Here is a 552,148-nt window from a genome sequence, read left to right as displayed (position 1 = left end):
GTGGTTCTGGGCAGGTGTCTCATAGGTAGGTGTGTGGATATGATGAGGTTTCTTTAAAATGTATGTATTTAACAAATACTTAATTGTACTAAGGTCATGTACCAAGGACTTGATAAAGTTTAAATAATTTACTCTTTACTTTTATCCATTTTATCCATTTTAACTCATGTAATCCTCATGTGAGTATTCCTGTTTAACACTTGAGTAAACTGAGGCACAGAGAACATAAGTTGCATGCCCATAGTCACACACTGTGAAAGTGAAAAGAGAATGTGTGCAAAACACATCACAGTCCTGGTTTCTGAGTGAAGGCAGGCTGTTATCTTTAGAATCAAGCTATCACAGGGAGATAGGCAATGCTGTGGGTGTTGGAGGAAGGTGAGAGCCTGTTGCTAACAATTTCCTGGTTTTAAAGCTAAGGCTGATTTCATTGGGAAGATCTCACATGTGTGTAGCCCCTGAGAGTTCCCAGTGCGTTTTATTTGCAGTCCTTCCATTGCTGCCCCATCAGGTCATCTCCAGGGCTCAGAGGGGTGAGATCATTTCCCAAGGTCACAGAACCACCTCTCCAGTCACCGCCCTACCCCTGCCTCTCCCTCTCACCCAGAGTCAGTACTAGTTTTATGTCTTTATTACAAACTGCTGGGTCCCTCCCATTTTCAACTTGATTGATGGGATGTCATCCCTTATCCTGTCTGACATTTGCCTCTGGCCTGGTTGCTAGAAGTTTGCCCCAGGGGCCAGAGTTGAAATTTGGCTTCCTGAGGTGGGCTTTATGGTTTGGGTGCCTAAAGTGAGCCCGCTGCTGGTTGCTTGTCCATGGCCAACACCAGAAATCCCCTGAGCACTACCTGGGTCTCATTCCAAGAAGGAAAAGGGTCAGGAGACCTGGGGAGTCTCATATTCCAAGCTCTTCTTTGTTTCTGGGAGCAGTGGGCAGTTCATGGTGTCAGGGCACTCACCCCCACAGACTGGCAAACCCTGCAGAACTTCCGTGGCTGAGGCTGTGACCGCAGGCCAGGAATTCCTTTGGGTGGAATGTGAGTGAATGGGCCCTTTGAGCTGTCCTCTAGAGAGCAAATCCAGTTTCCCGGAGCTCCTGAATGAATATCTGTACTGGCTTGCTCAGATGCAGAAGCTCCATTGACCATGAGGCCTTCTGAACATCAGTGGCCACAGGCCCAGTGTGCTGCTTGGCACTGCGCTAGTTTAGGACCTGCAGCATGTAGGTAGCGTCCTAGTGTTTATAATACAAAGCTGCTCTGCACAGCTTTTCTGATTCTTCTTGCAATCTCCTGAGGATTATCTGCCCCATTTTTAAAACGAGGTGGAATACCCAAGGTCATGTAGCCAGTGAGTGCTCTGGAAAGCCAAAGCAGCACATCCTTTCCTGGGGACCACACTGTGCTCTGCTCCACCAGACCACACTATGAAATAGGAATAAATGCTCCTGTTGCAGGACTGCTGGGAAAACGGATGGGGTGGGACTTAAGTCACCATAATTTTGAAGACTTGCACGCAGAGGGCTCCAGGAATTGTAGACATTAAGGAATTTCACTTTCAGTTCTACCCACTACTTAAGTACTTGTCATGTACTCTTAGAGGAGGCCAGTAATGATCAGAACCATTTCACTTTAAAATTAATATTAATAATATTGTATTAGAGAATATATTAAATGGTTATATTGGGTTATGTTAGGATATATACTTGAATGGAAATACATGTACTATTAGCAATCGTCATATTTCATTTATCCCTGTAATTAGACAAGAAAGCATAATATAGCTCTACTCATGGGTACACATACCAGTGTATAAGATTTTTAGAAGTTTACTTTTTAAAAATAAAAGCAAAATGTAAGATCTTGGAGTTACGATCATTAACTCTACCAGATATGGAGATTTGCTGTTAACTATTCTGCATTGTTAAATTTTTTAAATTCTGCGTTGTTGCTGGGTGTAGTGGCTCACACCTATAATCCCAGCACTTTGGGAGGCCAAGGCGGGCGGATCACCTGAGGTCGGGAGTTCAAGACCAGCCTGACCAACATGGAGAAACCCTGTCTCTACTAAAAATACAAAATTAGCTGGGCATGGTGGCACATGCCTGTAATCCCAGCTACTCGGGAGGCTGAGGCAGGAAAATCGCTTGAACCCAGGAGGCGGAGGTTGTGGTGAGCTGAGATAGCGCCATTGTACTCCAGCCTGGGCAACAAGAGTGAAACTGTCTAAAAAAAAAAAAAAAAAAAATTCTGCATTGTTATATAAAAGAACACTCTGCCTGGTGAGTGCCCTGACACCATGCCCTGCCACTGCTCCCAGCATGTAAGTGAACAATTCTAGGTACCCCTGGACACTACAGTCCATGAAGCAGGACAAGATAAACTCCTGCCAGGCACAGTGGCACACCTGTAGTTCCAGCTGCTTGGGAGGTTGAGGTAAGAGGATTGCTTGAGCCAGGGAGTTCAAAGTCAGCCTAGAAAACAGTGAGAACTCATCTCTAAAAAAGTTTTTTTTAATTAAAATTAAAATAGATCATTACAGAGAATACTGTTATTACAGGTGGCAGGTGCCTGTAATCCTAGCTACTTGGGAGGCTGAGGCAGGAGAATCTCTTGAACCCGGGAGGTGGAGGTTGCAGTGAGCCAGGATCACACCACTGCACCCCAGCCTGGGCAACAGAGCAAGACTCCGTCTCAAAAAAAAAAAGGCATCTGGACTTTTGCTCATGGCCAGTGCTCACAGGTTTCCTGAGCACATGCCAACTGCACATTCCAGGATCCAGGAGAGGGGCCTATGTGAGCTCCTCAAGCCCAGCTGTTGGGAATGACCCCAGCAGGATGAGACTCTGAGATATCAACACATTCTATCTTCAAAAGAATGTCTCCAACAGCCAGTTCACCAGGCTGTTCCAAAGCATTGCCTAAGGCCTCTTAAATTCTGTATTCCAGTGAACCACGTGATTCTGCAGGGATCCTCTCTGATCATTTATTCATTGGTTCACTGTTCCCCCTGCTTTCTCACTCCAATCTAACAACACAGCCTGCTTCTCCTTCAAGGGGAAACAGCATCTGCTGCCATGCTTGTACGCTATTCTCAGTCCTGCAGAAGGGCTCCCTCATTTTCAGCCCCCACCACCTCCCCAGCACCTACTCCAGCATTCTCCATACCTTACCTGGCTTTATTTTCTTATTCTCACTACCTGATAGATGTTCTATGCTTGTTCATGTTGTCCCTCCTCCACTGGACTATAAACTCTATTGGGCCAGGACTTCATCTCTCTTATTCACTAGAGCAAGCTTGTCCAACCCATGGCCCAGGACAGCTTTGAATGTGGCCCAACACAAATTTGTAAACTTTTTTTTTTTTTTGAGACGGAGTCTTGCTCTTTCGCCCAGGCTGGAGTGCAGTGGCGTGATCTCGGCTCACTGCAAGCTCCACCTCCCGGGTTCACGCCATTCTCCTGCCTCAGCTTCCCAAGTAGCTGGGACTACAGGCTCCCGCCACCACGCCTGGCTAATTTTTTGTATTTTTAGTAGAGACGGGGTTTCACCGTGTTAGCCAGGATGGTCTCGATCTCCTGACCTCGTGATCCGCCTGCCTTGGCCTCCCAAAGTACTGGGATTATAGGCATGAGCCACCGCGCCCAGCCCCAAATTTGTAAACTTTCTTAAAACATTATGAGATTTTTTTTTTTTTGCAATGTTTTTTAACTCATCAGCTATATCGTTAGTGTATTTTATGGCCTAAGACAATTTTTACAGTGTGGCCCAGGGAAGCCGAAAGGTTGGACAACCCTGCACTAATGTCTGGCTCATTATAGGTGTATTAAATAAAGAATTCTGGATTTTGGCCAGGCATGGAGGCTCACGCCTGTAATCTCAACAATTACAGGGAGGCCAAGGCGGGAAGATCACTTGAGCCCAGGAGTTCAAGACCATCCTAGACCACATAGTGAGACCTAATCTCTACAAAAAAATACAAAAGTTAGCAATTTCACACAAGGACACTCAGTTGTTGAGGGGCACAGCCAAGACGTGACATCTCCCAAGCCATGTGCCATAGATTAAATTGGGCAAACTCCCCCGCTGCAGCCACAGGCTGTGATGGGGAACACTCAAGACAATAATGAATTTGCAGTTCCTTTTGCAAGCTTCAAATGCCACCACTCCTGACATTTATTTATTTATTTATTTATTTATTTATTTATTTATTTATTTATTTTGAGATGGAGTCTCTGTCACCCAGGCTGGAGTGGCATGATCTCTGCTCACTGCAACCTCTGCCTCCCAGGTTCCAGCGGTTCTCCTGCCTCAGCCTCCTGAGTAGCTGTGATTACAGGCGCCTGCCACACGCCCAGCTAATTGTGATTACAGGCGCCTGCCACCACGCCCAGCTAATTTTTGAATTTTTAGTAGAGACAGGGTTTCACCATGTTGGCCAGGCTGGTCTCGAACTCCTGATCTCAAGTGATCCACCCGCTTCAGCCTCTCAAAGTGCTGGGATTACAGGCATGAGCCACCGCACCCAGCTCTTGGCCATTATTTACTGGGCTTCTCCATGTGCCAGGTGTTTAGCGCATACTGTCACACTAAAGTCTCAGAACAACTCTTCCAAGGAAGAATTTTTTCAGAATTTCCAATTTATAGATGAGGAAATGGGCTCAGAGAGAAGTAATTTGCTCAAGGTCACAGAGCATAAATTCAAATCCTGGTGGTTTGGTTAAAGAAAATTAGAAGCTGAAGCATCAGTGGAGTAACATCTATACAGTCTCCTAAAGATGAACACTCAGGGTCTCTAATCTGCCCCCTCCCCAAATATCCCTGGGGTGAACATCTCTGTATTTGTGCCCTCACAGAGCTGAGTAAGAACATGTTTGGGATATGACCCTAGGGATAGAATTATGAAGTCAAAGGGTCGTGGATACTTTTCTTTGCTGTACTTGAGGCTTCACATCTGCCCCAGATATGTCTGGCTCCTCCCCCTCCCTTTCCTGGGATAGGCCCACACCGCCATGAAAGACCCATACTGCCCCTCCTGGGAGCTGGGACCAGGAGCCCACCACTGTGTCTCGAGTCACTGAAGAGAAGGAATATTCTCCTAGACTGAGGGTTTAAGACCAAAATAGCCTGTGCCCACTCCCATGTCTGTTCTTGCCTTGTTTATGGAAAGCCAGAAGCTCATGGAATGTGAGGATTGTACAATGACGCCATCAAGAATGTCCAGGCCACATGGCATCAAGGTGAAATCACTCAAGGCTCAAGACTCCCTCTTGGGGCTTGCCTTGGGGCCCTGAATAGTCTATCTCAGGCCCTGCAGCCAGGTCTGAGTCTTCCAGTCCCTTCCCCTCTCTAGGCCTGTCTCTCCCACAGGTCTGCAGGGAGTGTCAGATGACAATATACTGTGACTTTTAAACCATAAAGTACTAGACATAAGTGAGGAGCTATCATTATATTATAGATCTGAGAGGTGACAATCTCTAGGGTCAGAAATCAGCTGCTTGGGGCCAAGCCCATATAGATAAAATCAGCCCATCCCTCCAAATGTAAGCAGTTGGTAAGAGCTAAGTTCGAATCCTGGCTATATTCACAGCTAATTCTGGGACCTTAGACAACTGACTTTACCTGACTTTACCTCAGTCTCCTTAACTGTAAAATGGGACTAATAATGGTGTATACCTCATTGCTAAGAGATTACAAGACAAGTTGCAACCAATTTGGAAAACAGTTTGCCAGTTCCTCGAAAGGTTAAACAGTTGCCATATGACCCAGCAATTCCACTCTTCCTTATCTATCCAAGAGAAATGAAAACATAGGCCCCCACACAAAAGCTTGTACCTAAATGGTCAGAGCAGCATTATTCATAATGGCTAAAAACTAGAAACACGCGAATGACCATCACTGATGAATGGAAAAACAAAATCTGGTATAGTTCCAGCTCCCGGGAGGGGCAGTATGGGTATTTCATGGCGGTGTGGGCCTATCCCAGGAAAGGGAGGGGTGGAGCCAGACATACCTGGGGCAGATGTGAATCCAGAAGCACTGATACATGCTACAATGTGGATGAAACTTGAAAATGTTCAAGAGAAAGAATCCAGACATAAAAGGCCATATATTGTATAATTCCATTTATATGAAATATCCAGAAAAGGGAAATCTATAGAAACAGAAAGCAGATTAGTGGTTGCCAGGGACTGGGGGAGCCAGGATGCGGAGTGACTGCTAATTGGTAGGAGTTTCTTTTTGGGGTGATGAAAATGTTCTAAAATTAGAATGTTGTGATGGCTGCACAACTCTGTAAATATGCTAAAAATCATTGTACACTTTAAACGTGAATTTATGGCATGTTTATGTTCCATAAAACTGCTGGGGAAAAGACTACAGGAGAAAGTAGGTAGAACTTCGGGCGTGCGTGGCTCAGTAAACGGTGGTGATTATTAATAATTAGGTCTCACGAGATAATTTGAAGCCCCAGAAGCAGTGAGTGCAATGAGACTGCCAGACTTCTGGCTCAGGCTGGGCCTTTAAGCCGCTCTGCGTCCCTGAACTCACTTGGGCCTCCTCTGAGTTCCTCATAAATGAATGGGGCAAACAATCCCTACCACGTCCTTGGGGTCTCGCAAGGAGCGGGGCTCAGGAGGCAGATGAGCAATCCATGGAGGAAGCCCTGGGCCTCCGGCTCGCGCTCTGCAGTAGGTGACAGGCCCCGCTTGGGGCCAACCCGGAAAGGCCCGAGTTCGTCCAGGTGAGTTCTTGTGATTGGCAGCCCGGAGGAGGGCGGGGAGGACTGCGGTGACGGCTGCCCCGCCCCCTCACGTCGGGCTTGTTGGCGCCAGCCGGGGGAAGGTGGGCGGGGCCCGGGGTCCGCGGCGCCCATTGGGCGTGGGGGGAGAGAGAGCTCCCGGGCCTGGAGCCCCGCCCCCGGCCTTGCGGCGGCCAATAGGCGCCGCGCGTGGGCGGGGCGTCGGCGGCAGCCGGGCGGCTGAGGTGGCCGCTGGAGCTCAGGCGGCGGGCGCGGCCGGGATGGCGAAGAGCAACGGAGAGAATGGGCCGCGCGCGCCCGCGGCCGGGGAAAGCCTGTCGGGAACCCGGGAGAGCCTGGCCCAGGGCCCCGACGCCGCAACCACCGACGAACTCAGCTCTCTCGGGTCCGACTCGGAGGCCAACGGCTTTGCGGAGCGCCGCATCGACAAGTTCGGCTTCATCGTGGGCTCGCAGGGCGCCGAGGGCGCGTGAGTAGCGCCGGGGTCGGGACTGAACGCGGTACCCACGCGAGGGGCCTCGACATGGACGGAGGCGCCCTCAGGACTTGCCGATACGTCCCCTTCCCACGCAGGGACCACTAATCCCCGTTCCCTCCCCTGCCCCACCCCCACCACCCCTGCCTTCCTAGACCCGCCCCCTTCGCAGTCCTACTTCCGACCCAGGGGGCGGACGGGCTCACACCTCCACCCGCCACCTCCACCCTCTGGACAGACTGACCCGCTCCCAGGAAGGACCGACTGTGCCCTCCTTCCAGCCGTGGAACAGAATGACAGACTGCCCCAAACCCACCCCTGCCGCCAAGACCTTAGGGATGATTGTTTCTGCCACCCCGACAGACTCCCAAATGGCTGGCGCCCCGCTCCATAGACACGTATTCTCCATCTTTCCCCTTCCCACAAACCCACAGACGCCCTTGTCTCCCGGCCTCACTGCCCCCACACCAGGAGACCTCAGACCGACTTCAGGACTGACTGCCCCGCCCCCACCCCTTCCCAGGACAGAGTGACCCTTTCCTCGAGGCATACAGACCTCTGGATGGACAGACATTGGTCACCTCCCTCCCCTCAGCCCCATCCTGGGACAGACAGTCCCTTCTCCTCATGGAAGGGTCAGAGAAGGGCCCCCTACCCCCTCATACATAGCTTCCTCCGCTGGCACTGGCAACAGGTGGGCAGATACTCCCCCTTCCCAGCACCTACAGGGCGACAGGGAGCCCCACCACTAGGACAGACCATCAGCTCCAGCAGCCACAGGAGCCAGTAGATGGGCTCTGTGTATGTCCTGTGTATGTATGCGCCTCCTCCCAAAGGCAGATCTTGGGCGTGGGACAGGGGCAGGCAGGGAGACAGCAGGGTCTCTGCTCATATTAGCACCCCCCGATGTCCTATCCCGAGAACACCCAGACACCCAGCTAGCAGACAGAGAAATGTGGGGCAGTGGAACAGCACCTTGCCTCCAAACTGGGCCCCCATTGCCCCACAGAATCCCCCAAGCCCAGGCCTCAGAGATCATGTGTACAGGCTGGCGGTCCCCTTAGGAAAGATGGACTCCATACCCCACTCCCATCCCAGCTGTCCTGTCACGTGAGACCAGTGTTGTGCACAGAACTGACAAGACTCCCTCCTGATGTGTGCTTTCCATCCCAATCACCAGTAGTAGCTCCTGGGGCCCTGCCATGACCCTACTCCAGAGAATATCCTTTCTCCCCTTCTCTGACCAATTGAGATTGTCCAAGGTCACCCCAGACTCTCTCATGACTTATGGAAGCGCTTTAACTGTCTAAGAACCCCTGTCACTTCCGGGATTTTCCCCAGCCCTAAAGCCTCTTATTCACCAGGCCTCCTTCTTCCTTGGAGAAATCCAGGCCCCTCCCCTAAGGGGAGTTCCCTCTCACCCACTGGATCTGTCTCCTCCAGTACCTCCCTACTGGCTCACAGCAGGCTAGGCTTAGTCCAGGACTCAGAGAGAGCACCTATCATTCTGAACCCTCACCCTGACTGATGTTTTGTCACAGTTCCCCAGGGATTCACTTGTGAGAACTTAGTGGGGACCTGGAGTGTTTTGAATTGAGCAGTCACCTGGGATTAGGGCCCAGGGAGGGGTGTGGTCTTGAGATCTGGGAAAGGAGTTCCCAGTTGCATTTATGGGACCTTGGAAGGAAGAGCTCAGATTTGTGGGAGAATGCTAGGGCACGAGAATTCCTACTACATGCTTATCAGGCAATCAACCAGATCTTGGGGTGCAGAGCAATGCGATAGATTAGGAAAAGGCCAAACTTAGGAATTACACTTGCTAGCTTTGTGACCTTGGGCAAGATCCTGAATCCCTGAGCCTGTTTACTCACTGTAAAGGGCAACAGTAACACCCACTTCCCAACATTACTCTGGGGGTTAAGTGAGATCAGATATGTGAAGGTGCCTAGCACAGCGCTTGGCACAAGTAGTGGCCCAGAAAATGTTAGTTTTCTTTCTTTCCTTCTAAGGGTCTGAGAAATGAAGAGAAAAATGAGGGCATATCTCTGGTATCTGTGGGCAGAGTGAGGCCCCAGTGGAAGCACCTCCCTTTGGCTGTAGTCCCCAACCAGGCAGCCAGACATCTGTCTTTCTTACTCCACAACCACAAACCCGGGATGTGGCTCTGCAGACACCCTCTACATCACTGCTGTCTGTAGGGCTGGGGCTGAGGTGGGATCCCAGCTCCAGTCCTCTCTCCTTCCCTCACTTTCTGGAGCCTGTCAGTCAACCTAAAATCTCTGGTATCTGAAAGCTTCGATGTTCCCTACTTAATTTATATTGTGGTTTCAAAAAAGCCAAGAGTAAGTCCCTGCCCAAGGCCATAGAGGGGAAGTTATGGAAAGTTTCAGGGTGACCGCCCTGAACCCAGTCTTGTGGTTGAAGGCTAGGAGTCCATGTTCTATGCTAGAGAAGTGAAACGTTAGCACTCATGGATACTGTGGAGATGGTGGGGACTCTGACTCCAGATTAAAGGTCCATTTCAGCTACCCTGGGCCAAAGGTTGTCTCAAGACATTTTGGTTGTGGAAGTTGCCAGGCCTGGGGATAAGAAAGCAGGTCACAGGCTACCTTACTCAGGTGACTATTAGCTACATGGCATGAGTAGATTAAAAAAACCATAGACTGCACTGTAAGGGACCTTTTTTTTTTGAGACGGAGTCTCGCTCTGTCACCCAGGCTGAAGTGCAATGGCGCAATCTCAACTCACTGCAACCTCTGCCTCCCGGGTTCAAGTGATTCTCTTGTCTCAGCCTCCTGAGTAGCTGGGAGGCAGAGGTTGCACCCATCACCACGCCTGGCTAATTTTTCATATTTTTAGTAGAGATGGAGTCTCACCATGTTGGCCAGGCTGGTCTCGAACTCCTGACCTCAGGCGATCCCCCCGCCTCGGCCTCCTGAAGTGCTGGGTTTACAGGCATGAGCCACCATGCCTGGCCTGTGAGGGATCTTAATAGATTGACCAGCTCAGCCCTTACTTACATAGATGAGGAAACTGAGGCCCAGAGAGAAGAATAACTTTCTTAAGATCACAGCATATTAGTGGCAGAACTAGGACTTGGACTTAGGGTTTCTGACTCCCGGGTCAGTACAGTTTCCACTGCCTTCACCACCCATAAATATGGCCTTTTGTCCCTGCAGGATATCAGGTGTCAGACAGGTAGAACAGAAGTGTCTTAGCAGTCACCTGCCTGCTCTTACCTTCCCTGGCTTAGCTCAGCACTTTCGACTCTCAGCAGTATATGAGGCTAATAGAAGTGGCCCAGAAGGATAAGAGTATGTTGTCATTACCAGTTCGTTAGACTGATTAGCTTCAGGACTGGGAAGAGGCTCATTCACCTTTTTCTCCTCAGGCCTGCGGTGGAGTAATTAATACTTATTTACTGGGAGACATTTCAAGTCAGGAAGCTGAAAGTGGTAGGGCATGGTGGCTCACGCCTATAACCCCAGCACTTTGGGAGGCTGAGGCGGGTGGATCGCTTGAGTTCAGGAATTCGAGACCAGCCTGGGCAACATGGTGAAACTCCATCTCTACAAGAAAATACAAAAAATTAGCTGGGCATTGTGGTGGGCACCTGTAATCCCAGCTACTCGGGAGGCTGAGAGGTGGGAGGATCTCTTGAGCCCAGGAGGTGGAGGTTGCAGTAAGCCAAGATTGTGCCGCTGTGCTCCACCCAGCTCTTTCTTGAGACAGAACATGACCCTGTCTCAAAAAAAAAAAAAAAGGCTGGGTGCTGTGCCTCACGCCTGTAATTCCAGCACTTTGGGAGGCTGAGGCAGGCAGATCGCTTGAGCCCAGGAGTTTAAGACCAGCCTGGCCAACATGGTGAAACCCCATCTCTACAAAAAATACAAAAATTAGTTGGGTGTGGTGGCATGCACCTATAATCCTAGCCACTCGGGAGGCTGAGGTAGGAGGACTGCTTGAGCCCAGGGAGATGGAGGTTGCAGTGAGCCGAAATCATGCCACTACACTCCAGCCTGGGAGACCTTGCCTAAAAAAAAAAAAAAAAAAAAAAAAAAGCTGAAAGTGACCTTAGAGATGGCCATCAGCATATAGATGGATAAACTGGAGGCCTGTGAGAAACCTGGAATTCCTGATTCCCAGTCCTAGGCCTTTCCATTTCTTCACCTTGTCTGTCTTTTGAGCCTACTCTGCAGGGAACCTTTAGTGAGACTGAGATGGTCCCTGTCTGTTTTTGAGTAGTAGCCACAGGCAAGAAAGCAGCTAGCCAGTAAATGATCCTGTGGGTGGCATAGGCATAGATCAGAGTGCCGACAGCATTAGTTCTTCTGGCTTGGCTGGAGACCGAGTGGGGCATTGAAGCCCAGGAAGGGCCGGGCGCAGTGGTTCACCGCCATAATCCCAGCACTTCGGGAGGCTGAGGCGGGCAGATCATTTGAGGTCAGGAGTTTGAGACCAGCCTGGCCAACATGGTGAAACCCCGTCTCTACTAAAAATACAAAAATTAGCCAGGCAGTAGTGGCTTGCACCCATAATCCCAGCTGCTCAGGAGGCTGAGACAGGAGAATCACTTGAGCTTGGGAGGTGGAGGTTGCGATGAGTTGAGATCATGCCACTGTACTCCAGTCTGGGTGAGACAATGAGACCGTGTCTCAAACAAACAAACAAAAAAAAGGCCCAGGAAAGACCAGTTGAGGAAAAAGACATGTTTTCAGCAGGGAAGGGTGGGGGGAGTGATGATACCCCTCCTGTCACTTTGGAGCAGGAAGAACGGACTTGTTTGGTGGCCCTTCTGTAGCATAGAGGAAGTGGTTGGGAAGGGAAAGAAGGATACAAGTTGTATACCAGGTCTCCTGGCCTGAGGGAGGTGACCTGAGAGAGGTGGTCCCTGACCTTCTTCTCCTTTTCCTATGTGATTGTCAGGTCTGGTCTCCTGAGGCTGAGAGCTTCCCACCCAGCCTCAGTCCGCCCAGTCTGCAGGCCAGATGAGGTGAGGAGCTATGCTCTTTGGGATCCCATGGGTGTTGGCTTCCTGTTATGGGAGCAAGGGATCTGAGCTGGGCCCCGGGAGAAACATCTGGAATAGCAGTACTGCCTTCTTTAGTTCTCATTCCCTGGGCCTTTCATTACTAGCCAACTTTGGAAATCATAGAACTGGCTTAATTGGCATCCCTATAGTTTATTGTGTGCCAGTTTTTATTGGAGTGGGGTCAGGGCCCTCCTGGCAGGCCACATTCTGACTCTTTGCCTTATTCTCTAGTCTCAGAGCATCTACTTTTCTTGAGCTGTTACAGATCCCAGGAGAGCATGGAGCTGGCATTGGGTGGTCCCTGGGTGGCCCATCTGGAAGGAGGCATTTGTACATATGGGGCCCTGGGCTGTGACGCTAGACTGCAGGCCCTCCCATTTTCTCTCATTTTTCCCTTCTTAGCCTCAAAGGAAAATCTGGTTTGGTGGCCCTGTGAGTGTTAGGTCCTCAGACAAGATCTGACTTGGTAAAGGAGGGAGCCGGCACACCAGCTGCTACCCTGGGAAGGTGCCTGAGTGTCCGCCTGCTGGGAAACTCTAAGCTGTGGGAAAGAGATAAGATGGTAGCACCTAGTTGATGTTTTGTCCTACCAGCATCTGGGCCTGAAACAGGACCTCCCAAGGGGCAGTGAGGCCTGGCTCTGGCCCAGCCACCCAATCTGTTTATATCGAGGTGGGCGAGAGAAGGTGCTGTGTGCTCCCTCCTCACACAAGCGCCAGAGTCTGGCTGGCTATGTGATCTTGAACATGTTGCTTCACTTCTCTGAGCCTCAGTTTCTCACTTGCAGAATGGTTATGATAACACTGACTTTGCAGGATCATTTTGAAGTTTAAATGAACTAATACAGGGTAGGTGCTCAGTGAATGTTCTTCTCCCTCTTAAAGACTGGAGCAGCTTGTGGTTCTATCTTTTCATTTCCTACTTCCCATCTTTGGCTGTAATGATGAGTGTCAGTGAGGCCCAGCCCCTGTGGGCAGGAATGAACCCTAACCCATGGTGAATCCTCACTTCCCCTGAGAGGGGTGATTATCCCCATTCTGTGGATGAGCATACTGAAGGCCGAGGAAAAAGTGCCCAAGGTTTGCCAGCTGGTAAATGGCAGAACTGGGACTAGAACCTGTTTCTTGACATTGCATCCAGTAGTGACTATGCCTTGCTACAGTGGCAGCAGGCAGGGTGCCAGGTGCTTACCAGTCCCTAAGGTCCCCACACCCAGGGCAGGAGTTAGCAGGAATCTGACTGCCTCCCCCTCCCAGTATGGAGGGCAAAGCAGGTCTCAGTACAGTGAAAGGTCATGGCCATCAAGCAGGAGAAAGGCACAGGGAGAAAAATCCTTGGAGAGGTCCTGGAAGCACGGCCAGATCAGGCCTGGCCTAGTCCTCCCATAGGCCAGAGTCTGGATTGCATTAGTCTTGACCCCAACATGCTGCATAATGGCCATTTGACTTTGATATCTAGTCTGTGCCTTTTGGAAGAAGTGTTACTTTGTAGATGAGGCAAGGATTATATTGCTTGTACCGGTGAGGAATCTGAAGGTTGGAGAACTCTTGCTGTTAGTGAACTGTGGAGCCAGATCAGAGAGGGATCCCAGGTCCTCCAACTGTCACCCAGTGCTCCTCAAGCTACATGGCACTGACCATTCTCTTCCCCTTTCTCCTCCTCAGTCAAGGTAATTGAGCCTGCAGGCTCAGGATGCGTTGCCGACCAGAGCAGAGTCCTGCCATCATCCATCCATTGTCCTAGCTGATCACTTTATCCTGCAGACAGTACACTTGAGGGGTGGGAGGCCTCCTTTAACTGATTAGTCTGCCCCTGGTAAATCTATTGGTGCAATCCTGGGCCCAGAGACCCTCTCCAGCAGGGAGAACACTGTACTGGCCACCCCAGTGGCAAGTCAATGCTCCTGATATTTAACCAGCTTAGAAGCCCCCACCTAGGATTTCAGGGCAGCTGCCAACTTTGGCTTTCTCTGTCTCATCCTTCCATTTCCCGTCTCTCCTCCCCTACCCTGCCCTACTTCATTCTGTGCCCTGTCCAGGTCTTCAGAGGCTGCCATAGCTTAGCACTCAACACCTCTTCAGGTAGAGAAATACTCAGCAGACCCAGCAGCCTGGGAGAGCAAACCAAGACTTACTTTTGCCAGCTTATCCATCTTAGCAGTGAGCTTATTTACCACACATTTATTGAGCACCTACTCTGTCAGACCCTGTGATTTGGACAAGAGATACAGAACTGAACAAGATGTCTGTGTTTTATTGCCCTCAAGGCACTCACAGACTTGCTGAAAAATAGAACCACAGACAAATCTTTCCAGTGTTGAGTGATGAAGGCTGTCATTGAGGCATGCAGTTGCTCTGGGAGTACAGAGGAAAAAGCAGCCAGCCCCACCTACAGGAGCCTAGAAAGTAGTAGCATTTGATCCAGGCTTCAGAAGAGGCAAAGCAGGGCAGTCCATTGGATGAGAGGGGGCCCATGTGCAAAGTCCCTCCCAAAAGCAGTCGTTTGAGCATGTGTGCCAAGAGCAGAGATGACAAGAAGAATGGGAGGCAGTAGGATGATACGAAGCAAGGGTAGGTTAGGGAAATGGGTTGGGCGGTCCGAGTCTAGCCTTGAATGTCAGGCTGAGGCCTCCTGTGTTGCATAAAAGTTAGTCCAGGAAATGGGTTGGGCGGTCTGAGTCTAGCCTTGAATGTCAGGCTGAGGCCTCCTGTGTTGCATAAAAGTTAGTCCAGGTCTGGCATGGAAGATGGCATAAAGAGGAGCTGGACTGCAGGCAGTGAGACCTGTTGGGAGAATCAAGGATGGCCTAAAAGGGCTGTGGTGAGACCTGTAGGAGGTCTGGAGCAGTGAGGATAAAGAGGCTGGCAAATCATTAGGGCTTGGTCCATGACTGCCATGTGGGCTGATGGAGAGGTAGGAAGGCTCTGGACTAGCTGAAATGGCTTTGGCCTCTTACAGAGTCCATTCTGGAGCCCTCTGGCTACAGGGAAGCAAGGCCAGCTGTGGCCTTCCTCTGAAGAGGGCAGTGGGCTGCTGTGACTCTGCGTTGTCACAGCTCTGGGCTCCCCAAGGTCCCTGGTATGGCTGGCTTGCCCAGGGCACATCAAGGGGTTCTTTATCTCCTTCCAGCAGGAGAGTGGGTTGGCTGACCTGGTTGGGGAAGGAATAGGATAAGCGGTGTTGAGCTTCGTGGTCTCTGCCTGGCAGACATATTGGATGATAAGGAAGGATGCAAGGAGAACCAGAAGAGAGGAGTGGGGCCTGAGGACATGGAAAACCTACCTTAGGGTGGTATGGCAACTGGGGAGGGTGGGTTTGGGCCTTTGGACACAGCATACACTGATCAAGGGGAGGCAGTTGGCAACTGGAGGCTTATTTGACCTCACCTAGCACCTTTATTCTGTTCTTAGAGGTGGTGCCTTGGCTGGGACAAAACCTGTGAGAAGGCAAACCCCTCAGCACTTACAAGGGGCACCACTAGCGGCATCCGGAGATGAGAGATTCTGGCTGGAAATGTGGATTTTAGGCTAGTGTTTGAGAAAGGGCTCTGAACCAGGCACAGGGGTCAGAGTGTCAGTGATGGCTCCACCACTGACCTTTGTAATATGTGACTTAGGCACATCCCTCACCCAACCATGGGGCTAATGCTTCCAGTTTTTTTCACCCAACACTTACTATATGTGTAGCCCTGTGCTAGGCTCAGGATATAGACCTGATCTTGCCCTCACAGGGAAATCAGACATTAAACAAGTAGTTTCAACCAGCCTGGGCAACATAGTGAGACCCTGTCTCTAAAAAATAAATTAGCTGGGCATGGTGGCGCATGCCAGTAGTCCTAGCTACTACGGAGGCTGAGGCTGAGCCTGGGAGTTTGAGGCTGCAGTGAGCTGTGATTGTGCCACTGCACTCCAGCCTGGGTGACAGAGCGAGACCCCATTTCTAAAAAAAATTTTAAAAAGAGAAAGAAGTTACCAGGTGTGGTTGTATACAAAGGATTGTGAGGATCAAATGAGATAATTGGATTAGGAGCATAGTGTAAACAAATACTGCTGAACAGAGATCTGGAGACCTTAGCCCTATGCCTTACTGAGCCACTAACTAGCTGTGTGACCTTGAGAAAGTTGCTTAATCTTGGTTTGGTTTTGTTTTGTTTTGTTTTTTTGAGATGGAGTTTTGCTCTTTTGCATAGGCTGGAGTGAAATGGCACAATTGATGTCGGCTCACTGCAACCTCTGCCTCCTGGGTTCAAGCGATTCTCATGCCTCAGCCTCCCGAGTAGCTGGGGTTTTAGGTGCCCACCACCATGCCCGGCTAATTTTTGCATTTTTAGTAGAGACGGGGTTTTGCCATGTTGGCCAGGTTGGTCTCAAACTCCTGACCTCAGGTGATCCACCCACCTCGGCCTCCCAAAGTGCTGGGATTACAGGCATGAGCCACCATGCCGGGCAAAAGTTGCTTAATCTTTTTAACCTCAGTTTTCCCCACATAAAAATTACGCAGTTTGTATGTGTGTGTGTATGTGTGTTTGTTTTTAAGAGACAGGGTCTGACTCTGTCACCCAGGCTGGAATGCAGTGGTGCAGTCACAGCTCACTGCAGCCTCAACCTCCCAGGCACAAGCGATCTTCTCACCTCAGCCTCCTGAGTAGCTGGGATTACAGGCTGAAGCCACCATGCCTGGCTACTTTTTTTACTTTTTGTAGAGACAGAGTCTCACTATGTTGCCCAGGCTGATTTCAAACTCCTGGGCACAAGCAATCCTCCCTCCTCAGCCTCCCAAAGTGCTTACATTATAGGCATGAGCCACTGTGCCAGCCAACTAAGGCAGTTTTAGTGGGATGGTGTGGAAGACAGCTACATCTGACATCCTGAGACTGACCGTGGAGTATATGAAAAGTGCTTTGAAGCCTGAGTAACATAGGGAGACCCCATCTCTACATCCCATAATTTAAAAATTAGCTGGGCATAGTGGTGTGCACCTGTTGTCCCAGCTACTTGGGAGGCTGAGGTAGGAGGATCACTTGAGGCTGGGAAATCAAGGCTACAGTGAGCCATTATTGCACTACTGCACTCCAGCCTGGGCAATGGAGACCCTATCTCAAAAAAAAAAAAAAAAAATAGTGCTTTGAGAAGTTCTCTATGTGGTACCACGCAAGTTCAGGGGGGTCACCATGGCACATGCCACAGAAGCCACTGCTCCCAGCATGCTCTTTTCCTCTTGTGAGAGGACCTCTCTGATTGATTGATTGAGACAGGGTCTTACTTTTTTGCGCAGGTTGGTCTTGAACTCCTGGCTTCAAGTGATCTTCCTGCCTCTGCCTCCCAAAGTGCTGGGATTAGAGGCATGAACTACCATACCAGGCTGGACTTCTCTTTGTGTGCAGGATTGGTGTCCCTGAGGTCTTTGGGGATGTAATCAAATCAAGGGATGCTTTGATTTATCTAGCTCTTTAGTCTGCAAAGTGCTTTCATTTCCACTGCCTCTCAGTAACCCTTATAGGAGCAATGGGAAATTGGTAGGCTATTATTTTACCCTGTTTCCTGATAAGGAAGTGATGGAACAGGGCCTGGCACCCAGCACTCCTCCTTCCCAATTTCCCATCTTACCAAAGTTGGTGACCACTGTGTGTCCTCTCCTCCTCCCCTTCCTGTCCCAGTCTTAGGACTTCAGCCCAGCCCAAGTGTCTGTACTTCTCCTTCCAGGCTTTTCAGGTTGTTTTTGTTGCTAAGTTGTCATGATGGATGACACAATTCCTGTCCCAGGACTCCACACACAGCTCCTCATATGTACCCCAAGACAAGGCAGGAGTAGCTGGGTCGTGAGTGGCCCAGTGAAGGAGCATAAGTTTGGAGAACTCCTGTCCCTCCTCATTGCTTTGGGCGTTGGACACTGTGAGTCCAGAAGTGATCTTCCCCAGCCAGCCACTTTTGGAGAATGCTGCTGCTTTCCCTTTCATCTTTGCTTGGCTTCACAAAAAAGGAGAACCTAGGCTGGGCACTGTGGCTCACGCCTATAATCCCAGTACTCTGGGAGGCCAAGGTGGGCAGATCACTTCAGTCCAGGAGTTCAAGACCAGCCTAGGCAACATAGCAAAACCATATCTCTACTAAAAATATCAAAAAATTAGCTGGGTGTGGCGGTGGCATTGGGAGCGGGAGTATTATTAGGATTAAGGGAGATGTTGTTGGTAAAGCACCCAGCACAGTGTCTGTCACAAAGTAAGGGCTCTGTGGAACATGGCAGCTCTCACAATTCGAGTGTAAATTACCCTCTGAGATTTTACCTCAGGCATTTAGCATAATGGTAAGGGAGCAATGCAGCTTTGGGGTGAAAATCTGGCTTCCCTCACGTGCTCTTCCAACCTACCCCATGACTGTGGAGGTTAGGCAGGAGCCAGTCCCACTCAGCTTGTGGTCTGGAGCTTCCTGGCCTGCCAGGGCAGGTTGGGAATCCCCCCATGAGTTCCTCGCTGAGTCATCTGGAGCAGGGCTCTGATCTGAGGGCCTGACCTTCCCTTTCCTTGGTCTGTAAAGATAAGCAGAAGTAAGAGCAAAGGTGGACCTCCTGAAAGATTCCACTCAAGGCTTGCAACCAGAGTGCTGCCCGGGGCCTCTGTCCTCCTGGGTGGTGGTAGTCACTTGGGGAAGGAGTCAGAGTTTGCTTAATAATTACCACCACCCTCCTCTGTGGTTTTTTTGTGGGTTTTTTGGTGGGTTTTTTTTTTTTTTGAGTCAGGGTCTCCCTCTGTCACCCAGGCTGGAGTGCAGTGGCACGATTATGGCTCACTGCAGCCTTGAACTCCTGGGCTCAAGCAATCTTTCACCTCAGCCTCCTGAGTAGCTATGACTACAGACATGCACCACTAATTTTTAAAAGAATTTAGAGACAGGGTCTCACTCTCTTGCCCAGGCTGGTCTCAAACTCCTGGCCTCAAGCAATCCTCTGGCCTCCGCCTCCCAAAATGTTGGGATTATAGGCATGAGCTACTGTGCCTGGCACCATGTAGACTTTCATCCTGAGCTTCCTGTTCTGCTTCTGAGTGACCCCTTCCATCCTCCCAGGATAGTCACAGTAATGCCATTTCACAGAGGAGCCTGTATGGTGGATGAGGCTTTCACCTACATCACGTCGTTTAATTCTGTGAGAGTATTTATCATCATAGTCCCCATTTTAAGAAGCAGAAACCAAGTCCCAGAGAGGCAAAGTGACTTGCCAAGCATCACACAGCTTGTGTCTCTGAGTCCACTGAGCTCCAAGCTCCTCAGGAGCACGGCTGTGTATACCCAGCCTACTGGACAGTACTTGGTGGTGGAGTTGTGTGACAGAGGGAGAGATGAGCAGGGCTGGGATTCACTTTCCAGTGCCATCCCCTGCTTGACTTGGACTTTGGCCAGTTATTGTCTTTCTGAAGAACCTGAGTTTCCTTATTCACAAAAGGGAGTTGATAATTAGAGGACTTATCTCATGGGCTTGTCAGGATTAAATGAAATAATAAAGTAAGTTAAGTGCTGAACACAGTGTCTGGTGCATAGCAAGCGTCTGGTAAGTGTTATAACAGACATTCAGTTAATTGAATATTAGAATTGTAATGTTATAAAATGCCATCATCAAGCAGATCTGTGCTCAGCCCTGTGCTGGGCTTTGAGGAAGATCTAGAGCTGGTACCAGGCCAGAAAGGGAATGCTCTTTATCAAGTTCTTACTATCCTTTACCCACCTCATATCAAGGTAGCGAAGCATATTCCCTTTTCACTGCTGACAACACTTAATGAAATTCAGAGTGTCTGAGGTCACCAAGCTCATGAATCGGTCAACACACACATTTGTTGGCCAGGCACAGTGGCTTACGCCTGTAATCCCCACACTTTGGGAGGCTGAGGCGGGTGGATCATGAGGTCAGGAGATCGAGACCATCCTGGCCAACATGGTGAAACCCCGTCTCTGCTAAAAAAAAAAAATAAAAATACAAAAATTAGCTGGGCGTGGTGGCGCACACCTGTAGTCCCAGCTACTCAGGAGGCTGAGACAGGAGAATAGCTTGAACCCGGGAGGTGGAGGTTGCAGTGAGCCGAGATTGCGCCACTGCACTCCAGCCTGGGTGACAGAGCAAGACTCCGTCTCAAAACAACAACAACAACACACGCACACACACACATTTATTGAGCACCAGCTAGGTATCAGGCTTGGGACACACTGCAGAGAATGAGGCCAAGAGAGCCCCTGCCCTCCAGGAACGCCCCTTCTCATGAAATGCTGCCTCTGCAGAACAGCCCTTAGGTGGAGAAGCTCCACCTGTCCCACTGGACTGCTCACATTCCCCAAACAAGCCATTCCCTCTCCTATTTTTTTTTTTTTTCGATTGCTTAACTGATTTTAATAACATGACATGAAGCCCCTAGACTTGATATAATCGTTATGCAAAATACATAGGTGAATACTGTCTTCTTTTAAAAATATAAAATAAACAAGCAGACATGTGAAAATAGGCAAGTTTCCATTAAATAAATGAAAATTTTAAAAAAAGAAAGTTTTGCTTTCCATGTCATTTGAAGAAGGAAAATTATCAATTTAAACAATATTCAAGTTTATTAAACAAATAAAAAAAGTATTATAAAATGTTTAACTTTCATCAGCTTCAAGGTTTATGTTGCTCCCAAATTTTGCATACAACTGAACTTTCAAATCTGCTAACACCCGCTGAATTGATTCCACTCTGGATTCTAAGGCATCAATTTCTTCTTGCAAATTTTTCTTTGCTTCTTCTAACATTTCTTGTGTTTCTTCTTGAGAATGGCTAATGAAGACATCACCAATTTGATAAGGTATCATTAAGCAGTCATCATCTGCAAGCATGATGTCATCACAAGCATCTTCTAGGTTTTGGAGTTGTTTCTTTTTTACTTCTATTTCTTCCTTCAGCTCTGTGATTCTACTTGTATTCCATGCAAATTTGTTTATCTTTTGTTGATCTTCGAAAGTAACATTGACATCTTCTGCAGCCGCCTTCTTCATGGTGGCCGCCATCTTGGGACTCTCCCTCTCCTATTAACTTGCATTTGAACATACTGAGTGTTTTGCCTAGTGTGTCCTTTCCCCTTTCTTAGCCTAGCTACTTCCTGTCACCCTTCAAACCCCAATTCAAAAGTCAACTCCCCTTTAAAGCTTTCTCTAAACAGCCCGTCCTCACCCTGGGGTCTTTTTGCAGTCTCCTAGCCCCTTCTACATGCTCCTGTGATGGCACTTCTTCTCTGTGTGCTAGTTATTTACCTACCTGTTTGTCGCTGCCAGATTGACCTCCTCAAGGGCAGGGACCACCTTTTATTCATCTTTGTAGATTCAGGGCCTGGAACACAGGCTCTAGAAAGGTGTGCATGGAATATAATGAGGGCCTGATTGTGTTCTGTCCCTGGAGTAGTTAGGAGAGGCTTTGTAGAGATGAGAAGGAGTTCGGAATGAGGCTTCCCAAGATGATGGCACCAAAATTGAATGGGGGTTGAAGGAAGATGGCTCAGGGGTAGGGGCCTCTAGAGATGGGACTAGGGGAGAAAGGGATGTGCAGGGGAACAGGAGGGCCTTGAGAGCCAGGGCCTGAAGTTTCTTTGTTTTTGTGTTGTTGTTGTTGTTATTGTTGTTCTTTGGTTTTTGTTTGTTTGTTTTGAGAAAAGGTCTTGCCCTGTGACCCAGTGGCCCAGTCTAGGGTGCAGTGGCACCATCATGGTTCACTGCAGCTTCAAACTCCTGAGCTCAAGTGATCCTCCCACTTCAGTCTCCCGAGCAGCTGGGACGACAGGGCATGTGCCGTAATGCCCAGCTACAGGGCCTGAGGTTTCTGTTGGATAATGAGGGCAGTAGGGAGCCATGGACGAGTCTGGGCAGAGGAGGGGCCTTATATAAACAGTGAGTCAAGACTAATTTTGGTAAGATCTATCAATGAGATCTAGCAGTTTGGTAAGGATGAGTCAGGGTGGCCCCTGGGTGCCTGCAGTGAGATTGTGATCCAAGGACTCAGTCACCAGCAAGGGAATTTCAAGCAGCACTCTGCCTGGTAGGAGCTGGGATTTGGAGAAGGGATGTCTTCTGTTGAGAATAGTCTCGGGCGGCACGCAGTGACTAATACCTGTAATCCCAACACTTTGGGAGGCTGATGCAGGCAGATCACTTGATCCCAGGAGTTTGAGACTAGCCTGGGCAACACGGCGAAACCTTGTCTCTACAAAAAACACAAAACTTAGTGGGGCATGGTGGCATGAACCTATGGTCCCAGCTACTTGAGAGGCTGAGGTGGGAGGATGGCTTAAGCCCAGGAGGCGGAGGCTGCAGTGAGCCGAGATCATGCCACTGCACTACATCTTGGGCGATAGAGCGAGACCCTATCTAATACCTTTCTGCAGTTGTCAGGGATCGCTGCTTGGGGGTTTCTCTGTGGTCTGTGCCCTTCCCTAGATGAGTGCATCAGAGGAAGGTGGATTCCTTGGTTTTTCTTTTTGGGAGCCAGCAAGGCTAGTGCTAAAGGAACCATTTCTCACACTGAGTAGGGTGGAGCTGAGCAGAGTGGAGAGCTGGGCAGAGGTCCAGGGCACCAAGGCCAGTGAAGGGTGGAGAGAACCTGTTTACCATTGTGCACTGACCCAGCACTGGAAGGAGCAGAGCCAGGGAATTCCTCATGGGAAAGAGAGGCAGCCCCAGAATTAGCCTGCATTGGGAAGGAGGGAGAGTGAAGCAAGCCAGACTCTGTCACTCAGACAGGGAGCCTGGACACTGCCAGCCGGCTCCCAGGCAGGGGTGGCCGGGCCCCAGAAGGGAGTGCCAGGCTGCTGCAGACCCTCTTCCTTTTTCCTACTAACTCACAGCGTGCGTGGCGTCAGGCAGACCGCTTAGCTTCTGGGGAGGGGATGGCCTCACTGCATGATCTCATAGGTTTCCCAGTCCTGACAGCCATTTGCACACCACCAGCCTACCCTCTCCTGCACTTTGGTTTCTCATCACTTCTTATGGAACTGGTCTAAAAGCCATTTATACCTTCATTCATTACCACCTCTTAGGGTAGTGAACTCCAGAGCTTGTTGCCTAGTATGCAAAACAGGTTAGCCTTTTGTGTGTCCTCACTTCACTTTCAGGCTCTGGGTGGAGAGGGAAGCCCTCTGGATCGGTGATTGGCCATGCTCCCCCTGCACATCCACTTCCCAATTTTCCACACTTTGGTGGGACTTCCCCCAGCTGCCTCCTCTCCATCCCGGAGACCCAAGTGTGAGGGTTTTTTTTCACGTTATTCACGCCTGTCTTTCTCGGCACAGAGGGTGATAAGAAGAGGGAAGGGAATGTGACAGGGATTGAAGCCATGGTATGAGCGGGGGACTTTATATGTCTTGGATAGTTTAGTGCTCAGGTGGCAGCCTCTACTTCCAGGCTATGTAACCTTGGGCATATTACTCCACTATGCTGAATCTTAGTGTTCTTGTCTATTTAATGGAGATAATTAAAGCTATTTCCTTGGGGGATTGTGTGCCTGTGTAGTGCTTGGCAGAGCTAGTACACGGCCAGCGCATGAAAGTGTCAGCTCTTATTGCCTCACATCATGTTTACCAGTGTTCTCTGAGGAGGTGGCATTCCTCCTGGGTTACAGATGAGGAACTGGAAGCTCAGAGAGCAAAGCAGCCAGCCCTGTTTCACACAGCTTCACACAACAGCTGTAAAGCGGTGGAGCTTGGATCAGCGGCCAGGAGTTAGAATTTGTTTACCATTGAGTAAATGAAGTAATCTCTCAGAGCCTCAATTGCTTCATGAGTAAAATGGTGGTAATCATGCCCTGCCTTCCTCAAAGGCCTGTGTATGGGGACCAGTCAGATGAGAAAAGAGATGTGAAAGTGCTAGTTAAGCCGCAAATACCAGTCACCTAATAGCTACCATTTGCTGGCCACCCACCAGGCTGGGCCCTTGTACACATTTATTCCTCATTGCAGCCCTATAAGAGATGAGGTGTGCGTTATGATCCCACTTAAAGATGAAGAAGTTGTCATATGTTTTGCACATGGTCTCCCAGTTAGTGGACGGCGGAACTGGAGTACCTAGCTCAGCTCACTTCAAGTCCCCACTCTATTTATTCTCCCCTACACCCCACCTGGTTTCCCCTATGGGTGAGAGCAGGATCAGTCCTGTGGTCTGTGACCTCAGACTTTCTGCTTAGGTTGTATTTCTCTTTGTTTGGGCTGGTTCAGGGAGTGAGGCTTGGAGGAGGGTTTAGACGGGTTCCTTGGTATCCAGATTTATCTCCCACGACAGGCTAGGATAAGGAGGTGATGGGCATGGGCGCTGCCCTTGCTGAACCTGCCTAGCCAGAGGTGCTGAGATATGCTTGGGCAGAAAGCAGATGTCTAGAAGGACAAGGGAAGAGAGAACCCCAGCCCTTGGTCTCAGTAGCCTGGACAGCAGTCTTGTCCTTCTGAACTTTTGGAAGCCTCAAGCCTCTGGGTTTTGGGAGAACGCTAGGAAACTGGGAACCTACAGAGAATGGGGTCAGCAGAGTGTCACTGCTGCCTTGGACCATGACATGACACAGCATGGCTAAGCCTGTTCCAGTCCAGGAGCCTGACAAGATCTGTGATTAGGTGCCATCTTTGTCTCCTCTGAGCCTTTCCTCCTCAGAAGCTGGGGTTGCCAGCAAATGGCAGATTGCCCTGGCCGGGTGCGGTGGCTCATGCCTGTCATCCCAGCACTTTGGGAGACTGAGGCGGGTGGATCACACGGTCAAGAGATTGAGACCATCCTGGCCAACATGGTGAAACCCCGTCTCTACCAAAAATACAAAAATTAGCTGGGTGTGGTGGTGCCCCAGCTACTTGGGATGCTGAGGCAAGAGAATCTCTTAAACCCAGGAGGCGGAGGTTGCAATGAGCCAAGATCGTGCCACTGCACTCCAGCCTGGGCAACAGAGCAAGACTCCGTCTCAAAAAAAAAAAAAAAAAAAATGGGAGATTACCCAGGATTACCATCTGCACCTGAGGTTGTGCTGGGGCAGTCAGAACACTGGAGGAGGGGTTAGACTGTCTCCGGTGGCTTGGGGGCCAGAGATGGAGCCACACAGAAGCATCTGGAGAAGGGCCTGATTTCCCCACAGCCTTCCCCAGGGAGCTGGAAATAGCATATAGGCCACTGTGACAGAGGGGAAGCCCTGGGTCAGACACTTACTTATTAGCTTTGTGACTTTGTCCAAGTCATACAACCTTTCTGATCAGGCCAAGTCTGTCATGGGCCAAATGGAAATAGTAATTAATCTGTGAGGGCCCCACTTCACTGGGCTATTAGAGGGACATGTACAATTTCTAAGGCAGAAGTAGCTTGTAGCCCTGATGCAGTGCAGATGAGGGTAATGATGTCATGGAGAAAGCCAGGCAGGCAGCTGTTGAACACCTGGGGCGTGTGCGGTAGGAGTCACAGAAGAAGTTCAAGACCTGGTCCAGCTGGGGAGGGACAGTACTGAGTAATATGAGCAAGTGGTAATGAAGTGCGTATTTCACACTTCATGACTTGACTTATTTATCAGTTGGTGCTGAAATCAGTTTTAGGGGCTTGTGACCAGCATTTAGAACAATAGAATAGAAAAATATAAAATCAATCTGGAAATATCAGAGTGCATTAGTACATGTAAGGGCAACTCGTTTCCTAAAATGTATTCTGGTTGTGTGTATGTATGTGTGTTTGTGTGGGTCTCAGTTTAAAAAGCGTGAGATACGGTGTTCTGAGCCAGGATGAAGATCTTCAGGTTGGAGAACATTTTATGAGATCTGGGCAGGCAGGCAGGCAGGCAGGCATGCAGGCTGTGTGGAGGCTGAGGGCTTGGCCTGTGGAGGCAGAGAGGTGTAGTACAAGGGTCAAGAGCATGAGCTGTAGTGTCAGTCAGGCCTGGGTTTGAGTCCCAGCTCTGCCACTTATAGCTACATGGTCTTAAGGAACACTCTTAACATTACTAAGCCTTGGATTCTACTTTAAAATGGGGAGAATGGGCTGGGTGCGGTGGCTTATGCCTGTAATCCCAACACTTCAGGAGGCTGAGGTGGGTGGATTGCCTGAGGTCAGGACTTCAAGACCAGCCTGGCCAACATAGTGAAACCCTGTCTGTACTAAAAATGCAAAAAATTAGCCGGGTGTGGTGGCGGGCGCCTGTAATCCCAGCTACTTGGGAGGCTGAGGCACGAGAATCACTTGAACCCAGATGGCGGAGGTTGCAGTGAGCTGAGATCACGCCATTGCACTCCAGCCTGGGCAACAAGCGCAAAACTCCGTCTCAAAAAAATAAAAAGGGGAGAATGATGTTATAGTAGGGTTATTACAAAAGGTACATTTGATAAAGGTATGTGAAGCATTGAAAAGAAAATTGTAAGTAGTAAATAATCTACAAATGGTAACTACTGTTGCTGATATTATTATTGTTGTAGTGGTGGTTTTTAATGTAATATTGGGCTCTGACAGGTTATTGTCACTTGGAGAAGGGAGAAGAAAGGGCATTCAGTTAGGGATGAGTGGATGATGAGGGCTAAACATGTGTGTGCCTGGTATGGGAGGGGTCTAGAATTGTGTGGCCTCAAAAGGGGTGTTGAGATTACAGGTAGAAGTTACTAGGACAATTTTGGCATAACGTGGGGAAGAAAGCTTTAGCAGTGGAAACTGTTTAACAATAGGGTGACTTCACCTGGAGGTAAGGAAGGCCCATCCCTGGAGGAGTTCCAGCAGTGGCTGAGCCACAAGAAACTGGTCTCACTGGTCTCTTTTGGCTTCAGAGACTCCCTCAGGCTACCTTAAGGAAGGAGGGGTTTTCTGGAGGATGAGTGAGGCCGCCAGATTTGCAACATCCCCCATGGGCCATTTCTGGTCCCTTATACTGGGCCAGCTTCTCTCTCACTAGCAATTGGTTCCTGCCCTCTCCACTGTCAGGAGGAAGCCTCCTCAGGGCTTCTACACTGTCATACTATTTTCAGGGACCCTTCTGGCCCCAGCTTCATCTCACAGCTCCTCTGTGGGCCTCCTTAGAGGGTCAAATTCATAAGATAGACTGTACAAACATATAGCGAAACTGAGGATCAGAGAAGGAAGGGGACTTGCCTATTGTAGAAAGGATTTCTGTATCAGACAGCAGTTGGATCAGATGTTTTCTGAGATCCTGACTGAGTTAATTGAAGGATATGTGAACCTTCTGATTTAACAAAAAAAAAAAAAAAAAAGATAGCCTGCAATGTTTCAGGAGCATATCCTGTGCCTAGAGACATCTACCTGCAGTTAGAGAGCACGTGGTACGCTGAGTGCTGGGTACAGCCAGACCTTCAGTGTCTTCCTTCTCACCATCTCCAGGTAGATTAAACTCCTCTGCTGTTAAAGGAAAAGCCATTCAGATGGCCATATTGCCTCAAAATTTTCCTAATTTAGGATTTAAAAAATCAAAACAGATCTTTCAATTGACATGCACAGTTAAAGTAGTAGTGGGTTTTTTGTTTGTTTCTGAGAAGATCTTGCCAAATCAATGGTGTAGCTTAAAGTCAGTGGTGTCTTAGAATCCAGGAAATATGGTAGTTTGTTTTGTACTCTTCTGAAATTCCGGTTTGAGGTTTGACATTGGGGGTTTGAAACTGCCAAAGCTGTTATCTGGCATCAGTTAAAAGAACTCTGAATTTAACATGTTCCTCTGTGTATCTGCAGTTGGGAGAATGGGCGTCTCTGAGTCCCTGCAGTTAGATTTTTATCAATAAAGCCAGACTGAGGGTTGAGGTATCAAATAGACATATTTAATCACCTGTGAGTTCTTTGGAAACTGGTAATCTCAAGTGAAAACCTTGCCCTCTGTAAGCCTCAGTTTCTTCATTTGTGCAGTGGGGATATTGGATCAGCCATTATCTACATCCATAACTGCCAGAACTTCCTGTTGACTCAGTTTGGGCACCCTTCTGACTGGTTAACTAGAAGGCTGTTCCCCTGACTTGTTGCATAAGCAGTGCATTATAGGTGGTGGAAGGTATCATGGCCTAGGAGGTGTGGGCCCTTAGTTTTTGCTCCTGGGATGTTTGGGGGTTGCCCGGAGATATATATCCCTTTGTAAATTACCTGACCTTTTGTAAAGGTGTGGTCCTTGCTTTGCTCTTATCAGGAAAAGCAAGGAAAGGAGTAACTCATGCCCTAGTTCTGCCTGTAGGTGGTGAGCGGGGCAGCAGTTCAAAGTGGGGTGCCTTGTATCAGTGCGTTGAGGGGGCCTCCTTTGCCTAGGCTGTAGTCCTTCCTCAGACGTTCAGTTCTAAGGCTGCTCTCAGGCCTGGGCACTTCCCCAGATAAAATGCACTGAAGAAGACCTTCCCTTTTGTGTCTTAGAGGCCTCAGCTCTGCCAGGGCCCCTCCCTCTGCTCTTCCAACCAGTAAAAGTCACAGTAGCACATTTCCTTCCGGCAGAGAGAGGATCAGAGACTCAGGCCTGGGCCAAGCCCCAGCCCCACCGTGTCCTGTTCCTGAGAACCTCCTCTGAGCTGCCTCCGACCCTGTGCTCCTTTCTGAGAGGTCAGGCAGCACTGTGTGCTGGCTCTTGGCTGGGACCTGACTTGGATTTGAGTCTGGGTTTTTCCACTGATTTGCTGTTGGACGCTGAGCAAGATACCTTTCCTGGGTATCTTACCTCTCTAAGCCTGTTTCCTCGTCTGTCATTAATAACTTATTCTGTTAAGAAAGCAGAAAAAAGCACCTTGGTGCTGAAGTGTTTTCCCCACATTCAGTGCCCACCAGAATATCAACTCCATGAGGGTCAAGACTTTGTTTTAATCATGGGACGGCATCCCCATAACCCACCCAGAGGCCCTCGCCCTAGAACAGTGCAACACAGTTGTGCTAGCTGCCCAGTCAGTAGATCTACAGATAGAAGAAGTGGTATTTGATGGGGCTTTGAAGTGTGTGTAGGATTTTGATGGGTGGAGATGATTTGGGAAGCATTCCAGCAAAGGGACTGGTATGAGTAAAGGCTGAGAGGTGGGAAAGGGCCAGGGAATAATTGGGGAAACTCTGAGTAATGAGTTTGGCTCAAGTAAAGAGGTGAGCATATTATTTCTGTACTCGTTTGACTAGTTTTTGTGTTCAACTCTGCACCTTGTACACCGGCCCTCTGAAGAGGCTTATTGACTAAGGCAGACCCAGGACAGGAATGCTTTGCTTTGCTGCACAGATGCAGACAGTCACTTAGCCTCTGCCTCAGAGAGGTACCATGGGTCCTGGCCACATTAGGGAAGTAGGCACTTGAACCACCTGCTGTTTCTCCAGCTTGTGCCTTGAGGCAGTGGCTGGGGAGGTGGCATGTTCCCTCTCGTCTGTAATAGGATGGTCCGAGGTAGCAGTCCTGAAGGGAACAGCAGGGATGATAGGCAGGAAGAATGGAGGTCTGACCAGGCTGGCGGCTGGGAACGAAGCCAGGGCCTTTGCTTCCCTTGGCACCTCTCACAGGCCCTGCCCTCTGCTCCACAGGCTGGAGGAAGTCCCCCTGGAGGTGCTGAGGCAGAGGGAGTCCAAGTGGCTGGACATGCTCAACAACTGGGACAAATGGATGGCCAAGAAGCACAAAAAGGTGAGGGGCCTGGCCTCAGGTCTTGGGCTGGGAGTTGGCAGCTTGGGGAGGAGGAGGAAGAGGGAGGAACTTCATCAGCTTAGGAAAGCAGGGGCTTCTCTAACTGCCAGATGCCTTAGATGTCCTCCAACTGCCAGTGCAAGACAGAAGCTGGCTTGAAGGCAGGGGGAAGGTTGGGCCCTCACACAATGACTTCAGATTCATGCAGAACATTGTCCTGGAGCTAAACCTCAAAGCCACTCTTAGCCAACAGCCATAACACAGCTTTCCTCTAGCCTTCCCAGGAGAAGGACGTAAGTGCTGCTTACCAGCTATCAAGGAGGACTTTACAATACTGCCAGTAACTAGCATGTATGGAACATTTGCTTTGTGCTTGGCACTTGCCTGGGATAATTCCTTACAGCACCCTAGTGTGAGGTTAGTAATAGTAGTATCCCCACTTTACTGATGACCTGGTCATCAAGATTTGAACCCAAGCAGTGTACCTTTAGCACCTGCCCTCTTAGCCACCACAGTACGAGGCCTTCTTTACCCTCTAGATTAATTTAATGACTTCCCTCTTGACTCCTGGCCAAAGAAAGAAGAAAGTAACCTCACACTTTAATAATAGTCTTACAAAAATGAAATCACCCAGTAGTCCTTTTCAAGTGAGGCTGTCTTTAGACACTAGCTCTATTGCCCTGTGGGAACATTCTTGCCCACCACTCTTAAGTGTGTGTGTGTGTTGATGTCCTTGGCTGCCCTCAGCATGGTGTTACCACCTGGCCTAGAGGAGGCCTGTTCTGAGCCTTACAGCTAGGGTCTCTCTGTACAAGTTCCTAATGCACAGAATGAACCCTATTGCCCACTCTCATCAGCTGACACTCTGGTCTGGTCCAGGCTGGCACAGCTGGCTGCAGGGCCTCACAGAAAGCTCAGGACTGACGGTCAGGCATATAGACTTGGGCCCAGCCCCACTCCTTTCCTCTCTTCACACCTGTGGCTAACTGTGGAACCTCTGGGCAAGTCACTTCACCCTCTCAGCCTCAGTTTCTCTGGCCAAATGGGAGTGATAATCCTGTTGCTCCCCACGAAGTGGTGGTAAGTGCTTCGTAGACTGTATCATAGATGGTGAAGCCCTGTGCTATGAGAGGAGAGGCTCACCCAGACCTGGGCTCTTGCTTGTTCTCTATATCTATCTGTCTATCTATCTATATATCTAACTATTTATTTGAGACAGGGTCTCACTCTGTCACCCAGGCTGGAGTGCAGCAGCATGATCTTGGCTCACTGCAGCCTCGAACTCCTGGAGTTAAGTGATCCTCCCACCTCAGCCTCCCAAGTAGCTGAGACCACAGGCACATGTCACCACACCTGGCGAATTTTTGTATTTTTTGTAGAGATGGGGTTTCACCATGTTGCCCAGGCCAGTCTGGAACTCCTGAGCTCAAGCAATCCATGTGCATTGGCCTCCCGAAGTGCTGGAATTACTGGCATGAGCCACCGCACCCGGCCTATCTCTTTTTTAAAAAACAATGTTAAGACAGTTATTCCTTAGCTGCTTCCTGCCTGACTCTGGCTCTGTTTCCCTGCCTCATCGTTCCTCTGGCTCTTACTGTGAGCTGTAGCTTGCTCTCCAGCAATCTGTTATGGTGACTGGTGGTTGGCAGGGACCTTCTGTGTTCTTGAAAATAGGGATTCCAGAGGGGAGCTTTGGGGAGTACCTCTCAGCAGAGTAGCAGCTGACACTTCCCCTTTTCTTTCCTGGCACTGTGGTTAGAGCCCGAGACCTGCCCCTGCCCAGCTGAGGCCTCCACAGGAAGTGCTTCAATCCACCGTGCCCAGAGGCCCTAACCCACTACTTCTCTCCAGCCCAGAACCACTCACTGGGTGCCCCTCCTGCCACCTCAGCTGTGGTCATACTGGGCCCTGCCCTCGGGGCTCTTCCAGCCTGCCTGTGGAGGCTTGAGTTCTCCCTCTGGTCAGGAAGTCGTGGCACAGGAAGTATAATACCTGTTTCAGGAAGTGGGCTCAGACCCAACACTTCTCCTGGACTCATACATAGTCCTGCTGGGAGGGTGCCTTCTTTTCCGGGACTCCCAGCCATGTCTAGGACAGAACTCTAGTCCTGCAGGGAGGCAGGGCTGGGGCTGGAATGCTGTCTTCCCACAGGGCCCTGCCCTCACAGAGTTCAGCAGGCAAGGGTGTGGCCTCACTCAGCTTTCATCAGAGAACTCCTTTCCCAAGGCCTGGCCTCAGAGAATGGTAATCCTCTGTGGTTTCTGGGAATACTTTCCCATGCTTTATCCTTACTGGTCCCTACCATCCTCCCTAAGGCAGGCAGGGTAGGGATGACCCCCTCCAGCACCTTTATGCTGAGGAGGCCAGAGTGGGAAAGGCTGGCTGTACTCCCAGCTCTTTGTTCCCCCCGAAGTGTTCCAGGGCTCTCCTGGAGAAGGCCAAGTATGATGGGGGCTGTGATGATGTGGGGCTGCCTTTTGCTGAGCTTAGCTCTGTGGGAGAGCCTGAAGGGCCTGTGGCTTTGGGCTAAAGCACATCCCTTTGCCAAAGCCTGCCCAAATTGGCTTCCTTAAGGAGACCCTTGTCCCACAGCCGCAGGAAACTCTTCCTTGCGTCTAGGGCAGTTCGCTTCAGCCCCCTTCCTCTGCCTCCTTTCTAGGCAGTCCCAGAAGCTCTCACTTGGTACCTGTGACCAGCCACTGCTACTCTTCCCCCACCACCCTCAGCCTGTCTGCCTGGCTCCTTCCTGGTTCTTGACTCTCTCTGACCCTTGGAAAATTTTCTCTTGTTTGCACTGGTCACCAGGAAGGCCAGGGCTTCTGTACTCCCTCCTCTGAGAGCTTCCAGCGGGACTGTTGAAGGGGGTTTCTAGGTGAGGGGAAGTTAGGTGTGAGCTGAGGTTCTGGGCTTCTGTGTCAAGCATCCTCCTGGGATGGAGGAGCAGAGAGGAAGCCATTGCTTACTGAACAGACTGTGTCAGGCCCCACACTAAGCACATTTTCCCTCTCTAATGGACTCCTTTGACAACTCTGCACAGTAGTAGGTATTCAGATCTTACAGTTGAGAAGTGGTTGGCTCAAGGTCAGCGCTAGATTCAAACCCACATCCAGATGTTCTTCTCATGCCCTGAGTGCCCATCCCCTTTATCCCAGGTCAGGCTGCTTAGTGCAGGGGTTGAGGGAGTATCTTTGGCCATCTCACCCCTCCCCCACCACAGCATTTCACAGGAGTGATGCCTCTGCCTTTGTCCTTGCCTACCTTGACGGGTCAGGGCAACTAATTGCCTTCAGAGCCTCATTCTGGTCCCAAGCCCAGGAGGAGCCCACTGGTGATGTAGAAAGTACATGGGGCTGGATCCCTCCAGCCTGTGTGGTGCAGCTAGGAGGTAGTAGGGTTTCTGATTGTAAGACGAATTTACCCCCACTCTGCTTGTGTGATGAAATTTCCCCCACCAATTCTCCCCTACCCTCAATGCCTCATTTGTAAAAGACGTGATCGTTTTGATAGTTTTTCAAATTGAGTTTTGCCAGTGAAAACTTTTCCTGACAAAAACAGCTTTCCTGAAACAGAGTCTCGCTCTATTGCCCAGGCTGGAGTGCAGTGGCATGATCTTAGCTCACTGCAACCTCCACCTCCTGGGTTCAAGCGATTCTCGTGCCTCAGCCTCCCAAGTAGCTAGGATTACAGGCGCCCACCACCATGCCTGGCTAATTTTTTGTATTTTTAGTAGAGACGGGGTTTCACCATGTTGGCCAGGCTGGTCTCGAACTCCTGACCTTAAGTGATCTGCCCTTCTCAGCTCCCCAGAGTGCTGGGATTACAGGTGTGAGCCAGTGTGCCCGCCTATAGGGTTCCATTTTGATTCAGAAGATAGTTATGAGGGTCTGGAATTCCATGGTAGACCTCAGAAATGGCTGTGTCGTCACCAGGGATGTGGGACCCTGCCATCACCTGGTGTTAGCATATGTAATTGCAGTCACCTCCTCTCCCTGCACCATAGGATCTGCATGGTAGCAACAGTAGGAAAGTCTGTTTTTTTTTTTTGAGACAGAGTTTTGCTCTTGTCGCCCGGCTGGAGGGCAATGGTGCGATCTTGGCTCACTGCAACTCTGCCTCCCGGGTTCAAATGATTCTCCTGCCTCAGCCTCCCGAGTAGCCCGCCACCACGCCCAGCTAATTTTTGTATTTTTAGTAGAGATGGGGTTTCACCATGTTGGCCAGGCTGGTCTCGAACTCCTGAACTCAGGTGATCCACCCGCCTCGGCCTCCCAAAGTGCTGGGATTACAGGCGTGAGCCACCTTGCCCGGTGAAAGTCCTCTTTTCTCCCTGTTTCTGCTCTTGCTGCTGTGTGCACTGAGGGCCCACCACCAACTGGCAGAGGGGCTGGGCTAGGGGAGCTGCCTGGGTGGCTGCATGGGCTCAGCTGTCCTTTTGATTTTCAGATTCGTCTGCGGTGCCAAAAGGGCATCCCGCCTTCTCTGCGGGGCCGTGCTTGGCAGTACCTGTCAGGAGGCAAGGTGAAGTTACAGCAGAACCCTGGAAAGTTTGATGTAAGCTTCCCTTCCTTTGCCCTGCCCTCTCTTCCACATCTCTTGGTGTCCTCCCCATGGCAGCAATCCTCCATGTGCTCACCTGAACCGCACAGGATGAGCAGTCCATGAAACCTCCAGTCATGTGCCCAGCTGCCCAGGCCCCAGCAGGCCAGACTGGCCCAGTCCTGGGTACCTGTGTCTCCTGGAGGGTCTGTACAACTGAGGCTCCAGCCCTGAGCAGCCCTCAGTGGAATGGCCAGATTTGGTACCCCCTATTCCGGCTCTTTCTCTTGATGACCACTCAGGTTTTGCTTTCCTGGGCTCAGTAGGCTACCTCCCTGCTCTTGGTCATCAGGAGGGGACACTCAGACCATTTCCCTGACTGCCTTGGGCCCTGTGCTCTGGGCCTATGGGGGCTTGACTAGCAGGACCACAGGTCCTTCAGTGCCTCCTGGCCTCCCATCCTCTACTTTCTCCTGCCTTGTCCAAGCCTGGCCAGCACAGCCCACCTGTGTGTCTTGTGGGGTCATCAGCCCTGGCAGTAGCAGAGCCAAACCCAAGGGGGCTGAAGGGAACTGCCCAAGTATCTCAAGGGGTCAGACGCCAGTCAGTGGCCAGAGAGGGTGCCCTCTGTTGTCATCCCTCCTCCTGTCCCGATATCCCTCCTGCTGCTCCCTGCCCCATAGCTGGCCAGAGTAAAATACCTCTCCATTCAGAGCTGAGCAGCTCCTCCAGCCTGCTCCCCTAGGGAACTATGGGGAAGCAGTTGGATTCCCTGGGGTTGCCCTGGCTTACCTGCCAGATCTGGCCGCAGGCATCGGGGTTTCTCGCAGGCCCTTGGGACTGGTGACAGGCAGACAGTGAGACAGAGCAGAGCTGCCTACCACCAGCTCTTTGTTGACATATCTCATGCTTCTTTAGTGAACACTCTTGTCTTGCCAAACCTGTTCCTTGAGATGACTGGGCAGGAGCAGGGCAAGGTAGCCTAGAGTTTCTGCTGTTGACTGAAGAGGGCGAGAGCTTTTTGCTGGCAACACGTGGACTTGCAGGGGCAGGGAAGCTGGTAGAGTGTCTGGCTGGGGTAGGTCTGAATCTGGCTGATTGGATTATTCCCCAGAGCACCAATACCAGGCCCCACTGGAGCAGCCTCTTGACTCCAGAGTCTTCCTCCTAGTGGCTACATCTCTTCCATTTCGAGGGGCTGCATCCTGGGCAAAGCGGGAGGCTCAGGGGTGGGAGCCCCAGTCCAAGTCCATAGTTAACATCAGGCTGCCAGAGCCAGGCATGAGAGCCAAGAGCGTGGGCAGCCTGATCAGCCTCCTGGCTGTGTGGTTCAGCAAGTGTGAGCGTGTGTGCAGCAGAACGCAGAGCTGTGTGCATGTGTGTGCAGAGCAGTGCTTCCGGAGAAGAATCAGCCACCCCCAGGGGGTATGGAAGGTTGCTCGTGTGAGGAGGTGGATTGGCAGAGAAGGCCTTCTTGATGCACCGAAGCTGAGTGATGGGTTCCTGCACAGTCCCGGGGGCTGGAAGAATGGTTTGTGAGCACACCTGGAAGGACTTTGCCTGTGGGTGACCCAGAGGAAGCATGGGGAGCTTCCCCTGGTTGCTGCAGGTCTTGTGCCGAGGCAGGGCACAGTGGGGGTCTGTGATGGCAGCATGCACCTGTTTCTGTGCTCTCTCCCCACAGGGCCCTCCATTCAATACCCAGTCCAGGTGGCCCATCCCAACCTCAGCATTCAGGGCAGGCTCTGCAGGCCCTGGTGGCTCCTTCTCCTGCACGTGCTATTTCTTCCTCCTTCCTTGGGCAGGCAGGACCTCCCTGTCCTTTTTTACCTGGCTTTCTTCTCTGGCTTCACCTTATGATGGTGCCAGTACCCCTCAGGCTGGCGGAGGCTACAGGCCCTGTGACCATGGTACCTGCTTGTCTGCCGGTGCCCTTTCTATCTGCAGCTACCCCCTTTTCCTTTCTTACCAACCATGTGTGGCCAAGTGCCTTAGGCTGCTGAAGTGCCAGATGAACACATCCTAGGAACTGACTTGTGGGGTTTTCGGGTTCCTACCTCATGGGAACTGCTAAGAGAATTTGTGGGGCCCTCTTCCCCTTTCTGACAAAAGCAAACCTGCACTGTGCTGAGACAGTACCTAGAGGTGCACAGTATACCGACCCCCATCACAAGGGTGTGTGGGGCCCCAGAGGCAGGCATCTACCTCTCTGCTATGTGCCTGCTCTAGGGCTCTGTGTGGGGGCCGCTCCCTTTCCCCTCCAGCCCTGAACACTCTGTCAGCCGCTCCTCTCAGTCCTTACCCTCTAGTCAAGTTCCTGGCACCCTAGGTTCTTGAACTTAATGCTAGGACACTCCCACTGAGGGCCAGAGAGGGAAAGGGGCTTGTATGAAGTCACCTGCTCGTCAGGGCAGGGTCTGGGTCTGCGCCCCCTGGGTATGTTTGCTGAGGACCTGGCCTCCCTCCTGAGGGCCTTCCCTGATGCTGCCCCTGCTCTGCAGGCAACTTGTACTTAAACCAACACTCCAATGAAAGTGCCTGGGCCACGCCTTTGAGCACATTCTGGTTCCTCTGGTGAATACTCTGCTTCCCTGCTCAGCCCTCTGGGCTTCCTCCTTATTTATTTTTTCTTTCTTTTTTAAAAATTGAGGTATGAATTTACATACAGCAAAATGCATAGATCTTGAATGTGCATGCAGTTCAGTGAGTTTTGATAAGTAATACACATCCATGTAACCAACATGCAGATCAAGGTAGAGAACATTTCAAATGACCAAGAAAAGATTTTCCTTTTTGTAATGGCTTTGTTGTTTTGTAAAGGTGCACATACTGAAGTGTTCACAGACGTTCAAAGAAAAGAGTAAAACTTTGTTGAAACCTCGGCACCCAGAGAAGTATCTGAGGTTAATGGTTTGACAGATGTCATGTCCTTCCAGAAAGAGCTCTGTGCAGATCTCACACACACCCAGCTTCCTGGATAGGTGACGCCACCTGCACAGGGAGGCACGTAGCTGAGGAGCTGGGATGGACGGCTCTGAGTCAGACCTGGCTTCCAGTCCCAGCTCCACCATTTTTCTAGCCATGAGGCCTTGACACTCAGTTTTCTCATCTGTGAACAGGGTGTAATGATAGGTCCTAACTCTGGAGGTTGGGGAGCAGGATCAGTGAGGCCCACAGGTACCCTGTGCCCAGCTTAGCGCCTGGCTCAGAGAAGTGGGAATAGCTGGTAGCTATTGCTCAGAGAAGCAGCCTTCTGTCTTAAGGATGTGACATAATGTATCTAACTGACTCCTGAATGAAATGTCTAGAGGTCCTTCCAGCCGCAGCTGGAGTGGACACTCTTGCCCGCATCGGTCTTCTTAGAGCCAGGTTTAAGGTTTCCAGGGCCCTTCCCTCCTTGCCCTTTTGCCCCTGCCCAGGCATCCTTACCTGAGCTTCTCTTCCTGTCCTTGGGAAGGCCCAGTCTGTGATGGGCTTGGGTGGGCACTGCCCTTAGTGGAGGGCCCCCTCCCCTAATTCCTGGGCAGCCATGTCCTGTCAGCAAAGCCCACCTCCATCCTCCCCAGCCCCTAATTTGTGCCCTTGCTTCTAGGAGCTGGACATGTCCCCTGGGGACCCCAAGTGGCTGGACGTGATTGAGCGTGACCTGCACCGGCAGTTCCCATTCCATGAGATGTTTGTGTCCCGGGGGGGCCACGGGTGAGCAGGCAGGGCCTCATGAGGTGGGAGGTGTCTCTAGGGCCTGTCTCTAAGGGGTCTAAGGAGGTACAGTGAGTTCAGGGCTTCAGAAGCTGGGTGCCCCCTACTCCACTCTTAGCATTTCCCTTTTTTTGGTTTGAGTCTCATGTGTGTTCTCAGCATCTCCTCTTACCTCTGGGGGGGCTTTCCTCATTGACTCCAGAGTGTTAGAGCTTGTCCGGCCTGGCCCTCTTCCGGAAACAGGTTTTGTTGGGGAGAAAGAGGGATAGAGGGAATTGGGTGAGTGGAGGGTATGCAGGGGAGAGATAGGGCAGGCAAGGGGACCAAGACAAGATGCAGGGACAAAGCTGGCCTGGCCAAGGGGCCATAGCTGCTGAGTGAGGGGCCCCTACTTCCAGCCCTGACATAGCTTTACATCCCACCCTGGCCCTGCTCCCTGTTTTCTCTTTGAGCCTCTGCCCTCCCCTGTCATGGGGGAGACCTTCCCCACCTCCTTCCTTCTGGGCACGTGAGAGTCCATGTGCTCCAGTAGGAAACTGACCCCTTGGTGACCACAAGCAGATCACCTTCCCTCTCAAGGGAGGGGCAGATTCTGAGGCAGGCTGGTCCAGTGGGGCATAGGTGAAGGCCGTGGGTAGCAGAGTCACCCCGGTCATCACTGCTCTGCCTGGCCTCTCCACAGCCAGCAGGACCTATTCCGTGTGCTGAAGGCCTACACGCTGTACCGGCCCGAGGAGGGCTACTGCCAGGCCCAGGCGCCCATTGCCGCTGTCTTGCTCATGCACATGCCTGCTGAGGTACCACCAGGCCCCGGGCAGGCAGGGGGGTGGGTGGGGAACCCCCAACGGCAAGGCCTCACGTCTCTCTTGCCCACAGCAAGCCTTCTGGTGCCTGGTACAGATCTGTGAGAAGTACCTGCCCGGCTACTACAGCGAGAAACTGGTGAGTGTCGCCTGGCCTGGGACCTGCCCCGGGCTGGACACCCTCTGTGGCCCCTCCAGGCCCTTCTCTCATAGTAACTCCTGCCCAGGTTAAAAACTTTCCGGCCTTCTGTTGCCTTCAGGCTGAAGTTCCAAGGCCTGCCAGGGTTAGGTCTCTTGAGTTGTGATGTTATCCCTTCTACATTGACTTTCATCTCAGCCTGTAGCTGCTCTGGCCGCTTTGCAGAATTGAAGTTCTTCCAGGGCACCAAGTTCCTCCCTCCCTTGGCCTTGGCCTTGTCCTAGGCTAAAATCTGCTTGGAAGCTCCCTTCCCCGTGCTGTCCCCTAAAAACTTCTCTTCCTTCAGCTTTTAGCCCTCAGGGAGCTTCCTTGACCCTGACAGGCGAGACCCTCCAGCACATGCTTGAGAGCAGTCCTGCTCTAGCCTTGTTAGGGGCACTCAGCCCCCTCCCCCTCCCCTAGCCTCTTTTGCTCATGTGCCTTTCTCAGGATAAGCTCCCCCAGGGGACCAGCTGGCTCTGGTTTGCTCATCATTGTATCCTAGCACCTGGCAGAGGCAGACCCCCCTGCAGGTGGTAGCTACCTGAGCCTGCTGGGTGCTGGGTGCTGGGGTGTAGTCTCTGCCCTGGCTCCTGCAGCCCACGGTCATGGTCTCGTGGCCTCGATGTCTCCCTAGGAGGCAATCCAGCTGGACGGGGAGATCCTCTTCTCGCTGTTGCAGAAGGTGTCGCCAGTGGCCCACAAGCACCTCAGCCGTCAGAAGATCGACCCGCTCCTCTATATGACAGAGTGGTTCATGTGCGCCTTCTCCCGAACCTTGCCCTGGAGCTCTGTGCTGCGTGTCTGGGACATGTTCTTCTGCGAAGGTACTGGGCTGGGCTTGGGGGGAGCACCCCTGTCCCCAGCAGCCCACAGTGGGGCCTCTCTTTGCAGAGAAACCCCAAAAAGCCTCCTTGTACTTACTGCCCATCCCCCATGCAGGGGTCAAGATCATCTTCCGGGTGGGGCTGGTGCTGCTGAAGCATGCGCTGGGCTCCCCCGAGAAGGTGAAAGCCTGCCAGGGCCAGTACGAGACCATCGAGCGACTGCGGAGCCTCAGCTCCAAGATCATGCAGGAGGCCTTCCTGGTCCAGGAGGTACAGCCCATGCCTGCCCCTTATCATGGGGAGGGAGGAAGACAGGTGGGGGTCCTTTGAAGGGGGTCCCGCTAACCCTCAGCCCCTGAGGGTGGGTCCTATGCCAGGACCATTGCTAGGCAGCACAGAACATGTGGGTGGACCTCATCCTTCTGTCTAGTAAGGAGCATGGGGCACAGAGAGGCCTGGCTCTGCAGGGCCTTCTGGATCCGAGCCGCTTGAGAATGAAGAAGAATGTTGACCCACGGCCCCCTCTTCCTCCCTGGTACCCCATTCGCAGCCTTAGCTCTTATTTCTCTTTCTTCTTTCTTTATGGATACTTGTCTCTCAGGGGCAGTTAGGTGGAACATGCATGGCCAGCTTTTATACATGAGGAAATGGAGGCTCACAGAGGCAGAATCACTAAGCAACTCCCCTTAAAGTCACCCACCCAGGTGGAGCTGGAATTTGAGCCTAAGCAGCTAGGCTGCCCTGGGCAGCGGTGGGTGACAGGTTGGCAGAGAGCAGGTTTTTGTCTGTCTGGGTCTTACCCCTTTAGCCCCATAGTCAGGCAGGTGGACTCGTGAAGCTGTGGGCAGCTTTCTCCTCTGAGGCGGTGGGTCTCAAGTGTCCAGCTCACCTGGCACTCAGCTGTGGGGCTTGTGACTGCAGCTTGGGACTAGACCCTCATCCTTCCTGGGGTCAGTGTTTAGTGGCCAAGGCTGGGGGATGCTGAGGAAGACTGGGGGCCCAGGCTGGGAGGCAGAAGGGGAAGGTCCTTCTTCTTGGCGTCCACTTGCCTGTGTCACTGCCCCTGCAGGTGGTGGAGTTGCCCGTGACAGAGCGCCAGATTGAGCGCGAACACCTCATCCAGCTGCGGCGCTGGCAGGAGACCCGGGGTGAGCTGCAGTGCCGCTCCCCGCCCAGGCTGCATGGTGCCAAGGCTATCTTGGATGCAGAACCTGGTCCCCGGTCTGCCCTACAACCTTCACCGTCCATCCGCCTGCCCCTAGATGCCCCCCTCCCTGGCTCCAAAGCCAAGCCCAAGCCACCCAAGCAGGCCCAGAAGGAGCAGCGGAAACAGACGAAGGCGAGAGGGCAGCTGGAGAAGCCCCCAGCCCCAAATCAAGCCATGGTGGTGGCCACTGCAGGAGATGCATGTCCCCCACAGCATGTGCCCCCAAAGGACTCAGCCCCTCAGGATTCGCCTCCCCAGGTCTCAGCCCACCACCGCTCCCAGGAGAGCTTGACGTCCCAAGAGAGTGAGGACACCTACTTGTAACCCTGGCAGCTAAGGCCTCCAGGGCGGGGTCTCCACATACCTACACGGTTCATGAACTGACATTCCACGGCCTGTCCACCCTCTGAGGGCCAAGCTGCCTGGCTACTGGGCTGGGCTGGAGTCTGGCTGGTCCAACACAGATTCTGCCTGAGCTTCCTTATTTATTTTCTTTACAGTGGCACTCGGGCTGGCCCAGCCAGGGCAGGCAGAAGCTAGGGCCTGGGGGGTGGGGCCTCCTTCAGCCCCCTTCTCCTGGGGGGATGCTCCCCAGGGTTAGGGTGCTGGTGTGAGGGGCAAAGGGTGGGGTGTTCTTTGTGTAAAATAGAAACATGGTTTTGTACAGAAATAAACAGCCTTGTATAGAGAGCTCGTGTACAGCTAGGGGCTGGGAAGGGGGTACCACCTTGGACACCTTGGTGCTCAGCATCTCTTTTTGCCCTACAGAGCCCCTTCTCCTGGGCCCCAGCCCAGCACCAGAGCCTCTCTGAGAGGTACCTTTGCCAGAGGACATGCCAAGTCCCTGGCCAGCCCGCATTCTTAACCCCCATTTTCACTTGCCCCATCCCCACTGCCTTATGTATACCTTCTGCCACAGATGAGGGACACAGATGAGGGCTGGAGCTCAGTGCTGGGCAGAGCAGGGTGTGCTCCCTAGGCCTTGGTCCTCACCCACCCACCACGGGGGCAGGGACTCCTAAGGTGGAGGTTTCAGGGTCTTCCTCCTTCAAGGCCTGGCCTGGATGCCACCTTAGGCTCCAGTAAGTTTCTGAGAGCTGATTCTGGGTTGGGGTCAGGGACGGGGCCCGGAGTGGAGCACCACGAATGTCTTCACAGGCTCAGCCCAGACCCTCAGGGAGGGGGGCGAATTGTGGTTCTTTGATAAAATGCCACCTTCGATTTACTGAGCACTTGCCAAGTGCCAGGCTGGACTGGTCAAATAGGCTCGATTAGCCCCATTTTACAGACGAGGAAACAGGAGCTGAATGGGAAAGCCTCAGCCGGATTTGCACCAAGAGCCCCTCACTCAGCTTCCTCTCCTGACCAGGGCTCCAGGAGACCCGACTCTGCCCTTGAGGGCCCAGGCAGGCACTGCGGTCACAACCTGATGACTGGTGAGGGCAAGGACAGGGTGTCCCTGGGAGAGGCCCCCCTTCTGCTGAGGAAGCAGCTTTTCCAGTCAAACAATAGCGCTGTTCCTGGCAGATGACCAAGCTGGGCCAGGCCAGGCCATAGCGGGAGGGGGCAGGAGAGGGAGGAGCAGAGCCTCCCTGGGAGCTTTCAGGCTTCGCCTGGGCCTGGAACATCCTGTCCTGGTACAGCTGGGGATACTGAGGCCTAGGGAGGTGAAGGGTCTCAAGAGACTATCAGGGTAGGCCACCCCACTTCCTGCTTCCTTCCCCTCAGCCCCATGGTTTCCCACTCTATCTGCACCTGCCATTGATGAGATGGGCTCAGGCTTTGAGAAGCTCCTCCTTCCCCTAGTCCTCCAGGGGATAGGCCAGGATGTGGTGGCTACACAGTGTTTCACAGGAATGTGTCAAGCCCGAGAGTCCAAGGAGGAGGCTTAGTTTGGCTTCCATCTGCCTATGGTGGGGGCTCCAGAGCAGGCAGAGGGCCTGCTCAGGCCTGCTGGGTCCCAATCAGGCCTGAGGCCTGCTTTAATCTACTTGGTTCAAAGCCTCACATCTGAGGCCTCAGGGTGCTCAGGCCAGACAAGGGTCCCCTGGAGCATTCTCGGCCCTGCATGGAGCCAACATGGACATGCTGATGCCTGCTCAGCCTTGGGGTCTTCTTAGACCTGTGGAGGCCTGATAAGATCTGGGGTGTCTGCCAGTGCTGGGGGCCTCCTTGAACCTGAAGCAAGTTTAGATGTGCACAGGCTAGCTAACGGCTGCAGGCTTTGGGGCTCAAGTTTCAGGCTTGAGGTCTGAGTACTCACTGAACCTCAGCTGCATGGGCCTCCCCTACCAAAGTCTGAGCACTGGGCATTACTGGCTCAAGCACTTCCGGGTTTTGTTTGTATCGAGGGACCTCAAGCCTTAGGCCTTGGCCACCTCCAGCCCCCTAACCCAAAGTATGTCGCTCAGGCAGAGGTGGCTAGGATTCTACCTCTGTGTGCCCCTGGTGGGGAGCCTTCTATTTTGAAAGTTGGATGAAAGGAACAAGTGGGGCTACCAGGCCAGGTTTCAATTTGTCAGCCCCCTCGCAAGCGGGGAAGGGTAGGCATCAATCGCAATCCTGTGTTGGCGGCCCTGCCCCCTGCAGCCATGAGAGGCAGGAGAGCGAAAGGCGCCCGGGAGACAGAGCTGCAGAGGAGACCTGTGCCTCTCATTGCTCCGGGGATTTGGGGGCAGCGTTCTGGTCCTAGCCGAGCTCCAGTTTGTTTCGTGGCCCTTCTGTCTCAAGGACTTCAATCATGAAACCCACGTGTGTGCCAGAAGGACAGAAACGTCCCCTAGCCTCCGGGATGCTCCCACCCGCTGCGCAGCTGGCTTTCCGCGGAAAGGGCGGAGCCCAGGCAGGGGGCGCGTCAGGGGCGGGGCCTGGAGGAGTGCTAAAAAAGGCGGAGCCGTTCGGGGCGGTCTCGGTGGGCTGGCTGGAAAGCGGGATGAGGTTCTGGCGTTAGGAGGAGGCGTGACCACCCAGTAGGCTTCTCTTCCCGCGGGGCGTGGCCGTCAAGGAGCCGGACGCCACGCCTGGCTGGGCGGGTCAGCCGCGTAGCCGGCGGCGTGGACGCGGCCGCGCAGCGGCTCCTTTAAGGCTCGGGCACCACCCCCGCCGCCCCGCCTCCCGCGCGCCCTGGGTCTGGTTGGCGGCGGGGTCGGGTCCGCGCGAGCCGCGATGGAGCTGCACATCCTAGAACACCGGGTGCGGGTGCTGAGCGTCGCCCGTCCCGGTCTCTGGCTCTACACCCACCCGCTCATCAAGCTGCTGTTCCTGCCCCGCCGCAGCCGGTGCGCGCCCGGGTTCGGGAGCGCAGATGGGGGCTGGGGGCTCTGCTCTCGCTCCGGGCCAGGGTCGGAGGATTAGGATCGCCGTAAGGCAGGCAGGCAGGCAGGCGGGCGGGAGCGGGTGGGGAGGACTCTCCCCCTCCGGCCGCCATCCGGCCTGGGGGACCGCCGCCTATCCGGCCCCGTGAGGCCCCCTCCCAGGGGCAAAGCGCAAACAGCCTGGGATGGGCAATGCTTAACTCAGTAGTGTCAAATGGGGGCATTCCTACCTGGTCACTGCGGGGAGCTCCTTCCAGGACGCCTCCCTTCATGTCAGAGGTGCTGGACTAGGGGGTCCAAGGTCCGACGCCCCTGGGGCTGTCGCCGCGGGTGTGAACCTCTCCTCCTTCCAGGAGTGGAGGGGTGGAGGGCTCCTGGAGAGGTCGGGAGGCCAGAAAGTAGCCCCCAACCCCGGAGATTGGGCTAACATCCCATTGCCCTGGAAATTAAAGGCCGAGGGGGGCAGGAAGGCGCCCGGCCCAGGGTCGCGGGGGTGTCTCGGGGCAGATGGAGAGAAATCCACTCCCGACCCCCAGTTCTCCACACCAAGCTGAAGATGCTCCCCACCCCCAACCAGGTGCAAGTTCTTCAGCCTGACGGAGACCCCTGAGGATTACACGCTTATGGTGGACGAGGAGGGCTTTAAAGGTGGGGGCTGGTCTGGGGAACGGGAGTACGGGTGGGGCTTGTCGCGCTCCCATTCTGTAGGGTTCTCACCAGTTGCTGGGATCCGTCCCAAGAGCTTAAGCCTTAAAAGCAGATGGGTCAGGGTTCGAATCCTACTCCACCACTCCCTGGCTGTGTGCCGTTGAGCAAATCACTTTCTCTCTCTGAGCTGTTTTCTCTTATGTAAAATGGGTATAGTTATGGTTCTGATACATAGGGTCCCATGAGGCCTTTATAAACTTAAAACCGCTGAGGGGCACTGTTATGTGCTTAAACTTAAAACTTTATAAACTTAAAACTGCAGAAGGGCCTCTGTTATGATTCCAGTCAAATGCTGCTGTTAGAAGTCCCTGGGTATTATTTCCTCCTGGTCTTACTCCCTGGTTTGGGTCACCTCCTCCCCTGCTGGTCTGGGAACTCCAGGAGTCTGAGGGAAGGAATGCAGGAGCAGGCAGCCATCTCAGGGGAGGGTCCTGGAGGCCTCCTGGCTGTGCTGGGGTGAATAGCAGCCACCCAGGCCCTGGCCCCAGCTCAGGACTGGACGCCAGCCTGGGCCCTCCCTGGGGCCTGGAGCTGACGCCTAGCTCCTCCTCCTGCTGCTGGCCCGGCCCATCCTCACAGGCTTGGAGTCTCAGGCCAGCTAGCTGGAGCTTAGCCTGTCCCCATGCTCCACTGCAGGCCTTAGTTTCCCTTTTTTTACTTCAGAAGTCTGGGTCTGCAAAAGGGGAAGGCAATCCCCCAGCCAACCTGATCTGCGAATGCCCCCTGGTGGTGCCATGTGGTACAAAGCTTCTGCTAACCCACAGAAGACACCGTAGTGAGGTAGATATTGTCGTCCCATTTTACAGATGAGGAAACTGAGACTCAAATCACCCACCCCAGGTCACAAGACAAATTAACAAAGCTGGGATTTGAACCCAGGTCTGTCTGAATCTGGACCTCTGATCTTAAGTGGGAAGTTTCAGTGCCACCAGGCCAGCACTTGAAGCCTTTCTCAGTCTTTGCATGCATAGGGACTTCAGGAGCAGAACTAGGGGGAGACAGCCCCAGCCTCCAGACCTGCTCTTACCTTGATGGAGCCCTCCAAGGCACAGAAAGGGAAACTGAGGCTCAGAGAGGGGCAGGGGCCAGCCTTGTAGACCCTGACCTGACATGTCCCCTGCCCACAGAGCTGCCCCCATCTGAGTTCCTGCAAGTAGCTGAGGCCACATGGCTGGTGCTGAACGTGTCGTCTCACAGTGGTGCGGCAGTGCAGGCTGCTGGGGTCACCAAGATCGCCCGCTCGGTCATCGCGCCACTGGCCGAGCACCACGTGTCTGTGCTGATGCTGTCCACTTACCAGACGGACTTCATCCTGGTGAGTTTCCTGCTGGTGCTGATGCAGAGCAGGGTGGATATAGGTACCTGGGAGCCCATGTGATGTGCCATCTGCTGTGGCCCAGGTGCGGGAGCAGGACCTGTCCGTCGTGATCCACACGCTGGCCCAGGAGTTCGACATTTACCGCGAGGTGGGCGGAGAGCCTGTGCCTGTGACGAGGGATGATTTCAGCAATGGCTTTCCCCGCACTCAGCATGGTGAGGGCCGCCCCCTGACACTTGGACTTGGGCAGGGCCTCCTCTTCCCACTGGGTCCCTTCCCTTTTGGGCCCCAGTGGGGCAGGAGGACCCCGGCCAGTTCCTGGATAGCAAGACCCGCCCCTGGCCCACGCCTCTCCCTGACTGGCCACCAGGGGGCGCCCCAGCCCACGGACACCTTTTCACCTGCTGCTGTCCTCCAGCAGGGCCCAGCCCCACGGTGCATCCCATCCAGAGCCCACAGAACCGCTTCTGTGTCCTCACACTGGACCCTGAGACGCTTCCAGCCATCGCCACCACCCTCATAGATGTCCTCTTCTACTCGCACAGGTGGACCTTGGAACTTTGTCTTTGTCCTTACACCACTGTTCCCTACACTCTGTCCCACCACCTTCGGCCCATCTATCAGTTTTGCACCTCTCGCTTGTCCTCTCTTGGGGTTCCTGGCAGCCCATGACGCTCACTTGTGCTTCACTGATGTTCGGGGAAGGTTCTCGCCCCAAAGGTGGATCCCCTTCCAGTGGGGTCCTCTAAGCCATGACCTGGTCTGGCCCTCTCACCGTGGAATCCTTTGTTTTTGGCACAGGCTGGGTTCATTGTCCTCCCCCATCCCCACCCACACCTTCCAGAGGGCTGGACCCTTGGTTGGGTAGCAGAGATGGCACAGCCTGCCCAGGCCACCATGCCAGCTCCTTCCCAGGGTTCTGGAGGCTGATCGGGAGCAGGGGCAGTAGGCTGGGTGCCTGGCAGAACCCCTAAACCTCCCATCCCTCCCCAGCACCCCCAAGGAGGCAGCCTCTAGCAGTCCTGAACCCAGCTCCATCACGTTCTTTGCCTTCTCCCTCATCGAGGGTTATATCTCCATTGTCATGGATGCTGAAACACAGAAAAAGTAGGTGACCCCTGACCCCAGGTGGGCCCCAGGTCCCAGCCAGTCCCAGGCAGGGAGGAGGTGGGGCATCAGACTCTGAGGTCAGCAGGTGTACCTGTCCCAGAGCTCACGGTCAGGCAGGGGTGGATGGGGGTGCCCTGCCCATCACCCATCTCCCTCCCCAGGTTCCCCAGTGACCTCCTGCTGACCAGCTCCTCGGGGGAGCTGTGGAGGATGGTGCGCATCGGTGGACAGCCCCTGGGCTTTGGTGAGGGCCGTTCCCGGTGTTGGGGAGTTGGGGAGTATCTGGGGAGCAACCGGCATGTGCCACATGTGGCCCTCCTCCACCACCCTCAGATGAATGTGGCATCGTGGCACAGATCGCAGGTCCCCTTGCTGCCGCTGACATCTCTGCCTACTACATCAGCACCTTCAACTTCGACCATGCCCTGGTGAGCACCAAGGGCTGGGGCGGAGGGAGCTCCTGAGGGGAGAGTGAGGCCCAGAAATGTGGGCAGCAGGAGGTAGTCTCAGCTGGGCCAGGAAGTCAGGGGTGGCCCTGGCCAGCTTCTGCCTTGACCTTTCCCTCCTGCCCACCTGCCCTCAGGTGCCCGAGGACGGTATCGGCAGCGTCATCGAGGTCCTCCAGCGGCGGCAGGAAGGCCTGGCTTCCTGAGGCCCATGGGGAACAGAGCAGCCTCCCTGCTCTCCCCTCTACCCAGGCTTCCAAAGACTTCTCTAAGCTATTTCCTTAAGCTCTGGAATGAGCCCCCTGTTCTGCTGGGGACCCTCGTTCCACTCTCTGTATGTAAGCTGCGTGCAGGCACCGGCTTTTACGCGGACACCTGTGTACACTCACAGGTGGAGTGGGCAGGTGCTAGCCTGACTGCGTGTCTGCCCACGCAGGGGAACACGGTGCTCGGGGCTTAAGCCCCCAACCCATCACTCCCTGCGCAGCCTCGGCATTTGCACAGTCCCTGCCTGAGGCCTGAGCCATTCCCCCCAGCCTTCCTGGGCCAGCTGCCCCCCAGACAGGGCCCTGACCTCCATTCTGCCTCTGGTGGGGTTGCCTTCCCTGGCCGGGTGAATCTTGACAGTGCCTCTCCCTCCTGGGGCCTCCAAGGAAAGTATTTTGACATCTCTCTCTCTTCTGTTTTTATTGACTTGTTAATAAAGGACTTTGTAGTGACTGGGTTGGGCTACGGTCCTTGGGGGTCCTCTGGGTCTGAGTCTCAGCCATGGCTCCACCTCATGGTCCCCTCGATCTGAGGTCTTGGTCTCTGTGTAGCTGGCTGGGGACTGGGCTCACCTGGCCTTGCCTCATTCACCTCTCACCACAGCTCAGTAAACCATCACCATTTTCCAGACAAGGAACCGAAGCTTTGAGAGGTGACATGACTTAGCCAAGGTCACATGATTCCCATTCCCATGCCTGCCTTTGAAATCTGGGGTGTTCCCAGATTTCAGAATAGCTTCCAAATAGCCCAGAGGGTTCTGAACCTGGGCAGAGACTCCCAGACTCTCCTGTCTGGGGAAGTCTCCCAGCCTTCCCTGTCACTGTGGATGTGGCCGGCCTGCTATGAAACCCACCAAGGAGGGCCCAAAAGCACTTTTTTTTCTTCTAGCCCGCAGCCTGCTTTTTTCTGGGTTTTGCCTGAGTTCTGGCCATCCCTCTTGTTGGCTAAGAGATCAGTCGGTTCTTAACACCAGGGCTCTCCTGGAGTCATTCCTAAAGTTCAGGGCCAGGAGAATGGGACAGGGACCTGGAGGCTACCTGGAGCCTGCTCTGTCCTCGGGGGCCGCCTCCCTGCTTGGTGAGGCTGGGATCCTGCTATGGCCTGATGAGGCCCCACAGATGCCCCCGGGGAGGCTATCGGGTACCCTCAGCCCAGACCCGCCCATGCTCAGGCAGGGAAGAAGGGTGTGACTTCTGTGTACTCAGAGGTCGTGGTGGCTCCTCAGAAAAGCCAGAACAGGGACAGGCCTCTGGCAATGCGCCCGCCCTGCTCCTGGGGACCGGGGGTCTGGGGCCTCGGGCTGCAGATCACAGGAGCCAAGAGCACAGCACATCCTGGTGAGTGAGCAGCAGGGGCCCTCCGGGCCAGCCCTTCGCTTCAGCCTCAGTTTCCCCATATGCATGGAGACCTAGGAGACAGCTCCTTCAGGAACATGGGGAGGGGGGCATTTCTTTGGAGTTTGACTTTTTTTTTTTTTTTTTTTGATGGAGTCTCGCTCTGTCGCCCAGGCTGGAGTGCAGTGGCACAATCTCAGCTCGCTACAACCTCCACCTGCCGGGTTCAAGAGATTCTCCTGCCTCAACCTCCTGAGTAGCTGGGATTACAGGGGGCTGCCATGATGCCAGGCTAATTTTTGTATTTTTAGTAGAGACGGGGTTTCACCACATTGGCCAGGGTGGTCTTGGACTCCTGACCTCAAGTGATCCGCCTGCCTTGGCCTCCCAAAGTGCCACGCCAGGCCGAGTTTGTCTTTTGTTGGGGGAGGGGGGTTGGGGGGATGGGAGTCCCAGTTCCTCTCTTTTGAGGACCTGGTGTGGGCCCTGGCTTGCGGGATGTCTGGGCTTGAGGTGGGAGCTTCAGAGTCAGGATTCTTGGGGCTCTTTAACCTATAGCTAGCAGGCTCCTGGCCCCATATCCAGCCCTGGGGGTCTCACCATCTGTCTGTCTGCCTATGAGTCATTGCCTGGTGTTCCTGGCAATGTTTGGTGTTCCTGTTGCCCCGGCTCACCAAGGGCCTCAGGCCTCTCTTGGGTCCCTCATGCCAAGTCCCAACCCGGCTTCCGCTAGTTCTTGGGGTTGTCCATGAGGCTGGCCTGGGTGAGGGGCCACAGGTGCACCACTGCGGGCTGCTCTGACTCACACAGGCCTGAGGTCAGTGTGCCCGTGTGTGTCTCTGCCACATACCCGTTGTGTCTGTGTGGAGGATTTTTAGCTCCTAGATAATAGGGTCCTTAGGGGTCACTGGGCCATCTCTTCGCCTCCAGCAGGCTACAGATAGGGCCACCTTCCTAGGAGTGCTGGGGAGATCATGAGACAAAGCTGGGCTCAGGGGCACAGAGCGTGGGAGGTGCCCCAGGGACACACAGATGAGAAAGGGGGGGGCATCTTCCAGGAACGTGACCCTGAATCTCACACGCAGCTGATGCTGTGTGTCAGGTCAGACAGGCTGACCTTGAGATCTCTCAGGTTAAGGTGGAGACTCACAGAGCTACCTCCTTGTCCCATCCAGGCCCCCAGAGGCCCGGGGCACAGGAAGCTGGTCTGGTTAGCCTGGGTCCGGGGTTGGGCTCCATGTGGATCATTCATAACGGAGGTTGGGGGCACTTACTGGCACGCAGCCCACATCCTTCACCTTGGGAGCTCTTGGTCACCTGTCCACATCAGCACAGGCTGGGGAGCCCAAGTGCCTGTCTTCATAAAGATGGCAGCAGGTCCCAGGGAGGGGCCTGCCCACAGTCCCTCAGGGAGAGGGAGGGGGCTCTCTGCCCTCCAACTGCCAGCCTGGTGCCCAGCATCTGCAGGGAGGATGTGGGCCTGGGTGGGTGGGGACGGGAGATGAGGAAACCTCAGCCAGGCAGAGTCAGCGGCTTACTTCCACCCTTTCTCATCTTCATGCCTAGACAGAGGAAGTGAACTCCTAAATTCCCCTCTCTGAAATACTGGAGCAGAGATTTAGGATTTAAAGTCCTCATCTCCCTCCCAGGTGGGTGAGGCCGCCGGGTCCCATGCTTGCCAAATGGTTCCACAGCTGGCTTTTTGGTCCTCTGTAGAGGTGAGAAGAAACTGTATTGCTCTTCATCTTCCTCTGGGACCCAGGATCCTGCCCGGTGGGAAGGGCCTGAGCAGGAGGCAGGAGAAAAGAGTAGCGGGGGATGCTGAGCCATCTGCGGCTGGCTTACTGAGTGAGCACAGGGAAGCCACTTCCCTCATTCGCCTGTATGGGAGGGCAGGTGTTGTGCTTGGTTAATTTACATCTATACAGTCTACATGTTACTTAAGGAGAGGGGATACGTTCTGAGAAATGCATCATTAGGCGATTTGGTTGTTGTATGAACATCATAGAGTGTACTCACACAAACCTAGTTGGGATAGCCTGTACACACCTGGGCCAGCTGGGCTAGCCTGTTGCTCCTGGGCTACAAACCTGTACAGCATGTTTCTGTGCTGAATAGTGTAGGCAGTTATAATGCAATGGCGAGTGCTTATATACCTAAACATAGACAAGGCACAGTAAAAATGCGGTATAAAAAAAGCATAGCCAGGTGTGGTGGTTCACACCTGTAACCCCAGCACTTTGGGAGGTTGAGGCAGGAGAATCACTTGAGCCTAGGAGTTTTACCCAGGTGGAGACCAGTCTGGACAACATGGCGAAAGCCCATCTGTACAATAATAATAATAATAATTTTAAAATTGCTGGGCATGTGGCTCACGTCTGTAATCCCAGCAGTTTGGGAGGCTGAGGAGGGTGGATCACGAGGTCAAGAGATTGAGACCATCCTGACCAACATGGTGAAACCCCTTTTCTACTAAAAATACAAAAAAAACTTAGCTGGGCATGGTGGCACGTGCCTGTAGTCCTAGCTACTCTGGAGACTGAGGCAGGAGAATGGCGTGAATCTGGGAGGTGGAGCTTGCAGTGAGCTGAGATCGTGCCACTGCACCCCAGCCTGGGCAACAGAACAAGACTCTGTCTAAAAAAAAAAGAAAAAAAGCTGGGGCCGGGCACAGTTGCTCATGCCTGTAATCCCAGCATTTTGGGAGGCCAAGGCAGGCGGATCACGAGGTCAGGAGATCGAGACCATCCTGACTAGCATGGTGAAACCCCGTCTGTAGTAAAAATACAAAAAAAAAAAAAAAATTAGCCGGATGTGGTGGTGGGCACCTGTAGTCCTAGCTACTTGGGAGGCTGAGGCAGGAGAATGGCGTGAATCTGGGAGGCAGAGCTTGCAATTAGCCGAGATCGTGCCACTGCAATCCAGCCTCAGCGACAGAGCGAGACTCTATCTCAAAAAATAAAAAAAAACAGCTGAGCATGGTGGTATGTGCCTGTAGTCCTAGCTACTCAGCTACTCAAGAGGCTGTGAGGAGGGAGGATCACTTGAGCCCAGGAGTTGAAGGCTACAGTGAGTTATGATCATGCCACTGCACTCCAGCCTGGGTGACAGAGCAAGACTCTGTCTCTCAATAAATTAATTATAAAAACAGTACACCCACCGGGCGTGGTGGCTCACGCCTGTAATCCCAACACTTTGGGAGGCCGAGGTGGGCGGATCACGAGGTCAGGAGTTTGAGACTAGCCTGGCCAACATGGTGAAACCCCATCTCTACTAAAAATACAAAAATTAGCCAGGCATGGTGGTGCACACCTATAATCCTAGCTACTCGGGAGGCTGAGGCAGGACAATTGCTTGAACCCAGAAGGTGGAGGTTGCAGTGAGCTGAGATCGCACCACTGCACTCCCGCCTGGGGGACAGAGCGAGACCATCTCAGAAACAAAACGAAACAAAATAAAAAATACCTGAATAGGACATTTACCATGAATAAAGCTTGCAAGACTAGAAGTTGCTCGGGGTGAGTCAGTGAGTGAGTGTGAGTGAATGTGAAGGCTTAGGACGTTACCATACATTACTGTAGACTTGATAAACACTGTATATTTAGGCTACACTAAATTTATTAAAAATATTTTTCTTTCTTCAATGATAAATGAAACTTCACTTACTATAACGTTTTACTTTGTAAACTTTTATTTTTTAATTTTTAAATCTTTTGTATTAACACTCAGCTTAAAACACATTGTACAGCTAAACAAAAATATTTTCTTTATATTCTTACTGCATAAGCTTTTTTCTATTTTAAAATTAAATTTTTAAAAACTTTTTAAACATTTTTGTTAAAAAACTAAGACCAAGCCGGGCACAGTGAGTCATGCCTATAATCCTAGCACTTTGGGGGGCCAAGGCAGAAGGACTACATGAGCCCAGGAATTCGAGACCAGCATGGGCAACATGGCAAGACCCTGTCTCTACAAAAAATAAAAATTAGCTGGGCGTAGTGGTACACACCTGTGCTCCCAGCTACTCAGGAGGCGGGAGTGGGAGGATTGCTTGAGCTCAGGAGGTCAAGGCTGCAGTGAACTATGTTTACGCCACTGCACTCTAGCCTGGGCAACAGAGCAAGACCCCGTCTCAAAAAACAAAAACAAAAACCCACCAAAACTATGACCAACACGCACACACTAACACACTAGCCTAGATCTATACAAGGTCGGATCATCCAGACATCACTAGATAACAGGAACCTTTGAGCTCTATTATAATCTTACAGGACCACCATCATAAATGTGGTTCATCATTGATGAAAATGTTATGCAGTGCATGACTGTATATTCAACGCATGCTCTTGTTATTCCTATTTTACCCAGGTGGACATGAAGCACAGAGAGGTGAAGTGCCTTGCCCAATGTCACACAGCTGGGCAATGCGGAACCAGAATTCCGAAAGAAGGTTAGGAGTCCCCACAGGAGCCTGGGGAGTTTCCTTGGGCAAAGAGACAATTTAGCTAAACCCTGAGGGACGGGAGATTTTGCAAGATCCCTTGCAATCCCAGCTGTCTGTGTCGGTGGCCGGGTGTCTGCTGCTGGTGGCAACGGATGTGTGGGCGGGCACGCGAGGCCTGGCCCTGGCTCCTTCCTGACCCGGGGCTGGCAGGGTGGGTGTGTTGGGCAATGGCCGCGGTTTGCATCTCACTTTCCCAGGCAAGCCCCGGTACTGGGGTTCCAGAGCCAGGCTGCCTCTTATGGGGTACCCAGAGCTGCCTTCCCGGGGGTTGATCATGGTGCCATGTGGATGTGTGTGCTGCATGGGTGACTGTGCTGCAGAGGTGTCTGCAAGCTGCACGGGTGTGTGTACTGCTTGGGTGTGCGTGGGCAGCATTGCCTTTGCAGTGAGTGCAGACCTCTGTGTATACGTCTCTACAGATGAGTCTGTTTTGGCAGGAAGGTGCGCATGTATGCGAGACAGTTTACACCGATGTAGAAGTGACAGTGTGTCCTGGTGTGGGTGTGTACTTGGACCTCTACTGGAGGTCAGGCTGTCTGTGGGTGTACATGTATCTGCTTACGTAAGAACACTGGCTCCCTTTCTGCATGTGTGCCTGCCTGCATGTATATGGCTGTATGTGTCTATGCATCTGTGCATGTGTGTACACATGTGAGTGTTGGGGGGGGTCTGTGTTTCTGCAAGTCTGTTTTTCTATGTGTCAGGGCTGGTTTTGTATGTTTGTGAGAGTATGCGCGCATGGAGGCATCTTCCATGATTTTTTTTGTTTTGTTTTTTGAGACAGGGTCTCACTCTGTCACCCAGGCTGGAATGCAGTAGCACGATCTCGGCTCACTGCAACCTCTGCCTCCCAGGCTCAACCGCTTCTCCTGCCTCAGCCTCCCAAGTAGCTGGGATTACAGGTGCCTGCCACCACGCCCGGCTAATTTTTGTATTTTTAGTCAAGTTAGTCGCCATGTTAGTCAGGCTGGTCTTGAACTCCTGACCTCAGGTGATCCACACTTGGCCTCCCAAAGTGCTAGGATTACAGGCATGAGCCACAGTGCCCAGCCGTCTTTCAGGTTTTTGTGTTCACACATGCGCCCGTGTGTACCCTCTTGTCTACTTTTCTACCCTGAACCCACATGCCCTCAGGCCTCCCTGCCTCTCCCTGATCAGGGGACATTTGCTGCTGCACTGCCACCTCCCCCAGTGCTGGTTCCAGTGGCCAGCTCTCAGAAGGCCCAGCTCCCGAGCAGTCACCAGTACCCTCCACCTTCCACCTTCCTGCCCTGGCTCCCTCAGCCTTGGCCTCTCCAGTGTCCCACCTACCCGCTCCCTCCTCTCCTTCTCTGTCCCCTTCTTCTGTCTGCAGCCAGAAGCACGACTGCCCCTCCTTTCTGCCCACTGTGCCCAGAGCTGCTCAGCCTGGACTCTGCTCAGCCAGCCTGCCCTGACACAGAGCCCCCCACCCTTCCGGCTCTCCAGCCCAGTGCTTCTCCGCAGTCGGCACCCCATGCTTTCCAGGGACTGGATTCAGCCACGGATGTTCTCTCCTCTGTTGCTGTCTTAGACTCCCCGCGGGCCTCCCTGCCTCAGTCTCAACCCTAGTGTGTCCTCTCCCTCCCTGATCACAGCCCCCTGCTCACGAGACCTGCCTTTGAGACCTCCCAGCCTGCACCAGCTTTCCGGTTGGCGCCTCCCCATGCTTGTTCTCTCCCAAAGAGGAAAGCCTTCCTAGCTGCCATCAGGCCCTGTCCTAAGCCAGCACTCCTCGGCCTTTGCAACTTAAGTGAGGCTTTTCTGTGTCTACGAATAAGAGCTCTTAGATAAGTGCACAATAGGCAATAAAACAGGAAGAGCCAGGGGAGGCCCTTGGACTTTCTCCTGCCCCCTTGACGTCTGACTCACTGTCTTCCAGCCCCCTTGGCTTGGTTGTGTTTTTCAGCTCTGCCTTAAATTTTTTTTTTTTTAATTGCAGTGAGCTTCACATAATATATAAAACCAGCCATTTTAAAAATGACTAATTGGGCTGGATGCCATGCCTGTAATCCCAGCACTTTGGAAGGCTGAGGTGGGCGGATCACTTGCGCTCAGGAGTTTGAGACCAGCCTGAGCAACATGGCAAAACGCCATCTTTACTAAAAGCTAGCCAGGCGTGTTGGCACGTGCCTGTAGTCCCAGCTGCAGGGGATGGCTTGAGGTGACTTGAGTCCAGGGAGATGGAGGTTGCAGTGAGCTGAGATCATGCCATTGCACTCCAGCCTGGGCAAAGGAGCCAGACCGTCTCAAAAAAAAAAAAAAAAAGAAAAGAAAAGAAAAAAAAAAGAAAAATGAATTCGGGGCCCTTTAGTACATTCACAATGTTGCACAACTGTCTATTTAGTTCTGAAACATTTTCATGAATCCAAAAAGAAACCCCATATTCATTAATAGCCACTCCCCATTCCTCTCTCCCCCAGCCCCTGGTGACCACCAGGCTGCATTCTGTCACTATGGATTTGCCTATGGTGGATATTTCTTGCAGTGGAATTGTGTAATAGGTGACTTTTTGCATCTAGATTCTTTGGTTCAGCATAACGTCTTTGGGGTTCATCCACGTTGCAGTGTGTGTTAGTGCTTCACTCTTTTTTATGGCTGAATAATAGTCCATGGTTTGGGTAGACCACATTTTGTTTCTTTTCTCTTTTTTTTGAGACAGAGTTTCACTCTTGTCGCCCAGGCTGGAGTGCAATGGCGCAATCTCAGCTCATTGCAACCTCCATCTCCCGCTTCAAGAGATTCTCTTGTCTTAGTCTCCCGAGTAGCTGGGACTACAGGTGCCCGCCACCACGCCCGGCTAATTTTTGTATTTTTAGTAGAGATGGGGTTTCACCATGTTGGCCAGGCTGATTTTGAACTCCTGACCTCAGATGATCCACCTGCCTCAGCCTCCCAAAGTGCTGGGATTACAGGCATGAGCCACCGTGCCCAGCTGTATTATCTGTTAAAGGACATTTGGGTTGTTTTCACCTTTCGGTTACTAAGCTCTGCCTTCTTGACTGTGGAGGCGCCCAGCACTTGTGTTTAATGACACATTGTTCTGCCTTCCTTCTGTATATGCTTGTTCTGTGGACAGACAGAGTGACCTGGCCCTGGCCGGTCACCCTCTATCACCCATTGAATGGCCACCAGCAGGCCCTTGGATGGAGCAAGCGCTGATGGCCTTCTCTCCCCCTCAGAACTACCGGATTTGTTTCTCTTTTTCGTATCAGAATAAACACCCAGAGTTTCCTTGGTGTCTCTCCGAGAACGAGATGGGGAGGAAAGCCACCCTTGCACAGCGCCTGTCCCAGGGCACTTCCTCCAGGTGGTGATCGACATCCCTGGGAGCCCCACCTCTGTGTCCCAGACTTCCCCTTGGGATCAGGGCTGTCATTTGTAGACAGCCCCACTGGGACCCTGGCCTCTTCCCACCATCTTCTGCAGTTGCCTCTTTGTTGGGCAAAGACTCTGAGGTTTTGCAGCACTTGCTGTGCCCGTGCAGCTGGCACCAACAGAATGTTCTGAGTCCGACCAACTTCCTTCCTCCCTGTCCTCTGTGCCTCCTGCCTCTATCTTCATGCTTGTGTGGGACGAATGACTCCCAGCTCCAAGTGCCAGAAAACCAGCGCAGCTAGCAAAGAGGGGACCTGTGTCTTGTCCCGTGTGGCTGGGACACACCACGTGTATGTCCCTGGCTTCAACAGGGATCAGGGATCAGGGAGACCCCTCAGCCTCCCTGGCTGCACCGGCCACATTCTTGTCCACTCTGCAGGACCCCCCACCTCCGCCTGTGAGGCTGGGGAAGGTGGTTTTCCATAGCAGCAGATTAGTGATAACCCAGCCATGTGACAGAGGTATGCTTCCTGAGTCTGACGTCATCCCAGGGAAGGATTCTGATTGGTCCTGTTCAGGACACAGGTGCATTGCTACACCACAAAAGCGAGGGTGAGTCAGGTGCTCCCTTCTGTGGCCTGGGTTGAGAAATGGGTGGTCCATCAATGGGTTTTCCAGACCCTTCCATGTGCCGGGTGTTGGCCCTTGTATGCACCTGTGTGAGCGTGTGCATTTACTCACCCTTCAAAACCTGGCTATAAAAAGACATTCAGTGCAGATTCATTTGACCGGAAGCCTTTTCCTTCTCTCTGATTTATCCTCCACACCTAGCCTATGCCCAACACACACAGTGGGTACTTAAATATAGGTCAAATGACAGACTGAGAACCCACTGTGATTTGTCTGTTTTTGCAAAAGGTAGGACTGCCCGCTTTCACGAAGACCAATCTCTTTCTATGAGACCATCAGGTGCCACTCATGTGGAATTCATTCTGAAGTGAACCCTTTAAAAGAAGCACCAGTGGCTTTTTCTTTTTTAGTCAATTTTCCAGGAAAGTGCTGAAATCTGCAGTGAGTGAAAGAGCAGATTCTGATTTCCCTTTAAAAAAAATTATCATAAAAGAGAAACTCAGCGTCTTTGAAATTGAAGCTTCCCAGAAACAGAATCACATGCGCTGATGGACTGTGATTGATAGAGTTCTGATTTCTTTGGAAGAGGGGACCGGGAGAATGCATGGAAAAGGGCCTGAGAGACTTGTTCCTGCCCACAGCGAGATGGCCCTGCACTTCCAGAGGCCTGGCTCTGGGTTCACCAGATGTGGCACAGGGACGCCTCTGGGTCCTGCAGCCTGGGAGCCACAGCTCACCTTTCCCCAGGCTTCTAAAGATGGCTGCAGCTATATGGCTGTGCATTCATCGGTTCACCAAGAATGTATGGAGAGCCTATTACATTCTGGGGGCTTTGCTGTGCCCTGGAGAGGCAATGGGGGTGGGGGCCACAACCACAGTATACACCTTGTGAGAGTTTCCAGTCTGGCTGGAGAGACAACCTCATAGTTTTAAAAACGTACACCTCTGAAGAGCGTGGTGTGGAGGGATACGTGGTACTCTGGGAGGGTCCCAGGAGGGGGGTTGGGACCAGCCTGGGGTGAGGAAGGTCAGGGAGAGCTTCCCTGAAAAGATGCAGTGTGGACTGGACGTTGATGTCTAGGTGGCAGGTCACAGGTAGAGTTCTCAGGAAGTGGGAACGGCATGTGCAAAGGCCCTGAGGTGACAGCTGCTCCCGGAAGGACTGAGGAAGGCCAAAGAAAGAGGCAGGCAAAAGAAAGGTACTAGTGAGGCTGGGAGGTGGGCAGGACCTGGTGGCCGTGGTAATGACTTTGGCCTTATCAGAATGGCAATGGGAAGACAGGGACTGTTTAAGCAGAAGGACTCGACCCGGCTGTGTTGTATAAGCCCCTCCCTAGGGGCCACAAGAGCAACAAAGCCTAGCGGGAGGCATCACCCCTCACTCCTCATCTTCCTCCCTCCCTGTCAGACTTCCAGCCACACCTGCCATTCTCTAAACCAGGCCTGTGCCGTTCTGCGCCCTGGCTGGCCTCCCACTGTGACAGGGAACCTCCTCCCTCTCCTGGCTCCTTCTCCAAGCTGTTGTTTTTGCCTTCCTCAAGCCACTTGGCAACATCAGTTCTGGACAACCCACTGGGCATGCGGGTCGATCTTGTGGCTCTAGGAGGGTGCCGGGCTCCAGTGTGCCTTTGCTCCCTTCCAGGTCTCTGCCTCTCAGGCCTCAGCTTCACCATCTGCAGGACCAAATAATGATACTTGCCTCCTAAAGTGGTTGCAAGGATTCAATGCTTAGGACTGGGACCAGTACACAGAGGTTGCTCCAGAAATGTTCCCGATAACGATGACTGGTACCCCGTTCACCCAAACATTTTTGGCCAGACTCTGACGTTTCAAAATAGGCATGGTATGTTGTCATCAAGAGAAAAGTCAGACTAGACTTCCTTATCCTTGTTTGATGCTGAGGGTTGTTTTTAGTTAGCATAGTATTCTAGTGCTTAGAGCCGCTAAGGAGCTCTGCCTGGCTCTGTGGGGTTGTGGGCACTCTGTGGTCATCTCACATGTCCCCTCATCTCAGGACAGGATCCTGGGCTCAAAGAGAGCAGCAGCGGGAGTTTCCAGGCCAGCCAGAGAGTGGACAGTGGTGGGGCCTTGTCTAAGGATCTATGGATTCGGTTGCCATGAGGCAGACAGTTGGAGGTTACTGCACAGAATGGGGTTCCTTCTCCTACAACTGTGGGTGGACACTCCAGGTCCCAGAAGAACTCCGTGGAGGTTGCAAGCCAAGGGATCCCCCCCCCATCCCAATGTGACCTCGATGACCTTCTGGGGAGGGTGCTTGATGGCTCCTTGTTCACCCTGGGGTTTATGTAACACCGCCTTTCCCAATCTCCCTCAAAGCCACCGTGTGACATAAGCAAATGCCTGCCTTCGTCTGCCCCAGCGGCTGGCGGGTAAGTGTGACCGAGCACCTGCTCCAATGTGCCAGGCGCTCACGTGCTCACCTCACTGCATTTTGCTGACTGTCCTACAAGGTGCATTTGCTACTGCATTTTAAAACATTCAGATACAACTCACCTACCATCAATTGTATCATTTTAAAGGGTATGATTTGGGGGGTTTTGGATATATTCACATGGTTGTGCAACCATCGCCACTATGTAATTCCAGAATATCTTCATCACCTCCAAAGAAACCTCGTGCCCATTAGCAGTCTCTCCGCAGCCCTGGATGCCCCAGCCCCCAGCAGCCACTGGTGTATTCTCTGTGTCTCTCCATGTGCCTATTCCCGACATTTCCCATAGCAGAATCATACAACATGTGGCCTTTTGTGTCTGGCTTCTTTCATGCAGCATCATGGTTTCAAGGTTCATGCATGTTGTGGTACATGACAATGCTTCCTTCCGTTTTGTGACTTAATATTCCTTTGTATTGATAGAACACATTTTGTTTATCCATTTTCTATTGACAGACATTTGGGTTGCTTCCACTTTTTGGCTATGCTGAATAATTGCTCCTATGAACATTTGCAAGTTTTTGTGTGGATGTATGTTTCCTTCCTTCCTCCCTCTCTCCCTCTCTCTCTCTTTCTCTCTTTCTTATTTTTTTCGGCATTTTGCTCTTGTTGCCAGGCTGGGGTGCAAAGGCGCGATCTCGGCTCACTGCAGCCTCCACCTTCCAGATTCAAGTGATTCTCCTGCCTCAGCCTCCTGAGTAGCTGGGATTACAGGCGCGCACCACCATGCCCAGCTAATTTTTGTATCTTTAGTAGAGATGGAGTTTCACCATGTTGGTCAGGCTGGTCTTGAACTCCTGACCTCAGGTGATCCACCTGCCTTGGCCTCCCAAAATGCTGGGATTAAAGGTGTGAAAAACCGTGCTCAGACTTTTTTTTTTTTTTGTCCAGAGACAGAGTCTCACTCTGTCACTCAGGCTGGAGTGCAGTGGTATGAATATGGCTCACTGCAGACTTGACCTCCCAGGCTCAGGTGATCTTTCGGTCTCAGCTTCCTGAGTAGCTGGGACCACACAGGCGCAAGCCACCATGCTCAGCTAATTTTTAAATGTTTTGTGGAGATGGGGTCTCACTTTTTTTGCCCAGGCTGGTCTTGAACTCCTGGGCTCAAGTGATCCTCCCATCTTGGCCTCCCAAAGTGCTGGGATTACAGGTGTGAGCCACTGCACCTCGCCTACGTTTTCAGTTCTCTTGCGTGTATATCTAGGAGTGGAATTGTTGGTTATATGATATCTCTATTTTTTTTTTTTTTTTTTTTTTTTTTGAGACAGCATCTCACTCTGCTACCCAGACTGGAGAGTAGTGGCACAATCGTGGCTCACTGCAACCTCTGCCTCCCAGGTTCAAGCAATTCTCCTGCCTCAGCCTCCTGAGTAGCTGGGACTACCGGCGAGTGCTACCATGCCTGCGTAATTTTTTGTACTTTTAGTAGAGATGGGGTTTCACCACGTTGGCCAGGCTGGTCTCAAACTCCTGGCCTCGAGTGATCTGCCCGCCTCAGCCTCCCAAAGTGCTGGGATTACAGGCGTGAGCCACTGCCCCAGCCTCTGTGTTTAACCATTTGCGGAAGTGCCAAACTTTTCCAATTTGGCGGCACCATTCATTGTAGATTCCCACCAGCAATGCCCTAGGGTTCTCATCTCTCCATCTCCTCGTTAGCACTTGTAATCGTCTACCTTTGATTATAGCCACCCTAGTGAATGTGGAATGGCTTCTCATCATGGTTTTGATTTGCATTTCCCTGGTGTTTAGCATATTTTCACGTGCTTCTTGGCCATTTGTATATCTTTTTTTTTTTTGGAGAAATGTCTATTAAAATCCTTTGCCCATTTTTAAATTGGATTGCTTGTCTTTTTCATTGTCGTTCAGTTCTGTCATTGCAGTTTAAAAAGAGAAAACCGAGGCTCAGAAGGGGGACATGACTGGTCCAGGGACACTGGGCTCACAGGCAGATTGAGATGGAACTTGCGTTGGTCTCCACCTCCCACCCAGCAGATTGGGGGCCACCTTCTCTCCCCACCGGAGCACCTCTCCCCAGCCTCCAGCTTTGACCTGGCCCTGCCAGGCCATCTCAGGTCCTATCCTTGCATTTAAAGGCGTAGGGCCCCCACAGCCGGAGGGTAAGCCGGAAAGCGAGGAAGCAGCAGTTCTGAGGAACCAAGCTGGTCCTCTCTTCCTCTCCAAATCACGCGGGCCTGGCTGACGTGGCCCGGGAAGAGGGGACAGCCCGGGTCCTGTGGTCGGGGAGCCTATTTATACTGGCTGGGCCATGTTGCAAGCTTTTCCTGCTGGTGAGAGGGACGTCACTGATTGCTGACCTCACCAGAAACGCTGACGCATCTTTCCTCACGCTTGGCTGGGATGGTCAGCGGCCAGGCCTCCTCACCTCCGAGTCACTCCCTGTCCTCCTGTGTATCACTTCACTCTGGATGCTCCGGCAGTGGCCCCAGCCCCTGTGCCCTGCAGCCATGCCCTCCTCTTGCAGGCTGCATGGACTGAATGCTGTCTTCCCTGAACTCATGTGTTGAAGTCCTAACCATAGTGTGTCAGAACGTGACTGTATTTGGAAGTTGAGCCTTTAAAGAAGTAATTAAGGGCCGGGTGCGGTAGCTCACGCCTGTAATCCCAGCACTTTGGGAGGCCGCAGCAGGCAGATCACTTGAGGCCAGGAGTTCAAGACCAGCCTGGCCTACATGGCGAAACCCCGTCTCTACTAAAAAAATACAAAAATTAGCCAGCCATGGTGGTGGGCACTTGTAGTCCCAGCTACTCGGGAGGCTGAGGCAGGAGAATTGCTTGAACCTGGGAGGCAGAGGTTGCAGTGAGCCGAGCTGGCGCCATTGCACTCCAGCGTGGGTGACAGAGTGAGACTCCACCTCAAAAAAAAAGAAGTAATTAAGGTAAAATTGGCCAGGTGTGGTGGCATATACCCATAATCCCAGCTACTCTGGAGGCTGAGGCAGGAGGATCGCTTAAGGCTGGGAGTTCAAGGCTGCAGTGAGCTATGAAAGCACCACTGTACACTTAAGCCTGGGCAACACAGCAAAACCTTGTCTTGAAAAAGAAAAAAAAAGGAATAATTAAGGTAAAACGAAGTCACTGAGTGGGCCCTAATCCAATGTGAATGGTGTCCTCATAAGAAGAGGCAAGGCTGAGCGCGGTGGCTCACTCCTGTAATCCCAGCACTTTGGGAGGCTGAGGCAGGTGGATCACCTGAGATTAGGAGTTCGAGATCAGCCTGGACAACATGGCGAAACCCCGTCTCTACTAAAAATACAAAAATTAGCCTGGCATGGTGGCACATGCCTGTAATCCCAGCTACTCAGGAGTCTGAGGCAGGAGAATCGCTTGAACCCAGGAGGCAGAGGTTGTAGTGAGCTGAGATCATGCCACTGCACTCCAGCCTGGGTGACAGAGCTAGACTCTGTCTCAAAAAAAAAAAAAAAGGCGATTAGGCCACGGACAAGCAGAAGGAACACAATGTGGAGATACAGGGAGAGACAGTCATCTACAAGTCAAGGAGAGAGGCCTTGGGAACCAGCCCTTGATTTCAGACTTCAGCCTCTAGAACTGTGAGAAAATAAATCTCTGTTACTTAAGCCCCCTAGTCTGTGGTACTTTGTTATGGGAGCCCTAGCAATGTAATCTACATGCTCTCCTTACCTTCAGTGACTCTGGGCCCTGGGCCCTGTGCCTGACACCCTCATTAGAGGGTGTGCAAAGAGTATGGTCTTTGGGCCTCATTTGAATGCCTTCTTTTCTTGGTGGGTTTGTTTTTGTTTTTGTTTTTGTTTTAAACAGGGCCTTGCTCTGTCACCCAGGCTGGAGTGCTGTGGCATGATCATGGCTCACTGCAGCCTCAACCTTCGGGGCTCGAGTGATCCTCCTGCCTCAACCTCCCTAGTAGCTGGGACTTCAGGTATGCACCACGATGTCTGGATAATTTATTTTTAAATTTTCTGTAAAGACACAGTCTCGAAGTCCTGGGCTCAAATGACCCTCCTGCCTCGGCCTCCCGAAGTGCTGGGATTACAGGCGTGAGCCACCATGCCTGGCCAAATGCCCCTCTCCTCTTAACTGTTCGTAGGTGACCTCAGACAAAGCAACCTCCTCTCTCTGCCATGAGGAGACAGCACGGCCTCCCTGGACCACAGGGAGATAGAGTAAGATAAAGGCATGTGGCTGTTTCTCGCCAAGCGTGGTGGTCGGTCAGCCATAGCTGGGAATGGCCTGGAGCCCTCTGCTCAGATCTGGCGCTCCTTCCTTGAGCCAGCCCCTAAACTTCCCAGAGCTTCGAGCTCCTCACTGAAGTGAGCTGAGGTGTCTCTGCCCAGCGGCTTCTCTCGCCTGGCTGTTGCAGGATGAGATTGGTGGCTGGGTGCTGTGGCTCACACTTGTAATCCCAGCGCTTTGGGAGGCCAAGGCAGGAGGAACATTTGAACCCAGGAGTTTGTTATCAGCCTGGGCAACATAGTGACACCCCGTCTCTACAAAAAATAAAAAACTTAGCTGGGCATGGTGACGCATGCCTGTGGTCTCAGCTACTCAGGAGACTGAGGCGGGGAGCCTTGCTTCAGCTTAGGAGCTGGAGGCCACAGTGAGCTACCTATGATGGCGCCACTGCACTCCAGCCTGGGTGACAGAGCAAGATCCTGCATTTAAAAAAAGAGAAAAAAAGATGAGATCAGGGATGTGAAATGGAGAAGGATCCCCTCTTGGCATGGCCCCAGGAAGCAGCATTGTGGGGGTGGGCACAGAGATGAGGACTTCAGCGGAAGCGACATTCTCAGGATGAGAATCCAGAACTGGCCCCTGGGGGTGGTGAGGGGGAGGTATGGGGCCTGGTGTGGTGAGTCCCAGCCTGGGTGCCCGGGAGTGGGTAGGGGCTGAAGAGCAGCCTCCTGGGCGTGGGGTCGCCTATTTTTGCCTACTACGTGATCCTCAGACCTGGGAGTGGCTGGTGCAGCATGGAGCCAAATAAAGGTTTGTCGAATGAATAAATGAGTGATGGGGAGAATGGGTGGCAACAGCCTTGGTGGCCACACTGGGCATCGGGAGCAGGCATGGACAGGGTTGCATCCAACCTCCTCCTTTCTGGCTGCCCCAGCTCTCCTTGCTCAGGTGCCCCAGATCCCATGCTCCCTCCAGCTGGAGCAGCTCAGACCTCCCTGGCAGCCTCCAGGAGTCCCACCCTGACTCCCCAGACTCCTGAGGGCCTCCTCCCACCCAGGCTTCTTAGGGTGCAGGCCAAGGACCCTCCTCTGGGCCTGGGAGATGTGCTGACCAGGCAGGGTCTATAGGCCTGGGCCAGCATCTTGGCCTCCCTGTCTGCCTTCACCCGGGCCTCAGTTTACCCCACAGTAAAGTAGCAGGTTGAATAGGGTGGCACTGTTCCCAGGGCCCTTTCGCAGAGGACCAACCTAAGATCGCTATCTTTCAGAGAAAGTGAAACCTGGTCCCCAACTGTCAAGGCGGCAACTCCCCTTCCCCGGCTTCCCCTCTGAGCTCACAGCTTCCCCATCTCCTCCTTCCCCCATCCCGCCCCCTCGAGAGCCAATACTTGGAATCAGACCTTCATCTTTGCTTTTTCCTTCAGAGGTCTTTTCCTTTTACGTCCATGATGGAAGCAACCCTGTGAGGTGGGCTGGGAAAGGCTTTTCTCCTCCTCATTTTATAGTTGTGGGTCTCTGAGGCCCAGAGAGGTTAAGTGACTTGCCTCAGGTCACACAGCACCTCAGCAGGCTTGAACCCTGGCCTCCTGTTTCTCTTGCTCCAAGTGTCCAGTTCTCCCCAGTGGAGCCTGTCTACAGAGACAAGGCCTGGCTTTGGGGAGTGGGCCTGGCAGAGGGTGCACGATGGGGGAAAGGAGACCGTCGGGAGCTGGGCTGGAGGATGCTGGTCCTGGGGCCTGAACCACAATCTCGGGGCTGCCAGCCTGCATCTGGCTCTGTGCCCAGAGCCCGGTGGTTTCCGCTCACAGATGTCCCAACAGCCCCGGCGAGAGGGCAGGAAGGGCACTCAAGAAGGAAGACGTCTCGCTCCCCTCAGCCCCCAACCACCATGTCCTGCGAGGCCAATGGCTCCTGGGCCGAGACTGGCCTGGGGCCTCCAGAGGCCCAGCTCGAAGTCCCTCCTGCCCATCCCTGGCCCAGTTCCCCGAAGATGGCATGGACCCTTTTCCTCCCCACTCACCCCAGGAAGGCTGAGGCTGCGGTTTACATCATCCTTGGGCGTAGGGCTGACCTCGAAGAACGAATTCGAAGAAAACAGGAGGAGGAGCGGGCATACACCGCGCCCTGCGCCCATTGGCCGCCCGTGGAAATTTTGGTTTTTGGGGTCATGTTCCCAGAAGGCCTGCCCTCCCCCCTCCCCATCCCCACCCACCTCATGAGGTGTTGGCCAATCGCCCCAGCGGGCATAAAGTGGCTGCCAGCCTGCAGGGCTCCCAGCCGAGAGGTGTCACCCCCAGCGGGCGCGGGCCAGAGCACGGGCACCCAGCATGGGGGTACTGCTCACACAGAGGACGCTGCTCAGTAAGTACTTCCTTCCTCCCCGCCAGAACCCGCCTGCTGGGTCTGTCCACGGGTGCCGGTGGGGAGCAGAGGCACCCTCTGCCGTCTGGGACCTGGGGAGGCCGGGCGCCAGGCAGAAGGATGCTGAGAAGGGGAGAGAGCCAGGAGGTCAGGCAGAGAGAGCAGTCCACTGAGAACCTGGCATCTCCATAGGTAGAGAAGGGGCATCCCTGGAAGGCTTCCAGGGGTAGGTGATGTCAAGATGTAGAGGCAACTCTGGGAACCAGGGGGTGAGAGAATAGGATGGGCGAAGAGGCTGGGCAGGAGAGGGAGGCTCAGAAGCTGGGCAGGGAAGTGGTGTGAGGTGTGGAGGGGTTGTGGGGCCTCCAGCTTGCCCAGGATGCATAGAAAGTCAGCCGGGCCTGGGGGCCCCAGAGCCCACACAATCACACAGCATGCACAGCCACACCCACATGGCCACATGCGCACACAGCCATATGACGTCATCCACAACCCTGGATCTCACCAGCCCAGGAACCCCCACATGCAGACCAGAGTCCCCACGGTGAACGGAACAGGTCTCCCTCACGCCGCACACAGACCCAGATGCACAGCCACACAGAAACCCCAGTCCCACGTGCGCTGCCACAGGCACAGGCCCCTGCCAGAGCCCGGCAGCAGATACCTGGGGAGGCGGAGAGGGTGCCCTGGGGTCGCTAAGCCTGGGTGCCTGGCCCCTCGGCCCTCCCCAACAGCCAGTCTTCCCCAAAGGGCCGGATGGTTCTTAGGACGGGAACGATGGTGTCACTGCCTTCCGGGCCATTGCGCCACAGGCCCCTTCCGACCACGTGGCTGCCGGTGCCCCGTTGGGGGTGGTGGTAAGCGGTAACTGTACCCGCCCCCAACACCTTCTGACAGGCTCACAGCATCCCTGGTGGGCCTGACAGAACAGCCACTTATGGAGAGAAGAGGCAGGCATGAGAGGTCAGGGGAGAGCCCTGGCCTTGTGTGACCTGAGCAGGACCTTCTCCTGAGACGTGGTTTACCTGTCAGGAAAGTGGGGACATGGACTGGAAGGTCTTCCACATCTGTTCCAGGCTGCGCCTCTGGTTGAAAAGGCAGCCTCTCCTGGTTCCAGACAGAGCTGAGGGCACAAGCTGCTCCCGGGCTGCCTGCCCTGAAGCCCTCTCAGGCCCTCTACCTGGATGGCCAGAGCAGCTGACAAGGCAGGTCCTAGGGCAGTGGCCAGTCTTTAGCCCAGTGGTCTTGCAGGGAGCCAGTCCCACCTTGCAGAGAGTCAGCTCCCGAGGTTAGAACCGTGCTGTAGGCAGGATTGGGATCCAGCTGGGCACTGCAGCCTTTGCTCAAAGACCTACTTGGTAAATTGCAGCCACTGTCTCAGTCCCTCCCACTGTGTCAGGCCCTGGGCAGTGACTTACTGGGGAGATGATGGTGGCCTTGGTGGGCACACCTGTGCACACAGCGTGCCACACAGTGCCCAGCCCCCGCCCTCCACTACACAAAGTCTGGGATGAAGGAAGCACCTTTCAAGGCCCTCTTGAACCCCCTCCCCGAGGCTCCCATCTGTAGCTTTCCTTGCCAAGTCAGGTGACACCCCTCTTCTCTGCCCTAGGTCTGGTCCTTGCACTCCTGTTTCCAAGCATGGCGAGCATGGCGGCTATAGGCAGCTGCTCGAAAGAGTACCACGTGCTCCTTGGCCAGCTCCAGAAGCAGACAGATCTCATGCAGGACACCAGCAGACTCCTGGACCCCTATGTAAGCACCTGGGCCCTTGTGGCGTCTGAGTCTCAGAGAACTATGGGGTTAGGAAGGGAGTGAGAAGCAGGGAGGACAGGCCCAGCCCCACTCCATATGGCCAGGTGGGGGAACTGAGTCGCTGTGTTATTCCAGCCTTAACCCTGAGGAGCTAAGGCTGGCCCTCCAGCTTCCCTAGCTCTGTGGTCCCGGGGTGGGACTCCAGACACCATCACCGCGCTCATCTGCTTACTCAGTGTGTTTCCTGCACACCTGCCAGGCTCTGGTCTAGGCACTGGGATGTAGCAGTGAGCAAGACAGAGTCCAGCCCTCTTGAAGCTCCTCATTCCCCACGGGCATCCCACCAGACCCCCAACATCACTCCGACCTTGCCTGCAGTAATCTTGGGGTCCTCTTCCCTTTCGGGCCTCAGTTTCCGGATCCATCCAGTGGGAGATTGGATAGGGGTGCATGAGGTCTAGCATTTCAAGGCTGACTTGTCTGTGAGTGTGGTCCGGATCCTCAGCATTCACCCTGTGATCCTCCTCTTTCCCCCCAGATACGTATCCAAGGCCTGGATGTTCCTAAACTGAGAGAGCACTGCAGGGAGCGCCCCGGGGCCTTCCCCAGCGAGGAGACCCTGAGGGGGCTGGGCAGGCGGGGCTTCCTGCAGACCCTCAATGCCACACTGGGCTGCGTCCTGCACAGACTGGCCGACTTAGAGCAGCGCCTCCCCAAGGCCCAGGATTTGGAGAGGTCTGGGCTGAACATCGAGGACTTGGAGAAGCTGCAGATGGCGAGGCCGAACGTCCTCGGGCTCAGGAACAACATCTACTGCATGGCCCAGCTGCTGGACAACTCAGACACGGCTGAGCCCACGAAGGCTGGCTGGGGGGCCTCTCAGCCGCCCACCCCCACCCCTGCCTCGGATGCTTTTCAGCGCAAGCTGGAGGGCTGCAGATTCCTGCGTGGCTACCATCGCTTCATGCACTCAGTGGGGCGGGTCTTCAGCAAGTGGGGGGAGAGCCCAAACCGGAGCCGGAGACACAGCCCCCACCAGGCCCTGAGGAAGGGGGTGCGCAGGACCAGACCCTCCAGGAAAGGCAAGAGACTCATGCCCAGGGGACAGCTTCCCCGGTAGCCTCGGGAGCACCCCTTGCTGGTGAAGGATGCGGCAGGTGCTCTGTGGATGAGAGGAACCATCCCAGGATGACACCTCCCGGGTCCCCAAACCTGTTCCCCTCTGCGACTAGCCACTGAGAAGTGCACTTTAAGAGGTGGGAGCTGGGCAGACCCCTCTACCTCCTCCAGGCTGGGGGACAGAGTCAGGCTGTTGCGCCCCGGCTCAGCCCCAAGTTCCCCAGGCCCAGCGGGGTGGCCGGGCGGGCCACGCGGGGCCAACTTTCCATTGATTCAGGGGTCTGATGACACAGGCTGACTCATGGCCGGGCTGACTGCCCCCCTGCCTTGCTCCCCGAGGCCTGCCAGTCCTTCCCTCTCATGACTTGCAGGGCCGTTGCCCCCAGACTTCCTCCTTTCCGTGGTTCTGAAGGGGAGGTCACAGCCTGAGCTGGCCTCCTATGCCTCATCATGTCCCAAACCAGACACCTGGATGTCTGGGTGACCTCACTTTAGGCAGCTGTAACAGCGGCAGGGTGTCCCAGGAGCCCTGATCCGGGGGTCCAGGGAATGGAGCTCAGGTCCCAGGCCAGCCCCAAAGTCACCATGTGGCCTGGGGCAGGTCACTTTACCTCTCTGGACCTGTTTTTTCTTTGTGAAGCTAGGGAGTTAGAGGCTGTACAAGGCCCCTACTGCCTGTCGGTTGCTTGGATTCCCTGACGTAAGGTGGATATTAAAATCTGTAAATCAGGACATGTGGTGCAAATGGCGCTGGGAGGTGTACACGGAGGTCTCTGTAAAAGCAGACCCACCTCCCAGCGCCAGGAAGCCCCAGTCTCGGGTCCTCGCTGCTGGATGCTCCCCCTGGTGGTGGATCCTGGAATTTTCTCACGCAGGAGCCATTGCCCTCCTAGAGGGGGTCTCAGAAGCTGCGAGGCCAATTCCTTGGAGGGACATGACTAATTTATCGATTTTTATCAATTTTTATCAGTTTTATATTTATAAGGCTTATTTATGATGTATATTTAATGTTAATATTGTGCAAACTTATATTTAAAACTTGCCTGGTTTCTAAACCCTCTGTGTCTCTGGGTTGTCTTGGAAAGGATTTGGGGTGGTGGAAGAGCAGCCTCTTAGAGAGGGGAGGGACCTTGGTGGCAAGGCCAAAAGCGTGCACACTCTGGGGATGGGCTGGAGGTCCTTGCTCTGCCCAGGAAGGGAAGTCACATGCCCCAGCCACCGGGGGCTGTGACTGCGGTGGGGTGGGGTGTCAAACTCAGATGAGGCATTGGTTGTGGCCAAATGGGGCTCCCTGGACACATTGAGGATGAGGGGTGTCAAGACGTGGCAGCAAGAGGGGAGGAAAAAGGGTTTGAGTGTGTGGGCTGCTTCTGGGCCCCCATGGGTATGTGGCTGAGGTCTGCGTGCTGATGGACGTTGCATGCTGATGTGTGTTATATACCAATGTGTGTTGCATGTATATTTCTCTTACCTCATTTTGAAGTCCGGATGTCAGTGTCCTAATGGAGGCTTATGTCTGTATCTGTATTTATGAGTGCTTGTAGGCATGGATATCTGGGTGCGCCTCTGCATGCATGTCTGTGCGTGTGCAAGCTTAGGTATGTGCCAGCGTGTCCTCTCATATGCGTGTATGTTCCTGGATCACCCTGGGGGGACACGGGCACATCTGGTGCCTGGAACATGGAAGGTGCTCTAGGCATCTGTGGAATGAATCAAAGAGTGAGTTCACAGTTACACCCCTGCCACCAGCATCCTGCCTGATGTGGAGTGAGCATGCAGCAGACATGAGGAATAGCTGTGTGCAGAGGAATGAAGAGACCTGGCTGGGCTTGAAATCCTGTCTCAGCCCCGTTCCATCTCTCTGGGTGACCTTGGGAAAATTCCTTCACGTCTCTGAGCCTTTGTTTCCTCATCTGTGGAATGAACAAAAGAATAACAGATCCTGCCTCAGACAAGGCCAGTGACCTGGTTTGTGCTTAAAACTGCTTCCTGAAGAGCCCAAGGGGTTAGGGTTTCCATCTGACTCGCAGAAAACTGGGCTCCCCCCGAATGCCCAGGTGAGCACACATAGGCCAAAAACATGCTGAGGCAAGGGCTCCCAGAGGCAGGTGAGCTTGACTTGGATCGGTTCCTGGCTACCCCCACTTCCTGAAATGGCAAATAGAGCTGGGGATGGGATGGGAACAGGAGGACTTGACATCAGCGTGGAGGAGAACCAGTGCAGAACTCCATGCAATAGACATGATACATTTCACAGATGAGAAGACTGAGGCTCAGAGAGTCTGAGTGGCCTGCCCACATCCTCAGACCAAATTAACTGGGGATAGGCACAGTTTGAATTCAGGGCCGTGGGACTCCCAGGCGGGTGCATCTTCCTGGTGCCCCTCTTTCTCTGTAACTTGGCTGACAATTTCATGAGTTCCTGAAGGCACAGAACTCCAGGGCAAGGGGCAGACAGACAATAGACAGGCACAAGGACCAACAGGAGCATCTGTGATTGCAGGATGAGCTCAGCAAAAATAAGGCAGGGTGATGTAACAGCAGCGGGAGAGCCAGGCGCTGTGAGTGGTCAGAGTGGCATCTGGAGAGGTGATGTCCACACTGTGGTCTGAGTGACGTGCAGATGGGGAGGCGGGAAGAGCTAGGGCAAAGGCTCTGAGCATTCAGGGATCAGAGTATCATGAGTGAGGGCATCAGGATTTACCCAAAGGCCCAGAGAGGGGAAGCATCTTGCTTAGGGTCACAGAGCAAAGTAGTGCAGGGCTGAGGCTAGAACTCCAGGCCCTTAACTCCCAACCAGCAGTCTTCCTGGGAAGCTCCCTGACATGTTCCAGCCTATTTACCAAGTACCTAGCAAGAGCCTCCCGCGGCCCCCACTGGGCTCCCCCTTGCCCTCAGGGGTCCTACCATAACGGCCATCTTTTGGCTCCCAAAATGCCTGGGGCTCCTTCCTACCACAGGGTTTCTTCCTATGCTGTTCCCCCCGCCTGGAATGCTGTTCCCCATCCTGTTTGTCGAGTTAGCTCCTTCCTTGTCAGATCTCAGCTAGAGGATGCATCCTTAGCAATTCTTCCTCACCTGTCCAGAGTCTGGGTCCAGGAACTTGGTTGTGCCGTCCCTTCCAGCAGCACGCACTCTGTGTGGTGTTCACATTCCCAACTGCGTCTCCTATTAGCATGGAGGATGGAGACCGAGTCTGCTTTGCTTGACGCTGTCTCTGCATCCGCATGGTGCCTGGCACACAGTAGGCGCTCAAGGAAGAGCAGGGCAGGTGGGGCCCCGCCTCCCAGCCCCAAGGAGAAGACAGAGGCAAATGTGTTGCTGGGGGAAGCAGAGGCACCGAGGCGTGCACCAGGGAGCCCATCCTAGACAGGTGCCACCCCCACGCCCGGCCTGCCCTGGCTCCAGGCCCCGCCAACAGCAGAGTGGGGGCCCTCACTTGTGTCTCCCTGCCCCAGCTGGGGGAAGGGGGTTTCCTCCACCTCAGCTGCTGGGAAGCTGTGGGTGGGAGGTGGCAGACACCAAAAGCCAGGCACATTCTGGTTCCCAGAGTGGAAGGGGAGCAGGCGCTGCAGCTGACGCTGGGGTTGCCCTCCAGGAGGGCAGAGGTTGGCCTGTGGAGGAAAAGCTGGGAAGCCCAGCATGGCTGCCCGACCCCTGGCCGTCCCCCACCTCTCACTGCCCAGGAGAGGTGTCTGAGGCTGACTTTGAACTAGAGCACACCCACCCCACAGGAAACAGATGGGGGAGCTTGAGTCTGGGAGGGGGTCTCAAGTACACTGTCTATGAGGACTTGTCACCCCCGTAACATCTCCTGAGGAGTCACAGTTGCAGGTAACCCCAAACTACCACCTGCAGTCTGATCCCTCCCAAGGCCAGATCCTATAGACCCAGCTACCAGGATAGTCTCCTGACTTAGTGGGTGCCTTGAAGCCAAACTCACCGTTCTGCCCCCAAACTCTGCACTTGCTTTCTGCTTCTCATTTGCCCCTTCTAAAGTTCCAGAATCCCAGCCCATTGCCTTTCTCTCCCTTGGCCCCTCCTCTCCCCTCCATCACTCGGTCCTGTGGTCTCTCCCAGACCCGTCTCTTGCAGGCGACTCCTCTCCCCATCGCCTGCCAGGGTCTGGCTCCCTGGACACAACCTAAAAGTATCACTATTGTCCTATCTTCTCCTGCTCCCAAACCTTCCGGAACTGCCTCTTATCCTAGTGCACAGAGCATCCATTCCTAACTCCTGGCTGCAGCATCAGAGGCCCCCAGCTCTCAGGCACGGCCCATTTTGCCAGTCACCTCTGCATTCTATCCACACAGCTGCTCCCACCCCTGCATGCAGCCTGAGCTCCCTATTCCCCCTCAGCTCTTCTTTCCTCCCCCCCCTTTAGAGAAACAGGGTCTCACTGTCTCGCCCAGGCTGCAGGGCAGTGGCACGATTGTGGCTCACTGCAGCCTCGACCTCCTGGGCTCAAACAATCCACCCACGTAAGCCTCCTGGGTAGCTGGGACTACAGGTCACCACCATGCCTGGCTAAATTTTTATTTTTTGTAGAGACAGGATCTTGCTATTTTGCCTGGGCAGGTCTCGAACTCCTGGCCTCAAGCAACCCTCCCACCTCGGTCTCTCAAAGTGCTGGAATTACAGGCATCGGCCTCTGTTCCTGGCTCCCCTCCTTATTTCTTACATCCTCCTGCCCTTGAGGCCAAGCACAGATGCCCCCACCTCTGTGATTCCCCCACCCAGAGGGGCTTGTGGGGCTGCCCTGGTGCTGTGGGTGGCTTGCAGAGTGCCACTGTGGAGTTTCCATCAGACAGAGGCAGAACAGAGACTTGTCAAATCATCCTGCTGACTCCACAGCACGGACTGCTGTGTGATGGGTCCCCACGACCATCCACCGTGAGAGGCAGCAGGATGGGGCCCTCTGAGCAACCACTTTGTTGCCACAGTGTGCGAGAGCTGATGCTCTGCTAGGCACATTTTCCCTAGAGGGACGGGGCCTTCAGCGCCTGCAAAGAAGTGTGTGCTCCCCGCACTGACTCACATAAGGGACAAAGGCATCATGAGCAGCTGTCCGCTGGCACCAGGCTAAGGAAGATAAAGAGGTCCTGGTGCAATCCAGCCGCTGAATCCACTCGAAGCTGGGTTCTCTTTTTCTTTTGTAAGTTTTTCAGGGCGGCGATCCAGGACTCTCAGTCAATGCTACATGTCACACATATAGGTTAAAAGTTCCCTAGGACAGCAAAACTACAGGAAAAGGCGGGGAGGGGTCCTGGCACATTTTGTTAATCTACAGAACAAACTCAGCGTAGAAACAGCAGAGCCAGGATGCGAACCCGGGCCTTCCTTGGGCCTCTGCGGCCTTACACTCTTTGCTGCAGGTTTTCATGTGATTTTTTTTCTTCCCAGGGATGAGTTTAAAATACTTTAGAGTTACACAAAACGAGTTAGACCTCAGCCCCCTAGCTGGGTACTCTGCCCGGGCTGAGCCTCAGTTTCCCCTCTGTACAATGGGGCCAACTTGGCCCACCTCCCAGCTGTGACAAAGATTCCCTGGGAGATGGCACAGATACGACGTTATTGGCAGGGCCGTCCCTGAGCCAGTGTGGCTGAGGCTCTCTCTCTTATTTCCTCTTTCCCTCCTTAGTGGTTTGCTTTCTTCTCGGCTCTTTTCTCTTTGTCCCTGTCCTGTCACCTGCCCTGCCTGCCTCCCACCCTCCACCAGAGGCTGGGACATGGGGTGCCCACAAAAGCCCTTTTTCAGTGCCGAGGAAGGGTCACAGTCCATGCTCCTTTGGAGTGGGGAGGCCCTCCCAAGGCCGGCCTGGCTCCCTACGTCTCAGGACGTCCGAGGGCTGGGCTCGGGGAGGGGCGAAGGTCTCTGAGGGAGGGGGTTGGGCAGGCGGGGCCCTGGAGCTTGTGGCAAGGGTGGATCAGATGGGCCAGGTGGCGCCCCAGGTTCGGAGGTGGGTGCTGGGGCAGGGAGTGGTGGCCCGGGAGGGGGCCCAATGTCTCGTGGGGGGAGCTGCAGCCCTGTGACTCTTCTGGGGACAGGGACAAGGGGAGGCTGGATGTGCTGCACACGGCCTGTGGCAGGTCTGAGTCAAAACACCTAAGGCCGACCCCTGCGGTCATGCGGAGGGCTGCCCAGTCATCGCCTTATGCCGGCCTGGGTCACTCAGGCAGGCTGGGCGCGGCCCCGTCAGCTGTGACTCAGGCCCCAGCGGCCTCGCCACACAGCACTGGGCAAGGGCATCGGGCACAAGGACGCCCCCTCCCCACACCCCAGCCCTGCTTCTCCCCTTGGCTCCCAAGACCCTGCCCCCACCTGTGTCAGGCACAGACTGGGTGGGAGCACAGGGCCCTCTGCACCTACTGCCCCCAGCCCTTCAGCTGGGGGTGGGGGGTGGAAGTGGGGGTAGCGTCAGGGCCACCCAGCTCTGGACGGGAAGTCAAGTTGGGGGCGGGGTGAGAAGCCGACTCCAGAGAAGATCCAGCAGGAGAGGGAAGCAGAGGGGGCCTGGCCCGGAAGACGATGGTGTCCCACTGAAGACCTGGCAAACCTTCCAGATCCGGAGCGGCGTGTGCAGGCACAGACCACGGTAGGCTTCTCCCAGGGGCAGGGCCGGGGGTAGAGGCCAGCCTCCAAATTTATCCTCCACCAAAGCAAACATCACTCACTCCCTTGTGGGTCAGGGGGCATCTGGTGGCCCACACACGCTCCAGGCCTCAGTTTCCCCTTCTATGCAATGGGCATGGTGAGATACTCCCCGAACATCTCTCTGAGGATGTTGAGGCTAAGCAGGAGAGAACGGATGCGAAAGTGTCATGTGGACATGTGAGGGTTTAAAGAGCATCAAGGGGTTAAAGGGCAGAGGAGAGAGCTCTGGACACGGTGGCTGGAAGGAGGCCTGGATTTGAATCCTGGCTGTTTGGGACCCTGGAGGGGTCAGTCATCTGGGAGTTTTGAGTCCTGGATTCCCAAGGGACCCTCAAGTTCTCTTTTCCCCAGAGCAGTGCAGGGGGCTGAGCCCATGAAGACCTCAGTTTCCTTCCGATGGAGAGGTGGTTCCTGTATAGGAGGCTCCAGCGTGTGTGGTCAGTCAAGTTCAAGGACCCTGTGCCTTTGGCCTTGGGCCAGTGCAGGACTTGACTGCACTGTGCCTCACTCACTGTGTAAAATGGATCTAATTATGGGATCACTGTGGCGAGAAAGGAAAAATATAGGCAAAATCCTTGCACGGAGCCTGGCATGAGAGGGGAAGGGGCTCAACCCCAATCTTGCCATCAGCAGCTCCCGAGGCCTGGGGAGAGGCTTCTGAGCGGATAGGGAAACTGTCTCTGGGGTGGGCCAGTCCTGGGTCTGGATGCTGGGGTTCCCTGGCATGCTGGGGCAGGGTGGGGGCCTGGGCTCTGCCCCACTCGTCCCTGGTTTATTTTACCTCTGTGGGTCTTAATTGTCTCCTCTGTAAAACAGTGATTGTAATTCCCATTTGGAAGAATTGTCGTGAGGGCCTGTAATTGGGGGCTGGGGAGAGAGGACGTCCTGGAAGTCTGAGGGGAGTGGGACACGGCAGCAGGGCCAGGAGAGAAATTCTTCTCCCCCTCCTCCTCTTCCTCCTCCCAGAGCCTCCGCCAGGCAGAGGCACGTGGTCCTGGCACCCCCTTGTGGCCAGTCCTCAGGGCTTCCCCAGGAGGTGCTGGACACGGCATAGGCTCCTCCAAGACCCCCTCAGTGGTGCCCCCTTCTCCAGCCTTAGCCTGTATCTGCCCACTCTCCATTCTGAGCCTCAGGCATCCTTGCTCACTTCCTCAAATCACCGAACGCCATCTCACCTAGCTCTAGGGGAGGCCCCGGCTGCAGGCTGGCCTGGGGCTGGCGGGGCCGTGGCCGCGGGGCCTGCTGCCCGCTGGGCAGTGGGGGGCGCTGCAGCCCGTGGTTTGGAGCCGGGCTAGGTGATTGGGTGTCTGTCATATGCTGGTCTGGGAGCCCTGGACCTGGACTCTCCCCTAGCCCTGGGTCCAGCTCTCCTGGGGACCTGGGTCTCTCTCTCTTCCCCCACCACTGCTCCCCACAAGCCACTCTTCAAAGAACATTTTCTTTTTCCCTTTTCTTTCTTTCTTTTTTTCCCCCTTTTTTTTTTTTTTTTTTTGTTGAGATGGAGTTTCGTTCTTGTTGCCCAGGCTGGAGTGCAATGGCGTGATCTCGGCTCACTGCAACCTCCGCCTCCTGGGTTCAAACGATTCTCCTGCCTCAGCCTCCCGAGTAGCTGAGATTACAGGCATGTACCACCATGCCTGGCTAATTTTGTATTTTTAGTAGAAACGGGGTTTCTCCATGTTGGTCAGGCTGGTCTCGAACTCCCGACCTCAGGTGATCCACCAGCCCCAGCCTCCCAAAGTGCTGGGATTACAGGCATGAGCCACCACGCTTAACCCCAAAGAACCTTTTCTAGACACTTTGGGACTCATGGAGTTATCTAGAAAGGGAAACAGATTCTGAGAAGCTTCCTTCTGGAATTCTCACAAGCAAATCAGGACTGAAACCCAGGGTTCCTAGCTCCCTGTCTTGGAGTTCAAGAGAGGCCACCAGTCCACATACTATTGGGAATGTGCCACTAATTTGCTGTGTGGCCTTGGAAAAGCGACTTCCCCTCTCTGGGCCCCAGAGCTAAGATAATATCAATAACACAGCCTGGTGCAGTGGCTCATGCCTGTAATCCCAGCACTGTGGAAGGCTGAGGCAGGAGGATTGCTTGAGCAGGGGTGATTGAGGCTGCAGTGAGCTATGGTGGCACTACTGCACTCCAGCCTGGGCAACAGAATGAGACCCTGTCTCAAACAATAGCAATATCAATAACCAAGGCATGTTTTCCATGCTGACCAGCCTTTGCAGAGAACATTGCTGACCTCACAGGTTGACAACACTGTTACCCCATTTTGTAGACGTTGGAACTGAGGCCTGAGCGATGAGGCCACCTGCCCGAGGTTGCACAGTTCGTAAGTGGCCGAGGTGGGCCTGGACCTGGGGTCTGGCTGATTCTAGAGCCCACTTAGCCTCCTCCCCTCCACGGCGCAGCCTCATCTCTTCTCCGAGCTTTTCCTTTACCAAGTGGGGATGCTGAGGTCAGCAGGGGCCAAGATGGGCCCTAAGTCCCCCATCCCCACCCGGCAGGTGGGCCCTCTTAGGGTGGGGAGGCACAGGCCACTGTCCTCCCTCTGCAAGGGTCTCCTGCTGCCAGCCCTCTGGCTAGGGTGGACTTAGGGGAGACCTCAACAGCCGAGAGGTTCACAGAGAAGCTGGCTGTCTGGACAGCCCACCATGAATGACACCAGGCCCGGGCGTTGGTCCCACCCAGAAAGGGAGGAGATGGAAACAGGGTCCAGGGGTGGAGTGGGGGTGGAGGCTCGGCTGGGCAGAAGATCAGAGCGGGATTGTGTCATGCAGTCCTGTGGCTTATCAGCCACTGGGCAGCCTGGTCCAGGCAGAAGGAGGGGCTCCCCCGGGAGTGACTCTGCGGGGACCCCCCGGGCCTGGCTGCTCAGACCACACCTGGGCCTCCCGGGTCCTGTTTTAGGGAGGCTGGGGGTAGGGGTCTGGGGTGGAGACCTGGCTCCATTACACACTGTGTGACCTGAGACAAATCATTCCACTCTGTGAGCCTCAGTTTCCGAGTCTGTCAAATGAGGATTAAAATGCCTCCCTCAGAGAATGGGGGTTAGGATCCGAGCCCACAGAGGGTTCTGGTGAGCGCTTGGTAATGCTTGGTTTTGTGGGGAGGGGGTGGGAGAGAGGCTTATGAAAGCCTTGGGGGCCTGTGCCCCAGGAAGGGCACTACTCCAGGCTGGGAGGTCCTGGAGGTCTAGAGCGACCCAAGCGTGCAGGACTGGTGGGGGACAGGTATTACGCCCCCGTTGCAAGACACAGAGGGAGGCCCGGCCCCTCCAATCCCAGGTTCCACCAGCGGCTCCCCCACCTGGCCCCATCCCTCCCCTCACCCCAGGAAGCTCACTCTTCCTTCTCTTCCCAGGGAAGAGGACAGTCCAACCTCAGCCAGGTCTCGCCCCTCCATCCTCCCCACCCAGTGGGATGGGACCACTTTATTCTTTCCATGTCATCACCGTCGCCAGACCGGAGGCTCCCATCACCCTCCCACCCATCATCCTCAGAACAATCCTCAGGCTCCCCTGGGTGCTGGGTCGGGTCAGGGTGGCCCCAGTGAGCTTGGCTGGGGGAGGGGAAGGAGAGGAGGCCAGGCCCACACCTCTGCACGGCCAGTTTCAGGCTGAATAGGTCCTCGGGCTGTTTCCTGTTCTGTTTATGGCCTCTGAGTCCAGGAAATCATTGAGTGACACGTCCCTCTTTTACCCCCCAGCCCCGCGATTATTTAATAGGGGCCGCTGTGGTCTCTCTCTTTTGGAAAATCCAGTGGGAGAAGAAAGCTGTCAGCTTGCCTCTGACATCAGCTTTGTCCCTATGCCAAGAGTCAGGGTGGCCAGGGCGTTGTGGGGAGGGGGGGCTGGGGTGGGGTAGGGAGGAAGCCAGCTGCTGGTGGCCCCTGTGACGTGAGGCTGCCACATGGTTCCCAGGGGCGGGGGCTGGAGGGCGAGGAGCAGGGATTGTTGGAGACACACGCCGGGGCACACGCAGGCCTGGAGGCTCAGAAACGCATGTGTGCACGCCCAGGGTTAGGCCTCCCCGCTCTCCGAGCCCTCGTGCCCAGGGATCCACAGTCCTACACAAACTCATGCAGACACAAGGCCAGACACACAGTCGCACTGGCTTCATGCCCATGGGCACGCGCGTGCATGCGCGCACACACACACACTCACACAACCACACGGAGAACTCACAATAGCAGCCAGAGATGTGCACCGTCTAGCTCGCTCTCAGTCACACAAAGCAAACAGTACAAGCAGATCCACACACATGCACACACGTACACACACCACACACGCACACACGGGACCAGACACAGGCATGCACAGACACAGAGGCACTCACTACACACACATGCTCAGGCAAATGCCCACTCAGACTCAGACAGACAAACAGACTCAGCCACGTCCCAGGGCCACAGGGAGCCCAAGCGTGCGCCCTCTACTGCAGGCTGTGGCTCTTGGCCTCAGGCTGCCCCGGGAAGGTGGCTGTGGCCACTTCCTCTTCCCGCACCCTGCGGTGAGGATGAAAGACTCCCTGGTGGAGTAGGAAAGAAAGGCCTGTGACTGTCCTGGGCTCCACCCAGGTGGGATGGGGCACGGCAGAGAGCCCAGGGGTCCGAGGCTGAGGAAGGAAGTGGACAGTGAGAGGTTGGGCTCTGGAAGGCCTTCGTCACGGCATGGCACAGGGTGCCGCCAGGTTCCCCACCTTGAGCACCTGCTCAGCCCCGCCCCGCCCTACCCTGCGGCACCTCTGGCCTATTCCTGAGCTGGAAGGGAAGTCAGGAGCGCCGTGAGACACTGCTGAGTGACCTTGGGCAAGTCACTCCTCAGCCCCTCTGGGCCTGCTTTCAACATCGATACCAGCGGCTTGAAAATGTTTTTGACTGCCACTCACAGTAAGAAATACATTGCACCTTGCAACCAGATGAGGATGCAGATACTGACACACAGACAACCGGAAAAAAAGTTTCATGGAGCAATCCTCGCCCTGGCTCTGGGCAATGCCAGGTGATTTCGCTATTCCTTTTCCTTTTTGAAAGTGTTGGTGGCAACCCTCTAATTGAATCCATGACCCACGAAGAGGCAGAGGCCTGCAGTGTGAAAACACTGCTCTCTCTACCTCTGCCTGCAATGGTCTCAGGCTAGTTCGAGATTCAGGGAGAGCCTGGGGGAGGTAAAAGTGCTTGCAGAGTCTCAAAGGCCATGCTCACTAAATGCTGATGGCTGGGGTAGACAGCAACCCATTCTACAGAGCCCTGGGGGGGGACCGGCCCCACGCAACGCCACGGCCAGGCCTCTGGCTGGCCCTGCCAATGATCAGGGACTGCTGCTTCCCTTGCAATTTCTATCAGAAATGAAGAAAAAAAAATGCAGTCACTCTGATTCATCTCCAGGGGGTTGATTCCTGACACAGTCAGTCGGGAAATGTCGGGTGATGATGGGAGCAGTTGGCAGAAGACCAGGGTGGCTTCTGGCTTCTCCTTGGCCCTGAGGGGATACTGCTGGTCGCTGCCAGAGACTGGATCCGGTAAGGGTGAGAAGGGGCAGGCGATAGGTCCAGTGTCTGGACCTCAAGAGCCCCCAGAAGACAGCTGGGCTCTCCAGGGCCCAGAGATGGGGGAAGTACTGCTTATGTCCCCCCCAAGGCTCTGAGATGCTACCCACTCTCCCAAAACCCACACTAGGCTCCATGAACTAAGAGGACCCAGGAGCCATCTACTGCCCTGACTCTCAGACTCCAGTGCGCTGACCACGGGACCCAGCCCTAACCCAAGCCCCTGACTCAGTCTGGAGTTTGAGCTCTTTCTGCGGCCACAACCAGATCTTATTAGAAGGGCTGCCACGTGTTAGGCATTTATCCACATTTCCCAAGAAACATCCCCATGATGGCCCCACAAGGCTGTTACGACAGCATCCTCATTTGCAGAGGGGAAACTGAGGGTATGAGAAAGGAAGCCCGTTGTCCCGGGCCACATAGCTGGTGGTTGGGGCAGGAGGGATTTGAACCCACACCACTGGGGTGAGAACAGTGGAGGCACGGTCCACTGGTGGCATCACACTCTCACTCCTCAAGCATTGAAGAGTGTGGTGCTCTTGCCTTTTTGGCCAGGATGCCCAGTTGGCTGGGCTGTGCCAGGCATTCCTGAGTTTCACCATCTCCTCTGGCCACCCCTCACCAGCCCTGGGCCTGGGACCCACCCTCTAGCCCCCCGCTTCCTTCATAGGCCCACCTGAGGACTCTGCTCATTTTCCAGGTACCAGGGCCAGAGGGGATGGGGAAGGAAGGAGGGAGGCCAGCCTGGGCAGCCGGGGGTGCCCGGAGCGCTGTTTCTGGGTCGCTGGTCTTGGGGAATTCCCCAATGCCCGGAGAGCTGCTTACCTGGTGAGTAACTGCTGCTGGCTGCCCACACAGAATGCCTGACTGTGAGGGGACCTCCCATCTCACCCCTGCCCATGCCACTGCCATGCTGCCCTCTCTCCTGAGAGCCCTGGGGTCCAGGAAAGAGACAGACAGGCAGGGGGCTGGCCCCCACCCCCGCATCCCCCCACCCCACCCCGGGGCTTTGCAGGGGGCGGCTGGTGATTCAAGCCCCTCAGAGCTGAGTTTGTCTCCTTCCTTCTCACATGGGGCCTAGGGGTGAATCAGCTTCTGGGGGCGGTAAGGCCAGGTCAGCTGCTGTCCTCAGATCAGGCTTGGGGTGGGGGTGGTGAGGGGCCAGGAAGGGGGCTCTGGGGGAGTGAGCACACTGCCCTGCCAGCCCCCTCCCACAACCTGTCTGATCTATCTGGGGCACCCTTGAAGCTGGAGGCTACGTGGGTATCTTGCCTCGATTTACCATCAGCAGAGGCTTGAGAGGTCTTGCTCCTGCCCAGCCTTCCCCGCTCAGCACCCTGGCATGGACCCAAGTTTCCCCATCTGTCAAATGGGGACAAGAACCCCTGCTTCACAGGGAGGTCAGCACAACGGGTGGTGATATGCAGACAGGCAGCTTGCTGGGTGCCCAGAACCATGCTGAGCCCTGAGCCCTCACAGCAAACCCACAATGGCAGTACCATTATTCCCATTTTATAGTTGAAGAAACTGAGGCCAGGAGGTGGTGGTCCCTTCCCCAAAGTCACTCAGCTCATAACTGGCAGAGCCAAACCTCCAACCTGGTTCTGAATGAGGCCAGAGTCCATTCTTCAAACCTTCAGACCTCTCCGTCTCCTTTGCACAAGAGACTTGGCACTGACAGTTTTTGGAAACTATAAAATGCTTTCTCAAAAAATACTTAACCTCTATTCATGTCAGAGTATAGCCCTGAGCCAGGTGCTGTCAAGAGTACAAGTGAGTCTCAGACCCCATTCAAACTCTCAAAGGTTGAGGAATAAGACTCGTCCCCACTTGAAACAAGAGCAGGCAGGACAAGGCCGATGTGAGCTGGTCGGGGCTATGGGAGGCAGGGGAGGCTTCCTGGAGGAAGGCGGCCCGAGCACACCTGCCATGCCCTTCGCCCTCTTGGAGCAAGAGGTGCTGCAGGGATTGTTGTGGCCCACAAGACAGAAGCCCCAGTTCCAGACCTGGCTCTGTTATTAACTCTTTGTGTGAGCCACACATAGTACCTTCACCTCTCTGAGCCTCAGTTTCCCCATCTGGAAAATAAGCAGCTGTGACATCCCAGGAGAGACTTGTGGATGGCAGGTAACAATCAGCAGAAGACGAGCAGCTGGGTAGCTGCACGTGCTAGAGGGTGCACTGCCTTCCTGGAGAGCAGTGATTAGTTGGATGGCACAGCCACCTGGAGATAGCACTCCTGGGTTCTGGCCTAGTAACCCCTGCTCAATGTCAGGGCGTCCCATGTGGCCGGGACTGTCCCGCTCACCCTGAGACCGGTCAAATCCCCAGCAGGCCCCATCTGCAGGAGCAGGACAGGCTGTGGATGAAGTCACAGCTGGAAGGGGCCAAGCCGGGGCTGCCACTCCAGGGTGGGGCCTGGGGTCGTGACCCTGGGAGCCGGCAGCCAAGAAGGGAGGGTGCCTTCCATGAGGGAGCCCGCCGGGGGCGGGGAACACACACACAGCATAGAGAGGGAGGGAAGAAAACAAACTCCCAGAGACCAAAGTGGGCCTGGAGCGTAGCCTGGGCGGCCGATTCCTGGGGGCCGCAGCCACGTTGCAGGCGGCACACGGACTTGCGGCTCCGAGACCCTGCCCGGCCTTCCCTCCAGAGGCCCAGAGCAGGTGGTGCCTGGACATGGACAGGAGGGGGAGGCTGGGCCTGGGGCGCCGAGGGGCCCAGAGCACTTGGGGAGCACAAACCAAGTCAGGTACCGTGAGAGGAGGGGAAACTGAGGCACTGGAGGGGCCAGTCAGGGCTGGGGTTAAGGGGCCTTAGTGTCAGTGTCTTCTAGACCCTGTCCTCACTTCCTGTTTCCTGTGGGGTGGGGCTGAGATTAAACAGCGATCGGGGGTGGATTATAGGGCTGATGTGGGGTCTGGCTTGCCAGAAGGCATGCAAGGACCTGGGGGTCCGCTTGGAAGGATGCAAGGGAGACACTGGGCAGAATGGTAGATGTAGGGGCGGCCGTAGAACTCTTGAGCCTAACGAGAGACTCAGGCCAGGCGACGGGGGTTTGATAGGTGGAGGCCACAGTGAGCCCCTGGTCACATGGATTTGGGGTCCATGTCAGGAGAGCCAGGCTGAGTCAGGTGGCAGGGGTCTGGGTGATGTGGGATGGGACTGGGGACTGGTCCAGAGCTCACGTGCTCTGAGTGGTCAGATCCTTGTGCAGGAGATGCTGGGGGAGGGCTAAGAAGAAGGGTTGAGCTGGGGTGTCCTGGGATGTGGGGTTACCTGAGCCAGGCCAGGGCGGATGAGTCTCCTAGTAGTGTACGCTGACCCCAGAGCAAGTGTATAGGAGCAGTAAGTGCCAAGCGGGGCCCTCCATGGTCCCTCAAAGAAGAGACAAGGTGTGGGGTGAGAGGCAGGAAGGAGAGCCAGTTCGGGAAGTGCCAGCTGGGATGGGCAGTTTTATCGCCTCACATCCGAGGCCCTGCTGGGAGAGAATGGGGGGGCAAGAGCCTAGATAAGGCAGGGTGTGTGTGTGGTGGGGAACGGCAGCAGGCACCAGGGCTCGTCCTGGCACGATGAAGGAGGAACGCGTGGTTGGGCAGGTCCGGGATGTGGCAAGAGGCAGGAGCTGGGGGCACGGAGGATGGGCGAGGGGGCGGTGGGGGCCCGGGCGAGGCTGCAGGAGCTCCCTGGCCTTGGAAAACCAACTCACACACCTTGATCTCAGGTCAGGGTCAGGCAGAAGGGCTGGGAAGGGGCCACAGGGGACTAAATCATCTCCTAGTACTGGGGGTCCCCTGGCAGCTTTAGGGACGGCATGGCCCCAGACGCATGGCATGCTGTCTGGCCAGCATTCCCGCATCTCATAGGGTGTATTTATTTTCACTTTTCTGTTGCATTTCTTGGAGGTGTCCCTGTGCTCATTTTGCCCGGCTCCCCATTACTCCTTCGTGCCCTTCCTCATTCACAAATCGCCTGGCCTCAGAAGATGCCAGAACACGTGACACTGCCTTAGAGCCTCTAGAAGCACTTTTTGGGGACCTCCATCATTCTCTGAGGCTGAGCTCAAAGGGGCTTCCAAGGCAGGTCTGGAAGGGACCAGTCACTTCTCAGTTTCCCCAACCATCAATCAGCACCCCGAGGAGGAAACTGGGCTACGATTTCACCAAGCCTCTCTCAGTCCTGCTTCAGAATGGAAATGCTGGACCACCTTCCCAGAAGCACCTTCCCAGAGTGTCCCGACAGAACCGAGTCACAGCCACCCCTACTCCCATGTCTTCCTAGCCCCTTCCCCAGCCTCACAGGTACAGTGGTCAGCAGGGCGAGCGCACTGGTGGTGTCTGGAGGCCTGACCCTCTGGGACCCTGGGCAACGCGTTCCCCTCGGAGCCCCTTGGAGACCAGTGGCAATGCGCAGATTGGAGGAGGCTACCTCTGGGGTGGCTTCCAGCGCCCATGTTCAGTTCCACTTTATGACCGTCTAAAGTCCACGCCGGCCCCGGCCCCTCCTCCTAGAGCCTCCTTCTCAGCCAAGCCCCAGCCCTCCTCCTCCCACTGCCCCCCTAAAGCCCCCCAACCAGGGGGCACAGGGGCCAGTCTCCATCTGCTAGTCCAGACTCGCTACCTCCCCAAACCCAGGTGAGTCAGGGCCGTCTGGGGCGCCCACTGCTGGGACCCCTGCTGACTCGGCCAGGGGCCCCCTCCTGGCGATGCCCATCTTCAGACAACTCCCGGGACAAGCCAGGCAGGAAAACCGCAAGGCGTTTTGTCGAAGGCTTCATTATAATTTTATCAATCAAATTCTTAGAAGAGGGAAAAAGTCTGTTCTCCCCACCCTCCCCCCTCACTCGTCCCCCCCCCCTTCACTCTCACTTTCTTCCATTCATAATTTCCTATGATGCACCTCAAACAACTTCCTGGACTGGGGATCCCGGCTAAATATAGCTGTTTCTGTCTTACAACACAGGCTCCAGTATATAAATCAGGCAAATTCCCCATTTGAGCATGAACCTCTGAAAACTGCCGGCATCTGAGGTTTCCTCCAAGGCCCTCTGAAGTGCAACCCATAATGAAGGTCTTGGCGGCAGGTAAATACACCCGCCCCGCGCCGGCTTCGCGTCCCCGCTGCGGGGCGCGGCGGCAACTTGGGGCGCTTGGCAGCGCGAGCCGGACGCCCACCCGCCGCAGACACACGGACACTTGGGGCGCCCGCGCAGCCACCGGAGGCGCTGGGTGGCGGCCCGGAGCGAGCGCGGGCACATGGTCCCAAGCACCGCACGCCCCGCGGCAGGTTGGCGGCGAGGGAGGGGGCGCCGAGCCTTCCTCCTCCTCCTCTTCCTCCCCCTCTCCTTCTCCTCCTCCTCCTCCTCGCTCCGGACACTCGCTGGCTGCTCTTCCCTCTGCGCTTTCTCCCAGATTCACTCTCCCTCTTTCTTTTTCTTTTCTTTCTTTCTTTCCGCTTTCTCCTTTCCAACCGCGGTCCCGGGCTGCTCCCAGGGAGGGGCGCGGGCGGCGAGCAGCTTGCAAACTCCGGCCTGGGACGGGAGCAGGTGCCGCCTCCATCTGCTGGTGTCTGGAAGCGTGTGGTCTGCGCTAGGTGAGATATAGGGGTGTGGCCCCCTCCCGCAGCCACCCCGGGGCCTCAGCACTGCCTGGAGATGCTGGGACGAACAGGGGACCCAGGAGAAGTGAACTTGAGGAGGCCCCCGTCCCCCCTGTCCCAGCATGGGGGATCCGGGAGGTCTCCAGCCTCACTCGCCCGTTGACCCCGGCCCCCACCATCTTCACGTGCCCTTCTGCGGAGCCCTGGAAAGGCGTCTAAGGGGGCCTGGGGAGAGTGGGGAGAACAGGCCCCCCTGGGGGAGGGGCAAACCAGGACATGTCGGGACAGCTCCCAGCTCTCCTGCCACCTTTCACTTTCCTTCCTCCCCGCCCACCCGACTGCCTATGACCTTTTGCCTTTTCTCTCTCCTGGTGCACCATTTCCTCTCCCTCCCTGAGCCGGTGTGTGTGTGTTAGGGGGGGAGGGGAACCCCTGGGACAAGGGACAGCAGATGAGTCGGGAGAAGGCATGGAGTCAGGGGCTGTCCAGAGCTGGGGGAACAGAGAGTTTTGAATGATGATTTGGGGATGGAGAGTGGAGACAGCCAGGCAGAAATGGGATGAGCTTGAGTGAGATAGGGGACACTACTGGAAGGAAGAGATAGAGGATGATGGAGGCGGGGGCAGAATTGGGGGCAATTGGCCCAGGGAGCCAGAATCAAGTGGCAGGTTTGGGAGGGAGACGAGGGTCAGCCGAGGACTCCTCCCCACTCCCCCATGCTCTGTGGCCCCCATGGGTGCCTGGCTTCTGAGATTTGAGCAGCAATGGGCCAGTGAGTGGGAAGCGCTGCTGAGGAACCTGGGCCACCCTGGGAGGTGGGAAGAGAGGGGTCTCCTTTCTCCTGGTGCCTGCTGGGCCTGGGGCCTGGTGCCTTCCAGCCAGAGGGCCAGGGGGCCTTAGGGCCTTTGCCTTCCTGAGGGAAAGGGTGGGATGGCTGGGAGTCCCTCCTGGACCCTGCACCCTTCTGGTGGAAATGGCTTGTGTCTTGCCCTCGTCTTTCCGTCATCCCAGAAGAGAGCAGGGAGAGCTAAGGTAGACAGAGGGAGACAGAGAAACACACACAGTGACAGAGTGAAGACTAGGCCCCAGGAAGACAGCTGCAGGTGGTGAGAGGGAACCAGGAGTCCTCTCCCATGCGGCCACTGCCGGACCCCCATCCGGTGTGCCATGACCCCAGGCCACCCTTTCCTGCCTTTCTACTCATGGCTTCTTCCTGACTGTCCCCAGGAGTTGTGCCCCTGCTGTTGGTTCTGCACTGGAAACATGGGGCGGGGAGCCCCCTCCCCATCACCCCTGTCAACGCCACCTGTGCCATACGCCACCCATGTCACAACAACCTCATGAACCAGATCAGGAGCCAACTGGCACAGCTCAATGGCAGTGCCAATGCCCTCTTTATTCTCTATGTAAGTTACCCCTGGGATACTGACAGGAGATGGCAGGGAGGGGGCTTGTAAATATCATTAGGGGCTGTCCTGATCTGGGTTGAGGGGACTTTTTGGGGCTGGAAGGAGAGAATGGGGAGAGGGCTTGATTAAACCACCCCCAAACTCCCGCCACTTCCTGCCCAAGCTTCCCCAGGGAAGCTTCCCCAGCATGCCCAGTTAGCAAGGGGAGAGCTGGGTGCAAAGGTGGGGACCTGGCACTTCTTGTCTTGTGATTGTCCTGCTGCAGGGAGTGAGGGATGGAGGGGAGATGGGCGTGAGGCACCAGGGAGATGCGGTTGAGAGGCAGTGGGCTGCGGGTGCTGGGCATGGAGGGGCGTCCTGGAACACTGTGAGTGCAGGGATGGAAGTACTTGTGTGTGGTGCCCCAGCTAGGGCTAGACACCGAGTTTTCCCTTCTGTCCCCTTAGGGTGGTGATGATGATGATGACTGCGTGCATGGCTTAGTCTTTGATCTTTAGCAAGGGCACTCACACTACAATTAGTTTTGGCTCTCATGACAATTCCAGATGCTTACAGGGCAAGGAGTTGGGTCCTCATGCGCTAGATGGGGAAACTGAGACTCAAGAGCTTGCCCAAAGGGTTGGCGGCAGGGCTGGGACACTGACCCCTGACTCCCACGTCACCTCCCTTCTGCCCCTCAGTACACAGCCCAGGGGGAGCCGTTCCCCAACAACCTGGACAAGCTATGTGGCCCCAACGTGACGGACTTCCCGCCCTTCCACGCCAACGGCACGGAGAAGGCCAAGCTGGTGGAGCTGTACCGCATAGTCGTGTACCTTGGCACCTCCCTGGGCAACATCACCCGGGACCAGAAGATCCTCAACCCCAGTGCCCTCAGCCTCCATAGCAAGCTCAACGCCACTGCCGACATCCTGCGAGGCCTCCTTAGCAACGTGCTGTGCCGCCTGTGCAGCAAGTACCACGTGGGCCACGTGGATGTGACCTACGGCCCTGACACCTCGGGTAAGGACGTCTTCCAGAAGAAGAAGCTGGGCTGTCAACTCCTGGGGAAGTATAAGCAGATCATCGCCGTGTTGGCCCAGGCCTTCTAGCAGGAGGTCTTGAAGCGTGCTGTGAACTGAGGGATCTCAGGAGTTGGGTCGAGATGTGGGGGCCTGTCCTAGGGTGGCTGGGGCCCAGGGCATCGCTAAACCCAAATGGGGGCTGCTGGCAGACCCCGAGGGTGCCTGGCCAGTCCACTCCACTCTGGGCTGGGCTGTGATGAAGCTGAGCAGAGTGGAAACTTCCATAGGGAGGGAGCTAGAAGAAGGTGCCCCTTCCTCTGGGAGATTGTGGACTGGGGAGCGTGGGCTGGACTTCTGCCTCTACTTGTCCCTTTGGCCCCTTGCTCACTTTGTGCAGTGAGCAAACTACACAAGTCATCTACAAGAGCCCTGACCACAGGGTGAGACAGCAGGGCCCAGGGGAGTGGACCAGCCCCCAGCAAATTATCACCATCTGTGCCTTTGCTGCCCCTTTGGTTGGGACTTAGGTGGGCCAGAGGGGCTAGGATCCCAAAGGACTCCTTGTCCCCTAGAAGTTTGATGAGTGGAAGATAGAGAGGGGCCTCTGGGATGGAAGGCTGTCTTCTTTTGAGGATGATCAGAGAACTTGGGCACAGGAACAGTCAGGCAGAAGTTTCCAGAAGGAGGTCACTTGGCATTCAGGCTCTTGGGGAGGCAGAGAAGCCACCTTCAGGCCTGGGAAGGAAGACGCTGGGAGGAGAGGCCTGGAAAGCTTTGGTGGGTTCTTCCTTCTCTTCCCCGTGATCTTCCCTGCAGCCTGGGATGGCCAGGGTCTGATGGCTGGACCTGCGGCAGGGGTTTGTGGAGGTGGGTAGGGCAGGGGCAGGTTGCTAAGTCAGGTGCAGAGGTTCTGAGGGATCCAGGCTCTTCCTCTGGGTAAGGGTCTGTAAGGAGGGGCTGGGGTAGCTCAGAGTAGCAGCTCACATCTGAGGCCCCGGGAGGCCTTGTGAGGTCACACAGAGGTACTTGAGGGGGACTGGAGGCCATCTCTGGTCCCCAGGGCAAGGGGACAGCAGAACTTGGGGTCAGGGTCTCAGGGAACCCTGAGCTCCAAGCGTGCTGTGCATCTGACCTGGCATGATTTCTATTTATTATGATATCCTATTTATATTAACTTATTGGTGCTTTCAGTGGCAAAGTTAATTCCCCTTTCCCTAGTCCCTACTCAACAAAATACGATGATGGCTCCCGACACAAGCGCCAGGGCCAGGGCTTAGCAGGGCCTGGTCTGGAAGTCGACAATGTTACGAGTGGAATAAGCCTTACAGGTGAAGCTCAGAGAAGGGTCGGATCTGAGAGAATGGGGAGGCCTGAGTGGGAGTGGGGGGCCTGGCTCCACCCCATCCCCTACTGTGACTTGCTTTGGGGTGTCAGGGTCCAGGCTGCAGGGGCTGGGCCGGTTTGTGGAGAGCCTGGGTGCCTTTCTGTCTTGGTTCCGGGGGGCTGGTTCACACTGTTCTCGGGCGCCCCAGCATTGTGTTGCGAGGGACACTGCTCCTGGCTGAAATTGTGCCCCCTGGAGCAGTGGGCAAGACAGTCCTTGTGGCCCACCCTGTCCCTGTTTCTGTGTCCCCATGCTGCCTCTGAAATAGCACCCTGGAACAACCCTGCCCCTGCACCCAGGACGCTCCGACACAGCAGGGAAGCTCCTCTGGTGGCCCGGAGGGCCCATAGAGGGTGCGGGGGGCCTGGCTGGGCCAGACCCCAGGAAGGTGGGGTAGACTGGGGGGATCAGCTGCCCACTGCTCCCAAGAGGAGGAGAGGGAGGCTGCAGACTCCTGGGACTCAGACCAGGAAGCTGTGGGCCCTCCTGCTCCACCCCCATCCCACTCCCACCCATGTCTGGGCTCCCAGGCAGGGAACCCGATCTCTTCCTTTGTGCTGGGGCCAGGCGAGTGGAGAAACGCCCTCCAGTCTGAGAGCAGGGGAGGGAGGGAGGCAGCCGAGTTGGGGCAGCTGCTCAGAGCAGTGTTCTGGCTTCTTCTCAAACCCTGAGCGGGCTGCCGGCCTCCAAGTTCCTCCAACAAGATGATGGTACTAATTATGGTACTTTTCACTCACTTTGCACCTTTCCCTGTCGCTCTCTAAGCACTTTACCTGGATGGCGCGTGGGCAGCATGCAGGCAGGTCCTGAGGCCTGGGGTTGGGGTGGAGGGTACGGCGGGGAGTTGTCCATCTGTCCATCCCAACGGCAAGACAAGGATGTGGCTGTTGAGATGTGGGCCACACTCACCCTTGTCCAGGATGCAGGGACTGCCTTCCCCTTCCTGCTCCATCCGGCTTAGCTTGGGGCTAGCTGCGTTCCCCCAAGATGGGCTTCAAGAAAGACAAACTTGTCTGGAAACCAGAGTTGCTGATTCCACCCGGGCGAGTTGCTGACTCGCCCATCACCTCATCTCCCTGTGGACTTGGGTGCTCTGTGCCAGGCCCACCTGGCGGCCCTGGCTCTGAGTTGCTCTCCTGCCCAGCCTGGACTTGGCCCCATGCGACCCATCCTCAGTGCTCCCTCCAGATCCCGTCCGGCAGCTCGGCGTCCACTCTGCACAGCATCACTGAATCACCGAGGCTTTTCGTGAAACAGCTCTGCCGGGCTGGGAGCTGGGTTCCTCTTCCCTTTTTATCTGCTGGTATGCACCACACCTGGGCCTGGCCGGAGGAAGAGAGAGTTTACCAAGAGAGACGTCTCCGGGCCCTTATTTATTATTTAAACATTTTTTTTAAAAGCACTGCTAGTTTACTTGTCTCTCCTCCCCATCGTCCCCATCGTCCTCCTTGTCCCTGACTTGGGGCACTTCCATCCTGACCCAGCCAGTCCAGCTCTGCCTTGCCGGCTCTCCAGAGTAGACATAGTGTGTGGGGTTGGAGCTCTGGCACCCGGGGAGGTAGCGTTTCCCAGCAGATGGTACAGATGTTCCTGCCTTAGAATCATCTCTAGTTCCCCACCCCAGTCCTGGCATCCAGCCTTCAGTCACGCCCACGTGCTAGCTCCGTGGGCCCACCGTGCAGCCTTAGAGGTTTCCCTCCTTCCTTTCCACTGAAAAGCACATGACCTTGGGTGACAAATTCCTCTTTGATGAATGTACCCTGTGGGGATGTTTCATACTGACAGATTATTTTTATTTATTCAATGTCATATTTAAAATATTTATTTTTTATACCAAATGAATACTTTTTTTTTTTAAGAAAAAAAGAGAAATGAATAAAGAATCTACTCTTGGCTGGCTCTCCAGAGTGTACTGATGTAGGGAGATGGGCTGGAAGGGCTGGGACTGTCCCTGTCCTGGGCACGAGCCAAGTGGGACTCAGCGAAGGGTGGAGGAGGGTGGGGGAGGGGCCCCTGGCATGGGTGGGGGAGGGGCCCCTGGCATAGGTGGGGGCAGTTAGGTGGTATTTTGGCCAAGGCAGAACAAAGTGGGTGGTGTCTAGATCATGGGGTGCCCCCAAGGAAAGAGATGGATTGCTCAGAGGTAAAGGGGGTGCTGGGCACGGTGGGTCACTCCTGTAATCCTAGCACTTTGGGAGGCTGAGGCAGGTGGATCATTTGAGCCCAGGAATTCGAGACCAGCCTGGCCAACATGGTGAAACCCTGTCCACAAAATATACAAACAGCCAGATGCTGTGGGGTGCGCCTGTGGTCCCAGCTACTTGGGGTGCTGAGGTGGGAGGATCCCTTGATCCCAGGAGGCTGAGGCTGCAGTGAGCCATGATTGTGCCACTGCACTGCAGCCTGGGTGACAGAGGAAGACCCTGTATCAAAAAAAAAAAAAAAAAAAGAGGTAAACGGGGTGCTGTGTGATATCTCAGCTTGTTCCCTCCCAACTCCTCACTTAATTGCATGGGATCTCCAGGAGTTGCCATCCCCACATACCAGAGGAGGAAATCGAGGCTCAGAGCCATGAAACCACGTGCCCAGGGGCACCCGAAGTGTTTAGGGCCAGTTAGGGCCACTCCTTCACCTCCAGATCTCATGGTCTTTCCCCTACACGAGACTTGGAGGACCTGTAAGATACCAGCTGCCAAGGTCTCTGTTGCCCAGGAATGGCCTGTTGACCATTCAGAGGGACATAACAGGACAACTTGAATGGCTCCAGAGTGGGAGGGGACAGGTGGTCCTACTCAGAATCACACAGGACACTGGGGCCAGAATCAAGGAAGACTCTGCCCGCCCTGATTCCGTCCCTCCTCCCACTGCCCATTTGGGAACCCAATCCCCTTCCACTGCAACCTTCTTCCCAGCCTTCTGCAATCCCTTCCTGGGGGGATTCGAGGTCAGAACTGGGAAACCACAGACACTGAGACTCTGGAGCGGCCCTGAATGTCTCCCTGCTCTTTGCTCTAGGGTTTGGGTCTGGGGATCCCCAAGCTGAGATTTATTTCGGGGATCTGGGCAGTGTTTCTGAGAGTCACCTACTTGCTTGTTCCTGAATATTTGTGTCAGCTCCTGTGCTGGGTTGAAATGCCTTCTAGAAGCTCACAGGCTGGGAGGGACACTTAGGATTTATGTGATGGACGAGGCACATAGAGGGCGGTGAGTCCACCCTGGGGAGAGCCTCGCTCTGGGAGGCAGCAGGGGGCTCGGGCTGTGGTCCCCTCTGCTCTCTGTGCCATGAAGGGACTGCATTCAACAACATGGCGCGAACTTGGCCTCACCTGGAAGCTGATTAGCAGTGCAGAATCTTGGCCTCACCCCCAGACCTGCAGAATCAGAACGTGCACATTAACAAGATCCCAGGAGACTCGTGTACACATTAAAGTCGGAGAAAGGCCACCCTGCGCTTTCATCTCTCATTCCTCAGGAGTCCCCCACGCCAAGTGCAAATGGCCAAGGGCCGGGAAGGCAGCTGCTTGGGAGGGAGAGGCCAACAGGCCCACAGCTGTTTCTGAGTCTTCCCCTGAAGTCTCCCGCCCAGTCTCCGGGAGGCTGGCTCAGGCCCTGGGCCACACCCCACAGCATCCTCCCCCGGCCGCCCAGGGGTGGAAACACCCCTCCCCTCCGCTCAGGGAGACAAGGTTGAAGCTTTTCAAAAGCAACCTTTACTAGGAAACTAGAGGAAAACAGAACAAATGGCAAAGCACAGAAAGGTAGAGAATGACAGCAAAGTCCTGGGTGGCTGGCTGGGGACGCCAGGGCCTGGGGATGCTCCCTGCCTCTCTCAGCCTGGGAGAGGGCCCTGCCCTGGCAAAATAGAACAAAGGACTGTTAATTGGTTATTGGGTCCCCCTCCAAAAAAGAGGCAAAAACAATCACTTTGTGGGAAAAAGTGGGAGAAGGGAGGTGTTTGCTTTGTTGGGAAGGCCCTGCCCCTGTGGCCAGCAGGGATCCTGGGCCTGGCGCTCCCCGATGCAGTCCTGTGACCCTTTTCGTGAGCTCAGCTGTCTTATCTTGAAAATTGCAAGAATCATCAGTGACGAATGCCATCTTGTCTACTTCACAAGGCTGTCCGAAGGAATTACAAGTAGGGACATAGAAATGCCTCGTGAATCCCGCTCCTCCAAGGGTGGAGATGGTCCAAGCGGAATGCCTCTCAGACACCTGGTGCCCTCTTTGCAGGGGAAGGGGCCACTCTCTCCCAGTGAATGTGGAAGGGAGGATTCTGACAGCCCTGAGTTCAAGGCCAGGGCCAGGTGGATGGGGAGGGGGTGAGCCTGGCAGACAAAAGTCCTAGTAGCTGACTGATCCCCTCATGGTAACTTGAGTCTCAGGTCCAGAGGACACCTGGAGAGAGAGGCCCCCTAACCCCAGGCGTGTGGTAGAGCCAGCGGGGCAGCCTTCCTGCCCAGCCGGCTCTCAGGAGTTCAACAGGACATGGCACCACCCTTCCCCCGATCCCAAGAGAACAATTGCCAACAGCTACCCACAGGATACATATGCCCATGGGCTCTGCGAGGCCCTACATCTTACAGTTCACAAAGCATCTTCTTACCCATCACGAGATCCTCCCAACCACTCAGTGAGGCTTTGGCTGGGTTATTCCCTCTATTTCACGTAAGGAAACTGAGGCCCAGGGAGGCAGAGGGTACCCTGACATCATTCAGCTTGTGAGAGATGCTTTTGATGTTTTCTCTTCTTTATGGTCAACACCATCCACTCACCTGGTCAAGACTGGCAAGGGCTTCTATGCACCAGGCGTTAGATCTACAGGAGCTCAAGGGCTACTAGCAGAAGAAAGAGAGTCTCCCGGGTAACCTCTGTTCAAAATTCAAAGACAATGCAGAAGGGGAATTCATTTATTTTGCTAAGCCATCATATGTTCAGCAATAAATATTAACATCATAATGGAACCACGATGTATTTATTTCCCTATTTACAAGCCTCTTTATTCCAAACAGCATGTAAAGCAGCTTATAGCAGAAGGTACCTAATGAAAATGCTGATAGAGAATCGGGATGAGAGAAGATATAAACAGAGTGAGAAAACTAAGACCACAGAAAGAAAGAAAATAAATGTTTCAGATCACAAGGGGCCACATAATTGCCATGGCTGAGCTTCAAAGTTGGATCTGAGATTCCTGGCAGCCGAAAGAAAAATGGAAATGTGATCTTCTTATGTGATTCTCATAATCAAAAAAGAGGAGTCTCAGGGAAAGCAGAGCCTGTCCTGGGACTGGTTTCGAAAGGGAATTTCTCACTGGAGACTCATGGGGGGATGGGGTGATGTGATGCCCTCTCCTCCAGCCACAGTCTTCTGCACAGGCATGTGGATTTTTGGAGGGCTGTTTCTGCAGCCATCTTTGCTAAAGCTGGTGCCCGACATCCAGTGAAGCTTGCTATGATTTGAATGTGTCCCCCAAATTTCATGTGTTGGAAACCTAATCCCCAAATCCATGTGTTGATTGGTGGTGGGCCCTTTGGGAGGTAGTTGGGATTAGATAAGATCATCAGTGTGTGGCCCTCATGATGGGGACTGGTGGCTAGAAGAAGAGGAAGAAAGGCCAGACCTAGCGTGCACACCAGCTCTCACCATGTGACGTCTTCTGCCATGTTATGACGCAGCAAAAAGTTCCTCACCAGATGCTGGTGCCACGTTTTTGCACTTCCCAGCCTCCAGAACCGTGAGTGAAATAAACTTCTTTTCTTTAAATTACCCAGTCTGTGATATTCTGTTACAGCAACCGAAACGGCTAAGACACAGTCCAATGAAAGTGGTCCTACAAGGGGCCAGGATGACACAGGCACAAACTGGGGCTTTAGCCTGACTGAGGGTGGACTTTTGAAGGTGGAGCAGAAGGCTCAGAAGCTTCTGCCTTAACTCCAGTAGTCTAAAACCCTTTTTATTGATGAAGGACTTCCTCCCTCTGGGAAGAGTCTGCGAATGCCATGAGGTGGGGGCAGGAAGGAAGGCAACATGATTGGGGCAGGAAATTGGGGATCAGTGGCCTTAAATCTGCCTCATTACAAGGCCACTTGGATCCTCTGAGACCCAGGCAAAAAGTCTTTTCCTGGTCACTGGCTTTGGCATCCAGGACATTTCTCAAGCCTCCTCCTGCCCTAGCAGAGGCCTCAGCTTGAATCCGTCCCTTTGACTTGGGGAAGCACCACCCTGCTTTGGAGGCCAAAAATTTCAATTATGAGGACGTGGTCAAGCCCTGCCCACTCCAGCCAAGAGTCAATGACTGGGGGAGAGGGGAGGGGATGTGAAGAGAGAGTGTCTGGGGCTGGGGGGTGGGTGAGATGCAGAGAAAGAGCCACAGCCACAGACACAGACGAGCAATGGGATTGGGGGCCCAGCAGGGGTTAACCAAGCAGAAAACCACCAGTGAGAGGAAAATATGTGCGAAGCATTTTTGTAATTCCTAGCTGATCGGTCCAGCTCCTGCCCAGACGGTCAATGAATCAAAGCCGGGATGGGCCCTACCTGTCAGCAGGCTCTTTCCTGGCCCACTCACTCAGGCCCCACCTCCCAGCAAGCCAGCTGGAACACTCCCCATTTCCCTGAAGGACGGTTCTTTGCAGATAGATGAGAAGCGTGCCATAGGCAAGGCCCAGGCACCGACAGCCCGTGGGTCCAGAACTCTCAGCCTCCTCCCCTCCCTGCTTTCCCTGCCCTGTCTCAGACAGGAGCCTCACCTGCACCTCCCACTGTAGGGGGTTGAATGGTGGCCCCCCAGAAAAGATATAGCTGAGTCTTAATCCCCAGAACGTGACCTTATTTGGAAAAAGAATCTTTGCAGATGTAATTCAGTTAAGGATCTCGAAGTGAGAACATCCTGGATTTCTGGGTGAGCCCTAAATGCAAGGACAAGTGTCATAACAGACGAAGAAAGGAGAGAAGAGGAGAAGGCCACGTGAAGACAGAGGCTGAGATTGGAGTGATCGGCAGCAAGTCAGGTTAGGGCCACCAAAAGCTGGAAGAGACAGGGAAGGCTCCTCACTCAGAGCCTTGGAGGGAGCCCGGCCCCACTGACCCTTTGATTTCTGACTTTTGGCCTCCAGAACTGTGAGAGAATAAATGTCTATTGTTTTAAGCCATTCGGTTTGTGGTAATGTGTTAGGCAGCCTTGGGACACGAACACACCCATATCTTTCCAAGGCCTATATGCCACCTGGACCAAATGTGTCCAAATCAGCCTCCATGTGGCTCGGGCTATTCCCTCCTCTGTGTCCTGGACTCAGCCTGTGCTGCTGCACCAGCCTTCAGACCCATCCCCCCGCCTCGAGCCTTCCAGTCTGACCGAACCATCTCCTCACTTCAAAAGCCTTTAAAATTCCTGCTTAAGCTGCTGATGGGGTAAGGCCAACTCCTCCTTGTGGACCTAGTTCCCAGCTTCAAGGCTAAGTTCATGTGTGCACAGCCTGGGCAGCTGCCCAGGGCCCTCATGCAGGAATTCTTAATGGTTTTTCAACCAGCAACCTGGCATTTCCATTTTACAAAGCATGTAACTTGTTCTGTCCAGCGGAACCTCTGGGCTCACCTCCCTCACAACCACTTCCCTCAGGCCATAGTGGTAGCTTGGAGGTCTGTTAAATGTCACAGAACTTTTGTCTAGACTGCCCTTTTTCCTTTGCTATGTAGAAAATTCTGATCCTTCAAGGTCCTGTTCAAATGTCACCTCATCCATCAAGTGCTCTTTGCCTCTTTCAGGTTTGACTCTCCTAAGTCCATCTGAACTCCAATTGTAGGTTTCTTTTTTTTTTTGGAGACAGGGTCTCACTGTGTTGCCCAGGCTGGAGTACAATGGCGTGATCTTGGCTCACTGCAACCTCCACCTCCTGGGTTCAAGTGATTCTCATGCCTCAGCCTCCCAAGTAGCTGGGACTACAGGCATGCACCACTACCTCTGGTTAATTTTGTATTTTTAGTAGAGACGGGGTTTTGCCATGTTGGCTAGGCTGGTCTCAAACTCCTGACCTCAAGTGATCCGCCTGCCGCTGGCCTCCGAAAGTGCTGGGATTACAGGCGTGAGCCACTTTACCCGGCTAATCGCAGGTTTCTACTGGGCTCTAGAATTCACCAGACTCTCTTTATAGGATCACGCTTCACAAGGACCTACTGTTTATTGGCCCCTACTATGCACAGAACACATGATATATACTTTATGTAGGAAATAGCAATAACAGCTTCCATTTATTAAATGCCTGTGCCAGGCTACACTAGGTAAAATGAATGGAGCACAGGCCAGTTGTGTCTACACCTCTGGGAGCTTAGAGATGCAGAACGCTTTTTGTTTTTTGTTATTTTAGAGACTGGGTCTCGCTCTGTCATCCAGGCTGGAGTGCAGTGACACAATTATAGCTCACTGCAGCCTTGAACTCCTGAGCTCAGGTGATCTTCCCACCTCAGCCTTCTGAGTACCTAGGACTATAGGTGCACACCACTGAGCCTGGCTAACTTATTTTTGTAGAGACGGGATCTCACTACGTTGCCCAGGCTGCTCTCAAACTCCTGGCTTCAAGTGATCCTCCCACCATGACATCCCAAAGTGCTGGGATAAGAGGCGCTAGCCACCACGCCTGGCCAAAATACGGAATCTTGGCCCCACTTCAGACTGCTGGTTTGGAATCTGTGTTTCACTGCGATTCTCAGGACATTGTTCATTTCATCAGACGAGAGCTGGTGTGCAGCACCCAGCACAGGGCCAGGGCTCTGACACACTTGGATTTGAATCCTGGCTTTATCTTTTCCAGCTGTGGGAGCTTAGGCAAGTTTCTGAAATTCTCTGTGCCTCAGTTTCCTCATCCGTCACTTGATAGCCATTGTGAGAAGCAGATGTGATGATGCCCGCCAGGCTGGGTAAGCAGGCCGGGCAGCAACTGGATGTCAGTGCCCAGTCTGCCTCCTCCTATGCTGCCCACAGGGCTGTCCATTCTTGATCACCTCTAAAACTCTCATAAGCTCTTCCACATGGAGTAAGGGGAACCCCAGATCTCTTGGAGGCTGCAGAGAAAGTACAGAGATGTGTGGGGGGTCTTTCTGTCTCCCCCACCCCAGCCTCCAGAGCCCCCCACTCAGTTCAGCTTCCCGAATTCTCTGCTTGCCTCCCCTCCCCCATTCCTCCCACAGGAGGTCCAGTTTCCCAGCAGCAGGGAACCCCCGAGGGAGGCACTGGAGGAGGGGGAGCCGGGCATGAGGTCAGCCCCACGTCAGCCCCTTTCCCTTTCCCCACCGTGGTTGGGAAGAGGCCGCTGAGTGGGTGCCAGCCATGGGGGAGGTCTGTCCCTCGCTCCCGGGCCAGACCACAGGCAGCCATGCTGGGCTGCAGCCAGGCCGGGGGGAGGTGTACTCAGCCCCCAAGCTCCTCTCTGTCTGGCCCTCGGGACCCCTCCCCGACCCCAGATCCAAGTAGCCGCCAAGGGCTCTTCCAAGCAGGTGAGGTCATTGTCTCCACCAGACCAGCCTGACGCAAGGAAGTCAACCACCCACGTGGCAGGATTCATGCACCCCAAGTCCTTTCTCCAAACCACCTCCCCTGCTGGCAGCTCTGGGGTCCCCACTTGGTTCCCTCCAAGAGGTCTTCAGGAATTGACCCCAAGCACCTGGTGGGGGAAAACAGAGCTGAGTGGCGGAAGGAAGAAACATGGAAAAGACAGATTCCAGGACCACCCTCCAGAGTCCACTTGGGTCCACGAAAAGAACAAGCTCCCGGGGTGACCCCGTGCACAGGCAGGTTCGGGGACCTCTGGCTTCGAGCATCGTTTGCTGTCTACGGAACAGCAGGCTGCATCAGCTGGTGTTCACTCTGTGCTCACAGAGATTTTTATCCCGGCTTGGCCGAGACTAACCCTTCCTTCTGCTTTTTAGGCTTTCCCGATAATGCCTGCTACCATTTTGGGTGCCCAGAATGTCTTTGCAAAGGCCTGGGGAGGTTTGTGACCTCCAGAGCAGAGGATGAGTGCAGGTTCCCTGGTGAGCCCTTGAGGATGTTCAAACCTCACGGAGTCAAAATCAATAGTTCTCAGTCAGAGGCGATCTTGCCTCCAGGGGACATTTTGCGATGCCCTGAGACAGTTTTGGTTGTCTTGCATAACTGGTGAGGTGCTGCTGGCATCTAGAGAGTGGAGGCCGGGGTGCTGCTAAACCTGCCTCAATGCACAGGACAGCCCCTCTGCCGCCAAGAATCATTTGGCCCAAAATGTCAGCTGTGCTGAGGCTGAGAAGCCCTGGTCAAAGGAATCCATCAATTAACCTACCACCTCTCAGCATCTCACCTGCTCTCTGACTATGGTGATAAAGAAGACGGCTGGCACGGTGGCTCATGCCTGTAATCCCAGCACTTTGGGAGGCCGAGGCAGGTGGATCACGAGGTCAAGAGATCAAGATCCTGGCCAACATGGTGAAACCCCATCTCTACTAAAAATACAAAAATTAGCTGGGTGTGGTGGCGCATACCTGTAGTCCCAGCTACTCGGGAGGCTGACACAGGAGAATCGCTTGCACCCGGGAGCGGGGGGTTGCAGTGAGCTGAGATTATGCCACTGCACTCCAGCCTAGCGACAGAGTGAGACTCCGTCTCAAAAAAAAAAAAAAAGAAGAAGAAGACAAGAACAAGAGCCATCTCCCTTGACACTGACTGTGGGGCTCCTTGGCCTCCGATCCTGTTTGTGTGCATATATGGGTGCAAACACACTTGCACACACTCGCGGGACAGCCTAAGAGGCCAATGACAACTGCAAGTTCACACACAGAAGCCTTGGGCAGCCCCTGGAAAGCTCAGTGGTAGGAAGCTAGGAGGCCTTTCCTCTTGGTCTCAGGCAGCCTACCCTTGCTGTGCTCTCTGGACACATCCCTTCATCTCTTCACTTCATGAGCCTTGGTTTTCGTGAAGTGAGGCTGGTGTAAGAGGATTCAGGCTTAGAGCCAGACTGCCCTGGGTGTGGGTCCTGGTTCTGTCCCTGACCGGCTATGGGAAGAAGAACTCCTGATTTTTCTTCTCTGAGTCCCCATTTCCTCCTATGCAAAGTGCGGACCCTGTGTCTCATCTCACAGGGCTGCTGGGAAGACAGATGGGCTAATACAAGGAAGGCACTCTGTCCGGTGTTCCCGTACTGGAGAGCATTCCAAAATGGCAGCTTTCTTTCTTGTTACTGCGAGATTCACACCAATCCAGTTATGCCCAGGGATCTGCACACCGCTACGCACCAGGCTACGGTTGCAGATAAAATACAGGACACTAAAGTTCAAGTTTAACTGGATGTCCTGAATTTTGATTTGCTAAATCCATCCAGCTGCCTGTTTTTGTAAACAAAGCTTTATTGAAACACAGCCACACCCATTCATTTACATATTGTCTTGGTTATTTTTGTGTGTGTTATAATAGAATCCAGTAGTCATGACAGAGACCTTAATGGTCCATGAAGGCTAAAATAGTTAGTACCTGACCCTTTACAGACAGGTTGCTGAGCCCTGGTCTATGTCTGGAAATAATTGCCTGAGGGTGGTGGGGTGTGTGTCTGGGTCCCATGGAGTAAGTGTCCCCTCTTTTGGGTGGTGGGTAGAAGAGAGGTGTGCAGAGGAAGGTGGGCACTCTCAGTCACCTTAGGAACACAGCCTGCAGGTGACCAGGCCTGGGGGCCCAGGGGCATGGATTCTTTCTTTTTTTTCCTTTTTTTTGAGATTGGGTCTTGCTCTGTTGCCCAGGCGGAAGTGCAGTGGCACCATCACAGCTTACTGCAGCCTAGACCTCCTGGGCTCAAGCAATCCTCCAGGGCCTGGGTTCTTGAGGTAATCCTTTGCTGACTTTCAAATGACTCTGACAGTCTTTTCTGCAGTTTTTTTTTTTTTTTTTGAGACGGAATCTTGCTCTCTCGCCCAGGCTGGAGTGAAGCGGTGCGATCTTGGCTCACTGCAACCTCTGCCTCCTGGGTTCAAGCGATTCTCGTGCCTCAGCCTCCTAAGTAGCTGGGATTACAGGTGTCCGCCACCATGCCTGGTTATTATTATTATTATTATTGTATTTTTAGTATTTTAGTAGAGATGGGGTTTCACCATGTTGGCCAGGCTGGTCTCAAACTCCTGGCCTCAAGTGATCTGCCCACCTCGGCCTCCCAAAGTGCTGGGGTTACAGGTGTAAGCCACCGCACCCAGCCTTTTCCCTAGTTCTTACTTCCTTTGTTTGTTCAACAAATATATATATATATAATTTTTTTTTTGAGACCGAGTCTCGCTCTGTCACCAGGCTGGGAGTGCAGTGGCACGATCTTGGCTCACTGCAACTTCTGCCTTCTGGGTTCAAGTGATTCTCCTGCCTCAGACTCCTACGTAGCTGGGACTATAGGCGCCTGCCACCATGCCCAGCTAAGTTTTGTATTTTTAGTAGAGACAGGGTTTCACCATGTTGGCCAGGATGATCTTGATCTCTTGACCTCGTGATCCACCCGCCTCGGCCTCCCAAAGTGCTGGGATTACAGGGGTGAGCCACCACACCCGGCCTGTTCCACAAATATTTACGAACCACCTACTATGTTCTAGATGACGGCTGGATGCAGGTCTCAGTTCTTATGTACACAGGATACTATCAGCTGGTGACAGAATGCCCTGGAAGAGGATGCTATCGCAGAGCCTGGGGAGGGGCTGATTTAGATGGGTGGTCAGGAAAGTGACATTTGAGCAGAGACCTGATGGAGGAGCCTCAGTTTCCCCATCTGCTGCCTCCTCAGGGCTTCCAGGGCTGCTTACGGCAGGAATAGGTTGGCTCTGGCCAAGAGACTGCATTTCTCCCAAACCCTTTAGGGTAAGACCCCTTGGAGAGGGGCCTCCCATCTCACCCTCTGGTCCTCGGAGGGGCTGCCACCTGGTGGGGAAGAGGGTGGGGCCATGGAGGTAAGGGGTGAGGAAAGGGGCAGGGAGGAAGGGACTTGTCCTGACAGTGGTCAGCAGCGCCCTCCCTTCCTTCCTGTGTTCCCAGAAGGGGCGTCCTGTCCCAAACCCACAGCTGGCCAGGCGGACCTGACCCCAGCCGGAGGGGTGTGCTGCGTGGGCTTCCTGCAGGGTGTAGCTCAGACCCCCTGGACGGCCAGTTGCCTTTGGCAAAATGGGCCAGAGTTTACCTCCCAGCCTTAGGCAATGGCCTTGGCGGGCCCCTCCAAGCCCCTGACCCGGGTGCCCTTGGAGGTAGGTGACGGCCCAGGCGTGTGGTGGAGGGTGGTGGGGTGACAGCGGTCAATGCATGGCCCCTGAGGCCCCCCCGAATGCCGGTCAGCATCATTTCCTGCTCCACATTCTCTCTTCTGCATAGGAGTTCTCTGGTTCTCTGTAGATGAGTCCCTTCATCGACAGCAATTTTCTGCTGGACTAATCTGGTGAACAAATTGCCAACAATGATGACATGAGGCCCTGTCAGGGGTGCTGGTGGCTCCATGGAAACACCACTAGGTCACACATTTACATTTTAATTGGGGCCTTCAGTGCCCTACGGCAAACGAGTGACTAATGGTGGAATTTTAGGCACCGGGGAACACGGGGAGTAAGGTGCCTTGAAATACAGCACATATTTAAAAAGTCATCCCTTACAGGTGAATAGGGCTTTGGCATTTACTAACATAAAACTCATCTCATCTCATCGGCATTCATTGACTTAATTCCATAATAGCTCTATGGAGAGGCAGTTCTGTTTTTTTTTTTTTTTTTTGGAGCAGGATCTTACTCTGATGCCCAGGCTGGAATACAGTGGCACCATCATAACTCACTGCAGTCTCTCTCCTTTTTTTTTTGAGATGGAGTCTCGCTCCTGGAGCCCAGGCTGGAGTGCAGTGGCTCGATTTCGGCTCACTGCAATCCCCACCTCCCAGGTTCAAGCAATTCTCCTGCCTCAGCTTCCCAAGCAGCTGGGATTACAGGCATGTGCCACCACACCCAGCTAATTTCGTATTTTTAGTAGAGATGAGGTTTCACCATGTTGGCCAGGCTGGTCTCAAACTCCTGACCTCAAGTGATTTGCCCACTTCGCCCCCCTAAAGTGCTGAGATTACACACGTGAGCCACCACACCCAGCCACAACTCACTGCAGTCTTGATCTTCCAGGCTCAAGCAATCCTCCTGCCTTAGCCTCCCCAGTAGCTGAGATCACAGGTGGGTACCACACAGCTATTTTTTTTTAATGTGTAGAGATGGGGTCTCACCATGTTGCCCAGGCTGGGCAGTTCTTATTTTAGACTTTCATTCATGTATTCATTCAGCATCTGGCTCTGTGCCAGGTACTGAACCCCAGGGTGGAAACACAAGATCCCTTCTACAGAGAGGCTATGTGGTTACCGTAATACATAAGATAACTATTGAATAGGAGGCAGCAAGGAGGAAATGGAGGCCCAGAGAAGTGGTGGGTGCTCTCGCAAAGATCATACCTCCCTACCCAAGCCTCCTCACTCCTGGTCTATACTAGCATTGCCCAAAATACTTCCTCTGTACTAGCATTGCCCAAAGTGAGTTGTGTTGCTCTCCATTCACAAGGCAGTGCACCAGCATTCAAAGAAGAAAACCTGACTTTGCTTCAAAAAAGTTTGGGAAACAGTGGGTTAAACAAAATGAAAAAGAAGTGTTTGTTGCAGGACTTATCAGAGCCTTAAGGGCAGTCAGGTGGGGACGGAGTATGCAGCGTGTCTGTGGATTCTTTGCCAGCAGCTCTTTCAGGACCACATTCCATGGACACCGGGAAAAGCTCACCCAACCACCTCCTTTAACATCTTTTTTCTTTTTTTTTTTTTTTGAGACAGAATCTCGCTCTGTCTCCCAGGCTGGAGGGCAGTGGTGCTATCTCCGCTCACTGCAGCCTCCACCTCCCAGATTCAAGTGATTCTCTTGCCTCAGCCTCACGAGTAGCTGGGACTACAGGCATGCACCATCATGCCAGGCTAATTTTTGTATTTTTTTTTTAAAGTAGAGACGGCATTTCATCATGTTGGCCAGGCTGGTCTGGAACTCCTGGCCTCAAGTGATCCGCCCGCCTTGGTGTCCAAAAGTGCTGGGATTACAGGTGTGAGCCACTGCGCCAGTCCTCCTTTAACATCTTCAGCAGCTTTCTCACAGGCCGCCACCTGCCTAGCAGGCGCTGGCTAGATTGTGACTGCAGACCTTCTCCTCCATCCCCCCAGGTCTGCCCTGTGACTTGGAGTTCTGGAACAGAAGGGGAGTTGACCAGGCACTGCTCCTCCTGCCCTAAATTGCAGCTTAATCCCACACCTGCCAAGCAAGGGATTGGAGCTAAACTCAGGGTGCACCTTCAGAGGGGTCCCTGCAGAGGCCTCACCCACCCCTGGCCTCCCAGAGCAATCTTTCTAAAACACAAAGCGGCTGACATAGCTCCTGCTTAAACCAACCGTGGCTCCCTAGTACCTTCAGGACCAAGTTTGAACCTCAGCCTTATTTTCCCCTGGCTTCCTGCTTTCTGCTCCAGCAAAACTGAACTGATTGTGTCCCTGGGACATGCTATGCTCATTCCAGCTTTCTTGGGAAGTCCTTCCCATCCCAGGCATTCCCTCTCACTGGTTTTATTCTTCCTTAGATGTGACTCAACTCAGGTCTCTTTCTTGGGAAAATCCCCCAGGCACTCCCAGGCTGGCCTCTCCCCGACAGTCTAGGAAGTGATCTTGTGAGTGTCCGCCTCTCCAGCAGGACTATAGACTTCCGTTCTTCCCCACCAGGCCTCAGAGCCACGCTGGCGCTCACAAACATAGACTGACTCCTATGTGTCAAGACTGTTCTGGACACGTGGGTTCCCAGGGGGGATACCATAAGCCCACAGATTGAATGTGTGACCTTGGGCAAGTTCCTAGAGCTCTCTGTGCCTGTCTTCCTCCTCTGAGGAACAGGCTTACTGTGAGTTGAGAGAGGTTTGGCACAGAACAATGTCTGGCCTGTATGAAACAACGCACGTATTGTGCTACGATGACAATGGTGGTGTTGGCACAAGAATCTTGGGGCACCTGAGGATCCCTGTGTCACCGACTGGCTAGCTTTGGGCAAGAGCCTTTGTCCACCTGAGCCTCAGCATCCTCAACTGCAAAATAAGGTTGTTGAACGGCTGATCCCCCGGTAGTTTCAATGGTGTCCCCTCCCCAGCCTCTAAGATACACCTACCTCCTGGAACCCGTGAATGCGACCTTATTTGGAAAAAGAGTCTTTGTAGATGTAACTAAGTTAAGGATCTCTAGATGAGATCATCCTGGAATATCTATGTGGGTCCTCAACCCACAGAAGTGTCCTTATAAGACAATGACAAGTGTCCTTACAAGAGAAAGGGAGAGAGAGGCTCGAGGCACGCAGGGGAGAAGGCCAGGTGAGGACAGAGACAGAGGCTGGGCTGAGGCAGCCATAAGCTCCGGGGCACCTGGAGCCACCCTCCAGAAACCACCTAGAAGAAGCAGGCAAGGATTCTTCCCTACAGCCTTGAGATGGGTGCGGCCCTGCTGGCACCTTGATTTCAGACTTCTGGCCTCCAGAACTGTGAGTGAATAAATGTCTGTTATTTCAAGCCACCCAGTTTGTGGTAATTTATTATGGCAACCACAGGAAACTAATACAACCCCTAAAGGGCTCTGCCAGCTCCAACAAGAACTGATTCAGAGATTCTCACAAATATCAGAAACGTTTCCCGTGGCCAGCCTCAGGGCTCCCGAAACCTAGAAATTGGGCTCTGGAAGGAGAACCCTTATTCCTTCTCTGGGATATTGATCCTGGGACACCAGCCCTCCCTTCTTCATCATTCTGTAATGACCCACCAGTACTCTTGGCAGTTAGCTGGAGGAATCTTTTGGGACGTTTCCTCATGCCTCTTCCCCTTAGCTCAGGCTGTTCCTTATGAGGAAATGCTGTTCCCTGCTGCCTCCATCTGTTACTTGACTACTCAACCTCCAGATCAGCTGGAGGACAATTCCTTCTCAGCAAAACCTCCATTTGCCCCCTCTCCAGCTGCCTGGTAAAGTTAACTCTTGGCCCTTGGTCCTAAGGGCTATGTCTTTATTCATTTTTTTTTCGTTTTGAGATAGAGTCTTTCTCTGTCGCCCAGGCTGGAGTGCAGTGGTACAATGATCATAGCTCACTATAATCTCAAATTCCTGGGCTCAAGCAATCCTCCCATCTCAGCCTCCCCAGCAGTCGGGACTACAGGCATGTGCCACATGCCTGGCTAATTATTTTAGAGACAGGGTCTTGCTCTGTTGCCCGGGCTGGTCTCAAACTCCTAGTCTCAAGCGATCCTCTTGCCTTGGCCTTCCAAGGGCTGGGGGTTATAGGCATAAGCCACTGTGCCTGGCTCATCTTTTTATTATCAGAGTCTAATTCAATCCTGACCCGAGGGCACTCATCAACCCACGCATGTTCGCGGGAAGGTGGGCTCCCATCAAAAAGCCCCAGTTTCCAGGTTAAAAGGGCAAGCCCAGCTTTGCTCTGGTCACTCAGTGGATGGCATGGGAGCCCCTGATAGTGAAGCTGAGAACTCTGGCTTCAAACACTTGCAACTGACTCCACCTCTCTGAGCCTCAGTTCCTCAATCAGTAAAAAAAGGAGAGGAATGCATGGTAAACCTCAAAGCGATGAGAAAATGCTTGTGAGTCTTTTCAGAGCTCCGGCCTTGCGACAGTGGCTCTCCTGAGGCTGTGGCCACTGCTGTCAGGCTGGGACCAGACCTGGGGTGTCTCCATTCAGGGCTCTGTCATCCAAACACCACAGGGTCTGACCGGGTGTGCTCATGTCCCTGGTCTGTAACCCTTTCTGGGGTAATGAGTTCCATAAGTTTATCTTTGCTGGGTACTGTAAATTCCTGTTTACCAAGGGACCCACAGAAATAAACAGAATACTCGGATGACCAGAATTTTCCATCTCAGCATGTTCGAGGATAGCCCGAGTCACAGCTCTCACCCGCAACCTTGCAGAGCCCTGAGGGCATCCTGTAAAGCTGGGATGCGCCTCACCATTAGGTGGGGTCAGTTACAGAATCACAGATCATGGCAGCCAGGAGGACCTCAGAGAAACCTTGGGAGTTTCTAACCAGGCTCTGAGGATCTCTGTGGGGCTGGCAGGTGACTCAGGGCCACTTTGGGAAGGGTTTTTTTTTTTTTTTTTTAATTGTTCTTTGGGACAGAGAATTGCTCTGTCACCCAGGCTGGAGTGCAGTGCCACAATCTCAGCCAACTCTGCCTCCTGGGCTCAGACAATCCTCCTGCCTGAGCCTCCGGAGTGGCTGGGACTATAGGCACACACCACTGCACTCTGCTAATTTTTGTACTTATTTTTTGTATAGATGGAGTCTCACCATTCTACCCATGGCTGGTCTCAAACTCTTGGACTCAAGTGATCCACCTACCTCGGCCTCCCAAAGTGCTGGGATTACAGGCATGAGCCACCACTCCTGGCCTTGGGATGGGGTTTTACATATGGGATATTACATGAGATTTTCCTTTAAGAAGTAGGGACTTCTTCTGCTAAAACCAAAATAAAAACACCCAAAAAGCCTGGAAACCGCCAACATAGTTCAAATCTTCATCACTCTGCAAAAGAAACCCCACAAAGACAGCCCCACAAAGGGCGGTGGGCTTCCTGCCAGCCCATGCTATGGCTCCCACTTAACCAGAATATTCAGTTAACAGGAATGCCCTCCGCCTGACCATTTCCCCATGGGACTTCCCTTGTTTCCCCTAAAGCGTCCTCCTTCTGGCTTTGAAGACAGAGACCAGGTCGGGTATCTGGGGTTTCATGAACGAGGCTGTGGTCACCCTCATTATCCAGGTCATTTCCTCCTACAGGGGAGGCTCCTGCCCACACGTCCTGCCCCTCGTCCTTCCGGTGGGCACTGTGGGCCTCTGGGTTGGAGACCTGTGCACGGAGGAGCCGGACAGTGGGCTGCTTCCTAGGGGTACATTCAGGGGACTTGAGGGCTGCAGAGTCAGGCAGCCCCGGCTGACCGGGGCTGGTTCACTGATACCCCTGAGCTGATGTGTCTGCCTCAGTCCCTTAGTACGTGTGTGTTGAATCCCTACTATGTGGGGATCCAGAGTTGAACAAGAGCCAAGTGGCCCTCCAAGAGCCCAGCGTCCAGTGGGAAGATGGACACGGAGACCATAGACACGGTGCTGTTTAGGGGAGCACAGGGGTGCTGGAATATAATAAAAGATGGGGTGTGAGTGGGATGGGTGGGGGAAGGATGCAGGGAGGGCCTGCAGCGGGTAGGAGGGACGCCATCCAGGATGTAAGGAGTTGGAATAAACACGGCCGAGGAGTGGGAGAGGGTTACGTAAGAAGAGGTACCAACCCAGGCAGTTACAACATTAAAGGGCTTGATGTGTCCAAGACTCTTAGCAGCATGCAGTCCACACGGGCTCAAAAAATGACAGTGACTCTTGTGGTTCCTTGTGTAGAATGACAGAATCCTAGGATCTCAGGGGGTCTTAAAGGTCATCTAAGCCAGAACTTCTTAACTGGGGGTGATTCTGCCCCAGGGCACACTTGACAATGTCTGGAAACATTTTTGGCTGTCACAGTTGGGGATGCTGCTGGCATCTGGCTGTAGACAGCAGAGATGTGGCTGAATATCCTACAATGCCAAGGGCAGCCCCCACCTCCAAGAGTGTGGATCATGCTGAGGTTGAGGAGCCCGGTGCTATGGTAACCTCCCTCATAGAATCTGCTCACCTCTGCACTACCTCTTCTACCACCCGGTTGTCAGGCCTGCACTTGAATGCCCCCAGTGATGGGGAGCTCACCACCCCGCAGGCAACGCATTCTATCTGTAACCGGCTCAGTGTATTCAGAATGCTTCTTTCCATAATGAACTGAATCCCTTCTCCATGTTCCTATAACCTTCTAGGGCATTTGTCCTTGTTCTACCCTGGGACCACCCAGAACTAGCCTAATTCAGCTCCTACCTAAAAGGCTTTCAAATATTTGATAGTGTGTTTGTGAATCTTTCCTGCTCCAGCCTGAACACCCTCCATGTGACCCAGGAAGTTTGGCTTGGGGTGTCAGGGTGGTGACTACCTGTGCGAAAAGCAAAAGGACCCCAATTACCCCAGCTTGGCAGCCAACGGGGCCAGAAGAAAGCAAAGAGGTAGGTGATGATGTCCGGGCCCTAGGAGCCCAACATCCCCATGGTTCTCCTGCCTGCTCCATGATGCTGCTTCTCCAAGCCTCAGTTTTATCTCCTGTCAAATGGGTATAAGAACACCCACCTGGCCTTTTGCACTCAGCGCTGTGAGGCTCAGAGGAGGTAAGTAATGAGAAGATGCTTCAGAAAGGTGAAAACCCTGCACAAAGAGGTTGATATCCTCACCATCCAACAAGTGGATACCATCACCATACAAGAGGTTAATATCATCACGCCCACAATCCTCCCATCCCTTAGGTCTGCATGGCCAGGTGTTTTCATGCACATTGCTTTGTCTTCCTCCAGTGCACACTCTGTGCTCCCCGATGGCAGAGGGAGAGCAGCACTGGTGGTCCCCATTTTACAGATGAGCAAATTGAGGCTCAGAGACTGCAAATCACACATGGTGGGGCCAAAAGGCTGAACTCTCCAAAAAGCCAAAAGGAGACCCCATGACTCCAAATTCAGGACCCATTAGTGCCAGGGCCATGGTGACTTGGGAAGGCCAAGAGAGTATCAGGGCCGAGGAGACAGGAGGCTGGTGGCACCACTGGGGACCGTCACCAGGGCCTGCTCCTCCTCCACACACACTTCTTGTGCCCCCTCAAAGCTGCCTGCGGTTGGGTTCCACAAGCCTGACTGGTGGCATGGCCGTGGGCCGTGGCCGGTGTGGCCCGCGCCCGGGGCACCTGCTTCTCTCTCACACCTACCCTCCTCTCTCACTTCCTCTCGCGGCTTGGGTTTCCTTCCTCCCTTCAAAGCTCACAAGTTCTCTTCTCTAGAGGCCACTTTCTTTTTTTTTCTTGGAATCTGCCCAGGGAGAGACACCTGTGTTTCTGTTTCGATTCCTCCCCAGGCACTTGTGTTTCCTGGGGAGGCCTGGGGGTAGCGGGGACGTGGCCCCTGGACAGCAGGTCCAGCTGTATGGCCACGAAGGCCATAGAGGCCTCGGTCCCTCTGTCTCCAGGCCCTGGCACCCGACGACGTCCCCTCCTCCTGATTCCCCATCTGCCCTCCGTTTGCCCTCCTCACTCCAACCTGAGCCCCAGAGACTCTCAGCTTCAGAGATGGAAGGGCTTTTGTTAGAACCCAGGCCCAGAGAGGGGCAAGGGCTTGTTTGAAGAAACACAGGGGGTAGAGGTAGATGTCGGGGGACTGTCCTTCCCAGCACACCAGGCAGGGTTCTCCTCCATGTCACTCCCCCACCTCCACCCAGAACAGTCCCTGAGTAGGCTTCCACCATTGTCACCTGTGACAACTTCTTCTGCCTCTTGCTTTCTTGCCTGACTCATTTTTCAGGACTCAGCCCAATGGCACCTGCTCCAGGAAGCCTTCCTGGATTGCCTCTCCCTTCACCCAAGCTCCCTAGGCTGAGAGGTGTCCCTCACTCTTCCCATAGCACTGTACTAACATGGCCTCTTGTGGAAAACTTATTTTCACTCCTGAGCTCGGACACCTGTCCTCAGCCAGCCCCGCTCACCAGGTCGTCTCCCTGCGCCCCGCCTGTGCCTGCTGTATTATGACAGGAATCATTTACTTCTCTGTCCTCCCCGACCTGTGAGTTTCTCAAAGCCTGCACCTTCACACTTTTCTTTTTTCAACAGCTTTATTGAGAGAGAATTCACACACTGTAAAATTCACCCATTTAAAGTGCAGAATTCAGTGGTTTTTAGTGTATTCACTGATATGTGCAACCACAGTCAATTTTAGAACATTCTTACCACTGCAAAAAGAGAGCTTGGGCCAGGTGCTCACGCCTGTACTCCCAACACTTTGGGAGGCTAAGGAAGAGGATTGCTTTAGCCCAGGAGTTCAAGACCAGCCTGGGCAACATAGCAAGACCCCCATCTCTACAAAAAGAAAAAAACACACACACCTGGCATGGTGGTGTGTTCCTGTGACTCCAGCTACTCAGGAGGCTGAGGTGGGAGGATGTCTTAAGGCTAGGAGTTGGAGGCTGCAGTGAGCTATGATTGCACCACTGCACTCAGCCTGGGTGACAGAATAAGGCCCTGGAAGGAAGAAAGAAAGAGAGAGAGAGACAGACAGACAGAGAGAGAGAAAGGAAGGAAGGAAGGAAGGAAGGAAGGAAGGAAGAAAGGAAGGAAGGGAGGGAGGAAGGAGAGAGAGAGAAAGAAAAAGAAAGAAAGAAAGGAGAAAGAGAGAGAGGGAAAGACAGAAAGAGGAAGGAAGGAAAGAAAGAAAGAGAGAGAGGGGGGAAAGAAAGAAAAAGAGAGGGGGAAAGAAAGAAAAAGAGAGGGGGAAAGAAAGAGAGAGGAAGGAAGGAAGGACGGAAGGAGGAAAGAAAGAAAGAAGAAAGAGAGAGAGGGAAAGAGAGAAAGAAAGAAAGAAAAGGAGAGAGAAAGAAAGAAGAGAGGGAAAGAAAGAGAGAGAGGAAGGAAGGAAGAAAGAAGAAAGAAAGAAAGAAAGACCCTATACCCTTTGGCAATCACCCCCCATGCTCACCCCCAACCACGAGCAACCACTGATCTTTCTGTTTCTATGAATTTTCCTATCCTAGATATTTCGTACACGGAAGTCTATATGGAATTACAACATGTGGCCTGTGGGGACCGGCTTCTTTCACCTGCATAGTGTTTGCAAAGTTCGTGCATGTTGTAGCATGGGTGGGACTTCCTTCCGTTTTACGGCTGAATAACATTCCACTGTGTGGATATGATATTCTACATTTTGTTTTTCCATGTGGGTAGTTTCCACATTTTGCCTGTTATGAATAATGCTGCTATGAACATTCGTGTTCCTGTCTTCGTGTGCGCCTGCGTTTTCCATTCTCTCAGGTGTATATGGAGGAGTGAGATTGCTGGGTCACGTGGCAACTGTGTCTAATTGCTTGAGGAACTGACGGGCTGTTCCACAGTGGCTGTGCCATTCCACCTTCCCACCAGCAGTGGACAGAGGTTCTGGTTTCTCCACATCCTGGCTATCTCTCTCATTATGTGACTTTATTATTTTATTTATTTATTTATTTTTAAATTTATTTTTTAGAGACAGGGTCTTGCTACGTTGCCCAGGCTGGTCTTGAACTCCTGGCCTCAAGACATCCTCCTGCCTCAGCCTCTCAAAGTGCTGGGATTGCAGGCGTATACTACCATGCCTGGCCTTATGTGACTTTTTGATTCTAGCCACACCTAGTAGGTATAAAGTGGTGAGTCTTTTTATTTATTTATTTTTTTGAGATGGAGTCTCTCTCTGTCACCCAGGCTGGAGTGCAGTGGTGCGATCTCGGCTCACTGCAACCTCTGTCTCCCAAGTTCAAGTGATTCTCCTGCCTCAGTCTCCCAAGTAGCTGGGATTACGGAGGTTTGCCACCACACCTGGCTAATTTTTGTATTTTTAGTAGAGACGAGATTTCACCATGTTGGCCAGGCTTGTCTTGAACTCCTGACCTCAGGTGATCCACCCTCCTCAGCCTCCCAAAGTACTGGGATTACAGGTGTGAGCCACTGTGTCTGGCCTAGAAGTGGTGAGTCTTAATTATTTTATTTGCAAGGGGTGAGGCCTGGCTATGGAACTGTCAAGGCAGACCTGGGGCTGGAAGCCCAACTCTTCAGTGCTGGGGGACTTTGGGCAAGGTCCTTTCCTCTCTGCGGGTCTTGCCACTCTCTTCTGTAGAGTGGGACCCCGGTAGATGGATATGAAATGTGAAGTACTCAGCATGTTGCTGGCTTGCAGCACGTGATCATCCACGTGAACCTCAGTAACAGTGACAATGATCACTCCGAGAGCCTTGCATGGGCTCTGGTGCCCAGCCGGCCCTCCTGGGTGTAGGTGGAGAGAACAGTGGCTGGTGTGCCCCGGGGAGGATGCCAACCGAGGGCCTGGGCTGGACTGGACGGTACCTGGGGACGCACTCCCAGCCTCCTGTTCAGGGGCCCCTTGGCCAAAGTCCCTCAGAGGCCAGCTCTTGTTAAGCCTGGGGAGCAGTTTTCTTTACACGGCTGTTCTGAGACTCAGCACATACGAGCTTTCCCCTGATGGTTCAAATTAGAAAGCAGCTGATGCATTCTAGAAAACCCAGGGAAAAACATTATTGTTGGAGGCCAGTCTTCTTGTTGGCAGAGCTGACTGCCCTGGCCTGGCATTCCAGAGAACAAAAACCTTCACTGGCAGAATCAGAGCCTTCCCGTCGGGGGCTCCCCTCCTCCCCTCCCTCTCTCCCTCTTACCCACCCGCCCTGGGCCTGACAAAGCACTGGCAGCCATATGGGAGCCGGGACAAGATTCCTCTGGCTGTCCAGGCTCGTCCACCCCAGCAGCATGTTGGTGAACTGAAGTCTGACTCAACTCTTGGCCTGGCAAGGGCCTGGCAAGGGCCTGGCAAGGGCCTGGCTGTCTGGTGCAGGGCGAAGGTGGTGCCCTCTGGAGAAAGGGGGAGGCCAGAGGTGAGGGAAGAGGACCAGGAGGAAGGTGGCCACAGGCTGGCTGGACACTGAGCTCAGAAAAGGGGAGATGGTGTAGTAACAGGTGAGGAAATTGAGGCTCAGAGAAGTGAAGTCACCTGCCCACAGTCACACAGCCAGAAAATGGTGATGTGAGGCCTGGACCTCAGGCTGGCTCTGAGGCCCCCACGTTTCCTTTTCACACTGATAATGAGAGTCAAAGCGCTTTGTGAACCAAAGGCATGGCAGAAACGTGCAGGATTTTATTTTTATTTATTTTTATTTTTTATTTTTTTGAGACAGAGTCTCACTCTGTCACCTAGGCTGGAGTCCAGTGGCATGATATCGGATCACTGTAACCTCTGCTTCCCAGATTCAAGCAATTCTCCTGCCTCAGCCTCCCGAGCAGCTGGGATTGCAGGCGCTCGCCACCACTTCCGGTTAATTTTTTGTATTTTTAGTAGAGACAGGGTTTTACCATGTTGGCCAGGCTGGTCTTGAATTCCTGACCTCAAGAGATCCACCTGCCTCGGCTTCCTAAAGTGCTGGGAAGTGGGGCGTGAGCCATCATGCCCGGACTTGTGTGGGGTTTTAAACATCTTTCTGATTGCTGTTTTTCTTACCTGGGTCTGCCCTTCCCCCACCCCTCCCTCCCCAACCCGGAGCGGCCAGGGGAGGTGGGCAGAAGATGCTGGCGAGGCCTCCCTTGCAGCTGGCCATCAGCCTTGTGTGGCTTCTGCTTGGTCCCCAACAGTTAGAGGCCCATGACCGGGGCTGCCTTATCTCTGGCCTCGAGGGCAGCAGGCCCACACTCTGAGAAGCCCAGCTTCAGATGAGCAGTGGTGATTGGCAGGGTCTGCGGTGCCCTGATAAAGCCTCTTTGGCACGGGACGGGACCAGGTGACATCCTCTCACACCCTCCTCCTTCACCCTTCCCTTACTGTCCTGGATCCTGATGCTCCGTCCCCTTCCTCAGAAGGACGGGCACTCCGAGGGCCCAGGTCACTGGAACTCAGTGGGTCCCAATCCCCAACAACCAGCCCCCATTCTAGGCAGCCCCCACTTAACTTGGGTGTGAGCCACAGACACAGCATGGCCAAGGGGTGTGAGTGCCTCAGTTTCCTCACCCTGAAATGAGGCTACTCTTGTCTCCACCCCACGGGTTGTCCAATCCAGTCACGTAACATAAGGTTTTTGGTTTTTTGGTTTTTGAAACAGGGTCTCACTCTGTTGCCCAGGCTGGAGTGCAGTGGCACAATTACGGCTCACTGCAGCCTCAACCTCCTGGGCTCAAGTGATCCTCCCACCTTAGCTGCCTGAGTAGCTGGGACTACAGACCCATGCCACCACACCTGGCTAATTTTTAAAATTTTTCTGTAGAGATGGGATCTTGTTATGTTGCCCAGGCTGGTCTTGAACTCCTGGACTCAAGCGATCCTCCTGCCTCGGCCTCCCAAAGTGCTGAGATTACAGGTGTGAGCCTCCGCACTCAGCCAGGTAACACATGTGTTGCATATCAGAGGCTGGCCTGTGGGTAAGTGCTCCATAAATGATCATGTTCCTCGTTCATTTCCCCAGCCGTGTGCCTTAGCCATGCTGGTCCCCTCATCTGGAATTCCTCTTCTTCTACCTTGGTCTTTTCAAACTGGCCCCTCTTTTAAGACTGAGTCTGAATCTCGCCTTCTCCCCAAGGCCATCCCGACTTCCCTGGTCCCCATCACCTCACTGGGTTTCCCCTCTTACAGCACTTGGAATCGACCCCTTCAGGGAATAAATGAAAGACTGGAAGGAGGTACTCTGTGGAGTTAACCAGGGCTACCCAGGGTAGTGAGCTATAAATGATCTTGGCTTTTCCTCCCATCGTGTGCGTGTGTGTGTGTGTGTGTGTGTGGGTACATAGAGGCTCACACGCATGCACAGGTGAGTCCTACCTTTTTGCATTCTGCACAGTTTACATCTGCAATTAGAAAAAAATTCCAAATAAATACTATGGTTAAGAAGGATCTGCTGCACTGGTTGACAGCTTCATGGAAAGGTGGAGCCTTTTTGTCTGTTTGTTTGTTTTTGTTTTTGTTTTTTTGAGACGGGGTTTCGCTCTTGTTGCCTAGGCTGGAGTGCAGTGGCATGATCTCAGCTCTCTGCAACCTCCCCCTCTTGGGTTCAAGTGATTCTCCTGCCTCAGCCTCCCGAGAAGCTGGGATTACAGGCGTGCGCCACCACACCTGGCTGATTTTTGTATTTTTAGTAGAGACAGGGTTTCACCATGTTGGCCAGGCTGGTCTTGAACTCCTGACCTCAGATGATCCACCTGCCTCAGCCTCCCAAAGTGCTGGGATGACAGGCGTGAGCCACCGTGCCCAGCTTAGCCTTGAGTTTTTCACCACAGCGTCAACTGTGACCGTCCAGGCAGCGGGTCTCACACCTGATCCCCGGTGGCTGCCTGCTCATCCTGAGGGATGGAGCTACAATTCAAACTCCATTGAATGTTATGCTCACTGACTCACCAGCCTCAGTCCCGTCTGCTCCAGCCCTAGAGAACACCTACCACCAACCATCTGAGGTTTCTGCAGCTTCCTCGTCCATGTTCTCATCTCAGAGGTTCAAGCTGCTTTCCATCCCCTGCCACACCTGCCCCAAAGACTCCCTGAGCCCTGGTCCTTCTTTGGTGCTTTGCTGGCTGCCTAGGGTTGCTAATTACCCATCTCCCTGCTAGACTGTATGCTCCTTAAGAGCAGGGGATGCCTCCGACACCTCCCTGCCTCCCAGCTCCTGGCACGGTGCCCAGCTCATGGCAGGGCAGGTGGTCAGGGAGAAGCTGAGTATGGGAATCCTGAGTCACAACTCTGGTTATCATGACAATGATGGCAGCTGCCATTTACTGAATGCTGATGTTGAGCCTTTGTCTGCTCGACTCTTTACCTGGATTACATCACATAACCCTCTCCATGTCCCCTTGCAACTCAGAGACTAAGGTGCTATTGAATGCACCTTACAGTGGAGAAAAGGCCACCAGGAAAGGAGGGCCGGGGAGCTCAGATACTGCCTTTTCTTGCCTCAGTTTCCTCCTCTGTACAGGGCTCTGACATCTGCTCTCCTTCCCTCCTTCCAGGCGGCTATGAGGGTCAAACAATACAGTGAGCACGTTGTCACATGCAAACGTCAGTACAGATGCAGCATCTGGATTAAATGCTTACTGGAGGCCCCATCTAAGCCCAGCAACCTGGGGAGAAATGATAACTTCTTTTTTTTTGGAGATGGGGGTCTCACTCTGTTGCCCAGGCTAGAATACAGTGGCACAATCATGGCTCACTTCAGCCTCTACCTCCTAGGCTCAAGTAATCCTCCCACCTCAGCATCCCAAGTAGCTGGGACTACAGGTGCATGCTACTAAACCTGGCTAAATTCTTTCAATTTTTTTGTAGATATGAGGTTTTGCTATGTTGCCTAGGCTGGTCTTGAACTCCTGGACTCAAGCAATCCTCCCGCCTCAGCCTCCTAAAGTGCTGGGATTACAGGCATGCACCACCGCACCTGGCCAGAAATGGCAGAAATGGGAACTTTTTTTTTGAGACAGAGTCTCGCTCTGTCGCCCAGGCTGGAGTGCAGTGGCGCAATCTCGGCTCACTGCAAGCTCTGCCTCACAGGTTCATGCCATTCTCCTGCGTCAGCCTCCCAAGCAGCTGGGACTACAGGCGCCCACCACCACGCCTGGCTAAATTTTTTTTTTTTGTACTTTTAGTAGAGATGGGGTTTCATCGTGTTAGCCAGGATGGTCTCGATCTCTTGACCTCGTGATCTGCCCACCTCGGCCTCCCAAAGTGCTGGGATTAGAGGCGTGAGCCACTGCGCCCGGCCCAGAAATGGGAACTTTTAACTTGGCCTTCCCGTTTACTCTTTAAAGATAATAGTGAAAGTGAAGACATTCACCGCAGCCTGAGTTCTGTCTGAGAGGGTTTGGACACTGGGCAGGACAGTGCTGGCCCACCTCCCCTGGAACCCCCATCCCCACTCCTCTCCTCCTCTCTCACCAGTTCCGACCACACCGGCCATCTTTCCATCCTAGTCAGATCCAAGCCTCTGCCCAGACTGTGGAATTCCAGGCGCTTGGAACGCTCTCCACCCTCAGCTCCCTGATTCCTGCCATCCGCAAACTGCCACTGAGATGGCAGCTCTGAGGGGCAGCCTTCCCCACCCTGGGTTTAGGCAGACAGAGCCTTATCCCTCCTGCCCGGTGGCACTCATCTTTGTTCTAATGAAGCAATGAATTGCACAATGATGTCTGCCTCTCCTACCTGGCCAAAGCCTCCCTGGGGGCAGAAAGGGCACCATCCTGCTCTTGCTGTGTCCTAGGGCCAGACGCTTGGCAGGGCGCCCAGGTGGGTTTCAGCGAATGCTCACTAAATGAGAGTGAATGAATGAATTCAGGAGAGAATACATGGATGTTGCATTCAGCCTCTCCCTCACCAAACTCAGCCCACACGCGCTGTGAGTCTGTCTGGGTGCGGTGGAGGATGCCGCTTGGGATTACAATATTTGTAACTTGCGGTTTATGGGCTCTGGAACCAGATGGGGTCCGAATCTCTGCTCTGTTGCTCGTAGCTGTGTGATGTTGAGGAAGTTGCTCAACCTCTCTGTCTAGCTGCAGAACAATCTATTAGAGATAATAATAGCACCTCCCTCACTGGTGCTATGGAAGTGGGGATTACATGAATTAAAGGTTACAAGGAGGAGGATTGTAATTATTATTATTGTTGCTGGTAATGACTCAAAGGCTTCCTCCTCCCAATTAATATCTTTGTTTTTTAAGCACAGGAGCCAAGGTCCTCATGACAGGGTTGGAAAGGCCTGGGAGGGGAGCCAGGAGCCTGAGACCAGCTCAGCAGGCCCTGGCCGTGTGACCCAGAGGAAGTCACCCCATCTCGCCTGCTAACCAGATGACTAACAGCAGCAGCAATCATATTGCCTAATTTGCTACCTCACAGGAGTGTGGGAGAAGATCAAATAGAGAAATGAATGAGAAGCATTCTCTCCACAAATATTTATTGAACACCTACTGTGCTCGAGGCTTGTGGAGGACCAAGCGGGGAACAAGATGGCATAATCCTTCTCCCTAGGAATGTACAGTCAACAGGGAAGCCAGAAATGAAGGGATTGCTACAAAGTGTGCAAGTGCCTCCCTCTGCTGAGGATCGGGGCACATGATGGCAGAGGCATCTCTGCAAATCCTGACAATCTCACAGGTCATCCCTGCTTTGCCTCCTTTGAGTCTTCATTTATGAAATGGACTGGGTTTTTTTGTTGTTGTTGTTTGAGATGGTGTCTCGCTCTGTTGCCCAGGCTGGAGTGCAGTGGCGTGATCTCGGCTCACTGCAACCTCCGCCTCCTGGGTTCAAGCAATTCTCCTGCTTCAGCCTCCCGCGTAGCTGGGATTACAGGTGTGAGCCACCACACCTGGTTAATTTTTGTATTTTTAGTAGAGACGGGGTTTCACCGTGTTTGCCAGGCTGGTCTCGAACTCCTGACCTCAGGTGATCCGCCCACCTTGGCCTCCCAAAGTGCTGGGATTACAAGGCGTGAGCCACTGCGCCCAGCCTGGACTGTTTTTTGTTTTTGAGACACGGTCTCACTCTGTTGCCTGGGCTGGAGTGCAGTGCTGTGATCATGGCTTACGGTAGCCTCGAACTCCTGCGCTCAGGTGATCCTCCCACCTCAGCCTCCTGAGTAGCTGGCACTACAGGAGCACACCACCACCACGTCCCACTAATTTTTAATTTTTTAGAGACAGGGTCTCACTATGTTGCCCAGGCTGGTCTTGAACTCCTGGGCTCAAGCAATCCTGCCTCAGCCTCTCAAAGTGCTGGGATTACAGGGGTGAGCCACTGCACCTGGCCTTGAAATGGACTTTGAAGTGAGCATCAAAATATACCTTCCTCACGACGCTGGTGTAAGGATTAAGCTCATGCATGTGAAAGGGCTTAGCACTGAGCCAGACACCTCTAAGTCATCACTGGATGGTGGTGATTGTTCATGCGTGACCTTGCCACTGGGCACCTGGGGATGCAGGCATGACATTGTCCTTCAGAGAGACAGGGATGAGGAGCATGCGTCTGGCACCTGGAGATCACATTCCCTTCCTCCCTCAGGGCCTATATTTGCCCACACATACACGATTGCGTGGAGACATCAAAAGGTTTGAAAGCAGATATTCCAAACTGGTAACAGAGGGTGAGAAATGAGGGTAATTATGAGCCCAGTCATCTACTTTTATGTTTTATCTTTTATATATTGTTTGAACAACAGATCACTTTTTGTTTGTTTTTCTTTATTACGGCAAAATATGTGTGACATTAAATGTTCCATTTGAACCATTTTTAAGTGTATGGTTCGGTGGCATTAAGTACATTCCCAATGTTGCAACCACTACCACCACCTTCCCCAAGTGAAACTCTGTCCCCATTAAACACTAACTCTCCCTTTCCCCTTCCCCAGCCCCTGGCAACCTTTATTCTACTTTCTGTCTCCACAAATTTGACTCATATAAGTGCAATCACACAGTATTTGTCCTTTTGTGTCTGGCTTATTTCACTTAACATAATATCCTCAAGTTCACTCACATGGGAGCATATATCAGAATTTCATTCCTTTTGAATTTAATATTCAGTAGATTACTTTTGCCATTGGGAAAAAAACCCCATAAAGATTGGAAAAACACAACCATAAAAAGAATGACTGTGCGAATGACTGAAGGAGGAAGAGATGGATAAATGCTCGGGGTCTTCCAGGCATGCCTGCAACTCCGTGGATTTCAGACGGGGTGCATCAGTGGGTCAGCTGGGGTGATGCCGGGGGCAGGCTCCTGTGAATCAGCCGTAGGTCTCCTCTATCACAAGAGTGGGGAGTCGGGCCTCCCGCCAGGGCTCTGGTCCCACTGTCCCAGGGACAGCGGACAATGAAGAAACTCAGCTGAGGGCTGTGAGTCACAGCCGCTGTGGCTGGACGGGGCCCCCACTCTTGGCCCCTGTGGCCCCAGCCATTCAACCTGGGCAGCGAGCAGCACAGAATTCCCGGTCCCCTTCTGATAACAGCCCAGCTCCCCGGGCTCTGGGGACAACCCAGTTGGCCCGGTGAGTAAGGAGGCTCCGGACAATCCCTCCTTTCATAAAGCTCCGCTGCTGACTAATGCCTCCCAGTCACGCCGGCCCTTCCACCTTCCGCCCCAAAACCAATCCCTGCCCAGAGCCAGCCCCTGAGGGCTTTGATTCCTCAAAGCGGAGGAACCTGCTGCTGTCCTCCGCACCCATTTTACCTTCCTGCTGCTGCCCTCATGTCCTGCCCCCACCTACCTCCAGGCTTTGCCTTGGGGACCTCTCTCCTCTGCCTCCTCCTCTCCGTCTGTCAAGCCTCAGACCATTCCTGTGATCATCAAATCTTTGCCAAGGGTCTTCTTGTATACCCTCCCCTCCCACTTATCCTCAGTCTTTTTTTGTTTTTGAGACGGAGTCTTGTTCTGTCACCCAGGCTGGAGTCCAGTGGCGTGATTTCGGCTCACTGCAGCCTCCACCTCCTGGGTTCAAGCGATTCTCCCACCTCAGCCTCCTGAATAGCTGGGACTACAGGTGCCCAATGCCACACCCGGCTAATTTTTTTTATTTTTAGTAAAGACGGGGTTTCACCACATTAGCCAAACTGATCTCGAACTCCTGACCTCAGGTGGCCTCCCAAAGTGCTGGGATTACAGACTTCAGCCACTGTGCCTGGCCATCCTCAGTCTTTTCCATTAGGAAGGAATGGCTAGCCACCTGAGGCTGGGGTCACCTGAGAGATGACTCCAATGAGGGGATTTCAGGCACTCGGGCAGGGCACTGGGGTGCTGTTACTGAGCGTGCATGCAGGACATCTTGAGCTGCCTCTAGCTCCTTTGAGGCACACAGGAAGCTTTGTGGGGGTTTGAATTCTGACTCTACCACTGACTAGCTGGGTGACCATGGCCAGGTAACTTAACCTCTCTGAGCCTCAATTTCTATACCTGTTTCTAAAAAGTGGGAGGGGGTGGGGATAATAATCTTTCCCTTCCAGAATGGACATGAAGCACCTTCCAGAGAGCCTGCTAACTCAGCCTGCACGGAAGGTCACAGTCAACAGGGGGGCTCAGAAAAGTGGGGTTGAGATGCCTTGGGGAGGCCTTGGCCAAGGAGAGTATGACAAGTCAGGGCAGAATTGAGTCCCTCTGACTCCTCGGCATGTGCAGTGGCTGAGAAATGGCCTCTTGGTTCCCAGAGTTGATGGGAGGGTGGATGACATTCTTTCAGTCACTGTATGAGTGTAGGCACCTGTGCTCCTGGAGATGGGCCTGGCTTGGAGGGTATAGGACGTCGGATGAGGGAAAAAAACCATCGCTGTTTGGTTCTGGAAGAGAATCTCTCCCTTTTTGTGGGGCAGTGGGCAGTGAGGGAAGTGAGAGAGAAAGGGCTATGGCTAGCTTCTCTCACTCGTGAGGCCTAATGGAGGCGAATGGGGAAACGACTTGGTGTGATCCAAGAGGAAGCTTGGAAAACCGGGAAAGGCTCCGGCCTGGGAGCTGAGAGCCACGGTCCTCTTTCCGGGCCCAGCTGGGCCTCCTACCGGCCACGTGGCCGGGGGTGAGTCACAGCCTCTGAGCGACATGACCCTTATCTGCAAAAGGAGGTGGAGAGATGTGAGGACTTCCGAGGCCATTTCCAGCTCTAAGATTCTGTAACGCTGCAGCCATCTCTTTAAAGATGACAAGCAGAGATGCTGAGCTGAAACAGATGTGGTGGATAAAGCCAAGATAATCAGCCCAGTGGTTTTTCTCTCTCCAGTGCCCTGCGTCAGCGAGGCCTTGGGTGAATTCTGGCATTTGCTCATTTTGATAGGTAATCAAGGCAACATCTGGGGGCCTGAGCTTCCGGAAGATGGGCTGATCAAACAGTTCCTATCCTTAGCCCTTCCTCCTTCCTGAACAGCATGCATGTGATGCGGACCTCCTGAATCCACACGGTCCAGGCTAGCTCCTGCACTGAGCATCTCCTAAACACGATTTCTTTGCTCAGACCCCCACATTCTCCAGACCTTCCACAGTCAGCCGGAGTCTGGGGATGCCCAATTGCTAAAGAACTATTTATTTTGCATCTCCCCAGTGCCTGGCACCAAAATAAAAGATTCTGGGGCACTTGTGTCAGAGGGAATTCTCACGCAGCCTTGGTGCATGAGATAACTATGCTTCCCACAGGAAGGGAGAGAGATGAGAAGGTGACCTTATATCCACAGGGCAGAGCCCTAAGTGGGCAAGGAAGTTTCTGGATGGCGGGGTGGGCAGCACAGGCTCTGGAAAGGTGGGAGGAAAAAGGAACCTGGATGGGGAGATTACAGGAACTGAGGCAGTGAGGCAGAAAAATATGGTGTGTTCAGTGGGCAGTAAGGTGACACATTTAGGCAGCATGCAGCTCTCGGAGTTTGATTTCATTTTAAAGGAACCCCATTCCCCTAATTTCCATCACAGACCTAGTTTGTTTCCTCTCCCACACTACTCATCTGTAATCACACACTCACTTTTTTTTTTTTTTTTTTTTTTTGAGACAGAGTCTCGCTCTGTCATCCAGGCTGGAGTGCAATGGTGCAATATCGGCTCACTGCAACCTCCATCTCTCAGGTTCAAGTGATTCTCCTATCTCAGCCTCCTGAGTAGCTGGGATTACAGGTGCCCACCATCATGCCTGGCTAATTTTTGTATTTTTAGTAGAGACGGGGTTTCACCATATTGGCCAGGCTGGTCTCGAACTCCTGACCTTGTGATCCACCTGCCTTGGCCTCCCAAAGTGCTGGGATTACAGGCGTGAGCACACTCACTTTTTAATTATCTGAACCTCTCTCCAGAAGGGAAACCCCTGGGGAAGGACTATCGCCATCTTCTTCACTACTCTCTACTCAGTGCCCAGACACAGCCCTGCACAGAGAAGACACCGGAAAAGATCGTCGGCCTGCACAAAGGCATCTGAGTAGGAGAGAGACAGAATCAAAGCAGTATTTCAGGGCCCGGTGCAGTGGCTCACACCTATAATCCCAGTGCTTTGGGAGGCTGAGGCGGGAGGATCGCTTGAGCCCGGGAGTTGGAAGCTGCAGTGAGCTGTGAGCATGCCACTGCACCCCAGCATGGGTGACAGAGCAAGACCCTGTCTCTAAAAGAAAAAAAAAAAAAATGAAAAACAAAAAAGCTGTGTTTCAGGATGGCATTTGGGCAAAGAGGTCAAACACTCTTTCTTTTAAGAGCCTGGGACATTTTTTTTCTTCTTCTTGCTTCCTAATCAGTGGTTTCTTGCCCTTCATAGGAGCCCAGGGCACGGAGTGTCTGGGCCTGGAATGCGGACATGTGTGGGAGGGATGCGAAACTGCGCTGGCAGCCCCAAGAAAAGAATCAGTCTTTGTCCTCATCTTCACATGCACCTGTCGTCCCAAACCCTTGACAAACATTGTGTCATTCACCTTCCAAACCTCTCTGTGGATTCAGCCTGGGCGGGCGGGAGCACAGTGAGCCACATTCTCTGCATTCCCGCCTCCTGACAGCTCCTGGTACCACAGCCGCTGAGCTGGGATGTCCAAACATTCCGACTGACTCATCCGTGGGTGAGCAAGGCCGACACGAGGGGACGGGTGGAGGCTGCTGGGGCTCTGTCTCTGCCGAAGTCCCTAATTCAGAGAAGAAAGTGGGGCAGGGGGGATTGCCAGGATATGGGCCATTTCCCCTTGAATGATGCTCGGGTGTCACTTGAGGTGCCAGGAAGTGGTGGCAGTTGCAGCACAGTGGCCCTGGTGGAAGCCTGGGCTCAGACATCACATACCTAGATTTGAGTTCTGGCTTCATGGTCAGAACCTTTGTAACCTCATCAAAACTCTCTGGGGTTGGCCCGGCACAGTGGCTCACGCCTGTAATCCCAGCACTGCAGGAGGATCACTTGAGCCCAGAAGTTTGAGACCAGCCTGGGCAACATAGTGAGACTTCATTTTTCCAAAAAGGAAAAATATTAGCTGGGGATGGTGGCATGCATTTGTAGTTCCAGTTCCTGGTAGGCTGAGGTGAGAGGATTGCTTGAGCCCAGGAGTTTGAGGCTACAGTGAGCTATGGTCGCACCACTGCACTCTAACCTGGACAACAAAGCCAGACCCTATCTCTGAAAACAAAACAAAACAAACAAAAAATAAAACAGGCCAGGCACGGTGGCTCATGCCTGTAATCCCAGCACTTTGGGAGGCTGAGGCAGGTGGATCACGAGGTCAGGAGTTCAAGACCAGCCTGGCCAACATGGTGAAACCACATCTCTAATACAAAATTAGCTGGGTGTGGTGGCAGGTGCCTGTAGTCCCAGCTACTCGGGAGGCTGAGGCAAGGGAATCTCTTGAACCCAGGAGGCGGAGGTTGCAGTGAGCCGAGATCGTGCCATTGCACTCCAGCCTGGGTGACAGAGCAAAACTCCATCTCAACAAAACAAAACAAAAAAACTCTCTGGGTCTCAGTGTCCTTGTCTGTAAATGGAGGTGGGGGGTGGGAATAATGGCTCCTGTGCAGTGTAGTGGTCAGAATGAAGCAAGAAAATGTGAATACTGAGCACGCGGGAGTTGCTTAGCAATGACTTGTGTTAGGATGTCACCCTTCTGATGCAATGGCCTGAGACTCACTTCCGGGTGGGCAGGCGAGTGTGTCATCATCCCTTGCTTCGTTCCATAGGACAAAGGCTGCAAAAGTATCTGGCAGGAATGTCCCTGCCCTGCTTTGGGATTTCGGGTAGGATTTCTCCATCAGGCTGGAGTGGGGCAGCGCTGAGCCTCCCGTGCACACTCAGTGACCTCATTCAGGGGATGAGACCAAACAGAACGGGCAGCGGCTTTTCCGGTCCTCACGCCGCCCTCCAGATGGCTTATAACCAGATCCCTGCCAAATTCCTCTCCTCCCTCCCCCAAGACTCATCTGATGCCAAAGCGTTTCTCAAAAGGGGGAAATACAGTACTTTCGTCAGCACCTCATCACCTCATCGCTGGGTCACAAATGCCCCCGGCTCAGCCCTGCCTTCCAGCTGTCTTCCCAAGGGGATGTCTCTGAAGATTTTTCCCAGCTCTGTGCTGGGGCAGTTGGGGAGCTGGACATCCAGGAATGAGAGGAGGATATGGGACACAACGTGACCTTGGGCCAGTCACTGGCCTTCTCTGGTTCTCACTTTCCCGGTCTGCGAAACGAGGTAGCTGGCTGAGGTCATCCAGGCAGCAGTTTCCGGTCCCAGGGTGTTCTGGCTCCCTGACTGCAGGGAGAGCTGGGAAGGTGAGTACTTGTCCCTGCTCAGCAGGAGAGCGCTGTGGTTAGGAAGCCAGTGGCTCTGGGTTCAAATTCTCCCCCGGTGCACTTACTAGCTCCGTGACCTTAGGTAACACACACACACTCTCCCTGAGCAGTTATTCTAACTGTAAAGGGGTGCAATCATTGCCACCTCTGTAGTTGTTTTAAGGATTAAGAGGATCCACATGCGGAACTCGGCACAGTGTCTGACACTCACAATATTATGATTAAATATTATAATTTCATTTCGCTCAACTGCCCGCCTCACAGAGAGAAACTGAGGCCCAGCAGCGGTTGCTGGGAAGAGGATTCAGATCACATTTCCATGTTTGAGCCGCCACCCTGGGCCAGCTCCAGGAGGAAGCTGCAATAACTCAGGGGAAAAGTCCCACGGCGTCTGCTCCAGCTCCCTCAGGCGGCTCTCAGAGCTCGCGCCAAGAGATGGCTTGGAGGCTGCTCCCCCTCCATGCCCATTAGCTTAGTTCCAGATGTTCTAGGCAGCAGCCTGGGGAGCTCTTTCAGGTTCTGTTTCTTTGGATCTACTTTCTTGTAGTTTCCCTTTCCTCTGCTCTTCCCCAACTGGCCCTGGCAGCTTTATAAATGAAAAACAACATCTTTCCCATCACCTTCGAAACCACCCAACCACAGTTCCCTTCTCATTAGATCCCTGGAAATGCCTTGGCTAGACAGACTTCATGTAGGGAGGGCCAGGACAGCCGGGACACCTTATCAAATGTGCTTCTGACCAGCAACCACATGAAAGGCCTAGAGTTTCACATTTGGATTTCATTAGTTCCCACCCCAGTGTGCCTGGGGCCCTAGAGAATGGTGGCCAGGGAGTTCTGGTAGCCCAGGGCAGCAGCCTGAAAGAGCTCTTTTCTGATCACCTACTATGTGTGGCCACTTCATCTCTGTCATCTTAGCCTTCTTAACTCCATGAAATAAGTGTTAACCACCTTTTCTGGATGAAAAACTAAGACTCAGAATGTGAAACTTATCCATGGTCACCAAGCTACTGTGAGGACCCCATTGATCCAACTCCAGGGTGCTGGCTCTTGGGTGATGGATGGATGGCAGGCAGGAACACTCCTCTGGGGCCCGTGGGTGACCTGGGGCTATAGGCCTTTGCTACCATCTGTCTGCCAAGCTGGGTGCCAGGCTGTGAGCTCCAAATGGAAACCAGACCCAGTCACTGGCCTTTCCTTGTCATGGAGGAGACAGTCCAATCAACTCTGGGAGAAGCATCAGCTAAAAAGGGGTTTGTGTATGAGAGGATGAGTGTTCACCTAAGTATAGGGCATGGGGGGTATGTAGGTGTGAAGATGTGTGTGAGGATGCACATGTGTGTGTGCATGTGTGTGAGGGCACTGTGACAATGTGTGCACACATACGCATGTGTGAAAATGCATGTATGTGTGTGCTTGTGTATGAGGGTAAACGTGTACACTAACCTATACGCATGGACATGTGTGAAGATGTAAGGTGCAGGTTCATGTGTATACAGAGTGCATGTTTGTGTGTGAATGTGTGTATAAGGTTGCATGCACGTGCACTTATAGTCGTGTGTGAGGGAGAACATGTGTGTTTTGCGTGAGAATGTGCGTGCACACAGGTGCATTTGAGAATGTGTGAGAAGGTGGATTGTGTGCATACTCACATATAGGAGTGTGTTTATGTATGTGGGTATGTGTGCACATGCACGTATACATGTGTGAGGATACATGTGTGGAAGGGTGAATGTATGTGTGCTGGTGTATGTGCACACATGGACCCATGTGTGCTTGAGTGAGGCTATGTGCACATGTGCAGAGAAGCAGGGGAAGGATGGACGGTGGGGGCAGGAACCCCGTGATCTCTTCCAGATGTTTTTCAAGACCTCCTTGGTGTTGAGTCCAGGCATTTCCAAGCACCAACGACCGATTTTTTTTTTTTTTTTTGAGACAGAGTCTTGCTCTGTTGTCCAGGCTGGAGTGCAATGATACAATCTTGACTCACTGCAACCTCTGCCTCCTGGGTTCAAGCGATTCTCATGCCTCAGCCTCCTGAGTAGCTGGGACTACAGGCATGTGCCACCACTCCCAGCTAATTTTTGTATATTTTGTAGATACAGGGTTTCGCCATATAGGCCAGGCTGGTCTCAGACTCCTGACCTCAAATGATCCACCCGCCTCAGCCTCCCAAAGTGCTGGGATTACAGGCGTAAGGCTGACAGATCTTTTAAATAGTGTATATATCTCCTCATATGGTCAAAAGGCAGCAAACAAGCATACAGGCGGTTCTTTTTTCTGAAGGACTGAGCCTCCTCTCACCTGGAAGGTTGATCTTGGCGGTGTGCACCTCTGTAGGCCCAGCCTCCTAGGCCAGACCGTGCCCTGGGCCCAAGCTCCTTCTCCACCTCAGGGAGTGGCTCTCCCCTATCTCAGGGCAGATTAACTTCCTTGGCATCGGCTTTGTTTTGGCTCATTAAGGAGGAGAAGCCGCTGAGAGTGGAGGCCTCTCCCTTCTACTCCTGGGTCTGGTTCGGCTGAAAACACTTGATTTAGAGCCTCTCGCTTTGCTTTCCTGGCTGCATGTCCCAGGCAGAAGGGGAAATACCTAGGGCCTGGGCTATTTTGTCTGCTGAGATTTGGGAGAGGGACTTGTTTTCCCAGCGAGGTGGCTCTGGCCCGAGCAGTTACTGTTTTGTTTGTTGAGCTTCGTTACTCAGGCTGGGTGGGGTAAGGCTGAGAAGGCTGTAATGGGAAGCAGGAGAGTGGAATCTGAGACTTGTGCAGATAAAACTTCTCCACTGAGGGTCAGACATGCGTGATGGTGTGAAGGAGCTGACTTTTTTTGCATGTGGCCTGCCAGGGAAAGCCCTTGTGTTCATTTCAATGTTTTTTTTTTTTTTTTTTTTTTTTTTTAAATCCATTCCTCCAACGTAAGCTGATAAATTAAAAAAAAAAAAAAATCCATTCCACTCAACTCCCACTCCTCACCCCAAACCCCCACTTTCATTTACATATTGCCTCTCAAGGGCCATAAAGACCATGATGCCTTAGCTAAGAAACAATTCAACCAACGCGCCAACCCAGCCTGCCTGGACCCTGTCAGGGCCTGCTAGACTGCAAGCTTCCTGAGGGCAAGGCCTGTATCTCTCATAAGCCTGTTATTGCCCTAACATCTGGCCTGGTGCCTGCTGCCTGGAGCACAACAGGCCTCGTACATATTTGCCAGATGAGTGAAGGATGAGGTAAGTTACTACTGCTTTAAGTTCACTGCCCTTAGTAAATGGCCTTAATCCAAAGATCCTTTGGATCTTGAGCCAAAATTATATTGAGCCAAAATCTACTTCCCTCCAATACAGATTTTGTGTACCATGAAAGCCCCATATGCATATGAAGATGGACATTATACTCTTCCAAAGGCCTGGATCCAAGCTGAACATAGTTCCTGTAGCATTTCTCATATCACGCAGATGCAAGATCCTTCACCGTGTGGCCACCTTTATCAGGACAAATACTTTTTTTCAATGTACATCTTGAAATATGGTTCATGAGCTGGACCACAACTTCTAGATGTAGCCTCATCAGAGACAAACACAAAAAAAAGTTTGTGTCCCCCAAAAAGGTATGTTAAAGTCTTAACTCGCCGGGTGCGGCGGCCCACGCCTGTAATCCCAGCACTTTGGGAGGCCGAGGTGGGCGGATCACGAGGTCAGGAGATAGAGACCATCCTGGCTAACACAGTGAAACCCCGTCTCTACTAAAAATACAAAAAATTAGCCTGGCGAGGTGAAGGGCGCCTGTAGTCCCAGCTACTCGGGAGGCTGAGGCAGGAGAATGGCGTGAACCCTGGGGGGCGGAGCCTGCAGTGAGCCGAGATCGCGCCACCGCACTCCAGCCTGGGTGACAGCGAGACTCCGTCTCAAAAAAAAAAAAAAAAGTCTTAACTCCGGGTACCCGTGAATATAACCTCATTTGGAAATCCGGTCTTTGTAGATGTAATCAAGTCAAGATGAGGTTATACTGGAGGAGAGTAGGCCCTAACTGCAATGACTGATATCTGTATAAGGAGAGAGAGATTTGGAGATACACAAGACACATGGGGAAGAAACCTTTGTGAAGACAGAGGTAGACACTGGAGTGATGGGCCTGAGTGCCAAGAATCACCAAGGATTGTCAGCAACCACTGGAAGCTAGGAGAGGAATGGAACAGATTCTCCCTCAGAGCTTCTAGAAGGAGCCAACCCAGCTGACACCTTGATTTCAGATTTCCAGCCTTCAGAACTGTAAAAGAATACATTTCTGGGCGGGCGTGGTGGCTCACGCCTATAATCCCAGCACTTTGGGAGGCCGAGGTGGGCAGATCACCTGAGGTCAGGAGTTCAAGATGAGCTTGGTCAACATGGTGAAACCTCGTCTCTACTAAAAATACAAAAATTAGCCGGGCATAGTGGCGGGCACCTGTAGTCCCAGCTACCCGAGAGGCTGAGGCAGGAGAATCGCTTGAATCCAGGAGGCGGAGGTTGCAGTGAGCCAAGATCAAGCCACTGCACTCCAGCCTGGCTGACAGAGCCAGACTCCATCTCAAAATAATAATAATAATAATAATAATAATAATAATACATTTCTGTTGTTTTTAAGGCACTCAGTTTGTGGTACTTTATGACAGCAGTCCTAGGGCACTAATATGTTGGACCACTACCCCCCTTGATCAATATAAAATATTATTCTTTGCAATCACATGGTTGTACCCTTAAAAAATTTAAAGAAACCAGATAGAAACTACTGAAATTAATAAAATGATTTAGAAAAATGGCTGGACACAAGATAAAAACCCCAAAATCAAGGCATTAATCTTTACCAGTAAGCTATTGAAAACCATAATTCCAATATCCTATTCACAGTAGCACCCAAAGCCATAAATCACATAGCAATAAACCTATGTGGGATCTTGATAAAGAACACTACACAATTTTACTTAGAAATTTTAAAGGAGATTTGAATAAGATAGCTGTTGTTACATGGGAAAATTCAATTTAGAAAATTTGTTTAGTCCCAAATTAATTTGCTGATTCATTATGATTCCAATAAAAACCCCAGTGAGATTCACTGATTTTTTTTTTTTTTTTAAAGAAAATTCATGACTGGGCATGGTGGCTGACACCTGTAATCCCAACACTTTGGGAGGCCTAGGCGGGTGGATCCCTTGGGGTCAGGAGTTTGAGACCAGCCTGGCTGACATGGTGAAACCCCATCTCTACTAAAAATATAAAAATTAACCAGGCGTGGTAGCAGTCTCCTGTAATTCCAGCTACTCGGGAGGCTGAGGCAGGAGAATCACTTGAACCCAGGAGGCAGAGGTTGCCATGAGCTGAGGTCGTGCCACTAGACTAAAATTTTTTTGCATTTTTAGTAGAGACAGGGTTTTCCCATGTTGGCCAGGCTGGTCTCGAACTCCTGACCTCGAGTGATCCATCCACCTCAGCCTCTCAAAGTGCTGAGATTACAGGCATGAGCCACGTGCCCGGGCCATCCTTGACTCTTCATCATCACTGATGAAGCTGTGCGTGGAAAGCAATGGTGATGGGAATTCAACCTTAGACTAATTAAAAAAAAAAAAAGAAAGAAAAAGAAATTCATATCTCATGAATGAGAGAAAATAACAAAATCCTGAAAAGGAAGGGTGAGATGGGGTTGGGAGAGGTCCATCCAACCAGATATTAGAACATATTAACTCAAGAGTATAAAACAGAAAAACACCATAAACAGGCAGATGCTAGTTGACTTCTGTTACCTCCTTCCAGAAGCAAGCTCAGAGTGAGGCGAGATGGCCAAGATAGGACCCAGAGAAGACAAAACAGCAAATGTTGAGAATCTGGGGCACTTAGGTGCTTACACAGACTAAAAAGCTAAAGAGAATCTCCTTGTTCACCATTTGTCATTAGTAGCACAGATTGTCATTTCTACCCAGAGAGATCCTGGCTTAAAACCCCATCAACCAAATTGCTTTTGGGGTGGAAAGGAAGCCCCTCCACCTTATTTCTGCAATGACATGAAAGGCTGTTCTCAGGGAGGAGAAAGAAACGGGGAGAGGCAGGAAGGATAGCATGCTTGTGCATATCTACTGATCACGCCTGCGTTTCTTTGGCTAGTTCTGCCACTTGCTGCATTCTCTGAGAGGGGGTTTTGTTATCACCAGGACAACTTTTTCTCAGTCCAGTCATTTGAATTTCCAGAACCAAATTAGGTTGGGGAAGCCCCCTGAATTTGCAGACTCAATATTCTCTGTTTCATCAGAAGTTTGCTGAGCACCTGTGGTGTGCCAAGCTCTGTGCCAGCCCCCAAAGGTTCCTGAGGGTTCCCAATACACAGTTATTTGTGCCTTCAACAGGATGGATTTGCACCGGCCTTGTACAAAACTGGTACACAGACTCACTGAGGAAGGGGCCAGCCAAGCAGTCATGTGCCACTGAATGCAGCTTGGTTTTTTCTCACCTCATTACATGAGAATGACCAGACTGTTTATAAATACAATCATTTTTATTGAGTAGGAAGTAATTTAAAATGTGAATTATACCTGAGGCCATTTTAGGAAGAACTTTTTTGCCATAGTATAGTCACAGGGAGGCCAGATCCCAGATGCTGAAGTGTGGGGTGAAGCCAGGATGAGGACCAGGGAGATGAGAGAATCAGCAGTGCCCAAGTGAGAGGATATTGTGCAAGGAGCTGGCAAATGTGGCTCAATTTTACAGAGCAGTGGAGGGAGAAGACTGCATTAGGGGCTGGCCTAGTTCAGTGGATGGTGACCTGGACACACATTATAATCAGCTGGGGAGCTTTAAAAAAAAAGATCTGTGCTCAGATCCCAGGCCAGCCCAGTTAAATCCGAATCTCTGGGGGAGACACTCAGGCATTCAGGTTATCTGTGTGTTGTGGATGAATCTCTACAGGTGACTGTAATGTGAAAGCAGCTCTGAGAACAGAGCTCCGGCCACAAGCAAGGCTGCTACTTCTTGCTTAGTTATACCTGACCTGGTGCAAATAAAATCACAATCACACACTTACATGCGTATACACACATACACATGTGTAAAACTCTGGTCAATGTTGCAATTTTAAACAAATAAATCTTTAGCATGTTTACTGTCAGGGATCATCCTTGACTCTTCTTATTTTTTTGAGACAGAGTCTTGCTCTGTCACCCAGGCTGGAGTGCAGTGGCTCGATCTCGGCTCACTGCAACCTTTGCTTCCCGGGTTTCAAACGATTCTCCTGCCTCAGCTTCTGGAGTAGCTGGGATTACTGGAGTAGCAGTGTGCACTGCCATGCCCAGCTAAATTTTTTTTTTAAATATATTTTTAGAAGAGACAGATTTTACCATGTTGCCTAGGCTGGTCTTGAACTCCTGATCTCAATGATCCACCCACCTCGGCCTCCCAAAGTTATGGGATTACAGACCTGAGCCACCTGCCCAGCCCATCCTTGACTCTTCATCATTGTTGATGAAGCTGTGTGCGGAAGGCAATGGTGATGCGAATTCAACCTTAGACAATCTCTAGGTCTACATGCACAGTGGTTGACTTGATTTTTTTTTTTTTTAACTCATTATTGGTATCTTTTCAGATGTGTAGGAAAAAAGATTCTGGATATACAAACCAAATAAACTAGGGCTTCCTTATCTTACTGAGTTAGTGTCTCTGTCATTTCCCTTGTTGTTGTCCATAACTGGTTTCCTTTGACTAAAGTAATTGTATCTGAGATTATTCTCCCTTTGAAGATCTCTCAGCCAATCTTGTCGCTGAGGGCATCAGAAGAAGATTGAGAGGGTTATACTTTTGCTTTTTTTTTAAGGGTTTGCCTACAGAGTGTGGTGTGAGATGTGGGGGAGCCCACAAGGATTTTTCTAGAAGTTTCTATCCTCAGAGATTTGCTCTAACAGAGGGTAGGGCCGCGGTTCTGAATTAGGCATCTTCTTGCTGATGCTGGTTAGTCTGATACATTTGGACTTCAGAGTCCTATCCTTATGCCACAAATGTGGGATAGTCACCCACTTTTTCCTTGTGATATATCCCAAGGAAGAAAAGCATCATAAGATTTAGAGATGGGGCTTCCCTCTCTGTGAAAAAAAAAAACAACCTAGGTCCAGTTCAGAATGAAGAAACTGAAAAGAGAAAATCCAACCCTTTTCACATCCAACCCCACCCTGTCTCTGGGTGGCCCTTACTTAACCCATCACCCAGCACTCCCTCTAGGGAAAAGTCTGCCCAAAAACTTTGGTCCTAAGAAAAGCCTTACCCTAATAAAGAAACTGGGCAGCTGCTGCTGGGCTGCAGCTGCTTTTATGGAAGGAGCTAGACCAGAAGCTAGACTAGGGCCAACAAGTCAGGCCTCTGTAACAATCTTCCAAGGAGGTAAGGTGGGGAGAAAAAGGATTCCTCATTTACATTGAGAGTAAACTTCCTGTCCTATTAAACAATGAGGCATTCAAAATCTGCCTGAGTAAAAGTCCCCTGATGCAATGAGAGGGTGAGCAATTTCATGTCAGGCTGTTGTTATGGGATTTATACATGTCCTAGCTAGGGCTTGAGGTGAAAGTCAGAGCCAAAAACAATAGCCCTAAACCCCACATGCACAGAAACCTCATTCCAGTGGAGTTTCCTTAAGAGAGCACAGCAGACTTTTCACAAACAAAGTGACTTCAAAGGTAGACTTGCATCACTGCCTCCTCCACTTGACACTTCCCTTCAGCCCAGACCTGGCCCCTCTGTTTCTTGGTTTAATTTATGAGGTTCTCACACACATTGCAAAGCAATTATCTGAGCTGCTGGCCAACAGGAAGGTAATTGTAACTGAGTACTTCCTTTGTCAAATGCTGACGCTGGCCACCGCAATGGTGATGACGCTGGCCATGGCAATGGTGATAGGAGGCGTGCCGGCAGCTCAGCACCCAGTGACAGGATACCTCTGTTTCTCCCCCACCCCCAACACAATGCTCTCTGACTGAATTCTCCAGGGAGGAGGAAGCCAGTGGGTTGGAGGAATGGGGGAATTTTCTTACATCACTTGACGTGCTTGCTTTCACTCGCAAAATCCTGAGTCATGACTGAAGCTGTATTGCCTCAAGTCTCCGGCTGAAACCAGGGGTTATAGGTTTGGAAACCTGATTCCATCGGCTGTCTCTTGTCCAATCATCAGAGGAAACGTGTATTATTTCAGCTGACCCTCTTCAAGTTGAAGTGCCTTCGGATTGAGGGGATTACGTGAGGGAAGTGGCTCTGTAGTGGCTTAGTAAGCCGATGCCATGCGAGTGAACAATATTTGACATTCGGTGAGTTTACAGAAAGGGCAGTCTCTCTGTTTGTTTAAACCAAGATTAAGTGAAAGGAAAAGTTTTTCTTTCCCATCCCAAGACAAATGTGAAACACATGTTTTCCCTTTTGACTTTGTAAGTACAAGGCTCAAACAGTTCTCCCCACCCCCTTCGGCCATGAGTTTTTAAGGATTGCAGAATGTTTCCTCTCTTTGGTGGCCAAAGCCAATATGAGCCTTTATATTTTTCCAGACAGTGGAGCTGATGATGATAGCCTAGTTGGTTCCAGGTAATCATGTAGGGTGTTTCTGGGCCTACCATTTTATAGGTAGATAGGATGGTAAGATGTAGTACAAGGAATCCCAGGCCTGGATTCACTAAGCCTCAATTTCCTCATCTACAAAATGGGATTGGTTGAACCTTAAATATCTCAGGTAATTTCTACCTTCAGAAAGGATGTTCATTCAGGTTGGTTTTTCTGGTATGTGGGGGACATTCCTAGTTGAGGTACCCTTTGCATGGGCACAAGGCAGTGTGCAGGCCTGAGGGTTGGGAAACCTCAGTCAAAGAGCCTGCCCTGCCATTGACTCACTGTGACCTTGAACAACTCACTTCCCCTCTTTGTGAATCCTTCTTATCTGAGAGAGGAGGTTTGACAGTCTTGCCCCTGACATAGCGGTTCAGATATGAGACAAGCCTGAATGAGACTGGGATGTCAAGTACTTTGAGTTCCTTGAAATGAAAGGTTCATTCATCTTGGAAGATAAATTGTTAAAAAATGCTAGCTCATAACTATTTTTTGGATTATCTCAAGAATAAAGTAAAGAAAATCAATGTTGTTTACTCTTGGTTTTCTTTTTTTTTTTTTGAGACGGAGTCTCACTCTGTCGCCCAGGCTAGAGTGCAATGGCGCGATCTCAGCTCACTGCAACCTCTCCCTCCCAGGTTCAAGCGATTCTCTTGCCTCAGCCTCCCAAGTAGCTGGGACTACAGGTACGTGCCACCATGCCTGGCTAATTTTTTTGTATTTTTAGTAGAGATGGGGTTTCACTGTGTTAGCCAGGATGGTCTCGATCTCCTGACCTCATAATCCACCCGCCTCGGCCTCCCAAAGTGCTGGGATTACAGGCGTGAGCCACTGTGCGCGGCCCACTCTCGGTTTTCTTTAAATTGCTACTGGTTCAGGGAATATAAGCACCAATATAAGCACCAATGACCAACACGGGCTATAAAAATCAGGACTTTTTCCACCCTGTGTTGGCCAAAGCAATGTTCCTAGCAGGTTGCTTTGATCATGTTGCTACTCTGCTCGGAAACCTTCAAGATACTACTTGCCTCCAGGATACACTCCAAACTGACAGTCAGTTCCCCTTGTGACCTGGCTTCACCTGCATTATATATCACCTCTTCTACATGAAATCCTAGAATTCACTAGCATTGCCACAATGACATTGGATCACCCCTGCAACATCTCCTCATAAGTGGGTGGCCATTCTCTGGGTGCAGTGATAGGGAGAAGCCTCTGATACTCAAAGCAATCTGCCCTTTTTCTAATCACCCCTCATTGTTAGATACTTCTTTCCTATATTGAATGAGAATCTGCTTCATCACAAATCCCAACCAGCCATAGGTCTCACTGAGCTACCGCAATTCAGTTTCATTCCTCTTCTTCAATTTTTGAAGACAGTTATCATGTCACCCTGGAGAAATCTCTTTTCCAGACTAAACAACTGTAATGTCTTTAACAGATTTTTCATTGACTTGGTTTTCAGACTCCTAAATGTTGTTATTGTTACCTTTCCCTAGACGTGCTTCAGATGGTCAGCGTCTCTTAAAAACGTGAACCTTTGGACTAAATGCAATGCTCTAAATGTGGACTGGTTGGTGGCACTAGTATCTCCTTTGTTTCTATAATAGTTAGGTTAGGTAAGAGACATGACAATACTTCAGTGGCTTAAAGAATATAGAATCTTTTTTCTCTCAAGTAACCATCTTGAGAGTTGAGTGATGATGAGTGAGATGAGTGATCCAAGTGGGCAAGGGGCTGTATTCTCTGCAGTCATTCAGTGACCCAGGCCCCTTCTGACTGGGGATCTGCTATTCCATGTGGTGTTCTGGTATAAGCTGGGTTACTACCAAGTCTCAGATGCATCCAGCAAGAAAAAGAAAGTGTGAAGGGGAGGAGGGGTTCACCCACTTCTTAAGGGCCCCAGCTGTCACTGAAGATCTTTTGTTAGCATTCAACTCATGAAAACTCAGTCCTATGGCCATGTTCAACTGCAAGGGAAGCTGGGAAATATACTACAGCCAGGCAGCCCTGTGTCAGAAGCCCCATCGCTGTGGAAGGACAGGAGAATGGACATTGGCAGCCACAGTGGGGGCCAGCCTCATTGGTCTTTCAGTTCCAAAAACACATCAAGTTCCTTCCAGACTCAGGGCCTATGCACTCACTGTCCTGCTTGGAGTGTTTTGTCTCTCTCACTGTCCTTCCTCTTTGTATGGCCTCAGCTCAAACACCACTTCCTCAGAGAGGCCTGCCCTGACCACTTCATGAAATGCAGGTCCCTCCTGACCCTTCCCCACTTTTATTTGTGCCCCTCCAGACCCCTTTCACAAGGTTTAATGATTTTATATGTTTACTTTTTCTGGTGTTTGTTTCTGTCCTCTACTAAACTACAGGCTGTATGTGGGAGGGACTCTTTCTGTCTTGGTCCCCAGTATGTATTCACTGCCCAACCTCATACCTGACACATATTGGGGGACAAAATAAGGACTTGTTGAATTAAAGAACATAGTGACACGATATGTTTACTAAATATAGCCTTCTTTTGCCAAGTGCATTACACTGTTAGGTCATATTGTGGTAAACTAAAAGGCCTCGGTCTCTTTTCACATCAACTGTGGTTAAGACACATTTCTCAATCTGCTTTTCGAGAAGTTGATTTTTTGACCCTAGATACAGTATTTTGCATTTATAACTATTGTATTTCAGCTGCTTTTTTTTGGTCTATCATTTTAGCCCCAAAAGATCTTTTTTGATATACCAATGAATACATTTATTTATCTCTTCCAGTTTCATATTATCTGGAACTCTGATAATGTATCCTGTGTGCCTGTGTGTTTCCTTATGTCATTGGCAAACAAGAATGAGGATGGAAAAATGAAATGGGCCAAACATCAAGCCCTGTTATAGTACGGAAGCCATCCTCTATCCTGCCATTGATCCATCACCTCTGGGGATGAATGTTGACTTACACAGACCACAGCCCTACCAAGAATATCACAGAGCCTATGTCAGATGCCTTGCTGCAAGGAGTGGCAAAATGGAACTCAACACAGTTGAGTTCTACTGTTACACAGAACAATAAAACTTTACATTAGAAAAAGACCAAATTCCAGCCAATCACAAGAATCCCTTGGACAACATCCTCTAGTTTACCAGTCTAGTAACCTTATAAAAAACAGGAAGTGACTAGTTCTTAGTGCACCCATGCTTGACTCTTAGCAATTATTGTTTTCACATAAGTGTTTGCAAACCCTTAATTCAAAATTTGTTCTGAAACTTTTCCAGGATTTCCTTTCTGGAAATCCTGCCACACTGGTCCATTTTCTATCACGAAACCCCCTTCAATCCTCACACCTCTGAGCAGTCACTCATCTGTTCCTCTTAGTAGGAGATGCTCTTCCTGCCTGACTCTATGTATACAAACCCTGACCTCCCCTCAAGATCCAGCTCAAAAGTCACTCCCTCCTTGAAGCTTTCCCTCACCATGCTAGACCTCTCTCTCTGCTCTGAGGTATGCGTTAACCTGTTGGTATTTGTTAACCCTATTCCTCTTCAGGGCTTGTTGCTGCTGCATCAGATGGGCTGTCTGAACAGCTCAGCACTTCCTTTCATCGTACCCAGCCAGTGCCTTGCACAGAACCCATTCCCAAGAAGGTATGTACATTGAGTTGACCACTGACAATCAGCATCAACTTATGCTCAGGGCCTAGCCCCTCATTCAAACTTTGGCCAATGCTGTGCTCAAGGGCTAGATGATGTGGTCTTCTAGTGTGTTTGGAAATAACAAAATTTTTTTGTTGTTGTTTTAAGTAAAAAATTATAAAGTCCCAAAGAAGCTGCAGAATTATTGGATTTTTTTATATGAAGAGAAACCAATCTGTTTAATATAAAATTCTGGAAAATCAAGGTGGGTATGGACAGATGATTAATCTAAACCACAACATTTATACATCCTGAATGTTCCAGCAGCAAAGGAGACCAATCAAAATTCAGAGCTACATGCAAAATATTTTTGGAAGTGTTTACTTGCCTTTCAGATGCATATTTAGATTTACAAAAGATTTCAAGTAGGGTTTCTTTAACTACTTGTGTAGATTTAAAACAATTTAGTTTCTATGTAACTTTGGAAGAATAAGTCGATGTAATAACGTGAAGTCCACCTGCACTGAAGTTCCCTTGGTAGCATCAGTATCTGGCAGAGCTACCAATGCCACATCATACCATATTGAGAGGAAAAAGTTAGCTCTATTAGATCATTGACTCTAATTCCTCCCAACTGCAAATAAAAACTTTGTACCCTGAAGGGGAGGGGACTGAGAAAGGAATGAGTCTCCCACTGCTGGAGTCCCCCACCTGCCACAGCACTCACAGAAGGAGCCCCCTCCTCTTCCCAGACTCCCAAGCCGGCCACTTCCTCCAGAAAGTTTCAGAGAAAAACTTTCTTTTCTATCAAAAAATGCTGATGACTCTATTTGCAAAATGTCTCATTATAAAAACCTTCTCTGCTGCTTGCTTTCTGAGCTTTAATAAATCCTGGATTAGTATGAAAACCACCCAGGCACTGACTCTTCACATTTCCCGACGAGCTGTCTGGAGTTGGCTTCTTCTTCATGAGTAACTTCCCCAAACTTTTGGAAAATTGCCCAATGCCAGGAACTTAGGACCACCAGATCAACTTCTCAGAGCAAGGAAAGAAAAATCACCATAATGTCAGTCCTGAAAGCTGGCACTGGCCTCTCCTCCCTTGTTTCTCTCTCTTTCATTGCTGGCCTTTCTTCCTCATAGCAATTCATGCATGTTCCCCCCACTTTTTTGACTAAGAATAGAATCTGGGTTCCCAGCTATCACCTTAAATGTACAACATGTGGGTTTTCAGTTGGCTATTAGCTTTGCTCTTTCTTGTAACTCCTCCACGATAGGACACTCAGAGCTCAGGAGGAAGCCTCTTTTCTAGTTATTTCCATTCAGTGCTTCACTCTCTTTAAATGTGTCCATCCAGATTTCTAGGAAATTGCAGTGCTACAGCTGTTCTCTCAAAAGGGCCACATTAAAGTTTCCAATCTCAACACTTTTGCTGGCTTGCATTTCATGTGAGCTCAGGGCCACTTTCACAGTTTCCAAAGTGTCTTTCTAGCCTCCACCTTTCCTTCTCTCATTTCCTTCTGCTTTTCTTTCCCTCTTGGGTGAGCCTCCATGAGAAGTGTGCTTCAACCTTACTGGAGCATGCTGCCCCTGTCACCCCCTTAGCAGGGGTTTGGCTGAGAGACATAAACAGGTGCCAATGGGGACTTCATAGTGCCATCTAAAGTTACACCAGTAACTGCAAGAGATAACTGTGCTAGGGGTAGTGGCTGAAGTTGTAAGATGAAAGTAGTTGGGGGAATTGAATGCCCAGAAGACACATTCAGAAGCCAGCTGACTTGTAAACGTGTCTTACCATCTGCAAGATGGTAAACGAAATGTACTTGAACTGCAGAGAAAATTTTGTGGTCTGGAGGCTGCTGCAGTAATCCAGGCAGCAGAAGATGGTGCCCTGAAATTACTTTAGGAGAGAAAGAGAGGGTTGAGGGGAGAGAAGGAATTCAGGTGATACGTATATAGCATTCCAAATTATTTCACTTGGTCTTCACTTGTAAAGAATGATTATCCCCATTTCACAGGTGAATCTCAGGGGATGCTGAATTGTTCACCCAAGCCCACATGGCTAATAAGTGGTCCTGAGAGGACTGGGGTATTAGAATAGTATACCATTGCCAGCTAGTAGTCTCTTAGCACACATTGGACCCCTAGTAGGACTTAGAGAGAGGAGACGTAGGGCAAGTGAGTTTAATTGTGGGAGAAAAGGTCCAAGCTCAAGTCATGAGTGGTTTTCCAAGACAACAGGCCTGGGTGGGGTGTGGCCTCAGGGAGTCCTGGGAGATGGGAGGCATGGTGTGAGAGTGCAGGAACAGCAGGCAGCAGGGTGTCAGGAGAGAAGCCCTGAAGACTCCTCTTTGGGTAGGGAGACACCAAAACCAAACGTTCACAGCTTAAGCTAACTGATCAGTATGTCTTGGAGAAAGACAGCTTTTGACTGAAATATAAGAGACTATAGCTGAGCTGGGCAAGGAGTGAAGGAGGAAGACTCAGGGCAAGGAGGGAGCAAGGCCATGGTACAGGTGCCATGTACATGGTACAGATGCACTCAGACCAGGTCTTCCATAAACTGTGAGATATGGGGCAGCCAACACAGGCTATGTACAATGGTCACTACCCACCCACCCCCCACCCCCAGGAGATAATGGTGAAACTTCAATGCGATTATATGCATTAGAAACCCTTTGTAAGTCCTCTGTAAGTGGTGAGCTCTAATAATACAACATATTAGGGTGAGTTGTAGTTACTACCTACTAAAGCCTTCTCTGGAGAAAGATTGCTAGTCTGCTCCTAGGTACTCACTGGTCCTCAGATCCTTCCTTGAAGGAGTCTCTTTGGAATGTGGATGAAGTGGTAACCTTCAACAGCTAATAGGCTATTGGTTGGAAGGACTAATTAGTTTCCTGTCCCAATGCCTTGTCATTCCCCCAAGACTAGAAGCGAAGACTCAGACAGAAAGAATTAGAACTAGTATTCAAAACACTGGAAACAGAAAGAGATTTGACTTTAGTTTTAGAGTTAATGAAAAAAACTTTTTTTTTTTTTTTTTTTTTTTGAGGCAGGCTCTTGCTGTGTCACTCAGGCATGATCACAGCTCACTGAAGCCTCGACCTCCTGGACTCAAGTGATCCTCCCACATCAGCCTCCCAAGTAGCTGTGACTACAGGCTAATTTTTGTATTTTTTGTAGAGACAGGGTTTCACCATGTTGCCCAGGCTTGTCTTGAACTTCTGGGCTCAAGCAATCTGCCCTCTTTGGCCTCCCAAAGTGGTCGGATTACAAGCATGAGCCACCGCGCCCGGCCCAAATTTCATTTTTAAAATTTCGAACATCAGCTGCCTGCAATGGTTACAAGGGGACCTAAGACCAGTGACTGTAGGAAGTGGGGAAAAAGGTATTTTAAAGGAAAAAATAAGGAGGTGGGGTAAGTTTAGGGGCTCAAGTTAGTGAGTTCTGGTTTCCAAAAGAAGCCAACTTTGACTTAGCCATTAAGATACACCTGATTTTCTGGTAGCACAACTCAAGTTAGAACATTGGATAAGAAGTTTGAAAGAACAATTCAGTTGCATGAAAACTTCAGAAGATACTTATTGTGGAAATGTATGTACACACAAAAGTAATTCCCAGAGAGGGCCCTTTGAAAAGGTTGGCCCTTGGCCCTCCTCTTCACTTCCTCACCTGAAAATGGGTAAACAGCTCAGGGAAAGAGTGAGAATCAATGTAGCCATGTTTCTGATGATTCAGTGATTTTTTTTTTCCAGAGATGGGGATTATTCTTTGACTTTCCCTTTTGAATATTGTTTTCTGTTTCTGTCTATTTAATTAGAGACAGAAATTCAATTAACAAGGAGGAAAAAAAGAGAGTCTTTTCAAGCCAATTTCCTTGTGCTCCCAAGAGTTTTTGAGGTTAGGTCAGCACATATCTATGCTGTTTACCTCTTTGGCTGTTGACAGGATGGCATGTGACTTGGCCAAAAGCTGTAGCTGGCCATAGCAATGACCACTACTGTCTTGGCTTCAGACATGCTTACTGTCTTGGCATATAACAACAATTTTGTTTACCAGAAAAATGTTTTTTTTTTAAAAAAGATATATTATTATATTTATTATATTTTTGCAACACCTATCAAAGAAAGAGAAAGCAGCCATGCCAAGGTACAATTAGAGGTCACTGTGCTGTATCAAGCACTTTGGGTTTCCTGTTGACTAGCCTACATTTCTCTTTGCATTAAGACTCACAGCCGCTCCCCCACACCGCCCCCACTGCCCCTACTACCTTGCCCCTAAGAAAACTGAACGTTATAAAGTGAACGTAAATGAAATGCTTTGAAGGAAAAAGTCATGGTATGTCTCTAGGCTGAAACACTTTTTTCAGGTTGCTTAAAAGAAATTGTATTTGGCCCATTTTCAGGGCAGCTCTTTGGCTTGGGGAAATAAGGCATGTGCTAAATCAGCAGCCCTCTTCCCCACTCCATTTCACCAATCATAAGTGCTTCCAAACTTAGCTGGTCCAGTACTTAACACAGTAGACTAAGAAAATGATCTGAATGTTCAATCAAATCAGTATCTTCTATGGGAGAATATTCACAAAGTATAGTTAATTGAAAAAAATGGAAAAAAATACACACACACACACATACACACACAAAGGAAACATACTAAAGTAGGGAGTGGGACTATGGCTAATTTTTTTCTTCTTTGTGCTTTTCTTATTTTGTCACACTTTTTACCATAAGCAGGTATTATAGCAAAGCATGGTGGTTAAAAGCACAGACTTTGGAGTCAGACTGCCTGGTTCAAATCCTGCCTTTACCACTTCCTGTGGTGACATTAAGCAAATTACTTAATTTCTCTGTGCCTCAGTTTCCATATCTGTAAAATGGGGATAAGGATTGTACCTAGCTCAAAGGGTTGTTATGGGAATTAAAGAGTTAATATGTATGACATGGTTAGAACACATCTAGCATACGGTAAACCCTAAGGGTTAAATGAAGAAAACATTAATTTTTAATTTAGTCAAATTATGGTTAATTTTCTCTAGAATGCTACTTGCCATTCTATGACATTCACATTTTATTATATGTGTTGCTGAATAGAGGGCACATACATCCCAAAGCCAATGTTTGTCCTCAACTAACATCGTTAGGGTGGATGCTTGACATTTGGTGGGTGGCGAAAATTCTTACTTCCCAGAGGCCATGACAAAATGCAGGGATTTCCCAAAGACATATGATGACCCCCCCCACCCCCAACCCCTCCTTTGGTCGTAGATGAATTATGGCAAGCCTTATTGTCTCCTAAACCACAGGTTATACTATCACAATTTGATTAATGACGTTCACAGAACTGAAAGGATCCTTGACCTTTGGTAAATTATGCCCCCCTTGCCCAGGAGCTGATAGCCTTGGGTAAACCTGTGTTCAGTGATACGTGCTCCACTTCCTCACGTAGGCCTGGGAGGTGCAGAGGGAAATGAGAACCAACTTTGTGGCAGACAGTCAAATAATTGTGAAATTGTTAATGACTGATAGGAAAAGATGGAGGAGGTAATGATGAGGCAGAATTAGTTCTGAAAGATCTTTTCCCATCAGTAAGAGGGTCTTCACACAAAAGCAAACCCACAGTTTAAAAAAACTCTAATATTGTGGAAAGTGAGAAACAAACACTTTATGTTGTCTTGCAGAATAAAAAACTGAATGATTGAGCTATTTTTTCATTTTGTATAAAATGTATAACATGAAAAATATTATGTTGGTGAGGTGTAGCCCAAAAGCTGACAGAAATAAGTAAACCGGAAAAAAAAAAAAAAAGGACAGAAGAAGGGAGGGAGGAGGGGTCTCCTATCCAGAGGAGAGAAGACAAGATGGCATTGAAAATCATATAAAATCACCACTGATGCTGTTTCCTTTCAGCCAATGGAAAAATATTCTAGAAAAAGGAAACTCCAAATCTCTTGTTTACCCAGCTGTCTGTACAAAGTGAATTATTCATGATTAAATATGAATAATAAACCTATGCAAATATTTGTTGTATTCTTAATTTTGAGGAGGTTGGGAGAGCAGCAGGAAGTCATTTTAAAGTGATTTAGTTAACTATCACCTTTAAAATTAAATCAAGAAAGAAAAAGATTTTTGATTGTTATTTATATATGCCTCCCCCCCCCAAGAAAAACACACAAGGTTGTTTTTTTCTTAGGAGGCTTATGTCCTATTGGAAACGACAATTTAAAGCTTTTCTCTTAGTATTATGACCTTTATATGATTTCCTTAGAAACTAATAGTGAAAGCTTTTTTTTTTTTTTTTTTTAATTTTACTGGCTTTAGAGGGCTGAAAAGCTTACAGCAGAGGTTCTTCTATAAAGGGAAACCTTAACTGACAAGTTTCCAGGTACCTGCTGCTTACTGTAAACTCTTACCTATAAATTTCAGTTATAGGTTTTTGATAAAGGGAATATTACAATAATACTGACACCTGGCAGTTTTTAGCTGTTTATCTTTTTGGTTGCAGAATTGGTTTAACAGTTTCCACCAGAACTGTTAGACTAATGACTTTCAGCTAGAACTATGTTAGAGTTTATTTAGCTTATCCATTTTAAGAAGCACTTGAAATCTAAACAATAGTAAGATATTGAAAGGTGGTTTATCATCTTGTAAACTCTGTAACTTTTCTGCCTCTCTACTCATTGTATCATCACCATAATCTCTTAAACAGTTCATAGCATGCAAATGATTGCTTTATATACTATAATCATAAATGAGTTTCATTAATAAAAACAACTTCCCTGTGAGCCTCATTTTGAAGGCTGAGTTGTTTCCGACTAATGCCCAAGTTTCAGTTAAGCATAGACTAGGTTCTGATGAAGCTCACTTTTTTGCTCGACAGTAACCCAAATGCCTGGAGGAGGGGCCAGAGAACTGGTCCAGGCTCTCCTGGTTCCTGGGATCAGGATCTCTCTAGAACCACTGATGATGAATGGGCTGGTCCCTCAAGGGAACCCTCCATTCCTCCTCCAAACTATCCCAGAGCCCAGGCAGAGGGATCGCAGGTACTGTGCCAGATTTAGAGTAGACTGTCATAACCCACTGCTTCTATCTCCTGGTTGTTAAAAACCCTAGGTGGAAAGACAGGTTCACCATCCACATTTTGCAACTAAAGAAACCGCGGAATAGAGAACTAAGAGACTTATCCAGAAATAAAGGGAGAACCAAGATTAAGATTACAATCCAGACTTTGACTCTAATGAATATTCCATGTTACCCTGCCCTGCACCGCTGTCCCATATCTACCTAGAAGCCAATGAATTGGTGGTTTGCCAGTTGCCAGCACAATCCCTAGCACCACACTTAACCTGCTGTTATCTTTTTCTTCTGCTATTATCATTTCTGTAGATTTGCACAGTGTGAAAATGGACCTTACCGTGGAACAAGAGAGCAGAAAGTCATCTAATCTACTCCCCAGGCTTTAGACAGCACTGTGTCAAAACCAACCTAGATTTCCAGAATAGATCGTTCTACCACCTCCTCTGGAATTTGAATGCCATCGAATGCAACCTGAGTCTATTTTCTTTTATTCTATGTTGACTGAGGACAACTATTTTCTTGTTTAAAAAAAACCAAAACATTAAAATTGCATTTTAAAGTTAATTGACAATGTTAATAAGTGGCAAACTTAGGCCTCAAATAGAAGATGATAATAAGTAACTTGAAATGTTTGGAAAAAGATGATCTATATTTAATAAAACTCCATCAGTGAGTGAAAAGTGGTTTCATTATTAGCATTTTCACTGTCCTGTTTTTCATAGTCTACAGTTATATTAGCAAACTTGCATTTCACTTTATGGAAACTTGTCTCCATTATGATATAGTTCAATGGTTTCCTTCTCATACTATTTCAGCTAGGGAGTCATTTCATAATGCTGGGAAGTTTCTGAACATGTAATGTAATTAATTCCTTTAATAGACTCCTCTTTATGGAAGACCCATTAGTAGACAGCAATGTGAATTAACATCTTAGTCCAAGAAAAAAGCTCTTTGGAGGCAACAGTGAAACAGCTAAATCTTTGTTGAGAGATGTGACCAGAGGATTTAACCGCATTCCTTGTGGTTTCAGAATGACATGAGTATTCTGGGACCCACAGACAGGCAGAGATACTTGTCATTCTCAGTAATGCCCTGACCACACCAATTCTTTAACATACAGAGATAGTTCTAAATGTTATAATTTCCTAGAAGAAAACATCATGGGGTTGTGCACATTGAAGGCAGGGGAATGAAGTGAAATTCTGCCCACTGGCTAATGCCTATGAAGTAAGGCTACTGGCTTTCTTTTAACTGACAGGTTAAAAGTACACTTGAAGGCTTCTGGACAACTTCCTTCTATATCAACCTACTAAGGATTGGTCTTCCCTCTGAATCTTGATGAATAGCAATGAACTCTTTCTGTGGGGGTCTGAATATTTTCTTATATTATTTTTACATATGGTCACAGGAAGCCGATTGCTCTGGCTTCAAAATTCTGACTTTGCTATGTACTAACTGTGTGACCTTCAGCAAGTGATTTAACTTCTCTGTATCTTAGATATCTTATCGGAAATCGAGATAAAAGCAGTACTTGCTTCAGTTGGTGAAGAGGATTAAATGAATGAGCACATGTAAGTGCTTAATGGAGTGTCTGGCCTGGAGTAAGTGCCACTGATGTTCACTGGTATTGTGATTAACTCTGCTGAGTGGAGGTCCCACCATGGGCATGCAGGCCTGTAACATGAAAGCTGAAAAACTCTGAAAAAGCAGAGGAGTGGGTGCCTGGGCCTGGGGAGGGTGGGCTGGCAGCAAAGGGACACAAGGGAACTTCTGGGGTGACAGAAATACTCTATATAGTGGTTACCTCAGTGTAAGTTAAAAAACATTCAAACAATTCTTTTCCTGATTATCCCATTTAATATACTAGTCCAGGCTCTAATCGCCTTACATCTGTATTAATGCAATAGTCTCCTAGTTGATTTTTCTGTCCCTGAGCTCTTTCTTTTTTAATTCCTCCTTGGCGTACCCATGCTCACTCCCATTTCTGGGGCTACTTCAATAATCATGCCTAGAACAGTATATGAGCCATTTGTTTAAAAGGGAGGGAAAGAAATAAATGTGCGTAAGCAAATATGTTTGCTTGTTTATGCCTAAAATAGCTCTGGAAAGACATATGAGAAAGTGTTTATGTTAGCTCCCTATGGGGAAGGGAACTGGATGGCTGAGGGACTGGGTGGGAGGGAGGTTTTTCTTTATATATCCTTTTGTTCCTTTTGAATTTTAAATCATGTGAATGTATTACCTAATCAAAAATAAATAAATAAAAATAATAAAACCCTACCGAGTTAATCTATTCATTCAACACATATTTTATTTTTGTTTATTTGTTTATTTTTTAAAGATGGAATCTTGCTGTGTTACCCAGGCTGGTCTCAAACTCTTGGGCTCAAGCAATCCTCCCGCCTCAGCCTCCTGAGTAGCTGGGACAACAGACACACACCACCGCACCCAGCTCATTCAACAAATATTTACTGGTTATCTATCACTTGTCAGGCACATAGCAGGGTTAGGGTGTCCACAGCCATGATTGTGTTTCATTGGCAGATCCTTCATAAACTGCAGGTCACCAGCCCTGTCTGCTTGTTTAGCTTTAAAGCTTGCTTTTAGGAGATAGAAAGTCCACTGGTTAATCACAGTGGCCATGGCTGGCATCTGATTTAGGATAAAACAAGGTCAGGGTCAATTATGCTACAAAGGACCTCCCTCCACATACTGAAAAGACGTAAAAAGCTGTAGAAGTGGCAAGGGTATCAGATGATACCTCATAACTAATGTTTATTGAACATTAACTTTCTATGTGCCAGCTATTCTTCTAAGTGCCTTTCCTGTATTTTTAACTCATTGAGCTCTCACAATAGCTCTGTGAGAAAGACGCTACTATTGCCCCCATTTCACAGATAAGGAAGCCGGTGTACAGAGATAGCAAGTAAAACATTGAAATTGTCACACAGAGTCACACAGCTAGTAAGTAGGATGACCAGGGTTTGAACCCAGGTAATGTCTAACTCCAGAACCCTCAGTTTTAACCACTTTCCTGCCTTTTGGAAAAAGGATTTATAAAATCTTCCTTTGCTCTAAAATCTCCGTTGAAATTCAACTATTTACAGAAGTGTCACTGAGTTTATAGCTAGAAGAGACTACAGTATTCAGTTGGTTCAATTCTTATCTGAATGGACAACATCTTGGACAACTAGTCTTGAACACTTCCGGTGATAAGGAACTCATTACAGCCAGAAGCAGTCACCATCTGACAGTTCTCATTACTAACAAAAACAGTCAAATGTTGATTGCCTTCCATGTGCCAGGCAATTTGCTAGAGCATGGGCAGAAAATTCTTTAATAGGTTGAGGCCAAATCCGCATCCCTGGGATGTCTTCCCATTGGGTCTATGTTCTATGCTTTGGAACAGAATGTGTCTGTGGTTACCTGCATTTTATGACAGGCTTTCATAAATTTAAAGACAGCTACAAAGTTCCCTTTAAACTTTCTTCTTCTTTGTTTATTCAGTCTGTTCTCATATCACAATCCCTAGGTGAGATTCATTTTTCTAATTAACAAGCTTCTGTTTTAAAATGCAAATGTGGGAGGGCAGCATATTAAGCTTTATCTGATGCTTCCCTCCCATTGAACTATCTTGAGGGAAAGGGAGTTTCGATTTAGGGAAAGGAGTGGGGAGGGTTCTGAGAACAGAGGCAATTGGAAGCATGGTTCAAGTGCTGGCCTCAGGCTTGGACAGGATGTTGATGTAGGAGCTCTGGGTAGGCAAAAAGCAGCATAGAAATCCAAACTCCTGAGGCCAGGTGCAGTGGCTCACACCTATAATCCGAGCACTTTTGGTGGGCAGATAGCTTGAGCCCAGGAGTTCAAGACCAGCCTGGGCAATGTGGCAAAACCCCATCTCTACAAAAAACACAAAAATTAGCCAAGCGTAGTAGCACATGTGTGTAGTCCCAGCTACTTAGGAGGAGGCTGAGGTGGGAGAATTGCTTGAGCCTGGGAAGTTGAGGCTGCAGTGAGCCGAGATTGTTTCACTGCACTCCAGCCTGGGTGATAGACTGAAACCTTGTCAAAAAGAGAAGGGAAGGGAAGGGAAGGGGAGGGAAGGGGAGGGGAGGGGAGGGAAGAGAAAGGGAAAGGGAAAGGGAAGGAAGGGAAAGGGAAGGGAAAGGGAAGGAAGCGAAAGGGGAAGGGAAGGGAAGGGAAGGGAGGGAAGGGAAGGGAAGGGGAGGGGAGGGGAGGGAAGAGAAAGGGAAAGGGAAAGGGAAGGAAGGGAAAGGGAAGGGAAAGGAAGGGAAGAAGGGAAGGGAAAGGAAGGGAAGAAGGGAAGGGAAGAAGGGAAGGAAAGGGAAGAAGGGAAGGGAGGAAAGGAAAGGAGGAAGGGAAGAAGGGAAGGGAAGAAGGGAAGAGAAAAAGGGAAGGGAAGGGAAGGGGAAGAAAGAAGGAATCCTAAGTTCCTGGAGACAACGTGGACATGCTAAGAGTTAAAAAGCAGCCATCATGATGAACATCTGTTGAGTACTGACTATATCTGTGAAGGGCAGTTTACTTGAATCCGCTTGCTTAAATCTCACAAAAGTATGAAATAGGTGTAATTATTATTCAGATTTTATAGATCGAATAAACTGGGGGCTAGAGAGATGAAATACCTTATCTAGAAAATGAGAGGTTTTGAATCTAGCTTTTTCTTCACTACCTTGCTAAAAGGAAGATGAAAAACTAACTTTGCTTGCTTACCCTAGAGCCAATTAGTAATTACCCATATGGAACCTAGATGCTCCAGACTTCACCAGCCTTCAGGAGTCCTGAAATACCCAAACAACAACCCCTTAAAATCCACTCTTATACCAGGTTTCTAAGTGTCTGAGACCCCAAGGAACGCTCCACTGGTGCCCCATAGATGTTTCTGGCTATCTCAAGCAGCCTGCCTCTCCACTCCTGCCATGGAAAAACCCATGCACTGCTGAACCTCATGGCACAGGTAAGTCCAGACTAAAATGTTTAATAAGCCTGGGCATGGTGGCTCACATCTGTAATCCCAGCACTCTGGGAGGCTGAGGCGGGCAAATTGCTTGAGCCCAGAAGTTTGAGACCAGCCTGGACAACATGGCAAAATCTCATCTCTACTAAAAAATACAAAAATTATCTGGGCATGGTAGCATGTACCTGTAGTTCTAGCTACTTGGGAGGCTGAGGTGGGAGGATCACTTGAACCTGGGAGGTCAAGGCTGTAGTGAGCCATGATTGCACCACTATACTCCAGCCTGGGCGACAGAGTGAGACCATCTCAAAATAAAATAAAATAAAAGTTTAATGAGACTACTACTTTACTACTAAAGGCTCTGGGATAACAGGATGGAATTATAACACAGGAAAAAGCCCTGAAGCTGAGTAAATCAGCGTATTACCAGAAACGCTGGCCAATCCCTTTCTCAACATCCTCTGTTGAGCAAATCTCATGTGCAACTTCCAGCCAGGTTGCAAAGGAATAGTTTACACATAGCCAGGGTACCTGTGAGCCACCACCTACTATAAGACTGAGTTTGCTCCTTCCAGACAGCAAAACTCTAATTGCAGAGATATTGTGCACCCTAGGGGATATTATATGAGCTGATTAGCTCTGTAGGACCTCAACTTGAGGTCATATTATATGAGCAGATTAGCTCCTTAGGACCTCAAATTCCTGCCATTTCTAAATAGGAATTTGACTTTACCAATGGATAACCCAAGGGCCCATTAATAAAAGCTTTTTTCTTTTTAACCAAGACAATGGTGTCCTCCTTCTCTATCAAAACTGGAAACTATATATCAAGTCTCAGCCATGACCTCAGTACACAAGTCACACAGTCACACTGAAAATATTACCTTTTTTTCCTTTAAACAAACTGAAAATGTCTAAAGGGGATACATTTAGGCATTTTCTCACTTGTACAGAATCTAGAATCCTGCAGTGTAGCAGACCTTGACTTAACTCTTACATGCATAGTGTGTTTAGTTTCATTTTATTATTTGGGAATTCTTTCTAAATGATGATGATTACAACGGAGAATTATTTTATTATAATATTCTGTGGAAGTCCCTAAATATCCAATACTGTTGGGTTGGAAACCATAAATTGACAATTTTAAGATAATTAAAGTTGGCTCTAATGGTTAGTGGAATTTTAAGAACACACACACAACTCTGAACTCATGTGAATGCAACTTTGATACTGATGAACATTTCCAGCCTCTTCCTGGAAGAGGTGAGCTGGAGAATGAAAGGACCTAGACAGCAGAGGGACCTGCAAGAGGGGAAATGAAGGTGTGGTTTCGGTGCCTGGCTTCAAAGGCTGGCGGCAATCATGAACCTAACCCATGTCTTTCCAGCTAAACCAAATTTCTGTAAAGACAGAAAAACCCCAAACAGCCAAATTCAAATTTCCCCTACATAACTTTTTATTTAATAATGTCTCAGTTTCCAACTATCATCATCTAATCTTTGTGATCACACTGATGAACCAAGCACAGTCAGGGTGAGGGAATGGCTGGTCTAGAACAGCTCAGGCATCCCAGCATGGGGCCTGTTTTCATTCTTTTCACTAAAGTGTCAGCTCCTTGATGCACTTGTGTTTATTCATCCCATTACAATTAAGAACCAAAATGAATAGAGAAAATATTTCTTTCCCTCTAATAAATCATTCAGTAGATAGAACTGAATACACTCCAATATTGATAGCTGGTTGCATATTTGAGCTCTGCTGTGTAAAATCAGATAGTTCACATTTTCACGGTTCTCAGATTCTCTTGATAACAGATCTCCTTCCCTGCGTGCCCAGCCAAGTGCACAGGCCCAGAAACTTCTCTGTTGTCTCACATACACACTGCCTCAGAAACACACAGTCCACCTATTGGCAGTGATAAAGACTGTTCAGATGGGGTAAGAGGTGTTAATAGAGATAATAAAATCACTATAGAAATTTTCTAGATAGATTCAGATTTGAGACTTTGACTTAAAGGATCTGTCAGCCTTAGGCTAAGTTTATGACAATCACAAATACAGATTATGAGCTCAATTCCCCTTGAAGCAAAATAGTTCCTTTCGAAATCCAGATTAACTAATTACTCAGTAGTGCTAATTTGCTTTGAGAGTCGTTTATAGAGTTTTAGTGAAGCTCCTCTGTGTTCAAATACCTGCAGTGAAGACAAGCTCACTAACTCACAAGGTAGCCCATTTCAAAATTTTGATAACTGACAATTGTAGAGTTAAAAAGCTCCTCCTGGGCTGGGTGTGGTGGCTCATGCCTGTAATCCTAGCACTTTGGGAGGCTGAGGTGGCTGGATTACTTGAAGTCAGGGGTTCGAGACCAGCCTGGGCAACATGGCGAAACCCCATCTCTACAAAAGACACAAAAATTAGCCAGGCATGGTGGCACATGCTTGTAGTCCCAGCCAGTCTGGAGGCTGAGGTGGGAGGATCACTTGGGCCTGGGAGGTCAATGTGGCAGTGAGCAGAGATCATGCTAAAAAAACAACAACAACAAAAAAGCTCCTCCTTATAAATTGATCTCCTATAGCCTTTACCAATTTGCTCTTAGACCTTCTCTCTGGAGAGAAACAAACCTAATTCCTCTACTAGACAGCTAATCTCTTTATGTGATTCTCTTCAAAGAAATTATAGTGACTCAGTCTACAGTTCTATCAAGGATATAATAAGTCCAATACCTTTCCCCTCCTTCTTTCAGTGGCAGAGCAGGCTTTCATGAGTCCACTTAATACGCTAAAAGAAGGGGAAATGCTCCTCCTTGCCTGCAGGCCCCAGTGCTATAGCCCAATTTAAGACCCCAGTTTGGTAGGCTGCCCTAGATAGTCAAGAATGGCTGAGAGTCTGGCAAGGGGCAGTGCTGAACAGGCAGGCTCCCTGGGATTTTCCTACAGAGATTCACTTTAGTCTGGGTCAGAGGTCGCTGGTTCTCCATTTTGTGTGTGTGTGTGTATGTGTGTGTGTTAGAATCTGGAGAGTTTTCCGCAGTGCCTGAACCTGAGAGTTTGATTCGGTAGAAATGAGGCAGGCCTAGTAATCCATATTTTAACAAGCACTCCAGTTATTGATGTTCTCACTACACTTTACATTTGGAGAGATGCTGATGTTAGCAAAGAAACTTTTCCTTTCTGTGTTAAAAAAGATGAGCAAAAAAAAAAGTCTTGTATTTTCATTTTATTTAACCATAAGTCACACACTTAACATTTAACTTATTGGTCCTATCAATTTAAATTAAATTACTAAACCTCATTTTATAAGTTACTAAATCTCATGTTATATAAATAATAGAAATAACACTTTAAGTCATTTATTGTTCATCTCATACTAATCATCAATTAAGTCTATCCAAATTCTTCCAGAATAAGGAGGGAACTAATAGCATCATTTGCAGGTTACAGACTGATAAACTGAAGTGCTTCTTGGGAAATATTTAATATAGGTCTTAAAAAGAGAGCCAGACTCCTGAATTGCAGCATGTTCCGTGTTGCGGATTGGATAACAGAACAAGGCCTGGGGCCAGAGTTGAGGCAGGGCACATTTTGGTCCCACAATTAGCTGATCAACCTCGTGACTGAGGTTAACACATAAATCACACCTGGATAAGCACAGACCTCCACACACATCCTATGCAACTCTGTGGGAATTTTTAATACAGCTAGAGAGGGATTCCAGTATACAGGTTACAACAAGTCAAAACATTTCACAGTAGTCTAAATAGCTGAAGAGTTTAATTATGTCTTTCCTTTGAGAACAACAGCTTCTTTCCAAAATAGCAGCTGTGGTTCTTTCACAAATATAATATAAAAGGTGCCTCATCTCTAACCCAGCTTTGAAGTAATGCTATCCAGAGGCAGCCCTATTGACCCTCTTTCCTTATGGCAAAGTGGACGCACGTCCTTCCTGGCCAGTAATTTAGCACTTAGCAACTGACAAAAAAAATTGAGCAAAAAATTTAGAAAAAGGTTATGGTAACAGGAATTTACTTTCCTGCTAAGACAGTTTATGCATGTTTTTACAAAATAAACTTATTTTAAAATAAATGTAGAAGGAGTATTTAGCTTTCATTTTCTGTTAGGGATGAAGACCTTCACTGGTTCACTGACCTTCCTCTTCTTCCTGGAGCACTCAGAACTTTGCTGACTGCACACAAAATTCATTCTTTGAATCTGTGAGAATCACCAGAGAGAGGCACAATTCAGCAGAGATTTTGACATCTGCACAAGACATATATAAGACAGGTAGACCAAGCATTAATCCCTCAAGCTGCATAACGGATCCAAACCTGCTTTCCTGTGGGCTGGTTTGGCCCTACACAGAGGCCCTGCTGCCAGTATCAGAGTCTGGTATTCCAAGTTTCAGGAGCTGAGGTCCCTTGGAGGCAGCCAGTTTCTGAGACAGTTTCTTGGCTCTCTCTAGTGAATTCAACACATCCAACTCTTGAGAGAAGGCTTGTTAAGGTGTGGGGCCAACAAGAAGCAATTGAGGTTTAGGAGAGATCTGGGGCACTGACTGCTTTAGAGGCAAATGTAATTTAAGTCCCAATTTCAGGTAGCAGAGACATACTGCCTTGTCTTTTCTATCGTATGTTCAGAATAATGAATTAAGAAGAACCATAACCTTTCTACTGAGGAGTGTGTTATTGATGAAAGGGAAGTTGGTTAGTGAATAATTATAGACATATATTTTGCCATTGAGTTTGGCTTTGGTAAAGATTTTAGAACTTATTTTTGCTTAACTGGGTGAACAATTATAATCTGCCAAACAATCCCTAATGCCTGGAATTCCAAGAAACACATAGAGGACATTTATATATTTTCCAGCCACTAGATGGGAGGAAAGGTTTTTCCATGTCCTATGTTTTTTCTTTGGAAGGAAAATGGAATAAGATATATATATAGATATATATATATATATCTTATTCCGTGGAATATATCTTATCCATGGAATAAGATATATATATATATTTTTTTTAAAGCAAGACTTGTGAGAATATATAGTAGAGTTTCCAAAATTATCCTTTTTGTCCTTCGTAGGAGAGGCATGTTATTATTATTGATATGGTATTATAACAAAATAGTGGAAGTGCAAATAAGACATTTAAGTGCCATTTAGGAACAAAGATTGTGTATCAAAATGGCTAACTTAAGTACTAATTCATCCTTCAGTTTTAGAAAGCAGTTGAATTTCTGATCTCAGAAACCACAAATTCCCTTTGGCTTATACTAAGACAGTAGCTATACAAAACTCTGAGAAAATATATAGAGCAGCCCCTCAAATAACTCGTTTACTTACACATAAAAATTTGAAATGGGCTGCTCTAAAGGAAAGGAAATAGCAACATAAAAAGTCGAAGCACAAAAACCAAGTTGTTATCTAGGAGATGAATTTGTTATGGTTTGACTGTAGGAAAAAAGTATCTGGTAAAAGTTAGCTTGTTGCTTGGCCATGCTTTCCATTCAAACCAAACTATCCTCACTTCTATCAAATCTGGGTACACATGAAAGAAGAGAAGATGAGTGTACGAATTCTCAACTGACCAGTTGACCTGATGGTTTAATAGTTTTGTTCTCTTTTTTCTTCCATTGTTCAAATAAATCCAAAGTTTAATTACAAGTTGCAGAACTGTAATTTTATTGCAGTGAGTCAAAATATCTTCAATATCTCAAGGTAATAGTGAGGCCTGGGAACTCTCAATGGTTTATAGAAAATTTGTGGGCTGAAAAACAAGTATGTTATCAGCCAGGGGACACTTCTTAACATAGACAAATAACATATACACACTATATAAACCAACAAATTTATCCACACAAAGGAACATTTGAGAAATATTTTCAGGTGTATTCCAACTGGCTGAGTTTGTACACTTGACGCCAAAGCCAACAAGCCAAGCAAAGGACCAGTAATCAGGCAGGCTAGAAAGATTATCTGGATGATCTGAACATCAGATGATCATCAAATGACTTCTAATACTTTTCATATTATATTTTAAACATACAGCTTTTTAAAGTGTTTCTTTTTTAATTATTAAGTGTTTCTTGATGCAGACTAACAAGACGCTACTATGATCTGTTTACCAATAGAGCCTCAGGAGTAGAGTATCCACATATATATCTGAAAAAAGCCCTGAAGATATGCTTTCTGTATATGATGTTGCCCTACTTTCCATCTTTGGTTTAGTAACATATTCTCCATTTGGGAAGCCAAAAAGTAGGCTTTGCCTTAAGCACAAATAGGATAGCCAGCTGATTTGGTAGCAGTATTTGGGAAGCTCTAGAAGGGATCCCTTCTTCTAAATGACTCTTTTTAATCACTTATTCCTTTATTCGCTCCCTTTAAAAATGCTTGTTACTTGAATGTTCTCCCAAAGTTCTGTCTTTGGCTGTCTTTCTCCTTATTCTCCACACTTTCCCTGAGTGATCTCATCCACTTCTAGGAATCAATTACCATTCATAAGCAAAGACCCCCACATTTATGTTTACAGCCTAGATCTTCCTTCTGAACTTCAGATCCATGTGTGTATCCAACTGCCGACTAAAAGTCTCCACATGGGTATTCCAAAGAAAACTCAAGTGCAGTCTGCCCAAATTGGAATTCATCATCTGCTTCTCTAAGCCTGTTCCCAATCTTCATTCTCACTCACCCAAGGTGTCCAAGTTAACAATCAGAGAATCATCCATGACTACTCCATCATTCTCATGCTAGCATCTAATTAATCACTAATTCCTTTTGATCCTACTTCCTTAATAGCTCTCAAATCCATCCATTGTCCTCTATTCCCATTACTTCTTTAGTGCAGGCAAACATCATCTCTCCCAATCACTGGTCCCTACTCGCACTATGACTGCTTCTCCAATCCATTCTCCACTCTGGAGCACAAGTAGTCTCATATGCAGATCTGACACATTGCTCTTCTGCTTCATCAGTCATCCATTAATAACTTCCCGTGGACCTTAGAATAAAGTCTAGGTGCTTTGTGGCCTTGGCCTATTTCTGCAGCTCCATCTTCCCCCACACTTAACCACTTGCAGTTCTAATGGGCCCTGCTTGCCCTACTCTGGACTTTACCTTTAATGCCCACTCCCACGCTTTACTCCTCTCTTCTTCATTTGGCCCAGGGGCAGCTCCATAGTTTCTTCTGCCTGCTGGGCTTCCCTGACACCCCCACGGCTGTGTTCTGTTCTAACCCCTTTTGTAGGAGTTACTATGCAGTATTATCAGGCCTACTTACCAGTCTTCCCATCCAGAGTGTAAACTCCTTGAGGTTAGTGCCATTTTTTTTTTTTTTTATTTTCAAAATGGAGTCTCACTGTTGCCCAGGCTAGAGTAAAGTGGTGCAATCTCGGCTCACTGAAACTTCCATCTCCCAGGTTCAAGCAATTCTCATGCCTCAGCCTCCCAAGTAGCTGGGATTACAGGTACCCGCCACCATGCCCAGCTAATTTTTGTATTTTTAGTAGAGACAGGGTTTTACCATATTGGCCAGGCTAGTCTCAAACTCCTGACCTCAGGTGATCTGCATGCGTTGGCCTCCCAAAGTGCTGGGATTACAGGCATGAGCCACTGCGCCTAGCCCCAATATTTTCATCAACTTTGTATTCTCAGTTCCTGCCATCTGGTAGATGCTCTTTAATTATTGGCTGAATGAATGAACGCATAAATGAAACTGATTTTAAGCTAGGCCATGAGCTGGGCACTAAAAACATATCTCTAGTAATATAAAGATCAATGAGACACAGTTGGTTTCCCAGAACTGAGCCTTGTAAAGGAGAGACATTAAGTACACAATTACAATATAATGCAATACAATGTAATGCCAAAATAGACATTCGGCAATTCATTCAGCAGTTATTTATTGAGTGTCAGCTATGTGCATGGCACTCTTCTAGGTGTTTGGGACCTATCAGTGAACAAAAGAGATAAAAATACCTGCCCCATGGATTTTACAATCTGGCCATGTTACTTTTTGGCTTCATACTTTCCAATGTCATCCATTGCTTTTAGGACAAAGTCCAAAAATGGACTTTCATACCCCAGACATAGTTCTTTACGTTTTCAGGGGAGGGAAAGTGTCACAGACCCTGATGAAAGCTATGCACTCTCTCCTCAGAAAAATGCTCACACCTCCACTCACTAATCTACTTTGGCAGGCTGTTTGAGGGGCTACTAGACCTCCTGAGTATTTCCCAGTTAGAGTTATGACTCCTCAGGCCCTGGCTATGCCTAGCCTCATATCTTGCTCTCATACCTTGCTTCCTCTTGATTCTAAACATTTGCACATGATGTTCCTTCTGCCTAAAATGTTCTTTCCCCTCCATTGCCTTCCCTTTTTGCCTAGCTGATTCCTACTCATTCTTCAGATCCCAGATAAAAAAATTATTTCTTCAGAGAAATTCTCTCCATCCCAAATAAGTTAGGTCTCCCAATCACAGACTGTATAGAGCTCTAGGAGATTAGGAATATGCACGTCTTGGTTACATTTGTATCACTATCTAGCAAGTGCCTTGACATAGTAAAGGTTCAATAAATACTTTTTGATGAATGAATTTTCAAAGAGCACTCTGCCTGCAGTGTAGAAATGTAATGGAGACATCAAGCAGATACAAATGATGAGTCTGTTATTGTGGTAGACAGGTGATAACTTGCATGGCAGTGGAGATGGAGAGAAGTTAAAATTGAGAGATATATTTGGCAGGTAGAGTCAGGAGGACGGCCAATTGGATACCATGGTAAGAGAGAGATAGATGGGTCAATAATAATTTCCCAGTTTCTAGTTTGGCTAACTGCATGGATGGAGGTGCTGTTCTCTCAGGTTGAGAACAAGGGAGTTTTGAACCTGCTGAATTTGGAGTGCCTACAAAACCTTCACGTGGACATGTTGAATCGGTGGCTATCTGTGGAAGTCTGAAGTTCAGGAAAGAGGTCTGGGTTGGAGATGTAAATTTGAAAGTCATAAGCATATGGAGGATAACTAATGCCATGGGTGTGCAAGAGTTTGCTTATTGAAAGATCAGAGTGTGGGAAGGGAAAGGGATCAGGACATAGCCTAAAGAAATCTAACATTTAGAGATTTGTTAGAGGATGAGCCAACAAAGGAGACTGAGAAAGAGAGAGATAAAAGAAGACTAGCAGACTGTCATGTCGAGAAAGCCAGGGGAAGGGGGTTTTAAGAAGAGGGAGTGGAGAAATTAAAAGGTGGTGGTCAATAGTGGTCAGGTATTGCTGAGAGGGCAAGGAAGATGAGGACTCAAATATGTCCACTTGATTTCACCACATGGGGTTTACTTAGTGCATTGGATTGGTGAGGGTAGAAGTCACCTTGAAGTCATTTGAAGACTGACTAAAAGATTAAAGAAATTGAGACAAGTACACAAAGTTTTATAGAAGTCCAGAGGGAGGGACCAACTCAGGCTGGGGAATTCAGAGAAGGCTCCTTAGAAGAGAGACATTGAGCTGGGTATTGAAGGAAGAGCAGCAGTTCACCAGACTGGAAATGGTGGTGGGAGCAGGGGGAGGTTATTCTAGGCAGAAAGTTCAATATGTTTAAAGACAATGAAACATGAAAAGACATGGAAAATATATGAGATGATGGGAAATGTCCCTTTATTGGATTAGCTCTTATGGTTAGGTATTATGCATCCAACATGCTCCTGTTAAAAATGTAATTTCCCCTGGAATTTTTACTCAATATTATGTTAGTGTAAGTGAATTTACCAAGTGGTCTCCAAGTGTCAGCCTACTAAAAGCACAGCCTCACAGGCTTTGGAAAAAAGACAGATATGTTGTGACACAGGAAGGGCAGTTCAGGGCACGGTACTTGTTTTGCATGAGGAGGTAGACCTGCATGGGGAACCAAGGGAGAGGGCAGCCCCAGGCAGCCAGGAAATACGGTGAGTTTTGTGCCTGGGGTGAGTGTAGTGAATTTTGCTCACTTCAAAATTATTTTTCAAGTCAGATCTGGCAAAATGTTTTCTCTTGAGAAAACCAGTCCTCACCAGTATAAATTTGTAGTTAAGTTTATGTCTAGAATCTTTGGATTTGACAGTTTCCAGATCAAAGATTTCTATGGTTCAAAGGATCTGTGTCCCTAAATGTAAGTTATACCACTGATGTTAGTTTTGATTCCCTTAACATTTATATTTTTGGCACAATGAAAGGTAGATCAACAGTAATTATAAAATAAATGCTATTAACATAAATGAAGTTTATGTTAACATTGTGATGAATAAGCAGTAAGAAAGCAAATGCTTTGAGAGAATACTTAATGTCCAACACCAGTGGAGCTGTAAGCTTTCTTGATATGTTGGTACAGTAAAGGAAAGAAAGGAGTAAAACATGACAAAAATTATCCAAGTTTGTGGTAATGCCATTGACCAAGATTGGAAATAGAAGAAGTTGAGGGAGTGGGAGGTGGGAAAATGGTGGGGAAGATAGATGGAGAAATGATTGACTCTGTTTTTAAGATTCCAAATTAGATGTGAGATGTCCAAATGAAGATGTTCACCAGGCGTTGACTATGTGAACTGGATCTAAGGATGGAGGAAATCACATCAAGAGAACATTGGGAAATGTCTCATGTTTTACTGGGATTTATGAGGGGTTTGCCCATTCAATTAATTTCTTTATCTTCTGTAGTTTGTGATCAGAGTTCTGGACCATGACTATCTCTACTTAGGAGGTAAATGTGTATTCTTCTTAGGCTCATAATCAGATATTTCCATTTATCTCCAAAAGTTATTACATAAGTTCTTCCTTACTCCCTTCTCTGAGGCATCATATGACTTTAAAAGTTTTATAATTAATTCATTTATTTGATAAATGTTTTTTGAGCACCTTCTCTGTGCCAGACATTGTGTTAAACACTAAAGATACAAAGCTGATCAAGACACTTCATGTCCTCAAAGAAGGCCTGGTACGGAGAAACGAACAGGTTACAGAGGAAATGACAGAGTCATGTATAGGGTACAGCAGGGATTCCAAAAAGATCTTATCAGTTATTTCTGGGGAGGCCTGGCAAGGCTTCAAAAGGGATATGAAGCTTGAACTAAGTAATGCAAGATGAGCAGACATTCACCAAGCAAACAGCATTAGGAAATGGGGTTGCAGATAACACATTTTAGACAGAAGGAGCACAGGTACAGGGATATAAAGCAGGATACCTCTGGGGAATTGGGTATAGTTCAATGGGGCTAACAGGAAGGGTGTGGGAGTGGTGGGCTGGGTCAGACAATGTCATTCTTTAAAGTTTGGACTTTGTAATGGGAGTTTGTAATGGAGAGCCCCGAAGGGTTCCAAGAGTAGGTCTGTTTTAGAAAGATCCCTATGGCAGCAGTGTGAAGGGTGGATTGGAGAGGAGTAAGACGAGAAGCAATGAGGCTACTTCAGAAAAGGAATGATCTGAGCAAGACCAAAAGCCACAGTGAAGTTAGAGGGAAAACATTAAAAGGATAGAGGGCTCAGGAGAGACAGAATGAGTGCCTGAACCTGAGCCCTACCATGTCTTGATCATTAATTGGAATAAGCACAGGTATAGTAAAGAAAGGAGTAAAACATGACAAAAATTACCCAAGTTTCTGGTAATGCCAGTGACCAAGATAGGAAATAGAAGTTGAGGGAGTAGGAGGTAGAAACATGGTAGGGAGGATGGATGAAGAAACAACTGACTCTGTTTTCAATATTCTGAATTGGAATGAGATACCCAAATGAAGATGTCCACCAGGCATTGACTATGTGACCTGGAGCTAAGGATGAAGGAAATTGCATCAAGGGCACATATCTAAAGAAGTATTCACTTGAGACAAAAGAAAGGATATTACTTCTTCTGAGGTCCAAAGGAATAAGGTAAAATGGATACAGATATAGGTAAACATTTAAATATGAGAGCAGAAAGTTGAATGATTTATGTTTGATGAACTTAATTATTTCTATGAAGTAGAGTTTAGGTCATCTGCTTAGAAAGGGAGTAAATTGGTCTTGGGTGGCACTTAAAACACTTAAGTGGTAAAAGTATAGAATGGTCATCTGGACAATGGGAAAAGCAGTTGATCATAGATTTGTAAAAATAATGTAGAGTTTTACTTAGGATCCAGATAGCTTTAAGACATATTACCTTCAAATTAAACATTTGAATGCTTACAACAGACTATATACTAAAAAATCACATATGTTATGTCATTTATTCCTCACAATTAACTGTGTGTGATGGGAGGGGGAGTGGTTATTTCTCTTGTACAGATGTAGAAACTGAAGCTCAGAGAAGTGAAATGACTTATCCAGTTCACACATTTGGTAAGTGCAAGTTTTGAACCCAAGTCTCCTGATTTCAAGTTTAGTGCTCTTTATAATTTGTTTCTTCAACCCAAAGGGAGAAACCAAGGTAAAAAATTATAGAACAGACTATAAGAATTCTTTGTAGGGCCCTTAAGTTTCTATTTGGGGTTGATCTTTCCTTGGGCACAGCCTATTGGGACTTCAAACTAAACACAGCCAAAGTCAAATTTATTGTTTTTCCTTTGTAACCAATTTTTCCTCATGACTCTACAATTTCTGTAAATCATCATTTCCCAGTCATCAAAGGTGGAAAACAGTCACCTTAGATTCATCCCTCGTCTCCTAATGCCTACACAGTGTTCTTGTAATGAGTAAATGGAATAGCACAGATAGAGCACTTGGTATAACCTCTCACATGTGCAAGTCATTCAGTGACTGACAGTTATCATAATTCCTACTGCCACAGGAATCCCCAACTCCAGGCAAATTGGATATTTGTGGTACACTGAAAAATGAGCCCCAAAAGATGTTCATGTCCTAAATTCTGGAGCCTGTGAATGTGACCTTACATGGCAAAAATATAAAAGGGGGGCATCTCTACAGATGTAATAAAGGATCTTGAAATGGAGAGTTCTTCTTAACTATGCAGGTGGACCCTAAATGTAATCAGATGTATCCTTGTAAGACAGAGGCAATGGGAGATGTGAACACAGACAGAAGAGAAGACAATGTGACAACAGGGTCAGAGACTGTTGTGACCAGGAATGCCAGCAGCTACTAGAAGCTGGACGAGGCAAAGAATAGAACTTCTCTTAGAGCCCCCAGAGGGAGTGTGGCTCTGCTGACATCTTGATTTCAGACCACTCATATTGCTTTTGGACTTCTGGCATCTAGAATTGTGAGAGAATACATTTTTTATTTTTTAAGCCACCAAACTTGTAATTTGTTACAGCAACCAAGGGAACTAATCCTCCAAACATACCACATTCTTTTCCCTCTTCTCTATTTCCTCTAGATTTAGGAAAACAGAAATCTTCCATTACTTTCTTTCTTTTAAATTTTGAATAATTCCTTCAAGGCCAATTTCTAATAGTACTTCATCCACAAAGCCTCTCTTGCTCCTTTAATTTGACATTAACTTTCTTTCTAATGAATATCCACACTACATTTTTGTAATTGAATGTTTCTGACAACAGAAATATTTGTAAACAAATTGTCTTATACCTGGATTGGATTTTTATTTAGGAATTCATGTGTATTAATTTTATGGCCTTTTGCCTCTCTGCAATGCTTTACACAATGTCTTTCACACAGTAGGTATCAATAATTCTTTGCTACACTACCTCTACTACTTACAAAAGTGTTCAGTTACACATTTATTCATACATTGAAAAGCTGTACTGTCTAATATGATAGCTATTAGCTACATGTGGCCATTTACATTTAATCAAAATGAAATAAAACTTAAAATTTACTTCCTCAGTTGCATTAGCCACATTTTTGGTGCTCAATAGCCACATGTGGTAAGTGGCTACCTATTTGACATCACAGATACAGAACATTTTTATTATCATGGAAAGTTCTATTGGACAGAGCTATTCTACATGGCAATCTTGAATATTACACAAGTAAATAGAAAATTTCTTAGGGATTGTGGTGATAATAGGAATATAGACACTAGAAATAATGTTTCCTCAAAACACAAAGGCATATTATTATAAAAATGATAAGTTTCCCAAGATTAATTCATCAAATAAATGTAATCTCAATCAAAATTCCAATAATATGTCTGTTGGAACTTGTTAGGCTGATTCTAATAGTCATCTGAAAGAGAAAATATATGGGAAAACCTTAAAAAGAAAGAATAATGAAAAAGAAGAATAATGAGGTGAATAATAATAATAAAGAGAATAAAAAAGAAGAATAATGAAGAATAAAGAAAAAGAAGAAGAAGAATAAAAATAAAGGGAATAAAGAAAAAGAAGAAGAATGAGGGGAAACAGTTACCCTACCAGATATCAAAAGCTACTATAAAATTAAGGTAATTAAAAATTATATCACAAGAGTAGATATATGGATCAGTGAAATAGAAGAGAAAAATCTAAAAACAAACCTATGCTTTGGTTTACAAAAAAGGTGGCATTTCAATTACCAGGGAACGGGCAGACTATTCAGGTGGTACCAATAAAATGGGAAAAAGTTATCATACTGGGGGAAATATCCCAGCTAACTTAAGGAAACAAATGTGTAAACCCAAACTACAAATCTATTAAAACAAAATATAGAAAAAATTATTTATAACTTTAGCATTGGGAAGATCCTCTTAAGCAACATATAAAATGTATAAAATGATGAGACCATGGAAAGACATCTGCATTCATAGATTGAAAGACAATATGGTTAAGATGTCAATACTACCCAAAGCAATCTACAGACTCAACACAACCTTTCTCAAAATCCCAATAAAATTTTTTGCAGAGATAGAAAAACCCATTCTAAAATTTATATGGGATCTCAAGGATCTCCAAATAACCAAAACAATCTTGAATAAGAAAAACAAAGTCGGAGGTCTCACATTTCCTGATTTCAAAGCTTACTACAAACCTATAGTAATCAAAACAGTGTGGTACTGGCATAAAGACAGGCATATAGACCAATGGAGTACAGTAAAGAGCCCAGAAATAAACCCTCATGTATATGGTCGAATGATTTTCAATGAGGAAAGATAGTCTTTTCAACAAACGCTGTTAAGAAAATGGAATATCCATATGCAAAAGAATGAAGTTGGACCTTTATCTTAGATCATACACAAAAGTTAACTCAGAAAGGATCAAAGACCTAAAACTAAGAGCCAAAACAAGAAAACATAGGGAAAATCTTCATAACATTGGAATTAACAAGGATTTCTTAGATATGACACAAAAAACAAAGGCAAAAGAAAAAATAGGTAAATTGGACTTCAAAATTTAAAACTTTTGTGCATCAAAGGATGCTATTATCTAGAAGGCAACCCATGGAATGAGAGAAAATGTTTGCAAATCATATATCTAATAATGGGTTAATGTCCAAAATGTATGAAGCATTCCTACAACTCAACAACAACAAAACAACCTGATTTTAGTGGGTATGGTGGCTCACACTTGTAATCCCAGCTACTCAGGAGGCTGAGGCAGGAGGATCGCCTGAGCCCAGGAGTTTGAGACCAGCCTGGGCAACATAGTGAGACACTGTCTCTTAAAATACAAACCAGCAAAAAAACAAACAAAATCCTGAGTTTAAGATAGGCAAAGGACTTGAAGAGACATTTCTCTAAACAAGATATGCAATTAGCCAATAAGCACATGAAAAGATGCTCAATATCACTATCATCAGAGACGCAAATTAAAGCCACAAAGATATACCACTTCATACTCATTATAATAGTTATTATTAAAAATTAAACAGAAAATAACAAGTTGGGGATGATGTGAAGAAACTGGAACCCTTGTGCATTGCTGGTAGAAATGTTAAATGGTGCAGCTGCTATGGAAAATAGTAGGGCAGTTCTTCAAAAAATTAAAAATAGAATTACCATATTATCCAGCAATTCCACTGCTGGGTACATACCCAAAAGGACTGAAAGCAGGAACTTGAACAAATATTTGTACACCCATGTTCATAGCAGCGTTATTCACAATAGCCAAAAGGTAGAAGCAACCCACCTGTCAATCAATAGATGAATGGATAAACAAAATATGGTATATACATACAATGGAATATTATTCAGCTTTAAAAGGAAAGATATTCTGATACATGCTCAAACATGGATGAACCTTGAGGACATTATGCTAAGTGAAATAAGCCAGTCAAAAAAGAACAAATATTATATAATTCCACCTGTGTAAGGTATATAGAGTGGTCAAATTAATAGAGACAGAAAATAGAATGATGACTGCCAGGGACTATGGGGAGAGGGAGATGAGGAGTTATTGTTTAATGGGTATAGAGAAGATGAAGAAACTTCTGAAACTTCTGAAAATGGATAATGGTGACAGTTGCACAACAATGTGAATACACTTAATGCCACTGAACTGTACCCTTAAAAATTGTTAAAATGGCAAATTATATATTATGTATATTTTACCACAATAACAAATCAACACAAAAATAAAAATAAAAATAAAAAAAAGTCAGCACATGGCCAGACATGGTGGTTCATGCCTGTAATCCCAGAACTTTGGGAGGCTGAGGCAGGTGGATTACTTGAGCCCAGTGGTTTGAGAACAGCCTGGGCAACATGGAGAAACTCCATCTCTACAAAAAATACAAAAAATTAGCTGGGCGTGGTGCTACTTGCCTGTAATCCCAGCTACTCAGAAGGCTGATGTGGCAGAAGATTGCTTGTGCCCAGGAGGTAGAGGTTGAGGTGAGCCAAGATTGTGCCACTGCACTGTGGCCTGGGCAATAGAGTGAGACCCTGTCTCAAAAAAAACAAAAAAAGAAAAGAAAATCAGCACATGATTTATAAAAATGACAAAACCATAAAAAATAAGCATCTTTTCTGAGGTAACACAATCTTTGAACAGGACTATATCCAGATAATAAAAAACTTCAAATATCTTCTGGCCCCCTAGGTATCTATCCTAGAGAAATGCTCCCATATATGAACAAAGAGTCATGTTCAAGGACATTCCTGAAGCAATGTTCCTAAGAAAAAGTAAAAACTTAAATGTTCATCAATATAAAAAACTTGAAATAAACCTAGAACACTTTAATACTAAGGATTACTATGCCACAGTTAAAAAGAATGAGGTTCATTTAAGTATCCTAATAGGGAAAAATCTGTAAGACATATGTTAAGTGAAAAAAGTAAGTTTAAAAAAAGGACAATATTATTGCATTTGTGATTTTAAGATGTCCACAAATCACCAGGTGTGGTGGCTCACGCCTGTAATCCCAACACTTTGGGAGGCTGAGGTGGGTGGATCACCTGAGGTCAGGAGTTCAAGACCAGCCTGGCCAACATGGTAAAACCGTGTCTCTACAAAAATATGAAAATTAGCCAGGCATGATGGTGGGTGCCTGTAATCCCAGCTACTCTAGAGGCTGAGGCAGGAGAATTGCTTGAACCCGGGAGGCAGAGGTTGCAGTGAGCCAAGATTGCGCCACTGCACTCCAGCCTGGGCGACAGAGCAAGACTCTGTCTCAAAAAAAAAAAAAAAAAAGATGTCCACAAATCAAATGTTTGCATGTATATACCTATACAGTACTGCCTAATAGAAATAGAATGCAAGACACAATTACACACCAAATAATTTTAAATTTGAACCATATTTTAAAAAGTAAGAAGAAACGATGAAATTAAAATTTAATACTTAATTTAACCCAATATATTAAAAAGTATCATTTTAATATGCAAATATTAAAATGATGGAGATATTTTACGTTCTTTTTTTGTAGTACGTCCTCACAATCCAGCATATATTTTATACCTACATTTCAATTCAAACTAGCCACATTTCAAGTGCTCAATAGCCACATGTGGCTAGTGGCTGCCGTATTAAACAACATATCCTGTGTGTGTGTGTGTGTGTGTGTGTGTGTGTATTTTGAGACAGGGTCTCACTCTGTCACCTAGGCTGGGGTGCAGTGGTGCCATCCATGACTTACTGCAGCCTTGACCTCCCTGTCTCAGGTAATCCTCCCACCTCAGCCTCCGGAGTACCTGGGACTACTGGCACACATCACCACGCCCAGCTAATTTTTGTATTTTTGGTAGAGATGGGCTTTCACCATGTTGCCCACGCTGTCTCAAACTGCTGGGCTCAAGTTATCGGCCCACCCCAGCCTCCCAAAGTGCTGGGACTACAGATGTGAGCCACCATGCCCACCCTGTGTGTGTATTTTAAATGCAAAGGAAAAGGCATGGAATATCCTTGTTGACAGTTTTTGAACTATCTATGAGAATGTATTCATGTGTAAATTGTATTAAATATAATTAAACTGAAATTAAAAATATGAAGTTTCATATCAGTGTGTTTATTAATTCTGTTTAAATTGTGTTTTCTATTACTTGACATGGTTATAATAATCAACATTTTTATTACTTTAATCTCTTTTATCCTCTTTATTTCAAAGTGATAAAAAAAGTTAGTGTAAAAATCTTTTTATTTGCAATCTTGCTTTATTTGCAAAGGTAAAAAAGAACGTTTAAAAAAATAATGTTTATTAGGCTTTTAAAAATTATAAAATATTCTAAAACATTATTAAATACTTTTCAATAGAAAAATGTCAGTTACTTTCTTACTTTCAAATGCCTGAGTAAATAATTATGAATTCCGTGGTAGTTAAAGGTGGATACATTAAATACATAAACACGCTCAAGCACATACTTGAAGTAATTATAAAAATGAAAAAGTTGTTTCTTGGTTTGTGGCATGAATAAAGGAAATTTACAGGCAATGACATGATGGTGTCATTAGATGTACTAAAGTTTGACATACGTTTGCTGATTCTTCAAAAAAGAGATGAACAGATAATAAATACAGAATTGGAAATGCAATACCCTGCTTCTCACAGACTTGCTATGTAGGTCATTTGCTTGAACATGAGCCTCTATAAGTGCTTTAGCAGGTGTTGAGAGGAACATAGCACAACTGTAAGTACAGAAATGACTATAGAGATAGGTCCTATAAAATATCAGAAAAAGACCACTTTGGTATGAAAATTGTCTAAGATGGAAGATCTCTATTGGTGCAATATCTAAACCTCAGGTCATAACTGCCTACTCTTGCTGGCAGGAAGGAGAGACCAAAGTAGACAACACTTAGGAACTCTGGCCTCCCCAGTAAAGTTCCTCCACACAAGGCAGAGGCAGAGTTGCAAGATACAGTCACGAAGAAGTCAGATTTTCACTTTAAATTGGCCCTAAATTCAATTGAAGAGAAACAAAAAACCCCTAAAGTGAAGTAGTTGAGTGTTTAGAGTAAGGATAAGTTCTATATAAGGAGCACACACCTAAACTTAATTTTCATATTATTTATGCAGGAAATGATGAAACATTTTCAAAATTTCTAACACAAAATGAGAATAATCATACCTCTCCTCTTCCTGATCTAGCTTTGAAAAAATATATTCAAACACTTTGTTGTAATTAACAGAATTTTCTACAGCATCAATTTAGTTCAAGTATAGTTATTTAATTGCTTCCATTTTTGTTAGTTTTATGTATCTATTTCAATAGCTAATACATTTACATAATATGCAATTCAAAAGGTAATATAAAGGTATATAGTGAAACTTTCCCTGCTATCCCAGAACCATTCAAGTCCCCTTTAAAAGACAACCACTGTTACTAGTTTCTTTTACATCCTTGCAAAAACCATCTGTACTGTTGTCATTTCAAAATCAACTGTATCACTAAAAACTTAAAACTGGAATAAAATTCATGATATCACCCTCTTCAAGTTGTTTTATTAAATCTGGGCCAGGCCTGACCACAGTAAGAGTAAATGAGGAAATGGAGGGTTGTGACCAAGTAACAGAACTAACTGCAGGGCCACTCTTGGTCTTTTATGGAGGTGAGCTTTCTTCCCATTCCTCCAGTTATTCTCCCCATCTAGAGAATACATATTTCCCTCCTGACTAAAGAAAATGAAAGAAAATCAAAGAATGGAAAGGTAAAAGAGGAGGGTCAGTCAAGCAGAAGATTCAAGGCACCATGCTAAGTGCTATGGTGGTGATAAGGGCAGGGCACAGTGGCAGCAGGACAGCAGGGATGGGCAGTAGAGTTCAAGGCAGTAAGGAACACAGATATGTAAACAACAAACTCTAACTAACATCCAACACAGGTAAGATGAAGTCAGGGCTAAATAAAGGTACAAGCAGTAGGCTGTAAGAATGTGGATGGAAAAGAAGAATGGAGAGAGGGACTTCATAAATTAGCCCTGGGCTGGCTAAGCATGTCTGACAAGCTTCTTTTCAGAGTGCACACATTTTCCCTGACTCATGAAAACTTAGCGCTGGGAGAATGCCAGAGCAGTGTGCTGAAGCTCAGTCAGTAAGGAAGTCCTTTGGAACCAACATGGAGAGGAAAAAATAAGGACCTTGCATATACAAAAAAAATAGGAAAAATAATAAAAGCCCTCCTGCAGCTCACAACTGGTCTTCAGTAGTGAATCAGAAAAAAAAAATGAGCATTTTCAAAAGCTTTACTATTTACTTAAAATCAGGGCTGCCAGGCGTTGCTCAGCTTCCAGGGGTGTCATTCACATTTCTGTCTATGTTTTAGGTATCCCCGGAATTATGCAGTACACAATCAGCACAGTCATGTGCTGGCAACCCTGATAGGGCAAACATTTGATTTTTGACTAACACTTTTTAAATTTCCCTATCACTAAGTTTTTACCTGAAATACAGGGTATTCCTTTTGGCTAATATTTCCTATGAAAGATAAACCAAACATTTGGAATATACAAATATGTTTTCTTAAAAACTCAAGGTTGTTGAGTATAAACTGCAGCAAAGCTATGCTACAGAATATGGCTAGATTATATACCTAAAGTATGACATAATATACATATTTTCCAACCTATAAAGATTTTCCATGATGTGGTAGGGCTTCTCAGTTTCAAATTAAGCACTATTTACTTAGAAATGTAGGGCTATTTCAAATCTAGCTGGGCCAGAGAGCAGAGTGAAACAGTATTACAGCAGGGCATATGGTACATTTTTATTCCGAGGGCTTTCAAAATTCAATAATTAAGAGTTGAAACTCTCTGCCCTATTTCAGAAGAACTTTTCTAATTTTTCCCCATTGTCTCTCATTTCACTGGCATCATTCTAATTCAGTGAAGCTACAGATGTCCACCAATTTGAAAAACATGACAGTAGTTCATATAAAAGAATTTTAAAATGAGATGTGAAACTGATTTTTTGTGACTAAAGTTTTACCACTACAGGGGCAGGCGCAGTGGCTCACGCCTGTAATCCCAGAACTTTTGGAGGCCGAGGTGGGCAGATTGCTTGAGCTCAGGAGTTTGAGATCAACCTGGGCAACATGGTGAAACACCATCTCTACCAAAAATACAAAAATTAGCCAGGAGTGGTGGCATGCACTTGTGGTTCCAGCTCCTTGGAAGCCTGGGGTGGGAGGATCGCGGGAGCCCAGGAAGTCAAAGCTGCAGTGAGCTGTGGATCACGTCACTGCATTCTAGCCTGGGTGACAGAGCAAGACCTTGGAAAGAAAGAAAGAAAGAGTAAGAGAGAAGGGGAGGGGGAAAGAGATAGAGAGAGACAGGAAGGGAGGAAGGGAGGGAGGGAAGGAAGGAAGGAAGAAGGGGAAGGGGAAGGAGAAGGGACGGGAGGGGAGGAGGGGAGGAAGGAAGGAAGTAAAAGGAAAAGGAGAGGAGAGAAAGAAAGAAAGAAAGAAAGAAAGAAAGAAAGAAAGGAAAAAGGAATAGAGAAAGAAAGAAAGAAAGAAAAAGAAAGAAAGGAAAAAGGAAACGAGAAAGAAAGAAAGAAAGGAGGAAGGAAGGAAGAAAGAAAGAAAGAAAGAAAGAAAGAGCTATACCACTACAGTTCATAATTCCTGGTTTTAATAATCCTGATTAACCAAGTGAAATCAAGAAATATTTGTCATCCTTAGATATGGCTGTGTTTTATTCTCTTCTTTATGCTTTGTATAGTTGTTGATTATGTAGGAACCAAACTTTTAAGTTTTGTTTTTTTTTTTTTTTACTTTGTAGATATGAAGCTAACTCCTGGTGATTTTTAGAAGTTACCCACATTTTCCTCTTTTGTGGAAATATTTACACTGGGGATTTCCACTGAGAGAATTGAGGGAGCTCTTTTATTTTTATTTTTATTGGATATAACAACTGAGGCCATATTTCTATTAATGCCTCTTTTTTTTTCTTTGCCCTACTCTAGGAGAGTGTTTATACACTTAAGAATTAAATCTAACAGTTTCACATGGAATATTACATATGTGTTAATATATGTAAAACAAGATCATGTATTTGAAAATGTTTGGTATAATATCTGGTACATGTTAATAGTTCAACACAAATTGGTTGTATTTAGTTGAACATTACCTAATTTTGGTGAAAATGTGATTTCTATAAATGAAATGTGCTCTAAGCTGGCATGGTGAATTTTTTAAAAAAATCTAATTTCTTTTAGGTTATGAGAAGTATAAGGGATCTCTGAGTGATAAGTGAAATTACATATTCAATACCGAAGTCTTTCACTTCAAATCTCAGCTATAAACTTTTAGTGTTCCCATAAATGCAACAGTGGAAGATAAATATGCTTGAACATGCTTGACTTACAATGAAGAAGAAAAAGAGGATCATAGAAGCTAGAGACACGGAAAACTGAAATGCATACAAGCCAAGACATCCTCTTAAATCCCACCCAAGAAGCAATGAATAGCTTGAAAAAGTATTCGTCTGACTTTTTTTATGGCATAGTGCATAGACTAAGAACCAGGGGGCTGGGTTCCATCACCAACTTGCAAGTTTCCATCACTGTTAAAAAAAAAAAAAAAAGGGAGGGGGATAATATTTGCCATGTACTAAACAGGGATGCTTTGAGGATTAGTGACATAATGTCTGTAAAGAGGCTGGAGTTCCTTGGAAAAAAGACACCACATAAATATAAAGTAGTATTAATATTTAGGCTTAGTCCACAATGTGAGACCTGGTTTCTTTGGCTCATGAGGTCATCAGCAGTTTCATAAAATGTGCTCAAACACCCACAGAGGAGCTTTGTTAGTCTCCTTGTAAGTGGACTGTAAAGCTAATCTGACCCACCTGGTTGGAGAAATCACAGGCTGTTTTCCCTTTCGTGGTCTCCAAGAGGATACAGATGGAGAGTGCTGACTCCTAAAGGAGTGAGATGTGGCCAAGAGAGCACTTCAACAGCATCTACGGCTTCCAAGGAATGCAGTGGGAGTTTGGGTATATTTTGGCTTAGAATTAAACAAAAGTCCAATAATAACATATCTTAATTTAGAAAAAAGGCTAAATTTGCCTCTCAGACAATTTAGAGTAACAGTAGGATTGAAAAAGCTACTTCTTGGAATGGTTAGTTTATATCTTGAAGAGGTTTGGAGGCAAACTTGAATATTTTTGTCCTGGGAAAGTTGTAGTCTGCAGGAGTTTAGTCTCTTTGATGACAACGCCCTGACTCTTTGTCAGTGCTTTTATTGCCGTGAAAAGATTATCAAGGACAATCTTGCAGAGGTTTTAGTTCTAAAGTTTCAAGGGACAATCAATTCAATGTAGACATTGCCTTGCAAAATCTTGTGGTATGACTGAATGACAGTAATGTTATTGTGACTAAATATTTTCATTTCTCAGTTTTAAAAGATACAATTAATTTTGATCCAAGGGCCTCAGGCGTCAGAAACTACCCTGTTCAAAATGTAAGGTTCATGAACTTATTAATCATTAGCACTTAACAGTGATTCTGAGACTGTGTCTCAGAAGCATTTGAACAAAAAATGAAAAAATGTGAAGGAATCTTTCTTTTTTTATCTGGTTGTTTTGTTTCTACGTTCATTTAGGTTAGGTGTTCTTTCAAAAATGATTTGGCTCCTGGTCCACTGATTGCTACAGTATTTAAGGCAGATGAATACTAATAATATACGCTTTTTTAGGTCAAAGGGAACAGAAATGTTACAGCCTTCTCAACTCATAGGGAAAGCTACACTAAGTAGGAAGCATTTTCTAAATAAAATATGGTCTTACTTCTTCCTTTTCCCAATTCTTGAGAAACAGCTCAATCCTAAAGCCAATGTCAGGTGGGGCAGAGCAAGCTAAGCATCCGTATCAGAGCCTGTGCAGTGTGAGGAGGGCAACCACGTGGAGGGTGAGCATGGCTTGGGGAGTCAGTACCGAAAGGAGTAACGAGGACATCACAAGTGTGGGTGACCCACAGTGGGAATGCCAGAGTTGGAGCCTGCGCAGGGTAAGGAGGGTCAACTACATGGGGAAAAGGCCCAAGGCAGAGTGTCAAAGCTCGAGCAGGGTGAGGAGGCAGTCTGGGGAGCAGAGTCAAGAGTCCTAGAGGTGTGATATGGATGTCTATATGTGTACAACGAAGGTGGCAAAGATGGGAGTTTGGTTACATTTGAGGGAATTGATCAAATAAATAAATAAGCTAATGATAATGGCAGCCAGTTCTCTCACTGATGGAGAAAAATTACAAATATAGAAAGTGATAAAGCTAGAATGAGCTCTATAGTATTGGATTGGCATTGATGGTTTAGGTGTGAAATCATGAGTTTTCATATAGATACATAAATATAGATGTGTGTGTGTGTGTGTGTGTACATACATATATTCTCTAGTTCTGTCCACTGAGAGAAACCACATTGTGGCTATTAGAAGGAACCACTGAAAAACCAGGGATCCTTGAAGAAATGGCTGATTCCAGGACTGGAACAGGGAAAACACAAGACGAGTCTGGAACAGCTTGTGACAGGATGTAAGGAAGTGCTTAATTAGAGGGACATGTCAAAGAACACAGGAGCCAACTTGAAGAGGCTCCCACTGGCAAAATCTTACAGAATATGAGCATCAAAATAAATAATGATAGTAACAGATAAAATAAAGACCCATGAGTCCATACTGATATAAATAAGTGAATAAATGGGAAGTTTGATGAGGATAAGGATAACTTACATAGTTTCTAAGTACTTTTCTATAAACTACTTATTAATTACAAAGGGGAAAATAACTTTACAGTGGAGAAGGCTGGCAGACACCACTTTAATCAAGTGACCAAATAAAACATAATTGATAATGGGACAAATCAAAATCATGTGCCACCTGAAGGAAGTAAAGATTACTCAGCACCACTTCTGTGATATTCCTTCTTTCTTTCTTTCTTTCTTTTTTTTAAAAAAAGCAAGGTCTCACTTTGTCACCCAGGCTGGAGTGTGGTGGTGTGAACATAGCTCTCACTACAACCTTAAAACTGTTGGGTTCAAGTGATCCTCTTGCCTCAGCCTCTGGAGTAACTAGGACTACAGACAAGTGCCACCACACCCAGCTAACTTTTTAAAAAGTTTTAGGAGATGCGGGTCTTGCTGTGTGACCTGGGCTGGTCTTGAACTCCTGGCCTCAGGTGATCCTTCTGCCTCGGTATCCCAAAGTGCTGGGATAACAAGCATAATCCACCATGCCCAGCCCTATGTTATTCTTTAAAAAGATGCATACCCTGAATCTAATCTTGAGGAAACATCAGACAAATGCAAATTGAAGGACATTCAAAAAATAAGTGGCCTGTTCTATTAAAACATGTCAAGGTCATGAAAGTCAAGGAAGGACTGAGGACCTGTTCCAAGCTAAGGGAAGCTAAAGAAATTTAACTAAATACAACACATGATTCTAACCTGGATCCTTTTGCCATAATGGATATTACTGGGACAACTGGAAAAACTTGAAAGGAATCTGAGGGTTAGATGACAGTAATGAATCAAAGCTGATTTCTCAGTTTTGATGGTTATATTGTGAATATATAGGAGAATATTCTTGCCTATAGGAATTGCATAGTACAGTATACAGGAGTGATAAAGCAAATGGCTCAGAAAATAAAACATGATTTTTGTGTACTTGCAGGTTTTCTGTAAGCTTGAGATTATTTCAAAATAAAAATAAACTTATACAAAAATGTAGATTTTAGAAAAAAGTTTTTCCCGTTAATATAATACATATTTTAGTGACAAATATTGTGGAAACTGAAAACACTTATTCTTTTCTAACCTATCTAGTGACTATTCTGAAATGTGTCCATGTGTAAGTGAGGTGTCAAAAAGCTTAGCTTATTGTAGAAACAGAAAGAAGGCCGGAGAAAATAGAGACGAGGAAGTAAGGGGAAATTGAAAGAAGGTAAGGTCAGAGCCTTGGGCTAGAGCAGATCAGGTATGGCCTTAAAAGCCATAAACAGTGAAGTGACATGCATAGATTGACATCTTTAAAGATGCTTTGAAATAAACTGTGCAAGGGCAAAAATGAAAGCAAGGAGACCACTGGAGAGGTACTGTTTGCTTGGGCCAGAGTGGTAGCAGTGAGATAGTGAGAAGTGGCCAGATTTGAAATATATTTTGAATGGAAAGCTCACTAGACTCACTGATGGACTGGATATAGGTTTTGAGGGAGAAGAGCTAAGGATGGCTTTTAGGTTTGAAGCAACTAAGTAAATGATAGTGTCATTTACTGAGATGGGAAAGACTGAGAAAGTGACTAATGATAGGAAAGTAATAAGAATTATGGCTTGAATAGTAAAGTGGTGGTGATAAAAGCTTGATTAAAGTGGGTCAAAGAGAACAGAAAGCAGGGAATTGGACACAGGAAGCATAGACAATTCTCTTGCAAAATGGATATGATTTGGGCCAATGGAAAGAAAGGCATTCTGGACAAGAGAAAATACACTTGTTAAGATATAGGGGAAGAAATGAACTTGGCCAGTTCTTGTGACAGTGAGAAAACTGACCTAACTCAAGGAAGGGGAAGATGTTGGGTAATAAGACAGATAAGGTGGAGCCAGGCTACAAGCAGCCCGAAAGCCAGGAAAAGGTGTTTAGACTTGATGCCGGAAATAGGACTCATGAGATATTTTTGATTAGGGAAGTGATAGGATAAAAGTTATATTTAAATAACATTAGATGGCAGTGGTATCTAGGATAGAGCAGGAGGCTGTGGGAGAGCCTTGAGGCTGTGATAGTAATTCAGATAGGAGAGGATGAAGGTCTGGACTTGAGTTTTGGCGGTAAGAACAGGCTGGAAAGGGAAGGCTTAGGGGAATTCTGATACTTGACTAAATGAGGATAATGCAGGAGAATGATTTCAAGAGTCTGAACTTAAGACACTGAGATAAAGGTGATGCTGAGAGGGAGGGAAACTGGGTAGAGAAACTTGTTCTATGTGTGGAAAGGGGAAGGCAGTGGTGAATAAAAAGACGAGCATACTGGATTTGACATGACAGTGTTAACTCAAAGTACAAATGCCCAAAAGAAGGTTAAAGATATAGAACTGGAGCTCTTGGGGATGATCAGAGCTCAAGATAACACATATGGAAGTCAACAGCATACACGTGACGCTTGAAACCCTGAGAATGGATGAATCTTCCAAAGGAAAGCACATAGAGCTGGAAGAGCATATGGTCAAAGATCTTGGGGGATGTTTGGGGATGCCCACAATTAGAGGTGGAAGAAAGAACAAAAGCAAAAGAGGGAAGTGGATGGAAAAAAGATGAAAGCAGATGGAAAAAGAATAAGTATATCATAGAAATAAGAAGGACTGTTTTAAAATGAATATATCATCAATATAAAAAAGATCAAGGTCGGGTGTGATGGTTCACACTTGTAATCCCAACACTTTGAGAGGGTGAGGTGGGAGGATTGCTTGAGCCCAGGAGTTCAAGACCAGCCTGGGCAACATAACAAGGCCTAGTCTCTACAAAAATTTTTAAACATAATTAGTCACGCGTGGTGGTACACAAATGTAGTCTCAGCTTCTTGGGAGGCTAAGTCAGGAGGACTGCTTGGGCCCAGGAGTTCAAGTCCAGCCTAAGCAATAAAGCAAGATGCTATTTCTACAAAAAATCATTAGCCAGGCATGGTGGCACAAACCTGGGTTCCAGCTACTTGGGAGGCTGGGGCAGGAGGATCACTTGAGCCCAGGTGTTCAAAGCTGCAGTGAGCTATGATTGTACCACTGCACGCCAGCCTGGGCAACAGAGCGAGACTGTTTCTAAAAAATAAATAAAATAAAATAAAAATAGACCAAGAAGAATGAAAAAGGAACAGAGACTGTGAGATCTACTAATTAGGAAGTCATTGTTTATTTTGAAGAGAGTAGTTGGGGAAGTGAAGGTGGGGGAAGAAGCCAGCTTTCTGCATGGAAAAGCTGGTAAGGAGGGGTACAGCAAATAGAAAGCATCTTGTGAGAAATTTGGTAAGGAAAGGAAGCAAACAGATAACTAGAAGTGTCATCAGGATTATCTGAAGGCTTTTTTTCTACCTAATGTTTAGACCAGCTTCATTCAAATTTTTCTCCTTTCCTACTCTGAGAATTTCAAAGTCTTACTTTTGAACAAAGTCAGGATAATGACACAAAGCATCCAAAACCAAGTGGAAGAATTTGATCTCTCTGTGTGTTCTCATCAATTCCTACAAAAGTATCTATGTCATCTTTCAAACTATCTTTTATTAGTAATTTTTTTTCCTAAACTGAGACTAGTGATGTTCTGGCAATCTCTAAAAAGATATAATATGAGTAAGGAATTTTAAAACATGCAAATATTTTCAGATAATGTCATTTATTATCTCCAATGGTCTTCAACACAGCTGAGGGGTTTATTTCCAAGTGGAGGACTATGAGCTACTATTCCTTACTGAGGCCATTTATACTTAAATTCTTCAAATATAGTTTTGTAGTATTTTTATAGTATTAGGAAGTATTTTTCATGTTGAAATTCTTAAGCAATATTTTACCAATTCTCAGAAATCCTGTATGAATTAAAGTAGTATTATATTTATACTTCAGACCAAAATGTTTAAAGAAAACTGCATTGCTTGTCCTATAAACTAGCTCTTGACATATTTATGTTTTTATAAATATGTTTACCGACTTCTGGATAAAGATGGTAGATTGACACACACATTTATTTTGTTTCCTCCAAAAACCCCTCTAGAATGACAGGAAAAGACATTTCTTTAAAAGGCAGAAATGCAAACAAACAAACAAACAGAAAGAAAGAACAAGTGAAAAAACAGTGACAATGAAATTTTGGAAGCCAGGAGGCAGATGCAAGAGAAATAACTAAAATAGCAGAGCCAAGAAACCTAAACCAGCAGTGGACTAAACCGAGGACCAGTCAAATGCACGTCATTCTAAATAATTTCCAGCATCAGATACTTTTGGAAGAGGAGATAGAGAGGGTAGGTAGAGGAGCTAAAATAAGAAAGACCAACTGAAAGACATTTATGAAACAGTTGGAACCTTCAGATTCCCTCCCCAATTTTGCAGGGCCAAACAGTTGTTCCTCTTCCACCCTAGGATAAAATCAGAGGTTTATTCTCTATAGAGGGTAATAGAAAGTCTTTGGATAATGGAATACAAAGTACAGTTGAGACGGGATTATGGTACTGGAATCAAGGAATTAAGTGAAAGCATGTATACTGAATGCCTGAATGCAGAGACCCTCAGTCCTCTATCTCTATATGGGCCCCAAAACACTGTTGGCTAGCCTGCATGCTGGGGAAACTGATCAAGAGGAAAGATTTTAAAATACAGATTTTGGGACTTCTCCCAAAGGCTTGTCCAGGTCTTCTATTAAAATAATGAAGGCCACAATCAGCAAGCCTCATCCACAAGCTCAGAGATTCATAGTCCCCCCACTCTTTAATGTGAGCAGACAACCAAGGACTGCCAGTCTTCTGAGGACTTCTAAGGAGAGAGAGGTAGAGGAGGTGGGTGGGGGAAGAGGAGGAAACAATAAACAAAAGAAACAAACACAGACACACAGAGAGAAAGACTCTATATAGAGATAATTAATATCCTCTGACATAAGAGACAATTCTGTAACCATGAGCAAGAACAGGATGCCATAAAAAGGGAAGTTCAGAGAACAACAACAAGCGCTTGGAAATGAAAACACAATAGCACAAATGAAAAACCAATAGAAGAATAGGACTATGTCAAGGAGTTCTCCCCAAGAACACAACAAAGGCATAAACATATGGAAAATTGGAGGGAAAAATATTTTTTTAAAAATCGAATACCTGAACAGGGAATCCAGTATCTAAATATTGGCAGGCCCAGAAAGAAAGAACAGAGAAATCTGATAGTACATAATTTTCATCAAGGAAATAATTGAAGAAAGTTTCCCAGAACTGAAGGAGCACTTGAGTTACCAGATTGAAACACACTGAGTGCCTACTGCAAAAAAATGGATAAAAATAGACCTACATTAAGGGACACCATTATGAAATTTCAGAACCCTGAGGAAAAAGCAAATAATACACAAAGACTGAGAATCAGAATGGCTTGGAAATTCTCAACAGCAACACTGAAAGCTACAAGAAAGAGGAGCAATGCCTCAAAAATTATCATGAAAAATAATTGTCTTCTTAGATTTAATTTCCAGTGAGACTCTTAATCTCATATAAGGATAGATGGATGATATTTTTAGGGCATGAAATATTTCAAAACCTTACCTCCCATGCAGTCCTCTCTAAGGAAGTTACCAGAGGATGTGCTCCACCAAAATGAGGGAGGAAACCAAGAATAGGAAACAAGAAATTTAACACAGGGGAGGGGCAAAGAATTCCCTGGAAGTTGGCGAAAGGAAATTCCAGGATGAGAGCCCAATACTAGCCAGAGAGAGCAAACATCCAGATTTGGTCAAAGGTGAAAAGCTCCAGAGAAATTTCTCAGTGAAGACAAAATTGTTGTTTCTGAATATTTGAGAGGCAATCTAGACCAGTATTGTCCATTAGAACTTTCTGTGATGATGGGAATGTTCTGTATCTGTGCTGTCCAATACAGTAGCCACTAGCTAGAACACTTGAAATGTTTATTAGTGTGACTGAGGAACTGAACTTATTGTTTTATTTAGTTAAAATTAATTTAAATTTAAATTCTAGTAGCCATGTGGTTAGTGGCTACCATTTTGGGAAGTGCAGATAATCAGCATAAAGTTTGGAATTGAATTAGGAATAAGTAAAGAGAAAACTGAGCCAATGAAAAACAATTATTAGCTGTAAGGAAAACAAAAATTTGTACAAGAAAGGAAAAGCAATCATGGCTTACTACAACTCAACTCTGTATAAAATTATGTAGTTACAATAATATAAGCATCAGTTACTGACTTCACCCAAATTATATTATACACTGAAAAGTTGTTAGGTGGCTTATTTTATTTCTTCCTTCACATAGCAAAATAGTACAAATATTTTCTCTGGGTCAATAATTTTGTCTAATTTTTTTTTTTTTTTTTTTTGAGACGGAGTCTCGCTCTGTCGCCCAGGCTGGAGTGCAGTGGCACTATCTCAGCTCACTGCAAGCTCCGCCTCCCGGGTTCATGCCGTTCTCCTGCCTCAGCCTCCCGAGTAGCTGGGACTACAGGCATCCGTCACCACGCCCGGCTAACTTTTTTGTATTTTTAGTAGAGACGGGGTTTCAAGATGTTAGCCAGGATGATCTCGATCTCCTGACCTCGTGATCTGCCCGTCTCAGCCTCCCAAAGTGCTGGGATTACAGGTGTGAGCCACCGCGCCTGGCCCCTGTCTAATATGTTTTTAAAGAATACACAGTACTTCATTTTATTGTTCTTCCAAAATTTACTGAACCAATACTTCACTGAGGGACATGTAGGTTGTTTCCAATTTGAGACAATTATTAGTAGGACTTTGCTGATTAACACTATGGATCACTGCTTTTTAAAATTCAACTGTAATAAGGCAAACTTTACATGAAATAGAATGTACAAAATGCACCTATTTTGGATGTTTTCTTTGCATTTTGATAAATGTATATATCTTTGAAACAACCACAATCAAGATATAAAACATCTCATCACCCTAAAAAAGTTCCTCTATGCCTCTTTGCACTAAATCCCACCCCCACACCAGGCAAACACTTATTTGTTTCCTCTCATTATAAAGTTAGTTTGCTTCCTCCAGAATTTCATGTAAACGAAATTATACAGTATTTAGTCTTTCGTGTCTAAGTTTTTTTCTTTTTCTTTCCCTTTCTTTTCACAGGTGTTGATGTGTCTGAATTTTCTGACTTTTAAATATTCATTAACAGTTTTGCATGTATCATTTGTTTGTTCTTTTTTATTGTTAGTAATAATTCACTGTACAAAGATACCACAATTTGCTGATCCTTTCACCTATTGATGGACATGCAGGTTAATTCCAGTTTGGAACTATTATGAATAAAGCTGCTATGAACATAAATGTACAGGTCTTTTTGTGACTGTACATCTTTATTTCCCTTGGGTAAATACCTAGGAGTGAAAATTTCTGCATCATATAGTAAGTATATGTTTATAGGAATTTGATAAAATATTTTCCAATACACTGGTCTTGAACTACTGGACTCAAGTAATCCTTCCACCTGGGCCTCCCAAAGTGCTGGAATTACAGATGTGAGCCACCACGCCCAGCCTATTAATACATATTTTCTTGTGATACGTCTTCAAATTCTTGATATTTTTTAAAAATGGAGTTGTTTGTCTTATTATTATGTTGTAGATTTTTTTAAATGTAGTCTAAATACAAGTTCTTTGTCAGATATAGGTATTAAGAGTATTTTTTCCCAGTTTTTGGCTTGCCTTTTCATTTTCTTAATAATGTCTTTGGGAGAGAAGTTTTTTTATTTTGATAAAGTCCTGCTTATCAGTATTTTTTTCTTTTATGGTTAGTACTTTTAGGGAACCGCCTAAGAAGTTTTTCCTGAAAGTTTTATCCCATGTTTCCGTCCAGAAGTTTTATAATTTTAGCTCTTATGTGTAGGTCTTTAATCTATTTATAGTCAATCTTGTGTACAACGTGAGGTAAGGATTGAGGTTCATTTTTTTTTTCCATATGACTATCCAGTTGTTCCAGTACTACTAGTTAAAAAAAAAACCCACCTTTTACCTTGGTACCTTTATAAAAAATTATTGACTATATATGTGTGGGTCTACTTCTGAACTCTCCATTCTGTTCCACTGATCTATGTGTCTATCCTTAGCACAATGTCTTGAAATCTGATAAAGTTCTCTTTGTTCTTTTCCAAAAATTTTATGACTTTTCTAGTTTCATTCCATTTCCACTTAAATTTTAGAATCAACTTGTCAATTTCTACAAAAAAAAAAGGCTATAAAGTTTTGATTGGGATTGCATTGAATGTATAGATCAATTTGGAGAAAATTAACATCTTACTTGAGTCTTCCAATCCATGAATATGGTACATATCTGCATTTATTTAAGACTTCGTTAATTTCTCTCAGCAACATTTTGTAGTTTTCATTGTACACATCTTGGCGTATGTCTTATTAATTTAGCCCTAAGTATTTCATAAATTTTTATAGTATTGTAAATGGTATTTAGAAATTTCATTTCCAGTTTTTCATTGATAATATAGAGAAATACAATGAATTTCTATGTATTAATCTGTGACCTTGATAAATTCATGTATTATATATTTGTTCTGGTGGTGTCTTTCTTGTAGATTTCTTAGGATTTTCTATTATACAGTCATGTCATTCTCAAAAAAGTTTAAGTTTTACTTCTTCCTTTCCAATCTATATACCTTTATTTCTTATTCCTACCTTAATTAGCTGGTAGGACCCCTATTATGATGTTGACTATAAGTGGTAAGAGTCTTATTCCCTGTCTTAGGTGCAAAGTGTTTAATCTTTCACCATTAAGTATAATGTCACCTTTAGGTTCTTTGTAAATGTCTTTTATAAAGTTGAGGGAGTTCCTTTATACTCCTTGTTTTCCTGAAGTTTTCATTTTTTCTTTTCTTTTCTTTTTTTGAGACAGTCTTGCTCTGTCACCAGGCTGGAGTGCAGTGGCGTGATCTTGGCTCACTGCAACCTCTGCCTCCTGGGTTCAAGTGATTCCCCGGCCTCAGCCTCCCAAGCAGCTGGGACTACAGGCACGCACCCCCAGGCATGGCTAATTTTTTTTTTTCTATTTTAGTAGAGATGGGGTTTTACCATGTTGGTCAGGATGGTCTCAATCTCCTGACCTCGTGATCCGCTGGCCTCAGCCTCCCAGTGTTAGGATTACAGGCGTGAGCCACTGCGCCTGGCCAAAGTTTTCATATTTTCAAGTCACAAATGTATGTTGAATTTTGTTGAATACTTTTTTTCTGCATCTATAGAGAAGACCATGTGGTTCTTCTCCTTCATTCTGTAACATGGGGAATTACATGGGCTGATTTTCACATTTTAAACCAACCATGCATTCCTGGGATAAACCACATTAGTCATGACACATTATCCTTTCCATATATTGCTGGATTCAGTTTTCTACTATTTTGTTAAGGACATTTGCAGCCATAGTCATGAGAGATATTGTGGTCCATAGTTTTGTTTTCTTGGAATGTCTTCAGTTTTAGTATCAGGGTAATTCTGGCCTCATAAAATGAGTTGTGAAGCCTTCTCCTCTATATTCTTAAAGACTTTGTTCAAAATTAGTATTATTTCTTCCTTAATTATTTGATATAATTCATCAGTTTGTAACATTTACAGACATTATCATTTAAAATCCCATCAAATTTCTGGAATTTCAATTACACACAGCTTAGACTGTTTGATATTGTCACATAAGTCACTGAGGCCCTATTCTTTTCATTTTGTTTTTTCATTATGTTTCAATTTGAATAACTTCTATATTCTACTTCAAGTTCACTGATCTATTTTTTTTATAACTTCTAATCTGCTATTAAATCCATCCAGTGATATTTTAAAATTTCAGATACGGTATTTTTCAGCTCTAGGGTCTATTTGGACCTTTTCAAAAACTCCTTCCATTTTTCTCTTCATTATTTTGATGTTTTCCTTTAAATACTTAAGCATATTTATAATAGCTTTTCCCCTTTTATTTTCTTGAGGTATAATTTACATGCAGTAAAATTGTTCTTTATAGTGTACAGTTCTGTGAATTTTGACAAATGTATACATAACCAGTTTCATCAGCCCCCAAATTCCTCCATGTCCCTTTGTAGTTAAACCTCACACTCAGCCCTGGCAACTACTGATTTTTTTCTGTGCCTATAGTTTTGCCTTTGCCAGAATATTGTGTAAGAGATCAATTTCCCACATGTCAGTGTGAGGAGGTCCACAGACCAGCTCTCCAGCAAAACTGCTAAAAACTATTTTTAAAAATTGAAGTCTCTGTTATACCTAAAGGCATACAGTAATTGAAGAAGCCTCCGTTCAAGAATATCTTCTAAAATTTGCCAAGAACAACAAAAGTTGGTGATATTTGAACCAAGACCATTCCCTCCACCCTCTCAGCTCAGTTACATTCCACTCCATTCCATTATAGATTGGGATAGCCAAGAACACAAGCCTCCCTCTCTCCCAAGCTCCCACTCTGAGGGCTATCTTCACGGGAGGAAAAGAACGTTAGTATTTTTCTTCTTGCCTCCAGCTATTGCTAAATTCTATGTTGAGTATGGCCATGAGGTGGGGGCTCATGGTGAGATGGAAGTTTTGCGTAGGATACAGTACCACTATACTTCCAGCCTCACTGGTGAAATGGAAGTTCTGCCTAGGGTACAGTACCACTGAGAATGCTGAGGTCTCAATCACCCTTGCCCTGGCTTGTAAGATAGTGGTTCTATGCTGGGAGAGGCAAGCTGAGAAGATCTGAGTCTACTGTTCCCCCTCCACTCGGCCATCAGCTCCTAAAGCTCCATGTCACTCAGAGATAAGCACACCATTGTCCCCGTACCTAGCTCCAGAGCTGTGGCTCAGATATTTTTCCAAGGGGAGAAGCAGTGCATAAAATAGCTCCTAATCTCTTTCCAAAGACAGTGACTTTATTGCAACAGAGCATGGAGAAGTTCAAGGATAAGGACATGCTCAAATACAATGGAGGTTGTATCAAAAGGCAATTGGAAGGAGATTGGTAGATTCATTACAGGTATTTGCTAAACTGTAGGCTGGCCAGTTTTCAGGAGAGAATCAGGAAATAGATAACTGAGAGAAGTCCTCCTGTGGTCAGAACAAATTTCAAACACTGGAACCTCAGTAACTATCCCTTTAAAGAAGTCCAAATGTGATTTGATTAAACTGTAGAGTAATATATGCCTGGGACACTGATGAAAATAATGGAGCAATTACCAGCAATTAGTTGTGTTTAGTAACTGGGCAGGGAAAGAATTGACCAAAGAAAGCCCAGATGAAACCGCTGTATTGGCTGTTCTTGTGTTGGTACAAAGAAATATCTGAGGCTTGGTAATTTATAAGAAAAGAGGTTTAATTGACTCATGGTTCTGTAGGCTGTACAGAAAGCATAGCACTGGCATCAGCTTCTGGTGAGGGCCTCAGAAAGTTTACAATCATGGCAGAAGGCAAAGGGGGAGCAGGTGTCTCACATGGCAAGAGTGGGAGCAACAGAGAGCACAGAGGTGCCACACTCTTTTAAACAACCAGCTCTTGCAAGAACTCACCATTACAAGGACAACACAAAGCCATGAGGGATCCACCCCCATGACCCAAACACCTCCCATCAGGCCCCACCTCCAGTTACATTTCAACATGAGGATTGGGCAGGACAAATATCCAAGGCATATCAACCACCATTATCCAAGCGTGACTGTGGGGCATACCTAAGGCTGCACTTCTGAGTAAGAAAAAGATCCACAAATAGACATATCATAGTAAAAATGCTGAAAACTAAAGACATGGAGAAAATCTTAAAAACAACAAGAGAAAAATGACTCATTGCTAACAAAGGAACCCCTATAACGCAAACAGCTGATCTCTCAGCAGGAACAATGGGGGCCAGTTAGGTAGTGAGCCAACATTTTCAAAGTGCTCAAAGAAAAAAAAAAACTGTCAGCCAAGAATTCGTTATTCAGCAAATATATCTTTAAAAAACAAAGGTTAGATAAAAACACTCCCAGATAAACAAAAACTGAGAGAATTTTGCTAGCAGATTCGTCTTACAGGAAATACTAAAGAAAATTATTCAGGCTGAAAATTAGCACACACAATAATTCAAACTGACATGAGAAAACAAAGAGCATCAGTAAAGGTGCTCTTACAATCCAATTATAAAAGGCAATGAAAATGCACATTTTTCTCCTTTCTTCTCTTAAATGAACTAAATTTTATATAATAAGTTGTGTAAAATAATATGCATATGGTATATTGTTTGACCTAAAACTTCAACAAATGTAGTATATTTGCCAATAATAGCACAAAGAAGGTGAGTAGGAGAAAAGCTGTTTGGGCAAGGAAATAGCTACAGATGATAAAGTACCAATTAAAAAATAATTGTTGATCTTGTATCATTAATAGATGTAATACATAAAAAAAATACCAAAAAGGGACAAAAGAGACTACATAAGGGTAACATTGCCATGTCTCACTGGAATTAAGCTAGTATAAACCTGAAACTGATTCTGATAAGTTAGGATGTGCATCATAAGCCCTAGTGCAACTACTAAAGAAATTCAAAAAAATAGTGAAAAAAATTAAAGAAATTAAAATGCTTCATTCACTCAGTGCAAGGAAAACAAGTCAAAGAGGAATAGAGGTACAATAAAAAGATATAAAACACATAGAAATAAAAAGTAAAATGACTGTCATAAACCAAATATATCAATAGTAACATTAAACATGAATGGATTAAGCAAACCAATGAAAAGGCAGAGGTTGTAACTGGAGATAATGAGGGGCATTTGGGGATAATAAAAGGATCAACCTGTCAAGAAAACAAAATAAATATAAATATATGCACCTAATATTAGAACACAAAAAATATGAAGAAAAACTGATCAAGGAAGAAACAGACAATTCAACAATAATAGCTTCAGACTTCAATACCTGAACTTCAATAATGAATAGGACAATTAGGCAGAATATCTGAACAACAGTCTAAATTAACTAGACCTAACAGATATATACATAGAACACTATACCCAGTAACAGCAGAATATACAGTCTTCTCAAGTGCACATGGAATATTCTCCAGCATAAACCATATATTTACTTTTTTTTGAGTCAAGGAGACAGGGTCTCACTCTGCTGCTCAGGCTGAAGTGCAGTGGAGTGATCACAACTCACCACAACCTTTAACTCCCAGACTCAAGCAATTCTCCCAGCTCAGCCTTTCCTTGAAAGTAGGTAGGACCACAGGCGCATGCCACCACACCTGGCTGGTTTTTGTTTGTTGGTTGGTTGGTTGGTTTTTTGTTGTTTTTTTGTAGAGACTCGGTCTTACTATGTTGCTCAGGCTAGTCTCTCAAACTCCTCACCTCAAGCCATTCTCTTGCCTCAGCCTCTCGAAGTGCTAGGATTACAGGTAAGAGCTATCACACCCAGCCTGCAAACCGTATGTTAAGGCACAAAACAAACCTCAACAAATGTAAAAGGATAGAAATAATAAAAAGTATGTTCGGCTGGGTGCAGTGGCTCATGCTTGTAATCTCAGCACTTTGGGAGGCCAAGGCGGGCAGATCACAAGGTCAGGAGTTCGAGACCAGCCTGGCCAATATGGTTAAATCCCATCTCTATTAAAAATACAAAAAAATTAGCTGGGCGTGGTGGCACATGCCTGTAATCCCAGCTACTTGGGAGGCTGAGGCAGGAGAATCGCTTGAACTCAGGAGGCGGAGGTTGCAGTAAGCCGAGATTGTGCCACTGCACTCCAGCCTGGGTGACAGAGCGAGACTCCGTCTCAAAAAAAAAAAAAAAAAATATGTTCTCTGCCCTCACTGGAATGAAACTAGAAGCTAATAACATAATAAGATTTGGGAAACTCAAATGTATGAGGAAGGAGGTGAGGGATAAAAGATTACAAATTGAGTGCAGTGTATACTGCTCAGGTGATGGGTGCACCAAAATCTCACAAATCACAACTAAAGAACTTACTCATGTAACCAAACACCACCTGTTCCCTGATAACCTATGGAAATAAAAAAATTAAAACAAAAAGTATGTGGAAGTTAAACAACATACTCCTAATAACCAGTGGATCAAAGAATAAATCAAAAGGGAAATCAGAGGTGGCTCATGTCTGTAATCCCAGCACTTTGGGAGGCCGAGGTGGGTGTATCACTTGAAGTCAGGAGTTTGAGACAAGGCTGGCCAACATGGTGAAACCCAGTTTTTACTAAAAATACAAAAATTAGCTGGGCATGGTGGTGCATGCCTGTAATCCCAGCTACTCAGGAGGCTGAGGCAGGAGAATCGCTTGAACCCAGGAGGCAGAGGTTGCAGTGAGCCGAGGTCATTCCACTGCACTCCAGCCTGGGTGACAGAGAGAGAGATACCGTGTCAAAAAAATAAAGGGGAAATCAGAAAATACTTCAAGATAAATGAAAATGAAGATACAACATAACAAAACATAACACTGCTAAAGCATTGCTTAGAGGAAAATTTACAACTGTAAATGCCTATATTAAGAAAGGAGATCTCAAATAACCTAACTTTCCACCTTAAGACACTGGAAAAAGTGCAAACTAAACCTAAAGAAAGCACAGGAAGGAAATAATACAGATTAGTGTAGACATTTATGATATGGAGAATTAAAAAATAGTGACAATCAGTGAATCCAAAGGCTGATTCTTTGAAAGATCAACAAAATTGACAAACCTTTAGCCAGCTTGACCAAGTAAATAAGACTAAAATTACCAGAATTGGAAATAAAAGACCAGATATTACTGCTGACCTTACAAAAATAAAAAGCATTACAACAGAATACTACGAACAATAATATGTCAATAAATTAGATAACTTAGATGAAATGGAAATTGCCTAAATTACACAAAATATCAAAACTGACTCAAGAAGAAATTGAAAATATGAATATATTTATAACAAGTGAAGACCTTGAATTAACAATTTTTAAAACTATCCACAAAAAGAAAAGCCCAGTCACAGGTAGCTTCACCACTAAACTCTACCAAACATTTAAAGAAGAATTAACACTAACTCTTCACAAACTCTTCCAAAAAGTAGAAGATAAGTAAAAACTTTTCAATTCATTTCTCTCTCTCATGCACACTTTTTATTTTTTATTTTTTTGACAGAGTCTCACTTTGTTGCCCAGGCTGGAGTGCAGTGGCACTATCTCAGCTCACGGCAACCTCTGCTTCCCAGGTTCAAGCAATTCTCGTGCCTCAGCCTCCCAAGTAGCTGGGATTACAGGTGTGCACCACCATGCAGAGCTAATTCAACTCATTTTTATGAAGCCAGTGTTACCCTGATACCAAAACAAAAGGCAATACAAGAAAACTACAGATCAATATCTCTCATGCATTAGACATAAAAATCCTCAACAAAATACTAGCAAAACATCTAGCAATATAAATACACACACACACACACACACACACAGATACACGTACACACAATGATAAAGGGGGATCTATCTCAGGAATGTAAGCTTGGGTTAATATCTGAAAATCAGCTAATGTAATACATTATATCAAAGAATAAAAAGCAAAAATCACATGATCATTTCAAGAGATGCAGGAAAAGCATTTGACAGAATCCAACACCCTTCCATGATTAAAAAAACACTCAGCAGACTAAGAAGGGAACTTCTTCAACATAACAAAGGGCACCTAAAACAAAAACCCATACCTAATGATGAAAAATTAGATGCTTCTCTAAGATTAGGAACAAGACAAGACTGTCTCTTCACCTCTATTCAACATTGTAATGGAGGTTCTAGCCAGGGCAATTAGATAAGAAAAGGAAATAAAAGGCATCCAGATTAGAAAGGAAGAAGTGAAACTACATCTATTTGCAGATGACATGCTTTTGTATATAGAAAATCCTCAGGAATCCTCTAAAAAACTAGGATATAGAAAGTAATCAGGAATCTTCTAAAAAAACTATTAGAACTATTCAATGAGCTCAGCAAGCATATCAGTCAGGGTTCTCTAGAGAAACACAACTAGTAGGATGAAAAAATATAAGTATATATATATGTAGAGAGAGAGACAGGTTATTTATATATATATGTATGTAGAGAGAAACAGAGGATATATATATATTATATATATATAGAGTACAGTTCATATATATATATAAACACATTTATTATAAAGAATCGGCTTATCCAATTATGGAGGCTGGCAAGTCCAATATCTACAGTGTGAACCAGCAGGCATGAGACCCAGGAAAGTTGATGATGCAGTTCCAGTCTGAAGGCCAACAGGCTAGAGACCCAGGAGAGTCAATGGTGCAGATGAAGTCTGAGGCAATCTGCTGGAGCATTCCCTCCTGCTCAGGGAGGCCAGTCTTTTTGTTCTATTCAGGCCTTCAACAAATTCAATGAGATCCACACACATCATGGAGTGTTAGTTTTACTTTACTCAAAGCAACCTGCTTAACTTAAAGTTTACTGATTTAAATGCTAATTTCATCCAGTAGCACCCTCCACGTTGACACATAAAATTAACTATCCTACCAAGGTTGTAGAATACAAAATCAGTATACAAAATTCAAAAGTATTTCTATATACCTGCAATGAATAATAGAAAGATGAAAATTTATTCCTAAGTATTTTATTCTTTTCATGCTATTGTGCAGTTCACATAGTATTCACATACTATTGTGAACAGTATGAAAAGAATGCTTATGAATAAATTTAACAAAATAAATACAAAATTTATAATCTAAAAACCACAAAACATGGCTGAAAGAAATTAAAGAAAATCCAAATAAATGAAAATGGAATGGAAGACAATATTTATAAATTGTATATCTGGTAGGGAATTTACCCAGAATATATAAAGAACTCTTACACCTCAGTAATAAAAGGACAAATGACCGTTTTTAAAATGGGCAAAGGAAGCTGGATGCAGAGGCTCATACCTGTAATTCATGCATTTTAGGGGGCCAAGGTGAGAGGAATGCTTGACTCCAGGAGTTCGAGATCAGCCGAGGAAACATGGCAAGACCCCATCTCCACAAAAATATTTTTAAAAATTAGCCAGGCATGGCGGTGCACACCTATGGTCCCAGCTTCTCTGTTGCCTAGGCAACAGAGCAAGACTCTGTCTCAAAAAAAAAAAAAATGGGCAAAAGATCTGAATAAACATTTCTTCAAGGAATATATATAAACGGATAAGAAGCACATGAAAAGATGCTTGACATCATTAGTCATTAGAGAAATGCAAATTAAAACCACAATGAGGTACCACTTACTTTGCACCCACCAGGATGGCTAGAATCAAAAAGTGAGACAATATCAAGTGCTGGTAAGGATGTGGAGAAATTGGAACCCTCATACACTGATGTTGGGAATGTAAAATGGTACAGCCACTTTGGAAGAATTTTGGAGTTCTCCAAATGATTAAACACATATGACCCAGCAATTCCACTCCTAGGTATATATCCAAGAAAATTAAAAATAGATAATAAAAAAGAACTTATATACAAATGTTTATAGCAGCATTATTCACAATAGCCAAAAGGTTGAAAGAACCCAAATGCCCATCACTAATATATGGATAGACAAAATGTGGTGTATTCATACAATGGAGTATTATTCAGCCATAAAAAGGGATGAAGTAATGACACATGCCATACATGGATGAACTTTGAAAACACGATGCTGCCCTTTTGGCTGAAAAGCACCATGGTAGTTGGCAAGAACAAGCACTTTATGAAAGGTGGCAAAAGCAAGCCAAGAAGAAAGTGGTTGATCCATTTTCTTTCTTTCTTTCTCTCCCTCCTTTTCTTTCTTTCATTATTTATTTCTCTCTGTCTCTTCCTTTCCTTCTTTCCATTCCCCCTCTCTCCCTCCCTTCCTTCCTTCCCTCCTTCCTTCCTTCCCTCCTTCCTTCCTTCCTTCCTTTTTTGAAACAGGGTCTTGCTCTGTAGCCCTGGTTGCAGTGCAGTGGTGTAATCAACAGCTCACTGCAGCCTCGACCTCCTGGGCTCAAATAGCTTGATCCATTTTCTAAGAAAGATTGGTATGATGTGAAAGCACCTGCTATGTTCAGTATAATAACTATGGGAAAGACACTCATCACCAGGACTCAAGGAATCAAAATTGCATCTGATGGCCTCAAGGGGCATGTGTTTGAAGTGAGTTTGTCTGATGTGCAGAATGATGAAGTTGCATTTAGAAAATTCAAGCTGATACTGAAGATGTTCAGGGCAAAAATGCCTGACTAATTTCCACGGCATAGATCTTACCTGTGACAAAATGTGTTCCATGGTTAAAAAATAGCAGACCATGATTAAAGTTCACATTGATGTCAAGACTACCAATGATTATTTACTTTGTCTGTTTTGTGTTGATTTTACTAAAAAATGCAACAATTATATACGGAAGACTTCTTACAATTAACACTAACAGGTCTGCCAAATCCAGAAGAAGATGATGGAAATCATGACCCAAGAGGTGCAGACAAATGACTTTAAAGAAGTGGTCAATAAATTGATTCCAGACAGCACTGGAAAAGACACAGAAAAGGCTTGCCTATCTATTTATCCTCTCCATGGTGTCTTCATTAGGAAAGTAAAAATAAAGAAGCCCAAGTTTGAATTGGGAAAACTCATGTAGCTTCATGGTGAAGGTAGTAGTTTTGAAAAAGCTACTAAGGATGAGAAAGGTGCTAAAATTGAATGAGCTGATGGATATGAACCATCGGTCCACGAATCTGTTTAACATTCAGACTTTTAATAGTGTCAAATTAAAAGCCCTATTTGTGAAAAAAAAAAAGAAGAAAAGAAAACACAATGTTAAGTGAAAGAGGTCAGTCACAAAATTCATCACAGTATATGACTTCATTTATTTGAAATATCTCATAATAGGCAAATCTGGGGACAGAAAATAGATTAATGGTTATTTAGGACTGGGGGAGAGGAGAAATAAGACAGGAAGGCGAAAGCTAAAGAATATGGGTTTTTTTCAGGTGATGAAAATCTTCTAAAATTTCGACTGTAGTGATGGTTGCAAATCTCTGTGACTATACTAAAAACCATTAAATTGTACATTTTAAATGAGTGAATTTCATGGTAAATAAATTACATTTCAAGCTACTAAAAACAGAAAAAATGTGTACAAATAGAATCAAATAGTATGTAGTCTTTTGATTCTGGCTTCTTTCACTTATTATAATGCATTTGCAACTCATCCATGTTGTTGCATGTTTCAGTAGTTTGTTCCTTTTTGTCTTAAGTTTATCCATTCCCTAATTAAGAAACACCTAATTGTTTCCATACTTTGAAGATTATGAATAGAGTTGCTGTAAACATTTGCATACATTTTTGTGTGTAAACATAGGCTATCATTGCACTTGGTATAACAGCTGTTTTAAAGTCCTTATCTACTAATTTTGTCATTGCTGAAATTTCTGGGCTTGCCTCTACTGACTGGTATCCCCCAGGTTATGGATCAGTTTTCCTGCTGCTTTACATATCAAGAAACTTTTATTAGATTCTGAACAATAAGAATGTTACATTGTTGAATGTTTGAATTTTGTTATCTTTCTTAAAAATTGTTTTGGCAGGCAGATAAGCTTGATCCTTAAAGCTTGATCCAAAAAGTTTGGTTTAGCTCTACTGCTAACATGTAACCCTTCTGGAGTCTCTACTGAATGTTCTGAGTGTTCGAGAAGGGCTCTCCATTTGACTAGTCATTATGTGAACATCTCCCATCCCTGTGAGAGCTCTAGGAATTGTTCAGTTGCCAGTTTTCTTTGTCCAGCCTTATGGAGTTTTGACCCACCCCTGAAAAGCTGAATATTAAACAAAAGACTCAAGGAGCCCCTATGTTGATTTCTGGATCTCCTTCTCTGTATAGTTCCCTGCCCTCTGATATTCTGTCTCCAACTGCCTCAGATTCTCCATACTCCAATCTCTTTCTTCAACTCAGCGAGACTGCCATGCTCTGCTTGGGTTCTCTCTCCCTGAACCAGTGGTCTGGAAGGTGCCTCCTAGCAGGAAGCCAGGGCAATTTTAAGACTGGTCTCACTTTTCTTCTGTCAAGGATCCCATTCCTATGTGCCTGTTATCTAATGTCCAAAAACAGTTGCTTCATATATTTTGCTCAGTTTTCTAGTTGTTTACAGCAGGAGGGTAACTCTTACATTACTCTTTCATGAGTGAAAGTGGAATTTGGTCATTCTAATATAGGGTTTTTACCTCTCTTCTGAAATTTTACACGCTCTCTCCTACAGGGGCGAATATATGATTTAACAGATTGAGTATGAGTTTTGGAGCCAGAGAGATCTAGATTGAAATATTGATTTTGATGCTCTCTAGTTGGGCAACCTTGGACATGCTACTTAATGTCTTTGAACTTCTGTTTCTTCAGCTATAAAATATCATGCAAAGTTGTTGGGATTAATTGGGTTCACAAATATACACAGCCTTTTGTGGGCACTTAATAAATGGTGGCTATTATTTTTATATAATAAATAGCTATTTGTTTGTTTCTCTTCCTCTAATCAATTTTGAATCAGGGATTTGGCCTATTCATCTTTGTGTACACTACCCTCCTATGATGACTCAAGCATAGTAGGCCTCATTATAAATTTATTGACTGAATAAATGCTGATAACCTACTGTTGATTAGAATATAGTAGAACACTTTTTTTTTTTTTTTTGGTGACAGAGCCTTGCTCTGTCACCCAGGCTGGAGTGCAATGGTGCGATCTCGGCTCACTGCAACCTTCGCCTCCAGGGTTCAAGTGATTCTCCTGCCTCAGCCTACTGAGTAGTTGGGATTACAAGCATCCGCCACAATGCCTGGCTAATGTTTTGTATTTTTGGTACAGACAGGGTTCCACCATGTTGGCCAGGCTTGTCTCGAACTCCTGACCTCAGGTGATCACCCGCCTTGGCCTCCCAGAGTGCTGGAATTACAGGCGTGAGCTACCACACCGGGTCCCAGTAGAACATTTTTTTAAACCTTCTTCACAATGAGCTTCATGTAGCCTTGTTTAAATGTCAAAATGATACTTTTAGTGATAAAGTTTGTTTGTTCCAACTTTGGTCATTAAAGCAGAAAGAGCCCTCCATTGGGCAGAAAAAAAGCACACCTAGGTAGTGGCTCATAAAGTATACAGTCATCCGTCTGTATCCATGAGGAATTGGTTTCAGGGCACACACACTCCACACCCACAGACAGGAAATCTATGGATGCTCAAATCCCTTATAAAAAATGGCGCAGTGTTGGCATATAATATGCACATCCTATGTACATATTCCCATATATATTAAATTATCTCTAGATTATTTATAATACCCAATACAACATAAATGCTATGTAGTTATACTGTATTGTTTAGGGAATCATGGGGGACAAGAAAAAAAGTCTGTACATGTTCAGTACAGACCCAATCATCCTTTTTTTTTTTTTTTTTAACAGTTTAAACCCACAGTTGGCTGAATCCACTAATGCAGAACCCACAGATACAAAGGGCCAATTGCAAACCGCCATGGCATGTGTATACCTATGTAACAAGCCTGCATGTTCTGCACATGTATCCCAGAACTTAAAGTACAATCATAAGTAAATATATTTTATATATATGTATATATATACAATTAACACTAACAGGTCTGCCAAATCCAGAAGAAAATGAGGCCAATTGTGTTTCTAACTTTTCTTTACCATTGTCAGAAGGACTGGTCTTCTGAAGTCTTAGCTCTCAATTTTGAGATCTTAATATAAATGCAAAAAGAATTACTCCTCTTATGATGCTTAGATTTGTTACAAGCATAATCTCATGTGTGTACCAACAGACAATTTAGCATCAAATAGAAAACTTTAACACACACAATGGTATTAGAAAAATCAGCCAACTAAATATAGTTATAGGAAATTGGGTAACATTATCATTATACTTTTTTCCAATGTGCAACTGAATAAAATCTCAATGAAGTCACTTTGAAAAAAATCTGAGTTTAAATGAAACCTAATGTTTCATTGATTTTGGTGTAATGATAACATTGTATTATTAGAGGCATCTCTTTTTTAACCAAACAGAATATTGTGTCTTACTCTTTTTTAAACAAAATTTATTTATTTTAACACTAGGGCTTATTAATTGTAACATCCAAAGTATTTCTACCTAAGATTACTCACTATGCTTGACTTTTTTTCTGCTATAATACATATCAGTATACTTTTTTAATGTGAGTGAAACATATACAGATAATCAGTGTGGCTCTTCCCACTCACAAAAGGAAGGAAGTAATTCTCTGATATGTTATAGAATGATTCATATAAAAAAAGAAATGACTTATAATACTGATGGGAAAGTCAACCAACTTTCATTCCTCTTTGCGCAGTTAACAGAGGATAGCAATTACATTCTGGACTGCAAAACAGAAAAGTTAATTGAAAATAATTTTCTATTTGACAAAAGGAAACTTAATGAAAAGGACTAGAGTCTCATGATGAAGAAAGAATGATGTGTGTGTGTGTGGTTTTTTGGTTTTATTTTTTTGAGACGGAGTCTCCCTCTGTCTCCCAGGCTGGAGTGCAGTGGCGTGAGTGAGCTCAGCTCACTGCAACCTCTGCCTCCCAGGTTCAAGCGATTCTCATGCTGGCTAATTTTTGTATTTTTAGTAGGGACAGGGTTTCACCACGTTGGCCAGGCTGGTCTTGAACTCCTGATCTCAGGTGATCCTCCCGCCTCGGCCTCCCAAAGTGCTGGGATTACAGGCATGAGCCACCGCACCTGGCCTGATGCGTGTGTTTTTTTAAGGCTGGATATTTTCTGCAAATAATGTGCCTCTTTCAGTGCTTTCAATTATCAACCCCACTTCTAAGAATCTGAGATATTCTTGCCAACACGATGTTTTATCAAAGAAGGCATATATGCTTCAGGAGATGTGATGCTATGAAAATCATCAGACTATACCTCAAAAAATGCAAAACTTCAGTTCAGAGTTTAGTGGGAGACAATAGGTTTTGAATGAAAAGGCTCTTGTTTTAATCTACTGTCTGAAATACAAAGCAATTCTAAGGAGTTCAGAAAAATACCTTTCTAGTCCACACGTAAATGCTGCCATTTACCTTGGAAACAATGTACTTTATATTCTAATTTCTTAAAAATAAATCATTTGCTTTTTAATTAAGTGTGTTGGCACAAAAGAGTGAGAAATGAGCTTCATGGAGGGAAAGAATACATCAGGTAAACTACATATTGCTATAATTTGTGGATTTTTTTGTGGAATTCATAAAAAAGAAAAAAGCTATCTTAAAACATTATTTTTAAATTGAAATAAGATGCAGAAATCCAGGCAAAATGCAAACCATTTTTATTACACTTAGAAAATAGTGTAATAGAGTGTGTACGTTTGGGATATGCTTAAAAAGCAAACCATTCTTTGTAACTAAATCAAATGATAAACTATTGAATAAACTTTAAAAATACTTGTGGCTCTTATAAGAAAATAGTATTCTCTGCCTTTAGCTCATCCTCAAAAAAAAATCATTTGTATGAATTATTTATGCTTCAGTGAAATTGATATGTTACAGATGAAAAAAATACCATTCTGGATCAAGATTTCTAGTTACAAAAGAAAGGCCTAGAAAAAAGCCTGTAGAGAGTGTCTAGCAACTGTATTTGGAGGTATAAAGATACATAAGTATTTCAGAAAATTAGAAAATTATAGTAGACCCCTGCCTAAATATATGGTTAAAATATTAATTCTCAAAGAACTATACTGACTTAATAAACTGGAACAATTAATCTCCAAAATAGACCTGGGCCAACATTAGCCCTCCACCTTTTTATCACTGTCTGTGTAAGTAATTACTAGAATTTTTTAAGGAGACTGGGTTAATTATTTCTACTAGAAAGAAGTACTTTTCCCTCAGCATTTAAACAGTGTAAATTTAAGTAAGATTCTACAACACATTACAGAACATACATTGATTAGCACCACATAGGTCAGTTCTTTGAAGAAACCTGTCTAAGGATCTTTAGGGGAAGTTGTCTTCAGTGTGTATGTCTACTGCTATCTGTCCAGTTGTCTATGACAGGGAAAAAACAACAACTTCCCAGGGTTATGTGAAGTGCTTTTGTGTTTGTGTAGCCTTACTAGCTACAGCTTAGGCCTAAAACACCCCTATTAGGAAGGAAGACCTGGCCAGGCATGGTGGCTCTTGCCTGTAATCCCAGCACTTTGGGAGGCGGAGGCAGGGGCAGGTGGGTTGCTTGAGCTTAGGAGTTGGAGACCAGCCTGGGCAACATGGCGAAACCCTGTCTCTATAAAACATATAAAAATTAGCCGGACATGGTGGCATGCACCTGTAGTCCCAGTTACTCGGGTGGCTGAGGTGGAAGAATGGCTTGATCCCAGGAGGCAGAGATTGCAGTGAGCCGAGATCGCGTCATTGCACTCCAGCCTGGGTGACAGAGTGAGACCCTGTCTCAAAAAAAAAAAAAAAAAAAGAAAAAAAAGAAAAGAAAAGAATGAAGACCTGTCCTGAAAGTGTTGTGGGGGGCAGATTAAATGACAAGGACACAATTAGGACGGTGTTTTTCAGACAGGCTTACTGAACCCTGTATTGTCCTGGGATTCCTTAGACAATTCCATGTTCTATTTTTCAAGTGGAGTTAGGTTTTTAGAGTTCTTATAATTTAAGAATTCTTAAGTTTCAAGCATGTGTGCTTTTATCAATTCTGAATCCATTGCCAAATTATAATCTCACTTTCACATTATTCCTTGGATCTTAAGAATCACACCAGAAAGTGAATAGTACAATTATTGAATAATTTCAACTATTAGTAGACACTCTGTTATATTTGCCTTTCTGTGACTGAAATAAGGAATTACCTGAAAAAGAAAATTGTATTAAAATCTTTCTATTTTCAACGGTCTCACAAGATGATTGTGTTAAATCCCTTCTTTACGATAGATCATTGGTAGAAAAGCGGTGTAAGCTGTTTGATCAAAAATTTATAAACTTTCTATTTTAATTTTAAATAAAATTTAAATTATAATTTTTTTTTCAAGTTTTAAAAATCTTTGAGTTAGAGATTACCAAGAGTAAAGAAGTTTCGGCAGAGCCATGTAGGATACAGGAAAGGCGTGGAGCATTCAGTAGTTCTAAGTCACAGAGACAGAATTTCTGATGCTACCATAGTGGACTTTCCAACTTGCCTGGAATGTCCTCTGCCATGATCACTGCCAATCAAAATATGATTCATCCACAAAATCACCAAATCAAGCTAGGCATGGTGACACATGCCTATAATCTCAGGTACGTGGAAGGCTGAAGTGGGAGGATTGCTTGAGGCCAGGAGTTCAAGACCAGCCTGGGCAACATAGTGAGAGTGCATCTCAAAGAAAAAAAAAAAAAATCACCAACTTAATGAAACTTTCCCACACAGTACCTATTTATCCTTTTTTCTGTAACCCTAGTACTTTGGAGTTCAACTGCCTGGGTTTGAATTCTGTCCCTGTTACATATTCACTATGTATGGAGTCTTGGGCTAATTTCTCTGGCTCAGTTTCCTATTTGTAAAATGAAGATAACAATAGTATCTACCTTATAAAATAGCTAGGAAGATTGAAAGTGATAATATAGGTAAAGCTCTGAGAGTGCTCAAAATTGTTAGTTAATATTATTTCTCTCATTCATATACTCTCTAGTATTACCTTTTTTATTACATTATGTAGGTGTTATCTCTTCAGCCACAATTCTAAAGGGCACAGGCTATATCTTATATGTCTTTATTTTCATCACAGTGCTTAGCAGGGCATTATTTATTCTCTCTCTCTTTTTTTTTTTTTTTTTTTTTCTTTTTTTTTTTTTTTGAGAGGGAGTCTCACTCTGTCACCCAGGCTGTAGTGTAGTGGTGCGATCTCGGCTCACTGCAAGCTCCACCTCCTGGGTTTTTGCCATTCTCCTGCCTCAGCCTCCCAAGTAGCTGGGACTACAGGTGCCTGCCACCACGCCTGGCTAATTTTTTGTATTTTTAGTAGAGACAGGGTTTCACCGTGTTAGCCAGGATGGTCTCGATCTCCTGACCTTGTGATCTGCCCGCCTCAGCCTCCCAAAGTGCTGGGGTTACAGGCGTGAGCCACCATGCCCAGCCAGGGCATTATTCTCTTAATAGGAATTCAAAAAATATCCCAGAGAATCTTAGCATGAAAGATATCTCAGAGGTTAATCTAGTTCAACCTTCCCTCTAAATCATGAAGACAGACTGGAGAGGCAATGATGACATCAAGGAGATCCAGTTAGAAGACTCAACTATCACCAAGAAAGCAATGATGACATCCTGAATCAGCACAGTGATAACAGTGCTAGATTTGAGAAACACTTCAAAGGCAAAACACATGGAAATGGTGCACCAAAAGAATGTAGGAAGTGAGGAGAAAATAACAGTTGAACATGTTCCTGGTTGGGTTGCTTAGAAAAGTGATGGTGCAATACCAGGATAAGGAACCTAGGATGAGGAAGTGCATGTTTGATCAGAAGTTAAAATTCCATTTGAAAATGTTGAATCTAAGGTACCTGTAGGATATTCATGTCTATACATTTATGGAAGTACAATTTGGAATCAGAAAGACAAACCAAACCAGAGAAAGATGAGCCAGGCGTGATGGCTCACACCTATAATCCCAGCACTTTAGGAGGCCAAGGCCAGCAGATGGCTTGAACTCAGGAATTTGAGACCAGCCTGGGCAACATGAAGAAATCCTATCTCTAAAACAAATACAAAAATTAGGTCGGGCGTGGTGGCTCACGCCTGTAATCCCAGCACTTTGGGAGGCCAAGGTGGGTGGATCACAAAGTCAGGAGTTCGAGACCAGCCTGACCAACATTGTGAACCCCATCTCTACTAAAAATACAAAAACTAGGTGGGTATGGTGGCACATGCCTGTAATTCCAGCTACTCAGGAGGCTGAGGCAGGAGAATCGCTTGAATCAGGGAAGAGGAGGTTGCAGTGAGCCAAGATCGGGCCACTGCACTCCAGCCTGGGCGACAGAGCAAGACTCCATATCAAAAAAAAAAAAAAAGGTGTGGTGTGGTGGCACGCATTTATAATCATAGCTACTTGGGAGGCTGAGGTGGGAGGATCACTTGTAAATGAAATGGAAAACAAACAAACAAAGCAATAGAAGTGATTAGCACAACCAAAAGATGGCTTTTTGAAAAGACTAATAAAAAATACTAATTTTTGGCAAACATAATAAAGAAAAATAAATGAGACACAAATGAACAGCACCAGATATGAAAAAAGGGAAATAACTACAGAAATAGAAGACATTTTAAAAATTATGAGACCTCCACTAATAATTTTATACCAAAATATATCAATACCTGAAGGTAGAGGAGAGAAAAGCCAGGTATTCATATTTTTTGGTATGAAGTTATTCATGGAGGTTTTTATAACTTTAAAAATCTCTCTTCTGTTTCTGTAGTTATTTCCCTTTTTTAGAGAAAAACATAGAGTACATCTCTGTAAATTTTGAAGTAGGTAAAAATGTCTCAAGCAGTACCGAAAACTTCTGAATATAGCTGAAAAGATTGATAAATTAGAATATATTAAAATTAAGAACTTCTGTTTATAAAACACCTCATTAAGAAAACAACTCATAAGGTTGAAGAAGATATTCACAATACATGTATCCAACAAAGTACTTATACGCAGAATATATATGCAGAGCTCCTACAAATCAGTACGAATGAAAGACAATCCAAGAGAAAAAAAGGCAGGGGAGGGGCAAACAATTTGAACAGATACTTCACAAAAGAAAATATTCAACATGGCCAATAAACATATAAAAAGGTGCTCCTCTTCATTAGTTAAAATTAGTTTAATAAATTAAATTAAATTAAATTAATTAAGACAACAATGACATACCACAACACACCCACCAGAATGGCTAAAATCTTAACAATGGAAAACGCCAAGGGTTAGTGAGGATGTAAAGCAACCACAGCTCTCATACATTGCTGGTGGGAGTGTAAATTGGCACAAATGCTTTGGAAACTATTTTGCACTATCTGTTAAAACTAAATATACATATACCCTTTGACCCAGCAATTCTACTCCTAGTAATTCTATTCCCACCAGAAATGTGTAGTTATTTCCCTAAAAAACATGTTCCAGAACATTCAAAGCATTTCTATCCATCATAGACAAAAATTAGAAATTATCCAAATTAACATTAGAATGAATAAATTGTCATTAACAATAGAATGAATAAATTGTCAGGATGGTCTACAACAACATGTAAAAATATGGGTAAATCTCACAACATAATGTTAACTGAAAAAAATGGTCCATACTCGGCCCTGCGCGGTGGCTCACACCTGTAATCCCAGCACTTTGGGAGGCTGAGGCAGGCTGATCAAGAGGTCAGGAGATCAAGACCATCCTGGCTAACACGGTGAAACCCCATCTCTACCAAAAATCTACCAAAAATACAAAAAATTAGGCGGGCGTGGTGGCGGGCGCCTGTAGTCCCAGCTACTCGGGAGGCTGAGACAGGAGAATGGTGTGAACCCAGGAGGCGGAACTTGCAGTGAGCAGAGCAGAGATCGCGCCACTGCACTCCAGCCTGAGAGACAGTGGAAGACTCCGTCTCAAAAAAAAAAAAAAAAGTCCACACTCTATGATTCCATGTCTATAAAATAAAGAGGAGAAACTAATCTATGCGAATAGAAGTCAGGATAGCAATATTCATGTGAGTAGAATAGTGACTGTAAAGTAAGCTGGGGGTTTCTCAGGGTCTGGAAGAATTCTATTTCTTGATCTGGGTGCTGATTTCACATATTTATCCACTAGGGCTGTGACAAAGACAAAGCAAGCAAGATGTCCAGGGGGCAAAATTTAAGGAGGTCCTTACTCTTGGCACCTGAGATCTTCCTTAAAATATGCTCCCTAGGCACCTTGCTTGCGTCACCCTCATCCCAGCTCTAGTGTTCAGTTTGTGAATATTTATTGAGCTGTATCACTGATACATATGTTTTACTGTACGTTTATTATTCTTGAATTTAAAAGTGTTAAGAGGGTCTGGTCTATTTCACTCCATAAATAAAAATAAACTTTAAGTGGATTATAAACCTAAATGTAAAAAGAAAAGCATTAAAACTTTTAGAATAAAATATGAGAATATTATTAATGACCTTAGGTAGAGGATTTCTTAAGGATATCCAAAAGCACATATTAAAGGAAAAGATTAGACTATATTAAAATTAAAAACTTATATTGCTCAAAAGACCTCTTAAAGAAAGTGGAAAGATGAGCCAGGCACAGTGGCTCATGCCTGTAATCCCAGCACTTTGGGAGGCTGAGGAGGGCAGATCACCTGAGGTCGGGAGTTCGAGACCACCCTGACCAACATGGAGAAACTCCGTCTCTACTAAAAATACAAAATTAGCTGGGTATGGTGGTGCATGCCTGTAATCCCAGCTACTCAGGAGGCTGAGGCGGGAGAATCGCTTGAACCCAGGAGGCAGAATGTTACCGTGAGCTGAGATTGTGCCATTGCACTCAGGCCTGGGCAAGAGGAAACTGTCTCAAAAAAAAAAAAAAGAAAAGAAAGTGAAAAGATGAGCCACAAACATGAAAAAAACATTGCAACATAAATGAGTGAAAAAGAATTATTACTAAGCACTTATTTTTTAAACCATTGAGGAAAAGATAAATAACCTGATAGACAAATGCATGAAAGACATGAACAGCTATTTAATATGAGCAAAATAGGATGGCCGAAGAAAAGATGCACAAACACACAAATAATCAGAGAAATTGAAATTAACATCATGAGGCATTACCATTTCATCTCTAGCAGACTGGCAGGAAACATAAACTCTGACAATAAGTGTTGGCAAGAATGTAGGGCACTCTCCTCCACTGGGGGTAGCAAGTAAGTTGGTACGACCACTTTGGAAAACAGTTTTGCATTACCTAATATAGTTGAAAATACACAAGCCTAGAACTGTTTCATATATTCCCAAGAGACACTCTTTGACAGGTGTACCAGGAGGTATGTACATGAATGTTTATAACAATTAAAAAGAATGTCTATCAAGAGTAGAATACTCTACAGCAGTGAAAATGAAAGAACACCACCACAATGGCTAAATCTCAACTTTGAGGTTCAAGCAAAAGAAAATTAAAGGAGAATACTCAGAGTATGATTACTTTGATATAAAAATTTAAAACGAGTAGATGTACTCATCCATGACAAAACTATAAAGAAGAGCAAGGGAAAGGTTATCATGAAGGTCAGGAGAGTGGTTACCTTCAGGGGGCATGCAATGAGGAAGGGACACATGGTGGCTTCTAAGGGAGTAGCAATGTTCTACATCTTAGCCTAAATGGAGGACATATGGATGTTCTCATTATTCTTTAAACTGTACATATTATTTTTATGTAGTCTATTACATGTATGATATATCTCAAAATAAAATTTTTAAAAGAAATAAAGGTTCTACATAAGTAAACACATGTGTGTGTGTGTGTGTGTGTGTGTGTGTGTGTGTTCCATGTATTCCATGAAGGAAAACAAAAAGGAATCCTTAGTGGGAAAGTGACAGTAACCACTTCACTAGACTTACTAAATTCTCTCATATGTTTGGCTGGCTGAGAGAGGAACTTCAATCAACTAAGTTTACCACAAAGTCCATATAATACATATAGTTTCAACTAAATGTATGCTTGAAAAGGATTATCACATTTCTTATTTAATCTATTAGTTGAACTATACGTTCTTAGGTTGTCCTGCTTTCATTCGATAAAAAAAGAAAGAAATTCTTAATTAAAAGGTAAAAATCTAACCAGGTACAGTGTAATCCTAGCACTTTGAGAGGCCAAGGCAGGAAGATCACTGGAGCCCAGGAGTTCAAGATCAGCCTGGACAACATAGGGAGACCCCGTCTCTACAAAAATAAAAAATTAGCTGGGTGTGGTGGCACACACCTGTGGTTTCAGCTACACTGGAGGCTGAGCTGAAAGGATCACTTGGGCCCAGAAGGTCAAGGCTGCAGTGAGCTGTGATCAACTACTGCACTCCAGCACTCAAGCCTGGACAACAGAGCAAGACTCTTTCCCAAAATAAATAAATAAATAAAAACCTAGCTGAGGCCCAGTGTGGTGTCTCATACCTGTAAGCCCAGCACTTTGTGAGGTCAAAGTGAAAGGATCGCTTGAGCCCAGGAGTTTGAGACCAGCCCTGGCAACAGTGAGACCCTTGTCTCTACAAAAAATTAAAAAATAAAAAATTAGCCAGGTGTGGTGGCATGTGCCTATAGTCCCAGCTACTCAAGAGGCTGAGGTAGGAGGATTCCTTGATAAGTTGAGGCACCAGTGAGTCATGGTTGCACCACTGTACTTCAGCCTGGGCAACAGAGTGAGACCCTGTCTCAAAAACAACAAGAACAAAAAAAAAAACTAGCTGAAACATTATTTTCTTAACCTTCATTTTTTTCCCCCTTTCTATGTTAGCTAAATCTTCCTTGAGTGAAATTGGAAGAGGAAAATTGCACCAAAATCCAAAGTCATTTTTATGTCTAACATCGAGAAAGCACTAAAAATTTAAAAACAATCTGTTGCTTGTTTGGTTATATTATTTACATTAATTGAATTAAAACTGGAACAACCAGAACCTCTTTTTAATGTATTAAACATAATACAGAGTTAAAGAACTAGAAGGAATCTTCAGAAGTTACCTAATATAGTCATCTATCTTTAAATCAGACTCAAATTATCTTAAGCAAACAAGTTATCATTCTAGTCTTAAAATATCTCCTGAAAAGATCTTATAGCATCCCTTCCTATTGAAAATTTTTTGTCTAACTCAGAACCCTTTTAATACAATGTTGTCCTACAGTTAACATTATTATCCAGACAACCACCAGTTAAGGGTGTGGAGTTACCTAGGGCATAATGGGACCCTAGCAAGAATCTAACTCCAAGTCTCTATTGGTGGAAATGGGAGGATAAAGCAATCAGAGACCTGACTGTTTGGCTCCACTGGCTCCAACCCCACCAACCCCCTGACTTTCCCCAGTGAGTTAGCCCAAAAGCTTGTCTTCCTCCACATAACCAAAAGTTGACTATTATCTGTTTTCACGCTGACTCGGGTTTATCCATAAAATTTATCTTCCCCAACTCCTCCCATCCAATTATCTCAGTATCAAGAACTGATTTATACTTCCAATGAGTATGAATAAATACCTAGAATATTTTTCAATCCTAAAAATATGCCATTTACAAATAAAGGAAAGAAAACCTCAAATTTTCTAAATTTATGATATCTTTAATAAAATAAATATATTAGAAAATCTTTTTCCTCCTAGTTATGGACAATTTCATCTGATGAAGTATATTTCCTTTTAGAAGATTAAACTTTTTTAGATTAAAAACTCCTTGATGTCAGAGACTAGTTTTGTTTCAGTTTTTATAGCTGGCACACTCTACGTGCATGCCCTGGGTAGAAACTGAAAAATATCAATTGTGTTTAACTGACACAATAGAAAATCTCTAAAGCTTTGCCTTACATGGTCATTGCATTCTTCTTCCTCATCACAGTCTAGACCCTGATGGGCAATCTCAGTAGTGCTGTTCTCCCGAAACAGATTGTTCTCCAAATCAATCACTTTTGTAGCCTCTGTCATGACTTTTACTTTCATGCTATGAAAGCCAGTGGAGACAAATCCCACTTGCACGTTGATAGGCTCCTTGTCAAACAGCAGGAAGTGTGAATTTATCCCTTCTTTAAAACCGAGGGGTTGGTAATCATGTGGGGTCACTGCGAAACGAAAAGGGCAAAAAGCCATGAAAACTGAGTTTCGATACAACAAGTCCGATTAATCTTTCATGTGTAGCAACAGACTTCTCTTTCAGATGCTTGCAAAATCCTTTTACTTATATAAAATATTAGCTCAGCACTTAAGAAGGAATTTGCCTAAAGTTCTCCACCTACCTGCATTATAGTAGTGGAGTTTCATAGTAAGCACAACACTATTAGGAAGTGGCTCAAGGTCCTGCATCAGTATATACAATTTACGGATCAGTAGAACGCTGGCTTTCTTAATATCTTCATTGTTTGTTCCACTTTCAAAGCTTGTACTGCTGCTATGACTACATGGAAAAAAAAGCATACTTTTTGATCATATACAATAGTGGCAATCCATCCCAAAAGGAACAAAACTTTTGACTATGTGAGTAAATATAAATTAAACATTAGGACAGTTTGAGACTGTTTTAGAATGTAAATTAGGGGAGCGATGGTACTTTTTGCAATGTATATACAAAGAATTTCTTAAGTAGCAAATTCCCTAAAAGCATTTAAAATACGATCTTTTTAAAAATTTGATTTGAAAAAAATCATATACCACAATAGTAAGAACAACGAATTTGGAATTAGGTGACCTGGCATCTAATATCAGCTCTGCTGATAACTAGCTGAATGACCTTGGTCAAGTCATTTAGACACACTCTAGGTCAGTTAGCTCACTTGTGAGATAAGCGTAAAGACATTTCTACAACTCTCAAGCATAAAATCAATCACCAGCTCTGGGCCTTTCTACCATCTGATTATCTCGCAAAAGTATCCCTTCCTCACTCTTGCATTGATTACTGCAGTGGCTATCTAACTATTTTTCCTGCTTTCCTTCTTGTCCACACTGCAAAATATTCTCCATATCACTGCTGAAATAATATTACTAATAGGAAAATCTGTTCATGTCACCTTCTTGCTTAGAATTCTTCTATTATATCCATCACTTTTCAATCAAATTCAAAGACAGTGTGTATACAATTCCTTTCACAACCTGTCACATCCTCACCTCCACCCTTATCTGCAGCTATTGCCCAGTTTCCTCTCACTCACAGTATTTGCATATGCTGTTCACTTTGCTTGTACTGTGCTTTTCCACTTCTCTTCCTGACTGTCCTAAATTTATCCTCTAATACCTAGCTCATGTTCAGACTCTTCAAAGAAGTCTTCTCTGATAATACCCTCATCTTATCCTCAGGATAACTATTTGTCCTTCTCTAGACTGTGAGTGGCTATATCTTTCATCTCCACAGTACAGAGTTTGGTGCCCAGCTATTCAATCAACATTTGTTGAATTAATGAATGAATGAACAATTTGGACTAAATTACCTTCCAATTCTAAACTTTGTTCATTTATCTCCAAAGTTTCCTTCCACAATTAGTCTCACATTTGAGTAGTTTCCAGGAGGGACCATGACTATAATATATTTACACATGGCTGTATACATAGTTAGCTCTTAATATGAAAAATAACCCTAAGTAATTGAACTGTTGGATTTTTCCCACTGATCTTTGGAGACAGTGTGAATTCATGAAGCAAACATTTATTAAGTGAATACATTAGCTCCTTTTCCAATTTTGAACAACTTAAAATTCTGCCAACCAGGATTTAACCAATTCAAATGTAGGTAACCAGAATGAAGGGCTATAGGCATGCAGCTCATGGGAGCCTCCAGGACACATCAGTAAAATCATATTCAGGACTCCCATTTAAACAAATGCCTATATTTCTTCTCTAGGAAATTAATAATATGCATTACCTTCTCTCCTCCTTAGCATGTGAAAGATTTGGCCACTTTTGTTTTACAGCTTACCTCTTGGCATATGTGCCTTCAGAACAAAAGAGTTTAATCTGGCCATCAGTGTATATTTTTGAGTTTTGGAGAGTAAAGGTAACTTTTTATGTGAGAAAATGTGTATGAAAAGTGCTGCTGTATAAGCTGTAAAGTATTATACAAATGTTAGCTAATAAAAGGTAATATTTTAATTTTCATTTTTGGAACTGATTTTCTCTTCACATTCTAGTGCTGTCTGTAGGTTTTACAAATGGAAGGATAATTAAGGGAGTGAATCTTGGAGAAAAGTCCTCAAGCTCATGGCAAATGATGAGCCAGAGCTAATAGTAGGGAAAATTGAAAATTAGGCCATGTCTCTCATCGGTCATTCCTTTCAGGGGCATCCATCCCCCTTACTTGGATTCCTCTATTATCCAGAGCTTTTCACCATCATCTGTGCCTTCCACTACTGTGCCATCTCATCAGCAATACTTAGCTCTCCATCCCTCCTGGCAGGTCTGAATCCAAAAGCTACTGGGAGAAAAATAAATGTTGTTCTTCAATGTCCTCGTGTTTGCTATTTAACCCATTAGTAACCTAAAACTTGGAATTTTTGACTTAATAGGAAACTGCAGTGCTTTCTAATCTTTTCATACAAGGACACATAGAAAATGATATTTAAATGACATACTGGGGTAACCAAATGAGAATATTTGTGCATATGGGCTAATAGTCCAGGGGTATTATCTACACTAGGCACAGGCTGGCTATATTGAGTGTGGAAAGGATCGCTATCTAGGCATAGCAGTTGAGAAACTTTGAATTAATGGCTAGACAGAGCCTTATGGAGTTATTCAATCGACAGCGTGTAGGCAACCTTATGAATATAATTTCTACCTTTGTGCTGCCTGCCATTTTCTCTATTCCCACCAGCTTAATCCATGGATTTCAGGAATGCAAACAATTGTTACAGCCCCTTTTTATAATAGTGGTTTTCTGTAGGGTTTGTGGGGAAATGTGTAAAGAAGTATAAGGCCTTTCTCTGGCCTCAAGAAGCTTACGTTTACCTCAATCCTATTTATTTCTCATGTTCATTAAGCAGTTAGATTCTACCTGTCAAAATCCATAGTGGCTCCTTCTTTCGTGTATTTGAATTTGAACTGGTACATCTCAGTCACTTTCTACAAAAACCAAAGGAAATAAAGAAAAAAAAAGAATTTAGAAAAGAAATCCAGAATCTTACCTGATCATAAGTAAGGAACATTTTCACTGTATATCTACTATACTTCCTATATAGCTGTTTGTTTCACAGTATCACATTATTCAAGAGAAATATTTCCAAATATAAAGACAACCTAGTTTTTCTCCTCCATGCTAAAAATAAATTAGATGAAAGATACTATTATTACCATTTTAAAGCTGGAAAAACAAAATCACAGAGTCAAATATCTAACCGAACTAGGTAAATGACAGCGGAACCAATTGAGAAACCATTGATTCATGTAACAAATACTGTATTGAATGTCTACTTTGTGCCAGTCACTGGAGTCACAGTGGTGAACAAGACAGAAAAGGTCCCTGTTTTTCTGGAATATACATACTATCCAGTAGGGGAAATAGTCAGTAAATAAGTAAACAAATGAAATAAGCTAATTCTGATAGTGTAAGTGCTGTGAACAAGAAGCAGATGCTGTGATAGAGAGGTACATGAAGGGGACAAGTGCTGCTTTGGTTTGGAAGGGCCAAGGAAGTCTTTGCTGAAGAGGTGAGATTTGAATTGAGCCTCAAGGGTCAGTTACGTGCAGATCTTGGGGGTGGGGTGCCTCAGGCAGAGGGAACAGCAATGCAAAGGCTCTGAAATGGGAAGGGATGCCTCTTCTAGGGTCAGAGAGGAGGCCCAGTGACTGGAAACCGGTGAGTGAAGGGGAGAACCCAGGAAATGAGGTGATAAAGGAGACTATGGGGCCTTGTTGGCTATGGTAAGGAGTTTAGATTTCATTCTAAGTAAGCTAGAAGTCTACAGAAGAATTTTAAGCAGTTGAGTGATTTGTATTTTTTAAACATCATCTTGGCTCCTTTAAAAATGCAGAGGGGAAGAAATAAAAACCATGAGAGCAATTAAGTGTCTACTGCAGTAATTCAGGGAAGACTACAATGGCAACAGGAAAATTAGAAAAAATTAGAAAAGGAGCCCTGATCTCTGATATCAAGTCTTGTTTTTTCAGTCCTGCACTGAAAACTAGATACTACTGCTATCTGCTCTCCTCACTGTTAAGAAAACTAGAAATAAAGAGGGACAAATTTCCTCATAAGAGATAGATTTCATTTAAAATAAAATAGATGTCTGGCTGAGCACGGTGGCTCACACCCATAATCCCAGCATTTTGGGAGAACGAGGCAGGCAGATCACCTGAGGTCAGGAGTTCAAGACCAGCCTGGCCAATGTAGGGAAACCCTGTCTCTACTAAAAATACAAAAATTTGCCGGGTGTGGTGGTGTGCGCCTGTAATCCCAGCTACTCAGGAGGCTGAGGCACGAGAATCGCTTGAACCCAGGAAGCAGAGGTTGTAGTGAGCCTAGATTGTTCCTCTGCACTCCAGCCTGGGTGACAGAGCAAGACTCCGTCTCAAAAAATAGAACAGAATAGAAAGAAAGAAATAATAAAATAAACTGAAATATAAAAATAAATAAATTCCTAAATAAAATAATTAAATTTAAAAAATAAATGAAATAAAATAAAATAAAATAAACACCTAGTAGTTGAAGCAAATGTTTGGCCCAGATATGTCATACAGTATGTCCACAGAGCTGGAGAAGTACTAATGACAAGTAAACGGTATAAGCTTAAAACAGAACACAAAAAATGTCCTTTATTCATCTGGTTCAGTATTTGATCCTTGACAATGTGAGAATGAGGATGTCAGACTGATCAGAAAAAGTCTCAGTGTTTCTGTTACTTTAAGCCTCCCAGCTCTGCTGATCTTAAACCTTAACATGAAACTGAATTGCAAGTAATCAGATCTTGGGAAAATTGGCTCATGATGCTTAAACTCTAAGGAGATTGATTTGTAATGGAGTTCATTTTAAAAGATAAAAGCATTTTCCTAATAAGACAGTCTACTTGAGAAATCAAATCAAGTTCAGAAAACTGCTTTGTAAATACAATAGGAGAGACAGATGAGATTAGAGAAGCCTATAGCAACAGGTTCACTCCAGATAGGCAAGATGAACAGAGTCCTCTCTTAGCCAATGCTGGGTGTAATTGCTCTGCCAAGCAAACAATGCCCATTCTTCCTGCCTTCCCATGTTTCTCAATCAACTCTAGCTTTTTAATGCTCTGAGTGATTTTTTTTTTAAATTGTAACAAGAGTAGGTTGTTTTAGTAGTTGATAATTTTATTTACACTTTATTATTTGATCCCTGAAGCAACTAATAAAAGAGTTATAGTTATAATTGTTTTACAGAAGATGCTGATCCTTAATTAACTTCAGTCTGACTCTGGCTTATCTAGGAAGGTATATTTACAGCAGGCACTATTCTTAACACCTCATATAACACTTTTCAGACTAATGTGTTGCCTAATAAAGATGAACCATTGAACTGCTCATCAGTGGTTTCCATGAATCATACTAAATATAGTCACATAGGCCAAAGCAGCAGCAACATATGCAGCCTTTCCTTCTCCCTCCACATTCCAACCCATTGGCAAGACTTTTCAGGTCTATCTCTAAAGCATATTGCAACTCCATCTGATACTCATTCTCTGTTCTGCAGCCAAAAGGAGTTTTTGAAAATACAAATCAGACCATGTCACTCATTTTCTTAAAATCCCCCATTAGCTTCTCACCACCCTTAAAATAAAATCCAAAAGTTATCTTGATTTGCAAGGCCCTACTCATCTTTCCCCTGTCTGCCTCTCTGACCTTATCTCTGGCCACTTTCCCTTGCCCTCAGCTAAGCTCCAGGCACATGGCACCTTTTCTATGCTCAAACATCCAAGATTCCTTCCTGTCTTAGGGCCTTTGCACAGCTATACTCTGGAACACATGGTCTCCAGTTAATGATAATAATAATATTCAGGCACTGTCCTAAATATTTCACATGAGTTCATCCCCTTGTGTAGCCAACACTCTGAAGTAGACATTATTCTCATTATTGATGAAGCTAGTAAGTGGTAGAACTGCGATTTGACTCCAGTGCCTGTGATGTTAACTATGGTGTTATTTGGCCTGTCACATGCCATTGCCCTTCACAGACTTGCATGGGCTGACTCCTGGTTATTCATCTCAGCTCAAACAGTAGGCTCTCAGGGATGCCTCCTAGGAACTGCCCAATCTAACACAGCCATCCAATCCCTCCTTCTTCATTCTCCACTTCAGCACTCTCTAGTATATCATCTGTTTCAAAAATTTTCTTCATAGCACTATATCTATCTGAAATTGTTTGTACTAATTTTTATTTATTTATTTATTGTTTATCCTACCTCATAAGAATGTAGGCTTCTAGAGAGCAGGGATCTTGCCTATCCCATTCACCCCTGTGTTTTTATACCTTGAACAGTGCTAGGCACATAAAAGGAACCCAATTAATATTTGCTGAATGAATAAATATTTGGCCAAGGTAGAGTTCATGCTTACTTAGGATTTCATCCTACAAGGATTTTTTTTTCTAAAATAATGTATCTAAAAGTGTATTGTGGCTAGAAGCAGGGACTACTTATAGTTAAGTTCATGAAGCAATCTATTAAAAGTGAGTGTTGGCCAAGTGCAGTGGCTCACACCTGTAATCCCAGCATTTTGGGAGGATGAGGCAAGGGGATCCTTTGAGACCAGCCAGGGCAACATAACCCCACATTTGCAAAAAATTTTAAAAATAACTGGGCATCGTGGCGAACAACTGCAGTCCCAGCTACTTGGGAAGCTGATGTTGGAGGATCGCTTGGGCCTAGAAGATCAAGGCTGCCATGAGCCAAGATCACATTACTGCACTCCAGCCTGGGTGATGGAGGGAGGGCCTGTCTCTTAAAAAAATAAAAAATAAAGAGTGTTGATCACCTCCAATGGTAAATAGGCACAAAGGAATAGATAGTGAAACCATAAGATTTATGCCTTCACAATATTCATATATAATAATTCTATATGGTCTTACATGCATTAAGCTGTGTAAATCTTATTTACATTTTGGCTTACATGTTTTACTAATACTTGCTACTCATTTGGTAGTGTGTTCCTATAGAAAAGCTACACTATCACTCTTCACTACTTTAGTACTTAGTTTACTTAGATGCTTAGTTACTTTCATTGGTCATCTCTTTCATGAGATGGAGCAACCAGAACAAAACTTATAGCACAGAAGTACAACTTTGTAGAATGCTGAAAACTCAGTTGGCCTTCTGAACTAGGGACACACACTTGTTTGATTTAAGCCAGAGGTTCTCAATTGTTATACCATGACATACTCTTCACAAGAGTGCTGCAAATTTTAATCCACCTGTCTAGTGTATTTTTGCTTCAGGCATATATAAACATTGTTATTGTTTGTGCAATTTTGTTTAGGAAAGGATATACTTCCAGGCATACAACTCAAGAAACATGGCACAATATGAGATGAATGCCAAAGACGATGTTTATGTTAGAATGTTGTTTTGTGAGTACATAAGAGAATGAGATCAGGGAGGTAAATAGTTTTATCAGTGACTTGATGCTAAATAGCAATCATAAAATAATGTAACTTAAGGATGCTTTTTAGGCCCTATGAACATTGCTATACCACAGTAGTAGTTGCATTGTAATTATTACTGATTTGTTTGGGCTCTTTTGAGTGTTTTAGTATTACCCAATATGCTACTGCATTTTTTAGTAATAAAAAGTATACCATGAACACATAGAGTTTAGGAATCACTACCTACCCGTAAGGGGAACACTCTGTAAACATTCAAAATATTTTTTCCTGGGTCATAAATGATAGCTCAAAACTTACCACATAACAAGCTTTTGTTTCCTAACTTCATTATTATATATGCCTGCATTTCATCCCACTCTGTAATACTTTTTTTGTAATTAAACTCAATTTGCTTAGCATTTCACTAACCCCAAAAAACACTGGTTTGAAACTAGGAAGTTTTCATGCATAAGAAAACATGATAAATACTACACTAAGAAAATGACCAATTTAGTAACTATCAGAAGGTTTTATTTTGGGAAACTTCCCTTCAAACTTACAGTGTTGTGGGGAAGCATTTTGAAATGAAACAAGAGACAAAGAAATAAAAGATAGAACTAGTTTGGGCATTGAGGAATTGCTACCTACCGTATGTAAAAGTTTTCTTACCCCTTGCTTAAACAGCTACATGTCATCTTGCAAAGAAAGAATATTAAGAGCTAAAAATGCATAATTTAGTCTAGAATAGCACCAGTTAGGCTAAATATGTAGGCTTAGAGAAGGAAAATTGAAAGTAAAGAAAAAGGAAAGAAAGCTAGGAGAAAGACAAAGAGAGTAAAGTGAGAAGAGAACAGAAAGTTTCTCCCTCCATTTCTGTGCCACAGCACATTCAAAGTGGCACAAGTAACTATTATGTGTCCAAGACTGTGAGACAAGACTCTTGCTCTCAAGAATTCACAATCTGGGCCAGACATGGTGGGTCATGCCAGTAATCCCAGCACTTTGGGAGGTGGAGGCAGGCAGATCACTGAGGTCAGGAGTTCAAGACAAGCCTGGCCAACATGATGAAGCCCCATCTCTACTAAAAATATAAAAATTAAAAATATAAAAATATAAAAATTAGCCGAGCATGGTGGCGCATGCCGGTAGTACCAGCTACTCAGGAGGCTGAGGCAGGAGAATTGCTAGAAGCCTGGGAGGCAGAGCCAGCCTGTGTGACAGAGTGACACTCCATCTAAAAATTAAAAAAAAAGAAAAGAAGAATTCACAATCTGGTTGAGGAGATTAAGTAATCAATATGAATCAATTGAGAGTGCTAAATTGTGGGGTTCTGCTAGAAAAAGAATTTAAAGAAAGAAGTTAGTATAGACCAAATAGCCAAAGAGGTTTACATATAAGATTTGAACATAGTTGGCCTTGAAGATGAGTCGGATTCCCTAAACAGAGGGAAGAAATCTAAAGAGAGAAGTAAAGAGGTAAAGCTCTGAAAATCTATAAAAACACGAAAAGGGGGAGAATTTAGTTGGCAAAAAAGAAAATTAGAGTTATGCCATATCTCATTTATTTTCCTAAAAGGCCATACACAGAAAAGATTCATAATCAGTTTAAATAAATAATAAAATGTGGTTTTACATGACTCAGAAAAAAAGTTCGTAAAAATTAAATTTAAAAAATTTTTAAGAAAAAAATGTGGTTTTATACATTTATGCATTAAGAGACTCTTAATGCCAACAGGTTAGGGAATAGGCTCAGTTCTTCTCAATGCCTTTTTTCCCCAATACCCTTACATAGTTTTTGAAAAATCTCATAAGAAGAAATTGGTCAAGTTTAGAGTAAAATATACTGAAAGAGCCCACTATTAGTTCCTCTGCTCCTATGGTAGTCTAGTAACATAATCTATAGCCTCAACTCAGAAAAACATCTTAAAATATAATATACATATACTACCCACCTATATGTTTGTGTGTGTTCTTACCTCAGATCCCATGGGATTTGTGTAAAGCTGTATAAGGGAAAATAAACAGCATTTAATTTCTGGAATTTACTAGATTACTCTTCATGAAATACATTTTTTATATAGAGTTCAATTTGTTGAGTACACACATATTAGTTGAGTACAGTTGAATACAGACATATATTTAAGCTAGAGATAGGATATGCTTATTTTGTGAATGTAGAGTCTTTAGAATATTCTGTGAACACTGAATAAAAGGAAATTAATAATGAAGCATTCATAATTACCATGACTGAGCTACAAATAAATTCTAAATAATCCATTATGGTTTAAAATTTGTTCAATAAATCATAGATCTAAGACTCTCAGTGGTATCTTCTCATTTCCTGTTCTTAACTATGTATAACATGTTAAACTCAGAGGTATACAAAATTTCAAGAGTCTACCAAACTTCAAAAACAAAAAATTTGGAGTCTGTAAAGTAACTAAAAAATAAAATCCTGAGAGCCAATAAATGAAGCAGATAGTATAGCCTATACATTTTCCCATGTATTATACCAAAGAAATATATAATTCATAATCTTTTATTAAACTTCTGACAGATCTTATGTTTTTAACTCCACGACAGATTTAAAAAAAAGTCAGGGAGGAAGGGGGAGAGTACTGTTTTAATGTTTCACTTGCCAAAAGACAATGAAATAGAGACAGAGGCTTGGTCTTTAAATGAGTGTGTACTTACTGTCAGTACTGCCATACGTAGCTTCAAGAGAAAGAAAAAAAACTATTATTATTACATACTTGCACCTATATTATCATTCTTTTCAATAGACTAATTAAAATATTATTTCAGAGAGGTTCGAAAGATTTGGGTAGGAAAAAAATATCCAGAAGGCCAGAAAAAAAAGGATATAGTCATCCCTCACTATCTGAGAAGGAATTAGTTCCAGGACTCCCTATGAATACCAAAATCCATGTGTACTCAAGTACCTCAGGGAGTATATGAAAAGTCAGCCCTCTATATCTGGGTTTCACATCTGCAAATACTGTATTTTCTTTTTTCTTTTTTTTGAGACAGAGTCTCACTCTGTTGCCCAGGTTGGAGTGTTGTGGCATGATCTCGGCTGACTGCAACATCTGCCTCCCAGGTTCAAGGGATTCCCCTGCTTCAGCCTCCTGAGTAGCTGGGATTACAGGTGCCCACCACAATGCCAAGCTAATTTTTGTATTTTCAGTAGAGATGGGGTTTTGCCATGTTGGCTAGCCTGGTCGTGAACTCCTGACCTCAAGTGATCCTCTCGTCTTGGCCTCCCAAAGTGCTGGAATTACAGGTATGAGCCTCTGTGCCCAGCCTGTAGTATTTTCTTTCTCTTTCTTTCTTTCTTTTTTTTTTTTTTTTTTGACAGAGTCTTGCTCTGTCGCCAGGCTGGAGTACAGTAGCGTGATCTTGGCTCACTGCAACCTCCGCCTCGTGGGTTCAAGCGATTCTCCTGCCTCAGCCTCCTGAGTAGCTGGGATTACACGCATGCGCCACCACGCCTAGCTAATTTTTGTATTTTTAGTAGAGACGGGGTTTCACCATGTTGGCCAGGATGGTCTCGATCTCCTGACCTTGTGATCCACCCGCCTCGGCCTCCCAAAGTGCTGGGATTACAGGCATGAACCACTGCCCTGGCCCCGTCCTGTATTTTCAATCCACCTTTGGTTGCAGATGTGGAAGCCACGGATACAGAGGGCCAACTGTATTTATTGAAAATAATCCATGTATAAGTGGACCTGTGAAGCTCAAACCCATGTTGTTCAAAGGTCAACTGTACTTTTTTCCAGGAAGGTCAAAATTAATTTTATGCTAAAAGTATATTATATGAGGCCAGGTGCGGTGGCTCACGCCTGTAATCCTAGCACTTTGGGAGGCCAAGGTGGGTAGACTGCCTGAGCTCAGGAGTTTGGGACCAGCCTGGGAAACATGGTGAAACCCTGTCTCTACTAAAACACAAAAAATTAGCCAGGCATGGTGGCTTGTGCCTGTAATCCCAGCTACTTGGGAGGCTGAAACAGGAGAATTGCTTGAACATGGAAGGCAGAGGTTGCAGTGAGCTGAGATCATGCCATTGCACTCCAGCCTGGGTGACAGAGCGAGATTCCATCTCAAAAAAAAAAAAAAAAAAAAAAGTATATGCTCACAATTTGGTAGCAATTTTTTTGCATTATAAAGGGGAATTTCCTAGATATCTGAAAACCGATTCTTTCCTATAATTTTTTCTTTTCTCTCCATTTCTGAAAGACTAGCATTTTTAAATTGATAATATAATAGTTGCACATATTTTGGGGGTACATGTGATATTTTGATACCTGTACATAATGTGTAATGAGTTCAACTGTATTTTAAATCATTTCTAGATTACTTATAATACTTAATACCATGTAACTGCTATATAAATACTTGTCACACTGTATTTTTTGTGTTATTTTTTATTGTTGTACTGTTATGTTTTCTAAATATTTTCCAGTTGGTTGAATCTGTGGAGGTAGAATGCTCTGATACATGGAGGGCCAACTGTAGTAACTATTCACTCATTCAAGTGAGAGTCCATTATGTACACAGGGCTCTGCTAGAGAGGAGAGGGACACAAAAAAGATAACTATCCCTACCCTCAAAAAGTTATATTCTAGTTCTAGAGGCAAAAGGTATACAAAATAATTCATTATTACTAAATAATTAAATATGCAACAAGTACCTCAAAAAGTGTCCCATTTGAAACTAATCTACTAAAGTAAAAACATATGTCTATAAAGTCCTTGTCCTCTCTACATATACACTACTATGAACAGATTATCTGCTTGAAAGAGTAACATATAGATACAGAAATATAATCAAGCCAATGATAATTGTTTTTAAAAACTAGAATACAAATCAGAAAATTTCAGGCCAGGCACAGTGATTCTTGCCTGTAATCCCAGCACTTTGGGAGCCCAAGGTGGGCGGATCATTTGAACCCAGGAGTTCAAAGCCAGCCTGGGAAACATGGTAAGATGCCATCTCTACAAAAAGTAAATAATTAGCTAGGCATAGTGGTGCACACTTGTGGTCCTAGCTACTTGGGAGGCTGAGGCAGGAGGATTGTTTGAGGCCTGGAAGTTGAGGCTGCAGTGAGCCATGATTGTGCCAATGCACTCCAGCCTAAGCAACAGACTGAAACCCTATAAGAAAGAAAGAGAGGGCTGGGCATGGTGGTTCACGCCTGTAATCCCAGCACTTTGGGAGGCTGAGGCCAGTGGATCACAAGGTCAGGAGTTCAAGACCAGCATGGCCGACATAGTGAAACCCTGTCTCTACTAAAAATACAAAAAATTAGCCAGGCTTAGTGGCAGGAGCCTGTAATCCCAGCTACTCGGGAGGCTGAGGCAGGAGAATCACTTGAACCCGGGAGGCAGAGGTTGCAGTGAGCCAAGACCACACCACTGCACTCCAGCCTGGGCAACAGAGACTCCAAAAAAAAAAGAAGAAAGGAAGGAAGGAAGGAAGGAGGGAGGGAGGGGGGGAAGGGAAGGAAAGAAAGAGAGAAAGGAAGAAAAGGAAGAAAGGAAGAAAGGAAGGAAGGAAGGAAGGAAAGAAGGAGGGAGGGAGGGAAAGAGAGCGAGAGAAGGAAAGAGAGAGAAAAGAAAAGAAAAAAATTTCAGAACCATAATTTCATATCAAAGGACTAAAACTTTACTGCCACTGTGTGGCCATTTTGATTACTGCATATAAACTCATACATTAATTAATTGAGTTCATTTATTTATGCATTCATTAAAAACTAGACATGGTCCCAATCTCAGGGAACATTCAGACTAGCAGGAGAGAACAACATTAAACAACAAAAAAATAGCAAAGATAGCTACATCATTAACATCGTGTTCATTGCTATGAAGAAGCAGCATGGGATGCTATGAGAACATAAAATAAAGGCACCATCTAGGCTAGGGAGGAGGGTGTCAGGGAGGGCCTCCCTAGGGAAGTAAATATTTAAGCTGAGACTTGAAAGATAAATTGGAGTTAGCCAGGCAAGGTGTATGGGGCAGGGGAGAGAAGTTTCCAGGCAAGAGGAACAATATATGCAAAGGTAAAAGGAGCTTGGCATGTTCTAGATTGTTTGTGTAGCTTGAACATGGGAATGACAGTGATGCCCTGGACAGGAAGATAGGGATCATACAGGCCTTGCAGACCATGTGAAGGACTCTGAACTTTATTTTAAAAGCTGTGGAAAATTTTTAGGCAAAAGAATGACATGATCAGGCTTGGGTTTCTGAAAGTATGCAGTGTGGACAGTGGGTTGGAATGGTGAGGAATTGAGAATGGGAATAAGGAAACAAGCTAGGTAGCTATATACAATATAGTCTCTTTTTTTACAATAATTATCTACAACAGTGATATGTACTTATGTTAAAGAATTCAAGCATAATATAAAGTACAAAATAAGTATAAAAATCACCCAAAATTGAAACCCCATCTCTACTTTAAAAATACAAAAATTAGCAAGGCGTGGTGGCACGTGCCTGTAGTCCCAGCTACTTGGGAGGCTGAGGCAGAAGAATCGCTTGAACTTGGGAGGCAGAGGTTGCAGTCAGCCGAGATCATGCCACTGCACTCCAACCTGGGCAATAGAGCGAGACTCAGTCTCAAAAAAAAAAAATCACACAAAATTTCATAACTAGAAATAATCATGCTCTTACAGGGGAACACCTTTCAAGATCTCTAGATACTCAAATTTGATTTTACTCAAACTATTTTTATTTATTTATTTATTTATTTATTTATTTATTTGAGATGAAGTTTCACTCTGTTACCCAGGCTGGAGTGCAGTGGCATGGTCTCAGCTCACTGCAACCTCTGCCTCCTAGGTTCAAGCAATTCTCCTGCCTCAGCCTCTCGAGTAGCTGGGATTATAGGCACAAGCCACCATACTCAGCTAATTTTTTGTATTTATAGTAGAGACAGGGTGTCACCATGTTGCCCAGGCTGGTCTCAAACTCCTGGGTTCAAGAGATCTACCCGTCTCAGCCTCCCAAAGTGCTGGGATTACAGGTGTGAGCCACTGTGCTCGGCCTCAAACTACTTTTAAAACATATTGTACCAGCTACAAGATCACCTGAGGAAAGTTATAAAAGATTAACAACTGAAAACAATATAAATACTATTTACTTAAGAAACTAAGTCATCTATCTAAAATTTTGTCTTTTGATCTCTCCAAAACAAGTTACTTTGACTGAGTCAGTCATACAGGTAGTCATTTAGTAAAATAAATTTATCAAACTAGCTAGATACTCTTTGCACATTATACTGCTATTTTAGTACATGTAATACTTATAATTTTTTATTTAAGAAGTGACTCTATTATATCATGACCTCCCTGGGAGTGGAATCACATTTTACTCTCATTATTATCTCATCCAATGCTTAGGCACAATGTCTGGCACAGATTAAATAGCCAATGTATAAAGAATGAATGTTTAACACATACATAGTATTTGTTATGTGCCAGGCATTGTTCTAAACATTTTAGATCAGTGGTTTTCAAATTATGGTCCCTAGACCAGCAGTCAAGAGCATCACTTGTAATTTGTCTGAAATGCAAATTCTTACATCAGAAATTTTGAGGTGAGGCTTGACAACCTGTGTTTTAACAAGTCCTCCAGGTGATTCTGATGCAAGCTAAAGTTTGAGAACGAACCACTGCTTTAGATTATTAACTCATTTAATTATCAAATAACCTTAACAAGTGGATTCTATTATTATCCCCATCTTATATGCAAAGAAACAAAGGTACCAAAAGGTAGGTTACGTGCCAAAGGTCACACAGGTGTTAAGTGACAGAACTGGATTCTTCAGACCATCTGACTCCAAAACTTGAACTTCTAACTAGATTGTAATGCCCCTCAATGAGGAACAGTCAGGAAATGCTGCTAAATGAATGGATGAAGGGGAATGAATGAGCACTGTTCAGTATAACAGTGATGGCCTTCTCCCCCTCTCAATCTGTCCAGATATTCAGGGCCTCCAAAGCTCAAAAGCTATTTTCTCTCAAAAGATTTCTCTCATGTTTCTCACAGGGTATAGTGCCTCCTTTCCCATACTTCCTATTGCATATGATCATTATCTTTCTTTTGGCATGCATCACTTTCTAATGAGCATTATAGGGGTGATTGAAATATCTCTGATATTTTTACATAAAAATATCAAATTGATATAAAAAATCAATATATAGTCTGGGTGCAATGGTTCATGTCTGTAATCCCAGCATGTTGGGAGGCTGCATTGGGCAGATCACTTGAGATCAGGAGTTCAAGAGAAGTCTGGCCAACATGGTGAAACCTCGTCTTTACTAAAAATACAAAAATCAGCCGAGTGTGGTGGTGCATGTCTGTAATCTCAGCTACTTAGGAGTCTGAGGCAGGAGCATCGCTTGAACCTGGGAGGTGGAGGTTGCAGTGAGCCAAGTTCGCGCCACTGCACTCCAGCCTGGGTGACAGAGTAAGACTCTGCCACACACTCACAAAAAAATTAATAAATAAACATGTAAAGCCCAATATGACATAGATACTGGCCAATCAGAAAGGATGCCAATTTGGCTCTAGAGCTGGCCTCCTGGAAGCAACCCTTGGACTAGATATTAACCCTTTGGTTACTGGATTTTGGCGTGTTCTGGAGAGATCCCAAAAGAGACACTGTAAGGTGATGGGGAAGATATTGATGGGGAGCCACATGAGGTCTCAGAAAAGTAGCTATTTACCATTCAATACAGAAATATTTCAATATTTTAAGAGCAGATACAGCTGAGTCAGTATGTAACAGCTGATTATCAGCCCTGCATATGAATTCACTTATCTTCTGCCATGGTCTACAAGCTCTTTCCCACTTCTGCTTTATCTTTGTATCCCTAGGTCCCTCTGGTCAGTGTTGAATAAATCATAAGTAACAAATGTGCACTGGAAATAGAAATGTATGAATGTGCTAAATAATCCAGTGTAAGGCTTCCTGAACTCAAGATTTCTTAAAGGAACAGGAATTGAGGAATAAAAAGGACATAGATGGAGAAAATGGGGAAAAGCAGTGGCAGAAATTTCAAATACTTACAGGCCTTGGCTGTCACTGGAGAGCAGCAGCCATGGCTCTGCTTTATCCTACAGCCATGGGCCTCAACAAGGGCCACAAGGTGACCAAGAATGTGAGCAAGCCCAGGCCCAGCTGCCATCGCAGGTGCCTGACCAAACACACCAAGTTCATGCGGGTTATGATCTGAGAGGTGTGTGGCTTCACCCTGTATGGGCAGCATCCCATGGAATAGCTCAAGGTCTCCAAGGACAAATGGGCCTTCAAGTTCATCAAGAAAAAGGTGGGAACACACATCCACACCAAGAGGAAGTAGGAGGAGCTGCACAATGTCCTGGCCACCATAAGGAAAGCCGCTGCCAAGGACTGAGCCCCCTGCCTTGCCCTGCCCTCTGCTCATAATAAAAGCTTCACAGAAAAAAAAAGAAAAAGAAATTTCATTTATATACATCTTGTCTCTTCAACTAGGACTAGAGCCTCCATTTTGTACACCCTTCATAGCTGTCTTGGGCAGCATGAAAGATCAGATGCACTTAAAATTTAAGCTGTATTTTTTTTAAATTTGAGGTACAATACTAGCTATTGTAAGGAAATAGTTTATACTTATGAACAAAATATAGTTACCAAAATAACTAAGACAGAATAAAAACCAATTATTCAAGCCCATTTTTTCCTTTCATATCTGCAAATTGAATCATCACTATTCTAAATACGTTCAATGCACTAAATGCCAGATTCTTGTCTCTCCTGTCCCACATCCTGTGGATCTCTTCCAGTGACTTCAGAGGAAACTCTGTGGTCAAAAAATATGAGTATGTAAAAGAGAAAAATGAGTTTTCTTTCTAATTGATGCAAAGGAGACAACAACAGGACAATAAAGACATAAGATAACAAGAAATTAGTTTATGGATGCAAATGTAGACACTTACACTGTTAAACACAAAAACAAAATAAATGTCTAATTTCTTTTTTTAAAGAATGAAAGACAAGCCTTTGATTCCAGTGTAAGTTTAAAAACATTCTTACGTATCTCTTTTCCAAAGCATCAAAACAACCTTGAATCCTGTCAAGAAATAAATGTTTGATGTCAATTGGACCACATGCAAAGCCAAAAAAATTCCAAGTACAGAATTCATTTGCGCTTTTTGCTTTGATGTACATTAAGTTGATAACCATCTTACCTTTCCCATTTAATCATTTTTTTAAACTTCCAGCAACTTTTAATATGTTGATAGAACTTTATAATCAATAGTGAGCAATTTTGTGGTAGTGAACCAAATTTTTTTGGATCCCATGTTTAGTATACTGACACACATATGATGAATTATCCATTTTTAAAATTTCTGTGGGTACATAGTAGGTGTATATATTTAATATTTTATCACAGTTTTTATTTTCATACAAGTCAATTTTCTTTCAAAAACAAAGCAAAATCAGTGTCTTAAAATTATATTGAATAATTCTTACAAATTCCTAGAAAATTATTTTTAAAAAGAAAGAGGGAAAGTAGGCCAGGGCAGTGGCTCACGCCTGTAGTCCCAGCACTTTGGGAGGCCAAGGTGGTTGGATCATGAGGTCAAGAGATTGAGACCATCCTGGCCAACATGGTGAAACCCTGTCTCTACTAAAAATACAAAAATTAGCTGAGCATGGTGGCATGCACCTGTAGTCCCAGCTACCCGGGAGGCTGAGGTGGAGAATTGCTTGAACCTGGGAGGCAGACGTTGCAGTGAGCCGAGATCACGCCACTGCACTCCAGCCTGGGGGACAGAACGAGACTCCATCTCAAAAAAAAAAAAAAAAATCAAAAAAACAAAAAAGAAAGAGGGAAAGTAGGAAAGAAGAAAGAAATGGTTTTTTAAAAAATGATCTTACTAAATAAAGTCTTATGGGTAATTTCAGCCATGATAAAAATAATGTTGTTCAACTTTTATAGAATTTATATTACTTACCATCTGATAATATGCAGTGACCCAGGACATTTTTTATCTTCTCGGAGGATTTTTAAACTGAGGTCTACAAAAACAGAAACACAGACTATTTTTATCTACTAAATGACTGCTGTACTGAAATTGTCCATGCTAAATAGGGTATTTCCTTTAACTATTTTATTTATGTAATTTATTTAGTTTTATAGCTTATAAAAACATTTTGGATCTCTAAACATCTACTTTAAAAATAAATCCTATGTTAAGAAGTAGCTTAGTCTCAATTTCAATTACAGTTAGGAGTTTTCCCCTTCTACAATGTAGCAAAACTGAGTTGGCTCCAAAATCAATTCCTGTCCCTTCTTTGCCTCTGTAGAATTCTAAGTAAGTATGAGGTAGTATTAAGACTATCTCCAGTGACCAACTTAAAATATACACCTCAATCTCAGTCATTTCCCTGTTATTTCTCTCCCTCTCAATGAAAAGAAAGGAATAAAAAATTTCACATGGATTATTCTCAAATATTTATTTTATCTGAAATCTAACTACCTTTTTATACTTAAGAAGAATAGGAATATCATATTAACAGTTTGGGTTTAGGCCGGGCATAGTGGCTTACACCTGTAATCCCAGCACTTTGGGAGGCTGAGGCAGGAGGATTGCTTGAGCCTAGGATGTTGAAACCAGCCTGGGCAACCTAGTGAAACCTCACCTCTAAAAAAAATAATTAAAAAAATTATCTGGGCATAGTGGCACATGCCTATAGTCCCAACTACTCAGGAAGCTGAGGCAGGAGGATCACTTGAGCCTGGAAGGTTGAAGCTGTAATCCTGTAATGATCATGCCGCCACACTCCAGCCCTGACAATGAAATGAGACTCCCTCTCAAAATAAATAGAGTTTTGGTTTAAAGTAGTCCAAGATCAATCACTGATATATGTGTGATTTTGCATAAGCAACTTCACGTTTTCATATTGTTTTCCTATACTAAAATTGATGTTACCTGTATCTCTATTGAGGGATATGAAAATTATCCCATGTTGATATAACATTCAGAAATTACAAGAGAGTGACACAGGAGTATTAATCATTTTTATGACGTATATTACTTTAAGAACAAACATTGAAAGGGAGACATAAAACTTCCACAATTACTGTCACAAAAAATAAAGCTATAGGGAATGGTATCATTGCCATTGCCTAGGGTAGTGACTGGCACACAATATGTGCTTTTTATCAAAAATATGTCTTTCTCAATTCTATGTTCTAGACAAGAGGGGAAACTGCAAATATATGTTAGATATAAACACATTCACTATTACAAGTTTGTATCTCATAGACCAAAAGATGTCATAATACAAATGAGGTTGTCATGATTGCAAATATCATGTTTATGTGCTTATAGCACACATGCATTTTATTGATGCTCTTACATTGCTTACGATAATTTTTTTTGAGACAGAGTCTCACTGTATCATCCAGGCTGGAATTCAGTGGTGCAATCACGGCTCACTGTAGCCTTAACCCCCCAGGCTCAGATGATCCGCCCACCTCAGCCTCCAGAGTAGCTGGAATTACAGGCACTCACCACCACAGCCAGCTAATTTTTTGTATTTTTTGTAGAGACAGGGTTTCGCCGTGTTGTTCAGGCTGGTCTTGGACTCCTAGGCTCAAGCAATCTGCCCACCTTGCCTTTCAAAGTGTTATGGTTACACTTTGGATTACAAGCCTGAGCCACCATGCCCAACCAAGAGAATTAGACTGAAATGAGTCTAATGTATCACTAAATACAGATGTAAGAAATTTAAAATTAGATTTTGAAAAATAACATCTTACAAGGCAACTTGTAGCTCTCTATATTTATTTTCCAAATGACAGTTCCTATTTTAGTGACAAGTCAACAAGATTCACAATCCAGCTTTTTTTTTTTTTTAAATACTTTAAGTTCTGGAATACATGTGCAGAACGTGCAGGTTTGTTCATGTGCCATGGTGGTTTGCTGCACCCATCAACCCATCATCTAGGTTTTAAGCCCCACATGCATTAAGTATTTGTCCTAATGCTATTCCTTCCCTTGCCCCCTACCCCCCGACAGGCTCCAGTGTGTGATGTTCCCCTTCCTGTTTCCATGTGTTCTCATTGTTCAACTCCCACTTATGAGTGAGAACATGCAGTGTTTGGTTTTCTGTTCCTGTGTTAGTTTGCTGAGAATGATGGTTTCCAGCATCATCCATGTTCCTACAAAGGACATGAACTAATTCTTTTTCATGGCTGCATAGTTTTCCATGATGTATATGTGCCACATTTTCTTTATCCAGTCTATCATTGATGGGCATTTGAGAAGGTTCCAAGTCTTTGCTATTGTAAATAGTGCTGCAATAAACTTATGTGTGCATGTGTCTTTATAATAGAATGATTTATAATCCTTTGGGTATATACCCAGTAATGGGATTGCTTGGTCAAATGGTATTTCTGGTTCTATATCCTTGAGGAATTGCCACACTGTCTTCCACAATGGTTGAACTAATTTACACTCCCACCAACAGTGTAAAAGCATTCCTATTTCTCTACATTCTCTCCAGCATCTGTTGTTTCCTGACTTTTTAGTGATTTCCGTTCTAACTGGCATGAGATGGTATCTCATTGTGGTTTTGATTTGCATTTCTCTAACGACCAGTGATGATGAGCTTTTTTTCATATGTTTGTTGGCTGCATAAATGTCTTCTTTTGAGAAGTGTCTGTTCATATCCTTTGCCCACTTTTTGATGGGGTTGTTTTTTTTCTTGTAAATTTAAGTTCCTTGTAGATTCTGGATATTAAACCTTTGTCAGATGGATAGATTGGAAACATTTTCTCCCATTCTGTATGTTTCCTGTTCACTCTGATGACAATTTCTTTTGCTGTGCAGAAGCTCTTTAGTTTAATTAGATCCCATTTGTCTATTTTGGCTTTTGCTGCAATTGCTTTTGGTGCTTTAGTCATGAAGTCTTTGCCCATGCCTATGTCCTGAATGGTACTGCCTAGGTTTTCTTCTAGGGTTTTTATGGTTTTAGGTATTACATTTAAGTCTTTAATCCATCTTGCATTAATTTTTGTATAAGGTATAAGGAAGGGGTCCAGTTTCAGTTTTCTGCGTATGGCTAGCCAATTTTCCCAGCACCATTTATTAAATAGGGAATCCTTTACTCAATGCTTGTTTTTGTCAGGTTTCTCAAAGATCACATGGTTGTAGATGTGTGATGTTATTTCTGAGGCCTCTGTTCTGTTCCATTGGTCTATATATCTATTTTGGTAGCAGTACCATGCTGTTTTGGTTACTGTAGCCTTGTAGCATAGTTTGAAGTCAGGTAGCATGATGCCTCCAGCTTTGTTCTTTTTGCTTAGGATTGTCTTGGCTATATGGGCTCCTTTTTGGTTCCATATGAAATTTAAAGTAGTTTTTTCTAATTCTGTGAAGAAAGTCAATGGTAGCTTGATGAGAATAACATTGAATCTATAATTTACTTTGGGCAGTATGGCCATTTTCACGATACACAATCCAGCTTTTTAAACAAATAAGATTTTGAAAACTTTTTGAGTCCTAGGTACTTGGGTTTTTGTTTTTTGTTTTTTTGAGATGAAGTGTTGCTCTTGTCACCCAGGCTGGAGTGCAATGGCACAATCTTGGCTCATTGCAATGTCTGTCTCCTGGGTTCAAGTGATTCTCCTGCCTCAGCCTCCCAAGTAGCTGGGATTACAGGCGCCCAGCATAATGCCCAACTAATTTTTGTATTTTTAGTGGAGACAGTGTTTCACCATGTTGTCCAGGCTGGTGTTGAACTCCTGACCTCAGGTGATCCACTCACCTCGGCCTCCCAAAGTGTTGGGATTACAGGCATGAGCCACCATGCCTGGCTGGTACTTGCTTTTATAAGAGAAGAAAAAAAAGGGGCCAGAAACAGCTTGTAATATAAGGCAATGAGATGATAAGTCTAAGAGCACTGAAACAAAAGGAATGAAAGTAGAAGACCTGGCAATTGAGAAAAAGGCCAGAACTGATTAGAATAATAATTATCTTAATATGCATGTTAATCAACAAGTGAGTTTGGCTTTTTTTTTTCCCAGTATTTTTATATATGTTAACAGGGAGAAAAGTTTTTCACCTGGTTCCTTTGAACTTCCTCAATGCCAAAGTGTACCTTAAAGAATAAATTCAATTGAGGCACAAAATAGTGGAAATCTACAGCATTCAAATAGATTTTGATCTAGCTGTTGCTTTTATACTGGACTTGTCCAAACAGATTTCTTTTTTCTTCCATCTGTCACCTGGCGTCTAGCCAGGAACTAGTAATTCCTATAAGTAAAATCTCTACACACAGTAAAATTAAAATGGAAAATGGATTAGCAAATTGGTCTTGAAGAACAGGCTCTTAAGTTGGAATTAGCACACTTTGTGAGATGTGAAAGGTTTATTCCTGCTAAATAGAGAAAGGGGCTACAACAGCCAAAGAGACTAGTTAGTTTAACTTTACCATCCAAATGGCGTTCTCCATAAGAGCTCTCTGGAAACAGGCCCCTTAGGTATGTTATACATGAGATGGAAGTAGCAAAAAGTTTCTTCACCATTTTCAGTGACTCATGCTCATTAGTGATTTGGGATGGGAAAACTGTTTCCTGGAAAAACAATGGAGGTGAAAAAAGATTAGTATTCTTTAATATATTCAGTTTAGCACATCATTACCATAGATATGATGAAAAGATTTCTCAGGACTTCAAATTTTATATCTTTGAAGGTAATCAAAAAGAAACAGCGCTTTGAATATTACATTAAATTAGATCTTCATAGGCAAGGCAGAGCAGAAAGGCAGAAACAATTACCCAAGTAATTCAAGACTAAAACAATTTATTTCATAATGATCCATGAAACTGGAGTTTTACTATGATTATATAATCTTCTTTCCTCTCATACACTCCTCGGACCCCACTGCAATCTGGATTTTCCTCCTTTCCTTTCTACACTATTCTCTCCAAAGTCACCAAGTACAATCCTATAGTTGACCTCTTCTCATTCCTCATAATATGTAACTTCTTTATATTATCTGACACTGTTACCCACATACTCTCTTTTCCTCTCCAAAGTGCCATAACACTATTTTGTTTTTTCACCTATCCGTACATATCTGTCTCAGTCTCTTTTATTTTTTCCAGTTGTTCTGCTCTTTAAATATTGGTTATCCACCAGGATTCTGTCTTCAGGCTTTTTCTCTTTTATAGCTGTCTTCTTGAATAATCTCATCTAGTTTCATAGCTTCAGCTACAGCCTATACAGAAAGGAATTCAGGTCCCTATTTCTGTTCTGAGTCCCTGTTCTATATTTTTATTTCCTGAACATCTGCACCTAAACCACTTCGTAGATCCCTTAAACTCAGTTTATCTCTGCCACCCCTGGCTAAAACCTGATCCCAAGTCTCATTCTCAGACTAGTGAATCAGCACTACTCCAGTCATCCAGGCTAGAAGCAGCTTCATCTTTGTCTTCTCTCTCCCTCGTACCCCACTAAATTCTATTAATTCTCTCTAAAAGAGTTCTCAAATCCATTTTCTCCTTTCTCACTGCCACTGGCTTGACTGAGGACATATTCAATTCTGTCCTTGATTACTGCAGTAGCCCCTTATCTCTTTGCTAACAATTCTTTTATTCAACCTGTCTTCCATATTGCCATCAGAATTAATTTTCAAGGACAGAACTCTTATCACGATACTGCCAGTGTTCATCCAGGATAGAGTTTAAGTACCTTAGAGTGGGATTTGAGAACTGTCAAAATCTTATTCTTGTTTAGCTGTCCTGCCTCATCTTGCACCCCTTCCTCCCTGCCCACACTCCCTTATTCTCTCCCATGCACTCTACTGTCTAGCTATGTGGAATTGTGGCTATTCATCTACTATTCTACTGCCATGTTTTTCCATACTTTTGTGCTTTGCTTAAGCCAGAGCTCCGAGGAACACAAAGCTTCTGTAAGATGTCACATAGTGTTCTATAAAAAGTATCAATACTAGGAATAGCTTCCTGCTAAATTTTATGTGTGTATATATATATAACATAGTAAACAAACTTAAATCATTGTTCTTAAATGATTAGATAGTCTTCCTTAAGAAATAGTGTGCCATAAAAGGAATGTGATAAGAGAGCGACTGATATATGAATTTGTGACTTTTGCTTCAGTATGTAAGGAGTGTCTACCAAGAGTCATCTTGCATATAGAATATTTGCTGATGGATAGGTTGTGCCAGTATCTCAAATTATCATTTCAATGTATGTTTGACATACTATGTTTATTGTATACACAATGTTTACTGTGTTTATGTATTAACATAAAAACAAAAATTTGATCTGTTTGTCATAATTATTCTGTGAGGCTGCTTTTTGCTGTTTTCTTTAAGCCAAGCACAAAATATGTCTCATGAATTCCAGCTGGTGTTGTGTCAATACATTATAATTTTAAAGTATTTTCTAAACATTAAAAATCAGACTATATTAAACTTTAGAACTTCATTCATTAATATACTATTAAGAGCATAGGTCTTACAAAGGACTCATATCCAGAATGTATAAAGAACTCCTAAAATTCTTTAAGAAAGACAATCAAATAGAAAAGTGTCTAATTGTGTGAAAATAGACTATAAAAGAGCATATCCAAATGACCAATAAACAAATGAAAAAGTGTTTAAACTTTATCAGGGAAGTGAGCATTAAAATCACAAGGAGGCCAGGGGTGGTGGCTCACACCTGCAATCCCAGCACTTTGGGAGGCTGGGGTGGGCGGATCACTTGAGGTCAGGAGTTCAAGACCAGCCTGGCCAACTTGGTGAAACCCCCGTCTCTACTAAAAATACAAAAATTAGCCAGGTGTGGTAAAAGGCGCCTGTAATCCCAGCTACTTGGGAGGTTGAGGCAGGAGAAACACTTGAACCCGGGAGGCAGAGATCACAGTGAGCCAAGGTTGCACCACTCCAGCCTGGGTGACAGAGTGAGATTGTCAAAAAAAAAAAAAATCACAATGAGAGAATACTACACACCCACCAAAATGGCTAAAAGTTTTAAAAAGGATGTAGAATAATAAAAACTCCTAAACACTGCTTGTGGGAGTGTAAATGGGTACAACCTCTTTGGAAAAATGCTTGGCAGTATATAATAAAGCTAAATATACACATATTCTATGACCCATATTTTACTCATAGGTATACATCCAACACATATGCTTATATGTTCACTATAGGACATGTATTAGAGTATTCAGAAAAGCATTATTTGTAATAGACCTATGCTGGAAACCACCCAAATGCTCATCAACAGTAGAATAAATAAAACTGTGGTATACGCCCCCAATGGAATACTATATAGCAATGAGAATGAATGATCTATAACTATACTGAGTAATATAGATGACTCTCATACACAATGCTGAGCAAAAGAAACCAGAATACAAATGAGTATTCGTGTATGATTTCATTTATATAAAGTACAATAGCAGGTGAAACTAATCTATGCTGTTAGATGTCAGGATGGTGGTTTCTCTTGGTGGGGAGAGGTAATAATAACTAGAAGACAGCATGAGAGGGAGTGCTGGTAGTGTTCTGGTTTCTGATCTGGCTTCTGGCTTATAACAATGTGTTAAGTTTGTAAAAATTCATTTAGTTGTACACCTATGCATTATAAGAATATATACTCTCAGTAAAAATGTTAAGTGTTTGCTGGTCAAATAAGTTTGGAAAGTGTTGTCTTATGCAGTTCTTTCAGCCAGGCATGCTCTTTTTCCCATTTCCAAAGTATTAAAATCTTAATCCAAATATGTATTTAATCTTATTTCATTCTAGGTACTGTTTTAGGTTCTGAGACATAGTAGTGAGCAAAACATATAAAAATCTTCTCCCTCGTGTGGCTTACATTCTGTATCACTCTTCATTCATACTACAAGGATAATACCTATTACCAGTTAATATAATCTTTGAAGGCAGAGTGCAGATAAAGTCTGACTTTTCCCAGCATAGCCAGGGGACATGGCTAAATCCACATGTCCCTAGGCTTTACCTAGACTCTAATGGCTCCAAAGCAGGTAAGCTGAACAATTTTTAAAAGTCAAAGAAGCAGTTTATGACATTAAAGCCTTTAGCAAACCTAATATCTGACCTAGATCAAGTGTCTAAATTTTGAAGATATTTTTATTTTACCAATAATCTTTATTTTCCAAAGATTATTAAAGTCATGTAAACTAAAAGGCACTAAAGTTTTAATTTTTCTGACAAAATATTTGATTTAAGTGCTTATTTTTCTTTAAGCCAATTAATTAACACTCTTTTATGTAAACACCATACATGCAACACATATAAATACACAGACAGAAGAAGATCCAGTAGTTGTAAGATTTTTCGTCTGCCAGTTTTTAAGTTTCTTAATTGGATTACTGGCTTCAGGGTGGAGCCCTTGGAAGAACAGGCCCAGGAAAGCATGTAGTTTCTAGGGCCTAATAAACAGGCACAGCTGGAATGTATAAACAGATCCCCAAAATTAAGGGTCTCATTTTTATACTTGATCCTGGATCCCCAGAAAAAGAGAGAGATGGTATAGGAAAAGACAGTGCAATGCTTTTACCATGCATTTTACTGCAAGGCAGCCCAAAGCCAGTCAGCTAATTTTGTAATCAGCCCATCTTATTTCTTATTCTGAGCCAAGGCATATGCTAGGTTTTCCTCAAGGAATTCTCTCCCCTCTATGCAAATTATCTTCATCATTCAAGGTCTGTCCACCCTCAGTCTTACCTCTTTCATGAGGAATATACAAACCATTCCAGTCCACATGAAATCTCTAAATAAATTCCTATAATTTGCATTGTCTTACTCTTTTTCACATATATATAAATCATATATCGGTTTGTATATTGACTTAACTCCTAACCAGATTATAAACTTTTGGAAGATGAAGATCATATTTTTGTATTTTATCAGCGAATTACACAGTATAATGAATATTATATTACATAATATTGAGTCTCAATGAATAAACAAATGGTGCATTAATGAATGTCATGGGACAAACTAAACTATATGCCTGGCCCTGGGATGCTCCCCTAGACCTCCTAGCATCCAAGTTTCTCTCAGTGCTCTCCCCCTCTGTTCTTATAATTACACCATGGTGTGCAACACAAGTTTCCTAACACTTTAGGAAGTGAATGTCTAACCAAGAACCATTCTCTTTAAACATCTTTTTGTTTCTGATTTCTTTTACTCTAGAAGATCTAAACATATTGTATAAACATGAAACAAGCACCCAGTAAGTAACTTTGTAGAAATTTATTTTAATTTTCTGGTCCTTGGTCTATTAGGCAGTTAAAATGAACACATACTCTCCCAGAATATTATGTGCCAATTAACTGATAAAACTGCTGCTTAAAAACACACACACAAAAGATTAAAATCATAATTCTGAACTAACTCACTAAATGGTCATTGATTTTCTTTTAATTCTTAACAAATACCTTAGATGCCTTGTGTATTGTGATGCAGTGAGAAAGTTGAGCAGTGGCCATTGTAGGAATGTATCAGGATTATTTCAACAAGTCCAACCTATTAAAAAATAATTAAATAATTAGAGACCTTGCCAAATATAATGCTTCCTGTCTTACTCTGCCCAAAAATGAAACTGAAAAAGTCTAAAAGCAAACAAAAAATTAAAATCAAAGACTGTTAAGTATAAACTGTTTTCCAGATTGTTCAGTTCAGAGAGAAATTTACCAAGCTACATTTTGAAGAGCAAAGGAAGAATGAATGCTAAGATAATTCTATCAGGCCCTATCTAAACGATGAAATGAATTTGAGTTGAAAAAAGTATCTATTGTTAATTTTCCAAAGGAGAACCATATAATTAAAATTTGAACATATTCATTGGGAAATAAGTTTAATAAACATTTTTATCTATAATTTTGGCATAAGGTCTCTGGACGAATTTTTCCACCCACTCAATGAAAATTATAAGATTATTTACTTGTTCACAAATATATTTGGAGGAGAAAATACATTGTAAATCACCTAGAGACTCAATATATATTATTAATCCTTGTTATTCCCTCAGAGTGTAACAATATAGCAAAGGCTCAAAAACATTTCTTGAATTAACTTCAGTTGTAACATATTTGCAAATTCAACTCAAAAGTTAATGTTTATAGTTCATACCCATTAAAATAGTTATTCATCCAACTAGTTGAAAAAGAAATCAAGAGATAAATCTCATTTACAATACCTACCAAAAAAATTAGCTAGCAATAAATTTAAGAAAGTGAAAGGTTGCTACAGTGAAACTACAAAACACTGATGAAAGAAATTGAACAGAACACAAAAAGATGGAAAGGCATCCCATATTCATTGATTAGAAGAATTAATATTGCTAAAATGATCATATTAATTACCCAAAACAATCTACAGATTCAAATGCAATCCCTGTCAAAATACCAATTACACTCTTCATAGAAATGGAAAAAAAATCCTAAAATTCCTATGGAACCACAAAAGACTCTGAACAGCTAAAGTAATTCTGAGCAAAAAGAACAAAGTTGGAGGCATCACATTACCTGGCTTTAAAATATACTACAAAGCTATAGTAACCAAAACAGCATGGCACTGGTATAAAAAGAGATACATAGACCAATGGAACAGAATAGAGAACCCAGAAATAAATCTGCCTATTTACAACCAGCTGATTTTTGAAAAAGACACCAAGAACATACATTGGGGAAAAGATACACTTGTCAAAAAATGGTTCTGGAGAAACTGGATATCCACAGCAGAAGAATGAGAGACCCCTGTCTCTCACCATATACAAAAATAAACTCAAAATATGTTAAACACTTAAATGTAAGACTCAAAATTATAGAACACAGGAAAAATGCTTCAGGACATTGGTCTGGGTAAAGATTTTAGGGGTAAGACTTCAAATGCACAGGTAACAAAACCAAAAATACACAAATGAGATTATATCAAACTAAAAAGTTTCTACACAGCAAAGTAAATAACCAACAGAGTGAAGAGACAGTCTGTAGAATGGGAGAAAACATTTGCAAACTATTCATCCAAGAAAGAATTAATATCCAGAATATACAAGAAGTGCAAGCAACTCAAAAGCCAAAAAAAAAAAAAAAAAAAGCAAAGGATCTGAATAGACATTTCTCAAAATAAGGCATACAAATGGCTAATAAGTATATGAAAAAATGCTCAACATGATTAATCATCAGGGAAATACAAATTGAAACCACAATGAGTTATCACCTCCCCACAGTTAGAATGGCTATTATTAAAAGGACAAAAAATGGCCAGGTGAGGTGGCTCACACCTGTAATCCGAGCACTTTGGGAGGCCGAGGCGGGTAGATCACCTGAGGTCAAGAGTTTGAGACCAGTCTGGTGAAATCCTGTCTTTACTTAAAAAAAAAAAAAAAAAAAAAAAATTAGCCAGGTGTGGTGGCATGCACCTGTAGTCCCAGCTTCTTGAGAGGCTGAGGCAGGAGAATCACTTGAACCCGGGAGGTGGAGGTTGCAGTTAGCCAAGATCTTGTCACTGCACTCCAGCCTGGGCAACAGAGCAAGACTCCATCTCAAAAAATGAAATGAAATAAAATAAAATAAAATAACAAAAAATAACGAACGCTGGCAATGATGCAGAGAAAAGAAAATTCTTATACACTGTTGGTAGGAATGTAAATTAGTACAAGCATTATGGAAAACAGTATGGAAGGTCCTCAAAAATCTTAAAATAGAAATACCATATAATCCAGCAATCCTACTATTGGGTATTTATCCAAAGGAAAGAAATCAGTGTATGGAAGAGATATCTATACCTCCATGTTCATTGCAGCACTATTCACAATAGCCAAGATATGGAATCAACCTAAGTGTCCATCAACAGATGAATGCATGAATAAAATATAGGCTGGGGTGGCAGCTCATGTCTGTAATCCCAGCACTTTGGGAGGTTGAGGCTGGCAGGTTGTTTGAGCCCAGGAGTTCAAGACCAGCCTAGGCAACATGGTGAAACCCTGTCTGTACAAAAAATACAAAAATTAGCTAGGTGTGGTGGCACACACCTATAGTCCCAGCTACTTGGGAAGCTAAGGTGGACTACTTGAGCCCAGGAGTTCAAGGCTGCAGTGAGCCATGACTGCACCACTGTACTCCAGCCTGGGCAACAGAGCAAGACTCTGTCCAAAAAAAAAAAAAAAAAGAAAGAAAGAAAGAGAGAGAGAAAGAGAGAAAGAAAGGAAGTAAAGTGTATATATACACAATGGAATATTATTCAGCCATTTAAAAAAGCATGAAAATCTGTCATTCACAGCAACAGAGATTAACCTAGATGACATAATTTTAAGTGAAATAAGTCAGGTACAGAAAGATAAATACCATGTGTTCTCACTCACCTGGGAGCTAAAACAGATGAGCTCTCAGAAGTAGTTATTAGAAGCTAGGAAGGGCAGCAGGGAGGAGGTTGGATAGGGAGAAGTTAGTTAATGGATATAAAATTACAGCTAGATAGGAGAATAAATTATATTGTTCTATAGCACTGTTGAGTGACCACAGTTAACAATAATTTATTGTATATTTTAAAATAATTCAACACAAAGAATGATAAATGTTTGAACTGATGGATATGCTTTGACTTGACCATTACATATTGTATACATGTAACAAAATATCATTCTGTACCCCATAAATATGTACAATTACTGTGTGCCAATTAAAAATTTTATAAATGATTATTCAAAAATGGAAAATAGTAAGTTGGTAAGGATGTGGAGAAATTAAAACCCTTATGCATTGCTGGTGGGAATGAAAATGGTGCAGCCATTGTGGAAAATAGCAATGGCATTCCTCAAGAAGTTAAACAGAATTACCATACTATCCAGCATTTCCATCTCTAGGTATATATTCAAAAGAATTGAAACCAGGGACTCAAACAGATACTTGAACACCAATGCTCATAGCCACATAATTCACATTAGCCAAAAGATGGAAACAATTTGAATGTCTATTAAAAGATGAATGGATAAACAAAATGTGGTATTTACAATGGAATATTACTTAATTGTTTTGTTTGTTTTGTTTTGTTTTGTTTTTGAGATGGGGTCTCCTTCTGTCACCCAGGGTAGAGTGCAATGGCGTGATCTCAGCTCACTGCAAACTCCGGCTCCCAGGCTCAAGTGATTCTCCCACCTCAGCCTCTCGAGTAGCTGGGACTACAAGCACTTGCCACCACACCTGGCTAATTTTTGTATTTTATGTAGAGATGGGGTTTTGTCATGTTTCCCAGGCTGGTCTTGAATTCCTAGGTTCAGGCAATCCACCCGCCTCATCCTCCCAGTGTGCTGGGATTACAGGCATGAGCCACCACACCCGACCCCTATTCAATCTTAAAAAGGAATGAAGTTCTGATACATGCAACAATGTGAATAAATCTTGAAAACATTATGCTAAGTGAAAAGCCAGACATAAAAGGACAAATATTATATGATCCCACTTATATGAGGTACCTAGAGTAGGCAAATTCATAGAGACAGAAAGTAGACTAGAGGTTACCAGGTGCTGGTGGGGTAGAAGGAATAAGGAGTTTAATAGATATAGAGTTTCTGTTCAGGATGATGAAAAGATTTTAGAAACGGATAGTGATAATGGTTGCACAACATTGCAAATGTGCTTAGTGTCACTGAGTTGTACACTTAGAAAAGGTGAGGTGTTGAGTTTCATATTACAGTTTACCACAATAAAAAAGTTAATATTTAAAATACATCTAGTTTTCACCCTTATTGTTTTGTTAATATAAAAAAGAAGCAGCTGGGCATGGTGGCTCATGCCTGTAATCCCAGGACTTTGGGAGGCCAAGGTGAGTGGATCACGAAGTCAGGAGATCAAGACCATCCTGGCCAACATGGGGAAATCCTGTCTCTACTAAAAGCACAAAAATTAGACAGGTGTGGTGGCAGGCGCCTATAGTCCCAGCTACTCAGGAGGCTGAGGCAGGAGAACGGCATGAACCTGGGAGATGGAGCTTGCAGTGAGCCAAGATTGCGCCACTGCACTCCAGCCTGGCCGACAGAGCCAGACCATCTCAAAAAAAAAAGAAGCAGCAGCAGCAAATTTTCCCTTTTCTTTACAAAGTCTTAATTTAATTTCAACTGGGGCTTCTTTTCAAGGTTTTATGAAGTTCTGTCCAAAATACTTGTAAAATAACTTCTTTAAAGATATTCCATTCTGGATTACCAAGGATAGCCTGTGACCGGTTTTTGTGTATCCATTAATGCAAGATTCTTGAAGATGTTCCCAAGAAGGCAGAATTATTTGCGAACACTGCCACAAGGTGGTAATAGAGATTATAAACAGGTGGTAATATTTAATTTCTTTCAAATTACTTCTTCAGAGGAGCACTAGGGGACACTCTTTTACAATATTTTATATATGAGACTGAAAACCACCTAATAGTTCTTTAACCCTTAAAGATTCCAAGCTATCTTTACTTGATTTCAGAGTATAACCTTCATATCTAACTCAACACATCAGTTGTCCCCCTTAAATTTCAAAAAATAAAATGGGAAACAAAGTAGCTCTACGAGTTTAAGATCTAGTACCAGCCGATTAAACCATAATACACTACCCACTACTGGGGTAGTTATTAGCCTTAGACACAATAAATAAGAGAAATCATGATTTTTAAATAGTTTTCTATATTAGCGGGGTTTTTTAAATTTCTCTATGATCATAGACATTCTGATGTCATTTCTAGGGAATCAAGCTCTGAAAATAGCATCAGCCAATTAGAACACAATGCATTACTACACATATTTTTGCATTGTATGGATGGCCTAGATTAAATTAATATTACCATTGAAAACTCTGAGGCATTCAGGACACTTGCTTTTGAGAAAGGATTCAAGCTAGTTAATATTAGCATTTGGTAAATTCCTTAGGAATTAACATTTATAAAAGTAAAATTAAATTTTATACATACATATATATATATATAGAGAGAGAGAGAGAGAGAGAGAGAGAGGGAGAAATAACTAGCAGTATCATCTAGTAGAAAGAGCCTTTAGAGTTAAGGAACCTAAGTTCAAATTCTGACTCAGCTACCTAGCAGCTGGCATGGCCAGGCACAGTAGGAGATGGCTGGATCATCTGGGCAGTTTCTCATGAATGGTTTAGCACTATACCCTCAGTGCAGTTCTTGCAATAGTAAGTGAGTGAGTTATTGCAAGATCTGGTTATTTAAAGGTGTGTAGAACCTTTTCTCTCTCTCTCTCTCTCTCTCTCTCCTGCTTTGGCCATGTAAGATGTGCCTGCTTCTCCTTTGTCTTCTGCCATAATTTTAAGTTTCCTGAGGCCTCCTCAAAAGTCAGGCAGATGCTACCATGCTTTCTGTACAGCCTGTGGAACTGTGAGCCAATTAAACCTCTTTTCTTTATAAATTACCCAGTCTCAGGAATTTCTTTATAGCAATGCAACAATGGACTAAAACAGAGCTCTTCTTTTTTACTTCTACCACACACTCCCTGGATAAACAAATACACTCCCATTGTTTCAAGTATAATTTCTATCCTATTGATTCTTATGTGTGTATCCCCAGCCCAGGTCTCTCTCAGAAGTTGCTGACTTGTTCCTCTAACTGATCATAAGACTGTTCCACCTTGATGTTCTCAACACATTCGAATGTGAATTATTTTCCCCAAAAACTTACTTCTGTTCCCTCACTCAGTGAATGACATCATCACATACCTAGTTGCTCAAGCACAAAATCTGTGACTCAACCTTAATCCCTTCCTCGTTCCCATGTTCCATCACCTTAATATTTCTCAAATGTAGGCCAGGCGCAATGGCTCCCGCCTGTAATCCCAGGACTTTGGGAGGCTGAGGTGGGTGGATCACCTGAGGTCAGGAGTTCAAGACCAGCCTGACCAACATGGAGAAACCCCATCTCTACTAAAAATACAAAATTAGCTGGGTGTGGTGGCACATGCCTGACCAACATGGAGAAACCCCATCTTTACTAAAAATATAAAATTAGCTGGGCGTAGTGGCACATGCCTGTAATCTCAGCTACTTGGGAGGCCGAGACTGGAGAATCGCTTGAACCCAGTAGGTGGAGGTTGCAGCAAGCCAAGATCACGCCATTGCACTCCAGCCTGGGCAACAAGAGTGAAACCCTGTCACCCTGCCTATATATATATATATGTGTGTGTGTGTGTGTGTGTGTCCAATGCCTTACTTTAGCCATGTTGCTGTCATCTCTACTTTAGATCAACCAGTCTCATCTTTTGCCTGTACTGCTGCAACCACCAATTTCCTGTCACTGGTATTCTCCTTCTCCAGTCTGTTCTGTATATTGCAGCCAGAGTTTTTAAATTACAAACTCGACTATGCATTTTCCCAGATTGAAATACTTCAATGGCTCCCCACTACTCTCAGGATAAAATCTAAAACTCTTACCATGGCTTCAAGATTTGACTCATGCCTCCCTAGCCTCAGCTGTGTTTTCCCTTATACTTTTATTTACCAGCCATTCTTACCTTCTTTACCCCAAAGGACTATATTCCTTCTAGCTCTCAGGATTTTGCAATATTCCTTCTGCCTGAAACATCCTCCTCCATTCCCAATTCCTACTCATCTCCTAGATATGATGTATTAGTCCATTCTTGCATTGCTATAAAGAACTACCTAAGACTGGGTAATTTATAAAGAAAGGTGTTTAATTGACTTACAGTTATTTAGGCTATACAGGAGGCAGAGCTGGGGAGACCTCAGGAAACTTACAACCATGGCAGAAGGAGAAGGGGAAGGAGGCACGTTTTACACAGCCAGAGAAGGAGGAAGAGAGGGGAAAGGGGAGGTGCTACACACTTTTAAACAACCAGATCTCATGAGAACTCATGATTATGAGAACAGCAAGTGGGAAATCTGCCCCCATGATCCAGTCAACTCCCACCAGGGCCCTCCTCCAACACTGGGGATTACAATTTGACATGAGATTTGGGTGGAGACACAAATCCAAACCATATCATATGGCTTAGTAAAATTTCCTTAAGGAATGACTTTCTAATTCCCACTACCACTATTATGAAGTCTGGGTTATGTGCCCTTTGCAATATATACTGTATCATAGTTGTCTTTAAGTATCCCCTGACCTACTGTGAGCTAACATGAGAGCAAAATTGTGTCTAGCTATTGTGTCAGTCTAGCTGATTCTTTATATTTTAAAGTTTTATTTATTTATTTATTTATTGAAAAGGACTCTCACGTATCACCCAGGTGAAGTACAGTGGTATAATCTCAGCTCACTGCAACCTCTGTTTCCAGAGTTCAAGCCATTCTCCTGCCTCAGCATCCTGAGTAGCTGGGATTACAGGTGTGTGCCACCACATCCAGCTAATTTTTGTATTTTTAGTAGAGATGGGGTTTAGCCATGTTGGCCGGGCTGGTCTAGAACTCCTGACCTCAAGTGATCTGCCCACCTTGGCCTCCCAAAGTGCTGGGATTACAGGCATGAGCCACTGCACCCAGCCTTTAGAGTTTTTTTAATAGGTATAATTCAGTGGGTTTTAGTATATTCACAAAATTCTGCAACCATCTGTTTAATATAGTATAAACCATCAATTTAGTGTATTCACAAAATAATGCAAACACTGTCTAATTCCAGAACATTTTCATCACCCCTAAAAGAAATCCCATGCCCATTAGCAGTCACTCCTATTCTCTCCTTTCCCCAGCCGCTGAAAACCACTAACCTACCTTTCATCTTTATGAAATTGCCTATTCTGAACATTACATATAAATGAAACCATACAATATGTGATCTTTTGTGTCTTGTTTAGCTCATTTTTTCTTTTTTTGAGATGGAGTCTGGCTCTGTTGCCCAGGCTGGAGTGCAGTGGCACAATCTTGGCTCACTGCAAGCTCTGCCTCCTGGGTTCATGCCATCCTCCTGCCTCAGCCTCCCGAGTAGCTGGGACTACAGGCACCCGCCACCATGCTCGGCTAATTTTTTTATTTTTAGTAGAGACGGGGTTTCACCATGTTAGTGAGGATGGTCTCGATCTCCTGACCTTGTGATCCACCCGCCTCGGCCTCCCGAAGTGCTGGGATTACAGGCGTGAGCCACCGCGCCCGGCCGTTTAGCTCATTCTTGAACTCTCAGCATCATCACAGTACTGGAATTAAATAGGTACTCAATAAATATTTGCTGAGGCTGAGCATGGTGGCTCACACCTGTAATCTCAGTATTTTGGGAGGTCACGGTGGGGTGGATCACTTGAGGTCAGGAGTTCAAGACCAGCCTGGCCAACATGGTGAAGCCCCGTCTCTACTTAAAAAATAAATAAATAAAATAAGTAAAAATTAAAAAAATTAAAAACCTAACTTAACTAACTAAATATTTGCTAAGTCAACAGAGAAGAACTATAGGAACAAGGAATAATTTAAGAGTCTAGAAAAATACCACAAAATTTTAAAGGTAGAAGAAACTTTAAATATCATTGCTATGGTTTGAATGTGTATCCCAAAGTTCATATTTTGGAAGCTTAATCCTCAATGCAAGTGTTGAGAGTTGGGGCCTTTAAGAGGTGATTAGGTGCCTTCATGAATGGATTAATATTGTTACCCCAGGAGCAGGTTCATTATCAAGAAAGTGGATTTGTTATAAAAGCAAGTTTGGCACACTCACTCTCTCTCTCCTTGCTCTCTATCTTACCAGGTGATGCCTTCCTCCATGTTATGACACAGCAAGAAGGTCCTTACAAGATGCATATCCTTGTTCTTGGACTTCTCAGCCTCCAGAATCATAAGGCAATACATGTCTGCTCTTTTTACATTACCCAGTCTCAGGTATTGTTACAGCAGTATAAACTGGACTAAGACAGTCATTTAGTCCAAATATCTAATTTTGTAGACAGGGAATTCAAAATCTAGACTTACCCAGGGTCAGTCAGACAGTAACAGAACTGAGACTAAAACTCAACAAGTCTGGCTCACAATTTAAAAGTTTTTCCAGACTGACTCTCCAAAATGAAATTCTCCTTTGCTTTCATTCTATCTAATATGATGCACTACCAGGGCCTCCCTAGTTCTTTGGCTTGCCTGCTTATTTCTAAACATAGGAGGGTCTCTTTCTAGTGTTCTAGCATGAGCTTGCCTCAGGAAGGCAAAAAGATCTAAATTATTTTTTCAAAACACATGGTGAAACTTTGTCTCTACTAAAACTGGGCATGGTGGTGGGTGCCTGTAATCCCAGCTACTTGGGAGGCTGAGGCAGGAGAATCACTTGAACCCGGGAGGTGGAGGTTGCAGTGAGCCGAGATTGCACCATTGCACTCCAGCCTGGGCAACAAGAGTGAAACTCCACCTCATAAAAAAAAAAAAAAAAAAAAAAAAAGCCAGACTCCTTTCAGCCTCTAATTATTCTGTTGCTACTGTTTTCCCTTTGAGCAGGTGGTTTGTGGAGGTCTTCTATTTAAGTACAAACCCTGCTTAATTTTGAAAGCTCACAAGTTGACAGAAGGTTTGACTCTAGAGAGCATGCATTCTCAGAGAATAGGTCTGATTTTTTGTATGTGTTATCCCTTTGTTCAGGCTCATTATCTAAAAACCTAGAAGAGATTTCATAACTATGGATTTTAAGAACTGAAAGCTAACTTTGAAATGTCATTCTCTTATGTATTTGTTTGCAAATTAGATCCACACATATTTGAAACTTCACAGTGCATCAATACCATTCCCTCTTCTGTTTTTGAGACAAGGTCTTACTCTGTTTACCCAGGCAGGAATGCAGTGGCGCAATCTTGGCTCACTGCAACCTCGACCTCCTGGGCTCAAGCGATCCTCCCACCTCAGCCTCCTAAGTAGCTGGTACTAGAGGCAATGTGCCACCACACTCAGTAAATTTTATTTTTGGTAGAGATGAGGTCTCACTATGTTGCCCAGGCTGGTTTTGAACTTCTGGGCTCAAGTAATACTCCTTCCTTAGCCTCCCAAAGTGCTGGGATTATAAGTGTGAGCCACTACAACTGACCCTCACTCTTATATTTGATACGTCTACTTTGTGACAAGGATTATGATCTTCTTGAGAAAGAGTCAATATTTCTGTGCTCTTTCTGGTAAAGATTCACTCTAGGCTTACCTCTGGACCTATATCTCAATTACCCTTTTTTGTTGTTGTTGTGTACTCATTTTCTTTTCTTTTCTTTTTTTTTTTTTGAGACAGAGTAAAGTACAGTGGCATGATCTGTCACCTAGGCTGGAGTACAGTGGCATAATCACAGCTCATTGCAACCTCAAACTTCTGGGCTCAAGTGATCCTCCTATCTCAGCCTTCCAAGTAGCTGAGACTATATGCATGTACCACCATGCCCTGCTAATTTTTTAAAATTTTTTATTTTTGTAGAGTTGGGAGGGCGGGGTTGGGGGGTCTCACTATGTTGCCCAGACTGGCCTCAAACTCTTGGCCTCTCAAAGTTTTGGGATTACACATGTGAGATACCACACCACACCTTTAATTGCCCTATTTTATATGGTGGCACAATTACTTCCTATTTTACCCCTACTATGTGTGCGTCCAAGATTCACATAAAGATTAGCCAGCTGCTGTTTAGTTTACTAAGGCCTAAACCACTTTTTTAACCATTCCAAGTGAAGCAAAAGCCAAAGTTTTATTACATTTTCCCAAATATAATCATAGTTGATTTATGAAGGCTCTCTACCCATCTTTCTCAATCTTTGAAAACCATTTTTTACAAGAAAATCCCTTTTCTATCAGGTGAACACTATCCAATAGCTGGATTCTGAAATGCAACTGTATTACCTTCCTTACACATGCATGTGGTTAAGAATGGCTTTACTCAAAAGAAGTGTACGTTAACATAAATGGGTTCAATAAATTCCTAAAGCTGGAAGGGAGCACAGACATCTTCCAACCCCTTTGATTTAAAGAAGATCCAATTCTGTGGAGGAAGAATCTTTTTTTCAGCAAATGGTGCTGAAACAAAAGGACATCCGGGGGGTGGGTGGAAGAAGAGAGAATGAAAAGAACCTTAACCTAAATCTCACACTGTATACAAATATTAATGCAAAATGGATCATGGATTTAAACCTAAACATAAAACTATAAAGAAAAGGGGCCAGGTGCAGTGGCTCACACCTGTAATCCCAGCACTTTGGGAGGCCGAGGTGGGAGAATCACGAGGTCAAGAGATCGAGACGATCCTGGCCAACATGGTGAAACCCTGTCTCTACTAAAAATACAAAAAAAAAAAAATTAGCTTGGCGTGGTGGTGCACACCTGTAGTCCCAGCTACACGGGAGGCTGAGGCAGAGGAATCGCTTGAACCTGGGAGGTGGAGGTTGCAGTGAGCTGAGATCGCGTCACTGCACTCCAGCCTGGCACAGAGCTTGACTCCGTCTCACAAAAAAAAAGAAAAAAGAAAAGGAAAGTGAGGCTAAGCAAGGGAACTTGGTTTGCCAAAGTTCTCCCAATTACTTAGACCTTCCAACAGAGCTTGCTTCAATAAATTATTCACCATTTTAACAAATTCCATTTGGCCCTGGTAATTCCCCTACCTGTGCTCATTCAGAGTAAATGGTTTCCACTATATTAATCGAGTATTTGTTCATGCTCTTTTGACTTTTTAATATCTTTTTCATGCTATTTCAATTATTCATTCATTCAACATCTATGAGGCAACTACAGTGTGCCAGGCAACGTGCAGGATTACAAGATGTAAAATACTGTTCCTACCTCAACAGATTGATGGTCCAATGGAGGAGAAATTAGATTATGATCCTGCTGAGATTAAAAACCCCTTTAGGGGCCAGAACCACCCCTCATTTCTACCAGCTGAGTACACGATGTACTGCACAGCCTGTCCAGTGCTCTGCGTACTCGGACACATTTTGGCGATTGGCTAATCCTGAGGTTCAAGACTCTCTCTCTCTGAACTGTTTAGGGAACTAAAGTCCATAGGGATTAATTGGCAAATCCTCACTAAAGTGAAAGGGGAGCTGAGGTCAAGGGGGGCGGGGTGGCTCGTCCCCACCTCTCTCACCTCTTGGCCTGTACCAGGCATCGATCCTGGCAGAAAACCTCAATGGCTGGGGAGAATCTGACCCAGGTAAGATAAACTTCCGCAAAGCTCCACCACACACGGCCCCCTCCAATGTCGGGCACAGATGTCGTCTGCCCTGCCAGCCTCATCACGGCTCATTATGGCTGCTGCTTGCTCAGCAAGTTTGATTTCATGTCCAGAAAAATCTGAATTTCAAAACTACCTGGGTGCTCTCTGTCCAGTTCTGGGGGAAATCGCCTCCCTTTTGCCTTCCTCCTCTGCCCCCTGCCCTCCCGATTCTCTTCACAGTACTTTAGGCCCTCACGAAATATGATACGTTCAAATCCAACTTAAAGCCTTAAGTAATAAGAAAAGAAAAAAAAAATGTTTTTTGACAGAAAGAGAACTAACAACTCCCGAGTGCCCTCTCTGGGCCGAGACCTCGCGTCTCAACAGCCCTCACCTCAGCTCGTCGACGCTTCCCTCCCACCTGGGGTCAACTGCCTTTTCCGGCCCAAACCCGCTCCTCAGCTCGTGAATAGTCAACGAGGCCTTTCTGGGCGGGACCAGAGGTTTCCTCATGAATAATTCATGACCCGTTCACGGCTGGCCGGGGCGACCGGCCTCGCTAGACTTCATGAATATGCAAAGCAGGGGCGAGCGGCGGCTAGCCGGCCCCTAGCCCGCCCGGCCCCTCAGCAGCCGCCTCTCAGCCACTGGCTGCACACTGACCCGACGCGACCTTCTCTCGGGGGCCGCCAGCCTGGGCCACCTGTACAACGACAGCCTGCTCCGGGGCTTCCTGAGGAGGTGCCTGCCCGCCGAGGTTAGGACCCGAGGGACCCTGGGGCTCGGGCGGGCCAGGACGCCAGGCCGGCGGGTCCCAGAGAGGCCTGAGGCGGGCGCGGGGCGGCGTAGGAGAGGGAAGCGAGAGCCTGGGGGGCCCAGGGACCCGAGTTAGAAGAAGGCCCGAGGGGTGCGACGCGGTGGCTCCACCTGGGATCCCAGCACTCTGGGAGGCTGAGGCGGGCGTGTCACTTGAGGTCAGGAATTCGAGACCAGCCTGGCCAACATGTTGAAAACTCGTCTCTACAAAAAATACAAAAATTAGCTGGGCGTGGTGGCGCGCGCCTGTAGTCCCAGCTACTTGGGAGGCTGAGGCACGAGAATCGCTTGAGCCCAGAAGGCTGAGGTTGCAGTGAGCCGAGATTCCGCCATTGCACTCCAGCCTCGGCGACAAAGCGAGACAACGTCTCAAAAAAATTTTTAAAAGTACTAAAATTAGCTGGGCCACCTGACGTGCGCCTGTAGTCCCAGCTGCTCGGGAGGCTGAGGTAGGAGGATCGATTGAGCGGGGGAGTTTGAGGTTGCAGTGAGCCAAGATCGTACCATTGCACTCCAGCCTGGGCGACAGAGGCAGACCCTGTCTCAAAAATAAAAAAAAAGAAAGAAAAAAGACATAAGGCCATAAGGCCAGAAGGCCAGAGCTTTCCAATACTTGAGGGCATCTGCGACCTCTTCATCCCTACCCTGGACCTGACTTTGTATTCTTTCTAACATTAATTTGTAATTATGCAAATAAAACATAAATATATTCTCCTTTGCGCCCTACCCCTAATCTCAGTTTTTTCTGCCCTGGTAACTGTGGGAGCAGTTGAGGGTGTGGCTCCTTGGATCGTTTCCCACCTGTTTAGGTAGATATTTCATATCCTGTGGAGCTTTCCAAAGGCTCCTGGAGTCCCATGAACCTACCCAAGGGGATTTCCCAAGAGAGTAGATGAAAGAGTGAGCCACTTGAAACCTGTTCTTATTTTGTTTCTGCAGGAAAGAAAAAAAAAACTATTCAAGCTGGCGAGAACATGAGTTTAGAACATAATGACTAAAACTGAAATTTGGGCTGAAATATTCCTTTAGTGCAAGTTTTCTCAACCTTCCCCCCACCCCCACCATCATAACAACCAAAAATTTCTCTAGACTTTGCCAAATGTCCCATGGGGTGTGCAAAATTGCCCTCTGTTGAGAACTACTGCGTTCACCCTATACTTTCCGGAAGTAACTGCTTTTTAATCTCCAACCACACAGATGGTTTGTCTGCACCAGCACTTCTCAGCCTCCGCATTTACCAGCCTCTCTGGCTGGATCACTAGGCCCTCTGTGCTGGCTGTTCTAATTTTCTTCTGCCTTCAGATCTGAGCTCAGTCAACTACTATCATATCCAAAGACTTACCCCTCTCTGCCCTGTACTATTGGCAGTCCACCCCACCAGCAAACACAGTTATTCGTTATTCTGTTTCTTTCATAGAATTTCTCTCAATCTAATTTTTTTTTTTTTTTTTTTTTTTTTTTTTGGTGAGACAGAGTCTTGCTCTGTCACCCAGGCTGGAGTGCAGTGGTGCGATATTGGCTCGCTGCCACCTCCATCTCCCAGGCTCAAGTGATTCTCCTGCCTCAGCCACCTAAGTAGCTGGGGTTACAGGCGTGCGTCACCATGCCCAGCTGATTTTTGTATTTTTAGTAGAGATGGGGTTTCACCATGTTGACCAGGCTGGTCTTGAACTCCTGACCTCAAGCAATCCACCCACCTCAGCCTCCCAAAGTGCTAGGATTACAGGCTTGAGCCCTCAAGCCCGGCCCTGGATTTCATTTCTTTGATAACCTGTTTTGTGTTTTTCTCTCTACCACCTGGAATAAGTAAGTAAGTGTCATCAGAGGCCTGATCTGGCTGAGTCGCCCCAGGATGCCCAGTGCTGGCCCACACAGTAGGCACTCAATAGACATTGGTGGACTGAAATTATAAATTACCCTGTCTTCCTCCTAAGAGCATCTGTGCAGTTTCTCTTACTCCTTTCCTTCCTCATCATTTGGCAGGCTCCTTGTGACCAAAGGAATGGATTAATAAGCCCCTGTGCCTGGCCCCTGTGCTAGGAGCTGTTGGGTAAAGCCTTCATCTTTACCGCTGGCTTAACTCCTTGAGGTCAAGAGCTGTTATTTTTACTTCTTTTATTATGTTCATTGAAGGTATTCAAATAGATACCTGAATTAACTGTTCCTCAGTGAACATTGAAGGTATTCAAATAGTTGAATGAACGAATCGGTTACTTAAGGAACAACATTAGATAATTAAACATTGATAGTGTTACAGGGGGCTTTAGAAATACTCCAAGTCTAGTCCTTTACTTTACAGATGAGAATATAAGTAATTTGCTCAAGGTCCCTAAGCTTCTTAAGAGGCCAGGTCACACATACAACCCATGGTCTCATACCTCTTATTTTGAGACTCTTTCTTGTCTCCAGTCAGGCTAGTTTCTGATTACTTTTCTGTGAACCTGACTTACAACTCAGACACAGAAGTCCCAAGCCAAATACTCGCTTCTTGTCAACTAAAAAGGCTTTGAGCCTGTGCTTTTTCATCTTGATTAGATCCAGCCCTGGGGATAATGGCCTAATGAACTCAAAAGTGCTATATGATATTCAAATAACTTCCCAGCTTCCTTTGTACCTTTCAGTGATAAGAGACTGGGAATTGTCCCTGTCAAAGCATTTTGTTTGTTTTGCAAGGAGAAAATGTGCATTGTGGCAGAACTTGATCATTGTTTAGAAATTTCCAAATAAACAGAATTTTGACAAAGGTCAAAAGTCTCCAGCTGAAGTTTTGCCAAATCCCAGTAGTAAAATAACACATGACACAGGTGAAAATAGAGGAGTGAATCTTATTTGAGATGACTTTCATTGGCTAAATTTGACCTTTCTCTCTTTAGACACATTTACGTCACCTGACTCTGTACCTGAAAGAGTTGTCAGTCACCAATCAGTCTCTAGTTTGAGCCTTGTTTTTTGAGGGCTAAGGACCATTTTTCCTTGTTAGTTAAAAAGAATTCAGGGTTTCTTTTTTGTTCTTCTTGATCATTTCATATAGGCAGCACCTGCTTAGGGGAGTCTTGGTGTCATGCTTTCAGTTTTTAGACCTTTATAGTTTATTCCGAGGCATCTGACAGTGCACTGTGTCACAGGAAGCAGAGCTATCTTTTTTTTTTTTTGAGATGGAGTGTCACTCTCTCGCCCAGGCTGGAGTGCAGTGGCGCGATCCTGGCTCACTGCAACCCTCCGCCTCCCGGATTCAAGCTATTCTCCTGCTTTAGCCTTCTGAGTAGCTGGGATTACAGGCATGCGCCGCCACATCCAGCTAATTTTTGTATTTTTAGTAGAGACGGGGTTTCACCATGTTGTCCAGGCTGATCTCAAACTCCTGACCTCAAGTGATCTGCCCACCTCGGCCTCGCAAAGTGCTGGGTTTACAGGCGTGAGCCACTGCGCCTGGCCAGCAGAGCTATCTTTTGCCTACCTAAAATGATCAGAACTCTGCTCATCAAGTTCAGTTTAACCTTGGAAATCCTCCCCAAAAAAATGGTTCATTGGAGGGTTATCAAAATAGAAATATTGAATATAAAATATCTTCCCAGGCGGATATTTCCCATTAGATGTGTCTCCCTCTTCAATGTACACAATCGTGATACCAAATATAGAGAAAAAGAGATTGGGACGGAGGGAGCAGCTAAGTAGGAAGGGTAGTTTCTTTGTTTTCAACATTTATTGGAACTCTGAAAAGCATAATGTCCAGTTATGAAGTTGACACCACCACATTCATTCATCAAGCATTTATTTTGTACCTACCATTAATAAAGTACTCTGCTTTGCACTGCAGGGATCACAGAGGTAATAACTTGGTCCCCGAACTATGGAATTCTACAGTTTAGTGAGAGAGGGAGATCTGTAATACTAATGGAGGTATAAAGTATATGATAGAATGTAGAGAAGGAAGCTATAGATTCTGAATTGGGAATCAAGACAGCTTTACAAAGGAGGTGACATTTTTAGGAGGAGAGCATGTGTATATCATTTTCTTTACTTGTTCTTTGGCAATGGTTAGAATACCACAAACCAATAAAAGGAGACATTTTGCCCACCACTTTAGAACGAAGAGAGAAAAGGAGGTGTAAGATCCTTTCTTTCCACTCCTGGCAGCAACATGCTTCTGAAAGCTAGATGTTGCTTTTGCAATTCCAAGTGTCTCACTTACGATTAAGAGAAAAGCTGAGTAGAGAGAGTCCTCCCTCATCTTTGTCCCCTTCCTCAGTAAGGTTAAGTTAAATGTGGCTTTTTTTTTTCAGCTGCCTTATTTTAAGTGCTCATTTCTATGTCGGGATGTCTTTTTATTCTGGTTTCCATTGGAGCACGCAGTAGCCATCTGATTGCAGGGAATGGTCGGTGGTGCTTATAAATGTATTTATGAACGTGACTCTGAAATCCTAGAATTTTAAGCATCACCGAGAAAAGAGAAGCAAAATGATTTAGAGAACTGTAGTTTTGATTCAAGCCTTTGCATGTGAACTGGCTATATTGCTAGCTTATTTGGGGTATTTTGTAGAAAGAAAGGCAAAGGTAAAGAGTTGCCAACCTAGCTGTAGCTTCTGAACTTTATCCATCCTTTGGCAGCGAAGGAGAAAGCAGTCAATATGAAATAAGTCCCCAACTATAAGGCCTAAACATAATTCCTGCTGCTTCTGCCCACATACTGTCATCCTACAAAATATAATTCCATGTGTAGGTGGCAATTTATTATGGCCTTCATCCTCACTCAGAGCTGCATATCAATTTCTGCCTCCTTCAAATGAATCTGTTCTGACTGGCAGAAGGATCTCCATGAGGGTTGTGAGTTTCTGGGGAAAGCCTAGGGTTTAATGAACTAGAACAGGAAATGACAGGGGCTGTAAGTGACAAGCTGCTGCCTGCTTGGGTGCCTAGACTAAGAAATGATGTCAAGAAAGATATTGAATTCTCAGGCATTATGGAAATGTTCTATTTAGCTACTTGGTTCTGTCTTCTGAATGTGAAGTTTTGTTGATGTGTAAAATGATGTTATTTCCCGTAATGATTATCACTTAATAGAAGTTTCAAATGAAATCGACTTTAAACTAGTTTTCCGTGATTACTACTTGGTACATCTGCACAGAGATCTAGATGAGGTGATGTACAAAATGCTCCACACTATTGACAGCCTATAATTTGAGGCCCTTTATTTTCTACACTTTTTGTTGCTTGGAAAATGACGGTTACCTAAAAAATGGTTTAGAATTCCTATACAACCATATTGAAGGCTCAGCCCCATGAGGGGTTTGTTTTTCTTCCCTTAGTTGATATAACTTCGTGATAAGTTAAATTTGTAAATACTGATGATCTCTGATTGCGAAGGTCCCAAATTTAAGATCAGAATACTTATGATCTTTGCATAAACTGAACACAATAACACAAGAAATCTGAGGCAGACTTTTCTTACACCTCTTCTCATTAAACTAACAAACAAAGGCCAGTTTCTTCCTGCCAAAAGAAAGGTTAAAAGCTGGAAAGTGTAAGACATCACAGGAAAATTACCTACCTACCTTTAAAAATGGAAGGGAGAAAGAGACTTGGAAGAAGTCCTCCTTTACAGGTTTGCTGGAACTTACATCTAAGGAAATTGTCTTCCTCCCAAAAAGCCAGATTTCTGTGGAAACCATGTTCTTAAACGTGCCAGGGGCAATGTTAACCTCAGTCACATTAATGCACAGCACAGAAAGATTTACCGTTTTAAGAGGCATTGGGGGCTGGGTGCAGTGGCTCATGCCTGTAATCCCAGTACTTTGGGAGGGTGTGGAGGGAGGATTGCTTGAGCCCAGGAGTTTGAGACCAGCCTGGGAAACATGGTGAAACCCCATCTCTATAAAAAATACAAAAATTAGCTGGGCATCATGGCATGCACCTGTAGTCCCAGCTACTCAGAAGGCTGAGGCAAAAGGATTGATTGAGCCCAGGAGGTTGAGGCTGCAGTGAGCTGTGATCGTGCCACTGCACTCCAGTCTGGGCAACAGAGCAAAACCTTGTCTCTTTAAAAGAAAAAAAAAGTATTTTTTATTAAACATATAGATCAAATTCACCACTTTAAAATATACAAATCAGCATATTTTAGTATGCTGATTCACAAAGTTGTGCAACCATCACCACTATCTAATTCCAGAACACTTGCATCACCCCCAAAAGAAGCCCCATGCTTATTAGCAGTCATTCCCCCATTCCTTCCTCCCCTATTCCTTGTCAACCATTGATCTACTTTCTGTCTCTATGGATTTGTCTACTCTGGATATTTCATATAAACGAAATCATACACTATGGCCTTTTGTATCTGGCTTCTTTCATAACTAAAGTATAATATTCATTCATGCTGTAGCATGTATTTTTATGGCTAAAAAGTATTCCATGTTTACCACATTTTATACATCTATCAGTTGACGGACATTTAGGTTTTCACCTTTTTGCTGTGAAGAATAATACTTCTATGAACATTCATGTAGAAGGTTATGTGTGGATATACGTTTTCATTTTTCTTGGATATATATCTAGGAGCAGTATTGCTGCGTCACATGGTAACTCTATGTTTACCTTTTTGAGAAATGGTCAAACTCTTTCCAAAGCAACTACACTGTTTTACATTCACCAGCAACGTATAAGAGGTTCCAATTTTCCCATATCTTTGCTTCATCATTTTCCCCTTTTAAAAAAAGTTATAGGTTGGGTGTGGTGGCTCACGCCTGTAATCCCTGCACTTTGTGAGGCCAAGGTTGGTGGATCACCTGAGGTCAGGAGTTTGAGACCAGCCTGGCCAACATGGTGAAACCCCGTCTCTACTAAAAATACAAAAATTAGCCAAGTGTGGTGGCACACGCCTGTAATCCAGTACTTGGGAGGCTGAGGCAAGAGAATTGCTTGAACCCAGGAGGCGGAGGTTGCAGTGAGCCGAGATTGCGCTACTGCACTCTAGCCTGGGCAACAGAGTGAGACTCCATCTCAAAAAAATTTACAGCCATCCTACTGGCTGTGAAATGATATCTCATTGTGGTTTTGATTTGCATTTTCCTAATGACTAATGATGTTGAACATCTTTTCATTTGCTTCTTGGCCATTTTGAAATCCAAGAAGTATATCTTTTGACTTTTTTCTTTTTCAAGATTGTTTTGGCTATTCTGAGTCCCTTGCATTTCCATTTGAATTTTAGGATCAACTTGTTACTTCCTGCCAAAAAAGGCAACTGAGATTTTGATAGGGATTACATTGAATCTGTAGATCAATTTGGGGAGCATTGCTATCTGAATAATATTGTTTTTCAATCCACAAATATGGATATCTTTCCATTTATATAGGTTTTCTTTAATTTCTTTCAACAATGTTTATAGTTTTCAGTGTACAAGTCTTACACTTCTTTGGTTAAATTTATTCCTAAGATTTTTATTTTCTTTGATGCTTATATTAGTTTGCTTGGGCTGCAATAACAGAATACCACAAATTGTGTGGCTTAAACAATGGAAACTGATCTTCTTACAGTTCTAGAGGCTGGAAGTCCAAGATTAAGGTGCCAGCAGAGTTGGTTTTGGATGAGGCCTCTCTTCCTGGCTTGCAGACTGCCTCCTTCTTGCTGTGTCTCCACATAGTCTTTTCTCTGTGCATATGTGGAGAGAGAGATGTCTTTGATGTCTCTTCCTCTTGTTATAAGGACTCCAGTCCCCTTGGATTACTACTCCACCCTTACGACCTCATTTAACCTTAATTACCTCCTTAAAGGTCCTGTCTCCAAGTATAATAACATTGGAGGTTAGGGCTTCAACATATGAATTGGGGTTGGGGAGGGCATAATTCAGTCCTTAACAATGCTATTATACATGGAATTGTTTTCTTAATCTCATTTTGGGATTGTTCATTGCTAGTGTATAGAAAAATAATTGCTTTTTATATATTAATCTTGCATCCTGTATCCTTGCTGAACTTGTATTAGTTCTCACCAATTTTTTTGTGAGTTTTCTATAGACAAGATTTTGTCATCTGCAAATAAAGATAGTTTTAATTCTTCCTTTCTAATCTGGGTGCTGTTTATTTATTTTTCTTGGTTAATTTCCCTGGCTAGAACCTCCAGTACAATATTGAATAGAAGTGGCAAGAGCAGATATCCTTGTCTTATTCCTGATAAGGAATTTTCTTAGGGGAAAGCATTCAGTCTTTCACCAACAAGTATGATGTTAACTGGGGCTTTTTGTAGATGCCCTTTATCATATTAATGGCATTTCCTGCTAGTCCCAGTTTGTGGAATGTTTTTTATCATAAAAAGATATTGGATTTTGGCCAGGCACAGTGGCTCACACCTGTAATCCCAGCACTTTGGGAGACCAAGACGGGCGGATCACCTGAAGTCAGGAGTTTGAGACCAGCCTGGCTAACATGGTGAAACCCCTTCTCTGCTAAAAATACAAAAATTAGCCAGGCATGGTGGCAGGCGCCTATAATCCCAGCTACTCAGGAGGCTGAGGCAGGAGAATCACTGCAACCTGGGAGGCAGAGGATGCAGTGAGCAGAAATCATGCCACTCCAGCCTGGATGACAGAGAGAGACTCCATCTCAAAAAAAAAAAAAGATATTGGATTTTGTTTAATACTTTTTCTACATCTATTGATCATGTGAGTTTTATCCTTTATTCTTAGTATGTTAAATTGATTTTTATATATTGAACCAACCTTGCAATCCTGGGATAAATTCCATGTGGTTTGTGGCATATATTCCTTTTTATATGTTGTTGGATTTAGTTTGCCACTATTTGGGGGGAGTGTTGTGTCTATATTCATAAGGGATATTGATTTGTAGTATTCTTGTGATGTTCTTTCTTCTGGTTTTGGTATACCGGTCTCATAGAAGGCATTGGGAAGTGTTCTCTCCCCTTTTATTTTTTGGGAAGAGTGTGAATTCTTCTTTATATATCTGGTAGAATTCACCAGTGAAGCCATCTGGTCCTGGGCTTTTCTTTGTGGAAGGTTTGTTGTTGTTGTTGTTGTTGTTGTTTTTAACTACTAATGCAATCTCTGCTTATTATAGGCCTATTCAGGTTATCTGTATTTTCTTGAGTCATTCAGTAGTTTGTGTCTTTATAGGAATTTGTCCATTCCATCTAGGTTACCTAATTTGTTGGCATACAGTTTTGTTTTTTTTTTTTTCTTTTTGAGATGGAGTCTTGCTGTATCACCCAGGCTGGAGTGCAGTGGCGTGATCTCAGTTCACTGCAACCTCCACCTTCCAGTTCAAGCAATTCTCATGCCTCAGCCTCCCAATTAGCAGGGACTACAGGCACACACCACCACGCCTGGCTATCTTTTTTTGTATTTTTGGTAAAGACAGGGTTTTGCCATGCTGCCCAGGCTGGTCTCAAACTCCTAGCCTCAAGTGATCCACCCACCTTGGTCTCCCAAAGTTCTGGGATTACAGGCATGAGCCACTGCTCCTGGCTGGCATACAATTATTTATAAAATTCTCTTATAATCCCTTTTATTTCTGTAAGGTTGGTAATAATGTACCTCTTTCAATCCTAATTTTAGTAACTTCAGTCTAATTTTTTTCTTAGTCTGCCTTGCTAAAGATTTGTCAATTTTGTTGATTTTTTTTTTCAAGAAACAACTTTTGGTTTTATTGATTTTCTCTATTGTTTTTCTATTCTCAATTTTGTTTGTTTCTACTCTAATCTGTTTTATTCCCTTCCTTCTGCTTGCTTTGGATTTAGTTTTCTCTTCTTTTTTGAGTTTCTTAAAATGTAAGATTAGGTAATTTATTTGAGGTCTTTATTTAATGTAGCATTTACAGCTATAAATTTCCCACTTAGGTGTGCTTTAGCTGCATCTCATACATTTTACTACATTGTTTTTGGTGGGGTTTTTTTGTTTTGTTTTGTTTTGTTTTTGTTTTTTTGAGATGGAGTCTTTCCCTGTCACCCAGGCTGGAGTGCAGTGGCACAATCTCAGCTAACTGCAACTTCCATCTCCCAGGTTCAAGCAATTCTCATGCCTCAGCCTCCCGAGTAGCTGGGATTACAGGTGCATGCCACCACACCCAGCTACTTTTTGTATTTTTAGTAGAAATGGGGTTTAACCATGTTGGACAGGCTGATCTCGAGCTCATGACCTCAGGTGATCCACCAGCCTCGGCCTCCCAAAGTGCTGGGATTACAGGTCTGAGCCACCGTGCCCAGCCCTAATTTTGCTACATTGTGTTTTTGTTTTCATTCACTTCAAAGTATTTTCTAGTATCTCTTGTGATTTCTTCTTTGACCTAATAGGTATTTTGGAGTGTGTTGTGTGGTTTCTACATATTTGTAAATTTCCCAAATTTGCTCCAGTTGTTGATTTATTGTGATATTGCTTGTGGTGACAGAATATACATTGTATGATTTCAATCCTTTTAAATTTATTGACACTTATTTTATAGCCTGACATATGGTCTGTTCTGGAGACTATTCCATGTGCACTTGAGAAAATGTATATTCTGCTGGTTTTGGGTGGAAAGTTCTATTGATGTTCCTTAGATCTAGTTAGTTTGTAATGTTGTTCAAGTCTTCTATTTCCTTGTTGGTCTTCTGTCTAGTTGTTCTACCTGTTTTTGAGAGGGAAGTATTATTTCTCTAATTAGTACTGTTGAATTGTTTATTTCTCCTCTTATTTATTTTTTGCTTCATGTATTTTGAGGCTCTGTTGTTAGGTAGATATTTGTTTCTAATTGTTGTATCTTCTTTTTTGTTGTTGTTGTTCTGTTGCCCAGGCTGGAGTGCAGTGGCGTGATCTTGGCTCACTGCAACCTCCAACTCCCGGGTTCAAGCGATTCTCCTGCCTCAGTCTCCTGAGTAGCTAGGATTACAAGCACCCCATACCACACCCAGCTAATTTTTGTATTTTTAGTAGAGACAGGGTTTCACCATGTTGGCCAGGTTGGTCTCAAACTCCTGATCTCAAGTGATCTACCCACCTCGGCCTCCTAAAGTGCTGGGATTATAGGCATGAGCCACTGCACCCAGCCTGTATCTTCTTGATAGACTGACTTTTAAAATCATTATTAAATGTCCTTTTTTTGTGTCTAGTAACACATTTTAAAGTCTTTTTTTGTCTGATATAAGTATAGCTACTCCAGCTCTTTTCTTTGGCAATAATAAAAACGCCAGATGGGCCCAGAGTGGGGGCTCACTCCTGTAATCACAGAATTCTGGGGGGCTGAAGTGGGAGGATCTCTTGAGGCCAGAAGTTCAAGACCAGCCTGGCCAACAAATAAGACCCTGTCTCTAAAAAAAAAAAAAAAAAAAAAACTTAATAATTAGCTGAGTTTGGTAGCCTGCACCTGTAGTCCCAGCTACTCAGGAGGCTGAGTTGGAAGGATCACTTGAGCTCAGGATTTTGAGGCTGCAGTGAGCTATGATTGTGCTGTTGCACTCTAGCCTGGATGACAGAGTGAGATCCTGTTTCTTAAAAAAAAAAAAAAAGGGTGGGGAGAGAGATAAAGATCGCTTGAGCCCAGGAGTTCAAGACCAGCCTGGGCAATACAGACCCCATCTCTAAAAAAACTTTCTAAAATTAGCTGGGTGGGGTGGCATGTGCCTTTAGTCCCAACTACTTGGGAGGCTGGGGTAGGATTGCTTAAGACCAGGAGTTCAAAGTTGTAGTGAGTTGTGATCACACCACTGCACCCCACCTGGGCAACAGAACAAGATTGAATCATTTCAAAAGATTAAAATAAATGAAATAAACTGTATCTCTTATAGACAGGATGTAGTTGGATCATGTTGTTTTTATCCATTTTTCCAATCTCTGCCTTTTGATTGGAGTGCTTAATCCATTACTAACAAGGTTGGATTTATGTCTGTAATTTTGCTATTTGTTTTCTATATGTCTTATGTGTTTTTTTTTTTGGCTTTGATATAAGTATATTTATTTATAACATTTACAAACACACAAAACTGGAAAATTAGAGTTCATGAACATTAGAATGAAGATTCAATAAGGTATTAAACTTGAACTAAGGGTTAATTATGAAATGTTAATGGAACTGTGTTAAGACCTATATACAGTTTCAAAAAAAATTATATAAATACTTAATACGCTTCAAGATAGGATCACATTCAAAAAGTATTGACTTGGCTGAAATTATAACCTACCACTAGTAAGATTTCATTTAACATACTTCCTTACATTTTAATAATGCTGTGCATTTTTCAGAGGTCTTTTTTTTTTCCAGCACTTTTTTTTTTTTAATTTATTGTTATACTTTAGGTTTTATGGTACATGTGCGCAATGTGCAGGTAAGTTACATATGTATACATGTGCCATGCTGGTGCGCTGCACCCACCAACTCGTCATCCAGCATTAGGTATATCTCCCAATGCTATCCCTCCCCCCTCCCCCCACCCCACAACAGTCCCCGAAGTGTGATGTTCCCCTTCTTGTGTCCATGTGTTCCCATTGTTCAATTCCCACCTATGAGTGAGAATATGCGATGTTTGGTTTTTTGTTCTTGCGATAGTTTACTGAGAATGATGATTTCCAATTTCATCCATGTCCCTACAAAGGACATGAACTCATCATTTTTTATGGCTGCATAGTATTCCATGGTGTATATGTGCCACATTTTCTTAATCCAGTCTATCATTGTTGGACATTTGGGTTGGTTCCAAGTCTTTGCTATTGTGAATAATGCCGCAATAAACATACGTGTGCATGTGTCTTTATAGCAGCATGATTTATAGTCCTTTGGGTATATACCCAGTAATGGGATGGCTGGGTCGAATGGAATTTCTAGTTCCAGATCCCTGAGGAATCGCCACACTGACTTCCACAAGGGTTGAACTAGTTTACAGTCCCACCAACAGTGTAAAAGTGTTCCTATTTCTCCACATCCTCTCCAGCACCTGTTGTTTCCTGACTTTTTAATGATTGCCATTCTAGCTGGTGTGAGATGGTATCTCATTGTGGTTTTGATTTGCATTTCTCTGATGGCCAGTGATGGTGAGCATTTTTTCACGTGTTTTTTGGCTGCATAAATGTCTTCTTTTGAGAAGTGTCTGTTCATGTCCTTCACCCACTTTTTGATGGGGTTGTTTGTTTTTTTCTTGTAAATTTGCTGGAGTTCATTGTAGATTCTGGATATTAGCCCTTTGTCAGATGAGTAGGTTGCAAAAATTTTCTCCCATTTTGTAGGTTGCCTGTTCACTCTGATGGTAGTTTCCTTTGCTGTGCAGAAGCTCTTTAGTTTAATTAGATCCCATTTGTCAATTTTGGCTTTTGTTGCCATTGCTTTTGGTGTTTTAGACATGAAGTCCTTGCCCATGCCTATGTCCTGAATGGTAATGCCTAGGTTTTCTTCTAGGGTTTTTATGGTTTTAGGTCTAACATTTAAGTCTTTAATCCATCTTGAATTGATTTTTGTATAAGGTGTAAGGAAGGGATCCAGTTTCAGCTTTCTACATATGGCTAGCCAGTTTTCCCAGCACCATTTATTAAATAGGGAATCCTTTCCCCATTTCTTGTTTTTCTCAGGTTTGTCAAAGATCAGATAGTTGTAGATATGTGGCATTATTTCTGACGGCTCTGTTCTGTTCCATTGATCTATATCTCTGTTTTGGTACCAGTACCATGCTGTTTTGGTGACTGTAGCCTTGTAGTATAGTTTGAAGTCAGGTAGTGTGATGCCTCCAGCTTTGTTCTTTTGGCTTAGGATTGACTTGGCGATGCGGGCTCTTTTTTGGTTCCATATGAACTTTAAAGTAGTTTTTTCCAATTCTGTGAAGAAAGTCATTGGTAGCTTGATGGAGATGGCATTGAATCTGTAAATTACCTTGGGAAGGATGGCCATTTTCACGATATTGATTCTTCCTACCCATGAGCATGGAATGTTCTTCCATTTGTTTGTATCCTCTTTTATTTCCTTGAGCAGTGGTTTGTAGTTCTCCTTGAAGAGGTCCTTCACATCCCTTGTAAGTTGGATTCCTAGGTATTTTATTCTCTTTGAAGCAATTGTGAATGGGAGTTCACTCATGATTTGGCTCTCTGTTTGTCTGTTATTGATGTATAAGAATGCTTGTGATTTTTGTACATTGATTTTGTATCCTGAGACTTTGCTGAAGTTGCTTATCAGCTTAAGGAGATTTTGGGCTGAGACAATGGGGTTTTCTAGATATACAATCATGTCATCTGCAAACAGGGACAATTTGACTTCCTCTTTTCCTAATTGAATACCCTTTATTTCCTTCTCCTGCCTAATTGCCCTGGCCAGAACTTCCAACACTATGTTGAATAGAAGTGGTGAGAGAGGGCATCCCTGTCTTATGCCAGTTTTCAAAGGGAATGCTTCCAGTTTTTGCCCATTCAGTATGATATTGGCTGTGGGTTTCTCATAGATAGCTCTTATTATTTTGAGATATGTCCCATCAATACCTAATTTATTGAGAGTTTTTAGCATGAAGAGTTGTTGAATTTTGTCAAAGGCCTTTTCTGCATCTATTGAGATAATCATGTGGTTTTTGTCTTTGGTTCTGTTTATATGCTGGATTACATTTATTGATTTGCATATATTGAACCAGCCTTGCATCCCAGGGATGAAGCCCACTTGATCATGGTGGATAAGCTTTTTGATGTGCTGCTGGATTCTGTTTGCCAGTATTTTATTGAGGATTTTTGCATCAATGTTCATCAAGGATATTGGTCTAAAATTCTCTTTTTTTGTTGTGTCTCTGCCAGGCTTTGGTATCAGGATGATGCTGGCCTCATAAAATGAGTTAGGGAGGATTCCCTCTTTTTCTATTGATTGGAATAGTTTCAGAAGGAATTGTACCAGTTCCTCCTTGTATCTCTGGTAGAATTCGGCTGTGAACCCATCTGGTCCTGGACTTTTTTTGGTTGGTAAGCTATTGATTATTGCCACAATTTCAGCTCCTGTTATTAGTCTATTCAGAGATTCAACTTCTTCCTGGTTTAGTCTTGGGAGGGTGTATGTGTTGAGGAATTTATCCATTTCTTCTAGATTTTCGAGTTTATTTGCGTAGAGGTGTTTGTAGTATTCTCTGATGGTAGTTTGTATTTCTGTGGGATCGGTGGTGATATCCCCTTTATCATTTTTTATTGCATCTATTTGATTCTTCTCTCTTTTTTTCTTTATTAATCTTGCTAGCGGTCTATCAATTTTGTTGATCCTTTCAAAAAACCAGCTCCTGGATTCATTAATTTTTTGAAGGGTTTTTTGTGTCTCTATTTCCTTCAGTTCTGCTCTGATTTTAGTTATTTCTTGCCTTCTGCTAGCTTTTGAATGTGTTTGCTCTTGCTTTTCTAGTTCTTTTAATTGTGACGTTAGGGTGTCAATTTTGGATCTTTCCTGCTTTCTCTTGTGGGCATTTAGTGCTATAAATTTCCCTCTACACACTGCTTTGAATGCATCCCAGAGATTCTGGTATGTTGTGTCTTGGTTCTCGTTGGTTTCAAAGAACATCTTTATTTCTGCCTTCATTTCGTTATGTACCCAGTAGTCATTCAGGAGCAGGTTGTTCAGTTTCCATGTAGTTGGGCGGTTTTGAGTGAGATTCTTAATCCTGAGTTCTAGCTTGATTGCACTGTGATCTGAGAGATAGTTTGTTATAATTTCTGTTCTTTTACATTTATTGAGGAGAGCTTTACTTCCAAGTATGTGGTCAATTTTGGAATAGGTGTGGTGTGGTGCTGAAAAAAATGTATATTCTGTTGATTTGGGGTGGAGAGTTCTGTAGATGTCTATTAGGTCCGCTTGGTGCAGAGCTGAGTTCAATTCCTGGGTATCCTTGTTGACTTTCTGTCTCATTGATCTGTCTAATGTTGACAGTGGGGTGTTAAAGTCTCCCATTATTAATGTGTGGGAGTCTAAGTCTCTTTGTAGGTCACTCAGGACTTGCTTTATGAATCTGGGTGCTCCTGTATTGGGTGCATATATATTTAGGATAGTTAGCTCTTCTTGTTGAATTAATCCCTTTACCATTATGTAATGGCCTTCTTTGTCTCTTTTGATCTTTGTTGGTTTAAAGTCTGTTTTATCAGAGACTAGGATTGCAACCCCTGCCTTTTTTTGTTTTCCATTTGCTTGGTAGATCTTCCTCCATCCTTTTATTTTGAGCCTATGTGTGTCTCTGCAAGTGAGATAGGTTTCCTGAATACAGCAGACTGATGGGTCTTGAGTCTTCATCCAATTTGCCAGTCTGTATCTTTTAATTGGAGCATTTAGTCCATTTACATTTAAAGTTAATATTGTTATGTGTGAATTTGATCCTGTCATTATGATGTCAGCTGGTTATTTTGCTCGTTAGTTGATGCAGTCTCTTCCTAGTCTCGATGGTCTTTACATTTTGGCATGATTTTGCAGTGGCTGGAACCGGTTGTGCCTTTCCATGTTTAGCGCTTCCTTCAGGAGCTCTTTTAGGGCAGGCCCGGTGGTGACAAAATCTCTTAGCATTTGCTTGTCTGTAAAGTATTTTATTTCTCCTTCACTTATGAAGCTTAGTTTGGCTGGATATGAAATTCTGGGTTGAAAATTCTTTTCTTTAAGAATGTTGAATATTGGCCCCCACTCTCTTCTGGCTTGTAGGGTTTCTGCCGAGAGATCCGCTGTTAGTCTGATGGGCTTGCCTTTGATGGTAACCCGACCTTTCTCTCTGGCTGCCCTTAACATTTTTTCCTTCATTTCAACTTTGGTGAATCTGACAATTATGTTTCTTGGAGTTGCTCTTCTCGAGGAGTATCTTTGTGGCGTTCTCTGTATTTCCTGAATCTGAATGTTGGCCTGCCTTGCTAGATTGGGGAAGTTCTCCTGGATAATATCCTGCAGAGTGTTTTCCAACTTGTTTCCATTCTCCCCGTCACTTTCAGGTACACCAATCAGACGTAGATTTGGTCTTTTCACATAGTCCCACATTTCTTGGAGGCTTTGCTCGTTTCTTTTTATTCTTTTTTCTCTAAACTTCCCTTCTCGCTTCATTTCATTCATTTCATCTTCCAGAGCTGATACCCTTTCTTCCATTTGATCGTATCGGCTCCTGAGGCTTCTGCATTCTTCACGTAGTTCTCGAGCCTTGGTTTTCAGCTCCATCAGCTCCTTTAAGCACTTCTCTGTATTGGATATTCTAGTTATACATTCTTCTAAATTTTTTTCAAAGTTTTCAACTTCTTTGCCTTTGGTTTGAATATCCTCCCATAGCTCGGAGTAATTTGATCGTCTGAGGCCTTCTTCTCTCACCTCGTCAAAGTCATTCTCCGTCCAGCTTTGTTCCATTGCTGGTGAGGAACTGCGTTCCTTTGGAGGAGGAGAGGTACTCTGCTTTTTAGAGTTTCCAGTTTTTCTGCTCTGTTTTTTCCCCATCTTTGTGGTTTTATCTACTTTTGGTCTTTGATGATGGTGATGTACAGATGGGTTTTTGGTGTGGATGTCCTTTCTGTTAGTTTTCCTTCTAACAGACGGGACCCTCAGCTGCAGGTCTGTTGGAGTACCTGGCCGGCCGTGTGAGGTGTCAGTCTGCCCCTGCTGGGGGGTGCCTCCCAGTTAGGCTGCTCGGGGGTCAGGGGTCAGGGACCCACTTGAGGAGGCAGTCTGCCCGTTCTCAGATCTCCAGCTGCGTGCTGGGAGAACCACTGCTCTCCTCAAAGCTGTCAGACAGGGACATTTAAGTCTGCAGAGGTTACTGCTGTCTTTTTGTTTGTCTGTGCCCTGCCCCCAGAGGTGGAGCCTACAGAGGCAGGCAGGCCTCCTTGAGCTGTGGTGGGCTCCACCCAGTTCAAGCTTCCAGGCTGCTTTGTTTACCTAAGCGAGCCTGGGCAATGGCGGGCGCCCCTCCCCCAGCCTCGCTGCCGACTTGCTGTTTGATCTCAGACTGCTGTGCTAGCAATCATCGAGACTCCGTGGGTGTAGGACCCTCTGAGCCAGGTGCGGGCTATAATCTCCTGGGGCACCATTTCCTAAGCCCGTCGGAAAAGCACAGTATTCGGGTGGGAGTGGCCCAATTTTCCAGGTGCCGTCCGTCACCCCTGGAAAGGGAACTCCCTGACCCCTTGCGCTTCCCGAGTGAGGCAATGCCTCGCCCCTGCTTCGGCTGGCGCACGGTGCACTCACCTACTGACCTGCGCCCACTGTCTGGCACTCCCTAGTGAGATGAACACGGTACCTCAGATGGAAATGCAGAAATCACCCGTCTTCTGCGTCGCTCACGCTGGGAGCTGTAGACCGGAGCTGTTCCTATTCGGCCATCTTGGCTCCTCCTTCCTCTTATGTGTTTTTATTTCTTTCTCCCTTACTGCTTTTTTTGGTAGATATTTTCCAATGTGCCATTTTAACTTCTTGCCATTTCTTTTCCTATATATTCTAAAAGTATTTTCTTTTTAGATTTATTTTATTTTATTTTTATTTTTTATTTTTGAGATGTAGTCTCACTCTTTTGCCCAGCCTATAGTGCAGTGGCACGATTTCAGCTCACTGCAGCTTCTGCCTCCCGGGTTCAAGCGATTCTCATGCCTCAGCCTCCCGAGTAGCTGGGACTACAGGTGCACGCCACCACACCCTGCTGGTTTTTGTATTTTTAGTAAAGAGAGGGTTTCACCATGTTGGCCAGGCTGGTCTCAAACTCCTGACCTCAAGTCATTCACCTGCCTTGGCCTCCCAAAGTGTTGGGATTACAGGCGTGAGCCACTGCACCAGGCAATTTATTTTATTTTTTAGAGACAAGTTCTCACTCTGTCATCCAGGCTGGAGTGCAGTGGCACAATCATAGCTCACTGCGGCCCTGAACTTTTGGGCTCAAGTGATCCTCCCAACTAAGCCTCCTGAATAGCTGGGACTACAGGCATGTGCCACCATGCCCAGCTAATTTTTTTTTTTTTTGTATTTTTTATAGAGCTAGGTTTTCACCATGTTGCCCAGCTGGTCTCAAACTCCTGGGCTCAAGCCAGTCACCTGCCTCAGCCTCCCAAAATGCTAGGATTACAGGTGTGAGCCACCATATCCAACCAGTTAATTTTATTTTAAAAAATTTTTGTAGAGATGGATATTGCTAGGTTGCCCAGGCTGGTCTCAAACTCCTGGCCTCATTAGCTGTGTGTAGTGGTGCTTGCTTGTAATCCCAGCTACTCAGGAGGCTGAGATCAGGAGAATCATTTGAATCCAGGAGGCAGAGGTTGCAGCGAGCCGAAATCGCACCACTGCACTCCAGCCTGGGTGACAGAGCAAGGCTCTGTATCAAAAACAAAACTAAAACAAAAACAAAAAAACTCCTAGCCTCAAGTGATCCTCCTGCTTCAGCCTCACAAAATACTGGAATTACAGGCATGAGCCACTGTACCTGACCTAAAGTTATTTTCTTAGTGGTTTCCTGGTGATTGTAATTAACATCTTGATTTGTAGTAATCTAGTTCAGATTAATACAATTTATTGAGTGAATTTATTTTACAAAATGAATTTATTATAGAAAAACTTTGTTTCTATGTAGCTCCATTCCTGGTCCCTTCCTTTATGCTTTTTTTTTTTTTTGAAACAAGGTCTCGTTCTGTTGCCCAGGTTAGAGTGCAGTGGCATAATCTCAGCTCACTGCAACCTCCATTTCCCAAGTTCAAGTCATTCTCATGCTTCCGCCATCTGAGTAACTGGGATTACAGGCATGCGCCACCACAGTCAGCTAATATTTGTTATTTTTAATAGAGACTGGATGTCACCATGTTGCCCAGGCTGGTCTTGAACTCCTGAGTTCAAGCAATCCACCCACTTCGGTCTACCAAATTACTGGGATTACAGATGTGAGCCCCTTTATGCTATTTTTTAACATACATAAACCTCTTTATATATTATAAGTCCATTAACACCACTTTATTAGTATGGCTTTATGCCATTGTCTTTTAAATTAGATAGAAGAAAAAAATTACAAACAAAAAATACATTTGTGTTATCTTTTATATTTACCTTTGTAGTTACCTTTACCAAAGTGTTCTTTATTTCTTCATGTGGATTTGAATTACTGACTAGTTTCCTTTCATTTCAGCCTGAAGGACTCCCTGTAGTATTTCTTGTACAGCAGGTCGAGTTTTGTTTATCTGGGAATGTCTTAATTTCTCCTTTGTTTTTGAAGGATAGTTTTTCAAGATACAGAATTCTAGATTGACAGTACTTTTTCCTTTCAGGACCTTGAATATGTTATCCCACTACCTTCTGACCTAAATGGTTTCCAAGGAGAAATGAATTCATCTTATGGAGGATTCTTTGTATGTGATTAATTGTTTCTCTCTTGTTGGTTTCTAAATTGTCTCTTTGTCTTTAACCATCAATCATTTGATTATGATGTATCTACATATTGGTCTCTGATTTTATTCTATTTGTAGCTTACTGAGCTTCTTGGATGTGTAAATTAATGCTTTTCACTATATTTGGGAAGTTTCTGGCCATTATTTCTTTGGATATTCTTTCTTATTTATCTGACTTCCCTCCTTCTGGAACTTTCATTATGCATATATATTGATACAGTTGATAGTGTCCTTCACCTATTCCTCCTCAACTGGATAACTTCAAATCATGTATTTTCACATTCACTGATTCCTTCTTCTGTTAGTTCAAATATACTGTTGATCCCTTCTGGTGAATTTTTCATTTCAGTTACTATACTTTTTAACTCCAGAATTTATATTTTTTATTTAGTTCTTTTTTAAAATAATTTCTTTCTCTTTATTGATAGTCTACATTTGGCAAGATATCATTCTCATGTTTTCCTTTAAGTTTTTAGCCCATGGTTTTCTGTAGTTCTTTGTGTATATATATATACACAATGTATAGGGAGGATACAATGATTAAATTATGCTTAGAAAAAAGTAGTGATATACAGTTTAAATTGGAAAGGGGGATAGCTAGAAGTCAGTTGCTTGGTTTGGATGCCTCTAAAATAATCAAGGTAAGAAGGAACTAGGATCTGAGTTGGAGTGGTGCCAAGAGAATGAAAGGAGGGAATATTGCAAAAAAACATTGTGTAATTAATACTGACAGTCCTGGAAACTAAATGAATGTGGGATAGAGGGAAAAAGAAGAACAAAATAGAATGCATATATATATATGAATATATATATATATATGAACTGATTTATAGTCTTTGTCTACTAAGTCCAACATCCAGGCTTCTTCAGAGATTATTTCTCTTGACTGCTTTTTTTCCTGTGTATGGTCATACTTTCTTGTTTTTTTTCCTATGTCTTAGAATTTTGTTGAAAATTGGAAAATTTAAGTAATGTGGAAATCATATAATAATCTGAAAATCATATTCCCCACCCTAGGGCTTGTTGTTGTTGTCATTTGTTTCTGTAGTGACTTCCCTGAACTAATTTTGTAAAGTCTGTATTCTTTGTTATGTGTGGCTGTAGAAGTCTCTGCTTGAAAAGCATTCTATTTTGTTCTTCTTTTTCCCTCTATCCCACATTCATTTAGTTTGCAGGACCTGTCAGTATTAATTACACAATGTTTTTTGCAATATTCCCTCCTTTCATTCTCTTGGCACCACTCCAACTCAGATCCTAGTTCCTTCTTACTTTTATTATAGAGGCATCCAAACCAAGCAACTGACTTCTAGCTATCCCCCTTTCCAATTTAAACTGTATATCACTACTTTTTTCTAAGCATAATTTAATCATTGTATCCTCCCTAACCAAGTAAAGTTTTAAAAAAAAATGCAAGGCTGATTAGGTTTGGAGAGACTTGCCCATATTTGTATACTGAGAAAAACCTTGTCTCAAAGGAGTGACTGCATATAGGATAGTGTGGGGAGTAACTGAGAGCATAAAGTCCTAGAGGAAGCAAGAGGGACTTTGATCAGGAAGACCTGCCTTGTGTACAATTAGAGGGCCTTTATTTTCTGACACAGGATTGAAGGTGCTAAGGATGTATTGATATGGTATAGGTGTTATAAGACAGATGAAAGAGAGAGAGTATAAGGATATTATCTCCCCTTTTATAGAGGGGTCATCTGCTCAGAGAGGGTTAAGTGTGATCCTGGAGTCTTAGAGAGGGTAGTTTCAGAATAGTCACCAAAAAATGAGAAAGATTTTTACTTGGGAAGTTTAAAAGGATTGTAAGGACTTTTATGAAACATTCTAGGTAACATTGTCGCTGTGTCTTTAAAGTTCTTAGTAACATTGGTCTTCATTAAAGAAACCAACTTTTTTCTGCCGGTGCTGGGAAACTGATGCCCCAAAATACGGTGCTTTGACATGCTGAACTGAAAAAGTAGTTTCTCAAGGTCTCTCAGATCTTCCCCTCTCTTTCTACCTCCCCCGCCTACCGCCCCCAACTACTGTCGCCTAATTTTCTGTCTCTCCCTAAGCACAGGATAAAGTTTCCTTATCTGCCTAAAGTCTGGACCCACCAAAGAAAAAAATAATTGCCTCTGGTCGCTTCCCTGAGTTTTCATTGACTGAACTTAAATTTCAGGAAGAAAGACTGAAGTCTGTCAACACAGCTAGACAGACTTTTGTCACAAACCATTGTTTGCTCTGTGGGCCCAACGGACTTTGTTCCAGGCCATTATATGTTCTTCAAGTCCATTGAATTCCCTAAAAAATCATTTACTATCCCCCCAACATCATCCACACTTCCTCATTTCCCTTTTCCGTGGTGGGGTGATCACTCTGTGATTCTCCCCATGCACGTTAATAGATTTGTTTGCCTTTTCTCCTATTAATCTGCCTTTAGTCAGTTGATTTTCAGTAAACATTCAGAGGGGAAAGGGGAAGTTTTCCCTTGGTCCCTACATATTCTATTTGAAGATGTCCACTTAAGGTTGATCTTTGTGGGCTGAGGTATATTTATGATGTATTTTTTCAACCTTTATTTTGCTACCACATGTCAGATGGGCCAATAATAATAATCACATTTTAAGCAAGCTTTCCCATACATGCTTTCAGATGATCAGCACAACCACCCTCAGAGACAGGCAGTGCACAGATTGCTTTCGCTTTTTTTTTCTTTTTCTTTTTCTTTTTTTTTGACAGAGTCTTGCTCTATTGCCCAGGCTGGAGGGCAATGGCACAATCTTGGCTCACTGCAACTTCCCCCTCCTGGGTTCAAGCGATTCTCCTGCCTCAGTCCCCACAAGTAGCTGGGATTACAAGCATGCACCAACACACCTGGCTAGTTTTTGGATTTTTAGTAGAGATGGGGTTTCACCATGTTGGGCAGGCTGGTCTCGAACTCCTGACCTCAGGTTATTTGCCTGTCTCGGCCTCCCAACATGCTAGGATTGCAGGTGTGAGCGACCATGCCTAACCTGCTTTTGCTTTTTCACAAATGAGAAAATACTTAGAAGTTTATAGACCAGGCCGGGCACGGTGGCTCACGGCTGTAATCCCAGCATTTTGGGAGGCCAAGGCAGGTGGATCACAAGGTCAGGAGTTCGAGACCAGCCTGACCAACATGGTAAAACCCCGTCTCTACTAAAAATACAAAAATTAGCTGGATGTGGTGGCATGGGCCTATAATCCCAGCTACGGGAGCTGAGGCAGGAGAATCACATGAACCTGGGAGGCGGAGGTTGCAGTAAGCCGAGATAGTGCCATTGCACTCCAGCCTGGGCGACAGAGTGAGACTCCGTCTCAAAAAAAAAAAAAATTTATGGACCTGGACCTGTGCAGACTACACATTGTGTATAGCAAATCCAGGACTCAATCAAGTTTTACAATCTTGGTTTAATGCTCTAAGTTCTGCTCTTTGCAACATGAGCATTAACAGCTATAAGAAGAGAACAGTCCTTGTGGGTAAGAAATTCTGTTTTCTGGGCCAGGCACGGTGGCTCAGGCCTGTAATCCTATCACTTTGGGAGGCCAAGGCGGGCGGATCACCTGAGGTCAGGAGTTCCAGACCAGCCTGACCAACATGGAGAAACCCCGTCTCTACTAAAAATACAAAATTAGCCAGGCATGGTGGCACATGCCTGTAATCCCAGCTACTTGGGAGGCTGAGGTAGGGGAATCGCTTGAACCTGGGAGGCGGAGGTTGCAGTGAGCCAAGATTGTGCCATTGCACTCCAGCCTGGGCAATAAGAGTGAAACTCTGTCTCAGAAAAAAAAAAAAAAAAAGAAAAAGAAATTCTGTTTTCCAGCTGCAACACATGACATAGAGCACCTGAGCAATAACCACAATTAGGGTGACAGTGAGAGCTGAAAGGCAGCAGAGAGGGCAAAGAATAGTGACAATTCAAGCCTTCCAATTTATAAGGTCCCATTTAATGTGTTATTTCATTGGATCCTACAACAATCTTATGGGGAAATTATGATTATACCCATTCTTAAACTGGTTCGGAAACAATTGCTGAGAGCTTGAAATATTTGTCTAAGGACACACAACTGGTAAGTGGTAAAGTTGGAGATTCAAACTCAGATCAACTTATTACAAATCTCATTCTTTTCACTAAACTTGATCATCCTTGGAATCATTGGCCAGATTCTTGATCTTTTTTATTTTCATTTGTCTAAAGATATTTTTGAACTTCCCTGGTGAGTGCCTCCTTGATCCATTGTTTATTCCAATGTGTTGTTTAATTTCCACATACTTAGGAATTTTTCAGTTTTCCTTTGTATAGATTTCTAGTTTTATTTCATTGTAGTCAGAAAAGATACCTGGTATGACTTCAGTCTTCTTAAACTTGTTAAGACCTGTTTTGTGGCTTAACAAGTAATCTGTCTTGGAAAATGTTTCACGTATGCTTGAGAAAAATGAGTATTCACCATTATCACTGTTATTGGGTGGACTGTTCTGTATAGGTCCAATTGGTATATAGTGTTGTTCAAATCTTTTATTTATTTATTGATCTTATGACTGGTTGTTCTACCCATTGTTGAATACAGGTTATTAAAATCTACTATTTTTGTGTTACTATTTCTCCTTTCAATTCCATTAATGTTTGCTATAGTTATTTGGATGTGCTTATGTTAGGCACATATATATTTATAATTCTTACGTCTTCTTGGTGAATTAATGCCTTTATCATTATATGATGTTCTTCTTTGTCTCTTGTGACAGTTTTTGACTTAAAGTCTATTTTGTTGGATATAAGTGTGGCCCCTTTGCTCTCTTTTGGTTACTATTTGTATGCAATATATTTTTCCATCCTTTCATTTTTAGCCTTTGTGTGTCCTTATGTCTAAAGTGAGCCAGTAGACAGCATATAGTTGGATCTTGTTTTTTAAATCCATTCAGCCACTCTATGTCTGTTGATTTGAGAGTTTAATCTATATACATTTAAAGCAATTACTGATAGAGGAGGACTTACTATTGCCATTTCTTTCTCTTTTTAAATGTCTTATAGTTAATTTGTCGCCTTTTTCTTCTCTTGGTGTCTTCCTTTGTGTTTCATTAATTTTTTGTAGTGACATGCTTTGATTCCTTTCTCAGTTTTTTTTTAATCTTCTATAGGTATTTCCTCTGTGGTTACCATGGGTTTTATATAAGACGTCTTATAACAATCTATTTTAAACTGATAACAACTTAACTTCAATTGCATATGAAACTTTACTCCTTTACATCCCCCCTTTATGTTATCAAGGTCATAAATTACATCTTTTTATATTTGTATCATTAATATAGTTGTATAGTTATAATTATTCTTATGATTTTACCTTTTTAATTCTGTACCAGAACTAAATGTTATTTATATGCCACCATTGCAGTATTACAGGACTTTGTATTTGTCTATATATTTACCAGACAGCTTTATATTTTTATATGCTTTTTGTAGGAATTCCTTTAGCATTTCTTATAAGGCAGGTCTAGTGGTGAGTACTCCCTAAGCTTTTGTTTATTTGGGAGGGTCTTTAGTTCCTTTCATTTTTGAAAAATAGTTTTGCTGGCTCACGCTTGTAATCCCAGCACTTTGGGAGGCCGAGGCGGGTGGATCACGAGGTCAGGAGATTGAGACCATCGTGGCTAACACGGTGAAACCCCATCTCTACTAAAAATACAAAAAATTAGCCGGGCGTGGTGGCAGGCACCTGTAGTCCCAGCCACTGGGGAGGCTGAGGCAGGAGAATGGCGTGAACCCGGGAGGTGGAGCTTGCAGTGAGCCGAGATTGTGCCACTGCCCTCCAGCCTGGGCGACAGAGCAAGACTCCGTCTCAAAAAAAAAAAAAGAAAAGAAAAATAGTTTTGCTAGATATAGTATTCTTGGTTACTAGTTTTTCTTTTTTATTCTTTTTTTGAGACAGGGTCTTACTCTGTCACCCTGACTGGAGTGCAGTGGCACAATCATGACTTACTGCAACTGCAACCTCTCAGGCTCAAGCAATCCTGCCTCAGCCGCCTAAGTAGCCAGGACTATAGGCACATGTCAACATGCCCAGCTGATTTTTATTTTTTTTAAAAAATGTATAGAGACGGGTCTCCCTATGTTGCCCAAGGTAGTCCTGAACTCCTGGGCTCAAATAATCCTCTCACCTCAGCCTCCCAAAGTACTTGGATTACAGGTGTGAGCCACCATGCCCACCCTTTTGGGTTTTTTTCTTTCAGCACTTGGAAAATGTCATTCAATTCATCCACTCCCTTCTGGTCTGTAAGGTTTCTGGTGAGAAATCCACTGATAATATTATGGGAGCTCTCTTGTATGGGATGAGCTGCTTTTCTCTTGCTGCTTTCAAGATTCTCTTTTTGTCTTTGACTTTTGACAGTTTTATTATAACACATCTCTTGCGGGCCCATTTGGGTTCATTCTGGTTAGAATATTTTGAGCTTCTTGAATTTTTTGGTTTTTTTTTTGAGACAGGATCTTGCTCTATTGCCCAGGCTGAAGTGCAGTGGTGTGATCACAGCTCACTGCAGCCTCAACCTCCTGGGCTTGAGGGATCCTCCCACCTCAGCCTCCCAGGTAGCTAGGACTATAGTTGCGAACCACTACACCTGGCTAATTTCTGTATTTTTTGTGGAGATGGGGTTTCACCATGTTGCCCAGGCTGGTCTCAAACTGCTGGGCTCAAGCGATCTGCCTGCCTGCCTTGGCCTCCCAAAGTGCTGGGATTACAGGTGTGAGCCACTGCACCTGGCTGAGCTTCTTGAATTTGGATGTCCATTTTCTTTCTCAGATTTGGGAAGTTTTAGGCTATTATTTCTTCAGTTAAGCTCTTTGTGCTCTTCTCTCTCCCTTCTCCTTCTGGAACTTCCCTAATGGATATATTGGCCTACCTGATGGTGTTCCATAAGTTCCTTAGGCTTGCTTCATTTTTCTTTATTCTTTTTCTCTTTTGCTCCTCTCAGTTGATCATTTCAAATGACCTGTCTTTAGCTTTGCTGATTCTTGCTTCTGCTTGATCAAGTCTGCTGCTGAACTTTTCTAGTGAATTATTTTCTTTAGTTATTGTATCCCTTTTTTTTTTTTTTTTTGAGACAGGGTCTCACTCTGTTGCCCAAGCGGGAGTGCAGTGGCATGATCTTGGCTCACTGCAACCTCTACCTCCCAGGCTCAAGGGATCCTCCCACCTTCGCCTCTCAAGTAGCTGGGACTATAGTTGTGAGCCACCATGCCCGGCTGGCTTCTGTTTCTTTAGGATCAGTTGCTGGTGATTTACTTTAATCCTTTGATTGGGCCATGTTTCCCTGTTTCTTCATATGTCTTATTAATTCTTGTTGGAATTTAAGCATTTGTAAAAACAGCAACTTCTCCCAGTCTTTATAGACTGGCTTCATACAGCGGAAGAACTTCATCAGTCAGTCCAGCTAGAGATTCTGTGGGCCTCTCAAACCTTTTCTGGGGATGCATCTCTCTGGGCTTGTGCACGTAATTTCCCAATTAGAAAAGTTTGCTGGTTTTTATCAGGAGCTCATAATTTCTTGCTGCTTCCATTGTCTGTTTGCAGTGATGCAGGTTTTCTGGTGCTGCAACAAGCTGGTGAGTTGTCTCAAGGGCCCCCATCTATCCAAAGTATGCTAGTTCTCTGTCAGCATTCAGAGTCACACAAAACAGAAACCAGTCCCTTGGGAAGTTTCCTCAAAAAGCTGGAACATTAGATGTAAATTCCATTCTTTTCATTCCCTCCCATGGAAGAAGCCATGAGTTGGGCATTTTTTTATGATTACACTGAGCTGTGATGGCTTGTGGAGAAAGGACTATCATGAGTGAAGGCAATGGCTTCTTACCTGTTTCCATGCAGCTGTTTTTGGCTTTGCACTTGCCTGGGGTACTGTGATTTCTTTTTTTTTTTTTTTTTTGAGATGGAGTCTCGCTCCCATTGCACAGGACAGAGTGCAGTGGTGCGATCTTGGCTCACTGCAACCTCTACCTCCTGGGTTCAAGCGATTCTCCTTCCTCAGCCTCCCAAGTAGCTGGGATTACAGGCATGCACCATCACACCCGGGTAATTTTTGTATTTTTAGTAGAGATGGGGTTTCACCATGTTGGCCAGGCTGGTCTTGAACTCCTGACCTCAGGTGATCCACCCACCTCAGCCCCGCAAAGTGCTAGGATTACAGGTGTGAGTGACTGTGCCCAGCTTCTGTGACTTCTTACTTGATTTTTGGAGTTCTCATAAAGGCATTTTAAACTGTATGTTATTGTTAAGTAAGTGTCTATGTATTTTTTAGTGACAGGGTCTCATTCTGTCACCCAGGTTGGAGTGCAATGGCACAATCATAGCTCACTGCAGGGTTGAACTCCTGGGCTCAAGCGATTCTCCTCCCTCAGCCTCACAAGTAGCTAGGACTACAGGCATTCACCACCATGCCTGGCTAGTTTATTTTTTATTTTTAAATTTTTTTGTAGAGATGAGTCTCACTATGTTGCCCAGGCCAGTCTTGAGCTTCTGGGCTCAAGCAATCCTCCCACCTCAGCCTCTCGAAGTCCTGGGATTACAGGTGTGAACTGCCATGCCCAGCCCAGTGTTTCTTTAGGGGACCAAGGTCTGTGGCTTCCTATTCCACTCTCTTGCTGACATCCCTCCAGATTCTTAATCTTTCTGAGTTGCGGGATATTTGACAATCTGACAAAAGCTGTGAAACATCTTTTACCTAGAAAAAATACACAAACAGAAATTATGGGATATGAATTTTGAGAGAATGATATGCCCTCACACGCACAGGAATATATCACATGCACATGAATATATAGCTATTCACGAAGCCTGGTTTAAAAATCTTGATACAGTCTGTGCAGTAAAGCATTAAATCAGCAGGCTTGGGTTACTTAAGCCCTGCATATTCCAAATAATGGCCTGGCCCTTGACCAGCTTCTGGGAGATAACTTCTGAAGCTTGGAATATCCCGCCTGATAAGAGTGTCTTTGTAAGCCTGAGGCCTTGGGCCACACTGCATCTGTTTGTCCAGGTAGATTATGCTAACAATGTGATTTATAGTGAATGCCTATTTTTGTATGCCTGAAATCCTGGGCCACACAGTATCAATACAACCTGTGCAGCTGGAGACTGACAGCTAAGGTCATTTACACAGGGGCTGCATACCTATATGACTGCCTCCAGTTAAAATCCTGAACACTGAGACTCAAGTGAGCTTCCCTGATTGGCAACAATTTGCACAGTGTCACACATCATTACTCAGAGCATTAAACACTGTCTGTGAGACTAGTAGAGGACAGCTGAAAGCTTATGCCTGGTTTCTCCTGGGCTTTGCCTTATGTGCCTTTTCCCTTTGCTAATTCGAATCTGTATCCTTTCATTATAATAAACCATAACCATAAGTTTAATGGAGTCCTATGACTCCTAGTGAATTACTGAACCTGAGGGTGATCTTGGGGACTCTTGACATAGTTCAAATCATTCACATGGAACTAGCCAAATTGTCATAACCACTACAGCAATTAGGCCACATGTCTCTCAGCAGCCAAAACAAAAGTTCATTCGAACAAACATTTAATGAATGCTTATCATTTGCTAAGTGCTAGGAGAGTACAAAGACTTGAAGATAAATATGTTCATGCGTTGAGCTACAGCCTTGGCATAGGTCTCTCCGGCGTTCAAAATATAAGTGGGACCTCATGTACCTAGGAGGTATTCTTTTCTTTCTTGTTGCTTCCAGTTTCTCTCACCGAACACATCATTCTGTGTCAGGCCATGCTTAAAAGGAATTCTTTTTGTTTGCAAAGTAATGATTTTTTGAGGGGTTTTGTCTTAATTTTTGAAATGTTTATTTTTAAAAGTCAGGTCTATTGAGGCATAATTTATATATAGTAAAATTCACCCTTTATAAGTATATAATTCTATGAGTTTTGGCAAATGTATACAATCATGTAATCACCACCATATCAAGATACAGAACATTTCTGTCACCCTGAAAAATTTCCTCATGTTCCTTTAGAGTCAAGTCTCCTCTCCTCACCCACAGTCCCTGGCAACCATTGATCTGTTTCCTGTCCCTATGGTTTTGCCTTTTCTAGAATGTCATATAAGTGGAATCATATGGTATGTACTCCTTTGTGTTTGCCTTTTTTTTTTTTCAACTGACCACAGTGCTTTTGAGATTCATCCATGTTGTTGCATGTATCACTTGTTTGTTCCTTTCCATTGCTGGGTAGCTTTCCATTATGTGGATGTGCCACAGTTCGTTTATCCATACACCAGTTGTTAGACATTTGGATTGTTTCTAGTTTGGGGCTACTTTGAATTAGGCTACTATGAGCATTCACATTCAGGTGTTTGTATGGATATGCTTTCATTTCTCTTGGATAAATACCTAAAAATAGGATTGCTATGTCAAATGGACGAGTATGTTTATAAGAGATTGCCTATTGTTTTTCCAAATGGCTTTACCATTTTGTATTTCTACCAGCAATGTATGAGATTTCCAGTTGTTACTCCTGCTCATCACCACTTAGTATTATCGATCTTTTCTTTTTCTTTTTTTTTTTTCCCAAGACAGAGTCTCACTCTGTCGCCCAGGCTGGAGTGCAGTGGTGAGCTCAGCTCACTGCAACCTCTGCCTCCCGGGTTTAAGCAACTCTCCTGCCTCAGCCTCCTGAGTAGCTGGGATTACAGGCATGTCCTACCACGCCTGGCTAATTTTTGTATTGTTAGTAGAGATGGGGTTTCACCATGTTGTCCAGGCTGATCTCGAACTCCTGGCCTCAGGTGACCCGCCCGCCTCAGCCTCCCAAAGTGCTGGGATTACAGGCATGAGCCACCGCGCCTAGCCTTTGTTTTGTTTGTTTGTTTGTTTTTGAGACACAGTTTCACTCTGTCACCCAGGCTGGAGTGTAGTGTCACAATCTCAGCTTAATGCAACCTCCACCTCCTGGGTTCAAGTGATTCTTGTGCCTCAGCCTCTCAAATAGCTGAGATTACAGGAGTGTACCACCATGCCTGGCTAATTTTTGTATTATTAGTAGAGACAGGGTTTCACCATGTTTGCCAGGCTGGTCTCGAACTCCTGAGCTCAAGTGATCTGCCCATTTCAGCCTCCCAAAGTGCTGGGATTACAGGTGTGAGCCATTGCACCTGGCCAGCAGTTTATTTTAAAGTCAAACTATAGGACCCAGCAATTCCACATCCAGGAATATGCTCAAGAAAAATTAGTTTGTATGTCCACCAAAAGTCTTGTACAAGAATGTTCATAGCCACTTAATTACTAATAGCCAAAAACTTGACAAAATCCAAATATCCATCAAGAAAAACTAGAACAATTTGTGATATAATCAGACAATGGAATACCACCAGCAATAATAAAAGTAAAAAAATTTAGTAATATGCAGAACAGCATGGATGAATCTCAGAAACTTTATGCTGAGATTTTTTTAAAAAGCCAAATAAAAAAGTATATGATTCCATTCATATGACATTCAGAATCAAGCAAAACTAATCTACGGTGGTAGAAATCAGAATAATGGTTACCTCCAGAGGACTAGGTATTGATTCAGTAAGGTACAAGGGGTCCTTCCAGGGTGAAGGAAATGGTCTATATGTTGACGTGGGTGAAGGTTTCATGGTGTATACATATGTAAAAATTAATTGAATTGTACATTTAAGACTTGTGCATTTTACTGTATATAAATTATACCTCACTTTTAAAACACTTTTAATAAAAAAATTACTATGGACCCCTAAAAATCCTGTGTTTATTTAACAGCTATCACATTTTATCATATTAGCCAGGCACAGTGGCTCATACCTCTAATCCCAGCACTTTGGGAGGCTGAAGGAGGAGGATCACTTGACCCCAGGAATTCAAGACCAGCCTATCAACATAGTGAAAGCCCATCTCTACAAAAAATGTAAAAATTAGCCAGGCACGATGGTGTGTGCCTATACTCCCAGCTAGTCACGAGGCTGAGGTAGGAGAATCACTTGAGCCCAGGGGTTTGAGACTGCAGTGAGCTCTGATCACACCACTGCACTTTAGCCTGAGTGTGAGAGTAAGACCCTGTTTCTAAAAAAAAAAAAAAAAAAAATTACCATATTATAAATTGAAATGGACAAACTTTATTTTTATTTTATTATTATTATTATTTTTAAAATAGTCTTGTCTTTCACCCAGGCTGGAGTACAGTGGCGCAATCTCGGCTCACTGCAATCTCCACCTCCTGGGCTCAAGCAATTCTCCTGCCTCAGCCTCCCAAGTAGCTGAGATTACAGGCGTGTGGCACCACACCTGGCTGATTTTTGTATTTTTAGTAGAGACAGGGTTTTGCATGTTGGCCAGGCTGGCCTTGAACTCCTGACCTCAAGTGATCCACTCATCTTGGCGTCCCAACATGCTGGGATTACAGGTGTGAGCCACAGCACCCAGCCCAAAATAGAGAAACTTTAAAATATTTAACTCATTTAGAAATAACAATAATAAACTCATTACACATTAACATGACATTTTAATGAAAAATAACTATATTGTATAAAACAAAAAAATAATGAGAAGAATGTCATTGTTTTACATCTTTGCAAATTTCTTTAATGTCTGGTTCAAAAGAAGACAGCTGGATTCTTAAACCAACTTCTGCATTTAATTTTTTAAGCTCTCACATGTCACTCAGTGTTTGGAAACTCCACTGTACCTTTGAAAGAGAAAGCAAGTGAAAAGACAAATAACCGGTTATTATTATTATTATCTTCCTTTTTTTTTTGAGATGGAGTCTCGCTCTGTCACCCAGGCTGGAGTGCAGTGGTGCGATCTCAGCTCACTGCAAGCTCTGCCTCCCAGGTTCAAGCTATTCTCCTGCCTCAGTCTCCCTAGTAGCTGGAACTACAGGCGCCCGCCACCACGCCTGGCTAATTTTCATGTTTTGAGTAGAGATGAGGTGTCACCATGTTGGCCAGGCTGGTCTCGAACTCCTGACCTCAAGTGATCCTCCCACCTCAGCCTCCCAAAGTGATGGGATTACAAGAGTGAGCTACCGCACCCGGCCTATTATTATTATTAAAATAATTTAGACCTCATGAACGTCTGAATGAGTCTCAGAGCCTGTAAGGTCCCTCCTCACCACACACTGGGAACTGCTGCTCTGATATGCCCCCCACCAGGCTACTTTTTTGCATTTTTCTAGAAAAGAAATAAAATACCCACATGTAGAATGGGGTTCATGTTAGCTACTATTTTTTATACCGCTTCCTAGTACCTTTCTCATTTTCCACAGTTCTACCTCTGCCTCCCCTATATTTTCCAGGTTCAACAGCTTCGGAGAGCAGGACATCTTTTCCTCTCAGCCTGGCCCTCTGCAATAGAGGCCATAAACAGGCCAGTAGTGAAAGCTACAGGACATGTGAGCATGGCAGGGGCTGAGCTCCATTTTAAGGTAACCTCCATCACTCTCTTCTCTCTTACATGTAATATCACCATAATTTGCTGCTGGAATTAGTCTTTGTCTTAACAAATGTATTCACACATGTATCTTGCATCCAATTTTTTTTTTATTTTTGAGACAGGGTCTTGCTCTGTCACCCAAGCTGTAGTGCAGTGGCACAATCTCAGCTCACTGCAACCTCCGCCTTCCAGGTTCGAGCAATTCTCCTGCCTCAGCTTCCCCAGTAGCTGGGATTACAGGCGTGCAGCACTCTGCCTGGCTAATTTTTGTATTTTTTGTAGAGACAGGGTCTCACCATATTGGCCAAGATAGTCTTGAACTCCTGACCTCAGGTGATCCACCCTCCTCGGCCTCCCAAAGTGCTGGGATTACAGGCGTGAGCCACCGTGCCTGGCCCTTGCATCCAATTATAAAGTATGACTGTCACTACAGAAAGTTCTCTCATGTTTCTTTTTTTTTTTTGAGACGGAGTCTCGCTCTGTTGCCCAGGCTGGAGTGCAGTGGCGAGATCTTGGCTCACTGCAAGCACTGCCTCTCGGGTTCATGCCATTCTCCTGCCTCAGCCTCCCGAGTAGCTGGGACTACAGGTGCCCGCCACCACGCCCAGCTAATTTTTTGTATTTTTAGTAGAGACGGGGTTTCACTGTGTTAGCCAGGATGGTGTCAATCTCCTGACCTCGTGATCCGCCCGCCTCAGCCTCCCAAAGTGCTGGGATTACATGCATGAGCCATCATGCCCGGCTGTTTCTTTTCAATCAAACTCTGTTCCTACCACACCACCAGAGGCAGTGTGGTAGAATAATAATAATACATTAATAAAAATTAATCCCAGAATATTTTAACTAATCTCCAGTGAAATTCTTTGTAAATTTATTTGGGACCAGGCATGGTGGCTCAGGCCTGTAATCCCAGCACTTTGGGAGGCCAAGGCAGGAGGATTGCTTGAACCCAGGAGTTGAAGACCAGCCTGGGCAACATGGCAACTCCCCATCTCTACCAAAACAAATTTTTTAATTAGCCAGGTGTGGTGGTGTGCTCCTGTAGCTGTGGTGCCAGCTACTTGGGAAGCTGAGGCAGGAAGATCACTTGAGCCCAGGGAGTCAAGGCTGTGGTGAGCCATGTTCATGCCACTGCACTCAAGCCTAGGTGACAAACTGAGACCCTGTCTCAAAAAAAAAAAAAAAAAATTTGGGAAATCTCTGGATTTCTTAGGTCTACTGTTCTTGGTTACAGAATCTATAGAAGTCACAAAAATTTTCCAGTCTTTTCTTAGATAATAATAGATATTTTGGTTTTTTTCTTCAAGTTATTCTAAATTATGAAACAGGAGGACTGCTCTTCAAACTGTAGAACAGGTATTCATCAAAAGCTTTTTATTTCCATACTATTGAATTGCTTGGATCTAAGGAAGAATATATTTAATGGGCAAAAGTCTCAAAAGAAAAAGCAGGTCACTATTGCTGTTTCCCGTTTATCAATAGTGCAGCTCAGCAAAGCTCACATCGTATTGTGCAAGGTGAAAAGAACCCTCTCAGGGTTCCAAGTTGCAGGATATGATTAAAGCCTAGTGACAATAAACCAAGCTTGCCTCAGGGCCTATTTCCCAGACAGTCCTTTTCAACATCAGTACTCAAGGCAGATCAGAACCTTTCAGAGGTAGGGGAAATACATCCTGCAGTGCTTAATTGTACACCCCTTGAGGCCTGCAGATAAACTCCCTTATCAAAAGAAGGCTTGAGTCCCCAACAAGTATTGAGTGGCTCCATTATTTCTTCCTCTTTCCCACGAAAATGGTTTTTCAGTGCAGAGGATAATTCTGCACACATTTATCAGTCCTGGCATGGACCTAACCCGGTGGAGCACATGTGGATGAAACACGTGATGTCCAATTTCAAGGGGTTTACAGTATATGTAGTTCTCTGTTTTGTGGGGAGTGCAGGTAGATAATGACTCCAACTAAGAGGTCAGGCAGGGTGGGGAGGGGACTTGTGGAAGACGGAAGGTGTGAACTAAGCCGTGAAAGATGGGTAAGATTTTTGACAAACATGAATGAGAATAAAGAGCCAACCATTTTTCAATACCGCAGCCCAAGTGATCTTTCTGAAGCACACATCTAACTATTCCATTTCCCTCTTTAAAGCCATTGGGGATGAGAAACATCAACGCCCACTTTGTTTTGTGAGATAATGGTGCCCAGCACACAGTGAGTAAGGAAACTGAGGCTCAGGGTGGGGCCACTTTGTCTCCAAAGCCAACGAGTTAATGGCAGAATCATATTAGAACTCAGGGCCCCTGGGGTCACTGCTCTCCAGCACCTCAACAGCCATTCTTGGCTGAACTCACTGAGCAAAATCAAGATGCCAGCAGGACTGTGTTCCTTTCTGGAGGCCCTTGGAGATAATCCATTTTCTTGCCTTTTCCAGCTTCTAGAGGGTGCCCACCTTCTTTGGCTTATGGTTCCTTCTTTCCTCTTTAATGGCTGGTTGAGTCCCTCACACATCACATCACTCTGACACTAACCCTTCTGCTCTCCTCTTAGGCTTGCAAGGACCCTTGTGATTACATTGGTCCTACCCAGATTACCTAGGATAATCTCCCATCTCAAAGTCCTCATCTTAATCCCATCTGCAAGGTCCCTTTTGCAATTTAAGATAACATATTCAACAGGTTCCAGGAATGAGAATGTGGACATCTTTGGAGAGCCATTATTCTGCCTACCACAGATAGAACCTGGCCGTTACTACCAAGGGTTGGAATGAGGATCATTCTGGGACTGCTGCAAGAGGCTGGAAACTGGAACCAAGTGCTACTTTCATGGTAACAAGCCAATGCTGGAACGACACTGACTGAAGCATCAAGCAAAACAGGAAGGAGCAACTCCTTCTACCCTCCTCCTGGCTTCGAGTCTCTCTCTAGCTCCCCTTGTTGGCAGGACCTATCAGAAGGCCAGCTGGCTAAGGAGGACTATAGTTTCGCAGTTTCAATTCCAGCATCCCAGAGCTGAATATAGAAGTATGGGTTGGAAGCCGAGAGATGGTAGCTTAGTAACTGATAAAGATGCCACTAAAAAATTCAGTTTAAACAAGTGACAGCCTGTGATTATATTACATTTAATAAAAAGTTCAAAGCTCCAATATATAATGTTTTTTATAAACCAGTAAGAAAAATCAACCCAATAAAAGTGGGCAGATAAGAACGAAAAATTCACGGGTACTGTCTTGTCCTGTCCAGTCCCATCCCGCCGCCATGTCTGCCAGCCATGAGCTCCACGCAGTTCAACAAGAGCCCCTCATACGGGCTGTCGGCTGAGGTCAAGAACCAGCTTCTGTCCAAATATGACCCCCAGAAGGAGGCAGAGCTCCGCAGCTGGATCAAGGGACTCACCAGCCTCTTCATCGGCCCCGACTTCCTGAAGGGCCTGAAGGACGGGATTATCTTATGCACACTCATGAACAAGCTACAGCCAGGCTCAGTCCCCAAGATCAACCACTCCATGCAGAACTGGCACCAGCTAGAAAACCTCTCCAACTTCCTCAAGGCCATGGTCAGCTACGGATGAACCCCGTGGACCTGTTCAAGGCCAACGACCTGTTTGAGAGTGGAAGTATGACGCAGCTGCAGGTGTCTCTTCTTGCCCTGGTGAAAAAGGCCAAGACTAAGGAGCTGCAGAGCGGGGTGGACACTGGCATCAAGTACTTGGAGAAGCAGGAGTGGAATTCTGACAACCCCCCGTGAAGGCTGGCCAGTGCATCCTCGGGCTGCAGATGGGCACCAACAAATGCGCCAACCAGTCAGGGATGACCGCATATGGCATGAGGAGACATTTCTACAACCCCAACAACTACATCCTGCCCACTATGGACCACTCGATCATCAGTGTCCAGATGGGTACAAATAAATGTGTCAGCCAGGTGGCCATGACGGTTTCTGGGATGCGGTGGCACATCTATGACACCAAGCTGGGAACCGACAAGTGTGATAACTCCTCCATGTCCCTGCAGATGGGTTACACACAGGGCACCAACCAGAGTAGCCAGGTCTTGGCCTGGTCCAGCAGATATACGACCCCAAGTACTGCCCGCAAGGCACAGTGGGGGCTCCCTCAGGCGCTGGTGACTGCCTGGGCCCCAGGGATGTCCCTGAATATCCCCCTTACTACCAGGAGGAAGCTGGTTACTGAGTCTTCCAGCATGCTCTCTCCCCACATCATCTCCCCGTCTGGGTTTTTGGGTTTTTCTGTGTTTTCATCTCTTTTTTCTCTTAACCTGTTCAGTGCTGCCAATCAACCGAGGGTCTGTGAGTGGCAGCATGGGATCAGGCAGCAGGGCTTTTTTCCCCCTTGCCTTGGTCCTTCACAGGACTGAGCCACCAGGCTGTGGGGGAAGGAGTCAAAGCCATATCCCGTTAAGTGTAGGGTGAGGGTCCCTGTTGGCACGTCCAGGCTGTGGACCAAACAAACTGTGCTGGGGGGAAGAGACCTGGGCTTGGAGGGAACTGGTCCCCGAAGGTTTCCAGTTGCCTCTCCTTTTCCCCCTTTTGTCAGCTGATCAGTTTGTGGTTTCTGTACCCGCTAAAGTTTCAGAAAGTATTAACAAAAGAAAAATACATTTTTTTCTTCCAAGGAATGGGGCAGGGACAGTGGAGAGGGTGCTGGGAAATGAGTCCCTTGGGAAAGGGGGCCTGGCCATGATACTAAATATCTCAGGCTCCCAAGTGGCTGGATTTCCCTAGGACCCTCAGACCAACAGACCTCAGACCCTTAGACCTGCCCCAGGGCTCGATGGGGAAAGTGAGGCCTATACAAGGAAGTGGAATTCTGAGTTGTTCAGGCTAAGCCTGACCCCCTCTCCATGCTAACTCCCCACACTGTGGCCTCAGTAGGTTTTGTTGTTGTTGTTGCCCAGCCTGGAGTGCAGTGGCGTGATCTTGGCTCACAGCACCTCCACCTCCTGGGCTCAAGGGATTCTCCTGCCTCAGCCTCCCAAGTAGCTGGGACTGCAGGTGCTCCACCACACCTGGCTAAATTTTGTATTTTTAGTAGAGACGGGGTTTCACCATGTTGGCCAGGCTGGTCTCAAACTCCTGGCCTCAGGTGATCTGCCTGCCGTGGCCTCCCCAAGTGCTGGGATTACAGGCATGAGCCACTGCACCTGGCCCCTCAGTAGGTTTTAAAGAGCCCCCAGCCCTCCTTCTCCCTTTCTTGGCCTGACCAGCTATACTGCTCCATCTCCCCTGGCCACATGCCCCGCCAAGTACTGCACAGGGACCCACACCCAGGGGCCCTGCTCCATGAGATAATGTGAAATACGACTGTGGACCAAATGCAATAAAACATCTGTTTGTAAGAAGAGAAAAAAAAGAAAAAAGAAAAATTCACAATGGCCAATAAACATATGAAAATATTCTTAATCCCATTAGTGAGCAGGGAAATGCCTTAGGGCCTAGATGCAAGAGAAGGAGGTCATTCTTTTTGTTTAGAAGTTAATCTTAATCCTTCATTTTGGCACAGCTGAAACACAAATTGGCACACCAAGAATTAATGGATCAATGAAGAGCAAGAGTTCTCCGGGTAGGAAATAAGAAGACTGGAACATGAGCATACAAACCATGCTAAAGGAAGAGCCTTCTTGGGCAATGTCCATATATATGGAATTAAATCTTCAGAAGATCAGTCCATGCAGTTCATGGACTCTGCTCATTGCAGAGCTCTCAGTTCAGAAACAATAGCCACTTTCGAGAGCACTACTGGAGAGGTAGCTCAGCTCACTCTTGAGAACCCCAGGCCAGTCCCGTTTCCCACAAGCCAGCTGTAATAAGAAGGAGTAAGTCTGGGGTGTGGGGTATTAAGTAGGGCACAGGGCCAGGAAAAACAAGTTAGAGAGTCTCTAGGCACTGGTGAGTCATGTTGATCATATGATAGATCAATGTCAAATGAGGTAAAATAAATGACTAAAGTGCACTTCTAGGCTAGCACATAGTTGTGGCAAGAGGAGTTTGTCTTCTTTTATCTTATTCCCAAACCAGCACGATTTGTCTTCAGTGACCCTTACAGCATTCTTTGTGCTGACAATGAGTGGGTCAGCTTGGTCTTTTCTGGAGGATAGATGAAGAGCTAAAAGTATCCAAAAGAAACCTGAAGTATAACAAAAACCTGAAGCCTGAGGACATTTTTCTTGTATGTCAAAGTCCTAATTTTAGACCCAATTGAAGGCTCATTATCCAACATATTACAGTACGGAATTGTAACTCTGCTGCATCTAGAAGGAACTGTCCATCACCAGAAAGAAAACAGCCTGCTCAGTCAATCTTCAACATTCATGGATTCCGGTGATGGCAAAAGTGTTTCCTGACTTTCACAGTCAGTTGCTTTTTGATCTCTCTTTTGAGTCACCCTCAGAGGATACCTGGGTACCCATTTCTCTTTCTGGTTACTCTCCTCTTTCTCCATCCACTACCCACCCCACCCCTACCCTGAGTCCTCGTTCCAGTCTTGACTGTAGGAACAGTCCTGGGCCTTCTTCTAAATGTAGCATAAACCAGACCAACAAACCTTTCTCTTGAGGGTTCTGATAGTCCCCAGCCATCCTTCCATGACTTATGCTAACCGGCTCTCTCTTTCTCCGGGTAAAAAGGGCAAGGAACAAAAGAATTCTGTGAAACAGGAAATCCTTTTCTTCCACAAAGTCAAACCAGATACTAGACTTTTGGGTTGGACATAAGTTCATTTGCATGTTTGGATGCTGCTATGCTTTTATGCTTCAGAAGCTAGGCTGAGATTACAGGTTGAGTGTCCCTTATCCAAAATGCTGGGACCACAAGTGTTTTGGATTTTGGATTTTTTCAGATTTTGGAATCTTTGCATTATCCTTAATAGTTCAGCATCCCTAATCTGAAAATCTGAAATCCAAAATGCTCCAATGAGCATTTCCTTTGAGCATGTCAGTTCTCAAAACATTTCAGATTCTGGATTGGGGATGCCGAACCTGCAATAAATTGCTCCTGCCTTCGTCTCCCCATGGGTTCTATGTTGTATTTAAGCTGCCCTCCCTCCCTTCCTGTAACTGTGAGTGCCAAAGCAACTCAGATATGCCTCCACTCTAAGCTATAAAGAAATAATTAGCCACAGTTAATGGCCCATAATTTGTTATTTCTGTATCCTGTTCCTCAGGGTTCCCTCCTAAATTATTATCCAGGAAGAAACATACAACTACACATAAAACTGTATTTCATAGAAACAAAAAAAAATGAGCTCCTTTTTTTTGCTTTGTCTCCCTGTGATTTGAAGCAGTTGGACTTCCTAGATGGAAATGAGGTTCATTGCCATGGATGGGAAAGGCTGCCACACGTTGGTTTGCCTCATTGTGCTGCAGACATACGTACAGGACCGACTATATCATTTGTGGGAGGGACCTAGTGAAAAATGAAAGTGTGGGGCCCTTTGTTTAATATGTTAGGAATTTCAAGACTGCAACAGAGGAGCATTAAATGGAAGGTGGGCCCTTCTGAGTGTGGGGCCATGTGTAACTGCAGAGGCTGCACACCTATGAAGCCAGCTCTGCACTCAGAGAATGGTCTCAGGAGTAGAAAGATGAAGGGAACTCCACCCTGAGAAGGTCAGGAGAAAGTACGGGTGAGGTGTGGCCAAGGACAGTGTCCTCTAGGTGGTTCTCTGAAATGCAATCTGCTTGGCATTGGATATTGGAGGGCCCAAGGATCAGAGGTACAGGTATACATGAGGACGCTGGAAGGAAGCAGGGCAAAGGGTGTAAGAATGCTGGGATTGAAGGAGGGGTGGCACAGAGCGGGAGTTCTAGGCATGGAATCATCTTGTTTTGTTTTCATTTAATCAACCCATTTCTTTCTTTCTTTTTTTTTTTTTTACTGAAGTAGAATGTATCAAATTCAGATGAATGACCTTTCTCCTTCCAAATCTGCTCTTCCCGTTTCTTCATCTTGGTGAATGTGAATCACTGTCCTCCTAGTTGATCAAGGCCGAAGCTGGGAGTTGTCTCTGATTGATCCCTCCCTAAGTCCATAGAACATCAGTTCTATCATCATGCCTCTCTTGAGCCCACACATCTACTTGCTCCATAACCAGTGAAACCACCGTCATTCCTGACCATGACTGTGGCAGCAGCCTCCTTGCTTACAGCTTCTGAATCACCTAGACTGGAGTTTAAGTCCTCATTCTGCCACATGTTAGCTGAGTGAGCTTGGGCTGGGCTCTTTACCCCTCTGTGCCTCAGTTTCCACATCTGTAAAATGGGAATAATAATACCTATCATAAAGCATGGTTGTCAGGGCTAAAGGAAATGAAGACTTGGCTGAGTGTCTTCCGTCTTGTTCCCTCTCCATCCCTCAGGCCTTCAGTGAAACATTCCTTCCCTTGTCTGACTTGCTCAGTGCAGGTTCCCACAGGCTGCCAGCCTGCTCTGCAGCCTTCATCACACTTCCCTGTCTTCTCTCAGCACTCTTCTCCATGAGGACAAGGATCCTGGTTTCTATGGCCAATGTCCATCTGACACAGAGTAAGAGTTCACCTTGCTATGTGACTGACACTCTCACATAGAATTAAACGTTCCCAGGCATGGACTCCCTGTAAACTTTCCCCTAACTGTAAGTAAGTGAGCAGGTGACCATGTGACAGAAACAAATGACGAAGACCAAGACTATCCCACCAGATATTAAATTAAACCTGGGGCACTGGAATGGCTCATCAGAGCAGATCCCTCTGTAAGAAACAGACCTAGGTCAGGTAAGGCCCCCAAGGAAGCCAGGAAACTGGGTGCTCCAGGTCAACACAGCCAAACTCCCCAGAGAACACAGTGGGGCTGGGGCCGGGATGTGACAGCCTGGGACAGGGAGACACCCCAGAGGAAGGAATAAAGGTGGGACCCCTGAGTGGTGGGCCATCCCTTTGTCCTCAGGCCCTGGAAGCTCCCCATCCAATGCTCCCCACTGAGGCCAATAGGGTAAGAGGTGTGCACACTAGGGGGTTTGTGCCCTGAGCCAGTCAAGGCAGAGTGGGGGGGATGGGGTGCTAGGGTTTTTTTTTTTTTCATGAAATAACATATATGTAGGAAAACACATCAAACATATCTGTAGGGGTTGCTGAATTATAAACCCACTACTCCAATCAAGACCTGGAGCATCCCTAGCACTCTAGATCCTCCCCAACCTGTTCTCTACATCCTCCTAGAGACCACCAGGACCTCGGCTTTTGTAGTTACCATGTTCTCGCAACCCCAAAGAATAGTTTTGTTTTGCCTGGTTTTGAACTTCTCAAAAATGGAATCATACTGCATATATTTTATTCTTTTTTCCACTCAATATTCTGTGAGATTCGTCCATGTGGCTGTATGTAACTACTTTATTGATTCGTTGCCATGTTATGTTTGTGGATAACTTTCACAAGTTCCTTATTCCTTGCCCTGTGGATGGACAGTTGTGCTGTTTCTGGCTTGTGCATTTTCCATGACTTAGTGTGAGACTTCTTCTGGATGGCTTGCAGGGGAGTGGGAGTCTGGGCTGGAAGGGAAGGTGGGGGAAGCAACAGAAGCAGCCCTGGGCATGGGGTACACAGAAGGTGGGAGGGATCTGTGGGTCAAGCAGGACTACTGAAGTGCAGAGCAGGGTTGAGGGTACCACAGAGGAAAGGGCCTCCACGTGTGCTCCTACTCTGGGACTGGACAGGAACACTCCCCACAAGGCCATAATCGGGGGGTTTAGTAGGCATGGGCACGATGCCTCTATCCTCTGGACCTGCTGCCTGACCCCATTTCCCTGTGGGGTACAGACCAGTTGTATGCAAGAGAGGCCAGTCAAGGCAGCTTATCGCAGAATGCTGCCCTTGGGGCTCAGAGGAAATACTAGAAATTGACCTCTGGTGCCGCTCCTTTCCTAGGATGGGCATCCATCGAGAGGTTTGTATTTGGGAAGTTCAGGGATCACTGGCTGCACATCCAAACACTGGCCAACATGGAGGTAAAGCGGCTGGAGCCCTGAAGGGAGGGGGTCTGCACTGCTGACCACTTGCCTAGACCTCGCCTGTGCTGGAAGCAAGGCCACCCATGGAGCCCATTTCTCGGAGACTTCAGCAGCCGAGGGCAGAGCTTCCTATTCTTGCCAGAAAACCTGTCCCTGGCAACACCCCAACCCCGGTATTTCTTGTTGGGGACTGTCCTGGCCGGAGATGGCCAAGAGTCCTTCCCACACCCTGAGAGACCTGACATATTTCCCTCTTCTCTTGGGTTTGGCAGATATGGGTAAGAGGAGGGATGCTGTTGCCTTGGAGCTGCCAGGCTGCCTGGCAGACAAGCAGGATTCCCGCTGCCTCCCGTGGAGACTACACTGGAACGCAGGTAAGGTGCTGGGAATCAGTCACAGATGTTCAAGTGCAAGCTTTGGCAAGACCATTCTTTCCACTGTAGATCAGCCAGACTTTGTAAAACATGATCTATTTCCTCACTGGATCCTCAACAGTCCCATGGGCAGATTGGACAAATATCCCCATAGGTGAGAAATTAAAGCAGAGTAGAGTGGTCAACCCCCCACCCTGTAAGTGATTGGGGGCTAGAATACAGGTCCTACAACACTGGGTCAGGGCTTTGTCTGCTGTGCACAAGCAGGCACTTGCCTAAGCAGACACTGAGCTCTAGCTTCATCATTTCATGTTTGATTTTCTATAGTACAATCAATCATAGGATCATTAGCCCCCCTGGTGTCTCTGCTGCAAATTTATCTTAAATGCCAATTTGTCCCTGCATTAGAAGGGAAGCTGTTTAGTTGAGGGAGCTCTTCCTGAGAAATGGTGTATTTTATGTTATTTTTTATTTTTTTGAGACAGAGTTTCACTCTTGTTGCCCAGGCTGGAGTGCAATGGTGCAATCTCTGCTCACTACAACCTCTGCTTCCCAGGTTCAAGCAATTCTCCCGCCTCAGCTGCCCAAGTAGCTGGGATTACAGGTGCCTGCCACCATGCCCGGCTAATTTTTGTATTTTTAGTAGGGACGGGGTTTCACCATGTTGGTCAGGCTGGTCTTGAACTCCTGACCCCAGGTGATCCACCCACCCACCTCAGCCTCCCAAAATGCTGGGATTACAGGCATGAGCCACCATGCCCGGCTGAAACAGTTAATTTTAGTGAGCAGCTGATTCCTTCTTTTTTTTTTTTTTTTTTGAGACAGAGTCTTGCTCTGTCACCCAGGCTGGAGTGCTGTGGCGTGATCTCGGCTCACTGCAAGCTCCATCCCATGGGTTCACGCCATTCTCCTGCCTTAGCCTTCCGAGTAGCTGGGACTACAGGTGCCCGCCATCACGCCCGGCTAATTTTTTGTATTTTAGTAGAGACGGGGTTTCACCGTGTTAGCCAGGATGGTCTCAATCTCCTGACCTCATGATCTGCCTGCCTCGGCCTCCCAAAGTGCTGGGATTACAGGCGTGAGCCACCACGCCCGGCCCCTGATTCATTCTTGCATTGGTGATTGCTTCATGCATGACTTACTGAGTTTTGGAAACAAACAGTCCTGTGTAAAGCCAATGAAACAGCACTAGTACTTTAACATTCAGTGTTCTTTGGAATTGCTCTTGAACCCTTCTCTGCCCTGGTTTAGGCCTTTTATCATGCAGGTGGCCTCTTACTGCTCTTTCCACCTCATCTTGCCTCGCCTCCCAGCACCCACTTTCAGTCAGCCTGGGCCCAGGAGAGACTGGGTAGCGCAGCGGTTGAGAGCGTGATTTCAGGAGGCAGAGGGCCCAGATTCAAACCATGGCTCTGCTGCTTCAACTTTCTGGGTGACCTCAGGCAAGGGGCTTAACAGGTCTACTGGCTCAGTCATCTTAGTTTCAAATGAGGCTGTCACAGTACCTCACCAGGCTAATAGGAGAATTAAATGTGTTACTCATGGAAAGTACTTGGACAGTGCCTAGCCCATAACAAATATTAACTATTATCATCTTGTTCCATTCTCTGTTCAGAAACCTCAAATACCTATAGAATTGGGACCAGTGTTTGGCCTGACATAGGAGACTTTTTTGGCCTAAGCTTTTAACAAATATTTCCTGCCTTTCCTGTTCGCTAACCTATGCCCTCTGGGTCAGATCCTGAAACCTTCCCTCTTGCTTTGGCTCACCTTGACGTCATCATATTGCCATGTGTTGATGTCACTGCTATCCCCCAAGGGGCAGGCTCCCTGCTCAGATGTACATGTACTCTCTTCTTCCTCTGAGCTATAACTCCAACTAGTCAGTATCCAAGTTCCTATAGCCACTAGTTGTGGAGAAAGCTAAAGTCATCAGACATGAAGAGTATTCTCTACACAACTCAATCACTTAGAAAAATCACTCTCCACTTAAACATCTCTCCCTCCTTAACATACTCTCCATCCACCATAGTCCAACTTTCCTGTTATGGATTGTGAGATGTTGAAAATACAACAAAACAGGTACCAAAGTACAATTTAAGTTTTGTAAAATATGCAGAATTTCACATAGTTGGTGAATGTGTTGGCAAACTGCTCAGATAAGTGTAGCCATTGGAAATAAGGATTGCAGAGAGTAGGTCCATTAACAAATGAAGGGGAAGACGACATGTCTAACCAATTAGGTGTTTCCTAGGGGGATGATGTGAATATCACAGACTAAAGAATTTAAGAGGGAAATTGAGGAAGCCCTTGACTAACTTTTCCTAAAATGACCTTGTGATTGATTACACTCTAGAAAATCAAACATGAAATAATGTCCTATTGTGCAATCATATAATTTGGGGAGGGAAATACACCTAAAATATTATTTTTAAGAATTAGCCTGGTCGGGAGTGGTGCCTCATGCCTGTAATCCCAGCACTTTGGGAGGTCAAGGCAGGTGGATCGCTTAAGGTCAGAAGTTTGAGACCAGTCAAGCCAACATGGCAAAACCCCACCTCTACTAAAACTACAAAAATTAGCTGGGTGTAGTGGTGCATGACTATAATCCCTGCTACTCAGGAAGCTGAGGCACGAGAATCTCTTGAACCCAGGAGGCGGAGGTTGTAGTGAGCCAAGATCGTGCCGCTGCACTCCAGCCTGGGCAACAGAGCGAGACTGACCCTCTCTCAATAACAACAACAACAACAAAGAATTAGCCTATAGTTGCAATTACCTTTTGTTAAAACATACTTTTAAACGAAACAGTGGGAGATACTCGTTAAAGGATACATTTCAGTTAAATAGGATTAGGTTAAAGAGCTCTATTGTACCACAAGGTGACTTAGTTAATAACAATGCATTGTATTCTTGAAAATCTCTAAGAGGGTAGACTTTAAGTGTTTCTTATCACAAAAAAATAAGTATGTGAGGTAACGCATATGTTAATTAGATCGATTTAACCATTACACAATGTATACATATTTCAAAACATACTGTATATATAATTTTGTCAATTCAAAAAAGATACTTATTTCAATAATAGTTTCATTTTGCAAGATTAAATTCAGATCAAACCTTTTTCACTATGTGCTGTATGAAACACTGGTCTCCATTTTCAATGGGTTGTCTCTAAGAGGCTTTTTCAGGTCCTGTTCTTTTTGGATGAGGGTATGAATATATTTATCTGCCTGATCATCTTCCCTAACAGGCAGCACATTCTTGAGAGCAAACAGTGCCTGAGACAGAAGTGCCATGTCATCTCATGGAATGGTAGGGGTTGGGACATGTGTGAGTCACCAGTGAAGCCTGTACAGAGACTTAGCCTTCAATGACTTACTACATGAAGGCACCACAGGCCATATCCAGAGCTGTCAGAAGCCAAGACTCTCTGTGCATGCGTTGGTTAGGGTCCTCAGCAATGAGGGGTGACAGAGTACCAAGGCAGAACAGGGCAGAGGGTTCCTGAACAGACAGCCAGGCCCTTGTTCTCAGCTTGATCTGGGCTTTTCAGGCATCAGCAGGGCCCTCTGAGGGCATGAGGTGCCTTGGAGTGCAGCAGGGTGATGCGGAAGACATGTGACTGGCAAGGGTGTTCTGGTAGGCCCAGGTAAGGAGAGGCAGAGGTCCCTCTGCCCTCACCTGGGGCAGCACACAGAAGCTATGCCCAGTGGCTTTGGGTGCTCTGGCTCATTCCTGTCCAACCAGGGTCAAAGCTTCCTACGACTGAGTGTCATAAATAGACTGACGATGGAGCTTCCCCCAGTCCCAGGAAGGATTGGTGGGGTGTCGGAATTAAATTACAATATGGAAATAAGAGGTGAACTTCCTACTTGGGGTTGAGGGATAGGAGGGCAAACTTGGCATCGGCGTTCACCCCTGCATTAGGTGCTGACTGCATCCTACAACAGGATAAAAGCGAAGAGCAGACGTTGTGGCCTCTCAGTTCGGGGGAAACTCCGAGGCATCTCTGGCTGACAAGGCTGAGCTCAGTCTTCAGGCCCAGAACTAGTCCCCAGGTTAATGCCATCGAACTGCGTGGGGGTGCAGGTGAAGCATGGCCACATAGACACGTCCAGATGGAGACGCCTGATGCTCTCGCAGTCTCCCCAGGTGCCTGAAGGAGGCCTCTAGAGACTTAGAACTGTGGTATATAACAGGCTTCCATTTTCAGCACTTTAATTTCTGCATGTCCAAGGAAGCATGTGTGGAAGGAGGGCAGAGAGCTGAGCCTCAGAGCAGTAATGCCAAGGAAGTAGGTGAGAGGGCTGCCGGCAAAGTCTCACAGGCCAACTACAGAGGCAGAAGAACTGGCAGGAGGGTTAGCAAGGTTGCAGGTTGCAGAATGGTTGCAAGAAAGAATGCTTTGGAGTGGGTCTACAGTGTGTGGCTGGTCCTTGGGGACACCCAGTGTTGGGGTGGTGAGGGGCAGCAGAAGCAGGAGGAAGAGGAAGGGGTGGTGAAGCAAAGACCGTACAGAGCTGGCCACTCTATTCGTTTCACAGTGAAGGGAAGAAGCAAGACAGGGTACTTGCTGGAGGCAGACCCTTGAAAGAATTTGCTTTGCAGGCTGGAGGACTGGACAGCTTTAGGGATAGAGGAAGGAGCCAGCCAAACAAGGTTGAAAGAAAAAGGCTGAGGCCATGGTGGATGTGGGACAAAGCCCTAGACCATCTATTCTGGCTGTCATTTTGTCACTTACTGAACCATTTCTGTTCTCTAACTCCAAAAGTGTGAGAACTTCTGGCAGAAGAACCTACACCATGGTTTACTCTGTAACAGACAACGAAAACAAGTAAAGCTTTGTTGCAGAGTATTTTTAAAAAACAAAACCAAGACAACTCACTAAAGGTGGTGAGTCAGTTACCTCTAGCAAGTGGGAATTTCACTTGTAATTGTGTACACTTTTTTTTTTCTTGAGACGGTGTCTTGCTCTGTCAACCAGGCTGGAGTGCAGTAACGCGACCTTGGCTCACTGCAACCTCCGCCTCCCGGGTTCAAACGATTCTCCTGCCTCAGCCTCCCGAGTAGCTGGGACTATAGGCGTGTGCCACCAGGCCCGGCTAAGTTTTTGTAAAGATAGGGTTTCGCCATGTTGGCCAGGCTGGTCTTGAATTCCTGACCTCAAGTGATCCGCCTCCCTCGGCCTCCCAAAGTGCTGGGATTACAGGCGTGAGCCACTGTGCCCGGCCTTGTGTATATTTTTATGTTAATGAACAGTATATTTTAAAATGCAAAATATAATTGGAAAACTCTATAGTAGAACCTTTTGTGTAGTGAAAAAAAGCCTCCAAAATGCTTCTGTAAATGAAGAGGTTCACGTACTGGGTTGCTTAAAGTCCCTTGCAGTCCCCACTTCTTGGCAGGACAAGGGAGCGCCAGGAGAGCACTTCCTGCAGCACTGCAAGCACTCAGTTCCTAGGGGCCTGGCCTGTGCCCGCTTCAGCAAAAGGAATGGTGTCTTTTTTTTTTAGATGGAGTCTCGTTCTGTAGCCCAGGCTGGAGTGTAGTGGCACGATCTTAACTCACTGCAACCTCTGCCTCCCAAGTTCAAGCAATTCTCCTGCCTCAGCCTCCTGAGTAGCTGCCACGCCTAGCTACAGCTTTCTTTTGTATTTTAGTAGAGACGGAGTTTCACCATGTTGCCCAAGCTGGTTTCGGACTCCTGAGCTGAGGCAATCCGCCCGCCTCGGCCTCCCAAAGTGCTGGGATTACAGGCATGAGCCACCATGCCCAGCCATGTGCTTCTTTTTCAGAAGGAAAACCATCTCCTTGGAGTCACTCAGCACTGGCATCTCCAGCTAGTGCCTGCAGGATGGCCTCTCGGGCATTGCCACCTCTGGTGGCTGCATGGGCCTGACCTGCTCGCTGGCCTGAATGTGCAGTGGTGCCCAGGGTCTCCAATGCCAGGAGATCACATTAAAACCTCTGGGTATTTGGAAAGGGGAAGAGAAAGTGGGGGTGTGGGACAGGAGTAAGAGCAGCACTACTGGTAGGAGGAAGAGCAGCACTACTGGTTAACAGTTGTGTCCCCACCTCCACCAAGCTTCCAAGATGTTGGTGCAGCAGGGAGAGAGGAAGCACTGCTCCGGGGCCTTTCCCCGACTCCTCCCACAGCTTCCCCTCCCTGAATCAACTTAAGGAAGGTGCGGCAGGAGGGGCTCTTAGGATGTACACGGGTTCCAGACGCGGATGCTCCCTTTTCTGGGCTGTGAATCATCCTGTCCGTGGAGAGGGACTAGCTCAGGCTGCTTGGCCCAGGGAGTGATCTCTCAGCTCCTCAGGGGGATACTGCTGCTCCAAAAGTAAGGGGGCAGGGAGAGTTCAAGCCCAACCCCCTTCCTTCCAACCCAGCTAGGATTCCTCTCTGGGGTCAGTGGCAACTGTCGAGAGGCACACCATTCTCATGGTTTCCATTTCCGTCTCCTCATCCCAGTAATAGAGGCTGGCAAGCTGACATCTTACTGTCTTCCCAAAACTAGGAGTCTCTAGTTAGGCGATAATAAGGCAGCAGCAGCTAGCTTATTACTGAATCAGATGAAAGAATCAGACCCCCAAGGAGCCAGGGGATGCAGGTTATGTCCCAAGGGCTGACAGGGACTTCTAAAGAGGGAGCTGCCCCAGTACACAGTGTATGCCAGTGGGTACCAGCACTTTCTGGGGGACTTGAAAGAACCTCCAGTTCTAAGGCTTCATATTCCAGCTGGCAAAGTGCAGCAACCACTTACTACAAACTCATGTCTATTTGAACTTGGATGACATGGCCTTAAATATGTTCGGCAACCTTGGGCTCCTCTGTCATTGGAGAGGGTGGGGAGGGCCATCTGAACGCAAGGCCTCCACTTCCTCTTCCAACCTTGGGCTCTGGGATTTATTCTTAAAGAGATGCTAAGAGCATCATAGCCTGGACCCAGGCCTCTGTGATGCAAAGGCGAGGTCCACCTGGCTCCACCTTCCCCACTTCTCAGCCTGCGAAGCTAATCTGCATCTTCTGGCTTCGTCTTTAGTCTTGAACTTAAACTCATCAGTTTAACAAAGTGAGGTCCTATCTGTCTTTGCAGGATTGTTGCCATGGCAGGACTCAGGCGTTCTTAGATGCTGCCTCAACCCCAACACACAGTTTCTCTCCACACTCCCTTCCCATTGGCTCCATACACTCTTAAAGCGTCGGTGCACATGCAGACCACCATCTGTTTACAAAATGTTAATTTAAAAACAAAACACATATATGAGGCCAGGCACGGTGGCTCATGCCTGTAATCCCAGCACTTTGGGAGGCTGAGGCGGGCAGATCACCTGAGGTCAGAAGTTCAACCAGCCTGGCCAACATGGTGAAACCCTGTCTCTACAAAAAGACAAAAATTAGCTGGGCATGATGGTGGGTGCCTGTAATTCCAGCTACTCAGGAGGCTGAGGCAGGAGAATCACTTGAATCTGGGAAGCGGAGGTTGCAGCGAGTCGAGAGTGCGCCACTGCACTCCAGCCTGGGTAACAAAGTGAGACTCTGTCTCAAAATAAAATAAAACACATATATGAACTTTAGTTTGTTTTCTTCAGCTAGTGATTCATTTGTAACTTACTGCAAAACTCAGAATGGAATGCTTCAAAGTCAAATGTTTTCCCCTGTAAGGTGGAAGCCAGAGCAGGGTCTAGTTTCAACACACAGTGGAATGGAAGTGCTGCCTGGCTCTCATTGTTCCAAATGCCTGCTAGAAGCCAGAGACAGAAATGCGATCTCATTTCACGGGGCAGTGGGGAGGACAGCACTTACTAGGCCCCCACCTTCCCACTCCATTTATATGCCATGTGCTCTGCTACAGATGAGGAAATGTCTCCGAGTTCCTCATACACCCATGAGCAACTCAGCTGGTGCTGCAGGGCTAGGATCCCACCCCAGGTCTGTGGGCTCTAAAACACAGGTGCTTTCTACCAAACTGGTGGTTTTCAAACCAACTTTTGTGGCAGTGCCTCAGGAGAATTTGTCCTGATATTAATAATGTCCTGATAAATATTAATAACCATCTTTTCAACTATATACACCCAAAGGTTTAAAACACATTCAGTGAGGCTGCTTGGGACTTCACTGTACAGTCTGCATTGCTGTGTGTGTGTGCGGCCTTTGCAGGGGTCACTGACTGGGAGGGCACCAGCTTAGCGCTGTGATCATTAGGCCCAGGGCCAACTCAGTCCTGCTGGCCCTGAGCATAGAGTAATTTTAGTGTTTATAAATCTTTGGGTGTCTCTCATCTGATATATGGATGATAAAGACTGAAAGCAGGTTTTGGATATTCTTCTATTAATCCCTTTTTTCAGGCATGTACTTCAGTTTTGTCAACAAGAGATTGCAGGCAAGCTGTGACTACTACCATTTGCAACCACTTACCTATAAAACTCAAATTTTTTAAAATTAAACTCCCCCATATTATATAACTAAAACAAAATACAGAAATTGGATGCTGGGACAGTTCATAATGAACCTATCTGCACTAATGAAAAATGCTCCCTCCCCAAGCCCACTGATTTAAGATGTTATGACTTAAACTTTGATGATTCATGCTAATAACATATCATTTATGTATTTGAAAAGTTAAAAACAAAAACACTGGATTAGACTATCACAACATTTTGATTTTGGTTAAGAGGGAGAGAAGGGCTCATAATTCAAGCCTTGTGATGGCAACTGCCTAAGCTCCTCGCCGAGGTTTCAATGAGAACCAATACAGCTATTTACATCAGGCTTTCTGGAGGCCCAAGAGCACAAGAAGAGGGTTAGGAGTTGGGAAAGTATTTTCCTTTTTTTTGGGGGACAGGGTCTCCCTCTGTTGCCCAGGCTGGAGTGCAGTGGCGTGATCATGGCTCACCACAGCCTGGAACTCCTAGGCTCAAGAGATCCTCCCACCTTAGGCTCCCAAGTAGCTGGGACTACAGGTATGCACCACCATGCCTGGCTAGTTTATTCATATTTTTTGTAGAGACAGGTTTATTTATATTTTTCGTAGAGATGGGTCTCAACATATTGCCCAGGCTGGTCTTGAACTTTTGGGCTCAAGTGATCCTCCCACCTCGGCCTCCCAAAGTGCTGGGATTACAGGCATGAACCACTGTGCCTGGCCAAGAATGACTTTTATTCAAATTTTGCTGTTAACTCATTGGTATCTGGATGTCTCTGGCCCTCTCTGAGCCTCAGTTTCCTCAATGAAAAAGGAGGAGATTGGATTAGTGATTTTCAGACTTTTTATTTTAAGACACAAAACCTTTCTTCATACCAGATCTTACTTTTAAATCTAATAAAGCTTTGAATGGGCCTGGAGGCTCCCTCTCCATGATGGCCCCACAGAACAGTATGAAAACTGTGGAAGTAGGTGACCTAAGGTCCCTTCCGCCTCTAAACATCAGGAATCCATGTACCCTGCCTCTGGAAGACAAATAGTGACCCCCCCCCACCCCCTCCTCGCTGAGAACCCCTCTCCCCTAAGAGGCTGAGCTGATTCATACCCTGCACCTACGACACTGGATTATAGCACTGGCAGGAAACCACAGTGACAACCCAGATCCAGGGGCTCAACAACTGTTTGTGGGTGAAAATGACAGATTTATTCAACTTAAATGGTCACCGAGGCTACAGCAGAACCAATGCTGTTACAATAGGCAAGCACTACTGTCAGCAGCAACATACCGTTTATTTCTTCAACAGCATCTGAGCCTCATGGCTTACGTTTTCATTCAAAAAAAAAAAAAAAAACTTATAAGCCAGTTGGGAAGCTGTTAAATCCAATTTTAAATGGCAATGTAAAACAAATTTCACTGAAAATACAATTCAAATACAACTGCTATGAGCACTGTAAGAAAAACTGACTAGTAACTCAGAATAATAGAAAAGACCTTAAATGGTAAATAAAACAATAGCAGCATTTAAAAACCTGGTAACTCCCATTTCAGAAGATACCCTTCCCCTGTCCAGACCTTCATGCCTCTGAACACCTGCCTAGCCTAGGAGAGGCCTGTTCAAGCAGGGAGGCTACTGGTATCTGCACAGAACATGCAGATGAACTCTACGCCAGCCGAGAGGAACAAGGCTTCAGTGCAGTTGTGTGCTGGGGACAGCAGGACTCTTGTTTAAGTGTCAGAGGCTTAGAGGGGTCAGCTCTGAACTAGAAGTCTCTCACATATCTGGTCCTGCCCTTGAGAAATCTTGTCAGTAATCTCAACTTAGAACAACTTCCTTGAAAATGTGACTAGAAATTAAACAGCTGGGACTCCTGCCACATTATCCAAAACTCCAAATGGATAGTCACTTTGCTCCACAGCCCAGGGCCCACTTTAAATTCTGCTGTTAGCCCTCACCTAATGCAATCAGGTGGATACAGCTGCAGCCCTGGGGACAGGTCACTTGAACTGGCAGCAGCTAAATGAAATCCTGCAACAGCACCTTCAAATCAGCCCTCATTCTCGAAAGATCAATAGAGGTCAGGGCTAGAGTTAACTTCAACAGGCATGGGATCTCCTAGCCTCATGTGCAAGCAGCCAAGTATATCAGGATATACCTTTAATTCTCATCTTGATGTTTTTTAATAGCCAGAGATTGTTTAACAGGTCCTCCAGCACCTTCTGTTCATTCTCCTTTAGATCTACCACAGTAACATTCTAATTCATAGAATATTCTTTGCTAACATGAAAAGAGTTAGCATATAAGCAAAATTATTAGAGGAAAACTTTTCTGTACATCCTCATAGAGAATCTCAGTGGATTAAGGCAGCTGTAACTTGTTTCGGACTGCAGTTACAGAGGCCAAGGTATAGGAGAAAGGTAACGAGAGTGCCAGGATAGGAAACTTCTGAGATGAAGACAACCTGGCAGCTCAAAGTCACAGTTCATGCCCTGTTGCTTCAGACCAAATTCCCTCTACAGCCTGAAGCAAGCTGGCCTTGCCCACAGAGAACTGCCTTTCTCCATATGCAGCCACCTCCCTCAGGGCAATTCCTTGCCTTGGATCCTCACTGCACCTGCTTCACCAGCATCTTGGCTCTTCATCTTCCTACCCCCAGAGAAGCTTTCCATTTAGGAGCTCGCAACGGCCTTCCTAGGCCGTGCCAGTGTTTTAATTTGCTGGGGACTAGCCCACAGGAACAATAGTGGCTGTGTGTAGACATGCTGGCCATGGCATACACTCATGTTTTTCACAATTTCATCTGAATACACGGACTGGGCTCCCTGCCGGACTGAGGGTAGCTGAGATGGCACCTTCTCCTTCCACAGAAGAATGATTTCTTGTTTTCAAACGCCTGCTGGGTGGCACTTACAGCTTTCACACTAGAACTAGCTCAGCTGGCTCTTTGTGTTTGTATACTTTAGGTAGAAGGTACATTCAGAAAGTGACCCTACAGAGACTGCCCCAAAGAGTGAAGGCCTCTGGGGAGCTCTGAGCAGGTCACTCTGGATCTTAGCCAACTCACCACAGATGCTGGGCTGGCGCCTCTGGAGCAAGGCACCCCTCAATACCAACCTTCCCGAGGGAGGAACAGCATAATATATCTCACCCACAGACCCATGTGATGGAAGGGATGCCCAACAGTGCTGTAGGGGAAAGAAAAATCTACCTCTGTGAAGAGCAAGAACTAGTATTGAAGTGACTAGATGCCACAGTCCTGCTGTAAGAGCTAAGGAGCAGAGGTTCCTCTCTGTGTGGAGAGAGGGTGGGAAGGAGACCTCTAGTTGACTGCATAACCCAATCACATCTAATTCCATTTCTGCCCCCAGTTCTCTCCGCCCACCCATAGTCTATCCTTCAAGAACAACAGGCAGAAGCATTTTCTCACCCCCACCCCACATTTCCTTCCACTCCCCCACTGAAGGGGCCAGAGTACCGGCTGCCCTGAAATCAGAGCAGCAGCTAAAAATGGAGCCTAGAGGCGAGAGGTAGTTGTAATGACTACTGATGCACGACTCTTCAGAGAAGGAGGAATAGCTGCCAGGTCAGATCCCTGACTGCTTTGCCCTCTTTTAGCCTGGGAGATTTTAGGAGCAAAATCACTGAGGAAATGCATTCAGTGCTTGGACATCATGGTGAGGCTCCTTGCCAAGGTCTAGAGTCAGAAGGCTATCTGTAGCTTTCCTTTGCCAAAGGTCAGTTTCCCAGCAGGCCCTCAAACACTTCTGTGTGAGAGGGAAAAGGGATGAAGAGGGGATAAACCACAGGGCAAAGAATTAGGAAGTGTTAGCAAATGCTACCATGTGGAACACTCAACTTTATTTGCTTTATTTATATATTTAACAATTCTAAAGTATTTACTTCTTGCTTTGACAAAAAATGAAAAATATAGGAGCACTGACTGACTCCTCTTTAGGAGAAAAGGGTTATATGTACAGCTATGGAGAGTTACGGTTCCTCCTTTAACAAAGGAAAATATTAATAAAAAAGTGCTTCATCGATCAAAAAAGAGCTAAGAGCTGCAAGCATTTATTCACACTGTACATCAGACCCAAGAAACCCGTATCATAACCTCTTGGCACCTGTCACTAGGAAATGCACAATCTTCAATTAGACCAACTTTTCCCCCACCTGCATGACTAGATGACACAGAATGTGGAAAAGAACTACACCCTGTTTCACCACATTCAAACTCTGTGTTGCCACTGGAAGTCAGAGACGTGCTCAGATGCTCTGGGCTTTGCCTGGACTGAGAGCACCAGGGAAGCCTTCTGGGCCACGCCTTAACCACACCCAGGCATGCACAGAAGCCACCTTCCTGAGACACAGCTTGCCCTTGGTCACGGAACTGCTACCAAGGGGAAGAGGAATACAGGGCAGGGCCAGAGCTTAAGCGTTCCCTGACCTTACCCCTAGTCCTCACCGTGATCCACCCTGTCACCAGTTAGCAGCTTTCAGCAGAGCCAAGCATGGCCTCCCCAAGAGGGAGGGCAGGCACAAAACATGGATGCCAAGATTACAAAGCACAAACCTAACTCTTCTCCAACCTTCCCCACACCTACCTCCACAAATATTCTTGATTTAAGGCTGTTTTTGGACCATATCAAAGCTCACTGAGGGAAGGTGCCCTGAATCTCCTCAAGGCCATGTCACTTCTCTAAGGAACCCTACAGAGTCACCAAGTGGCCCTTCACTGCTGGCCAGCAGCCAGCCAAGTGCCTACTCAGACAGCCAGGAGCGGGGAAGGGGGACTGCTCAGCAGTTCTTCCTGTCCCAAGAAAAGAAGGAGAAAGGCTGATTGTATGGGACCTGCTCCCTTTTCCAGGGGCTTGTAACTCTAAAGGCTGATTCTACCCCTTAAAGGGAAGATCCATGATTGGTTTCGTTTGGGAACGGGGGATTTCTGGAACCCTGAGTCTGGATTTCCCTGTGCTGGCTGAGGAAGAGATTGTTTAGGGGATCAGGCCCCAAAATGGGGACCCAGGTGTGTCTGGGCTCAGGGCAGGCTTTGGCCTTGACTGCATAACTATTTTGGCCAGTCTGTACTCATGCCTGAGGGTGGGAAGTGCTACACAGCCTGGCCCAGGAAAGCAGCCCCCTGAAAGCAAAGGGAGCCCAAGACAATCTGGGTCAAGTTAAAAATGGGATCCCATGGGGGACAACATGACGGCTACCCACTCCCAGCCCCTCGCCTGCCTCAAAGGAGCATCCGCTTTCCTTTCCCAAAGAGGGGCCCTAAGGGGATGCCATTTACCGTGTGCCTCTCCCTCCAAACATCAGCCTCATTTATCCATCTGTGAGGGGACTAGCTCAGCTCCTTGCAGGAGGGAGATGATGCCCAGGGCAGTGCTCTTGGGGAATATGCTTCCAGCCTCTCCAGCAGCAAAGGGTTCCCAACCAGCTCTGATGTGGCGGCGGCGTGAGGAATGGTTGCATGTTAGCACTGGCTTTCTTCCCTGCTCACAGTCTCAGATCTCCATACTCCTGGCTCTGACCACCATCCTCCCACCCGGAAGAAACAAGCCATCCCTCGGTGTCACCTCACAGCAGGCAGCTCGGCAGTTACAGCGGGCCTGGCAACCCCTGGTCTTCCATCAAAAAAAAAAAATTAAGACAACCAAGGGAGAGTTTCCTTTTTTGAAGGCAGAGGAGGAGGATGGAAAAGGTAGGGAGGGAGTAGGGGGACAGGAAAGAAAAATCAATCTACAATCCAGTGGTGCATCCCAAATTTCTGTCACTCTATACAGGTGGTTCCACGCTCCCATTCCAAAGTGCACGGGCCTCTCGGTCTGCCCAGGCTGAGTGGGCCTGTCATAGGAACAGCAGCTTGGCCACTGCCCACCCAGGTCACTGAGCTTCAGTTGGAAGTGGCAGCAATGGGCTTATCCAGTTCAAGGTCAATGCTGGAGCTCGTGGGATGTAGGCTGCTATAGCAAGACTTGCATACTCGACTGGGTTCAAAGAGTTGCTGGCTGGGAACTGGAACCTTCTGGTTACAACAACTGGAGCAGAATACGTTCCCACAATTCCTTGAGATGAGAAGAAACAGAACAATGTTAGTTTTGGCCAGCAGGTATGCGGAGGGAAACCAACTTCAAAAGACAAACTTTGCTGTGTGTAATTTGCATGTGCTGGAGCTCCTTGAGATCAAATCCTTTCATCTCTCTAGCCCAGGAACAAGCTGGGTAGGGAGGGTGTCCCTACCTAGCAGAGTCACATGTCATTTTCACTTCGGGGCCAAGGATTCTTGGCTGCCTCACCACTGACTCAAGCGTACCAGGTATACAGAAGAATGCTGCTCAAGAGAGATCTGTAAGAATACATGGTCCTAACAATGGGTTAGTCCTGATCCAGGAAAACCCAGTGGCCACACCCACCTAGGCAATGCCCTCTGTGTAGATTGTGATCACAGAGGCCAGGCTCCTCAAACGAGAGAAACAACTACCCAGCCTCACTGGGGAGTAAGGAGCCTTGCCCAACAGCCACTTCTCCAGAGGATCAAAGGCAGCAACATGGTAGACAGACTGCTGCCATTTTGGACTGCTCTGCTGGCAGCATGCAAAGCCAGGGACAAGCAGCCTGTGATGCATGCTCAGAGGGTGAAAGAGGAGAGGTGGGAGGACAAGAACATAGATGAACACACGTGCACACACACTCCCTTATTAGATAGGTGTCAGTCAATTATGGCTCACTCCCCCACCCATGCATCTCCAGGGAAAACCAGAGTTCTACCAGAAGGCCAGAATGCACTCAGGCCCCAGGCCTCCCTCTCCTCCTCCCCTGAAAGCTGGGTTCTGAGGCATCTGTGCAGCACAGGTCTGCACCCCCAGATGGATGCCCATCAGAGCCAACAGGAAAGGGAATTGGCAAAGAATGAGTTTCTGCCCACCTTACAACTCTACGTTTGCTGGGCCCTGAGGTACAAATCAATCCCAATGAGCCTAAGAACAAGAAACTCTAAGGAGCCTGACACAGCCCACCAAAGACTGGGGGAAGGCAGCTTCTGAGCCTTCTAACTTTTCATTTATGCTGTTCAGAATGCAAACCCACTGCTGGATTAAGGATCACTTAGGCACAGGAGGAGAGAAGACTAAGACCAGTTGGGAACAAAAGAATACTACAAAAGGAAAAGGTGAGACATGGGGCAATGGAAAGACAGAAAAGAAAAACACAAAATTCATCTTCTAGAATGCTGTACTTCATAACTAGTTCTAAAACGCGTGAGTCAGCAAAAACCTGTAGTTACACAGAAAAATTTCTGAACATCTACACTTCTTTAACATTCCTGCTGGAGTTCAGCTCAAAAGCCTGACATGAATTTGATGCTTTTCTTTCTTTTCTTTTCTTTTTTGAGATGGAGTTTTGCTCTTATTGCCCAGGCTGGAATGCAATGGTGCGATCTTGGCTCACTGCAACCTCCGCCTCCCAGGTTCAAGAGATTCTCCTGCCTCAGCCTCCCAAGGAGCTGGGATTACAGGCGTGCACCACCATGTCCAGCTAATTTTTTATTTTTAGTAAAGATGGAGTTTCACAATGTTGGTCGGGCTGGTCTTGAACTCCTGACCTCAGATGATCCGCCTTCCTTGGCCTCCCAAAGTGCTAGATTATAGGCGTTAGCCACCGCACCTGGCTGATGCTTTTCTATCTGATTTCTTTCAGAGGACCCTGAAAGACACTAAGTGGAATCTTTCCTTAAAGTCTTCCATGCTAAAACAATTCTCTGGAAAGATCACCTCTGTTCAGTCCTGGTCTCTTTTAAAAAAAAAAAAAAAAAAAGAGGGAAAAAAGAAGCAGTGATGCTGTTTGACCTGGAAATTACTAGCATTATTCTGGCATCTCAATGAATCACTGACCCAGAATAAATAGCTCTGAAAACCCAACTGGTTCCCCTACAAGACCAGAAGACAAGAAGCACTACTTCTTGTCACAAGCAAGATGGCCTGGCTGACCTCTGATCAGGAGGGGAGCACACGGCTGCAGCCTGACCCACCCTCGATGGCCTCCCCTCAGCTGCTTTGAATCCCCTCAAGCCCACCTATCTGCCTGTGCACCCAAGGCCCCAGGCTTCACCCTAGTGAGTGCAGAGAGGGGGAAACGATAAGAGTTAGTGTGGAGAAGTTATTGTAGATGTGCAGACATCACAGGCAGGTTGTTGCAAATGCTCACCACGTTTGATCAACACGGTCAGCGTCCCTGCAAGGAGGGGAGAAAGAGCTCAGAAGAGAAGCCAACCAAAGGTATCTGGGCTTGGGGTGCAGGGTGGGGAGACACATGTCCTAGAAGCATCATTACTAGGCAAAGAGACTGTTCCATTTTCAATCCAGGTTCACTCGTGTGGGTGAGCTATGGCACGATTCAGATAAACTTCCTCTTCTAAGAACACTGAACATAAACCAGTCAGTCAACACCCTAGCTGGGGCAAAGCATCCCTAGTAACTCACTACCCCAACCCAGAAGGAAAAAGAAGTCAGGAACCTTAATGATTGGAAGACTGTCCTCAGCTATCTCTACTACTCCCCAAGCTACGGCTGCTCACCAATGGCACAAGGGTAAACAGGTGTGGGGTCAGGGAGCAGGAAAGGAATAGGAATAGTTCCCTCCCCATCGCAGGAAAACTGGTTTTGCTCATAGTAGCCATGTTGAATGGGAAGAAATGTTATGCTGAGAAGAAATGGTGGTTTTAGTGGTGGCTGTTGTTTCACCAATCTGGGAAACAACAAAATGCTACCATTTGCACATTTCAGAATTTAATAGTGATTACTCTGAATCTGAACAAAGATGCCAAATGCAGTTTTGCAAACACCAATTTCAGAGGCACAGGAAGATGAGACAATGGCTCTGCCTCAGACAGAACACTGAGATGCCCACAACCCTCTACTCTGCAGGCTCTGTGGGCCGACCCTCAGCCTCCACACGCAGCCCACCCTACCACAGCCCCTCAATGGTACCTGCAGTGGTGCTTCCTGCTGGCAAGCCAGAAGGCACTGTCACACGCATAGCAGTGGGCGGCCAGGTGGTCAGGAAGCCAACGGGTCATCTGCAAAACAGACGGGGCCAGGTTACTGACAGGAGATGGGCCATCCAGCTGGAACCAGCAGAGCCATGCTGGGGGCAGCAAGAGTCACAAGGACCACATCGGCTCCAGTGGCACCAGCCCAGCAGATCTGATGTCACCAGTACAAGAAAGGCGTCCAAATCGTTTCCCTGGAGGGGACTCCTATCTCCCCTGAGATAAAGTAGCAGGCAGCAGCACCCTGGGTCACTGTTGAGAGCTGGCAAGGCTCCAGTTCATAGAGGCAATGAAGAGGGAGGGCCAGCTTGCTGAGTCTCCCTGGCTCAGAAATCCTAGGCTTCATGTGGGTTCCCAGGAGCTAAGGTGCCAGAGGCTCAGGGCTAGCTGTGCTGGGAGGTGCTTCCTTGGCCAGGGGTATGGGGTGGGAATGGGGGTGGAGAAGAACCACAAAACAGTTAAATGGATGGCACTCAGAGCAGGGGCTGAGCCTGTACCTCTGTGTCCTGTTTATCCACCTGCTCCCAGCTGGCTTCAGAGAAAATCTCTGTGCTGCAGCGAGACAAACAGTTCTGATCCAGATTGCTTTCCGAGTCGGGGATTGAAGTCTGTTGGCAAACAAACACAGCTGAACAGAATGAACCTGGTCTCCTCCCAAAAGAAGAAAAGGCCTGGTGAAGAAGGGAGCACTGAGGACTCTGGGTGGGGCCGAGTGCTAGGACTGCCGAATCTGCAGATGCATTAGCCATCAAGAACTGGGGTGAAGAAGTGCAGTGTGGGCCTGGGCTCAGCTGGGAGAGGGATACACAGGTGTGTGCAGTGACTCTGGAGTAGAAAAACAGGCCTCAGGGTTCCAGAAAAGTGAGTGAGAGGGAAGTGACCAAAATGGAATGAGAATTCTGTATGTCAGCTGCTCCAGTGGGCCTGTCAATCCAACCCTGCCTGCCACTTAGTTAAAGCTGAGTGCTTTCAGGATGCCCTCCTTTTCTTAGAAGGACTCTCTGGGAACATGAGAAACTATCATTAGCATGAAGGAAAAGCCAAGTCACTCTGAACTGAAAGTCATTGGATGTGCCCGCCTTTAATGTACGCTGACCACTTGAGAACCTCCCCTCTGGAACCCCCATTTCCAGCCACAAACCCCCATCAGAGCTAACTCCTCAACAGGGCTAGAAACCAGTCTCTTCTCTCCATTTCTACCGGCAGCATCTGCCACAGGGTGGGTATAAATATTTGTTTAAAAAGAACTGAACCTTCAAAGCCATAGCCCACGTCTGGAAGGACTAATACTTTGTAGTTACTAAGGCAGAACAGGCACTAAAATCTGACAGGAGTAACTTGGCATTGCCCTACAGATGTCATTCTGCCCATGGGTTCAAGCCCTTCTGAAGACTTATGATCTTGTGTCTGAGAGATCTGATCAACCATGTAGTGCATGCTAAGTCTCTTCCTCTCCAACGGCCTCAACAGGACATCTGCAGAAAGTAAGCGAAGCAGAAAACAGGCAGGCTGCCATCGCTGTCGTGGAGGCTTATCTCTAGCCTCTTAACAGGGCTACTCTGGACCTTTCCAATCCTTTAACAACCTGTACCAATCACCATGCACTGGGCACAAAGGGCACCCAGCTTCAGCGTGCCGTCTCCTTGGGCAGCTATGGAGGAATACCACAGCCTACTCACCACCTCATCCCCAAAGTCTCCATTAAAGTGTAGGGAGCTGGTCAGGTACTGGCTCTCCAGGCGACTCTTCAGCTCCTGGACTTGTTTCTTCAAAGTTTCTACTTCCTGCTGGTGGCCTGACTCAATCTGACGCAGGCGCTGTTGGATCGTGTCTGTGTACACTGACATGCCATCATCGTCCAGGTGGCTGCGGGAAGGCTGGTCGGGGCTGCTGGTTGCAGATGGCCTCCCTGAGTGGCTATGCAGCCACTTGTGGTGCAAGTTCCTTGAGTGTAAGTGGGCAGAGCTGCAGCTCATAGCAGACAGCTGACGGCTTAGTGAGTCCTTGCTCCTACCAGCCTCCCCATTGGCGCAATGCCCATTGGGTGTGGGGTACATCTGGAGGGTGCTAAGACCTGGGGGCTGCTCTGAGGCCCTGTTTTCAGTCTCTGGGGCACCATTGCACACAAGCCCCTCTTTACATTCGGCTAAAGGCAAGGCACAAGGGGAACGTGTCAGGCTGAGAGTGCTGCCAGGGGAAGTCCTATGCACCACAGACCCCACTTGGGGCCTCTCAACCAGGCTTGTCTCTGAAGGGCTTGGTTCCATGGTCTGGGGAAGCCTGTCCTTGCCACTATTTACAAGGCAAGGTCTATGATGACCTTGGGGCCCACTTACTGACTTTACCTTATCTTCCACTAACATGTCTGTAGAACTGTCCACGTTTGGTCCTCTGGTCTCAAAAGGGACTTGGGAAGGTAGCAGAGAACATGACTGTGAGGTACCATAGCCAACTTTTGCATCTACTGGGATTGGAAGAACTGCTTCCTCCCTACCCTCTGCAATCTCTTCTATTCGAAACTGCTCCACAGGGACCTCCAGGGAATCCTCTCCCCTGGGGGGAACCTGGAGAGAACTGAGGAGAACACTGAGCCCACCCTGCTGTTCAGAAATACCCTGTGAGAACAGAGGCCAGCTCATATCCAGATGGCTCCTCAGAGCAGCATCACCCAGTTCTGGGTCTTGGTGAAGTCCAATGTGCGAGGCCTCAGGTGTCTTCCTCCTGCTCTCCTTTTCTAAGAGAGGGTCCTCTTTACCCTTCTGTATCTCAATGCCTGCCCTGTGGGCAGGTTCCTCTACTCCACTCTCCTCTTTGGTGGCCTCCTGCAAGATGTTCTCCATCTGCCCCTCAGCTACTCCAGCTGCAACAGAAAGCTCGGCACCCCCCAGCACTCTGGTGGGCTTCCCTAGGCTGTCGGCAGAAAGGGGATCCTCTCCAGGGCCAGCCAGGCTGCTCAGCTCTAGTGAGCGCCGGTGCTCCTGCCACTTCTCATTCAGGCTGGGGTCGCTGCAGCGCCGGCTGGCCAGAGGCACTGTGTTGTCACAGGCTGTGGTCAGATTGTCGTATGATCTAGTCTTTGGTAGCCTAAAGGAAAGGAATTTGGGGGAAATGAAAATCTTGGAAACTGTTTGGAGGGAAGTAGGAGACAATAGGTTTTAACAAGCAGTTGTTTCATAACTGGGTCCATTATGGCTACTCATGGAGCTGTAGCATCTCTGGAGCCAGGCCCAGACTGCTGGAGCAGCAAAGCTCCGGAACAAGCCCTCCTAGTGTGCAGATTTCCTTTCAAACTCCCTCAACCCCATGCCCCATACATACAAATGAGCTAACAGCAAATGTTATTTTTTTTTTTTTGAGACAGAGTCTCACTCTGTCGCCCAGGCTGGAGTGCAGTGGCGCCATCTCAGCTCACTGCAACCTCTGCCTCCCAGGTTCAAGCGATCCTGCCTCAGCCTCCTGATTAGCTGGGATTATAGGTGTGTGCCACCACGCCCGGCTAGTTTTTTTGTATTTTTAGTAGAGATGGGTGTTTCAACATTTTGGTCAGGCTGGTCTTGAACTCCTGACCTCAGGTGATCTGCCCACCTTGGCCTCCCAAAGTGCTGGGATTACAGGGGTCAGCCACTGCGCCCGGCCTGCAAATGCTATTTCCAAAAGACGTTCTTCATGATGCTGCTGTGTTTCTCAGTGGGTGGCAAAGTAGCACTGGTGTTTCTTGATATTACAGTATTTTAAATTAATATGTTATCTATCAGTCTGAATTTAATAAAGCTAATTCTCAAGTGAAAAGCCAAATTTTCTTTTTCTTTTTTTCCTGAGACAGGTCTTGCCCTGTCATCCAGGCTGGAGTGCAATGGATCTTGGATCACTGCAACCTCCACCTTCTAGGCTCAAGTGATCCTCCTGCCTCAACCTCCCAAGTAGCTGGGACTACAGGTATGTGCCACCACGCTTGGTTAGTTTTTGCATTTTGGGTAGAAACGGGGTTTCACCACATTGCCCAGGCTGGTCTGGAACTCCTGGGATCAAGTGATCCTCCCGCCTTGGCCTCCCAAAGTGCTGGGACTACAGGCATGAGCTACCAAGCCCGGCCCCAAAGCAAAATTTTCTGTCATCTGACAGCATCTGCCTTTTAAGCCTCAGAAGACAAATCATGGCAAATAGGCAGGAGCACAGAGCGCTGGGGAAAACACAAACCAGGGGGTCACAGAAAAACTGGAGGATTTGCTCTGTCACTGAGGAGCTGCTCAGTGTATGCAAAACAACATGAAGCAACAGGGCCCAACTCACTCCCAGAAACAAGGATCTTACAGCCTTGTAGCTCAGAAATCCCTGTAACTTCCCTGAAAAAACTGCAGAGATCTAAGATATTGTGGAGCCAGATAACATCATGATCTCTGACCATCCCTGGAAATGTCCCAACACAGGAATACACCCACACAGGCTGTCAGGCCTGTGGCATCACCCTGGGCTCACCGGCTCAGGGGGGGATCATCAGGGCTGGTGCCTGGGGCTGGGTATGGTGCACAGCTGTCGTCCACAGGGGTGGTTGGGGATGGGCAAGGCAGGTACACTGCACTCCACAGCATCAGGTTACGCACATGGCACACAGGGTACAGCACCTGAGGAGGGGGGAGGACACAGGTTTAAATATGCCCCAGTAAGTCTTCTAGGATGTCTGGAAATGAGGATCAAGAGCAAGCACCCAGCTGGAATACCCAACAGGGCTGACAGGATCTCCACAAAGAAGCAGCACCAATGGATACAGGTCTATCCCAAGAGGACCAATATAGGACTAGACATTTTATATGGCCAACATTTTTCACCTAAGAGCCTCTTGAGAGCATGAAAACATAAAATATTTTTTTAGATCCCTTTCTCATTATAGTTATTTCTTAGGTCACCTTCAATGTCTGACTTTCATCAGCTTGATTTGTTGGCTTTTACTGCCTAAGAAAGTGAGTCATTCTGTTAGACAGTGATTGTCCATCCCGCTGGCACAAAAGCTTGGCTTCAAGAAACACTGTCAAAACCATTTTATAGGATCATTTAAATTAATCATATGAAAAGAAGGAAATTTTTCTGCTGTATTGTTACTTCCCCAGAAGGCACATTGAAGGGGAGAGAAAAGCAGTCAGTTTAAATCTTTTCTGTGATTACTTAAATGTAATGAGAACCATATTAATAGTCCAGGAAATCAATATGAACTCTGATTAGCCTCCTTTTGACTTCTTTAGGGTTTAAGATGCATTCTGACAAAGCTAATATTACTATGAAACTGACACATAGGTCTATGTGCCTCCTTTTCTCTGCTTAACAGAAGGTATTCATTCCTCCGGGGAACAAAGTCTTAAAGGGCCTGCCAGCTCTTCATGTGAGCAGAGAATCAGACAGACACACATACCAATGTCAAACACAGTTTACTGTTCTGAGACAGAAGCTATGGTGGGTATCATTGCTTATTGACACTGGGAGGGTGCTGGGGACCTGGTGGCAGCACCTTCTGAGCTATCAGTGCATCAGGAAGCAACTTAAGTGCCTCTCCCATAAGACAGAACATGCTAGAAATAAGTTAAGCTCTGGAGACAGTGCCAAAAAAGATTCACGTCTAGGGTGGCAAAGTAGAGATCTGTGTTAAACCAAACCACCCTCAGCAAGTAGTCATCAGAAACAGATCAGAGCACAATCAGAAGCAGGCCTTCCTCAGGATAGAATCATGGGGGGAAAATGGAACCAGTCCATCCAGAGACAGTAGAGATGTCTTCACAAAAACAGTCACTACTCAAAAAGGTTCTCATATGTAACCAACCCCAAATTCCTTCTGCTGATCACAGTGGAAAGGCTGAAGGATACATACGGCTTCTGACTGAGAGGAATACAGTAGGTTTTTGAAAGCCTTGTTGCCTGCCCGAAGAAGTGACCACACGGAACATGTCCGTTCCTGAGTATGCTTTTCCCCTCTCTCCTTGGCGTTGTTGCACAGGAATGTTCCAAAGAGGCAGGAATAGGTATGCTGCACCAGTTTCACCTATGGGAGTCCAATGAAGCACAAATTAAGCAATCAGGCATGCACACTCTGATAAGTCAGCTCAGCTGAGCCACCTTATCCTAACATCCCTGAGAACACTTCAATTTACTCTGTCAGGACGGGGAACCCAGTAAGCCATTCAGTAGCCTCCTCCTCACACCACCAATTCCAGGACCCAACAACCTGAGTCAGACAGGTTGTTGGTACCCCCATTCCTCTTAGCTTCCCTGAAAAATAGTCTTGAGATTCTGAATTAACAGCCACCCTCACAAGCGCCACAGCATATGAACTGGGTACAGGAGCACGTCAGTGTACAACTCAAGCCTGAGCTGACAGTATACTTGTAAAACTACTTGTTCATTCTACAAATTATTGAGCATTTCACATGGCCCAAACATGACTAAGGTGCTGGGCATGTAGCAATGACCAGCAAATTCTTCTGCCCTGATGGAGCTTGCTCTAGTCATAGCTGAAGAGTGACCAGTGCTATGGAGAACAAGGCAGACTGAGATGGACAGGACATATATGAGGCAGTGCAGGATGGCCTCACTGGTTGGGACCCAATGGACATGAAAGAGCAGGCATGTGGGTATCTGAGGGGAAGCACTCCAGGCAGAGGCAACCACAGGTGCAATGGCTTTGAGGTAAGCACATGCTTGCAATTTCTGAGCTACAGCAAGGAGGCCAGTGTGACTAAAGCAGATTGCACAAGAGGGAGAATGGTAGGAAATGAACCTAGAGAGGTAACCTCTAGGAAGGCCCTGGAGGCCATTTTAAGACTTTGGCTTTTGTGTAAAATGTAACTAGAGGTTTTTAAGCAAAGGAATGACACAGCCTGCCTTGTGTTTTAGAAGAGACTCTCTATGCTGGGATAACTCAATTGGGGCAAGAGATGATGGTGGCTTGAACCAGTGTGGTACCAGTAAAGGTGGCAATAAATAACCAGGTTTTAGATATATTGTGAAAGCAGAGCTGCAGAATCTGACTGAATGTGGAAGAGGGAGGGAGGGAGGAGACTTGAGGATGACCAAGAATTTTGCCCCAAACAAAAGGAGGGATGGAAATGCCATATGGTGAGAGAGAAGACTTCTGGAAGATCAAGTTTTATAGTGAGGAAACACAGAAATCAAGAATTAAGTTTGGGACAGGCATGGTGACTCCTGCCTGTAATACCAGCATTTTGGGAGGCCGGGGTGGGAGGATATTGTTTGAGCCCAGGTGTTTGAGACCTGCCTGGGCAACAAAGCAAGACCCCATCTCTAAAAAAAAAAAAAAAAAAAAAATTAAAAACATCAGCCAGGCACAGTGGTACGCACCTGCAGTCCTAGCTACTCAGGGAGCTAAGGCGAGAAGATCACTTGACCCTGGGAGTTCAAGGCTGCAGTGAACTGTGTTTGCACCACTGTACTCCAGCCTGGGTGACAGAGTGAGATGCTGTCTCCAAAAAGAAGTATCAAGTTTTGAATTAAGTCTGAATCAACATTAAGACAGCCAAGTGGAGATACCTAGTAGTAATAGACAGATACGTGAGTCTGAAGTGGAGAGGTCTAAGCTGAAGGTGTATAAATGTGGGACTCATCAGCATATAGATGGCAATTAAAGCCACTAGAATGGATGAAATACTTGGAAGTGTAGATGGAGAAGCAGCCTGGAGGCTGAGCAATGGGGCACTCCAACATTTAGAACTGGGGAGAGGAGGCTGGGTGTCGAAGCTTATGCCTGTAATTCTTTGGGCAACCAAGGCGAGAGAATCACTTGCCAGGAGGTTTGAGACCAGCCTGGGCAACACAGCGAGACTCCATGTCTATTTACAAAAAATTTTTAAAAACTAGCCAGGCATGTTGGCATGCGCCTGTGGTCCCAGCTACTGGGGAGGCTGAGGTGGGAGAATCCCTTGATCCCAGAAGTTTGAGGATGCAGTGAGTTATGATCACACTGCTGCACTCCAGCTTGGGTGACACAGTAAGACACTATCTCAAAAACAAAAACAAAACAAAACAAAAAACAAAAAAAAAAAAAAGGAACTGGAGGGATTAAGGGGAATCAGCAAAGGAGGTAGAAACAACCCAGTAAGATAAAAGGAGAACTAAGAATAAAGAAGTACTCTAGAAGTCAACTGCAAGGAAGTACTAGAAGTCAACTGAAGAAAGCATTTCAAGGAAGGAGCGGTTAAACTGTGCCAAATGGTAATGATGGATCAAAGAGATGAAGACTGAGAACTTCTCACTGGATAGGTGGCATGAAGGTCACTGGTCATTTTAACAAGAGCAGCTTTGGTAAAGCAGTGGGGTGAATGCCTGATTGAAGTGGGTTTAAGAGAGAGTAGAAAGAGAAATTTGAGATAGCAAGGGTAGAAAACTTGAGGAGCTCTGCTGTAAAGGGGAACAACAGCAATGGGATGATAGCTAGAGGTAAATGCAGGACCAAGAATGGGTTTTAAAAAGATGAGAAACACTACACATTTTTAAGCTGAAACCCATGCTCTGGTAGAGAGGGAAACGCACGGATGCAGAAGGCAGAGAGGAGAAATGCTGGAGCCAGCCGGTGCAGCAGATGAGAGGAGATGAGAGCTGGTATACAAATGGACAGAGGGGCTGGAAGAGGGCAGGGATAGTGCACCCTCCATGTAAGGAGAGGGTGCAGAGAGTCTGAGATAGTCATGGGGGTCTGGTAGACAGACTGGAGGGAGCATGGTCCAGACATTCTGATTGCTTCTATTTCTAACAGCTATTTAGGGTTTCTACCATCCCTTTAAAAAAAACTAAAACAACACAAGGACTTCATGCAAACCTGGTACACCTGGATTTTCTCTTTTTGAAAAGTAAATATCAAAATTATCTACTAAAAAAAAAAAAACAGGGAAAAAATCACCTCTATTAAATTCTGAAGAGGCAGCACAGTTTCATGTGAGAACTGGCCCACTAACATTTGTACTGACCCTCCTTCAAATTGAGAAAGTCCCCAAAATGAAGAAACTCACAAGGAATGCTTCATTGAACTCAAAAGAGCAAGGAAATTGCCTCTGAAGCTGATGAACACAGTCAAGCCACTGCAGAAACACTGGGCAACGTTCATTCAGATCATCTGAGTTCTCCCCATGACCACACCGGTCAGCAAATTTATGGCCAAAATCCAGCCACTCCATTTCCACGAGGACCTGGAAACCCTGCAGGGAAGCATCCAGGAGAGACCATTTGTGCTGGACTATCCAGACTGTGACAGTCCTAAGCCTGGTGTCACAGAAAGCAATCCCCTCTAACAGCCTCCCAGAAAGTCCACCTGGCCTTGCCCTTTGGTGGAAGGCTCTATCCCTGATGAGGCACACACTTAGGGAAATTTCCCAATTCCCTGAACTCCATTCCATGATTACTAAAATGGTACTGACTGCGTTTATCTAAGCCTTTCTTGAATGTGTATTTTTAGCCTCTTGTGTTCACTATATAAAAACCACACTTTTCCCCTAAATTTCTCTTAACATTTCTGCCTCTGGTGTTACAAAGTCAAGTTTGTAAAATCCTTCTATACCCCAAGTTTAATTAATATTTGCATATATTTTAGGGTACTTTATGATTTTTCTTTCATCTTTAACCTAACAGATGGTTATTTCAGGTAGAGCTGCTTCTCCACAGAACACTCTGTGGTAATATCTAGCATGCCAAGATCCTTTTACAGACGCCTTATTTTCCTGAGGTAGCTAAAAACTTTTACAAGTAGATAGACTGTAAAGGAAAATATGTCTATATTCTCAATACCTTGTTACCCATAATCTGCCCCATTTTAAGAGGTGCAAGAACTGTGGGAGGAACCACCACAATTTAGCTCATGGCATAAAGGAACAATGATCAAAACAGAAATTTCACTTTCTTTAACCTAATCACCACTCCCAAAACTGGTATCACTCCTGAGATGTTTCCCCTGCTCATCCTGAAGTACCAACCCCTCCCATTTGGATGCACTCACCTCTATGGTTCGGTAATAAGGGTCCAGCAAGAGCTTAGCCAATGCCACAATCTGAGGGGTGCGGTCCCAGCCATCCGAGCAGTGCACTAGCACCGGCCGCTGATCCTGATCCACAGCATGCACTACCAGAAGCGCTGATTTCAGAAGCACAGACAAGTGATGGAGCCATTTTGTGCTTTCAAGAGCTGACAGCCAACTATAAAAACAGAGGATTAGAAAATGCTGATTTTTATGATTTACTGCATCATGCTCAATGATTGTCAAATGAAAAAGCAATTTCCAAAGATTTCTCTCTCCAAATACAACACTGCCAAAACAAAAAAATCTGTGTGTTTATAAAGCATGTCTTAGGATGAGGCCCAAGCCCTACTATACAATAGAGAAGAGCCTTAGAAATAGGGGCTACAATTAACAGGACACCTTTTGTTCCGAAATCTGTATGGATGATTTCCCGGACAAAATATTTGACATTTTTCAGTCCATGGTATAAGGAAAGTGGCTCTTTCTGGAGTCTTCTCCTGAATAAAAAATGTAGCCACTTCTGAGATGTAAAACACAAGATATTTATATTTAATGATCAGCAACTACACCCAACAAGTTCTCAAAAAAAAAAAAAGTAAATAAAAACTCATGAATACAAATATATCTATGAGACATAAGCTTGATGCCGTATACAAGAATGGTACACACAACCCTGCCTATGACCCAGACTGTTAACACTTACCACTGTTTAATTCTTAAATGTTTACTGACTAAAACAAGATGAGCCCAATCTGATAATTTATACTTATGCAAATTAGTATACCAATGGCCACACAGTATTGCTGGGCTCAACATAGACTGGATTCAGCAGGGATCTAGGAAGAACCTTTTTTTGAAAGACCTTTAGGGGCTGGGTGCAGTGGCTCATATCTGTAATCCCAGCACTTTCAGAGGCTGAGGTGGGCGGATCACTTGAGGTCAGGAGTTCCAGACCAGCCTGGCCAACATGGTAAAACCCCGTCTCTACTAAAAATACAAAAATTAGCTGGGCGTAGTGGCGCACGCCTGTAATCCCAGCTACTCAGGAGGCTGAGGCAGGAGAATCACTTGAACCCGGGAGGTGGAGGCTGCAGTGAGCTGAGATTGGGCCACCACACTCCAGCATGGATGACACAGGGAGACTCCATCTCACTTTAGGAGTATCAGATAGCAATAGCTGCCCCTTGGGAGTAATCACAAGCTAATCACACTTGCTTTTTAAACTGTGTTGACATTTTGTTTCTTGTGCTTTCCCTCACCCCTCCCAATCCCTAAAAAATTGTTGATTTTTCCCAAATGTGATCAGATTTGTAGTTAAGATCACAAGTCAAGTCTTTCAAACACTGAGTCAGAGGAAGAAATAAACATTTCTGTCAGAGGGACTCTGGGAAGGCTATAAAGGCCTACTAAACCCTGTGGAATAAGTATGAAATTTTGGCACAGTCTAAGTAGGTGGCGGTCTTTCCAGGCAAACAGACAACAGAATGCAGTGCATAAGTACTGGTTGTATATGAATTTGTTTAGACTACCAACCAGACTGTGATTCCTCAGAGGGCTAACACTATGTCTCAGTCATAACTGTACCCCCAGCACAGTGCCTAGCATACAGTAGGGAGTCCCACTGTTTAATGAATTGTAAGTCTGTTATGGGTAAAAATCCAATCTTAAGACTTTCTATCTCCTAGCAGGTACCTGAGAAACATTTTTTTCCTGATGGATCAATTGTTTATTTCATTCCTCACACATTCTTGAAAGGAACTAAAAGATAAGGCTTAGGAGAACAAATACTAAATTATCTCCTAGCACCTGAAGAAATGGTAAACAAGAGAACCAGTGTGAGGTTCTTTTGAACCTAACTAAACTATTATTTAATACCAGTTGTTGTTGTCTGTGACTAATGAAGCTGTACTCCAAAATCTGCCAGCCAAGGAGGGGCTGCTGAGAGACTCCCGATTCCCTTGTCCTATTCTCAACCTGCACTAGTAGCCTACCATTCCCTCATCCTCCACAGCCCCAAACACAGGCCAGGGGGCCTAATTACAGCTGCCCATCACTGCTACAGCTGCTTTTTATCCATGAGGGAGACTTCAGTGCAGCATTATGATTTGCTGCCAAATACATAAAAGCATTACCTTTAATAAAATCCCCAAGACATTTATGTGGACCAGGTGAGGGCTAATTCTATCTTTTTTGACTCTGATAGCTCTTTAAGAATTTTAATATATGGAGGGTATTAGAGATCATGTAGTGTTGATTACATCTCCTTCATTTTATAGACAGGAAAACTGAGATCTACAGTAGTTAAACCCCTTGGCCAAGGTTACACAGTTCGCGGCCGATCTCCTGGGTCCTTAGCAAGGCTCCTTCTACATACCGCCCCCTAGGGAAGAAAGCGCTGCTAGCTGGGACCTGGAACTGTGTAACAAATGCAAATGGCTAATCCCCAAAGGAGGCAGCAAACTCAATTCTCCAGTCAGGCTTTCCCCAAAGGCACTGCTTCATCCTCTGGGCTGATGACAACTACAGTGAATTTAATCATTTGCTACTGGCAGTCAATGTAAGTGGTTTAGGCAGCATCTGATTTAATAAATCAAATAAAGAACACAGTAAAACTTGATGTGATCATGAGATCTACTGAATAGGACCCAGAGAAACAACTATGGGCTCCAGCACAAATACCAGAAAAAAGAAAATTCTGTCTTCTCTGACACCTATCTCTGGCTTCCTGAAATAGTAAAACAGGATTTTTAAATACTTATCTGTCCATATTTGTTTTACAGAGCATTCTTCCTAATTTATCTTGTATTCAATCAGTACCCTTGGAGGGGTATTATTTCACCTTCCTCACTGCAAATGCCAGCCATTCATATTTAATAAGCAATAAGAATCATGACAATGTTCTTAGTAAATGAGAACAGTTTAGAAATTGAAAGCAGACGTAAAAGGAACTGACTTAATGGCAAGTTTAACCCCTTTAGAATGTGATGAATAAATTCTGACTTTTCATGATAAAACATCCCAGTTCATAACAGGTTATGTATCACTATGGGACATCAGAAACTGAAGAATTAAATTTATTTGGGCTAAAAATGATGTGGAAGGGAAACGTCCCAGGACAAACAGTAAGGTAATGCTTCTGTTTTGATGCTGAGATTTCTTCTGTGCTGCAGATTTTAAAACCTTTCAAATGGCTGTATTTTCTCCCAACTCTTCCCCTGTGCTGCCACATTTCAGACCCAGGAAGGAGATACTTGCAGAGACTGGTCTGGTAACTGAAGGTTACCAAGAAACAGAAGGAAAGACTGCTACAAATTAATTTTTTTTTCCTTTTTTCCCTCCTTAGTTCAAGGAAAGAAGAAAACTTATCATTTAAGAGCGATGCAAAATGAAAGCCAAGGCCAAGGACTTACTTTCCCGGATCTGGCATCTGAGTGCACAGCAACCGCAGAGACTGAAAACTCCTCCGAATAGAATGAATGTTTGCCATCCCCATAAACACAACTTCACAGTTTGGGTAATACTCTGGAGAGAGTAACAATAAAGAGAACACAAATACGTTGAATTTAAAGCCCACATGGCCAAATTTAAAAGCAAACTGGCTATAAAACAAACCCACTGCAGCTTCTGATTAATGAAACTGAAATGTTTTGAAATGCTTAACTATTAGCCCAATCCTTTATAATAAGAGGAACACACTGAATTTTAGCTATCTTTTCAAAAAGGGTGAAAAGGGAAGGTTAGATTTGTAAAGAAGATACTGACATAAAATAAAAGCTATTATTTTTTAAAAGAAAGGCCTACTTCGATCTCACTCTGGCTTTACTTCTTGGGCCTTATCTAACTTGTGGCTTTGGAATCTCTTAGAAAATAACTCAGCAGAACAATGCGTTCACACATTCAAATTTCACCTTGGTACAGCTGCTTTCAATTTCCAGCTTAGACCACATCTGAACAAAGAGCCTGGTGCCTCTGCCTGTGCCAGAGGCACTGAGGGGGGTCCCTCCTTGGGGAAAGCTAGCATTCCAACAGTAATGGTGTTACAGCTCAGGACAGAGGTACCTTACTAGGGTTCTGTATTTACTGCTTCAATTTTCACCCCAGGTTTTCTAAGGAGAGGCCCTTGAGGAGTCTGCTACAAGGCCAGTGATGAGCATACCCTCTGTCAAAGGCAACAAAAAGCTTTTAGATGGCTGAGAAATTGAGCCCACTAAAGCAGCAGCTTCCAAACATGAACAGGCCTCATTATGGGGAAGATCTGCTTTCCTTATCACCTAAAAGTTGGCACAAGGAAGGAAGATTATGTGACTTCACTGCACCTCCTCCTCCATTTCTCCTCAGAAAAGAACATACAGTGTTAAGAATCCAAAGAGAAGCTCTGGCACTCTCACGACAGGATGGATGAGGAATATGGCTTGCCACTTATTTCAAATTGAGAACTAAGTCTCGGTTGGGCAAGGGCTGCACTCACAAGGAGAAAGTATGGGGAACAAAGCACCATATACCTCTCACCTGGGCATTCGCAGCCTCCTCCTTTGGCTCGGTTTGCCACAGCAGCTGCATAGGAGCGTGCATCCAAGATCAAAAGCTTCTGCGGTTGGATGGCTAAACTCTCTGCTCCTGAAGCATTTGACAGAGAAGAATCTAGGGACATAGAGGGAGAGGGCATACTAAATGAGCCTGTCTCTCCCAGAACTGTGCAGAATTAGACCCACAAGCACATCTTATGGCACAAAAAAGGCTCAATAAAATGAAATCCCCTAACCAAAACCCTTGATACATAGGATTTTTCTTTTTCTATGTTGCCTTCTTATGAAAGATGAGAAGGATTTTTTCTCCAAAACTGACTCCCAGAGTACACATGGGGTTCACACAGCCCAGTCTCTTATACTTCATTTCTATACCTGTTGTCCTTTCATGAAGCCTGGCATTTCCTGCCATGGTCTGCAGATACTGCAAGTCCTCTATTACATAAACAATCCATTTTTGTCACAATGGCAAGAAAGACAACAAACACACTAATATCTTGATTCAGGTTTGAAACAAAGGGTCTTCTGATTCTCTGCCAAGACCTATGACTCCTCAATCAATCCCATCAAGTGAAGCTCTGCACATTCACTTCTATAAAAGTAAATCTATGTCTTGTAAGGAAGAGGCCATTTCAAGAAAAGGTTCTTAGATGCTATAAAAATCATTGCCATGGGTCCAGGGAGCACCTTACCGAACTCCACGTCAGAAAGGTCTCCCCCATTGGGAAAGTCTCGAGAAGTGTTCCTAGTTGACAGCTTGCTGCCACTCGATCGGGAGTCAGAGGCACAAGCTTTGGCTACTGACTGTACCAGATGCTCATCATCTGCATTTCGCCAGCCCCACCAGCTAACCTCTGGCTGTCCACAGCGGGCAATGACAGCTCCATTGCTCTGGTGCCTGTGTGAGGAACAAGAGACAACAACTGTACCCATTCAGATGCTCTCTGTACTCACACAAAATAGATTTTAAGTGCCTTAATGAACAATCTAATTCTAGGTAAGTGTTGGGTCAGCTTCAAGTCCTCTCAGTATTAAAGAGGGTAGAAATCTTACACAACCAACAAGAACAAACAACAAAACCTGTGTGTCTTTCTCAATTACCATAACATCACGGAGATCCCTGTAAAGTTACCCAAAAAAATGACTAACGGGGTCAGGCATGGAGGCTCACTTTGCAATCCCAGCACTTTGAGAGGCTGAGGCAGGAGGATCGCTTGAGCCCAGGAGTTTCAAGACTAGCCTGAGCAACATAGCGAGACCCCATCTTTACAAAAAAGTTTTTACAAATTAGCCAGGCATGGTAGCACATGCCTGTAGTCGCAGCTACTCAGGAGGCTGAGGTGGAAGGATCCATTGAACCCAGAAGGCTGAAGCTGCAGAAAGCTATGATTGTGCCACTGGACTCCAGCACTCCAGCTTGGGTAACAGAGCAAGACCCCATTTCCAAAAAACAAAGAAGAATTAATGTGTACTCTTAGTGAAAATATATCAATATTCATAACTTACATCTATAGATACTACACTAATTCTGCTACCCAATAGTGAAATCTGCTACCTTTTTAATGCTGAACCAAGAGCCCGCCTCTGGGAATAAAACATTTACCTGGCCCAAAGTGAACTGCTTTACAAAATCTCCTGAGATTTCATGAGTCACAAACTGCTCTTATAATAGGCAGATAGCTCAATGAGCCAGCTACCCTTTCTAGGGCTCTTAGAAAGAGAAGAGCATCAACTTCAGAAAACCATACTCTGACATATCCTTTTCCAATAAGACAGACCAGAAATCACAGTCTACTTTAAAGTGCTATTAAAACCCAGACTTTTCCTAATTAGGCAATTTTAACCGATAAAAAGTTAGAAAAAATTCTATTACTTGGCAGTAAAGAGGAATAAAGTTCTGATACAGGCTAGGACACTGATGAACCTCAAATATGTTATGCCAAGTGAAAGAAGTCAGTCACAAAAGGCAACTTATTATATGACAATTAACATGAAGTATCCCGAATAGGCGAATCTATAAAGACGGAAGTAGATTTGTGCATGTAGTGACTATTATAAACTCCTAGTTACTTAAGGGAGCTTGCCTAATTCTAAGTTGGGGTTACTAAAACGATTATGTTTCTATATAAAACTGAAGCACTCTATGTTTTAGTAGCAGGGGCTTTATCCAATGGACATCTTAATTATTCAGGGCTAGGGTGGCTGGGTGCCCTGTAAATGGGTTTTTTGGGACGATGAAAATGTACTGTAATTTGTTTTTAATCCTAAAACTCACAAATAAGTTAAATTTGGCACTAATCAAATTCCACTGAAATCACCAGTTTGCTTGTAGTTTTTAAATCCTCCCTCCCTGGGAGACAAGTAGCTGTAAGTACTTGTGTATTGCCAACATGCTCAACTGGCTCACGTGTTGAATGGGGCCAAAATAGAAATAAAACCTCAATGATTCTTTATAAAATGCCTCCTAGCAAATAACAGGCACTGGGCAACCACTGAGCTGAATGACTCCAAACCTTGCACAAGAGGCTGGTTGGGCCTTTCCTGAGCATCCTCCTCTTCTTCAATGCTTCCCAGCAGTGCCCAAGAGGAGCAGTAGATGGCGCTCTTCAGCCTGGATCTTGGGTTTTAGGGGCCACTGCATTATAGTAGCTATTAGATTTCAACTGGGCTATTGCAATAAACAATTATGTTTTCTGCAGTCTTCTAAAATGCTTCATACTACATGAAAGATAACTCAAACACTACACTTAAAAATCACTAAAGGAATGCATTTCTATCACTAACAGAACCAGGCAAAGTATAAAAATTATGATGTCCAACAGATAAAGCCCTCCCTACTAAAACACAGAATGCTTCAATTTTATATAGAAACAGAATTGTCTTAAGTAACCCCAACTTAGATTTAGGCAAGCTCCCTTAAGTAACTAGGAGTTTATAATAATCACCACATGCACAAAGGAAAAAGCTGTGAACTGCACTACAGATGGGCGCCCTTCACATCATCTTGCTGTGTTAGAGCAATCTCTGCCTTCAGTTATAAATCCAATTAAGTGCTCTCTCATCACAGTAGGACAAAGCTCTAATCAAGCGCTGGTTCAGCATGGTGCTGTCAAGTAACTACTGCTGGCAACCTCAGGAATCATGACCCAATCTACAGACAACGAAATTCAGGAAATGGATGTCAAGAGTTCCAGGCATCCTGCCACCTAGGCTGGCAAAGCAGAGCATGGTGGAGGATCTGATTCTTCCACACGCCCTTTACAAAGCTCCCAAATAATACAGCAACCCAGTTTGCATCTCGGCGATACAAGACACATGTTCTGAGACAGAGCCCAGTTCCAGGAAACCTGCCTGATTTTGCATGGATGACTACACCAAGAACTTTAATTTGTGATCTTTTGAAAGACTTTCTCTGAAAAACTGCAAATAAAATTTTTCATTTATATATCCCCTTGTATCTCTAGAAAAAGGGGGGAAAAACCTAGGGTGCATGCCCCCTCTAGAATAAATTTTAGAAGGGGAAAAAAAGGCTTCCCATTTTTATTACATTCTAAGTTTTTCTTCAACCAGCCCTCTTAAGCTTCTCTTCCCAAAGGGAGAATTCACCTAAAGCCTCTTATTTTGCAAATGAGAGTACCTTCCCCGTTTTGGTCAAAGTCAGCAAGCCCCAAAAATGCCAGGGCTGCTGACCTAACACAGCTGTTGGCCAGAGCAGCAACTGGCTGCTTTCCCCATTCCAGCTGATCTGATCATTGATAAGACTCATAAATCCCTTCAGCTTTCACTACTCTCTAGTTCCTGTAGCATCCTTACCACTTGAATGATAGGTAAATTTGGTGACTGACTTTTTTAGGGGTGTCTGAAAACAACAGTGATGAGAATTGAGATTAAAAACGTAACGAGTTCCACTGGGCCAGAGCAAATACTTTTCTATCTCTCTCCATTCAGAGTGGGCATCAGAGTTTGCCTTTAGTAAACTAAATGAACAAGCTGGTTACCTCTGTAGGAATTCCACAAGGAGACAAATCCCTTCCTACAATCTCAATATTTCAGTGGAATGAAGTTTCTAACTGTAAGCCACTGGATTGGCCCAACTCAGGGAGAGTCCAAAAAGCCGGCAAACTGGGAAAATGAAATGGAGAACGTAAACATTACAAAGAGATGACATCTGAAACATTTCCAGAATAAGAAGGAAGGACTTCTTTAAAATTTAATAGGATTCTGTGAGAACTGAGATATTCACTGAATTATAAAAGCAGCACTCAAGAGATATAACCTACTCCAAATGTTGGTACAGAAGCTCAGTGTTTATAGGCCCTCATTTAGAACCAGAACATATCTACAAAGTAAGAACTACCATTCCCATTGTATTCATTAGGAACAGACTGAGGTCAGTTAGGGAATTTATTCAAGGTGCCTTAGCAAGGAGTGTAAGAATATACCTGAACTCAGATCTGTGATTCCAAAATCGGTGCTCCATCACCATACCACCATCCCCATCTAGAACTTGCATCCCATGGCTCTCAGGCCTCTGATCACTGCAATCTTCTATCTAGTCATGCCCCAGTCTTCTCTAAATGCTTCCTCTCGAAACAGAGTTCTTCCACGTGTCAAAGTTTCAACCACAAAGACAATCAGCGTTAACTCCACTCTATATTCCCAATGATCACTTTCTAAGACTCATCTCTCAATCCAAAAGCCCTGCTAACAGCTGAAGCTAAATGCTTAGTAAGCACATTATCTTCTCACAGAATGTAAGAAGGATATTGAAATACCAAGTCCAGCCACTTTACAACTAAAACTTTCTTATCTGTTTCAAATGAACGACCAGCTAGTGTTCTGAATGCAGTCAGTACTGATGTGTTACTGGAGGAGAAGCTTTAACAATAAGGAAGTACAGCCTTGCCTAGAAAGTTCTCTGAACTCTCCCCACCCTTCCCAGGTTAGCAGCAGCAGAGGCAGCAGACCCTATGCAGCAGGCAGCAGCACCAGCCCAAGGTGGGACTGGTCCAGTTTAACTTACCTGTAGACGACGGCAGGGATGCGCTTCCAGGACCTGAAACTTGCTACACTTTCTAGTTCTTTGTCAGTGATCCAGGCAGGCACTATGAGCTCTTGAGGATAGCTACCACATAATCTAAAGAGAAGATGAGAAGTGGGGAGAGTCAAGGTTAGGATAAGAGAGGGAGAGAGAAAAGGGGAGAGAGAGAGACACTAGGTAAGCCAGCATAAGGATGATGATCTCACTGCCACAGAGCCAGTTAAAGGCAATGAGGCGCTTTATTCGAGTTTTGGTCGTCTCAACAGAATGGGTTACCATAAGTGTGTTTTGTTTTGTTTTGTTGTCTTAAATGTTTACTTATGTGTATACAACAAATGATACTATCTTGGATTGTTCCACTTGATGCTACCTTTTGGGAATCTGGCAATCTTAACTATCAATGAAAAAAAGGGGAGTCGAGGGTCAGTCTCTTTATACTCCATTACAACTCTTCTGCTGTAACAAGTACATAGGTTATCTCTAACTACATGAACGCCCAGTCCAATTACAGAACTGAGAGTCCGTGTCAGTTCTACCAGACCCTCAGGGAAGGACAAAAGCCCACAATTTCAAGTTTCCAGAGACTTCACAGGATTAACTCATTCTTTGATTTGAACCAAACAGGGTGTCATCCTTATAGGTAACAGGTGCAGCCATCGGTATGCAAAACCAACACAAGCCAGCCTATTTGCATACACAGCCTCAGTCCCATTGAACCAGGTTAGTAATGTGACTAAGCTATTAACCATAATTTCCATAAAACATACTTCAGAACAAATTATACTGGGGGCGGGGGGATAAGCTTTCTTTTAATTAGGGAAGATCCTAGCTACAATCAAGCTGGTATCCTGGGAAGCAATACTTCTGATAGATTTTTACTTACAAGACAATGTCTCTCTCTGGATAATCCAATCTTCTTTTTTCAATAGTGAAGGCAATAAGGCCTTTAATCCAAATCCTAAAACACACAAACTCCACCAACACCACCAACCCCCTGCCCTAGCCTATCCTATACATAGGGGAAAGCGCAGAAAAACACAAAATGGCTTAGGAGTTGGGGGTTTTGATCATTTTGCACTAAATCTCTCTCTCCTCAATTTCCAGAAGATTAAGTCTCAGGAATTTAAAAGCCACTGAACAAAGAGAATGGCTATGACTAAGAGTAGCTATACAAACTTCCTAACACCTATTTACAAACTCCTAAAAATAAGCTGGGAGCTGGTAATGATGGTTAGTATCTAACCATGAATCTCATTCCCTTTATTATGTATTAAACTCAAGAGTAAACTTGGCTCTCACTCTTCCTTTGTAGTTTCAATATCCTGTTGTTTCCCACCACCCCCCATTTTGTTTTATGGTGGTGATAACATCCTAAAGACTGGTTCTGAGGTATAACTGGTAAACTCCTTGAGACAGTTTTGCTCTCTTACCCCGGCTAGAGAGCAGTGGAGCGGTCATGGCTCACAGCAGCCTCACAGCAGCCTCGACCTCCTGGGCTCAAACAACTCTTCTACTTCAGCCTCCCCAGTAGCTGGGACTACAGGCATGCACCACCATGCCCAACTTTTTTTTCTTTGAGACGGAGTCTCGCTCTGTCACCGAGGCTGGAGTGCAGTGGCATGATCTCGGTTCATTGCAAGCTCCACCTCCTGGGTTCACGCCATTCTCCTGCCTCAGCCTCCTGAGTAGCTGGGACTACAGGCGCCCGCCACCACGCTGGCTAATTTTTTTGTATTTTTAGTAGAGACGGGGTTTCACTGTGTTAGCCAGGACGGTCTCAATCTCCTGAGCTCGCGATCCACCCGCCTCGGCCTCCCAAAGTGCTGGGATTAGAGGCATGAGCCACCATGCCCGGCCAAATTTTTAAGAAATTTTCTGTAGAGATGAGGTCTCACTGTGTTGCCCAGCCTAGTCTCAAACTCCTGGGCTCAATCAATCCTCCTATTTTGGCCTCTCAAGAAGTTAATTTTTAAAATCCGAATTAGGGATTATTTTCCAACAAGTCTGTCTTAATTCACAGTTTTTTTTACTTGATCTAATTTTCTAAACATTCTGTTCATTGTCCTATAGGTACTACACTCCCAGTAGTCAGCTTTTCAGTATGCACTACCTACTTACTTGTGGATAAACAATTTCCAGTATAGGTTACACTCAGGAAAGCCTAATGAAGCCACAGGCTCTCTGAGGCCGCCCCCTCATCCAGTATTCACCCTCCTTCTTTGCTTTGACTCGTCACTGAGAATAGGCAAAAGTATAAAAAGTCTGCAGCTCCCAACTCTTCCAAACACCCTGGGTTCTCAACTCCCTGGAGAAGGTGCACATTAAGAACTGTGAATAGCAATTAGCTATAGCTTTTCCAGTGAAAACTGAAACACTCTGACGGCTAGCCACAAACAGACCAGGAAAATGGCTGTCATAATTTGAGACAGCTAAGAGGACCACAGAATGATTAGTGATGCAGGGCAACGTAGGAGAAGGATTTATTTATTTATTTATTTATTTATTTATTTTATTTATTTATATTTTTTTTAAGACGGAGTCTCGGTCGGTTGCCTAGGCTGGAGTGTAGTGGCATAGTCTCGGCTCACTGCAAGCTCCGCTTCCCAGGTTCACGCCATTCTCCCGCCTCAGCCTCCCAAGTAGCTGGGACTACAGGCACCTGCAACCACGCCCGGGTAATTTTTTGTATTTTTAGTAGAGACGGGGTTTCACCGTGTTAGCCAGGATGGTCTTGATCTCCTGACTTCATGATCCACCTGCCTCGGCCTCCCAAAGTGCTGGGATTACAGGCGTGAACCACTGCGCCCGGCCAAGAAGGATATAGTTAAAGATTTAAGATATTTAACTATCCTGGACAATTTTGTTTTATAGAAATTTGGATCACCAAAATCATAATAGTTAACTGTCCTCCCCCATCAATGCACTTACACATTTTAAGGAACTGGGTAATGGCTAAATGGTTACATTAATTTTTTTTTTTTTTTTTTTTTTGAGACAGAGTCTCACTCTATCACCCAGGTTGGAATATAGTGGTGCAATCTCAGCTCACTACAACCTCCACCTCCCAGGTTCAAGCAATTCTCCTGCCTCAGCCTCCCAAGTAGCTGGGACTACAGGCATGCACCACCACGCCCAGCTAATTTTTGTATTTTTAGTAGAGACAGGGTTTCGCCATGTTGGCCGGGCTGGTCTCAAACTCCTGACCTCAGCTGATCCGCCTTGGCCTCCCAAAGTGCTGGGATTACAGGTGTGAGCCACCATGTCCAGCCAAATAAAGGTTACGTTAATATTTAGTGGTTAAATGATCGTAGCAGTGAAGTTGGTTTTAGATCAATATATTAAAGGACAGAATAATACAGATTGAGCATCTTTAATCCAAAAATCTGAAATGCTCCAAAATCCAAAACTTTGAGTGCTGACATAATGCCACAAGTGGAAAATTCTACACCTGACCTCATGTGATGGGTCGCAGTCAAGTCACAGTCAAAACTTTTCATACAAAACATCATGCATTAAATTATTTAAAATATTGTATAAAATTACCTTCCAGCTTTGTGTATAATATGTATACGTGACAAAGAATTTTGTGTTTAGACTTGGGTCCCAGGCCCAAGATAATCTCATTATGTTCATGCAAATACTCCAAAACCTGACAAAAATCCAAAATCTGAAATATTTACAGTCCCAAGAATTTCAGATAAGGGATACCCAACCTGTACTTATGTCTATTTCACACCACCTGGAGTAAAATTACAGTCATAAAAACTAGTTCATAAATTTCTGTCACTGCTTATGAGACCACTGATCCTCTCTCTAATGTGATGCCAAGTGGTGATGAGAAAAATGGTAACTGCCTGCCTACAGGCAAATACAATATTATCTAGACATGCATGTACCAGAAAAAACAGAGGACTAGAGGGGGTAAAAGGGAAGGTTCTAGGACCCTGTTAAGTAAGGATCACTTTCCACTCCAATGATAGCAATGGGAACAGAAGATTCAATAAATACTCTGAAGATCATGCCTTTAGATTTAATAAATAAAACCATCTCAAATAAAAAGTCTAAGTTCAAATGTTCTGCCACATGAGAACTGCGGTTTCTGCAAAGGCACTGGCTGTGAAACAGTCCACAGGGACCCATATAACTCACTTGTACTTCTCATTGATGTTGGAAATCCTCCAGGCGTTGTTCATATCAAAACCCATCCTCTCCACCTCGTTTTTAAACCTTGAAGTTACATGCTCCCCTAGAGGCCAAAGATAAACAGCAGAAAGGAAGAAATGAATACCATTTTGCAAAACAGGTGGAATAAAAACAAAGAAATATATATATATAAGCTATATGTAAATATATATTTTTTTGAGACAGGGTTCCACTCTGTCACACAGGCTGGAGTGCAGTGGTGTGATCTCAGCTCACTGAAACTTCCGCCTCCCAGGTTCAAGTGATTCTTGTGCCTCAGCCACCCAAATAGCTGGGATTACAGATGCATGCTACCACGACTGGCTAATTTTTGCACTTTCAGTAGAGATGGGGTTTTACCACATGGGCCAGGCTGGTCTCGAACTCCTGGCCTCATGTGATCCGCCCGCCTCAGCCTCCCAAAGTGCTGGGATTACAGGCGTGAGCCACTGCACCCAGCCTGTGTATTTTTAAAGGTAGGAATTGTATAAATAATAAAGTAACATATATTATATAGTTTTAGTTTAGAAAGATCCCTGTCAGGTTAAGATTATAAAGAGGAAAGAAACTAATTCTGATCAAGAGTTATGTTATCTCATCTAATCCTTACAATCAACTCTGAGAACAGTATCACTGAGCTCATTTTACAAAGGACAAAATTAAAACAGGTTATTATGGCAGGCCTGTCTGGCCCCAAAACCCATGCTCTTGTCCTACACTGGCTACTTGCCTACTTCCACACTCAGACTGACAGTACACTTAATAAGAAATAAAATAAATAACAAGATCACACAAGTAGCAATACAGAACTATAATTCCTCATCCAAAACCCTTTGGTCCAAATTTTAGAACTTGAGTTTTCCAAACTTTCGTTAAGGTAAGACAGTGCATATATTATAATATTAGGCTCACATGCTTAACAAGATCTCCTTAAACAAATATTAATATTTCTTTCGTGAAAGGTATTGATCATTCATACCAGGTGGGATAGATAAAGCAACAAATAGCCTCATGTCAGCTCAGATCAGGTCCAGCCAAGACACCAAATAGGGTATGAAAAACATTCTGGTTTCCAGAGCCTTTTAGATGATGGAATTGCAGGTTAACAGGTCATGGAATCATAACTGCCAGCCAGGAATCTCAGGAAATACCATACTACTAAGTGCTTATTATTTGCAAGAACAGCCACCCAAGCTGGTATAATCTGGCTATATTTGCCCTAATGAATCTGGCTTTCTCTTCCTTAAAAAAGCAAAACAGAGGTAGAAATGAAGCTAACATAAATTCAGTAAACCTAAAATAACTTTCTTCCTTGAAAACATACACAGTCCTAGGGCAGTATGTTATTTTAAAAAATATTAAGCAGCACCTCTAATATATAGTGGTACAGGTTGTAAAATAAGTGCTAGCAGGGCTGGAAGAAACCACAACAACAAAAGCACAAAACAGACTTCACTTTGGTGTTCAAAGTATAAAGCTTTGTTCTCCCTGGGAGAGGAGCTACAGAATAGGAAACAGCAATTACTTGAATGGAAGACAATTCTGTTAAACTACTTCCCATTTAAACTGCTTTTCTTGAGCTCAAGCTAGGTATTACACATTTCCTGAAGGAGAGCTATAAAAAGACGAGATTGAGAGAAGATGAGGTGCAAGAAAAAATAACAGCTAAATCCATCCCATTTTGGAAAAGTTTTAGAAGCAATGTAGCAGGCTTCCAAACAGGAAAAAACTATCTGAATTGGGGTGCCATCTGTCTACAAATTGCAAGGAATATTGACCATCAAGAATACCAGGCCAGACGTGGTGCCTCACACCTGTAATCCCAGCACTTTGGGAGGCTGATGCAGGCAGATTGCTTGAGCCCAGGAGTTCAAGACCAGCCTGGGCAACATGGTGAAACCCCGTCTCTACAAAAATGCAAAAATTAAGTTGTGGTGGTACATGCCCTATAGTCCCAGCTACTTGAGAGGCGGAGGTGGGAGGATCACCTGAACCTAGGGAAGCTGAGGCTGCAGTGAGCCGTCATCACACCATTGCACTCCAGCCTGGGCAACAGAGTGAGAGACCCTGTCTCAAAAAAAGGGGAAAAAAACAAAACAAAACAAAAAAAACCAGACAAGGAGTCTTTAATTCATAATCCCAATCTAAAAGCTGCAAAACTGTGGCAAATTCCAAGTTCATTAAGAGATTTTTTCCCCCGACTCTGGGATATAGCTCCAAGTCTTTGCAAAAGGTAAAAGTATTTCATTAATGATTTTTTTTGTGCTTTTCCTGAACTGTACATTAATGATCTTTTACATTAATACCTCTATCTCAGGATAAAACACATAGATACCCTAAAAGGATCTTGTGATTTAAAAATAACCACTGGCAAAATAATAACAGTTAACAATCACTATCACTAGCAATTTACTTCATAGAACCATTTCCCAAAGAAGGACTTAGAACCACCATCCAGAGCACAACATTCTGAGCTACACGCAGAAATATATACTGACTAGCAGGTATAGAAAATCTGTTATTTCGAGTTCTTTGAGAATGGGAATGAGTTTTAATTATTTTTATATCTTCTAAGGCAGTGACTTCATAAACTTTGAAACTGACCATCACAACCCACAATAAGAATTATGTTTTACATCACAATACAACAAACATGTTTTAATTTATTCATTTTTTGAGAGACCGGATTTCCCTCTGTTGCCTAAGCTGGATTTGAACTCCTAAACTCAAGCAATCTTCCCACCTCAGCCTCTTGAATAGCTAGGACTATAGGTAGACACTGCCCAGCTAATACAACACACATTATTTTTTTTGAAAGCATTTCACAAAACAATACCCACTCTTACTATGTGTGTGACACAATTTGATATTTTCTATTCCATTTCTTTAAAATTAGATTTCATGACCCGCTACTGGATCATAACCTATTTGAAAACCACATCATTACATACATCAGGAATTCAATCAGCTTTTGCAAATTGGGTGAGATGTTCACTCACATTTACTTAGCCAGAAAAATAAACACAAACACATCTATTGCTGGATTCCCCTTAAAAATTTCCATCTCAGAATTCTCAGGTTTCAATCCCTTCAACATTAAATACATTGTGATATCCCAACTTACTTTAAATACTGGGGCTATAAGGTTTTTGTTTGGCTTTATATTTCCATTTCAACCCTTCCTATCTGCCTTTGTCCCTTTTCAGCATTTAGTATTTCTTATACTAAAAATAATACAGTCCAGCAATTTTCATTTTACTGGAAATGAGAACTTTCTTTTTAAAAGCAATGAAGTTCCCTAACTCCCTCTATCATAAACACAGTGTCAATCAGTGATCTAAAAAAATTTTCCCCCAGAAGTCTAGCTCCCTGGCTGATCCTGAGTATTCAAGCCGACAATTACACACAGCTTAAAAGGCCTAGGACAGAAGGGACAGGCCTTTACCTGGCAGGTGAGGAAGCAGACGAATACCAGAGTCAGAGAAGGTAAGAACTATCTCTTAGCAGATTTGCAAATATGGAGAAAGGAATTAGGCTTTTCTATGTACAAAGGTCACAGTAAATCCTCTAGATGCAACTTCCTGGACTGCATTCAAACCCGGAAGACAGATAAATAGGCAGCTTCACAGCAGTGTTAAGACCCAGAGTCATATGCTAGTCGTGGATAAACAAGATGGGCTTAAGGGACATTTCACACGACAGAGGTTAGAGAGGTAGGCCTGATGCTACTAAACTGGCAGCTAAACTGCCCAGTCATCTGTCAGGCCTCCAGATTAACACTCTAGTACAGAGCCATCATCAACAAGTCAGTTACAATGAGGAGCAGGAAGTTAAGGACATGGGAGAGAAGCTTTTAGCTTTAAGTCCACTTTTTTAGAGTTTGAGGGGCTAAGAGAAGGGTCAAGAATTTGGCAAAGGCTTCTGCAGGTTTCACAGGTAAACTCCAACAGCAATGCTGAAACTTCTTCCAAAGCTGATTAAGCCTTAGAGCTGTGACCACAGTATGGCTGGCTTAACGATGACTGGTTCAACAGCCAGAAACTAAGATTTACATGAATACTAAGACAATTACGTAATTTTCTCATTTCCCTCCTCTCTGATACATTCTACTTCTAGCAGGCTAGGTAGAGAAGACTCCATAAAAGGCTTTATTAACTGCTATAAGATTAAACTAACTTCCACCCCTCAGAGTCTACACTTGTGATATCATGTACTGGGGCAGATTATAAAAAGGCATGACTTTGAAATATCTCAAGTGTTGTCTCATCCTAAAGATGACTTATAAGTATGTGGTTGTCTGGTATGCTAATATTTGATGAGTAATGCTATATACACTGCCACTGCTCAACAACATTAGGTAATGACAAAAGAACCAGGTTGACTGGATGTCCTCGAGGTGTTTTTTTTTTTTTTCGGTTTGTTTTTAATTAAAACCAAGTTTTTTCCTTTGTACTCCACAGTGAATATACATAAAAGGCAAAAGCCATACATACACATACATTCAACCAAGTCACTGAAATACAAGATCCCATGCTGAGTGGTGGCAGGTTAACATCAGTGTGGACTGTGTATACTGGGAAGAAACAAAATGCAACCCTTACTCATAATCTCTAGCCAAACAGTTATGATTGCATTACCTTGTAGTTGCATAATTTCCAAAGTGTTTTCATAAGCATGGCACATAGGGGGCACTTAAACATTTACTGAATTGAACTCTGCAGCATTAACAGATTTGATCTTCAGGATACCTGGATCAGCCTGGGCAGGAAGAGCATGAATGTCCCAGTTTAAAGCACAAAGGAAACTAAAGCATAGAGAGCATAAATTCTTCGCCCAGTGTTCTTTTTTTCAACTAAATCATAGAGTATGCATTTAAATTCAGGTTTCCTAATTCCTAAGTCAGTACTTTACCCCTCACACGCCCTTGCATCACACACCTACAAAAAGACAGAGAACACTGTAGACATCTTTATGTCCTGATAGCCAAAGAATACCAAATATCATCAGGAAGGGGAAGGGTCTGGGGACCAAAGTCATCCCACCTCAGGGCAGAGCCACCCATAATTAAAAGACGAGACCGAGGTACCTCTCAGGAATATCCTAAGAGTTTGCTCAAATCTAAAAGAAACTCAAATTATCAAGGGACTAAAAAAGCTCTCCTAAAAAGATAAGGACTTTTCAGTCTGTGGTTGTGAGAGGACAGGATAGGAGAAAGCAAATCTTGCTGAGTAAATGCTGGCAACCCAAAATTAGGGAATACCTCTTGGAGTCAGGGGTCTTAAACAAATTGAAGTTCTTATATAACATAATGCAGTAGCATGCACTCATCAAGTTCATTATCCTAGGAGATGGTAGAAACTAAAAATTTAATAAAGAAGATGCAAGGGTTAAAAACTCAGAAATCGTACATGTAAGATTTGTACACATCACTGTTCGTAAACTTTCTCTTTAAGAAAAACCCCCAAACTTGCAAAGAGCCATAAAAAATGAAAAAAGGTATTTAAAATGTGATGGCATTTCAATAAAGAAAAAAAATAGATGTAACAATTGGAGTGAAGTGAGAGACAGTTTAAGCACATTCTCATAAACTTCCAAGGTTGGTGTAGTCTCTCGTAGGTGACAGGATTCTGCTAGCCTGGACACGCCTGTGAGAAGCTGGGATTCTGAGGCTTTCCCTGAGGCTCCACGAGGGCAGGTGCTTTTGTTTTTCAAACTCTGTATCCACAGCATCCATCATGGTCAGGTCTGAATAACTGAGAACTGGTTTTAAGTCCTAGTTCTGTCGTCAGTGACTAGCACTGGGACTTGACAACAGGCTTTTTACCTCTGAGCCTCCATTTCTTTGGCTCCCAAAACAGACACCAACCTATCTTGCCTGTTTGACAAGGTTATGAGGATCAAACAAAAGTATTTATCAAAGCATTGTTAAACATAAGATAATGCTAATGCTACAAGCATTTTAAAAGAACAAGAATGTGAACCAGAAGCTTCAATTAGTGATGGGGCCAGAGAACAAAGTAACACAAGCATAGCAAGATTAGCCTCAAATGTTTAAAATGACCCAGGGCAGACTTATAAGATTGAAGATTCAGGATTAAAATTTCAGGTTTCTAGAAAAAAGTCCCAAGAGTAAACTTTACTTGAAGGAGGCTCACAACTTTTCACTGCACAGAAATTTAAGACTCCACTTTGAAACCTGACACACTAAAAGTCAGTGTTGGACCAGCAAAGTTCTATCTATGACCACATAAAGAAACTACATGCAGACAAATAACATGAACTTGGTCAAAGCCATTTCTGACGGAGAATGACAGTGAGGGGGACAAAGACTATAGAGGAGTCAGGAAGCCTGGGTTCCAGAACAGGCTCAGCATTTTTTGTTTGTTTGTTTGTTTTTGACGGGGGCGGTGGTCACATGTTAAAACCCATAATCTAGGCCAGGCACAGTGGCTCACGCCTGTAATCCAAGCACTCCGGGTGGCCGAGGCGGGCATATCACCTGAGGTCGGGAGTTCGAGACCAGCCTGACCAACATGGAGAAACCCCGTCTCTACCAAAAATAAAAAATTAGCCGGGCATGGTGGCGCATGCCTGTAATCCCAGCTACACAGGAGGCTGAGGCAGGGGAATTGCTTGAACCCAGGAGGCGGAGGTTGCAGTGGTCCGAGATCCAGCCATTGCACTCCAGCCTGGGCAAGAAGAGCGAAACTCCGTCTCAAAAAAAAAATAAAAAATAAATAAAAAACAAACCCCACTATCTATTTGTTCTTGATAGGCACCTGGCCTCTCACCAATGACCTCCTATTCAACTTTCAAAGCTGATTCAAAAGCCACTTTAAAATGTGAAGTCTTCCCACACATGTATACAAAACTCATGGCTCCTTTCTATCAGGCTCCCATACTATTCATAAAACCTTATTATAGTTGAGCTGTTTTTAGGCCCAATAGATTGTGATGCCTTCTAGTGTTCTTCCCTTCCCCAGAAGGCAGAAAAGATGTTCTATTAAGCTTAAAAGAATGCTATGCACTTGCTAGGTGCTCCTTAAAATATACACTGATTGATATATGAATGCTTAGGTGTCCCATTTCATGTTAAAAGTGCCTCCATCAGTAGCTTGATAAAGCCCCTGGCCATTTGCACATTTCAGAAAGGCGTACCTGGTCTGCACAGGTCTCCATGTTGCTCTTTTTCACTAGCATAGACCTCCATGCACCAAGCATGGTATGCAAATGAGAAGAGATCTTCTATTTTAGCAGGCGGTCGGATTGCGTTGTTCAGTCTCTTCAGCCACTCTTGACACTGCTCAAAGGTTGAAAACTGACACCTTTTGTAAAGCCAAACAAGTATGGATGTAATCAGAAGACAGTTGAAATGAAATATAAGAAAAGCCATTATTTCAAGAATGCCCACTCGTAGTGAAGTGGGAACGACAACCAAGAAAGCATCTGAGGCAGTCAGTCATTCGCATGCTCATTATCACTTATAAGAAAAACAAATGTTAGCCAATGGAACAAAATGTCCAAAAGAAGGAAGCTATTGGAAAACCTATTTTTTTAGACTAATGAAATCTCTTCTAAGATTAATGACAATTATTACAGAAAAATGGCAGCTATTCTCTTTCATGAGTGGAGTTTCATTCTACTTCTTCCATCAAAGTTTTATGGTTGTCCCTCATAAAAAATGTTCAGAAAAATCTTTTTTGTTTTGTAGTAACATTTTAGATCAAGTTTAAAAAAAAAAAAAAAAAACCACAGCATTATTTTTAGCCAGTTAGGGAGTAATTTCAATATTTAGTTATTAGGACAAATCAGAACCAAAAGACAGATTGCACTGAAACTTTCAGCTATGACCATGTAGAGAACAAAACAATTCTATTGTCAACTGCAATTTTCAGTATATACAACTAAGGAGTTAAAATAATTAGTGAAAACTAATTTATTAAAGATATGTTTAGGCTGAGTGCAGTGGCTCATGCCTGTAATCCCAGCACTTCGGGAGGCCAAGATGGGCAGATCACTGGAGGTCAGGAGTTCGAGACCAGCCTGGCCAACATGGCAAAACTCCCGTCTCTAATAAACATACAAAAATATTAGCCAGGTGTAGTGGCATGCACCTGTAATCCCAGCTTCTCGAAGGCTGAGACACAAGAATCACTTGAAACAGGGAGGTACGGGTTGCAGTGAGCCAAGATCAACACCACTGCACTCCAGCCTGGGCAACAGAGTGAGGCTTTGTCTCAAGAAAATAAATAAATAAAAATAAAGATTTGTTTAAATATTTGGCCTTTTTGAATGCAATGTTAAAAACTGACTAATTAATAAGCAACTACCTTCTTAAACTGTGAGTTGTAGCCAGTATCTATCAAAAATAAGCCAAATCTCATGGACTAAAAAGCGATATCTTAAAAAGCAGTTATCTTAAAACCAAGGGATCACTTAAACCTCTCCCTCATCCCAATCACTGTGGCTCATCAATATGCCAACACATAATGTTTACTGACACCCCAGAAGAGGTCAGAGGAATGCAGTAAAAACTTGTGGAATTTAAGACCTCTAGAGCTATTAAATTTAAAAATGCATTTCAGGCATCGTTGTTGGTTTTTGGTTTTTCAGATGGAGTCTTGTTCTGTCACCCAGGCTGGAGTACAGTGGCGTGATCTCAGCTCACTGCAACCTCTTACCTCCCAGGTTCAAGAAATTCTTCCGCCTCAGACTCCCAAGTAGCTGGGACTACAGGCGTGCACCACCAGACCAGCTAATTTTCGTATTTTTAGTAGAGATGGGGTTTTGCCATGTTGGCCTCAAACTCCTGACCTCAAGTGATCCACCCCTACCTCAGCCTCCCAAAGTGCTAGGATTACAGGTGTGAGCCACCACACCCAGCCTGCAACCATTATAGTTAAGTGCAGATACAAATCATCAATGAATGCTAAACTTATGGAGAAATTTTTATGAGAAGCAGGGACATTTGCATTGTTTCAAAGTGCCTCCCCCAGACTTGTTTTTAGTTGCAAGAGAGAAAATGCAGAAATTATGCAGAAGCCAGGTGACATCTCAACTGGAATAATCAAACTTAACATCACCAATGAAGGACATGTGGACACTGTACTTCCAGATGTAATACAATACCCTGAAAAGGACATGACATCATATATATACAGTATTCCAGTTGAGAAAATATAACCTCAATTTAATTGAGGAAATACTGGGCAAACACAACATGAGAAGTATTCCATTAAAACAAAAGACTGTATTCTGCAAAATGTGAATGTCATAAAAGAAAGTAAGGCTGTAGAAAATGTTCCAGATTGGCCGGATATGGTGGCTCATGCCTGTAATCCCAGCACTTTGGGAAGCCGAGACGGACAGATCACGAGGTCAGAGTTCAAGACCAGCCTGACCAACATGGTGAAACCCCGTCTCTACTAAAAATACAAAAAATTAGCCGGGTGTGGTGGCACACGCCTGTAACCCCAGCTACTCAGGAGGCTGAGGCAGGAGAATCGCTTGAACCCAGGAGGCAGAAGTTGCAGTGCGCTGAGATCGTGCCACTGCACTCCAGCCTGGGCGACAGAGCAAGACTCTGTCTCAAAAATCAAACAAACAAAAACAAAAAGAAAATGTTGCAGATTAAAGAAGGCTACAGAGTCATGGCAGCTAAATGCAATATATGACCTAGACTGGATCCTGTACTGAATGAGACGGAGGTAAGCGAGAATGCTATAAAAAAGTATCAATAGGTCATTAGGTGAACTGACAAAATTGGAACATGTATAGTAGACTGGATATAAGTATTATCAATGTAAAATTGAAAATTGATGATGTTATGGTTATGTAAGAAAATATCCCTATTCTTAGGAAAGCACACTAAAGTATTTTGGGGTTAAGAGCCATGATTATGTAACTTACTGTCAATCTGTTCAGGAAAAGAAACACACACAGAGACACACAAATACAGAGACACACACACACACAGACACACACACACACACACACACACACACACACAGCAGGCCTCTGCAAATAATAAAGCAAATGGTAAAATGTTAACAAGTGAATCTGGGTGAATGGTGTGTACTGATGTTCTTTTTAGTATTTTTATTTTTGCACTTTTGTAAATTTAAAATTATTTCCAAATTTAAAAAAAAAAACATCTTTCAACATAGCAAAGTATACATCCTACAGATAAAATATTTCAGGCACAAACTACTCAGAAAATATTCCTAATGAGGCTAATCATCAAAAGGTATTTTACTAAGTTACCAAATAATGGACCCATTCTTTAAAAAATATTTTCCATGCTAAACAGCAACACAAACATACCATACCACATACCTGATAACTTTGCAGTCTTTGCAAGTCAAATGAAGCTGAAATATATCTCGGCATTCAACACTTTCTATAAGCTGTAATGGAACCTGCAATTTAAAAAAAATGAAGTCCTCTTAGTCAAAAAAGGCATTGACCCTGGAATTCTTCAATGTGTCCAACAAGACTAATTAAAAAGATCTATAAGGGAAAGCAACAAAAATAGAACTGTAAACTTATCTGGATCAACAGTACTCAAGTGATTTACTACAAAGTGAATTAGGACTTCCCTTTCTCTCTAAATCAGTGGTCTCAAGTCAAGTCATAGCATGAAGGCAACAAAGAGGTGGGCACCACCTTTGGAAGAAGGGGAGAATATATCTCTCAGGCACTGAATTCACAAGATCAGAGTACTACTTTTAGATGCTATAACTGACTATGATTTGCAGTGATGCAATGACATAGAAGCTGAAGGGAGCCAGACCAGTAATCTTTTCTTGCTTATAGAAAAGAACTACAGATCAGAATGCCAGTGGGAGACTACTGTTTGCCCCAAATGACAGAGTGGGCTTACGGCTTAGTGTCAGCCAATGAGGCTCCTGAAAAAGTCTAGAGTTCCAAGCTGACTGTGGATTGCACAGAAAAGACAATGAGGCAATAGCTGCTGGCCAGGCTCTCTACTAAGTAGAATAGACCCAAAAGTATAAAAAAGGAGGGAGAAGGCCATACAGTGATCAAAGGTGCTAAAACTATAATAACTATGTCAGATTTGCTTCAAAAGATCAGTTAGGAGCCCTGTCTGCCAAATGGGGCTTGAGGTTTGAACAAGCTGGAATGGTTCCCCCTTGCCAATCTGGTCTGCAGACTCTACTGGACACAGGATTATGTACAACAGCAGATAGAGAGAAGGGAGACAGATAGAAGCAAAAGCATCTAGAAAGGGTGCCAAATCTTCACGACAATATGAGGAGCCTCCTCCTCCTGTCCGTCAAATCATCTTAATTCAACCCTTGGCTTCAAAAAGCAATTTCTAGGCTTTCAAGGCAAACCTGGTAAAATAATAGTGAATACTTTTACTCCTTGAAAAAAGGAGTGAGCCATTTGCCTCTTACAGTGTATCAAGTCTAGCCAAAATGTGGCTCTGGGAGTTGCAAATAGCATTCCAACAACTTGTGTTTAGTATGCAAAGAGGAGGGCAGTCTCCTCCAATGCAGACAGAAACAAGAGTACTGTCTGCACAGGCTGGCCCTCGTGTTAGCTGAGCCAGTTTCAGGAACAAGCTTCCTGCAAACTCTGCCCCACCACAGAGCTGCCAGTCAGCAGAGAACTCTCAGAATGAGGATGCAGGGATCAAAAAGAAGCCTGGTGCTGGACAAAGAAACAGAAACTGGGGCAGGGGTTAAAGAAGAGAAGAAAGCAAAATAATATTACTCAGATAAATGACTGGGAGTTTCTACCTTAGGACTAAAGTCTTCTTGCTTTTAAGTCTACAGTCTATGAAAATTCCCTTGCAAATGTAATAGGACTGGGGGTCGGAAAAAAGACTAAGAAATCTTGGCCGGATGCGGTGGCTCACGCCTGTAATGTCAACATTTTGGGAGGCCGAGGTGGGCAGATCACCTGAGGTCAGGAGTTTGAGACCAGCCTGACCAACATGGAGAAACCCCATCTCTACTAAAAATACAAAATTATCCAGGTGCGGTGATACATGCCTGTAATCCCAGCTACTCCAGAGGCTGAGGCAGGAGAATCGCTTGAATCCCGGAGGCAGAGACTGCGGTAAGCTGAGATCGTGTCATTGCACACCAGCCTGGGCAACAAGAGCGAAACTCCATCTCAAAAAAAAAAAAAAAAAAAAGAAAAGAAAAATCTTGCCTGTGTTCTGAGAACAAAAGGAGCTTTTGGCCTTCTGTTTTTGTTTACGTCCTTAACCCCAAGGTGCTGTGAGAAACTGCAACTGATGCAACTAAGAATTCTTCCAAGACCTGTGCATCTAAGAAGGAAAAAAAAAATCCTACAATTTATCAGAGATAAAACTATAAAGAAGAAATATTGAGATTAAGAAGACAGATTAGAAGACAACTTTGCTTTGTTCTCAGGCCAGTTCTCTGGGTACCCTGTAACAGACACTGCTTTTTATTTTGTATATACTCCTGCTAACTACCTTACTCACTATATCCCCCCAAAATGTGGCTGCCAGACTGGCAATTAACAGGCATGAGTTCTAATCTCAATTTTCTAAAATGTTACCAATTAAAATTTTGCCGGCTTCATTGGGCAAGCCTCCAGCCTTCCCATGTGCCATCAGCCTCTGCTTTCTGAACCTTGGTCACAACTAAGGAAATCTCAGGCATGGGGCCTGGGAAGAGTCTGGGATAGGATTAGAGTGAGCTTTACAAATCCACATGAAGAGGCTGCTCTTGCAGCAGTCACCTGCATCCCAAGTCCCCTGCAACTGACTTTATTTACGGACAGAAGACATGAAAACCAGCTAATGCTCTCAGCAGCTGCTGGGGGAAATGGATTAGCCTTTGCTACTTTGCTACAAAGAATAGGTAAGTTTTACATCCTTATTACTAAACCAGAGCCCAATGGCCTGTGCCCAAACTTAATATAATAAAATTATCTCAGATCACGCAAACATTTGCTACCTAAAATTCAGGCAATATATACATTTTTTTTCTGTATTTTAACATCGTAAATTTAAGAAAAAAGAATTAAAATGTTGGTGCTATGCATTGAAATCAGACTGCAGACACTAGCAAGTCACCAAAATCAACCATGTGTATTACAAGTCACAGATATGGAGAACAGCAGATTTTAATATTCATGCAGATTGTCACATGCAGGAAAGCTTAACACGCACAAGAATAGGGACATATAAAAGAGAAACACCTGATTTTTATAACAAATATCTCCCTTTTCTTCTCCTTTCTACTCCAGTGTTTCCCTTCAGCACTTCCTCCACAGATTGCCTTTTCTTTTTCTTTTTTTCTTTTTTTTTTGAGATGGAGTCTTGTTCTGTTGCCCAGGCTGGAGTGCAATGGCGCGATCTTGGTTCACTGCAACCTCCACCTCCCAGGTTCAAGCTATTCTCCCTGCCTCAGACTCCTGAGTAGCAGGCGCCTGTGATCCCAGCCACCACGCCCAGCTAATTTTTGTATTTTTAGTAGACATGGGGTTTTGCCATTTGGCCAGGTTGGTCTCGAACCCCTGACCTCAGGTGATCCACCTGCCTAGGCCTCCCAAAGTGTTGGGATTACAGGTGTGAGCCACTGCACCCAGTCCAGATTGCCCTTTCTAAAAGGCAGAATTGGCCTTCTTTTCCTGTTCATACCTCCATCCAAAACATACTGTTTCTCTACTTTCTTAAGGCCCACTCCATTGCTTTAGGTTCAAATTTCCTCACATATGAAAACGATCTCTTACCATTTCTGTAACTAGAGATACCCTATATTCAACCTCAAAAGCAAATTACAGATTCAAGAGCCAGTCCACTTTACAGCCCAGGAAGGTTAAACTACTACACTATAAGCTAGTACAGTAGTAAAGTCAGGACCAGAATCCGTGTCTGTCCTCCAGCCTGGGCTCCTTCCACTATACATGGTGTGCCTTTCTTTCTGCCCCTACACTTGAGCTTCTCTTCCATATGAGCTCTACTTTAGTTTTTCTTTCACAAATAAGTAGCTTCTCCACCAGGGATCTTCAAGAGAAAAATAGAGTTTAAATCAAAACTCCTCAGATGCAATTCCTTTTGTAAAAGAGTAGCAAGATAAACTCACTTTCAAATCCTCTCAAACGTACTGATTCAATGTCTTGTAGCAACTCATTTTCTTTTTGCTCCTCTCTCCTCTATCTCTCCACCTGCCAGGTAACGCAATCTCACCTTACAATGCTTTTCCTAATATGAATTTCACCAAACTCATGCTCAAACAATGCATCAAACACATTCAGTGCTACAACCAATTCCTCAAAAAGCCAAAAGTTACATTATAGACACTAATACCCTTAAGAGCATCAATCCAAAAAAAGCAGAAGAGCAGCAGTTTAAAAATTTAACAGACATGCACGGGTTATGTCCACAGTACTGTCACATTCCAGAGGGAACTGATGCCATCATACCCTACTATATTTACCTCAATTCATTCTGGGTGTGTGTGCATACATGTGCATTATTTTTAAACACCAGAATCTAGAGTGGGATAATTCCTACCTTTTTAAAAACAAACACCCTTTTTATAGCCTGAATGGGAAGTACTAATCTTGTACACCTGAAGTTAAAATGGCAGTAAAAGAGTAAAAATAATGAGTCTAAATCTAAAATCAGTAATAAAATGGAATATCTGGGCACAAAAATCTTTCCATTTAAAAACTAATCAGGGCCGGGCACAATGGCTCACACCTATAATCCCAGCACTTTGGTAGGCTGAGGCAGGAGGATCACTTGAGCCCAGGAGTTCAAGACCAGCCTGGGCAATATGGTGAAACGTAACATAACATAACATAACATAATAAAATAAATATAATCAAATAAAAAAAAATAAAATAAAAAAATAAAATAAAAAAAATAAAATAAAATAAAATAAAAAATTGACTGCAGTGGCTCACATCTGTAATCCCAGCACTTTGGGAGGCCAAGGTGGGTGGACTGCTCGAGCCCAGGAGTTTTGAGACCAACCTGGGCAACACAGACATCATCTCTACAAAAAATAAAATTAAATTAATTGAACGTGGTGGCATGTGTCTGTAGACCTAGCTACTCAGAGGGTTGAGGTGGGAGGATCACCTAAGCGCAGGAAGTTGAGGCTGCAGTGGGCCATGATGGCGCCAGTGCACTCCAGCCTGGGTGACAGAGCAAGACCCTGTTTCAAAAAACAAAGAACCACCAAAAACTCACTAATCAGCAGAAGAGACTGTCACTGGTTTAAGATTCAAACTCTATTGTTCACCTTTGACAATTTACAAGCCTCCAGCACTGCTTTCGGAGGCTCCCACTGTTATATGAATGCTAGATCAAAGTGCATTAAATGTTAACAATAACCTCCTTCGCAGCAGGGTGTGGTGGCTAACACCTGTAGTTCCAACACTTTGGGAGGCTGAGGTGGGAGAATAACTTGAGCCCAGGAGGCTAAGGCTGCAGTGAGCCCAGACTGTGCTAACGCACTCCAGCCTGGACGACAGAGTGAAACTCCATCTCCAAAAAACAAAGTGAAAGAAAAAAGAAAAAACTAGTGTTGATTTTACAAATTATTTCTAACAGAAACTTGTTCTACATTTTTTTGAAGGTCACAATTCCATCTGCTTATGTATAAACTGTAGGGCTTTTTCCTTACCCTACAAATTGTTCACAGTAGCATACAACTAGAATTTGGTCCAGTAAGAGGAAAAGGACTCATGCAAAGGGGAAACATTCTGCTGATTTGCAAGGTAAGCGTCTAACACTCAAAACCAATTTGCTCCAAGCACAGGTGCAGCAACCACCTAGGATTTTCATGCTACTTACTGGGATTTTAGAAGCAGCAGATTGAGAAGCAGTCTATTAAATTACAAATAGACACACACACACACACACACACACACACACTTTTAAACATTCATGAATTCCACTTGAACACTTAACTTGTTTATAAGTTATCTAAGCTTCAAAGAACTATGTCTGTAAATATATAATAATTTGAGAAAAGCATAGAATAGGAGCAATGTATACCTTAAATGCTACACATAAACTCTACTACAGAGATTCTTTACCACAGGAACTGGAACTTGATATTCAGTGAATGTGTGAATTAAGGTAATGACGTTTATGGTATCAAAACCTACAGACACATTTTACTCAATGTGCTGTGAAATTAAAAGAGAATATATGATATCAGGTAGCTATTTAAAACTTGATGGTAAGTCATTTTCTGAAGTGCTAAGTATTTTGATTTAAGCATACAAAATTATGAACTGGGGCATGCCACAACATATACTGGTATGTTTGGGCTTTGATGATTTATAAAGGTGTTTGATATAGATAAAATAACCTTTAAAGAGAGCCTCCTGATCTAACATATTTTATGGAAATACACATATTTTATTGAAATATTTACTTGCTAAAGGGAAGGAAAGAGGGAGGGGCAACACCACTACCAACTGTCTGATCTCCAGCCAGGACCCGATGCAGGAAGAATCCTTGTTTCCTAAGTACCTCCAGGTTTCAGGTTTCAGGAATCTCTTAGCACTAGCTGTGATGAAATTAATTTATTTTTATGGAGGAGTTCTAGTCTCTCTCCATCTGAAAAATTTTTTTTTTTTTTTTGAGACAGAGTCTCGCTCTGTCCCCCAGGCTGGAGTGCAGTGGCGCGATCTCGGCTCACTGCAAGCTCTGCCTCCCGGGTTCACGCCATTCTCCTGCCTCAGCCTCCTGAGTAGCTGGGACTGCAGGCGCCCGCCACCATGCCAGGCTAATTTTTTGTATTTTTGGTAGAGACGGGGTTTCACCGTGTTAGCCAGGAGGGTCTTGATCTCCTGACCTCATGATCCTCCCGCCTCGGCCTTCCAAAGTGCTGGGATTACAGGCGTAAGCCACCGCGCCCAGCCTCAATCTGAAATTTTTAAAGTCACTGCAATGCCAAAATACTTTTACGCCATCATTTTTCTGTACAAAGCCATTACCTTGGTTTTTTTTTTTTTTTTTGACAGAGTCTCCCTCTGTCATCCAGGCTGGAGTGCAGTGGCGTGATCTCAGCTCACTGCAACCTCCGCCTCCTGGGTTCAAGTGATTCTCCTACCTCAGCTTCCTGAGTAGCATATGCCACCATGCCCAGCTAATTTTTGTATTTTTAGTAGAGATGGGGTTTCACCATTTTGGCCAGGCTGGTCTTGAACTCTCAACCTCAGGTGATCTGCCTGCCTCAGCCTCCCAAAGTGCTGGGATTACAGGTGTGCATCACTGCACCCGGCCTACCCTGGGCTTTTTAAGTAACATGTAGGCTCTATGCCTTAGAGGGTTATGATGCTAACAGAAAAAAACACTTTCAGATTAAGAAAATGGACCAAAAGAAAGAACAGTGGCAAGTTTCCTTAAGCATTATCTCTCAATCACAATGGGGGATCAACAATTCCAGTCAACAACCTACTCACACAGCTATCCTTAGAGACAATTAAGACACAGCCTATTCACACAGAAATGTACTGTTTTAAAATGAGCTTTAAACGCCAAAGGGGGAAAAGGTTCTAATGCCCACTTCAAACCCACATTAACTTCAATTCATTTAATATTTACTGAATATTGTGGCACCAGGAGACAATGCTGGATCTTGAAGATACAAAGACAATTAACCAAAAATTACAACCTATTTGGTAAACGTTATAAAAGAATGTACGAGATAAAGACAAAGCAAAGAAAGAGTGTAATTAACTGTCATAGAGGGAACTGGGACTAAGAAAGGCTTCACAGGAGAAGTTATCACCTGAACTGAATTTTGACAGATGAATAGAAGTTCCTGGGCCAAAAGAGAACACAGAGGTGTGAGGTATGGCTGAATAGCACAAAGAGGCTGCTTTTACAAGTAAAAAACGTGATAATGGGGAAAGGAGGGAAGCTGTGATCCTTGGTCCCTGCCACGTTGTCAAACAGCTTCATGTCATGCTAAACAATTTGATCTTCATCATAGAAGTAGTGAAGAAACACTGAAGGGCTTTAAGCTGATGTCTTTCCTGCTTTCTTTCCAGCAGACCTTATTCCCAAATAGTTCTAAAAATAGTCTCTGAAACACTTGGCCATCAACCAATAAACTGATAAATACAGGATGATATGAGAAAATGCAATGATATGAAACTATCATTCTCACATGCAATTTAATTATAATTTAATTCCAGCAATTCAAACACTGAAAGAACACAAAGTTAAATTGGGCAGTTCTACTAAACACTACTATCATTACTTCCACAGTAGCTGGTGGGGAATTCTTAGTTGCTGGGATTTTATAGGTGTTTCCCCACTTTCCCCTCCCCATCACGACTACTCAAATCCAAGTGGACCCTTCTGAACAGAGTGCTACATAGTATGAAAGAACAGCATTACCTCTTTCCTTAATGAATCTGGTGTGTATCTTTAGCTGATAGACAGAAAACTGATGTAACTGCTATAATCATGGCCCAAACCTACAAGCCAGAAGGGATTCAGGCCAAAACTGCTCCTAGACATAAATGCTTAACTACAAAGAAGAATGATGATAATAAGTAAAAAATGTCAACTACCAAAAAAAAAAAAAAAAAAAAAAAATGACAGCCACTGAGTCTTTTTTAATTGCTGAGTAAAATGAATGAACAATATATTTCAAAGAATCCCAAAATGAACCCAAAACACAGTCTGCATAGAATTACAGTCCTGAGCTGTTTTAACGTGTCATAATACACTTCTCTACGCTGGAAGTGGAGTGTAGAAAGCCACAACACTGGCAAGTAAAGAAGGAAGAAGGCATTTGCTGTAAGTACATGAATTTTCAAGCCTTTGTTCGTTTCATTTAAGGCTAATGATAGCAGAGCACTGGAAGAACCAGTTCACTGAGAGGACATTCATAACTGAAAAGGGTAAATGTACTCTTGAGAATCAAGAGCCTTCCTTTTCTTCAGTAATACATAGTCCATTATGCAAATAAACATTATACTTAACATCTACACTTATACCACCAAGGAGTCATTAGAGTAACTTCATGCTGTAATGAGAGTCTGCAGTGAGCTCAAAGTACATCTCATCATTTGACATTAAGGCCCAGGGAATTATCTCAACTGAGGCAGTTGGTAACTACTAAAGATTGCAGAATAAAAGCCTATTCAGCCTTTATACCTTTATAAAGTTTAATGATACAGCATTACCTAATGCAAAGCATTCACTGTTAACTAAACAATGGACACCTCAGCTGACAACTACACACATCATTTTAAATCAAGCATAAGACCTGCTTGCTGACCTAGTGTGTTTTTGTTGTTGTTTGTTTGTTTTTGGGATGGAGTCTTGTTCTGGTCACCCGGGCTAGAGTGCAGTGGCACAATCTCGGCTCACTGCCAGCTCCACCTCCCGGGTTCACGCCATTCTCCTGACTCAGCCTCCTGAGTAGCTGGGACTACAGGCGCCCGCCACCACGCCCGGCTAATTTTTTGTATTTTTAGTAGAAATGGGGTTTCACCATGTTAGCCAGGATGGTCTCGATCTCCTGACCTCGTGATATGCCTGCCTCAGCCTCCCAAAGTGCTGGGATTACAGGCGTGAGCCACCGCGCCCGGCCGACCTAGTGTTCCTTGAGTGCTAAATTAAGTGAGAAAAGCAGAGCACATAATGCTTTTCTCTCCCAATTCTGTATGCCTCTCCTCTCTTTGAGAGCATTAAGTTTTTTGACTTCCTTTCTCCATCTACCTTAGAGGGAGAACAGTTGCTAATCACTTACATTAACAAGAGACTCCTTGAACTTGATGTGAAGTCTGTAATTGGAAAGGGCAATGATGGCATCCTCAGCACGGCCCACAAACTCTGTGCTCTCTCCATGAAGTTCAAGGAAAGGAACCTTCGAAATGAAAGAAACCCTTCAGAGTTTTGAAGTAGTTAAAAAAAAAAAAAAAAAAAAGGCTTCAAACATCAGTTGGCTAAATGGATGGTAAATCCTCTGCCAATGAAGTTGAAAACACAGCACATAAGTAGATAAAGAACCTAAAGAGGATGGGTTTATACCCACCTAATTCAAATATATCTAGTTATTCAAATTCTGAACTACTAAAGGAATGATACAGAGATCATCTTAAACAGTAGATTCTCAGGAAATAAGTCTTGCTAAAATGAGATGTTTTCCAGCTTGTATTTCTACTACATGTATGGTTTTATGTGTATATATATATATATATATATATATATATATAAAAATAAAAAATATAGTACATTACACTTAAATCTATTAACTCTGCTATACAGTTAATGCTAAATAAATATTTTACATTTAAAAGTGGCCTATAATTACCTGAAGATTCTCATCCTCCCGGATCAGCTGCTTCCTGGGAAAGATCTGATTGGCCTGGATGCACTCAAGGCTGTGCCGAGTCTCTTCATCCTGGAAAAGTCCAAAACCTTAAAATAATTTCAAAGCTTCTAATCATCCATATTTGTTTTTTCTGCCATATCTGCTAGCATAATCACAATGAAAGTACAAAGACCAAGGTGAATAGGCAGAAAAGCTCAAGGAAACAATATTGATCTTAAAAAGTTTTTCTATCCAATACATTAGTTACATCTAGTCTGAAAACACATTGATGCAAAAAAAAGTCAAAGAGGTTAGAATATTTCTATTAGGCACTAACAGGTTGTTAATACTTTTTTTTTTTTTCTTTTTTTGAGACAGAATCTCACTCTATCGCCCAGACAGTGGTGCACTTGTAGTGTAGTGCACAGGTAGTGCGGTGGTGTAATCTTTGCTCATTGCAACCTCTGCCTCCTGGGTTCAGGCGATTCTCCTGCCTCAGCCTCCTGAGTAGCTGGGACTACAGGTGCGCGCCACAATGCCTGGCTACTATTTTTGTAGAGACAGGGTTTTGCCATGTTGGTCAGGCTGGTCTCCAACTCCTGGCCTCAGGTGATCCGGCTGTCTCAGCCTCCCAAAGTGCTGCGATAACAGACGTGAGCCACTGTGCCCAGCCCCACGTTACTTTTAAGAGAAACCAAGATATAATGTTTTTTTCTCTTTAAGTTACGATCTTAAATTATTTGAGAGATACATACTGAAATATTTAAAAATGAAAGGTGACATTTGAAATTTGCTTCAAAATAATTGGGGCGGGAGTAAGGAAGAAGCGGGACATAAGTGAAACAGGACTATCTATGAATTAGTAATTCATGAAATTGGGTGAGAGTTCATTATCTCTACCATTGTGTCTACTCTGGTTATATGTAAAATTTTCATAATAGAAAGCTTGAAAACAAGTTTCTAAGAAAAAGTAAGCTTAAGAACTGAATTTCCCAAGTTGAAAATATATGAAAGACTATCCTTCATTTATTCTGCCTTATATTACAAAATAGATTTCTGTTAAGACAATTTCAAAAGAAGAAGCAATAAATTCTCATCTAGATGGCACGTTAATTACAATTTGTATTAAAAAGTAATCTTTTGCATTATGAATTTTTATGGTATAGGAAGACATGAGAGAAATGTCATCTATTAGAAAGCCTGACTAAATTATAATAGAATCTGTTTACACAGCACTTTTTTTTTTTTTAAGTCAGGGTTTTGCTCTGTCACCCATGTTGGAGTGCAGCAGCACAATCACAGCTAACTGTAACCTCCAACTCCTGGGCTCAAGTGATCCTCCAGCCTCAGCCTCCCAGGTAGCTGGGCCCACAGGCGCCCACCACCACGCCAGGCTAATTTTTTTATTTTCAGTAGAGACAAGGTCTCATTATGTTGTCCAGGTTGGTCTCAAACTCCTGGGCTCAAGTGATCCTCCCACCTTAGCCTCCCAAAGTGCTGGGATTACAGGTGTGAGCCACCAAGCCCGGCCCCACACAGCAATTTTTAAAAGAGCAAAAGCCACATCATGTTCAACTGACAGCATTAAGAATTATAACCAGTGGTTACTGGTTGCTTCTGTATACACTACTTGACACAATTCCAATAATTTTGTAAGTCTTCCCCCAAAGAGTTTTTCCTCTTATCTATAAACAACACTTAAGGTTTTACTAACAGCAACCATAATCATAAAATGGTAATACTCTACACTAGCATGATTCTCAAAATGAAGTCCACAGACTCTGAGATGCTTACAGGGGCCCTGCGAGGTCAAAACCTTCCCAATATTACATTATTATTGCCTTTCTTCACTGTAGTGACATCTATACTAACAGTGCAAAAAAAAACTGGTAGGTAAAACTGCTGGTACCTTAGCACAATTGAGGCAGTGGTGCCAATTTCATAAGAATGACCTTGATAAAGCAAGGGAATATTATAAATTACATTTATTAAATCCTGATCCTTAAGTAGAAGTCTTTTTTACAGAGGAAATACAAGTAAAACACCTCTGATGCATGGTGCAGTATTACGGTGTCACAAAGTAAAGCACTTGTGCAAATGCTTCAATTAAGAGATGAACTAGCCATTTTTTCTTCATTGAATATCATTCTTAATTGGAAAAACAACTGATGGAAAAACTATGGTAATGTAGACTTGGGCATTTGGCAGGTCCTTTTTCCAAAAGACAGTATTAGGAAAAAAACAAACAGTAACAACAAAAGATAGTATTAGTTGCCAATAATAAAGCTTTTGTGCAAAAATTAGATTTTGGAAAACCTCTCATCTCCCACCATGAACTTTATAGCTTCCTAGTACTTGGGACTTTTATCTTTAAAGTGAAGGTATTACCAAGTGTGATTTAAAAAAAAAAAACCACACTATAATAAAATATGTCAACTTTTCAAGATCTGCCTCAATCAATGAACGCATTATTTTCCTAATGACCAATGCATGTTACAAAATCGTATGTGGATAAAAGATTCACTCAAAGTACAAGACAGACTAATGGTTTTAATGTAATACAACACAAAAAGTTCACTGATATGGTTTCAGATTCTACACTGCAACTAACCTTTAAAGAACCACCACTGGCCAGGCACATGGCTCATGCCTGTAATCTCAGCACATTGGGGGGCTACAGTGGGCAGATCGCTTGAGCCTAGGAGTTCAAGACCAGCCTGGGCAACATGGTGAGACCCCATCTCTACAAAAAATAGAGAAACTAGATGGGCACAGTGGCACATGCCTATAGTCCCAGATACTTAAGAGGCTGAGGTGGGAGGATCACCTGGCACCTGAGGAGGTAGAGGCTACAGTGAGCTGTGATTGCGCCACTACACTCAAGCCTGGGCAATAGAGCAAGACCTTGTGTCAAAAACAAAAAAATACATCACTTGTCAAGTTTTGGTGTGGTATTAAAGAAAAATATAAATTATCTGGGAAAACTTAAAATACTCTTCCTTTTTGTAACTACTTTCCTAACCACATATCTGCCTGAGGCTGCATTTTCTTCATATATTTCAAAGAAAACATTGTAACGGACTGAATGCCAAAGTAGATATGAGAATTCACCTGTCATCTATTAAGCCAAATATTAAAAGAGATTTGCAAAAATGTTAACGCTAAAACTATCTTTGCATGAGGAAAAAATATTTTTCATCAAAAAATGTTATTTATGCTACTATATAATTGGTTTGTTGTTACTTTTAAATGAATTTATGAGCATTTTAAAGATTTCTCAGTTTTATTTTCTAATATGGTATAAACTGACATAACCCACATAAACAAACCCTCTTGGGTGTACCTCAATAATTTAAGAATGTAAAAAGAGGTCTGGAAACCATCAGAGCTGCTTCTCTACTATACTCTAATACTAAATACCAATTAAAGCTGCTTCACTCCAAAAGTCAGGCTTTTCCTAAAACCATTCTCCTAGTGCTAATCTATGAAAGGTGAGCCATGATTGCACCACTGCTATCCAACCTGGGCGACAGAGTGAGATCCTGTCTCCAAAAAAAAGAGACCAAATGAAAGATGTGAAGAATCTTGAATTTAGGGAGATTTTTCTCATAAACCAATATGGGATAGTAAGGAAATGCTATGTAAACATGGAGGGGAGCAAAAATCTTACATAAAAGTATACTTTTAACATACCTTCTCAGCATCACATTAACTAGCTTTTTTACCTCACATAAACTCATAAGGCCTAGACTTTTATTCTCTGTAAGGTCATTTTACAGAGGTACCCATTATTAATCTTTAAGTGATTCCCTGACCTAGTTTTCTGCTGACTTTTAGCACAGAATTGAAGTAATGTAGCAGGCTTGTAAAGAACAAAAAGAAGCCATTTACCTACTCACTCTTGCTGGCACACTCACCAGGGTGCTAATCCAGACCAATATGTATCACCAAAGTAGCTACTGAAAACTGAAAATGGATGATTTTCAACATAAAACAACTGAGAATTAGGCCAGCAAGGCAAGAACATGAAGTACTTATTTTTCATAATCAAACAAATGTTCTTTTTAAAAGCTATTGTCTCAGTTCATATTACCTGTAAAGCTTCAGAACTTTTCTCCTCTTGTACACAAAAATGCATTTAATTCCCAAGGACTTAACATTAGGACTCATTGAATCTAGGGGACTGGTGATCCCATGTGGCTGAACAGTTGAATTTAGCAGTTGAATTAGCCTGAATTTATTATAGTTTCTGTGAGTTTCATAGGTGAAGAAGGCCAAACTTGAGATGGTTAATAAGGTGAGAAGTTGGAAGAAGACAAATTGGAAAATGTTGGTCTGGTAACAGTTTTGGAAACAAATGTATCCTAGGCTATACACAGTAACTTATTAGAGAGATGTATTCCATGTCATTAATTTCCTGGTACTGCTGAGGAACACTAGGCATTGTGGCATCTGGCACTTCGTAGTCTCCATCCACCTCCATAAAGTCAGTGGGGTCATCTACAAAATACTGAAAAAGGGCGAGTCACCACAGTTCCAGGCTAGTTTCTGCTATTGGCTAAATTATGCAGCTAAGAGAGGAAAGTACATGCTTCAGAGCAGAAGTCAACCGCAGAGATAATTATTTAAAGTACATGGGAAGGGCCGGGTGCGGTGGCTCATGCCTGTAATCTCAGCACTTTGGGAGGCCGAGGCAGATGGATCACCTGAGGTCAGGAGTTTGAGACCAGCCTGACCAACATGGTGAAATCCCGTCCCTACTAAAATACAAAAATTAGCTGGGTGTGGTGGCAGGCGCCTGTAATCTCAGCTACTCAGGAGGCTGAGGCAGGAGAATCGCTTGTACCCAGGAGGCGGAGGTTGCAGTGAGCCAAGATCACACCATTGCATTCCAGCCTGGGCAACAAGAGCGAAACTCCATTTCAAAAAAATAAATGAAGTACATGGGAAGGAGAGACTGATGACCAATTAATCCTACTAACTGAATTCATATCTAGTGTTCGTGTTTGCAAAGTGTAGAAGTAAAAATAATTACCAGTCCTACTGTCATTTACAGTCATATTCTTAAGTCATATTCTTAAGACTGGTATTAAAAGACATTTTATCATTTCCCTTGATAAAATGCTTGGGATTATTGCCAAAAGGGTAGGGGTAAAAGAAGTCAAATGAAACAAGAATAGTCATGAATTTATGATTACTGCAGCTGAATGATGTGTATATGAGTGCACTGTACTTTTCTCTCTGCATAGGCTTGAGATTTTCCACAAAACATGAAAATATATTTTGCTAATGCTTAACCTCTCAAAGACAGACTCCAATCTTGTTTAAGAACCTTTAAGAGTATAAAAGACAAGGGAAAATGTTACCCTCAAATTAGTACAGTGGTTTACAGTTAAAAACAAGAAGAATGTTCAATGCTCCTGAATTGTCTACACAAAAACTAAGGATTAAGGACATACACTCTAAATGCTATAATACAGTATATAATTAAAATCAATGGTTCAACAACTTGCAGAATGTTATACAGCTAGTAAAATGATCATTAGGAATCCAAGGAATCAACATGGCAGAATGTTTAATTCATTAAGTGAAATAAGCAAAACAGAAACTTATTTATATCATTCTAACTATATAAAACATACATATGAGACATAAACTAATTAGAAAGGAATATAACTGACGGGGCGCAGCAGCTCATGCCTGTAATCCCAGCACTTTGGGAGACTGAGGCGGGCAGATCACCTGAGGTCAGGAGTTCGAGACCAGCCTGGCCAACATGGCGAAACCCCGTCTCTACTGAAAATACAAAAATTAGCTAAGCATGGTGGCAGGTGCCTGTAATTCCAGCTACTCAAGAGGCCAAGGCACAAGAATCACTTGAACCCAGTAGGCGGAGGTTGCAGTGAGCCGAGATCGCACCACTGCACTCCAGCCTGGGCAACAGAGCAAGACTCTGTCTCAAGAGAAAAGAAACAGGAATACAACCATGGGTTCTGGTGGTAGAGTTATAAATGAGAATTTGTAAAAACTTGTAACAATGCTACTTTATGAGAAACTAAACAAAAACAAAACATACATGGCCATGCTACTCCCCAACTAGTACACACAGAATCAACTCCCGAGCGTTGTCTAAAGCATCAGGCCAGGGATAACACCCGGAAGACTTTCTGCTAGGCACCATGGAGAGCCCAGCAGCACCAGGAAGAGAACCACACTGTTACTAGCCGTGTGGTATACAATGAAGGACAAACCCTCAATACAGAACAGAGCTGCTTTCATAAGCCCATCACTTGTTATTCATTAGCACTGGCTGAAATACTAGACAAGCACCTTTTCAATTTATTGAAAACTCTGTGGGAAAACCAATAAAATAAAATATAATCAAGAAAATAACAGGAAAAGTTCATCAATGTTCAGGTATAAAATAAATCATAAAGTTGTAATGCCCACAAAATAAGAAAAAATTGGCATGCCTTTAAGATAAGGGCAGTTACCTTTCTCTTCCTTTTAATATGACATTTCTGCACAACTAGTTTTTTGTTTTACTTTTTCTAATTTTGAAAAGCATTTTCCATACGTCCCTAATGAAGCTTGAAATTAACGTAGCCTTTTCAATTCCTTCTCTGTGCATCAGCATAAAACAGTTTGGATCTAGGAAACATCACAAGGTAGAAGAAGGACAATATTACAGAGGACCATTTCTTTTTTATGCCTTGAAGCACTGTTTACATTTCCTCAGGAATGATGAAAATGTGGCTGGCTTGTTGCTCCATCTTCTCTGCTTGAGCTGGGCCCGAAATGGCCCATAAGTCATTAAATTGTCCATTAAATTCTCTTTCTGGTTAAAGATACAGGAGGGAGTGTGCAGGGCTGCTCCACCTACTATGAGATCAAAATACTGCCTTAAAGAGACAAAACAGGGAAGGTAGGGAATTGCTTCTATAAATTCATAAAGCATATATGCTATGTGAAGTAATGCATATGTTAATTAGCTTGATTTAGCCATTCCACAAGGTATATGTATATTTCAAAACATTATGCTGTACACAATATATATAGAATTTGTCAATTTAAAAAAATTTTTAAGTAAATATGCAGATTACCATCTTACAATTTGTCTACACATAAACATACACACATACAGTTTTCACTACACGCTACTTCCTAGAAAAGGAATTAAAAACCTGGAGTCCAAGAACTGTAATGTTTTAGTCTTGATTCCATTTACTTGCTGACTGAAAAATAAGAGACAACATCTAGCTCCCAGGATTAAAGTTAACAGAAATGAAACTGCTCTGTATATTGGAGTACTCTAATTATTACTACTAAGTAAACAAGAAAAGAAAGGACACAAGAGATCTGGGAAAGAAAAAGAAATAATTTCTTACAAAAACAAAAATGGGTAAGTATGAATTTATTAGTGTTCACTTAATTGTCAGGACACAGGTTTGGTGTTTTTTTTTTTTTTTTTACTCTTATTTCCTTGTACTTACCATGACAGGAGGCCCAGATTAGGAGGAGAAATCCCCGTCCCTTCTTCAGTGTCCAACAAGGCTCTCTTCTTTCCCTTATGGTGAGGTCTTTGGCGGGGGGGCGGGGAAGAAGAAAAAAAAAAGGAGGAGGGGAGGCAAAATTGGCAATAGTTTTTCCCCTAATCGGCCATATCCTAATAAAGGTATTGTATATTGTATATATACAGGCCTAAGAAGCTGATCAGAGTCAGCCAAGAAAAAGTTGATTATCACCCAGCCAATTCCCACTAGTCAAATCCCAATTTGACAGTTCCTTTGTAAAACTCCTGTTAGTCTTAACCTGTTTCTGCAAAAACAGTATCAAAGGCTAACATTCCTAATGTTCATAGTAAAACAAAAAATATCATAAAACTTGGATGAATAAAGCAACAATTAAAATCAACCTACAGGCCAGGCAAGGTGGCTTATGCCTATAATCCCAGCACTTTGGGAGGCTGAGGCAGATGGCCTGAGCTCAGGAGTTCGAGACCAGCCTGGGCAACAGAGTGAAACTCTGTCTCCAAAAAAAAAAGCTGGTCATGGCAGCACATGCCTGTAGTCCCAGTTACTCAGGAGGCTGAGGTGGGAGGATCAACTGAGCCTGCAAGGTCGGGACTGTAGTATGCTGTGATTACACCACCTCACTCTAGCCTGGGCAACAGAGCAAGACCCTGTCTCAAAAAAATAAATAACGTCAACCTGCAAATGCAAAATCATTATTCTTGTAGTATTTTAGGATGTTTTTGTGGTTATCTCTAAATTCAAAATGGATCCCCCATCTGAGGAAACCAAACTGACTTATGAGCAAAACAGGAAAAATAAATTTGCCTTATTACCCAAATATTCTATGCTCTTCTAAAAACTTATAATCTGTACTAATATCTTTACCTGGTTTTATAAGAACAAAAAAGGAGGAAAGAATATCCAACTAGAAACCCAAAGATAGGCTTATACAAAGAGTAAGTAAGTTGCTCTTTTCTTTGAACAGTCTCATGCAAAACCAACATTTCTAGTTTGCTAAGCTTCTGTAACACAGGATATTTCAGGGAGTTTGGGCTTCAATGTGCAGCATAAAACTCTTTTAAGGGCAATGTAAGCAAGGGAACAAGAGAACATCAAAGCAATAGCAAGGCCCAGATTGTGCTGAGGCATTTTGAGCAGAGAAGTGGTAGGAGATGACTTAAAGAATCATTTTGGCCGGGCGCAGTGGCTAACGCCTGTAATCCCAGCATTTTGGGAAGCCAAGGCAGGCAGATCACGAGGTCAGGAGTTGGGAGACCAGCCTGGCCAACGTAGTGAAACCCCGTCTCTACTAAAAATACAAAAAATTAGCAGGGCATGGTGGTGTGTGCCTGTAGTCCCAGCTACTCAGGAGGCTAAGGCAGGAGAATAACGTGAACCTGGGAGGTGGAGGTTGCAGTGAGCCGAGATCGCGCCACTGCACATCCAGCCCAAGCAACAGTGTGAGACTCAGTCTCAAAAAAAAAAAAAGAATCATTTTGGCTGTTGGGTAGAGAATAGTCAAGACTACTCGGGGTAAGGGGCAAACGAAGACCAATTAGAAGGCGTCAATAACCGCAGCAAGAGACAATATAGCAATGAAAAGGTAGTAGAGCTAGAAGTGGTGGAATGTACTGATTCTGGATATACTTTGAAAATACTTTGAAAATACTGCCCATAGGATTTGAGTTGATGAATTAAATAGGATAGAAAAAGAGAAGTCAAGCTTTTTGTGTCAGCAACCGGAAGCAAGGATTTTCTATTTATTGATGAAGGGCATTGTAAGAAAAATTTATTCTTCTCGTGCCATGCAGAGACAGCTCCACGGACTAGGAACAAGAAATTAAAGTTCCCATTTTAGACACATTATGTTTGAGAACCTATCAGATACCCAAACAAAGATGCCAAGTAAAGTGCTAGTTAAACCAGACTGGAGATCAAGAAGACGGAGCCTAGAGATATAAACATAAATGTGGGAGACATCAGTGTGTGAATAGCATTAAAGCCAAATGCAAGAGCAAGTATAAATGGAGAGGCTAAGATGACTAAGGACAGGGGTTTTGGGTACGCCATTTTTTTAGAGGCTGGAAGGATGAGGAAGAACCTTATGGTTCAGTAACAGACCAAGTTGGAGTCATCATTCTTAACCACTCTTCAAACCAAGCCTAACTTTTGTGATTTGGCCTAGCTCAAGAACTGAAACTAATGTGAAATTATCTCATTTATTCATTCTTTTCAATAAATATTTATTCAATATTTTCTACACTCCATGCACTGTTGTAGACTTTGGGGACACCACTGTGAACAGAAATTCATGGAACTTAATTTTATTGTTGGTCTTTCTCATTAGAAACAAAGAAACAGATAACTAATGTTAGGCAGTAGGCAACTGCTGCAAAGAAAATAAAGCAGGGTTTGGTGATGGTGTAACAGAAGTGCTACTTTAGATAGGAAGGTAAAGATGTGCAAAAAGGCACTTACTGGAATTAAAAAGGAGAAGGGCAAAGGCAAAGAAAATTTGAGGGTATGAACTTATTAAAAGAACTGGATACTGTTATAAAGAACCTTTTCAAAAAAGAAACATACTGAATTACTTTTAAAAAACTGTCCTAATATTACACAAAAGGTATTTGTGTTTTAGAATAAAATTTCTAAAGATAGCATCATAGACACATTCAAACTGCTGTATCTTAAACAATTTAAATGGAAGTGAATTTAATGTATTTTGCAAAACTATTAAATAACAAAATATAACTCCAGTGAGGAAGATACTAATGTCAGATGTAGGTGGAATGTGAAGGTGAAACCCCCATACACTGCTGGCGGAATGTAAAGTGGTACAACCTCTGAGGAAAAGTTTGGCAGTTCCCAAAAAAGTTGTAGAGTCATCATATGTCCCATCAGTTCCACTCCTGGGTATATACCTAAGAGAACTGAAAATTATGTCCACATAAAAACTTGTACACAAATTTTCATAACAGCATTATTCATGATGGCCAAAAGTGCAAACAACCCAAATATGCATCAATCAATGAATGGATAAACAAAATGTGAATGGATAAACAAACAATACACACACACACACACACACACACACACACACACACAGTATATATAATGGAGTTATCCAGCAATAAAATGGAATAAAATACTGATACATGACACACATAGATGAAAACATTATGCTAAGTGAAAGAACCTGGGGCACAAAAGGCCATATATTGTGTGATTCCATTTGTATGAGATGTCCAGAAAAGGTAAATCCACAGAGACAGAAAGTAGATTAGTGGTTGCCAGGAGCCAGGTTGAGGGAAGAATAGGGAGTGACTGCTAATGGGTACAAGGTACCTTTGTAGGGTGATGAAATGTTTGGAATTAGGTAATGGTTAATGGTTCTACAGCTTTATGACTATACTAAAAACCACTGAATTGTATACTTTAAAAGGGTGGATTTTATGTGATATGACTTATAGCTCAAAAAAAAAAAAAAAATACACAGGCCATGTGCAGTGGCTCACTCTTATAATCCTAGCAATTTGGGAGGCCAGGACAGGAAGACAGCTTGAGCCCAAGAGTTCAAGGCCAGCCTGGGCAACATAGCAAGACTGTCTCTACAGAAAAAAAAAAAAAAAAAAAAAAAAAAATTAGGTGGTTGTGCACACCTGTAGTCCTAGCTACTTGGGAGGCTGATGTGGGAGGATCCCTTGAGCTCAGGAGTTCAAGGCTGCAGTGAGCTATGATTATGCTACTGAACTCCAGCCTGAGTGACAGAGCAAGACCTTGTCTCTAAAAAACACGGCGCGTGCGCGCACACACACACACATACAAAATAGAGGTGAAGAGTAACAATATAATCAAACTCTTCATAAGATAAAAATAAACGCTGCAAAAAAGTTACAGTATCAACCCAGCAGCAATGAGCATTCTAAGCCCCTAGACTATGGTCCCTAAAGACTAATTCCCACTTCAAAAGGAGATGGGGCACCTGAAAAAAAATATAACCAATTCCAGGTCTAGAACAGAAAATGTACAAATTGATTCTGAAACATCATCTGAACTGGAAAGTAAGAAACATATAAAAGACTACTGAGGGTAAGTCAAAAATAATTGGGAGTCAATTTGAAGAGACTCACTAGCTAAAAATGAAACAATTTGAGCAAAAATGGTTAAATGCAATGGATTGGGTTTCAGCATGTTTAAATATGAGTTCATAAAGAAACATACACACACACACACACACACACACACACACACACACACACACACACACACACACACACACACACACACACACACACACACACACACACACACACACACACACACACACACACACACACACACACACACACACACACACACACACCCCTACAGGTCACCAGTGGAAGATGTCAAGGAACTAACCTTATATTTTTGAAAACTAGCAAGTAAGGGGAAAGAATCAAGTATTTATCCTGCCTTTCTTACACAAAATGAACCAGTATAGAATCAAGTAGTTGATGAGGGAAGAATTCTACCTAATATACAAAGAAAATAATTTGGTAATACTATTTTACAACTGCTAATGAAATACAAGATGCAAATAATAATCTAGTCTATGGAAAACTACAGGAAAATAACCCCTATTCTGTAAGTAAATAGCAAGACAAAAGATCGACATAGAAGGGAAACCTACAGAATTAAAAGAGACTTAAGTGACCATGTCAACCAACTGCAATATATAGATCTTATTGGATCCTTATTCAAAGTATAAGCTGAGACATCTATTAGGGAAATCTGACCACATACTAAATATCTGATGATATTAAGGAGTTATTAATTTTCTATATAATTGACAATGTTACTGTGGTTATAGGTTTTTGTGTGTGGTGATGGGTTTTTAAAAAGAATTTATCTTTTAACTATAAAATACATAAAGTTATATACCAAGGAGTAGGCAGAATGAGTAGGAGTACCTCTGAAACAAGATGGGTCATGAGTTGGTAACTTCTGAAGACCAGTGAGATAAGTTAATGGAGATTTATTAAACTATTTTCTCTACTTTTATATATTTAAAATTTTCACATAACCATAATGGCAATTCTACCTCAAAACCTCCAGTTATTGAAGAATCAAAGAGTCAAAGTTTTATCTCTCATAAAACCATTGTTTATACAGTAAGCCTATCAATATGCATTGTTATGTCTTTCAGATTTTTTTCAGAGGGATTTAGAGAAAAACTCTCACAAGCAGCCCAGATGTCCCAACTAAAATGTACTCATCTGCAGTGACACTGAACTAGAAATCAAATTCCAATTACAAAATAAACTCTCAATCTGCAGTCACATTATATATATATATACACATAAGCTATCTTCCCAGTCGAATCTAATTTGTTTTGTTTTGTTTTGTTTTTGAGACAGTCTCACTCTGACGCTCAGGCTGGAGTGCAGTGGTGCGATCTCAGCTCACTGCAACCTCCGCCTCCCAGGTTCAAGTGATTCTGGTGTCTCAGCCTCTCAAGTAGCTGGAATTACAGGCATATGCCACCACGCCTGGCTAATTTTTGTATTTTTAGTAGAGACAGGATTTCACCATGTTGGTCAGGCTGGTCTCAAATTTCTGGCCTCAAGTGATCTGCCTGCCTTGGCCTCCCAAAGTGCGTGAGCCACCACACCTGGCCTACTGTAATTTTTTAATGAGTACAGAAATACCAAGACAAAGATTTGCCACTTGGCATGAAAAGTCTCAATTTAAACATAGTCTTCACCCAGAAATAAGGCCTTCCATTTCTATACCAAATAGACTCTGTAAAATGATGTTCTGCACTTCAGTCAGTCAAAATTTACCAATAATCTAGCATGTGTTAGACAGTATGACACTGTTAATTCTGCATTAATACAGCTTATATACCATTGCAGAAGACAGAAAAAGATGGTAATAATTACAAATTGTGCTAAATGTGATAAAGGAAACAAACGGGATGCTGAGACAGGGACTGGGGTTTGGGGGTACCGAAGACCTACTTTAGATAAAGTGATCAGAAAAGACTACTCTCTGGGGCAAGGCCAGTTTCTAATATACAGAAGTGCATGTGTTCCTCAGACAGGAAAGACCTTGATAATTTTGAAGAACTAAAAGGAGGAAACCATTGTAGCTCAACTGTACTGAATCAGAAAGAAGAGTGGCACAACTTGAAGTTGGAGAAATGTAAAGGAAAAGATCATGTGAATCGTAGTAAGTTTAAAATACAGTCCAAATACAACAGGGAGTCATTGACAGGTTTTAAATAGCTGAGTGACATGATTTGATTTTAAGATCACCCTGGTTGATGTGGGGTGAATGGATTAAAAGAGAAAAAGAATAAAGAAGAGAACCGGAAGACAATTACAGTAAGAGACTAGTGGCTTGATTTAGAATGGAGGCAGTATAGATAAAAGCCTAAGCATGTGAAAGATATCCTGGTGTATAACTCACAGGTTTAGGTAGAGGCCTAGATGTGGCAGCAAAGGGAGATTAAGGAATTTATAGTCCAGAGGAGATAAGAAATAGTTAAAGTAGTTCAAAGTAAGAGGTGCTGCTTTAAGTATCTGAGAAAAGTTAAAACTGCTATAGGAATTCCAAATCCATAAGAAAAAGCCAAGATCACAGGAAACTGTGCAACCAATCAGAATCAAGTACTTGCTAAAGGTTCCTTTTAAAACTAGAAAGAGCATTAGACCACTCTGGGTATTATGTAAAACAACAAACAAAAAATACTACAAATCGCAGATGTGACCAATCCTTAGGAAATATTCAGGGTTCATTACAGCACCTGACTTGCAAAATATGAACCCCACAGTGGTAGTTACACCAACAGTACAAAAGGAAGAAATTGAGTCATTACTGTTAGTTAGTCTGATAAGCAGTGTAATACTTCTTAAAATTAGTTATACTAGTAATGCACATGCTCAGTAAATAAGATACAGATGTAAAAAGTAAACAAGTAACCTCATACTCTGCTAGTGAGAATGTAAAATAGTGCAGCCTCTTTGAAAAATAGCCTGGCAGTTGCTCAATTAAACACAGAGTTACCATTTGACTCAACAATTTTACTCCAAGTTATATATCCAAGAAAACAAAAACAAATATCCATGTAAAATCTTGTAAATACATGTTTATAGTAGATTTATTCAAAATAGCCCAAAGGTGGGATGGGCTATTTTGAAGCACGTATTAGTACTTCATTCCTCTCTTTTTTTTCCGAGACAGGGTCTCACTCTGTCACCCAGGCTGCTGGTGTGCAGTGGCATGAAGATCTCAGCTCACTGAAACCAAATGTCCATCAACAGATGGATGAATAAACAGAATGTGGCATATCTAAACAATGGAAAATTATTTGGCCATAGAAAGGAATTAAGTGGGCTGGGCACGGTGGCTCACACCTGTAATCCCAGCATTTTGGGAGGCTGAAGAGGGCAGATCACAAGGTCAAGAGATCGAGACCATCCTGGCCAATGGTGAAACCCCATCTCTACTAGAAGTACAAAAATTAGCTGGGCGTGGTGGTGCATGCCTATAGTCCCAGCTACTTGGGAGGCTGACGCAGAAGAATCGCTTGAACCCGGGAGGCAGAGGTTGCAGTGAGCCGAGATCGCACCATTGCACTCAAGCCTGGTGACAGAGCGAGACTCGTCTAAAAAAAAAAAAGAATTAAGTGGCCAGACACAGTGGCTCATGCCTATAATCCCAACACTTTGAAAAGATGTAGTCAGCACACTGCTTTTACCCAGGTGTTTGAGACCAGCCTGGGCAATATGGTAAAACCCCATCTCTACAAAAAACACAAAAATTGAGCCAGGCATGGTGGCTCACGCCTGTAATCCCAGCACTTTGGGAGGTCCAGGGAGGTGGATCACTCAAAGCCAGGAGTTCGGAACCAGCCCGGGCAACACGGCAAAACCCCATCTCTATAAAATAATAATAATAAAAGAAAAAAAGATAAAAAATACAAAAACTAGCTGGACGTGCTGGCATGTGCCTGTAGTCCCAGCTACTCGGGAGGCTGAAAGTGGGAGGATCACTTGAGCCCAGGATGCAGTGGCGAGGTTTCAATGAGCCCAGATCTTCATGTCACTGCACACCAGAAGCCTAGGCAACAGAGTGAGACCCTGTCTCAAAAAAAAAAAAAAGAAAAAAAGAAAAAAGAGAGAAAGGAATGAAGTACTGATACAGGCTTCAACGTGAATGAACCTTAAAAACATTATGCTAAATAATGAAGCCAGTCACAAAAGACCACATATTGTATGATATCATTTATATGAAATGTCCAGAACAGGACAATCTTAGAAAGCAGATTAGTGGGTGCCAGGAGCTGGGAAAGACCGAGGGTAAGAGAGGTTGACAGCTATGAAGTTTTGTTTTGTTTTGGAGACAGGGTCTTGCTCTGTTGCCCAGGCGGGAGTTGCAGTGCTGTAATCACAGGATCATGGTTCACGGCAGCCTCAACCTCCTGGGCTCCAGCGATCTTCCTGCCTCGGCCTCCAGAGTAGCCAGGACCACAGGTGCAAGCCACCACACCCGGCTATTTTTATTTTTGTGGGGGGAAAAGGGGAGTCTCACACCATGTTGTCCAGGCTGGTCTCGAATTCCCAACCTCAAACAATCCTCTCACTTCGGCCTCCCAAAATGCTGGGATTACAGTCATTAGCCACCACACCTGGCCTGAAGTTTCTGAGGTGAGGAAAAGGTCCTAAAATGGACTCTGGTGATGGCTACACAACTTCGTGAATATACTGAGCCACTGAACTGTACACTTTAAATGGGTGAATGTATAGTATGTGAATTTTATGTTATTAATATATCTGAGTTAAACTTATTTAAAAAAATTGGTAAGCAGAAGTTCGCTTTTCACTCCTTACTGCCCTTTAGTTCATCTACATGTAAGTACAGCAAATGTTAACTATTTCATAAGTCTATCCAGACAGTTCTCTATGCACATACAGTCAAGCTTCGTTTAACGATGGAGACATGTTTTGAGAAATGCATCATTAGCAGATTTAGCTGTTGTGCAAACATCACAGAGGTATTCATACAAACGTAGATGGGACAGTCTACTGCACACCTAGGCTATATGGTATAGCCTGTTGTTCCTAGGCTACAAACCTGCACAGCATGTTACTGTACTGAATACTGCAGGCAACTGTAACACAGTGCTCCCTATTTGTATATCTAAACATACATAAACAGAAAAGATACAGTAAAAATGATACAAAAGATTAAAATGGTACACTTGTATAGGACAACACTTACCATGAATGGTGCTTGTAGGACTGGAAGTTGCTCTGGGTATGTCAGTGAGTAGTGAGTGAATGTGTGAAGGCCTAGGACATTACTGTACACTTCTACAGATTTTATAAACACTGTACAAGTAGGCTACACTAAATTTATTTTTTAAAAAGTAATTGTACTAAGACATTATGACAACTACAACTCCACTAGGTGATAGTTATTTTTCAGCTCCATTTTAATCTCATGGGACTACCATCGTATCTTGGGTCTGTTGCTAACCAAAACATCATTATGTGGCAGATGAGTGTACAAAGACACACATTATCTACCCCCCAAAATGGGTGGGGTGGGGTAGTCATACTGTAGTTTCTTCAGTATATATTCTTCAATTAATATAACAAATCCCTCCTATGTCAGTATATACATATGGCAGTTCGGTATTCCATTATACCCCAATATATCATAACTTAACCATCCATCAATTAGTGAGACATTTACGTTGTTTCCATTTTTCCATTACCACCAAAAAAGCCACAATAACCACCCTTATCCGTATCTATGCACAAGTCACTATTTCTGTAGCCCTAATTATTCTTAAAAATGAATATACTAGGTAAAAGCATATAAATTTGGGGGAGGGGTTGCAGAGGGGTTATTATTGCCAAAGACTACGTACTCTTCTATTAAAAAAAAAAAAAACCAACACATATTTATCAACTTGCCATGTTTCCAATGTTCTGTAATTTTAAAAGTTAAAATAAAAATACGCCTAAGCATTGTTTGTATTAATTCCGAAGTATGTTTATACACATACAAAAAAATTATATAATGGTTGTTAACAATCTACCTTTCTAGGGAAGAGAGTGGGAGCAGTGAATTTCAGTTTTTAAACTTTTAAAACATTTGCAATTAGGATAACAAATTTTTCTACAAAAAAAAAGCTTTTAAACAGAAAACTCAAAGTAAGTTTTAATGAAAGGTTTTCATTTAAACTCAGAGTGTTAAGATAATAAGCCTCAAGAAAAAACAATCAGGAAGGTAAAGCAATGGCTCTCAGGGCTGCCATATACGAACTCTATGACCTTGAGTGCAAATCACACTACCTCTCTGAGCCTCAGTTTCTTCACCCAGAAAACAAGGAGGACAATCATTCCATCAAAGAGTTGTGAGAATTAAGATATAACGCATATAACATGCTTAGAATAGTTACTGGCATGTAATAAGCACTTTTTAAATGAGTATGTACATGTATTCATACATATGACAACACATGGTTATATAAAGACTGTACTTCATTAAATGTTTCATTACAGAGAATTTGGATAGGACAGTTTCCAACACTGTCTTCTTTTTTGTTCGTGCATATGCACGTGCATTTTTTTTGAACCATTTAAAAGAGGTTTGCATACAAATATCTCTTTAACTCTTACTACTTCAGTATGTATTTCCTAAGAAAGATAATCTCTTATATAACCACAGTTCTAGTTTCAATTTCAGAAAATTTAACCCTGATATAATGATCTACCATATCTATTCCAATTTTGTCAATGAATCCCATCATATCCTTTATCCTTCACAGCAATATTCCCCTCTTTGGTAAAGGATCTAGTCCAGGATCATATATTGAAGCTATTTTTATATCTCTTTAGTCTCCTTTAATCTGGGGCACATATTAATTAAACAGTATGTTTCCTGGCATCAAAATTAAATATATTTACATCTTTCTCTTCAAACCTAGATCATGCTTCTTCAGATAAGAACGTGGCCACGGGCAGTGGCTCACACCTGTAAGACCAACACTATGAGAGGCTGAGGCAGGAAGATCACTTGAGCCCAGGAGTTCAAGACCAGCCTGAGCAACATAATGAGACCCCAGTCTCCACAAAAATAAAAATAAAAACAAATTAGCCTAGCAAGGTGGTACATGCCTGTAGTCCCACCTACTCAGGAGGCTGAGGTGGGAGGATCACTTGAGCCCAGGAGATCGAGGCTGCAGTGACATGGGCAAGAGAATGAGACCCTGTGTCAAAAAAAAAAAAAAAGAAAAGAAAATTAACACTTTTACAAATTTACATTATTACGGCAACACAAATATTAAATGCTACAGAGCCAAGTAATATGTTATTACATTTCTGGCCGGCACAGTGGCACACGTCTGTAATCCCAGCACTTTGGGAGTCCGAGACAGATGGATCACTGGAGATCAGGAGTTCGAGACCAGCCTGGCCAACATGGTGAAACCCCGTCTCTACTAAAAACACAAAAATTAGCCAGGAGTGGTGGAGCATGCCTGTAATCCCAGCTACTCAGGAAGCTGGGGCAGGAGAATTGCTTGAACCCAGCAGGTGGAGGTTGCAGTGAGCCGAAGTCGCGCCACCACACTCCAGCCTGGGTGACAGAACAAGACTCTGTCTCAAAAATAATTAAGTAAATAAAATAAAAAGGATTACATTTCCTTCACTACAGATCTAATCTGCAACACTCCCCACCCCCCTGGCTAAATGAAGATTAAGATTCCTATTCCAAGCCTGAAGGTGAAATAATCTTTCTTTTCTTAATATATGAGAATTTGACAGCTGGAACCTGCATGCTTCTCTCAGCTCCATCATCAGTACCGCCCCATGATATGACTTCTCAGAAATCTTTACAGAAGCAAACCAACATTTAATCTTCCTACTGAACATGGAATCTCATCTTTCAGGCACCTGTTAAAGAGAAATTACTCAATTCCTTACTCAAAAACTAAAACTTATACTTGCAAAGAATACCTCAAGTAATACACGGAGCAACTTGGACTACAAGGGCACAGATTATATATACCCTATGATCCTCTACTATACAGAAAAGTGGGGAAAAAAAACAGTAACCTAAATCAACAAGATTATGCTGAGCAATCTCTACTAAAACCAATCTATTATCCTCCCCTACTCTTACCAAAACAAAAACTCTAGTCAAGAAGAATTTATACTGAGAAGGCACTGGTATCCCAGGAGTCTAGGAGTGTTTCTGTGAACTGACAATTCAAGTATCAATATAGTTCTTGCCTTCAAGTGCATTCCCAATCCTGTGGGGGTGACAGACAAATATAACCAATAAGACAGAGTGTTAAGAGATACAGAAATTTAATTCCATGGTAACGCAAAAAGCAGAGAAAGAGATTCTGAGCTGGGCACTTCAGGAAGACTTTCTGGAAGACTCAAGCTTTTAATAACTGAACCAGCCAAATTTTGAGCTACTGAGACAAGAGGGGAACAGGAATGGCATGGCAGCAGAGTAAGACAAAAAAGCACCTTGGAGAGTATTTGAGAGACAGGAGGTAGGTCAGTGTGGCTACAAGAGATGAACTTGGTACACAGAGAAAACAGGTGACAAGCTGTTTGAAGCCCACCGGTAAAGAACCTGAAATGTTATGCTAAGGAGTTTGATCATTGTTCTAGAGGCAATAGCAAGGCAACAGTTCCTGAACAAGGAAATGATCTGGATTTAGGAACTTAAAACCAAGGCAATAATTTGTCTTCTAATAAAACTGTACTACAGTTCCCTAAACAGGTGGCAGAAACAAGAGGCACTAATAAAGATTTACCTACTAAGAGACACACAAAGGTCTATGAAAAGGACGTTTTATGAAAAAGGACAAGGTTTAGCAGCCACACTGGAGAAAGGACTCGCAAATTTTTCAGAACTTGTTTTTCTCATTAAAATTCATATTTGCACTACAGTAATCCCCTGCCTTATCCTCAGGGAGTATGTTCCAAGACCCCCTGTGGATCCCTGAAACTACAGGTAGTACTGAAAATGAAAAATAAGGCCTCTTATTACTAGAGTTAGTTCAGCAGTTCCCCCTTACCTTCTTTCGCTTTCCGAGGTTCAGTTATCCAAGGTCCAAAAGTACTAAAATATCAAGAGAGCGAGAAAGAGAGACACTACACATTCATATGACTTTCATTACGGTGTATTGTTGCTTGTTCTATTTTGTTATTAGTTGTTGTTAATCTCTCACTGTTTCTAATTTATAAAGTAAACTTTATCATAGGTACATATGTAGAGGAAAAACTATATATATCTACATATGTACCTATGATAAAGTTTATAAATTAGAAACAGTGAGAGATTAACAACTAATAACAAAATAGAACAAGCAACAATACACCGTAATGAAAGTCATATGAATGTGCAGTGTCTCTCTTTCTCGCTCTCTTGATATTTTAGTACTTTTGGACCTTGGATAACTGAACCTCGGAAAGCGAAAGAAGGTAAGGGGGAACTGCTGAACTAACTCTAGTAATAAGAGGCCTTATTTTTCATATAGATATATACCAATTTAAGAAAACTCAAAACAAGAAGCAAGTTTGAATTTAAAAGAACTATATCAGCCTGGGCAACAGAACAAGATCCTGCCTCTACACAAAAAGTTTCCAAACTAGCCAGGCCTGATGGCACACACCTATAGTCCCAGCAACTGGGAGGCTGAGGCAGGAGGATTGCTGTAGGCCAGGGGTTCAAGGCTGCAGTGAGCTAAAATCACCTAACTGTACTCCAGCCTGGGAAACACAGCAAGACTGTCTCAAAAAATATATATATAAATAAATAACAAAACAACTGGAGATTGACAACAACTATTTATTTTAGACAAATGATTAGTGCTGCAACTCAAAAATCTCAACTTAAATACAAGTTTTCCAGTACACTATTACAGTGCAATTATATATAGAAAAACTGACCTGGTATGAGTCCTAGTGGAAAAAAAAAAAAATCACATGTAAGGACATTAAAGTGAACATAGAAAAACTCATCTAAATAATCATGGACATTGACAAACAGATCCCCAAAAATCAACCTGTAAATTAATTTTTCCTTGCCTCGAAACAGCACAGAGAGAGTACTGGAGGGGGGCAGGGGTGGCAGGAGGGAGAAACAAACTTACCAAATGAAGTTTGTCCCAATAACTTTTTCTACTAGGAGGTTTCACAAGGAAGTCTGCAAAAGAAAAACCAGTTATTTTATAATGACAAATATCCTAAGAATCAAGTTAAGCCACTTAGAGAAGGGTCTTGTGAGGAGATCTACCAGTCATAATGCTATGACAATAAGATTTTTAAATTGGTGCAACATGGAGTATTTAGTCAACCGCAGATTTTAGAATGTTTAATTGCACAGAACGGTCCCAGTCAAGCCTTAGCATGCCTTCAGAAATTGCAGAACTGTACAGAACAGAGCTTTCCAAACCCCACAGAGAAGCTTATTTAAGTTTTTCTCAGTCAAGCAAGCATCATTTCTGGTGGCTTCCTGGGTAAATCGTTGCCAATACAGGAACAGGTACTTTACAAAACTAAAAAGATCACAGACACTCTAGGCTTGGACTTAGTTTAAGGTGTTTTGTACACATAATTGGCTTCTATCAAGGGATCTGTCCTTTTGTTTAAGAAAAAGGGTAAGGAGAATATGGCAGAAAAACAAAGAATTCAGCCAGGCGCGATAGCTCACACCTGTAATCCCAGCACTTTGGGAGGCTGAGGCAGGCAGATCACTTGAGGTCAGGAGTTAGAGACCAGCCTGGTGAACATGGCAAAACCCCATCTCTACTAAAAATACAAAAATTAGCTGGGTGTGGTGGCATGCGCCTGTGATCCCAGCTATTCAGGAGGCTGAGGCAGGACAATCACTTGAACACAAGATGTGGAGGTTTCAGTGAGCCAAGATCGCGCCACTGCACTCCAGCCCGGGCAAAAAAACAAAACAAACAAAAACAAAGAATTCTTGTCACCACTAGGCAACAATCTGAACTTTACAGAGATAAAACATCTAAGCGACCTGTTCCTTTGTGACAATTTCTCTAAAGTTGTGCAAACACGACATCCATTTGAGCTGTTTAAACGACATGGAGTCACATAAATGAACAAGATTGCTCAGAATATCAAAACTGAAATTACAAAGTCAAGGCCAGGCGCAGTGGCTCACGCCTGTAATCCCAGCACTTTGGGAGGCCAAGGTAGGTGGATCACCTGAGGTCAAGAGTTCAAGACCAGCCTGGCCAACACAGCGAAACCCCAGCTCTACTAAAAATACAAAAATCAGCTGGGTGTGGTGGGGCACACCTGTAGTCCCAGCTACTCAGGAGGCTGAGGTGCAAGAATCACTCGAACCCAGGAGGAGGAGGTTGCAGTGAGCTGAGATTGCGCCACTGCACTCCAGCCTTGGCGACAGTGCGAGATTCTGTCTCAAAAAAGAAAAGAAAAAAAAAGTCAGTGAAATATGGTACATTATTAACTAAGAACCATAAAGGAAAGCTAAATATGCAACAATGAAGTGTCTTAACCATTTTAAACATAATATTTTTGTCTCCCCAATAACTTTTATGTTTTATAACTCAGGCCATATTATTCACACACACTATATGACAATGAAAATAGCTACTCATAATTTGCACCTTCAGAGACTAACTGTATTTAGTATGAAGACCACTCTTGCTATTAAGTTGCTTAACTAAGTATTAAATACAACATAGTACAGCAGGAAAAGTTGAGGGATTTGTAAATCTGTAGAACCTTTTCCTGCAAGAGTATAATTCTACCTGAGTATTTGCATGAAATACATACTATTACAAATTATTTTCCTTTTTATTTTTCCTTTGTATTAGAGCAAGGACATTATATTGCTTTTTAAAAATTATGCCTGGCCGGGTGCAATGACTCATACCTCTAATCCCAACACTTTGGGAGGCTGAGGCAGGAGGATCACTGGAGCCAGGAGTTCAAGACCAGTCCAGGCAACATGGGGAGACCTCATCTCTATAAAAATTTAAAAAGCTGGGCATAGCAGTGCACACCTGTGGTCATAGCTACTCAGAAGGCTGAGATCGGAGGATGGCTTGGGCCCGGGAGGTCAAGGCTGCAGTGAGCCACAATGGTGCCACTGCACTCTAGCCTGGCCAACAAAGTAAGACCCTAGATTGTCTCAACAACAACAACAACAACAACAAACAACAAAATAATGGAAAAAAAGGAAGCAGAGCAAGTTGTCAAAAATAACTGAAAAATTGTAAGGCCTGTGGTAACTAGAAAAAGGATATTATCATTAAGAAATGAAGGGTAGATCCCAATGAAGTTATCAAGCTATGATATGCTGGCTTTAACAGTGACCTCCCAAGTAGATATACGTCCAACAGGTAAATTGGGGGAGAAATGGTTCAAGAGACAGGTCAAGTCGAAGGGCAAGAATGAACTGATGGTGCTAGATTTAATTCAGGAAAATCACTATATCTGCTGTAAAAGCTATCTGACATGTTCTAAAAATTACATGATAATTTATTCTGTCAAAAAGATGAGGTATCTTCAGTAATACAGAAGTGTTTGTGTAAAGTTTCCACAGGTGCTGATTAACTTCCAAGAGATGGATCAAACAACAAGGGAGATTCAACAAAAAAGGTTCAGGTAGGTGGTCTTAATTCTGGCAAAGACTATTCTTCCCAATAACCACAATCAAACATCTGCTTGGTTAGAAACAGTGTGCCATTGTGAAACATTGCGAGCAAAATTAAAAACTGCTCATGCCTCTTAGGACTATTTGTTAGATAAGGGCCATGTAGACAGGGTGTGGTGGCTCATGCCTATAATCTTAGCACTCTGGGAGGCCGAAGTGGGAGGCCTGCTTGAAACCAGAAGTTTGAGACCAGCCTACGCGACAAAGAAATACCCCCATCTCTAAAAAAATAAAATAAAATAAAAATTTTTAATTAGCCAGCCATGGTGGCACACACTTGTAGTCCCAGGTATTCGGGGGGCTGAGGCAGGAGGGTTGCTTGAGCCCAGGAGTCCAAGGTTGCAGCGAGCTATGATTACAATGCTGTACTCTCAGCCTGGGTGACAGTGAGACCTTGTCTCTTTTAAATTTAAGAGGAAAAAAAAAAAAAAAGACTCATTTGAAAGAAAAAAAAAGGGCCAAGTAGAGGTGAGTCTGAAAGAAGCTCTCTGGTACCATAAAGTACCTTCCCATGATACCAGTCATGTATATACCTCAAGGAATAAGAGTAGTTATGTTTTGGGTAACCTTGAACATTCACATATTTGTAGAGGTAGTAGAATGTAATGTGTTTGCATTAAATCTAAGCAATTACCTAAAAGTAATAAGGGATGCTTAAACACATTAAGCACTAATGAACAGACAAACAGGGAAGAGGGGTGGGCAGGGTTGTTAGGTTCCATCTCCAAGAGGGGTATAAATAAATACACCTTTCTGGAAGTTATCTGAAATAAGAGGGTAAAATTTTCACCATCACATATTGGTACACATATTGTCCCATATGGATAGGATTTTGTCCATTGTAAAAGATAACCCTAAAGGAGTAAAAATATACTAAATTATTAAATACTACAGTATTGGATATCATCATGCAGCTTTCACTTGAAAGGGGGACTAACACAAAATACTCTAAGTCCCTTTCTGTAAAATAATGAGGTAATGACTAAAAGGAAGGGCACAGAGGCCCTAAGAAGGCCAAAAAGGAATGGACATATTTAGCACCTACACAGAACTGTTTGTGTGATCATCGATGTGCCATCTAGCACATCAGCTTCAACAAGGGCAAAGAGGCACACCAATTTGTACTGTTTATATAATAAAAGAACCCCAGCTACAAAAACTAGTAAGTCTGAACCAAATTCATGAGGAAAAACTAAGAGGCTCTGGCCAGGCCTCCCAAAATGTTGAGGGGTACTGGGGACTAAAGCAGCACTTTTTTGGCTGAGATACAGTTTAACTTCAAAAGAACAACCGAATACTTTCTACATAGTCCTGTCTTTCAAATGAAGGATAATTAAGAGTCAAAACCTTAAGAAGGCAACGTTAAATTTTAAAACAATCTTTTCACTTTCGCTGATGTTAAAATAGATTTTTTTACACATGCATTTAATATTAAGAAACAGATCCAGAGAAAAATTTGAGTGTAGAGGCAGTATTTTAAAAATTCAAAAGGTGCAAAATTTTAAGTAGATTTACAACTGCCACAATTTTAGGTGATTTTTTTCAGCTTGTTAGTGTTTCCTTTCTTATGTCTATTAACTTTTCACTTATCAGAAACTAGAATTCTGTAGCATGTTGGGTAAGACCATTCTATGGTGGGAAGACAAATTAATCACGAGCATTAACCAAAACCCACTGTGTAAAACTACTATAGCTTAGTCTTACTCCCTGCTCAAGTTTTCTAAAACCTTTGTTGTTGAAGTCAACTATAAATGAAAATAGACAAGGAGAGAGTTAAAAGCATGGCTACATTCAGCTACGTTGGTAAGTGGTGGATGCTCATTCAACATGTTTTTCTGAGTGATGGGCACTGTTCTAGGAACTAGAAATATAGCAATGAACAAAACAAAGTTCCTACTCTTACACAACTGCCATTCCAGTGTCAGTTGTGATATCCTCACAGGGCTCAATGCTCCTAGTATGACTTTTTCCCTATTGATGACCATGCATTGAAAAAGATAAAACAAATGTAAATATAAAATTCTGTCACTGTCCTGGTTCAATGAGACCTCCAACTAACATGATTTAAAAAAAAAAGAAAAGAAAAAAAACCACCAGAAGCAATGTGTCTTTTCTATCTCTTTGGAAACATTAAGGTCTGGGAGTTTTCAGGGTTCCAGATGCAACTTCATGATCAGTGTACTGCATTTCTCTGCCAGCTGTGGGACACAGATAAGCAGCTAAAATATTATCATTTCCTAAGCAAGAAACAACCATCCTCTCCCAAGGGGGAAAAAAATCTAGTAAATTGTCAGAATCCAAGCTGAACTCCAAGTTATAATCATTTCTGTATCAAAAAACCTTTACTCAAGGCGGGTAGATGGCTTCAGCCTAGAAGTTCGAGACCAGCCTGGGCAACATGATGAAACCATCATCTCTACAAAAGAACCCACAAAAATTAGCTGGGCGTGGTGGCGCATGCTTGTAGTCCCAGCTACTAGGAGGCTGAGGTGGGAGGATTACTTGAGCCCAGGAGGCAGAGGCTGCAGTGAGCTATGATCAAGCCACCACACGACACTCCACTTGATAGAGTGAGAGACCCCGTCTCAAAAAAAAAAAAAAAAAAAAAAAACAAAAACAACCTTTACTTGTAATAAATCACTTGAACCCGCAACACTTAAGATAATTTCCACTATTAACAAGTGAAAACTCTGTTTCAATAATGACTAAAAGATCAATCATGTATAATTATGTAACTACATACGAGGTACAGAGTATGTTGTTTATTCCTCATTTACATAAATTGACCTTTTTAATGTGGAAAAGGTTCTAAATACATTCCTCAAAAGAAGTTCTGCAATACACAGAATCTGAAACAGTAGGTTAGTGATTAATGCTTAAAAATTACTCGTCTTCATTTAGCGGCATTTCCAGATGTAAACCCAAAAATGTGAGAAATCAAAAGCAAAGTAATTACACACTAACATGTTTAGACATTAGGCTGGTTGCATTTCACATGCACCTTATTGCTTTACACATATTCACATGCACCTTATTGCTTTACACATCTCAACAGGGAAGAGGAGGCAGCCCCGACCATGTTCTCAGAAAAGATTAACTGCAAGTAAATCAACCTTAACACATTTCATTGGTACCCTTCTAAATAACTTATTTTACAAGTGTTTTCCTTTTAAACTTAACCCTTATACAAGAGATGGGAGGTAGGGGAATATCAGCCATATATAATATCTTTAGCACTAGAAGAGATTAAAACCAAACATCACATACAATCTGCTAAAAACGGTAAAAATTAAATTTTTAAGAATGAATATAAAAGCATATGTTCTGATTTCCTCTTTATATTCCCTTCTACATGCAGAACACATTCACTGTATACTTTTTTTTTTTTTTTTTTTTTTTTTTTTTGAGATGGAATCTCACTCTATCGCCAGGCTGGAGTGCAATGGCGTGATCTTGGCTCACTGCAACCTCTGCCTCCTGGGTTCAAGCAATTCTCCTGCCTCAGCCTCCCAAGTAGCTGAGATTACAATCTCACACCACCACGCCCAGCTAATTTTTGTATTTTCAGTAGAGATGGGGTTTCACCATGTTGGCCAGGATGGTCTCGATCTCTTGACCTCGTGATCCACCTGCCTCGGCCTTCCAATGTGCTAGGATTACAGGCGTAAGCCACTGCGCCCAGCCCACTTTATACTTTTAACTCAGATATACTGATATATCATTAACATGATGGTAAGGAAATTCTGTAAGTAATCTGTAAAGGTATTTTCTGAATCTATGTCCTCTATGAAACATCACAAGGTAGGCATTATTTTACTACAGAATTTAAGAGTTTAAAATCTAATTTTATAAGGCAGCATTTAGGTTTACCATCTGAAAGAAATGTTCCCAGCCAGTCGTGGTGGTGGCTCATGCCTATAATCCCAGCACTCTGGGAGGCTGAGATGGGCAGATCACGCGGTGAGGAGTTTGAGACCGGCCTGACCAACATGGTGAAACCCCGTCTCTACTAAAAATACAAAAATTATCTGGGCATGGTGGTGTGCATCTCTAATCCCAGCTACTCAGGAGGCTGAGGCAGCAGAATTGCTTGAACCCAGGAGGTGGAGGTTGCAGTGAGCTGAGATCACGCCACTGTACTCCAGCCTGAGCAACAGAGTGAAACTCCATCTCAAAAAATAAAAAAATAAAAAACAGTAATGTTCCCTATCTCCTAAGAAAAAAACCCTTATAATCTCACAGAAAACAAAAGACATACTTAAATCTGAGTTGTTCAGAAATCATAGAAAATCCAGACATTCAAGCATTAGAAATTAACTGAGTTGAAAGCCACACAGAATCATTTTATCTAAGTGCCAGAGGTACTTCAATATTTACAATTGCTTTGGAAAGATCAGAAAGACTAGCTCCAGCCTCGGAAAAAGGTTTCCTGACTTTTGTTCTTTTGACTATTTCCAAGGTCTACTTTTGGGAAATTAACAGAAGGCAAATTCTTGCACACTCATTCATGTCCTGTTTCTTGCTCTCAGTTAACCTCTGGTGAAGAGGAAAGAAGTTAACTACAATTCCTCCTGTTCTCCCCGACACCTTGCCCCAAATCAGTGTCTTCAATAGCAATGCCTAAATCAAATGGAAATAAAAGATATTCTAGAAATTCATACTTCCTTATGGAAACTTAAATTTTCCTAATTATAATCTTGTAATGACTTCTGCCCCTCTTAAACATATATAATTATATCTTTAACACTAGACCGACGACTCTCCTTCCTCCCTCGCACCAATCAAAGAATAAAATCTTAATTTCATTTTCTTGGACAAAAAGACCCAAAATAATCAATCTCCACAAAGAGGAGTAGTTTTAAAAACAGGTTCTCAAAAAGTTTTTTTTTAATAAGATTTAAGTTAAGAGCTCCTACTCTTACATACTCAAAAGAAAACTAATCAATGAGATAGGCAGCAAAGACCAGAAATGTGGAATGTGTGTGTGTTTTTTGTGGGTTTGTGTGTATGTGTGATTGTTTTTTTTTGGGGGGGGGCGGGGGACAGAGTCTCACTTTATCACCCAGGCTGAAGTGCAGTGGCATGATCTTGGCTCACTGCAACCTCTGCCTCCTGGGTTCCAGCGGTTCTCCTGCCTCAGCCTCCTGAATAGCTGTGACTACACGCGCCCGCCACCACACCGGACTAATTTTTGTACTTTTAGTACAGATGGGGTGTTTCACCATGTTGGCCAGGCTGGTCTCAAACTCCTGACCTCAGGTGATCTGCCCGCCTCGGCCTCCCAAAGTGCTGGGATTACAGGCATGAGCCACCACACCTGGCCTGTGTGTGTGTGTGTGTGTGTGTTTTTTAAGACAGGGTCTCACTGTCGCCCAGGCTAGAGTGCAGTGGCATGATCATGGCTCACTGCAGCATCAACCTTTCAGGTTCAAGCGATCCTCTCACTTCAGCCTCCTGAGTAGTTGGGACTACAGACACATGCCACCATGCCCAGCTCATTTTTACTGTTGTGGTTTTTTGTAAAGATGTGGTCTCATTGGTCTCGAACTCCTAGGCTCAAGCAATCCTTCCGCGTCAGCCTCCCAAAGTGTTGGAATTACAGGCATGAGTCATAGCACCTGGCTGGGGTTTTTGGCTTTTTTTTTTTTAGACAACAATATGTTTTTATTATTTCATGATAAAAACATATCAGTATCTTTTTGAAAGGTACAAAATTTACACTGCTTATTCTAATATGCTTTGTTTCTAGATCTTACCATAAAAACACAAATTTCTAAACTCCATCCTTTTTATATTATCCCTCTTCCTTCAGTTTCCTAAGAGGTTTCTTTTCCAGGAAGACAACTTAATTTGAAGGCTGGCTTGCCATTAGAACTCAAGAATATGCCCATGTATAAATAAGCATGCCCTTCCTATTCTGTGTAGGTATTTGAGATATTAAATATAAATTCTAGAAGACATTTGGAAGTAAACTACACTCAAAAAATATCTAGCAGTATCCCAAATCTAGCTAACCTGCATACTGCTTATCAGTGTAAGAATGTTTTATTTTGAATGTTAATGAATGTTAATGTTATTGTCCCCCATCTGTAAAAAAAAAAATTCTTTAAAGTTCTGGCTCCTGCCACACAGTTTTATGCAGAATAACAGGCATCAAAAATTGACAAGGACCAGAAAGCTGAATGAAAATGCAGACCCATCCTTTAAGCATACAACTCAACAATGAAAAGGAACAGATTTGAATTTTTAACTGATGTCATCACAATTGAAAACTGTCCAACTCTAGCTAGCCAAGAGGTACATTCAAAGACAGACAAAATTCAAATAATAGAGGCTATGTGAAATTAAAATAATCCCCTCTTCTACTGGCCTAGTTAAAATTTGTATTCTGGCTTTTAGGTAGGGGGCTACTCATATTTTTGAAAACATGCCAATAAAAACCCCAACAACCTCCAATAACCACACACCACAATGTAGGCTCTATTTAAATGATGAGCTCAAATACCTACCCTTTCAAAGCAATTCTCAGATTATTAAATGGCCAGAAGACCAGAAACTGTCTTGACCTGAACACCATCTTCAATTCAACATATCCCCAGAAAAGACCCACCTTTTTAAAATTAGTAATATTTATCTCACGTAAACTAGAGGAATACATGTGACTGCCATCCAAATACATACAGGAAGAAAATGAACTTTTTCAGCTAAAGCCAAAAAGTAGAATTCATCAACATGCTTTACCTAAGGAAGGCAAAAGTACCACGTTAAATCAGAGCTAACAAGTAGTAAAAGGAATTTCTCCCCATATGCTTTTAAGTAACTGCATTTAAATCAATGACTCAGAAAAATTCAGACAGACCAAACCTTGAATTTAAAAAATTCTTACACTATCATTTCACTTACTCAGAAAACTGGGAGGCAGGGTGTTTTTTGTTTTTGTTTTTTAATTTAGCATACTGGCTAAATTACTTTTCTCATAAGAGGAAAACTTTCTCAAACATACAGCCTAATAGAAACCTATCCTCATACATTATGGAGTATATTAAGTATATTGTTTATACATCAAAAACTTAAGTACTATACAATTCAGCATTTAAAAAAACCAATCCACACAGACAAGTAATTGGAATTCTCAAGTTGCCAACAAGCCTGTGAATTAAGAATAATATTACATTCCGAAAGTCAATCTGAGCTACTTATTTTTCTTGCATTTTCCAACATAAAAATCATTTGTCAAAGGAGCTATGTCCGAAAGAAGAGAAAGAAATAATATGTTTATCCAAGCTCTCTGGTAAAATCAGACCTGTAATTGGATAACAGATTCTGCACTACTACTGTGTTTAGTCAGAACACGTATATATGTTAAAATGCTGGAAACATAAGAACCTTGGAAAGAACTTACACTTTTTCTTTTCTAGTGATTTACATCTTTATATTCTAAAGCACATAGTTATTTTTTCAATGGGAGTACTCTATTACCAGTATTTCCATGCTGTGGTATATATTATCATTGGTGATATCTGAGATTAAACAGAACATAAACAAGTATCTTTTTAAGAACTATATTTGCACTACTGAGCATTTTTAAAATTTTACCTTTTATTCAATCTGAGATGCCATCAAATTCAAGACACACTATTAATTTACATACCACTAGGAAAAAAAAAACTTTTCCAATTCAACTATAACATGCCATTGTTTTTAAGATGCACTCCCATTTGGTATACAGATACTGAAAAAAAAAAATATGCAGGTAGTACATTAATGAGAGGTTTGAATGATACTGCCCTAATACTAATACAAATTCTTCATATAGAGAAACTGCTACAAAAATCATTTCCTCAGGATTCTTTGTTCCCTCATTTTTCTTCATAAGACATTTTTCTAATCCATTAACAGTCTGAAACCATTCATGAACAGGCCTGACCTGGTGCACATGCAACAGGATCAGTCCTTCCCACAGAAATGATAAGCCTTTCTCTCGAGCCCTAAGCTACTAGCAGAGAGCTCCCCAAATAATCCTCAACCCTGACTGCTACTGCTAGCACATGACCACAGATTACCAGATCTCCTCTGGGTTGTCAATCCACCGCCTTTACCTCTATCCTAAACAGAATCCATCACCTGCCTCCCTCTCCTCTCTCTTCTCCCCACCACAGCTCCTTAATACTCCTTTGGGAATCACAGTTGTTCTAGGTATTCCAGTCTAGAAACCATTTGACTCTATTTCCAATGACAAGATCTGACACCAATTTTCACTGCTTTCTTTGAAATGCCTAATTCTCATCTTTCCATTGCATGTTATCAGTATCACCGCCACTTTTTCTATCAAATTGACTCTCAAACATTTGCTTAAATTTAATTAGACCTTGATTACCTTACACACACACACAAACATATACACAAACACACAAGTTTTACAATTGAATTTATAACAGAACTACTCTGGTCAAATCTTTTAACACTCCCTGTCATAGTCCTTCAATAGAAGTTTTCCTAAAATTTCTCTCCAAAAAATAAACCCTCTGACATTACATTTCCAAATTAAGTTGGGACTGCTTTTAAAATTTTTTCATCCATGAATTTTTTTTAACTGCTATTATCTTTGCCTGATTCCCTCATCCCACTTTATCCATCTGGACAAGGCCCATGTGTTCTTCAATTCTTGGCTCGAATTTTTTTTTTTTTTTCCATTGTAAAGACTGGAGTCTCACTCTGTTGCCCAGGCTGGAATGCAGTGGCACGATCACAGCTTACTGCAGCCTCAGGACCCTAGGCTCAAGCAATCCTACTGTCTCAGCCTCCCAAGTAGCTGGGACCACAGACATATACCACCGTGCCTGGCTACATTTTTTTTTTTTTTTAATTTTTTGTAGAGACAGGGATCTTGCTTTACCCCGGCTGGTGTCAAACTAGCTTCAAGCTATCCTCCCACCTTGGCCTCCCAAAGTGTTGAGATTACAGATGTAAGCCACCACACCTAGCCAGCTTGAAAACATTTTTACTGCAAAAGCTTCCCTGCAGAGTTCACTGCGCCATTTCAATATAGTTATTCTTATTTATAACGCTTATTACATGTCATTATAATTATTTACATTTCTAGGCTAGGCGCAGTGGCTCACAACTGTAATTCCAACACTTTAGGAGGGCGAGGCAGAACTGCTGGAGCCTAGGAGTTCGAGACCAGCCTGAGCAAACATGGCAAAATCCCACCTCTATGAAAAATTTGCCAGGCCTCATGGCACGTGCCTGTGGTCCCAGCTACTTAGAAGGCTGAGGCTAGAGAATCACTCAAGTCCAGGAGGTTGAGGATGCAGTGAGTGGTGATCATCCCTCTGCACTCCAGCCTGGGCGAGAGAGGAGACCCTGTCTAAAAAATAATATTTAAACAATTCATTTCCAGAAATAAAATGTGGATACTGTATTTACTTTGATTACGGAGAAATCTACTATTATTATAAATCACACAAAGCAGCAATTTCAACAATGAACCTATTTATATAGTTCATTCACTGTAATCAATGACTGAAATATCTATTTAGCAAATATAAAAGTAAACATTTCTAAAAATAAGAAAAGCTTAAATCAGAAATACACCAATTGAAAATAACAGTTCTAATGAGTTTACATGTTCTGTGATCTCAGAGTTTGTAAAGATCTACTGCAAATAAAGTTTTATCACAATAAAAAGTCACTCATCAACTGGCTAACATACAACATTAAAGATAACCGAGCAAAGTAGCTTGCAAAACTTTAAAATACAACAGAAATAAGAAAAAGAACAGCACCTAATTTCCAAAAGTCATGCTGCCTCTGCATACCAAGCTACATATGTCCTGAGGATAACAGAATTTGTTTGGAAGTCCACAAATACTATCCTCCTCCAACTCAATTTGATCTCTATCTACTTCCTGTCTTCTTGTGGGGGTAGGAAGAAAAGACAAAAGTAAAAATCTGACTTTTTTCCCTATTATCAAAAACATGACTTCAAGTGAGGATACTTAATCTAGACACAAAATTAACATGTAAGTCAGAAAGAAGTAAAAGTTAATTATCCCCTAGGACAAAGACAAGTTCTCGGGGTAGATAAAAGTAGCGGAGATGAGTATTAGATTGGTGCAAAAGTAATTGCGGTTTTTGCCATCACTTTTAATGGCAAAAACCACAATTATTTTTGCACCAACCTAAAAGATATTAATATCTCAAAAGGAACCATCAAACACTGTTCTCACTCTTCTGGGCTTTAAGACCCCTCTAAGCTCTTGCCTTAAGTTGTCCACACGGAGGCCGGACACAGTGGCTCACGCCTGTAATCCCACCACTTTGGGAGGCCAAGGCAGGAGGATCACCTGAGCTCACAAGTTCAAGACCAGCCTGGGCAACATGGCAAAATCCCGTCTCTAGAAAAAAAAAATTAGGCAGTCATGGTGGTGCATACCTGTAGTCCCAGCTACTCGGGCAGCTGAGGTGGAAGAATGGCATAAGCCCAGGAGGCAGAGTTTGCAATGAGCCAAGATCGTGCTACTACACTCCAGCCTGGGCAATCAAGCCAGATCTTGTCTCAAGAAAAAAAAAAATTGTCCACGTGAAGGAGCTGGTGTTGGGGGTGGGGTTTGGGGGTGGGGAAGGGGAAGTAAAATGCCTCAACTAAAAGTCTATCATGTTCTAAGACTATAAGAGCCTCATTTTGCTATATGAGACATAGCAAAATAATCCTTTAAGTCATAGGATACAGATTCAAAGTAGACCTGGAATAGTCATAATATACCAATTCCTTCCTTCCCTGACAAGCTCACCTTACCCAACACACTTCCTCCAAAAACTTCAGCTAAAATTTTTATGAACTTATAAACTTATATGCTAAAAGAATGGCAAACGTAAACAAGAAAAATACACACATCAAGTCCGGGTGCGGTGGCTCACGCCTGTAATCCCAGCACTGTGGGAGGCCGAGACAGGCAGATCACGAGGTCAGATCGAGACCATCCTGGATTCACACGGTGAAACCCCGTCTCTACTAAAAATACTAAAAAATTAGCCGGGTGTGGTGGCAGGTGCCTGTAGTCCCAGCTACTCAGGAGGCTGAGGCAGGAGAACGGCATGAACCTGGGAGGCGGAGCTTGCAGTGAGCTGAGATGGTGCCACTGCACTCCAGCCTGGGTGACAGAGTGAGACTCCGTCTCAAAAAAAAAAAAAAAAAAGAAAAATACACACATCATTGTTGTGGGAAGTGAGGGACCCCGAACAGAGGGACCAGCTGAAGCCATGACAGAAGAACATAAACTGTGAAGATTTCATAGACATTTATTAGTTCCCCAAATTAATACTTTCATAATTTCTTACACCTGTCTTTACTGCAATCTCTGAATGTAAATTATGAAGATTTCATGGACACTTATTACTTCCCCAATCAATACCTTTGTGATTTCCTATGCCTGTCTTTACTTTAGTCTCTTAATCCCGTCATCTTTGTAAGCTGAGGAGGATGTATGTCCTCTCAGGACCCTGTGATGATTGCGTTAACTGCACAAATTGTATGTAGACCATGTGTGTTTGAACAATATGAAATCTGGGCACTTTGAAAAAACAACAGGATAACAGCAAGGTTCAGGGAACAAGAGAGATAACCTTAAACTCTGACTGCCGGTGAGCCAGGCGGAACAGAGCCATATTTCTCTTCTTTCAAAAGCAAATGGGAAAAATACCGCTGAATTCTTTTTCTCAGCAAGGAACATCCCTGAGAAAGAGAATGCGTCCCTGAGGGCAGGCCTCTGAAATGGCCGCTTTGGGGACAGCTATCTTTTACAGTCATAGCAGAGGGATGAAATAAGCCCTAGTTTCCCGTAGCGCTCCCAGGCTTATTAGGACGAGGAAATTCCCGCCTAATAAATATTGGTCAGACCGGTTGTCTGCTCTCAAACCCTGTCTCCTGATAAGATGTTATCAATGACAATGCGTGCCCGAAACTTCATTAGCAATTTTAATTTCGCCCCATCCTGTGGTCCTGTGATCTGGCCCTGCCTCCATTTGCCTTGTGATATTCTATTACCTTGTGAAGCATGTGATCTCTGTGACCCACACCCTATTCATACACTCCCTCCCCTTTTGAAAATCACTAATCAAAACTTGCTGGTTTTGCAGCTTGGGGGGCATCACGGAACCTGCCAACGTGACATCTCCCCTAGACACCCAGCTTTAAAATTTCTCTCTTTTGTACTCTTTCCCTTTATTTCTCAGACTGGCTGACACTTAGAGAAAATAGAAAAGAACCTACGTGAAACATCAGGAGTGAATTCTGCCCGATACATCATGTGGACCAAGATGTCACAGAAGGGTCAACATATCCAAAAACTAAAGGCATTCAAGATAGAAAATACCGTTTTCGTTTTTGTTTTTTCTTTTTAAGAGATGGCATCTCGCTCTGTTGCCTACACTGCGGTGCAGTGGCACAATCGTAGCTCACTGCAACTTCAGACTCCTGGGACTCAAGGGATCCTCCTACCATGGCCTCCCAAGTAGCTAGAATTACAGGCACTCACCACCATGTCTGGCTAACTTTTTTATTTTTTTGTAGAGATGTCACTGAATTGTACATCTTAAAATGGTTAAGATGGTAATAAATGTTATACATATTTTCCCACAATTAAAATTTTGTTTATTTTAAAAATCTCTACTTATCAAAAGACACCATTAAGAAAATGAAAAGGAAAGTCATGTAGGAGAAGTATTCTCAAATCAGTCATCAGGGAGACAAAAAATGAAAACCACAATGAGATACCCTTTTACATCCACTGGACTAACTAAAATTAAAGCAACTGGCAAGAGCAAATGTTGGTGAGGACATCGAGTAACTGGAATTCATACATGGCTCGTAAAGTGTAAAATGGCATTACCACTTTGGAGGACAGTTTGGCAATTGCTTATGAGGTTAAGCATACATTTATCCTATGATCCAACAATTCTACTCCTGGGTATTACCCAAGAGAAATAAATGAAAGCACATTATCACAAAAAGGTTTGGACACAAATGTTCACAGCAACTTTACTCATAATAGCCCCAAACTGGAAACAACCCCAAATATCCAATAAGTGATCGGATAAACAAATTGTGGTATATTTCTATAATGGATTGCCATACTCAGCAATAAAAATGAACAAACTACTTACTGATACAACCTGAATAAGTCTCAAAAGCATGATGTTGACTCAAAGCAACAAGTTAGAAAAGAATACTGTATGATTCCTTTTACATGAAGTTCAAGGACGAAACTAATTTTTAGTGATAGGAAAGAGAATAGTAGTTTGGGTTAGGGCAGAGAAAGACTAACCAGAAGCAGTGCATAAAGGAACTTTCTCATATGTAAAAGTTCTGTATCATGATTGAGGCGGTGGCTGCAGTGGTGCAGTGTTTCTAGAAAAGATCATAAAATCAAGATCATATGCACTAATCTCCCAACGTCAGTGTTATATTTTTTCAAATATTTTTCTGAAGGAATGCATATGAACTCCTGATCTCTCTTATAACCAAAGGGAGGTTACCAGTGTTTTCAACCTCAGCAAAGTCTGAGGTTCCTCGAAAGTACTAAAATGTCCCTAAATATAATTAGCCTCCAAAGAGATCAAGTCCATATGATATGATCAAGGGCATGTGCTTTATGATGGCATTAGTCAGTCACCTGTCACCTCTTGCCAAGGAAGCTGTTCAACCACTTGCTAGTCTATTGGCAATAAGCAACAATTTTTTTAAAAAGGTGGGGCAGGGGGAGAAAAGCTTGACCTTAAAGAATGTTCCCATTTTTCCTACTAGGGAGGAAAAAAAAAAGTTCTAGTTTCAACTCCCATCAAACTTCTCATCTGTTAAAAGTACAGTCATTGTCACGCGCATCCGTGTGAAGAGAGTCCACCAAACAGGCTTTGTGTGAGCAACAAGGCTGTTTATTTCACCTGGGTGCAGGCAGGCTGAATCCAAGAAAGGAGTCAGCAAAGGGTGGTAGGATTATCATTAGTTCTTACAGGTTTGGGATAGGCAGTGGAGTTAGGAACAATTTTTTGTGGGCAGGGGATGGATCTCACAAAGTACATTCTCAAGCGCAGGGAGAATATAACAATGTACTTTTTTTTTTTTTGAGACGGAGTCTCACTCTGTCCGCCAGGCTGGAGTGCAGTGGCACGATCTCGGCTCACTGCAAGTTCCGCCTCCCGGGTTCATGCCATTCTCCTTCCTCAGCCTCCTGAGTAGCTGGGACTACAGTCGCCCGCCACCACGCCTGGCTAATTTTTCTGTATTTTTAGTAGAGACAGGGTTTCACTGTGTTAGCCAGGATGGTCTCGATCTCCTGACCTCGTGATCTGCCCGCCTCGGCCTCCCAAAGTGCTGGGATTACAGGCGCAAAGTACCATCTTAAGGGTGGGGAAATATCACAAAGTACAAGATCGCAAGGGCAGGGAGGGTGTATTGTCATAAGGTCAATTGATCAGTTAGGGTGGCGCAAGAACAGATTACAATGGTTGAATGTCATCTTTTGTGGTTCTTCAGTTGCTTCAGGCCATCTGGATGTATACGGGCAGGTCACAGGGGATATGATGGCTTAGCCTGGGCAGAGAGGCCTGACAGTCCTACTCTTATTATTAACAGTTACAGCTGCTATGTGAAAGTCCATACTGCCTACGGCCATACCATCCTGAACGTTCCCAATCTTATCTGAAAGTCTATACCAATTATGGTTCTTATTTTATAAAATAGTCAAGTAATACCTTCATATATATAGAAAATCACTAAGGTCTACCTTGAAATTTAAGCAGTTTCACTACAACGTTAGTGACTCCAAAAGTCAGTGCTCAATTTCACCCACTGGGAAAACAAGCATATGGCTTTTGCTAAAAGTAGTTTTAGCTAACCTCAATGATTATGTCTGAAAAGGTTTATAGGATTATCTCAAGAGTGAGATAATCACAAAGCTTAAAATTAACAACTCAGGATTAATTTGAAAAGTCTATCTCTACAAGATTTCAATGTCTGAAAATAATAAAACTATCAGCTCCAACAAAGTCCCTTTCCCATCTTTTGGACCCACAGTGTTTTATGTTTTTATTTAAACCTATAATAAAAACAGTTTGAACCATGACACTCCTTAATCAGACCTTAAGTTAGGAAACAAAAATACCATTGTAAAACAGTTTATTTTAAATTCCAGCGTGGACATATTTGCATCAAATAAAAATCACAAAATATACAATTATGCAGCACAATTAGAAAATGTATAGTTTTCAGCTAGGCACAGTGACTCACTCCTGTAATCCCAGCACTTTGGGAGGCCAAGGCAGGTGTATCATTTGAGGTCAGGAGTTCGAGACCAGCCTGGCCAATATGGTGAAACCCCGCCTCTACTAAAAATACAAAAATTAGCCGGGTGTGGTGGCGGGTGCCTGTAGTCCCAGCTACTCAGGAGGCTGAGGCAGGAAATCGGTTGAACCTGAGAGGCGGAGGTTGTACTGAGCTGAGATCATGACACTGCACTCTAGCCTGGGCATCAGAGTGAGACTCTGTCTCAAAAAAATAATAATAAAATAAAATAAAAGGAAAGAAAATGTATAGTTTTCTAAATCACCTCTTGAAGAGGTCTTGTAAATTATGCAGCTGGTCCTGAGCAAACATTCTATGGAAAAGAAAAGAATTTGCATATACCTTTACTCTAATGACCAAGAAAAATTTATCTCTATATGGTTCCACATCAGAGACTCAGATTTCGGAAAGGTCTGAATACCAGTGGGCTGAGGCAAGTCCCCAAACAGCAGTGAGTTATGGAAAAGAAGAAAAGAATTTGCATATACTTTACTCTAATGACCAAGAAAAATTCATCTCTATATGGTTCCACAACAGACACTCAGATTTCAGAAAGGTCTGAATGCCAGCAGGCTGGGGGAAGTCCCCAAACAGCAGTGAGACCTCTCCCTCAGCTGGTATCCAGGCTCTTGACACTATCACAAGGAGAAATTCAAGAATGAGTCAGAAACAGTGAAAGTACGGAGATTTATGACAAAGCGAAAATTATAAACTCAAGAAAGGGGAGTGCGGGTATACTCAAGAGAAGGTTGTACCAAGCAGGTTGGTGCTTCTAACTTTATGGGTTTCTTTACCCAAAGGGTGGAATATTCAGGAAGATTCCAGGAAAACAGTGACGATTTCTCAGAACTGTAGTGCCACCCATTTCTACACCAAATATGGGTGTTCCTGGAACCGCATGGTGCTGGTGGGTATGTGATTTAGTATGCTAATGAGCATATAATGAGGTCCTAGTTGAAACCTAGGTCAAATCCAGTGCCATGCTGGGTCAGTCTTAGCCAGCTTGGCCCACACCCTGGTTTTTTAAGGTCTTGTCAGCCCCTAGTTTATGCAGCTATTTCAACAGTTTCCTTTATGCTAGTCATGTAAAACTGCTGCCTGGAATTTTCTGTTCTCCTGTGACCACCCTGTATTATTCCTGTCTCAAACCTACTGAAGCATCAACTCAGTACAGACTGATGCCAAATTAGGAACCAACAACTAAAAAAACAGGCTTGTGAAAGTTTGCTCCATCATTTTTCAATTACTTCAAATCTTCTTACACAATTTATGAAATGCATTTTGGGTTTTTGTCGGTTTTCTAAATTTATTTTTCTCAGAAGCATAGATTCAAGTTGCCCTGAATATATACTCCCCAGGAAACGCATTTTGATGTGTTTACTTGAGACTCAAGAATTATACACAGTGATACTATTCACCAAGTTTTATATTCTAAAAACTAGTGTTTTATAAAACAAATCAAGTTTGGGTACGGCGGCACATGCCTGTAGCTTGTAGTGCCCGCTACTCGGGAGGCTTGAGGCAGGAGGATTGCTTAACCCCAGGAGCTCAAGCCTGCAGTAAGCTATGATTGTGCTGCTTGCACTCCATCCTGGGCATCAGAGCAAGACTCTGACTCCAAAAAAAAAAAAAAAAAAAAAAACTGCAAAGTTTTTTGAAAGAAAAAAGTGAACAAGCACAAAAAAAAGGAATAGAACAAATAGCTCCCAAGCCTCAAAACTGCTGTGACCAAAGGTAGACAGTGTATGGTAAAGAAAGAAGTCTCTTCTTAGAAGAGAATGTCTTGGTATCGAGTAGGCACTCAAACAATGATTTTTACAGCCACTTAAAGAGTCAGTATCCTCCAGAGAAATAAGATTCAGCCCTGCTGATAAGCATCTTAAAGCTGCAAATCCAAGTAAGTACAAGACAAAATGAAGCTTAGCATTACTAGATATGACTAGAAAGATAACACAGAAAACTAATATACAATAACAAAAGCTTAATCCAATATTAAGAAGTATCTTAGTTTTGTCAGCTGTAGAAGGGGGGTGCTTGACAAAAAATTTAAGAAAAGGGGGGTAAAATATAAGCCTTTATATCTAAAACTCAAATCAAATTCTCCAGGATCAAATTCTTTTAGCCAGTCAGTAATATGAAAAAACCTAACCATCTTAAAACTCAAGTGGATAGCACGAGGGGCCATATTTTTTAATATTACTATTTTATATTCTACTCAAAGAAATTAATTCACTTAGAAAACTGAAAAAAGTATTTGGGAATATGAGAAAATACAGAGAATTTACAAAAGCAAATAAATGACTATTAAATTGAAAACGTGGTGTCACTAAATAATGTTCTACTACAGATTACCTCTATTAAATGGTATCATTAAAGACATTGGCATTTTCAAGAAGTTAACAAAGCAAGAAACCCATTCATTCTAAAGCTGAACACTTATTAAATATCCTCCAGCCAAGCACTGCTTTCTATCTACTCTCTTAGAGTTTATTTCAGCATTGAAACAAATCTAATCTAACCACAGAGAATCAAGAAATCAGGTTTTCCATTAAATTCTCAGGCTCACCATCCTCAGAACTGGCATCTAGTACAGGAAAAAGCTCCAGGGCAGGAAGGAAGTCTACTTGCCCTGCATTACTGAGCTGTAAGTTTATGTTGTTATGGGCACCAGCACAATAGAGCAAATATAAGAACAAGGAAGCAAAAAGCTGACCGGATAAGACAATCTGGTCCATGTGATCAGTTTATTAATGAGGCTGCAACTACCTAAAAGTTCCCAAGCATAACCAAATAATCTGACTTTCCCAAAAAAAATTTATTATGGGGTTACAGTTCAGTACTATAAAAATATTAGACACATTAAGGAATATTTTATTCTTCAGCCTAATCTTGGTCTACATTACGATTGTAGGCTACAGAATAGAAAGAGATGAAAATCTAAGAGATAGCAGAATGGATAGTTGGTTTTGTCTCCATCTTCTAAACTTTTCCCCTAAAAGTGGGCATGGAGACCAGGCACAGTGACTCACGCCTGTAAACCCAGCACTTTGGGAGGCCAAAGAGGGCGGATCACGAGGTCAAGAGATCGAGACCACCCTGGCTAATATGGTGAAACCCCGTCTCTACTAAAAATACAAAAAATTAGCCAGGCGTGGTGGCGCGCGCCTGCAGTCCCAGCTACTGGGGAGGCTGAGGCAGGAGAATGGCGAGCCTGCAGTGAGCCGAGATTGCACCACTGCACTCTAGCCTGGGCTACAGAGTGAGACACAGCATGACTCCGTCTCAAAAAAAAAAAAAAAAAAAAAGTGGGCATGGAGAGACGAGATCATTCAACCAGACAGTAAACCGCATCAGATATGGAAATTATTTTGTAAAAGTCAGAACTGAGGAATAGATCTCCTGCTTTCCTTCTTTTATTCTATTCCCCACAATTTGTGGCAGTGTTACTTCTATTCTTTACCTCTTTGACCTAGTGGAGAAATACGACGTCTCGTTTTATTCTGCTGTATCATTTCAGTTTCTGCTGTTTTAAACAAGGCTTTCAAAAGGAATACTAGTGTGTAAGCTAAGAACTGAAAACATACACTAGCACTTTTTAAAATGTTAGTTTTTAATACATTCTTACACAGCTTTAAAGTCAGCCTGACCTTGCCTCAAAACCCAATTTAGGCATCTAGTAGTTCTGTAATCTTGAGCAAGTCACTTTTTCTTTCTCCTGCTTCCACTCCCAATGGTATCTTATGGTGTTACTGTGAGAATTAAGTGAGCTAATAAACAGAAACACTTCGAACAGTACATGCCATTTAGTAATCACATACATATTAGCTCTACCACTAATGTCCTGTTGTAAATTGATCAAACACTATAGTACAAGCTGTTTTTACCTCTCAAAAGAAATAGAATTATCTCCCCTGACAAAACAATCTCATTGGTTTATCAAAGAACAAACTAATATACAACTTAAAAGCTCTTAAAACGTCTTCATTACAGAAGTATCCATTTCTTAATTTACAAGAAACCTATAGTTAAAATATATTACACACGAAGCTCTGCTTAAATACTATAATAGAAAAATATATGCTTAATAAAAGTAGTCTAAATGGATAAATTACTTCGTTAAGCAAAACCAAACTCTGAATAAATACCATTATTTTCATACTTCAAAGCTATTATGTACTGAACTATGTGCCAATCACTGGGCTATGTACTTTTTACGCATTATCTCATTCAATCTTCATAGTTGTTGAAGGACGTACCACTTAACCCACTTAACAGTGAGGAATTCAAGGTTCCCAAGGATTCAATAACTTGCCCAAGGTCAAAGCTAGTATGTTTCTAGATTCTAATATAACAGGGTAGAACAAACAACTCACCATAATGGGACAAGATCAACCTGCATGCCCTAGTTTTCCCCTAAAATAGAATCTTTTCAAAGTCTCCAAATATTACAATCTATAATGACATTAAAAACTTAGATACTAAGGAAAAGAGACCACATTAGTGTAGACTTTTATATTAAAATGCAAGTATGGCAAGAGAAAACTCCAGAAATTACACATACAAAAGAAAAATTGGGCTCCAGAATAGCCAAATAGGATATCACCTTCTTCAAGTAATCTAATACACAGTTGCTCACTTGATTAGATGTGTGCTAACACCTTTAATGTCCAGAGCTTAATTTTTTTTTTCTCTTTGAGACGGAGTCTCACTCTACCACCCAGGCTGGAGTGCAGTGGCGTGATCTCAGGTCACTGCAAGCCCCGCCTCCCAGGTTCATGCCATTCTCCTGCCTCAGCCTCCCGAGTAGCTGAGACTACAGGCGCCGGCCACCACACCCGACTAATTTTTTGTATTTTTAGTAGAGATGGGGTTTCACCGTGTTAGCCAGGATGGTCTCGATCTCCTGACCTAGTGATCCACTCACCTCTACCTCCCACAGTGCTGGAATTCCAGGCGTGAGCTACCCTGCCCAGCTAGAGTTTAATTTTCATAAGCAAATTTATTCACTTCCATAGATATTATACATAATATAAACATGATTTTATCCATTAATCAACTACCCTAAAAACATGTACTATTATAGGGAAATAAGTAGAAGAATATGTATGGCTGGACAACCACAAGTGCATCATCTCATTGAGAGGTGGTAAGAAAGCAAAATTAAAAATGCCTACTTTAGCCAGGCACAATGGTGCACACCTGTGGTCCCAGCTACTTGGGAGGCTGGGGCAGAAGGATGGCTTGAGTTCACGAGTACAAGTCTAGACTGGGCAACACAGTGAGACCCAGTCTCTTAAAAAAAAAAAAAAAAAAAACACAGAATGCTCTGTTGGATTTGCGCTATCATCTTTATGTGCAAAGAACAAGACTACCATTGATGACTAAAGTCTGATTAGTACCTCTCAGTTCAAAAATTGTGTGAAGATAATGGAAGAGAGCATACCTGGTGACAACCACCCAGTGAAATACAAATGAAGCCAGCAAGATGCATTTTAATTCTCAAATTTTAAAATTACTTGACTGATAGTAAAATAAGCTACATTTGCATTTAGTTAAGATGATTAAAAATATACTAAAAATTCTGATGGTATACAAATCTGAGATAGTACGAGAAATATTTTGCTAACTGCGATGTGTATCCAAGAACTTGGATATAAAAGCATCCTCAAAAAAACCCATGAAGAATTGTCTGTGGTTATATAAAATAACATTCTTCACAGTTTTTTTGCCTGGTTAATGAAAAGAAAAAAAAAGATAATGTCCTTATTCTCAAGAAATAAACTCTCCACCTGTAATCCCAGCACTTTGGGAGGCCGAGGCAGGTAGATCATGAGGTCAGGAGATCAAGACCATCCTGGCTAACACAGTGAAACCCCATCTCTACTAAAAATACAAAAAATTAGCCAGACGTGGTGGCATGCACCTGTAGTCCCAGCTACTCGGGAGGCTGAAACAGGAGAATCGCTTGAACCCATGAGGCAGAGGTGGCAGTGAACTCAGATCGCACCACTGCACTCCAGCCTGGGCAACGGAGCGAGACGCCATCTCAAAAAATAAAAATTTTGAAATTTTATAAAAAGAAATAAACTCTCAAGTATTTAGAGGCAAAGGGGCACAGTGCTTCCAACTTACTCTAAAATGATTCAGGGAAAAAATATGGAAAAAGGAAAAATAATAAAGCACATGAAACAAAATGTAAACAATTGGTGAAGAACACTGAGAGTTCCTTATACTATTTCTATAACTATTATTATTTTCATATTATAACATAGCAAAGTTAGTTTTTAAAATCTGAACTATGACAGGGATAAATATTTGTTAAATTAGGTTGTAGGTACATGAACATTCATCACATCACTTCATTATTCTTTTGCTTTTTCATTATTTTCCTTATGGCAAAATCCAAATTTAAAAAAAAAATGTACTCTAGTCCCAGGTAAAGTACTCTGACCATGAGGAATGCTGCATAAGACTATCTTTGAATGACACTATTAATCATCTGAATCATAATTAGTCTTGATCACTTCTGTGCCTTCCCAGCAACCTTTGATTATAACTTTACTAATAAGTTAGTTATACCAATTTAATGCCCTGTTAAATTTCCACCAAAAAAAGGAACATTTTGAAAAGAACTTTAACCATGAAACCAAAAACAAAAATGAAAGTGCTCTGGCGACAGACGACAAGACAGTGATTATCTCAGGGTATGTAGTGCCTAAGAAAGGATGGAAGGGAACCTTAGTAGGGAGAGAGCTATAAATGTTCTGTATATTAATATGGGTGTAGTTACATGGATCTATACATATGTAAAAAGCTGCCAGGCTTTAATTTAGGGTTACTATAACTTATATGTATATTACATCTCCATTTTTTTAATTAAGAGAACAAAAAAGAAGCACTTAGAGAACAGAGAAATTACTGGTTCAAGTCTAAAATCTACAATGTAATAGACTGAAACAGATTACAATGGCATTCAGATTTATAACCAGTCCTTATAATCCTGACCAACATTAGTGTATCTCTGAGATGGGAATTTTTTCAAAATAATAAACCATTCCAGAATCTTGAGAAGGTGTGCAGTGAGATCAATGCACATGTACAAAAATAAAGAGTTGGCAGTCAGGAGTTCCTACCAAAATAACATGAAATCTTGATAAATCTGTAACATTGCTGTCTTACAAAAAAGGGCTAAAAATCAGGTTAGACATACTCCTTCCCTCCAATGGTCTTAATCTGCTTTTAAAAAAAAAAAAAGATTCTCTCTCCCCTTCTAGGAGGACTACGGAAATAGAAAATTATTTTTTTAAAACATAGCTTTGGCAGCCAGGTGTGGTGGCTCATGCCTGTAATCCCAACACTTTGGGAGGCCAAGGCGGGTGGATCACGAGGTCAGGAGTTCAAGACCAGCCTGGTCAATATGGTGGAACCTCGTCTCTACTAAAAATACAAAAGTTAGCTGGGCATGGTGGCACGCGCCCATAGTCCCAGCTACTTGGGAGGCTGAGGCAGAAGAATCGCTTGAACCCGGGAGGTGGAAGTTGCAGTGATCACGCCATTGCACTCCAGCCTGGGCAACAGAGCGAGACTCCATCTCAAAAAAAACAAAACAAAACAAAAAAACAACTTTGGCAAAAACTAAATACTATTATCACTTTGGATGTTGCCCTCCTTTGTTCAAAGCAATATATGTATGCACAGAACAACCAAAAATCATTGTATATAATGATTAACAGTACCATGAAACTAACATTTAAGAGGCAAGTATGGAAAAAGATAGGGGTAGATTAAACTGCTATCTTCCTTCCACTAACTATATCTCATTTCAGAGATTCAAGTACTGTTAACCTTGTTGTGTATTTCCACTGCAGAATTTAACACAAAAAATTTTACTTATTAAATAGTGACATAAAGTTGACAAATCAATTCAGAAACAACCCTCAACTCTAGAGAAATTTAAGATTTTTAAACCAATCACTCTCAAAGTTAGATCATTTTTAGGTTTTTTTTTTTTTTTTTTTTTTCTTTTGAGACAGGGTCTCACAGTCTGATGCCCAGGCTGGAGTGCAGTGGTGTGATCATGGCTCACTGCAGCCTCCACCTCCCAGGATCAAGTGATCCACCCAACTCCACCTCCTGAGTAGCTGGCACTATTCACATGCACCAGCATGACCAGCTAATTTTTTTTATTTTTATATTTTTGTAGAGACAGGTCTCACTATGTTGCCCATGCGGGTCTCAAATTCCTGGGCTCAAGCAATCCTCTTGCCCCAGCTTCCCAAAGTGCTGGGATTACAAGCGTGAGCCACTGTACCCAGTCAAAAATTCATATTCTTTTTTCTCTTTCAAGACAGGGTCTCACTCTGTCACCCAGGCTGGAGTGCAGTGGCGTAATCACAGCTCACTGCAGCCTTGACCTTCCTGGCTCAAGTTATCCTCCCGCCTCAGCCTCCCAGGTAGCTGGGACTACACACATGTGCCACCACGCTCAACTAACTTTTTGTAGAGACAGGGTTTCGCCATGTTGCCCAGGCTGGTCTCAAACTCCTGGGCAATCCTCCCACTTCAGCCTCTCCAAGTGCTAAGATTATAGGCATGAGCCACTGCACCTGGCCAAGTTCATATTCTTAATGTGAATATAATGTTAGGTTTGGAAGTCTACATAAAAGATCTGGGATGACCATTTATATTAAATTCTACAAGAGGCAAAACTAACCTACAGTGATGGAGATATGATCAGTGGTTCACTGAGCAGTAGAGAGAATTAATGGCCAAAGGGCACCTGGAATTATTTTTGCAGTAATGGAAATATTCTACATCTTAATCAGGTGGTGATTTTATAACTGTATATATTTTCCAAAATATACGAAGTGAATTTTGTTGTATACAATTTACCTTAATAAACTGACTTTCAAAAGCAAAAATATTACACAAACGCACTCCCTACGGCTTTAAAAAATTATCTGGAAATCAAATAGTATGAAAGGAACTCACTGAATTGATTCAACTGAAAGACAAAAATTGAAAGGCTATGCGTCTGGAACCCAATCTATGCGCCGTCCACAGTTACTAGGGCTCTTCTTACCTGCTGTACTCTCCATACAGCACTCACACCTCTCAAACACTTGTCCAATGCTATAACAGTTCAGTCAAAATTCAGACCTTCCCAGTAAGTGTAGAATAATAATCTAAAAAGAGTTGAGCATTTCCATTTAAAAAACCTTCTATAAGGCCGGGCACAGTGGCTCACACCTGTAATTCCAGCACTTTCGGAGACCAAGATGGGCGGATCAAAAGGTCAGGAGATTGAGACCATCCTGGCTAACACGGTGAAACCCCGTCTTTACTAAAATACAAAAAAAAGTTAGCAGGGCATGGTGGCACGCAACTGTAGTCCCAGCTACTCGGGAGGCTGAGGCAGGAGAATCACTTGAACCCGGGAGGCGGAGGTTGCAGTGAGCCGAGATTGCGCCACTGCACTCCAGCCTGGGTGACAGAGCAAGACTCTGTCTAAAAAAAAATAAAAATCCATGAGAGAGAAAAAACCTGAAAAACAGACCAAAAAAAATTACAGAAGAATGCAAATGTTCAACATATATATGAAAACATCTCAACTTCATAAATAATCAGAAAAAATGAAAATTAAAACAATAAAGAAACTGTTTTCCATCAAAAAGATTGGCAGAAAAGTAAGATGTTGCTTAATTTCAAGTACTAGCACTGGTGGAAAAATGAGTGTTTTTTGTTTGTTTTTGAGATGGAGTCTTGCTCTATCGCCCAGGCTGGAGTGTAATGGCACAATCTTGGCTCACTGCAACCTCTGCCTCCCAGGCTCAAGCGATTCTCCTGCCTTAGCCTCCCAAGTAGCTGGGATTACAGGCATGCGCCCTCCCAACAACCAGCTAATTTTTTTATTTTTTAGTAGAGACAGGGTTTCACCATGTTGCCCAGACTGATCTTGAACTCCTGACCTCAAGTGATCCACCTACCTTGGTCTCCCAAAGTGCTGGGATTACAGGCGTGAGCCACCGTGCCCAGCCAAAAGTGAGCAATTGTACACACTTTTGATAATGGTAAAACTGCTAAAGCTACTTTGAAGAGTACCTTGACAATATACTATGACTACTACTACGTATTCCATATAGCCAAGTAACTCTACTTCTCTTGATATATTTCAACAAAGTCGGCACACATATTCCCTGAGGCATGTTTTAAAAACTTTGAGCCAGGAGTGGTGGCTCACACCTGTAATCCTAGCACTTTGGGTGGCCAAGGAGGGTGGATCACTTGAGCCCAGGAGTTCAGGATCAGTCTGGGCAACATGCTGAAACTTCGTCTCTATTTTAAAAAAACTTTTAAAAAAAATTTTTTTAAACTTCACACCAACAGCTTGTAAAAACAAAAAAGTAGAAACAGCCTAAATATCCATCAATTGGGGAAAAATATATAGAGTAAATGTACAGCATATTTAAAAAGAAGAAAGAGAAAAAAAGAAAGCTACATATTATTTGGTGGTACATACATACATAAGGGCACTGGAGGGAAAGCCTAAAAGAAAAAAAATGTGGCCAGGCACAGTGGCTCACGCCTGTAATCCCAGCACTTTGGGAGGCCAAGGCCAGCAGATCACCTGAGGTCAGGAGTTCAAGACCAACCTGGCCAACATGATGAAACCCCATCTCTATTAAAAATACAAAAATTAGCTGGACGTGGTGGCAGGTGCCTGTAATCTCAGCTACTAGGGAGGCTGAGGCAGGAGAATCGCTACCCAGGAGGCAGAGGCTGCAGTGACCAGAGATCGTGCCATTGCACTCCAGCCTGAGGGACAAGAGCAAGACTTTGTCTAAAGAAAAAGAAAAAAGAAAAAAGAAAAAAAAAATACAGTGATTACCCGTACAGAGGATGAGAAAAGAACGGGATTAAAAATGATGGCTAGACAGGCATGGTGGTTTGCGCCTGTAGTCCCAGCTACTTGGGTGGCTGAGGCAGGAGAATCGCTTGAACCCAGGAGGTGGAGTTTGCAGTGAGCCGAGATCATGCCACTGTACTCCTGTGGGGGCGACAAAGCAAGATTTCATCTCAAAAAAAAAAAAAGGCTAGAGATTTTAGCATTACATTTTAATATTTTACAAGGATATGTAGTCATGATTGTGGTAAAAAATTTAAAAAAAGAAAAAAGTATTTTAAAAGGAGCATTTCTTCCCCTACTTGTATACTGAAAATTAATTACAGGAAGTGCTGATGCAAACAAGAAACTAATATAATACATTTTCCTCCCTTAAAGAGTCTCATCCAAGGAATGTTACTATCATTTCTCAGAAGTGTTGCTGTGCCCAATGCATGCACCTTATTGCACGCACACTGCTTTAGAAAGCCCATCGGTATTTGAGTTCTCTTTCTGATAAACCTCTACCACTACCACTAAGAACAGAAGTATTGGCTAAACACCTCGAAATTAAAATAAAAAAACAAGATTTAAAACAAAAATGTTTTAAAACTACAAAACATTATTTGAAAAAAATTAAAGACCACCTAAATAGAAACATCTCTTGTTCACTGATCTAAAGATAACTTTTTAAGATGACAACAAACTGACAAAATTATCTGCAGATTCAATGCAATCTTTCTATCAGTGAGCTTTTTTGCATACATCAACAAGCTGATCCTAAAATTCATGTGGAAATACAAGGGACCCAGAATAACCAAAACAACCATGAAAAAAGGACAAAGCCGAATAACTCACATTTCTCAAGTGTATCCTTGTAGTAAGTTTTGAAATTATCAAGAAAATGTGGTACTAGCATAAAGACACACAGATCAAAGGAATAGAATTTAAAGTCCAGAAATAAACTCTTACATAGATGGTTAATGTATTTCACATTTATTTAACATTGATGTTATTTAACAAAGATGCTAGAACAACTCAACAAGGATAGAACAGTTTTCAACAAACGGTGGTGGGACAACTGAATATCCATCTACCAAAGAATTAAATAAGACCTCTACCTCACACCATATACAAAAATTAACTCAAAATAGACCTCAGACCTAAATGTAAGCACAAAAACTATTAAACTTCTACATGAAAACACAAGAGTAAATCTTCATAACCTTAGATTAGGCAATGGTTTCTGAGATATAAAACCAAAAGCATTTAGTGGCTAAAGAAAAATGAAATAAATGGGATTTCATCAAAATTAAACATTTTTGTGCTTTAAAGGGCACAATCAGGACAACCCAAGGATAAGGAACTTGTATCCAGAATACATAAAGAACTCCCATGACAACAATTTGTTTTAAGTTCCAAATTAAAAATAGGCAAAGAATCTAAATAAACATTTTTGCAAAGAAGATACACAAATGACCAATAAGTACACGAAAGATGCCCAGTATCATTTGTCATTAAGGAATTACAAATCAAAGCCACAATGAGATACCACTTTAAACCCACTTGCATGACTAAAATCAAAAGGGCAGATAATAACAAATGTAATCAAGAATGTGGAGAAATTAAAATCCTAATAATTGCTGATAGGAATGTGACATGGTATAGCTCCACTGTGGGAAACAGTGTGGTAGCTCTTCAAAAAGTTAAACATACAGTTACCAAATGATTCAGCCATTTCACTCCTAGGTATATACCCAAGAAAACTGAAAACATGTGTCCCCACAAAAATCTGTACATAAAGATTAAAAGTACCAGTATTCACAACAGTAAAATAACAAAAACCCAAATGATCACTGATGGATGAACAAAATGTGGTATATCCATACATACAATGGATTATTATTCAGCCATTAAAAGGAATTAAGTACTGATAATGTGCTACAACATGGATGAAAATGAAAATGCTTTCATGCTAAATGAAAGCAGCCAGCACAAAAGGCCACATGTAAGGTTCTATTTAAATAAAATATCAAAAATAGGTAAATGCATTGAAGGGGAAAATCAACTAGCAGTTACGAAGGACTAAAGAGGGGTGGGAAAGTGGAGTAACTGCTACAGGGCATGAGGTCTCTGTTAGGGATTCTGAAATTAAATAGCAGTTATGACCGTGCAACTCTGAACATGCCCAAAATCATTACACTGTATATTTTTATTTTATTTTATTTTTTGAGACCGAGTCTTGTTCTGTGGCTCAGGCTGGAGTGCAGTGGCTTGATCTCAGCTCATTGCAACCTCTGCATCTTGAGTTCAAGAGATTCTCATGCCTCAGCCTCCCAAACAGGTGGGACCACAGGTGCCCGCCATCACACCCAGCTATTTTTTTGTGATTTTAGTAGAGACAGGGGTTTGTCTTGTTGGCCAGGCTGATCGCAAACTCCTAATCTCAAGTGATCCACCAATCTCAGCCTCCCAAATTGCTGGGATTACAGGCATAAGCAACCATGCCTGGCCCTAATTGCATACTTTAAGAGAGTTTTATATTTAAAAATGAGTTTTATGGCCTATGAATTATAGCTCAACAAAGCTGTTTTTTTTTTTTTAAGGAAAACCAATAAAAAGGTAGGTAATATTTTTACATTCTTACTCCTGGTTCCTTCTTTTTAAAATGAAATTTACTCTTTTAAGAGCCTCTGCAATTATCCACTACAACTACTCTTAATTTTAAATCAACTTATCTCCAAGGGTTAGGCTGTTTGCAAGCTACCAGTCCAATATATCCAGAAAGAACATAGCACATGCAAATTAACAGTGACGCCAAAAAATTCAGGCTGGCAGCAGTAGCTCACACCTGTAATCCCAATACTTTGGGAGGCTGAGGCAGGAGGACTGCTGGAGCCCAGGAGTGTGAGACCGACCTGAGTAACATAGTCAGACTCCATCTCTACAAAAAAAAACAATAAAATTAGCCAGGCATAGTGATGCACACCTCTGGTCCCAGCTACTAGGGAGGATAAGGTGGGAGGATCCCTTGAGCCTGGGAGGAGCCAGCTACAGTGAGCAGTAATTGTGCTACTGCACTCTAGCCTGGGTGACAGAGTTTGCTCTGTCTCCAAAAAAAATAAAATAAATTTAAAGGGGAAATGCTTCTCAAATTATTTCATGCCAAACATTTTAAAAGCCTATTTTACTTGGACAATTATATCTATTATCAATATTAGTATGGACAGCCAAATTAATTATAAACTGTCAAATCTAGCAATTCTATTCTTGGTTCAAAATACAAAAAATATACATATATACTAACAATGAACAAGCCAAAAAAATTAACAAATTCCATTTACAATAGCATTAAAAATAATTACTTAGAAATAAACTTAACCAAGGAAGCAAAAGACAATTATACTGAAAACTACAAATCACTCCCAAAATAAAGAATACACAAATAAATGAAAAAATATCATGTGTTCATGGATTGGAAGACTTTACATTGTGAAGATGTCAATACTACCCAAAGTGATCTACAGATTTAATGCAATCCCTATTAAAATCCCAATGGTATTTTATGCAGAAACAGAAAATTTCAGTCTAAAATTCACATGGAATTTCAAAGATCCCCAAATAGCCAAAGTAAACTTGAAAAGAACAATGTTGAAGAACTCACACTGATTGCAAAACTTACTACAAAGCAGCAGTAAACAAAACAGTGAGGAAACTCACACAAAAACAGACATATAGGCCAACAGAATAAAGTAGACAGCCCAGAAATAAACGCTTACATATATGGTCAAATGATTTTCAACAAGGATACCAAGACCATGCAATGGGAAAAGGACAGTCTTTTCAATGAATGGTATTGAGAAAACTGAATATCCATATGCAAAATAATGAAGTTGGACCTTTATTTTAGATCATATGTAATTAACTATTTTTAATTAACATGAGTTAATTTAAAAATTAACTCAAATGGATCAAAGACCTAACTATAAGAGCTAAAACTATAAGACTCTTGGAAGAAAACAGGGGAAAAGCTTCATGACATAGCATTTGGCAATGATTTCTTGGATAAGACACCAAAAGTACAGGCTAAAAAAGAAAAAACTAACTTTATCCAAATGAAAACCTTTTGTGCACCAAAAGGCACTATCAACAGAGTACAAAAGGAAACTCATAGAATGGAGAAAATATCTGCAAATCACATATCTGTTAAGGAATATTTAGAATATATTTTTACAACTCAAGAACAAAAACCAATCCAATTCACAAGTAGGCAAAGGGCTTTGATATGGGCTCTTTTTGGCCCCTTGAAATTGAAATGTTGAAACCCTAACCCCTAATATGACTGTATTTGAAGATAGGGCCTTAATTACACCTGTAAGATGTAATTAAGGTTAAATAAGGTCATGCAGATGGATCCTTGATCCAATAGGATTAGTGTGCTTAAAAGACAAGACACCAGAGAGCTCACTCTAGGAAGAGAGCCATCACCAAAAATCAAACCCTGCCAGACTTATTTCTGTTGTTTAAGCCACCCAGAGTGTGATATTTTGTTATGGTAGCCTGAGAAAACTAATAAAGACTTGAATAGACATTGTTCCAAAGAAGCACAAAAGGCCAATACATACAAGAAAAGATACTAAACATCCCTCGTCAGCCAGGCGCAATGGCTCACTCCTATAGTCCCAGCACTTTGGGAGGCCAAGGTGGGCAGATCACTTGAGCCCAGGAGTTTGGGACCAGCCTGGGAAACATGGCAAAACCCTATGTCTACATGAAAAAATACAAGCTGGGCATGGTGGCTCACGCCTGTAATCCCAGCACTTTGAGAGGCTGAGGAGGGTGGATCACAAGGCCAGGAGATTGAGACCATCCTGGCTAACATGGTGAAACCCCGTCTCCACTAAAAAAAAAAAAAAAAAAAAACTACAAAAAATTAGCTGGGAGTGGTGACACGCACCTGTAGTCCCAGCTACTCGGGAGGCTGAGGAAGGAGAATGGCATGAACCCAGGAGACGGAGCTTGCAGTGAGCCAAGATGGCACCACTGCACTCCAGGCTGGGCAACAGAGCAAGACTCTGTCTCAAAAAAAAAAAAAAAAAAATTTAGCTGGATGTGGTAGCGTGTGCCTGTGGTCTCAGCCACTCTGGAGGCTAAGGTGGGAGAACCGATTGAGCCCAGAAGGTTGAGGCTGCAATGAGCCCTGATCACCCCACTGCACTCTAGTCTGGGTGACAGAGTGAGACCCAGTCTCAAAAAAAAAAAAAAAAAAACAAAACACTAGTCATTAGGGAAATGTGAGTCAAAACTACAATTAGATACCACTTCACACCCATTATGATGGCTATTTTAAATTTTTTTAAGTGTTGGCTGGGGTGTGTGGATCCTTGTGCATTGCTGGTAGGAATGTAAAATGGTACAGCTACTGTAGAAAATAGAGATTTCTCAAAAAATTCACACACAGAATGACCATATGATCCAGTAATTCCACTTCTCAGTATATACCCAAAAGGAGTAAAAGCAGAGACTTGAACAGATATGTGTATACCAATGTTCATAGGAGCATTCTTCACAATAGCTAAAAAGTAGAAGCAACCCAACTGTCCATCAATGGATAAATGGGTAAACAAAAATAATTCCAATTCTAGGTATATACCCACAAGAAGTAAAAGCAGTTACTTAAACAGATATTTGTACACCAACATTCATAGGAGAATTATTCACAACAGCCAAAAAGCAGAAGCAACTCAACTGTCCCTCAATAGATCAATGGATAAACAAAATGTAGAGTCTACACACAATGGAGTATTTTTCAGTCTTTAAAAGACATGATACAGGCCAGGTGCGGTGGCTCACAGCTGTAATCCCAGCACTTTGGGAGGTCAAGGCGGGAGGATCACCTGAGGTCAGGAGTTTGAGACCAGCCTGGCCAACATGGCAAAACCCCGTCTCTACTAAAAATTAGCTGGGCAAGGTGGCGGGTGCCTGTAATCCCAGCACTCGGGAGGCTGAGGCAGGAGAATCACTTGAACCCAGGAGGCAGAGGTAGCAGTGAGCATAGATGGTGACACTGCACTGCAGCCTGGGTGACAAGGGCGAAACTCCACCTCAAAAAAAAAAAAAGACATAATACAAAAATTAGCTGGTGTGGTGCCGCATACTTGTAGTCCCAGCTGCTTGGGAGGCTGAGGCACAAGAATTTGCTTCAACCCAAGAGATGGAGGTTGCAGCGAGCCAAGATGGCACCACTGCAGTCCAGCCTGGGCAACAGAGTGACACTCTGTCTCAAAAAAAAAAGACATGGATGTACCTTGAAGACATTATGTTAAGTGAAATAAGCCAGTCACAGAAGGTCAAATATTATTCCACTTATATGGAGGTATGTACAGTAGTTAAATTCACAAAGATAGAAAGTAGAATGGTAATGGCCAAGGACTAGGAAGAGGATTGAATGGGGAGTTAGTCTTTAATAAGTACAGAGTTTCAGTTGAGAAAGATGAAAAGGTTCTAGAGAAGGTGGTGGTAACCACCGCACAACAATATGAAAGTATTTAAATGCCACAGAACTGTACAATTCAAAAAGACACAGTAAAGTAAAATAGGAATTTCAGAAAATAAATGAATCATCTATTAAAAAGTAATAAAATAAGATCCTAAGCTCTCCCAAAAGAAACTCCTTGACATGGTTTAGATATTTGTCCCCTCCAAATCTCATGGTGAAATGTGATCCCAAACGTTGGAGGTGGCGCCTAGTGGAAGCTATCTGGTTATGAGGGCAGATCCCTAATATGGCTTGGTGCCCTCCCCTAGGTAATAAGCAAGTTCTCGCTCTGTTAGTTCACGTGAGAATTGGTTGTTTAAAAAGAGCCTGTCACCTCCTCCTCTCTGTTTCGCTCCCTCTCGCCACATGACATGCCTGTTTCCCCTTCGCCTTCCAACATGATTGGAAGCTTCCTGAGGCCTCACTAGAAGCAGATACTGGTGCCATGCTTCTTGTACAGCCTGCAGAACTTCGAGCCAAATAAAACTCTTTTCTTTATAAACTACCCAGCCTTGGGTATTCCTTCACAGCAATACAAAACAAACTAACACATTCCCCAAAGTATTAACAGGATGTCCATCAAGATACTGTAGCATTATTACAGGACCACCCCCGCCACCCCCACAGCCCCCTAAAAAAAACCTGGCATTTTTGTCATAGCTCTGACATATTGGATGTGTAAGCTTTTTAAAAGTCTTTAGAATGAACAAAATTTAGTAAAACCTGAAGAAATTAAATAACCATTAGGTATCTTCAAAGAATATCAAAAGGTACAAGAAAATTAGGAGAAGCTGCAAAATCTTTTGTATTTGGTCAGTATCAACCTTTAGGCCAAATGCAATTTATACCACTGAAAGCTTGAGTAATTTCTGCTCTAGAGAATTACTTATACATAAAAAAAAAAGCTTTATCCATAATAGTTCTACAACACTGGTCTTGTCATGATTTCCTGTGCCTAAGATTATTTTCCTACCATTCAAAAAGTTTAAATAGCAACCATATCCTTTTTGTCATGTAAATATAAAATATAAACATCCAAACAAATATAACATTCAAATATTCTAAATACCACAGATTCTTTCAGGTACCAAAATTGAATACACACACAAGGTTAGCAAGATTCTGTTTAATTTCAGCCATAAGTTTCCTGGTGGGCTTAGTTTTACATACTCCAGCAAAATGTGTTCTGTAGCCTATTATAGATGGTTTAACTAGCAGAAATGAGTCATTTAACTAGCATAATATACAGTGCTCTAATAATTTTTTTAGCTAATAAGGAATAACCAACGATTTCATGAGTTATCTAATTTTTAAAGCAAATTGCCTATTTTTTTTTTGTTTTTTTGTTTTGTTTTTTTTTTGAGACGGAGTCTTGCTCTGTCGCCCAGGCTGCAGCGCAGTGGCGTGATCTTAGCTAACTGCAACCTCTGCCTCCCAGGTTCAAGCGATTCTCCTGCCTCAGCCTCCCAAGTAGCTGGGACTACAGGCACGTGCCACCATGCCCAGCTAATTTCATATTTTTAGTAAAGACAGGGCTTCACCATGTTGGCCAGGGTGGTCTCGATCTCTTGACCTCATGATCTGCCCGCCTCGGCCTCCCAAAGTGCCGGGAGCCTAAATCTTAATAATAAAAGCATGTAAGTCATCAGCCAGTATCCTAATAAATTTAGATTCTGAAATACATGTAAAAATACTGTGTTGAGTTTAACCTAGAAAAATATTTCCTAAAGATTAAAACCAGGCTGGGTGCAGTGGCTCATGCCTGTAATCCCAATACTATGGGAGGGTGAGGCAGGAGGACTGCTTGAGCTCAGGAGTTCGAGACTAGCCTGAGCAATACAGTGAGACTCCATCTCTACAAAACATTTTTTTTTTTTTTTTTAATTAGCTAGGCATGGTGGCACATGCCCGTAGTCTTAGCTACTGAGGAGGCTGAGGTGGGAAGATCGCTTGAGCCCAGGAGGCTGAGGCTGCAATGAGCCATGATTACATGACTGCACTCCATCCTGGGCTATAGAGACCATGTCTCAAAAAAAAACATGCCCAAAAGTGAATATAAATTAATAGTCCAAAAATATTTATTAAATTTCAAGGATCACATATCCCATCTGGTATTTATCACTGTTTTATGACAGTAATTTCAGCCTCTTGATGACAACAACTTTCCTTTCTCAGCTAGCTTTTGCTTTCAATGTACATAAAATTGGACAGTTTAAACCACTTCACCAGATATGTGAGAAATCCATGGTAAGACAAAATGTCATTTACTTTTAAGTATATATACAGTTATGGCATGATGAATAAAAATATGCCTTGCTAAAGAATTAAGAGATGAGACCTAGAGAAAACTTTCTCCCCCAGAAAAAAAGGAAGAACAAGAAGCAAAAAATGAGGTAACTTAATGACCCAGTGACTGCTAAGAAAACTACAAAACCGTGCAGTCATATATTTTCTGAAAAAACATTATGAGTGATAATTTTATATTTTTGCCTTACATTAAAATGTCCCTTGTAGGGAGAATAAGAAATAGGCTGGGGCGAGATGGCTCAGGCCTGTAATTCCAGCATTTTGGGAGGCCCAGGCAGGAGATCACTTGAGGGCATGAGTTAAAAATCACCCTGGGAACAAAGTGAGATCTCAGCAATAAAAAAATAAATAAATAGGAAATAAGACAATTCAACTAACCACACAAACGGACAATCCTTTCTTTGTATTCTTAAAGGCAAATAATATTTTGTCCTTCTACCTTTTAGAATCCACAACCAGTAGTAACATATTTCATTAAAATTCCCTTTACTCTTAACATATGAAATGATATGAGACAGATTATGATAAAACCTCTAGTGAATCCAAAGAAAGCAGAAGACTATCTTAACCATTCTAAATATTTTATCCATTTGCCTCCAAAAAGCAACATATATTTAATACATGAGTAATTCTCCAACCCTTATTCCTTGTCCTTCATAGTCTACAAACTGAGTAACAACGGAGATCTTGTTCACCACTACATCTACAGAGCCTATAACCTAACAGTGCCTAGTAAATAGGTGGCACTTAAATACTCATTGTATTATAAGCCTAAGTCTCACAAAGGAAAACAGCAAATATATGAAAAAGAAAGATGTTTCAAGGCAGAGGGAATGCTTCAGAGAGCTACTACCTGCTATCAAAAAGAGAAACTAAAACATGCAAAATTAATTAGAACTTATGGAAGCTATTTTAAATCAGATGGCCACTTTAGAGATGCCTGCTTGACACCATGGACTTATTTTTCAATACAAGAAGAAAAGTGCTATTCAGGCATACACTGGAATATTAGTATAAGAAAGCACTATACGCCTCTAAAGAAAGTTCTAAACAGTGCCAAATACAGATGATGCCCCTCAACACTTCCCTTCCAGGTTCGTCTCATGCCAAATAACACCAGTAGTTACTAATCTTTTCTAAATTAAACACTTAAACTCACTGCATTAGCAATATGAGGCATTTCGTGATTTCAGAGGGGAAAATGTATTTTACAATTTCAAAATAAATTAGCAACTTCTCTGTATCAAGTAATCCCTTGACAGCTATTCAAATCCCATTTAATAGTTAGGAAATGCTATTTACTCATAAGATCTTCAAGCTACACAAAGATCTTACTTATCCATACATATCATGGACACAGTATGTCAATTTACGTATAAATGACTTTTAACAAGTATAAAAGGAAACCAAAAAGGTATTAAATGCACAATATTTTTATAAGCTTCTACTGTTTACCTAGTAACAATGAAGGCAATGAAATGTGGAAAAACTATTTGTCCTCATTTGTCAATAAATACTGGCACTATTCCTTTGGTGATGCCATGGCACAAAGACTTGTTCAGGTGAAATAAACCTACTGGTGAACAATAAAGGCTCAAATTAGAAGGCAGGTAAAAATTACACTTTTTTTTAAATTGCACATTATGATTAGAAAACATACTAGGTATGTATTGCAACTTTTAAAGCAAATCCCAGTGCAATTTTTTTTTTAAGAAACGAGTTCTATGTTGCCCAGGCTGGCCTTGGGCCTTGAACTCCTGGGGTGAAGCAATACTCCCACCTCAGCCTCCCAGGTAGTGAGTAGCTGGGACTACAGGCATGAGCCACTTGGCTCCTCCAGTGCAATTTTTAAAATCTTATATGAAGGATCTTTTCTTGGGTGATCAGGGGAGGTGAAGGGGGTAATATTACTAAGAATACAAAACTGAAGTCTATAGTCCTATACAATGACCCAACTAAAAACAGACACCTTTGGCTACAGATTTCTTTAAACAATAGATATGAAAATTTAATCCCTCCTTTACATGAAAAATAGCCATTTACAATCACTTTTCCTCTTCTAATGTTAAAGCAGGTTTTTAAAAGCACAGTCCTCCTGTTTGAATTATTTCCACATTCTAGTAAATACCAGCTGGTGGGAGCCAATACAGAATCTTCTGCTGAAGATACTGGGATATTATAGAACAAGAACAGAATAATCCATAATTAGTGACATTATATCTTAAAGCTCAAACTACTGCAGTTACAGGGGGCAGTGAGATAGTGCTGGCAATCAACTGTAGGCATTAGGGAGCAATTGGTAAAGTAGCAGATCCAAGGTACTGTTAACCATCCCATTACGAAGGCTAAACATTTATTTTTTTACATAAAATCCTATAATGAACAATTAGAACATGAGTATCAGCTAAGCCAGGACAAATGGTGCAAAACACTGCCTGCAGAATGCAATGTATTAATTTATGAAGTAGGCTATAATAGCCTTTATCATGCAAACCTTATATTTATTTATAAAAAGTTAAATTAGTCTGACCATGATGGAGTAACCTGAGACTAGCCCTTCCACCAAAACTACTAAAAAACTGGACAAGATACATGAAACAGCTATTCTTGGATGCTGGACAATAGACAGCACCAAACTGTGATCCCTGAGAGAAGACAAGCAAATTACCTGTGCCCTATGATTGTCCAAGCTTTGTATTTTCAGGCAGTTTCCAGACCCCAGTCAGAAAGGGAGAAACTGAGAATCTAGGGAGAGTGGAAACCCAATCAGAAACTTAAATGTGTTTCCGAAGGCTGAAGCAGCTGTAATTTGTGAGGCACTATTACATCTTTACTAAATTAGCTGCACATGTATTAGGTGAGATTTCACGAGGGTGGGCAAAGAACAACCATTGGGTAACAAGCAACTACTTGGGAACTATAAACACAACTACCAGAGTTTACACAGGCATTCTCCTTCTGACTGATTAAAGAGACCTTACTTAAACTCAGGCCATTCAGCTGAAACCTTTATAAACATGGCTACACTAGCCCTAGGGCAAAGGCTCCTCTTCAGGCCCAGCTGAACAAAGCTTTAAATAAAAACAAGCCTAATGTTGAATTATGGATTTTCTAACATATCCAAAAGTAAAATGTATGACAATAGCAAAAAGAACAGAAGACAGGAAAATGGAGACATAACACCATAGGATTCCTATACATTAAGTGGTATATAATTTGAAGGCAGAATGTCGTAAGTTAAAGGTATCTACTCTACTGTAGAGCAGCCACAGGAAAAAATAAAACAAATAAGTATATCTCCACTAAAAGAGGGGATAAGATGAAATATTACAAAATCTTTCATTCAAAAAATGACAGAAAAGAATAGATGGGATGAATAGAAAACAAATCGTAGACTGAAACCTAACCATATGGATACTCAAACTCAGAGTAAACGCACCATTTAATAACAACAATTAAAAGGAGACTGTCAGCTGGGCGCAGTGGCTCACACCTGTAATCCCAGCACTTTGGGAGGCCGAGGCGGGTGGATCACCTAAAGTCAGGAGTTCGAGACCAGCTTTGCCTACACAGGGGTAAATATACAAAACACAAAATATACAAAAATTAGCTGGGCATGGTGGCAGGCGCCTGTAATCCCAGCTCCTCAGGAGGCTGAGGCAGGAGAATCACTTGAACCCGGGAGCCGGAGGTTGCAGTGAGCCAAGATCTCACCACTGCACTCCAGCCTGGGTGGCAGAGCGAGACTCCATCTCAATGAATGAACGAATGAATGAATGAAGGAGACTGTCAGCCTAAATAAAAAAGCAAGACCTAACTATGTGCTAATTACAAGAAATGCATTGCAAATATATACACAGACTAAAAGTAAAAGGATGGGAAAAAATTATGTAAATACTGTAGTAATAAAGCTACAAGAGTTATATTCATGTTAAAGTAGCCTAGGGGATGGCAAATATTATCAAAATAAAGTGGGACAAGTCATTATAAAAGAATGAATTTACTGAGAAGACATAACAATCCTAAATATGTACGTACCTAAAAACAGAACTTCAAAATATATGAGACAAAACTGGTAGAACCAAATATTTGTCTTTTCAAAGACACAAAACATTCACCACAATAGACCATATGCCTTACCACAAAACAAATCTCAAATTCTGAAATCCTGAAAAAGACTGAAATCCTACAGAGTATGTTCTCTGACCACAACGGAATTAAATTAGTAACAATAAAATATCTACAGGAAGTTAAACATTACACTTTCATAATTCATAGGCCAAAAAAGACATTAAAAGAGAAATTAGAAAATATTCAAACTGAATAGTAGTACACAATATGTCATTTTGTGAGCTGCAACTGAAGCACTGCTCAGAGGAAAACTCAGATATTCACAGTATATACAAAAAAGCAAGCCTACACTTACCTCTCTCAGTATTAATTTGAAGTGCTTCACAGACCTAAATGTCAAACAAAGCTATAAACTTCCAGAATAAAATTAAAGAAAATATTAGTGACCTTAGGTTTAGAGACAATTCCTTAGATAGCATATAAAGGTCATTAACTCAAAAAGAAAAAAAAAATAACTGACTACATAAAGATTTTTTGCTCTCTGAAAGACACTGTTAAGAATGAAAAGGCAAGCCACAAATTACAAGAACATATTTGCAAAACATGTAATTTGCAAAACCTGTTATAAAGCACTCATATTCAGAATACTTTATGAACTCACAATAAACAAAAAACAACCTACTTTTTTTAATAAGCAAAAGATTTGAACAGACACTTCACCAAAGATATATAAATGGCAAATAAGCACATGAAAAGATAATCAACATTAGTCATCTGGAAATTACAAACTAAAACCATGATGATGTATTACTACAGACCCACTAGAATGACTTAAGTTAGTAAGAATGACAATACCAAGCATCAACATGGATTTGGAGCCCTGGAATTCTCATGCATTGCCAGTGGGAATGCAAAATAGGCCGTTATTTTAAAAACCATAAACACACTTACCCTACAATCCTGCAATTTCTACTCCTGGATTTTTAACCAAGAGAGATGAAAATATATGTCCATACAAAGATCTATGTTGCAAATATTCATAAGAGCTTTATTCATAATAGCCAAAAACCGGGCCGGGCATGGTGGCTCACGCCTGTAATCCAGCACTTTGGGAGGCTGAGGTGGGCGGATCACGAGCTCAAGAGATCGAGACCAACCCGGCTAACACGGTGAAACTCCATCTCTACTAAAAATACAAAAAGTTAGCCAAGTGTGGTGGCATGTGCCTGTAGTCCCAGCTACTCAGCAGGTTAAGGCAGGAGAATAGCTTTAACCCAGGAGGCGGAGGTTGCAATTAGCCGAGATCTCGCCACCGCACTCCAGCCTGGGCGACAGAGCGAGACTCCGTCTCAAATAAATAAATAAATAAACCCAAAACCTGGAAAAAAAAACCCAATATCCATTAACTAGTAAATAAAGGAATTGTGGAATATCCATACAATGGACTACGACTTAGCAATTAAATGGAGTAACTACTACTTTTAACAATATGAATGATTCTCAAAGCATTATGCTAAAATGAAAGAGGACAGGCACAAAATAATATATCCTGTATGATTTCATTTATATTACATCCTAGAAAAAAGGCAAAATTTGTGCAAATTATGCCTCTCTAAGGCTGATTTTTTAACCATGTGGCAGCAAAAAAGTCAAAGGTATACATATGTGCTCTGGTTAAGACAAGCATTTTCCCCAAATCTTAGTTACAGAAGGGTTCTGAGAAGTTAATGACTTGCCCCAAATTAGTAACCAGTGGAAACATGCTTTGGGATATAGATCACTTTACTGTAAATATAAACTTGGAATGTACGCTTTAGGAATGATTAAGAAGATCTGTATAACTAAGACCCATTGTTTTTGTTTTTGTTTTGAGACAGGGGTCTCGCTGTTACCCAGGCTAGAGTGCAGTGGTGCAATCATGGCTCACTGCTGTCTTGATGTCCTGGGCTCAAGCAACTCTCCTACCTCAGCTTCCTGAGTAGCTGGGACCACAGGTGAGCACCACCACAGCTGGATAATTATTATTATTATTATTTGGTAGAGGGGGTCTTGCAATGTTGCCCAGGCTGGTCTCAAACTCCAGGCCTCAAATGATTCTCTTGCCTCAGCTTCCCAGAATGCTGGGATTACAGGTGTAAGCCACTGTGCCTGGCCGACTAATACCCTTTCGATGGAGCTCCAGAACTATGTTTAACTCACAGTTAAGTATTAAAGGAAGTTTCAATTTATATAGGCAAGCCAGCTAAAACAGTTCAGGCCAAGAGTTGGATGATGTAGCACAGACATCTCAAATACTTAGCTTACCACAATACTGACCAATGGTCAAGTTTATTTTGGGACTGGAATATTTAAAAGTCCTTCATATTCTCTGCAGCTCCTACACACTGATCCTATTAAAGGCTTCCAGTTCTGAATCTTTTAGGTGCTCACCTTTCATTCTCACCTAATGCATTACCTCCAGGCAAATGGGGTGGTAAAGAAGAACTGGATTTTGAAAGGCAACATAATGACAACAGCTTATTAAAAAGCAAGACAAGGCCAGGCTTGGTGGCTCATGCCTGCAATCCTCCTAGCACTTTGGGAGGCTGACACAGGAGGATCGCTTGAGTTCTAGATCAGCCTGGGCAACATAGCGAGAACCCATCTCTACTAAAAATTTTAAAATTAGCCAGGCATGGTGGCACACACCTATAATCCCAGCTACTTGGGAGGATGAGGCAGGAGGATCCTTTGAGCCCAGGAGTTTGAGGCGGCAGTGTGCTATGATCATGCCACTACACTCCAGCCTGGGTGACAAAGCGAGACTTTGTCATTCATTTCTTCATTCATTCATTCATTCATAAACATAAATAATAAAAAGACAAGAAAACTGCTCTTAATACCTAATTAACCCTATCAACTTTAACCTTAGCATAGAGAAAAAAAATTAAGACTTTTCTTCAACTCTATCATCAACTCATTTTGCAGAAGTCTAACATTTAATCCACAAGTGGGCAATCCATGGAAAAGCAATTACTACAAGTTCACTAATGCTTACTATACATACCTCACCTCTTCATTTCCTCTTGTCTGACTTTTCACCGAGTTTTTCTCCCCTCCTCTTTCTGACCCTTTTATATGGTTATCATAGCTACTTTGTAAGAAAACAATAAAGAGGATACTTATGCCTAACCAGTGAAAAGTACTGACTTTATATCTTTGCTTTTGTACTTACTATGGTGATAAGCTCTTTAGGGGAAACTTCTACACTGTATAAGCATAAATAATGGGAAAGGAATACTGATTTATTCTATACCCATTATGAACACTTTTCCCTCTAAGCCATTGAAAAATGGAAGATACTTTACTATTTTCACTCCACTGATCCTGAATATTATCTCATATATAAACTGAGTGTACCTACGTATATTAATGTTTACTCTGAAAGTCCAAACTATTTTTAAATACGTAGAAAGCCCACTGGAGAAATAGTCATACTAACATTAAATATACTGGTCAAAATTCTCAGTTGTAAGTAAAAAAAAAAAACCCAAATCAAGCTAATTTACACAAAATTAAAAAAAAAATTTTTTGAGACACGGTCTCACTCTGTCACCCAGGCTAGAGTGCAGTAACGTGATCACGGCTCACTGCAACCTTGACCTTCCAGACTCAAGGGACCCTCCCATGTCAGCACCCCAAGTAGGTGGGACCACAGGCGTGTGCTACCACACCTGGCTAATTTTTTTATTTTTTGTAGAGACAAGTCTCCCTACGTTGCCCAGGCTGGTCTCCAACTCCTGGGCTCAAGCAGTCGTCTTGCCTCAGCCTCCCAAAGTGCTGTGATTACAGGTGCGAGCCACGGCACCCAGCCCAAAAATCAGAATTTGATGGCTCACAGGATAATGAGATGCTGCATAGAAACAAGGAAAAAAACTTCAGGACCAGGGCCTCAAAGGCACAGTGCCATGGGATCCATCTCTATCTCATGCTCCTCTTTACTTGTTTGGCCTCATTCTGGTTTCATTCTCTTCCACTGCAGACAGACCTCCTGCTTGGGGTAGGGCAGGAATGAAAGAATCTCAAAAATAAGAAATCCAGTGAATGTTGCTATTCCTTTTACTAGTATAATTAAGTGTTGGAAGCAGATCCCTAATGTCCAAAAAATATGATTTAAGGATACAACTTAGGAATTATCAATAATCCTACTAAATGTAAAAGTTAAGAAAATCTAACCCCTGGCACTGAACCACTAACTTATAATTACAGAAAGTCCTGTCACACATGCTGTGGTTTCTCTTCATAATGAATAAATCTTTTTGCCTTTTACTAAAGGTTTCCGTGGAGAGTTGAGGCCTTGCTTAGGCAGGGGTAAATATGAGAAAGAAAAAAAAAGTCTTAACAGGTTAAAAAAAAAAAAAAAAAGGAAAAGAGGCATAAAAATCAATTTAATGGGCTTATATATATATGACAGTTTAGCAAGAAAGAGGGCAATCTCATTTTAAAAATGTAATCAATAACGGCACAAATCTGAAACTAAAGTGTGAGACTCCTGCTTTTGGTTATCATATAGTCGCCACAGTAATAATGACTAAAATTCATGTAGCACTCACATAGCTAACTATCCCTGAAGAAATGCTTCCTTTCTCAAGAGGTTTAAGTGGAAAGGAATACGAAATTTCTTAACATATCTATGTTCTAAATAACTTTGCTTCAGGAGTAATCACTCTGAAACAACTGAGTGTTAAATAAAAACCAGCAACCCCCAAATCTTCACTGATCCATCACTTTAACTGATCAGTTTGCTACCAACTACAGTGTTTACCTTTCCAGTAACACTTCTAGTTCCATACAAACTGTTTTGTTCTACATAACTGCACTAGATTTGGAAGTACACTCAGAATTTAAACGATGACCTACATTCAGTGGTGTGTGGGTACCTATAAAACACAGAAAAGGGCCCACTTTCTTCTCTTTTCTTTTTTTTTTTTTTTTGAGATGGAGTCTCGCCCTGTCGCCCAGGCTGGAGTGCAGTGGCGCAATCTCGGCTCACTGCAAGCTCCGCCTCTTGGGTTCACGCCATTCTCCTGCCTCAGCCTCCCGAGTAGCGAGGACTACAGGCACCCACCACCATGCCCGGCTAATTTTTTTGTATTTTTTAGTAAAGACGGGGTTTCACCGTGTTAGCCAGGATGGTCTTGATCTCCTGACCTCATGATCCGCCCGCCTCGGCCTCCCAAAGTGCTGGGATTACAGGCATGAGCCACCGCACCCAGCCAAAAGGGCCCACTTTCTACTAATTTTTTTCAAGCTCAATCTGAGGCAAGAAAACGATACTCTGTTTTTAACAAGAAGCAAATTTATGTTTATAATAAAGAATTACATACATGGTGATATTTATTATTCCTTAATACAAAGTTCTGTTATATGCTGAGAGATATACTATTTATGAAAAAATTATAAAAATGAAGAGTTACAATTAATGGAGGGGAGAAGTCCAGGTCCTTGCTTATAATTTTAACAGCCAATATGTATAGAGTACTATTCTAAGTGCTTCACCATTTATTAGTCATTAATCTTACTCAACTCTACAAAGTAGGTAATATTATTATCCTCATTTTATAAAGAGGGAAACTAAGGAGCAGAGAGATAAGGTAACTTGCCCAAGTCATAAAGCTAGCTAATAAATAATTTACAGATGCAAGTTTAAACCATAATAAGAAATTAAGTAAGAACAACACATATACAGCAAATACAAAAACAAGAGAAAAGTCAAAGCACTCAATCTCAAAAAGGCAGAAAAGCAACATAAATTAAGAAACTAATTTTTTTCTCTCAGTGCAATGAAACCAGGTCTGTATCACTGGGGGTTGGGGGAGTAGGGCAAATAATCTGTGTTCTCAAATTGTACAAAAATCTCAAAAAAAGTAACATATTTCCTGTGGGCCGGGCACAGTAATCCCAGGAGTTTGAGACCAGTCTGGGCAATACGGCAATACCCAGTCTTTACAAGAAATAAAAATTCAGCTGAGCATGGTGGAGGCTAAATTGGGAGGATGGCTTGGGCCTGGGAGGGTCGTGGGAGCCTGGAAGGTCGAGGCTGCAGTAGACTGTGCCACTGCACTTCAGCCTGGGCAACAGAGTGAGAATTTGTCTCAAAAAAAAAAAAAAAAGAAAAGAAAAGAAAAATTAACATATTTCTTAAATAAATAAAAGCACTCTTAACTTTTGGGAAGCACATTCTGGAGAAAACGTGTATTAAATAAATGACGGCACTCTGGAAACTAACTTTTCATTCCTAAATATGCTTTAAAGAATACAGCAAATAGCTAAAAGCAATCCTTCATAATTTTATCATGTTTAGCACTTTTTACTGAGAAACAGAAAGTTCTACAATAATCAAAGTGGATCAATCTATCACCGTGGTATACATAGTCACTGAGTCTTATCTCTGAAAAATATTTTCAGATTATGTAAATGTTTTATCTCTGAGATAACCTTCAACAAAATGAAAAAGACATATTCCTGCTATTTCCGCAAAAGGCCAACAATTTGTGGTACTGATAAAAGAAGATTAATTTGCCATCTAGAACAACGTATAGCCATGAAATTCAATTTAGAAACAGAGCTGCAATCACTCTAATCCACCAAAACAATCAACAGTTACTATCTATTTCAGAGTACTGAAGCAAATCCACTTTCATTCTATTTTTACTCCTAAAGTGTGCAATGCTAGTAAGCAAAGGGTCTGTTTCTCAAAACTGAAATGATTCTGGTCTTGCTTTGGTTTCTTCTGGTCTGTTCTAGTAGGAAGCAGTAGCTACAGTGTCTGACATGAACATGATACTTGTGCTTACTACTAAACTATATATATTCCTTTAGCTCTAGAAAACTAATACAGCATTGAGCTTCTTGAGTTACCCTCAGTCACTATAAGGCTGTTCTCATCCAGGTCTGTAGAAGGAAAGCTTCCACCACGGTTACTCCCATTCTGAATCCTCAACTTGTTTCCCATCCCCAGGTTTTACAAGGTTGTTAGGAAAAAAAATCTTACTTGCATCTGACTGTGGAAGTCCTTCCTACCTATATGCCATTACTCTTAGGTGGTACAAGCAAGATCTCATCTAGATTTCTTGGCTGCCTTTTACCAATGTAATCATAGCATGAAGCTTTGAAATGTGAGATCCTGAGACAGGTCACTCTTTTCAAAGTGTCTATCATTACTCCTTGGTGAGTCAGCTGCTGGACTGCTGCCAGTGTGCTCTTTGTTGGCTTTATCATGAAACCATATTCCTGTAGAGCTGGAATGGTGGCCAAAACACTGCATTTCAAAAGACTCCTTCAAAGTGTGTATCAAAAAAAAAAGATACAGATACACATCCAAGCAAGCCATTCACTTGTTTTAGTAAGAGAGGGAATGAATAATACAAAGGAGGTTAAGTAGTTTTGTTAAAAGATTCTCTTATGTGCAAGTATCCAAAAATATCCTGTAATATCACTTGATAATTTTCTTTGAGTAGATTTTATGCAAATGGATACATTTAAAATTTTTTATGCCCTTGAGGAAAGAAAACTCAACTTTTCTGTCTCAGGTAAGAACTCTGAGAAGTTAAGTAAAAGCTTGAGATACTCAAAAGGATTCTCTGACGGTCCATCAACTATTGGTGAAGGGGGAAAACATCTACTCTTTAGTAAGTAGCTTTAGTAATGGGTTTTAGAGGAACCCATCAATAAAAAATTTTGTAATTTTTTTTGAGACGGAGTATCGCTCTGTCGCCCAGGCTGGAGTGCAGTGGTGCTATCTTGGCTCACTGTAAGCTCTGCCTCCCGGGTTCACGCCATTCTTCTGCCTCAGCCTCCCAAGTAGCTGGGACTACAGGCGCCCACCACCGCGCCCGGCTAATTTTTTGTATTTTTTTAGTAAAGACGGGGTTTCATTCTGTTAGCCAGGATGGTCTCGATCTCCTGACCTCGTGATCCACCCGCCTCGGCCTCCCAAAGTGCTGGGATTACAGGAGTGAGCCACCGCACCAGGCCAAATTTTGTAATTTTTAGGGGGTTTTTGGATTTTGTTTGAGACCAAGTCTCACTCTGTCACCTGGGCTGGAGTGCAGTGGTGCAATCTCAGCTCACTGCAACCTCTGCCTCCTGGTTTAAGCAATTCTCCTGCCTCAGCCTCCCAAGTAGCTAGGATTACAGATGCACGCCACCATGCCCAGCTAATTTTTGTGTTTTTAGTAGAGACGGGGTTTCACCACATTGGCCAGGCTGGTCTCGAACTCCTGGCCTCAAGTGATCCATCCGCCTCTGTCTCCCAAAGTGCTGGGATACAGGCATGAGCCACCACATCAGCCAAATTTTTAATTTTTATAAGGTGAAACAATGTTCAGAATGGGGAAAGCGGGACTAGATATAGGGCAACTCAAGCAGTTCCACAGTACAGGAATGAAAAAGCTCCTAGCTCTGAATAAAATAATGGATAGTAATAATGCTTTCAGGGTATAAAAAGTGAGACAGGCCAGGTGCGGTGGTTCACCCCTACAATCCCAGCACTTCGGGAGGCCGAGGGAGATGGATCACTTGAGGTCTGGAGTTGGAGACCAGCCTGGCCAATATGGTGAAACTCCGTCTCTATTAAAAATACAAAAAAAAAATTAGCCAGGTGTGGTGGCACACGCCTGTAATCCCAGCTACCAGGGAGGCTGAGGCAGGAGAATTGCTTGAACCTGGGAGATGGAGACTGCAGTGAGCCAAGATCACACTACTGCACTCCAGTCTGGGCAACAAAGCGAGACTCCGTCTCAGATAGATAGACAGACAGATAGATAGGTAGATGGATAGATTAAATGTGAGACAAATATATTCGTGTACGGTACTGGTCTCTTTAGAAGACACCAAAGTTTTTCCTATAAACTTTGAAAACAAGCCTGGCACAGTGGTACACACCTAGTCCCGGTTACCTGGGAGGCTGAGACAGGAGGACTGCTTGATCCAAGGAGTTAAAGGCCAGCATAGAAAACATAGTGAGAACCCCATCTCAAAAGAAAAACAAAAAAAAAGCCATCCTGAGCAAATGCTCTGGATGAATCTAGACTTTCAGATGCTCAGAACTTGTTTGACATTTGTCAGTAAAAGGATATATAATGACTTTGAAAAAAGTTAATATGTAACAGCTAATATATAAAAGGTTAACAGGTTTAGGAAACTTGCCATAATTTAAAATATGCTTTTGCAAGTGTTTAGTGCACAAATTTAAAATATGCACCAAAACCCCATAAAATTGTTTTAATATCCAAAATGGGGAAAGCTGTAAAAATATAGTAATAAAAGATGCAAGTTCAAAAACACCGAATACATAAAATGCATAACTCCACATAGCAGCTATTATATTAAAGGCAAGATATTCCCCAACAAGTAAATTCAAACAACTTCATTTAATTTAAAATGCTTGAAAGAACATTACCTTACATCAAGAAAGTACCTTATCCAAAGGAAAGGACTCAAGCACCAAAAGATACAACCCTGTAACTTATACTTCTGAATTCCCTAGCCCTTAAGACTTACACACGGTAAAAGGGCTCAACTATGAAACTTTATCAATTATGAAATTTTCATAGCATCAACTACTATATATCAACTATGATACAAATATCAACTATGAAATTTTAAGGAGAGGGATCACCCTTTTACTTACACAGTTGTCCTTTGAACAACAGGGGTTTGAACTGCACAGGTCCACTCATGTGCGGATTTCTTTTAACCAAATGTGGATGGAAAAAGTATTCTCGGGATGTGAAACCTATATATACAGCAGGCCGAGGGCCAGCTTTTCATATAGGCAGGTTCCACAGGGGCAACTGGGGGACTTAAGTATGCCCAGATTTTGGTGTATGTGGGCGGTCCTGGAACCCATCCCCCAAGTATACCAAGGATATACTGTAGTAGGATATATGCTGACTTTCTGTATTATTCTCTGTATAACCACTAAAAATGAAAAATGTATGATAAGCTTCTTACTCCATTCTGATGTAGCAATAGCTCTAAGAACCATAACAGGATAGCAAATTGGTATGTTTAAATCTTGGTAGAAATGTAAATTTCCATATGCCATCTGTGATGGTGATTAAAAAGTTTTCCTCCAACACTGGTCCTCCTACTCAACCCTGTCCTAAAGCTCCAACTGTCTAACACACTTGTAACTTAATTGTCTAACTGCTTCTAACTGCTCCCATGTTTAAAACCAAGACACACACATACACTCAACACACACACATACCCCTCTGAGCTCTGTCCATCTTCCTGCTAAAATCAACTCCCCTTGCTACCTATTCTATCATCTTTGAATATTTTTGCTTCTTACATTTATTGTCTTTCAACTCTTAACGCAGATCCTTAGGGGAAAGAGGATGTATAACTGTTGTGTTGTTATCACTGTAGTAACAGTAGCAACAAAATATTATAAGCACCTGCTGAATTCTCACAAGAGCCCTAAGAGGTATTATTGTTATCCCCATTTTAAACCCGAGACTCAGAGAAGTTAAAGAACTTCCCCAAGATCACAGAGGTAAGTGGCAGAACCACAATTCAAACCCAAGCCTGAGCTCTTATTCACGAAAGTAAACTGCAAAAGTGGAAACAGCATCCAACTTGATGTCTGGACTCAAGTACTATTTCAGCTACTCACTAGCAGTGCAACCTCAGGTAAGTCCTGACAGCTATGAAACACAATGTACTTACTTGTAAAGTAGGAGTAACAATATATGGCCTGCCGTGCCTACTTCACAAGGTAGCAATGAAGATTAAGTGTGCAACTGATAAAGCTAATTAAAATTCTGTTTGTATTACTAATCCCACAGCTGCTACCTCCATACTCCCATGGTGTTAATTTTGGCAACCCTATCCTGGCATTCTAGACTTGGATCACCAACACTGCTGTCTCAGTTAAAGTAAAGAGCTATAAGTCTTGTCCACATCAGACAGCCACATATAGAAGACCAACTGTTAACCTGCAATCCCCATTATTGGCAAAACTGGGCAGGTATTTCCAGGCAGGTATTTTAATGTGAAATAGCCAAAAATAATGATAGCCTACAAATGAGCTACCTGTTCGCCAAAAATAATGATAGCCTACAAATGAGATACCTGTTCACCAAATGACCATATTTCAAGTGTAATATCCCTTGGTTCCAAACACAATATTCAGTTTTCTAAATATTCAACATCAGAAGGAACATACATTAATGAGAAAAGCTCTGTAGTTCTAGTACCTCTGTACACCTAGCACCTCAATTATATAATACATTTAAACTGAGGGCTTAAACTAAGATTCCATACTACACAAAAGAAATGGCTGGGCAAGGTGGCTCACACCTGTGATCCCAGCACATTGGGAGGCTGAGGCAGGCGGATCTCTTGAGCCCAGGAGTTCAAGATGGGCAACATGACGCAATCCCATCTCTACATACATACAAAAAAACCATAAAAATTAGCCAGGCGTGGTGGCATGTTCCTACAGTCCCAGCACCCAGGAAGCTAAGTTGGGAGGATCACGTCAGCCCAGGAGGTTGAGGCTGCAGTGAGCCATGATTGCACCACTGCACTCCAGCCTTGGTGTCTCAAAAAAAGAAAAAAAGAAAATCAAAAACACTACTATTCTCTGAAACATCAAACCACCTATGGCCTCTGTAGTCTGACTCAGAGTTGGAACTGGAACCTCAAAAAATTAACTTGCAAAAACGGCCTGCAAACTCTTTTTTATTTTTATTTTTTTGAGATGGAGTCTCATTCTGTTACCCAAGCTGGAGTGGACTGGCACAATCTCGGCTCACTACAGCCTCCACCTCCTGGATTCAAGTGATTCTCATGCCTCAGCCTCCAAGTAGCTGGGATTACAGGCACGTGCCATCACGCCCAGATAATTTTTGTGTTTTTAATAGAGACAAGATTTCACCATGTTGCCTAGGCGCTGGCCTCGAGCTCCTGACCTCAAGTGATCTGCCCTCCTCGGCCTCCCAAAGTGCTAGGATTACAGGCATGAGCCACCACATCTAGCCTGCAATCTCTTTTCTAAGGTAAAAAGGTCTCATCTATTTCTCTTGGCCTCAGATTGCTGCAAAAAGAAAGCTCACTACATAGCAACAAAGAAGATAATTTATTAACATAGGTAATCAACCTAAGTTTTATGTCTTATTCACATGAAACTCTGCTTATCAATATTAATACCTCCAGCCATCTTGGGGGAGGAGAGGGGAGGAGAGGAGAAGAAAAAGGAATTCTGTAGTGCTAAAATTTTTCCCAAATATTTTTTACTTACAAACTTTCATAACCGGCCAGGCACGGTGGCTCACGCCTGTAATCCCAGCACTCTGAGAGGCCAAGACAGGCGGATCACAAGGTCAGGAGTTCAAGACCAGCCTGGCCAATATCTCTACTAAAAATACAAAAAAATTAGCCAGGCATGGTGGTGGGCACCTGTAGTCCCAGGTACTCAGGAGGCTGAGACAGGAGATCACGCCACTGCACTCCAGCCTAGGCAACACAGCGAGACTCCATCTCAAAAAAAAAAAAACTTTCATAACCAATTATATAACCATTCTACTACTCAGAGGAACAAAAAAGTCAATGATTTACAATTTAAAAGCTACTAAAAACATAAAATATGAAATTATGCACTAATGCGTTTTATATATAAATTTACCCATTAAACAAGTATGTGTGTGTACTTCTTTAAAAAAATTCTAATGACTTACAGTTTATACTATAAGATTATTTATACAAACAGATTATTCTCATTCCAGAGTGGGCTTTTTTAGGGATGAAATTTACTAAGCAATTTATAATGTTCTGTGAAAATCACCAGCTTTTTCAGGTTCTCTAATAAAGTTATAAAAGTTCCAGGCACCATAATTTTTTAAACCATAAAAAAAAATACATGGGCACATGTGTATGTATGCATGCATGAATGCTTTTATGGCAGTTTTATTTGTAATTACCAAAAACTGGAAACAACCCAAATGAACTGGGGAATGAACACAGAAGCTGTTGTACATCCATACAATGGAATGCTCCTAACCAACAGAAAGTAATTACTAATACATAAAAACATGGATGAATCTCAAAATACATTAGGTTAAATAAAAGACATCAGTCTCAAGAAGCCACAAACTGAGTCAAGCAGGATGATCCCTTGAGACCAGGAGCTTGCCGCCAGCATAGGCAATATAACAAGACCTCCCATTTCTATTAAACAAACAAAAATTAAAACAAAAAGGCTAAATACTGCATTATTTTGCTTACATGGAAATTCTGAAAAAAAGACAATACAACAGAGAAAAAACAGATCAGTGGTTGCCAGAGACTAGAGGTGAGGAAATGGGCTGACTATAGAAAGGGTCATGAGCAAATTTTTGAGCAACTACTCTGTAATTTGATCATGGTGGTTGCAAAACTAGATGTGTTTCCCAACCTCACAGAACCATATTCAAATATACCTTAATAAAAATAATTTTCAACCTTACATATGATAGAATCTTAATTATTGCTCTAATACCAAGACCAAATAGATGCTGCTTAAACCACTGAAGCAAGAACACTAAACTTTGGTCTGATCTGCCTCCAAGTTTGAAAACTCCCTTCCATTAACATTTTGCCTAAAAATTAAACAATATTTGTAAATTAGTCACAAAATCCTTTAAGATTAAAATATATATATATTCTTAAAGAAAACTACCTAGTGCTTACATCCTAGTCATTTTAGGAGAAAATTAAGGGAATAAAGCCCAAGTGATAAATATTAACATCAATCTTTTCCAGAATCATCGTGGTCAAAACAAATGAGACTCTTCTCCTAATTTTGGTTCAAAATACCAAAATTTTTACTTCGAAAACTCTCTAACAGATTATTATAAAATCTTAACATTTGCCTAAAAGTCTTTACGTGTTTTCACATAACTAGGCAGTATAACAAAAAAAAAGAGCACAGGCTTAGGCCGGATGCAGTGGCTCACACCTGTAATACCAGCATTTTGGGAGGCCAAGGCAAACCACCTGAGTCCAGTAGCAAAACCCCGTCTCTATAAAACACACAAAAAAATTAGCCGGGTGTGGTGGCACACACCTGTAGTCCCAGCTACTTAGGAGGATGAGGCAGGAGGATGACTTGAGCCTTGGAGGCAGAGGCTGCAGTGAGCCAAGATCACGCCACTCACTCCACCCTGGGTGACAAAGTGAGACCTTTTCTCAAAAAAAAATTTTTTTAAAGCACAGGCTCAAGAACTCAACCCACCTAGGCAAATTATTTAACTTAATTTTGCCTCAATTGTCTCATCAGTAAAACTGGGATAATTTTACCTACCTCTGGGAATAATCCTAGACTATTAAATGAGTTAAAACATGTATTATAATAAATCACAAGTTAGTGCCGGGCATAGTTAACTAAGCCTCAATACTAACCTAATATAAATGAATGATATCAATAATCACCAGCTGTGTAGTCTTTGTATCCCACAATTCTGCTTTGTAAGGTAAGTGGCCTAAATTCAATGGCCTAAATAAAGACCTATTTAGTAACAGTACTCTATATTCCTATTATTTTACCTGAATTTCACCTACCTAATTCAGTTTGCAAAAAAAAAGGGTAAGTATTATACCTCTTATACAAAAAAAATGAGGTCTAAATAAGTTAAATGACTTACCCAAAGAAACAGTAATGTGAAGGCAGAGCCAAGATGAGGTTTTGGTGTTCTGAGATTCCTTAAAACTTTGTCCTCTCCAGAATTTTTAGCCCTCCATCAACTCCTTCCCTCCTAACAAACACACAAGTATAATGCACCCCAAAAAACCTCCGATTGAATAATTTTAAAATTTCATTAAGCTATACATTTGATTTGTGCACTCTTCTGTATGTTTGTTTTATATCATAATAAAAAGGTTAAATGGCTTATCATTAAGTGTATTCACATATGAAGAGAAGTAATGGAAAAGTTACATCAAAAGCTAAAAGACGACAAACTCAGTAGATTATGTCCTTTAAAATTTTGTGAGAGGCAAAAGTTTTTAACTGAGGTATAATATACATACAAAGAAGTGCACCCTTCCTAAGTCTACTACTCGATGATTCTCATAAACTGAACACAACCATGAAATCACAACCCAGATCAAGACACAGAACATTAGCAGCATACCTACAATCTCCCCTGTCCTCACCACCAAAGATAACCATTATTCTGATTTCCATTCCCATCTGTTAGTTTTGTCGTTTTTTAAGCTTTACAGAAATGGAGAGTGCTCACTTCAGCAGCACGTATACTAAAATCAGAACAATGCAGAGAAGATTAGCGTGGTCCCTGCACAAGAATGACATGCAAATTGGAGAGGCTTTCCATCTTTCTTAATTATTACAGTATTATTATTTAATATCCAAAAAACAATGATCAATATGAAGAATGGGATGAACTAATCAACACTGCGATTGAAGACAACAGCATTATTTGTCTGGGAAACTAAGGACAAAACAACTAGAAAACTATTAAAACTGTTGAAGGAGTCAATTTGCTACTTATGGAATAAACACATACTCTATTCATAATAACATATGCTATACACTATGGAATTAAAATCATATTTCTGGCTGGGCACAATGGCTCACGTCTATAATCCCAGCACTTTGGGAGGCCAAGGTGGGAGGATCACTGGAGCTCAGGAGTTCAAGACCAGCAGGGGCAACATAGCAAAATTTCCAAAGAATAGGACTAACTCCACTCCATGTATAGCATCTACATGTGGACAAGTATGTGTTTCCTGATTAAATAACCTAAGTGTCATCTCCATGAATGCATGTATACAACTTTGTTGGACTGAAGGCTCCTCATCTGAACCCCACTGGAGGTAAACGCTATAAATGTAAGTAATTCAAGAAAGTTTCATCCAAATTAACTCAAGTAAAACAAAAACAAAACAAGAAAAATTTGCCCCATCAAGATAATGTTATAAAATGTGTAACTACTGTCTTTATCAGTGACTCACTTATAAAGTAGATCTGAACTATGGATTACTACTACTTACTTTCATTTAAAGAAAAAGAAACCGATGTGAGATATTTTTGTAAATTTTCTTTACCCAAAGGTTCACTGCAGCCATAAAAAAAGAACAAAATCATGTGCTTTGTAGCAACATGATGCAGCTGGAGATCATCATTCTAAACTAAACATTGGGTAAACATGGACGTAAACATGGGAACAGTAGATACAGGGAACTAACAGAGAGGAGAGGATGGGAAGGCGTGAAGGTTCAAAACTACTTACTAGGGGCTGGGTACGGTGGCTGACGCCTATAATATCAGCACTTTGGGAGGCCGAGGTGGGTGGACTGCTTGAGTCCAGGAGTTCGAGGCAGCCTAGGTAACAGGGTGAAACCAAGTCTCTACAAAAAATACAAAAATTAGCAGGGCATGGTGGCCCACCACTGTAGTCTCAGCTACCCAGGAGGCTGAGCTGGGAGGATGGACTGAGCCCGAGAGGTCAAAACTGCAGTGACCAGTGATCGCAACATTGCACTCCAGCCTGAGGGACAGAGACCTACCCTGTCTCGAAAAACTAAAAACTATCTAGTGGGTGCTATGCTTACTACCTGGGTGATGGGATCAATCGTACCCCAAACCTCATGCAATATACCCATGTAACAAACCTGCACACTATTATTATTGGGAGAAAAAGAGCTAATTTAGAACAATATATATAGCTTGACCCAATTTGAGGAAAAAGTTACCTTTGTATATTTGTTGGAAACAACTACCAATAAAGGACTAAAATTGTGTACTATTCATTCATATGACTGAATACTATACAGCTATTAAAATTAATGAAGTAAGGCAAGTGCAGTGGCTCACACTTGTAATCCCAGCTACTCGACAGGCTGAGGCTCGAGAATCACTTGAACCTGGGAGACGGAAGTTGCAGTGAGCCAAGATTGTGCCACTGTACTACAGCCTGGGTGACAGAGCAAGATTCAGTTTCAAAAAATAATAATAATAATACACATATATCAACATGTCATTTTTCAAATTATAGAAAGTATGTACTAAAATAACACATAAATTTGAAACACAATACTACATAAAATATATATAGATATTTGTTGGAAGAATATAAGTGCATGAGCTAAAAAGATAAATAACTTATGCATACGAAAATAGGATCTAAGAGGATGACAAAAGGGACTCCAACTGTATGCATATTTTAATTTTTAAAAACAAATACAGGCCAGGCACAGCGGCTTACCCCTGTAATCCCAGCACTTTGGGGGGCCAAGACGGGCAGATCACTTGAGGTCAGTTCAAAACCAGCCTGGCCAACATAGTGAAACCTCGTCTCTACTAAAAATACAAAAATTAGCCGGGCATGGTGACGACCTCCTGTAATCCCAGTTACTCAAAAGGCCGAGGCACAAGAATCACCTGAACCTGGGAGACGGAGGGTGCAGTGAGCAGAGATTGCGCCACTGCACATCAGTCTGGGCAACAGAGTGAGACACCGTCTCAAAAATAAATAAATAAATAAATAAAAACATACTTAAATACACCTTTGAAGCAAATCTGACAAGATGTCAGCATCTATTGAATCTACTGAATAGGCTGGACACGGTGGCTCACGCCTGTAATCCCAGCACTTTGGGAGGCCGAGGCAGGCCGATCACAAGGTCAAGAGATCAAGACCATCCTGGCCAACATGGTGAAACCCTGTCTCTACTAAAAATACAAAAATTAGCTGGGCGTGGTGGCATGCGCCTGTAGTCCCAGCTACTCGGGAAGCTGAGGTAGAGAATCACTTGAACCCAGGAGGTGGAGGTTGCAGTGAGCCAAGATTCCACCACTGCACTCCCGCCTGGCAACAGAGCAAGACTCCATCTCAAAAAAAAAGAAAAAGAAAAAGAAAAAAAATCTACTGAATTAGTACATGGTGTTTGTTAAATTATTCTCCATATTTTTCCAAATTTTTTAAATATTTAAATTTTACTTTAAAAAAATAAGCCAAGGTTGTGGAATTCAGAGACAGACAGGCTTTGTACATTCTATATGGGATTTGTGTGTGTGTGTGTGTGTGTGTGTGTGTGTGTGTCAAGCCTGTTATTCTGTACTATAAAATTTTTAACTAAAAAAAAATTACATTATTAGGTTGGTGCAAATGTAATTGCAGTTTTTGCACTGTTGAAATTTGTCATTTAATACTGGAATACACTCTTAAATAAATGTGATTATGTTATACATCATTTTAATGCACATTTCTTGCCTTTTTTTGCTAATAACGTATTTTTTGCTTTTTTTTTTTTAGACTATGGAAATTACGTTAGACAAAAAACAAATTCAAGTGATTTTCTTGAGTTCAAAATGGGTCGTAAAGCAGTGGAGACAACTCACAACATCAGCTACACATTTGGCCCAGAAACTGCGCAGTGGTGGTTCAAGAAGTGTTGCAAAGGAGACAAGAGCCTTGAAATGAGGAGTGTAGTGGCCGGCCAAAAGTTGGCAATGACCAATTGAGAGCAATCATCGAAGCTGATCCTCTTACAACTACACGAGAAATTGCCGAAGAACTCAATGTCGACCATTCTACGCTTGTTTGGCAATTGAAGCCAATTGGAAAGGTGAAGAAGTTTTTTTTGTTTGTTTGTTTTTGAGATGGAGTCTCACTCTATCGCCTAGGCTGGAGTGTAGTGGTGTGATCTGGGCTCACTGCAACCTCTAATTCCCATGTTCAAGCAATTCTCGTGCCTCAGCCTCCCTAGTTGCTGGAATTACACGTGCCTGCCACCACGCCCAACTAATTTTTGTATTTTTAGTAGAGATGGGGTTTCACCACGTTGGCCAGGCTGGTCTTGAACTCCTGGCCTCAAGTGATCTGCCCACCTCCGCCTCACAAAGTTCTGGGATTACAGGCATGAGCCACCACGCCCAGCCAAAAGGTGAAAAAGCTTGATAAGTGGGTGCCTCATGAACTGACCGAAAATTTTAAAAATTGTCGTTTTGAAATGTTGTCTTCTCTTATTCTACGTAACGACGACAAACCATTTCTTGGTTGGACTGTGATGTGCAACAAAAATTGGATTTTATACAACAACAGTGATGACCAGCTAAGTGGCTGGACCGAGAAGACACTCCAAAGCACTTCCCAAAGCCAAACTTGCACGAAAAAGTGGTCATGGTCACTGTTTGGTGGTCTGCTCCTGGTTTGATCCACTACAGCTTTCTGAATCCCAGTAAAACCAATACATCTGAGAAGTATGCTCAGCAAATCGATGAGATGCACCGAAAACTGCAAAGCCTGCAGCCAGCATTGGTCCACAGAAAGGGTCCAATTCTTCACGACAACACCCGACAACATGTTGCACAACCAACATTTCAAAAGTTGAATTGGGCTACGAAGTTTTGCCTCATCCACCACATTCAACTGACCACTCGCCAACTGACTACCACTTTTCCAAGCATCTAGAAAATTTTTTGCAGGGAAAATGCTTCCACAACCAGCAGGATGCAGAAAATGCTTTCCAAGAGTTCATCGAATCTCAAAGCATGGATTTTTATAGTACAGGAATAAACAAGCTTATTTCTCATCGGCAAAAATGTGTTTACTGTAATGGTTCCTATTTTGATAAATAAAGATCTGTTTGGGCCTAGTTATGATGATTTAAAAGTCGCAATCCAAAACCACGATTAATTTTGCACCAACCTAACAGTACCTACATTTATTATCTCAACTGCTCTTCAACTTTTTTTTTTTTGAGATGGAGTCTCCCTCTGTCAACCAGGCTGGAGTACAGTGGCACAATCTCGGCTCACTGCAACCTCCACCTCGCAGGTTCAAGTGATTCTCCTGCCTCAGCCTCCTGAGTAGCTGGGATTACAGATGCCCACCACCGCGCCCCGTTAATTTTTGTATTTTTAGTAGAGACGGGGTTTTGCCATGTTGGCCAGGCTGGTCTCAAACTCCTGACCTCATCTGCCCACCTTGGCCTCCCAAAGCGCTGGGATTATAGGCACGAGCCACTGCATCCAGCCTAATCTTACTCTTTAAAAGAATAAAGTAAGGGCAGATAATAACAAATGTCTTAACCCAGAAATCTAACCTTTTTGAATTATGTTCTCCATTCACAGAAGCATTTAAAACACTACAAGTGTGCAGTAAACTAACAGCAAAAGCCAACAAGCTCTAATCACTTAAACTCTAGAGGATATATGACACAGCTCTTCCTAAAATATCACCAGATGGCTATATAAACTTAGAACGGCTCAACTCCCAGCTGTATATTAACACCAAAACTCCAATAAGCCTATACTGTCATAATAAAAAACGTTTGCCTAAGTATCTTCCAATTCATATTAGATGTATTAATATAAACCATATCCCATCTGAGTTGCCACAACTCCATTTGATATTTAAAACATACCACAACACACACACACACACACACACACACACACACACACACACACGGACACAGAACTTGGGAGTTCGGGCTGAGTTCTGTGTTTACAGAGTTCATAGAAACTGATTTTTCTTAAGGTGTCTTTTATAATTCTCAATCAGCTTATTAAGAAGAAAAAAACTAGATGGCTCAGTTCTCTTGGGTTTAATTGTGATCAAATCCCAGAATGTCTTTAGTCATAGTGGAGTTCACAATGATAAAGTTCAAATCAGCTTACCTGCCCCATTCCTCCCATACTACTTCCTATCGCTGTCACTCCTCTTAGGAACTGGAGCCAGTTAACCACCCACTTTCTCAACGGTGAGTGTGACATAAACCTTCACAAAACATCCAATGAAAAATAAACACTTTAAAATAGCAGTTTTTGGCTGAGCATGGTGGCTCACACCTGTAATCCCAACACTTTGGAAGGCCAAGATGGGTGGACCACCTGAGGTCAGGAGTTCAAGACCAGCCTGGCCAACATGGCGAAATCCCATCTCTAAAAATTACAAAAAATCAGCTGGCTGTGGTGGCTTGTGCCTGTAGTCTCAGCTACTTGGGAGGCTGAGACACGAGAATCGCTTGAACCCAGGAGGCGGAGGTTGCAGTGAGCTGAGATCACACCACTGCACTCCAGCCTGGGCGACAGAGTGAGACTCCGTCTTAAAAAATAAAAAATAAAATAAAATAGCAGTTTTTCCTACTTATAAAATACATGCTCATTGTAGAAAAATGGGAAACTCTAAAAGAATAAGAAGCAAAAAAGCCACATTATCCCACCAAGACAGAAATTAATCACTACTAATATTTCCATTCATGGCCATCCAGGGTCTCTTCTATATATAAAAGTGTGTTAGTTCATTTACCAAACAGGATTTTAAGTACTGCAGAACAAGGGGGAAGTAGCATACTAGTTCTCTGGAAGACTAATTTTCTTCATTGTAAAGAAGTTACACTTACTGCTGAGTAAGTCAACCATATGTACAAGAAACTGGAGAGAATGACAAAGGTGAGGGGAATCATACCTGCTCTTTTTCATTCACTCACAGCAAACCATGGAGTCCATGTTTTGGGAACCATTATGTACGCAAAGACCAACTAATGAGTATGTTTCCTTTATAAATAGCAGCCTACTAAATAAATAAATACATACATACATACATACATATATACAAATATACAGTCTTGCCACAGGAGTTACACACATAGTGAAAGGAATGACATTAAGAGTATTTTTTTTGACACCATGAAAGTATCTTAAGAGAAAGTAAAGGGATATGTGAAAGGTTGTTCTAAAATTCAAGACCTCTTCCACAAAAGTATTTTCTGCGCACATAAGATGAAGGAACAATCTCACTACGGAAAATGTGACTGTTGGTTTTACAATGCTATAACTTATTTACATGTGTAAATAAATATGCAGGAGTTTAAATAGTCAGTCCATAAATATTGATAGCTTACTCTGTACCAGGCAATGTATTAACTGCTAGGGAGTAAGGGAGAGAACGGCCACCAGTCCCTATTTCTGCAGAACTTTCAGTCTACCTCTTGAAATATGATGTCAAACACTAGGCATGTGGCCTCAAGCAAGTCACAACAGCCCTGATTAAATGATGATCTCAAATCCTTGTGATGACCTAAGAAGATATACGTGAAAGTAGCTTATACATCATGTTACCTAAGGTAAAAAGAGATATGTGGCCTTTTGTGCAAAGCACAAATTATCTCATTTCTTTTAACTGGCAAAAAAGTAATCACTCAAGTTGCTTAATATAATCTCTTTTCACAGTCTCTAAGATTTTAATATTATCTTTCTCTGCCAATGACCCACATGAAATAACTGAAATTAATTTCCCCATTTTTTTCTAATACAAAAAGCCTTGTTTCCTGATGTCATAATTTATAGGAGCTGGGGGGCAGGCAGCCACAGATCAAAAGCAACTTATTCTAACTCAAGAAAAAAATTATCTTTTAATCTAAGAATCATCACGGAAAGTTTGTTATAGGCTCAGGCTAATCCAAATAGAGTTAGTGACAGGTTAATTGTGGTACTTTGAAAGCAAAGGAGAGCAAGTAGCAATTATTCATCCCTTCACTCAGTCTCTAGGACCCAACTCTTAAAAAACAGGGAGATATATATTTCAGCCAAACTGCTTTCCAAAAAACATAATTTTTAAAAATATGTTTTACAAAATATTAATTCTTCATATCTAAAAGAAATAGAGTACTTACATTGCTTCTTATCCTACGATTTGTCCTTTTCAAATTCAGCCACCTCAACAATGCAAAAGTATCGAACTGATGCTTAAATTTATTTTTGCCCTTATTGCAGATATGACTCTCAAGAGCATGGGACTTTTTTTTTTTTTTTTTGAGACGGAGTCCCCCTCTGTCACCCAGGCTGGAGTGCAGTGGCACAATCTCAGCTCACTGCAACCTCCGCCTCCCGGGTTCAAGAGATTATCCTGCCTCAGCCTCCCGAGTAGCTGGAACTACACGCGCGTGCCACCACGCCGTGCTAATTTTTTATATTTTTCGTAGAGACGGGTTTCACCGTGTTAGCCAGGATGGTCTCGATCTCCTGACGTCATGATCTGCCTGCCTCGGCCTCCCAAAGTGCTGGGATTACAGGCATGAGCCACCGCGCCCAGCCTAGCATGGGACATTTTAAAGGTATTCATGATCCAACTAAACTGGACCAGCAAAACTAGTGAAATGCCCAAAAACAAGCATCTATAAATGCCCAATATTAAACCTTAAGAGTCTAAAGCAGCAGTATCCAAAGCAAGTATAACACATGCACGGTGGCTCACACCTGTAATCCCAGCACTTTGGGAGGCCAAGGCAGGCAATTCACTTGAAGCCAGGACTTCCAGACCAGCCTGGCCAACATGGCAAAATCCCGCCTCTACTAAAAAATACAAAAATTAGCCAGGCAAAAAAAAAAAAAAAAAATTAGCCAAGCATGGTGGCACACAGCTGTAATTCCAACTACTCAAGTGGCTGAGGCACAAGAATCACTTCAACCCAGGAGGCAGAGGTTGCAGTGAGCCAAGATCGCACCACTGCACACCAGCCTGGGTAACAGAGAAAGACTCTTGTCTCAAATATATACATACATTATACATACACATATATATGTTATATATACACATATATTATATATTATGTATACACATATATATTAAATATATACACACACACACATACATACACACACGCACACACACACCTCCAGGAGTAACCAAGACACCCCAGGGTAAAAAAGAAAAATATCTGAACTTTATTTTTAATTATCATCCTTGTTAATTTTTTGTTCGTATTTTATAAAGTCCACAATAATCAGTTACTATACATATATTATTTGTAAATTAAATATCTAAGGATTAAGAATTGATGCTCAATTTTTTTCTTTTTCTCTTTTCTCAAAATAACATGAAGTCCTATCAGTTTTTTTTTTCTGACTTCATTCTTCCCATCTCATCATTTTTTTTTCTAAAGAGACGGTCTCCTATGTTGCCCAGGCTACAGTACAGTGGCTATACTCATAAGCACAATCACAGTGAACTTTAGCCTTGAACTCCTGGCCTCAAACATTCTCCTGCCTCAGCCAACTAAGTAGCTGGGACCACAGGACCATGTACCGCACCTGCTTAATGCTCAACATTTTTTAATGATGGGGTAAGCAACCAAAAAGTTTGAAGACCACTGGTCTACACCACTCCCTTGTCACTGAACTTTCATTTTTATCAGCTCCCTCCCAAGAGTTAAGCTATGGAAGTAAGTCCTGATGCTGAAAAAGAAACAGAAGAAAAACTGTTTCAAACTACGTTAAACTCCCAACAACAAGCTAAAGATGACGAATCACTAGCAAGAATATATGGAATTGAATACTAATATGCTGTTGATGGGAATTTCAAATAGACATCCTAACTAAAGGGCATCTTGAGTATATCCAAATTTAAAACACACATACCCTTTGACCTAATAATGCCACTTTTTTTTTTTCTTTTGAGAATGAGTCTCACTCTGTTGCCCAGGCTGGAGTGCAGCAGCTTAATCTCGGCTCACTGCAACCTCTGCCTCCTGGGTTCAAGTGATTCTCTGTGCCTCAGCCTTCCAAGTAGCTGAAATTACAGAGGCCCACCACCACATCCAACTGATTTTTGTATTTTTAGTAGAGACAGGGTTTCACCATGTTGGCCAGCCTGGTCTTGAACTGCTGACCTCAGGTGTTCCACCCACTTTGGCCTCCCAAAGTGCTGGGATTACATGCATGAGCCACCACACCCAGCTAATAAACCCACTTTTAAGAATTTATCCTGGGCCAGGTGCAGTGGCTCAGGCCTGTAATCCCAGCACTTTGGGAGGCAGAGGCGGGTGGATCATGAGGTCAGGAGATCGAGGCCATCTTGGCCAACATGGTGAAATCCTGTCTCTACTAAAAATACAAAAAATTAGCCGGGCGTGGTGGCGCACACCTGTACGCCCAGCTACTCAGGAGGCTGAGGCAGGAGAATCGCTTGAACCTGGGAGGCAGAGGCTGTAGTTAGCCTAGATCGCACCACCACACTCCAGCCTGGGCAACAGAGTGAGACTCTGTCTCAAAATAAAAAAAAAAAAAAAAAAAAAAAATTTATCCTAAGGAAATAATAATAGAACAATTCAATGTCCAAATGACTTCATCACAGTACTGCTTTAAGAGAAAAATTGACAATATCCACAAACAACACAGAACTGCTATAAACTATGATGCATCCATATTATAAACACTAAATGCTCATTAAGGGAATATCAATTTTACAGGGAAAGTTGTTCTTTTTTTAATTATTTCAATAGATATGCATACGAAAAAAAATAAAAATACCAAACATTACAACCAGATGGGATTACAGGTCATCTCTACTTTTTTTTTTTTTAACACTAAAACTGTTCTGGGCCAGGTGCAGTGGCTCACGCCTGTAATCCCACCACTTTGGGAGGCCAAGGCAGGCAGATCACCTAAGGTCAGGAGTTCGAAACCAGCCTGGCCAACATGGTGAAATGCTGTCTCTACTAAAAGTACAAAAATTAGCCAGGCATGGTGGCAGGTACCTGTAATCCCAGCTACTCAGGAGGCTGAGGCAGCAGAATTGCTAGAACCCAGGAGGCTGAGGTTGCAGTGAGCTGAGATCACACCACTGCATTCCAGCCTGGGTGACAGAGCGAGACGCCATCTAAAAAAAAAAAAAAGTTCTGTAGCTTTCATAACCAGAAATAATTTCATTTTGAGATTTAAAATGAGATTAAGTTAAAACTCCAAATTATTGTTCTATATCACTTCCAAAACTCTTTATAAACACTCTGTCTTCCCATGTCATTTGTGGAATCAGTCTAAACACTTAATATTTGGTTTATCTCATGGAAAAAGGATAGGCACAGAATAAATAACAACCCTATTTCAAGTTATAACCATCTTGTCTTTATACCAATTCTTGCCAGTAATAATTTATCAATATACTTATAATTTCCTTATTTTTGCCAGATTATAAATCTAAGAATAATTCTGAAAACTAAATAAATTTATATTTCTCTTCTGTAACTAAGTTACAAAAGTATTAACGACTTCGGGAGGCTGAGGCAAGGAGAATCGCTTGAACCCAGGAGGCGGAGGTTACAGTGAGCCGAGATCGCGCCATTGCACTCCAGCCTGGGCAACAGAGCAAGACTCTGTCTCAAAAAAAAAAAAAAAAAAAAAAAGTATTAACTACTAAAGAAATTAGATTTCGACCCCAGGTAAGTGAAATCAGAAAAGCTTGCTATCATCTGTCGTAACAATCATTCTGAATATCTGTAGTTATCAGCATCAAGACAATACCTCTGTGGTTAAAGTACTCCATACTCCATGTTAAGGGAAAAGAGTACTTAAGAATATTATTATATCATAAGTTTATGTGCTTTGTTCATTAAATCAACACGTTAGAACATAGCTATGAGGTATTTCACCACTAACAGAATAGCTTTAAGGTAACCTATCTTCGCAATTTTCTTTTTGTTTTCATTTGTTTCATGCCTTACTATTTTATAGACAGACATTCTATCCACATTGCCCAAGTACTATGTCCCCAAACAACTACGACAAAGTTTTATCATAACCCAAAAGAAAAAACAACCTTTTAGGCCAGGCACAGTGGCTCATGTCTACAATCCCAACACTCTGGGAGGCCAAGGCAGGAGGACTACTTGAGCCCAGGAGTTCAAGACCAGCCTGGGCAATGTAGCAAAACCCTGTCTCTACAAAAAATGAAAATTATAATTTTTAAAAAGAGAAAATACATTTTACATGGCAACCAAGTATACATACATAAAAATATCTTTTAAAAAGAAACAAAAGTTTCCCAAATCTTGAACCCGGGAGGCAGAGGTTACAGTGAGCCGAGATCACGCCATTACACTCCAGCCTGGGCAACAGAGCGAGACTCTGTGTCAAAAAAAAAAAAGTATTAACTACTAAAGAAATTAGATTTTGACCCCAGATAAGTGAAATCAGAAAAGCTTGCTACCATCTGTTGTAACAGAATCATTCTGAATATCTGCAGTTATCATCATCAAGACAATACCTCTGTGTCTACATTTACTTTTACTTTATGCAACGTACTGATATATTCTCTTTCTGAAAACGCTTTTTTAAATAAGTACATTGATTTCATTACCCTATCACACTGCCACCTGCTACTTAAAAACACAGCCTTAGAACTTTATACAGAATGTGCTAAACTCCTTGCTCCTACCACCTTCTACCACTGCTCCAACATAAGAAAATGGGTGAAATCTAGCCAAGTCTATTCCAAGTAGGGACCTTGGCATAAATGTGAGACACCCCAGGTTCCTCTGAAGTCCCTGCAACATTGTGACTATTCCGACTGGCAGACAGGATACATGTGCTGAAAGGTTTCTCCAGCCAGAGTACAGAAGCAGAAACCTTCTCTGTTGCCATATCAGTGATATTGGTAAATTCTGCACTTGACAATACAGACTAGGTTTACCACTGCTCCACAAGCCAATTCTTCCAAGACATAAAATAGGATTCTAATACAATATGATTCTAATACCAGCCCCTTACATTTTTAGAATACTTTTCATATACACTATTCTGTTTGATCCTTCCTGGCAGTCTGTTAGAAAAGTAGAGAAGTTGCTCTTCTTCCTTTCACTAATGAGGGAATTGGAGCTCAGAGGGGTTATGTAGCTTGCCAGAAACAACATAGCTAATGAAGAATAACAACCCAGGCTTGAACCCAAGATTTACTATCTACCCACTTTCATGCTACAATTTTCATTTTTAATATCTGATACAAATATGAACTTAAAAGGTATATTGTTTCTAGATACAAAAGCAAAGATGAAAGCATATCAGTATTGATATCACAAAATTAAGATTAAAAATAGCAATGACATGTTAATAATTTTGGTAGCCTCTAAAGTTACTGGGAGTCCTAGTTCAATCCAATATGAATCTGATATCTTATAACTTAAATAAATGTTACACTGATTATAAATTTATCTATATATTCATCACAGAAAATTACAGAATTAGGTGGTAAGAAACAGCTAGCTATATAAATTGCACAAACTCCCCCCAAACCATTCTCAAGTCTCGTGACTTCACACTAAATTATGAAGTTCCCAATGTAAAACCCGATTTGATTTCAACACTAAGCGAATTACAACAGCATAAGCATGTTCTTTCTACATAACACTTGCAACATACATTCAACGTCGGAAGCACTTTTGGACAATGTCTAAGATCCATAAACTAAAAGCAGAACCCAACACAGAATCTTGTTTCTTTTAAATAAGAAAAGTTCGTCTACCTATATGAGATGAATACCAAATAACATAATTAGAAATGATTAAAAATTTGCAGAATCAGGCTACAGAAACTACTTGAGGTCAAAGACTATAGGCCGTTAATTGTATTGATGAGAAAACTGACGCCCAGAGAAGTTAAGTGACATTCCCAACAGCAATAAATGACACAGATGGAATCAGAATATATGTCTGTCAATCCAGAACTTCCCACTATTCTATACTACCTTTGCATTTACTGTGCTGTTAAAAAAGTCACTAACATCTGAAACACTTAAGATCCATTAAGACTCAAAAACTAGCAGACTCAATAATGTTCATGACAGTCTTTAGAAAACAATTTCTTAAAGGAATCTCAAAAATTCCAAACAATAAGCACTGAAAGCTGGCTCTTTATTTTCATTTTCTTTCCCACCCAGAGCCCTACTTGATCAAAAATTGGCTCTTTAATCCGTTGCAAAATATCAAGTAGCTTTTAATAACCAACACTGCTATAAACCACCATAACTGTTCTTTTTTCCATATCAATACTATTCACTTACTTAAAAAATATCTGAGGGCACAGAATATGCTAACTGCGCTGGGTACTGGGGACACCAGGGAACAAAACAGACAAGGCCTCTGGCTCTTCTAATGGACAGCTGGGTGCAACTCTAAAAATACTACTCTATGATTTGACAGGATATTTACCAAAGCCCTTCACTACTCTACACAACTATAACAACATTCTCTTCCACCTCTTCCAAACTCATAAGAACCTTCACCACACCCCACTCTAAAACATGAATACTTCCTTTGGTAATAGCATTCCACTTTACTGAAGAAGGTGTGAACGTGTTAACTAGAACTACAGCAGATTTTTAAACTGACTTTACCACTCCTCATGGCCTGCGGCAAATTTCAAGAACTTTTCACAATACATAGTAACTCTTCCTGGTTCACAACCCGGGTCTCAAATGACTGCTAACACTCCCATCCTACCCTCCACTAAAAATCTGAGTCAGATGGTTTAGAAGCAACCATGATGGTGGGAAGCATCTTCAGTGGACCCCTTTATGAGCCAGAAGCCGACTTACTCCCTCTCCTTCTCTGTTTATTTCCTCTGGATCCTTCAATATATTTCTGGATACAGTATCTACAATTAATCAGCATCTAATTTTATCAAGTGTGTTCCTAATAACTTGTGCACAAATTAACTTTTGGCAACAAATCTCTTTTCCCTACATAAATCCATTATATTTTAAGAGATGCTCAATTTGCATCTCTTTAAGTTTCTCATGCTTCCCCTTCTTCTCCACCTCTTAAATTCTTAAAGATCTATAAACAAAAGCACCCTGAGAAGTCATAATTAATGGGACTTCTTTGGAATACCCAACCTAAAGCAAAAGTTCACATGCCCTGCTGACCAGAATCATTCACGGAGCTTTGTAAGGATAGAGCCCCAGGCTCTATCCTCAGAGATTTTAATTCGCCAGGTCCTGCATGAGTTCGAGGAATTTAGGTAGTCCATAACATTTCTAATGACCAGCCTTAAACTAGACAACCACTGAAGAACCTGGCCTATGAGCTGAGAAACTCAGGTTTTTTTATGGCTGGCCATTAATGACAAGCGGGGCTGTACCACTGTGCTGGTCACTTGAAGTTCTCTGAGTCACCTGAAAATGAGGGAGTAATTGGAGCCAAAAGAGGTATTCATAGGCAGCCAATCTAAAATTCTAGAATCCTCCAAATTTAATTTAATATCACATACTATACTGGGTTTACTCAAAACAGTGTCATTCTGGCTGGGGACGGTGGCTCACACCTATAATCCCAACACTTTGGAAGGCCAACGCAAGCCGATCACTTGAGGTCAGGAGTTCCACGCCAGTCTGGCCAACATGGTGAAATCCCCGTCTCTACCAAAAATACAAAAATTAGCCAGCCGTGGTGGCGCACACTTGTAATCCCAGCTACTTGGGAGGCTGAGGTGGGAGGATTGCTAGAACCTGGGAGGCGGAGGTTGCAGTGAGCAGAGATCGCACTACTGCACTCCGGCCTGGGCGGGAGAGCGAGATTCTGTCTTAAAAAAAAAAAAAAGTGTCATTCTGTAAGCTCTTCTAGCCTACCCAAGTCATAGGCCCTATAAAGGGAAGACCTTCTGCATGCCATTAATGTCTCCTGTCCTACTGAACAGCCCTGAATCTGAAAGGGGAAGGCCCCACCACCTCTCCATGGACAAATCACAAACATTTGACCTTTAAAAAAATAATAATAATCTCCTGTAATTTAACCCAAGCCTCTCATGGCATTACCATTCACATATGAGAAAGTTGAACCTTAACTAGAAAAGTATATGGTTTTGGGGTTTTGTTTTGTTTGTTTGGGTTGTGGAAAAACAGATGTCAGAAAACAAAGTGGATGTCGAGATACTACAACAGTAAGAATTTAGGCCTGGGTCTGGAAAGGACATTTGAACATCAATATGTAATAGCAGTCCAGGTCCAAAACTCACAAGTGAGATTATCAAACTCCAGGGGAGTCTATTAATGTGGCCATAAAATCTACCCCATAATTTTGACATAAGTTTTCCAGTCCAAAATACAACCGACAGTATCATCTTATGGGTCCGGAAATGCCATACATCAAGCAAAATTACTACCGGAGAAATAACACTGTAATCATTTGCGGAGCAGTCTGACCAGTGTTCCCCGAGTTACGCCAACCGCCCCCAATCATCCTTCCCACCTAAGTACTACCAGGTCAGGAGGATGCCCTGCTGCACAATCGGGCGGTCACTCCTCCTTTCCACAAGGCCCAGGCCCGCACCGTTCGCCCCGGGGCTCCCATGGCCCCTGACCTCCAGTATCCGGCAACGATGGACCGCCACAGACCCGGCAGGGGGCGAAGGGCGCACACCCACCTCCCGGGAGTTCGTGGGAATAACCCCGAGCGCTCCGAGGGTACGTCCCACAACCAGAGCCGCACGGGCCCATCCCCGCCAGGTCTGGGAAGGCAGCCAGAGCCCGGGACCCCGCCTCCCCCGCACCTAGGGTCCGGGCCGAGCTCGGCCGCCGAGCTCCCATTCCCACTCCCACACCCAGCGCCTCCCCCTGGCGGCGACGGCCGCCGGGGACGCCCCTCCCCGGGCCCCGCACGCAGTCCCTGGCCCTCCCAGGGCGCTGCCTCCTCAGAGAGTGACAGCCGCCTGGCCAGGGCCGGGGCCGAGGCCGGCCCCTCCTCCAGCTCTTCCTCACCCCCCGAGGAGACGGAGGACGGGGATGGGGTTCTTACCGGGTAGCAGGACATGGCGAGGCCCGCCACGGCACAGTCTCCTCCTCCGCCACCCCACCAGGCTCCCTGCCAGGGCCGGCGCGGGGCAGCGCTGAGCCGCTGGGAAGTCTAGTCCGGCTGCTACCCCGCCGCCGCCGCCGCCTTCTCACAACCACAACAACATGGCGGCAGCGGCCACACAGAGCGCGCTCCCGACGCCGAGCCGGGCGACGAGCGGGGACGCGCGCGCACGCTCGGGCGCTGAGCCCGGTGTCCGGGAAAGGGGGCGGGTCTCCGCCGGTTGGACGGGGGCGGAGCCTGGACAGGTGGTCACGCCCCAGGAGATGGGCGGGGCTGCAGCTGGGGAGAGGCTCGCGAAAAAGCCCAGCGGAGCAAGAATGGCTAGACAGATGGGAAATGGGTGGAGGAAAAGAGATGACAAAAAAAAATCTGGAAGAAAACCAAAGGTGGTCCTACAGATTTTTAGGAGGCGTCTCTTCCAAGCTCTGTAACCCTGGTCAAGACATGGCTCACTCTACTTACCAGAAAAATAGAACAATAGTAGTATCTTTCACCTGCAATTGTGGTCAGGATAAAACCAGTTTAATATAATGCAAGTAAATACAGTGTTTTAGAAGTTGTATTCAGAATATAATTTCTTTCCTTTTCTTTTCTTTTTTTTTTTTTTTTTTTTGAGACAGAGTCTGGCTCTGTCGCCCAGGCTGGAGTGCAGTGGCATCTTGGCTCAATGCAACCTCTGCCTCCCGGGCTCAAGCGATCCTCCCACCTCAGCCTCCTGAGTAACTGGGACTACAAACTCACAACATCATGCCCGGCTAAATTTTGTATTTTTTGTAGAGACGAGGTTTCTGCCATTTTGTCCAAGCTGATCTCAAACTCCTGGGCTCAAGCAATCCACCCACCTCGGCCTCCCAAAGCGCTGGGATTACAGGCATGAACCACCGCACCCAGTCCAGAATACAATTTCAAACTGATTCAACTTCAGCTCCTAATCAAAAGCTCAGCGGGAAGAAGTGAGTTTTCAAACAAAATAAAAAACAACTCCCCCAAAAAATTGTAACCTACCCACACTAGCCTGCAGAATTCCACGAACCAGGATTGCATTACCGTAGACCCTAACAGATTCACCTCCTCTGAGTTGCCTTTTAACATTCTACCCTTGACTTTTCTGGAAACTGGGAGAACTAGTCAAATGAAATCTATTCCCGCGTCTGTTGTAAAGTTTTTCCACAGCACTTTCTGAAATTTATTTTCAATGTTTATTGTCTTTTTACTCCACTAGAGTGTAAAAGCTACTTGAAGATAAGGATCTTGTCTTGTTCATCACTGTTTCCCCAGCACCTAGAACTGTGCAGGGTAAGTAGTAGGCAGTCGAATTTCTTGATTAACTAACAGCTGGCTGGGCGCGGGGGCTCACGCCTGTAATCCCAGCACTTTGGGAGGCCAAGGTGGGTGGATCACCTGAACTCAGGTGTTCGATACCAGCCTGGCCAACATGGTGAAACCCCAGATCTACTAAAAATACAAAAGTTAGCTGGGCATGGTGGCGGGCGCCTGTAATCCCAGCTACTTGGGAGGCTGAGGCAGGAGAATAACTTGAACCCGGGAGGCGGAGGTTGCAGTGAGCCGAGATTGTGCCACCGCACCCCAGCCTGGGCGACAGAGCAAGACTCCGTCTCAAAAAAATGAAACTAAACTAACAGCTAACATTTATTCATACAACTCATCTAATTGAATCTTCACAACTTTAATAGGTAGATACCATTATCTCCATGTTACAGATGAAGAAAGTGAAGCACAGAATAAATTGCATGTATTAAAACAAAATTCAAACCCAGCAAAAAAAAAAAAAAAAAAATACTGTGCTCTCTCACCCACCAGGCTGTACTGCCCAGTGCATGGACACAGTAGCCTGAAATAAAATCTCAAGTAAGAAATTACTTTAGGCTGGGCGCAGTGGCTCATGCCTGAAATCCCAGCACTTTAGGAGGCCGAGGCAGGTGGATTGCTTGAGCTCAGGAGTTCGAGACCAGCCTAGGCAACATGGCGAAATCCCATCTCTACAAAAAATACCAAAAAACCGGCCAGGCGTGGTGGTGTGCACCTGTAGTCCCAGCTATTTGAGAGGCTGAAGTGGGAGAATGGCTTGAGCCTGGGAGGCAGAGGTTGCAGTGAGCCCTGATTGTGCCACTGCACTCCAACCTGGGTGTCAGAGAGAGAAAAAAGAAAGAACGAAATAAATTACTTTGGAGTTAAAAGCTTGGAAAGCCCTTGCTTTACTACCAGAAAAACCGGTGTGCTTCCTGCTTTTCGATAACTGTTACGCAGCTGATTGTGTCTCTCTTTTCACTCTGACTTCCAGAAAGCCCAGGGCTAAATGTGAAGCTCAGCAATGACCTCTTCTTGGCCCCTGAGGGTCCAATCCTGCCTCAACTTTGCACCTTTATTTATATGTGGCTGCCCTGATTTTCCCTTTCTGTTCTATGACTGACTATAGGCTTAATGAAATGGGAGAAGAAACAGTAAATACCAAAATTGATGAATGATTTAAAGTTTTTTTATTTTATTTTATTTTATTTTTGAGACAGAGTTTTGCCCTTGTTGCCCAGGCTGGAGTGTAATGGCAGGAACTCAGCTCACTGCAACCTCCGCCTCCCGGGTTCAACCGACTCTCCTGCCTCAGCCTCCCGAGTAGCTGGGATTACAGGCATGCGCCACCACACCTGGCTAATTTTTTGTATTTTTAGTAGGGACGGGGTTTCTCCATGTTGGTCAGGCTGGTCTCGAACTCCCGACCTCAGGTGATCTGCCTGTCTCGGCCTCCCAAAGTGCTGGGATTACAGGCATGAGCCACCGTGCCCGGCCTATTTTTACTTTTATATTTTATTTTATTTTCAGACAAGGTCTCACTCTGTTGCCCAGGCTGGAGTGCAGTGGCTGGATCTCTGCTCACTGCAACCTCTACCTCCCAGGGCTCGAGCCATCCTCCCACCTCAGCCTCTTGAGAAGCTGGGACTACAGGCCTGCTCCACCACACCTGGCTAATTTTCGTATTTCTCATAGAGACGGGGGGTGGGGGTGGTGTCTCACCATGTTCCCCAGGCTGGTCTCAAACCCCTGAGTTCAAACGATCCATCTGCCTCCGCCTCCCAAAGTGCTGGGATTACAGGGGTGAGCCACAACGCCCAGCCTTAAACTTTAAAAATTAAGAAGAAAAAAAAAGGACTTTCCAACCTGTTTTTCCCATTGTCTGATAAACCAAGGTTCTCATCAGCCACCAAGCCCCCCCCGCAGGGAAATTCCCCTAACCAGTCATCTGCTCAGGGAAAGGCCATAGGATGAACTGCCACAGGTTGGTGGCCTCTGATTGGACTGAAGCTAGCATCTGACTCCAGGACAGCCCACCCATAGGCTACCTAGCTCCCAGTGAGATGGCACAGGGCAAAGAGTTCTGCCAATAGGCAGTCAGCATCCACTCAGCCAATCCCACAGCTCCCCAGGAATTCACCACGGGAGAGCGAAGGAGATGACTTGTAATTTCGACCTCTTTTTAGACAGAATGTCATCGTGTTTGCCTTTTAATCTGGGCTAAGTAATCTTCAATTGAATCTTCAACCAGTATTTGGGACATGGGAGGAATTTCTCTGTGCCCATGAAATCACACTATTTGCACCTTCTCGTTTTCATAATAGCTAACATGAATTGGAGTGAGTGGCTATTCACAGACCAGATATTAGCACACTGCAGCTTCCAACTCCCGGGCTCCAGCAACCCTCCTGCCTCGGCTTCCCTACTGGGTCTAGAGGTATTCACCACTGCAACTGGTTGGACTGAACCTTTCAATTGTGGCGGGTGCTATACGAGCACTTTGCAGGTATATCTAATGTAATCTTAGGCCGGGCACGGTGGCTCACACCTGTAATCCCAGCACTTTGCGAGGCCGAGGCGGGCAGATCACCTGAGGTCAGGAATTCGAGACCAGCCTGGCCAACATGATGAAACTCCATCTCTACTAAAAATACAAAAATTAGCCTGGCATGGTGGCAGGTGCCTGTAATCCCAGCTACTCGGGAGGAAAATTGCTTGAACCCGGGAGGCAGAGGTTGCAGTAAGCCAAGATGGCGCCTCTGCACTCCAGCCTGGGCGACAGAGCAAGACTCTGTCTCAGAAATAAATAAAATAAAATAAAATTTAAAGATAATGTAATCTTTACAACAACACTATAGGAAGGTATTGTCACTGTCCTCCATTTTACACATAAGAAAATGTAAAGGTCAGGATTTGAACCCAGAAGATTTGACTCCAAGTGCATGCTTGTCAACTTCATTACTACACCTCATCCCCACTGCTGCCCACCTGCTTACCTTTAAGACAGACTTTAGTAAATTATTTATAAATAAGAAAGAGAAAACTGCAGCATGGCCTTGAAAACTCATCTCAAGAAGAAGGGCCTAAGGAGACTCAATAGAAAGAAAGCTGGTGTGTGTCTAAAGACTTAAATTTGAATCCTGTCGCCTCCGCATATCTGCTTCTTTTCCCTTTTCTATGCGTCAGTTTTCTCATCGCCTTCTAAGGTGGTAATCACTAACCTACTTAACTCATGTTGGCCGGTCTCCGTGGCTCACGCCTGTAATCCCAGCACTTTGGGAGGCCGAGGCGGGTGGATCATGAGGTCAGGAGATCGAGACCATCCTGGCCAACGTGGTGAAACCCTGTCTCTACTAAAAATACAAAAATTAGCCGGGTGTGGTGGCACGCGCCTGTAGTCCCAGTTACTCTGGAGGCTGAGGCAGGAGAATCACTTGAACCTGGGAGGTGGAGGTTGCAGTGAGCCGAGATCACGCCACCGCACTCCAGCCTGGCAACAGAGCAAGACTCTGACTCAAAAAAAGAAAAAGAAAAAAGAAGCATTTTAGGGTTCTTTAAGGTAATGGGTTTGAGAACGTTTTATATTCTATTTAAAGCCAAACCAGTGGACAGGTTCCTTGTGTGCTTTGGCTAAAGACAAAGCCCCAGCTTTGTGCACTGAGTCAAGGAAAGAGGGAACCAACCCTGGCTTCATCTCGCTGCCCTATTTCTCATGTGAGGTCCTCTACCCGCCTGACCGTCTCCTCCTCCTCCTCCTGCTGTCCTTTCAGCCTTGCTCCCCCTCCTATCTCCAAAGCTGAAAATGTTCTTCCAGCTTCACAGGGACTCTGAAATAGCCTAAGACAGATGAAAAGACTGATTGAGGGTTGGAGGCTTCCTGAAGTCATGCAGGGACCCTGGAAGGCAGGGGTCCCTCAGCCTCCCAAAATGCAGACTTCCCAACACTGGGTAATACTGCTTAACTTTAAATGTCACTCATTTCAGTGGGCACTTTGCATGAACTAGCCCATAATCTCTTCAGCGTCTCCTTCGTCTCCCAATCCAGCTAGCAGATAGGAGTAACTGTGGTTTTCAGACTTTGAGGAACAATTTGCCATGGGTCAGACAGAAATTAGAGTTGAGTCATGTTGCTGTGATTCAATGTCTCCTGGGATTTTCCAAACACCATACTGCAACCCTGCTGTAGGAGAGGGTAATTTCAACTCTGATTGAGCCTAGAGCAGTGATTCTCAAAGCATAGTCCACAGGTCCCTGGAGGGTCCTGAGACTTTTTCAGGGTTCTAGTTGGGTCAAAACTATTTTCATAGGCCAGGAGTGGTGGCTCACACCTGTAATCCCAGCACTTTGGGAGGCCGAGGCAGGCAGATCACTTGAGGTCAGGAGTTTGAGACCAGCCTAGCCAATATAGTGAAGCCCCATCTCTACTAAAAATACAAAAATTAGCTGGGCATGGTGGCGGGTGTGTGTAATCCCAGCTACTCATAAAGCTGAGGCAGGAGAATCGCTTGAACCCAGGAGGCAGAGGTTGCAGTGAGCCGAAATTGCGCTACTACACTCCAGCCTGGGCGACAGAGTGAGGCTCCATCTCAAAATAAATAAATAGATATAAAATAAATAAAAGCTATTTTAATAATAATACTAAGAAATTGTTTGCCTTTTTACTGTGTTGCCATTTGCACTAATAGTGCAAAAGCAGTGGTAGTAAAATTGGTGGCACTTTATCACAAATCAAGGCAGTGATATGATAATGTACTAGTAGCCATTGTACTTTTCACCAACGTACACTAGTAGTAAACAAAATGCCTGTTTCACTTAAGAAAATCATTGATGAAGCAGTAACAAAAAATATGTATTTTATTATTTCTATATATTTGAATACAAGTCTTTATACTTTCTGTGTGATGGATTGGAAATTACACATAAAGCCCTTTTTTCACTTTTTAAATTGAGGTGAAATTCACATAACATGAAATTAATCATTTTAAGTGGACAATTCAGTGGCATTTTGTGCATTCACAATGTTATGCAACCACTACTTCTGTCCCATTCCAAAACATTTTCATGACTCTAAAATAAAGCCCTCTACCTATTAGGCACTTATTTCCCACATACATAAAGTATGTTTACTATTCAGAAGTAGCAGAGTGGTCTCAAAGAAAAACACTTTTGCAATTGTTTGAGTTGCAAGATGAGCTAGCCTCTTGTTTAAGGAAATATCATTTTTACTTGAAAGAATGGTTAACATGCAAACTACAGTTACTCAGATTTGGGTGTTTGGCAGACATTTTCTCAAAAATATATGAAATAGGTTTGTCACATCTAATAAGACAGCTAATAGTATTTGTTGTCAATGATAACATTCAAGCTTACTTACAATTTTGGAAAACTTAAATGTCCCACCATGAGCTTGACAGCCTCCCAATATACCTTCCCAATACATCTGCTGAGACAGTTGATGATATTAGCAAAATGAATATTTTATATCATATAATGAAACATGCCAACATTTGAAAGAGCTACATAGTAAACCAATATTTCCCATATGACCAATGCATGATATTATTGGGTGTGGCAGTGCATGCCTGTAATCCCAGCTACTCAGGAGGCTGAGGCAGGAGAATCACTTGAATTCAGGAGGCAGAGGTTGCAGTGAGCCAAGATCGTGCCACTGCACTCCAACCTGGATGACAGAGTGAGACTGTCTCAAAAAAAAAAAAAGTATAAAGTATACCAATGGATTTTAGTGTGAGTATGAAAAATTCATTGATATGAATTTATGCAAGTAAACTTTAAGAAACTATTACCTGCCAACTTTTGGTGTAGTATCAAGAAAGAATAACCACAATGAACTGAAATATATAAGGCTGCATTTTCTTCATGTACTTTAACCAAAACAAATTGCCCCAGACTAAATGCAGAAGCAGATATGAGAATGCAGAATTCTTTAATGAAAATTGCAAATGTGTTAATGAAAATTGCAAACGTGTTAAAAACAATGCCATTCTTCTCATGAAATTTTTTGTTTGAGAAAATATAGATTTTTTTCATAAAAATATGTCATTTATGTTAACACATCATGGATTTACAATGATATTTTTTAAATAACGTCATTTTTTAATTATTAGCAAACCAAATTCAACAGCACATTAACGAGATCATTCACCATGATCAAGTGGGATTTATCCCTGGGATGCAAGGATGGTTCAACGTATACAAATCAATAAATGTGATATACCACATTAACAGAATGAAGGGCAAAACCGTCCCATCATCTCAATAGATACAGAAAGGGCACTTGACAAAATTCAGTATCCTTTCATGATAAAACTCCCAACAAATTAGGTATAGGAGAAATGTATCCCAACATAATAAAGGCCATATATGACAAGCCCATAGCTAATATCATACTCAATGGTACAAAGCTGAAAACTTTTCCTCTAAGATCAGGAATAAGATAAGGACCCCTACTCTCACCACTTCTATTCAACATAGTACAGGAAATCCTAGCCAGAGCAATTAGGCAAGAGAAAGAAATAAAAGGCAAACAAATCAGAAGGGAAGACGTTAAACAGTCTCTGTTTACAGACAACATGATCATATGTATGGAAAACCCTAAAGACTCCACCAGAAAACCATTAGAACTAATAAACGAATTCAGTTAAGTTCCAGGATGCAAAATCAGCACACAAAGATTAGTAGCACTTCTGTATACTAACAACATAACAACTAATTATCCAAAAAAAGAATCAAGAAAACAATCCCATTCACAATAGCTACCAAAAGAAAAATACTTAGGAATAAATTTAACCAAGGAGGTAAAAGATCTGTACACTAAAAACTATAAAACAACGATGAAACAAACTGAAGAAGGCAAATTAACGGAACGATATCCCTTGTTTTTGGATTGAGAGAACTGACATTGTTAAAATATCTGTATTATCCAAAGCAATCTACAGATTCAATACTAGCCTATCAAAATTCCAATGACAGTTTTCACAGAAATTTTTTTAAAGTTCTAAACTTCATATGAACCACAAAAGACTGAATAGCCAAATCTGTCTTGAACAAAAAGAACAAAGCCAGAGGTATCACACTACCTGATTTCAAAATAACAAGGCTATAGTAATCAAAATATGGTGCTGGCATAAAAACAGGCATACAGACCAATGAAACAGAACAGAGAGGCCACAAGTAAATCCAGACATTTACAGTCAATTGATTTTCAACAAAGATGACAACTACACAATGGAGAAAAGACAGTCTCTTCAATAAATGGTGCTAGGAAAAACTATATTCACATGCAGAAGAATGAAATTAGACCTTCATCTCACACCATACACAAAAATCAACTCAAAATGGATTAAAGATTTAAATATATGACCTGAAATTAAAACTACCAGAAGAAAACATAAAAGCTTCATAACATTGGTCTGGGAAATGATTTTTTGGATATGACTCTAAAAGCACAGGCAACAAAAACAAAAATAGACAAATGGGACTACATCAAACTAAAAAGCTTCTGCCCAGCAAAGAAAACAACAGAGTAATGAGATAACCTATTGCATGGGAGAATATATTAGTAAACCATACATCTGACTAGGGGTTAATATACAAAATGTATAAAGAACTCAATGGTAAGCAAATAAATAATCCTACTGAAAAAATGGGCAAAAGATCTGAATAGGCATTTCTCAAAAGAAGACACAAATAGCCAACAGGTATATGAAAAACTGTTGAAGGTTACTAATCATCAGGGAAATGCAAATTAAAACCACAATGAGATATCACATAACACTTGTAAAAATGGCTATTATCAAAGAGACGAAACCATACACTGTGGCATGCCTGTAGTCCTAGCTACTTGGGAGGGTGAGGCAGGAGGATTGCTTGAGGCCAGGAGTTTTAGACCAGCCTGGACAACATGGTGAGCCCCTGTCTCTACAAAAAAATACAAAAGTTAGCTGATGTGGTGGCACATGCCTGCAGTCCCAGCTACTTGGAAGGCTGAGCGAGAGGATCACTTGAGCCCAGGAGGTCAAGGCTGCAGTGAGCTATGAGTGTACCACAGCACTCCAGCCTGGGTTACAGAGTGAGACCTTCTCTCCAAAAAATACTAAAAATTAAAAAAAGAGAGAGAAATAAAAGTAGGAAGTAAATATTAGTATAAACGTATGAAGCAAATTATGTCAAAAATTCATGAGGATGATACCCAGATAACTGGACTTTGGGAAATACTCAAATAGTGTTTGATTGAGCTTTTGATGTCACCATTTCTTTCTATATGGGTGATCTTCATCTGGAAAATGGATTAATGTGGGAGTTAAATCAGTTAACACAAGTACAATAGTACAATGGCACTCAGTAGATGTGGGTGCCATCATCCCCCCAGGAAGAGGTACCCTGCAGTCCAGTGTCAGGGAGGTTTTGCTACAATGGGAGGTAAGAGGCTTGGGTTACTGACCCAGCTGAGCCACTGACTCACTGCCTGATCTGACCCCACCTTCAGGACCTCAGTTTTATCATCCAGATAATGACGGGGTAGAATGTCATCCTCTCCTTGGAGCCTCCTAGTTCTACCAACCATCCTTTGATTAAAGGATCAGCCTCACCTGGTTTGATTACTGCATCAGGGAGCCACAGAATTGCAACTGGAAACGACTCAAGAGCTCCAAACGTGTCTCCCTGGCACCCCTGCCTCATTTCATGAATGAAGAACTGAGGGCCAGAGAGGGTAAGCAACTCGCTTAGCCATGTAGGGGACAGTTCTGGGAGAGGAAGTCAGCAGGTTCTGCCCCAGTATCCAGTGGGGAAATGAGAGAGCTTCCTCTTTATTTTGAAAAATGACTGAGGTATTTAGTGGTTTAGGCACTAAATACCTTAACAAATACCCCAAAATTCTGCTGGGGATACAAGTCCCACTTCAGCTGGAAAAAAATCAATGCCATAGGTTAGGGAACACTGTGGTAACTGGGTTGATGGATCACTTCACATTGCAAACTAAATCTACCTTTAAAAGGTGAGGGCCCCCTATAAATTTCCCCAGGTAAGATAGAGGAGATGAAATTGGCAAGAACAGGTCAGAAAGTTATGGGAGGGTGAGTGGGGGGTGGCTTCCCTCCTTTTCGTCTCCATTTGACCTCCCTGTCTCCTCTCTCTCCTTTCCCTCCCCTCTCCAATGTAAGACAACACACTTCTCTCAGTGCCCAGTGTGCTGTGCCCAAAGTTTCCCTGCAGCCTGGGCCAACTCACCAGCTACAAATAGAACCAGAACCCACTGAAATAGCTCCTCCTCCCTTCTGCCCAGAACTTCCAATTGCTCACTAAGATGCCCTGCCCTGCACCAAGCGAGCTCCAAGAAGAGAACTGGGGCTGAGGGACACCAAGGTAACAATAGGGGACCATCTCAGGAACAACAGTCCCAGTAACAGCTGACTCTATTATAAAGTACTAGGTCAGTGCCAGCACCACTGCAAGAGCCTGGCTTTAGTTCCCTGCCACCCAATGAGGAAGGTCCTGCCTATTAACCTCACCATGCAGATGAAACTGAAAGGTTAGGAACTTTCCCAGGGCCACACAGTGGGAGGTAAGAGGTGGAGCTGGAGTCAGAACCCAGCCAGGGGACTGGAGTCCCTATGGTTAACCACTGTGCTACACTGTCTCTGTCTATGCAAGGTCGCTGTACCAACTAGCTCCAGATCCATGAAGCTATAGGGAGCTCAAACCACCCAGACCCTTCTTTGACAGGCAGGGAAACTGAGGCCCAGAAACAGGAAAGTCTTGCCCAAAGGTACTTAGTAAACGAGTAAATCAAGCACCCAGGTCTCTTGGCTCAGAGACCAAATGTTTTTGCAGAGGTCAAGGCACACAGAGACTCCCTTATTCCTTTTATGTGGAAGCCGCATGGGCCTTTTTTTTTTTTTTTAACTCAACCTCCTCCCTTTTCCCAACAAAGCAGACAGCTCCCCACCCCCAGACACCCATCTGGCAACCAGGCCTCCTGAGAGTACCTCTTCCTCCTCTGCTCAGGGTGTTTAATGTTCTAGAGAAAGAGAGCAAACAGCAGGGCATAAATCATGGGTGACACAGGCTGGCTTTCTCCTCTGCTGAATGTGAAGCAGACGGGACCCAGCAGGGGAAGAGAATTAGCAGGGATTTGCTGGCTCATTTAAATTCAAGGTCCAAAGGCTCACATTTCTCCTGCCCCTGAGAGTTAGATAAATTTTCTTCTATTCTGGATCTCATTTGTTATAAAGTAATTCTCTGAAACAGTCTTAACCTCTGCAAAGATGACAAGAAAGAATAGAATAAGGTCACGGAAGCTCCGCTGGGAAGGAATTTAAGAAGTGATTGAGGGCTATGAAAGAGTCTCACACCTGGTGTCAGAGGATCTTACATTCCCAGCCCTGCCACATCTCTACGGAGTTGGCCAAGCTGCCTCAGTTTCCCCGATGTGTCTGAGAACCAAGGAGTCCAAAGAGATGCAAATGCTCTCTTAGTCAATCTTTTTTTTTTTTTTGGAGATGGAGTCTCACTCTGTCACCCAGGCTGGAGTGCAGTGGTGTGATCTTCCTCCCAGCTTCAAGCAATACTTCTGTCTCAGCCTCCCGAGGAGCTGTGACTTCAGGCACACGCCGCCACGCCTGGCTAATGTTTTGTATTTTAGTAGAGACGGGGTTTCACCGTGTTGTCCAGGCCAGTCTTGAACTCCTGAGCCCAGGCAATCCGTCTGCCTCAGCCTCCCAAAGTGCTAGGATTACAGGCCTGAGCCACCATGCCTGGCCTAGTCAATCTTTTTGTTGTAAATGTTTATTGAGCACCAGGACAAGCACTGCCCATGCAACCGTGAACAAGACAAAACCAGTCCCTGGCCTCCTGAGACTTACAGTCTAGTTGGTAAGACAAAGTCAACAGAAGCCCAGGTAAGTACTGTAATGGAGAAGATACAGGATTTATGGCAGGAGTTGTACAGCGGACTTGTGAAGGTCCAGGTGACATTGATACAGAGACTCGAAGGAAGGGGAGGAGCTAAGTGGGCAAAAATCAAAGAAAAAGTTGACTCAGAACCTGCAAATACGCAGAGGCAAAAGAGAGCTGGCCTCTTTCCCCAACAGGTATGGATTTATTGGGGCATCTTTCTGTGAGGGCAGGCTCACCATATTAAGGAGAGAATCTTTGCTGAAATTCTATGATCTAATGCTGTGTTGTTAATCACAGAGTGCAGGCTGGATTCCATAATGGTTACATTCTTTTAATATTACAAATTCCTTTTTCAGCACCTCTAGGAAATAATCAACCCTGTCCCAACAAGTCTCTGGATGTTGAAAAATGTTTTTTTGTTTTTTTTTTTTTTTTTGAGATGGAGTCTCGCTCTGTCACCCAGGCTGGAGTGCAATGGCACGATCTCAGCTCACTGCAGCCTCCACTTCCTGGGTTCAAGCGATTCTCGTGCCTCAGCCTTCCAAGTATCTGGGATTACAGGCACAAGCCACCACACCAGCTAATGTTTGTATTTTCAGTACAGATGGGGTTTCACCATGTTAGCCAGGCTGGTCTCAAACTCCTGACCTCAAGTGATCCACCTGCATCAGCCTCCCAAAGTGCTGGGATTACAGGCATGAGCCACCATGCCAGGCCTGACAAATCCTTTTATTGTACATATTCCATCTGTCTCCCTGGTTCCCACGTTCGTGACTTTTTAAGGTCGAGTCTTCTAGAATCTGACCCACTGTGTCCTCCCTTACCAGGGCATATGCTGCATAAAAGGGCCCCAAGTGTGATGTGGAGGCCTCAGTCTTTCCAGTAAATTATAGAATTATGTACAACCAGAGAGAAAAAATAAAGCTCATTCTCTACTCTGAGCCCAGTGGTGTGGGAGGTTGCCAGTGAACACCCCTGTGGGGAAATGTAGCTCTAAAGGCAGGAACCAGGGGATCAGAAATGTCGCTGGAAATGAGTCTCCACTTCCCACCAACAAGGGTCAAAGAGAGACTGGGCAACTTGCACAGGGTCCCATGCAAAGAAGTGGATGGACTGGCTTTCAAACCCAAATGATTGACCTATGTCTTCAGAATTTCTCAAATATTTCTGAGGAAAGGTATTACATCGCTATCATCAAAATAAACCCCCCCAAAAAGATTCCCAGCTAAAAAATAACTGGGGACATGCTGAGTTCAACAAGGTAACCGAACAGTTTTGTTCTTTGCAGCAGAACTTCTCAGAGCCTTGATATCCTGATGTACATAATAATCATCTAAGAAGAGCTTATGGAGTTTCCAGAGTTTCCAGAACTCATTTGAGCTGAGAACACATTACTGGGCAATTCTGGGATCTGGGGTCCATGGCACTCACTTTGAGAAACACTGCACTGACTGTTCTATGATCTTGTAAGTATTTATAACCTTATATATAAAGGGAACCCAATCTGTTTGTTTTGGATGGATGATTTCCTTGTTGGGTGACCTCAAGTCAGTAATATTCTCCCCTTTTTGAGCTTCATTTTTATCCTCTACAACAGGTGACAGCAAACTTTTTCTGTAAAGAACCAGATAGGCTGGGTGTGGTGGCTCACGCCTGTAATCCCAGCATTTTGGGAGGCTGAGGCGGGCAGATCACCTGAAGTCAGGAGTTCAAGACCAGCCTGGCCAACATGGTGAAACCCTGTCTCTACTAAAAATGCAAAACTTAGCCAGTCAAGGTGGTGCACACCTCTAATCTCAGCTACTTGGGAGGCTGAGGCACCAGAATCGCTTGAACCCCCGAGATGGAGTTTGCAGTGAGCCGAGATCGCACCACTGTACTCCAGCCTGAGTAACAGAGGGAGGCTCCATCTCAAAAAAAAAAAAAAAAAAAAAAAAAAAAAAAAAAAAAAAAAAGAACCAGATAATAGGCTGGGCACGGTGGCTCACTCTTGTAATCCCAGCACTTTGGGAGGCCAAGGCGGGTAGATCACTTGAGGTCAGGAGTTTGAGCCCAGCCTGGCCAACATTGCAAAATCCTGTCTCTACTAAAAATACAAAAATTAGCTGAGCATGGTGGTGGGTGCCTGTAATCTCAGCTACTTGGGAGGCTGAGGTTGCAGTGAGCTGAAATCGCACCACTGCACTCCAGCCTGGGCGACAGATTAAGACTCCGTCTCAATTAAAAAAAAAAAGAACCAGATAATAAATATTTAATGTTTTACAAGCCACATACATCCCCGTGGCATTTTTTTCCTTCCTTTCTTCCTTCCTTGAACTCTTTTTTCTTTTTTCAAATTTATTTTAATTGCCGGATAATTATGCATACTTATGGGATACAATGTGCTGTTTCACACATTGTAGAATGATCAAATTAGGGGAATTAGCATATTCATCTCCTCAAATATGTATCATTTCTTTGTGGTGAGAAAATTTAAAATCCTCTCTTCTAGCTATTTTAAAATAGACAAATACATTATTATTAACTATAGTCAGCTTGCTGTGCAATAAGACAGCAGAACTTATTCCTCTAACTATAACTTTGTACCCCCTTTACCAACATCTCCCCACCCCCACCAGCCTCTGAGAACTACCACTCTACCCTCTACTTCTACGCATTTGACTTTCAGATTCCACATAGAAGTGTTTGTCACTGTGCCTGGCTTATTTCACTCCACATAATATCCTCTAGGTTCATCCATGCAACAGCAAATGGCAGAATTTCATGTGTTTTTAAGGCTCAGTAGTATTCCACTGTGTCTATATACCACATTTGAAAAAATACATTCATCCATTGATGGACACTTCCATTATTTCCATATCTTGGCTATTGTGATTAGTGCTGCAATGAACATGAGAATGCCGGCATCTCTTCAGCATACTGACTTCAATTCCTTTGGATATGTACCCAGCAGTGAGATTGCTGGATCATATGGTAGCTCTATTTTTAGTTTTTTGAGGAATCTCCGTACTGTTTTCCATAAGGGCTGTACTAATTTACAATAACACCCACAGTGTACAAAGGTCTCCTTTCTCCACATCCTTGCCAACACTTTATCTTTCATCTTTTTGATAATAACCTCTACAATGCCTCAAAATATAAAAACCATTCTTGGCTGTCAGGCCATGTAGACAGGATGGAGGGAAGAGTTGGGGCAGGATTTTGGCCCGAGCTGTAGATTGTCAAGCCATGCTTAACAGTGTTGCATACACATAAAGTGTGAGGAAATCTACCAGGTAATCTGCATTTTGTACATTTTCGTCCTTCTAAGCCACCTTAGGGGGTTGGTACCAAATTTCTTCTCCTTTCTAGGGAAAAGCTGATGTCCAGAGAAAGAAAAGGAGACTCTCATTTGCAGAATCACTCAATGGCCAAGAGGAAGGTGCCACTCAATGGCTCTGATGCTCAGAAGAGATGCCCAACCCATGGTGTAGACTTGTAGCATCTTTACAATTTCTTTCTTTCTTCCTTTTTAAAGAGACAGTGTCTCACTCTGTCACCCATGCTGGAGTGCATGAACATGACTCACTGCAGCCTCAACTTCCTGGGCTCAAGTGATTCTCCCACCTTGGCCTCCCAAGTAGCTGGGACTATAGGTGTGCCACCAAAACTGGGTAATTTTTTTCAGTCTTTATAGATAGGTTCTTGCTATGTTGCCCAGGCTGCTCTCAAACTCCTGGACTCAAGTGATCCTCCTGCATCAATCTCCCAAAGTACTGGGATTACAGGCATGAGCCACCATGCCCTGCCTTCTCTGCAATTTCCATAAGACAAGACAAGGGTTTAAGAGCAGTAGTCTGGTCGGAAAAAGGGACTAGGAAACTAGTGCATTTGCAGGGCACATTTGCATAGCACATGCACTTATTTTATTTTATTTTATTTTTTTGAGATTGAGTCTTCCTCTGTCACCCAGGCTGGGATGCAGTGGTGCCATCTCGGCTCACTGCAACCTTTGCCTCTCGGGTTCAAGCGATTCTCCTGCCTCAGCCTCCCGAATAGCTGGGATTACAGCCACCCGCTGCCATACCCAGCTAATGTTTGTATTTTTTGTAGAGACAGGGTTTCACCATGTTGGCCAGGCTGGTCTCAAACTCCTAACATCAAGTGATCCACCCGCCTCCACCTCCCAAAGTGCTGGGATTACAGGCGTGAGCCACAGCGCCTGGCCACACATGCACTTTTTACTTACAGTGGATATTCACTTTTAGTAATTGGGAGGGGACCGATAGAAAATATGAGATAAAAACTCCAAACCATTTCTCATATCTGCCCCTGCTGTAGCTACTGTGGACCAAGCTTAGTGTTTGCCATTTTGTAGGCTCCCATCTCACTGGTCCACAAATTAATCCTGCAAAGCAAGTAATGTGATCTCCAGTGAGTGATGGAGGTGAGGCTCCATGAGGTTCATTAACTTACCTACCCCTGCCTACTGTCGCTCAGGTGATAAACGATGGAATCACAGTCCAGTTGCAGGTCTCCTGGCCCCAAAGTCAGTATCTATTTCAATGCACCCTCCTGATTGAAACCACTTCCCTGAGCCTATGTTTTAATGATCAGGGTACTCACAGTCAATTTCTTATAATTTCATACTTTATTACATAGAGCATTAGATTGTTTGATAAATGTTTCACGTGTTAGTCTTCATTCAGTCTCTCTGTGGATTGATTTCTTATGTTTTATTCACCTCAGTTCAATATTTGAGTCAAAATTCCTTTGAGTTCTTGACTCAGAAATAGGCTCACATAAACATGCCCAGCTGATTTTTGACGAAGGTGCAAAAGCAATTCAACAGAGGGAAAATCATGTTTTAAACAAATGATGCCAGAGCAATTGGACATCCATGGAAAAAAAAGAACCTGGATAATATACAAAAATTAACTCAAAATGGATCAAAGACTTAAATGTAAAAGATAAAACTATGAACCTTTTAAGAAAAATACATAGGAGAGGATCTTTGGGATCTAGGACTAGGCAAAAAGTTTTTAGACTTGACACCAAAAGCACAAGACATAAAAGGAAATATAAATAAATTGCACCACCTCAAAATTTAAAACTGATGCTTTGTGAAAGACCTTGTGAAGAAGATTAAAAGACAAGCTACAGGCCGGGTGCGGTGGCTCACACCTGTAATCCCAGCACTTTGGGAGGCCAAGGCGGGCGGATCACAAGGTCAGGAGTTCAAGACCAGGCTGACCAACATGGTGAAACCCTGTCTCTATTAAAAAAAAAAAAAATTAGAAAAATTAGCCGGGTGTGGTGGTGTATGCTTGTAATCCCAGCTACTTGGGAGGCTGAGGCAGGAGAATGGCATGAACCTGGGAGGCGGAGCTTATAGTGAGCTGAGATCACGCCACTGCACTCCAGCCTGGGCAACAGAGCAAGACTCCATCTCAAAAAAAAAAAAAAAAAAAAAAAGACAAGCTACAGACTGGGAGAAAATATTTGTAAGCTACATATCTGACAAAGAACTATCAAAACTCAATGGTAAGCCAGGTGCAGTGGTGCACACCCATAGTCCTAGCTACTCAGGAGGCTGAGATGAAAGGGTCGCTTGAGCTCAGGAGTTCAAGTTCAGCCTGGGCAATAAAATAAGACCCCATCTTTAAAACAATGACAAACCCAACAGTAAAGATCCAACAATCCAATTAGAAAGTGGGCAAAAGATATGAACAGATATTTCAATGAGAGAATATGCAGATGGAAAATGAACACATGAAAAGATGCTCAGATTAGTAATTAGAGAAATGCAAATTAAAACTACAATGAGATATGACTACACATCTGGCAGAATGGCTAAAATAAAAAATATACCAGGTGGTTCACACCTGTAATCCCAGCATTTTGGGAGTCCAAGGTGGGAGGATCACTTGAACCCAGAAGTTTGAGATCAGCCTGGACAACATGGCAAGTGCCTGTCTTTGACAACAACAACAACAACAACAACAAAATAGCTGGACATGGTGGGGCGTGCCTGTGATCCCAGCTACTCTAGAGGCTGAGGCAGGAAGATCACTTGAGTCCGAAAGGTCGAGGCTGCAGTGAGCTATGATCATGCCACTGTACTCCAGCCTGGGTGGAGCAAGACCCTATCTCAAAAATAAAATAAAATAATAAAAACAATGATAACACCAAATGCTGGTGAGGATGCAGAGAAATTGGATCACTCATACATTGCTGGTGGGAATGCAAAATGGCAAAAACAGTGTGGAAAAAATATGACAGTTTCTTAAAAAATTAAACATATGCTTACCAATACCCAGCAGTTGTACTCTTGGGCATTTATTCCAGAGAAATGAAAAACTTAACGTTCACGCAAAAATCTGTACATGACACCTGTAATCCCAGCACTTTGGGAAGCCAAGGCAGGTGGGTCACCTGAGGTCAGGAGTTCAAGACCAGCCTGACCAACATGGTGAAACCCCATCTGTACTAAAAATACAAAAGTTAGCCAGGCATGGTGGCAGGCACCTGTAATCCCAGCTACTTGGAAGGCTGAGGCAGGAAAATCACTTGAACCTGGGAGGCGGAGGTTGCCATGAGCCGAGATTGTACCACTGTACTCTAGCCTGGGCGACAGAGTGAGACTCAGTCTAAAAAAAAAAAATCTGTACGTGATTATCCATAGCAGCTTTATTCATAATAGTCCCAAATTGGAAACCAACCAAATGACCTTCAATGGGTGAATGTAAGACAAACTGTGGTACATTGTATCATGGACTACTACTCAGCAATAAAAAGGAAGGTGCTATTGATACCTGCAACAACTTTGTTGGATCTCAAGGAAATTACGTTGAGTAAAAAAAAAAAAAAGTCAATCTCAAAGGGCTACATAGGGCAGGGCCCAGTGGCTCATGCCTGTAGTCCCAGCACTTTGGGAGGCCAAGGTGGGCAGATCACTTGAGCCCAGGAGTTTGAGACCAGCCTGGGCAACATAGTGAAACCCTGTCTCTACAAAAAAATTCAAAAAGTATTGGTGGTGTGCACCTCTAGTGCCAGCTACTTAGAAAGCTGAGATGAGAGGATCACCTGAGCCTAAGGAGGTCGAGGCTGCAGTGAGCCGTGATCACACGACTGCACTTCACCCTGGTTGACAGAGTGAAACACTGTCTCAAGAAAAAAAAAAAAAAAGGCTGAGCATGGCCTTTTGGTTTATAGGCTGAAGTCTATAATTTCAGCACTTTGAGAGGCTGAGGTGGGAGGATCACTGGAGCCCAGGAGTTCAAAATGAGCCTGGGTAGCAAAGTGAGACCCCATCTCTACTTATAAAATTAGAAAAAAAAAGAAAGGCTACATATTGTTTAATTCTATTTATATAACATTCTTGAAATGACAAAATTATAGAGATGGAGAATAGATTAGTGGTTGCCAGGAGTTAGCAAGGCAGGGAGGAAGGGAGAGGCTATGGCTATAAAAGGGTTACACAAAGTATCCTTGTGATGAAACTGTGGATGGTAGTCACAAATTTACCCATGATAAAATTATACTGCAGAACTAGGCATACATGCAAACACACACATACACAAACACACACACACACACACACGCACACAACACACACACATACACGCATGAATGAATATAAAACTGGGGAAATCCAAATAAGGTCGATGGATTGTATCAATGTCAATTTCCTGATTGTGATATTGTACTATAGTTATAGAAGATGTTACCATTGGGGGAAAATGGGCAAAAGACATAGGGACCTAGGGGATCTCTCCATATGCTTTCTTACAACTGCACACAGATCTACAATTATCTCAAAATAAAAAGGTTGTGGCTGGGCATGGTGGCTCACGGCTGTAATCCCAGCACTTTGGTAGGCCGAGGCGGGTAGATCACTTGAGGCCAGGAGTTTGAGGACAGCCTGACCAACATGGCGAAACCCCAACTCTACTAAAAATACAAACAAATTAGCTGGTGTGGTGGTGCACACTTGTAATCCCAGCTACTCAGGTGACTAGGCACAAGAATCGCTTGAACCCAGGTAGCAGAGGTTGCAGTGAGCACTCCAGCCTGGGCTACAGAGTGAGACTCTGTCTCAAAGTAATAATAACAATAATAAATAAAATAAAATAAAATAAAATAAAATAAAGTAAAATAGGCCGGGCGCGGTGGCTCACGCCTGTAATCCCAGCACTTTGGGAGGCCAAAGTGGGCAGATCATGAGGTCAGGAGATCGAGGCTATACTGGCTAACACGATGAAACCCCATCTCTATTAAAAATTCAAAAAATTAGCTGGGCATGGTGGCACACGCCTGTAGTCCTAGCTATGCAGGAGGCTGAGGCAGGAGAATCGCTTGAACCCAGGAGGCAGATGTTGCAGTGAGCCGAGATGGCTCCACTGCACTCCAGCCTGGGTGACAGAGTGAGACTCTGTCTCAAAAAAATAATAAAATAAAAAATAAAATAAAAAGGTTTTGTTTTGGTTTGGTTTGGTTTAGGTTTTAATTCTTTTGAGTTTTTGGCCCAAGATGGTTCATTTCAGGGGTTAAGGTACACTGGCCATTCGTCAAGATCACCTCATAGCTTTTGGCAAAGCCTATGTCTGCCAGGCACAGTGCTAAGTGCTCTTCATAGATTATCTCTTTTAATAGAACCTAGTAAAGTTGGAAGCATTGTTATTATATACCCACTTAACAGATGAGGAAACAAGCTCAGTAAAGTCAAGTCATATGCTCTAATCTTTATAGCCATTAAAAGCCAGGAAAAAAACCAGAGTCTCTGAGTCCAAGCCCACACCCTTACCCTCTACACTATACCTCCTCTCTGATTAGATGCCACATGGCATTGATCTTTGGCACAGACTAGCTTTGAACCTAGGACAAAACACCAGGGCTCTCCTTTGAATTCTACTAGGATAGCAGTACGGTGGGAAGAACACTACACCATTCCACTAGATTCCTCTAGACCATTCCAATTACCAAGACTAAGTTTAATTCCCAATGTCATCACTTGGCAGCTTTGTAGCCTTAGAAAAGTCACTTCTGTGGGAGCTTAAGTCTCTCATCTTTAAACCAGAGCTTGTAATTCCAGCACTGTTGGTGGATCAAATGAAGTAATGTATTTTAAAGGGCTTTGGACACTCCAAAGGGGGCAGTTATTATTAATAACAGGGCACTGTGAAGTAAATTCTAAATATAGGCCACTCACTCCTATTTATCTTCTGGTTTGATGGTAAATGCTTTGAAGGCTTGAGCTGAGTTTTGGCCTTTTATTTTATCCTAACCTCTCCTTTATAAAGTGCTCCCCCAAAATGGTAGATTTCTACAAGTTTTTGTTAACTGTAATATTGATAGAAATGTGATCAGAATGCAAAAAGAAAAAGAAAAGTATTTATGGTAAAAATAAAGAACTCTGTGCTTTAACTGCATTTTTCTTGTAGATTGTGAAGAGAACTCAGAATGGTCTCAGCCAAAACTCAGCTCTTGAGTTTCCTGCCTTACCCCAGGTAAACTCCTTATTTTCAATTTTGGAATTGTGGGTTCTATCTTTCCAGGGGCATGGAAGAATGTGAAATTTGCAAAGTACTTTGAGGTACAACGTGTTCTTGCTATTTGTACTAACCAGAATCTGTGGCTATTTTTTGGGTAAGGTTTTTCCACATAAAACCAACCTTTTTTTCACCCTTTTCCCAGTTATAACAACCTTACAAACTCACAAACAAATTCCTCAGCTTTACTACTAATGCCAGTAACATGAACTTTGAAAATGCCTTTCATCTCCTCCCTTAAGCAACACTGCAAACAGTAATTAAAGTTCAACACCCTTGTGAAGGAGGCATCTATTATTCAACCCATTTTCCAAACAGGTAAACCCAGACTTAGAAATTATGTCAGGCGCAGTGGCTCACGTCTGTAATCCTAGCATTTTGGGAGGCCAAGGTGGGTGGATCACCTGAGGTCAGGAGTTAAAGACCAGCCTGGCTAACATAGTGAAACCCCGTCTCTACTAAAAATACAAAAATTAGCTGGGCATAGTGGCGGGCGCCTGTAATCCCAGCCACCCGGGAGGCTGAGGCAGGAGAATCGCTAGAACCTGGGAGGCGGAGGCTGCAGTGAGCAGAGATCGTGCCACTGCACTCCAGCCTGGGGGACAGAGTGAGACTCTGTCTCAAAAAAAAAAAAAAAAAAAAAAAGGAAGGAAGGAAGGAAAGGAAATGAAATTAGAGGCCTGCCCATAGGTCAGCAGGGTTTAGAGCAGGGAGGATAGTGGAATTAAGACTTCTAGACTTCCTAGCACTTAGATTCACCAAGGCATGGGGCAGTAAGAGTCTATGGGTAGAAAAGTGGAGATGCCCTCTCAGAGCGGGTATTCACTGAGGTGGGGTGATCTAGAGGGAGCAGAAAGGAGAAACAGACCAGATTCAATGATACTGAAGGAAAGGAAGGAGGGAGAAAAGGAGAGAAGGAAGGAAGAAAGGGAGGAGAAAGGAGGAAGGATTTAATAATGGATGGATGACAAGCAAATTGAATGGATGAAAGAAGGAAAGTCTGGATGGGAGGAAGGGAGGGAGGGAGGGAGGGAGGAAGGAAGGAAGGAAAAGAAGAAGGAAGGGAGGGAGGGAAGGGTGAGCCTGAAATCACTTAGAAAAGAAAATAAATTTGGTTGAAGGCAAGAAGGATTTTATGATGGAAAGAATAGTATGTTTAAACTATCTGATTTTTAAATGAAGAATAGGAAGGATAAGATTTTTTTAACTTCATATTTTGAAAAAACTGTAGACTCACAAGAAGTTGCAAAATAGTACAGAGAAGTTCTGTGTACCTATCATCCAACTTCCCCCAATGGTAACATCTTACATAACTATAGTGCATTACCAAAGTGCATTACCAAAGTCAGGAAATTAACTGGCAATTAACAAGACTACAGACTTACTCAGATTACACTAGTTTAGGAATCATAATATATGCTTACAATTTTATTTTACACATAAAGTACACAAATCTTAAGTGTACAGCCTGACATAGTTTTATATATGTAAACACTCATGTAACCAACATCTCTATCAAGATATAGAATGTTATCAGCCCCCAATGTTACCAACTCCCTCGTGTTCCCTATAATCAATAACTGCCTTCCCACATAACCACTTTTTTTTTTTTTGAGACAGGGTCTCACTCTGTCACCCAGACTGAAGTGCAGTGGTGTGATCACAGCTCACTGCAGCCTTGACCTCCTGGATTTAAGTGAACCTCCCACCTCAGCCTCCCAAGTAGCTGGGACTACAAGCATGTGCCACTATGCCCAGCTAATTGTTTTGTATTTTTTGTAGAGATGGGGAAGGGGGTCTCGCCATGTTGCCTAGGCTGGCCTCAAACTCTCAGACTCAAGCTATCTGCCTGCCTTGGCCTCCCAAAGTGCTGAGATTATAGACATGAGCCACCTCTCCTGGCCCACTATTATTTTATTGCTGTAGATTGGTTTGTCTTATCTTGAACTTTATATAAATGGAATCTTACAGTATATTCTCTTTTATTTTTGGTATATATATATTATATATATCTGCATCTGTGTGTGTGTGTGTGTGTGTATATATATATATATTTTTAGAGACAGGGTCTTGCTCTATCGCCCAGGTTGGAGTGCAATGACTCAATCATAACTCATTGCAACCTCAAACTTCTGGATTCAAGTGATCCTCCTGCCTCAGCCTCCTGGGTAGCTGGGACTACAGGCATGTGCCACTTTGTCTAGCTAATTGAAATATTTTTTAGGCCTGGCACATTGGCTCATGCCTGTAATCCCAACACTTTGGGAAGCCGAGGTGGGCGGATCATGAGGTCAAGAGATCAAGACAATCCTAGCCAATGTGGTGAAACCCCGCCTCTACTAAAAATAAAAAAATTAGCTGGGCATGGTGGCGCGCACCTGTAGTCCCAGCTACTCGGGAGGCTGAGGCAGGAGAATCACCTGAACCCAGGAGGCGGAGGTTGCAGTGAGCTGAGATCACGCCACTGCACTCCAGCTTGGGCAACAGAGCGAGACTGTCTCAAAAAAAAAAAAAGTAAGAGGGTAGAAAGAACATATGCTGCCACTTAGGAAAATATACGGCTGGAGGAAAATAAACAATGCTTATATTGTTAGATTGTTGCATATTTATTTTCTTTCCATTTTTAATAATACAGTATTTTTAAATTTGTGGTTATATGAGTCTAAAATATTTGTGTATGTAAGTATATATTTGATGTATTAACATAATAATATTAACATACCACATTAACATACCATAACACATGAACTAATTTTTCCATTTTTTATTTTTTAGAGACAGGGTCTTGCTATGTTGCCCAGGCTGGACTGCAATTGCTGTTCACAGGTGTGATCATAGTACACTACAGCCTCAAACTCCTGGCCTCAAGATGTCCTCCCATCTTGGTCTACCAAGCAGCTGGAATTATAGACGTGGCATTCACTTTTATATATAATGTAAAACCTGAGATTTCATTAACTCCCAATATACCCTCAACTCAAATTATTAGACACTTTGAAGCCAGCTAATATTTATTCAACAAATACTGAGCACCTTCTCTGTGCCAGACACAAGGCTTGGCCCTGAGGACATGATTGGTGAACTAGACACAGTACTTGAATGTCTAGGAATTTATCACCTGCTGCAAGGGACAAACACATCAATAGACAAGTACAAGGCAATGTGCTAAGGTTTATTTTAGGCAACTTGGGAACTTACAGGAGGAACCTTACTCAGTTTGAGAAAGTCAGAAGGGCTTCCTAGAGGACATGGCACTCAGCTGAGACCTGAAAGATGATTCTAAGTACAAGGGGAACAGGAGTGGGAAGAACATCTCCTGCAGTGGGACCAGCTGGGATACAAGCATGGGAGCTAGATGGGTGAGATGGTCATGGAGCCACAGTTGACTCAACGGTGGGTGTTTATGGGACAAGATAAGATACAGTTGAAGAGGTTTAAATGCCCCACACAGTTCCTTGAACTGCCATGGAGAACCATTGTAAAATATCAATCTGGGGCTCGTCAGTAACCATTCCGTTTTGTTCCAAGTTGCTCAGATATGCCTGACCGTAAACTGAGATATTGACAAATATGTATAAACTGGGCTGTTTTCATGCCCTGCTGGCACTGCTGATTTTCTGTTATGGAGCTAAAGGATTGTCAAAGGCAAAAAGTATTGGGCCTGCTGGTCTCATTGGCAATCAACAAGGAGCAAGCTTTCAGCCCGGGGAAGTGGCCAAGGGCCCTATTAGGAGGAGGACACAGTAGGTGGCTTGGCAGGGGCCAGAGGGTTGAGAAAATCAGGCACTCATCCAAACAGTGTCAGGGATTATCAGTGGGCATTGGTAGAGGGCACAGAGCCCAGGGGAGCAGAGATGTATTATGACATGTCTATCTATAGTCAGTAGGGAAGCAGCAAGGCCACTAGAGACAAGGAGACAGCCCATTCTCCAGCTTCCTCTTACTATCTCTGCAAAAGCTGCCTTGTGCCTTGTCACTGGCAAGCCACCCCAATGAAACACTCGATAACCGAGTGGCGTTGAGAACACACCAGTAGTAGCCTGATACATTGGTCAGAACCACAGGAGCTCAGCTGGAGGCATAGCCGCCTTCTCTCTTTGGCTGGTGACATGTTGATAAAGTTCTCAAGTCCTGCAGTCAGCCCCTGACAGCTTCTCTGGGCAACTGTTCATGTTGGGACACTTCTGCCACCCTCCTGCCCACCCCAGGCACAGCAGCTGGCGGGCTGCTGCCTCTTGCCATTAAAGGTCTGGACCTCACTGGAAATCCAGAAGTTTGACTTTCAGTCCCTTCGTGCAGCGTCCTCTGAGCACAGCCCCTGATCAGCAGGCAGGAGGCCAATTTAAAAACACAAAACATACTTATTTCTCACATGTCTAAAAAGTGTATAGACAAATCTAAATCTCAGACCAGCTAAAATCTTTGACTTATCCTAGATTCCCCTAAAAGTAGAGTCTGAGTCTGGGCAGGGTGGCTCACGCCTATAATCCCAGCACGTTGGGAGGCTGAGGCAGGCAGATCACCTGAGGTCAGGAGTTCAAGACCAGCCTGGCCAACATGGCAAAACCCTGTCTCTACTAAAAATACAAAAATTAGCCGAGTGTGGTGGCACATGCCTGTAGTCCCAGCTACTCAGGAGGCTGAGGCAGGAGAATCACTTGAACCCAGGAGATGGAGGTTGCAGTGAGCCGAGATCGCACGACTCCACTCCAGCCTGGGCAACAGAGCGACTCAGTCTTAAAAAAGAAAAAGAAAAAAATTGGCTTGGTGCAGTGGATCACGCCTGTAATCCCAGCACTTTGGGAGGCTGAGGCGGGCAGATCATGAGGTCAAGAGATCGAGACCATCCTGGCCAACATGGTGAAACCTTGTCTCTACTAAAAATACAAAAATTAGCTGGGTGCTGTGGTGCGCACTTGTAGTCCCAGCTACTTGGGAGGCTGAGGCAGAAGAATCGCTTGAACCTGGGAGGTGGAGGTTGCAGTGAGCTGAGACTGCGCCACTGCACTCCAGCCTGGTGACAGAGCAAAAGTCTATCTCAAAAAACAATACAAAACAAACAAACAAACAAACAAACAAAGTCAGTCTCAGTATTCTGTTATAGCAACACAAAATGGACTAAGACATGTGTTCAGCATCTCTCCCTCCATTTCTGGGAACAGCATCTCTATTTTGGGATTGGGAAACCACTCTCTCACTTCCAGTCCCTGTGATTGGGTGAAGCTAACCTCTCCTTGTTCCCAAGACACCAACTCTAAGGGTTGCTCAATTCCCAGGTCCAGCTGATCAACACAGCCTGTTCCTCCCTGCCAGCTACAATGATTAGTTCAGGACCAGTCCCTGGATCGTAGGTGCTTAGATCTTCATTTGAGTATTCACACAGCCATGTATTTTGGGAATGCAATTCCATCCCATGGGTAGGACCTGAGAGGCTTAAACTAACCAGTTTAAGTACATCCATTCCACTGAATGAAGACACTGATTTTGGAGTGAGCATGTGACCAAAGTGGCCCAGCCAGCCTGACTCTCAAGACTGGCTTGGAATGCTGGAACACGTGTGTTCTTTCTGTGCTCAAGGGAAGAAGGAAACCCATGGTGCCAGCTGCTGCTGGAGGGCATCTTAAGACCCCAAGGTGAACCAGTCTCAGTAGAACACCTCACTATATATGGCAGAGCACAAAGACAAAACCGGTACCTGAGGACACAGGTAAGTTGTTGAATCAGCCAAACTCGAAGCTCAACTTACTTCTGGATCTCCAGTTATGTGAAACAATCGTTCCCCTTCACTGTTTAAGTCCATTTATGGTGGATATTTTGTTACCTGCAAGCTGAATGCAAACCTAACCAAGCCTGAACTTAAACCTAAAAGAAAACCATTAGTTCATGTAATAGAAAGGTCCCAGGCTGGACGTGGTGGCTCATGCCTGTAATCCTAGCACTTTGGGGGGCCGAGGCAGGTGGATCACCTGAGGTAGGAGTTGGAGACCAGCCTGGCCAACATGGTGAAACCCCATCTCTACTAAGAATACAAAAATTAGCCTGGCATGGTGGTGCATGCCTGTAATCCCAGCTACTTGGGAGGCTGGGGTAGGAGAATTGCTTGAATCCAGGAGGTGGAGGCTGAAGTGAGCCAAGATCGTGCCACTGCACTCCAGCCTGGGTAACAGTCGGAGACTCCGTATCAAAAAATAAATAAATAGAAGAAAAGTCCCAGGGTAGAGACACTCCGAATAAGCTGAGGCTTTACATCCATGATCTCATTTGATTATCATCTCATACTGGTGACTACTATTCAGATCCCCCTTTAGTAGATGAGAAAAAAAAAAGATTTAAAAAATTGATGGCACTTACACAGTAGTTCTCAAGCAGAAGAAATTTTGTGCACCCCCCTCAACCCAGGGGACCGGGGACACTTGATAATGTCTACAGACATTTTTGGTTGTCGTAACTTGGGGGTGGGGAAGGGGAAGGAGGGAGCTGTGGTACTGGCACCTAGTGAGTAGAAGCCAGAAATGGTACTCAATAACCTACAATGCATGGAACAGTCTCTCACAACAAGGAATTATCCAGGCCAAAATGTCAATAGAGCTGACATTGAGAAACCCTGCTTGATTAATCCAGGGTCACTTGAATGGTAGGCTCAGATTCAAACCCAAGTCACTCCACAGAATGCTGCTTGAGCCCACTCTAAATATGCAATACATCCCTATGCCAGAGTCAGCCAAAGGGTGGCTACAGCTAAGGCTCAGGAAAGCGAGAGGTCTGAGAGCCCAGGGGTAATGGAGCCCAGCCACTTCAGGGGTATCATAATCTTGTACCAATTTCACCCTCTGTCAAGTGCATTCCAGGGTGAGCCCCTTGTGGATTCCTGTATAATTTATTGGCCCTGGTGGCCTGTGCTTTGGAGGACCCAGGAGTGTCTGTGGCTCCATGCCCAGGGTCCCAATTCCATTTCCATTTCTACCTATTTGCCTGGCATTTGCTCTCCAAAATCGGAAATTAATAATTCATTGTGCAGGATGAATAATTCAGCAGAGAGGACAAAGGGCGAATGGCAGTGGTTGGCATCACAAAATCAGTCTATGTTTTCTTCTAAAGGGAGAGGGGACTGGGTGCAGTGGCTCATGCCTGTAATTCCAGCACTTTGGGAGGCTGAGGCAGGTGGATCACCTAAGATTAGGAGTTCAAGACCAGCCTGGCCAACATGGCAAAACTCCATCTCTACTAAAAAATGTAAAAATTAGCCATGTGTGGTGGTGCATGCCTGTAATCCCAGCTACTTGGGAGGCTGAGGCAGGTTGAACCCAGGAGGCGGAGGTTGCAGTGAGCCGAGATTGTGCCATTGCACTCCAGCCTGGGCGACAGAGTGAGACTCTGTCTCAAAAAATAATAATAAAAATAAAAATACAAAATTAGCCAGGTGTGGTAGCACACTCTTGTAGTCCCAGCTGTTTGGGAGGCTGAGCATCAAGGATCACTTCAGCCTAGAAGGCTGAGACTGCAGTGAGCTGTGATTGTGCCACTACAGTCTAGCCTGGGTGACACAGCAAGAATCTGTTTCAAAAAAATGAAATAATGGGCCAGCCACAGTAGCTCACACCTGTAATCCCAGCACTTTTGGAGGCCCATGTGGGCAGGTTGCTTGAGCCCAGGAATTAAAGACCAGCCTTGGCAACTTGGCAAAGCTTCATCTCCATTAAAAACAAATAAATAGCCAAATAGCTGGGTGCGGTGACTCATGCCTGTAATCCCAGCTACTCAGGAGGCTGAGGCAGGATAATCACTTGAACCCAGGAGGCAGAGGTTGCAGTGAGCTGAGGTCGTGCCATCGCACCCCAGCCTGGGTGACAGAGTCAGACTCTGTAAAAAAAAAATAAAATAAAATAAAATAAAAAAAAAATATATATATATATATAAATAAAAATTAAAAGAAAACAAAATAATAAAAAATAAAGGGAGACGGGGCTGGGTGCAGCAACTCACACCTATAATGTAATTCCAGCACTTTGAGAGGACAAGGCAGGAGGATCACTTGAGCCCAGGATTTCGAGACCAGCCTGGGCAACATAGTAAGATCTCATCTCTAAAAAAAAAAAAAAATTAGTCAATGCCTATAGTCTTAGCTACTTAGCAGGCTGAGGCAAGAAGATCACATGAGGCCAGGAGTTCAAGGCTGCAGTGAGCCATGGTCACACCACTACACTCCAGCTTGAGTGAGAGTGGGAACCCAACTCAAAAAAAATAAAAAATAAAATAAAGGGAAAGGGAAAAAGAAACTCTACATCCAAGATGATCTCTGGATGAAAATAATACCAATACTGGACAATTTAAACAAGCTCCCCTTTTGGGAATGGGCATTGGTGAAGACATTGGGGCTGCCTGAAGGGAATTCTGGACTGTGTTTCCCTCCCCACATCACTTTCAGCCTCTTGAACCTTCACAGTCCATTACAGCCCAGCTTGATTGGCACCTACTCCTGGAAGCTTTCCCTGACATCCCTAACCAACTGAAGCTGAAAATATATTTCTCTCTGATTCCATGTATTAGCCACTGACCACTGCCCTGACCACTGCCTGCCTCACAGCCTCACACTAAGCCATGTTTCTGTCACCAGAGATTCTTGGGCCTTGAGATGGCTTTTCTAGCTAGAAGGGAAGAAGAGGTTCAGCAGGGTGCTGGTGTGAGTTGCTCTTAGCCTTTTGAGGATATTTCTTTGAGAATCAGATGAAGCCTCTCAGTCTCTCTACTGAAAAATATTCCCCAAACACAACTGTGTACAATTCAAGGGGGACACAGATCCTGGGAGCACCTTCATGGACCTGGGTTTAGAATTTGTGCCTCATGGGGAGCCTTCTGTTAATAAGAGGAAATAGTTGTTCAGAACATGTGCTATGGTTTGAATGTGTCCCCTTCAAAATTCAGGTGTTGCCAAAGTGACAGTATTAAGAGGTGGAGCCGGCCGGGCGCGGTGGCTCACGCCTGTAATCCCAGCACTTTGGGAGGCTGAGGCGGGTGGATCACGAGGTCAGGAGATTGAGACCATCCTGGCTAACACGGTGAAACCCCGTCTCTACTAAAAATATAAAAAAATTAGCCGGGCGTGGTGGCGGGAGCCTGTAGTCCCAGCTACTTGGGAGGCTGAGGCCGGAGAATGGCATGAACCCGGGAGGCGGAGCTTGCAGTGAGCCGAGATCGCGCCACTGCACTCCAGCCTGGGTGACAGAGCGAGACTCCGTCTCAAAAAAAAAAAAAAAAAAAAAAAAAAAAAAAAAGAGGTGGAGCCTTTATGAGGTGATTGAGTCATGAGGGCACTGCCCTCATAAATAGGATTAGGTGCCCTCATGAAATAATTTTTTTTTTTTTTTTTTTTTTTTGCTCTTGTTCCACAGGCTGGAGTGCATTGTCACAATCTTGGCTCACTGCAATCTCCACCTCCCAAGTTCAAGCAATTCTCCTGCTACAGCCTCCCAAGGAGCTGGGATTACAGGCGCCTGCCACTACGCCCGGCTAATTTTCTGTATTTTTAGTAGAGATGGGGTTTCACCATTTTGGCCAGGCTGGTCTTGAGCTCCTGACCTCAGGTTATCCACCCACCTCGGCCTCCAAAAGTGCTGGGATTACAGGCTTGAGCCACTGGGCCCAGCCTCATAAAAGAATTTGATGGAGGGAGTTCAACCCTCTTGCCCTTCCTCCTTCTGCCATGCAAGGATTCAGTGTTCCTTCTCTCTTAAGGATACAGCAACATGGCGCCATCTTGGAAGCAGAGAGCAAGGCCTCACCAGACACCAAACCTGCTAGTGCTTTAATCTTGGACTTCCCAGCCTCCTGAACCATTAGAAATAAATTTATGTTCTTTGTAAATATCTCAGCCTCAAGTGTTCTGTTTTAACGGCACAAGCGGACTAAGACAGCATGGAAAACAACTCAGTCTCCCCGTCTTGCCTCTCCTCAAAATGGCCCTGTCTCAGGGCCAAGGTATTTTAAGGAAGTCATAATCAGCAAGGAGATATTAGATGCCTTCTCTGTAACCCTGGGCAAGTCATTGCCCATCTCTGGACCACGGTTTTTTACTTGGAATTGGAAGAGTTGGTCTAGATTATCCTGGCACTTTGATTCAATCATTCAGTCAGCAAATATTTATTGCACACTGTAAGATGCAGGTACCAAGCTAAGCACTGGGGATAAGGTTGGTGAACAAAACAGATGAGGTCTCTAATTTGTCAGAACACATAACCTAGTGAAGGAGTCAATCACTGACTGACCACACAATAAATACAAGAAGATAAGCTGTGACCAGTGACACACAAGGGAAGTGAAGGGAGCTAACTAGGAATGTGTATATCAGGAAAGTGATTATAGCCTGGGAAAAAATGAGATGAAGAGGAGGCTTTACCTTGACAAGGAGAGCAGGGGGTTATTTCAGGCCAAGGAAGCAGCATGGGCTAGTGCTCTGAGGTGAAAAGGGGCCATTGTACTCAAGGAATTAGGTCAGAGCAGCTGCATACTGAAATCTCTGGGGACTGTGCAAGCCCAGAGAGTAGATACCCAGCAAGAAGAGAAAGTAGGGTTTCCCTCTTTTCATGACGGTCAAGGCAAATCTTCCAGTAACTTATTTTCAAACTCTCTCAAGGAAAACTAAAGAGCTGGCGATATTCCACTAGATTGAAACCCCAGGTTTAATGGCCACAACCACTAAGTGTCAATATTTCCCATCACCAGGGTAGCCCGGAGACATCTTGAAATTCCTTCCTTTCAGATCCTACATGGAAAGTACAAGATGTGGCTGGGCATGGTGGCTCACACCTGTAATCCTAACACTTTGGGAGGCTGAGCTGTGAGGATCACTTGAGTCCAGGAGTTTGAAACCAGCTTGGGCAACAGAGCAAGACCTCATCTCTAAGAAAAAAATTTTTTTAAATAGCTGGACACAGTGGCTTGTGCCTGTAATTCCAGCCATTCAGGAGCCTGAAGCAGGAGGATCGCTTCAGCCAGGAGGTCAAGGCTTCAGTGAGCTGTGATCACTGACACTGCACTTTAGCCTGGGCAGCAGAACAAGACCCTGTCTCCAAAAAAAAAAAAAAAAAAAAGTTCAAGATGCTACCAAATAAAAAATGTTAAATCTTGACGTGAAGCAAAATGTTCGCTGACCCAACCCCCTCTGAATTTAAACCATGTCCCAGCCCTTGAGGAATTGTTTCTACCTCCTGGTTCTGTGGCTTTATTGTCCCACCCTGATGATTATAGAGAGACCTGAACATGCCAACTGCCACTTTGATGGGTGGTCTGAGTGCAGAGTCTCCAGGCTGCATGGAGGCAGACAGAACCACCCTTTCATCTCCCTGGGTGGGGCTTTAGGCTAGAGCCAGCATGGAAGCTTTGGTTCCAGTGCCCATTCTGCCATCCCCCCGACTGCTGGGTGACTCTGGAAAGTCCCCATTCCCTCTTTGGGCCTCAGTTTCCTTATCCATACAATGAGAGGTTTGAATTACATGTTCTGTAAGAGTTTTCTTCGATTTGGGGGTTCTCTGCCCTCTGATTTCTAAAATGTGTTAACTCTGACTTTTTTTTTTCATCTTTCTGACTGTTGTTCACAGACCAGTGACAGGAGGCAAGACAACTACTATTTGTAAATTATAATGAATGGATAATTAGCTGTCTTCAAATTAAAGCTCTTTTCCTGGAAGCCAGGAGACCTGGTTTTTAAGTTGTTTACCATTATCGTCACTTAACGCTGTTTTCTCCCTAAAACCAAAAGGGATAGGAGAAAATGACAAGCAGATGTTTTGTTATTAGGGGCCCTGAGGGATGATTTGAGACTTTTCACTGCAGTGATCATTCTCTAGATTCTTCTGGAGTCAGCAGAAGCTTTGATGAACTCAACAGAGGCCAGGGGGATTGGACAGACACAGAACGGAGGCCTATGGAAAGAAAGCCTGGCTTAACAGAAAGCTGCTGGGGACAGCAGTTCCTGGCTGAGGACAGTGTGGATTATGAAATTAATATATTTATGTAACACTTTGCAAAGAGATTTCAACTGCCATTATTCTATTTTCTCATGAGGACACTTTGCCAATGTTTGAGCTCACACCACTATTACTTCTCACATGAATCTTTTTCATTAAACGGTCTCGCTGGCTGTGGTTGATTTCCTTTTAAAATGGTCACCAAAGATCTATAAGACAGAAAATAGACTAGTAGTTGCCCATGGATGGAGAGAAGAACTAATTCCTCTCCACTTGAATCTGAGCTGGCCTTGTAACTTGCTTTGACCAGTAGCAAAGCAGTAGAATGTGGACAAAGTGATAGTGTGGTGTTCCAGAGCCTAGGGCTTAAGAAATATGGCAGCTTCATTCATCCCTGAGAGGTCTTACAAAGATAAATACATACATACATACATACATACATACATAAAAAGAAATATGGCAGCTTCGGCCAGGCGCCACAGCTCACGCCTATAATCCCACCACTTTGGGAGGCCAAGGCAGGTGGATCACCTGAGGTTGGGAGTTTGAGACCAGCCTGACCAACATGGAGAAACCCCATCTCTACTAAAAATACAAAATTAGCCAGGCATGGGGGTGCATACCTGTAATCCCAGCTACTCAGGAGCCTGAGGCAGGCGAATCGCTTGAACATGGGAGGTGGAGGTTGTGGTGAGCCAAGATTGGGCCATTGCACTCCAGCCTGGGCAACAAGAGAGAAACTCCATCTCAAAAAAAAAAAAAAAAAAGAAAGAAAGAAAACAAAAGAAATATGGCAGCTTCTTGGCTAGTCACAGTGGCTACTGCCTGTAATCCCAGCAATTTGGTTAGCCAGGGCAGGTAGATCGCTTGAGCCCCGGAGACCAGCATGGGCAACATGGCAGAACCCCATATTTACAAAAAATACAAAAATTAGTTGGGCATGGTGACATGCGCCTGTGGTCCCAGCTACTTGGTGGGGCTGAGGCAGGAGAATTGCTTGATCCCAGGAGGTCGAGGCTGCAGTGAGTCATGTTCACACCACTGTACTCCAGCCTGGGTGACAAAGTAAGACCCTATCTCAAAAAAACAAAAAAAAGGCCAGGCACAGTGGCTTACACCTGTAATCTCAACACTTTGGGAGGCTTAGGCCTGGCCAACATGGTACAACCCCGTCTCTACTAAAATACAAAAATTAGCTAGGCGTGGTGACAAGTGCCTATAATTCCAGCTACTCTGGAGGCTGAGACAGGAAAATCGCTTGAACCCAGGAGGTGGAGGCTGCAGTGAGTTGAGATCATGCCACTGCACTCCAGCGTGGGTAACAGAGTGAAACTCAGTCTCAAAAAAAAAAAAAAAAGAAATACGTTGTCCATTTTTACCCTCTTGGGGTCTAAACCACCACATAGAAGCTCCGGCTATACCAACGTTTCTCAAGCTCATCATTATTAATACTTTGGATCAGATAGTTCTTTGTGGTGAGGCTGTTCTGTGCATTGTAGGATGTTTAGCAGCATCCCTGGCCTCTAATTCCTAGTTCCTCCAGTAGTGACAACCAGAAATGTCTCCAGACATTGCCATATGTCCCCTGTGGGAGAAAATCACCCCTGCTTGAGAACTACTGGACTAGACTACTGAATGATGAGAGAGACCATGTGGCAAGAGAGCCCCACCCAGCTGCCAGCTGTTCCAGCTACCCCAGCTCAGATGCCAGATATATGAATGATGCTGTCTGGGACATTCCAGCCTCAAATGAGCACCTAACTCAATGTAACCAAATGATAACATCAGCTGACACTACGTGGAGCAGAAGAACCACTCAGCTTAGCCCAGCCAATTCACAGAATCATGAGACATAATACATCTTTATAAGCCACTAAATTTGGGGATAGTTTATCATGCAGCTACAGATGACTGCAACACAGGCCTAGCTCCATTCTTTTTTCTTTTTTTTTTTAAGGCAGGGTCTTGCTCTGTCAGCCAGTCACCCAGGCTGGAGTGCAGCACATCATCATGGCTCACTGCGGCCTCAACCTCCTGGGCTCAAGTGATCCTCCTGCCTTAGCTTCCCAAGTAGCTGGTACTAGAGGCATAAGCCACCACCCGGCTTTTTATATTTTTTTTGAAGAGACAGGGCCTCTCTATGTTGCATAGGCTGGTCTCAAACTCCTGGGCTCAAGTGATTCTCCCATCTCGGCCTCCCAAACTGTTGAGATTACAGATGTGAACCGCTGCACCAGCCCTAGCTCCATTCTTGCTATCATCTATCCTGTCCACTGCCATGGCTAGTAGAGTTATCTTTTTTTCCTTTCATTCTTTTCACAAGACTGCCTACCATTGAATACTAGAGTTATCTTTCTAAAAATTCCTCAGCTCCCTTCAAACACTCCAGGACCTTCCCCACCATCAGCTCCTTAGCATGGTCCACAAAGCCCTCTATAATCTGGCCTCTCCATAAAATGTCCTTAAACTCTGAGATTCAAGCTATACACGTTTACTTGCAATTACCTGAATGGTCCATCTTCTTTTACGCTTCTGGGTCTTTGCTCCTTTCCTTGTTAGGTTCTAGTAACCTGTCAGCTCCTAGATTTCCTGAAAACTCAGATTAAACAGCATCCTGTCCAGAAAGTCCATGCATATCCTACTACATAAGATGCTTTTCCTGGCCAGGGGTGGTGGCTCACACCTGCAATACCAGTTGGGAGGCCGAGGTGGAAGGATCACTTGAGCCTCGGAGTCCCAGGCTGCAGTGAGCAATGATGGTGCCACCGAGAACTTGTCTCAAAAAAAAAAAAGCTTTTGGCCAGGCACGGTGGCTCATGCCTGTAATCCCAGCACTTTGGGAGGCCGAGGCAGGTGGATCACCTGAGGTAGGAGTTGGAGACCAGACTGGCCAACATGGTGAAAACCCATCTCAACTAAAAATACAAAAAAAAATTGCGGGGCATGGTGGCGGGCGCCTGTAATCCCAGCTACTTCAGGAGTCTGAGGCAGGAGAATCGCTTGAACCCGGGACGCAGAGGTTGCAGTGAGCCGAAATTGCGCCATTACACTCCAGCCTGGGCGACAAGAGCAAAACGCTGTCTCAAAAAAAAAAGCTTTTTCACTTATGACCTCAAAACATCGTGTATATGCCTATCACAATACTTCTTAAACCATGCTATAATTTATGTATCATTCATATTTCTGACAAGACTGTGAAAACCCCGAAGGCTGGAACTGAATCATTGCTTTATTGATGATAACTGGCACATAGTAGGTGCTCAATGAATGTTTGTTGCTGAATGATTATAGTAGGTTGAACAAGTATTATTATACAGCTAAGGAAACAGAGGCTTAGATAAGCTAAGCAATTTGTCCCAGTTTGCCTAGTAATTAAGGGATATAAATGGGCTTAACACCTAGATCATTAGACTCTACAACCAATCCATCAGCTACCTCTTTACCATGTACCTCTCCAGAACACCACTGGTCTAGTTAAAGAATACCAATTGGTGGGTACCCAAGGTACACCTGGTTTATCCGTAAGCTAATATCTCCTTATCCCTAATATAGCAACTTGAAATGCCAGCCACTGTTTCTGGTCATGAGCTTGAACAGTTAACAATCTCACCCCTCTTGCACCAGTGGGTACCAGTCATAATCTTTAGAAAAGGCTGGTCAACTAAACATGAGGAGGACTGAGCATCTAAAAGTTGTATTAGGACAGAAGTCCAACTCAAATGGCTAAAGTGAAACAGGCATGAGAAAAGCCTCAGGGTACCTGAATTCAGATTTGCCTAGATCCAGGGTTCAAATGATGTCATCTCTCTCTTTCATTCTCTCTCTGCTTGTCATTCCTTTTCTTGGCTCTGCTGTTCTTTGAGCTAGCTTCATTCTCAGGTTCTAGGTGGTGGCCTCCAGCCAGTATAAGCTTAGCTCATTCTTACTGCTAACAATCTTATCAGAAAGAGAGCTTCTCTTTCCTTTTCATTTCAAATAAAGATACCAGAATTGGGTATCACTGGATAGATTTGGCAGACTGGACGGAATGGCTTATGTCTGTAATCCTAGAACTTTGGGAGGCTGAGGCGGGAGGGTCACTTGAGACCAGAAGTTCGAGACTGGCCTGGGCAATATAGATCCTGTCTCTTAAAAACAAACAAATAAACAACAACAAAAAAAAGATTTGAACATCATATATCCACTCTTGAGCCAATCACTGTGGCTGAAGATTTAGAATATGCCAGGCTCACATTAGATTGATATGGCAGCTTCCAAGATGGCCCCCAGTGATCCTGCCTTCTGATATCCATGCCCTTGTGTAGTAAGACCCCTCCGACACTGAATCAAGACTGGCCTAGGTGACCAGTAGAAATGTGTCTGAAGTGATAGTTTGTGACTTCCAAAGCTAGGTCACAAAGACATTGGTGCTTCTGCTTTGATCTCTTAGATTGTTCCCTCTGAGAGATGCCAGGGGACATATGATGGGGACACTCAACTAGCCCTATGGAGAGGAACTGAGGCCCCTTGCCAATAGCCAGTGCCAACCCGGCAGTCATATGAGTAAATGATCCACCACGGAAGTGGATCCTTCAGCCCTAATCAAGCCTTCAGTCCTAGCTGACATCTGATTGCGTCTTCCTGAGAGACCCTAAGCCAGAACCACCCATCCAAGCCACTTTGGAACTCCCAACCCACAGACACCACATGAGATAATAAACTATTTTTAAAAATTGAGATGGGTTTTCACCATGTTGCCCAGGCTAGTCTTGAAGTCCTGGGCCCAAGTGATCCTCCCACCGTGGCTGTCAAAGTGCTGGGATTACAAGTGTGAGCCACTGCACCTAGCCTAAAAAACTATGATTACTCTTTTGTTTTGTTTAGATGGAGTCTTGCTCTGTTGCCCAGGCTGGAGTGCAGTGGTGTGGTCTTGGCTCACTGCAACCTCTGCCTCCTGGGTTCAAGCAATTCTCCTGCCTCAGCCTCCCAAGTAGCTGGGACTATAGGCACACGCCACCACTCCCGGCTAATTTTTTTGTATTTTTAGTAGAGACTGGGTTTCACCATATTAGCCAGGATGGTCTTGATCTCCTGACCTCGTGATCTGCCTGCCTCAGCCTCCCAAAGTGCTGGGATTACAGGCGTGAGCCACAATGCCCAGCCTATTACTGTTTTAAACTACTGTATTGTGGGATGATTTGTTGCATAGCCCTAGATGACTAATACAATTTTGGACACTTAAACTCTGGGTAAGGGGTCAACCCCACTCCACACATATTGAAATGGGAGTGACAGTTCCCTAAGGAGTGATCAAGTTGCTATTGGTAGGAAAACAGAGGAAATAAACACTGGATGCCAAACAACAGCTAATCTCAACAATGAGTGCTCTGCAAACACATGCTTGCTGGAGGACTGATGTGCAAAAGAAGGGAACACTGATTCATCTGAGGTGACTCAGAGTGTCTGGGCCAGGCAAGACTCAGACCTAGATATTTCAATGTCTATTTTGTGGCACTGAATATTGACAGTTTTCTCCCTAGTTACTCCTAGACTTTGTTGGTTATAAGAACCATGGACACTCCTCTCTTTTGCCAACCCAAACGGTTGTTCTTAAATTAGTTGTTTTTCTTTTAATCTAGAGGAGAAGCCAGGCCAAGAAATTACTCTGTATTTGCATGTTTGCAAATGACTTATGCATGATTTGAGTCCTCTCCTGTTAAACCGGCTTTTAAATTTAAATTCAGTTGGACACATATTAGCTCAGACAAGAATGTGTCCTTTGTAAACCAACATTCCTCATTAAGCTCTTTAGGCAAGGGAGAAAGATGAAAGAAATGTAAAAGTTAACACTCCAGCTGATAGGGAGTCTCCTTTCTTCCTTCCTTCCTTTTCACTAACATTTTTTGAGCACCTACTGTGTTCTTGGCATTGTCTATATTATCTCATTTAAGCTTTCTGTTTTGTTTTGTTTTGTTTTGAGACTGAAGTGCAGTGGCACAACCACAGCTTACTGCAGCCTCCACCTCCCAGGCTCAAACTATCCTCCCACCTCAGCCTCCAGAGTAGCTGGGACTACAGGTGTGTGCCACCACACCCAGCTAGTTTTTTTATTTTTATTTTTTGAGAGACTAAGTCTCATTATGTTGCCCGGGTTGGTCTCGAACTCTTGGCCTCCAGCAATCCTCCCACCTCAGCCTCTCAAAGTGCTGGGATTACAGGCATGAGCCACCACACCCAGCCTTAAGTCTTCCAATGATGATGAGGTGGATATTAACTACTTTGTTTAACAGATGAGAAAACTGATATGTTTGGAGAAGTTAGGTGACTTATTGGATGTTTTGTCTTCTTATAGTCATGTTATTTAGTTCCAAAACCTTAGTGATATGAACATCTTTGTATCCATAGGGAAAGATGGAACCAGTTCATATATTTTTTCCAGAACTACTATTTTAAGTTTTTCCTGGACCAAGGGCTGCTGTACGTGACTTTCTCCCAACCAATCACCAAGATATGGATTGCATTTTCCATGTGCGCAGTGTGTGTGGATGACAGAGAAGAAAAAGCAAAATAAAACAAAAACACAGTTTCTGGCATCTTTTTCTGTCCCTTCCATGTCAGTAGAAGATCAGTTTTCCTAAAAATGACAGCAACAGGCTGGCATGGTGGCTCATACCTGTAATCCCAGCACTTTGGGAGGCTGAGGTGGGAGTATCGTTTGAGCCCAAGAGTTCAAGAGCAGCCTGGGTGACATAGTGAGACACCATCTCCACAAAAAAGTTAAAAATTAGCCAGGCATGGTGGTACATGCCTATAGTCACACCTACTCAGGAGACTGAGGCAAGAGAATTGTTTGAGCCCAGGAGGCAGAGGCTGAAATGAGCCATGATCACACCACTGCACTCCAACCGGGGTGACAGAGGGAGACTCTATCTCAAAAATAATAATAATAATAATAATAATAATAACAGCAACAAAGGGAAACATTCACTGTTCTGACGCAGCTTGTGGCACTTGAGACCTCTTGGAGCTTGCGGCTAAACAGGGCTGAATTCAAATCCCCACTCCACCCACTTACCAGCTCTGTGACTCTGGTCTAGTCTTTTTTTTTTTTTTTTTTTTAAATTTATGAAGTATTTATTGATCGTTCTTGGGTGTTTCTCGGAGAGGGGGATATGGGAGGGTCATAGGATAATAGTGGAGAGAAGGTCAGGAGATAAACACATGAACAAAGGTCTCTGGTTTTCCTAGGCAGAGGTCCCTGCGGCCTTCTGCAGTGTTTGTGCCCCTGGGTACTTGAGATTAGGGAGTGGTGATGACTCTTAAAGGGCATGCTGCCTTCAAGCATCTGTTTAACAAAGCACATCTTGCACCGCCCTTAATCCATTTAACCCTAAGTTGACACAGCACATGTTTCAGAGAGCATGGGGCTGGGGGAAAGGCCATAGATCAACAGCACCCCAAGGCAGAAGAATTTCTCCTAGTCAGAACAAAATGGAGTCTCCTATGCCCACCCCATTCTACACAGACACAGCAACAATCTGATCTCTCCTTCCTTTCCCCACACTTCCTCCCCTTCTCTTCAACAAAACCGCCATCGTCCTCATGGCCCGCTCCCGATGGTCGCTGTCTCTTTGGAGCTGTTGGGTACACCTCCCAGACAGGGCAGCCAGGCAGAGGCGCTCCTCACGTCCCAGACAGGGCGGCCGGGCAGAGGCGCTCCTCGCTTCCCAGACGGGGCCGCCCGGGCAGAGGCGCTCCTCTCCTCCCAGACGGGGCGGCCGGGCAGAGGCTCTCCTCACATCCCAGACGATGGGCAGCCGGGTAGAGGCGCTCCTCACATCCCAGACGGGGCGGCCGGGCAGAGGCGCTCCTCACTTCCCCGACGGGGCCGCCCGGGCAGAGGCGCTCCTCGCTTCCCAGAAGGGGCCGCCCGGTCAGAGGCGCTCCTCGCTTCCCAGACGGGGCTGCCCGGGCAGAGGTGCTCCTCACTTCCCAGACGGGGCCGCCCGGGCAGAGGCGCTCCTCACTTCCTCCCAGACCGGGTGGCAGCCGGGCAGAGGTGCTCCTCACCTCCCAGACGGGGCGGCCGGGCAGAGGCGCTCCTCACCTCCCAGAGGGGGCGGCCGGGCAGAGGCGCTCCTCACTTCCCAGACGGTGTGGCGGCTGGGCAGAGGCGCTCCTCCCTTCCCAGATGGGGCAGCCAGGCAGAGGCGCTCCCCACTTCCTCCCAGACGGGGTGGCGGCCAGGCAGAGGCGCTCCTCACTTCCCAGAGGGGGCGGCCGGGCAGAGGTGCTCCTCACTTCCTCCCAGACGGGGTGGCAGCCGGGCAGAGGCACTCCTCACCTCCCAGACGGGGCAGCCGGGCAGAGGTGTTCCTCATCTCCCAGACGGGGCGGCCGGGCAGAGGTGCTCCTCATCTCCCAGACGGGGCGGCCGGGCAGAGGTGCTCCTCATCTCCCAGACGGGACAGCCGGGCAGAGGTGCTCCACACTTCCTCCCAGACGGGGTGACGGCCGGGCAGAGGCACTCCTCACCTCCCAGACGGGGCGGCCGGGCAGAGGCGCTCCTCACCTCCCAGACGGAGTGGTCAGGCAGAGGCGCTCCTCACTTCCCATATGGGGTGGCGGCCGGGCAGAGGCGCTCCTCACTTCCCAGATGGGGCAGCCGGGCAGAGGCGCTCCTCACTTCCTCCCAGACGGGGTGGCGGCCAGGCAGAGGCGCTCCTCACTTCCCAGACGGGGCGGCCGGGCAGAGGTGCTCCTCACTTCCTCCCAGACGGGGTGGCGGCCGGGCAGAGGTGCTCCTCACCTCCCAGACGGGGCGGCCAGGCAGAGGCGCTCCTCCCTTCCCAGACGGAGTGGCCAGGCAGAGGCGCTCCTCACCTCCCAGAGTGGGCGGCCGGGCAGAGGCGCTCCTCACTTCCCAGAGTGGGCGGCCGGGCAGAGGCGCTCCTCACTTCCCAGAGTGGGCGGCCGGGCAGAGGCGCTCCTCACTTCCTCCCAGACGGGGTGGCGGCCAGGCAGAGGCGCTCCTCACCTCCCAGACGGGGCGGCCGGGCAGAGGCACTCCTCACCTCCCAGAGTGGGCGGCCGGGCAGAGGCGCTCCTCACTTCCCATAGGGGGTGGCAGCCGGGCAGAGGCGCTCCTCACTTCCCAGATGGGGCAGCTGGGCAGAGATGCTCCTCACTTCCTCCCAGATGGGGTGGCGGCCAGGCAGAGGCGCTCCTCACCTCCCTGACGGGGCGGCCGGGCAGAGGCACTCCTCACCTCCCAGAGTGGGCGGCCGGGCAGAGGCGCTCCTCACTTCCCAGAGTGGGCGGCCGGGCAGAGGCGCTCATCACTTCCCATAGGGGGTGGCAGCCGGGCAGAGGCGCTCCTCACTTCCCAGATGGGGCAGCTGGGCAGAGGTGCTCCTCACTTCCTCCCAGACGGGGTGGTGGCCAGGCAGAGGCGCTCCTCACCTCCCAGGCGGGGCGGCCGGGCAGAGGCGCTCCTCACCTCCCAGGCGGGGCGGCCGGGCAGAGGCGCTCCTCACCTCCCAGAAGGGGTGGCTGGGCAGAGGCGCTCCTCACTTCCCACATGGGGTGGCAGCCGGGCAGAGGCGCTCCTCACTTCCCAGACGGGGTGGCGGCCAGGCAGAGGCGCTCCTCACTTCCCAGATGGGGCAACCGGGCAGAGGCGCTCCTCACTTCCTCCCAGACGGGGTGGAGGCCAGGCAGAGGCGCTCCTCACTTCCCAGACGGGGCGGCCGGGCAGAGGCGCTCCTCACTTCCTCCCAGACGGGGTGGCGGCCGGGCAGAGGCGCTCCTCACCTCCCAGACGGGGCGGCCGGGCAGAGGTGCTCCTCATCTCCCAGACGGGGCAGCCGGGCAGAGGCGCTCCTCACTTCCTCCCAGACGGGGTGGCGGCCGGGCAGAGGCGCTCCTCACCTCCCAGACGGGGCGGCCGGGCAGAGGTGCTCCTCATCTCCCAGACGGGGCAGCCGGGCAGAGGCGCTCCTCACTTCCTCCCAGACGGGGTGGCAGCCGGGCAGAGGCGCTCCTCACCTCCCAGACGATGGGCGGCCGGGCAGAGGCGCTCCTCACTTCCCAGATAGGGCGGCCGGGCAGAGGGGCTCCTCATATCCCAGACGATGGGCGGCCAGGCAGAGACGCTCCTCACTTCCTAGACGGGGTGGCGGCGGGGCAGAGGCTGTAATCTTAGCACTTTAAGAGGCCAAGGCAGGAGGCTGGTAGGTGGAGGTTGCAGCGAGCCGAGATCACACCACTGCACTCCAGCCTGAGCACCATTGAGCGTTGAGTTAGCGAGACTCCGTCTGCAATCCCAGCACCTCGGGAGGCTGAGGCGGGCAGATCACTAGAGGCCAGGAGCTGGAGACCAGCCCGGTCAACACGGCGAAACCCCGTCTCCACCAAAAATACAAAAACCATTCAGGCGTGGCGGCGCGCGCCTGCAATCCCAGGCACTCGGCAGGCCGAGGCAGGAGAATCACAGGAGCCCGAGGCAGGGAGGTTGCAGCGAGCCGAGATCACGGCAGTACAGTCCAGCTTCGATAACAGAGGGAGACCGAAAAAGGAGAGGGAGAGGGAGAGGGAGAGGGAGAGGGAGAGGGAGAGGGAGAGGGAGAGGGAGAGGGAGAGGGAGAGGGAGAGGGAGAGGGAGAGGGAGAGGGAGAGGGAGAGGGAGAGGGAGAGGGAGAGGGAGAGGGAGAGGGAGAGGGAGAGGGAGAGGGAGAGGGAGAGGGAGAGGGAGAGGGAGAGGGAGAGGGAGAGGGAGAGGGAGAGGGAGAGGGAGAGGGAGAGGGAGAGGGAGAGGGAGAGGGAGAGGGAGAGGGAGAGGGAGAGGGAGAGGGAGAGGGAGAGGGAGAGGGAGAGGGAGAGGGAGAGGGAGAGGGAGAGGGAGAGGGAGAGGGAGAGGGAGAGGGAGAGGGAGAGGGAGAGGGAGAGGGAGAGGGAGAGGGAGAGGGAGAGGGAGAGGGAGAGGGAGAGGGAGAGGGAGAGGGAGAGGGAGAGGGAGAGGGAGAGGGAGAGGGAGAGGGAGAGGGAGAGGGAGAGGGAGAGGGAGAGGGAGAGGGAGAGGGAGAGGGAGAGGGAGAGGGAGAGGGAGAGGGAGAGGGAGAGGGAGAGGGAGAGGGAGAGGGAGAGGGAGAGGGAGAGGGAGAGGGAGAGGGAGAGGGAGAGGGAGAGGGAGAGGGAGAGGGAGAGGGAGAGGGAGAGGGAGAGGGAGAGGGAGAGCTCTGGTCTAGTCTTTAAACCTCTCTTTAAAACGGGGTAATAACAGCGTCTACCTCTTATCATTGTTACAAAGAGTCAAGGAGCACCTGGCTCAGTGGCTCACACCTGTAATCCCAGCACTTTGAGAGACCAAGACGGGCAGATCCCCTGAGGTCAGGAGTTTGAGACCAGCCTGGCCAACATGGCAAAACCCCATCTCTACTTAAAATACAAAAATTAGCCCGGCATGTGCCTGTAGCCCCAGCTACCAGGGAGGCTGAGGCGGGAGGATGGCTTGAACCTGGGAGGCGGAGGTTGCAGTGAACCAAGATCGTGCCACTGCACTCCAGCCTGGGTGACAGAGTGAGACTCCATCTCATTTAAAAAAAAAAAAGTCAAAGAGATAATATATGTAAAATGCTTCTTCCAGTGCCTGGGATGAAGCAAGGGTTTGACAAATGTGGTCATTATTATCACAACTGTCTTTATCTCTGCACCTCTACTTCCTCTGCTGCAGACCTGGAGTTGATATGCATCCTCTAAGTATCTGTGGCAGGCAGACTCTAGAATGGCCTCCATTGATTCACATCTTTTGGTATTCATGCCCTTGTGTAATCCTCTGTGGGCAAATCCTGTGACTTGCTACTAACAAATAGAACATGGCAAAATTGATGTCACTTTCTTGATTAGGTTACACGAGATTGTAATTTCTCTCTTGTTAGTAGAATCTCCTATTGCCTCCTTTTGTTTGTTTGAGACAGGGTCTTGCTCTGTTGTGCAGGCTGGAGTGCAGTGGTGTGATCACAGCTAACTGCAGCCTCGAACTCCTGGGCTCAAGCAATCCTCCTGCCTCGACCTCCTAAGCAGCTGCAGCCTCGAACTCCTGGGCTCAAGCAATCCTTCTGCCTCGACCTCCTAAGTAGCTGGGACTACAGGCATGCACCACCATGCCTGGCTAATTTTAAAAATTTTTTTGTAGAGACGAAGTCTCGCTATGTTGCCTAGAATGGCCTCAGACTTCTCGGCTCAAGCAATCTTCCCACCTTAGCCACCCAAAGTGTTGGGATTATAGGCATGAGCCTCTGTGCCCAGCCCCTATTGCCTTCTTTTATTTATTTATTTATTTTTTAATTTTTAGAGACTGGGTCTTGCTATGTTGCTCAGGCTCAATTTGAACTCCTAGGCGCAAACAATCCTCCTGCTTCAGCCTCCCAACCTGCTGGAACTATAAGCACGTGCCACCACTCTTGGCTTCCCTATTAACTTTTAGGCTTGCATGCTTTGATGAAGCAGGCTGCTACACTGGAGAAGCCTACATGACAAGCCTTTGGCCAAAATCCAGCTAGGAACTGAGACCCTTAGTCCAACAACCACTAAAAAACTGAATTTAGCCAGCAGACAAGGGAACTCAGAAGCAGATCCTTTTTGAGTTGAGCCTTTAAATGAGACTCCAGCCCTGGCTGATATCTTGATTGCAGTCTCGTGGGTGACCCTGATGCAGAGCAGCCAGCTATGCCATCCTCAGATTCCTGGCCCATAGAAAATGTGAGATAATAAACATGTTTGTTGGCCAGGTGTGGTGGCTCATGCCTGTAACCCCAGCACTTTGGAAGGCCGAGGCAGGCGGATCACGAGGTCAAGAGATCGAGACCATCCTGGCCAACATGGCAAAACCCTGTCTCTACTAAAAATACAAAAATTAGCTGGGCATGGTGGCGCGTGCCTGTAGTCCCGGCTACTTGGGAGGCTGAAGCAGGAGAATCGCTTGAACCTGGGAGGCAGAGGTTACAGTGAGCCGAGATCACACCACTGCACTCCAGCCCGGCGACAGAGTGAGACTCTGTCTCAAAATAAATAAATAAATAAATGTGTTTGTTATAAGTGGCAAGCAGTGTGTTGTTATAAGTTTGTGGTAATATGTTATGCAGCAATACAAAACGAATATAATATCCAGCCCCTCTCATCTCATTTCTGGTTTACAGCCCATCTCTCCTATTTCCTCAGCACCCTGCATTCATCACATTGACTCATTGCTATTGGTTTTCTTGCACTTCCTATCTTGTAAGCCCCTTGAAGACAGACATTGAACTAAGCATTCCTTGTAGCCCTAGTGCAGATAGCAGAGGTTGGCAGGAGTGTCCTGGGAAATATTTCACAATCCCAGGGTGGGGTTGTGTTCTCCATTCGGGGGCTTCTATAACACCCTAATAATGATGGTGATTCATTTTGAATTCTTACTGTGTACCAGGCACTGACATGAAGCCAGGAATGTATGTTCTTAAGTTTTCTGTGATGATTCTGATCCATAGGCAGGCTTAGGAACCACTAAACCTACATTACCTGAGACATTCTGTAGAAAAATTGCAACCTTCTCTTAGGATAGCTATACTTGTAACTTCCTTAAACAAAACAAAACAAAACAAAACTGTATTGCACACATACAGAAAAATGCACAAATCTTAAGTGTACAATTTGATGAATTTTCCAAAGTGAACACATCTACGTGGCTACCACCGAGATGAAGACAGGGGGTGACCCCCGCCTCACTTGTGGCCCCTCCCAGCCCACAGCCCCAGAGGAAACCACCAATTTTAACACCATCACTACTCATGAGTTCTGTCTGTTCTAGAATTTCCCGTAAATGAAATCGCAGTCTGTACTCGTACCTCTGCTTAACATTATGTTCGTGCTTTTGACTTGTTAAAATTTCTCTTCTGGATTAAATATATAAAACGGTGACTAAGGAGGTCGGGCAGAAGGTGGAAGCCTGGGATTCCGAGACGTCCTCTCAGGTGCCATACTTGGATTTCCCGAGAGGTGTAATCACATATTCCGCCCTCAGCTGACCTAGCCTCTGCTCAAGCAGGAAAGGAGATAGGAGGGGAAGGGGGCGTGGCTACAGACGCCGAGTGTGGGGCGGAGTCTTAAGAAAGAGGCACAGCCCTGGTCCGGCTTCCCGGCGGTAGTTTGCTCGGCTCTGGGGGCGGGGCCAGGCCGAGACTTCCTGTGTGCTCCTGCGGAATCGCAGTTTGACCCCGGAAGTGCGGGCGCTCAGGGAGCTGTCACCGTGGTCGGCGGCGGCGGAGGCGGCGGCGGCACAGAGCCGGTGGTGGAGCCGCCGAGGTGAGTGCGTGGCTGGTCCCTGCCGGATGCAGGGCAAGGGACCCCGGAGGAGCCGCCGCTGTGCCTTGGGCAGCCTTGGCTTTCCCACCCTCTGGCCTCCATTGCGGGGCCCACGCTTACGCTACCTGAGGGGTTGTGAGCCGCCCCCGAGACTTGGCCGCCAGGGTCAGGAGCCACGGGTTCGAAGTTCGGCCCCAGCGTGGCCTTGGACCAGCCACGATCCCCCCACCTCCTCACACTCGGGGCTTCAGTTTCCTCAGGGTTCATTCATTCGTTCAGCAAATATTTGTGGAGTGCTTCCTATGTGCCAGACACAGATCTAGACATTGGGGATACAAAGAAAGCAAAACACACAAGGCTTCTGCCCTCATGGAGCTTACAGTCTAGTGGGAGGAGATGGTCAACGACAAGCAAATGCACGAGGTCATTAAAGCTATGACAGTAACTGGGAGAGTGGATACTATAGGCAGAGCCATCAGAAGGTCTCTGAGGAGAGTAATATTTAATTGAGAGACTAGAGGAATGATGACAAAGAGGCTGAAGGAGCAGTAGCCCCGGGGATGCTCCCAGGCCATATTACAGTTGGGTGCTTGTAGGGAGCTCCTCCTCCCTTTCTTAGCTTTTGGCTTTTGCTGTCCTGCCTGGCAGGGGAATACAGTGGTGGGCACACACACAGTCATGATTATTGTTTGTCCTTTCGGAACTTAAAGTTCAGATTGCCTAGTTAATTTCTTTTTTTTCCCCCAAGACAGGGTCTTGCTCTGTCGCCCAGGCTGGAGTGCAGTGGCGTGATCTCGTCCCACTGCAACCTCCGCCTCCCGGGTTCAAGCGATTCTGCCTCAGCCTCCTGAGTAGCTAGGATTACAGGCATGCACCACCACGCCCTGCTAATTTTTTTTTTTTTTTTTTTTTTAGTAGAGAGGGGGTTTCACCTTGCTAGCCAGGATGGTCTCGATCTCCTGGCCTCGTGATCCGCCCACCTTGGCCTCCCAAAGCGCTGGGATTACAGGCGTGAGCCATCGCGCCCAGCCCTGCCTAGTTAATTTGTGCCCATGTTTTAGACAAAAACTCAGGTTTTCCTTGACATCCTTCTCCCTCAAGCCAGGTCTCTCTTTTAAATGCTGCCACAGCTTCATGAGCCTTATCTACATAGCTACATCATGGTATTGGTTTTTATTTGTTTGTATGGCTAATTGGAAAAGTATCTGTCTTTCCCCATTATGACTGTAAGCTCTGTGAAGGGCAGGACCAGGTTTGTTATTTGCCCACCTTAATATTCTCTGGGCATCAGTGCCTGCCACATAATAGGTTCTCAAAAATATTTGAATGGCCGGGCAGTGACTCATGCCTGTAATCCCAGCATTTTGGGAAGCCAAGGCGGGCGGATCACCTGAGGTCAGGAGTTCCAGACCAGCCTGGCCAGCATGGCAAAACCTTCTCTCTACTAAAAATACAAAAATTAGCCAGGCGTGTGCCTGTAATCCCAGCTACTCGGGAGGCTGAGGCAGGAGAATCTCTTGAACCTGGGAGGCAGAGGTGGCAGTGAGCCGAGATCGTTCCTCTGCACTCTAGCCTGGGTGACAGCATGAGACTCCATCTCAAAAAAAAAAAAAAAAAAAGGAATGAATGAAATGATTAACATACTGTTTGCTCTCTCGTGGTTTATAAAAGGTATTTTCTGCCACCAGGTTATCATCATCTTTTTCTGGTCATGTCTGTCTCATACTTAAATGACTTCTCACTGCCTTCAGGTGAAATACTAACATCTTTAGTGTAGCATTGAGGCTTTTTTTTTTGAGATGGAGTCTCGCTCTGTCGCCCAGGCTGGAGTGCAATGGCGTGATCTCGGCTCACTGCAACCTTCGCCTCCCGGGTTCAAGCTATTTTAAACTGGTCCTGTCTTCCCTATCCAGCTTCTCTTCTCTCTTCACTTCTGTCATCCCCTCTCTGACCTTGTGTTTTCAGCAACACCAAATGTCTCCCTCTTCCTTCAAAGCCATTTTAGACAGGGTCTCACTGTGTCCCTTAGGCTGGAGTTCAGTGACGTATCATGGCTCATTGCAATCTCAATCTCCTGGGCTCAAGCAGTTCTCTTGCCGCGGCTTCCCAAAGTGCTGATTGCAGGCAGGAGCCACCTCACCCGACCCAAAGCCACACATTTTAAGACTCTGAGCCTTTGTTCATGCTTGCTCTCTGCTTGGAATGTCACCTTTTCCCCCATCCTTCAACATCCACGTTATAGATCACCTTCTTTGTAATATCCTTCCTTTCTCTACTATACTCTAGTTTTTGACATTTCCTGTTACAGCTTTAATGCCAAATCATAGTCAGTTATATGCCTAGGACCCAGATTGTATTCAGGAATTGTTTGCTGAATAAACCAGGAAGCCCAAAGTGTCTTGCCTCTGGTTGGGACTTGAATAATAACAACAACTAAACTTTATTGAGTGCTTATTATGTGCCAGATATTGGGTTGAACACTTCGCATTGATTACTTCTCATAGCAACCCTACAAGTTTATGTACTATTACAATTCTGGTATTACAGAAGAGGCAATCAAAAGTTAGAGAGGTTAGGGAACTGTCTCAAGGTCTCAACATGGATAAGAAAAGGTGGAGCCAGGATTTAAACCCAGGCTGTAGGACTGTAGCGCTCTCACCCTACCACCACACCAGGCTAGCCCTGAATTGCCCTGGCAGGCAATGGTTTGTAGGAGTGAATTTCTTTAAAAAAAAAAAAAATTTGGGACAGGGTCTTGCTCTGTCACCTAGGATGGAGTGCAGTGGTGCCATCATGGCCCACTGCAGCCTTGATCTCCTGGGCTCAAGTGATCCTTCCACCTCAGCCTCCTAAGTAGCTGGGACTACAGGGGTGCACCACAACACCTGACTAATTTTTGAATTTTTTGTAGAGATGGGGGTCTCACTGTGTTGCTTAGGCTGGTCTCAAACTCCTGGCTTCAAGCAATCCTCCCGCCTTGGCCTCCCAAGTGCTGGGATTACAGACATGAGCCACTGCACCTGGCCATGAATTTCTTCTGAAAGCAAATGCTGTCTCTACCTGTCTAGGCCTGGACTGTGGGGCCTAGAGGTTAAAGGGTGGAGACTTGCCTCCTCCTCATGACTTTTTCTCCACCCTGTGTCTCACACCCAACACTCCCACAGCCATCTTCAGCGGGCGAGCCTGGAAAGAACTGGGCCTGTCAGTCATTTAGACTTCTGCACTGGTGTGCAGAGCAGTGGTGTTTCCAGCTCGCCTTCCAGCATGGCTAGAGGGTTAGGAAAAAAAATTATTATTATTTTTTAACATATTTGGCACAAGAGCCCCAGGTGCCCTAGCAAAAGACCTGGGCTTCGGTTTCAGCTTGGCCAATAATGTATTTACCTTGAGCAAATCAGGGCCCCTCTTTGGACATCTGAACATGGTAATCCTTGTTGTCCTTAATTGGGTTGTTGTGAGAGGCTAGTAAGACAGTAACTTGATCAGAAATACGTGCAGCAGAGGATATTATCTATGCTTTGCAAAGCTGAAAGATGAAAACTTACCCCAAGCCCTTTATTACTTTCTTTGCCTTGTGATTTTTTTTCAGGCCACCTCGTGTATGCAGAGACCATGTGTGTCTGATCTGCTGGGATCCTAGAGCTGGAACAGGTTTCATGGACTAGGCAGACTGGTCCTCTCTTATTAATCCTTCTAGGGTGGGGATCTTCACAGTCTTTATAATAGGCCAGAACCAAGGTTCCTTGGGTACCAGGCTGTTTCCACCTCCTTGCCTTTGCTCTGCTGTTTCCTCTGCCTGGGGCACCCTTCTTCCCTGGCCAGTCTCTATTATCAAGACTACTCAGACTCTCCTCTAGAAGTGCTTTGACTCTCACTCCACCCCTTCACCCCATCCCACCCCTAAGTTTAACTAGACACAGTATAGTGAATGGTTAAGAACCAGCCTGCTTCACCACCTACTAGCTGAGACCTTGGGCAAGTTTCTTATTTTCTGTGAGCCTCTGTTTTGTCACTGATAAAATGAGGATAATAATAGAACTAACCTTAGACTTTTTGTGAGCATTAATACATGTAAAGCCAGTTAACAGGGCAAGTAAGTTAATGCTGAGAAGAGCACTTAGAGGCCAGGCGCTCACACCTATAATCCCAGCACTTTGGGAAGCCAAGATGGGTGTATTGCTTGAGCTTGGGAGTTTGAAACCAGCCTGGGCAACATGGTGAAACCCCATCTCTATTAAAAAAAGAAAAAGAAAAAAACAAAGCACTTAGAGGAGCTCTTCATATCATTAAGCCTGGCCCAATATCTGAGATATGACACACCTGGTAGCTCATGTCCCCCATGCTCCTCTGCTTGTCTGTGAAGGCTCAAGAGGTGACAGTTTAATCACCCCAGCCTCTGTCTCTCTTCATGTTGTCACTGAGTCTGTTCTAGCCTTTTATGGCATGTTTTTTGAGGGGCCTAATTCACTTCTATTCCATGCTTCATTTAACATGTATGTCCCTTCTGTGGGTTAGGCCAAGTGATATTGTGAAAAGAACACTGGACAGCAAGACAGGAGACCTTGGATCTGCTACTCACTGACTGTGAGGTCAGTTTGGGCCTTTGTAGAAAGGAGCTTGCACTGTCAGTTTTCTATGAATTATCTTTTTCCCTGGTCCTTCTCTTTTTCCATGTCCTTCTTCCCTTCTTCTCATGTCCTTCTATTCTTACATGTACTTCTTCCCTGAAGCCTAGAGAGGTTGTAAAATCTTAACATCCTCCACAAGTGAGGAAAGGCCCATGGCTTCAACCCTCAAAAGACTTAAAATCTGGCTAGAGTTTTAAAAGAAGTGTCTTCATATGTAGTCGTTCTTCAAACATTTGGTGAGCCACCTCTGTACCAATCCTGTGCTCACAGAAAAGATATCAAGAGGAGAGCCCTGGGCACTGTCTTCATAGAGCTCACAGGCTACTGAGCTCACAGAGCTGGAGCCATAATAAAGGGAATCTACATATTTTTAGCCAGTACTTCTCAAAGTGGGTGGAAACAGGCTGGGCATAGAAGCTCACACCTGTGAGCGCTTTGGGAGGTTGAGGCAGCACTTTGGGAGGCCAAGACAGGAGGATCATTTGAGCCCAGGAGTTTGAGACCAGCCCGAGCGATGTAGTAAAGAACTCATCTATCAAAAAATAAAACCTGTCTCTACAAAAAATTTAAAAAATTAGCTGGCCGTAGTGGTGCATGCCTGTAGTCCCAGCTACTCGGGAGGCTGAGGTGGGAGGATTGCTTTAGCTCAAGAGTTAGAGGCCACAGGGAGCTATGATCGCACCACTTCACTGGGCAACAGAGTAAGACTCTGTCTCTTTAAAAAAAAAAAAAAGCTGGGCATGGTGGTGTGCGCCTGCAGTCCCAGCTACTGGGGAGGCTGAGGCAGGAGAATCACTTGAACCAGGGAGGCGGAGGTTGCAGCGAGCTGAGATAGCACCACTGCACTTCAGCCTGGCGATAGATCGAGACTCTATCTCAAAAAAAAAAAAAAAAAGTGGGTGGAAATATATCAGAAGTCATCTGGGGAAGTATTTTCTTCTACAATTGAGAACTGCTTTATGCAAAACAAGAATCACTTTGTCTGAGTTAGTAGGCGCATGAACCAGGTCCTGAACAACAACAGGAGCCTCCTAAGGTGAGAGGTTGAAGCTTCTCTTCTGACTCTGGGATCAGCCCCAGAGCAGGCCCTGCCCCCAGGAGTCTGTGTGTCTGCTCTCTTCTTCCCATCCATATTCCTTTCAGGAGGGTCACGCAGCACAATGCCAGCTCTGCCCCTGGACCAACTCCAGATCACCCACAAGGACCCGAAGACAGGAAAGCTGAGGACTTCACCAGCGCTGGTGAGCCGGTCCCTTAAGGCCATTCAGCCTGATATTGTCAGTCTTGCAATTTCAGAAGCAAAAAGTAAATTCCTTCTTTATCTGTTCCAAGAATGACCCGAGGGCCATGGTCGGTGATTCAGTAGCTGAGACACTACTAGTCTCTTCCAGGCCCAGAGTAGGTATTTCCTTCCGAGCAGCAGCTTGAATTTGCATAGGACTTTCCATGTCACCACCCTGCACCTTCCCCCCAAAGCATTTAATTTCAAATCAGTCCGATGGCAGTTCTGATTCAGCCTGGATCGGGCTAGAAGTGGATCCAGCCCAAAGCTGGGTTTGGGGATTTGACCCTGTGGAGGGTGTTCAGGTTTCAGGTAGCATTTTCAGAGCTATCTAAGCTGCTATCCGTATTTTGGTGGGAACGCTGATTTCAGAGGTTGGGCCGTCTTTTATCTCAACAGAGATAGGAAGCACCACATACAAACACCCCGGCAGGGCTAGTGGGACTGAAAAATAAGGAGGCTATGAACATGTCAATTACCAGCTGCAGAGAGAGATTAAAGCCATGGAGAGGTGCCAGGCTGCTGAAGGAGATAGATGCAGCCCTGGAGTTCCTATACCCACTTGTTGTTTTCCCAAGAATTTGAGCTCACTTGAACAAGGTGCGAGGAAGTGTTTTCTAGGGGTTTGAGTAAAGTCGTGGGAAACAGGAACTTGGTGCTTTATTTCCTGCCTTCTAGATGGCTTCTTATTGCTTCTTAAACACTCTCTAATAATAGTAACTGACATTTATACAGTACTTGCCCTGTGCCAGACCATTGTAAACACTTCACCCGGATTATTTCATTCAGTCCACATCACAGCCCTACAAACAGACATTTTGATTGTCCCCATTTTACAGATGAGGAAACTGGAAGTGCAGAGTCACAGAATTAGGAAATTAGGGGAGCCAGGATGGGAACCTAGCCAGGCAGACCCTAGGACACATATCCTTAAAATCTTTCTGCTATAAAGCCTCTCATTTTCTTTTTATAACCTTTTTATGTGTGGGAGATATTTATCAGAAAATCTGGAAGTGTTCTTTTCGGTACGATAGCCACCCAATAGGTGGTCATTCACCACATGTAGCTATTAAGCACTTGTAATGTGAATACTGAGTGTGGACTGAGGAACTAGATTTTTAATTTAATTGTAACACTTTTAAATTAAAATAGCCCCATGTGGTGAGTGCCAGCACAGATATAGAACAGTTCTATTATTGCAGAAAGTTCTGTTGGAAACACTGATGGAGACTGGCTGCTTGGGTGGTCAAGTATGATTTTCCATCTCAGTCCTCCCCCCATACCGAATGAACATGTGGGTTGTTAGACTGCCGGCACTGTGAGAGCGGCGGCCTGGTCCTTGCCCTTTACTCCTGATTTCCAGTGCCAGGCGCACAAGAGGCTCTCAGAAAACATTTGGTACATGAGTCAGGGACTGCAGCCAGGCCATGTGCCAGGTGCTGGAGCTATAAAGAGAAAAGACATGGTCTCTGCCCTTGAAGAGCCCACGACCTAAGAGAAAGACAGACCAGTAGCTTCTCTAGTGTCATCAGGGTTGTGACAGAAGGAAGTCTAGGCTGCTCCATGAGTGCAGAGCCAGGGCCGCTGATCCAGACCAGTGGGGTGTGTAAGGGCAGGGAGGCCTTTGGCCTGGTGGGAGGGCACGTGCAGCCCAGGAGGGCTTCCTGAAGGAAAGGGCTTCTGAACTGGGTGTTGAAGGGCGACTTAACACTAGCTGGGCAGAGCAGCAGGAGAAGGCTGGACCTGGTAGGACGACCTTAGTATGCAGTCCTGGAGTCTTGAGAGAGCCTGACTGTTACACTAACCACAAGTCACTTGAGGTGGCAACAGTATAACAGACTTAGCAAGTACAGGCTTTGTGTTCATTTCACACATATTTGGATATTTGTCTTTGTGTCTTTGGGCAAGTTATTGAACCTCTCTAAGCCTCAAATCCGAAAACAATAATAGGACCAGCTTTGCAGGGTGGTTGTGGGGATTAAATGAGATGCCTGTGAATGAGCACTGCCTGGAACATAGCAAGCACTCAATAAATTGTTATTACAATGGTGATGACAGCAGGGACAACAACAGCAGCACTAAATTGGGGGTAGGGTGGGAAGGCAGATGAGCTGAGGGAGACAGCTGCCTGATCGAGGAGGGGTCTTGTTGGCAGACTGAAGAGTGTTACTCTGAAGGCCACAGGAAGCTCCTGAAAGACTGTACTAAGATATGTGTCCACCCTGTATTTGTGCCTTTAGTCTTGGCTTGGGGCATGATCTCTAGCCAAAGGGTAGTTACCACACCACCTTTTCAGGGTGATTGGTAGAGCTAGTGTTGGTTGAGGATCTATTCGAATAGCACATACTTGAAGACCCAAAAGAAATAGTCTTGTGGCCAGGCCCGGTAGCTCAAGCCTGTAATCCTAGCACTTTGGGAGGCTGAGGCAGGTAGATCACTTGAGCCCAGGAGTTCGAGACCAGCTCGGGCAACATGGCAAAACCATTTTTTTCCCCCCCAGACAGAGTCTCGCTCTGTCGCCTAGGCTGGAGTGCAGTGGCACGATTTCGGCTCACTGCAACCTCTGCCTCCCAGGTTCAAGTGATTCTTCTGCATCAGCCTCCTGAGTAGCTGGGACCAGCTAATTTTTGGGTTTTTAGTAGAGACGGGGTTTCACCATGTTGGCCAGGCTAGTCTCGAACTCCTGACCTTGTGATCCGCCCGCCTTGGCCTCCCAAAGCACTGGGATTACAGGTGTGAGCCACCACGTCCGGTCAGCCTCCATTCATTTCTTTGTCCAGCCAGCAGATCTGTACAGAAAGTCTGCTCAATGCCAGGTGCTGTTCTATAGACTCGGAATGCTGGGTGAGCAAAGCTCAGACTGCCTCCAGATACCTACAGGCTAGTGGGGGAGACAGCTGGGAAGACCAGTCCTCCCCTTTTATACTTTATTCAGGCATTGTTGAAGGACAATAAACTGCACATATTTAAAATATACAATTTGTCAACACCTATGAAAAGAAAGGGAATTTTTTTTTTGAGGTGGAGTCTCACCTGTTGCCCAGGCTGGGGTGCAGTGGCATGATCTCTGCTCACTGCAACCTCTGCCTCCCAGGTGCAAGCAATTCTCCTGCCTCAGCCTCCCGAGTAGCTGGGACTATAGGCGCGTGCCACTACACCTGGCTGAGTTTTGTATTTTTGATAAGAGACAGGGTTTCACAGTGTTGGCCAGGCTGGTCTCAAACTCCTGGCCTCAAGTGATGGGCCTGACTTGACCTCCGAAAGTGCTGGGATTACAAGCATGAGCCACTGTACCCAGCCAAAATTTTTAAAATTAAAATGTAAAATATGCAATTTGGTTGTTTTTTCCATCTGTATGCATGCATGAAACTATCATCATCATCAATGAGCATTTCTACCACCCCTAAAAGTTTTCTTGTGCCTCTCTGCAATCCATGCCTTCCTCCCACCCTTTCCCCATGCAAACCACTGGTTTGAAAGCACTTTTAATGCTGTTCAAGTGGTATAGAGAGGTGAGCACAGAATGCAGGTGCTGAGGGAGAGCTTAGATGAGCTCCTAATCCAGCTGGGATAGGAGTCAGGGAGGCTTCCTGGAGGAGGTGAGATTGGAACTGGGGTCAGAAGGACAATCAGTGAGACCAGGATGGCACACAGATACCAAAGGTCATTTAATAGGTCTGCAGTGTAAGCTTTGGCTGAAATCCTGCCTCAGTTGCCTCTTTAATCCCATGACCTTGGGAAAGTTCCTGAAACTTACTATTTGATTCCTCCTCTAAAATGGGATGAATACTATGTCTCTTTTAAATAGTTTTTGTAGATTAAAAAAATAGGGGCTGTGGGTTGTGCCTGCTTAGTGGCTGGCACAGGGCAGGTCCACGATAAGTGGCAGCTTTCATTTGCACCATTCCGGCATTCGCCAAATCTGTCTCCCACCGCCCAGTGCAATCTGTGCCCTTTTGTTATGACCCATGTTTATGCCTCCATAAAAATGTTTCTTCCATTTGAAGTCCTTATCCTCAAATGCTTGGAGCCTTGGAGGAAGTCCGCTTGCTCTGGGAAGCCGTCCCTTATCCTCCAGGTGCTGTTAATTCCCTTCTGCATTTCCACAGTTCCTCTGCCAGGTTTGAGCTGTCACTTCCTCTGTTTTGTGCTCACTTGGTGATTTAGATGTCCATCTTCCCCCTGTGGGATTGCAGGGAAAGTAGAATCTCAGGGGGGGGTGTGTGTGTGTGTGTCAGAAGAATGAGTAGCCTGGTGTGTGTGTGTGTGTGTGTGTGTCAGGAGAATGAGTAGCCTGGTGTGTGTGTGTGTGTGTGTGTGTCGGGAGAATGAGTAGTCTGGGGGTGTGTGTGTGTGTGGGTGTGGGGGTGTGTGTGTGTGTCGGGAGAATGAGTAGCCTGGTTGTGTGTGTGTGTGTGTGTGTGTGTCAGGAGAATGAGTAGCCTGGCCTGAGTGAGAAGTGAGGGAAGAGGTAAAGTGCCACAGATAGAGGAGGGAGGAAGCTTGGAAACCAAGGAGATGTATTTCAGCTCCTGACAGTTGTTTTGAACTTGTTTCAGCCAGCAGAATTTCTTTTTCAACAGATTTGTACCTGTAACTCCATGATACAAATTTGATTTAAATGAGAGGGGGTCCTGCAGACCCACATGATAGGTGGCCTTGAAGAATCCTTGTGGTACCCACAGGCTCTGCAGTTTGGAAACTCGCCTAAGGCACTAGGAAGGCATAGATGGTTCTTGAGGAGGCTGACCTCTTGTCAGTCTCAATTTTTCTATATCCCCTGGATCAACAGACCTGGAAGTGGATGGACTGTGGTTGATAAGAGCTGACACATTGCCTGGCCATCCTCCTGTTACCACTTCCCCAGAGAAAGCACCCCTTATGTAGTCAGAGGAGAAAACTGAGCCCATCTCCTCTTTATGGTGAACAAAGTAAGGTTTGTTCATGGCAAGTAGGGGCTGGAAGGGAGAACTTGTGATTCTACGCTGAGACTTACTTATTAAAAAAAAAAAAAAAAAAAAAAGGAAAGAACAGACCCAAACAAATTGTTTTATGGGTATACTTTTTTTTTTTTGAGACAGAGTCTCGCTCTGTCAGCCAGGCTGGGGTGCAGTGGCGCGATCTCAGTTCACTGCAAGCTCTGCCTCCCAGGTTCACGCCGTTCTCCTGTCTCAGCCTCCCGAGTAGCTGGGACTACAGGCGCCCACCACCACGCCCGGCTAATTTTTTTGTATTTTTAGTAGAGACGGGGTTTCACTGTGCTAGCCAAGATGGTCTCGATCTCCTGACCTCGTGATCCACCCGCCTCGGCCTCCCAAAGTCCTGGGATTATAGGCATGAGCCACTGCGCCCGGCCTTTATGGGTATAATTTAATGTAAATGCCTGGAAGAGGTCTGCAAGAACACCCACCAGATGGTGAGTGGTTACCTCTGCAGGGAACATGGGGCCTGGGAGTGTAGTCCCAGGCAGCTCACCTTCTCTGTACCTTGTAAGTTTTTGAAAGAAAAGATGCTTGTGTCAAATTATATCATTAAAAATTAATTTAAAAAGTAATATATGTGGCCGGGAGAGGTGGCTCACACCTGTAATCCTAGCACTTTGGGAGGCCAAGGCAGGCGGATGGCTTGAGCCCAGGAATTTGAGACCATCCTGGGCAACATGGCAAAACCCCATCTCTACTAAAAAAAAATTAGCCAGGCATGGTGGTGTGCACCTGTAGTCCCAGCTACTCAGGAGGCTGAGGTGGGGGATCACCTGAGCCCAGGAGGTAGAGGCTGCAGTGAGCCAAGATTATGCCATTACACTTCAGCCTGGGCAACGGGAGTGCGACCTGTCTCAAAAACAAAACAAAACAAAAGTAATATATGAATATATGTTCTTTTTTTTTTTTAATGGGAAAGTCTATTCAAGCCATAATTCCCCAACCCCCACCCCCATCAGAGATAACCACTATTAGCTTTGGGGCGTCATCTCCCCAACTTCTTTTTAAAAAATCGATACCAGTGTGTGAATATACTTATACTTTTTGAGAACTGAAAACTATGCTCTGGTTTTTCTTCATAACAAATAAATCTTTTGCCTTTTACTAAAAAAGGAAAATGGAAACTGATTATATTAAACAGAGAGTTTTGTATCCTGCTTTCTCTTCCCTTAACCTTTCCCCGTGTCATTAAATCCACTCCGAAAACATGGATTTTAATTACCGCCTAGTGTTCGCTGAATGCAACCATGCCCTCTTTGTTAGATACACTTGGTTCTTTATGCTTAAAAGCTCCTTGGAGGGTCACCGGTTGGAACAGCCAAGTGTTGTCATTGCTGTGGGTTGGCAAATGGGCCCTCGCTGACTAACCTCTGCCACGTTAACACGTGGTTTTTGGATCCGTAGCACCCCGAGCAGAAGGCAGACCGGTATTTTGTGTTATACAAACCGCCCCCTAAAGACAACATTCCCGCCCTAGTGGAGGAGTACCTGGAACGCGCCACCTTCGTAGCCAATGACCTCGACTGGCTCCTGGCCTTGCCTCACGATAAATTCTGGTGCCAGGTAACATTCTATCAAAATTAACGCTAAGATAAAGCACATGACATGCCATTGGTTGGTTGCTGTTGTTGTTTTTCTTCCCCTAGGAGGTGCTTTTTTGTCTACTTCTTTCACTGGATCCTTAACAGCAAATTGTGGTTCGGATTGCTCTGTCTTGTATCACAATCTTAATGTTTACATACCTTTCAAAGTGTCAATTTTAGAATCTTGTGTTTAGCCCTCGGCTCATTCATACCTCCTTGGTCCCTTGGGGTCGGAGTGTTTGGAATAGGGCAGGGCTGATGGGCATTGAGCCCCTGCACAGTCCACCCACAAGCCCCTGGAGCCTAAGGGATAAATCCTCGCTCTCCTCTGTCTCCTGGTTTAGGTGATCTTTGACGAGACTCTACAGAAGTGCCTGGACTCCTACCTGCACTATGTCCCCCGCAAATTCGATGAGGGGGTGGCCTCAGCCCCTGAGGTTGTTGACATGCAGAAGCGCCTCTATCGAAGTGTTTTTCTCACCTTCCTCCGCATGTCCACTCACAAGGAATCCAAAGTAAGCCACTGATCCCATGACAGTTCATCACCCGACACTCGACACCTCTGTGCCGGGCTCTCCACCCCTGGGAAGGAAGGCTCTGGAAGCATTGAGTTTCCTCTTTGTCTCTCCTCCATCTTTATTCCCACTGTTGGGGAAGAAATCTGTGCCACCTCCCTTATCCTCTAATTCACTGGGTTGGTCTGTGTTACACCCAGTGTTTCCATCAAAGAGAGCCGAGGGCCCTTTGCCAGCTGACGCGTGACTGCCTTGACTTGTGCGTCAGAGAGAAAAAACATTGATTCTGACTTCTTAAAGGAACTTGTGTACTCTTTTTAAAAATCTTTACTGTTTTTTTTTCCTGACTTTAAAAATAATACTGCTGTCTCTAAACAACCCAAACATTGCGGAAATATGAATGTCACCGACAAAATCTCTGCCCTGCAAAATAACCACTGTTGGGTGCATCTTTCTTTCTTTGCTTTTTTTTTTTTGAGACAGAGTCTCACTGGAGTGCAGTGGCACTATCTTGGCTCACTGCAAGCTCTGCCTCCCGAGTTCACGCCATTCTCCTGCCTCAGCCTCCTGAGTAGCTGGGATTACAGGCGCCTGCCACCACGCCCGGCTAATTTTGTGTATTTTTAGTAGAGACGGGGTTTCACTGTGTTAGCCAGGATGGTCTCGATCTCCTGACCTCGTGATCTGCCCGCCTCAGCCTCCCAAAGTGCTAGGATTACAGGCGTGAGCCACCGCGCCCGGCCTTCTTTGCTTTTTTTTGAGACAGGGTGTCACTCTGTTGCCCAGGCTGGAGTGCAGTGGCGTGATTATAGCTCATTGCAGCTTCAGTCTCCCAGGCTCAAGTGATCCCCCCACCTTAGCCTCCCAAATAGCTGAGATATAGGCATGCACCGTCATGCCTGGCTAATTTATTTGATTTTTAGTAGAGACGAGGTCTCGCTATGTTTCTCAGGCTAGTCTTGAACTCCTAAACTCAAGTTGTATTCCCACCTCAGGCTCCCAAAGTGCTGGAATTACAGGCATGAGCCACTACACCCAAGCCTGTTACATGCGTATTTCTTCAGGGAATTTGTTCCCTTTGTGTGTGTGTGTGTGTGTGTGTGTGTGTGTATTTAAAAAATAGGATCTTTTTAAAAAGTGTTATAATATGGACATTTTCTTTTCCTTTTTCTTTGTTTTTAGAGACAGAATCTCTTGTCACCCAAGCTGGAGTGCAGTGGCGCAATCATAGCTTCCTGCAGCCTCAAACTCCTGAGCTCAAGGAATCCTCCAGCCTCAGCCTCCAAAGTAGCTGGGACTACAGACACCACCACACCCGGCTAATTTAAAAAATGTTTTTGGAGAGAGGGGATCTTGCTATGTTGCCCTGGTTGGTTTTGAATTCCTGGCCTCAAGCAGTCCTCCCTCCTAAGCCTCCCAGGTAGCTGGGATTATAGGCACTAGCCACCACACCTGACCTAGAATGGAAATTTCCAAATATACATAAATACAAAATTTTCTTTTCTTTTTTTTTTTTTGAGATGGAGTTTCACTCTTGTTGCCCAGGCTGGAGTGCAGTGGCATGATCTCTGCTCACCGCAACCTCCGCCTCCTGGATTCAAGCATTCTCCTACCTCAGCCTCCCAAGTAGCTGGGATTACAGGCATGTGCCACCACTCCCAGCTAATTTTTGTATTTTTAGTAGAAATGGGGTTTCACCATGTTGGCCAGGCTGATCCCGAACTCCTGACCTCACGTGATCCGCCTGCCTTGGCCTCCCACAGTGCTGGGATTACTGGCGCGAGCCATCGTGCCTGGCCACAAATACAAAATTTTCATATACAAAGTACAGTGAATCCCATGTACCCTTCAACAATTATCAAAATTCCGCCAATCTCATTTTATCTCTCCCCCTTAGTTCTCTTTTTTCCTGAAGTATTTTAAAGCAATCCCAGATATCATACTAATTTATCTGCAAATATTTCAGGACGAATTCCCAACTGATTGTTTTATAGCATGCTTTGTTTCTTTTTACATTAAAAGGGAGAATGGGCCTGGTATGGTGGCTCACGCCTGTAATCCCAGCACTTTGGGAGGCTGAGGCAGGTGGATCATTTGAGGTCAGGAGTTCGAGACCAGCGTGGCCAACATGGCGAAACTCTGTCTCTACTAAAAATACAAAAATTAGCTGGGTGTGGTGGCGAGCTCCTGTAATCCCAGCTACTTGGGAGGCTGAGGCAGAATTGCTTGAACCTGGGAGGCGGAGGTTGCAGTGAGCCGAGATAGCACTACTGCACTCCAGCCTGGGCAACAGAGCAAGACTGTCTCAAAAAATAAAATTAAAAAAAAAAATTTTTTTTTAAAGGGGAGGCTGGGCACTGTGGCTTACACCTGTAATCCCAGCACTTTGGGAGGCCGAGGCAAGCTCATTGCTTGAGATCAGGAGTTCGAGACCAGCTTGGGCAATATAGGGAAACCCTATCTCTACAAAAAATACAAAAATTAGCCAGGCGTTGTGGCACGTGCCTGTAGTCCCGGCTACTCAAGAGACTGAAGCGGGAGAATAGCTTGAGCTGGCAAGGTAGAGGTTGCAGTGGGCAGCGATTACACCACTACACATCAGCCTGGGCAACAGAGCCAAACCCTGTCTCAAAAAAAAAAGACATGATAATACAGCCAGTTCTAAAAGTCACGGGGATGTTTAGTCTAGAGACACGAAAACATAGATAGATTAACATTAAAAAAAAAAAAAAGGCTGGGGGAGAGTGGCCATTGCTCCAGGTCTATGCATAAGGCATCATTAGCCAGTCCCCATTTGATGGACCCAAAGATTGTTTCTCATGAGTTTGCTATTTATAATGTAGGAGTGTTCAGAAAATCTCTATCCTTTCTCTCTGCATTTTTCCTTAGGATCACTTCATTTCCCCTTCTGCGTTTGGAGAAATCCTCTACAATAACTTCCTCTTTGACATTCCAAAGATCCTGGACCTCTGTGTGCTCTTTGGAAAAGGCAACTCACCACTGCTCCAGAAGATGATAGGTGTGTAGGATGCAGGACTGGGAGGATGCACGAAGATGGCCCCCACATGCCAAACTAAAGGTTGCAAAGGCCAGCGCTTTGACAGTGCCCCGGGACTCAGGGCGATAGGGGCAGGGAGTCTTGGGAAATTGCTTAACAGATATATGAGTGTCACCTCAAAATGACTAGGTAGTGACACTACCTAGGGAGGTGGAAACAAAACTGTGTACGAGACAGTTCCTCAGGGATCTGGAAGTTTTTTTTTTTTCAGGAGAATCACTTGAACCTGGGAGGCAGAAGTTGCAGTGTTTGAGATGGAGCAAGACTCCATCTCAAAAAAAAAAAGAGACAAAGCCTTGCTCTGTCACTCAGGCAAGAGTGCAGTGGCGCAATCATATCTCACTGCAGCTTCACATTCCTGGACTCAAGCTATCCCCCCAACTCAGCCTCCCAGGTACCTGGGACCACAGGTGCACACCACCATGCCTGGCGAATTAAAAAAAAATTTTTTTAGTAGATGGGGTCTCACTATGTTGTTCCAGCTGGTCTTGAACTCCTGGCCTCAAGTGATCCTCCTGCTTTAGCCTCCTGAACAGCTGAGATTACAGTGTAAGCCACCATTCTGCCTTGGGAGTGTATTAGTATTATGCAACTGGCCATGCGTCAGACATAGGAATGGGGAAGTTTCCTTTGGCAATGAATGTAAGAACAGCAGTGATAACTAAGCTAACCTTTATTGGAGAGTGTTCCGGGGACCCGGCATTCTGCCAAGCACTCCACATATGTTATGTCAATTGGATCCTCACAGCAGCCCTGTGAGATAAGTGCTGTCATCATCCCCACTTACAGATAAGGAAACTGAGGTTAAAATGTAGGGGACTTGCCTGAGAGGATATGACTAATAAGTGGCCCAGCCGGGACGTGTGTAAACGTAGACCTGACTCTCAAGCTCTTGCTCTGCAACTCCCTGCTTCAGGGTTGATGGCACTGTGTCAAAAATGTGATAATTTGCATTGTTGCTGAGAGCAGGTAGGGACAGAGTTCAGAGAGGGCTCTTCTGGGTTGCAAAAGGAACGGACATTAGCCGTTGGATCCCATTAGCAGGCAGAGGGCTAGAAGGTTTGATCAAAAACAAGCAGTTTTTTTAGAGGTTCCTCTTTACACACACGCACACACACAAACACACACACACACACACACACACATAAGAAAAAAAGAGAAACAGAAGCACTGTGGGATATTACAGTGGGAGCGCCCCAGTGAATTCCTCTTTGAATTGTAGCTCATGGAGTTGGGCCTGGCACAGAGAGGTGTTCACCCTGGACGCCCTTGCCAGCTGTCCTCACCTGAAGACTGTAGGACACGGTCTTCTAAATACCTAGTTACAAAACTGAGTTATCCCTTATAATGGTCACTTTCCTTTATTCTTTCCTTCCTTTTTTTTTTTTTTTTTTTTGTTTATTGAGACGGAGTTTCACTCTTGTTGCCCAGGCTAGAGTGCAATAGTGCAATCTCGGTTCACCGCAACCTCCGCCTCCCAGGTTCAAGTGATTCTCCTGCTTTAGCCTCCGAAGTAGCTGGGATTATGGGTATTTTTAGTAGAGATGGGGTTTCTCCATGTTGATCAGGCTGGTCTCGAACTCCCGACCTCAGGTGATCTGCCCGCCTCGGCCTCCCAAACTGTTGGGATTACAGGCGTGAGCCACTGCGCCCAGCCTTTTTTTTTCTTAATGGTAAAGATAATACGTGTTAATTTAAGAAATTTTGAAAGGGTATAAAGTATAGTGAAGCAGGAAAGCAGTTACCAGATTTCTATAAGAAACAACCATTTGGTTGTTTTTTCCTTCTAGTCTTTTCTCTGTATTTTTCTTAAACCATACTCGATCATAATGTATATGAAATTTTGCAGCCAGGTGAGGTGGCTCGCGCCTGTAACCCCAGCACTTTGGGAGGCCAAGGCAGGCAAATCACGAGGTCAGGAGTTCGTGACCAATCTGGCCAACATAGTGAAATCCCATCTCTACTAAAAATACAAAAGATTAGCTGGGTGTGGTGGTGTGCACCTGTAATCCCAGCTACTCAGAAGGCTGAGGCAGGAGAATCATGTTAACTCAGGAGGCAGAGGTTGCAGTGAGCCAAGATGGTGCTATTGCACTCCAGCCTGGGTGACAGTGCGAGACTCTGTCTCAAAAAAAAAAGAAAAAAAGAAATTTTGCATCCAACATTTTCATTGGAATAATCTCTGGTTTCTCATTCATATCTAATTATTTCCTGATCATCAGTTAATCTTTTTTTTTCCAGCCTGGGAAACACAGCGACACCCTGTCTCTACAAAAAATTAAAAATTAATCAGGCGTGGTGGCATGCCCCTGTAGTCTCAGCTACTCTGGAGGCTGATTCAGGAGGATGCCTTGAGCCTAGGATGTTGAGGCTGTAGTGAACTATGATCACACCACTGCACTCCAGCCTGGGTGACAAAGTGAGACCCTGTCTCTTAGACCCTGACTAAGAAAGACTCCTAGTAATTTTACCACATATTGAGAGGATGGAGCGAGTGAGCACCAGAAGGCACAGTTAGAGAAACAATTCTTAGGCCAGTTTGCTTAGAGAGTGGAGCATTCCGGGAGGGCAGCAGCAGGAGATGGGGGAGGGGGAGTTGGAGCCTTGGAGCCGGATTGGGAAGGGCTTCATGCCAGGCTTTAGCACTTGGGGAGTGGTATTGCTTGGTGGCTAAGAAGACAGGCTCTGAAATTGAACTGCCTAATTCACACCACAGCTCTGTTCCTGGCTGTGTCCCCTTAATCAAGTCAATTAACTACTCTAAGCCCCAGTTTTTTCATCTGCAGAATGGGAAGACTAATAATATACCTACCCATAGGATGGGTGCAGGGATTACATTGGGTTGTTGAGGCCGGGTGTGGTGGCTCACTCCTGTAATCCTAGCATTTTGGGAGGCCGAGGTGGGTGGATCACCTGAGGTCAGGAGTTTGAGACCAGCCTGGCCAATATGGCGAAACTCCATCTCTACTAAAAATACAAAAAATTAGCCAGGCATGGTGGCAAGCGCCTGTAATCCCAACTACTCGGGAGGCTGAGGCAGGAGAATCACTTGAACCTGGGAGGCGGAGGTTGCAGTGAGCCGAGATTGTGCCATTGCACTCCAGCCTGGGCAACAAGAGCGAAACTCTGTCTCAAAAAAAAAAAAAAAACCAAATTGGGTTGTTGAGATAGCATGAGTAGAGTGCTCAGCACCGTGCCTGGCATGTCACAGCCATTGGTAAGCATGAGCTCTTACTGTAATGAGACCGTGGAGCCTCCAGGAGCTTGGAGCAGGGCAAGGAGCCATCTGGTAACAAGACTCATCTGGCCACATGCAGGTGGGGAGGGTGGAGACAGGAGGCCTTGTAGGAGGTGGGTGGATCTGTGTGGGTTTGAAGGTGAGAGCCTGGCTGGGCTGCTGGGGAAGAAAAGGAAATCCAGGAAGCAGATTTAAGCAGGGCTTGGTGAGGTCAGCTGGAACAGATGTTGGTTGCAGGAAAAAGGCCCTTTGGGAGGTGGGAGAGGGAGCTTTGGGTAGAGGCGAGGTTCGGCATGGGACCTATTGGGTGTAAGATGGCTGCAGGTATCCAGAGGGGACTGCGTGGTGATGGGAGAGTGAGAAAGCCTACTCACTTACAGCCTGGGCTCCTAATCATCCAGATCACTGACTCCTTTGAGAATCAGATGAAAACTTCTGTCCAGAAAAATGTCCTCCCTCATAGATTCTGAGGTGTTTTTAAGAGTTCTCAGACCTTGAGGTTGAGAACCCTAAACTGGCTTATTAAGAAGAGCCCCTTCTTTGGCTCCTAGAGGGGAGTCAGCACAAAAGAAGTCAGGACCAGGCCTCAGGAGCCCCTTCACTCTGTGTGTGTGTGTGTGTGTGTGTGTGTTTGGAGGCAGGGAGTGATGCAGAGAAGGGGCCTGCAGTTTCTGTCTGTCTGTTTCACACACACATATGCAGCAGCTCTCTTTTTAACCTTTGAGCAGAAGGCACAAGAAGGGGCAGCCTCCAATTTCTATACCGCGGAAAATCAGGCAAAGTGATCACTTGTAAGAGGATTGACAAGTGAAAGAACGTGGGAGAAAGGGGACTGGTTGAGTGTTCTGTGAGCAGAAGCCCAGTTCCTTACCTTGCCTTTTTTTTTTTTTTTTTTTTTTCCAAGCGATCCTCCCACCTTGGCCTCCTGAGTACCTATCCCTATCCCCCCCCACTTTTTTTTTTTAACTTTCAAGGCTGGTATTGTGCATCAACAAGTATAATTTTGAAAGCAAGCCCTTTCAGTTAGACTCTTGGCACTGCTTTGCAAACCAGGAATGACTTGGGCTTTGGCCCAATTGTGGACTGCAGTGATCTACTTGGCAGTATCTCCATTCACCCTGGGTTTCTGAACTGCTTTCATCTGAGAAGGGACATTTCAAAGGATGCCATTGCTATTCCTTACATTTTTATTATTTATTTAGGAGATCAAAAGTTAGATCGTCATTGTCATTAGAATCAGATGAAGGTGAGGAAAGGGACTTAGAAGACCCCAAGAATAGAGTATGAAATTTGATCTATACTGATGCATGTAAAACCTCGCTTTACTCAGGCTGCAGCACTGGAAGGATCATGAGAGGGTGCCTCCCCAGTGCAAGGTGGTTGGGATGCTTTGGAGAACATGGTATGGCCCTGGGGGTTGTGAGAGGAGACCTCTCCTAATGCCTGGGTCAGGAGGCACTGTGTGGAGGAGGTGACACCTGCCTTATGGTGGAGTTAGCTCTAGGAAGGCACTCCAAACAGAAGGCGGGGACAGGGATGGTTTTCTGAGGTTGAGAATGGTGTGAGGGAGGAGTGTAGTGTAGGGAAGGGGGAAAGGGTGGCCTGGGATACCAGCAGAGGCCAGATCTCACAGGGCCTTTTGTGCCACGGTCAGGAGTTTGGACTTAAGCTTGAGGGTTTTTTAGGAAGAACAGAGTTTAGTGGGGAGATAGCTCTGTCGTTCCTTGCCTGTCAGGAGTAGGAGGTGGGTGCAGATGGTCTGGGCACACCTTCACAGGTTATGGGATCAGCACCCATCTGGAGGTGGGAGGTGCTGAGCAAGTCCGGACTGGTAAAACTCAGCTTTCTGGAATCAAGAAATGCAGTGGCATCCAGGAAAGTGCTTACAGAAAGTCCAGCCACCTAGTGACTTACTTACTCACCCAGCCCCATCTGGTTTTTGAACTCATTCATTTTTTAAATCCTCCAGGGTCCAGCAAGGGCTACAGGGTCATCAATAAGGAAACCAAGGTCAGACCTGCCCAAAGGCAGAGAACACCTAGAATTCAGAACATCCTGACCATCAGCCAGCCTTAGATGCTGGGATTATAGGGGGCCGAGAACCCTGGCCTCTTAAGGGCATTGGCATTTCACATTGTCACGTCCCCAAGGTAGCTGTGATCTTCCCTCCCTCCCTCCCTCTCTCCCTCTCTCGCCATTTGGGCAGCCGGAACACTTGGTTTCTGTTCCAGTTACCATATGCTCGAACCTACGCACTCACAGCGGCAGCACTTGGAGAATAGTAAACACTCGGAGACAAGCTTCATCTTATAGGAACAACTGCAAGTGTGTGGTAAATCTATCTCCAAGTCCTTCTCAGGCCTCTCACCTTGGAGTAGGATGGATTAGTATGGTTAGCATATCTAAAAGTGAAAGGTATGAAATTTCCAGAGAAATATCTCCCTGGAATCTCCTCATATTATTGGAGAGTCCTGGATTATTGTATCCATGTTTCTTGAGCAAAGAGATCCTATCTGCTAATTTTCCTGGATGACTAACTCCAACTTGCAGAGCCAAAGCTGTCATAGGAGGCAGGGTACCCAAGTGTGATCACTCCTTGGGGACATCAGTGTGAGCTGGTTTGACCAGGGCGGGTCTTTTATGTAATTCACTAGGCAGAGGTACTTGAAAGGTTAAATCATACTGAGCAAGGTCCCTCCCCCACCCTGGGGAAGCTTCTAGGCTGGGCCAAAGCTCAGTGCCAGCAGGGCCTGGGGCCCAGGACTCGTCCTAGGTCCTAGCTGCAGATAGGATTAGGAAAAGGGAGAGAGGTCACAGACCTGCTGGCAACCATTTGTAATGCGTCCTCTTCACTCCCCTGAGCCCCCACCTTTTCTCAATTCCAACCTTTCTCTTCTCTTTTTAGGAAACATCTTTACACAGCAGCCAAGTTACTACAGTGACCTGGATGAAACCCTGCCTACCATCCTTCAGGTACCGGCTCTTGGCCCTGAGCAGGGGACGTTGAGCTTGGAGGGAGGATAGGCCACCTCCCCAACTCAATGGTGTTTCCTGACTTTCCTGGAGGAGCTGAGGAAATGTTTATTCCCTGACTCCCGCATCTCCCCCAGACAGTCTCTTTCTCTTGCCCCTGACTACACCTCTTTAAATTCGCCCTTTTCCCTTTTGAACAAGACTTAAGCCTAAGGGCTGGCTGGCTGGCACTCATACAGACAGAGTTTGGCTTGCAATTTTTGTTGCTTGCCAACAGCCGTATGCCTCTAAGGATATCCCTCTAAGAGACCAGTATTTCTCAAAAAGTAGCTTTAAAGTTTTACAAAATTATTTCATGAAATAATGTTCATTGTAGAAAATTCGGAAAATAAAAAATAAAAGAGGAACATTATCATTCCCTCATAATCCCACCACCAAGAGATATCCACTGTTCACAGTAAGTTTTGGAATCCTTACATGCTAGCCTCCTTAAAATGGCACAGTCAGTTCAGTGCCTACGATGGACTGTTTTCCTCTCACTGTTGATTTGTCTTATTTTCAATGTAGTTTCCATAAATAGCCATCTACAGGGGTTCTAAAGATTTGTTATACATTGCCAAAGTATATCTTAAATGTTCATTATCATACTTGCCTGGCCTATACGGTCAGATAATATCTACAGGATTCTGGGAGGATTTTCTTTTTTTTTTTTTTTTAAGACAGGGTCTTGCTCTGTCACCGAGGCTAGAGTGCAGTGGCACAATCATAGATCACTGCAGCCTTGAACTCCTGGGCTCAGTTGATCCTCCCACCTCAGCCTCTCAAGCAGCTGGGATTACAGGTACACACCATCTTGCCCAGCTAATTTAAAAAAACTTTTGTAGAGATGGGGGTCTCACCATGTTGCCCAGGCTGGTCTTGAACTTCCAGCCTCAAATGATCCCCTATCCTTGGCCTCCCAAAGTTTGGGGATTACAGGAGTGAGCCACCACACCTGGCCCCAGGTTGTCTTTTTAATCCTCTTCACCCTCCTTTAAGAAGGATGCTCCCATCATCCCCGTCTTACATAGTTTTTACTCTGACCTCACTCTTGGAGAAGTTAATTGTCTCAGCTTATATCTTGGAAACATGGGTAAATATTCTGGAAACTCCAAGGCAGTTTTCAGATCACCTGACCCTGGCTGCTGCCAGGGGTCCTAGCCCTGGTTCAGTATGATGTGAGAGAGCCCGTTGTTGTCTTTCACAGGTCTTCAGCAATATCCTCCAGCACTGTGGTTTGCAAGGGGACGGAGCCAGTACCACACCCCAGAAGCTCGAGGAGAGGGGCCGATTGACGCCCAGTGACATGCCTCTCCTGGTAAGGTTGCCCTTCAGCCCAGTCTCTTTCCTGCTGGGTCCCTCCAACCAGGGCCTAGCTACCCAGAGGCTGGGAAGATTGCCCCAGTAGAGGACCCAGTGGCCTCTTCCCTGCCCAGGGCCCCTTCCCCCAGCACAGTGAGCAACTATTATGTCCCATCACACAGGTTTAGAGCATTTTCAGCTGCCTTAGATTTCTCTCTGGGAGCTTCATTTATTCAGTAGTGGAAAGAACCGGGGAATAAGAATTCAGAGTCCTCATTTATTTCAGTTTGACGTGTTCATTTGTGCATTACTCATTGAGCCATGCATTCAGTGGACTTATATTGAGGAGTCCCGAGCATGTGCCAGACCCTGTGCTATGCCTGGAGGTAAAGCAGTAAACAAAAGCAGACTGGCCCCTGCGCTTATGGAATTTAGAGTTGACAAGGGTGACAGATAGAAGGCAAACATTCAGGAAGCCTCGACATGTGTCAGGTGCTGCCCTAGCCCTGGAGATAGAACAGGAACAAGGCAGCTATGAGCTGTCCTCCTGGAGATGGTGATCTCATTTCAGAAGGGCACGTGGCAGGTGCTGTGGGAGCAAATCATTTTACCTCTCGGAACCTCGGTTTCCTTTTCTGTAAAATAAAGGTCCTCAACAGCTTCCCAGCCTACTTTTCAGAGTTGTCATGAGAACCAGGAAAGTGTGTAAGAAACTTAGAAGAAAGTGTTTTGTATACCCTCTTCAAGATGTGAAAAACCTATGGACTTAATATTCTTGTCCTGCCTCGGTGTTCCTTCTTTGCGTGATGTCTTCAGATTCAAGAGTTGGTTTTCCTTTAGCTTAGAAGAGGGAACTGTATTATCTTAGGACTGGAAGTAACCCTAGTGGTGATTGGGTGTAAGGCCATTGGAGCAATGACCTGAGGCTTAGAGAGGTTAGGTGACTCACCCAGATCGTGCTCCTGAAGATGGACCAGGCAGGCTTTGCCTGGGACCTCCAGTGTTCTTTTCCTCCCATGTAACATCCTGCCTGTTTGGGACCCTGACTGTTTTAATGTTGTCTCAGGCGCTCTGCAGATCTGTATGTGTGGGTAGAGGAGAATAATGCAGTGTATTCTTTTGGCAACAGGAATTAAAGGACATTGTTCTCTACCTTTGTGATACCTGCACCACACTTTGGGCCTTTCTGGATATCTTCCCTTTGGCTTGCCAGACCTTCCAGAAGCACGACTTTTGTTACAGGTATGGCGGTAGTTCTGGCTGTTGAAATAGAGGTACTGGCTTATGTACTAATGTAACAAATATTTACTCATTTAACAAATATTTACTGGGTGCTTAGAATGTGCCAGTCCCTCTTCCAGCCTGGAGATGCAGCAGTGAAAATAACAGATAAGCCTCCTGCTTGTGTGGAGCCTGCATTTTAGAAGCACTCCCATTTTTGGCCAAGACCAGGATAGGGTAGGGGAAAAAAAATACACACACACACACACACACACACACACACACACACACACAGGGTAGGGGAAAAAAATACACACACACACACACACACACACACACACACACACAATGGGCCGGGCGCATTGGCTCATGCCTGTTATCCCAGCACTTTGGGAAGCCGAGGCGGGTGGATCACCTGAGGTTAGGAGTTCAAGACCAGCCTGACCAATATGGTGACACCCCGTCTCTACTAAAAATACAAAAATTAGCTGGGCATGGCAGCATGCACCTGTAGTCCCAGCTACTGAGGAGGCTGAAACAGGAGAATCACTTGAACCTGGGCGGCGGAGGTTGCAGTGAGCTGAGATTGTGCCACTGCACTCCACCCTGGGCGACAGAGCAAGACTCCATCTCAAAAAAAAAAACGCACAACCAAGAATAGTTTCAGTTCAATAGAGTAGCCTGCGGGGAACACACATTAGGAAACAACAGGAGTGCTCCAACGTGGAGCTGGGAGATCACCCTTGAAGGATGTCTTGAAGGAACAGGTATCTTCCAGACAAAGAAAAGTTCCCATAGCAGGAAGGGCATCCTAGGCAGGTGAAGTGAAGCATGCAGAGGCCCAGAGAGAGAGCCGGGGAGTGAAGTGTGACATGAGGCAGAGGGTGGGGACACACAGAACAGCAGGAAAACAAGCCAGTAACAAGAGCCCACTTTGGGTAAGTCAGTAGAAGTCAGATCGTGGGGAGCCTGGGATGTGCTGGCAGGATGTTTATGCTGTAGGCAGTGGGGAGCCCCTGGAGGCTTTTATCCAAAGGAGCTGTTAGAAAGATCCTGGTGGGATGGAGACAGATATGAAAGAGAATATGAGCCAGGGAGGCAGACCCACTTTGCCCTCTTAGCACCAAGAGTATCTGTTGCTTGTGCAGTAAGAAAGGGGTGGGTATGGGCATTCCAGGCCAGGGTGAAAGGGTTGGCAACCTGCGTATTGCCTGGCAGTTGTGGGCACAGGCCTCTTCCCAGTGGCCTCTGATTGTCACTCTAGCAAGGCGTCTCTCCCCACCATTTGTAGCAGCTTCTGGGAGCTGCCCAACTCCGTCCATTCAGCTGCCTGTCCATTCTGTCATTTACTCACCCATTTAATAAAACATTTATCTAGTCCTTACATGTGCCAGAGATGGCAGCTGGTGCTGTGACCCCTCCGTGGTTGCCTCAGCTTATAAAAATCAGACATTAGGGTTATTGGGCCTCCCAGAGAATGTTAGGATAACCTGCTGCCCGGCATTTTCCCCAGAAGAGAGGGGTATGTAGCTGTCCACTTTTTTAAAAAGGTATCTTTTCTCATGACAAAAGCAGCATGTGCTTGTAGGACATTTGGAAAATCCAGAAAAGTAGGAAATTAAAATCACCATAAGAAATCATACTATTCTTAGAATTTTGTAGCTTGCATATTTTCACTTATCATAGGCATTTTCCCATTTTGTTAAAGTGTTTCCCCAAATGTGGCACAGATTGCTTTTGAAAGGCTCTTTGGAGACAGGGAAGGGATAAGTTTTGGAAGAGCTGACTTTACTGCAAGGGACAGCAGAGGCAGGGGAGAAGCTATACCCATCTCAGGGTGAGGAGGAAGAAAGGGAAACACTTTTGACTAAAGGCAACACTGCCTTTGACCCACGAACACCTGGGGCTGACTCAGCCTGCTCCAACTGTGCTGGAGGCCAGGAACGCCCTGCTGAGCAAATACAGCCACCTCAGTTCTCCAGGCCTCTCTGAAAGTGGTTACAGTTGCCCGATCAGCTTTGTTGATAATCCCTCTCAAAATAACCTTTTTCCTCCTTCCTTTCCCATCTACTCAAGTATAGCTGAGTATATCTCTTTCTGCCCTTTTATGAATAAATAATATATTCACATGGTTCAAAACTCAAAAAGTATAAAATACACACTGGAAAGTCTCCCTTTCTGCTTTCCCAGTTCTATTATTCACATACAGCCATCGTCATTAGGTTTTTTTGGTGGAATTTTCCAGAGATATGCAAGTATATAGCACATATGAGCAACTATGCACATTATATGTCTCCCTCTTTTTAAAAAATTTAAGGCTGGCATATTATGAGTATTTACTGCTTGCATTTTACTTTTTTACTTAACAGTGGTGCCATATCAGTGCATTAAGCACCCTTTCTCTAATGTCTTTGGTATGGCCGGGTAGAATTCCACTGTATGGAATACCAGATCCCATAGATGGTCCTTTAGGTTTTTTTCAGTTGTTTGCTATATAAAAAAATACTACAGAGGCCAGGTGCAGTGGCTCATGGCTGTAATTCCAGCACTTTGGGAGGCCAAGGCAGGCAGACCACTTGGGGTCAGGAGTTCGAGACCAGCCTGGCCAACATGATGAAACCCCACCTCTACTAAAAATACAAAAATTAGCTGGATGTGGTGGCATGCGCCTGTAATTCCAGCATTCGGGAGGTTGAGGTGGGAGAATTGCTTGAAACCAGGAGGCGGAGGTTGCAGTGAGCAGGGATTGCACCACTGCCCTCCAGCCTGGGTGACAGAGCGGGACTCTGTCTCAAAAAAAAAAAATTACAAAGAATAACTTTGCACACACATTATTTGGTACCTCTGTGAGTATATCTGAGGAATAATTCCTGGAAGTAGACTAGCAAGGACAGATGGTATGTACATTTTTAATTTCCATAGATCTTGCCAAATCGCCCTCCATAGGGGTTGTTCCAATTTCTTCTCCCACCAGCAACATATCCTGGCAACAGCTGAACCTGTTTAGGCCAAACTGCCCTCTCTGTCATTTTCTGGGCTATGCTGTGGGCCTAGTAGGGCCCGCCTCTTTTGGCCTAGTTACCCTTTGTTACGTATAGCATTGTAGTAGGATAGACATTGCCAGAAACCAGCCAATTGGCAGGCATGTGTTTACAGAGGACTTGCTCCAAATTCAGCACCAACCTAGACACTTAAGCTGCAGTTCCGGCTTTGGGAAGCTTAAGATGTTTGAGGGAAGAATTATACCACAGAAAAGAGGCAGCTGCAGTTTCACTTGCCAGGGCAACAGGGCAATATATTCCACATGCAGTGCATCTAGTTCTGGAAAGGAAGAATTCCCATGAGTGAGCATGATCAGGAAGTGCAAGGGAGGAGGTGAGCCTGGAATGCTGCGTGGTGCAGGAGGAGAATGAGGAGAAAGAAGAGAAGAGCAGTGGCCAGCATTAGCCTGAGAGGAAGCCAGAGGGCTGTGGGAGTGCTGATCTCTGGAAGAATGTTGAGGGGTTGTGCGGCTGGGATGGAGAGTTTGAATTTGAGCTGGGAAAGGGTGGTATGAAATCACTAAGGTGAGAAGCAAGATTGGCTATATACTGTGACAGATATGGATGTACCGGAGAGAATAATTATGGTTTGCTGTCATAAGAGGTAGGGAGCTGCTAGCAGCTGTTTTTCTCTCCTTTTTTTAAATTAGTATAATTATATTTATTTGAAAATAATTTCATATAAATTATTTTTAATTTTATAATTTTTTTAATGTTTTTTGTGACAGAGTCTCACTCTGTCACCCAGGCTAGGGTGCAGTGGCACGATTTCGGTTCACTGCAACCTCCACCTCCCAGATTCAAGCAATTCTCCCTCCTCAGCCTCCCGAGTAGCTGGGATTACAGGTGCCCACTCCCATGCCTAGCTAATTTTCTTATTTTTAGTGGAGACAGCATTTCCCATGTTGGCCAGGCTGGTCTCAAACTCCTGACCTCAAGTGATCTGCCACCTCAGCCTCCCACAGTGCTGGGATTACAGGCATAAGCCACCATGCACAGCCTTAATTTTATAAAAGTTTTAAGCCAGGTATCTGTAATCTCAGTGTCTTGGGAGGCTGAGGCAGGAAGATTGCTTGAGCCCAGGAGGTCAAAACCAGCCTGGGCAATATAACTAGACTTCGTCTCAAAAAAAAAATTTAATTAGTTAATTAAAAAGTTATAGAATCAGTGCTAACTGGCTTAACTCATAAGCCAATGTAGAAAATACGATACATTTACTTTTTTCTTAAATTTTTTAATTATTATTTTTTATTTTAATATATTTTTTTCTCATTTCCAATGGGATTGGAAAAAAAATCATGAGAACATTTAGCCTATTTTGACCAAATACAAATATTGTGTTGAGATTTTCATGTTAAAATAATTTTTTTTTTTTTTTTTTTTTTGAGACAGAGTCTCACTCTGTTGCCCAGGCTGGAGTTCAGTGGGGTGAGTGATCTTGGCTCACTGCAACCTCCATCTCCCAGGTTCAAGCAATTCTCCTGCCTCAGCCTCCTGAGTAGCTGGGATTACAGGCGTGCACCACCACTCCTGGCTAATTTTTGTATTTTTAGTACAGACGGGGTTTCACCATGTTGGCCAGGCTGGTCTCAAACTCCTGACCTGTAAGTAATCCACCCATCTCAGTCTCCCAGAGTGCTAGGATTACAGACGTGAGCCACCGCACCCAGCCAGAACAATTTTTTTTTTTTTTTTTTTTTTTTTTGAGACAGGGTCTCACTCTGTCACTCAGGCTGGAATGCAGTGGTGTGATCATGGCTCACTATAGCCTTGACCTCCTGGCCTACTTCCTCAGCCTCCCAAGTAGCTGGGGCTACAGGTGTGCACCACCATGCCTGGCTAATTTTTGTATTTTTTGTAGAGATGGAGTTTCATCAGCCTGTTTCCCAGGCTGATCTTGAGCTCCTGGCTCAAGCAATCCTCCTGCCTCAGCCCCACAAAGTGCTGGGATTACAGGCATGAGCCACTGTGCCTGGCTAACTGACAGTTTTTGAGCAAGAAAATTACAAGCAAGTAATCTTGGATGTGCTTCTCAAACTTCAGTGGATCCCGAGTGGCCTTCTGATTCCTCTGTTAGTATGAGCCTATCTGGGCCTTAGTTGCCCATCTGAATGAGGGACATGGCTATAGGTCACTTCTTATGAGCTGTTCCTGGGACCAGCCCCAGTGGGTCAGTCTGGGGTGAGCTCAGGAAGAACCAAGGGGTCTCTGGAGAAAATTGTGTGGAAAAAGAAATGGGCCTTCCCACTCCCTGGGGTTTGCTTTGATGTTCTTATGAAGTGTGGTATTTATGAACTAATCCAACATTTTCCCTGTGTGTGCCTGCACAGACTAGCTTCCTTCTACGAAGCAGCAATTCCCGAAATGGAGTCTGCAATTAAGAAGAGGAGGCTTGAAGATAGCAAGTGAGGCGGGGAAAAAATTAAGAATGTTGTTGTGGGACAGAGAGGCCTGAGCAGGGCCCTGCCTTCCCTGGGCATTAGCATCCCCATCTCTAAGACAAGTGGGTGGGACCAGGGACTGTGCAGCTTTGAGCTTCTGCATCCCTATCTAGCCACTTCCTGACCTCTGCATTTGTTTTTTGTTGTTGTTGTTTGAGACAGGGTCTTGTTCTGTCACCCAGGCTGGAGTGCAGTGGTGCAGTCACAGCTCACTGCAGCCTTGATCTCCTGACATCAATCAATCCTCCCACTTCAGTCTCCCGAGTAGCTGGGATTATAGGCGTGTGCCACCACACCCGGCTAATTTTTGTATTTTTTGTAGAGATGGGGTTTTGACGTGTTGGCCAGGCTGGTCTTGAACTGCAGTTTTTTTTTAAACTCTTAGCATATTAAAAAAATATATATGTTCTCTGTAAAGACTTGTATGAAGACCTAACAAGAAAGATTGCAACAACTAGAGTTAAGTGTTACTAAACACCATGGAGGAGGTTTGACCCAAAGTCCTGCTTGTACCAAGGCAATTATGTCTATTAACCCAATCCCCCAAAATACCATGATGGCTGGCCCCTGCATTGAAGCCCTTCTCTCAGCTTTTACTCCATGCTCTTGGTACTCAGCCTGCTGGTTTCTGACCCACCGTTTGAACTGAGAAGCAGCCCTGGAAGCAGCTGGCTTCTCTGGGTCTATGACTTTTGCCAGCTGCCCTCAGCAGTGAATCATGAGGCCTTTTCTGCTCCAGGGAGGCACCTGCAACTGCTGGGGAGAAGCTCCCTTCGTGCCTTTTTTTCTTTTTCTTTTCCTTTTTTTTTTTTTTTTTGAGACAGGGTCTTGCTCTGTCACCCAGGCTGGAGTGCAGTGGCACTATCATGGCTCACTGCAGCCTTGACCTCCCAGGCAAATGTGATCCCCTGCCTTAGCCTCCCCAGGAGCTGGAACTACAGGCATGCATCACCACACTTGACTAATTTTTTGTATTTTTTGTAGAGACAGGATTTCACTTAGTTGCTCAGGCTGGTCTCAAACTCCTAGGGCTCAAGTGATCCTCCCACCTCAGATTCCCAAGGTGCTAGGGTTTCAGGTGTAAACCACTGCACCTGGCCCCTCAGGGCCTTTTTGTCTCCTAAACCTGTGTCTTTTTTCTCTCTGGCCTAGGCTTCTTGGTGACCTGTGGCAGAGGCTCTCCCATTCCAGGAAGAAGCTAATGGAGATTTTCCACATCATCCTGAACCAGATCTGCCTCCTTCCCATCCTAGAAAGCAGGTAAGCCCTCAGGAATTGCCTCCTGGTGGAAGAGTCTCCTCCCCAAGCCCTTCAGGAGCGTTTCCATTATTTCATCTTGGCTTCCTCCCCTGCACTGGGGTTGGCTGAACAGAGATGAGAAACCGAGAAAAATGCCTCATTCCTCCACCGGGCCTCAGCCTTGAAGAGGGGCAGGGGGTGTGTAAAGGAGCTGCAGCTCATCTTGCATTGTATGAGCTCATCTTCCCTGGTGTCCTGTTCTAGCTGTGACAACATTCAGGGCTTCATCGAAGAGTTCCTTCAGATCTTCAGCTCCTTGCTTCAGGAGAAGAGGTGAGTGTGGCTGAGCTGGCCTGGGTCCGTGACCCTCCCACAGGTCCCCAAGAGGCCTTACATGGTAGACCCCCGCCATAGGCCCACCACAGCTCTAATGAGGTCGGACAGCAAACACAAGGAGTGGCCTGCAGCAGCACAGCGTTCTTGTGGCCCCAGTCCTTTCCATCCCATCTGCTCTCATCTGCCTGCAGGTTCCTCCGGGACTATGATGCACTCTTCCCCGTGGCTGAAGACATCAGCTTGCTGCAGCAGGCCTCATCAGTCTTGTATCCTTCTACCATAGCCCGCTACGACAGGGCCCGGCTTGACTATGTCAGAGGTGAGACAGGCTGCTGGAACCCAGAGGAGTGGAAAGAGGTTTAGCCCCAGAACGCATGGGTCAGCCAGCTGTCTGAGGTGGCCTGCCAAGGTCCCAGCCTTGCCTTTTCTAGAGGAGATGGCTGCTCTGATGCTTGGGGCAGGGGAGATACAGTGCTATTTTCCGTCTGTGTTTCCTGAGCATCTGGGCCTACGTGACCAAGATGGACTCAGCCCCTCCTCGCAGCAGGAGGTGGACAAGTAAATAGGCAGTTAGATAGAGCGTCACGTGGGAAGATTTCAGAGGGCAGGAAACCACAGGTGGCACCTCACCCAGCGGAGCTCTGGGTGGGGGTGTCAGATGGAAGTGATGTCCAAGCAGAACAGCAGAAAGAATGGGAGAGCACCAAGCCAGGAGCAAGGACAAGGACAAGAACGTTCCCAGTGGACAGAGGACAGAGAAAACAGGCTCCTCAGAGCCACAGACGTCGTGTATAGAGTACAGGGGGCAGTGATTAAGGAGGGGTCTCCCAGGAGGAGGAATTGGGGTGTTGCAGGTGAGGCGAAGGCCAGCAACGTGCACAGCCCTGGGGTGACTGTCACTAAGAAGTTTGGGCTCTCCTGCAAGCGCTGGGGAGCACGGAAGGTTGTGAAGCAGGAGGTGACATGGGCAGTTCTATACTTTGGAAAAGCTCTGTCTGGCCCAGGGAAGAGAATGGACTGGCCCGGGACCACCGTGAGGCTCGGGCTGTTGCTGGCATTCAAGCATGGATGATGAGGGTTTGGACAAGAAGCAGAGTGAGGGAGTCTAAGGGGACTCTCAGATTTCTGGCTTGATAGTGCCCATGGTGGTTGACAAGGAGGAAGGACAGGGAGGAGCAGCCAGCTTATGGGTCATTTTGGTGGTTGCGGTAGATTGCTCAGTCCTGCTTCAGGGACACCTGATGGCCCACAGCCTTTGCAGAATGCCCTCAGCTGGTTAGACAGGAAGCCCAGTGGCAGTGGCCCTACCATGCCCTCCTCCTGGCAGTCAGTACAAAAGAGGAGCTGGTGGCTCGTCCATACCTGTGTCCCAGGACACTCTGATGGCAGCCCTGGCCCTGTCTTTACTCAGAGCTGCTTTCTGCCAAGTGGCAGGCACTAGGTTGTGAGGCCAGAGTGGCTGTAGTCTGGCCCATTTTCCCATGCAGCCCAGGTGCCCGTGGGCTATACCACTTAGGTATAGCCCAGAAAGCCCCTGGCAGGAACCATGTGGTCAGATGCTGGGAAGGGACTGAGAAATTATGCTGCTTCAGAGCTAGGAACCTAAGACAGACCCCTTAACAAGTCCTCACAGGGACGAGACGCGGACTGCCTACATCCTCCAGGCAGTGGAAAGTGCATGGGAAGGGGTGGTCAGACGGAAAGCCACAGATGCTAAAGAACCATCAGTGACTGAGGAGCATAATGGGGAGCCTAACAGGGTCGTGGTGATGGCAGAGGCAGTCAGTCAAGCGTCATCACATCCGGAGAACTCAGAGGAAGAGGAGGTATGTGTCTGAGTGGCACTTTTCCCTCTTCGCTTGTCCCTCCTTGGCCCTATCTGAGAGACTGGGGCAGCAGGAAACCTCCCTTCTTTGCTTTTATACTCAGGGAAAAAGTTTTTTTTAGGAATAGACAGCCTCAAGCAATTGGTCAGCTCTGTGCTGCCTTTAGAGGGTCCCAAGCCGGGGGCATGCTGGACTGTGTGTGAGGAGAGAGCAAGTTGCTTCAACTATCGAAGCCTTAGCTTCTCCTCTATAAAATGAAGAGGCGAAACTTTCCATGAATGTTTCCATGAGCCCTTCCCGGAGCTCTCCTCTAAACAGATAAAAGTGGAGCTCCTTTGGTTACAACTGGGAACAGTGCCAAGTCCCATGGTTTGGCCTTCGTGGAAGCCCCCCCATGGGGCTCCAGGATTCCATTGAACAAATGTAGAAACCTCGGATCTGGTGCCTTCTCTCCAGGCTTTTCCAGCACTGGCCAAATCTGTGGCTGTCTTGATTGGCCACCAAGGCCAGGACTCTCCCCTGCATGTTGGGAGGCAGCATGATAAGAGAGATGAAGACCACACAGACTCGGGCCAGGCAGCTCAGGGGTGTGACCTGGTTCTGCCACTTGGCAGCTGTATGGCCTTAGGCACGTCACTCACGTTGAACCTTGGTTCCTCATCTATAAAGTGGGGACAGATATAGTGCCCACCTCCATGAGGTGTTGGGATTCCCAGAGCTATCACATGGAATACCCTGAGCCTGGCTGGCCTTCAATGCTCCATTAACAAATGCCACCGTCCTTCCTCCCAGCCCAGACCCTGTGATTCCTGCAGGGCCTTGGAGAACAATGGCCTCCTTCACCTTTTCCCACTTTCTTCCCCATTTCGCTTCTTAGCAGAGTCATGGAGATTTGTATTGTTGTGATCTGTAAATTTCCTTAAATTAAAAGGCTAACACAATTAAGTCACATTGAGCAATATATAAAATGCATGCCCCTTACTTAAAAAAGAGATTATAATTAAAGGGGAGCATCTCCACACAGTCCAGCTCTGGCTGGTGGTTGCTGTTCGCCTCCACTATCAGTCAACTTGTTGGAAAAGGACCTTGGATTAGTAGGGAGAATTGGTAGAAACCAGGGCTGTTTATGGAGGGCCTGGTCTGTGCCAAGTACTGTGCTCCCTGGGTTTTGTGCCGTCTTTGAACTATTTGAAGCAACCCCATGAGGTGGGTAATATAGGCCCATTTTATAAGGAGGAAACTGAGGTTCAGAGAGGGGAAGCACCCTGCCCAAAGTCACACAGCCAGTAGCCCAGCTGGTAAGTCATACAGTCCCTTCAAAATTTTAATTTAATTTAATTTAATTTAATTATTTATTTGTGGTTTTTTTTGGTTTGTTTGTTTTTTGTTTTGTTTTTTTTTTTGAGATGGAGTTTTACTCTTATTGCCCAGGCTGGAGTGCAATAGTGTGATCTCTGCTTACTGCAACCTCTGCCTCCTGGGATCAAGCGATTCTCCTGCCTCAGCCTCCTGAGTAACTGGGATTACAGACACCTGCCACCACACCCAGCTAATTTTTTGTATTTTTTTTTTAGCAGAGATGGGGTTTCACCATGTTGGTCAGGCTGGTCTCAAACTCCTGACCTCAGATGATCCGCCTGCCTCAGCCTCCCAAAGTGCTGGGATTATAGGCATGAGCACCACGCCTGGCCTAATTTATTTTATTTTATTTTTTATTTTTTGAGACAGGGTCTTGCTGTGTCACCCAGGCTGGAGTGCAGTGGCTTGATCAAGCTGACTGCAGCCTCGACCTTCTGAGATCAAGTAATCCTCCCACCTCAGCCTCCTAAGTAGCTGGGACCACAGGCGCATGCCACCACGCCTGGCTAATTTTTTTAGTAGAGACAGGGTTTCACTGTGTTGCCCAGGCTGGTCTCAAACTCTTGAGCTCAGGCAGTCCACCCTTCTCGGCCTCCCAAAGTGCTAGGATTTACAGGCATGAGCCACCACGCCCGGCCACCTGGCTACTTTTTTAAATTTTTTGAACAGATGGGATCTTGCTGTGTTGCTCAGGCTGGTCTAACTCCTAAGCTCAAGTAATTCTCTTGCCTCAGCCTCCCAAAGTGCTGGGATTATAGGTATGAGCCACTGTACCCGGCCTTAAATTTTTTTTTTATTTTTTATTGTTTATTTTCCTGGATATGTAGTAGGTATATATATTTATAGGTTACATGAGATATTTTGATACAGGCATGCAATAATCATAACAATCGCGAGCCCCCTTTTTCACAGAGAAGGAAATGGAGGCTCAGAGAGACTTGAGTCACTTGGCAAAGTTCCCACAGGCAGGAGGGGCAATCCCAGGACTTGAACCAGATCCCTGATGCCTAGTCCAGTGCTGTTTGGGGCCTGTCGCCCTATCATTGGCCCACTTAGCCTTCCCCTTCTTGGCTCTGGCTCTCACTACAGTGCATGGGAGCAGCCGCGGCTGTGGGCCCTGCCGTGTGTGGGGTGGAGCTGGACTCACTCATCTCCCAAGTGAAGGACCTGCTGCCAGATCTTGGTGAGGGCTTCATCCTGGCCTGCCTGGAGTACTACCACTACGACCCAGAGCAGGTGATCAACAATATCCTGGAGGAGCGGCTGGCCCCCACCCTCAGCCAGCTGGACCGCAACCTAGACAGGTGGGAGAGACAGGTGGGAGGAGGTTCCCGCTGCCCAGGCTGCCTTGGGGTGGGGCCCCTTCCTCTCTTCCTTCCCTCATTTATGGCCCAGGACTCAGCTTGTTCTCTCTTTCCAGCCATTTAAACTAAAGCCCTCTTTGGGGAAACATAAAAACCTTAGGCCCCGCAGGAGTTTTTCACTTGCCCCAGGCAGGGCAGGAGCGTACACATCCCTGCCACACTTTGTGGGAAGGCTGATTAGAGCGCCATGGATGTGTCTTCAGGGATGTGACACAGGGTTGTTGAGCCCTTCTGATCCCCTACATTCCTGACCTGCCCCTGTCATTACCACCTTCCCAGTAGATTTGTGAGAGAGGATGGCCACAGCTTCTCACTTTCATCACACCTACCATTTATTTGGCCCACTGCTGCCCTGAAGGCCCCATGGGACAGCAGGAACCAGTGCCCAAAAAGGTGTTTCTTCCATGAGCAAGTGATGTTTACCAATCACTTGTTAACTTGAGAAGTTAGCTTTGTGCCTTTGGACAAGTTCCTCAGCCTCCTTGTGCCACATTTTACAGATGAGGGCTCTGAGGCACAATGAGGTTGAGTGATCTGTGACTATTGATCTTATGGGACTATTACGAGCATTAAATGAGGGATAGCACTTTTAAGAAACAGAAGGAAACCCTGTGTGAATGGCATGCAGGGAATGAGGGGGAACTTTGTTTGAGGTGTGGCTACATACCCAGGCAGGGGCCAGATCAGGCAGCGGCTTATCTCCGTCTTCAAGGTTTTGAGATTGTGTCCTAGGAGTGCCTGTTGAAGGGAACTGAAAAATCCGATGGATTTAATACAGCAGGGGGAAGTGGGGTGCAGATTGCATCAGCTGTCAGGGCCCCCTTAAATTGATCTCTGTGTCCCCCACCCAGAGAAATGAAACCAGACCCTACACCCCTGCTGACGTCTCGCCACAACGTCTTCCAGAATGACGAGTTTGATGTGTTCAGCAGGGACTCAGTAGACCTGAGCCGGGTTCACAAGGGCAAGAGGTGAGTGCAGTGGGCCATGGGGTTCCGATACCCCAACTCTGGAAGTGCAGAGAGGACACAGGGAAACCAAGGGCTCCATCTTCGCAGAATTGGCCATGGAGTATCAGCACAGGGATCCCTTCACAACCCTAGACCTGTGCACCCCCAGTGGTTAGGAGCAGGTTCTCTACTGATCAGGCTTCAGGTTCTGACTCTGTGCAGGGAGGCTGTTAGTGAATCCCCTTGTTGGTAGCAAAAGGCCAGAAGGGCCAAAACTATCCCCCTCTTCCCCTCTTCTTACATCTTTTAATGTGTTAACCATCAAATCACTGGTGGACAGTGCTTCCCAGAAACCACTCTTTGACCTGATTTTCCCCAGGCTGTGAGAAAATTAAGGACTTTGAATGAGCTTTTCAGAAGGTGAACGTATTCCACTTTAAGGCCTTTCTATTTATTTTTGGTTTATGTCCTTCCTACTTTTTTTGGCATTGAAAAGTCTGTTCATGATTTATTCATTTATTCAACAAATATTTGTCTAATACTTACAGCATTCTAGGCTCTGGATTAATTAGGTTCTGGGGATATAGTGGGGAGTGAAACAGACACGGCCCCTGCCCACGTGGAGTTTGCATTAATCAACTCATCAAACAAGCAACATCAAATTGCAGATATAACAAATACTACAAGCTGGAGGTGCACAGAATTCTGAGCCTTTGGTAGGGCTTCACCCCAGTCAGGAAGGCTCCTCTGAGAACATGACATGGGACCGAGAGCTAAAGGGTGAGGAGGGGTCAGTTCTGCAAAGGAGGGAAGGAGAAGCTTCCCAAGCAGAGCAACAGGGGCAGTGGTCCCGAGGCCATAGTGAGCACAGCAAAGGGTCCCATGACAAAGCCAGCATATTTTATGTTTTGAAAGATCAGGGCTGGGTGCAGTGGCTCATGCCTAGTCCCAGCACTTTGGGAGGCCAAGGCAGGTGGATCACTTGAGTCCAGGAGTTTGAGACCAGCCTGGGCAACATGGCGAAACCCCATATATACAAAAAATACAAAAATTTGCCAGGTGTGCTGGCACACGCCTATAGTTCCAGCTACTCTGGAGGCTGAGGCGGTAAGATCACTTAAGCCCAGGAGGTCAAGGCTGCAGTGAGCTGTGATTGTGCCACTGTACTCCAGCCTGGGTGACACAGTAAGAACCTGTCTCAAGAAAAAAAAATAAGAGAGTTCACCCGGCTTTGGAATGATGACCCATCAGAGGGACAGAGAGTCGGATGTCACGGTAAAGAGTACAACATCCAAGTAGAGAACGGCAAAATAACTTGTATTCTAGTTCCCCAAAGTTCTGCGTGGAATCTGGAAATCAGGGGACCTCTTTACAAGTACAGGCTGCTCTTTCATCATCACGTGGATGGGGACCGTGAGGTTCAGAGAGGGAGGAGACCAGCCAGCCTCGTTCTTGTGGTAGGAGCCGCAGTGGCGGAAATGCCAGCTGCTTCTTCAGTTAGGGCCCTATGCTGTTACCCCTCCCTAGGGCTGTCCACTGCTAAAAGCTTGGCTGGCTGAGGGCTTGGGGAACCGGCGCAGGGCGACTACAAAGCCATCTGGCTGGCTGGACAGGAAGCACTTGCAAACTGCTTAGTCATACACATTGCAACACCCCCAGATCCCAGACTAGAGATGTTATCCTGCATCATTGCGACATCCCCGGATCCCAGGCCAAAGATGTTATCCTGGATCAGTGGCCGCTATTCCAGGCTCGCATGGCCCTCTGTAGCTCCAGCGGTGGGCAAGGGGGCAGACAAGGGGTCCTCCAGGGTGGTGAGAAGCCTGGCCCCCTGCTCCAATCCAGGGAGCCTGATTGGTAAGTTCCCCACAGAGATTAGCCATCTCTGGACATGGCCTTTCACCTTGATCTGTGGTTTTGTCCAGGGCCCATGGTATTGTAAAGTCTCATCTCACCCCACCTAGGTCGTAAGTCACCTACGAGCATTTGCCAAGGGGCTGGTCCCAGCTGTCAGGGTCAGCAGAGTGGCTGGCATTGAGGTGGCCAGGTTTCTGGAACACTGTGCCCTTGTTCCTGGGGCCGTCTGGGCTGCCACGCGGAGAGACTCACTGTGCTGGGTAGCCCAGGGGCTGCAGATTGCAAAGAGGCAAAGCCTCCATTCATGTGTTCATTATTTATTTATTCATTCAGCAAATATTTATTAAGAGATTTACTAGCACCAGATCCTATGCTAGACACCAGGGAAACAGGGTGAGCTGGATATCCAGGCCTTGCCCTTAAATGATCATGAGAAAGACCATTAAACAAGTAAGGACAGAGTGAGAGGTGCTGGGGTGGGGTACACAGGAACTTCGGCAGGGACACATGTCCTAATCACATGAGAAATTAGGTAGGACACTGCAGATGGTACTGGAGTTAAAATGTGTTTGTTGTTGAATCAGATAGGCTGTACTCAGTGCTTAAGTAGTAAGGAAATCTGTTCCCTTGCATGACAAGGCGGTGTAAGGTAGGGCAGTCTAGGCTTGGTTGACCTATCATCCAGAATGTATCTTTCCTGTCTCTTGGGTGGTCAGCTACTTCCTTTGAGGCTGCAGGGGGGCTGCAGCTGTTTCTACTATGGCTTCCAGACATGACAGTGCCAGGAGATAGTCCAGACCAGGTCTTCCTGTGTCTCTCCTAGAGCCTAGGATACCTTTCCCAGAAGTCTCCAATACCCCTCATATCTCATCAGGAAAACCAACTCACAGGGTCCAGGCCTGGAGCTTCAGGGTGAAACAGAAAGGTAGAAAGACCTAAAGAAAATGTAGGGTCTGTTTGGAGAATGGGTGAGGTGCAGCATGGCTGTTGTGGAGACATCAATACATGTGCTACAGGTATATCATAGTCAGTGAAGGAGTCAGTGGGCAAGAGGCAGGGTCCCCTAATCCCTTTGGACCATTCCATGGTGCCCTGGAAGATAACATGTGTTCTAAAAATGTCTGTGCCGGCCGGGCGTGGTGGCTGTAATCCCTGCACTTTGGGAGGCCAAGGTGGGTGGATCACCTGAGGTCAGGAGTTCAAAACCAATCTGGCCAACATGGTGAAACCCCATCTCTACTAAAAATACAAAAAATTAGCCGGGTGTGGTGGCAGGCGTCTGTAATCTCAGTTACTCGGGAGGCTGAGGCAGGAGAATCATTTGAACCTGGGAGGTGGAGGTTGCAGTGAGCCAGGATCACACCATTGCACTCCATCCTGGGCAACAAGAGTGAAACCCTGTCTCAAAAAATAATAATAATTAAAATTTTGTTTTAAATGTGCCCTTGGTCTGCCTTTTGGGGAGTCGCAGAGCACATTAAGGCTCTGAAAAGTCCTATAGTAAAAGAAACAGGATTCACTTTGTTGAGCCCAGAAAGTGCTGGATCTGCTTCGACATGTCATTTCTTTCTCACATCAGCCCTGGGAAGTGGGTGCCAAGAGAAGGAACTGAGACTTAACGAGGATAAGGGACTTGCCTGTGGTCACACAGCCCAGGAAGTGGCAAAGCAGACCTGAATCAGGAGACCTGTGTCTGGCCCTGGCTTTGCTCTTAGTAGCTGTGTGATCTTAAGAGGGTTGCTCTGCCTCTCTGGATCCCCTGATTCTTCACCTGGAAAAGGAGGAGTCTGTTGCTTCCACAGGCTCTTTAGAAGTTCAAAGGCAGGAGTCACCCTGCTAAGGACCAGTTTGAATTGGGCCTTGAAGGACAGGATTGAGGAGATGAGGAAGGGAAAGGTGGTGAGGTTTCAGGGGCACCTGCATATTCCCTGGGCTTGCTCCCATCTTGGAGGCTGAGGAAGCTACCTGCTCCAGAGGGTCTCTGCAGCCATCGTTGCCTGTGTTTCCAGGCTTGACTGAAGTTCTAGCCTCTGATGCATCTTTTCCCAGCTGGCTTTGGTCCTGATTTTTCTTTTTCCTTCCTGGCTCCAAATGAGGTCTGGAGCCAAGGTTGTACCTCCCTGGACAAGCTGCCCGGGTGCCTGGGCTTCACTGTCCCTACCTGTGTCTTCTTCCAGTGCACAGCTAGGGTGGGTGGAGCTTGCCATGCTTCTCGGCCTGACCCTGCCAGGGAGCCACATAACCAGAGGCCACACAGCATGAAAGAACTGCCCCACTGCACAGAACCAGGGACGGGATGGACCAGAAGCCAAAGGTGTAGCAGAAAGGATGGTGACACCTCTCATTCTTCCTCAGTCTCCTGGCCCAGCGCAGGTCCTGGAACCTGTTAGGCCCTTAGGAAATATGTGTCAAATGCATGGGTATGCTCCTACCAGTGGCACCTACCACCTGAACAAGCTTGGGCTCCTTTTTATTCCTCTCTACCTCTTTTTCAACTTAGCAAAGAAAGCCAGGTACAAGGCCAAGGTCACAGTCACAGGCCACTTCCCTGGTGGATGTGAAAGATTTCTTTGAACTGAGATATCTCCCTAGTCTAAATCAAGGGCACCATCCCTCCTGCCATACCTTGGGGCTCCTGGTCCAATCAAGTAACCCCCTACCGTGGAGCCTCCATTACCCCTTCCTACAGACGCCCAGCTAGACCTCCTGAACCAAGTTCATTCCCTTTGTTTCCAGGGCTTCCATTCAGCACATTTCGTGTTGACTGGTCTGTCATCTCCACTACACTGAGTTCATGAGGGCAGATCTCTATTTTCTTCATTTCTGAATCTCTCCCCAACTCAGCCTCATACCCTGCCTGGCACAGAGCAGGTCCTTAATAAAGACTACTAAAAAAAAAAAATACAAAAAATTAGCTGGGCTTGGTGGCACACACCTGTAGTCCCAGCTACTTGGGAGGCTAAGGCAGGAGAATCGCTTGAACCCGGCTGGTGGAGGTTGCAGTGAGCTGAGATCGCGCCACTGCACTCCAGCCTGGGCAACAGAGCAAGAGTCTGTCTCAAAAAAAAAAAAAGACGTGAAGGGAGGCAAACCCTATCCTGCCACGCTGAAGGCTGCAGTCCTGACCTGCCCTGGCTGCCAGGCAGACAGCCCGACAGACTGAGACGGACTCAGACGCCTGCCTCTCCCTGCACCAAAAGCCAGTTAATAGAAGATTTTTATGGAAGCTGTGTTTGGCTTTGTGTCTTTTCTTTTTTTATTATTATTATCTTACCCTTGATACATTCCAGAGACCCGATTTCACAGCTAAGCTGGATTTTCTTGCCCGGCATCTCATATTGATTTTCCCCTGCAGGGCTAGAAGCTACATTCCACAGGCCTGGGTATGTTTCTGACAAGCCAGGTTTTTTCACAGGTTTGCAAAGCCATGAATTGAGAAGCCTCAGTCCCTGCTGAGGCTGTGCTACAGCTCACTTGTGACCCAAACATGTCCCTTCCCCCACCCAATGCACCCAAGTTTCCTCACCTGTAATATGACCGGAGTTGGGCTTCCAAACGTTTTCTTCCAGTGAAATTTTACATGGAAACTTGAGCTGTGGAAGAGACAGAAGGCTGCTGTAGTGAGGTGGGAGTGATAGGAAAAGGACTGGGAACCCCCTTTTCTTACATCCCAAAGGTCCCTATGGCTCCCTTGAGCTCAGTCAGAAAGCCATGTGGCCTTACTGCTTCTTAAATTTTTGTTTGTTGGCAAGGAAAGGTCATTTTTGAAAAAACAATAAATGAATAAAAATTTTAAAATGAAAAAAAATTTTGTTTAAGAGATCCAGGCTGGGCATAGTAGCTCACGCCTGTAATCCCAGCACTTTGGAAGGCTGAAGCAGAGTATCACTTGAGCCCAGGAGATCAAGACCAGCCTGGGCAATATAGTGAGACCCTGTCTCTACAAAAAATTTAAAAATTAGGCTGGGCACGGTGGCTTATTCCCGTAATCCTAGCACTTTGGGAGGTTGAGGCAAGTGGATCACTTGAGACCAGGAGTTCCAGACCAGCCTGGCCAACATGGCAGATACCCTGTCTCTATAACAAAATACAAAAATTAGCCAGGCATGGTGGCACGCGCCTGTACTCCCAGCTACTCAGGAGCCTGAGGCACGAGAATCGCTTGAGCCCAGGAGGCGGAGGTTGCAATGAGCCGAGATCATATCGCTGCACTCTAGCCTGTAACAAAAAAAAAAAAAAAGATTTAGACAACTCCAGGTGCTTCCAAGCAGTAACCACTGTCATCTGGCGTGGGGCTTCCTAGCCTTCTCTCTGCGTTGTCATGCATAGGTGTGTGGACATAGAAGCAGAATTAGCGTGCATTGCTTTTGGGATCATACCGTATGCATTTTTCTGTAGCTTGCTTTTTTTCCTTGGGATTAAGTGAGAATTCTTTCCACGTCAGCACAAATAGATCAATGTCTTTCTTGACAACTACCACACAGCGATCTAATACAGATGTGGCACAGTTCATTTGGCTCTTTCACTCATGATGGACATTAGTTGCTCTCCATTTTTCACTGTTGCGAACAATGCTGAAAAGAAAATCCCTAATCAGACCTCTGTACACACAGCCGGTGTTTCTTTAGGGTAGATGCCTTGACAGGGAATATCCTGGTTGAAAGATGCGCACGTTTTACCTTATTTATTTATTTATTTGTTTATTTATTTATTTATTTATTTTGAGACAGAGTCTCGCTCTGTCATCCAGGCTGGAGTGCAGTGGCGTGATCTCGGCTCACTGCAACCTCTGCCTCCCAGGTTCAAGCGATTCTCCTGCCTCAGCCTCCCATGTAACTGGGATTACAGGCACCTGCCACTATGCCCAGCTAATTTTTGTATTTTTAGTAGAAATGGGGTTTCACCATCTTGGCCAGGCTGGTCTTCAACTCCTGACCTTGTGATCCACCCGCCTCGGCCTCCCAAAGTGTTGGGATTACAGGAGTGAGCCACTGCACCTGGCCCCATTTTACCTTTTAATAGTGCCTCTTGGCCGGGTGCAGCGGCTCACGCCTGTAATCCCAGCACTTTGGGAGGCTGAGGTGGGGGGATCACTTTCGGTCAGGAGTTTGAGGCCAACCTGGCCAACATGGTGAAACCCCGTCTCTAATAAAAATACAAAAATTAACCAGGCCTGTAGTCCTAGCTACACAGGAGGCTGAGACAGAAGAATCGCTTGAACCTGGGAGGCGGAGGTTGCAGTGAGCCGAGATGGTGCCACTGCACTGCAGCCTGGGCGACAGAGCAAGACTTCCTCTCAAAAAAAACAGTGGCTCTTGGGAAGCCCTCTAAAGTGGCTGGAGCCATCCTTATGGGCACCAGCAGCAGTGAGAGTCCCACCCTCCCACGCCCTCACCAATGCTTGATTTCATTTGTCTCTGTGACAGTCTGAGGGCTAGAGCAGTTAAGCTTGTGGTCTCTGGACCCTCTGTACCCTGCGGCCTTCCAAGCCTGATGGTTTTCCTTCCTCTCTTTCTGCTGTTCCTTCTCAGCACCAGGAAGGAGGAAAACACGCGGAGTTTGCTGAATGACAAGCGTGCAGTGGCAGCACAGCGGCAGCGCTACGAGCAGTACAGTGTGGTGGTGGAGGAGGTAGGCCACGAAGCCCAGGTCTCTGCTGGGCCAGGGAGACCAGGCTAGCCCCTGAGCCCCACAAACCCATGCTTATGCCATTGCAGGTGCCACTGCAGCCGGGCGAGAGCCTGCCCTACCACAGTGTTTACTACGAGGATGAGTACGATGACACATACGATGGCAACCAGGTGGGCGCCAATGATGCAGACTCTGACGACGAGCTCATCAGCCGCAGGTGAGGCCGTAGTGGGGGTGGCATTCCAGGACAGAGCAGCTCTCAGGCCTGTGGGGCTCCCTCACCCACTTGTTTACATGGATGTGGCAGATCCAGGGCCCAAACCCAGTCCTCCTGACTCCTAATCCAGTGCTCCTTCACCCCAGCCCACCCGGAATGGGGCAGCATTTATTCGGTGTCACGTAGTAGCTTTGCATTTTTCTTTTTTGAGACAGAGTTTCACTCTGTCGCCCAGGCTGGCGTGCGGTGATAGAATCATGGCTGACTGCAGCCATGACCTCCTGGACTACAAGTGATCATCCCACTTCACCCTCCTGAGTAGCTGGGACTACAGGTGTGGTGCACACCACCACACCCCGCTAACTTTTTTATTTTTTGCAGAGGTGGGGTTCTCACTATGTTGCCCAGACTAATCTCACCTCCTGGGCTCAAGCGATCCTTCCACCTCAACCTCCCAAAGTGTGGGTATTACAGGCATGAGCCACCGTGCTCAGTCTGTTTTTCTTCTTAATTGAAGAAAACATTTTCAGGTGGAATGTTACAGCGATTCCCCAATACAGATCCAAGCAGAGCTGTCCTGACTGAAGAGAGGACTGGAGACCCTCCCGGCCCCATCTCAGTCACCCCCTCAACCCCACCTCAAATTCTGTTAACCTCAGAGAATCCAGGGGCTGGAGCAAAGCTGGCTTGAAAGCCTTTTGGTTTTTCCCAGCCTCCTGAGCCCTCCTGGCGGCCCCATCTCACCCAGCCAGGTTCCCTCCTCCTTGTGGCTCTTGCTCCTGGTTGAACCTCGTCTTTGATCTCATTTCTCTCCACACCCTCAGGCCATTCACCATCCCTCAGGTGCTGAGAACCAAAGTGCCTAGAGAAGGGCAGGAGGAGGATGACGACGATGAGGAAGACGAGGCTGACGAGGAGGCTCCCAAGGTACCTCCCTGGCAGGTGGCAGATGAAGGGGAGAGTACAGTTCTGAAGGGTGAATCAGAAGTGCCCCTCACCCCTCCCTATGTCTGGCCCTGAGGCAGCCCTAGCATCACTGGCAGGGACAGGAGGAGTCCCTTTGAGCCCAGGATGTCTGCTTGGAGAGCTACTGGCTTAGAACTCCTGCTGCCCACTAGTGAGGACCCAGGGGATAGATTAAAGGCAGGGCCTCTGAGCTGCCAGCTTCATTATTAGGCCCAGGAGCCTGGGGGTCAGGAGAAGGGCAGTTAGCAGCACCATGCCCAGGATGGCAATTCTTAAAATCAGGAGTTAGAGCCCAAGGGCCCTGGGAGGTCATCTGGATCGGTAAGTTAGAAAATTCTAGTTTTTAGCAGCTAAACTTTTTATTTGAATGAAACCTTAACTAGAGCCTCAACATATAGAACAGATAAAAGCGGTACTGCTCAGGTGACGGGGCAGCAACCTGGGATCATGCCCCACACCAGGGTGACAAATTCAGATGTTTCTGGGGCCAGGTCACCAACGGCAATGAGTAGCGGGGCCTGGTGGGGACTGCACTGAGCAGTGGGAAGCACGTGTCCTGCCTCAGGGGCTCCTCGGTGCAAGCACAGACTCAGAGTTTCCACAGATTTCTCTGCTTCTCAGGCAAGGGGTCAGCCCAGATTTTTATGTAAAATCTACCAGTTTTGTGTGTGTGTGTGTGTGTGTGTGTGTGTGTGGTGTTGTTGTTGTTGTTGTTTTGGAGATGGAGTCCCACTCTCGTCATCCAGGCTGGAGCGCAATGGTGCAATCTTGGCTCACTGCAACCTCCGCCTCCTGGATTCAAGTGATTCTCCTGCCTCAGCCTCCCAAGTAGCTGGGATTACAGGAGCTCGCCACCACGCCCGGCTAATTTTTTGTATTTTCAGTTAAGACGGGGTTTCACCATGTTGGCCAGGCTGGTCTCCAACTCCTGACCTCAGGTGATCCACCAGCCTCGGCCTCCCAAAGTGCTGGGATTACAGGGATGAGCTGCCACACCCAGCCTTCTTCTTCTTATTTTTAGAGACAGAGTCTCGCTTTGTCACCTAGGCTGGGGTGCAGTGGTGCAGTCATGGCTTACTACAGCCTCAAACTCCTGGGCCCAAGAAATCCTCCCACCTCAGCTTCCCTAGTAGCTGGGATTATGGGCTCACACCACCACGCCTGGCTAGTTTTTATATGTTTTTGTAGAGATGGGATCTCACAGTGTTGCCCAGGCTGGTGTCAAACTCCTGGACTCAAGTGATCCTCCCACCTTGACCTCCCAAAGTGCTGGGATGACAGATGTAAACTACGGTGTCTGGCCTTATTTTTCCTTTTTAAAGCTACTGGCCACCAAAGCCTGTCTGTGGTCCCTAGGTCCCAGTTTTTCCTTGCACTGTTGGCTTGCAACAGTGCACTGTTTCCTTGCATTGTTGCACTGTTGACACAGAAGGCTGTCCTTGAGAGTGGGCCCTCCCATACATGCCGCTGGTGGTGCCACAGTGAGGCCTAGGCCTGCAGCTCCCGGGACCACTCAGCTCCCATGGGTGGCTCCCGCAGCCTTCAGGGCCCTGCACGGCCTCTCACAGTGGCCATCCTGGCCTCCCCGCCACTCCCATTTGTCATTGTTATGCCATAACTATGGTCTGTCCACTCTACCAGCCTGTCTAGGAAGCCTCAATCCCTTCAGCTGCCACCCGCTCAGGGAAGAGGTGGGACAGGGGGCTCCCAATGGAAACCTCAGACCACAGTAATCCCGCTCCATTCCTGGGCGTTGCTCTGCCAGGCTGCAGCTTCCCCCCACACCTGGCATGGAGGCATTGACAAGCTTCACTTGAGCAGGGCTTCATCGCCGCTTAGGAAAATGCAGCAGCTCCTGACTCCAGATTTGGTCTCCTCTCCCTTCCACAGCCCGACCATTTCGTGCAGGACCCTGCAGTGCTGAGAGAGAAGGCAGAAGCCAGGCGCATGGCCTTTCTCGCCAAGAAAGGGTGAGCATTCAAGGAGCTGCTTCTGGAGGGATCCCTCCCACCATCTGGGGAGGGCCCAGCCAGCCACCCAGGAAACCCACACGTACACCCTAAGTGCTCCATGTGTATTTAGTTCTCACGACAACCCGGTGAAGTAGCTACCATTATCACTATCCTCATTTGACAGATGAAAAAACTCAGGCCCAGAGACGTTAAGTAACCAGCCAGAAGTCACACAGCTAGTAGGTGATGTAGCAAAGATGGAGCCCAGATGGCTCAGCTCCAGGGTCCCCACTCATAACCATTACTTGGTGAACACAGGAGGGGATTTATCACCCAGCGCGTCCAGGGATAGCTGATATCAGGCAGAGTGTAAATGTGAGAGAGCTCAGGCAGACGGACACACATCCCTTCTGGCTGATAGAGGTATGGAAGTGACGGGCACTTGAGTTGGGCCCCTAAGGGTCAAAAGGGCTCAGAGGAGTTTGTCATATGAGGGCAGAAAAGTAAGAAAGCAGGCGTGGTCAAGAGAGGGATCTTCGAGTGGAGCTGAGATCAGTACCCAGAGACTGCTCATCCAGGCCCCGCATCTTCCCAGTGAGGAAACATTGAGAGGGGCCAAGGATCTGCCTCCACCTAAGGCCAAGCCAGGAGTAGGAGCCCACTCCCGCATCCCAGCCCTAGGCTTCATGCAGCACTGTCTGCTGGGTGCAGGAGGCCTGACCACAGGGAAGGCATTTGGATTTCATTCTGAAGGCAGTGGGGAGCCGCAGAAGGTTGTTGAGCAGGGAACAGAGCAACCCTGACTTCTCATCCATCCCAGCCCCCTGAGTGCGGAGCTCTGGCAAATCCCAGTGGTCAAGATGGTCTGAAACGGCCCTAGGTCGCATCTGTGAGTGCACTTGGTCTTTGGAAGCTTCCAGGCAAAGCCCTAGGGTGGAGAACAGGAGTCATGTCTCAGCTGCAGCATGTGGCCCCAGATGGAGAAAGGAGGAGACCCACCCGAAGCCCTCCCCGTCTCCTGTAGGCTGTGTCAGCTCTCTAGCTGTTCCTCTGCTACACGTAGCAATGGGCGGACCTGGAAGCAAGGCCCAGAGAAGAGAAAACACCAGGCTCGGGGCCGGTCAGAGCCCCAGGGCCCTGCCCCTGCCGGGCTCCGTCTCTCCTTCCATCTGAAGTTGGGACATGAGTGACCAGGCCCAGTCTGTGTCCTCTCCCATTGAACACCAAGGCAGGCTGTGGGCTCTCCCGCCAGAGCCTCTTCCAGCTGACAGGTTCTCGTGGGGTGGGTTGTTCCTCCCTCAGGTACCGGCATGACAGCTCAACAGCAGTGGCCGGCAGCCCCCGAGGCCACGGGCAGAGCCGCGAGACAACCCAGGAACGTAGGAAGAAGGAAGCCAACAAGGCGACAAGAGCCAACCACAACCGGAGAACCATGGCCGACCGCAAGAGAAGCAAAGGCATGATCCCATCCTGAGACCGGTGCAGGGCCAGCGGGGAGGCAGCGGCACCAGACTCACCAGGCCGCGCTCCCATCGCCTGGGGCCTCCTCACTAGGGGCCCCAAGTTCAACTCGACCCCTCAACAGCCTCAGCTTTGCAGCCCCTGAGAAGGCCGCCTCTCATCTACCAGCCAGCCATGAGCGCCTTCCTGCAGAACACACAGTGCCTTATGCCACAGCCGAAGAATCCGTGGGGCCGGCAAGCAGGCACCTTCCCCCAGCTGCGCTGGTGGGAAAGAGATGGGGATGGAGTCCCAAGGCAAGCGCCCCAAACCTCGGGCCACAAGACACCACTTCCCCTTTACCCTGGACAGCAGGAAACCTGTATATTCAAAAACAGAAAAAGGCCTGCTAATAAAATTTTTGACCCTTTCAAACGAAGATCTGTGTATGCCCATGACCCACATTCCCTGTGTCTCATTCTTCAGGGACAGCTGCCAGCTGGAGGACAGGAAGGCAGGGTGGTCACTGTGCTCTCTCCGTCATCCTCGCCTGCTTGTGGCTCCTGTAACGCCCTAATGCTGCTCTGCCTTGCTGTGTGACCCCAGAACATCACCCCGTTCTCTGAGCCTCCAGTCATTACTAGTGGAATGAAGGGCTGGGTGTGGTGAGCCCCTGTGGTCCTTTCCATTTTCTCATTCAGTTATGACAGCTCCACCGTAGGAGGTAGGTACCATTTTCAGCCCGGTAGTACAGATAAGGAAAAGGAGGCACTGAGGGCTGAAGGCACCTGCCCCGGCCACAGCTAGGAAGTGGCAGAACAGGGATTGGACCCTGGCCTTTACAGAGCTCTAGACCCCTGTAGGTGGTGTCATCTCCATCTCACAACAGGCCCAAGGACATTCAGCCAGTGGCAGAGGCAGTACCCAAACTCAGCACCTCATGGTTGTATCTACATTGTAATAAATCCCCCCAAATCTAGAGTTCAGACAGAAACCTTAAGAAACAAGTGAGAATGTCACTGCCAAGCCCTGTCAAAGTGAGTGGGACTTGGGCCTGTTTCCTCAAAGCCCCTTCCCAGGCATGGCCAACCAGTTCCTAGCGTGGCAGCAGCTGCCAGGCCACCCTGCGTGTTGT

General features: G+C 44.8%; 9 protein-coding genes, 1 long non-coding RNA gene, 1 other non-coding gene and 5 pseudogenes across 50 annotated transcripts; 12 read left to right on the top strand and 4 right to left on the bottom strand.

The window, feature by feature from the left end:
- The first annotated feature begins 6,946 nt into the window (after positions 1-6,946).
- TBC1D10A (TBC1 domain family member 10A) lies at positions 6,947-41,792 on the top strand. Of its 2 annotated transcripts, XM_054470303.2 has the most exons (9): positions 6,947-7,231; positions 29,753-29,852; positions 34,296-34,403; positions 37,981-38,087; positions 38,770-38,884; positions 38,964-39,029; positions 39,706-39,895; positions 40,011-40,165; positions 40,965-41,792. In XM_054470303.2, exons 1-9 carry the CDS (start codon positions 7,023-7,025, stop codon positions 41,424-41,426), a joined length of 1,512 nt encoding a protein of 503 aa, XP_054326278.1. In that variant the 5' UTR covers positions 6,947-7,022; the 3' UTR covers positions 41,427-41,792. The 2 variants fall into 2 exon arrangements, with proteins under 2 accessions (XP_054326278.1, XP_054326279.1); XM_054470304.2 differs by lacking the exon at positions 34,296-34,403 and having other exon boundaries at positions 6,958-7,231.
- Positions 18,511-21,295, bottom strand: LOC129023513 (prefoldin subunit 4-like). Its single transcript, XM_054470305.2, has one exon. It carries the CDS (start codon positions 21,290-21,292, stop codon positions 20,888-20,890), a length of 405 nt encoding a protein of 134 aa, XP_054326280.1. The 5' UTR covers positions 21,293-21,295; the 3' UTR covers positions 18,511-20,887.
- A 1,595-nt stretch (positions 41,793-43,387) lies between the features above and the next one.
- CASTOR1 (cytosolic arginine sensor for mTORC1 subunit 1) lies at positions 43,388-62,333 on the top strand. 8 transcript variants are annotated; one of them, XM_063663111.1, is made up of 10 exons: positions 43,876-44,380; positions 44,994-45,064; positions 46,252-46,439; positions 46,525-46,657; positions 46,861-46,987; positions 47,436-47,549; positions 47,714-47,796; positions 47,886-47,980; positions 53,968-54,049; positions 60,407-62,333. In XM_063663111.1, exons 1-10 carry the CDS (start codon positions 44,268-44,270, stop codon positions 60,415-60,417), a joined length of 1,017 nt encoding a protein of 338 aa, XP_063519181.1. In that variant the 5' UTR covers positions 43,876-44,267; the 3' UTR covers positions 60,418-62,333. The 8 variants fall into 8 exon arrangements, with proteins under 8 accessions (XP_063519183.1, XP_063519181.1, XP_063519185.1 ...); XM_063663112.1 differs by having other exon boundaries at positions 44,093-44,380; positions 46,864-46,987; XM_063663113.1 differs by lacking the exon at positions 47,436-47,549 and having other exon boundaries at positions 43,388-44,380.
- Positions 62,334-66,539: 4,206 nt separating this feature from the next.
- On the top strand, positions 66,540-70,983 carry OSM (oncostatin M). Its single transcript, XM_054470290.2, has 3 exons — positions 66,540-67,054; positions 68,667-68,809; positions 69,348-70,983. Exons 1-3 carry the CDS (start codon positions 67,021-67,023, stop codon positions 69,927-69,929), a joined length of 759 nt encoding a protein of 252 aa, XP_054326265.1. The 5' UTR covers positions 66,540-67,020; the 3' UTR covers positions 69,930-70,983.
- A 15,920-nt stretch (positions 70,984-86,903) lies between these two features.
- Positions 86,904-87,976, bottom strand: LOC134739223 (uncharacterized). The gene has a single exon (XM_063662667.1). The coding sequence runs from the start codon at positions 87,695-87,697 to the stop codon at positions 86,939-86,941; it is 759 nt and encodes a 252-aa protein (XP_063518737.1). The 5' UTR covers positions 87,698-87,976; the 3' UTR covers positions 86,904-86,938.
- Positions 87,103-93,428, top strand: LIF (LIF interleukin 6 family cytokine). The gene is made up of 3 exons (XM_054470289.2): positions 87,103-87,222; positions 88,965-89,143; positions 89,827-93,428. The coding sequence occupies exons 1-3, from the start codon at positions 87,204-87,206 to the stop codon at positions 90,235-90,237; spliced, it is 609 nt and encodes a 202-aa protein (XP_054326264.1). The 5' UTR covers positions 87,103-87,203; the 3' UTR covers positions 90,238-93,428.
- Positions 93,429-156,934: 63,506 nt separating this feature from the next.
- Positions 156,935-252,516, bottom strand: HORMAD2 (HORMA domain containing 2). Of its 6 annotated transcripts, XM_054470288.2 has the most exons (12): positions 252,468-252,495; positions 251,698-251,742; positions 239,418-239,505; positions 234,418-234,559; positions 229,932-229,995; positions 229,006-229,042; positions 221,629-221,649; positions 220,911-220,937; positions 214,388-214,455; positions 211,644-211,801; positions 211,219-211,469; positions 156,935-157,941 (listed from the first exon to the last, which is right to left on the bottom strand). In XM_054470288.2, the coding sequence occupies exons 3-12, from the start codon at positions 239,466-239,468 to the stop codon at positions 157,837-157,839; spliced, it is 924 nt and encodes a 307-aa protein (XP_054326263.1). In that variant the 5' UTR covers positions 239,469-239,505; positions 251,698-251,742; positions 252,468-252,495; the 3' UTR covers positions 156,935-157,836. The 6 variants fall into 6 exon arrangements, with proteins under 6 accessions (XP_054326263.1, XP_054326259.1, XP_054326262.1 ...); XM_054470284.2 differs by lacking the exon at positions 251,698-251,742 and having other exon boundaries at positions 252,468-252,516; XM_054470287.2 differs by lacking the exon at positions 251,698-251,742 and having other exon boundaries at positions 252,005-252,506.
- On the top strand, positions 196,362-197,399 carry LOC129023503 (small ribosomal subunit protein eS1-like; annotated as a pseudogene).
- On the top strand, positions 228,035-228,349 carry LOC129023637 (large ribosomal subunit protein eL36-like; annotated as a pseudogene).
- Positions 252,517-252,664: 148 nt separating the features above from the next.
- Positions 252,665-318,960, top strand: LOC129023504 (uncharacterized). The gene is made up of 4 exons (XR_008496821.2): positions 252,665-252,830; positions 286,503-286,631; positions 296,900-297,001; positions 318,302-318,960. It is a non-coding gene; the product is annotated as an uncharacterized LOC129023504 (long non-coding RNA).
- Positions 289,899-290,820, top strand: LOC129023502 (calponin-2-like; annotated as a pseudogene).
- Positions 306,612-453,734, bottom strand: MTMR3 (myotubularin related protein 3). Of its 13 annotated transcripts, XM_063663072.1 has the most exons (22): positions 453,480-453,685; positions 380,224-380,276; positions 366,033-366,119; positions 365,034-365,190; positions 358,540-358,629; positions 357,976-358,092; positions 348,572-348,654; positions 345,395-345,561; positions 338,204-338,300; positions 334,037-334,150; positions 329,706-329,911; positions 328,997-329,128; positions 327,898-328,009; positions 324,467-324,662; positions 323,487-323,672; positions 320,336-320,506; positions 318,955-319,100; positions 316,158-317,562; positions 314,976-315,086; positions 314,417-314,505; positions 313,635-313,661; positions 306,612-311,497 (listed from the first exon to the last, which is right to left on the bottom strand). In XM_063663072.1, the coding sequence occupies exons 8-22, from the start codon at positions 345,444-345,446 to the stop codon at positions 311,326-311,328; spliced, it is 3,216 nt and encodes a 1,071-aa protein (XP_063519142.1). In that variant the 5' UTR covers positions 345,447-345,561; positions 348,572-348,654; positions 357,976-358,092; positions 358,540-358,629; positions 365,034-365,190; positions 366,033-366,119; positions 380,224-380,276; positions 453,480-453,685; the 3' UTR covers positions 306,612-311,325. The 13 variants fall into 13 exon arrangements, with proteins under 13 accessions (XP_063519142.1, XP_054326252.1, XP_054326251.1 ...); XM_054470277.2 differs by lacking the exon at positions 365,034-365,190 and having other exon boundaries at positions 453,480-453,705; XM_054470276.2 differs by lacking the exons at positions 365,034-365,190; positions 380,224-380,276 and having other exon boundaries at positions 453,480-453,734.
- LOC129023734 (U5 spliceosomal RNA) lies at positions 426,194-426,248 on the top strand (annotated as a pseudogene).
- Positions 437,181-437,287, top strand: LOC129023743 (U6 spliceosomal RNA). Its single transcript, XR_008496892.1, has one exon. It is a non-coding gene; the product is annotated as a U6 spliceosomal RNA (small nuclear RNA).
- Positions 437,729-441,549, top strand: LOC129023155 (histone-lysine N-methyltransferase SETMAR-like; annotated as a pseudogene).
- Positions 453,735-501,441: 47,707 nt separating the features above from the next.
- ASCC2 (activating signal cointegrator 1 complex subunit 2) lies at positions 501,442-551,452 on the top strand. 15 transcript variants are annotated; one of them, XM_054470252.2, is made up of 22 exons: positions 501,463-501,573; positions 505,163-505,224; positions 507,193-507,237; positions 507,345-507,442; positions 513,870-514,028; positions 514,393-514,563; positions 517,453-517,582; positions 523,765-523,832; positions 525,079-525,189; positions 526,303-526,415; positions 531,766-531,840; positions 533,029-533,136; positions 533,380-533,448; positions 533,643-533,717; positions 535,085-535,277; positions 537,726-537,940; positions 538,852-538,971; positions 546,339-546,438; positions 546,525-546,655; positions 547,480-547,582; positions 549,512-549,591; positions 550,876-551,452. In XM_054470252.2, the coding sequence occupies exons 4-22, from the start codon at positions 507,362-507,364 to the stop codon at positions 551,045-551,047; spliced, it is 2,274 nt and encodes a 757-aa protein (XP_054326227.1). In that variant the 5' UTR covers positions 501,463-501,573; positions 505,163-505,224; positions 507,193-507,237; positions 507,345-507,361; the 3' UTR covers positions 551,048-551,452. The 15 variants fall into 15 exon arrangements, with proteins under 15 accessions (XP_054326240.1, XP_054326229.1, XP_063519062.1 ...); XM_054470255.2 differs by lacking the exon at positions 507,193-507,237 and adding an exon at positions 506,089-506,162; XM_054470251.2 differs by lacking the exon at positions 507,193-507,237 and having other exon boundaries at positions 501,454-501,573.
- Positions 551,453-552,148: the final 696 nt, after the last annotated feature.

Source organism: Pongo pygmaeus, chromosome 23, assembly GCF_028885625.2.
Source record: "Pongo pygmaeus isolate AG05252 chromosome 23, NHGRI_mPonPyg2-v2.0_pri, whole genome shotgun sequence".
Taxonomy (NCBI): domain Eukaryota; kingdom Metazoa; phylum Chordata; class Mammalia; order Primates; family Hominidae; genus Pongo; species Pongo pygmaeus.
This window is presented reverse-complemented; position numbering and strand designations above follow the sequence as displayed.

Coding starts and splice junctions, on each gene's coding strand:
- HORMAD2 (XM_054470283.2), bottom strand. CDS start 239,468: ATGGCCACTGCTCAACTTTCTCACTGCATCACAATACACAAGGCATCT. Junction 229,043..229,931: donor TCACTGCATATTATCAGATG/GTAAGTAATATA, acceptor ATTTCTTGACAG/GATTCAAGGTTGTTTTGATG. Junction 220,938..221,628: donor TACGTATGGCAGTACTGACA/GTAAGTACACAC, acceptor TCCCTTATACAG/CTTTACACAAATCCCATGGG.
- CASTOR1 (XM_063663111.1), top strand. CDS start 44,268: ATGGAGCTGCACATCCTAGAACACCGGGTGCGGGTGCTGAGCGTCGCC. Junction 46,658..46,860: donor CTTTCCCCGCACTCAGCATG/GTGAGGGCCGCC, acceptor GCTGTCCTCCAG/CAGGGCCCAGCCCCACGGTG. Junction 46,988..47,435: donor GTCCTCTTCTACTCGCACAG/GTGGACCTTGGA, acceptor ATCCCTCCCCAG/CACCCCCAAGGAGGCAGCCT.
- ASCC2 (XM_054470254.2), top strand. CDS start 507,362: ATGCCAGCTCTGCCCCTGGACCAACTCCAGATCACCCACAAGGACCCG. Junction 533,137..533,379: donor CTTCCCATCCTAGAAAGCAG/GTAAGCCCTCAG, acceptor GTCCTGTTCTAG/CTGTGACAACATTCAGGGCT. Junction 538,972..546,338: donor CGGGTTCACAAGGGCAAGAG/GTGAGTGCAGTG, acceptor GTTCCTTCTCAG/CACCAGGAAGGAGGAAAACA.
- MTMR3 (XM_054470276.2), bottom strand. Junction 328,010..328,996: donor AGGAGGCTGCGAATGCCCAG/GTGAGAGGTATA, acceptor TACTCTCTCCAG/AGTATTACCCAAACTGTGAA. Junction 314,506..314,975: donor TGGATAAACAGGACACAGAG/GTACAGGCTCAG, acceptor TCTGTTTTGCAG/ATGACCCGTTGGCTTCCTGA.
- OSM (XM_054470290.2), top strand. CDS start 67,021: ATGGGGGTACTGCTCACACAGAGGACGCTGCTCA. Junction 67,055..68,666: donor CACACAGAGGACGCTGCTCA/GTAAGTACTTCC, acceptor TCTCTGCCCTAG/GTCTGGTCCTTGCACTCCTG. Junction 68,810..69,347: donor GCAGACTCCTGGACCCCTAT/GTAAGCACCTGG, acceptor CTTTCCCCCCAG/ATACGTATCCAAGGCCTGGA.
- LIF (XM_054470289.2), top strand. Junction 89,144..89,826: donor ATGCCCTCTTTATTCTCTAT/GTAAGTTACCCC, acceptor TCTGCCCCTCAG/TACACAGCCCAGGGGGAGCC.
- TBC1D10A (XM_054470303.2), top strand. CDS start 7,023: ATGGCGAAGAGCAACGGAGAGAATGGGCCGCGCGCGCCCGCGGCCGGG. Junction 38,088..38,769: donor GTGTCCCGGGGGGGCCACGG/GTGAGCAGGCAG, acceptor GCCTCTCCACAG/CCAGCAGGACCTATTCCGTG. Junction 38,885..38,963: donor TCATGCACATGCCTGCTGAG/GTACCACCAGGC, acceptor TCTTGCCCACAG/CAAGCCTTCTGGTGCCTGGT.
- LOC134739223 (XM_063662667.1), bottom strand. CDS start 87,697: ATGGAGGCGGCACCTGCTCCCGTCCCAGGCCGGAGTTTGCAAGCTGCT.
- LOC129023513 (XM_054470305.2), bottom strand. CDS start 21,292: ATGGCGGCCACCATGAAGAAGGCGGCTGCAGAAGATGTCAATGTTACT.